Here is a 565931-nt window from a genome sequence, read left to right on the forward strand (position 1 = left end):
CTCAGAATGTTTTGCTGAGTCACATTTCAGACTTTATGGGTCTCTATAAATGCAGATATGAAATGACGACGTTCCAGAGATGAAGAAATGTATAAAAGTTTAATAGCTTCCATATAACATGACATAAAAACTCTACAATAACTCACAGTTCTCTGTTAAACAACAGGAGTCGACTCATGGCAGCTGATCTTTATCTTGTGGCACGTGATGTTAGTCGAGACGTGAGCTTCTGATGTTTGATGATTATTATTAATATTATTATTTATAGTTATTATGGTGGTGATAAATAGAGGAAGTAGTTTTTGTATGACTGTCCTGTTACTGTCTCTCACTGTGTCTCCACTGGCACAGTAATACACTGCTGTGTCCTCAGTCTTCAGGCTGTTCATCTGTAGAAAGACTTTACTGCTGGAGTCGTCTCTGGAGATGGTGAATCGACCCTGGACTGACTGGGAGTAAGAGATAGGAGTACTGTCTGTGTGTATAAAAGCGATCCACTCCAGTCCTTCACCAGGTGCCTGTCTGATCCAGCTCCACACATTGCTTCCAAAATTGAATCCAGAAGTTGTGCAGGTGAGTCTGTGGGATTCTCCAGGTCTTTTCACAGCTGGTTCAGACTCGATTATTGTCTGACCTTCTGCACCAGCTAAAACAAACAGCACAACCACCAAGAGTGTCATCATTATGTTAGCCATGCTGAGAGTGTCCTAAGACTGTTTTGGAATCTGTTTTAATAAAATGCAACCTTGATCCCTGTGAGCATTTGTTTACAGCAGGCTCCTCCTACATCACTGCTTTAAAAGTCAAATTCAACTGTATGAACACTGGATTACAGGCTGAGGTAGATTGTGTTTTTCATAATATTTTATTATTACAGAATACAAATTTAGATTATAATTTAATCTTGAGAATTTAAAATTGCTGAATTAAAACATTTTTAAATAATGAATTCATTAGATTTTTATTGTAAGTTTCTGTGTATTTACTTCCTATTTGAGTTAGATATTGTAAACACATTTAAATAGGAGAATGTAAATGGTGGTTGGAGATGTTTTAATAACATAACAATAAATATTTTGTACATAATTATATATTACATATCCCCTTCACTCCCCTGCATATTAAAAGTTAAAAACAAACAAACAAAGCAAAAGCATTTGACAACACAGATCTTCAGCTACTGTTTTCTATGAGGAGCGATTTGAAAAGAAAGTTTGATGTAATAAATACAAGATGCTTATTGAGTTATATAATTTCTTTGTTCATACACTTACATTTCATTTTCTTCATGAAAAATAGTCACATTGACATATTTTTTGTACAGAGGATTTTGTACAGCTTCTCAACCAACTTCAGTCACTGTGAGTCTCGAGCACAGAAATAAACAGCAGTATCTTCAGTCTTCAGGCTGCTCATCTGCAGATACAGCTGCTGTTTGCTGTCGTCTCTGGAGGCAGTAAACCGGCCTTGGACTGACTGAGAGTAGTAGCTGCTGCCACCATTAGTATTCAGAACAATCCACTCCAGTCCTTTTCCAGGAGCCTGTCTGATCCAGTCCATCCAGTGGCTGCTGAGTGAAAATCCAGAGACTGTACAGGTCAGTCTGTGGGATTCTCCAGGGTTTTTAACCACTGGTTCAGATTCTGTCAGAGTCTGAGCATCAACACCTGTCAAGATGAACAACAAGTAAGTACTAAGATACTAACAATATATCAAATGGTTAATAACTGCAGCAGTATTAATTAAAGGTGTTTTTTCACCTACTCAGCAGAGAGTTAAAACCAGCAGTACTGTCCTGTAGTCCATCGTGTTAAACTGTTTGTCACCGTCCTTTGTCATCATCCATGCAGTCAGATAAGTAGTGGAAGACATCTTCATTTTGCATTGACTCCTCCTCACAGGAAGGAACGAGTTGGATTTGATCTTTATTTTTACTCCAGTCAAATGAATTTAATTTTCAATTATACTCTGATCTAAATTAGTGTTTTCTTATAACTTGCAATTTATTATTAGAATGCATTTTCTGTGTTACTAATAACTTTATTACATTTAAATTGACACATTTGGAAGACATGTTTATCCAAACTGAATTTTAATAGTAATGGATACAAAGACAGCAATAAGTAAATGTATCCAACAACAGGATCAATGTCTTAGCTGCAATATCAAAATTATTTACAGCAACAACAAACATGGCTGATGTTGAAGCAGAACTGAGCTTTTCTGTTATATTTTATTGAGTTAAATGTAAATGCTTGTAACCTGTCAATAAAATCCAGAAAAAGAACCATTGTTGTTTATACAATAGTCGATGTTTTATAGTTTATTAATCAGTAATTAATGGGAAATTAATTTCCATGCTTCAGTGACTCTCACCCAGAGCTCAGTGTTGTTTTTCTACAGCTTTGTCGTCTCTTGTGTCACTGTGACTCTTTTGCACAATAATAAACTGCAGAATTTCTTGTTTCAGACTTTTTGCCTGTAAATACACCACATTTGTGGAAGTGTCTTTGGTGATGGAAAACTGGCCTTGGAGACTCTGGGCAAATATAGTGCCAGTTCCATCATCAATGCGTCCGACCCATTCCAGTCCTTTCCCAGGTTTCTGACGAACCCAGTGCAGATAAGCAAGAGCAAGTCCTTCTACTTTACAGGACAGAGTGACTGATTCTCCAGGTCTGCTGACCACTGGCTCTGAGGAGGTCAGAGACTGACCCTGAGTGACTGAAAGAAACATAAAGTTTAGAAGAAGAGAAGCCAGCAGACATTCAAAACTCCTGTTATCATCTCTGCTGGATACCGACTTCACTCACCTGAAATGAAAGTCAAGAACAAGAGACTCTGTACAAGTGTCATGGTGATAATGTGGCTGAGTCTGTGACTACAAAGCCTGATATCAGTGAGATATATATGGGTGGGGATTGTACATCAGTGTGTGAATTTGCATAGTTCTTTTTCCCACCTGAGATTTAAGAAATACAGTCCAGAACTGTAACTAATTGAACAGATGAAGCTGAAGTCAGTGCATCATATCATTTTCTATCTGATGTGAATATAAATCTCTAAATGAATGCAGGGCTTGAGTTCCAGCCTGTTTACACCAGTAGGATGGACTGATATTCATTCAGGAGAGGGAAAAATTTACACTAACTGCCCTCTAGTGTTTTGAAGAGAAAATTACAACATTCAGTTTCACTCACATATTGTGACCTGTTCATTTTCATGCTAATCTCTGCTCAGACTGTTTTACTGAGTCACATTTCAGAGTGGCTCATGGCAGCTGATCTTTATCTTGTGAGAAGATAAAGAGAAGTGATGAAGCTTCTGATGTTTTTTAACTGTCAATGCTTGTCTAGAAAAGTTTTTTTCAAGTCTTTATTATTATTATTATTGTTATTATTATAAGTTGGTGTACTAGAAATAGTATGTTTGTTGTTTCTAGTGATGTATTAGAATTATTATTAGTATTATTATTTATAGTTTTCATGGTGTTGATAAATTGTTGTAAATAAAGGAAGTAGTTTTTGTATGACTCTCCTGTTACTGTCTCTCACTGTGTCTCTTCTGGCACAGTAATACACGGCTGTGTCCTCAGTCTTCAGACTGTTCATCTGTAGAAAGACTTTACTGCTGGAGTCGTCTCTGGAGATGGTGAATCGACCCTGGACTGACTGGGAGTAAAAGATAGGAGTACTGGCTGTGTGTATAAAATCGATCCACTCCAGTCCTTTACCAGGAGCCTGTCTGATCCAGCTCGACACATTGCTTCCAAAATTGAATCCAGAAGTTGTGCAGGTGAGTCTGTGGGATTCTCCAGGTCTTTTCACAGCTGGTTCAGACTCGGTTATTGTCTGACTTTCTGCACCAGCTAAAACAAACAGCACAGCCACCAAGAGTGTCATCATTATGTTAGCCATGCTGAGAGTGTCCTATGACTGTTTTGGAATCCGTTTTAATATAATGCAACCTTGATCCCCGTGAGCATTTGTTTACAGCAGGCTCCTCCTACATCACTGCTTTAAAAGTCAAATTCAACTGTATGAACACTGGATTACAGGCTGAGGTAGAAGTGTTTTTCTTAATATTTTATTATTACAGAAACACATTTACATTACATTTTAATCTTGAGATTTTAGACTTGTTGAATTAAAACAGTTTGATTGTAAGCTTCTGTGTATTTACTTCCTATTTGATTTAGAAACACCGATCTAAATAGGAGAATGTAAAAGGAATGCAAGCGATTCTTTCATACATTAACAATTTAGATTTGTGATGTGTTGATTGTTTATCCGGTGGCAGGTAAAAGTAAGTGAACTACTTGCATTTTTCTGATATTCTACAAAAAATGAGTCCCAAATATCAACAAATACATTATTCCTGAGCTGATAAAACACAGTCATGATCTATCATGACTTTCCTGAAACATACAGTGCTAGTGGAGAAAGTAACAGCCGCTGTGTTTTAATAAATGGTTGAAACACATTATGCAGCAATAAGATCAAATGTTTCCTGTAGCTCTGGATTCGACATGCACAATGCATGGGAGGAATATTGAACCATTCTTCCTCACAGAACTGCTTCAGTTCAGCCATATTCCTATGGTGTACAGTATGAACGGCTCTCTTAAGGTCTGTCTGGTCCACTCCAAAAGACAAATTTGTGTCGCTGAACCCATTCTGTGGCAGATTTATTCTGATGTTTGGACTTAGTGTTATTCTACATTACTGGACAGATCACATTTCATGAACAATTTATGCAGAAAAGCATTAAATTCCTCATTTCTCTTAATTTTTTCTTGCCACTGTTTGTATGTCACATTAATGATTCAGTAGTATAAGGTGTATTTCTACTTTTTTGTAAATGTGTAACATCAAAGTGTAAATACATATTTACTCATCAGATTGCACTTAAAAATATTAAAATCTGCTCCATTGTGTTTTTTTAAACTGTTTAAAACAGCTGAATTTTCACAATATAGTTCCGTTTGCATTTTGTATGGACTTTTACAGTATTTTGCCACACAGAGGTCACCTTCACCCCACTGATAGAAATTTCATCTGACATCTTTTTTTACAGTACAACATCTTGTTTTGTGACTGGAGTACTGCTAAATATTAATTGTTTCGATTTCAGCACTCACCGAGCTCTGTTAAGGTTATTATATGAGACTTGTTACTAATGGGTATTAAAATAATTCAATCAAGTTTGTACAGATCTCCCTCTACAGGTTTTAGAAGATATGTAGAAAGCAAAGGTACTTCAACCCCAGTAGAGTGTTGGTGTGTGTGTGTCTGTTGAGTCCTGTTATGTGGGTATTTGTGCAGCTCTGTCGGTGGTTTGTGTCACTGTGCCACCGTACACAGTAATAAACAGCTGTGTCCTCAGGCTGCAGATTCTGTCCTTTTAGAGTCACTGTTCTTGCAGAAGTGTCTCTGATGTGACTGAACTTGTTCTTCAGAGCATCATTTTGACGAAGAGTACCACTTCCATACTGGTGGGTAATCCAGTCCATTTGTTTTCTTTCACGCTGTCTGATCCAACCTGTTCCATAGCTGGTATCAGTGAGTGAATAACCAGACACCTGACAGGTGATGGTCAAAGACTGTCCAGGCTGCACAACCAGTGAGTCTGGCTGGATGAGATCAATACTGTACACACCTGTGGAAACAGAAATCAACATTATTTCCTTCATCTAATTATTCACTGTTTCTAATGTATTTGTTAGTGTGAATCCACTGAAGGTTCCTCACAGGATCCAGCTGTCAGCAGCAGTATCAGAGCTACAGAGAACATGTTGATGTTGAAGCTGAACTGATGTCTGCTCTTCTGTCCTCTCACTCACACACAGACTCACACTTTACTTTCTTATTAACAACATTTATTTGCATATTGTTGGATATTTAAATTTCTGTTCTGTCAAGAATGTGAAGTAACACTAAACTCACTGTTCTTAACTACACCCACTGAATTACACAGGTATACAATCTACGCATCAGCACATTCAGTAGTTAAATCCCTCTAAGGGAAGTGTTGATCTTCTTATTTCTGCTGATTCATACATTTGACTCTCTGATGAGAAACGTGTCCAGTCTTCAAATTGATAACCTCAGGTGAACTGGCATGGTGCTATTGTGGGATTGAGTTTTGCAGTCAACGTCTTTTTTGTTTTAATTTCTTAATTTACAATGTTGTTGCCACTGTCCTTTTTTTTCTTTTGGTTTGTTTTGTGTTGTGTTAGAGGACAAGTCACTGTCAGCAGGCAGAGACCCCTTCATCAGCCCTAAGATCAACTTTTTATTTAGGACTAACAATAATTTAACTTTGATTTTATAGTTTGCAGGGAAATTTAACCTGCATGTTTTAAGTTTTTGTTGGTTGTTGGTTGTGTTTTTATTTCTGATTTGTTATTGAATTTTGTAGATTTGACAACTTTTTATCAACAGAAATAATAAAAAAATGATTAAATATAATGTTAATTTGATTGCTCTCATGTCTCTTTATACAGCTGCAGTTTTACCTTTTTACTCTGTTGTGAACTTGTTGCCTTTAGCGTTGGTTTAGTATTAAGCAGGATGTTATTTACAGAACAATATTTACAAAAGAGTCTAATGCTTGCACAATTGAATCATATAATATTAGGCCAATAATAGGCTGTACATACTGTATAAATGTTTTTATTCAGTTTTTCAGTCACCTCAGTAAGCTCTTTGCTCTTTTCTGAGAAAATGATCATCACAATATATCTTTTTCATTACTGTATATATGTGACGTTTTGTAACCAATTTTTTTTCCTATTCACATTCTTCACTAAAGCAAATACCTTTTTAGAGATAAATCATTTCTATGCTATCACATGATGTTTGGGGCGTTAAAGAATTATTTAATTTTTCATTCATCCTGCAAGAACTGAGAGCGTACAGTATTTCATGGAAATTAATGGGACTCTGATGACGTCTGTAGGATTTTGTACAGCTGCACACACAACTTCAGTCACTGTGACTCTCGAGCACAATAATAAACAGCAGAATCTTCACTTTTCAGACTGTTCATCTGCAGATACAGCTGCTGTTTGCTGTTGTCTCTGGAGGCAGTAAACCGGCCTTGGACTGACTGAGAGTAGTAGTTGCTGCCACCATTAGTATTCAGAACAATCCACTCCAGTCCTTTTCCAGGAGCCTGTCTGACCCAGTGCATCCAGTAGCTGCTGAGTGAAAACTGTACAGGTCAGTGTGTGTGAATCTCCAGGTCTTTTAACCACTGGTTCAGATTCTGTTAGAGTCTGAGCATCAACACCTGTAAAAATAACGGAAATAATCAGTTTCTCTGAGACAGTGATGTTTTGAAGACAACTTCAACTCTGTCACAGTCTTCACCTGCCCAGCAGAGCGTAAACAGCAACAGTCCTGTCCTGTAGTCCATCATGTTAAACTGTGTGTCCACTGTTCTCTGTCATCCTCTATGCAGAAAGATATATAGAGGTGGAAGACATCTGAGTTTTGCATTGACTCCTCCTCAGAGGGAGGATGGAGTTGACTTTTGATTATTTTTGAACAGCATGCACATTTAGATAATGAGATAAGATGAAAAATAATAAAATTGTGAGTGTGTCTTCATAGGTTGAATATAATTCAATTAAATTTTGTGGATAGTGCCAAACCACAACAGAAGTCATCTTAAGGCACTTTACAGTATAAGGTTTAAGACCTCACAGAGTGTAATTATATACAGAACCCAACAATTCAATTTGAGCAGCACTAGGCAGCAGCGGAGAGGAAAAACTCCTTTTAGAGGAAGAACCTGCAGCAGAACCAGGCTCAGGGTCGGTTGTAGTTCTTTTTTTCATTCCTGCTGTTTATACTGTAACTGTTTTGTAGACAGGGTTATGGCTATTTGAATAGGTGAACTGCTACTAAATGAACAGATGAAGCTGAAGTCACTGCATCAAACCATTTTCTATCTGATGTGAATATAAATCTCTGGATCATTCCAGGGTTTGAGTGTCAGTCAGTTTGCCTTATGAGTTGAAAAGTTATTCACAGAGCAGAAACACTTCCTGTATACTAACTGGCCTCTAGTGTTTTAAAGAGAACAATGCAACACATTGTGTCATATATTCACACTTTGTGAACTGACAACTTAGCTGAGTCTGATTATGCACCTGCAGATGGATCAAGAACATTTATGTATAGTGTATTGTGCAGGTACAAGATGGAAATTTTGCATCAGTGTGTGAATTTGCATTTTGATTCATCCAAGGCTTTAGAGGTACAGCTCAGAGAAGTATAGAGACTTCAAACCTAAAGTTTAGTCTGACCAGTCTTTTGAACTGTCTTATAAACAGAGGAATATACAAAATGTTGTTCTGTCTAAGTTGTTTATGCTGATAAAGAAATAAAATAATAATAATAACAAATTGAGGGTTTTTAGATATTACATAATCTCACATTACAGTTCATCTGTGTACACGTCAGTGTTAACAGTCCAGAAAACATGATGTTTTTGAAAGTGAAAAGCAGAGCAAATGTGTTTCTTTAAGCTCAGATGTTTTGGTAACCAGTCCTATTATGCCTTTTAAGAGTTTGGTGGTGAGGAGAAGAGTGAACTCTGGTCTCATACACTTCTAATATTGATTTCAGGGTCTATCATGACAATAAAGTTGAGTGATGTAGTATTTTTGTACAGCTGCTCAGCCAGCTTCAGTCACTGTGACTCTCGAGCACAGTAATAAACAGCAGAATCTTCAGTCTTCAGACTGTTCATCTGCAGATACAGCTGCTGTTTGCTGTTGTCTCTGGAGATGGTAAAACGGCCTTGGACTGACTGAGAGTAGTACTTGCTACTACCACTGCCACTGCTGATAAATGCGATCCACTCCAGTCCTTTTCCAGGAGCCTGTCGGACCCAGCCCATCCAGTGATCACTGAATGTGAATCCAGATGTTGTACAGGTCAGTGTATGTGTATCTCCAGGTTTTTTAACTACAGGTTCAGACTGAGTGAGAATCTGACAATCAACACCTGATAAGAATACAAAGAAAAGCAAATCAATACAGTACATGCATTAAAGTAGAGACAGTGATAAATAAAATTTAATTAAATTCTTCACCTGCCCAGAAGAATAAAAGCAGCAGTGTTGGCTTAAAGTCCATCATGCTGAACTGTGTGCAGACTGATCTGTGTCGTCCTCTCTGCAGTCACATAAGTAGAAGTGAAAAGTGTGTTTTGCATTGACTCCTCCTCACAGGTAGAACAGGACTACAGCAGATTGAACTTCTCTCAGCTATTGTTTTGTTAATCTAATTATACTTTTTAACTATGTACTATTGAACTTTTTGTAACCTACCTACTGTCTTTACGAGTTAACTTCAGGTTGTTCAGGTTGAGTTGAATAGTTAATTTGTCATTATAGTAGCTCTGAAAATGTAAAACAAACTTAAGTGAACTTGAGGAAAATAAGCTGAAGCTATAACTCCTTGTCATTTCGGAGCAATTTACTTTCCTTTTACATTTGCATTTTAAATATGATATGGATTTGTTATATCTTTTCATTTCTAATATCAGGCAGCAGAAATCAGGAGGTGAAGTGAAACAGGCCATGAATCTGATTCAACATTATCCTTTACACTTACGATCTTTCTGTCACACACACACACACATGCACACCCCTACATGACTGATTACACTGATTACTGTGCATAATTATGTTTTCAGTTGTTTTGGTATTTTGCATTTATTGCAATAAATTACTCAATTTGCTTTCAGTCTGTGCCTTGTGATGGTTTTGAGCCATCCAAAAAGTTGTGACAGGCTGTTTTCCAGTAACTGGACTTAGCTAGGAGACTTCTTAAAAGATTTGGGTGATTTATCCTTTTTCTCACCCAGACATGAACTGATTTGCCACATCTCGACTAAAACTACTGTATTTGGTTTTTATAAATGATTAATATCCACTGCTGTAGGAAACTTTTAAAAATAACTTAATTGTTATTATAATCTAGATTTTTTTAACTACCTGAAAAGAGCACATCAAATATTTGAGGTACAACTATAGGTGCCTGATGACTACTGTAGGATTTTTGTACTGCTGCACAGTCAAAGTCACTCACTGTGACTCTCGCGCACAGTAATAAACAGCAGAATCTTCAGTTTTCAGATTGTTCATCTGCAGATACACCTGCTGTTTATTGTCGTCTCTGGAGACAGTAAACCGGCCTTGGACTGACTGAGGGTAGTAGTGGGTACTACCACTACCAAAAATTACAGTAGAAATCCATTCCAGTCCTTTTCCAGGAGCCTGTCTGATCCAGCTCATCCAGTAGCTGCCGAGTGAAAATCCAGAGACTGTACAGGTCAGTGTGTGTGAATCTCCAGCTCTTTTAACCACTGGTTCAGATTCTGTCAGAGTCTGAGCATCAGCACCTGTAAAAATAATAAATAATCAGTTTCTCTGAGACAGTGATGTTTTAAAGACAACTTCAAGTCTTTCACAATCTTCACCTGCCCAGCAGAGAGTAAACAGCAACAGTCCTGTCCTGTAGTCCATCATGTTAAACTGTGTGTCCACTGTTCTCTGTCGTCCTCTTTACAGTGACATTAGTAGAGGTGGAAGACTTTTGGGTTTTGCATTAACTCCTCCTCACAGAGAGGAACTACAGTAAATTGAATTTCCCTCAGGTATTGATTTGGTCATCTAATGATACTTAGATGATCAAATCAATAGTTCAAAAGTTCAAAACAATAATATTTCTTTAAATTGGCAATTTACATTTCGTGACTCACACTACAACATGTTAGCAAACACCTGTCAAGAATGAAGACAGTAGAAACATTGCTTATGTGACCCCGTCTGTAGAATAGTTTTTGTATGTATACGTGTACATACTGTATGTACTGAGGCAGTGAGGCCTTTAAAACTGTCAATATAGGTGGTCAAACAAACAAACAAAGGAAATGCATAAATGTATAATGAAAATAACCATAATAAAAAGAAACTTGTCAAGGTCACATGGAAATCTGTGGAATGGTAATGAAATGGTGATCATCAGTCAGTTTACACATACTGTAAAGGTATTTTAGTTCAAAATTAATTAGTTATTTTGTCGAGTCTAGCAAGTACAGAAAATAAAAGCAAGACAGCATGATTTCAAAAGGAGAGGAATAGTTTTTTAAGATAGTTTGATAGTTTGACTGTGGAAAGGCAGAAGGTAAATATGGAGAGAAAGCTGGTTTCACCTGATAGCTATGAAAGAATTATGGAAAAAAAAACTAAGGAAATGAATCATGTGACAAGCATGTAGGATCATGACCAGCGGGTGGATTAAGTCTTAAGACTTAAGATGATGAAGGCCTTTTGAAAAACACATTGTGTATGTGATCTTGCACAGGATACTATCTGGAAACATATTTTCATTTTCCTGAGTCTAACAAGTGAATGAAAATTTTGTTTACTTAAATCAGTGACATTTCTTAAATATTCCTCACAAACTAAACATAAATCAAACAAGTCGTCTGAAATCCTCAGTGTTCTGTCAACAGAATGTATTTATTAAGAATATTGTGTCTTGAAATGGGAGAACACCAGATCTGCACAAAACTGGTCTAAACAAACCATTTTATTGAGGATGTGATAACAATAGTTAACCACTGTTAATGTTATCTTGTATTTTTCTAATATTCCTCCTTTTTGTACTGTATTACTTCCTCTTGTGTCACTGTGTCTCTCGAGCACAGTAATAAACAGCAGAATCTTCAGTCTTCAGGCTGTTCATCTGCAGATACACCTGTTTTTTGCTGTTGTCTCTGGAGATGGTAAAACGGCCTTTGACTGACTGAGAGTAGTAGATGTAGCTACTGCCACTGCTGATGTAAGCAACCCACTCCAGTCCTTTTCCAGGGGCCTGTCTGATCCAAGCACAATGTATATCACTACTGAACCCTGAATATGTGCAGGTCAGTGTGTGGGATTCTCCAGGTGTTTTAACCACTGGTTCAGACTCAGTCAGTGTTTGACCTTCAGTACCTACAGAAAATAAAAACAGCTCATTACAATACCTGATGTAATGTGGCCAAACTTTCTTAATATGTTTGAAAGAAAAAACTATTATCCTTACCAGACAAGTTAAATAACAGGAGGAGAACAACAAAACAATCATATCTGATCATTGTGAAAGTCAACTGTCTCATCTACTGTGTGCCTTTGAGTGATTAAGCTTCTGTACTTCAATCTGTATTTAAACAGACGTAGAAGATGTCGGAGTTTTGCATTGACCCCTCCTCCTCAAAAAGAAACACACCATATTTCACAAAGATCATTGTACATTTTCAGAAATGTAGAATCCCTCCATATGTAAATAGTTTCCTCTTTTTTATTTAAACTCATTGGAGTCATTCATACATCATATTCTCTCTTTATTTTTATAAATTTTAGTACAAACTTTATGTTATCTGTTGACACAAATAATCACGTGGTTCCATTTTTGTTTCAATCAGTGTCTTCTCCTATGAAGTCATACATGTGTTTATCAGTGTGTTCCAGTTTCATTTATTTGTTTATTTAAACATGTTCAGGTGTACTATACAGTTACTCAAGGTTAATAGAATGTAGTGCTTAAATGTAATTTAGTTATGAAGTGTACATGACAGAAGTTTTTGGGGGAGATTCAATTATTTTTAGATGATGATCTTTCTGAAGCAGTTTCTCAGCTGAAGTCATTGATTTATATGTTTACATTTTTATTTAGTTTCCACTGTGTCAATGTGTACAGTACAGTACAATTGTCAGCTTCATACTATTTAATGGTACAGAAGTTGTAGCTGTTAAATTTTAAAACACTGTTGACTTCTTTTATTTTACATTTCACCTTTTATTTGATTGAAATTATCAACCATAATCTCGCAAGTCACAGACTTCTGTTAAGTGGTGAAAAACCATTTGTGGTCTGAGGGCTCCTCCTCTGGTGGATTCATGTTACAACTGTTCAGACACTGAGGGGTTTTTGTTCAGCTCTACTGATGGTTTGTGTTACTGTGGGTCTCTGGCACAGTAATACACAGCAGAGTCTTCAGGCTGCATATTCTGTCCATTTAGAGTCACTGTGTTACTGGAAGAGTCTTAATCAACACTGAACTTGTTCTTCAGTGAATCCTTGACAGTGCTGTCACTACTAATCCACTCCAGTCCTTTCCCTGCAGGTTGTCTGATCCAAGCTGTGACATAGCTGCTCACAGAATAAGAGACCTGACAGGTGATGGTCAGACTTTGACCTGGCTGCACAGTCACAGAGGCTGGCTGTGTCAGCTGTTCACACTTCACACCTGTTTAAAAACAAACATATTTATTGACAAATGAAGTTACATTTTAGTCGACTGTGATAATTTACTAGTACAGGGACTCACAGATTCCAGCAGCCAACAGCCACAGCAGAGTCACAGAGAACATGATTTATGTTGAAGCTGAAGAAAAACGAGGATCTAATCCTCTTTGTCACATGAAGTATTTATAACTGAGTCATAAGGATAACGACTGAGTTTGCATAGAGACACGTTAGCTGGAGACCACAAGGGTCCATTTGGAGCTTTATTATTGGTGCAGCAGTTCCCTTAAAAAAATAATTCTCCTGACACTGATCATGTCTTTTCCACCAATTAGTTAACAATGACATCAGTAATACAAAACATTTAGTAGTCTAATTTGATATGCATGACACCTTAGTTTCACTTTTTGGTCATGCGGTTTGATCAATGCCTGTCAGAATTTTATACATGGACTTTTATAAAACTTTACAAAATGTATTAACTCATAACTATATAACTACGGGACGGCTATATCAAGATTTCAATATTTCTGTTTTTTGTTGTAGGATGTAGTTGTTAGCAAGAGGGACCCGGGTTTGACTCCATGGGTCGGCCTATTTAGTGGAGTTTGCATGTCCACCCCATGTTTGTGTGGATTTTGTCTGGGTAGTCTGGCATCCTTCTATCTTTTTAAGAATAAGCGTGAATATTTGTCTCTGTATGTCAACCATGTGATCAGTTGGCGACCTGTCCAGATTGTACCACGCCTTTCAACCAATGACAGCTGGTATAGGCTCCATTACTCCTGAGCCTCTTAAGAGAACAGGCGCTTTGGATTATGGATGTTTTTTTTTTGTTTGTTTTATTTTTTATTTAGTTGATAATTATATATATATATATATATATATATATATATATTTCATTTTCAATAATAAACAACAATAAAAACTGCTAAATCTGCTTAATCAAAAATATGAGAGGTGCTTGTGATAAGGAATGTGCTGTAGGATTTTGTACAGCTGCTTGACCAACGTCAGTAATAAACAGCAGAATCTTCAGTCTTCAGGCTGCTTATCTGCAGATACAGCTGGTTTCTGCTGTTTGCTCTGGAGATGGTAAACCGGCCTTTAACTGACTGAGAATAGAAGATCCTATCACTGTCATACTCAATAGTTGCAACCCACTCCAGTGCTTTTCCAGGGGCCTATCTGATCCAGGCCATCCAAGAGCTACTAAAGTCAAAATCAGAGGCTGTACAGGTCAACATGTGGGATTCTCCAGACTTTTTAACCACTGGTTCAGATTCTGTCAGAGTCTGACCATCAACACCTGTTAAAACAAAACAAACAAAAATAAATATATATATATATTTTATGTTATGATCACTGACATGTAACTATTTAAATTCAAGATCAGTGAAATGCTTCACCTGCCCAGCAGATAGTTAAAAACAGCAGTCCTGTCCTACAGTCCATCATGTTAAATTGTGTGTGTCCACTGTTCTCTGTCATCCACTCTGCGGACAGATAAGTAGAGGAAGACAAGTGTGATTTGCATCATCTCCTCACTCTGAGAAGATAAGGAAATAACAGAGTGCATCAATCTTTACAATGCATGACATAATATACAGAATATGATCAAATAGATGAGGTTCATCTGGTTAAACTGGGAAAGAATGACCGTGAAGTGTTTGTCTGATATGTTTATTTGTGTAATTTGCTGTTTAAGTTTTTAAGTTTTAAAATAAGATTTATTGTCATCTCACCATATAATGCAATTAAACACTAATATTATTGAACTGTGGACAAAAATATGGTTTGGACCAGTGAACATGACATTAAAAACTCAGTAATAATGTTTCACAGTAGAAGGAATTTTTAACTTTTAACTTTTACTGAGAAATGTGAAATCGTGGCAATGAAAAAAAAAGCCTTCATGAGTTCTTTACTCATTCTTTATGAGTAATATTTATTGCATTTTGTTATGTTGTTATTGACACTTTTCATTAAGTTGTGTTCAAGTTTAATCTGTATTTGATCTAATGTCAGACTGACTTGGAAGAAATGTAGTTTGTTGTCTTGTTATTATCCACACATACATATATGACAGAAGATACCAGAAGATAAATGGTGGTTCATTATGAATCACTCTCCTAAACAGAAAACAGACATTTATGACAACTTCACAACAACATGCATTGTACTGCACTTTTAAGTTGCTTTGGATAAAAGTATCTGCCAAATCATTGAATATAAATGTAAATGTATAGAAACTTTGAGCTCCCAAAAGAAAACAGCTGCTCAGGAAATGAAACTCTTGATCATTTGTGAAACGAAATAAACAAGTTGATTTTTCTTCCTGTACTGGATGAATGTTCAGTTGTGTTTGGGTGGCAGAAAGCCTACAGCATTAAAAGCCCAACAAAAAGCAATTTTATGAAAAACTTTGATGTGAACTTTTTTAACTACTGGTTCAGATTCTGTCAGGTCTGACCATCAACACCTGTCAAGACAAACACAAAAACCTAAGAAGGCAAAAAGTTAAGATCAGTGAACTAGACTGCAAAAGAAGAATTATGGACTATGAGAAATCTAGAGAGACTTAAAGGATCCAGCTGCTAACAGCAGCAGAGTCACAGTGAACATCATGTGAGCCTCTGATTCTCTTTAGCCTCCACTGATGACTTCTGACATTTTTACAGGGGTGTTAGAAGAATGATTATAAGTTTGGGAAAGGATATGACAAATGATGATCATGTGGCTGTGGCTCAGCCTGGAGCTAAATCAAGAGATGTGGTTATTATAGTTTCTTATATTGTTTTATTTTATTTTATTGTTGTCATAAAAAGCATTTCAAAGCTTAAAGTTACTTGTTAATGAAGCCTGATAATTCACAGTCATGCAGTTAAACAAGTGTCAACTGTGTTTAAATTTAGGATCAAGCTGAAATATTATTTATTTATGTTTGTTTAGACTGCAGCTAAATAATTATGTAATTTATGAATGTCCTTAAAACCTATAGAGTTGTGAGTATTTAAACTCAAATTATGTTTAGCCTGTACAGCTACTGTTCTGCCACTTTATGTTTGTCTGCTCAAACGTTCATTTTAAACATATGTTCTGATAAATATTTGTATTGCAATATACTCTACTGTACAATTTTGTACAGCTGCTAGACAGACTTCAGTCACTGTGACTCTCGAGCACAATAATAAACAGCAGAATCTTCAGTCTTCAAACTGTTCATCTGCAGATACAGCTGCTGTTTGCTGTTGTCTCTGGAGATGGTAAAACGGCCTTGAACTGATGGAGAATAGGATTTGCTGGTGCCACTACCACGATCATGCCAGGCAACCCACTCCAGTCCTTTTCCAGGAGCTTGTCTGACCCAGTGCAGCCAGTAGCTGCTGAATGTGAATCCAGAGACTGTACAGGTCAGTGTGTGGGATTCTCCAGGGTTTTTAACCACTGGTTCAGATTCTGTCAGAGTCTGACCATCAACACCTGCCAAGACAAGAAAAGCAAAACATCACATGCAGCAAACTTACAGCAGAAGACATTATTATTATTTTTTATTATATTATCAAACTAAAGAGTCACAGGTTTCACCTATCCAGCAGATAGTGAAAAGCATCAGTCTTGTCTTAAAATCCATGATGTTAAACTGTGTGTCCACTGTTCTGTCATCCCATCTGCAGTCAGATAAATAGAGGTGGAGGGAGGTGGAAGACATTTAAAGTTTTGCATTTACTCCACCTCACAGGAAGGAAACTGCAGACATTTGAGGAAACTGCGAAATGAACGTCCATTAGTCAGTCACAGTGATTCAGCTGCTTTCACACAGTAATAAACATCTATCCATCCATTAAATTAACAGCTTTTCCTTTTAATGTTTTCAGGGAAACTGGTGGAGTCAATCCCAGCTGTTAGTGGGTGAGAGGCGGGGTACACCATGGACAGGGTGCCAGTCTACCTTGGGGCTTCACAATTTACTCTAACACTGATTGTGTCGCTCTAGAGTTGTGAATCTTTCCTTTTTGTTTCTATTTCAAGTTGAACAATTCATCACACTTGACACTAGTTGGGATCACTTTACTGGCTGAGTCTCAAATACTCACTGCTCTTGTAAACCATTTACATCCAAGCAGTAATTATTCAGTGGGAGGCTCTCACCTGTTTGCTTAGTTAAATCCAGTTGGTGACTTCTATTTTTCTTTTTTTCTTTTTTTATGGACGGGCAGTGTACATCTCAGATTAAACATTTGCATAAACGATTTGTCTGCACAATTATTTTACAATACTTTACTGACTATCTTGATTATTTCTATAATTAACCTATCAGCCACTCACATCTCTGTCCAAAACATTTTATTGCAAGTTATATTGAAATAATATTCTTCTTTGAAAATATTGTCTTGGGAAGTGGACACCTTTAAAAGCCCAACAAATACAATTTTATGAAAAACATCAACAGAACAAAGCTCTATCTCAATGACAGCTGGGATAACCTTTTAATTTATTTAAATTGTCTTGAGCTCTGAGGACATATGATAACTGTGGTCTATTATTCCAGTAAGGCTGCAATGGAGGATCTTGTACAGCTTCTCTAACAACTTCAGTCACTGTGAGTGTCGAGCACAGTAATAAACAGCAGAATCTTCAGTCTTCATACTGCTCATCTGCAGATACATCTGCTGTTTGCTGTTGTCTCTAGAGATGGTAAAACGACCTTGGACTGACTGAGAGTATCGAGTGGTAGAACCACTAGGATTACTGACAAATGCAACCCACTCCAGTCCTTTTCCAGGAGCCTGTCTGATCCAGTGCATTGCATAGTTACTGAATGTGAATCCAGAGGCTGTACAGGTCAATCTGTGGGATTCTCCAGGCTTTTTAACCACTGGTTCAGATTCTGTCAGAGTCTGAGCATCAACACCTGTTAAGACAAAGACAAAAAACTAAGAAAGGAATAGAAAACGGAAATGTGACAAATTAAGATCAGTGAAAATCATCACCTCCCCAGCAGATAGTGAAAAGCAGCAGTACTGTCCTATAATTCATCATGTTAGACTGTGTGTCCACTGGTCTTTGTCTTCATCTCAGCAAACAGATATGTAGAGGTGGGAAACGTATTTTGCATGGACTCCTCCTCACAGTAAGAATAGTGCTGGGGTGGACTTGGACTTGGACATTTGTAACCATTAATCTTGAATTGTGTAACTCTAAATTTTTAATTTAGATATTTGATATCAAATGAGGAAATTAAAATTGTGCTTTAAAATCCCCCAAAGTTAGAAACTGCAAGAATATAAAGCTCAAACAATAAATTTAAGATTTGCAACATTTTGCAGACAAATCTGTTTCAATAGATGTCAGTTTACTAAAACAAAATAGTTGTAGTAGTAGTAGTTGTTCCTGCTTCATAACTGTGTTAATCAATATTAATAATTAGTTTTGATGATAACACTAACTTAAGCTGGTCTAATGTGAGCTGCTTTATTCCAGTCCTCAGAGCGCATCTCTAAAAAAACATCAAATAAATAAAGCCAGGCCCATTTTCTCTTCTTGTCACATTGTGTGAACCTTTCAATTACAAGAACATCTTGTAAGATTTAACATAAAGTAAGATATAATTCACCAAATGTATTTTCACAAATGCTGTAACATGAAACTCACCTGAAAATTAATGTTTGAGAATTTCTTTAATTTTTTATGAACAGATGTTACCACATGAATTTGTGCTAAACTGGTTTCTCATTTGAATGTGCAGAAATGACTGTGTCACAAACCAAGAAGTAAAGAAGATGCAACATGTTTTTCTCTCTAAACATCAGTAGTGGTCTGAGGGCTCCTCCTCTGGTGGATTCATGTCAAGTGTTTAAGCACTGAGGGGTTTTTGTTCAGCTCTGCTGATGGTTATTATATTGTGTGGCTGGCTCTCTGGCACAGTAATACACAGCAGAGTCTTCAGGCTGCAGATTTTGTCCACTTAGAGTCACTGTGTTACTGGAAGAGTCTAAGTTGACGCTGAACTTGTTCTTTAGTGAGTCTTTGATGCTTGTGTCTCTACTAATCCACTCCAGTCCTTTCCCTGCAGGCTGTCTGATCCAATGTGTGAAGTCGCTGTCTACAGAATAAGAGACCTGACAGCTGATGGTCAGACGTTGACCTGGCTGCACAGTCACAGAGGCTGGCTGTGTCAGCTGTTCACACTTCACACCTGTTTAAAACATATTAAAACACATTGCGTTGCATTACAGGTCATTAAGATACACAGAATAAGGTTTAGACTGACAAATCCAAAAAGACTTACAGGATCCAGCTGCTAACAGCAGCAGCAGAGCTACAGAAAACATGGTTTATGATGCAGCTTCTGCTTCTCATTAACCTCTACTGACTTTCTCATGTGAGGTTTTTATAACTGCACCATAGAAAGCTGTGTTTGCATATATGCAGGACAGGAAATAGGAGACTGCTCAGTGTTATTTTATATTCAAAGTGAACACATGCAAGATATTTTTGTCCCTGGTCATTGTGTAAAATAACTTTTTGCTGGATTCTATATAAAAATTGATTCAGATTTTTTAGCTGTTTGAAGAAACGTAAGAGGAAATTGGATCCTCTAAATGAAAACAACTGAACCAACATGTGGGATAATATAATATATACTGTACTACATCATTTTATTTATAGAGGAACTATGATAGTAACATTGAAATACTACTTCTACTAATAATAATAAAAAGTAATAATAAATACTAAAGTCACTATTTTATTAATTACATTTCATGACAATAAAAGTCTGGGTTTAATGTGGATTGTTTGGTAATTTATGTAGCAATAAAACAAGTGTTATCAAAACTTAAATATTAAAAATAAAAGTGGGGATTTTGGCTATGCATGTTCACAGAAATCTGCTTTGCAATGAATGTAAAATCAACAAAACTGGGTATTCAGTTGTAAACAGAGGAAGTAGTTTTTGTATGACTCTCCTGTTATTGTCTCTCACTGTGTCTCTCTGGCACAGTAATACACGGCTGTGTCCTCAGTCTTCAGACTGTTCATCTGTAGGTAGACTTTACTGCTGGAGTCGTCTCTGGAGATGGTGAATCGACCCTGGACGGACTGGGAGTAATAGATAGGTGTACTTGATGTGTGCACCAAAGCGATCCACTCCAGTCCTTTACCAGGAGCCTGTCTGATCCAGTTCCACACTGAGCCCCTAAAATTGAATCCAGATGTTGTACAGGTGAGTCTGTGGGATTCTCCAGTTTTTTTACTGGCTGGTTCAGACTCTGTTATGGTCTGACCTTCAGCCCCAATTGACGCAAAGAGAACAACCACCAAGAGTGTTAGTCTGCTGTACGCCATGTTGAGAACGTGCTCAGAATGTTCTCAGATCTGTGAAGCCCTTTAAATCTGATGTGGATTTGATTAGAGTGAGCTCCTCCTACATCACATCCTGCTTTTAAAGTCAAATTCATGAGCATGAACACAGCGCAGCCTAAAGCTAAACAGCATTTCAACAATGAGACAGTCAGCTGATGGTGAGATTGATAGTTAGATAAAAATCGTCTCCAGTCCACTCCAAACCTTTCCAGTATGTTGAAGCTGGTAATTTCCAAACTATCATCTTTGACACAGTGGGAGTCTGACTTCCAAGTGATAACCAAAAAACTGACAAACTGCCATGGCACAAGACCAAATGTCTGGATCAATTGCTGTGTTTGAGTCTGACTCCTATTTTGATCTACATTCATGTAATCTGGATCATGTCACCAAATGCCATTAGAATGAAAATATGTTATATTCATATAAGTTATGCACAATATGTGTAAAGACGTTGTCTCTGTGAGCGGTAATAGCTAATTAACAAGGAAAATCCCTGAGTTTGCAAAGACTCAAATATATAAAACATCATTTTTGGTTTAACTGTTGACTGATAACATTTAATTTGTTTTGTGGAAGAAAAGGGTCAGCATGAGAATCAGGGGACTGGGATCATGAAGAATCTGTAATTCTTTTGTTACTTGCTGATTGTACAAATTTTCTTATATATTTGCAGACTTTGTTTCAGCGAACTTGTCTTTAATTCATTTATGGTCTGAGGGCTCCTCCTCTGGTGGATTCATGTTACAACTGTTCAGACACTGAGGGGTTTTTGTTCAGCTCTACTGATGGTTTGTGTTGCTGTGACTGTCTTGCACAGTAATACACAGCAGAGTCTTCAGGCTGCAGATTCTGTCCATTTAGAGTCACTGTCTTGCTGGAAGAGTCTACATCGATGCTGAACTTGTTCTTTAGTGAATCTTTGTAGTATGAAGCTGATGTATGTTTCATCCCAATCCACTCCAGTCCTTTCCCTGCAGGCTGTCTGATCCAAGCTGTGTAGTAGCCCAGAGAATAAGAGACCTGACAGGTGATGGTCAGACGTTGAACTGGCTGCACAGTCACAGAGGCTGGCTGTGTCAGCTGTTCACACTTCACATCTGTTAAAAAGAGAAAAGATTATGTGACAAATGATTAAGTTATTCTTTTAAACAGTCGCTCACTTTGACAAATCCAGAGAGACTCACAAGATCCAGCTGCCAACAGCAGCAGCAGAGCTACAGAGAACATGGTCTGAGGTGAAACTGGCATGCTGTGAACTGATGACTTTGATGTGAGGTTTTTATAGTTGACCAACAGGGAACATCACTTAGTTTGCATAGACTCAAACAAAAAGGTGGCTCTGACTCAACGACCAGATAAATTCACCCAGATCATAGAGAATCTTCACTGAGATTTAAAACATTATTGTTGGTCTATTAAAACAGAAAGGATTATGAACTTTGTGACATTTCAACTTCTTTACACACTGAAGTGTGACAATGAAAATGTGAACCACAGTACAATCTACAAACAGAGTGTTCATTCTTTAAAAGCTGTGATTCTGTATTCAGTTTCATGTGAACTGTTTTCCTGTCATTATTTTTTTAAAGTCAGCAACTCCCACATGAGATGTATAATTCATTTTTGATTGATACGTCATCATTGTTACTGTAACCTTTATTTCTTTATTGGCCTATTTACTCTACTTACTTATTTATATAGACAGTAGCCAAGATGACAATATAAAAGGATTTGCTGTAGTTTTAATGGACTGTTAATAGTTTGAGTTTGCACAAAAACATAATGCAACATTATGAGCCACATTATAAAAAACCTGCTTCTTAGGAATCAGGACATAACAACTGCAAAAATCTATTTTAAGTTTAAAAAAATCTGAAATCATGCATTTATGAGTAATGTTTAATAATGATCAACAAATTTGATCTCCAACTCTGTGTGGTTGTGTCACATATAAAGCCAGTCTTAATCAGTTAACATGTTAACTGTTATTGATAACAATATATATCAATAACAATATATATCTAGCCTTGTGTTACTCATTTTACACTTGACATCAGTGATGTATTATCTTGTAAATGGTTTTAATGAAGCTAATCTCTAGTTCTAAAATTCAAAAAAGTTTTTTTTTCAACAAGACTTTTTCATGATCTGTTTACAGATTACATGTTACAAGACAATTAACATGTGTCTGATGAGTGCTGTATGATTTTGTACAGCTGTTACACTAACTCCAGTCACTGTGACTCTCGAGCACAATAATAAACAGCAGAATCTTCAGTCTTCAAACTGTTCATCTGCAGATACAGCTGCTCCTTGCTGTTGTCTCTGGAGATGGTAAAACGGCCTTTGACTGACTGAGAGTAGTAGATCTCATTACTATCATATCTGATGCTAGCGATCCACTCCAGTCCTTTTCCAGGAGCCTGTCTGATCCAGCCCATCCAGTAGTTGCTGAATGACAATCCAGTGGTTGTACAGGTCAGTCTGTGGGATTCTCCAGGGTTTTTAACCACAGGATCAGATTCTCTCAGCGTCTGACCATTAACACCTGTTCAGACAAAAAACAAATGTAGTCATATCATTTCAAGCCATTAGATTTTTACAGACTTTAAAATAACAACAGTGAAAAGTCTTCACCTGCCCAGCAGATAGTTAGAAGCAGCACTCCTGTTCTATAATCCATCATGTTAAACCGTGTGTCTACTGTTCTGTCATTCTCTCTGTAATCAGATAAGTAGAGGTGGAAGGTGTTGGATTTTGCATTGACTCCTCCTTGAATGAATTGGACCTATAGAGGGTACTTTTGTGTTCAATGAGCAAGAATGATTGCTCTAATTTTGCAACTTTTTCAACCCGTTCTGACTCAAACTCTGCATGTTGGTTTCTTTTGATACTGTAATGCCAAGTATTCTGTTAAAGCTGCCATGTTTGTCATTTAAAAATAGTTTGAATTGGTGCAGCTGCATTTTAGAAACTTACATTTTTAGAAAAGTAAAATCATCATTTTAGACAAACCCAAACATAATATAGCTTTCTTTATCTTTAGCACCCATGATGTACAGTGGAACACATTAAATAAAATACGAGTCCATAACCATGCCACAAGTTCTTTGAACTGCACTTAGACAAACCTGTGTTTTGAGTTAAATCCTAACATTAGCATTGTAATATAATGACAGTGCCAACATGATGATGTTATGTAGACATAATCCTTATGTTTATAATCTTAAGTAGTCAAGAACGCTGTCATTTATTATTAATCATTTTACTTACAATAGTTAATACTTTGTTGTTTTGTTTTGGTAATGAACCGTATTTTTGGACAGGTTGAAATTGAGGCCTAATGGTGGCTCTACATGGACAGTTAAAGTATGTCATGTTAGTAGCATTCGTCTTCTGGGGACCATGACTGTCTGTACTGTACATAATGTGTTGTCAGTCAGCAACCTTGTAAGGTGAGTCAGGTCAGCTGCATAGCAGCTCTGCCATCGGTGTGTGAATGTGTGTGTGCTTGTGCGTGTGAATGGGTGAATGAGATGCAGTGTAAAGCGCTTTGAGTGCCTGCTAGGTAGAAAAGCGCTATATAAGTGCGGACCATTTACCATTTACCATTTGTAAGCACTGAAACATTTCACTGGATATGTAAAGACTGTGACCAGCTGCCAGTATTTGTGCAGAGCTGTTGGTAGTTTGTATCTCTGTGGGCCGACGTACACAGTAATAAACAGCTGTGTCCTCGGGCTGCAGATTTTGTCCTGTTATAGTCACTGTTCCAGCAGACATGTCTCTGGTGTAGGTAAACTTGTTCTTTAGTGCATTATTTTGATAAAGGCTGCCACTGTTTCCACCATACTGATGAAAAATCCAGTCCATTGGTTTTCCTTCACAATGTCTGATCAAACCTGTTGCATAGCTGCTATCAGTCAGAGAATAACCAGAGACCTGACAGGTGATGGTCAAAGACTGTCCAGGCTGCACAACCAGTGAGTCTGGCTGGATGAGATCAATACTGTACACACCTGTGGAAACAGAAATCAACATTATTTCATTCATCTAATTATTTACTGTTTCTAATGTATTTATCAGTATGAATCCACTGAAAGTTCCTCACAGGATCCAGCTGTCAGCAGCAGTATCAGAGCTACAGAGAACATGTTGATGTTGAAGCTGAACTGATGTCTGCTCTTCTGTCAGCTACACATGGGGAGGAGAATTTATATGGTTGATGGTTAAATTATTTAAATGAATGAAAATAAACCCACAAACTTCACAGAATGAGTCACACTGATGATGTTGATTTCTATAACATTATAATAATATCAGCAAATGTAATTGTTTATTTCACAACATTTGGAAAAAACATTTTAGCATTATTTTTAAAATTATGTTTACGTGAATATTCAATATATAATATATTAATAACATACTCGATATTCACAATCAATCATTTTCCATTTTTCAGAGCAGACTTTAGTGAATCATCTGTATTTTGTGAAAGGATAATATTGAGCTGTTCTTAGTGTCACTATGTTTAAAATTTCAGCTTTTTCCTTACATATAGTAAGTGTCTTGTGTAATTGTCTAATAACAATACATCTCTCATGCTTTTGTGCTCCAGTAACACGCGTAAGCATTGTATTCTGGTTTTAAGGTAGATGTACTGTCCTGTTGCTAACATCTCTAATATACAAGTAAAATAAATAAATAAAAACAGGGATTGTGAACTTTGAGATGCATTTTGCAAGACTTTTGTATTTTATGTGAAATATTTCAAGAAACATAAAGTTTCCTTTTTATTTTAATCAATATACAGTTATTTTCTATTTACTTTATAACAAAAAAATAATAATGTCGCAACACTATATTATTTTACAATTTTTATTTTAATGTAAAATGTTTCTTTTTATTTTCTCAGTGAACTTTAAATCATAAGTGGTCTGAGGGCTCCTCCTCTGGTGGATTCATGTTACTGTTCAGACACTGAGAGGTTTTTGTTAAGCTTTACTGATGGTTTGTGTTACTGTGAGTCTCTGGCACAGTAATACACAGCAGAGTCTTCAGGCTGCAGATTCTGTCCATTCAGAGTCACTGTGTTTCTGGAGGAGTCTACATCAATACTGAATTTGTTCTTTAGTGAATCTTTGTAGTATGAAGTACTACCAGCTTTCATCCCAATCCACTCCAGTCCTTTCCCTGCAGGCTCTCTGATCCAACCTGTGTGATAGCTGCTCACAGAATAAGAGACCTGACAGCTGATGGTCAGACGTTGACCTGGCTACACAGTCACAGAGGCTGGCTGTGTCAGCTGTTCACACTTCACACCTGTAAAAAGAGAATTGTGTCATCAAAATATCAAGTTCTACTGCATAAAAGATTGACCTGTTGACAAATTCGGTGACACTCACAGCATCCAGCTGCCAACAGCAGCAGCAGAACTACAGAAAACATGATTAATGTTAAAGCTGATGTTTTGTGAACTCCACTGACAGTTGGATGTGAGGTTTTTATAGCTGAGCCACATGGAGCATCACTAAGTTTGCATAGACTCAAAAAATGGCACAACAGAACTGTAGGCTGTTGTGGTAGTTTAATTGTATGTAAATGTGCCAGCAAGACTGAAAGAGTGGTCAATATTTAAAAATAATGCATATCTGGTTTTGCTTTATGAAACAATAAATTAGTATCCCTATTTAAACACATTGTGAAGTGTATTATTGCATAGATACTTTAACTGTAAATGCTTCTAAAGACATTTCATGTTTTCTAAAAAACACACTCATAAAATGCAAAATGTGTTTATTCTTTAAAAGCTGTGAGCTGTTTTACAGCATGAGATCCACTATGAAATGTAAACATATAAGCACATTTTTAATGTACTGTACTTATGTAATTGTTGCCAGCAGAAATACTGAGAGCAGCCAGGGTGACAGTATGAAAAGATTTTGCTGTGTCTGGTTCGCAGCTTTGCATTAAATACTCTTAATAGATTCAGCACAGAGAATGAGCCTCTAGAGAAAAACAGCTGCTCAGGAAGTGATACACAACAAAATGCAAATGTATTTCTTTATGAAACTTTAAAGTATAGTAATACATTAATTGTACTGGATTTCACATGATCTATTAGCACAGCATGGAGGAGAAAATGCGAGCAGATTGTGACAACTTTGAAAAATGTAAGACAAATAGAAATTATGTCAAGTCAAGTTAAAATCTCCACCTGCCCATCAGACAGTTAAAAGCAGCAATCCTGACCTAAAGTACATCAGAGTAAACTGTGGGCCCACTGTTCACTGTCAGAGTCTCTGCACACTGATAAGTAGTATGGACGACATCGTGTGAAGACAGAGAATGCAGGACAATACAGAGAGACAACATGGTGAGAAGATGGAGGCATTAGTGACCAAATAGTGGTTCTGACAAAGAAATGGATCATAACAGATTGTGATGATGTGACTTATACATGGAAGATATGTTTGGATAGACTATACTGAAATATATATTTTTTTACTTTCTTTAGGAAGAAAGAAGGATCGTATTTTGAATGATGACATAACCAGTTTGTTATTGTGAATCCACATCCAACTCATATGGTTGAAAAATCTTCATTTTTATACCAATAAATATAAAATACCTTTAGGGAGAACAAGAGTCCCTATTTGATTTAAAGCAAAGTCATGATGGTGCAGAATTATCAGTGTGTAGAAATTTAATTTGTTTGTTTCTCAATGTTAGACATATTTAATCTCAAAATTTAATTGCAAAAGAAATCAGTATAAAAATGTAGTTTCTACATATTTTAGGAAATACTGTAGAATAATACTGCTACAATATAATTTCCTTTGATTCTTTCTTTTTAAAGCTAAGTAGATGTTGAAATACAAACTGAGACAGTTGTCTTGTGAGGTTTTGGTGATCAGTTCAGTGTGGATAACTATTGTAGGTTTTTGTGCAGCTGCTTAACTAAATTTAGTGACTGTGAGTCTCGAGCACAATAATAAACAGCCGAATCTTCATTATTCAGACTGTTCATCTGTAGATACAGCTGTTGTTTGTTGTTGTCTCTGGAGATGGTAAACCGGCCTTGAACTGACGGAGAATAGTATTTAGTGGTGCTTCTACCACTATGATGCCAGGCAATCCACTCCAGTCCTTTTCCAGGAGCCTGTCTGATCCAGGCCATATGGTAGCCGCTGACTGTTAATCCAGAGACTGTACATGTCAGTGTGTGGGATTCTCCAGGTCTTTTAACCACTGGCTCAGACTCTGTCAGTGTCTGAGCATTAACACCTGTCAAGACAAACACAAGGTAATCACTTGACATAATCTGACAAGTCCTTCAGCACAGATTTAATTGAAGATCTTTGAATATTTTCACCTGTCCAGCAGATAGTTAACAGCAACAGTCCTGTCCTGTAGTCCATGATGTTGAACTGTCAGTCCACTGTTCTCTGTCATTGTCTCTACAGTCAGATAAATAGAGATGGACGACATTTGAGTTTTGCCTTAACTCCTCCTCATCGGAAGTAGAGAGAGAATAAGAAGGAGACGGGCATGTTAGTTGAACTAACACATTTGTAATGTACAGTGAGAGAATGGTCAGGAGTTGAAGTTTTACTGGTGACAAATCTACAAACAAAAGTACATCACAGGACTAGAAACCTCTTAACTTAAGGAGTTTCCCATTGATTAGACTTAAAGCTTACAAACAACCAAATGTAAGCTGATTAGGAGACACGATGTCTTCATTTTTCGTCTGAATTATCATGGGTATTTAAATCTTCTATCAGTGGTTTGCATCAATTCATTCTTTTGAGTTACATGTATCAGCATGGTTGTTATATTGTTTTGGACTTTAAATAGATGCAGACATCAGTGTGATGGGGAGTGTGGAAAAGAGGTGAAGAGGTGAATGCAGGAGGGTTGGAGCGGGTGGAGGAAAGTGTCAGGAGTGTTGTGTGACAGAAGAGTGTCAGCAAGACTCAAAGGAAAGGTCTACAAGACAGTGGTGAGACCAGCTCTGCTCTATGGGTTAGAGACGGTAGCAGTGAGAAAGAGACAAGAGGCTGAGATGGAGGTAGCAGAGATGAAGATGTTGAGGTTCTCCTTAGGAGTGACCGGGTTAGACAGAATAAGGAACGAGTACATCAGAGGGACGGCTCACGTTGCCTGTGTTAGCGACAAAGTCAGAGAGGCCAGACTGAGGTGGTTTGGACATGTGCAGAGGAGGGATAGTGAGTATATTGGTAGAAGGATGTTGGAGATGGAGCTGCCAGGCAGAAAGGCAAGAGGACAACCAAAGAGGAGATATATGGATGTCTTAACAGAGGACATAAGGTTGGCTGGTGTGAGGGTAGAAGATGCCCACGATAGAGTGAGATGGAAAAGGATGATTCGCTGTGGCGACCCCTGATGGGAAAAGCCGAAAGAGAAGAAGAAATAGATGCAGACATTAATCAGTTATAACAGTAAGTATTGGTTTGTGAACTTTAAGTAATACACTGCTGTGTCCTCAGTCTTCAGACTGTTCATCTGTAGATAGACTTTACTGCTGGAGTCGTCTCTGGAGATGGTGAATCGACCCTTGACGGACTGGGAGTAATAGATAGGTGTACTGTCTGTGTGCACCAAAGTGATCCACTCCAGTCCTTTACCAGGAGCCTGTCTGATCCAGTTCCACACTGAGCCCCTAAAATTGAATTCAAATGTTGTGCAGGTGAGTATGCCGGATTCTCCTTTTTTATTAATTGCTGGTTCAGACTCTGTTATAGTCTGACCTTCAGCACCAATTGACGCAAAGAGAACAACCACCAAGAGTGTTAGTCTGCTGTACGCCATGTTGAGAATGTGCTCAGAACGTTCTCAGATCTGTGAAGCCCTTTAAATCTGATGTGGATTTGATTAGAGTGAGCTCCTCCTACATCACATCCTGCTTTTAAAGTCAAATTCACAAGAATGGACACAGCGCAACCTAAAGCAAAACAGTATTTCAACAATAAGGCAACTGGCTGATGGTGAATTAGATAAAAATCTTCTCCAGTCCACTCCAAACCTTTTCAGTGTAATGTAGCTGTTAATTTCCAAACCAAACAGCCAAATGTCTGGATCAATTGCTTTGTTTGAGTCTGACTCCTATTTTGATCTACATTCATGTAATCTGGATCATGTCACCAATAGCCATTAGAATAAAAATATGTTGTATTAATGTAAGTTATGCATAATATGTGTCAAGACGTTGTCTCTGTGAGCGGTTATAGCTAATTAACAAGGAAAAGAGTTTGCAAAGATTCAAACATATATAATATCAATACTGGTTTAACTGTTGACTGATAACATTTAATTTGTATTGTGGTAGAAAAAGATCAGCATGAGAATCAGGGGACGGGGATCATGAAGAATCTGTAATTCTTTTGTTACTTGATGACAAAAATATATAAATATAAAAATATATGATATAAAATTCCACTGCTTCTGCATGAAATATGTTTGCAGACTTTGTTTCAGTGAACTTGTCTTTAATTCATTCAATTCACACTGAGGGGTTTTTGTTCAGCTCGACTGATGGTTTGTGTTACTGTGTGTGGCTCTTTTGCACAGTAATACACAGCAGAGTCTTCAGGCTGCAGATTTTGCCCTGTTATAGTTACTGTTCTTGCAGACATGTCTCTGGTGTAGGTAAACTTGTTCTTCAGTGCGTTATTTTGATAAAGGCCGCCACCGTTTCCACCATACTGACGAGAAATCCAGTCCATTGCTTTTCCTTCACGCTGTCTGATCCAACCTGTTGCATAGTTGCCATCAGTCAGAGAATAACCAGAGACCTGACAGGTGATGGTCAAAGACTGTCCAGGCTGCACAACCAGTGAGTCGGGCTGGATGAGATCAATATTGTACACACCTGTGGAAACAGAAATCAACATTATTTCATTCAACTAATTATTCACTGTTTCTCATGTATCAGAGCTACAGAGAACATGTTGATGTTGAAGCTGAAATGATTGCTCTTCTGTCAGCAACACAGAGGGAGGAGAATATATATGGTTCATGGTTAAACTATTTAAATAAATGAAAATAAACAAGCAATAAAAAAGTGAAGTAAAATAAATAAATAAAAACAGGGATTGCGAACTTTGAGATGCATTTTTTTAACTAAGAGTTTTGTATTTTATTAATGTATTTAGACATTATATTATTTTACGATTTTCATTTCAATGTAAAATATTTCTTTTTTTATTCTCTTTAAATCATTCGTGGTCTGAGGGCTCCTCCTCTGGTGGATTCATGTTACAACTGTTCAGACACTGAGGGGTTTTTGTTCAGCTCTACTGATGGTTTGTGTTACTGTGACTCTCTTGCACAGTAATACACAGCAGAGTCTTCAGGCTGCAGATTCTGTCCATTTAGAGTCACTGTGTTGCTGGAAGAGTCTACACCAATACTGAATTTGCTCTTCAGTGAATCTTTGAAGTGAGTGCCTCCTGTATATTTCATCCCAATCCACTCCAGTCCTTTCCCTGCAGGCTGTCTGATCCAAGCTGTGTAGTAGCTGCCCACAGAATAAGAGACCTGACAGGTGATGGTCAGACGTTGACCTGGCTGAACAGTCACAGAGGCTGGCTGTGTCAGCTGTTCACACTTCACACCTGTAAAAAGACAATTGTGTTCTGTATAAAAATATCAAGTTCTACTGCATAAAAGATTGACCTGTTGACAAATCCAGTGACACTCACAGCATCCAGCTGCTAACAGCAGCAGCAGAGCTACAGAAAACATTGTTAACGTTGAAGCTGATGTGCTGTGAACTTCACTGACAGTTTGATGTGAGGTTTTTATAGCTGAGCCACATGGAGCATCATCGTTTGCATAGACTCAAAAAATGGCACAACAGAACTGTAGGCTGTTGTGGTAGTTTAATTGTATCCGAGTGTTACACACAGGGTAACATTTTGAAAATGTGGCAGCATGACGTACTAAAACAATGATCAATATTTAAAAAAAATGCATCTCTGGTTTTGCTTTATGAAACAATAATTTGGTAGCTCTATTTAAACAAATTGTGAAGTGTAATATTGCGTAGATACTTCAACTGTAACGGCTTCTAAAGACATTTCATGTTTTCTTCACAACATCAAGCTAAGCACTAACTAACTACCTAAATGAGCAACTAACAAGTGTTTATTCTTTAAAAGCTGTGAGCTGTTTTACTGTCAACACCACCTCCTTGAAATTCACTATGAAATTTAAACATATCAGCACATTTTGTACTGTACTTGTAGCCAACAGAAGTAATGAGAGCATCCAGGGTGACAGTATGAAACGATTTTGCTGTGCCTGGTACACAGCTTTGCATTTAATACTTGTAATAGATTCAGCATAGAGAATGAGCCTCTACATAAAAAACAGCTGCTCAGGAAGTGACAAATGACAAAATGCAAATGCAATTATTTATGAAACTTTAAAGTATAGCGATACATCAATTGTACTGAATTTTACATGATCTATTAGCACAACATGGAGGAGAAAAGAAAAAAAACAGTATAAATTATTGTTCACTAATTTTTAAAGAATTTACATAAATATATTAAGACAATTATTGTTTTAAATAAAAAACAAAAGACGATTTTGTACATGTCAACTAAAATTCTAAAGCACAATAATACACAGCACAATCCTAACAAACAACCCTCCAGCCCTCAGGCCTTTGACTGGCTGAGGTTTGTAGATCAGAGCAGATTTATAAAGAAAAAAAGGAAATTTTATTGTAGCTTTATTCTTCTACAGTATTTCTGAAAATATCTAAAAATGTATGCACTACTAATTTATATGGCAATTAAATTTTGATGAAAAATAATTTGTGGAGATTGAGAAACAAACAAACTAAATTTTTAAACCGCCTGTTCTCCTCAGGAACAAGACAGATGGATCAGAAATTGGTTGAATTTGCTAAGAAATATATATTTTTTCACGTTCTGTAGGAAGAAAGAAGGATCATATTTCAAATGATGACATAACCTGTTTGTTATTGTGAAAGCACATCCACACTGTATGGTTGAAAAAGTTTTATTTCTATACCAATAAAAAGCAATACCACACCAAGAGTCCCTGTTTGGTTTAAAGAATGATCAACGTTTAGAAATTTAATTTGTTTGTGTCCCAGTGGGAGACGTATTTGATCAGGCATCTCCACAAAATAATTTTCATCAAAATTGAATTGCAAAAGAAATCAGCAGTGCATAAATGTAATTTCTAGATATTTTAAGGAATACTGTAGAATAATAATGCTACAATATAATTTCCTTATTTTCTTTCTTTTTACAAGTTTTGCAAGATTTTGGTGATCAGTTAAGTGTGGAAAATTATTGTAGGTTTTTGTGCAGCTGCTTAACCAAATTTAGTGACTGTGAGTCTCGAGCACAGTAATAAACAGCAGAATCTTCATTATTCAGACTGTTCATCTGCAGATACAGCTGTTGTTTGTTGTTGTCTCTGGAGATGGTAAACCGGCCTTGAACTGACTGAGAATAGAATAATAGTATTTAGTGGTGCTTCCACGAGCACTATGATGCCAGGCGATCCACTCCAGTCCTTTTCCAGGAGCCTGTCTGATCCAGCTCATATGGTAGCTGCTGAATGTGAACCCAGAGGCTGTACAGGTCAGTGTGTGGGATTCTCCAGGTCTTTTAACCACTGGTTCAGACTCTGTCAGTGTCTGAGCATCAACACCTGTCAAGACAAACACAAAGGTAATCACTTGGCATAATCTGGCAAGTCCCTCAGCACAGATTTAACTAAACTATTTTCACCTGTCCAGCAGATAGTTAACAGCAACAGTCCTGTCCTGTAGTCCATCATGTTAAACTGTGTGTCCACTATTCTCTGTCATTGTCTCTACAGTCAGATAAATAGAGGTGGATGACATTTTAGTTTTGCCTTAACTCCTCCTTCTAGGAAGTAGAGAGAGAATAAGAAGGAGACGGGCATGTTTGTTGAACTAACACATTTGTGATGTACAGTGAGAGAATGGTCAGGAGTTGAAGTTTTACTGGTGACAAATCTACAAACAAAAGTACATCACAGGACTAGAAACCTCTTAACTTACTGTATTAGTAAATTTCCCATTGATTAGACTTAAAGCTTACATACAACCAAATGTAAGCTGATTAGGAGACATGATGTCTTGATTTTTCATCTGAATTATCATGGGTATTTAAATCTGTGCATTAATTCATTCTTTTGAGTTACATGCATTAACATGTTTGTTGTATTGTTTTGGACTTTAAATAGATGCAGACATTAATCAATACTAACAGTAAGTATTGGTTTGTCAAATACAATTGTAAATTGTAAAATTCTATTGAATTTTAATTATGACCTTTAAATCACTTTATATGTGGACCCTGTGATAGACTGGTCCTGTTGTATCTGTCCAGGTTGTACTCTGCCTCTCACCCAATGACAGCTGGGATTGGCTCCAGTACTCCATTGACCCTTAAGAGGAAACGTGGTCAGGTTTATGGATGGATTGAATGTTGTTTTACTTTCTTTTTACCGTCATTGTGTATTGAGGTTGGTTTAAGCTGTCACTAAATTAAATATTTAGTCAAATGAACTAATACAATCATATTATTATTATAATAATAAAAAGGTATGTCACACCTACAGTAAGAATATTCATGAAGCAAACATTTTACACTATGAATGTTACAAGAAGGGTATGATGGATGTTTCCAGTGGAGATGATTAATTGAGGAAGTGGTTTTTGAATGTCTCTTCTGTTACTGTCTCTCACTGTGTCTCTCTGGCACAGTAATACACTGCTGTGTCCTCAGTCTTCAGACTGTTCATCTGTAGATAGACTTTACTGCTGGAGTCGTCTCTGGAGATGGTGAATCGACCCTTGACAGACTGAGAATAGGAGGTAGCAGCACTGCCTGTGTGCACAAAAGCAATCCACTCCAGTCCTTTACCAGGAGCCTGTCTGACCCAGTCCATATGGTAGCTGCTGAATGTGAATCCAGAGCCAGTACAGGTCAGTGTGTGGGATTCTCCAGGTCTTTTAACCACTGGTTCAGATTCTGTCAGGGTCTGAGCATCAACACCTGTCAAGAAAAAGCAACAAAACATTCATTTCAGAAAAACAAATGTACAATTAAAATCTGTAAGTATTTTCTCACCTGCCCAGCAGATCGTTAAAAGCAGCAGGATTGTTCTACAGGCCATTGTTTGTCCACCGTGCTTTGTCATCTACCTTACACACAGATAAATAGATCTGAAAAGCATCTGAGTTTTGCATTTACTCCTCCTCCTCAGGGGGACACAGGCGGATGGGATCTTTTACCGTATTTTTACAATGTGTCAGAAAATCGAACATCTTCTTAATACATATATATATATTTATAATGGTCTGTATGATAATGAATTTGACTTTTACAACAGTACAGTCATACTATTATATTGTACCACTGTAGTACAGTTGTACTATTGCAACAGCAAACTGGTCTTTAAATCATTTGTGGTCTGAGGGCTCCTCCTCTGGTGGATTCATGTTACAAATGTTCAGACACTGAGGGGTTTTTGTTAGATGGTTTGTGTTATTGTGGGTCTCTGGGACAGTAAAACACAGCAGTGTCTTCAGGCTGCAGATTCTGTCAATTTAGAGTTATCCTGTTTTGTCCGTTTTAAGCTGTATAATAGATGTGCACAGCATAAAACAGTTGATGGTCAGACATTGCAGGCACACCCACAGAGGCTGTCTGTGTCAGCTGTTACATCTGTTTTGTGACAAATGTTTTGTGAAACATTTTCAGGTAATGACTGCAAAATGTTAACCGTTGACTAATTCAGAGAGACTCATGGGATCCAGCTGCCAACAGCAGAAGCAATTCAATTTTTTTCTCTGCAGCCTGCTGACTTCTTTTTTCTGAGGTAACAACATAATCTAAGAAACACAGAGGTTTATATTTGTTTGACCACAGCTAGTGTCTACTGCATTAATTGCATGTTGTTGCCTGGCATAAAAGAGACTTTACTTTATATATTATAATACTTCAATATTCCTCTGGCTATTAGTAATAGTGAATACTGTAACCAATCTTATAATGTTAGTACAAGAAGCATGTATTCATTGATGATTTAGTTGTTGTAATGAGTGTCTATATGTCACATGAGTCTTTGTGTCATGTTTTGGGTTTTTGTGCAGATCTACCAGTGGTTTGTATCACTGTGGTTAACGTGCACAGTAATAAACAGCTGTGTCCTCAGGCTGCAGATTCTGTCCTGTTAGAGTCACTGTTCCAGCAGAAGTGTCTCTGCTGTAAGTGAACTTGTTCTTCAAATCATTATTGAGAGTTAAGCTTCCTCCACCCCACATATGGGAGTTAATCCAGTCCATTGGTTTTCCTTCACGCTGTCTGTTCCAACCTGTTGCATAGTTGTCATCAGTCATAGAATAACCAGAGACCTGACAGGTGATGGTCAAAGACTGTCCAGGCTGCACAACCAGTGATTCTGGCTGGATGAGATCAATACTGTACACACCTGTAGACACAAAACAAGAAATCACCGTTAACTATACAGTAGAATGACTCAATCTTCTGAATATTCAGAATTTCTAAACTGTGTATATTAGTGTGAATTCACTGAAAGTTCCTCACAGGATCCAGCTGTCAGCAGCAGTATCAGAGCTACAGAGAACATGTTGACGTTGTTGAAGCTGAACTGATGTCTGCTCTTCTGTCCTCACACTGACTCATAAGTGCAAACTTCACTTCCTTATAGTAACACTGATTTGCATATTGTTACATTTTTAATGAAAGAACTTTTCATTAAGTTAAATTAAGTTTAAATAGAACATATAGACATTTAGGATAAATAACAAACAAAACAAAACATCCTGTACTTCCTGAAAGTAATTTATGGGTTAAAAACGTTTAGATGCCTGTCTGCTGCCTTCACTAATCATTTAAACCGTTTTCACACTTAATTGCTTAAGCAGTCGAGAATCAAGAGAAACATATTCTCTCTCCACAGCCCCTGCTATACTTTGTGTAGTTCTGATTTCACCATATAAATTCCTACAGACTAAAAAGCAGTCAGACAATCTGACTGTAGGCGAATAAATGTCAGATTAAACATTTAATAAACATAATACAGAAACTATTTGTCTGCACAATTATTATACAATACTTTAGTAACTATCTGATTATTCCTAAGATTTCCTAAGTATTATCATTCAGTAGCAATAATATTCTTCTTTGGAAGTATTGTCTTGGGAAGTGAACACTTTCAAAAGCCCAACAAATGCAATATTTTGAAAAACATCAACGTAATAGGCACCAGTACTCCCATAACCCTCAAGAGGAAAAGTGATTAGAATAATGGATGAATGGACATCACAGTGATAAGTTTTTAATTAATTTACATTTTCTTGAACTCTAAGGACGTTAATTATGTAACTGTGGTCAATCAATCTAGCTAGGCTCCAGGGATCTTGTACAGCTTCCCTAAAAACTTCAGTCACTGTGGATGTCGAGCACAATAATAAACAGCAGAGTCTTCAGTCTTCAGACTGCTCATCTGCAGATACACCTGTTGTTTGCTGTTGTCTCTGGAGATGGTAAAACGGCCTTGGACTGACTGAGAGTAGTAAGTGATAGAACCAGTAGGTTTACTGACTAATGCAACCCACTCCAGTCCTTTTCTGGGAGCCTGTCGGATCCAGTGCATTTCATAGTTACTGAATGTGAATCCAGAGGCTGTACAGGTCAATGTGTGTGAATCTCCAGGCTCTTTAACCACTGGTTCAGATTCTGTCAGAGTCTGAGCATCAACACCTGTCTAGACAAAGACAAAATCCTAAAATGAGAATGGAAATCGGAAATGTGACAAAATAAGATCAGTGAAAATCATCACCTGCCCAGCAGATAGTGAAAAGCAGCAGTACTGTCCTATAACTCATCATGTTAGACTGTGTGTCCACTGGTCTTTGTCACTATCTCAGCAGACAGATATTTAGAGGTGGAAGACGTATTTTGCATGGACTCCTCCTCACAGTGAGAATAGTGCTGGGGTGGACTTGGACTATTGGCCATGTTGAGCTTGAATTGAGTTGCTTAAAGTTTTTCAATTAGATATCTGATATCAATTGTGCTTTCATTCAACATTCAATTAAAGATTTGCAACATTTGCATTTTTGCAGCTAAATATGATTCAATAGCTGTTGGTTTTCCAAAACAAAGTAGTAGTTTCTGCTTCACAAGTCTTTTATAAATAATGCTTCTCATCAGATTTAGCTAAATATTAAATTCTAGTTGGAAATGAATTTTACACTGTACACTTAGAGTTTATTTTCAGAGCTATCTCTAAAAATAAACAGATAAATAAAGCCAGTGCATTTTTCTTGTCTAACAAGATTTAAGATGACACCATACACTTGTGTAGAGAGATTTGTAGAGAGTTTTTATTAATTAGTTTTGGTTCTTGATTTGTTTTTTTATTAATATGTCACCACATACATTATTGGTTTTTCATTTGAACATGCAGAAATAACTCTGTCATGAACTAAGAAGAAAAGAAGATGCAACGTGTTTTTCTCTCTAAACATCATTCGTGGTCTGAGGGCTCCTCCTCTGGCAGGTTCATGTCAAGCGTTTAAGCACTGAGGGGTTTTTGTTCAGCTCTACTGATGGTTTGTGTCACTGTGACTCTCTGGCACAGTAATACACAGCAGAGTCTTCAGGCTGCAGATTCTGTCCATTCAGAGTCACTGTGTTGCTGGAAGAGTCTAAGTTGACACTGAACTTGTTCTTCAGTGAGTCTTTGATGCTTGTGTCTCTACTTATCCACTCCAGTCCTTTCCCTGCAGGCTGTCTGATCCAAGCTGTGTAGTGGCTGCTCACAGAATAAGAGACCTGACAGCTGATGGTCAGACTTTGACCTGGCTGCACAGTCACAGAGGCTGGCTGTGTCAGCTGTTCACACTTCACACCTGTTTAAAACATATTAAAACACATTGCGTTGCATTACAGGTCACTGAGATACACAGAATAAGGTTTAGACTGACAAATCCAAAAAGACTTACAGGATCCAGCTGCTAACAGCAGCAGTAGAACAACAGGAAACATGGTTTATGATACAGCTTCTGTTTCTCATTAACCTCTACTGACTTTCTCATGTGAGGTTTTTATAACTGCCCCACAGAAAGCTGTGTTTGCATAGATGCAGGACAGGAACTAGAAGACTGCTCAGTGTTATTTCAAAGTTAGAGTGAACACATCCTACATTTTTGAAAATGATTTCCCGTAATGGAAAAATAAAAGTAATAATGTAACTGTAGAAATACAAAGCTTTAAAGACATTGTTCAAATACAAATTATTGTGTTAATGAACTAAAAGCTACCCCAGAAATCACATATTTTTCAATTCCATTAGCCCACTTAAGTTTCCGAATAGAATTTATTGACTGTCAAAACCTCCTACATGTGGTTCAAGATTTATTTCAAATGTATCAGCAGAACGTTTTTCAGCTTTAATTCATTTGCTGCATTTATTTATTTTATCAATTGTAATATAATAAATATTAACATGTTTGTTGCAAAAACCGGAACTGGTAAATAACATAAAAATCATTTGCTGAATTTCATAAAAGACTCTTAATGGTTTCACTTATTGTAGCTGTTTGAAGAAACATATGAGGAAATTGGAGCCTCTAAATGAAAACAACTGAACCAACATGTGGGGTAATATAATATATACTGTACTAAACTACATCATTGTATTTATAGAGTAACTATAGTAGTTAAAGCATTTGCAAGTTACTTTTTGCAACAATAAACTACCACTAAGAAAAAATAATACCCAAATTAAATTATTTTAGTAATCACAGTTCATCACCTAATTGAGGCATTAAAAACACATATGTTGTCTGGTAAGGGTTTTAATTATAACAAAATGAACATTTTGAGCATAATGTGGATTGTTTTGTAATTTATGTAGCAATAACACAACAGCAAGTGTTAATCAAGAACCTTTTATGAGGGTCATCAAAACTTGTATAATTAAATATAAAAGTGGGGATTTTAGTTAAACATGTCCACAGAAATGTAAAATTAAAAAACAAAAAGAGCATTCAGTTGTATACAGAGGAAGTCATTTTTTGACTTTCTCTTCTATTACTGTCTCTCACTGTGTAATGTCGGACACAGTAATACACTGCTGTGTCCTCAGTCTTCAGACTGTTCATCTGTAGATAGACTTTACTGCTGGAGTCGTCCCTGGAGATGGTGAATCGACCCTGGACTGACTGGGAGTAATAGATAGGTGAACTTGATGTGTGCACCAAAGCGATCCACTCCAGTCCTTTTCCAGGAGCCTGTCTGATCCAGTTCCACACTTGGGTCCTAAAATTTAATCCAGATGTTGTGCAGATGAGTCTGTGGGATTCTCCAGGTTTTTTAAATGCTGGTTCGGACTCCATTATGGTCTGACCTTCAGCGCCACAGAGAGAACAACCACCAAAATGTTCTCAGATCTGTGAAGCCCTTTAAATATGACGTGGATTTGTTTAGAGGGAGCTTCAAATTCTGCTTTAAAAGTCAAATTTACAAGAATGGACGCAGCACAGCGTAAAGCAAATCAGCATTTCAACAACAAGACAGCTAGGTAATAGTAACTTAAGACACTTGTTTCACATACTAGAAAAAAAAACTGCTGTGACTGTTATTCATGTTTTAATTTCATTGTCTTAATAACAGCAACATATAAAACTTAAGTGAACAGATTTTATATGCAATCAAAAACCAACAAAGTGCGTCCAAAGTTCAAAGCTAATGTAGCTTTGACACAGTGGGAGCCTGACTTCCAATTGATTACCACACATTTCTCACTATGCATATAACTGTTTCAGTAAACTTTATTTAAAATTTGATAATAATAATTCCTACTAAAAAGTTCTACTAAGGAGGTAATACCTAATACCATTAGCTTAAAATTTATTTAAATTCTATGTACAACATGTGTAAAGATGTCTCAGTGAGCTTTTATAGCTAATTAACAAGGAACGACCCTGAGTTGTCATAGACTCAAACATTTAAAACATCAATGCTGGTCTAATTGTTGACTGTCCGGCACAGTAATACACAGCACACAAAATATTAAGTTATACTGCATAGATGTTGACAAATCCAGAGAGACTTACAGGTTCCAGCTGCCAACAGCAGCAGATATACAGGAATGTCAGGAGGTTTATGAACCTGCATTTCCAGCCAGTTAATTAGAACTGATGAAGCTTTCTGCATGGAAGGTGAAACATCTTCAAGAACTTAAAGCTTAAAACTTAAAGACCATAGTCAATTCTGGAGGGGATAAGACTTAATTAAACTGGACATGACTAATATAATCTCATTTTTTTTTCACAAGTTAAAAATGAGTTAAATCACATTAGGGCGATTTTGATTTCATACACCAGTGTTCTTATTAAAATGTATTACGACTGAGTGTCATGGTTCACTGGTTTTTGTACAGGTCTGTCAGTGGTTTGTATCACTGTGGCTCCACCACTGACGTATTACTTACTAATACAGATATGACTAACTTAATAAATGTGTCTTTATAATGCTGATACTGATTCATTTCTTCTTAGATAATGTATTTTGCCAGTAATTACTGGAAAAATGTGATATTGACTAATTTATTTTAGTCTAATCATTACAGTTAAGGATAACTAATGTAAGTTTTTGTGCAGCTACTTGGATTACCTCAGTCACTGTGACCCTCAAACACAATAATAAACAGCAGAATCCTCAGATATTAGAACAAGTTAATTGGCTGTTACACAACTCAAACATGTTAATTTGTTGGTATGAGTCAAAGAATAACCAACCTATGTTCTAATGTTAGAAAGAGAATATAGATGATATCTGTATCATCTATATTCTCATTTGAAATATTAACTTCCCTCTATCTTCTTCCGCTTATCCTGGGCCAGGTCATGGGGGCAGCAGTCTAAGCAGGAATAACCAGACTTCCCACTCACCAGACACCTACTCCCGCTCTTCCAGGGGAACCACGAGGGGTTCTTATGTGATAAAAACACTGGTTATTAACAGTCAACAGTTGAAAGTCAATGGTATTGGGTGAACATATGAATGTGAAAGAATATCTCCTCATCACTCCCAAAAGATTTCAAACTCATTCAATTAATAACTGTTTAACTCATTCATTGATACTCTTGTTTTCTTAAAAGCCTTTATCACCCTGACAAAAACATAGCAACAACAAGAACAACACACAGATGTGAGGATGTGGTGGTGTTGTTGTCTCTGGAGATGGTAAAATGGTCATGGACTGACTGGTTATACTGGGAAAAAATGAGTGTAAAGTGTTGTGTGTCTGATATGTTTTATTTGTGTAATTTGCTAACAGTTTTAAAATATAATTTATTGTCATCTCAATGTGCAATTCAATGCAAATATTCTTGTGTAGTCTTGTGTATTCTCAGTTTTAACCTCAGCCATCTTCTTGAACACGATCCGATCTTAAGATCGTTAGTGTTACAATTAGTGTGGGGTTGTAATAAATTTAATATTTACAAGTTGTTAGACTAAACACAATCCTGGAGGGGATAAAATCATGGAGGATGTTGTCCTAGGCAACAACCAATAGAAACAATCAGATCTTATAGGAAAAAGGATTTAAATCACATTAGGGCAATTTTGATTTCACACGCCAGTGTTCCTATTAAAATGCATTAAGATTAAGTGTCATGGTTCACTGGTTTTTGTACGGGTCTGTCAGTGGTTTGTATCACTGTGGATCACGAGCACAGTAGTAAACAGCTGTATCCTCCGGCTGCAGATTCTGTCCTGTTAATTTCACAGAACTTGTGGCAGCGTATGTGTTGTAAAGGAACTTGTTCTTCAGAGCATTATTTTGGTATAAGCCGCCTCCACCCCGTCGACTCAAAATCCACTCCATTGCTTTTCCTTCACGCTGTCTGATCCAACCTGTTGCATAGCTGCTATCACTCAGAGAATAACCAGAGACCTGACAGGTGATGGCTAAAGACTGTCCAGGCTGCACAACCAGTGAGTCTGGCTGGATGAGATCAATACTGTACACACCTGTGGAAACAGAAATCAACATTATTTCATTCATAGTATTCTGTGTTTCTAATGTATAAATTAGTGTGAATCCACTAAAGTTCCTCACAGGATCCAGCTGTCAGCAGCAGTATCAGAGCTACAGAGAACATGACTGAGGCTAAAACTGATGTGAGCTCCTCTGTCCTCACTCTGACACAGACACTTCACTTCATTATGAGGCAACGCACGATGAAGGTCATTTGCATAATGCCAGTAAAACAGCTCAGTTTTATTTGAATAATTTAAATCATATATGACAGAAAGAATATGTGGAATCTGAATCTGATCTGTGATGAAAGCAGAGTTCACAATTTGATTAATTAACATGAGTTGAAAGAGGAAATTAAGAAGCTCCTGTAGAACGATCATTCGCTCATTGAATCATTCATGGTCTGAGGGCTCCTCCTCTGGTGGATTCATGTTACAACTGTTCAGACACTGAGGGGTTTTTGTTCAGCTCTACTGATGGTTTGTGTTACTGTGGGTCTCTTGCACAGTAATACACAGCAGAGTCTTCAGGCTGCAGATTCTGTCCATTCAGAGTCACTGTGTTGCTGGAAGAATCTAAGTTGACACTGAACTTGTTCTTCAGTGAATCTTTGTAGTATGTGCTATATCCACCACCATCTCTCCTAATCCACTCCAGTCCTTTCCCTGCAGGCTGTCTGATCCAAGCTGTTGCATAGTCACTCACAGAATAAGAGACCTGACAGGTGATGGTCAGACGTTGACCTGGCTGCACAGTCACAGAGGCTGGCTGTGTCAGCTGTTCACACTTCACATCTGTTAAGAGAATAAAATGTTTTGTGATAAATTGTCAATTTATACAGCAGAAGAACAACTGCTACTTATGACAAATCCAGAGAGACTCACAGGATCCAGCTGCCAACAGCAGCAGCAGAGCTACAGAAAACATGGTTTATGGTCAAACTGTCCTCTGGCTGCAGATTCTGTCCTGTTAATTTCACAGAACTAGTTGCAGCGTATGTGTTGTAAAGGAACTTGTTCTTCAGAGCATCATTTTGGTATAAACTTCCTCCACCCAATCGACTCAAAATCCACTCCAGTGCTTTTCCTTCACGCTGTCTGATCCAACCTGTTGCATAATTGTCATCAGTCAGAGAATAACCAGAGACCTGACAGGTGATGGTCAAAGACTGTCCAGACTGCACAACCAGTGAGTCTGGCTGGATGAAATCAATACTGTACACACCTGTGAAAACAGAAATTAACATTAATTCAATCACAGTATTCTGTGTTTCTAATGTATTTATTAGTGTAATTTCACTGAAAGTTCCTCACAGGATCCAGCTGTCAGCAGCAGTATCAGAGCTACAGAGAACATGTTGATGTTGAAGCTGAACTGATGTCTGCTCTTCTGTCCTCTCACTCACAGAGTGGCACCTCTAATCTTTATGAACGAACTTACAGGGAAAGCAATTTACATATTCATAGTAAATAAGCTAATTTCTTTTCAAATAAATAAAAATCTGAATAAAAAGTCAAGATTGAATTTCTGACAAGAACTCTTCAGACTTTCACTGTACTTTGAACAATAATGTCAAATCTCAAATCTCTTATCTACAAACTACTCATTCACTTATTAATACAGATATGATTACCTTAATAAATGTGCGTTCATAACGCTGATGCTGATTGTTTTTTTAATTTTGATCAATGTATCTTAGTTTAATTCTATCATCATGGTTAACATAAATGATTCTAATTTCAGAATCTTTATTGTGGTCTTCACCTAATTTAAGACCTAATTTTTACATCTTTTATTTCATCATTCAGACTTTTTAATCTCATAAGTTAGAATTTTCATCTTTACATCAGAATCCTTGTTTAGTTCCAGTATTGTATGAGTCTACACGTTTCCTAAGGGCAATTTGTTCCTAAATAAGTACATACTGAAATATCTTTCTCAACTCAAAATAGAGACAGAAGTTCTGAGCAGGAGTGGTGGTCTATCAGTACAGTAATGATGAATATTGTAGGTTTTTGTGCAGCTACTTAGGTTACCTCAGTCACTGTGACCCTCGAGCTCAATAATAAACAGCAGAGTCTTCAATCCTCAGATTATTCATCTGTAGATACAAAAGGTTTCTGCTGTTGTCTCTGGAGATCAATGCAATAGTGAGTAAGTCTTTAAATAATTCATGCAAAAAGCTGTGGGATGGACTTTTTAATTATATAACTTATTTTAAAAAACACACATTTAGTTTGGGACCAACATAATATATCACATCGATATATCTTTGATGGGTGATACGGGTGAAAAAAACACAGCAACAACAAGACCAACAAACACTCTGTCTCCCCCTCTCAAGATACAGTATACACACATGCTGCTACAGCAGAACTGGACTTCCATTTTTTATGGTGGCTTGTGGTGCCAATGTATGATTTCTCTGCATTAACAATTTGATTCATTAACATGAGTTGAGAGTGGAAAAACTTTCACTCATTGAATCATGCATGGTCTGAGGGCTCCTCTGGTGGATTCATGTTACTGTTTAGACTCTGAGGGGTTTTTGTTCAGCTCTACTGATGGTTTGTGTCACTGTGGGTGTCTTGCACAGTAATACACAGCAGAGTCTTCAGGCTGCATATTCTGTCCATTTAGAGTCATTATGTTACTGGGAGAGTCTAAATTGACGCTGAACTTGTTCTTTAGTGAATCTTTGTAGTATGTGTCATATCCAACACGTGCGGATATAATGAACTCCAGTCCTTTCCCTGCAGGCTGTCTGATCCAAGCTGTGTGGTGGCTACCAACAGAATAAGAGACCTGACAGGTGATGGTCAGACGTTGACCTGGCTGCACAGTCACAGAGGCTGGCTGTGTCGGCTGTTCACACTTCACACCTTGTAAAAGAAAGAAATGTTTTGAAACATATAGTCAAAAAGAATAAGCGACTTAGACACATGCAGAGAGACTCACGTGATCCAGCTGCCAACAGCAGCAGAAGAGTCACTGCCAACATGTTTTTTTGCTTCTTTGAAACAGACGTGCTGTAAACTCCAGTGACAGACTCATGTCAAGTATTTATAGTCCAGTAGCAAAGAACGTCACTGGTTTTGCCTGGAGTAAAATGTGTGGGGCATCAATATTTGTTTAAGTCCGTTAATTAATCTTCTGACTTCACTGACATAAAAATCTCCTCTGATCTCCTCTGCTTTATATTATTTTAATTTTAATTAATTTTAATTTTCTTTAACGTATTTTTGTAGAATTCACCACATCTTGTTATTATTATGAGGTTATTTAATTGAGTCAAGCGTGAAATCTTCTGCATCTCAATAATTAAATAAAAATCTGATCAAAAAAGTAATTTTCAATTAATTTATTAGTTATCCTATTAACATGTGATTTTCGTGATTGACTGGATTGCCATCAGTCAGAGAATAACCATTCAACTAATTATTTTGTGTTTATTTATTAGTGTGAATACCTCACATCTTAGTGAGGGGACATATAACAACAATTTACATATTCAATAGTCAGTAAAGTAGCTAATTTATATTTAAATACATGGAAATGCAAAAGAGGAGTATGGAACTTCACTCCATGAAGAGAACTCTTCAGACTTTTACTGTATTTTAAATAAATAACTACATTTGGTTACAAACTACTCATTCACTTACTAACACATGATTAACTTAATAAATGAGTGTTTGTAATGTTGATGTAAATCAATTCCATCATAGTTGATTTGTTTTCTCAGTTATATGCATTTAGTAAAATTTTATTGTTTATTAATTAGCTTAATTGTATATTTATTCTATTTTATTGCTAATTGTTTTTGTTTTAATGACTTTAATGTCAGACTATTTTTAGTGATGTATACCTTAATGACCTAATTTTGTCTTTATTTTTTATATTTCTTTATTTATTTTTATACTTTTTTATATTTGTTCATGTATACATCAGGATCCTTGTTTTAGTTTCTTTATTGTATTTTGGAGACTCTACACCTTTAAGACATGCAGTTTGTTTCTAAATAAGTGCATACTAAATTTAAAGATATTGTAGATTTTTGTGCAGCTAAATAACCAACTTCAGTCACTGTGACCCTCGAGTACAATAATAAACAGCAGAATCTTCAGTCTTCAACCTGTTCATCTGTAGATACAGCCGCTGTTTGCTGTTGTCTCTGGAGATGGTAAAACGGCCTTGGACTGACTGAGAGTAGTATTTGCTACTACTGCTACTACCACTATCGTGCCAAGCAATCCACTCCAGTCCTTTTCCAGGAGCCTGTCGGATCCAGTTCATATAGTAGTCAGAGATTGTGAAGCCAGAGACTGTACAGGTCAGTGTGTGGGATTCTCCAGGTCTTTTAACAACAGTTTCAGATTGTGTCAGAGTCTGAGCATCAACACCTGTCAATGTAAAGAAAAGAGTTATCACTTGGTGCTAACAGGCAAATTATTGAATACAGATTGAATTAAAGATAATTTTCACCTGCCCAGCAGATAGTTAACAGCAGCAGTCCTGTCCTATAGTCCATCATGTTACACTGTGTGACCACTATTCTCCGTCATTGTCTCTGCAGACAGATAAGTAGAGGTGGAAGACTGAGTTTTGCATGAACCCCTCCTCACAGGAGGAGTGAAACTGTGTAATTAACTTTTCATCATAGAGCTTATTTTAATAAACACACTGACTGATCCAACCTGTTCCATAGGTGCCATCTGTCAGAGAATAACCAGAGACCTGACAGGGGATGGTCAAAGACTGTCCAGGCTGCACAACCAGTGAGTCTGGCTGGATGAGGTCAATACTGTAGAAACAGAAACTGTATCTGTGGAAACAGAAGTGAAGATTCTTTTATAATTGGCTATTCAGTGTTTCTAATGTATTTGCAACATTAATTTGCTGAAAGCTTTCTCTCCGGGTGCTCTGGCTTCCTCCCGCCTCTAAACTCATACATGTTAGGGTTAAATGGTGACTCTAAATTGCCTCTAGGCATGAGTCTGAGTGTGAATGTTCTGACTCTTTATGTCTGCCCTTGTTTTCTGTGGTTTGAATGACTTTGAATTTGGTTAAAAGCTATAGATGAATGAATGTTTAGCAACACTGCACACGTCTTGAAATCATTAGTGGTCTGAGGGCTCCTCCTCTGGTGGCTTTATGCTACTGTTCAGGTACTGAGGGATTTCTGATCAGGTCTGCTGATGATTTGTGTTACTATGGCTCTCTCTCACAGTAATCAGACTGCATATACGTTCAGAGTCACTGTGTATTATTATTATTATTATTATTATTATTATTTTAACAGCTGTGTCCTCCAGCTGCAGATTCTGTCCTGTTAATTTCACAGACCTTGTGGCAGTGTTTGTGTTGTAAATGAACTTTCTTCAGAGCATTATTTTGGTCTTCAGAGCATTATTTTGGTCTTAGTCTCCATTTCCCCTCGAAGCAAAATCCACTCCATTTGTTTTCCTTCACAGTGTCTGATCCAACCTGTTGCATAGCTGTCGTCAGTCAGAGAATAACCAGAACTTCTCATCTTCTTCATTTAACTTTTCATGGAGGTTTGGGAGGTGATTGACTTTAAATACATGTGAAAATTTAAAACATAATTTGAAAACAATAATTCAAAAAGTTGGTGTTTGTTGTCTCACACAGCAGCTAAATGTGAAGCCAGTTTACCTTCAGGACAGACCAAGAGTTTCCTCATGTCTCCAAGTCTGTACTGGCTTCATGTTACAACTGTTCAAACACTGAGGGGTTTTTGTTCAGCTCTACTGATGGTTTGTGTTACTGTGTGACTCTCTGGCACAGTAATACACAGCAGAGTCTTCAGGCTGCAGATTCTGTCCATTTAGAGTCACTGTGTTGCTGGAAGAGTCTACATCAATACTGAACTTGTTCTTTAGTGAATCTTTGTAGAATGAATCTCCCGTATATTTGATCCCAATCCACTCCAGTCCTTTCCCTGCAGGCTGTCTGATCCAACCTGTCCAGTAGCTGCCCACAGAATAAGAGACCTGACAGCTGATGGTCAGACGTTGACCTGGCTGCACAGTCACAGAGGCTGGCTGTGTCAGCTGTTCACACTTCACACCTGTAGAACAAAACCTGGATCAGTGTAATAACAGTAAACAGTCAGTGTACTGTGATCATACTGTCAGTGTCTCTGTCTCAGTGACACTCACAGGATCCGGCAGCCAGCAGCAGCAGCAGAGCTACAGAGAACATGGTTGGTATTGAAGGTGATCTGATGGGAGCTTCTCTTCTTCTGCTCTAACTAACATCACATCAAGTCTTTATAGCAGACTGGGAGGAAGTTCACTTTGCATACAGAAGAACACCAATGGTTATAAGACAAAGATTAACTGATGTGTTGTAGTCATCGCTTGAAATTGTGTCATGAGCATTTATTTTAATAAATGAAAAGAAATTTCATTTTAAAACAAAATTTGATGAAGTTGAAGTTTTGGTTTTCATTTATTAAAAACAAAGTAGATGAAAGTATTGACAATTCAATCATGTAATTATAAATTATCTAAATAAATAAATGTCAACTATGTAAATATTTATTACAATTATTTATTTTTTAGTTTCTAAATTAGATGACTGCAGGTCTGCACAAAGCCTGTCGGAAAAACAAATTAATTTGCTCAATTTCATCATGTGCAGAGACATAAAGACTAAATTATTTTATTTTAACTTTTTTATGCTTTATGCTATTTATGTCTTTACTCAATCCTGCTTTTAAGATCAAATTTGTTTTTCTTAAGAATGGTTTAATAGAAAAACATCTAAATCCTATTTACCTAAACCTAAAATTTAGCAGTTTGTTACAAATGTAGGAGCTTTTGTGAAAATTATTAATTACTTCAGATGCATGTTACAAACTTTGTTCAACTGAGATCAGAAAAGACAATGTTTTTTAAAAGAATCCCAGTAATTATTGTTGTGAATGATATGGGTCAAGTTTTATGAATACAATTAATGCACAAAACTGTTTATGTTCATGTTATGTAACTAATTACCTAGCAAAAAAAGATATAATCAGCTTACTAAGCATGGTAACCATAGGATTTTGTACAGCTGCTCAACCAACTTCAGTCACTGTGAGTCTCGAGCACAGTAATAAACAGCAGAATCTTCAGTCTTCAGGCTGCTCATCTGCAGATACACCTGTTGTTTGCTGTTGTCTCTGGAGATGGTAAAACGGCCTTGGACTGACTGAGCGTAGTAGATGTAGCTACTGTAAATATAGGCAACCCACTCCAGTCCTTTCCCAGGAGCCTGTCTGACCCAGTGCATGCCATAGTCACTGAATGTGAACCCAGAGGCTGTGCAGGTCAACATGTGTGAATCTCCAGGTCTTTTAACCACTGGTTCAGATTCTGTCAGAGTCTGAGCATCAACACCTGTAAAGATAAAAACAACAGCAGTCACATACAGTCAGTTGGGAACTGTAAAAAAAAAAAAGGAAGTCAGATGAAGAGGAGTGAAATCTTCACCTGCCCAGCACATAGTTAGAAGCAGCAGTCCTGTCCTATAGTCCATCATGTTAAACTGTGTGTCCACTGTTCTCTATCATCCTCTGTGCAGACAGATAAGTAGAGGCATTTGCTTTGCATTAACTCCACCTCTTCCGGCAGCAGTTCAAGATTGACACTAGGAGATGGAGATGCAGTACCAGCTAGTATTTTTCAGACATTATGCTTATACTTATGGTTTCTTTATTCCTTTTCACCAAGTGTAACTGATATTGGTGACTGAATGCACCAAGCAGGGAAAGTATGTATGTATATAAGCTATGGTATGTTCATGCAGTACATTGGATACCCAAAATTATATATCAAAGTTACCAAAGCCTTTGCAGCTTATTTCTCTTTTCTCAAGAGTAGAGGCTCTTTCGTACAAAAAATATAGACAAACTAATACACACACACACACACACACACACACACACACACACACACTCACACACACAAAACAAAATCGTCTTGACCAAACTTTAGGTGCTGGTCATGGCAACAGACCAAAAAGTCATTAATATTAATAAATTATGGAATCTGAGTTCATTCACATTTTCTTTCAAAGGTCTTGTTATACTTATAACAACTTATTTTATATTATAAGTTGTGAGTCCCTATGATCACTGCACAGACCTTTCATCTTTGAGGGTTTTTGCACAGCTGCTCCACTGTCTTTAGTCACTGTGTCTTCGAGCACAGAAGTAAACAGCAGAATCTTCAGTTGTCAAACTCCTGATCTCCAGGTACTGAGTGCTGCTGGGAACATCTTGAGAAAAACTGAAACGACTTTGAAAGGAACTGGCATAGATTGGAGTGACAGTATCTGTGTATAGCAAGCCTATCCACTCCAGAGCTTTCCCTGGCTTCTGTCTTATCCAGTTCATAGGATAGTCAGTCATGGTATAACCAGACGTGACACATGAAATCCTCACTGTCTCTCCAGGTCTTTTCACCTCCGAGGGAGACTGGTCCAGTTTGACTCCACCCCAAACCCCTGTAATAAAATAAATTGTGGTCATTCTTCATTGAACTTGGATATATTTGACTTTGTAACTGGAAGAGAGATTTTCTTACCATGAACAGTAAGTAGAAGTAAACTCCAGGTGAACATATTTTCTAAAGATTACAGTTGTGACTGTGATTTTGGTTTTAAGTCTCTCTAATATTTATAAAGCTGTCAGTTGTTCTGACCAAAACGTTCTGACACTTTCTCTTGCTAGATATTATATAGAAGGGAACATTTGCATAGACCTGCCTTTACATGAGCTGTTGCTTGTGTGAACATTTTAATGCCAGATAAAATGGTGCAATCTCTGAAAGCAGATACTGTATTATTGTAAACAGACTTCCAAAATGCAAAAAATGCTAAAGAAAAAAAAAACATTACAGGTGGATATTTGCATCCAATTTACATGAAACTGAAAACAGCTGCAGATGTTTTTCGACACCGACTTCAACATTAGCTTTACTACCCTCTGAAGGCTTTTTACTCATCACTACCACAGTTTTTATACATTTTAAACCATAGTTTTTCAAATAAAAACAGTAACTACAGTACATGTGGACATAATTTTAATTCTTTCTGGTATCTTTTGATTTTATTATTTCAGATAAACTGTGTGTGCCACCTAAAGACAATAGTTGCTCAAATTTAACATTAAGACACTTTAATAGAATGGAAGAAAAAACAATAAAGTAGAAATAAAAGTAAAGAGAAAATAAAAAAAAAACATAAGAGAAAAGGAGTTAAAAAGAGTCATATTTGTTCTGTCCTTTAGTTCTACTTACTGGTAGTAATAAGTAAGTAAGATTAAGAGACTTTATTAGAATGGAAAAAAACAATCCGGTAGAAATAAAAGTAAAGATAAACAAAGATAAAAAATAATTTAAAAAAGATTAAAGAAAAGGAGTTAAAAAGAGTCATATTTGTTCTGTCCCTGAGTTCTGTTTACTAAGTATTGACTCATTCAAGTTTATGTTTGTTGGACTTGACAAAAGTAAAAAGTTACAGTAATTCACAGAAGCAGTTTAGCTGATCTGAAATATTTAGTTGTGCATACATGCCTATATATGTTGTGTCATATAAAGTATTTTAATACTTAAAGGGACATTTTTATTCAGTTTTGACATCATTGCAATCATCTATTGAACTAATCCATGTGAAATGGGACACACAAGATTAGATTATGCAAAATAGTAAATTAATAACCTAATAATGTTGAGCATCTGATCCTCACAGGAGCTGTGTCAGAGCTACAGAGAACATGATGAAGCTGAAATAATGTGAATTTTTCTCACAGTGAGGTTAATTTAATAAAATATTAGTATATGACTTCATACTTTTAATTATTAAATACTTCCAGAAACTCCCTCTCCCTTTGAGTTTGGGCTCCTCCTCTGGTGGAGTCATGTTACAACTGTTCAGACACTGAGGGGTTTTTGTTCAGCTCTACTGATGGTTTGTGTTACTGTGTGTGACTCTTTTGCACAGTAATACACAGCAGAGTCTTCAGGCTGCATATTCTGTCCATTTAGAGTCACTGTTTTGCTGGAAGAGTCTAAATTGATAGTGATCTTGTTCTTCAGTGAATCTTTGTAGTATATTCCATGTCCAACATGTGCACTACCAATCCACTCCAGTCCTTTTCCTGCAGGCTGTCTCGTCCAATGTGTACGAGAGCTGCTCACAGCATAGGAGACCTGACAGCTGATGGTCAGACGTTGACCTGGCTGCACAGTCTCAGAGGCTGGCTGTGTCAGCTGTTCACACTTCACACCTGTAGAACAAAACATGGATCAGTGTAATAACAGTGAACAGTCAGTGTCCTGTGATCATACTGTCAGTGTCTCTGTCTCAGTGACACTCACAGGATCCAGCAGCCAGCAGCAGCAGCAGAGCTACAGAGAACATGGTTGGTATTGAAGGTGATCTGATGGGAGCTTCTCTTCTTCTGCTCTAACCAACATCACATCAAGTCTTTATAGCAGATTGGGAGGAAGTCACTTTGCATAAAAGGAATTGTTTTTAATGAATTATAAATATTATTATATATTAATATATATTATATTTATATTAAATAATCTAGCCACAGGGGTTGCAAGCCAGTGACTTCTGTGCCGGTCCCAAGCCCGGATAAATAGAGAGGGTTGCGTCAGGAAGGGCATTCAGCGTAAAAATTGCCTAAATAACCATGCAAATCATTCACAAGACTTTCATACCGGATTGGTCGAGGCCCGGGTTAACAACGACCGCCGCCGATGCTGTTAACCTACAGGGTGCCGGTGGAAATTTGACTACTGTTGGTCGAAGAAAGAGGGGAGGCAGAAGGGTTCGTGGTCAGAGAGAGAAGGGAAAAGGCAGGAGCATAGGTTTGAGAATAGGGACTCTTAACGTTGGTACGATGACAGGGAAAGGCAGAGAGCTGGCAGACATGATGGAGAGAAGAAAGGTAGATGTACTGTGTGTGCAGGAGACAAGGTGGAAGGGCAGCAAGGCACGTAGTATTGGAGGAGGATACAAACTGTTCTACCATGGTGTTGATAGGAAGAGAAACGGGGTAGGAGTGATCCTGAAGGGGGAGTTTGTGAACAATGTTCTAGAGGTGAAAAGAGTCTCAGACAGGGTGATGAGCCTAAAGCTCGAAATTGAAGGGGTGATGGTGAATGTAGTCAGTGGGTATGCGCCACAGGTTGGCTGGAAGTTAGAAGAGAAGGAGAGATTCTGGAGTGAGTTTGATGAGGTCGTAGAGAGTATCCCCAGAGGAGAGAGAGTTGTTGTTGGAGCAGACTTCAATGGGCATGTTGGTGAGGGCAACAGAGGTGATGAGGAGGTGATGGGCAGGTTTGGTGTGAAGGAAAGGAATCTGGAAGGACAGATGGTGGGGGACTTTGCTAAGAGGATGGAAATGGCTGTAGTCAACACTTACTTCTAAACGTCCTCACACTGCTGGCATAAGTGTTTCTGTCCTTTCTACTCCTTTTCCTGCAGCTTGTCTTATCCGACACATATCACAGCAGCTAAATTTAAAACCAGATCCCCTGAACAACCAGCAGAAGAGTGAGTGTGTTTATCATCCTGAGTCTGGAGATGTGACCTCTGATGCTCCACACAAAGTATAAGAACAGTCAGCAGGACAGAAATAGCTTCAGGTTATTATACATTTAAAAATAAGGTATTTAACAACAACAACAATATTTATTTTTTCTAACAGAAAAAACTAATAATTGAAATAACTTGTGGTCTTAGGGCTCCTCCTATGGTGAATTCATGTAACAACTATACAGACACTAAACTGGTGGTTTGTCTTCTGGATATCTTTTAATCAATTTAACTGCCTTTCAGTTGTTCACATTTTCACACGTTTCCTGCACATGTAAAGCTGTAATTTTCTGTTATATTGAAAAATGTCATTGTCTGGGTTTTGCATTTAAAAGTGAGCATTAGTTTTAGTATTTATTGATGTCTTCTTTTCACCTTTTCTTGGTTTCTGTTTCTGTCTGTCTTCAGTTCATAGCGTAGCTCATTAAGTTATAACCAGACGTGACACATGATATCATCACTGTCTCTCCAGTTCTTTTTACCTCAGAGGGAGGCTGGTCCAGTTTGACCTCACCCCAAAACTTGTAAGTAAAGAAATTGTGGTAGACATTTGCATTTCCTCATTTTTTGAATAAACTCTACTCCTTTAGGAAGGAGAAAACCACATTGGACTTTATAAAGCCATGCTAGAGCTGTTAAAATCAGGCATTATACTGTTTATTAATTATTTTTATTAATAAATAGTATAATAGTGTTATTAATTCAGATATGGGACACATATGTTTATTCCATATGTTCTGACTTTTTAAATGTTTAAATTTTCATTCACAAGAAAAATCCTGAAAAATAAATACATTTGTAAATTGTAAGAGAAAAAATATATTTTTGTGTCAGAGGCTAATTAATTAGCATTGGTGATGTATTGTCATTTGGTGTTATAATTTTAAATATTATTGACATGAATTATATATATATATATATATAATGTCAAAAAAAAATTCTTACGAAAACTAGCAGAGCAGTACACTAAGACATAACAGATTGTTTCCAAGAGCAGAAGTAGTTTTTGAATGACTCTCCTGTTACTGTCTCTCACTGTGTCTCTTCTGACACAGTAATACACTGCTGTGTCCTCAGTCTTCAGACTGCTCATCTGTAGATAGAGTTTACTGCTGGAGTCGTCTCTGGAGATGGTGAATCTACCCTGGACTGACTGGGAGTAACGGATAGGTGTACTTGATGTGCCAATATAAGCAATCCACTCCAGTCCTTTTCCAGGAGCCTGTCTGACCCAGACCATAGCATAGCTGCTGAATGTGAATCCAGATGTTGTACAGGTCAGTGTGTGGGATTCTCCAGATCTTTTATCCACTGGTTCAGATTCTGTCAGAGTCTGACCATAAACACCTGTGAAACCAAAAACAAATACATGTCATGCAACATGTTGGTCATGAAAATATGTCCAATTAAAATCATTGAAACTTTGTACCTGCCCAACAGAGAGTTAACAGCAGCAGTCCTGTCTTATAGTCCATCCTGTTAAACTGTGTGTTCACTGTTTTCTGTCATTGTCTCTGCAGTCGGATAAATAAAGGGTAGAAGATATGAGAGTTTTGCATTGACTCCTCCTCACAGGGTGGAACTGGCTTTTTTTGGTTTGGTGAATAGATTTTGTTAAATGTTAATTTATTTATTTTCCATTCTTTAATATTTCTATGTACTACCTCTCCCTTTAAGTAAGTATTTATCCTCTGCTTCTGCACATGCAGGTAATTTCAATATGTCACAATATGTGTCACAGCCAGCACGTGCGGCTACAGAAACTCAATTTCTTTCCTCACATGATTTATTGCTGAATAGCAAATAATGTCCTTTGATTTTCCTGGAATAAAATAAATGCTTCAATATATCTGACTTCACTGACTTGAAAGTGTTCTCTGCTTTAGACATGTTACACATTTGGAAAATATTTTTGATTTTTGATTTACAGTGAGAATATTTTTACCTTTACTGTATAATGTAAATACTGAAATGTAAAATGCTGGCATCAATTTCAATTCAAAATTGAATGGAATGAAGGTAGTTTGTAAAGAACATTATTACTATTTTACTATTTTTAATGTGAAGTAAGAGTATCACTGGGTTTGCACAGAATCACACAGTAAAGCATCAGTGTTGGTCCAACTGCAGCAAAAAGAAGAATCTTTTCAGTGTTACTACATGAACAATATGTCTGCAAACAGGGAACATAGAAAACATGTCTTTATCACACACTGAAATGAAGGTATTGAAGGTGATCTGATGGGAGCTTCTTTTCTTCTTCTCTAACTAACATGACATCAAGTCTTCATAGCAGACTGGGAGGAAGTTCACTTTGCATAGAGAAGAACATTGACATTAAAATGAGTCACAAGTTATTGTGTCAACAACTTTTATTTCTGACACACAAAAAAGAATGTTTTTGAATGAACATAATATTTTTATACAACACACCTTTAGCGGGAAAGTAAAACAAATACCAAATCATGGTAAATACATACACACGATCCAGATATATATAAAATAATTAAAATGTGGAAAGCTCTTATACATTGATGATAAACATGTAACAAAATAAAGATATGTCAAAAGATTTAATTCATTTGTCATGTCAATCATACTGTGGTTCTCATCAGACATTATCCCACATCATAGGAATATTTTACAATGTTATCTTGGTTACATGAGCACAAAAACTGTTTAATACAATTAGTATAATTGAGATTGTGTTATTGTTTTGTGAATATTAAATGCAGTGAGCTTTTTACATTGTTCAATGTGCTGAGTTTTTGTACAGCGTTACTTCCTCTTGTGTCACTGTGTCTCTGGCACAGTAATAAACAGCAGAATCTTCAGTCTTCAAACTGTTCATCTGCAGATACAGCTGGTTTCTGCTGTTGTCTCTGGAGATGGTAAAACGGCCTTTGACTGATTGAGAGTAGTAGGTGCCACCACCACCACTGCTAATGTAAGCAACCCACTCCAGTCCTTTTCCAGGAGCCTGTCTGATCCAGTTCATGCCATAGCTGCTGAATGTGAACCCAGAGGCTGTGCAGGTCAACATGTGGGATTCTCCAGCTCTTTTAACCACTGGTTCTGATTCTGTCAGAGTCTGAGCATCAACACCTGTAAAGATAAAAACAACAGCAGTCACAAGCATTCAGTTAGTAACTGTAATAAATAAAAAAAAAGAAGTCAGATGAAGACGAGTGAAATCTTCACCTGCCCAGCACATAGTTAGAAGCAGCAGTCCTGTCCTATAGTCCATCATGTTAAACTGTGTGTCCACTGTTCTCTATCATCCTCTGTGCAGACAGATAAGTAGAGGCATTTGCTTTGAATTAACTCCACCTCTTCCGGCAGCAGTTCAAGATTGACACTTGGAGATTATAAAGTTTGTCATACTGACATTTATTATTATATTTGTCTAAAATTCCTTTTGTGAAGATGCAGTACCAGCTAGTATTTTTTAGACATTATGTTTATGGTTTCTTTATTCCTTTTCACTAAGTGTAACTGATAGTGGTGACTGAATGCTCCAAGCAGAGAATCATTGTTTTATGGTTGCCAAAGCTAAAAAGTAGGTATGTATATAAGCTATGGTATGTTCATGCAGTACATTGGATACCCAAAGTTATGCATCAAAGTTACCAAAGCCTTTGCAGCTCATTTCTCTTCTCTCAAGAGGAGATGCTCTTCAGTACAAAACATAAAAACACAACACCAACAAATACACACACACAAAAAGGTCTTGACCATACTTAAGTGCTGGTCATTTACATTTACATTTTAGTCATTTAGCAGACGCTTTTATCCAAAGCGACTTACAAGTCATTACAAGGTACAAAGGTAGGCAGGGTGAGCGTGAGGAGGTCTTGCATAAGGACCCCTACTGGTGTTAGGCCACAGCTGGGATTCGAACCCCAGTCTCTCACATGGGAGGCAGTGATGTTACCACTACACTAACCAGCCGCCTTACACTAACCAGCCGTGTTTTCACGGCAACAGGCCAGAAAACACGTGACCAAAAAGTAATTAATATTAATAAATTATGGAATCTGAGTTCATTCACATTTTCTTTCAAAGGTCTGGTTATACTTATAACAACTTATTTTATATTATAAGCTGTGAGTCCCTATGATCACTGCACAGACCTTTCATCTTTGGGGGTTTTTGCACAGCTGCTCCACTGTCTTTAGTTACTGTGTAATCGAGCACAGAAGTAAACAGCAGAATCTTCAGTTGTCAAACTCCTGATCTCCAGGTACTGAGTGCTGCTGGGAACATCTTGAGAAAAACTGGCACGACTTTGAAAGGAACTGGCATAGGTTGGCGTGACAGTATCTGTGTTTAGCAACCCCATCCACTCCAGAGCTTTTCCTGACTTCTGTCTTATCCAGTTCATACTATAGTCAGTCATGGTATAACCAGACGTGACACATGAAATCCTCACTGTCTCTCCAGGTCTTTTCACCTCCGAGGGAGACTGGTCCAGTTTGATCTCACCCCAAACCCCTGTAATAAAATAAATTGTGGTCATCCTTCATTGAACTTGGATATATTTGACTTTGTAACTGGAAGAGAGATTTTCTTACCATGAACAGTAAGTAGAAGTAATGAATGTGATTTTGGGTTAAAGTCTCTCTAATATTTATAAAGCTGTCAGTTGTTCTGATTAAAAAGTTCTGACACTTTCTCTTGCTAGATATTATATAGAAGGAAACATTTGCGTAGACATGAGCTGTTGCTTGTGTGAACATTTTATTGCAAGATAAAATGGTGCAATCTCTGAAAGCAGATACTGTATTATTGTAAACATACTTTATAAAAAAACAACTAAATTACAGGTGGATATTTGCATCCAATTTACATGAAACTGAAAACAGCTGCAGATGTTTTTCGACACCGGCTTCAACTTTGGCTTTATTACCCTCTGAAGGCTTTTTCTCATCACTACAACTGTTTTTATACATTTTAAACCATAGTTTTTTAAACAAAAACAGTAACTACAGTACATGTGGACATAAAAAGAAGTTCAGTTCTTTCTGGTAGTTTTTTTTTATTTAAGATGAACTGTGTGTGTCAATGTTAATAGAATGGATAAAAAAAAAAACAATCCAGTAGAAATAAAAGTAAAGATGAGCAAAGATAAAAAATAAAAAAAAATAAAAAAATAAAAGAAAAGGATTTAAAAAGAGTCATATTTGTCCTGTTCTGTCCTGAGTTCTGTTTACTGGTAGTAATAAGTATTGACTCATTCATATTTATGTTTGTTGGACTTGACAAAAGTAAAAAGTTACAGTAATTCACAGAAGAAGTTTAACTAATATAAAATATTTAGTTGTGCCCACATGTATTTTAATACTTAAAGGGACATTTGTATTCATTATTGACATCATTACAATCATCTATTAAACTAATCCTTGTGAAATGGAACACACAAGATTAGATTATGCAAAATGCTGAAGTAAATAATAACTTTGGATGTTGAGCATCTGATCCTCACAGGAGCCGTGTCAGAGCTACACAGAACATGATGAAGCTGAAATAATGTGAGTTTTTCTCACAGTGAGGTTAATTTAATAAAATATTAGTATAAGACTTCATTATTTAATACTTCCATGGACTCCCTCTCCCTTTGCCTTTGGGCTCCTCCACTTGTGGCTTCATGTTATCGCAGTTCAGACACTGAGGGGTTTTTGTTCATCTCTACTGATGGTTTGTTTTACTGTGTGTGGCTCTTTTGCACAGTAATACACAGCAGAGTCTTCAGGCTGCATATTCTGTCCATTTAGAGTCACTGTTTTGCTGGAAGAGTCTAAATTGATAGTGATCTTGTTCTTCAGTGAATCTTTGTAGTATATTCCATGTCCAACATGTGCACTACCAATCCACTCCAGTCCTTTTCCTGCAGGCTGTCTCGTCCAATGTGTACGAGAGCTGCTCAAAGAATAAGAGACCTGACAGGTAATGGTCAGACGTTGACCTGGCTGCACAGTCACAGAGGCTGGCTGTGTCAGCTGTTCACACTTCACACCTGTAGAACAAAACATGGATCAGTGTAATAACAGTGAACAGTCAGTGTACTGTGATCATACTGTCAGTGTCTCTGTCTCAGTGACACTCACAGGATCCAGCAGCCAGCAGCAGCAGCAGAGCTACAGAGAACATGGTTGGTATTGAAGGTGATCTGATGGGAGCTTCTCTTCTTCTGCTCTAACTAACACAAGGTCAAGTCTTTATAGCAGACTGGGAGGAAGTTCACTTTGCATGGAGTATGAGGAAATGTTTTCAATGAATGATGAATTATCTCAAATAGCAAGACTTCAGAGGTCCACAATTTCTTCATGACAATCTTGATGGTGTTATAATAAGGACCACTGAACCCATATTATGCCAACAGATCCTACTCTGAATATGTGTAGGCCTGTGCTGTATGTGGGTTTCTTCAAGTCTTTTAGTCACTTGTTCGAACTCGGGTCAAATCTTTTGTCCTCGGTAGCTACAAATACCTAAATTTAAACCGCTCAAAGTTACACTTTTCACTTCCTTTGTCAGATAAAGTTTTTCCAGTTAACAAGATAAAAAAAAGGACACACAGATGCAATTAAAGAATTGGGGTCCATCCAGAGAGATCACACTGCTACTGTTTATTCACTGATTTCTAAACTTCCTCTCACACTGCTGGCACAAGTGTTACTGCTGGCATCTGAGAAGCTGCTCCTTGTCCTTTCTACTTCTTTTCCTGCAGGTTGTCTTATCCAACACATATCACAGCAGCTAAACGTAAAACCAGATCCCCTGAACAACCAGCAGAAGAGTGAGTGTGTCCATCATCCTCCATCAGTCTGGAGATGTAACTTCTGATGCTCCAGTCATTGTATAAGACCAGTCAGCAGGACAGGATTAGCCTCAGGCTATTATACATTTAAGAATAAGATATTTAACAACAACAACAATATTTATTTTTCCTAAGAGAAACAACAAAAAAGGAATCATTTATGGTCTTAGGGCTCCTCCTATGGGTAATTCATGTCACAACTATTTGGGCACTAAACTGGTGGTTTGTGTTATGGATGTATTTTAATCAATTTAACTGCCTTTCAGTTGTTCACATTTTCACACGTTTCCTGCACATGTAAAGCTGTAATCTTCTGTTATATTGAGAAATGTCATTGTCTTGGTTTTGCATGTAAAAGTGAGCATTATTTTTATTATTTATTGATGTCTTTTTTATAGCCAGACGTGACATATGATATCGTCACTGTCTCTCCAGTTCTTTTTACCTAAGAGGGAGACTGGTCCAGTTTGATCTCACCCCAAACCCTTGCAGTAAGTAAAGAAATTGTGGTAGACATTCGCATGTCCTCATCTTTCTCATCATACTGTTTATTAATAATTTTATTAATAAATAGTATAATATTTTTATTAATTAAGAGAATGGACACATATGTTCATTCCATAGATTCTTACTTTTAAATGTTCATTCAGTAAGAAGAAAGAATAAAAAGACAAACATAGAAAGATAAATATATTTGTAAATTGTAAAAGAAAAAAAAAGATTATTTTATTTAGAGGCTAATTAATTACATTTGGTAATGTATAGTCATCACAACATCTAAGTTGAATTAGATTAATTAGAACATTCTTATTAAAATAAAAAAAGTGGAGCAGCACACTAAGACATAACAGATTGTTCCCAAGAGCAGAAGTAGTTTTTGAATGTCTCTCCTGTTACTGTCTCTCACTGTGTCTCTTCTGGCACAGTAATACACTGCTGTGTCCTCAGTCTTCAGACTGCTCATCTGTAGATAGAGTTAACTGCTGGAATCGTCTCTGGAGATGGTGAATCGACCCTGGACTGACTGGGAGTAACGGATAGGTGAACTTGATGTGCCAATATAAGCAATCCACTCCAGTCCTTTTCCAGGAGCCTGTCTGACCCAGTGCATCCCGTAGCTGCTGAATGTGAATCCAGATGTTGTACAGGTCAGTGTGTGGGATTCTCCAGGTCTTTTAACCACTGGTTCAGATTCTGTCAGAGTCTGACCATAAACACCTGTGAAACCAAAAACAAATACATGTCATGATTAAGTTGGTGGCAAAAATAAAAATAAACCCAATTAAGATCAATTAAACTCTTCACCTGTCCAGCAGAGAGTTGAGAGGAGCAGTACTGTCCTACAGTCCATCATGTTAAACTGTGTGTCCACTGTTCTCTGTCATCATCTCTGCAGAAAGTTAAGTAGAGGTGTAAAACATCTGTGTTTTGCATTAACTCCTCCTCACAGCTGGATTTGACTATGATCTCATTTATGGTTTAGTAAAGGCATTATTTCATTAGCTGTGCTGCCTGACTCAGTCTTGAGTGTCAAAGTATAATTTGTGCAATATCATGACAAATCTGTTATTTAAGTTTGTTACCTTCTGTTATAGAGTCAACAGAAGGTGTTTAATTAGTTTACATCTTTCACCACAACATAAGAGGAAAGTAGGAAAAAAAGTAATAAAACAAAAGAATAAAAAATAGTAAGAAAAAAAGTTTTTTTTATTACTTTAAACTATTTATACATAAAAGCCCTTAGTGCAAGTAAAAGTCCAAATTTTTGTTATACAAATATGTTGTGCAGTATAACAGCTCTAAGATTAGATAGACCTGAAATTATCTGAGATAATTGCCACTCTGTGGGACTTGTTCTCATGTCTTCACTCTCTGGTGCTTTTACCATCACTGCCACCTGTAGGTTGTAGGTGGAAGAGGAGGTTTTTGTAAATTCTCCCAGCTTACGTTAAACACTGTGTGTCTCTGGCACAGTAATACACAGCAGAGTCCTCTGGCTTCAGGTTGGACAGTCTCAGATGAACCATGCTGTTACTGTCGTCTCTACTGATTTCTACACGTCCTCCCACACTGCTGGCATAAGTGTTTCTGCTGGCATCTGAGAAGCCGCTCCCTATTAATTCTAGACCTTTTCCTGCAGGTTGTCTTATCCAGTGCATAACACAGCAGTTAAATGTGAAACCAGATCCTCTGCAGGAGAGACTCAGAGTCTCTCCAGGCTTTTTCACCACTGAAGTAGAAGGAATGGACTCCATACTCTGACCTGTACAACCTGAGGACAAGAAATAAAAGAATGTGTTACAGTCATCTGGGAGGTTTTCAGGTCTGCTGTTATTTAATATAAGGTAAACTAATAAAAGCAGGAGAACTCACAGGGCAGAGAGAGAACAACCAGCAGAAGAGTGAGTGTGTTCATCATCCTGAGGCTGCAGATGTGACCTCTGATGCTCCACACAAAGTATAAGAACAGTCAGCAGGACAGAAGTACACTGTACAGATAAAGAATTTGCATTTGGCTGTTTTAGGGAGGGAGTGGCACTTCTCCATCAATGTCAGATATAATATCACATTTAAGAACAGATAAAGCAACAACCGTTGTTTATCTCTTTTTATATTACAACTATGAAATGAAAATAACATAACCAACACAGGCTTTCTAAGAAGAAAAAATAATAATTATGATTAACAATTTGTGGTCTTAGGGCGCCTCCTCTGGTGAATTTATGTAACAGCTGTTAATTTATCTTGTGAGTGTCTGGCACAGTAATAATAGTAGCATGAGGCTCCAGTGGCTTTGTTTCTAATCCAATGACGCCAAAAGTACTGCAGCATCTTTCAGCCCAGTTAAGATAAGAAAAGACATCAAGAAGCAAAACATTTTAATGATTCCAAGCAGAAATGTTAAGCTGTACAGTAGTTCAGTCCAGGATCTAAGTGTCAGCCTATTAAATATTTATTGCTAAGTAGTAATTCTTTTGTTTTTATCTGGGGCAAATTGATTTCTATAACAGAAAAGAAAGTATAGTCACTCAAATCACATTTATATAATCATTATGCATAACATCATATTATATATCAATCATTATATGAAATGTGTGTTTAAAACTATGATTCATGCTCTAGGTTCTTTGCATACTGATGCTGATACTGATGTTGTATTTCCTTTATTCATACACTAGTGATTGTTGTGTTTAATGAATATTGTTAAACCATTATATTTCTTTATGGAAAGGTTTTATAAATGTAAGTAACAGTGAGAGGGTGTCCATCAAAAACAGGTAAAGAAAGAAAAAAAGATATCACTTCAATCTTGGTGCCTCTCAGTTTTCTAACAATTATTGTAGGATTTTGTACAGCTGCTCGGCCTGTTTCAGTCACTGTGACTCTCTGGCACAATAATAAACAGCAGAATCTTCAGTCTTCAGACTGCTCATCTGCAGATACAGCTGCTGTTTGCTGTTGTCTCTGGAGATGGTAAAACGGCCTTTGACTGACTGAGAGTAGTGGATGCTGCTGCCATAAACATAAGCAATCCACTCCAGTCCTTTTCCAGGAGCCTGTCTGACCCAGGTCATCTCATAGCTGCTGAATGTGAATCCAGACGCTGTACAGGTCAGTGTGTGGGATTCTCCAGGTCTTTTAACCACTGGTTCAGATTGTGTCAGAGTCTGACCATCAGCACCTGTTAAAACAAAAGATCAAATCCTTGTCATGCAACATGTTGGTCATGAAAATATGTTTAATTAAAATCATTGAAACTTTGTACCAGCCCAACAGAGAGTTAAAAGCAGCAGTCCTGTCCTATAGTCCATCATGTTAAACTGCGTGTTCACTGTTTTCTGTCATTGTCTCTGCAGTCGGATAAATAGAGGTGGAAGATATATGAGTTTTGCATTGACTCCTCCTCACAGGATGGAACTGGCTTTTTTTGGTTTGGTGAATAGATTTTGTTAAATGTTAATTTATTTATTTTCCATTCTTTAATATTTCCATGTACTACCTCTCCCTTTAAGTAAGTATTTATCCTCTGCTTCTGCGCAAGCAGGTAATTTCAATATGTCACAATATATTAAAAAAATGAATGCTTCCATAGATCTGACTTCACTGACTTGAAAGTGTTCTCTGCTTTAGACATGTCACACATTTGGAAAATATTTTTGGATTTACAGTGAGAATATTTTTACCTTTATTGTATAATGTAAATACTGAAATGTAAAATGCTGGCATCAATTTCAATTCAAAATTGAATGGAATGAAGGTAGTTTGTAAAGAACATTATTACTATTTTACTATTTTTAATGTGAAGTAAGAGTGTCACTGGGTTTGCACAGAATCACACAGTAAAGCATCAGTGTTGGTCCAACTGCAGCAAAAAGAAGAATCTTTTCAGTGTTACTACATGAACAATATGTCTGCAAACAGGGAACATAGAAAACATGTCTTTATCACACACTGAAATGAAGGTATTGAAGGTGATCTGATGGGAGCTTCTTTTCTTCTTCTCTAACTAACATGACATCAAGTCTTCATAGCAGACTGGGAGGAAGTTCACTTTGCATAGAGAAGAACATTGACATTAAAATGAGTCACAAGTTATTGTGTCAACAACTTTTATTTCTGACACACAAAAAAGAATGTTTTTGAATTAACTTAATATTTTTATACAAGACACCTTTAGCGGGAAAGTAAAACAAATCCCAAATCATGGTAAATACATACACACGATCCAGATATATATATATAATAATATATAAATAATTTAAATGTGGAATGCTCTTATACATTGATGATAAACATATAACAAAATAAAGATATGTCAAAAGATTTAATTCATTTGTCATGTCAATCATACTGTCTCATCAGACATTATCCCACATCATAGGAATATTGAGCACAAAAACTGTTTATTACAATTAGTATAATTGAGATTGTGTTATTGTTTTGTGAATATTAAATGCAGTGAGCTTTTTTTTTTTACATTGTTCAATGTGCTGAGTTTTTGTACAGCGTTACTTCCTCTTGTGTCACTGTGTCTCTGGCACAGTAATAAACAGCAGAATCTTCAGTCTTCAAACTGTTCATCTGCAGATACACCTGCTGTTTGCTGTTGTCTCTGGAGATGGTAAAACGGCCTTTGACTGACTGAGAGTAGTAGATGCTGCTACTGCTGTAAATATAAGCAACCCACTCCAGTCCTTTCCCAGGAGCCTGTCTGACCCAGTTCATGCCATAGTCACTGAATGTGAACCCAGAGGCTGTGCAGGTCAACATGTGCGATTCACCAGGTCTTTTAACCACTGGTTCTGATTCTGTCAGAGTCTGACCATCAACACCTGCAAAGATGAAAACAACAGCAGTCACAAGCATTCAGTTAGTAACTGTAATAAATAAAAAAAAAGAAGTCAGATGAAGACGAGTGAAATCTTCACCTGCCCAGCACAGAGTTAGAAGCAGCAGTCCTGTCCTATAGTCCATCATGTTAAACTGTGTGTCCACTGTTGTCTATCATCCTCTGTGCAGACAAATAAGTAGAGGCATTTGCTTTGCATTTACTCCACCTCTTCCGGCAGCAGTTCAAGATTGACACTTGGAGATTATAAAGTTTGTCACACTGACATTTATTATTATATTTGTCTAAAATTCCTTTTGTGAAGATGCAGTACCAGCTAGTATTTTTCAGACCTTATGTTTATGGTTTATTTATTCCTTTCCACCAAGTGTAACTGATAGTGGTGACTGAATGCTCCAAGCAGGGAAAGTATGTATGTATATAAGCTATGGTATGTTCATGCAGTAAATTGGATACCCAAAGTTATACATCAAAGTCACCAAAGCCTTTGCAGCCCTTTTCTCTTCTCTCAAGAGGAGATGCTCTTCAGTACAAAACATAAAAACACAACACCAACAAATACACACACACACACACACACACACAAAACAAAATCGTCTTGACCAAACTTTAGGTGCTGGTCATGGCAAAAGACCAAAAAGTCATTAATATTAATAAATTATGGAATCTGAGTTCATTCACATTTTCTTTCAAAGGTCTTGTTATACTTATAACAACTTATTTTATATTATAAGTTGTGAGTCCCTATGATCACTGCACAGACCTTTCATCTTTGGGGGTTTTTGCACAGCTGCTCCACTGTCTTTAGTTACTGTGTAATCGAGCACAGAAGTAAACAGCAGAATCTTCAGTTGTCAAACTCCTGATCTCGAGGTACTGAGTGCTGCTGGGAACATCTTGAGAAAAACTGACACGACTTTGAAAGGAACTGGCATAGGTTGGAGTGACTGAAGCTGTGTTGAGATACCCCATCCACTCCAGAGCTTTCCCTGGCTTCTGTCTTATCCAGTTCATAGCATTGCTCGTCATGGTATAACCAGACGTGACACATGAAATCCTCACTGTCTCTCCAGGTCTTTTCACCTCCGAGGGAGACTGGTCCAGTTTGATCTCACCCCAAACCCCTGTAATAAAATAAATTGTGGTCAGCCTTCATTGAACTTGGATATATTTGACTTTGTATCTACAAAAGAGATTTTCTTACCATGAACAGTAAGTAGAAGTAAACTCCAGGTGAACATATTTTCTAAAGATTACAGTTGTGACTGTGATTTTGGGTTAAAGTCTCTCTAATATTTATAAAGCTGTCAGTTGTTCTGACCAAAATGTTCTGACACTTTCTCTTGCTAGATATTATATAGAAAGGAACATTTGCATAGACCTGCCTTTACATGAGCTGTTGCTTGTGTGAACATTTCAATGCCAGATAAAATGGTGCAATCTCTGAAAGCAGACTACTGTATTATTGTAAACACACTTCTAAAATGGAAAAAAAAAAAAAAAATGCTAAAGAAAAATGAATAAATTACAGGTGGATATTTGCATCCAATTTACATGAAACTGAAAACAGCTGCAGATGTTTTTCAACACCGGCTTCAACATTAGCTTTACTACCCTCTGAAGGCTTTTTCTCATCACTACAACTGTTTTTATACATTTTAAACCATAGTTTTTTATACAAAAACAGTAGCTACAGTACATGTGGTTATAAGAAGAAGTTAAATTATTTCTGGTAGATTTATTTTTATTTCAACTGTGTGTGCCACCTCCCTATAAAGACAATAGTTGCTCAAATGTAAGATTAAGAGACTTTATTAGAATGGAAAAAACAATCAGGTAGAAATAAAAGTAAAGATAAAAAATAATTAAAAAAAGATAAAAGAAAAGGAGTTAAAAAGAGTCATATTTGTTCTGTCCCTGAGTTCTGTTTACTAAGTATTGACTCATTCAAGTTTATGTTTGTTGGACTTGACAAAAGTAAAAAGTTACAGTAATTCACAGAAGAAGTTTAACTAATCTAAAATATTTAGTTGTGCATACATGCCTATATATGTTGTGTCATATAAAGTATTTTAATACTTAAGAGATATTTTTATTAATTATTGACATCTTTACAATCATCTATTAAACTAATCCATGTGAAATGGGACACACAAGATTAGATTATGCAAAATGCTAAAGTAAATAATAACTTTGGATGTTGAGCATCTCATCCTCACAGGAGCCGTGTCAGAGCTACACAGAACATGATTGAAGCTGAAATAATGTGATTTTTTCTCACAGTGAGGTTAATTTAATAAAATATTAGTATATAACTATTTGAGTATTTAATACTTCCATGGACTCCCTCTCCCTTTGACTTTGGGCTTTTACTCTTGTGGATTCATGTTATCACAGTTCAGAAACTGAGGGGTTTTTGTTCAGCTCTACTGATGGTTTATGTTACTGTGTGTAGATTTTCTACCTTACATGTGACATATGTTCTTGAACATTTCAGTATATTTTTTGTAAAATGTTAATTTATTTATTTTCCATTCTTTAATATTTCCATGTACTACTTCTCCCTTTAAGTAAGTATTTATCCTTATCTGCTTCTGCGCATGCAGGTAATTTCAATATGTCACAATATGTGTCACAGCCAGCATACGCGGCTGAAGAAACTCAATTTCTTTCCCCGCAGGCTGTCGGATCCAGTAGCCCACAGAATAAGAGACCTGACAGCTGATGGTCAGACGTTGACCTGGCTGCACAGTCACAGAGGCTGGCTGTGTCAGCTGTTCACACTTCACACCTGTAGAAGAAAACATGGATCAGTGTAATAACAGTGAACAGTCAGTGTACTGAAAGAAATGTTTTAAAATATACTGTATGGTCAGAAAGAACAACTAAAATGTAAATAAGACTCACATGATTTATTGTTGAATAGCAAATAATGTCCTTTGATTTTCCTGGAATAAAATAAATGCTTCCATAGATCTGACTTCACTGACTTGAAAATGTTCTCTGCTTTAGACAATATTTCTGGATTTACAGTGAGAATATTTTTACCTTTACTGTATAATGTAAATACTGAAATGTAAAATGCTGGCATCAATTTCAATTCAAAATTGAATGGAATGAAGGTAGTTTGTAAAGAATATTTTTACTATTTTACTATTTTTAATGTAAAGTAAGAGTGTCACTGGGTTTGCACAGAATCACACACTGAAGCATCAGTGTTGATCCAACTGCAGCAAATAGAAGAATCTTGTCAGTGTTACTACATGAACAGTACAATATGTCTGCAGACAGTATGTCTTTATTACACACTGAAATGTCACATATCTGAATTTTAGCTATGAAGCAGCTGCTGTTGTGCCCTTTCTTGTAAAATATTTGAAAGAAAAGGAGAGAACAAAAAAACGTTTTTGTAGAATTCACCACATTATGAAAACGATGATGATGATAATGATTATTATTGTTATTATTATCAGGTTATTCACTTTAGTTAAGCCTGGATGAGGATAAATTGTGGACAATCTCCTCCAGATGTTTGAATAGTGTCATTATGAATCACAAATCAGTGATCACATTACCATGTTTGTGATTCTCACTTGTACAGGTATGTTGAAGATCAGTGTCACTGGGGGCGATGTTCTCAACACAACATGTGTCCTCATGAGTGAGTCATAGGTTTTTCTGGTATTTGCACTGGCTGCTGCACGTACACAGTAATAAACAGTTGTGTCCTCCAGCTGCAGATTCTGTCCTGTTAATTTCACAGAACTTATGGCAGCGTATGTGTTGTAAATGAACTTGTTCTTCAGAGCATTATTTTGGTAAAAGTCTCCATTTCCCCTTGGAGGCAAAATCCACTCCATTGGTTTTCCTTCACAGTGTCTGATCCAACCTGTTGCTTAGCTGTCGTCAGTCAGAGAATGACCAGAACTTCTCCTCTTCTTCATTTAACTTTTCATGCAGGTTTGAGAGGTGATTGACTTTAAAAATATGCAAACATGTAAAACTGAATTTAAAAACAATAATTCATGAAGTTAGTGTATGTTGTCTCACACAGCAGCTAAATGTGAAGCCAGCTTACCTTCAGGACAGACCAAGAGTTTCCTCATGTCTCCAAGTCTGAGCTGGCTTCATGGAACAGGTGTTCAGACACTGAGAGGTTTTTGTTCAGCTCTACTGATGGTTTGTGTTACTGTGACTCTCTTGCACAGTAATACACAGCAGAGTCTTCAGGCTGCAGATTCTGTCCATTTAGAGTCACTGTGTTGGTGGAAGAGTCTAAATCAATACTGAACTTGTTCTTCAGTGAATCTTTGTAGAATGTGGTACTATGTCCAACATGTGCATCTCCAATCCACTCCAGTCCTTTCCCTGCAGGCTGTCTGATCCAAGCTGTACTAGTAGCTGCTCACAGAATAAGAGACCTGACAGCTGATGGTCAGACGTTGACCTGGCTGCACAGTCACAGAGGCTGGCTGTGTCAGCTGTTCACACTTCACACCTGGTAAAAGAAGAAAACTGTTTTATAACAAATCATCAATAAATTAATTTATATTTTAAAAGAACAACTATCAAATGCTGTATGACAAATCCAGAGAGACTCACAGCATCCAGCTGCCAACAGCAGCAGCAAAGTGATAGAAAACATGATTTATGGTCAAACTGATGTGTTGTGAACTCCACTAACAGTAAGATCTACGTTTTTTATACGTTAGTGATGAGTTACATCACCACATTTGCATAGATTTAAATGAGAAGAATGAGTCAGCCAATCAGAGTTGTTCTTACTGTTTTAGTTCAGACCCACAGACACATCACAGGTTGTCATACAGCACCTCATGAAGTTGTATCGTCTCAGTCTGTGAAATTATAATAAACTGTTTACTGGAACTTGTTATTCAGAGAAGAGATGAATGACTTTGTCCTCACTGTAGTAGATGAGGGTTAGGAGGAAGTACATGCTTGATGTTAAGTGCTGTGTTAACAGTGGAAATTAAATATGCTGAATGAGTTTGTCCACATCAACAGAGGGGAAATGACAATGAGCATGTCCACCATGATCTTGTTGATTTATCAATTAGTGAAATAATTATTATTTATCAAACATTTACTAAATTGAATTTGCTGTAACAGTGACATGGTCTAGAAATCATTCATGGTCTGAGGGCTCCTCCTCTGGTGGATTCATGTTACAACTGTTCAGACACTGAGGGGTTTTTGTTCAGCTCTACTGATGGTTTGTGTGACTGTGGGAGTCTGGCACAGTAATACACAGCAGAGTCTTCAGGCTGCAGATTCTGTCCATTTAGAGTCGCTGTGTTGCTGGAAGAGTCTAAATCAATACTGAACTTGTTCTTCAGTGAATCTTTGTAGTATGTGTCTCCTCCAACGCGCCTGCTACCAATCCACTCCAGTCCTTTCCCTGCAGGTTGTCTGATCCAGGCTGTGTGATAGCTGCCCACAGAATAAGAGACCTGACAGGTGATGGTCAGACGTTGACCTGGCTGCACAGTCACAGAAGCTGGCTGTGTCAGCTGTTCACACTTCACACCTGTAGAACAAAACATGGATCAGTGTAATAACAGTGAACACTCAGTGTACTGTGATCATACTGTCAGTGTCTCTGTCTCAGTGACACTCACAGGATCCAGCAGCCAGCAGCAGCAGCAGAGCTACAGAGAACATGGTTGGTATTGAAGGTGATCTGATGGGAGCTTCTCTTCTTCTGCTCTAACTAACATGACGTCAAGTCTTTATAGCAGACTGGGAGGTAGTTCACTTTGCATACAGAAGAACACCAATGGTTATAAGACAAAAATGAACTGATGTGTTGTAGTCATAGCTTGAAATTGTGTCATGAGCATTTATTTTAATACGTGGTACATTTTGTTTTCATTTATTAAAAACAAAGTAGATGAAAGTATTTACATTTCAATCGTGTAATTATAAATTATGTAAATAGCTGGAATACATGTAAACTATGTACATATTTACAAATAAATTAGATGACTGCAGGTCTGCACAAAGTCTGTGGTAAAAAAATATTTTGTTGTGGCTAAATTTTATCATGTGCAGAGATAGTACTGTTATTGTTATTGTTATTGTGCAATTATTTTAATTGTTATTTTGTTTTTTTACATAAATACAGGGAAACACTAAAATAACGTGGTGATTAATATGTAAATATGATAATGATTGATAATGATGCCTATCTGTCAGGTTCATACAAAACACGATGAGCGTAGGAATAAAGTAGCTATATTACCTTTTTTATGCTGTCTTTACTCAACCCTGCTTTAAATATCAAATTTGTTTTTCTTATGAATGGTTTAATAGAAAAACATATTAAACCTATTTTAAAATTTAGCAGTTTGGCACAAATGTAGGAGCTTTTGTGGAAATTATTAATTATTTCAAATGCATGTCGCGAACTTCTTTAGCTGAGATCAGAAAAGACAATGTTTTTATTTTTAAAATCCCAGCAATTATTGTTGTGAATGATATGGGTCAGGTTTTATGAATACAATGAATGCAAAAAACTGTATATGTTGATTAGAAATAAACAAACTAATTACCCAACAAAAATGACATAATTAGCTGACTAAGCATGGTAACCATAGGATTTTGTACAGCTGCTCGGCCAGTTTCAGTCACTGTGAGTGTCGAGCACAGTAATAAACAGCAGAATCTTCAGTCTTCAGGCTGCTCATCTGCAGATACACCTGTTGTTTGCTGTTGTCTCTGGAGATGGTAAAAAGGCCTTTGACTGACTGAGCGTAGTAGATGTAGCTACTGTAAATGTAAGCAACCCACTCCAGTCCTTTTCCAGGAGCCTGTCTGACCCAGTGCATGCCATAGCTGCTGAATGTGAACCCAGAGGCTGTGCAGGTCAACATGTGGGATTCTCCAGGTCTTTTAACCACTGGTTCAGATTCTGTCAGAGTCTGAGCATCAACACCTGCAAAGATAAAAACAACAGCAGTCACATACAGTCAGTTGGTAACTGTAAAAAAAAAAAAGGAAGTCAGATGAAGAGGAGTGAAATCTTCACCTGCCCAGCACAGAGTTAGAAGCAGCAGTCCTGTCCTATAGTCCATCATGTTAAACTGTGTGTCCACTGTTCTCTATCATCCTCTGTGCAGACAGATAAGTAGAGGCATTTGCTTTGCATTAACTCCACCTCTTCCGGCAGCAGTTCAAGATTGACACTAGGAGATGGAGATGCAGTACCAGCTAGTATTTTTCAGACATTATGCTTATACTTATGGTTTCTTTATTCCTTTTCACCAAGTGTAACTGATATTGGTGACTGAATGCACCAAGCAGGGAAAGTATGTATGTATATAAGCTATGGTATGTTCATGCAGTACATTGGATACCCAAAATTATATATCAAAGTTACCAAAGCCTTTGCAGCTTATTTCTCTTTTCTCAAGAGTAGAGGCTCTTTCGTACAAAAAATATAGACAAACTAATACACACACACACACACACACACACACACACACACACACACAGTCACACACACAAACAAAAAGGTCTTGACCAAACTTTAGGTGCTGGTCATGGCAACAGACCAAAAAGTCATTAATATTAATAAATTATGGAATCTGAGTTCATTCACATTTTCTTTCAAAGGTCTTGTTATACTTATAACAACTTATTTTATATTATAAGCTGTGAGTCCCTATGATCACTGCACAGACCTTTCATCTTTGAGGGTTTTTGCACAGCTGCTCCACTGTCTTTAGTCACTGTGTCTTCGAGCACAGAAGTAAACAGCAGAATCTTCAGTTGTCAAACTCCTGATCTCGAGGTACTGAGTGCTGCTGGGAACATCTTGAGAAAAACTGAAACGACTTTGAAAGGAACTGGCATAGATTGGAGTGACAGTATCTGTGTATAGCAAGCCTATCCACTCCAGAGCTTTCCCTGGCTTCTGTCTTATCCAGTTCATAGGATAGTCAGTCATGGTATAACCAGACGTGACACATGAAATCCTCACTGTCTCTCCAGGTCTTTTCACCTCCGAGGGAGACTGGTCCAGTTTGACTCCACCCCAAACCCCTGTAATAAAATAAATTGTGGTCATTCTTCATTGAACTTGGATATATTTGACTTTGTAACTGGAAGAGAGATTTTCTTACCATGAACAGTAAGTAGAAGTAAACTCCAGGTGAACATATTTTCTAAAGATTACAGTTGTGACTGTGATTTTGGTTTAAAGTCTCTCTAATATTTATAAAGCTGTCAGTTGTTCTGACCAAAACGTTCTGACACTTTCTCTTGCTAGATATTATATAGAAGGGAACATTTGCATAGACCTGCCTTTACATGAGCTGTTGCTTGTGTGAACATTTTAATGCCAGATAAAATGGTGCAATCTCTGAAAGCAGATACTGTATTATTGTAAACAGACTTCCAAAATGCAAAAAATGCTAAAGAAAAAAAAAACATTACAGGTGGATATTTGCATCCAATTTACATGAAACTGAAAACAGCTGCAGATGTTTTTCGACACCGACTTCAACATTAGCTTTACTACCCTCTGAAGGCTTTTTACTCATCACTACCACGGTTTTTATACATTTTAAAGCAGAGTTTTTCAAATAAAAACAGTAACTACAGTACATGTGGACATAATTTTAATTCTTTCTGGTATCTTTTGATTTTATTTTTTCAGATAAACTGTGTGTGCCACCTAAAGACAATAGTTGCTCAAATTTAACATTAAGACACTTTAATAGAATGGAAGAAAAAACAATAAAGTAGAAATAAAAGTAAAGAGAAAATAAAAAAAAAAAACATAAGAGAAAAGGAGTTAAAAAGAGTCATATTTGTTCTGTCCTTTAGTTCTACTTACTGGTAGTAATAAGTAAGTAAGATTAAGAGACTTTATTAGAATGGAAAAAAACAATCCGGTAGAAATAAAAGTAAAGATAAACAAAGATAAAAAATAATTTAAAAAAGATAAAAGAAAAGGAGTTAAAAAGAGTCATATTTGTTCTGTCCTTTAGTTCTACTTACTGGTAGTAATAAGTAAGTAAGATTAAGAGACTTTATTAGAATGGAAAAAAAACAATCCAGTAGAAATAAAAGTAAAGATAAACAAAGATAAAAAATAATTTAAAAAAGATTAAAGAAAAGGAGTTAAAAAGAGTCATATTTGTTCTGTCCCTGAGTTCTGTTTACTAAGTATTGACTCATTCAAGTTCATGTTTGTTGGACTTGACAAAAGTAAAAAGTTACAGTAATTCACAGAAGCAGTTTAGCTGATCTGAAATATTTAGTTGTGCATACATGCCTATATATGTTGTGTCATATAAAGTATTTTAATACTTAAAGGGACATTTTTATTCAGTTTTGACATCATTGCAATCATCTATTGAACTAATCCATGTGAAATGGGACACACAAGATTAGATTATGCAAAATAGTAAATTAATAACCTAATAATGTTGAGCATCTGATCCTCACAGGAGCTGTGTCAGAGCTACAGAGAACATGATGAAGCTGAAATACTGTGAATCTTTCCCACAGTGAGGTTAATTTAATAAAATATCAGTATATGACTTCATTATTTAATACTTCCACGGACTCTCTCTCCCTTTGCGTTTGGGCTCCTCCTCTTGTGGCTTCATGTTATCGCAGTTCAGACACTGAGGGGTTTTTGTTCATCTCTACTGATGGTTTGTTTTACTGTGTGTGGCTCTTTTGCACAGTAATACACAGCAGAGTCTTCAGGCTGCATATTCTGTCCATTTAGAGTCACTGTTTTGCTGGAAGAGTCTAAATTGATAGTGATCTTGTTCTTCAGTGAATCTTTGTAGTATGTTCCATATCCAACATGTGCACTACCAATCCACTCCAGTCCTTTCCCTGCAGGCTGTCTGATCCAACCTGTCCAGTAGCCACTCACAGAATAAGAGACCTGACAGGTGATGGTCAGACGTTGACCTGGCTGCACAGTCACAGAGGCTGGCTGTGTCAGCTGTTCACACTTCACACCTGTAGAAGAAAACATGGATCAGTGTAATAACAGTGAACACTCAGTGTACTGTGATCATACTGTCAGTGTCTCTGTCTCAGTGACACTCACAGGATCCAGCAGCCAGCAGCAGCAGCAGAGCTACAGAGAACATGGTTGGTATTGAAGGTGATCTGATGGGAGCTTCTTTTCTTCTGCTCTAACCAACATCACATCAAGTCTTTATAGCAGATTGGGAGGAAGTCACTTTGCATAAAAGGAATTGTTTTTAATGAATTATAAATATTATTATATATTAATATATATTATATTTATATTAAATAATCTAGCCACAGGGGTTGCAAGCCAGTGACTTCTGTGCCGGTCCCAAGCCCGGATAAATAGAGAGGGTTGCGTCAGGAAGGGCATTCAGCGTAAAAATTGCCTAAATAACCATGCGAATCATTCACAAGACTTTCATACCGGATTGGTCGAGGCCCGGGTTAACAACGACCGCCGCCGATGCTGTTAACCTACAGGGTGCCGGTGGAAATTTGACTACTGTTGGTCGAAGAAAGAGGGGAGGCAGAAGGGTTCGTGGTCAGAGAGAGAAGGGAAAAGGCAGGAGCATAGGTTTGAGAATAGGGACTCTTAACGTTGGCACGATGACAGGGAAAGGCAGAGAGCTGGCTGACATGATGGAGAGAAGGAAGGTAGATGTACTGTGTGTGCAGGAGACAAGGTGGAAGGGCAGCAAGGCCCGTAGTATTGGAGGAGGATACAAACTGTTCTACCATGGTGTGGATAGGAAGAGAAACAGGGTAGGAGTGATCCTGAAGGGGGAGTTTGTGAACAATGTCATAGAGGTGAAAAGAGTCTCAGAGAGGGTGATGAGCCTAAAGCTCGAAATTGAAGGGGTGATGGTGAATGTAGTCAGTGGGTATGCGCCACAGGTTGGCTGTGAGTTAGAAGAGAAGGAGAGATTCTGGAGTGAGTTTGATGAGGCCATAGAGAGTGTTTCTGTCCTTTCTACTCCTTTTCCTGCAGCTTGTCTTATCCGACACATATCACAGCAGCTAAATGTAAAACCAGATCCCCTGAACAACCAGCAGAAGAGTGAGTGTGTTTATCATCCTGAGTCTGCAGATATAACCTCTGATGCTCCAGTCATTGTATAAGACCAGTCAGCAGGACAGAAATAGCTTCAGGTTATTATACATTTAAAAATAAGGTATTTAACAACAACAACAATATTTATTTTTTCTAACAGAAAAAACAAATAATTAAAATAACTTGTGGTCTTAGGGCTCCTCCTATGGTGAATTCATGTAACAACTATACAGACACTAAACTGGTGGTTTGTCTTCTGGATATCTTTTAATCAATTTAACTGCCTTTCAGTTGTTCACATTTTCACACGTTTCCTGCACATGTAAAGCTGTCATTTTCTGTTATATTGAGAAATGTCATTGTCTGGGTTTTGCATTTAAAAGTGAGCATTAGTTTTAGTATTTATTGATGTCTTCTTTTCACCTTTTCTTGGTTTCTGTTTCTGTCTGTCTTCAGTTCATAGCGTAGCTCATTAAGTTATAACCAGACGTGACACATGATATCATCACTGTCTTGCCGGTTCTTTTCACCTCAGAGGGAGGCTGGTCCAGTTTGACCTCACCCCAAAACTTGTAAGTAAAGAAATTGTGGTAGACATTTGCATTTCCTCATTTTTTGAATAAACTCTACTCCTTTAGGAAGGAGAAAACCACATTGGACTTTATAAAGCCATGATAGAGCTGTTAAAATCAGGCATAATAATGATTATTAATTATTTTATTAATAAATAGTATAATAGTGTTATTAATTCAGATATGGGACACATATGTTTATTCCATATGTTCTGACTTTTTAAATGTTTAAATGTTCATTCACAAGAAAAATCCTGAAAAATAAATACATTTGTAAAAAAAAATTTAATTAAATTTAAAATTTAAATATTATTGACATGAATTATATATATATAATGTCAAAAAAAATTCTTACGAAAACTAGCAGAGCAGCACACTAAGACATAACAGATTGTTCCCAAGAGCAGAAGTAGTTTTTGAATGTCTCTCCTGTTACTGTCTCTCATTGTGTCTCTTCTGGCACAGTAATACACTGCTGTGTCCTCAGTCTTCAGACTGCTCATCTGTAGATAGAGTTAACTGCTGGAATCGTCTCTGGAGATGGTGAATCGACCCTGGACTGACTGGGAGTAACGGATAGGTGAACTTGATGTGCCAATATAAGCAATCCACTCCAGTCCTTTTCCAGGAGCCTGTCTGACCCAGGCCATAGCATAGCTGCTGAATGTGAATCCAGATGTTGTACAGGTCAGTGTGTGGGATTCTCCAGGTCTTTTATCCACTGGTTCAGATTCTGTCAGAGTCTGACCATAAACACCTGTGAAACCAAAAAACAAATACATGTCATGATTAAGTTGGTGGCAAAAATAAAAATAAACCCAATTAAGATCAATTAAACTCTTCACCTGTCCAGCAGAGAGTTGAGAGGAGCAGTACTGTCCTACAGTCCATCATGTTAAACTGTGTGTCCACTGTTCTCTGTCGTCATCTCTGCAGAAAGTTAAGTAGAGGTGTACAACATCTGAGTTTTGCATTAACTCCTCCTCACAGCTGGATTTGACTATGATCTCATGTATGGTTTAGTAAAGGCATTATTTCATTAGCTGTGCTGCCTGACCCAGTCTTGAGTGTCAAAGTATAATTTGTGCAATATGATGACAAATCTGTTATTTAAGTTTGTTACCTTCTGTTATAAAGACAATAGTTTACATTTTAATATAGCAGAAAGCAATTTTTGAATTAACAATATTTTAAGACACAAAAAAACAACATGTTTAATTAGTTTACATCATTCAACACAACAAAAGACGAAAGTAATAATAAAAGTAATAAAACACAAGAACAAGAAATTGTAAGAAAAAACGTTTTTTTTTATTGCTTTAAACTATTTATACATAAAAGCCCTTAGTGCAAGTAAAAGTCCACATTTTTACAAATATATTGTGCAGTATAAAAGCTCTAAGATTAGATAGACCTGAAATTATCTGAGATAATTGTCACTCTGTGGGACTTGTTCTCATGTCTTCACCCTCTGGTGCTTTTACCATCACTGCCACCTGTAGGTTGTAGGTGGAAGAGAAGGTTTTTGTAAAGCCTCTCTGTGCACTTTAACCATTGTGGTCCTCTGCTATCCTTGCACAGTAATACACAGCAGAGTCCTCTGGCTTCAGGTTGGACAGTCTCAGATGAACCATACTGTTACTGTCGTCTCTACTGATTTCTACACGTCCTCCCACACTGCTGGCATAAGTGTTTCTGCTGGCATCTGAGAAGCCGCTCCCTATCCATTCTACTCCTTTTCCTGCAGGTTGTCTTATCCAAGACATAATACAGCAGTTAAATGTGAATCCAGATCCCCTGCAGGAGAGACTCAGAGTCTCTCCAGGCTTTTTCACCACTGAAGTAGAAGGAATGGACTCCATACTCTGACCTGTACAACCTGATGACAAGAAATAAAAGAATGTGTTACAGTCATCTAGGAGGTCTTCAGGTCTGCTGTTATTTAATATAAGGTAAACTAATAAAAGCAGGAGAACTCACAGGGCAGAGAGAGAACAACCAGCAGAAGAATGAGTGTGTTCATCATTCTGAGGCTGCAGATGTGACCTCTGATGCTCCACACAAAGTATAAGAACAGTCAGCAGGACAGAAGTACACAGTGAACAGATAAAAAATTTGCATTTCGCTATTATAGGGAGGGAGTGGCACTTCTCCATCAATTTCAGATATAAAATCACATTTATGAACAGATATAGCAACAACCATGTTTTATCTCTTTTAACATTTTAACCATGAAATTAAAATAACATAACCAACACAGGCTTTCTAAGAAGAAAAAATAATAATTATGATTAACAATTTGTGGTCTTAGGGCGCCTCCTCTGGTGAATTTATGTAACAGCTGTTCATGCCGGTTTATCTTGTGGGTGTCTGGCACAGTAATAATAGTAGCATGAGGCTCCAGTGGATTTGTTTCTAATCCAACGACGCCAAAAGTACTGCAGCATCTTTCAGCCCAGTTAAGATAAGAAAAGACATCAAGAAGCAAAACGTTTTAATGATTCCAAGCAGAAATGTTAAACTGTACAGTAGTTCAGTCCAGGATCTAAGTGTCAGCCTATTAAATATTTTATTAAATATTTATTGCTAAGTAGTAATTCTTTTTTTTTTATCTGGGGCAAATTGATTTCCATAACAGGAAAGAAAGTATAGTCACTCAAATCACATTTATATAATCATTATGCATATCATCATATTATATATCTATCATTATATGAAATGTGTGATTAAAACTATGGTTCATGCTTTGGGTTGTTTGCATACTGATGCTGTTACTGATGTTGTATTTCCTTTATTCATACACTAGTGATTGTTGTGTTTAATGAATACTGTTAAATAATTATATTTCTTTATGGAAAGGTTTTTATAAATGTACATAAGAGTAAGACGATGTCCATGAAAAACAGGTACAGAAATAAAACAATATATCACTTCAATCTTGGTGCCTCTCAGTCTACTAAGAACTACTGTAGGATTTTGTACAGCTGCTCGGCCGGTTTTAGTCACTGTGACTCTTAAGCACAGTAATAAACAGCAGAATCTTCAGTCTTCAAACTGTTGATCTGCAGATACAGCTGGTTTCTGCTGTTGTCTCTGGAGATGGTAAAACGGCCTTTGACTGAAGGAGAGTAGTAGGTGCCACCACTTCTGTAGATGTTAGCAACCCACTCCAGTCCTTTTCCAGGAGCCTGTCTGATCCAAGCAAAATCAATACCACCACCAAACCCTGAATATGTGCAGGTCAGTGTGTGGGATTCTCCAGGTCTTTTAACCACTGGTTCAGATTCTGTCAGAGTCTGAGCATCAACACCTGTTAAAGCAAAAAGACAAATGCTTGTCATGCAACATGTTGGTAATGAAAATATGTCCAGTTAAGCTCAGTAAAACTTTGTACCTGCCCAACAAAGAGTTAACAGCATCAGTCCTGTCCTATAGTCCATCATGTTAAACTGTGTGTTCACTGTTCTCTGTCATTGTCTCTGCAGTCAGATAAATAGAGGTAGAAGATATGAGTTTTGCATTGACTCCTCCTCACAGGATAGAACTGGCTTTGAATTTGATGTCATTTAAAGTTTGGTGAATAGATTTTCTACCTTACATGTGACATATGTTCTTGAACATTTTAGTATATTTTTTGTAACATGTTAATTTAATATTTTCCATTCTTTAATATTTCTATGTACTACCTCTCCCTTTAAGTAAGTATTTATCCTCTGCTTCTGCACATGCAGGTAATTTCAATATGTCACAATATGTGTCACAGCCAGCACGTGCGGCTACAGAAACTCCATTTCTTTCCCTGCAGGCTGTCGGATCCAGTAGCCCACAAAAGAAGAGACCTGACAGCTGATGGTCAGACGTTGACCTGGCTGCACAGTCCCAGAGGCTGGCTGTGTCAGCTGTTAAAAACCTTTTTTTTAATGATTAATATGATTTCGGTGAAACTGAATGTTTGTGACAGTCTGATGTGAAACATTTGCTGAAAAACTGGCAACAATTTTATTTCAAAATGTAATAAAATTAAGGTAGTTTAAAGAATATTGTTACTAATTTACTGTTTTGATTTGAAATTTACATGATTCATTAATAATGGAATTCATATATATTAAAATCAATCAATCATTGTCTATATTACACTCTGAAATGTAACATGTCTGAATTGTATCTATCTGTTGTGTAGTTTATAACTCCTTATTATAAATACAGTGGTAAATCAATTTTAATGTAACTATTAGATGTAATATTTATAATGCAATTAATTTCTTCTTATTGCAGCTCTGAAATAAAAATTTGACAGAAAAAAAAAACAATATTATCAGTTGACAACTCAACTGTTTTTTGATAAAACAAATGTATCGCAGGTGCTTTAAGGGGTTTCCTCTCTCATTGTTCCCAGGGGGTTGGATTGTTCACAGTGGTGCTTTCACCATCATATTTTAGATCTCTTACTGCCACCTGCAGGTTGTAGGTGTAAAATGAGGTTTTTGTAAATCTTTCCAGCTTACATTAAACACTGTGTGTGTTTAGCACAGTAATACACAGCAGAGTCCTCTGGCTTCAGGTTGGACAGTCTCAGATGAACCATGCTGCTACTGTCATCTCTACTGATTTCTACACGTCCTCCCACACTGCTGGCATAAGTGTTTCTGCTGGCATCTGAGAAGCCGCTCCCTATCCATTCTACTCTTTTTCCTGCAGGTTGTCTTATCCAAGACATAACACAGCAGCTAAATGTGAAACCAGATCCTCTGCAGGAGAGACTCAGAGTCTCTCCAGGCTTTTTCACCACTGAAGTGGAAGGAATGGACTCCATACTCTGACCTGTACAACCTGACGACGAGAAAGAAGAGGAATAATAAAAGAATGTGTTAGAGTCATCTGGGAGGTTTTTCAGGTCACTGACTGCTGTTATTTAATATAAGGTGAACTAATAAAAGCCGGAGAACTCACAGGGCAGAGAGAGAACAACCAGCAGAAGAGTGAGTGTGTTCATCATCCTGAGGCTGCAGAATCTTTCAGCCCAGTTAGGATAAGAAAACGAATCAAAAAGCAGGACATTTTAATGATTCCAAGCAGAAATGTTAAACTGTACAGTAGATTAGTCCAGGATCTAAGTGTCAGGTATCTATTCAATATTTTATTAAATATTTATTTTTTTTAATCTGGGGCAGATCAATTTCTGTAATGCAGAAGAAAGTATAGTGTGTCACTCGAGTCACTCCACACACCTTTCTTTGGAGGCTACTATTTATATTATGTATATCATCATATTATATATCTATCATTATATATAATGTGTGATTAGAACTATGGTTCATGCTCTGGGTTGTTTGCATACTGAGGATGTTGTATTTCCTTTATTTATACCCTAGTGATGTTGTGTTTAATGAATATTGTTAAATAATCACATTTCTTCATGGAAAGGTTTTATAAATGTACGTATCAGTGAGAGGGTGTCCATCAAAAACAGGTACAGAAATAAAACAATATATCACTTCAATCTTGGTGCCTCTCAGTCTACTAAGAACTACTGTAGGATTTTGTACAGCTGCTCAGCCGGTTTTAATCACTGTGACTCTCGAGCACAGTAATAAACTGCAGAATCTTCAGTTTTCAAACTGTTCATCTGCAGATACAGCTGGTTTCTGCTGTTGTCTCTGGAGATGGTAAAACGGCCTTTGACTGACTGAGAGTAGTAGGTGCTGCCACCACCACTGCTAATGTATGCAACCCACTCCAGTCCTTTTCCAGGAGCCTGTCTGACCCAGTTCATCTCATAGCTGCTGAATGTGAATCCAGACGCTGTACAGGTCAATCTGTGGGATTCTCCAGGTCTTTTTACCACTGGTTCAGATTCTGTCAGAATCTGAGCATCAACACCTGTTAAAACAAAAAGACAAATTCATGTCATGCAACATGTTGGTCATGAAAATATGTCCAATTAAGATCAGTGAAACTTTGTACCTGCCCAACAAAGAGTTAACAGCAGCAGTCCTGTACTATAGTCCATCATGTTAAACTGTGTGTTCACTGTTCTCTGTCATTGTCTCTGCAGTCAGATAAATAGAGGTGGAAGATGTGAGAGTTTTGCATTGACTCCTCCTCACAGGATGACTCCTCCTCTCTCATTGTTCCCAGGGGATTGGATTGTTCACAGTGGTGCTTTTATCATCATATTTTAGATCTCCTACTGCCACCTGCAGGTTGTAGGTGGAAAAAGAGGTTTTTGTAAAGCCTCCCAGCTTACATTAAACACTGTGTGTGTTTAGCACAGTAATACACAGCAGAGTCCTCTGGCTTCAGGTTGGACAGTCTCAGGTGAACCATGCTGTTGCTGTCATCTCTACTGATTTCTATACGTCCTCTCACACTGCTGGCATAAGTGTTACTGCTGGCGTCTGAGAAGCCTCTCCCTATCCATAACAGTGCTTTTCCTGCAGGTTGTCTTATCCAGCTCATTCCACAGCAGTTAAATGGGAATCCAGATCCCCTGCAGGAGAGACTCAGAGTCTCTCCAGGCTTTTTCACCACTGAAGTAGAAGGAATGGACTCCATACTCTGACCTGTACAACCTGATGACAAGAAATAAAAGAATGTGTTACAGTCATCTGGGAAGTTTTCAGCCATCACTGAATGACCATCAGTTGATGTTATCTGATGTAAGGTAAACTAAAAAAAGCCGGAGAACTCACAGGGCAGAGAGAAAACAACCAGCAGAAGAGTGAGTGTGTTCATCATTCTGAGGCTGCAGATGTGACCTCTGATGCGCCACACAAAGTATAAGAACAGTCAGCAGGACAGAAGTACAGTGAACAGATAAAGAATTTGCATTTGGCTATTATGGGGAGGGAGTGGTCAGATGTAATATTATTTTTAAAAATAGATATAATAAAAATCATATGTTGTCTTTTTTTAAGTATGTTAAGCACAAAATGAAAATGACACAACCCACACAGGCTTTCTAAAAAAAATTAAAGGAAGAAAGAAAAGAAACAAACAAATGGTTTACCTTGAGGGTGTCTGTCACAGTAGTAGCATGAGGCTACAAACAGACCTGGCTCACGATGGTTAGTTGTCAACCTGCCTTCACAAATAAAATGTTATTTTCACACGTTTCATGAGAGATTTTCAAATTTTTTTCCAGAACATGAAAGCTATATTTTCCTGATTCTCATATAGATAATATAGATATGTCAATATCGTAGTATTGCTTTTAAAAGTTTGTTGTTATCATTTTATTTATTGATGTTTTCTTTTATAAATGATTTAAACAAAATTACCAATTGTAAATTTCATATTTACCATATTTTCCGCACTATAAGGCGCACCGCATTATTACGTTTGTGCCTTGGAAAGCATTTGTCTTTGTAAGTATTAACATGTTTATTGTCATTAGAAGTATGTTAGTTGTTACCTGTTACGTGTGATAAATTACTTGTGCGTGTTATTGTAATTAGCTTCATTCAAGTCAAGCTAGCATGTGCAAGTGTAACTTACCAAATGTGTAACAATGTGTATTATTTGTTAATTTAGTTTCTTTCTGTTTCTTTCGGTTACATAAAGAAAATTCTCTGGCTGCTGGTGTATTCCCGTGTTCTACTGCGTGACTGACTCAATATTGATCCATATATAAGGCGCACCGGATTATAAGGCGCACTGTCGGCTTTTGAGAAAATTGAAACCTTTAGGTGCGCCTTATAGTGAGGAAAATACGGTAACTATTTGTTGAATATTTCAGTAGTAATTTATTTATTTATATATTGGTGCTGAGTACATATTGAGAAAAAGAGATAAAGTTTTTAAAAGAGCTAGCAGAGCAGTGTTTTCTGTGTTTATCCACCACATCCATTCCAGAGCTTTTCTTCTCTGTTTCCTTAACTCATTCATAATTTTGTTGTCAAAGACAAGCACGTTTTACAATGACTCAACCTCAGACAGATAAAATTGTGTTTGTCAGAGTTAACAGAAATAGATCACAGAAGCTATTTACCTAATCCAAAATATTCACTGTTTGTATATTTACAAAAAGTGACATTAAATGTTGTGATTAGATATCTGTTACGAACGGACTAACGGGACGAACGAGTAAGAACAAAAAGATACATTTATTAACAAAAGAAGGGCAGGGGACACAGGAAACTACACAAACCAACAAAGTATCAAATTAAAGAGACCCAAAAACGCTGTAACAACATACAAACAAAACCATAACCCAACATACAAAGTAACAACTGAAACTACACACTAATGTGGACCAAACTAACGGACAAAGCAGATGTACAAAGTAACAAACTAAAATCACTGCAGGAGGCAGGATGGACGGAAACAAACGTACAAAACTAACAGGACAAAGTAACAACAAAAAATACACTGCAAAAGGCAGGCCAAACAATTCAAACTAACAAACAAAAAACAGACAGGTGCCTTACGGACAAACGAACAAACAAACAGACCGACCAGAGATGTGGAGGAGTAGTGTGCAGCATGAATGAATAAGCAGAAGTGAAGGCAATGTGTGAGTGGAAGTGACAAACCAGCCCCGAACTGAGGACTGAGGGGTGCTTTTAAAATGGAGGGAGTAACAGGTGCATCGAATGAGTCAATTAGTCCAGCAGTGAGTGGAGGGCGGAAAGTGGAGGAAGTCCATATATGGTGTGGCAGGAGGGTGAGACACAGAACCAAACATAACAGACAGGGGCAGAGGGAGGAATCGTAACAGAACCCCCCCGGCAAGGGGCGGATCCCAGACAGCCCCAAACAAACTAGGACGGGCGGGGGGAGGGAGGCCCGGAGGAGGGCCCGAAACACCAGACCGGGCGGGCGGAGGGAGGCCCGGAGGAGGGACCGGGCGCAGCAGACCAGGAGTGCCTCCGGCGGACGGCCAGGAGGCGGCAGACGGACCAGGAGTGCCTCCGGCGGACGGCCAGGAGGCGGCAGACGGACCAGGAGTGCCTCCGGCGGACGGCCAGGAGGCGGCAGACGGACCAGGAGTGCCTCCGGCGGACGGCCAGGAGGCGGCAGACGGACCAGGAGTGCCTCCGGCGGACGGCCAGGAGGCGGCAGACGGACCAGGAGTGCCTCCGGCGGACGGCCAGGAGGCGGCAGACGGACCAGGAGTGCCTCCGGCGGACGGCCAGGAGGCGGCAGACGGACCAGGAGTGCCTCCGGCGGACGGCCAGGAGGCGGCAAACGGACCAGGAGTGCCTCCGGCGGACGGCCAGGAGGCGGCAAACGGACCAGGAGTGCCTCCGGCGGACGGCCAGGAGGCGGCGAACAGGACTGAAGAGACGACGAACCAGAAAGCCGGGCCTCGGGCGGACGGCCGGGAGGCGGCGAACAGGACTGGAGAGGCGACGAACCAGAAGGCAGAGGCGACGAACCAGAAGACAGAGCCTCGGGCGGACGGCCGGGAGGCGACGAACCAGAAGGCAGAGACGACAAACCAGAAGATAGAGCCTCGGGCGGACGGCCGGGAGGCGACGAACCAGAAGACAGAGCCTCGGGCGGACGGCCGGGAGGCGACGAACCAGAAGACAGAGCCTCGGGCGGACGGCCGGGAGGCGGCGAACCAGAAGACAGAGCCCGAGACCCTTGAGCCGGCTGGAGAACCGGGGACCGGAAAGCCAGCCGGAAAGCAGGCCGAGGACCCCCAGGCCGGGGGCCAGCACACGACCCACGAGGCAGGAGACCCCTAGGCGGACTGCCGGATGGCGAGCAGAGAGCCGGGGAGCAGCAAGACGGCTGAGGACTCCCAGGCGGACTGCCCGGCGGCGACGAACAAGGCTGGGGAGCCCCGGGCGGACTGCCCGGCGGCGACAAACTTTGAGCCAGCTGGAGCTGAGGGGCCAGGACAGGAGCACAGTTCTCAGGGGCCCCCCAAGGAGACAGGAGCAGGGTGGTGGTGTCCTCATTGTCATCCCACCACATCTCCTGGGGTGACAAACAAAGTTCAAAGTTAAGGGACGGCGGCGACGGCCTCTGCGTCGACCCGTCCGAAGACTGAAGAGACGGCGACGACGGCGACCTCTGCGTCGACCCGTCCGGAGACTGAAGAGACGGCGACGACGACCTGTGCGTCGACCCGCCTGGGAACCCGGCGGCTGCAGGGACCGGAGCAGCAGCTGACACCAGAGCAGCGGTGACTGCAGCAATAAAGGTGGCTGCAACTGCGGCGACAGCTGAAGGCCCAGGAACAGAAGCCAGATCCGTGACAGGAACAGGAGCCGGATCCGTGACAGGAACAGGAGCCGGATCCGTGACAGGAACAGGAGCCGGATCCGTGACAGGAACAGGAGCCGGATCCGTGACAGGAACAGGAGCCGAGACCAAAGCAGCCTGGGCTGCAGGACCAACAAAAGCAGCGGGAGCTGCGGGACTAACAAAAGCGGCATCGGCTGCTGGACTAACAAAAACGGCATCGGCTGCTGGACTAACAAAAACGGCATCGGCTGCTGGACTAACAAAAACGGCATCGGCTGCTGGACTAACAAAAACGGCATCGGCTGCTGGACTAACAAGAGCAGCGGGAGCTGCGGGACTAAGAGCAGCAGTAGCTGCAGAACCAACTAAAGCAGCATCGGGGGCTGCGGGACCAACAAGAGCAGCAGTAGCTGCAGAACCAACTAAAGCAGCAGGGGCTGCGGGACTAACAAAAGCAGCAGGGGCTGCGGGACTAACAAAAGCAGCAGGGGCTGCGGGACTAACAAAAGCAGCAGGGGCTGCGGGACTAACAAAAGCAGCAGGGGCTGCGGGACTAACAAAAGCAGCAGGGGCTGCGGGACTAACAAGAACAGCTTCGGCTGCACGACTAACTAAAGCAGCATTAGCTGCAGAACCAACTAAAGCAGCATCAGCTGCAGAACCAACAAAAGCAGCATGGGTAGCTGCAGGACCAACAAAAGCAGCATGGGTAGCTGCAGGACCAACAAAAGCAGCATGGGTAGCTGCAGGACCAACAAAAGCAGCATGGGTAGCTGCAGGACCAACAAAAGCAGCATTAGCTGCAAGACCAACAGAAGCAGCATTAGCTGCAGGTGACCCTGGAACCCGGGGAGCCTTCCGCCTCCGACGTGGACGTCGGCGCTTGCTGTGGAACCCCGTCCACACAGCCAAGCGGGTTCCCTCGTATAGCGAATACTGGGTGTCGCTAATTACAGGAGGCTGGCTGAACGAACAACTGCGGCGGAGATCCAACGCCGGGGCTGACTGGGCCTTAAGCTCCTCATATATGGAGCGAGCCTCCTCTGGGCTCAAAGCAACGGGGGTCAGAGGGTCAGGTGAGGTGAGAGCAGTACCGTAACAGTCCAGGTAATCCTCATCCGAACTATCACTACCACAAACAAAATGGGAGCAGGGAAGAAAAATGGAGCGACCAGTGGTGGAACGAGGTAGTTCCATGGTCGCAAACTGGCTGGTTTGTTCTGTTACGAACGGACTAACGGGACGAACGAGTAAGAACAAAAAGATACATTTATTAACAAAAGAAGGGCAGGGGACACAGGAAACTACACAAACCAACAAAGTATCAAATTAAAGAGACCCAAAAACGCTTTAACAACATACAAACAAAACCATAACCCAACATGCAAAGTAACAACTGAAACTACACACTAATGTGGACCAAACTAACGGACAAAGCAGATGAACAAAGTAACAAACTAAAATCACTGCAGGAGGCAGGATGGACGGAAACAAACGTACAAAACTAACAGGACAAAGTAACAACAAAAAATACACTGCAAAAGGCAGGCCAAACAATTCAAACTAACAAACAAAAAACAGACAGGTGCCTTACGGACAAACGAACAAACAAACAGACCGACCAGAGATGTGGAGGAGTAGTGTGCAGCATGAATGAATAAGCAGAAGTGAAGGCAATGTGTGAGTGGAAGTGACAAACCAGCCCCGAACTGAGGACTGAGGGGTGCTTTTAAAATGGAGGGAGTAACAGGTGCATCGAATGAGTCAATTAGTCCAGCAGTGAGTGGAGGGCGGAAAGTGGAGGAAGTCCATATATGGTGTGGCAGGAGGGTGAGACACAGAACCAAACATAACAGACAGGGGCAGAGGGAGGAATCGTAACAGATATCTTGCTCTTCTACACAGCAATTAAAAAAAACATACATGTAATTAATGTAATTTACAGGCAATACAATATTAAATTGTATGTGAATAGGTCAAAGTGAAAATAGACTTACTGTTTATGTATCAATGCTTTGATTTCTTTTTTGAAAGAAGGACACAGAATATCAAATGTTCCCACAAATTAGTCTAAACATTAGCAGTGAGAAAAAAACATTCTCAGGAAGATGCCTTTATTGCATTATTGAATGTTAGTATAATTATTCCACACAATGACAGTTCCATACATATGACTTTTTCATTGCTTGATATTTACACAACTGCCTGTCTGTCTTTAATTCATTCATGGTCTGAGGGCTCCTCCTCTGGTGGATTCATGTTACAACTGTTCAGACACTGAGGGGTTTTTGTTCAGCTTCACTGATGGTTTGATTTGTTGTGGTTTTGTCTTGCACAGTAATACACAGCAGAGTCTTCAGGCTGCAGATTCTGTCCATTTAGAGTCACTGTGTTGCGTGAAGAGTCTAAATCAATACTGAACATGTTCTTTAATGAATCTTTGATGTATATGGATGAATCTCCAGTATATTTTCCACAAGTCCACTCAAGTCCTTTCCCTGCAGGCTGTCTGATCCAGTGTGTGCGATAGCTGCTCACAGAATAAGAGACCTGACAGGTGATGGTCAGACTTTGACCTGGCTGCACAGTCACAGAGGCTGGCTGTGTCAGCTGTTCACACTTCACACCTGTAAAAGAAGAAAACAATTTCAGTCAACAAATTAAGTTTCTCTGCATACAATGAACAGCAGACAAATCCAGAGAGACTCACAGGATCCAGCTGCCAACAGCAGCAGCAAAGTTACAGAGAACATGGTTTATGGTCAAACTGATGTGTTGTGAACTCCACTGACAGTCGGATGTGGAGCTTTTATAACTGACTAACAAAGTAGATTAGTGATTTTGCATTTGTTCAAAGCATAAAGTGGAGTCACTAGAAAAGCCTGCTCAGTTTTATAATATCTGCAAATAAAAACAGGCCTGGAAATACCCTCTGATTTAGCCATGTTTTAGTTTACGCTTACAGAATTAAAACAACTACTTATATCTTTACAATTAACAATCACTTAAGGTATAAATCCACAACCCTATGTACTAAAAATATGTTCCTATACAACTAAACACAACTAATGTAATCATATTAAGATTGAGTTGTGATGTAATATACATGCTTTGAAATGAGGCGGTTGGGGTGCATAGAGGATGTAAATTTTGCAGAACTGACAAACTGCAAGTTCAACTTCAGAGTCCCGAGTCAGACTGAGATTAGGCTCTAAAGGTATGAGTTGTATCCAGTAGCTGCTTACAAGAATAGAACACTATAATGTTAATGAAAAGAGTTTTGAAAAGAGCTAGCAGACCTTAAAGTTTTTTCTTTGTTTATCCACTCCAGAGCTTTTCTTCTCTAGTTACCATAACTTGTCATGATGTAACCACACGTGACACATGATATTCTTGCTGTCTCTATATGTCTAGTTACTTCTTTTGAGACTTTTGTGAGACGTGTATTTGCAGAAAGAAGGTCGCTAATAAACCCAAAATCTGTGTCCATATATAAAACATTTTATTTCTATTGACATCACATATATCAATCATTATCTTTTGTTATATTATATATCATTATGTGTCATGTCTGATTAAAACTATGGTTCATGCTCTGGGTTGTTTGCATACTGAAGATGGCGTTTTCCTAATAGTGATTATTGTTACTGATCATAATGGAAATATTTTATAAATTACATAAGAGTGAGAGGGTGTCCGTCAAAAACAGGTAAAGAGAGACAACAAACAATCACTTCAGTCTTGGTGCCTCTCAGTCTGCTAAGATTTACTGTAGGATTTTGTACAGTTGCTCGGTCAGTTTCACTCACTGTGAGTCTCGGGCACAATAATAAACAGCAGAATCTTCAGTCTTCAAACTGCTCATCTGCAGATACACCTGGTTTCTGTTGTTGTCTCTGGAGATGGTAAAACGGCCTTTGACTGACTGAGAGTAGTAAATGTTAGCACTATCATGTCTGATATAAGCGACCCACTCCAGTCCTTTTCCAGGAGCCTGTCTGACCCAGTGCATGCTGTAGCCACCAAAGTTGAATCCAGACGCTGTACAGGTCAGTCTGTGGGATTCTCCAGGATTTTTAACGGCCGGTTCAGATTGTGTCAGAGTCTGACCATCAGCTCCTGTGAAGATGAAAACAAAACAGTCAAATTAATTCAGAAGCACAATTTAAATTTGTGACACAACAAGATCAACATAATCTCCACCTGCCCAGCAGATAGTTAACAGCAGCAGTCCTGTCCTGCAGTCCATCGTACTAAACTGTGTGTCCACTGTTCTCTATCATCCTCTTGTAGACACATAAGTAGAGGTGAACAACATCTACATTTTGCATTGTCTCCTCCTCTCAGGAAGCAGATTGGATTTTACATTCAGTTGGTAAGGCTTGTGCGACATGTTTTAATTGCAGTCCCTAATTCCTTGCTTTAAGATCCCAGCCATGTATCTTTCAGTAAACACAGCATTGGGCTTCTCATGTATGCTAGGCACGTTTTGTGTGCTGGAAGAATCTAAGTCAATGCTGAACTTGTTCTTTAGTGGATAATTGTTGTATGAAACTCAAAATGAATGTCTGAGCCAAGTTGTGTAGTAGCTGCTAACCCTAACCCTGGCAGGCAGTCATTGTCCTGGTTTGGTTAACCCAGCTGTGCAGTTAGAGTCTGCTTCTGTCAGGTGTTCACATGTTACACATCACATTAGCAAATTATTCTAGTATGTGCAAAGCCATAGTTACCTTTTCTTTATATGTAGATACTATACAATGTATTTCAAGTGTATTTTAATTCCATCATTGATCAGCCATCTATCTAAAAGATTGATGTAAATAGGGAACATCTTATATAACAGATACTCTGTCAACTTAAAATTGGGCAATTTCGAATTGTTTGAGAACCATTTTTAAAAATAATTTTGACAAATTTAAAACATTTTCTTTATTTTTTTACATACTTGGCAAGTGATACTGGCACAGCTGATTGTTCCCAAATGGTGGTAAATACAGGAAGTATTTTTTGTATGACTCTCCTGTTATTGTCTCTCACTGTGTCTCTCTGGCACAGTAATACACTGCTGTGTCCTCAGTCTTCAGACTGTTCATCTGTAGGTAGAGTTTACTGCTGGAGTCGTCTCTGGAGATGGTGAATCTACCCTGGACTGACTGGGAGTAATGGATAGGTGTACTGGCTGTGCTAATAAAAGCGATCCACTCCAGTCCTTTTCCAGGTGCCTGTCTGACCCAGACCATCTCATAGCTGATGAATGTGAATCCAGATGTTGTACAGGTCAGTGTGTGGGATTCTCCAGGTCTTTTAACCACTGGTTCAGATTCTGTCAGAGTCTGAGCATCAGCACCTGTTAAAGTAAAAAACAAATGCTTGTCATGCAACATGTTGGTAATGAAAATATGTCCAGTTAAGATCAGTGAAACTTTGTACCTGCCCAACAGCGAGTTAACAGCAGCAGCAACAGTCCTGTCCTACAGTCCATCATGTTAAACTGTGTGTCCACTGTTCTCTATCATCCTCTGTGCAGATAAGTAGAGGTGGAAGATGTCTGAGTTTTGCATTGACTCCTCCTCACAATATAGGAAATTTAAAAAGAGACTTAATTTGGATCTCAGTTATAGTTTGGTGTTACGTTTTGTCCATGTGTCCTTCATCAGTATTTAGGAAGTAATATTTGTTCAGTATAAACTTGGGATTAATGTTACTTTCATTGTCTCTCTTTAGATAAATTTGTCCCAATCTATAAGAGAAATTGTGGCACAAACCTCAAACCATCACATCCATGTCACAAAATATTTAACATCAACAACAAATCCTGCTCTTAATAACCCATGTTTCCTTAACTCATTCACAATTTTGTTGTCAACACAAAAGTCAAAGACAAACATGTTTTATACGGACTCCACCTCGTACAGATAAAATTTGTTTGTAGTGTTTGTAGAGTTAACAGAAATAGATCACAGGAGCTATTTACCTAATCCAATATATTCACTTCTATGTTTTCCAATACAAAAGTGGCATTAAATGTTGTCATCTTAATAATAATTTACAGGCAATAAGAATATAGAATTGTACTTGAATAGGTCCAAATGAGATTAGATGAGAGATCATTGCTTACATTTCTTCTTTGAAAAGGACACAGAATATCAAATGTTCCTATGAATTAGTGTAAACACTAACAGTGATTAAAAAAAAACATTCTTGGGAAGATGCCTTTATTGCATTATTAAATGTTAGTATGATTATTCTGTTCATTACATATGACTTTTTCATTACTCGATATTTATAGCACTGTCTGAAATCATTCGTGGTCTGAGGGCTCCTCCTCTGGTGGATTCATGTTACAACTGTTCAGACACTCAGGGGTTTTTGTTCAGCTCTACTGATGGTTTGTGTTACTGTGACTCTCTTGCACAGTAATACACAGCAGAGTCTTCAGGCTGCATATTCTGTCCATTTAGAGTCACTGTGTTTCTGGAAGAGTCTAAGTTGACACTGAACTTGTTCTTTAGTGAATCTTTGATGCTTGTGCCTCTACTTATCCACTCAAGTCCTTTTCCTGCAGGGTGTCTGATCCAATCTGTTGGAAAGCTGCTAAGAGAATAAGAGACCTGACAGCTGATGGTCAGACGTTGACCTGGCTGCACAGTCACAGAGGCTGGCTGTGTCAGCTGTTCACACTTCACACCTGTGAAGAGAATAAAATGTTTTGTGATAAATTTGTCAAGTTATACAGCCGAAGAACAACTGCTACTTATGACAAATCCAGAGAGACTCACAGGATCCAGCTGCCAACAGCAGCAGCAGAGCTACAGAGAACATGGTTTATGGTCAAACTGTTGCTGTCAACTGACAGAACAATCTGAGGTTTTTATAGCTGAACAACAGGGAAATTTGTTGAATTTGCATAGACTCAAACAGATGATAGATGGATGATAACATAACTGAAGCCAATAGATATGTTGTTGAACATTATTTATAAAATATTTTAACAACAACAGCAACAATAAGAATTTTTAAATATTGTGTGTACATGTATTAATCCCCCTCCAAACTTGATGTCACCTGTTTTACATTTGAATATATACTGTATAGTATGTTGTTAGTTCTGGTTGATTGAGAGTCAAATCATACATCAAACTGATCAGCACACATTTTTGTAACTGCAGCCATCATTTTTATCTATTAGCTTTTATTGAATATTAATCTAACAAGCTTGAAACAGATGTTTTCTGGTGCTGTTTCTGGAAATGGTTAAACGGCCTTGAACTGAAGCCAGAGACTATACAGGTCAATGTTTGGCATTCTCCAGGCCTTTCAACGGCTAATTCAGATTGTGTCAGAGTCGGACATTAACACCTGTCAAAGCAAACACAAAAGTAATCTGTAAACTGCTTCTTGATCTTCTTGAACACAATCCAATCTTAATTAGTGTGGGGTTGTAATAAACCGTATATTTCCAAGTTCTTAGACCATAGTCAATCCTGGAGGGGATAAAATCGTGGAGGATGTTGTCCTAGGCAACGACCAATAGAAACAATCAGATCTTATAGGAGTAAAAATGATTTAAATCACATTAGGGCGATTTTTATTTCACATACAAGTGTTCCTTATAAAATGTGTTGATATTAAGTGTCATGGTTCACTGGTTTTTGTACGGGTCTGTCAGTGGTTTGTATCACTGTGGCTCCACCACTGACGTACACAGTAATAAACAGCTGTGTCCTCCGGCTGCAGATTCTGTCCTGTTAATTTCACAGAACTTGTGGCAGCGTATGTGTTGTAAAGGAACTTGTTCTTCAGAGCATTATTTTGGTATAACTCTCCATTTCCCCATCGACTCAAAATCCACTCCATTGCTTTTCCTTCACGCTGTCTGATCCAACCTGTTGCATAGCTGCTATCACTCAGAGAATAACCAGAGACCTGACAGGTGATGGCTAAAGACTGTCCAGGCTGCACAACCAGTGAGTCTGGCTGGATGAGATCAATACTGTACACACCTGTGGAAACAGAAATCAACGTTATTTCAATCATAGTATTCTGTGTTTCTAATGTATTTATTAGTGTGAATCCACTGAAAGTTCCTCAAAGGATCCAGTTGCCAGCAGCAGTATCAGAGCTACAGAGAACATGACTGAGACTAAAACTGATGTGAGCTCCTCTGTCCTCACTCTGACACAGACACTTCACTTCATTATGAGGCAACGTACGATGGAAGTTATTTGCATAATGGTAGTAAAACAGCTCAGTGAGTTAATCAAAGAAAACAAAAAGCACCTTTAAAACAATCAGTCAATCATTAAATCATTCATGGTCTGAGGGCTCCTCCTCAGGTGGATTCATGTTACAACTGTGCAGACACTGAGCGGTTTTTGTTCAGCTCTACTGATGGTTTGTGCGACTGTGTTGGTCTCTTGCAAAGTAGTACACAGCAGAGTCTTCAGGCTGCAGATTCCGTTCATTTAGAGTCGCTATATTGCTTAATTAAACTTGTCTACTTAATTAAACTAGTCATCACTGATATAATCTTGAGGATATAGTATCAATTAATACCACACAAGCTAAAGAATAGTTAAATCACATTAAAATGTGTCAATGTGGGCGATGTACTCAGCACAACATGTGTCCTCATGAGTGAGTCGTAGGTTTATCTGTTTTTTGCACTGGCTACTGCACGTACACAGTAAAAAACAGCTGTGTCCTCTGGCTGCATATTCAGTCCTGTTAATTTCACAGAATTAGTGGCAGAATATGTGTTGTAAAGTAACTTCTTTCTTCAGAGCATCATTTTGGTGTAAGTCTCCATTTACCCGTCGAAGCAAAATCCACTCCAGTGCTTTTCCTTCACGCTGTCTGATCCAACCTGTTGCATAGCTGCTATCAGTCAGAGAATAACCAGAGACCTGACAGGTGATGGTCAAAGACTGTCCAGGCTGCACAACCAGTGAGTCTGGCTGGATGAGATCAATACTGTACACACCTGTGGAAACAGAAATCAACATTATTTCATTCATCTGACTTTTTACTGTTTCTAATATATTTATTATTGTAATTTCACTGAAAGTTCCTCACAGGATCCAGCTGTCAGCAGCAGTATCAGAGCTACAGAGAACATGTTGATGTTGAAGCTGAACTGATGTCTGCTCTTCTGTCCTCTCACTCACACAGCGGCACCTCTAATCTTTATGAACGAACTTACAGGGAAAATAGTTTACATATTCATAGTAAATAAGCTAATTTCTTTTCAAATAAATGAAAATCCGAATAAAAAGTCGAGATTGAATTTCTGACAAGAACTCTTCAGACTTTCAATTCAATTCAATTCAGTTTTATTTGTATAGCGCCAATTTACAACAGAAGTTATCTCAAGGCACTTTACAGTGTAAGGTTTAAGACCTTACAGAAAATATTTATACAAAAAATTATAGAGAAAACCCAACAATCCCAGGTACTTTGAACAATAATCTCAAATCTCTTATCTACAAACTACTCATTCACTCATTAATACAGATATGATTACCTTAATAAATGTGTTTTCATAACGCTGATGCTGATTGTTTTTTTAATTTTGATTAATGTATCTTAGTTTAATTCTATCATCATGGTTTACATCAATTATTCTAATTTCAGAATCTTTATTGTGGTTTAAACCTAATTTAAGACCTAATTTTGACATATTTTATTTTATCATTCAGACTTTTTCATCTCATAAGTTTGAATTTTCATCTTTACATCAGAATCCATGTTTAGTTCCAGTATTGTATCAGTCTACACGTTAAGTGCAATTTGTTTCTAAATGAGTACATACTGAAATATCCTTGAACTCAAAATAGAGACAGAAGTTCTGAGCAGTAATGGTGGTCTATCAGTACAGTAATGATGAATATTGTAGGTTTTTGTGCAGCTACTTAGGTTACCTCAGTCACTGTGACCCTCATGCTCAATAATAAACAGCAGAGTCTTCAATCTTCAGATTATTTATCTGTAGATACAACAGGTTTCTGCTGTTGTCTCTGGAGATCAATGCAATAGTGATTAAGTCTTTAAATAATTCATGCAAAAAGCTGTGGGATGGACTTTTTAATCATATAACTTATTTTAGAAAACACACATATAGTTTTATATCACTAAACATAATATACATAATATATTATGTTTACATAATGTATATATAATATATCGCATCAACATAATATATCACATCAAAATATCTTTGATGGGTGATACGGGTGAAATAACACAGCAACAACAAGACCAACAAACTCTGTGTCTCCCCCTCAAGATACAGAAAACACACATGCTGCTACAGCAGAACTGGGCTTTCTTGCATTGTTGTGGCTTGTGGTGCCAATGTTTGATTTCTCTGCATTAACAGTTTGATTAATTAACATGAGTTGAAAGTGGAAAAACAGTCACTCATTGAATCATTCATGGTCTGAGAGCTCCTCCTCTGGTGAATTCATGTTACAACTGTCCAGACACTGAGGGGTTTTTGTTCAGCTCTATTGATGGTTTGTGTCACTGTGGGTGTCTTGCACAGTAATACACAGCAGAGTCTTCAGGCTGCAGATTCTGTCCATTTAGAGTCACTGTGTTGCTGGAAGAGTCTAAATCAATACTGAACTTGTTCTTCAGTGAATCTTTGTAGTATGTGTCATATCCAACACGTGCGGATATAATGAACTCCAGTCCTTTCCCTGCAGGTTGTCTGATCCAAGCTGTGTGGTGGCTACCAACAGAATAAGAGACCTGACAGCTGATGGTCAGACGTTGACCTGGCTGCACAGTCACAGAGGCTGGCTGTGTCAGCCGTTGACACCTCACACCTGTTAAAAGAGAAATGGAAAAGAAATGTTTTGAAACATATAATCAAAAAGAATAAGCGACTTAGACACATGCAGAGAGACTCACGTGATCCAGCTGCCAACAGCAGCAGAAGAGTCACTGACAACATGTTTTTTTGTTTCTTTGAAACAGACGTGCTGTAAACTTCAGTGACAGACTCATGTCAAGTATTTATAGTCCAGTAGCAAAGAACGTCACTGGTTTTGCCTTGAGTAAAATGTGTGGGGCATCAATATTTGTTTAAGTCCATTAATTAATCTTCTGACTTCACTGACATAAAAATCTCGTCTGATCTCCTCTGCTTTATGTTATTTTTATTTTTACACTCAACTTCACTCAACTCAATCAAATTTATAGTGAGGTTTTATTTGTAAACTATTTAAAACTCTACAGAAAAAAAAATTTTTTTTTTTTTTGTAGAATTCACCACATCTTGTAATTATTATGAGGTTATTTAATCGAGTCAAGTGTCAAATCTTCTGCAGCTCAATAATTAAATAAAAAATCTGATCAAAAAAGTAATTTTCAATTCATTTATCAATTATCCTATTAATGTGTGATTTTTGTGGTTGACTGGTTTTTGTACTGGTCTGGTGGTGTTATAAGTGATGTACAGAGTGATAAACCCCTGTGTTCTAGAACTAATATATAAAGCTAATATCAGAATGATGTATGCGAATTAACTTGTTCTTCACAACATTATTTTATTAAAAGTTTCCCAAAATCAGCTCCAGTGCTTTTCATTCGCTCAGTCTGCTCTAACCTGTTTCATAGCTGCCATCAGTGAAAGAATAACCATTCAACTAATTATTTTGTGTTTCTAATGTATTTATCAGCATGAATCCGCTGAAAGTTCCTCACAGGATCCAGCTGTCAGCAGCAGTATCAGAGCTACAGAGAACATGTTGATGTTGAAGCTGAACTGATGTTTGCTCTTCTGTCCTCTCACTTACACACTGACACCTCACATCTTAATGAGGGGACATACAACAACAATTTACATATTCAGTAGTCAGTAAAGTAGCTAATTTATATTTAAATAAATGAAAATGCAAAAGAGGCGTATGGAAATTCAGTCCATGACAAGAACTCTTTAGACTTTAACTGTACTTTGAATAAATAACTAAATTTAATTACAAGCTACTCATTCACTTACTAACACATGATTACATTAATAAATGAGTGTTTGTAATGTTGATGTAAATCAATTACATCTTAGTTGATTTGTTTTCTCAGTTATATGAGTTTAATTGTATTTTTTTATTCTATTTTAATTGTTAATTGTTTTTGTTTCAATGACTCTAATGTTCAGACTATGTGTAGTGGTGTATACCTTGATGACCTAATTTTGTCTAAAATGATCATGTATACATCAGGATCCTTGTTTTAGTTTCTTTATTGTATTTTGGAGACTCTACACCCTTAATACATGCAGTTTGTTTCTAAATAAGTGCATACTAAATTTAAAGATGATTATTGTAGATTTTTGTGCAGCTAAATAACCAACTTCAGTCACTGTGACCCTCGAGCACAATAATAAACAGCAGAATCTTCAGTCTTCAGACTGTTCATCTGCAGATTTGCTGTTGTCTCTGGAGATGGTAAAACGGCCTTGGACTGACTGAGAGTAGGATTTGCTAGTACTGCTACTACCACTATCGTGCCAAGCAATCCACTCCAGTCCTTTTCCAGGAGCCTGTCGGATCCAGTTCATATAGTAGCTATAGATTTTGAAGCCAGAGACTGTACAGGTCAGTGTGTGGGATTCTCCAGGTCTTTTAACCACTGTTTCAGATTGTGTCAGAGTCTGAGCATCAACACCTGTCAATATAAAGAAAATAGTTATCACTTGGTGCTAACAGGCAAATCCTTGAATACAGATTGAATTAAAGATCATTTTCACCTGCCCAGCAGAGAGTTAACAGCAGAAGTCCTGTCCTGTAGTCCATCATGTTAAACTGTGTGACCACTGTTCTCCGTCATTGTCTCTGGAGACAGATAAGTAGAGGTGGAAGGCAACTGAGTTTTGCATGAGCCCCTCCTCACAGGAGGAGTGAAACTGTATGCTGAACTTTTTTATCTTGTTTAATAAACACACTGACTGATCCAACCTGTTCCATAGGTGCCATCAGTCAGAGAATAACCAGAGACCTGACAGGTGATGGTCAAAGACTGTCCAGGCTGCACAACCAGTGAGTCTGGCTGGATGAGATCAATACTGTAGAAACAGAAACTGTATCTGTGGAAACAGAAGTGAGAATTATTTTATAATTGACTGTATCTATTTGCAACATTAATTTGCTGAAAGCTTTCTCTCCGTGAGTCTGGGTGTGAATGTTCTGTCTCTGTATGTCTGCCCTTGTTTTCTGTGGTTTGAATGACTTTGAATTTGGTTAAAAGCTACTGATGAATGAATGTTTAGCAACACTGCACACGTCTTGAAATCATTCATGGTCTGAGGGCTCCTCCTGTGGTGGCTTTATGCTACTGTTCAGGTACTGATGATTTGTGTTACTATGGCTCTCTCTCTCACAGTAATCAGGTATATACGTTCAGAGTCACTGTGTATTATTATTAGTATTATTATTTTGCACAGGCTACTGTGCGTACACAGTAATAAACAGCTGTGTCCTCCAGCTGCAGATTCTGTCCTGTTAATTTCACAGAACTTGTGGCAGTGTATGTGTTGTAATTGAACTTTCTTCAGAGCGTCATTTTGGTATAAGTCTCCATTTCCCCATCGAAGCAAAATCCAGTCCATTGGTTTTCCTTCACAGTGTCTGATCCAACCTGTTGTATAGCTGTCGTCAGTCAGAGAAAACCAGAACTTCTCCTCTTCTTCCTTTAACTTTTCATGAAAGGTTTGGGAGGTGATTGACTTTAAATACATGTGAAAATTTAAAACATAATTTGAAAACAATAATTCAAAAAGTTGGTGTTTGTTGTCTCACACAGCAGATGTGAAGCCAGTTTACCTTCAGTACAGACCAAGAGTTTCCTCATGTCTCCAAGTCTGTACTGGCTTCATGGAACAGATGTTCAGACACTGAGAGGTTTTTGTTCAGCTCTACTGATGGTTTGTGTAACTGTGTGACTCTCTGGCACAGTAATACACAGCAGAGTCTTCAGGCTGCAGAATCTGTCCATTTAGAGTCACTGTGTTGCTGGAAGAGTCTACATCAATACTGAACTTGTTCTTTAGTGAACCTTTGTAGCTGCCAGCTGACAACTAGCTGTAGTTGTCAGCTGTTCACACTTCACACCTGTAGAAGAAAACATGGATCAGTGTAATAACAGTGAACAGTCAGTGTACTGTGATCATACTGTCAGTGTCTCTGTCTCAGTGACACTCACAGGATCCAGCAGCCAGCAGCAGCAGCAGAGCTACAGGGAACATGGTTGGTATTGAAGGTGATCTGATGGGAACTTCTCTTCTTCTGCTCTAACTAACATGACGTCAAGTCTTTATAGCAGACTGGGAGGAAGTTCACTTTGCATACAGAAGAACACCAATGGTTATAAGACAAAAATGAACTGATGTGTTGTAGTCATCGCTTAAAATTGTGTCATGAGCATTTATTTTAATAAATGAAAAGAATTTTCATTTTACAGACAAAATTTGATGAAGTTGAAGTTTTTGTTTTCAATTATTAAAAACAAAGTAGATGAAAGTATTCACATTTCAGTCATGTCATTTTATGACATGATAAATTATATAAATTATGTAAATAAATAAATGTCTACTCTATAAATATTTAACTTTGATAGTTTCTAAATTAGATGACTACAGGTCTGCACAAAAATCAGTCATTTGCTCAATTTCATCATGTGCAGAGACTGTACTAAATTTATTTTATTATTATGTAATCAATTAAAATTTTATTTTATTTTTTTTCCATAAATGCAGAGAAACACTAAAATAATGTAATGATTAATATGTAAATATGTTAATGATTGATGATGATGCCTGTCTGTCAGGTTCATACAAAAGATGATGAGCGTAGGAATAAAGTAGCTATATTAACTTTTTTTTTTATGCTATCTTTACTCAACCCTGCTTTTAAGATCAAATTTCTTTTCCTTATAAATGGTTTAATAGAAAAACATATTAAACCTATTTTAAAATTTAGCAGTTGGTTACAAATGAAGGAGCTTTTGTAAAAATTATTAATCACTTCAGATGCATGTTACAAACTTTGTTCAGCTGAGATCAGAAAAGACTTTTTTTTTTTTTTTGAATCCCAGTAATTATTGTTGTGAATGATATGGGTCAGGTTTTATGAATACAATTAATGCACAAAACTGTTTATGTTCATTAGAAATAAACAAACTAATTACCTAGCAAAAAGGACATAATCAGTTGACTAAGCATGGTAACCACAGGATTTTGTACAGCTGCTCAACCAACTTCAGTCACTGTGAGTCTCTGGCACAGTAATAAACAGCAGAATCTTCAGTTGTCAGACTGCTCATCTGCAGATACACCTGCTTTCTGCTGTTGTCTCTGGAGATGGTAAAACGGCCTTTGACTGACTGAGCGTAGTAGATGTAGCTACTGTCATAAATATAAGCAACCCACTCCAGTCCTTTCCCAGGAGCCTGTCTGACCCAGTGCATGCCATAGCTGCTGAATGTGAACCCAGAGGCTGTGCAGGTCAACATGTGGGATTCTCCAGGTCTTTTAACCACAGGTTCAGATTCTGTCAGAGTCTGAGCATCAACACCTGTAAAGATAAAAACAACAGCAGTCACATACAGTCAGTTGGGAACTGTAAAAAAAAAAAAGGAAGTCAGATGAAGAGGAGTGAAATCTTCACCTGCCCAGCACATAGTTAGAAGCAGCAGTCCTGTCCTATAGTCCATCATGTTAAACTGTGTGTCCACTGTTCTCTATCATCCTCTGTGCAGACAAATAAGTAGAGGCATTTGCTTTGCATTTACTCCACCTCTTCCGGCAGCAGTTCAAGATTGACACTTGGAGATTATAAAGTTTGTCACACTGACATTTATTATTATATTTGTCTAAAATTCCTTTTGTGAAGATGCAGTACCAGCTAGTATTTTTCAGACATTATGTTTATGGTTTATTTATTCCTTTCCACCAAGTGTAACTGATAGTGGTGACTGAATGCTCCAAGCAGAGAATCGTTGTTTTATGGTTGCCAAAGCTAAAAAGTATGTATGTATATAAGCTATGGTATGTTCATGCAGTACATTGGATACCCAAAGTTATACATCAAAGTCACCAAAGCTTTTGCAGCTCATTTCTCTTCTCTCAAGAGGAGATGCTCTTCAGTACAAAACATAAAAACACAACACCAACAAATACACATACACATATACACACACACACACACACACACACACACACAAACACACACACACACACACACACACACACACACAAAACAAAAAGGTCTTGACCAAACTTTAGGTGCTGGTCATGGCAACAGGCCAGAAAAAAGAAAACACGTGACCAAAAAGTAATTAATATTAATAAATTATGGAATCTGAGTTCATTCACATTTTCTTTCAAAGGTCTGGTTATACTTATAACAACTTATTTTATATTATAAGATGTGAGTCCCTATGATCACTGCACAGACCTTTCATCTTTGAGGGTTTTTGCACAGCTGCTCCACTGTCTTTAGTTACTGTGTAATCGAGCACAGAAGTAAACAGCAGAATCTTCAGTTGTCAAACTCCTGATCTCGAGGTACTGAGTGCTGCTGGGAACATCTTGAGAAAAACTGGCACGACTTTGAAAGGAACTGGCATAGGTTGGAGTGACAGTATTTGTGTTTAACCACCCAATCCACTCCAGAGCTTTCCCTGGCTTCTGTCTTATCCAGTTCATAGCATTGCTCATGGTCATGGTATAACCAGACGTGACACATGAAATCCTCACTGTCTCTCCAGGTCTTTTCACCTCCGAGGGAGACTGGTCCAGTTTGATCTCACCCCAAACCCCTGAAATAAAAAAAAATTGTGGTCAGTCTTCATTGAACTTGGATATATTTGACTTTGCATCTACAAGAGAGATTTTCTTACCATGAACAGTAAGTAGAAGTAAACTCCAGGTGAACATATTTTCTAAAGATAACAATTGTGACAGTGATTTTGGGTTAAAGTCTCTCTAATATTTAGAAAGCTGTCAGTTGTTCTGACCAAAATGTTCTGACACTTTCTCTTGCTAGATATTATATAGAAGGGAACATTTGCATAGACCTGCCTTTACATGAGCTGTTGCTCATGTGAATATTTTAATGCCAGATAAAATGGTGCAATCTCTGGAAGCAGATACTGTATTATTGTAAACATACTTCTAAAAAGCCCCCAAAAAAATTGCAGGTGGATATTTGCATCTAATTTACATGAAACTGAAAACAGCTGCAGATGTTTTTCAACACAGGTTTCAACATTAGCTTTACTACCCTCTGAAGGCTTTTTCTCATGACTACAACAGTTTTTATACATTTTAAACCATAGTTTTTCAAAAAAAAACAGTAGCTACAGTACATGTGGACATTAAAAGTTAAATTCTTTCTGGTAGATTTTTTTTTATTTCAACTGTGTGTGCCACCTCCCTATAAAGACAATAGTTGCTCAAATGTAAGATTAAGACACTTTATTAGAATGGAAAAAAAACATTCTGGTAGAAATAAAAGTAAAGATAAACAAAGATAAAAAATAATTAAAAAAAGATAAAAGAAAAGGAGTTAAAAAGAGTCATATTTGTTGTGTCCCTGAGTTCTGTTTACTAAGTATTGACTCATTCAAGTTTATGTTTGTTGGACTTGACAAAAGTAAAAAGTTACAGTAATTCACAGAAGAAGTTTAACTAATCTAAAATATTTTTTAGATTAGTATTTTAATACGTGAAGGGACATTTTTATTCATTATTGACATCTTTACAATCATCTATTAAACTAATCCATGTGAAATGGAACACACAAGATTAGATCATGCAAAATGCTGAAGTAAATAATAACTTTGAATGTTGAGCATCTGATCCTCACAGGAGCCGTGTCAGAGCTACAGAGAACATGATGAAGCTGAAATACTGTGAATTTTTCTCAGAGTGAGGTTAATTTAATAAAATATATATAACTATTTGAGTATTTAATACTTCCATGGACTCCCTCTGCCTTTGACTTTGGGCTTTTACTCTTGTGGATTCATGTTATCACAGTTCAGACACTGAGGGGTTTTTGTTCAGCTCTACTGATGGTTTGTGTTACTGTGGGTGTCTGGCACAGTAATACACAGCAGAGTCTTCAGGCTGCAGATTCTGTCCATTTAGAGTCGCTGTGTTACTGGAAGAGTCTAAATCAATACTGAATTTATTCTTCAGTGAATCTTGGTAGTATGAAGTACTACCAGCTTTCATCCCAATCCACTCCAGTCCTTTCCCTGCAGGCTGTCTGATCCAGGCTGTGTGATAGCTGCCCACAGAATAAGAGACCTGACAGGTGATGGTCAGACGTTGACCTGGCTGCACAGTCACAGAGGCTGGCTGTGTCAGCTGTTCACACTTCACACCTGTAGAACAAAACATGGATCAGTGTAATAACAGTGAACACTCAGTGTACTGTGATCATACTGTCAGTGTCTCTGTCTCAGTGACACTCACAGGATCCAGCAGCCAGCAGCAGCAGCAGAGCTACAGAGAACATGGTTGGTATTGAAGGTGATCTGATGGGAGCTTCTCTTCTTCTGCTCTAACTAACATGAGGTCAAGTCTTTATAGCAGACTGGGAGGAAGTTCACTTTGCATAAAAGGAATTGTTTTTAATCAATGGAACCAGTCAGCAGGACAGAAATAGCTTCAGGCTATTATACATTTAAAAATAAGGTAACAACAACAATATTTATTTTTTCTAACAGAAAAAAATAATAATTTATAGTCGTAGGGCTCCTCCTATGGTGAATTCATGTCACAAGTATTTGGGCACTAAACTGGTGGTTTGTGTTATGGATATAATTTAATCAATTTAACTGCCTTTCAGCTGTTCGCACACATGTTTCCTGCACATGTAAAACTGTAATTTTCTGTTATATTGAGAAATGTCTTTGTCTTGGTTTTGCATCTAAAAGTGAGCATTATTTTTATGATTTATTGATGTATTTTTTATACATATTTTTATACATATACGTGACACATGATATCATCACTGTCTCTCCAGTTCTTTTTACCTCAGAGGGAGACTGGTTCAGTTTGACAACACCCAAAACTTGTAGGTAAAGAAATTGTGGTAGACATTTGCATTTCCTCATTTTTTGAATAAACTCTACCCCTTTAGGAAGGAGAAAACCACATTGGACTTTATAAAGCCAAAATAGAGCTGTTAAAATCAGGCATTATACTGTTTATTAATTATTTTATAAATAAATAGTATAGTAGTGTTATTAATTAAGATAATGGACACATATGTTTATTCCATATGTTCTGACTTTTTAAATGTTTAAATGTTCACTCACAAGAAAAATCCTGAAAAATAAATACATTTGTAAATTGTAAGAGAAAAAAATATTATTTTAGTGTCAGAGGTTAAATAATTATGATCTATTGTCATTTGGTGTTTTAAACATCTAAGCTGAATGTTGACATGAATTATGATTTAAATAAAACATTCTTACTAAAAGTAGCAGAGCAGTACACTAAGACATAACAGATTGTTCCCAAGAGCAGAAGTAGTTTTTGTGTGACTGTCTCTCACTGTGTATCTCTGACACAGAAATATACTGCTGTGTCCTCAGTCTTCAGACTGTAAGATAGACTTTACTTCTGGAATCGTCTCTGGAGATGGTGAATCGACGCTGGACGGACTGGGAGTAACGGATAGGCAAACTTGATGTGCCAATATAAGCAATCCACTCCAGTCCTTTTCCAGGAGCCTGTCTGACCCAAGCCATAGCGTAGCTTTTGAATGTGAATCCAGATGTTGTACAGGTCAGTGTGTGGGATTCTCCAGGTCTTTTATCCACTGGTTCAGATTCTGTCAGAGTCTGACCACAAACACCTGTGAAACCAAAAACAAATACATGTCATGATTAAGTTGGTGGCAAAAATGAAAATAAACCCAATTAAGATCAATTAAACTCTTCACCAGTCCAGCAGAGAGTTGAAAGGAGCAGTACTGTCCTACAGTCCATCATGTTAAACTGTGTGTCCACTGTTCTCTGTCGTCATCTCTGCAGAAAGTTAAGTAGAGGTGTAAAACATCTGTGTTTTGCATTAACTCCTCCTCACAGCTGGATTTGACTTTGATCTCATGTATGGTTTAGTGAAGGCATTATTTCATTAGCAGTGCTGCCTGACTCAGTCTTGAGTGTCAAAATATAATTTGTGCAATGTGATGACAAATCTGTTATTTAAGTTTGTTACCTTCTTTTATAAAGACAATAGTTTACATTTTAAAATTGCAGAAAGCAGTTTTTGAATTAACAATATTTTAACACACAAAAAAACAAAATTAATTTTTTTTAATTAGTTTACATCATTCACCACAACAAAAGACGAAAGTAATAATAAAAGTAATAAAACACAAGAATAAGAAATTGTAAGAAAATAGGTTAGATTTTTTTATAATTACTTTTATATAACTATTTATCCATAAAAGTTTTACAAATATATTGTGCATTATAACAGCTCTTAGATTAGATGTTAGACAATATCAGCCTTTTTGTTTTATTAATAGACCTGAAATTATCTGAGATAATTGCCAATCAGTGGGACTTGTTCTCATGTCTTCACCCTCTGGTGCTTTTACCATCACTGCCACCTGTAGGTTGTAGGTGGAAGAGGAGGTTTTTGTAAAGCCTCCCAGCTTACGTTAAACACTGTGACTCTCTGGCACAGTAATACACAGCAGAGTCCTCTGGCTTCAGGTTGGACAGTCTCAGATGAACCATGCTGTTACTGTCATCTCTACTGATTTCTAAACGTCCTCCCACACTGCTGGCATAAGTGTTTCTGCTGGCATCTGAGTAGCCTTTTCCCTATCCATTCTACTCCTTTTCTTTCAGATTGTCCTCTGGTGAATTTATGTAACAGCTGTATGTAACATGCCAGTTTATCTTGTGGGTGTCTGGCACAGTAATAATAGTAGCATGAGGCTCCAGTGGATTTGTTTTCGTGTAAGGTATCTATTCAATATTTTATTCAATATTACATTTTTTTAATCTGGGGCAGATCAATTTCTGTAACGCAGCAGAAAGTACAGTGTGTCACTCGAATCACACACTTTTCTGTGGAGGCTACTATTTAGATAATCATTATGTATATCATTATATCACATATCACTATATTATATATCTATCATTATATGAAATGTGTGATTAAAACTATGATTCATGCTCTGGGTTGTTTGCATACTGATGCTGATGTTGTATTTCCTTTATTTGTACACTAGCAATTGTTGTGTTTAATGAATATTGTTAAATAATCATACTTCTTTATGGAAATGTTTTATAAATGTACGTAAGAGTGAGACGCTGTCCATGAAAAACAGGTATGGAGAGAAAATAATATATCACTTCAATCTTGGTGCCTCTCAGTCTGCTAACAATTACTGTAGGATTTTGTACAGCTGCTCGGCCAGTTTTAGTCACTGTGACTCTCTGGAACAATAATAAACAGCAGAATCTTCAGTGTTCAGACTGTTCATCTGCAGATACACCTGGTTTCTGTTGTTGTCTCTGGAGATGGTAAAACGGCCTTTGACTGACTGAGAGTAGGAGGTGCTGCCACCACCACTGCTAATGTAAGCAATCCACTCCAGTCCTTTTCCAGGAGCCTGTCTGACCCAGTTCATGTTATGGCTGCTGAATGTGAATCCAGACGCTGTACAGGTCAGTGTGTGGGATTCTCCAGGTCTTTTAACCACTGGTTCAGACTCTGTCAGAGTCTGAGCATCAATACCTGTTAAAACAAAAAGACAAATCCTTGTCATGCAACATGTTGGTCATGAAAATATGTCCAATTAAAATCAGTGAAACTTTGTACCTGCCCAACAGAGAGTTAACAGCAGCAGTCCTGTCTTATAGTTCATCATGTTAAACTGTGTGTCCACTATTCTCTGTCATTGTCTCTGCAGTCAGATAAATAGAGGTGGAAGATGTGAGAGTTTTGCATTGACTCCTCCTCACAGGATGGAACTGTCTTTGAATTTGATGTCATTTAAAGTTTGGTGAATAGATTTTCTACCTTACATATGACATATGATTTATCCTCTGCTTCTGCGCATGCAAGTAATTTCAGGATAATATGTGTCACAATGCCACTATGCGCGGATACCATCCACTCCACTTCTTTCCCTGCAGGCTGTGGGATCCAGCTGCTCACAAAATAAGAGACCTGACAGCTGATGGTCAGACGTTGACCTGGCTGCACAGTCACAGAGGCTGGCTGTGTCAGCTGTTCACACTTCACACCTGTTAAAACCTTTTTTTTAATGATTAATACGATTTCTGTGAAACTGAATGTTTGTGACAGTCTGATGTGAAACATTTGCTGAATACTGACAACAATTTTATTTCAAAATGTAATAGAATCGGGGTAGTTTAAAGAAGATTGTTACTAATTTACTGTTTCAATATAAATTTTAGATTATTCAATAATAAATGAATTCATATTAATTAAAATCAATGATGGCAAATCAATGTGAAGTAAGAGTGTCACTAGGTTTGCACAGAATCACACAGTGAAGCTTCAGTGTTGGTCCAACTGAAGCAAAAAGAAGAATCTTGTCAGTGTTACTTCATGTACAGTACAATATGTCTGCAGACAGTATGTCTTTATTACGCAATATAATGTAACGTGTCTGAATTGTATCTATCTGTTGTGTAGTTTATAACTCATTATTATAAATACAGTGTTTAAACAATTTTAATGTAACTATTAGGTGTAACATTTATAATGCAATTAATTTCTTCTTATTGCAGCTCCGGAATAAGAATTTGACAGAAAAAAAACTATATTATCAGTTGACAACTCAACTGTTTTTTGATAAAACAAATGTAACTGAGATCACAGGTGCTTTAAGGGGTTTCCTCTCTCATTGTTCCCAGGGGGTTGGATTGTTCACAGTGGTGCTTTCACCATCATATTTTAGATCTCTTACTGCCACTTGCAGGTTGTAGGTGGAAAAAGAGGTTTTTGTAAAGCCTCCAAGCTTACATTAAACACTGTGTGTGTTTAGCACAGTAATACACAGCAGAGTCCTCTGGCTTCAGGTTGGACAGTCTCAGATGAACCATGCTGTTACTGTCATCTCTACTGATTTCTAAACGTCCTCTCACACTGCTGGCATAAGTGTTTTTGCTGGCATCTGACCAGCCAACCCCCATCCATTCCAGTGCTTTTCCTGCAGGTTGTCTTATCCAGTGCATAGTACAACAGGTGAATGTGAATCCAGATCCTCTGCAGGAGAGACTCAGAGTCTCTCCAGGCTTTTTCACCACTGAAGTGGAAGGAATGGACTCCATACTCTGACCTGTACAACCTGATAACGAGAAAGAAGAGGAATCATAGAAGAATGTGTTACAGTCATCTGGGAGGTTTTCAGCCATCACTGAATAACCATCAGTTGATGTTATCTGATGTAAGGTAAACTGATAAAAGCCTGGGAACTCACAGGGCAGACAGAAAACAACCAGCAGAAGAGTGAGTGTGTTCATCATCCTGAGGCTGCAGATGTGACCTCTGATGCTCCACACAAAGTATAAGAACAGTCAGCAGGACAGAAGTACAGTGAACAGATAAAGAATTTGCATTTGGTTATTATTGGGAGGGAGTGGTCAGATGTAATATTATATTTGAAAATAGATATAATAAAAATCATATTTTTACTTTTTCTTTTTCTATTTTAAGCATAAAATGAACATAACACAAGGCTTTCTAAAAAAATTTAAGGAAAAAAGAAAGAAGAGAAACAAACAAGTATAAAATACAATTAGTGGTCTTAGGGCGCCTCATGTAACAACTGTTCAGGATATGGGGTGATAGTTTACCTTTTGGGTGTCTGTCGCAATAATAATGGTAGCACGAGGCTGCTAACAGACCTGGCAAATGATGGTCAGCCTTCAACCTGCCTTCACAAATAAAATGGTTTTTCACACGTTTTCAAGTTTTATTCCAGAACATGTAATGCTGTAATTTCCAGTTACTCATATATAGATATGTCATTGTCCTAATATTGCTTCTAAAAGTTTTTTGTTATCATTTTTATTATTGATGTTTTCTTTTGTAAATGATTTAAACAAAATTACCAATTGTATATTTCATATTTAACTATTTGTCAAAGATTTCAGTAGTAATTTTCTTATTGGTGCTGAGTCCATATTGAGAAAAAGAGATATAGTTTTGAAAAGAGCTAGCAGACCTTTAAGTGTTTTCTGTGTTTATCCATCCCATCCACTCCAGAGCTTTTCTTCTCTGGTTACCACAACTTGTCATGGTGTAACCACACGTAACACATGATATCTTTACTGTCTCTGCTGACTCTTACTTACTCTTACTGTCTTTACTTTTGTCAGACGTGTATTTGCAGAAAGAAGGTCACTAATAAACCAAAAATGTGTGTCCATGTATAAAACATTTCTATTGACATCATATATACCAATCATTATCTTATGTTGTGTTATATATCATTATGTGATGTTTGATTAAAACTATGGTTCATGCACTGGGTTTGCATACTGAAGGTGGCGTTTTCCTGTATTTATTCATTAGTGATTATCATTATTGTTCATAATGAAAGCGTTTTATAAATGTACATAAGACTGAGAGGGTGTCCATTAAAAACAGATAAAGAGAGACAACAAGCATTCACGTCAATCTTGCTGCCTCTCAGTCTGCTAACAATTACTGTAGGATTTTGTACAGCTGCTCGGCCAGTTTTAGTCACTGTGAGTCTCTGGCACAATAATAAACAGCACAATCTTCAGTCTTCAAACTGTTCATCTGCAGATACAGCTGGTTTCTGCTGTTGTCTCTGGAGATGGTAAAACGGCCTTTGACCGACTGAGAGTAGTAGATGTAGCTACTGGCACTGCTAATGTAAGCAACCCACTCCAGTCCTTTTCCAGGAGCCTGTCTGACCCAGTGCATGCTGTAGCCACCAAAGTTGAATCCAGACGCTGTACAGGTCAGTCTGTGGGATTCTCCAGGATTTTTAACGGCCGGTTCAGATTCTGTCAGAGTCTGACTATCACCACCTGTCAAAATGACAACATCAATTCAACTGTTAAGTGAATAATGAGTCATAGTAAGATCAACAAAACTGTTGGTGACAGAAAATGTAAAATTCTGATCTGTGAATATTTTCACCTGCCCAGCAGAGAGTTACCAGCAGCAGTCCTGTCCTATAGTCCATCATGTTAAACTGTGTGTCCACTGTTCTCTGCCACTGCCCCTGCAGTTAGTTAAATAAAGGCTAGAAGATATGAGAGTTTGCATTGACTCCTCCTCACAGTATGGAACTGGCTCATTTGCTTTTTCGGGTATGGAATTTTTTACTTTACATATGACATATGTTCAAAACTCTGTCTTGAACATTTCAGTATATTTTCTGAAACAGGTTGAGAAATATTTTAGGTCTCTTGTTCCTCAATAACTTATCAATTTTAATATATGCTTTAAGTGAGATGCATCAAGGGCAAGAGAGTTGAGCCAGAATCTATCAAGTAAAACAAACGCAAAAAAATAAAGAAAGTCCTATTTTATTATCAAAGTAAAAAAGATGGACAATAAGTATATATGTTGTAAGGATACTATTATGTGTGTTTGACTTCACAAAAGTAGTTTATAAAAGTGATCTAGCTTAATTTAAATGTTTGGCTTGTGTCTTTTTTTAATTGTTTCCCCCTGACACACAGTCAGTCAAAGCACAGTGAGACTCATTTGATAAAATCATGACACATGACTTAATATTTTCCATTCCTATGTTACTGGAAGAATCTGAGGTGATACTGAACCTATTCTTTAGTGAATCTTTGTAGTATGTTGCATATCCAATACGTCTTCTTCCAAAAGAAAACATGGTTAATGTCGAGTCTGATGTGTTGTGAACTCCACTATGTTTAATGTGAATATGACCATGAATCCTGGACAATGGTATCAAGTTAAAATCATTAACCACAACAAAGTGCAGCCATGGAAATAAAAGCAGCAGCACAGTCAGCAATGTTAATATTCTATGAATTATGTTTGAAGTGTGTATTGTACTGTAAGTTTTAAAAACCTAATAAAACATCAAGGTTGTTGAAATTGCATGAGAAAATAAAAACTAATTTTACAGTTTCAAAATCATATGTTAAGAATGAAGTTTTACTTTACAAAACAATAAAGAACATAAAGCTATATTTCACTCGATGATTTTGAGGTCAGTTCTGAATATTGTTTACATTCATTTTTTCCTCTGGCACTGGTTTTATGAATGTATGTGACACAGGGGCAAGTGTCCATTAAAACAAACAACAATAAACAAAATATGCAATTCATTAATAATGTCTACTCTAAGATTTTTTACAGCTTCTTAACCAACTTCAGTCACTGTGGGTGTCGAGCACAATAATAAACAGCAGAATCTTCCGTCTTCAAACTGTTCATCTGAAGATACAGCTGGTTTCTGTTGTTGTCTGTGGAGATGGTAAAACGGCCTTTGACTGACTGAGAGTAGTAGATGTAGCCACTATCATATCTGATATAAGCAATCCACTCCAGTCCTTTTCCAGGACCCTGTCTGACCCAGTGCATACTGTAGCCACCAAAGTTGAATCCAGACGCTGTACAGGTTAGTCTGTGGGATTCTCCAGGCTTTTTAACAGCCGGTTCAGATTCTGTCAGAGTCTGACTATCACAACCTGTCAAAATGACAACATCAATTCAACTGTTAAGTGAATAATGAGTCATAGTAAGATCAACAAAATTGTTGGTGACAGAAAATGCAGAATTCTGATCTGTGAATATTTTCACCTGCCCAGCAGAGAGTTACCAGCAGCAGTCCTGTCCTATAGTCCATCATGTTAAACTGTGTGTCCACTGTTCTCTGCCATTGCCTCTGCAGTTAGTTAAATAAAGGCTAGAAGATATGAGAGTTTGCATTGACTCCTCCTCACAGTATGGAACTGGCACCTTTGCTTTTTAGTGTATAGATTTTTTTACTTTACATGTGACATATGTTCAAAACTCTTTCTTGAACATTTCAAAATATTTTCTGCAACAGGATGAGAAATATTTTAAGTCTCTTGTTCCTCAATAACTTATCAATTTTAATATATGCTTGAAGTGAGATGCATGAAAGGCAAGAGAGTTGAGCAGGAATCTATCCAGTAAAACAAGAGCAAAAAAATAAAGAAAGTCCTATTTTATTATTAAAGTCAAAAAGATGGACAATAAGTATATATGTTGTAAGGATACTATTATGTTTGTTTGACTTCACAAAAGTAGTTTATAAAAGTGATCTAGCTTAATTTAAATGTTTGGCTTGTGTCTTTTTTGAATTGTTTCCCCCTGACACACAGTCAGTCAGTTTTATGAATGTATGTGACACAGGGGCAAGTGTCCATTAAAACAAACAACAACAAACGATAAACAAAATATGCAATTCATTAATAATGACTACTGTAAGATTTTGCACAGCTTCTTAACCAATTTCAGACACTGTGGGTGTCGAGCACAATAATAAACAGCAGAGTCTTCCATCTTCAGACTGTTCATCTGCAGATACACCTGCTGTTTGCTGTTGTCTCTGGAGATGGTAAAACGACCTTTGACTGACTGAGAGTAGTAGATGTTAGCACTATCATATCTGATATAAGCAACCCACTCCAGTCCTTTTCCAGGACCCTGTCTGACCCAGTGCATGCTGCGGTCACTAAAGGTATACCCAGATCCAGTACAGGTCAGTCTGTGGGATTCTCCAGGTCTTTTAACCACTGGTTCAGATTGTGTCAGAGTCTGAGAATCAGCTCCTGTCAAGATGAAAACAAAACAGTCAAATAAATTCAGCAGCACAAATTAAATCTGTGACAGAACAAGATCAACATAATCTCCACCTGCGCAGCAGATTGTTAACAGCAGAAGTCCTGTCCTGTAGTCCATCATGCTAAACTCTGTGTCAACTGTTCTCTATCATCATCTTGTAGACACATAAGTAGAGATGAACAACATCTACATTTTGCATTGTCTCCTCCTCTTAGGACGCAGTTTGGATTTTAATTTCAGTTTTGACTGCTTGTGCAATGTTTTAATGGCAGGCATTTAAACTTTTATTGATTTAAATAGGGTATGTTCTGTACATGTACATACCATTAAAATACGTTTACTCTAATCTACTGAACTTTATATTGGACAATTTCAAAATGTTGTCACTGTTGAAAACCATTTCAATGGAGCTATAAAGTGTAAATTTCATATGTAGCTTTTCATAATGATTTTGACAAATGTAACACGTTTTCTTCATTTTCTTTGAAGGTTTATTATTTTATAGCATACAGTTTGTTTTGCCCTGTGTTGATTTCCACACCACTTTTCCTTCTGGCTTTAAATTCTTCTTCAACATCAGCTGAATAAACTTCACTACCGCTACAACTCATTTGCTCAATCAAACAATTTGTTTCCCAAGTTTAATAGTAAAAATATAAAATAATACATGTTTATTAGCTGTGTATGAGACAACAAAACTTATACAAGCATAAATGGGGAAAATCTCTTTGTTTTAACAAACTACAGATGAGGTTTCTTCCTCTAAAGGGATTTTTTTTTGTCGCCTAGTGCTGATCAAGTGGGGTTGTTGGGTTTTCTACATAATGTTACTTTCATTGTCTCTCTTTAGAGAAAATTGTTCCAATCTATAAGAGAAATTGTGGCACAAACCTCAAACCATCACATCCATGTCACAAAATATTTAACAAAAACAACAACAACAACAACAAATCCTGCTTATAATAACCTATGTTTCATTAACTCATTCATAATTCAACACAAAAGTCAAAGACAAACATGTTTTACACCAGCCGCTCCCTATCCATTCCAGTGCTTTTCCTGCAGGTTGTCTTATCCAGAGCATAACACAACAGCTAAATGTGAAACCAGATCCCCTGCAGGAGAGACTCAGAGTCTCTCCAGGCCTTTTCGACACTGAAGTGGAGGAAATGGACTCCATACTCTGACCTGTACAACCTGATGACAAGAAAGAAAATAATGTGTTACAGTCATCTGGGAGGTCTTCAGGTCACTGACTGCTGTTATTTGATATAAGGTAAACTAATAAAAGCAGGAGAACTCACAGGGCGGAGAGAAAACAACCAACAGAAGAGTGAGTATGTTTATCATCTTGAGGCTGCAGATGAGACCTCTGATGATCCACATAAAGTATAAGAACAGTCAGCAGGACAGAAGTACACAGTGAACAGATAAAAAATTTGCATTTGGCTGTTATAGGGAGGGAGTGGCACTTCTCCATCAATGTCAGATGTAATATTACATCAAGAATAGACATAATAAAAATTATATGTTATATTTTTAAGTGTTAAGTATTTTAAGCATAAAACACAACCCACACAGGCTTTCTAAAAAAATGTAAGGAAGAAAGAAAAGAAACAAACAAGTACAAAATACCATTAGTAGTCTTAGAGTGCCTCCTCTGGTGAATTTATGCAAGAACTTTTTAGGCTATGGGGTGATAGTTTACCTAAATTTCATATTTAGCTATTTGTTGAAGATTTCAGTAGTAATTTATTTATTTATTGGTGCTGAATCCATATTGATAGAAAGAGATATAGTTTTGAAAAGAGCTAGCAGAGCTTAAAGTGTTTTCTGTGTTTATCCACAACATTCATTCCAGAGTTTTTCTTCTCTGGTTACCACAACTTGTCATGGTGAAACCAGACGTGACACATGATACCCTTACTGTCTCTCCTGTCTCTTACTGTCTAGTTACTTTTGTGAGATGTGTATTTGCAGAAAGAAGGTCACTAATGAACCCAAATTGTGTGTCCATATATAAAACATTTATTTCTACTAATATCATTATCTTTTGTTATATTATATATCATTATGTGTGATGTCTGATTAAAACTATGGTTCATGCACTGGGTTGTTTGCATACTGAAGATGGCGTTTTCCTGAATTTATACAATAGTGATTATCGTTATTGTTTCATGAATGTACATAAGAGTGAGAGGGTGTCCATCAAAAACAGGTAAAGAAAGAAAACAAGCATTCACGTCAATCTTGCTGCCTCTCAGTCTACTAAGAACTACTGTAGGATTTTTGTACAGCTGCTCGGCCAGTTTCAGTCACTGTGAGTGTCGAGCACAGTAATAAACAGCAGAGTCTTCAGTTTTCAAACTGTTCATCTGCAGATACAGCTGGTTTCTGCTGTTGTCTCTGGAGATGGTAAAACGGCCTTGGACCGACTGAGAGTAGTAGATGTAGCTACTGGCACTGCTAATGTAAGCAACCCACTCCGGTCCTTTTCCAGGAGCCTGTCTGACCCAGTGCATGCTGTAGCCACCAAAGTTGAATCCAGACGCTGTACAGGTCAGTCTGTGGGATTCTCCAGGATTTTTAACGGCCGGTTCAGATTCTGTCAGAGTCTGACTATCACCACCTGTCAAAATGACAACATCAATTCAACTGTTAACTGAAAAATTAGTTATAGTAAGCTCAGCAAAACTGTTGGTGACAGAAAATGTAAAATTCTGATCTGTGAATATTTTCACCTGCCCAGCAGAGAGTTACCAGCAGCAGTCCTGTCCTATAGTCCATCATGTTAAACTGTGTGTCCACTGTTCTCTGCCATTGTCTCTGCAGTCAGATAAATAAAGGGTAGAAGATATGAGAGTTTTGCATTGACTCCTCCTCACAGTATGGAACTGGCTCATTTGCTGTTGGTGAATAGATTTATTACCTTACATGTGACATACAGTATGTTCAAAACTCTTTCTTGAACTTTCCGTATATTTTCTGCAACAGGATAATAAATATTTTAAGTCTCCTGTTCCTCAATAACTTAATTAAATTAATTTTAATATATGCTTTAGGTGAGAACATAGGATTATTTTGCAATAAGCAACAGAAACAGGAAATGTTATTTATACACTTTTTTTATTGGATCATACAATGTTCATGCATCAAAGGCAAGAGAGTCCAGCAGGAATCTCTAAATATATAAATATAAATAAATAGATAGATAGATAGATAGATAGATAGATAGATAGATAGATAGATAGATAGATAGATAGATAGATAGATAGATAGATAGATAGATAGATAGATAATCTTGGCAAGTGATACAGTTACAGCTGATTGTTCCCAAATGGTGGTAAAGAGCAGAAGTAGTTTTTGTATGATGTGGAAGACGTCTGAGTTTTGCATTGACTCCTCCTCACAATATAGGAAATTTAAAAAGAGATTTAACTTGGATCTCAGTTATAGTTTGGTGTTACGTTTTGTCCAGGTGTCCTTCATCAGAATTTAGCAAGTAATATTTGTTCAGTATAAACTCAGAGTTAATGTTACTTTCATTGTCTCTCTTTAGAGACAATTGTCCCAATCTAAAAGGGAAATTTTGGCACAAACCTCAAACCATCACATCCATGTCACAACATATTTAACATCAACAAGAAATCCTGCTCTTATTAACCCATGTTTCCTTAACTCATTCATAATTTTGTTGTCAAAGACTAGCATGTTTTACACTGACTCCACCTCAGACAGATAAAATTGTGTTTGTCAGAGTTAACAGAAATAGATCACAGAAGCTATTTACCTAATCCAATATATTCACTTCTATGTTTTCCAATACACAAAGTGGCATTAAATGTTGTGATTAGATATCTTATCATCTTAATAATAATTTACAGGCAATACAATATAGAATTGTACTTGAATAGGTCCAAATGAGATTAGATTTACTTTTTATGTATCAATGCTTACATTTCTTTTTTGAAAGAAGGACACAGAATAACAAATGCTTCTATGAATTAGTGTAAACATTAGCAGTAAGAAAAACACATTCTTGGAAAGATGCCTTTATTGCATTATTGAATGTTAGCATGATTATTCTGTACAATGACAGATCATTACATATTACTTTTTCATTGCTTGATATTTATAGCACTGTCTGAAATCATTCATGGTCTGAGGGCTCCTCCTCTGGTGGATTCATGTTACAACTGTTCAGACACTGAGGGGTTTTTGTTCAGCTCTACTGATGGTTTGTGTTACGGTGCGGGTCTCTGGCACAGTAATACACAGCAGAGTCATCAGGCTGCAGATTCTGTCCATTTAGAGTCACTGTTTTGCTGGAAGAGTCTAAATCTATACTGAATTTGCTCTTTAGTGATTCCTTGATGTATATGGATGAATCTCCAGTATATTTGCCACAAGTCCACTCCAGTCCTTTCCCTGCAGGCTGTCTGATAAAATGTGTGCGATAGCTGCCCAAAGAATAAGAGACCTGGCAGGTGATGGTCAGACTCTGACCTGGCTGCACAGTCACAGAGGCTGGCTGTGTCAGCTGTTCACACTTCACACCTGGTAAAAGTAGAAAAGATTTTCAGTCAAAACATCAAGTTTCTCTGCATACAATGAACAGCAGACAAATCCAGAGAGACTCACAGGATCCAGCTGCCAACAGCAGCAGCAGAGCTACACAAAACATGGTTTATGGTCAAACTGATGTGCTGTGAACTCCACTGACAGTCGGATGTGGAACTTTTATAGCTCACTAACAAAGCAGATTACTGAGTTTGCATACGATCAAAGCATAAAGTGGAGTCACTATAAAAACCCCTTACAGTTTTTATTACAACTGCAGATAAAAACAGGCCTGAAAATACCCTCTGACTTATCTATTTTTTAATTTTCATTTACAGAAGTGAAACAACTACTAATAGTACTACAAATAATATTACAAATTTTTTTGGCAGGCAGAGTCAGAAAAATCCAAAATAAGTCAGTCCAAGAGAAACGATGGATAGGGTCCGGGAGTTGAGAACAGATTATCTGGCAGGGAAGAAAGGTGAGCAGGCCTGTATATGTAGTGTGGGGGAAACCAGGTGAAACCAGATCAATTAGGTGAGTGAAGGAAAGGAGGGACTGAAGTAGGGAGGAGGAAACAGGAAGTTGTCAAAATAAGGGCACTGGGGAAATACAGGAAGCACCGAGGCTCGAATCATGACAGATATGATATGATATGATATGATATGATATGATATGATATGATATGATATGATATGATATGATATGATATGATATGATATGATATTTATTACATTTTATTATATGTTGACTTTGGTCAATGCACTGGGTTGTTTGCATACTGAAGATAACACATTTTCTTTAATCATACACCAGTGTGTTTTTCCCCTATTTTATACAGTAGTTATTGTTGTGTTTAATGTTTATTGTTAAATAATCATATTTCTTTATGGAAAGGTTTTATGAATTTGTGTAATTGAGTGTCTGCTAACAGTCCTCAGTCTGCTAAGAATTACAGTAGGATTTTGTACAGTTGCTTGGTCAGTTTCAGTCACTGTGACTCTCGAGCACAGTAATAAACTGCAGAATCTTCAGTTTTCAAACTGTTCATCTGCAGATACACCTGATCTCTGCTGTTGTCTCTGGAGATGGTAAAACGGCCTTGGACTGACTGAGAGTAGTAGATGTTAGCACTATCATGTCTGATATAAGCGACCCACTCCAGTCCTTTTCCAGGAGCCTGTCTGACCCAGTGCATGCTGTAGCCAACAAAGTTTAATCCAGACGCTGTACAGGTCAGTCTCTGGGATTCCCCAGGCTTTTTAACGGCCGGTTCAGATTCTGTCAGTGTCTGACCATCAACACCTGTCATAAATGACAACATCAATTCAACTGTAAACTGAAAAATGAGTCTCAGTGAGATCAGCAAAAATGTAAATGTAAAAAAATGTAAAATTCTAATCTGTAAATATATTTTCACATGCCCCAGCAGATAGTTAACAGCAGAAGTCCTGTCCTGTAGTCCATCGTGCTAAACTGTGTGTCCACTGTTCTCCATTATCATCTTGTAGACACATAAGTAGAGATGAACAACATCTACATTTTGCATTGTCTCCTCCTCTCAGGACGCAGATTGGATTTTTCATTCAGTTTTTAATGCTTTCGCAATCTTTCAATGGCAGCCATTTAAACTTTTATTGATCTAAGTAGGGTATGTTTTGTACATGTACATACCATTAACATACATTTACTCTAGTCTACTGTACTTTATATTGGACAATTTCAAAATGTTGTCACTGTTGAAAACCATTTAAATTGAACTATAAAGTGTAAATTTCATATGTAGCTTTTCCTAATGATTTTGACAAATTTAACAAGTTTTCTTCATTTTCTTTGAAGGTTTATTATTTTATAGCATACATATTGTATTGCCCTGTGTTGATTTCCACACCACTTTTCCTTCTGGCTTTAAATTCTTCTTCAACATCAGCTGAATAAACTTCACTACCGCCACAACTCATTTGCTCAATCAAACAATTTGTTTCCCAAGTTTAATAATAAAAATAGAAAATAATACATGTTTATAAGCTTTTTATGAGACAATTAAACCTATAAAAACATAAATGGGGAAAGTCTCTTTGTTTTAACAAACTACAGATGAGGTTTCTTCCTCTAAAGGGAGTTTATTGTCGCCTAGTGCTGATCAATTGGGGTTGTTGGGTTTTCTACATAGTTGTATATACAGTAATATTTGTAAGTTCCTAAAACCTAAACACTGTAAAGTGCCTTGAGATGACTTTTTGTTGTGATTGAGTGCAATATAAATAGATAAATGGAAAGATGGATAGATAGCTAGATAGATCATCTGTAGATGAATAGTTTGAGTTTACTGCTGGAGTTGTCTCTAGAGATGGTGAATCTACCCTGGACTGACTGGGAGTAAGAGATTGGAGAACTATCTGTGTCTATAAAAGCAATCTACTGCATGACATGGTCTGAGGGCTCCTCCTCTGGTGGATTCATGTTACAACTGTTCAGAGACTGAGGGGTTTTTGTTCAGCTCTACTGATGGTTGGTGTTACTGTGACTCTCTGGCACAGTAATACACAGCAGAGTCTTCAGGCTGCAGATTCTGTCCATTTAGAGTCACTGTTTTGCTGGAAGAGTCTAAATCTATACTGAATTTGTTCTTTAGTGATTCTTTGATGAATGTGGATGAATCTCCAGTATATTTTCCACAGGTCCACTCCAGTCCTTTCCCTGCAGGCTGTCTGATAAAATGTGTTCGATAAGTGCTCAAAGAATAAGAGACCTGACAGGTGATGGTCAGACGTTGACCTGGCTGCACAGTCACAGAGGCTGGTTGTGTCAGCTGTTCACACTTCACACCTGTTTAAAAAGTAGAAAAGATTTTCAGTCAACAAATGAAGTTTCTCTGCATACAATGAACAGCAGACAAATCCAGAGAGACTCACAGGATCCAGCTGCCAACAGCAGCAGCAGAGCTACAGAGAACATGGTTTATGGTCAAACTGATGTGCTGTGAACTCCACTGACAGTCGGATGTGGAGCTTTTATAGCTGACTAACAAAGCAGATTGCTGAGTTTGCATATGTGCAAAGGAAAATGTCTAGTCACTAGAAAAGTCTGTTCAGTTTTATTATATCTGCAAATAAGAACAGGCCTGGAAATACCTTCTGACTTAGTCATGTTTTAATTTACACTTACAGAAGTGAAACAACTACTAATATTACTACTAATATAAAAGTTAATTATTCAAATTTACTTTTACTAAATTTATTACCTACATTCTATTTGCAACACTATCTCCAAAAAATTATGTCCTGGTACAACTAGACACAGCAAATGTAGTCATATTAGAATTATGTTGTCATTCAATAGATATATAAAGTCTGTGCACAGAAGTAAACAGAAGAATGTTTTGGTGTCAAGTCTGTTTATTTGTTCATAATTATTTTTTATCTAGGACTGGTTTTATGAATGTATGTGACACATTTGATTTCATTAATAATGTCTACTGTAGGATTTTGTACAGCATCTTAACCAACTTCAGTCACTGTGGGTGTCGAGCACAATAATAAACAGCAGAATCTTCCGTCTTCAAACTGTTCATCTGCAGATACAGCTGGTTTCTGCTGTTGTCTCTGGAGATGGTAAAACGACCTTGGACTGACTGAGAGTAGTACGTATCACTACTATCATATCTGATAAAAGCAACCCACTCCAGTCCTTTTCCAGGAGCCTGTCTGACCCAGTGCATGCTGTGGTCACTAAAGGTATACCCAGATCCAGTACAGGTCAGTGTGTGGGATTCTCCAGGTCTTTTAATCACTGGTTCAGATTGTGTCAGAGTCTGAGAATCAGCTCCTGTCAAGATGAAAACAAAACACTCAAATCAATTCAGAAGCACAAGTCAAATCTGTGACAGAACAAGATAAACATAATCTCCACCTGCCCAGCAGATAGTTAACAGCAGAAGTCCTGTCTTGCAGTACATCATGCTAAACTTTATGTTCACTGTTTTCTATCATCATCTTGTAGACACATAAGTAGAGGTGAACAACATCTTCATTTTGCATTTACTCCTCCTCTCAGGAAGCAGATTGGATTTTACATTCAGTTGGTAAGGCTTGTGCGACATGTTTTATTGCAGTCATCAAAATTCCTTGCTTTAAGATACCACTTATACTTATCATCTTATCATCTACACAGCAATTTAAAAACATTCTTGTAATGAATGTAATTTATAGGCAATACAATATTAAATTGTATGTGAATAGGTCAAAGGGAAAATAGATTTACTATTAATGTATTGATGCTTACATTTCTTATTTGAAAGAAGGACACAGAATATTAAATGTTCCCATTAATTAGTGTAAACATTGACGGTGAGAAAAAAACATTATTGGGAAGATGCCTTTATTGCATTATTGAATGTTAGTATGATTATTCTGTATAATTACAGTTCATTACATATGACTTTTTCATTGCTATTGATATTTACACAACTGCCTGTTTGTCTGAAATCATTCATGGTCTGAGGGCTCCTCCTCTGGTGGATTCATGTTACAACTGTTCACACACTGAGGGGTTTTTGTTCAGTTCTACTGATGGTTTATGTTACTGTGGCTCTCTGGCACAGTAATACACAGCAGAGTCTTCAGGCTGCAGATTCTGTCCATTTAGTGTCAATGTGTTGCGGGAAGAGTCCAAATCAATACTGAATTTGTTCTTTAGTGAGTCTTTGTAGGATGTGCTCCATCCAGCATGTGCACTTCCAATCCACTCCAGTCCTTTCCCTGCAGGCTGTCTGATCCAGTGTGTTCGATAGGTGCTCACAGAATAAGAGACCTGACAGGTGATGGTCAGACGTTGACCTGGCTGCACAGTCACAGAGGCTGGCTGTGTCAGCTGTTCACAATTCACACCTGTTAAAAAGTAGAAAAGATTTTCAGTCAACAAATTAAGTTTCTCTGCATACAATGAACAGCAGACAAATCCAGAGAGACTCACAGGATCCAGCTGCCAACAGCAGCAGCAGAGCTACAGAGAACATGGTTTATGGTCAAACTGATGTGTTGTGAACTCCACTGACAGTCGGATGTGGAGCTTTTATAGCTGACTAACAAATCAGATTAGTGAGTTTGCATATGTGCAAAGCAAAATGTTGAGTCACTAGAAAAGCCTGTTCAGTTTTATTATATCTGCAAATAAGAACAGGACTGAAAATACTCCCTGATTAGGCCATGTTTTAATTTGTACTTACAGAACTGAAACAACTACTTATATCTTTACAATTAACAATCACTCAAGGTATAAATCCACAACCCTATGTCCTAAAAATATGTTCCTAAACAACTAAACACAACTAATGTAATTATATTAAGATTAAGTTGTGATGTAATATACATGCTTTACAATAAGGCGATTGGGGTGCATAGAGGATGTAAATTGTGCAGGACTGACAAACTGTGAGATGGAAGTTCAACTCCAGAGTCCCGAGTCAGACTGAGATTTGGCTACAAAGGTATAAGAGTTATCTAGTTGCTGCTTACAAGATTAGCACACTATAATGTTATTGAAAAGAGTTTTGAAAAGCAGACCTTAAAGTGTTTTCTGTGTTTATTCACCACATCCATTCTAGAGCTTTTCTTTTCTGGTTACCGCAACTTGTCATGGTGTAATCACATGTGACACATGATATCCTTACAGTCTCCCCTTTCTCTTACTGTCTAGTTACTTTTGTGAGACATGTACTTGCAGAAAGAATATCGTTAATAAACCCAAGAATTTGTGTCCATATATAAAACATTTTATTTTTATTGACATCATATATATCAATCATTATCTCATGTTATATTAAATATGATTATGTTTGATTAAAACTATGGTTCATGCTCTGGGTTGTTTGCAGATGGCGTTTTCCTAATAGTGATTATTGTTACTGTTCATAATGGAAAGGTTTTATAAATGTACATAAGAGTGAGAGGGCGTCCATCAAAAACAGGTAAAGAAAGAAAACAAGCAATCACTTCAATCTGGGTGCCTCTCAGTCTGCTAACAATTACTGTAGGATTTTGTACAGCTGCTCGGCCAGTTTTAGTCACTGTGACTCTCTGGCACAATAATAAACAGCAGAATCTTCAGTCTTCAAACTGCTCATCTGCAGATACAGCTGGTTTCTGCTGTTGTCTCTGGAGATGGTAAAACGACCTTGGACTGACTGAGAGTAGTAGATGTAGCCACCACCACCACTGCTAATGTAAGCGACCCACTCCAGTCCTTTTCCAGGAGCCTGTCTGACCCAGTGCATCTCAAAGCTGCTGAATGTGAATCCAGACGCTGTACAGGTCAGTCTGTGGGATTCTCCAGGTCTTTTAACCACTGGTTCAGATTCTGTCAGAGTCTGAGCATCAGCACCTGTTAAAGTAAAAAGACAAATGCTTGTCATGCAACATGTTGATCATGAAAATATGTCCAATTAAACTCAGTGAAAGTTAGTACCTGACCAACAGCGAGTTAAGAGCATCAGCAACAGTCCTGTCCTACAGTCCATCATGTTAAACTCTGTGTTCACTGTTCTCTGTCATCCTCTGTGAGATAAGTAGAGGTGGAAGATGTCTGAGTTTTGCATTGACTCCTCCTCACGATATAGAAGATTTTGAAAGAAATTTAACTTGGACTTGAAGAAATCCTGGTTATAATAACCTATGTTTCCTTAACTCATTCATAATTTTGTTGGCAACGCAAAAGTGAAAGACAATCATGTTTTCCACTGACTCCACCTCAGATAGTTAGAACTGTGTTTGTCAGAGTTAACAGAAATAGATCACAGAAGCTATTTACCTAATCCAAAATATTTACTTGTATGTTTTACATTACAAAAAGTGACATTAAATGTTGTGATTAGATATCTAATCATCTTAATAATAATTTACAGGCAATACAATATAGAATTATATTTGAATAAGTCCAAATGAAAATAGATTTACTGTTTAAGTATCAATACTTAGATGTCTTTTTTGAAAAGGACACAGAATATCTAATGTTTCTATGAATTAGTGTAAACACTGACAGTGTTAAAAAAAATATTGGGAAGATGCCTTTATTGCATTATTGAATGTTAGTATGATTATTCTGTACAATGACAGATCATTACATATGACTTTTTCTTGCTTGGTATTCATAGCACTGTCTGTCTGAAATCATTCATGGTCTGAGGGCTCCTCCTCTGGTGGATTCATGTTACAACTGTTCAGACACTGAGGGGTTTTTGTTCAGCTCTACTGATTGTTTGTGTTGCTGTGACTGTCTTGCACAGTAATACACAGCAGAGTCATCAGGCTGCAGATTCTGTCCATTTAGAGTCACTGTTTTGCTGAAAGAGTCTATATTTATACTGAATTTGTTCTTTAGTGAGTCTTTGTAATATGTAGCATATCCAGCATGTACACCTCCAATCCACTCCAGTCCTTTCCCTGCAGGCTGTCTGATCCACAGTCACAGAGGCTGGCTGTGTCAGCTGTTCACACTTCACACCTGGTAAAAGTAGAAAAGATTTTAAGTCTAAATATCAAGTTTCTCTGCATACAATGAACAGCAGACAAACTCAGAGATTACTCAGATTACTGAATTTGCATACGATCAAAGCATAAAGTGGAGTCACTAGAAAAGTCTGTTCAGTTTCATTGTATCTGCAAATAAGAACAGGCCTGGAAATACCCTCTGATTTAGCCATGTTTTAATTTACACTTACTGAAGTGACAACTACTTATATCCTCATAATTAACAATCACTAAATGTATGGCATACATTCTTGAAAATGTGCAACCTTATGTCCTAAAAATATGTTCCTATACAACTAAACACAACTAATGTAATCATATTAACATTAAGTTGCGATGTAATATACATCCAATGCAATGAGGCGGTCCGGGTGCATGGAGGGTGTAAATTGTGCAGGACTGACAAACTATGAGATGGAAGTTCAAGTCCAGAGTCCCGAGTCAGACTGAAATTAGACTACAAAGGTCCTATCCTGCCTATAAGAATAGAACGCATTAATGTTAATGCTCAAACAATGGGAGTTCTTCGATCTCCCCTACACACACAGTGTGTGAAACTTCATGTATATTACGATAAAATGGTAATTACATTTTATTTAAATAGATCAAACAGAAAGTTCTATATGTTTTTATCATTTAGGCTTCAATGTAGTGAGTCTTTTGTCTGTGAAATGATGTTGTCAGAGTGTCACAGAAAATATTAACACTGAGAGTCAGACAGAAAAGTGCACTGTGGTAAATGCCTCTAATAATATGTTTGATATTTATGTACTAAAATCAATGATTAAGCTGTTTTATGTTCTCTTTAAGAGTATTGTTGAAACAACAATGTTGAAATCATTCATTGTCTGAGGGCTCCTCCTCTGGTGGATTTATGTTACAACTCTTCAGACACTGAGGAGTTTTTGTTCAGCTCTACTGATGGTTTGAGTTATTGTGGTCTTGTCTGGCACAGTAATACACAGCCGAGTCTTCAGGCTGCAGATTCTGTCCATTTAGAGTCACTGTGTTGCGAGAAGAGTCTAAATCTATACTAAACTTGTTTTTTAGTGATTCTTTGATGTGTATGGATGAATCTCCAGTATATTTGCCACAAGTCCACTCCAGTCCTTTCCCTGCAGGCTGTCTGATAAAATGTGTGCGATAGCTGCCCAAAGAATAAGAGACCTGGCAGGTGATGGTCAGACTCTGACCTGGCTGCAGAGTCACAGAGGCTGGCTGTGTCAGCTGTTCACACTTCACACCTGTAAAAAAAAAGAAAAGATTTTCAAGTCAAAATACCAAGTTACTCTGCATACAATGAACAGCAGACAAATCCAGAGAGACTCACAGGATCCAGCTCCCAACAGCAGCAGCAGAGCTACACAAAACATGGTTTATGGTCAAACTGATGTGCTGTGAACTCCACTGACAGTCGGATGTGGAGCTTTTATAGCTCACTAACAAAGCAGATTACTGAGTTTGCATACGATCAAAGCAAAAAGTGGAGTCACTATAAAACCCCCTTACAGTTTTTATTACAACTGCAGATAAAAACAGGCCTGAAAATACCCTCTGACTTATCTATGTTTTAATTTACATTTACAGAAGTGAAACAACTACTAATATTAGTACAAATAACGATTACTAAATTTTTTGCCTTCGTTCTATTTGCAGCCCTATCTCCAAATAATTATGTCCTAATATTACTAGACACAGCAAATGTAGTCATATTAGAATTATGTTGTCATTCAATAGACACAAGTTGCAATGAGGTGACTGGCGGGGAATGGAGGCTTTATACTGTGCAGGACGTACAAACTGCAGACTCAAGTTCAAGTCCAGAGTTTGGTTAGAGCTAGATAAACTCTGTGTCATGGATTGCATTTTATTTAAGATGTTTTGTGAAGTGAGGTGTTTTGTGTCTGAACCAACAATTAAAAACTTTAGTAACACTGCAGTCACAAAACTGAATCTTGCAATGCAACAGCAGGTATGTAGACAGAAAAGAAAAATATGTATATGTATACGTTTTATACACACTTGCCATTTATATTCATCACACTTTAATGTTATGTTGACAGTGCAATCAGGTTGCAATTGTGTTTCCCATAAAAACATGTTTGTGTTTGCAGTGTAGTTGTATCACATTGTATGTTTTAGGTACAGGGTTGAAATGTAACACTTGACATGAAGTAAATGATCTCTCAACACTTTCTATGATAGTCACTGTTCCAGTGTTTGTGTTTGCAATGTTGCAGTGTTTGTTCAGCAGTGAATGTTTTTGTCCTTCTTAGGTGTAAACATAGTGTAACTAGTATGATACTGAAGAAAACCATCTATCAGCGTAATCACTCCATAGACTTGTTATCTTGGAGGTTTTTGCACAGCTGCTCCACTGTCTTCAGTCACTGTGTCTCGAGCACAGAAGTAAACAGCAGAATCTTCTGTGGTCAGAGTCCTGATCTCGAGGTACTGAGTGCTGCTGGACACATCTTGAGTAAAACTGAAACGACTTTGAAAGGAGCTGGCATAGCTCGGAGAGCCAGTATATGTGTTTATCCACCCCATACACTCCAGAGCTTTCCCCGGCTTCTGTCTTACCCAAGCTATAGAATAGTCAGTCATGGTATAACCAGACGTGACACATGATATCTTCACTGTCTCTCCAGGTCTTTTCACCTCAGAGGAAGACTGGTCCAGCTTGATCTCACTCCGAACCCCTGTAAGTAAAGAAATCGTGCTCATCATCCATCAAACTTTAAAATATAAAACATTTCTCAATAACAACAATAATAATATATTTTCCTACCATGAATAGTTACTAGAAATAATAAACTCCAGACAATCATATTTTCTCTTCTAGTAAATCCTGCCTTCACTATGAGTAGCCTTTCTAAATCTGCTGTATCAAGCTGTCGGCTCTTTGACACGTTCTGTTGTTGCAGTTAAATATGTTGTAGACGGCAGAGTTTGCATAGGCCTCCCCCCACACTTTTAAAGGGGACCACTGAATATGAATGTGTCCTGTTTTAGCTGTTGCTTCAGTTGTGAATATGTTAAAGCATGTTATCATTTGTCATCAGAAAAGTAATGTGGTGGCTCTATCACGCATAAATATTAAATATAATGTTAACACTTGCTATTCTAAATGATAATTGAATTTTGTTATCAAAAAAGTATAATAAATGTGACCAATCTAAAAAGGAACCCAGAAACCAGCTGTTTCTCTCAGTGTACACAGATGTGTTAAAAACATGTTTGTGCTCTTCTCAGTGTAACTTCATATTTTCTACTGCCACCTGCAGTTCTGTGGGAAAACAAATGGGGTTTTTGTAAAGCCTCTCAGCTCACTTTAACCAGTGTGTTTGGCACAGTAATACACAGCAGAGTCCTCTGGCTTTAAGTTGGACAGTTTCAGATATGCCATGTTGTTGCTGTTTTCTCTGGTGACTTCAATTCGTCCTTGCACACTGCTGGAATAATCTGTTCTACTTGCATCGCTGTAAACACGTCCCATCCATTCCAGTGCTTTTCCTGCAGGTTGTCTTACCCAGTGCATACTGCAGCAGCTAAACGTGAAACCAGATCCTCTGCAGGAGAGACTGAGGGTCTCCCCAGGCTTTTTCACTACTGAACTGGAAGGAATGGACTCCATACTCTGACCTGTACAACCTGATGACATGAAGGGAGAGAAACCACAGAAGATCATTTTCAGTCTGATTAAAAATAAAAAAGCAACATGCAGGAGAAACTCACAGGGCAGAGTGAGAGCAACCAGCAGAAGAGTGAGTATGTTCATCATCCTGAGGCTGGAGATGTGACCTCTGATAGAAGGTTTTATAGAAAAAGCCATCTGCAGGACAGACATACTCTAAACAGACTGAAGATTTGCATCAGGATACGATGGGGAGGGACTGTCTCCTCATGTACCGAGAACCTGTTTTACTTTAACTTTATTGAACTACTTAATATTTGTTACAGGTGCTTTTTCTGTGATAAACATCACACCCAGACAGGATTGACAATAATTTATTTATACTTTTCATGTAAGATCTAAGGTGGAATCAAATTGTTTGGTGGTAGTGCTGAATATTATTGCAGGTCTGTTCATTTATTTTTTATTATTACTGCAGGGATTATGTACAGTAATACACAAACTGTGTCTTCATTACACAGGATCTGCTTGTGTTCATGTCACAGTTTAAGTAGAGCTATTTATTTACTTTACTTACTTTCTGGATTTATTGTATGGTGCATGATTTCTGGACCCAGAAAGGACGAGAAGAGTCTCTGTTTAAATATCCCAATTCAACCAATTAATTGTGTTTGATATCAATTTAACTCAGAAACTGTTTCTGTTGTTTATGTTTAATTTGCTATACATGTAAAAAAAAAAAGAAATGTAAAAAACATGTAAAATCTTCAAAATTGATTTGATTGAGTTTTTGTTTTGTTTATCTTTAATATACAGTACATCTAATCACAACAAGGATTATAAAAACTGTACTTGAAGAAACTCATGATAGCTGTGGTGGTATAGAAAACAGGGGAAGCAATTTTTGTATGACCCTCCTATTACTGTCTCTCACTGTGTGTCCCTGGCACAGTAATACACTGCTGTGTCCTCAGTCTTCAGACTGTTCATCTGTAGATATACTTTACTGCTGGAGTCGTCTCTGGAGATGGTGAATCGGCCCTGGACTGACTGGGAGTAATAGATATGAGAACTGCCTGTGTGTATAAAAGCGATCCACTCCAGTCCTTTTCCAGGAGCCTGTCTGACCCAGTTCATAGGATAGCTGCTGAATGTGAATCCAGAGCCAGTACAAGTCAGTGTGTGGGATTCTCCAGGTCTTTTAACAACAGGTTCAGATTCTGTCAGAGTCTGAGCATCAACACCTGTCAGAAAAATAACACACAAACAATCACAAACATCAGGCTGGTGGCACAAAAACTGTAAAATTCAGATCAGTGAATATTTTCACCTGTCCAGAAGATGGTTAACAGCAGCAGTCCTGTTCTATAGTCCATCATGTTAAACTGTGTGTCCACTGTTCTGTTGTCTGTTCTCTCTGCAGTCAGATAAGTACAGGTGTAAAACAGTTCAGTTTTGCATTGACTCCTCCTCAGAGATAGAAAGAGTGAATCAGATTTGAGTTGCCCTCCATGCACGTTGTTGATATCAGACTATTAAAATATCGACATTTGTGAATATTTATTAGTTAATTATTAAATAATTTGACCTGATGAAAACATTATTGTGGATGGTCTATCTGTGCTACATTTCGACAAATATACTGTGGCATATCATCACTCGTTTATTTTACATGATATCAATTCAATTGCTTTAGTTTTTTTTAGTTTTTTTACCACGTCGCTGTTTTAAAATATCACATTAGATCAGATAGACTGGCCACTACAATTTTGGAAGAGGGACTGTAATTTTCCAACCTGTTTGGGATTCTGAACTCATTCAAATGTGTTAAGAAAAATGAAATCTTCTTTTGGAACAGTGATTTCGTATGCTTGTTATTGTGAACAACACCCACTCTACATAGTAACTAAGTGATCTCTTTGACTTTTATTTTTCTTTTATTTAAAATTGATACAATGCTGAATGGTCAGACATCCTGGTTGCTGAGCTGTGGCTTCATTACCAAATTTAATGTAATCATAGTATGTCTTAATTGGAGGGTATTTTTTGTTTTCTAAATTACATCAGGCTTATTTCTTCTTCCTCTTCTCTCTAGTTGGGAACAAACAAACTTCAGTTACAGTCGCTCTTGGACACAATAGTAAACAGACAAATCTTCAGTTTTCAGACTGTTCATCTGCAGATACAGCAGCTGAATATAGAGAAATATAGAAATACATATATAGATGTAGCGATGATCAATGGCAACATCAGGAAGATAAGTAGAAGATGTCAATACAACAAATTACAATAACATTTTACTTAACAATCATCACATGTAAACTGTGATAAATATGAGTACAGGATTTTGTACAGCTGCCTAAATAACTTCAGTCACTGTGTCTCTGGCACAATAATAAACAGCAGAATCTTCAGTCTTCAAACTGTTCATCTGCAGATACAGCTGCTGTTTGCTGTTGTCTCTGGAGATGGTAAAACGGCCTTGAACTGACTGAGAATAGTATTTGCTGCTACCACTACCGCTATCGAGAGTGGCAACCCAGTCAAGCCCTTTTCCTGGTGCCTGTCTGATCCAGGCCATCCAATAGCCCGCAAAGTTAAAGCCAGAAGCTGTACAGGTCAATGTGTGGGATTCTCCAGGGTTCTTTACCACTGGTCCAGATTCTGTGAGAGTCTGACCATTAACACCTGTTAAGACACAATCACAAAACATCACAAAAGAGTCACGTCCTGTAAACTGGAAACAGATCCAACTCAAAATCTTTGAATATTTTCACCTGCTAAGCAGATAGTTAAAAACAGCAGTCCTGTCCTGTAGTCCATCATGTTAAACTGTGTGTCCACTGTTCTTTGTCATCTTCTCTGCAGTCAGATAAATAGAGGTAGAAAACATGAGATCTTTGCATTGACTCCTCCTCACAGAGAGATGAAAGCTGGATTCGATTTGATCATCACATTACTTGTTTGAACTGAACTGTGACTGACTCAAAAAAATGTCATTACTCCAATGTGAATTTAAAATCTTTCCTAAAGTTAAAGACATCAATTTTTTGTCAAATACTTGAACAAGCAGTAATAGTTAGATTTGTTTTGTTTTTTTCTTTGAAAGTATAATTTTATTGTATCAGTATTATGAACTGGTATCTGTTTTTTTTTTGTTTTTGTTTGTTTTTTTGTAAAAGGTGGTTTTCAGATTTTGGTATCTGTGGGGAAAATTTCATTTTATTAAATTTTAATAGACATTCAAATCTGTATTCAACTGTTGAATGACTTTCTTTCTCACTTAACTCATTTATATTCAAACATTGTCAACAAAATGTGAAATGACAATTGTTTCATTGAACATTACAAAGCAAAATTATATAGGTTTTGTGCAGTCCTGTGACTGTAGTCAAAAAACATTTGAAAGATAACTATTCTTTTAAAATATTTGTGTATCTTCTCACAAGAATGTACTATTGCATGTTCCAAGAAAAAATGATTAATTTATGAAGGAATTTCTTTATTATTTTCAGGTGATCAACTGTCGACTGATGACTTTAGGATTTTGTACAGCTGCTCAACCAACTTCGGTCACTGTGACTCTCGAGCACAGTAATAAACAGCAGAATCTTCGGTTTTCAGGCTGCTCATCTGCAGATACAGCTGGTTTTTGCTGTTGTCCCTGGAGATGGTAAACCGGCCTTGGACTGACTGAGAGTAGTAGGTGCTGCTACCACTACTCATGGTAGTGACCCACTCCAGTCCTTTCCCTGGGGCCTGTCTGATCCAGGCCATGTAGTTGCTACTTACTGACAAACCAGTTGTTGTACAGGTCAATTTGTGGGATTCTCCAGGACTTTTAACTGCTGGTGCAGATTCTGTCAGAGTCTGACCATCAACACCTGTTAAATTAAGAAAATCATGAGTTGATGTTAACAACTGTTTTACAGACGACTTAATTATAACATCAGCAAAAACTCTTCACCTGTCCAGCAGATAGTTAAAAGCAACAGTCCTGTTCTATAGCCCATCATGTCAAACTATGTGTGCACTGTTCTCTGTTGTCCTCTCTGCCGACAGATAAGTAGAAAACATCTGAGTTTTGCATTGACTCCTCCTCAAAGGGCGGATACAGCTGCATTGTACATGAATCTCACTACATGTTTTATGAAACTGAAATTTAAATTGTCAGAAAAGTTGACATATAAAGATTAACAGGAGGAACAACTTAACTTGGACCGAAAGGGGGTGTTAATGGTAGTGTTTGACTTCCCCCTAGAGTTTTAAAACAGGAATGACATTTACTTTTCATGTTCAAGAAGAAGAATTTACAAACTTGTGACACCAAGTTGAATAGATATTACTTTATTTATTTGAATAAAAAAAGAAAACAGACATTGCTTTATGTCACTCCACTTCATGTCAACACAGTCAATCAGTCTGACCGGCTCCTGACTGATTTTTACACTGGGAAATGATTAGAATACACAATCTCATTATGATCAGTCTGTGAAGGTTTTTGTACAATAATAATTTGTAGAGGTGCTTACTATATTCATGTGTCTTCGAGCACAGAAGTAAACAGCAGAATCCTCTCTTGTCAGGCTCCTGATCTCTGGACACTCTTTTATAAATTTCTGTCAGTCGTTCTGCCTAAAATGTTTTGAAAGCTTATGTTGATGCGTGTATATATACAGTAACGGAGTGTTTGCACAGACCTCCCTCTAAAGGTTTAAGTAAGGGGATACAAAAGATACCGGATTACTTTACATCTGGAAATCTGCATTTTCGTTAATTGAAACATGAGTGAGGGTGTGGCCTTCTTTTTTGGACATGTAAAGTGATTTTAATCTTCCTGGATAAAAGGACAGCACGAAAGGAGGAGATAGAATATGAATAGAAACCTCTACTATTTCCCACTAAAACACACAGTAGAATGATTCTTTCTATTTACTAAAACAGGGTATTAACTCTGAAAAAGAAGCTCAAAACAGTAAAGAAATGATTATATTTACTTTATTTACCAAGGGAAAAGAATCAACAAGGGAATCCTGAAAATACTGAATGGTCCCAGTCATGGTGGTAAATACAGGAAGTAGTTTTTGTATGACTCTCCTATTACTGTCTCTCATAGTGTCACACCGGGCACAGTAATACACTGCTGTGTCCTCAGTCTTCAGACTGCTCATCTGTAGATAGACTTTACTGCTGGAGTCGTCTCTGGAGATGGTGAATTGACCCTGGGCTGACTGGGAGTAATAGATAGGAGTACTAGCTGTGCTTATGTAAGCAATCCACTCCAGATTTTTACCAGGAGCCTGTCTGACCCAGACCATCCTGTAGCTACTAAATGTGAATCCAGATGTTGTACAGGTCAGTCTGTGGGATTCTCCGGGTCTTTTAACAACAGGTTCAGATTCTGTCAGAGTCTGAGCATCAACAGCTGTCATGATAAAACAAGAAATGCATAAGTTTCACATAGGTAACACAAATGTAAATGTATCAGGTAAAGAGAGGTTTAAATCTTCACCTGCCCAGCAGAGAGTTAAGAGCAGCAGTGCTGTTCTACTGTCCATCGTGGTAAACTGTGTCTCCACTGTTCTCTCTCTTGCTTCCTTCATTTAAGTAAACGTAAAAGGCATCTGAGTTTTGCATTAACTCCTCCTCACTTAATGTATTTTACCTACACTATTTTGCCTCTTTTCGATAATATTTAAGTCATGCTTTTATTAAACACAGAAAATAACTGGAAAGATTTTAAATAGCAAATATATTAAATTATTATAATTTTTTTCCGAACTCATTGCAGACCAAAAAGCTCACATCACTATTTTACAGTAAGAGTAGAATTACACCTTTCTCTGAATCAACTAAAATGTTTTTCAACTTGTTTAACTTAATCCAAACTATTTATTTTTTCTTGCCCAGCAGCATTTGTCCACACATACTGTAATATACAATATCATACACAAATTGTCAACAAAGAACATTTTCATGTATTCACACCTTACACGCTATAAAAACATTTTAATGGGAAAATTTGGCGTATAAGTTAATGATGATTCTAGGTGATGATCTTCTCAAGTCACTTCTATTTTCCTGTGTCACTGTGTAGATACTGTATCAACCACATGAATGAACCATAGAGACACAGATACAGATGCTTTCTTTTCTTTATGATATAAATTCTAGACATATTTTAATACATTTTTCAAATGTATTTATTAGAAAGTTACAAACATCATAAATGGAATAAATGTTATTACTGCTGTAAAGAAAAGCACTGTCTTAAGAAATCACAAACCATTATGTCACAGTGTAAACTTTTACAATCATGTTATTGCTTTTAATAGATGATGATAAATGATGTCAAATCATATGTTATACTGCCACCTGTTGGGTTTAAGTAAAACCTTTTGTGGAGTTTTTGTAAAGGCTTTTTGCTTTCTTGAACCACTGTGTGTATTTGGCACAGTAATACACAGCAGAGTCCTCTGGCTTTAGGTTGGACAATCTCAGATCCACCATGCTGTTGCTATTATCTCTGGTGATTTCTATTCGTCCTTGCACACTGCTGGAATAAATGGTTTTACTTGCATCGTTCCAAATAAGCCCCATCCACTCCAGTGGTTTTCCTGCAGGTTGTCTGATCCAGTTCATACTACAGCAGCTAAATGTGAATCCAGATCCTCTGCAGGAGAGACTCAGAGTCTCTCCAGGCTTTTTCACCACTGAAGTGGAAGGAATGGACTCCATACTCTGACCTGTACAACCTGGCAGGATTATGAAGACAGAAATCACAGAAGAAGGTGAGAGGTTTTCGGTATCACTAATTGATCGTCAGTTGATGCTGACTCATAAAATATAAAATGAACTCACAGGGCAGAGTCAGAGCCACCAGCAGAAGAGTGATTGTATTCATCATCCTGAGTCTGGAGATGTGACCTCTGATGCTCCACACAAAGTAGAAGACCAGTCAGGAGGACAGAAGTACAGTGAACAGACTGAAGATTTGCATCTGGATGTGATGGGAGTGGCTAACAGTATGTTCTAGTTTGATAAAACCTGAGTGATCAATGTAGCTTGCTAATATATAATTTTAGACAGTTTGAATTTAGCTGAACTATGGTCTGTATGTAGGCTGCTGGATTTCTTTGCATTTTTGGGGGTATGCACCTGTTCATGGCCACATACACAATAACAAATTTGTTTCAGTAGCTTTATGAAAAAAGGACCTCTAATTTATGAACAACACTGCAATTGTTAATATTGTTAAAGTGTAAATTATTGCAAATTTTGGCTAATCCACCCATTATGACCGGCCCCAGTATCTGAGATGATAGAGCAGTCCTCTGTGAACCCCAGGGGGAGTGGTTCAATTCCCACTTCGTCCTGGCTACTTGCTGAGGTATCCTTGGACAATACACCGAAACCCTGTAAAGTAGCGCCAACATGTACTGTCTGGTAGCTGTCCAACCACAGTTTCCCCAAGGGCATCAATAAAGTATTCATTATTATTTGATTAAAGTTTTTTAGTTACAAATGACTCTAAAATATCAATAATTATAATGTACATTTTGTAAATATACATTTGTAAATGTAAATTTACATTTAATGATATAATGACTTTTTGTCATTTTGACAACGATATTATTGATATTATTGAAATCTACTTTATATTAAAAGTCAGAATGAAGTCAGAATCTATGAAGTTAGTTGTATAAAGTTTCAGATCTCACAAAAGCTTCCCTTTCTTAAAAGGCAACACACAGTTGGCTATTAAGGCTGATTTGTTTTTTTCTGAATAACCAAAGACTGTATTTCAATAGATCAAGTTGAACAACAAAAAAATAATGAAACTGCATAACACGTTGGTATCAACTCTCTGGTCTCTTTAGACTGGACTTCTGATGCATGTGTACAGACAGGCCTCTTAAAAAAATAATTATTCTTTCAAAATTTATAAATTGTAAAAGTGTGAAATATACATTTTAGAAAAAGTATCTATTAATGTAATGTGTGGTTAGTGTATATTTGTGTAGGAAACCATTAAAGATGAGGACTATAGGATTTTGTACAGCTTCTTAACCAACGTCAGTCACTGTGAGTGCCGAGCACAATAATAAACAGCAGAATCTTCAGTCTTCAAGCTGCTCATCTGCAGATACACCTGTTTTTTGCTGTTGTCTCTGGAGATGGTAAAACGGCCTTTGACTGACTGAGAGTAGTCGATGTCTCTACTGTCACCACTGGTAGCAGCAACCCATTCCAGTCCTTTTCCAGCAGCCTGTCTGTTCCAAACGTACCAGTCATGGTCACTGAACCCTAAATATGTGCAGGTCAGTCTGTGGGATTCTCCAGGTCTTTTAACCACTGGTTCAGACTGAGTCAGTGTTTGACCTTCAGTACCTACAGAAATTTAAACAGCTCATTATCTACTATGTCTCATAATATCATGATGATGAAGAAAAAAAAGAACTGTTCTTACCATCCCAGGTAATTGACATGATCAGAAAAACAGCTAAATAATCTGGTCTGATCATTATGAGGCAACTTGTCACTTCTCAGTCTACAGTGTATCTGTCAGTGGTGTTTCTCTGTCCTTCACTTTACAACACATATGTAGAGATGGAGGAACTCAGAGTTTTGCATTGAATCCTCCCCCTCAACATTCAGTCTCCACTAGTAAATAATAACTTCAGGTAATTCTGCTGAATATTTATTTATATTCAAATTTGATATATACATTTATCCCTGTCTGCAGCATTTGATAGGGTATACGTGTACATATACTGGACATTTACTGGATGTGATCTTTTCTAACTATCATTTACTTTGTACTCATGTTGATGTGGCAAATTGTCTCTAATTTCACACTGAAAAAACAGGAAATGTTTTTTTTTTATTTATAAATGAACTCTCTGCTAATGAAATGTTCCATCGAAACAAATGAGACATCCTATTCCTCCGAAGAAATACTGTGCTGTTGTGATACGAAGTTGATTCAGATAATTACTTTTTAGAGGGACATTGTGCAAAATTTTAAACAACTAGAAGAGAAGAAATGTTCTAAGCTTCATTTATATTATTTACTGAGCTATGTAAATCAATTATCAATCAAAACAGTAGTTAAATTGAAAGTAAATCAACTCTTTGAAGTGTTTTGTTAAATAAAAAATAAATAAAAGGACTTTTTTCACTTCAGTACAAAAGAACAAGAAAAACACAACATGTACCATTGCGTTCTAATGTAAGTACATGTTTAGACTACAAATTACATTTCATTAAAGATGCTCAGAGCAGAAAGAAAGTTCAAAATTTGGCAATAATCATAAATTATTATTCATCTTTCATCAATGCTTTAATTATAATTATTACATTTGTATATAAACTATTTCTGTCAGTGTGATTGGTTTTAAGATCATTTGTGGTCTTAGAGCTCCCTCTCTGGTGACTCTGTACAAGACTGATGGCTTTGTTCAGCTCTACTGATGATTACTGTGACTCACTCTGTTCAACTAATACTGAACTTGTTCTTATGTGTGCAGGATTGATATTTATTCATCACAACCCATTTAACAGAGTTCACTAATTGATTATAAAATGTTATTTTAATGTTGTTTAAGGTATTTTTCTTCAAACATTTGCCTTCAAAATATAATGTCATAGTTTAGGTTTGAGAAATCAATGACATGAAAAAATGGGGATATGGATGGAAGAAGATTTTGTACAGCTGCATAACCAGCTTCAGACACTGTGAGTCTCGAGCACAATAATAAACAGCAGAATCTTCAGTCTTCAGACTGTTCATCTGCAGATACAGCTGCTCTTTGCTGTTGTCTCTAGAGATAGTAAATCTGCCTTGGACTGACTGAGAGTAGTATCTGCTGCTACTGTCTTGACTGATATCAGCAACCCATTCTAGGCCTTTCCCAGGAGCCTGTCTGATCCAGGCCATCCAGTAGCCACTAAACGACAATCCAGAGGTTGTACAGGTCAACATGTGGGATTCTCCAGGTCTTTTAACCGCTGGTTCAGATTCTATCAGTGTCTGACCATCAACACCTGTAAAAAATGTTAAACAAGAAATCTGATTAATGGCTTAAAGTTTTAAAGTAACTTCAGTTTAATTTCAGTAAAACATCTTCACCTGCCCAGCAGAGAGTTAACAGCAGCAGTCCTGTCCTGTAGTCCATCATGTTAAACTGTGGGTCCACTGTTCTCTGTCGTCCTCTCTGCAGACATACACAGTAAATACAACATCTGAATTTTGCATTGACTCCACCTCACAGGAAACATATAACTTGATTGGATTCTAAACTCTCTACTTATTTGATAAAACTAAAATGAAAATGAACTGACCGGGAAGCATTGAAACAATATTCTTAGAAGTGTAAACTGGATTTTTTGGGTGTCGACACAAAGTAAGAGTTAAAACCACCAAGACATGCAGATAATAGTTTGTTGCTGTGCAGAAACACAAATGATATCAGACACTCCCACTTAAACTTAAAAATAAAATATCTGAATTTAATAACTTAGTTTTGATTTGTAAAGTCAGATTGAATGGTGTTAGGTGGTGCAGTGGTTAGTGCTGTCAGCTCACAGCAAGGCTTCAACATGCCACCAACACGCAGCACGTGAAAAGGTTGCTGGAGTTTTGTGCAGGTATTGTGTGGTGTGGATTTTTTTCTGGCCGCTGTGGCAACACATTATCTTCTCTTCTGTGCTTCTCTGATTGGTTTGGTGTCTTTTCCTGTCTCTTTCAGGTAGTAGCATCAGTCATCAGTGAGAGGAGCTTCACATGGGCTATTTAACATTTAAAAGATGGCCTGCTTAGTTCATCTCTTTCATTCTCTTCTTCTGCATGATTGCTATTGTTAGAAATAACTCTACAGAAAATGTATTAATGTAGAAGACGCATTAACTGAAGAGTGGAAACTCTCTAAAGTTATTAATACTGCAACTTACGGTACAATCAAAAAAAACAATCCTTGTATTTTATTTATTTAACATGATTTGTCATTTTATTTTGCTTTATTACAGATCAATCAAGTCAATTAATAAAATATATTTTACTAACTAGACATATGTTTGGACATGAGCTGTTTAGTTGCTGAGTTTTTGTACAGCATTACTGTGACTTTTGGGCAAATTCATAAACAGCAAAAAAGTTGTCAGACTGCTCAACAAGTCTGTCTGATCCAAGAAATTCAGCAAGTACTAATGAACCACGAATGTGTACAGATCAGTCTGTGGGATTCTCTAGGTCTTTAAGTTTTTTTATATGTAAATAATTGCTTTAAGTTTTGTGTGTCTTTCCTTCCTTCCTTCTAAGACATGTTACAAAATGTTTGTTTGTTTTTTTATGTTTGTTTGTTAGTTTTCTGTGAATGTGACATGCAGAAAGTAAATTACTCTTTTTCAGTGTGCTGAGTTTTTGTACAGTGTTGCTTCCTCCTGTGTCACTGTGTCTCTGGCACAATAATAAACAGCAGAATCTTCAGTCTTCAGGCTGCTCATCTGCAGATACACCTGGTTTCTGCTGTTGTCTCTGGAGATGGTAAAACGGCCTTTGACTGACTGAGAGTAGTAGATGCTGCTACTGTCACCACTGATAGTAGCGACCCATTCCAGTGGTTTTCCAGCAGCCTGTCTGATCCAAGCGAACCAGGAAGTGCCACCAAACCCTGAATGTGAACAGGTCAGTGTGTGGGATTCTCCATGTCTTTTAACTGCTGATTCAGATTCAGTCAGTGTTTGACCTTCAGTACCTACAGAAATCAAAAGAACTAGTCAGCTATTAAAATACAGCAATATACCGTTATGTAGTCCCATTCTCTAGCTCAACAACTCATATGTACAGATGGAAGATGGAAGAGTTTTGAATAAACTCCTCCCTCTCAAAGATATTAGATATTAATATTACTAAACATTGATTTGTTTAAACAATGACGAAAGTTTTTTCATGTTTTTTTGCTTTTCAATTTAAATATTCAGGAAATCTATTTAACATTAACCATTTTTTTTAGCACACTGGAGACAAGCACAGAAGATTTGTAATGAAAGCTGAAATTTCTGTACTTTGAATAATTAACACAAATATGAACTACAGATCTGTCATGTGATTCATGAGTTCTCAGCCGTATATGTTTATTAACTGAAACTGTTCAGTTTTTAATACTGTAGTGACTCTGGGTGAGTGATTGTGTTTTTAAAAATATATACAATGTGTTATTTGATATTTAGAAAAGCATTGAAACAATTACTGAATAAATTATGAATCCTTGTTTTAATTTAAAAAACTATTTTCATCTTTACTGTTACTGTAAACTTTAATTCATTCGTGGTCTGAGGGCTCCTCCTCTGGTGGATTCATGTTACTGTTCAGACACTGAGGGGTTTTTGTTCAGCTCTACTGATGGTTTGTGTTACTGTGGGTGTCTTGCACAGTAATACACAGCAGAGTCTTCAGGCTGCATATTCTGTCCATTTAGAGTCGCTGTGTTGCTGGAAGAATCTAGGTTGACGCTGAACTTGTTCTTCAGTGAATCTTTGTACAATGTGCTCCATCCAACACGTGCAGATATAATGAACTCCAGTCCTTTCTCTGCAGGCTGTCTGATCCAAGCTGTGTGGTGGCTACCAACAGAATAAGAGACCTGACAGCTGATGGTCAGACGTTGACCTGGCTGCACAGTCACAGAGGCTGGCTGTGTCAGCTGTTCACACTTCACAACTGTTAAAAGAAGAAAATGTTTTGTGAGAAATTATTAAGTTATACATAGAAAAAACTGTTGACTTTGACAGAGAGACTCACAGGATCCAGCTGCCAAAAGCAGCAGCAGAGCTACACAAAACATGGTTTATGGTCAAACTGATGTGCTGTCAACTCCACTGACAGTCATGTTTTTATAGCTGAGTAACAAGGCACGTCATTGGGTTTGCATAGAATCAAATGTATGAAGCATCAAATTGTTTGTCAGTAAAACTCTGCTGCAATGTTGTTTTATATGGAGAGTAAACATATTAAGTTATTTGAATTTCATTACGTCGTCAACAACATTTTTAAAAGGTCCATGATTTGCAGTAATGCAAATCAGTAATGTGTATTCTTGAATGATGTATAAGTGAAAAATCAGGGATTGTTTTTAAGGTACATTTTAACATGAAAATTGATTAATAAGTGGATGTCCACACAATAACATTAACAACATGAAACCATTGATCCAAGGAACATGTATGTTGAAAATATATATGTTCTGTACACCATGCTCATTACATGTATGTTTTCAGTTTAACGACACCTCTTAAATCTGAATTGTTTCTTGACAGAATGTATTCAATGGTTTAAGATGAACTTTGTACAACAATAAAGACATTTTACTTTCAAACTTTTTTAAAATATTTTTTTACAGTAGTATTCATAGTAAGTTCATAATGTCTATAATGTAGGCTTATCAAAGCTGGTAAGAGAAAATTAGTTAAGCTAATTTCAAACTCAGTACATAGAGATCTTTGCTTAATATCAGTCAATGATTAGAAAACTCCGGAGTGATTATAATCACTCCACTGATAGATCTACAGTAAAACATGCTAAACATGCCCTTATATATATAGTTATATTAAGGAGGTGCGAATTTGATCATATCCTGTGAAGATTTACTGTTTGTCTAGTCTCAATAAGTTTTACTGTGCTCACTGACTGCTCTCAGTGGTTGTGGTAGATAGAGGAATTAGTTTTTGTATGACTCTCCTGTTACTGTCTCTCAAGGTGTCTCTTCTGGCACAGTAATACACTGCTGTGTCCTCAGTCTTCAGACTGTTCATCTGTAGGTAGACTTTACTGCTGGAGTCGTCTCTGGAGATGGTGACTCGACCCTGGGCTGACTGGGAGTAAGAGATTGGGGAACTAGCTGTGCCAATATAGGCAATCCACTCCAGTCCTTTCCCAGGAGTCTGTCTTATCCAGACCATCCTGTAGTCTTAAATATCAATAATTATAATCTACACTTTGTAAATATACATTTGTAAATGAAAATGACTTTTTTCATTTTGACAACGGTCACTAATATTATTAAAATCTAGTTTTATTATGGTTTATAGCAAACCAAAAATCAAAAAGACATGTTGTCTTTCACCCTTTTATAAAAAAGTTGTTTGTATTGTGTGTTTTCACATGTAAATTGCAATTGGTTTTGTAACTGTTAGCAACAGTGCTAACCACTACACCACTGTGCCACCCAATTTCATACAGTATATGCAATTTATTATATGATTATAATTATGCTTTGAGTCTATAAGTTTGAATATTAAGAAGAGAACTTCAGGATTTTGATCCAGGCCATCCAAGAGCTAAGAGATCAGCCACATAATGACAGAAGCCATACTACTTAATGTGAGGGATTCTCCAGAAGATAATGAGAAGGAACAGTCCTGTACTATCCAGTCCAGTATTTCAATAGATGAAGTTCAACAACAAAGAAATAAAGAAACTGCATAATATGCTGGTATCAACTCTCTGGTCTATTTGAAAACAATGATCTGACCCTTTCATCGCTATTGTTTGTCCTAAACAGTTATTTAAAGGATTTTATGTCTGGACTTCAGATGCATGTCTGGTAACAGGTCTCTTTCAAAAATTATTATTCTTTTTTCAAAATATACAAATTGTAAAAATGTAAAATATACATTTTAGAAAAAGTATCTATTAATGTAATTTTAGGGGTTAGTGTATATTTGTGTAGAAAATCATTAAAGATGAGGACTATAGGATTTTGTACAGCTGCTCAGCCAACTTCAGTCACTGTGAGTGTCGAGCACAGTAATAAACAGCAGAATCTTCAGTCTTCAAGCTGTTCATCTGCAGATACACCTGTTTTTTGCTGTTGTCTCTGGAGATGGTAAAACGGCCTTTGACTGACTGAGAGTAGTAGATGCTGCTACTGCCATCACTGATAGTAGCGATCCATTCCAGTCCTTTTCCAGCAGCCTGTCTGATCCAAGCGTTCCACCAATCGCTACTGAACCCTGAATATGTGCAGGTCAGTCTGTGGGACTCTCCAGGTCTTTTAACTGCTGATTCAGACTCAGTCAGAGTTTGACCTTCAGTACCTACACATCAAAGTAATTAAAAGCTAGAAAGCAACTGCCACATTGAAATATGAGGTCTGTTGTTATTTCTCTTACCTGACCAGTTAATCATCAAGATGAAGAAAATACTGAAATAATAAGATGTGATCATAGTGAAAGTCTTTTATCTTTTACAGTTTACTCTGTGTCTGTCGATGGTTTGGTCCTATTTCTTCAGTTCCACAACACATAAGTAGTAATGAAAGAGATCAGAGTTTTGCATTAACTCCTCCCTCTCAAAGAGAAACACAACACATGTCACGATATTTGATAATGAATAATAAATATCACCATGTTACTTAACTTTAGATTTGTTTATATATACTAATTATTTTTAACATTAACATTATATATATATATATATATATAGATCAGAGTTTTGCTTTAACTCCTCCCTCTCAAGGAGAAATGTGAGATAATAGATAGATAGATAGATAGATAGATAGATAGATAGATAGATAGATAGATAGATAGATAGATAGATAGATAGATAGATAGATAGATAGATAGATAGATAGATAGATAGATAGATAGATACTTTATTGATCCCCAAGGGGAAATTTTGGTGTTGCAGCAGCCATTACACACAAAAACATTTGAACATTGAGTAACATGACCTACACAACAATACACGAGACACAGTACAAGAATAACACAGAGAATAGACAGTAATAACAACTAAACATACAGTAGGACTTGAATGTAAAGTGACTTAGTTACACATTGTTAAACCATTAGCGTGGTTAAACCACCTGCTCTAAAGGTTCCAGAGGAGCCCCCAGCACAGAGCCAGCTTTCCTGATCAGCTTATTCAGTTTCTTAGTGTCGCTGGCTCTGATGCTGCTGCCCCAGCAGACGACAGCAAAGAATATCGCACTGGCTACAACAGACTGGTAGAAGATCTGCAGCATCTTGTTGCACACATTAAAGGACCTGAGCTTCCTCAGAAAGTAGAGTCTACTCTGTCCCTTCCTGTATACAGCCTCTGTGTTGAACTTCCAGTCCAGTCTGTTGTCCAGGTGAACTCCCAGGTATTTGTACCTGTCCACCACCTCCACCTTCTCACCCAGAATGGACAAAGTGCCAAAGCCAGTTTTCTTCCTCCTGAAGTCCACAACCATCTCCTTGGTCTTGCTTACATTCAAGGTGAGATGGTTGTTCCCACACCACTTCACAAAGCTGTCCACCAGACCTCTGTACTCGGTCTCCTCCCCAAGGCTGATACACAATGAGCATCTCATGAGTACTGTCAGATTTTGTACAGCTGCTTAACCAACTTATGTCACTGGATTGTTGTGCACAATAATAAACAGCAGAATCTTCAAGTTGGGTTTTGTTAAGGTCTCTGTTAACCCCTCCTTACAGAAATGTCTCCATAACCATTTTACAAAAAGAGCATGTTTTAAAATAGAACGTTCAGCTTGTTCTAACTAAAGTATAGCATATTCAAACTCGGTGATAATGTAAATTTGTAGATATAGAGTATTAATATCAGGACTGTAGCAAACTCCAAAAGTTTACTTAGTAAGTTAATTTAGTAATTTGCTTGTACTAATAGGTTAGAACAGAACAATGAGCTGATGTGTTTAATGTCATCCTAACTTTGAATTGTGTCATGAACATTTATTTTGACACAAATGTTTAATTTAAAACTAATTATTAAACGTTTAGGATTTAATTCCTCACAAAGCATGTAAAGCTCAGACAACTCAGATACAAAAATATTATTATATTTATAATAATAAAAAATATATATGGTGTGCAGTTTAGATGATGTTGTGGAGAAAATCTACATAGATGTAGGGCTGTATGTCTGATTAAAGGTGTTTCTCTGTGAACTAGTGAATTTCTATGAGAACAAACTGCACTAAGCTACGAGTTTTTGTACAGCGTTGCTTCCTCCTGTGTCACTGTGGCTCTCTGGCACAGTAATAAACAGCAGAATCTTCAGTCTTCAGGCTGTTCATCTGCAGATACACCTGGTTTCTGCTGTTGTCTCTGGTGATGGTAAAACGGCCTTTGACTGACTCAGAGTAGTAAGTGCCACTGCTGTCACCAGTGATAGCAGCAACCCATTCCAGTCCTTTTCCAGCAGCCTGTCTGCTCCAATCGTACCAGTTATGGCCACTGAACCCTGAATATGTGCAGGTCAGTGTGTGGGATTCTCCAGGTGTTTTAACCACTGGTTCAGACTGAGTCAGTGTTTGACCTTCAGTACCTACAGAAATTTAAACAGCTCATAATCTGCTGTTATTTACTTTATCATAATATCATGATGATGAAGAAATAAAACAATTGTTCTTACCAGCCCAGGTAATTGACATGATCAGAAAAACAACTAAATAATCTGGTCTGATCATTATGAGGCACTTCTCAGTCTACAGTGTATCTGTCAGTGGTGTTTCTCTGTCCTTCACTTTACAACACATATGTAGAGACGGAGGAACTCAGAGTTTTGCATTGAATCCTCCCCCTCAACATTCAACTTCCACTAGTAAATAATAACTTCATGTAAATCAATCATAAATCAAGACAGTAATTAAATTAATGGAAAGTAAATCAACTCTTTGAAATGTTTTGTTAAATAAATGTAAATAAACATATAATTAAATTAAATTAAATTAAATTTTATTAGATGCTCAGACAGAAAGAAAGTAAAAAAATTGGCAACAATCATAAGTCATTCATCATTTATTAATGCTTTAATTACAGTTATTACATTTTCAATGCTGGCGTGAATATGTATAAACTATTTCTGTCAGTGTGCCTGTTTTTAAGATCATTTGTGGTCTTAGAGCTCCCTCTCTGGTGACTCTGTACTAGACTGAGGGCTTTTTGTTCAGCTCTGCTGATGATTACTGTGACTCTCTTGCACAGTAAAACACAGCAGTGTCTTCAGGCTGCATATTCTGTGCATTAAGAGTCGCTCTGTTGCTTGAAGAACTAATACTGAACTTGTTCTTCTTTGTGCAGGATTGATATTTATCAAAACCATTTAACAAAGAAGTTCACTGATTGATTATAAAATGTTATTTTAATGTTGTTTAAAGTATTCTTCTCCAAATATTTGCCTTCAAAATGTTATGTAATAGTTTAGGTTTGAGAAATCAATGACATGAAGAAATGGGGACATGGATGGAAGAAGATTTTGTACAGCTGCATAACCAGCTTCAGTCACTGTGAGTCTCGAGCACAATAATAAACAGCAGAATCTTCAGTCTTCAGACTGTTCATCTGCAGATACAGCTGCTCTTTGCTGTTGTCTCTAGAGATAGTAAATCTGCCTTGGACTGACTGGGAGTAGTATCTTCTGCTACTGCCTTGATTGATATCAGCAACCCCTTCTAGGCCTTTCCCAGGAGCCTGTCTGATCCAGGCCATCCAGTGGCTACTGAACGACAATCCAGAGGTTGTACAGGTCAACATGTGGGATTCTCCAGGTCTTTTAACCACTGGTTCAGATTCTGTCAGTGTCTGACCATCAACACCTGTAAAAAACATTAAACAAGAAATCTGAATAAATGCTTAAAGTTGTTAAAGTTTTAAAGTAACTTCACTTTAATTTCAGTAAAACATCTTCACCTGCCCAGCAGAGAATAAACAGCAGCAGTCCTGTCCTGTAGTCCATCATGTTAAACTGTGTGTCCACTGTTCTCTGTCGTCCTCTCTGCAGACACACAAAGTAAATACAACATCTGAATTTTGCATTGACTCCACCTCATAGGGAACATATAACTTGATTGGATCTTAAGCTCTCTACTTATTAAATGAACCTAGAATGAAAATTAACTCACCGGGAAGCATTGAAACAATATTCTTAGAATTGTAAACTGGATTTTTTTGGGTGTCAACACAAAGTAAGAATTAAAGCCACCAAGACATGCAGGTATTAGATTGTTGCTGTGCAGAAACACAAATGATATCAGACACTCCCACTTAAACTTAAAAATAAAATATCTGAATTTAATAACTTAGTGTTGATTGTAAAGTCCGTTTGAATGGTGTTAGGTGGTGCAGTGGTTAGTGCTGTCAGCTCACAGCAAGGCTTCAACATGCCACCAACACGCAGCACGTGAAAAGGTTGCTGGAGTTTTTTGCAGGTATTTTGTGGTGTGGATTTATGTCTGGCCGCTGTGGCAACACATCATTTTCTCTTCTGTGCTTCTCTGATTGGTTTGGTGTGTTATCCCGTCTCTTTCAGGTAGTAGCATCAGTCATCAGTGAGAGGAGCTTCACCTGGGCTATTTAACATTTAAAATGGCCTGCTTAGTTAATCTTTCTCATTCTCTTCTTCTGCATAATTGCTATTGTTAGAAATAACTCTACAGAAAAGGTATTAATGTAGAAGACGCATTAACTGAAGAGTGGAAACTCTTTAATAACCTTAAAGTTATTAATACTGCAACTTACAGTACAATCAAAAAAAAACAACACAATATGAGTCTTTATCACCAATCCACTGTTATTTAACATGATTTGTAGTCATTTTATTTTGCTTTATATCAGATCAATCAAGTCAATTAATAAAATATATTTTACTAACTAGACATGTTTGGACATGAGCTGTATAGTTTAGTGTGCTGAGTTTTTATACAGTGTTGCTGCAACTTTTGGGCAAATTCATAAACAGCAGAATATTCAGTTGTCAGACTGCTCAACAAGTAGATGTAACTGATGCTAACGAGCCGCTCCTGTTCTTTTATCTTGCAACCTGTCTGATCCAAGCGATTCAGTAAGTACTACTGAACCACGAATGTGTACAGATCAGTCTGTGGGATTCTCTAGGTCTTTAAGTTTTTTTATATGTAAATAATTGCTTTAAGTTTTGTGTGTCTTTCCTTCCTTCTAAGACATGTTACAAAATGTTTTTTTTTTTTGTTTGTTTGTTTGTTTGTTTGTTTCTGTGAATGTGACATGCAGGAAGTAAGTTACTCTTGGTTCAGTGTGCTGAGTTTTTGTACAGCGTTACTTCCTCTTGTGTTACTGTGTCTCTGGCACAGTAATAAACAGCAGAATCTTCAGTCTTCAGGCTGCTCATCTGCAGATACACCTGGTTTCTGCTGTTGTCTCTGGAGATGGTAAAACGGCCTTTAACTGACTGAGAGTAGTAGGTGCCACTGCTGTCACCAGTGATAGCAGCGAGCCACTCCGGTCCTTTTCCAGCAGGCTGTCTGATCCAAGCGAACCAGGTAGTGCTACTGAACCCTGAATGTGAACAGGTCAGTCTGTGGGATTCTCCAGGTCTTTTAACTGCTGATTCAGACTCAGTCAGTGTTTGACCTTCAATACCTACAGAAATCAAAATAGCTAGTCAGCTATTATAATACAGCAATACTGTCTTCATATTAGGAGGTTTATCAAATAAGTAGTTGCTGTTCTTACCTGAGCAGTTAATCAACAAGAGGAGAAAAACAACTAAATAATGAGAACTGATCATTGTTAAAGTTTGTTTCTTTTGTCCAGTCTACGTGTCTGTCAGTCATGTAGTCCCATTCTCTAGCTCAACAACTCATATGTACAGATGGAAGACGGGAAAGTTTTGCATCAACTCCTCCCTCTCAAAGATATTAAATATTAACATTACTAAACACTTCTCACAGAAGATTTGTAGTGAAAGCAGAAATTTCTGAACTTTAAATAATTAACACAAATATAAACTACAGATCTGTCATGTGATCAATGATTACATTAAATGAAGCTGAGTTCTCAGCCGTATATGTTTATTAATTGAAACTGTTCAGTTTTTAGCACTGTAGTGACTCTGGATGAGTGATTGTGTTTTTAGAAAGATATACAATGTGTTGATATTTAGAAGAGCATCGAAACAATTACTGAATAAATTATAAATCATTGTTTTAATTTAAAAAACTATTTTCATCTTTACTGTTACTGTAAACTTTAATTCATTCATGGTCTGAGGGCTCCTCCTCTGGTGGATTCATGTTACAACTGTTCACACACTGAGGGGTTTTTGTTCAGCTCTACTGATGGTTTGTGTTACTGTGGGTGTCTTGCACAGTAATACACAGCAGAGTCTTCAGGCTGCAGATTCTGTCCATTTAGAGTCACTGTGTTGCTGGAAGAGTCTAAATCAATACTGAACATGTTCTTTAGTTAATCTTTGATATCTGTGGTAGATCCATCTTGTGCATCTCCAATCCACTCCAGTCCTTTCCCTGCAGGCTGTCTGATCCAAGCTGTCCAGTAGTCACTCACAGAATAAGAGACCTGACAGGTGATGGTCAGACGTTGACCTGGCTGCACAGTCACAGAGGCTGGCTGTGTCAGCTGTTGACACCTCACACCTGTTAAAAAAAGAAAAGGTTTTGTGAGAAATTATTAAGTTATACATGGAAAAATCTGTTGACTTTGACAAATCCAGAGAGACTCACAGGATCCAGCTGCCAACAGCAGCAGCAGAGCTACACAAAACATGGTTTATGGTCAAACTGATGTGAACTCCACTGACATGTCATGTTTTTATAGCTGAGTAACAAGGCACGTCATTGAGTTTGCATAGAATCAAATGTACGAAGCATCAAATTGTCAGAAAAAATCTGCTCAATGTTGTTTTATATGGAGAGTAAACATATTACAAGTTATTTGAATTTCATTACGTTGTCAGAACAACATTTTTAACAGGTCCATGATTTGCAGGTACATTTTAACATGAAAATGAATTAATAAGTTGATGTCCATATCACAATAACATTAACAACATGAAACTATGGATCCAAGGAACATGTATGTTGAAAATATATATGTTCTGTACACCATGCTCATTACATGTATGTTTTCAGTTTAACGACACCTCTTAAATTTGAGTTGTTTCTTGACAAGAAATACATTCTTGAATGTATTCATTGGTTTAAGATGAACTTTGTACAACAATAAAGACATTTTACTTTCAAACTTTTTTTTTTTTTTTTTTTTTACAGTAGTAGTCATAGTAAGTTCATAATGTCTAAAATGTAGGCTTATCAAAGCTGGTAAGAGCAAGTTAGGTAAGCTAATTTCAAACTCAGTACTGCTGGACAACAGAATATTTTGTTGTTTATCTATTTATGAATCTTGGTTTCTATCAGAGTGAGCAGCAACCAGCAGAAGAATCAGTGTATTCATCGTCTTGAGGCTGGAGATGTGACCACTGATGGTTCACACAAAGACCAGTCAGGAAAAAAGAAGTACACTGAACAAACTGAAGATTTGAATCAGGATATGATGGGAGTGGTATGTCCTAGTTTAACAAACCTTAGTGGTTAATTTAACTTGTTAACATATAATTTTAACAATTTTCTGAAAGTAAAAATTAGTTGTAAAATTTGTCATGCTTATTTATTTTATGAAGAAATACAGTCTGTATATAGGCTATTGGATTACATTTGTACACTAATATATCAAATCCATTAGTTTCATTAGCTCTGTAATAAAGAATTGCCTCAGAATCACGAGGAACACTACATTTGTTAATACTATTAAATTGTAAATAATTGCTATTTTTTTACAAATCCAATCATCGTTTGATTAAAGTGTTTTATATCTCACCAAATTCCAAATTATTCTGAAATCTCATTAATATTGCATTTTGTAGATATACATTCACCTATATAATGATGTTTAGATAAACTATTTTGTTTCTCAGTGAACTCAGTTTAAAGATAATTTTGTGAGTGAGGTTTATTATGGAACCATGTGAATCGTTGCAGACTTCTACTTTCATGACACATACATTTACATGTATTGTATTAGTTGAAATTCAGAAACCAAAAAGTCATGCCGTCTTATATATAAGGGATTTCCAGTTATTCAGTAGAAGCATGTTTGTAAGTCTTTAGGAGACTCTCATTATTTATATTATTTAACATTTCCAGTATTTCATGTGCCTCAGATAATGAGCACCAGATTTTGTACATCTGCTTAACCAGCTTCCTTCACTGTGACTCTCGAGCACAGTAATAAACAGCAGAATCTTCAGTCTTCAGGCTGCTCATCTGCAGATACAGCTGCTCTTTGCTGTTGTCTCTGGAGATGGTAAAACGGCCTTGAACTGATTGAGAGTAGTATTTGCTACTACCACCACTATCAGTTGCAACCCATTCCAGTCCTTTTCCAGGAGCCTGTCTGATCCAGGCCATCCAGTAGCTACTGAATGACACTCCAGATGTTGTACAGGTCAATCTGTGGGATTCTCCAGGCCTTTTAACTGCTGGTTCAGATTCTGTCAGAGTCTGAGCATCAACACCTGTTATAAACAAGGAAACAATTACTTTCCTACTTACTTCAATTGTTAACATAAGATCACTTAACTGCATGTCATGAGTTACACAGTTGGAAATCTTCACCTGCCCAGTAGAGAGTAAACAGCAGCAGTCCTGTCCTGTAGTCCATCATGTTAAACTGTGGGTCCACTGTTCTCTGTCGTCCTCTCTGCAGAAAAATAAATGGAAAACAACTGGGTTTTGCATTGACTCCTCCTCACAGGGTGTTTACAACTACACTGGACTTGTATTTAGGTGGAACTACAATGAACATTAACTCACCAGAAAGCACCAGTCTAACAATACATTTAGTGATTCACTATTTAGTTGGGTTATGACAGTTCTTGATTCAGTACCACCAGAAAAAATGAAGTAATGTGGCAAATTGTGTTACAACAACAATAAGCATCAATTAGTAAAACTGTGAAAGAAAGTGAGTAAAAGTTTATCATTCATAGGGAAACTTCAACAATTGTGGCACTGAACTGATGTCTTTCTCACCATTGCTGTTCAGACATTACCAGTTAAGTGTGAAGGCCAGTCTTTGTCTGCCCTCTGGAGTTCTAAAACAGCAGTGCTGGCTATTTTGTCATTGAAGAAAATTAAACACATGTGACACCAGGATGTAAAGATACTAGTTTATTGTTCCAGGGAGGAGACACTGAAGATTTCTCTTCCTCAGTACAGTAGAAACTAACAGGATCTTGTTGATTGTTCTAATATGATTATGATCACTCCACTGTCAATGGATCTACAGTAAAACATGCTAAACATGCCCTTATTTATTTAGTTATTTTAAGGAGGTGAAGATTTACGTCTAGGCTCAATAAATTTTAATGTGCTCACTGACTGCTCTCAGTGGTTGTGGTAAATAGAGGAAGTAGTTTTTGAATGACTCTCCTGTTACTGTCTCTCAAAGTGTCTCTTCTGGCACAGTAATACACTGCTGTGTCCTCAGTCTTCAGACTGTTCATCTGTAGATAGACTTTACTGCTGGAGTCGTCTCTGGAGATAGGTGAATCGACCCTTGACTGACTGGGAGTAAGAGATAGGAGTACTGGCTGTGCTAATATAGGCAATCCACTCCAGTCCTTTCCCAAGAGCCTGTCTGACCCAGACCATCCTGTAGTCACTGAATGTGAATCCAGATGTTGTACAGGTCAGTGTGTGTGAATCTCCAGGTCTTTTAACCACTGGTTCAGATTCTGTCAGAGTCTGAGCATCAACACCTGTCAACATAAAACAAGAAATTATTGTGCGGTTGACAATGGTAGCACAGATTAAATCCAGATCAAGAGCAGTGAAAATCTTCACCTGCCCAGCAGATTAAAAGCAACAGTCCTGTCCTGTAGTCCATCATGTTGAACTCTGTGTCCACTGTTCTCTGTCATCCTCTCTGCCATTAGCTAAATAGAGATGGAAGGCATCTGAGATTTGCATTGACTCCTCCTCACAGTATAGAACTGGATTTGTCCATTAATTAATATTTATGTTGCACAAGTCACTTCTCTTTCCCTTTCATTATTAAACTCCAGTTTGTTTCCTTAACAGGCAACACAGAGTAAGGCTAATATGGTTGTTATAATTAAATATTGATTGTATTTGAATAGATCACACAGAACAAAAGAAAAAACTGCATAATGCATTGTTAGAAACTTTCTGGTCTCTTTAGAAGAATGATCTGAGTCTTTGTTAATCTAATGTTTTCCACTCTAAATCTAATGTTTGTGTGTTTTTTCATTCTTCATTTTGAAAAAAAAAAAAAAATAAAAAAAGTAAAAAAAGACTTAATTTTGGGAAACAGATTTTTTTTTTTTTTTTTTATCCTCAATATGGAGTCACTGTAGTGTGTCCTGATCCAGAGAGATTTTTGTTTGGAGAGAAGAAACAGGTCTTTTAAAAATAAGTATTACTATTATCTTAAAATATATAAAATTTTATATTGTAAAATGTAAATGTTAAAGCATCTATTAATGTCATTCCATGGTTTTGTGTATTTGTGTTATGTAGAAAACATTAAAGACAAGGACTATAGGATTTTGTACAGCTGCTCAGCCGACTTCAGTCACTGTGACTCTCGAGCACAGTAATAAACAGCAGAATCTTCAGTCTTCAGGCTGCTCATCTGCAGATACACCTGTTTTTTGCTGTTGTCTCTGGAGATGGTAAAACGGCCTTTGACTGACTGAGAGTAGTAGATGTAGCTACTGCTATCACTGATAGTAGCGATCCACTCCAGTCCTTTTCCAGCAGCCTGTCTGATCCAAGCGTTCCAGTAATCGCTACCGAACCCTGAATATGTGCAGGTCAGTCTGTGGGACTCTCCAGGTCTTTTAACTGCTGATTCAGACTCAGTCAGTGTTTGACCTTCAGTACCTACACAATGAAACAATTAGAAACTAGAACGCAACTGCCACATTGGAACTGCATTTTGAGGTTTGTTGTTATTTCTCTTACCTGACCAGTTAATCAACAAGATGAAGAAAACACGGAAATAATAAAATGTGATCATAGTGAAAGTCTTTTATCTTTGTACAGTTTACTCTGTGCCTGTCGATGGTTTGGTCCCATTCCTTGAATTCCACAACACATAAGTAGTAATGAAAGAGATGAGAGTTTTGCATTAACTCCTCCCTCTGAAAGAGAAACACAAAACATGTCATGATATTTGATAAATAATAATATATATCACCATGTTACTTAACTTTAGATTTGTTTATATATACCAATTATTTTTAACATTAACATTAACTCACTATATTATTTCATACCTGCCTTTATTAACTATTAATATGTACAAAGATATTTTAAGTCTCAAATTTTCTACTTTAACTAGACTGTATTTGAGATGGTGATACATAAAGAGTCACCTGACTGACAGAATAAAGCAGAGGTATCAGAGCTAGAGAGAAAGTGGTCGATGTTTAACATGAACTGATGTGAGTTCTTCTGTCCTCTCATCGAGCATCTAGTTCTTTCTACTAAACACAGTCATCACAACCAAAAGACTAAACTTCACTTATGGGGCAGCAAACATGAGGACTGTTTACACACTGTAGATTTATTAATAGGTTTTCTGAGAGTACAGATAAAGATGAACTCAAAGTGATTCTTGTAATTGAATGATCATATGCAGATACAGACATGACTCTGTTCTTTATATACTGTCTAGAGAAATCTGTGTACTTATGATTTCTTACCTGCTGTACAACATTGACTATTGAAAACATTGTTAGCTATTCTATTATTGTAAAGAAAAACACATCCATGTAAAACAGGAAATTACAAACCACAACTGCAGCTGCTGCTTTCACAGTGTGTATTTCTGAGCGAATTTTTAACACTGATGTTCTTTCAGTTCTCAAATAATGATGCTCTACTGCCACCTGTTGAGCTAATACAGAAATTCACAGCAGAGTCCTCTGGCTTTAAGTGGGTCAGTAATGTCATCCCAACTTTGAATTGTGTCATGAACATTTATTTTGACACAAATCTTTTATTTAAAACAATCATTAAAATTTTAGGATTTAACTCCTCACAAAGGATGTAAAACTCAGACAACTCTGATACAAAAATACTATTTATATGAATAAAGAATATATGGTGTGCAGTTTATATAATGTTGTGGAGAAAACCTACATAGTGTTGTTAGTCTGAATAAAGGGGTTTCTGTGTAAAACTAGTGAATTTCTGTGATAGTGAACTGAACAAAGCTATAATTTAGCTCGATTTGATGAGTTGAGTTTTTGTACAGCGTTACTTCCTCTTGTGTCACTGTGTCTCTGGTACAATAATAAACTGCAGAATCTTCAGTCTTCAGACTGCTCATCTGCAGATACACCTGGCTTCTGCTGTTGTCTCTGGAGATGGTAAAACGGCCTTTAACTGACTGAGAGTAGTAGATTTGACTACTGTCACCACTGATAGTAGCGATCCATTCCAGTGGTTTTCCAGCAGCCTGTCTGATCCAATCAAACCAGGCAGTGCTATCGAACCCTGAATGTGAACAGGTCAGTCTGTGGGATTCTCCAGGTCTTTTAACTGCTGATTCAGACTCAGTCAGTGTTTGACCTTCAGTACCTACAGAAATCAAAACAACTAGTCAGCTATTATAATACAGCAATTTTGTCTTTATTTTAGGAGGTTTATCAAAAAAGAAGTTGCTGTTCTTACCTGAGCAGTTAATCAACAAGACAAGAAGAACAACTAAATAATGAGAACTGATCATTGTTAAAGCCTGTTTCATTTGTCCAGTATACGTGTCTGTCAGTCATGTAGTCCCATTCTCTAGTTCAACAACTCATATGTACAGATGGAAGACGGGAGAGTTTTGCATCAACTCCTCCCTCTCAACAAGATGCACACCACATCTCATAGAAACATTTAATAATTACCATTAATAAACATAGTTTTTTTTTTCTCCCTCCTCTCTAAAGAGGAGGGAAGCTGGCAATTTATGTCTTATAATTGCTGTCATTCTTCCCTAGATTATAATTATTGACCCATTGTCATTCATCTCCCATATTCTGTACATATATTGAGTTTTCTGTATTGATGTTATTGTGTATTTATGTTGGTGTCGATCTTTCCTGGTTGTGGTTCCCTTATTTCTGTCTGTGTTGAAAACAACTTGTAATAAGGCAAAACTATGTCCCTCCGGGATTAATAAAGTTTTTTGAATTTTGAATCTTGTTTAAACAATGACATTTTTTTTTCACATTTTTTGCTTTTCAGCTGAAATATTGATAAAATCTATTTAACATTAACACTTAGTCCACACATTTTTCACACAGTTCATTTGCAATGAAAGCAGAATAATTTCTGTACTTTGAATAATTAACACAAATACAAACTACAGATCTGTCATGTGATCAAATGATTACATTAAATGAAGCTGAGTTCTCAGCTGTATATGTTTATTAACTGAAACTGTTCATCTTTTAGTACTGTACTGACTCTGGGTGTGTGATTGTGTTTTTAGAAAGATATAATACACAATACTTTATAATAATAATTGCTTTAAGTTTAGTATATCTTTCCTTCCTCCACCAATCTGAATAATCAAAATAAAAATGTGCACTTGTATCAGTAAAATAGTGTTGAACTAGAAAATGTATGCAAATATGGATTATAGAAAGCAACCCTGTAGCCCACAGTATGTGTGTGTTAAACTGAAGTTTGTTTGTTTGTTTGTTTGTTTTCTGTGAATGTGACATGCAGAAGGTCATTTACTCTTGGTTCACTGTGCTGAGTTTTTGTACAGCGTTACTTCCTCTTGTGTCACTGTGCCAAGCACAATAATAAACAGCAGAATCTTCAGTCTTCAGGCTGCTCATCTGCAGATACAGCTGGTTTCTGCTGTTGTCTCTGGAGATGGTAAAACGGCCTTTAACTGACTGAGAGTAGTAGATGCTGCTACTGTCACCACTGATAGCAGCGATCCATTCCACTCCTTTTCCAGCAGCCTGTCTGATCAAAGCAAACCAGGCAGCGCTGGTGAACCCTGAATGTGAACAGGTCAGTCTGTGGGATTCTCCAGGTCTTTTAACTGCTGATTCAGACTGAGTCATTGTTTGACCCTCAGTACCTACAGAAATCAAAACAACTAGTCAGCTATTGAAATAGAGCAATACTGTCTTCATATAGGACGTTTATCAAAAATGTAGTTGCTGTTCTTACCTGAGCAGTTAATCAACAAGAGGAGAAAAACAACTAAATAATGAGAATTGATCATTGTTAAAGTTTGTTTCATTTGTCCAGTCTACGTGTCTGTCAGTCATGTAGTCCCATTCTCTAGCTCAACAACTCATATGTACAGATGGAAGACGGTAGAGTTTTGCATCAACTCCTCCCTCTCAAAGATATTAGATATTAGCATTACTAAACATTGATTTGTTTAAATAATGACAAAAGTTTTTGCTTTCAATTGAAATATTCCTAAAATCTATTTAACATTAACACTTCGACACATTTTTTCAGCATTTTTCAAAATTATGCTGACAAAAGATTATTGACTTGTCAGCCATACATTTTAATTTAGGAACATTATCTTACACTTGTATTTTATAACCCATTAACCATTAGTTGTCAGACATTGCATTTTTGTAAACAACTTTTATTTATCATTGTGATTCATTGTTTGATTCAACGTGTACAGCATCATAATTTACAATCTCTTACTGCCCCCTGTGGGCTCATATATAGATTAGTCAAGGTTTTTGTACAGCCTCTGTGATTACTTGAACCACTGTGTGTGTTTAGCACAGTAATACACAGCAGAGTCCTCTGGCTTCAGGTTGGACAGTCTCAGATGAACCATGCTGTTACTGTTGTCTTTAGTGATTTCTATACGTCCTCTCACACTGCTGGCATAAACATTTCTACTGACATCTGTATAGCCCTCCCCCATCCATTCCAGTGGTTTTCCTGCAGGTTGTCTTATCCAGTGCATAGTACAGCAGCTAAATGTGAAGCCAGATCCTCTGCAGGAGAGACTCAGAGTCTCTCCAGGCTTTTTCACTACTGAGGTGGAAGGAATGGACTCCATACTCTGACCTGTACAACCTGATGACAGAAAGTGCAGAACAAAGAATAACAATTATCTTGGAACTTTTCTGACAATCCCTGAATGGTCATCAGATGATTTTGTGCGATGAAATATCAAATGGCAAGAAACAGGAGAACTCACAGGGCAGAGAGAGAAAAGCCAGCAAAAGAGTGAGTGTGTTCATCATCTTGAGTCTGGAGATGTGACCTCTGATGCTCCTCGCAGAGTTTGAGACCAGTCAGCAGGACAGACATACACTAAACAGACTGAAGATTTGCATCAGGTTGATAATAGAGAGGGAGGGACTTGTGTAATAACAGATGGTTATGGAGTAATTTATTAATCTTCAGCATTATTTAGCATTTCTTTATTTTTTATTAAAAAAAAGTGTTTTCAAGTAGTGTGTAGATCAACGTCACAGTTAATAAGTTAAGAGGTACTTTTCTTACTACATTATAAGACCAGATTAAAGACAGAAGCTTTGATTTGTACAAATATACCATCAGTAGTCATGTTAATATTAGACATTTGCCACTAAACCCAAAATATATATGCAGATCACTGTGTGGGACTCTAGACCTTTTATCCATTGGCTCTGAGCTACTATTCATTAGCTATGGATATGCAGATGTATTCATTTAATAATTATTGCATGAGGTTTATAAAGTCATGTAAAATAAATAGAATTTTTTGTAACCAGTTACAGTAATTCTGTGAGCCAATAAGCTCGACCGTGCAGAAAAACTTGACAGGCTTTTATTGGTTAAAACAAGTTTATTTTAAGAAGTTCAGGTGATATGAGCGGGAGAGTGGGCAGGGTGAGGCTGAACATTAAACCAGAGTCATTGTTATCTCATGCTATTCTCATGAGATGAGAGACAGAGAGAAAAATAAGACTGAATAGTAAGTGGGAAGTGAACTGGAAGTAAGAGTTTGCAATAAATGCTGGGCTGTGGAGGAGAAGAGTGGCGAGTAGAGGGTTCTGGGCCGAGCTTCATAGAATGGTGAGTAAGGGGCCTTGGTACAGGGCTGGTAGATAGTTGCCAGGATCCGGAGGAGGCGAGTGTAATCAAAGAGCATGGTTCATAGAGAAGAATGCTTTTCAGAAGTAATTTGGGTGGCAGGGTCTGGGGAGAGGGACTGGAGATATCCAAAAAGCAGGTCAGAAGTACACAATGACAAAGGTCACATCAGACTCAGTCCAGAATCCTTATAGCGAGGCAAACAGGTGAGAACACAAGATCAGAAACTGACTTACAGGTCCTAATAAATAGCATTTAAGTGAAGGATTTGTTGATTTGAATGCAATTTAGTGCAAAAAGATAAAATGTGACTTTTATTGACTCGATCATGCCTCAGACTTTTCATCAGACAAAAAAACAATCAGTATCATAAAAAGTGATACTGAAATAAATGAACGTAACTCGTAGTGGTGACAAAATGAGGAAGTAGTTTTTGAATGACTTTCCTGTTACTGTCTCTCACTGTGTGTCTCTCTGGCACAATAATACACTGCTGTGTCCTCAGTCTTCAGATTGTTCATCTGTAGGTAGATTTTATTGTTGGAGTCGTCTCTGGAGATGGTGAATTGACCCTGGACTGACTGGGAATAGTAGATAGCAGCACTGCCTGTGTGCACAAAAGCAATCCACTCCAGTCCTTTACCAGGAGCTTGTCTGACCCAGTTCATATGATAGCTGCTGAATGTGAATCCAGAGCCAGTACAGGTCAGTCTGTGGGATTCTCCAGGTCTTTTAACAACAGGTTCAGATTCTGTCAGAGTCTGAGCATCAACACCTGCTAAGACAGTGAAAGAATAATCAGGTGAAACATGCTGGTGACAAAATAAAAACTATGTAGTAATCACAGCTGTGAATATCTTCACCTGCCCAGCAGAGAGTAATAAGCAGCAGTCCTGTCCTGTAGTCCATCATGTTGAAGTGTGTGTCCACCGATCTCTGTCGTCCGCTCTGTACACAGATAAGTGGAGGTGGAAGACGTCTGAGTTTTGCATTAACTCCTCCTCACACAGAGAACAATACTAAGTTGGACTTGACCATTATATAAACTGCGTGTTAAACTAAAATCATTCTGTATTACAATGAGAGAAGTTGTTCAAGTCTGATTCAAATTTGATTCATGGGATTTAAAAATGTTGAAAAAAATTGAGTTTGTGCTGCGAAACCATGATGTTTAGAACTCAGTGTATGTATGTTTGTGACATTTATTAACATAAAGTCATGATCCCAACCTGGCCTTGCCCCTGTTGGTGCATTTTTTTTTTCCTGTCCCTGCTCTCTTAGTCTGTTTCTCCCTCAATCATTTACTGGTTTCACCACTACCTCTTCGATCCTTTTTTCAATAAACAACCTTTACTTAACTTGTATCTGGCATTATAATTGAGTTATTTAAAGCCAAAACCCTTACACGTCAAAAATCTGACAGACTCCAACCCCCAAACAAAATAGTGTATGCACTTACTACCATCATAAAACACTTCATTAGCTATTTCATTAGGAAATATGATCAATATGACCACTCCATGCATGGTTTGTTTATATATCCACACACACACACACACACACACACACAGTAATGAACCAAAATAAAACAATTTCCTAAAGTCATTAGAAAGGTTTCCTTGGTTTGAAATATAAAATGTCATATTCACTTCAGCTACTGCAGTAACACAAATATAAAATGTTTTATTCACACTGAAAACTACTTTGTTTTACTTCCACAATTTCATTGACATGTACTGTATTGTATGTAAATACTGAGTGAGAGGATTTTAAAATCATTCATGGTCTGAGGGCTCCTCCTCTGGTGGATTCATGTTACAACTATTCAGACACTGAGGGGTTTTTGTTCAGCTCTACTGATGGTTTGTGTTACTGTGACTCCCTGGCACAGTAATACACAGCAGAGTCTTCAGGCTGCAGATTCTGTCCATTTAGAGTCGCTGTGTTGCTGGAAGAGTCTAAATCAATACTGAACTTGTTCTTTAGTGAATCTTTGAAGTATGAAGTACTACCAACTTTCATCCCAATCCACTCCAGTCCTTTCCCTGCAGGCTGTCTGATCCAACCTGTCCAGTGGCTGCTCACAGAATAAGAGACCTGACAGGTGATGGTCAGACGTTGACCTGGCTGCACAGTCACAGAGGCTGGCTGTGTCAGCTGTTCACACTTCACACCTGTAGAAGAAAACATGGATCAGTGTAATAACAGTGAACAGTCAGTGTACTGTGATCATACTGTCAGTGTCTCTGTCTCAGTGACACTCACAGGATCCAGCAGCCAGCAGCAGCAGCAGGACTACAGAGAACATGGTTGGTATTGAAGGTGATCTGATGGGAGCTTCTCTTCTTCTGCTCTAACTAACATCACGCTAAGTCTTTATAGCAGACTGGGAGGAAGTTCACTTTGCATGGAGATGGAAACTGATTGGCTATAAAAGGTTCAAGGTCAGATGAATAAAAAGTAGTGAACTTGACACATGATGTCTATTGTTTTAAACAATGTTAGAAAGTTCAACATTATTTCAGCATTGTTATTTTTCTTGAATGGTAAATTAATGATTGTCACAATTTAATATTACAGAAGTGTATATTTTTAACATAATGTATGATTATGATAAAAACCGTGGACAGGTTGCAACTCTATCACAGAGCTGACATAAAGAGACAGAAAACTATCACACCTATGGGTAATTTAGAGTCATTTAATTTAACCTACTGTAACTGCATGTCTTAGGACAGTTGGAGGAAGTTGGAGAACCTGGAGAAAACCAACATAGACACAGGAAGAACATGCAAACACCCTTTAAGATGTCTGTCCCATCACCAGTCGATGACTTTATTGTTTGTCTCAATGTGTAAAGCATGATTGTTTTATCTCATACTGCCCCCTGTGGGCTGCTGACCATAAATTATTTAGGGTTTTTGTTAAACCCCTCAGTTTACATTAACCACTGTGTATCTTTCGCACAGTAATACACAGCAGAATCCTCTGGCTGTAAGTTGGACAGTTTCAGATATGCCATGCTGTTTCTGTTATCTCTGGTAATTTCGATTCTTCCTCTTACACTGTTGGCATAATCTTTTCCACTTGCATCTCCGTAAATCCGTCCCATCCATTCCAGTCCTTTTCCTGCAGGTTGTCTTATCCAGTGCATCTCAAAGCTGCTAAATGTGAAACCAGATCCTCTGCAGGAAAGACTGAGCATCTCTCCAGGTTTCTTCACCACTGAACTGGAAGGAATAGACTCCATACTCTGAGCTGTACAACCTGATCACATGAAAAGAGAGAAACCACAGGATTCAATGATTCATGTAAGATGTTTTCTGATATCACTGACTTATCATCAAACAAATTTCATTAGTCAAACATTGTTTGTAACAACTAAAACAGCATTAGGTGGAAGAACTCACAGCGCACAGAGAGAGCAACCAGAAGAAGAGTGAGTGTGCTCATCATTCTGAATGTGGAGATGTGACCTATGCACCTAAACACAAGTCTAAGAGCAGTCAGCAGGACAGAAGTACACTGTACAGACTGAAGATTTGCATGTGGGTGACGATAGGGAAGGAGTGTCTCCTGTAGTAACACTATTACAGTATAGTTTAATTAAATTACATTCATTACCATTTGTTCAGGCTCGTTCAGGATCCAGAGTAAACTACTTCCAAATAAATAAATGTAGAGAAATACAGTAAGAGTCATTAAAAGCTAACAGATATTTTAAGATGTCCAGAAACTCCATCTCACACTCTCTGTTACTGTATGTGTCTTGTGATAGTTTTCAGTTTTGTACATTAAAACATAAAGCTATATATTTGTTTCTATGTGACTGTGTAGAAGTCCCTGTTATAAATTAAGCAATGAACTGAATCTAATAATGATTTCCCTCCTCACTGTAACAGTAAAGACCTGATTTGTTATAAAGGACAGATTGACTGTTGTGGCAAAACAAGTATATCTCATTGAACAGTATACTCACCTACAGTTGTTCTCTACTGGATAAGACCTAATATTGTATAATATATTTTATAATCAGTTATAAAAATAATTTCTGGCTAATACATACGTTTTAATTAATTATGTCTTACTTTAAATTTAACAACATACTGGAACTGGAACATTATGAAAATTCTCCTGCAGTCGCCACCACAAATAGTGCAAACAAACATGTATTTTAATGATGAAACAATAAGTTTAACTCACACTGTAAACTGTAAATTCATACATTTTTGTATGACCATCTGTTTATTATTATAATTTAAGAATTTCTTTCTATAAAATGTTTGTGTTTTGAACTATTTGATATATACATATATTTACATGAACAGTAATACACAGCAGAGTCCTCTGGCTTTAGGTTGGACAGTTTCATATACACCATGCTGTTACTGTCATCTCTATAGATTTCTATACATCCTCTCACACTGCTAGCATAAGTGTTGCTACTGGCGTCGGGCCTGTCATGTCGGACACAGTAATACACTGCTGTGTCCTCAGTCTTCAGATTGTTCATCTGTAAGTAGATTTTATTGTTGGAGTCGTTTCTGGAGATGGTGAATCGACCCTTGACTGACTGGGAGTAAAAGGTAGATGTACTGTATGTGTGTATAAAAGCGATCCACTCCAGTCCTTCACCAGGAGCCTGTCTGATCCAGTCCATAGGATAGCTGCTCAGTGTGAATCCAGAAGTTGTACAAGTCAATCTGTGGGATTCTCCAGGTCTTTTAACAACAGGTTCAGACTCTGTCAAAGTCTGACAGTTAACTCCTGTTAAAACAATAAGAAAACATAATAAAGTGCATCAGGCTGGTTACAAAATCAAAACAATGTCAAATTCAGCTCTGTGAATATTTTCACCTGCCAAGCAGAGAGTTAAAAGCAGCAGTCCTGTCCTGTACTCCATCATATTACACTGTGTGTCCACTGTTCTCTGTCGTCCTCTCTGCAGACAGATAAGTAGAAGCTGGAGACATCTGGGTTTTGCATTGACTCCTCCTCACAGGATACAGAGGAAGAGAAACTGGATCTGTTATGTTAAAAATCCAGTTTATTAGATGCAATATGTTGATAAATGCTCCAATCAAATAAAGACTTATTATAAATGTCAATCAGTGGTTTACTTCATTAAACATGGGAGAAATATGGTGAAAAAAAGGATGACAACAAATTATGGTGCAAACTAATGTTCTTATAGAGCACAAACTTTATTACAGTATATGATCTGTACAAATCAGTTAGTCATTCTGCTAATTATATGCATTTTATTTTTGAAAACCTGATCTTTAGTTTAATGATATGAATCAATCCAACAAGTAAATTAATATATTGGCCGTGGGATACACGTTTTGTGCTATGTTCACACACACATTAATACACATGTAGATCTAAATGAAAACTTTTTTCTCCAAGAGAAAATAATTCTCAACTCCACTGAAACTATACAGATACTTTCAGTTGTTACAGAAACTAATGTGTGGACATAACAGCACATTTTGGGAATGTTTTAAAAACGTTTATTCAATTTACAAATAAAATAAATCTAAGAAACTATTTGATTAAATTTGTGTTGAAGTTTGACATTTTTACATAACTTTATTTCCATTTGTTTAATGTGTGGCCATTTTATTTTGGTTAAAAGTAAAGTAAATAGGTAAGTAATGAAATACAACCTACATTTACGTGACAATTTTCACATTACTTTTACATATTCAGCGCTACAGTTTATGTTTACCTGTTTATGTAACCACTGATGTTCTCAGTGGTTTGACGATGAACTGTTTAGTGGTCTGAGGGCTCCTCCTCTGGTGGATTCATGTTACAACTGTTCAGACACTGAGGGGTTTTTGTTCAGCTCTACTGATAGTTTGTGTTACTGTGGGTCTCTGGCACAGTAATACACAGCAGAGTCTTCAGGCTGCAGATTCTGTCCATTTAGAGTCGCTGTGTTGCTGGAAGAGTCTAAATCTATACTGAACTTGTTCTTCAGTGAATCTTTGTAGTATGAAGTACTACCAGCTTTCATCCCAATCCACTCCAGTCCTTTCCCTGCAGGCTGTCTGATCCAAGCTGTGTAGTAGCCACTCACAGAATAAGAGACCTGACAGGTGATGGTCAGACGTTGACCTGGCTGCACAGTCACAGACGCTGGCTGTGTCAGCTGTTCACACTTCACACCTGTGGATGATAGATGGTAAATACAGTAAAACAGTCACAATGTCTTCAGAGGTTTGTCCAAAAAAAGACAATAATTTTCTCACCTGCCCAGTTTATAGACAAGATGGAAAGAACAACCAAACAATCAAGCCTCATCATTGTTAGTCTGTTGTCTTTGTCTGGTGTCCAGTGCGTATGTCTGTGATTTCAATCAACACATTTGTAGAAAATAATCTCAGATTTGCATCGACTCCTCCTTGAAGTGAAACACACACCTCACACGTTGCCGGAAAAAATCTGTATCACCATTTAATCATAAGAGTGTAGTTTACATACATTAAGAATAAAGATCACTTCCAAGTTATTATACACAATTTAATTTGTGTCATTCATAAATTATGCTCAAGAACATTTGGTGGAGTTAGTATAATGTATACACTGTATAATGCTACACTGTCCATGTGAGAGATCTGTAGTCAGTCTTGAACCAAGAATATTACAGGATCCATGTCACATTTTACATTCTGATGTAAAAGTCACTTTTACTGCTAAAGGCTCAGGTGAAATATTATCTGACTGCCAGTTACAGTGATGGGATATTTACCTTACTCATACATTTAACCATGGGAACAATAAAGTAAGACTAAACAAAAATGAAGATATTCACAAAATAATATTTTAGTATTGTTTCCTTCATTAAAAGTTTAGATTCAGTGGAATGATTCAATTAGTAGTTGCATCAATTTTAAACCTTTCTGTGCTCATCATTTGTAGATCGTACATACAAAAAGCTTTAATTACATCAAAGCTCTATAAAAGTGGCAACAAATGCAAAGTGAGGATTTATTGGGGGATTATGTTTTTGTGTTAAACTGTAATGGGTTAATGTTGATACAGCTACAGAGCTTAAAGAAGGTGACTTTACATAGAAAACAACACTGGAAAGTTGTAAAAGAAAGAGGGGCTGATGTGTTAAATGTCACCAATGGTTTGAACTGTGTCACTAAAACATTTAAAATCAGCAGTCTGAACAGGAGATCACTTACAAAAGGATTTCTGGATGAAGCAGTTTTAGTTTGACACTATGGTTTTGATGCTGTTGAACTAGTTAGTTTCTGCAAATGTGAACAGCAGAAAACTGTTTTTACTTGATTAACTCTGCTGGGTTTTTGTACAGCGTTACTTCCTCTTGTGTCACTGTGACTCTGACACAATAATAAACAGCAGAATCTTCAGTCTTCAGGCTGTTCATGTGCAGATACGCCTGATCTCTGTTGTTGTCTCTGGAGATGGTAAAACGTCTTTTTCCAGCAGCCTGTCTGATCCAAGCACCATAAATATCACTACTGAACCCTGAATATGTGCAGGTCAGTCTGTGGGATTCTCCAGGTCTTTTAACCACTGGTTCAGACTCAGTCAGTGTTTGACCTTCAGTACCTACAGAAATTCAAACAACTCATTATCTACTGTGATGCAACAATTTTGTCTTTATAACAAAATGTTTGTAAAAAACCCAACAAAAGACTGAATTGTTCTTACCAGGTAACTGACATAATCAGAAGAACAACTAAATATTCTGGTCTAGCCATTATGAAAGCTACTTATCAGCCTACAGTCAGTCAGTGTTGTTTCTCTGTCTTTCACTTTACAACACATATATATAGATGGAGGAACTCAGAGTTTTGCATTGAATCCTCCTCCTTGAAAACGTTTCCGAATTTTCATTTATAACCAAATTAGATGTATTAATTCATTTTGCTCACCAGCTTTTGACAAGTCATGCATATATGGCACTTACAATGGATGTGTCCTCTAATGCTCCACGCAAAGTGCAAGACCAGTCAATGAGACAGTGGGAAGTCCACTTTATCGTCTCATCTTTAGGATTAGTGTGAAGTGTTGACTTCTTTGAAGAAATTAAAAACCCTGATAAATATCTTTTTGAGAGGTATGATCCAAATAATATTATAATTATATAAAAATCTTTTGAGACAGTAGGGGGTAAATAAATATACTTAATGAGTTTGTTCACATCAACAAAAGGGAAATGATGATAAAACATTTATCACTTAAGTGGAATAATGATCATTTTGTTTAGTTTGTATAATTAACATTATGATAAAGTTAGTGTAAGGGGTACAGATTGTATTACCCTGTAAGATGACAATTATTGTAGGCTGTTTTCATTATGTTTTACTAATGTCAACTCTAAAAGTGATGTTCAGTTATTGCTCTCAGAATACATACAGGAAAGTTTCAGCAGTTTGATGAGCTGTGATGTAAGACTGTTAAAAATATGGAAACTGTAAAATACAATTAACAAACATTTACTGAAATTAAATTGAATTTGCTGTAACAGTCACTTGCTCTAAAAATCATTCATGGTCTGAGGGCTCCTCCTCTGGTGGATTCATGTTACTGTTCAGACACTGAGGGGTTTTTGTTCAGCTCTACTGATGGTTTGTGTTACTGTGGGTGTCTGGCACAGTAATACACAGCAGAGTCTTCAGTCTTCAGGTTGTTCATCTGCAGATACACCTGCTGTTTGTTGTTGTCTCTTGAGATGGTAAAACGACCTTGGACTGACTGAGAGTAGTATTTGCTAGTAACATCGATAGTGGAAACCCACTCCAGTCCTTTTCCAGGAGCCTGTCTGATCCAAGCCATCAAGTAGCTGCTGAATGTGAATCCAGAGCCAGTACAGGTCAGTGTGTGGGATTCTCCAGGTCTTTTACCAACAGGTTCTGATTCTGTCAAAGTCTGACCATCAACACCTGTCAAGACACAAGTGAACAGTCACTTCTTATATTTTAACAACTACTTAAAGATAGATATGCCTCAGTTTGCAAGTATTTTCTCACCTGCCCAGCAGATAGTTAACAGCAGCAGTCCTGCCCTATAGTCCATCATGTTAAACTGTGTGTCCACTGTTCTCTGTCATCATCTCTTCACTCAGATAAGTGGAGGCTGAATACATCTGAGTTTTGCATAAAGTCCTCCTCACAGGAAGCAAACCAAATTGGTCCAAACTACTATAGATGTTGTCAAACAAACAAACAAAACAATCAAAATGTAGAGTGAGATTTCAAAAGTGGAATTTTGTTTTCTTTTAATTTAGGAGGTTTCAGTTTTATTCACTAAATGAAAACTTCAAATATAATCACATCGTGAAAAATTTATCAAATGTCAGAGTTCTGTTGGTAACAATAATATATTCTTTATTCCAGGAAAAGAATCCCAGTTTTGACATATAATCTTTATATTAAGACCATACTTTAATGTAGGAATTGTGATTGTGATTATGATAAACATTAGTCCTATTCAATTATTTATAAGTTAGAAAGTAATAACAACCTTTAACAAGTAAAAGTCACAGCAAGGGACACAAAATAGCTTAAAATATGTTAATTAGCGCCTATTTTATATTAAGAATCAAGACATCACAGATTAAAAAAGTGTCCAAATCTTTGAGAGAACATTTGATTTGAACTGCATATTTACTGTTTAAAACACAGTTTTTTTACCCACTTGTCTCAGCTGATACAGATTTTTCGTCAATTGAATATTTAAACACTTCATTTAGGTTCATATTTGTGTTTGTATGAGTATGGCCTGTAGAATGTAAGAGAATCCTGTGAAATCAGTTTTTTATATTTCACATGCATTAAACTATGCAAGTGCTGCATACATCACCTTTTATTTTCTGAAAATCAATTACAGTGTCAGAAAGAGTCAAACAAAACCATTTTGTAAATGACTGAAGATGAAATGGTCTTGGCATTTCTTTGTGCCCTTATCTTCAAAATATCTGTCTATTTATTAATGTTGTTGTGTTGTTTGTTTGATTCGTTTAATAATTGAGACATAAGGGACAATCACATTATTATGACTCATACACATACACTGCTCATGTACTGTTCTTTGGTTGTGTAAAGCTGCTTTGTGACAATGTCAATTGTAAAAAGCGCTCTACAAATAAAATTGAATTGAATTGAATTGAACATAAGAGAAAATCAGTCACAATGTTTTAAAAACATGTGGGATTTTATTTTATTATATTTTACTGGTGGAAACACATGTTGGTAACACCTAAAAATAAAGGAAGTCACAAACCACAACCTCAACTGGTAGTTTCATGTGTGTTTTTCTCACTTGGTGCTCAGTATGGAACTAAACTTTATATTTGAAGATCTCCTGCTGCCCTCTGGTGCTGATATATTCTTTTAATGATAAAATCATAATATTAATACATTTATTTATAGAGCACTTTTCTAAACGTGTTAAAACATGTTTCTTAATATCAATTTTTTTTAGGCCAACATATCAGTCAAACATTTTCATTGTGGACTCCTTTATTATTGTGTAACAGAAGTATTTGCTGTAAATAAATCTTGTGTCTCATCAGCTATAATGTAATTGCTCCTTAATTCATTCATGGTCTGAGGGCTCCTCCTCTGGTGGATTCATGTTACAACTGTTCAGACACTGAGGGGTTTTTGTTCAGCTCTACTGGTGGTTTGTGTTACTGTGCTGGTCTCTTGCACAGTAATACACAGCAGAGTCTTCAGGCTGCAGATTCTGTCCATTTAGAGTCACTGTGTTGCTGGAAGAGTCTAAATCAATACTGAACTTGTTCTTCAGTGAATCTTGGTAGTATGAAGCTCCAGTATATTTGCTCCCAATCCACTCCAGTCCTTTCCCTGCAGACTGTCTGATCCAACCTGTGTAGTAGCTGCTCATAGAATAAGAGACCTGACAGGTGATGGTCAGAGGTTGACCTGGCTGCACAGTCACAGAGGCTGGCTGTGTCAGCTGTTCACACTTCACACCTGTTAACAGAACAAAACATGGATCAGTGTAATAACAGTGAACACTCAGTGTACTGTGATCATACTGTCAGTGTCTCTGTCGCAGTGACACTCACAGGATCCAGCAGCCAGCAGCAGCAGCAGAGCTACAGAGAACATGGTTGGTATTGAAGGTGATCTGATGGGAGCTTCTCTTCTTCTGCTCTAACTAACATCACATCAAGTCTTTATAGCAGACTGGGAGGAAGTTCACTTTGCATGGAGGAGAATATTGACATGAAAATAAGTTACAAGTTATTGTGTCAACAACTTTTATTTCTTCCAAAAAAAGACAATGTGTTTGAATGAACATAATAAACGTCTCATACACTTAAACATTACCTATTTACATAGATCCTTAAGACATCTGTAGAAAGTTAAATAAATCCCAAAGCATATGCAGATATAGAAAAACGTTTTAAACATACAATGATGTCATACATTGATTTTAGGTATTTACCAAAAAATTGATATGTCACATAAATTATATGTAGAACAAATCTAATCTAATTCATCTGTCATGTTGATCATACTGTGCTTCCCATCAGACATTTACATAGTTTTCTGTATACTCTTCAGAAAAAGGAACTTTAACATTACACATGTTAAAGAATCATCACAAGAATATTTTACAATGTTACATGGAAGAACATAATGTGCACAGAAAACTGTTTAATACAGTTTGTTTTATTGAGGTTATGTTATTGTTTTGTAAATATTAAATGCAGAGAGCTTTCTCTTTTTTATTTTGTATAATGTGCTGAGTTTTTGTACAGTGTTACTTCCTCTTGTGTCACTGTGACTCTCGAGCACAGTAATAAACAGCAGAATCTTCAGTCTTCAGGCTGCTCATCTGCAGATTCACCTGATCTCTGCTGTTGTCTCTGGTGATGGTAAAACGGTCTTTGACTGACTGAGAGTAGTAGGTGCTGCCACCACTACCACTAATGTAAGCAACCCACTCCGGTCCTTTTGCAGGAGCCTGTCTGACCCAGTGCATGCTGTAGTCACCAAAGTTGAATCCAGACGCTGTACAGGTCAGTCTGTGGGATTCTCCAGATCTTTTAACAACTGATTCAGACTCAGTCAGTGTTTGACCTTCAGTACCTACAGAAATTCAAACAGCTCATTATCTACTGTGATGCATGCATTTTGTCTTTATATCAAATTGTTTGCAAAAAAAAAAAAAACAAAAGATTGAATTGTTCTTACCAGCTAAGGTAACTGACATAATCAAAAAAACAACTAAATATTCTGATCTGGCCATTATGAAAGCTACTTGTCACTTGTCAGCCTACAGTCAGTCAGTGGTGTTTCTCTGTCCTTCACTTTACAACACATATGTAGAGATGGAGGAACTCAGAGTTTTGCATTAAATCCTCCTCCTTGAAAACATTCAACCTATAATAATAAGTTTGAATGTTGTATTGATTCATTTTCCTCACCATCATTTGACAAGTCATGAATATATTGCTTTTACAATGGATGTGTCCTCTAACGCTGCACTCAAAGTACAAGACCAGTTAATGGGACAGTGGGAAGTTCACTTTAGCATGTCATCTTTAGTGACCTGGTGGTGGTGGTGATGTAACTTGATAAAATAGAAATCTACATCAGAGCTTGAGGTAATTTAATATTCTGGAACAATAAAGTTTGGTACTGTTTGCTTTGTACATTTGTGCAAGTACATAAATCAAAGTTATAGTTGAAAAGATTCATTAGAGACAACAATCATAGAATCATCGACTTGAATCATAAATTTGTAATTAAGGTAATTAAGTAAGTTAGTTAACAATTTTACAACAAATTAAAGAAAATCTGTATGCTTATGTTTTTGCAAATACATGTCAAACAATAGTAAAATATGGAAATGAATATAAAAATGTAGATGTCATTAAACCTCAGCCTTATATTTTCAGTGTTGTAAACAAAATATAAAATCTTTTTTTTTTTTCTCAGTAATTTTTTCACAATGCCCTGATGCCTCTGATGCTCCACACAAAGTTAAAGACCAGTCAGTGGCACAGAGTTCCACTGTTGGTAAATACACACATTTTTTCTATATTATATGAAGAGGTGTGGTTCATATTTTATGCTGTATTAAATTTGGGCATTGAACAAAATGAATCTTCATTAAACTCACTGGGAAATACAGTTAACCTGGTCTGAATCATAAATACAACAATAATAATAAAATAACAGTAAGGTTTATAGATAATTTATTTTACAGACATCCTGCTTCTTTCTAAAAATGTTTGCATGCTGAGCTCTTAAAAGTCAAGACTGTAACGCCCTCTGGTGGTTTCATTTAAGTGTTTAGACACTGAGGGGTTTTTGTTCAGCTCTACTGATGGTTTGTGTTACTGTGTTGGTCTCTGGCACAGTAATACACAGCAGAGTCTTCAGGCTGCAGATTCTGTCCATTTAGAGTCGCTGTGTTGCTGGAAGAGTCTAAATCAATACTGAACTTGTTCTTCAGTGAATCTTTGTAGAATGAAGCTCCAGTAAATTTCATCCCAATCCACTCCAGTCCTTTCCCTGCAGGCTGTCTGATCCAAGCTGTGTAGGAGTCACTCATAGAATAAGAGACCTGACAGCTGATGGTCAGACGTTGACCTGGCTGCACAGTCACAGAGGCTGGCTGTGTCAGCTGTTCACACTTCACACCTGTAGAAGAAAACATGGATCAGTGTAATAACAGTGAACAGTCAGTGTACTGTGACCATACTGTCAGTGTCTCTGTCTCAGTGACACTCACAGGATCCAGCAGCCAGCAGCAGCAGCAGAGCTACAGAGAACATGGTTTATGGTGAAACTGATGTGCTGTGAACTCCACTGACAGTCTGAGGTGACATTTTTATAGCTGAGGAACCAGACACGTCATTGAGATTGCATAGAATCAGACACATGAATACTCATATGGAGTTTCGTATGCAGAGTGAGCATATACATAATATTTAAATTCATTACATAGTCAGCTGCAGTTAGAACATTGTATGTGAAAAACTGTAACTTTCAACAACTGTACTTATAATCTATCTGTGTTTATCCATATTGTACATGCAGACATTTCAAATCATTATTAATTTTTGAAATTATTTTCCACATGAGCATTAATTAATCATTAAAATACACTCAACTTTACACAGAATGTATTTAGTCATTTAAAGAAAGTTTAATATGTTCATTCATTCATTATTTTTATTATTATTTGCTTCAAAAAGATGTAGAACATGATGCACTAACTAACATGAAAACTTTTTTTTCTCTGGTTGTTTTTCAGATTTGCACAAAAGACTTTCAATTGTCTCATTTGTAGCTGTAGCTGGAGAGAAACCATGTAAACCAACCATTAACCAACATAACATCAACTCCAGTCTGTAGGTTGTTAAAAACTTTGGTAGTTGGAGCATTTACAATTTACTTTTATTAGTGTTGACATAACAAGTCTTAACATATGTCATGATGATTTATGTTACAGTATATTCTTCATATTTTATTTACATTTAGTCATTTGGCAGTTGCTCTTATCCAAAGCGACTTACAAGTGAGATACAAAGTGCAAGGCAAAGGAAAAATAAGCATAAGGAGGTGATGTTACCACTACACTGTCCAGCCTCATTTCCATATTCATTCCATTGTTTATAATTCATTTTTGCATTTCTTAAAAAACGTGAGAAATGAAATGGATCAAGGTCGTGAAAGGTGAAACAACCTCTATATTCCTTCATGTTAAACTGTTTGTCCACTGTAGTCAGTCATCCTCTCTGCAGACAGGTCAAAGATAACGTTTTGCATTGACACCTCTTCACGGTGAGGATAGAAATAGAGTGGGTTTGGATTATAAATTAATGTCACCAGTAGTTTTTTGTAAATAGAGGAAGTAGTTTTTGTATGACCCTCCTGTTACTGTCTCTCACTGTGTCATGTCGGACACAGTAATACACTGCTGTGTCCTCAGTCTTCAGATTGTTCATCTGTAGATAGATTTTATTGTTGGAGTCGTCTCTGGAGATGGTGAATCGACCCTTGACTGACTGGGAGTAATAGATAGGAGTACTGCCTGTGTGTATAAAAGCGATCCACTCCAGTCCTTTACCAGGAGCCTGTCTGACCCAGTCCATAGGATAGCTGCTCAGTGTGAATCCAGAAGTTGTACAAGTCAGTCTGTGGGTTTCTTCAGGTCTTTTAACAACAGGTTCAGATTTTGTCAAAGTTTGACAGTTAACTCCTGTTAAAACAATAAGAAAACATAATAAAGTGCATCAGGCTGGTTACAAAATCAAAACAATGTCAAATTCAGCTCTGTGAATATTTTCACCTGCCCAGCAGAGAGCTAAAAGCAGCAGTCCTGTCCTGTACTCCATCATATTACACTGTGTGTCCACTGTTCTCTGTCGTCCTCTCTGCAGACAGATAAGTAGAAGCTGGAGACATCTGGGTTTTGCATTGACTCCTCCTCACAGGATACAGAGGAAGAGAACCTGGATCTGTTATGTTAAAAATCCTGTTTATTAACTGTAATATGTTGATAAATGCTACAATCAAATAAAGACTTGTGATACATGTGAATCAATGGTTTACTTCATTAAACGTGGTAGAAATGTGGAGAAAAATAGGATGACAAGCAATTATGGGTCAAATTAAACAAATTACATTAATACACATGTAGATCTACAGTAAATGAAAACTTTTTTCTCCAAGTGAAAATAATCTTAATAACTTCACTGAAACTATACAGATACTGATGTGTGGACATAACAATTTTGGGAATGTTTTAAAAACATTTATTCAATTTACAAATAAAATAAATCCAAGAAACTATTTGGTTGAATTTGTGTTGACATTTGACATTTTTGCATAACTTTGTTTCCATTTGTTTAATATGTGGCCATTTTATTTTGCCTAAAAGTAAAGTAAATAGGTAAGTAACGAAACAAAACCTATATTTTTTTGTAACAATTTTCACATTACTTTTACATATTCAGAGCCACAGTTTATGTAAAAATGTTCTCAGTGGTTTGATGATGAACTGTTTAGTGGTCTGAGGGCTCCTCCTCTGGTGGATTCATGTTACAACTGTTCAGACACTGAGGGGTTTTTGTTCAGCTCTACTGATGGTTTGTGTTACTGTGACTCTCTGGCACAGTAATACACAGCAGAGTCTTCAGGCTGCAGATTCTGTCCATTTAGAGTCACTGTGTTGCTGGAAGAGTCGAAGGCAATACTGAACTTGTTCTTCAGTGAATCTTTGTAGTATGCGGTGGATCCAGCAAGTGCATATCCAATCCACTCCAGTCCTTTCCCTGCAGGCTGTCTGATCCAACCTGTCCAGTGGCTGCTCACAGAATAAGAGACCTGACAGGTGATGGTCAGACGTTGACCTGGCTGCACAGTCACAGAGGCTGGCTGTGTCAGCTGTTCACACTTCACACCTGTAGAACAAACATGGATCAGTGTAATAACAGTGAACAGTCAGTGTACTGTGATCATACTGTCAGTGTCTCTGTCTCAGTGACACTCACAGGATCCAGCAGCCAGCAGCAGCAGCAGAGCTACAGAGAACATGGTTGGTATTGAAGGTGATCTGATGGGAGCTTCTCTTCTTCTGCTCTAACTAACATCACATCAAGTCTTTATAGCAGACTGGGAGGAAGTTCACTTTGCATGGAGAAGAACATTGACATGAAAATGAGTCACAAGTTATTGTGTCAACAATAATTTTTCTTTCAAAAAAAGACCATCTATTTGAATGAACATAATGAACGTCTTATACACCTAAGGATGAACTATTTACATTGATCCTTAAGATAGAAAGTTAAATAAAGCATATGCAAAAAAATATTATAAACACACAATGTCACACATTGATGTTAAATATATAACAAAATATGGATATGTCAAAAAGATTATATGTAAAACAAATCTAATTCAATTCATCTGTCATGTTAATCATACTGTGGTTCTCATCCATAATTTATATAGTTTTCTGTTTACTCTTCAGATAAAAGGAACTTTAACGTTATCCAACATCTCAACAATATTTTAAAAAATTACATGGAAGAACACTATGTGGACAGAAAACGATTTATTACAATTAGTTTTAATTAGGTTTTGTTACTGTTTTGTGAATATTAAATGCAGTAAGCTTTTTCTTTTTACTTGGTTCAATGTGCTGAGTTTTTGTACAGTGTTACTTCCTCTTGTGTCACTGTGACTCTCGAGCACAGTAATAAACAGCAGAATCTTCAGTCTTCAGGCTGCTCATCTGCAGATACACCTGATCTCTGCTGTTGTCTCTGGTGATGGTAAAACGGCCTTTGACTGACTGAGAGTAGTAGATGTTGCCACCACCACTGTTAATGTAAGCAACCCACTCCAGTCCTTTTCCAGGAGCCTGTCTGATCCAAGCACCATAAATATCAAAACTCTGTATTGTCCTTACCAGTGAATTTAATATACAGCAAAAGAAAAACAACTAAATAATCTGTTCTGATCATTGTAATAGTCGTTTTTCTCTGTCCAGTCTACAGAAAGTCTGTCAGTGATTTGGACTCTGTCCTGTCTCTATAACACATATGAAGACATAGAAAAGAGGAGAGATTTGCATCGACTCCTCCTCTACAAAGAGTGAAAAATAACATACCTCAAATATTAGTGGAAATATACTTGATTATAATTATATTTCAATTTCAAATGAAAACATATTTATGGTCTTAATTTGTAGTACTTCAGTTTTGGTTCATAGATTTATTCTGTGTTATTAAGTATATTTATGTTGAGAAGTAGCTCTTGCAGCAATAAATGTTTATTAATGCTTCACTTCTGTTCATTAAGTTACCTTTTTTATTACTATTTATTATTATCAATTTATTAAATATTATTATCAACCACTACATCTGTGTACTTTAATGTTTTCTTCTAAAGTCTTTGTGAAATCTGTTGTCATAAGTTGCTACATCAGTTGGTTATTGCATTGTTTGCTTCAATGTATTTATCATCATTTCACATCTCCTACTGCCCCCTGTAAGCTCTTGTAAAAACTGTTTATTTAAAGTTTTTGTTTTTGTATTTTAATTTTACTTTACTATAATTTTTACCAGTGTGTGTGTTTGAGACAGTAATACACAGCAGAGTCCTCTGGCTTTAGGTTGGACAGTCTCAGATACACCATGGTGTTGCTATTATCTCTGGTGATTTCTATTAGTCCTTCAACACTGCTGGATAAAGCTGTTCCACTTGCATCATTATAAACAAGTCCATCTGTTCCAGTTATTTTCCTTCAAATTGTCTTACATATTGCAACAGATCAATATGAAATCCACATATTAGCTTCTGATTTTGCTAATACCTGTGCTAATGTCTGTACAGGTCAATATCTGATGAGCTGAGTTTTTGTGCAGTGTCGTTTCCTCATGTGTCACTGTGGGTATCGTGTACAATAATAAACAGCAGAATCTTCAGTTGTCACACTGCTCATCTGCAGATACACCTGCTTTCTGCTGTTGTCTCTAGAGATGGTAAAACAGCCTTTGACTGGCTAAGAGTAGGAGATGCTGCTACTACTAGCAGAGATAGTAGCGACCCACTCCAGTCTTTTTCCAGCAGCATGTCTGATCCAATGGTTAGTATAATCACCATCAAACCCTGAATATGTACAGGTCAGTCTGTGGGATTCTCCAGGTCTTTTAACAACAGGTTCAGATTCTGTCAGAGTCTGACCATCAACATCTGTCAAGACAATAAAAGAATAATCAGGTGAAACATGCTGGTGATAAAATAAAAACTATGTAAAAATCACATCTGTGAACATCTTCACCTGCCCAGCAGAGAGTAATAAGCAGCAGTCCTGTCCTGTAGTCCATCATGTTGAAGTGTGTGTCCACTGATCTCTGTCGTCCACTCTGTACACAGATAAGTGGAGGTGGAAGACATCAGAGTTTTGCATTAACTCCTCCTCACACAGAGAACAAAACTAAGTTGGACTTGACCATTTTATAAACTGTGTGTTAAACTAAAATCATTCTGTATTACAATGAGAGAAGTTGTTCAAGTCTGATTCAAATTTAATTCAAAAATTGTTGAAAAAATTTAGTTTGTGCTGTGAAACCATGATGTTTAAAACTAGTGTAAGTATGTTTTTGAAATGTATTAATATAAAGTCATGATCCCAGCTTGTGTCTGACATTACAATTGGGTCTTTTAAAACCAAAACCCTTACATGTAAAACATCTGACAGACTCCAACCCCCAAACAAAATGGTGTATGCACTTACTACCATCATTAAACACTTCATTAGCTATTACATTAGGAAATATTATCAATATGTCCACTACATGCACTTGTTGTGGTTTGTGTACATATCCACACACACACACACAGTAATGAACCAAAATAAAACCATTTTCTAAAGTCATTGGTTTAAAATATAAAATGTCATATTCACTTCAGCTACTGCAGTAACACAAATATAAAATGTTTTATTCCCATTGGAACCCACTTTGTTTTATTTCCACAATTTCATTGACATGTACAGTATGTAAATACTCAGTGAGAGGATCTTAAAATCATTTATGGTCTGAGGGCTCCTCCTCTGGTGGATTCATGTTACAACTGTTCAGACACTGAGGGGTTTTTGTTCAGCTCTACTGATGGTTTGTGTTACTGTGGGTCTTTGGCGCAGTAATACACAGCAGAGTCTTCAGGCTGCAGATTCTGTCCATTTAGAGTCACTGTGTTGCTGGAAGAGTCTAAATCAATACTGAACTTGTTCTTCAGTGAATCTTTGTAGTATGTTGTAGATCCAGCAGCTGCCATCCCAATCCACTCCAGTCCTTTCCGTGCAGGCTGTCTGATCCAATCTGTGTAGTAGCTGCTCACTGAATAAGAGACCTGACAGCTGATGGTCAGACGTTGACCTGGCTGCACAGTCCCAGAGGCTGGCTGTGTCAGCTGTTCACACTTCACACCTGTAGAATAAAACATGGATCAGTGTAATAACAGTGAACAGTCAGTGTACTGTGATCATACTGTCAGTGTCTCTGTCTCAGTGACACTCACAGGATCCAGCAGCCAGCAGCAGCAGCAGAGCTACAGAGAACATGGTTGGTATTGAAGGTGATCTGATGGGAGCTTCTCTTCTTCTGCTCTAACTAACATCACATCAAGTCTTTATAGCAGACTGGGAGGAAGTTCACTTTGCATAGAGATGGACACTGACATTAAAATGAGTCACAAGTTATTGTGTCAACAATTTTTTTTTACGAACATAATATTTTTATACAAGACACCTTTAAAGGCCAGGGAAAGTAAAACTAATCCCAAAGCATGGTAAATACATACACACCATACACCTCCAAATGTAAAAATAATAATTTAAATATCCAACGCTCTTATACATTGATGGTAAACATAAAACAAAATATATATTTGTCTTATATGTTTACATTTACAGTTACATTTAGTCATTTAGCAGACACTTTAATCCAAAGCAACTCACAAGTGAGGAACAAGGAAAGAAACAAAATCTAAGTCAAAAAGAAAAAAATGTCAAAGCAAAGTGCTATCAAAAGTGTTTCTGTTTCAAGAGATGTGATATATGATATGTAAAACAACTCTAATCTAAATCCTGTGTCATGTCAGTCATACTGTGGTTCTCATCAGACATTTATATAGTTTTCTATTTAGAGAGCAGGAATTTTAACATTATCCTAAATCACAAGAATATTTTACAATGTTATCTTGATTACATGAGCACAAAAACTGTTGAATACAGTTTGTTTTATTGAGGTTGTGCTTTTTTTTTAATTGGTTCAAGGTGCTGAGTTTTGGTACGGCACTGGCCATTATCTAGGCTGTGGACTGCTTGAGCAGTAACATCACAGCAATAGACAAGAACAAATAGGACAAACTGATAAGAAAGGCCAGCTCCGTCCTGGAGTGTTCTCTGGATTCAGAGGAATATGTTGACCATCATGGACACTTTTGATTTATTATGTTCAATGAGTAATAAATTCTTCAAAATATTTTACGTTTGTCTCTGATAAGATTTATTTCCACTATCTGCTCATGAGACAGAACATCTGTCAACTCAATATAATTTACCAGCGGTATTTGTCCATACATTCAAATTATTCTGGAGCCATTTACCAACATTTATTAACCATGTGACACATAGTAGAAAGAAAAACATCAGCCACAGACCATGTTAAGTCTACCTTCATATTTGTCTCAGTGACTGTAGAATCATATTTCTGGTGCTTTACTGCCCCTAAAGGTCTTGTTGAAAACACATTCTGGATGTTTTTGTACAGCCTCTGTGTTTACTTTAACCACTGTGTGTGTTTAGCACAGTAATACACAGCAGAGTCCTCTGGCTTCAGGTTGGACAGTCTCAGATGAACCATGTTGTTACTGTCATCTCTACTGATTTATATACGTCCTCTCACACTGCTGGCATAAGCGTTGCTACTGGCAGGAATATGACCAACCCCTATCCATTCCAGTGCTTTTCCTGCAGGTTGTCTTATCCAGCTCATTCCACAGCAGGTAAATGTGAATCCAGATCCTCTGCAGGAGAGACTCAGAGTCTCCCCAGGATTTTTCACTACTGAAGTAGAAGGAATGGACTCCATACTCTGACCTGTACAACCTGAGGACATGAAAAAGGACATAATGAGGAGACCATCTGAGACGTTTTTGACATGACTGCTCTATCAGTTGTTTTCTGTTTGAATATAAACTAGCAACAAAGAACATACATGTCAAACAGAGAGAAACCAACAACAGAGTGAGTGTGTTCATCATCTTGAGTCTGGAGATGTGACCTTTGATGCTCCCCACAGAGTCTAAGACCAGTCAGGAGGAAAGAAGTACAGTCAACAGAGTGAAGATTTGCATCAGGACACCATGGGGAGGAAGTGTCTCATGTCAGCAGTTTGATTTGCATCTTTTTATTTCAGGCAAACTGCAGTGGGCCTAAAGATGTTTCCACCTGAGTCTTCAAATTGTTCAGTATCATCCTCTCCAGAACTTTCATGTTGTGTGAAGTGAGAGCGACTTGTCTGTAATTATTTACAGCAGCTGGAGATGAGCTATTTAACAGTGGCACAAGACATGATGTTAATTAACATTATGATATGTATTATCCAGTAAGAACTGTAGACTGTTTTCATCATGTCTTACTAATGTAGACTCTAAGAGTGATGTTCAGTTACTGCTCTCAGAAAACATACAGTAAAGTTTCAGCAGGGTGATGAGCTGTGATGCAAAACTGTAAAAATATAGAAACTGTAGAATATAATTAACAAACATTTACAAAATGGAATTTGCTGTAACAGTGAGTTGCTCTAGAAACATTCATGGTCTGAGGGCTCCTCCTCTGGTGGATTCATGTTACAACTGTTCAGACACTGAGGGGTTTTTGTTCAGCTCTACTGATGGTTTGTGTTACTGTGGGAGTCTTGCACAGTAATACACAGCAGAGTCTTCAAGCTGCAGATTCTGTCCATTTAGAGTCACTGTGTTGCTGGAAGAGTCTAAATCTGTACTGAGCTTGTTCTTCAGTGAATCTTTGATATCTGCGGTGGATTCATCTTGTGCATCTCCAATCCACTCCAGTTCTTTTCCTGCAGGCTGTCTGATCCAAGCTGTGTAGTAGCTGTTCACAGAATAAGAGACTTGACAGGTGATGGTCAGACGTTGACCTGGCTGCACAGTCACAGAGGCTGGCTGTGTCAGCTGTTCACACTTCACACCTGTAGAAGAAAACATGGATCAGTGTAATAACAGTGAACAGTCAGTGTACTGTGATCATACTGTCAGTGTCTCTGTCTCAGTGACACTCACAGGATCCAGCAGCCAGCAGCAGCAGCAGAGCTACAGAGAACATGGTTGGTATTGAAGGTGATCTGATGGGAACTTCTCTTCTTCTGCTCTAACTAACATCACATCAAGTCTTTATAGCAGACTGGGAGGAAGTTCACTTTGCATAGAGATGGACAATGATGAACTTCAGAATTACATTTAATTCTATTACTAAATCACACTTGTGTCAACTGAATGAGAAGTTTCCTGGATCTTGCTACACACTTTATATAGGTTTAATATGTCTGACTGATGATTAAGGTTATAATAGAAATGTGTAAAACTAACATTATAATAAACATCACCACTTTTCTTTTGTATGTAAATGTAATATTTATTTTTTGTTTGTTTTGTCACATGAAGTGATTAAAACAACATTTACACAATCTTATCTATTGCTTTAATCAGATTTTGACCGAACTGGTTTGCTGGACATCCCCACACTAATGCAGGTTTATCATTGCGGCTTGCTGGTTGTTGTTGGTAGGATGTTTAAGAACTGTGTAATAAGTCTGTTGTGAATTTTTTTTTTTATTTTACATGCAGATGTACATAGTCCACTGTAATCTTAAAATGTTCTCACACTGATGTTTGAAACAATCAAACACAATCATTTTCATTTAGATGATAAAAAAAAAAATTGGAGACGGTCTGTGTACTTCTTTATGCCCTTATTTTGAAAATGATTTTACTAATTGACAGACTCAAGATCAAATCAATCCAGTGTCTTAGTTTAATATATTTAAAATGTGTTATTTCCATCATCCTATGACTGAAGATGTGAACTCAGTTGGTTCATATGAAAAAAGAACACAGTCAGTGGGAGGACAAACATATATATCTTAAGAGTCTGGATTTGCATTGTGGTTTTACAGGGAGGGGCAAACAGTTTACTCTCATATATCGTTCAGTTTGACCATGTTAGATTCTTCCTGTCACACTTTATGCTTTTGATTCATAACTGCTAAAATCAGTTTAACTGCAAGAAAATGTATCATGTTAGTGGTTGAACTTGTGTCTGTATGTTGTGTATGTGAGAAAGGTTGATGTTGTTATGTAAATGGATAAAAAATCTGTTATCTGACATTAAGAGCAGGCTGTCATTTAATACAAATAAAAAACTGTCAAATTATAACTATTATTTTGCAGTAGAATGTAAAATCTATTTCAGATTTCTTTGAGACACATCAACCTCTTTTCTAATATCATATTATATTTAAAGATATTTTTTTCAATGATAAAATAATGATAAAACATATATTTATAGAGCACTTTTATAAACATGTTAAAACATGTTTCTTAATATGAATTTCATTTAGGCCAACATGTCAGTCAAACATTTTCATTGTGGACTTCATCTTTATTAATGTGTAGAGGATGTATTTGCTGTAAATAAATCCAGTGTTTCATCAACTATAATGTAATTGTCTTTAATTCATTTATGGTCTGAGGGCTCCTCCTCTGGTGGATTCATGTTACAACTGTGGGGTTTTTGTTCAGCTCTACTGATGGTTTGTGTTACTGTGGGTATCTTGCACAGTAATAAACAGCAGAATCTTCAGTCTTCAGGCTGTTCATCTGCAGATACACCTGATCTCTGCTGTTGTCTCTGGAGATGGTAAAACGGCCTTTGACTGACTGAGAGTAGTAAATTTCGCTACTGCCACTGCTGATGAAAGAAACCCACTCCAGTCCTTTTCCAGGAGCCTGTCTGATCCAAGAACTATGAATGTCATCACCAAACCCTGAATATGTGCAGGTCAGTCTGTGGGATTCTCCAGGTCTTTTAACCACTGGTTCAGATTCAGTCAGTGTTTGACCTTCAGTACCTACAGAAAAGAAAACATTATCTTTTTTCATTCCCATATGTTCTTGTCATATAATTAAAACACTCTGTATTGTTCTTACCAGTAAAGTGAACAGACACCATGAGAGAAACAACTAAATAACCTGCTCTCATCATTGTAATAGACATTTGTCTGTGTCCAGTCTACAGTATATCTGTCAGTGATTTAGCCTCCATCCTTCACTCTGCTACAGATATGTAGATATGGAAGAGATAAGAGATTTGCATCAACTCCTCCTCAAACAGGACACACCTCACACATCTCTGGAAATAATTTGTTTAATATTACATTCATTGTGTCTCGTCAGTTTACTTTAACCAGTTTTTTTTTTTTAATAAAAAGACTATACATTATAATCTTAATGGATAAATTCTGATTATGATAAATATTAGTTCTGTTCAATTATTTCTGGATGTCGATCAGACTTGTTTTACATTAAGAATTAACACATCACACTAAGACAAGAAGGCGCTGAAAACATAGCCTACTGTTTTCTGAAGATTTTATCACAATTATGATGCCAAAAACAATCAAACCAAAAGCAATTTAGAAATGATCAAAGATAAAATGATCAAGACATTTTTTTATGTCCTTATCTTCAATATATTTATCCATATCATATGTCTTAGTTTAATATGTATTTTTGTGCTGTGTCAGTGTTTTCTTTCCTTATTATATATTTGAGAAAAATATTCAAAGTGTTTCAAAAACATGTGGGAATATTATTTCAAAATATTTTACTGGTGAAAACATATGTTGATAATACCCCAAAATAAAGGAAGTCTCAAACCACAACCTCAACTGCTGTTTTCATGTGTGTTTTTCTCACTTGGTGCTCAGTATGGAACCAAACTCAATATTTGAAGATCTCCTGCTGCCCTCTGGTGGTGACTGTTAAAATAGATAGTTTCAGGTTTTTATGAAGCCTCCACACTTGATTAGATGAGTGTGTGTCTGGCACAGAGTCCTCTGGCTTTAGGTTGGACAGTTTCAGATACACCATGCTGTTGCTATTTTCTCTGGTGATTTCTATACGTCCTTGAACACTGCTGGAATAAAACGTTTTACTTGCATCATAGTAAATAAGCCCCAACCACTCCAGTGCTTTTCCTGCAGGTTGTCTTATCCAGTGCATCCCATAGCTACTGAAACTAAATCCAGATCCTCTGCAGGAAAGACTGAGGGTTTCCTGAGTTTGTTTCAACACTGAAGTGGACGGAATGGACTCCAGAGCCTGGCCATTCAAACCTGACAAAGAACCAGAAAAAGAGGTGAGTTAGAACATGAGAGATATGTAAACAGTACTGTCTCTGTTTTTAATAAGTACTGCAGCATGAAGCAACTTACAGGGCAGACAGAGCACTGTCAGCAGAACAGACAGTTTGTCCATCATCCTGTGACTGTAGATGTGAACTCAGTTGGTTCATATGAAACAAGAACACAGTCAGTCAGTGGGAGGACAAATATTTATATTTTAAGAATTTAAATTTGCATTGTGGTTTTACAGGGAGGAGCAAACAATTTTCTCTCATATATCGTTCAATTTGACCATGTTAGATTCTTCCTGTCACACTTTATGCTTTTGATTCATAACTGCTAAAATCAGTTTGACTGCAAGAAAATGTATCATGTTAGTGGTTGAACTTGTGTCTGTATGTTGTGTATGTGAGAAAGGTTGTTGTTATGTAAATTATCTGTTTTCTGACATTAGGAGCAGGCTGTCATTTAATGCAAATACATAAACATGTTGCAAGATTAAAGGATCATCAACAACTGTCAAATTATAACTATTATTTTGCAGTTTTTTTCTGCTCAATGATAAAATAATAATAATAGATATATTTATAGAGCACTTTTATGAACATGTTAAAACATGTTTCTTAACATGAATTTAATTTAGGCCAACATGTCAGTAAAACATTTTCATTGTGGACTTAATCTTTATTAATGTGTAAAAAATGTATTTACTGTAAATAAATCCAGTGTTTCATCAACTATAATGTAATTGTCTTTAATTCATTCATGGTCTGAGGGCTCCTCCTCTGGTGGATTAATGTTACAACTGTTCAGACACTGAGGGGTTTTTGTTCAGCTCTACTGATGGTTTGTGTTATTGTGGGTATCTGGCACAGTAATACACAGTGTGGTTTTACAGGGAGGAGCAAACAGTTTTTGCCAGTTTGACCATGTTGCATACTTCCTGTCACACTTTGTGCTTTTCATTCATAACTGCTTAAGTTGTTCGACTGTGTGAGGCTGAGTTGGGTCGTCAGTGAAATTCACTTCACCTGATCTGGCTGCAGTATGAAAACTGGTGGCAGTCATTCAGTTTCTCTGTCTTCTGGGCTTTTATTTTGGTTTTGTTGTTTGGTTTGTGTTTGTGTCAGTTTATCTATTTAGTTATGTAAAAGAAACCCACTTTTTAGTTGTTACTCATGTGTAGTCTCCCCTCCTTTGTCCAGCTTTGAGCCAGGTTCTGACAATTGTCAAATCAGTTCTGAACTTCCTGATCCTGAATGTTGGGTGGATCAGAGGCACCTTATGATCAGGGTGTCATTTAACACAAATATATGAACATGTTACATGGTTACAGAATAATTAAGATCTGTCAAATCATAACATGCAGTAAAATGTTCATTCATGGTCTGAGGGCTCCTCCTCTGGTGGATTCATGTTACAACTGTTCAGACACTGAGGGGTTTTTGTTCAGCTCAACTGATGGTTTGTGTTACTGTGTGGGTCTCTGGCACAGTAATACACAGCAGAGTCTTCAGTCTTCAGACTGCTCATCTGCAGATACACCTGATCTCTGCTGTTGTCTCTGGTGATGGTAAAATGGCCCTGGACTGACTGAGAGTAGTACATGTTGCCACCACCACCACTAATGTGAGCGACCCACTCCAGTCCTTTTCCAGGAGCCTGTCTGATCCAAGCGTTATTGTAATCACCACCAAACCCTGAATATGTGCAGGTCAGTCTGTGGGATTCTCCAGGTCTTTTAACCACTGGTTCAGACTCAGTCAGTGTTTGACCTTCAGTACCTACAGAAAATAAAAAGAAAAATGTGTTAGCCGCATTTTCTTAATTTGTTTGTAAGAAAAACTCTGTATTGTAACTGTATTGTCCTTACCAGTGAATTTTAAATACACCAAAAGAAAAACAACTAAATAATGTGTTCTGATCATTGTAAAAGTCGTTTTTCTCTGTCCAGTCTACAGAAAGTCTGTCAGTGATTTGGACTCTGTCCTGTCTTAATAACACACATGAAGACATGGAAAAGAGGAGAGATTTGCATTGACTCCTCCTCCTCATCGTCCTAAAAATGAAAAAAACAAAAAGAAAAAACACTTTTGAGTCTCTGGAAAAAAAAATATTATATTTTAATCTTTATGATGATGTTGTACAGTTCAATGATTAAGAAACTCTTCTAAATATTTTGTGTGTATATTCTGTGTCCCTGATGAGATTATTTTCCACTATCTGCTCATAATCTGTGAAATTAATGTAATTCACTGTTGGTACTTGTCCACACATTAAAATTGTTCTGGAGCTGTTTACCCATCATTATTAACCTGTGTCACAAGTAGTAATAGAAAAAGTACATTTCAGTTAAACCCTGACGTTGTCATCAGCCACAGACCATGTTAAGCCTTCCATTTTGTTTGTGTCAGTGATTTTAGAATCATGTTTTTGTCACTATTGTTTTTGCTCTGTACTCTGACCTGTACAACCTGATGAAATCAATAAGGAGATTGTGAGACGATCACCTGGGAAGTTTTCTCATATCACTGACCCTATCATCAGGTGTTTCTTGATCAAATATAAACCTGAATATCTGACACAGTAATACACAGCAGTGTTTTCTGGCTGCATATTCTTTCCATTTAGGGTTTGTTAAATGAATCAATTCTTTGTGTCTTATCTCTCTTTTAGTTGTGTTTCCTCCTCTCTGTCTCCCTCTCTCTGTACTTTTCTGCAGGTATCCTCGGCCTGGAGCTGTACATCTCCAGAATCCAGTTCATCTGCCCAATGTTCTTGCTGTTTGTTGTTGTCTTTATTGCCTGTTGTTCTTTTCTCTCTTCTCTTTTCACTCACCTCAACCGGTCGAGGCAGATGGCCGCCCACTATGAGCCTGGTTCTGCTGGAGGTTTCTTCCTCTAAAGGGAGTTTTTCCTCTCCACTGTCACCTAGTGCTGCTCAAATGGGATTGTTGGGTTTTCTCTATAATTGTTTGTATGAATATTTTCTGTAAGGTCTTAAACCTTACACTGTAAAGTGCCTTGAGATAAATTCTGTTGTAAATTGGCGAATTGAATTGAATTGAATTGAATTGAATTGAATTGAATTGAATTGAATTGAATTGAATTGAATTGAATTGAATTGAAATTGAAAATTACCTCCACCTTTTTATTTTAGTTTCTGAATTGAGTTTTAATTTTTGTGTTTTATTATTTTTTCTATTTATTCACATTTATAGGAATCCACATTTTCAAAATTAGGACATGGACAGTCAAAGTATCATTAACATTAATCCAGTAAGATATTTAAGATGTATGGCTTAAAATTTTGTACAGCTGTTTAACACACTTCAGTCACTGTGGCTGTCGAGCACAATAATAAACAGCAGAATCTTCAGTCTTCAGGCTGTTCATCTGCAGATACACTTGATCTCTGCTGTTGTCTCTGGAGATGGTAAAACGGCCTTGAACTGACTGAGAGTAGTAGATGCTGCCACTGCTGTCACTGATACGAGCGAATCAGTGAATGTTTGTAGTATGAAGCTCCAGTAAATTTGCTACCAATCCACTCCAGTCCTTTCCCTGCAGGCTGTCTGATCCAAGCTGTGTAGTAGCTGCTCAAAGAATAAGAGACCTGACAGCTGAAGCTCAGACGTTGACCTGGCTGCACAGTCACAGAGGCTGGCTGTGTCAGCTGTTCACACTTCACACCTGTAGAACAAAACATGGATCAGTGTAATAACAGTGAACAGTCAGTGTACTGTGATCATACTGTCAGTGTCTCTGTCTCAGTGACACTCACAGGATCCAGCAGCCAGCAGCAGCAGCAGAGCTACAGAGAACATGGTTGGTATTGAAGGGATTTGTTTTTTAGAGTCTTCGCTTATAAGAAGCAATGTCATCTTAAACTGATGTATAAGTCTAATCTATCAGTAAATTATCTTTAGGGAGAATTTTATCATCATAAGAACTAATTGTCTCTTTATGCACCCTTTTGATCTGATGGGAGCTTCTCTTCTTCTGCTCTATCTAACATCACATCAAGTCTTTATAGCAGACTGGGAGGAAGTTCACTTTGCATAAAGAAATATACTGGATGGTGGAATTGTCTTAGAACTATTTTTTTATTTATAGTGTATAGTTTCAGTGTTTGAAAATGTTTTATTATTTCCAACATTAACTTATATATTTTAATTGTTCAGAAATTCAAGAGATTCACTCTTATTTTTTTACTCAGATTCTACTGATTATATAATTTTTAAAGTCTTTCACAATTTCATCTAGGAGAAGCTGCATAAATCTTTGAATGAAGAAAGCTGTTATTTAGACATTTCTCTGAGTCTGTTGCTGATGTAAAAAATATTTATTTGTGAATGTGAAATGAAAACAGCCAGTTTGTCTGCTGTTGTTCAATGTGCTGAGTTTTTGTACAGCATTACATCCTCTTGTGTGACTGTGTCTCTGGCACAGTAATAAACAGAAGAATCTTCAGTCTTCATGCTGCTCATCTGCAGATACACCTGATCTCTGCTGTTGTCTCCGGTGATGGTAAAATGGCTTTTGACTGACTGAGAGTAGTAGATGTTGCCACTGCTGCTGCTGATGTAAGCAACCCACTCCAGTCCTTTTCCAGGAGTCTGTCTGATCCAAGCACAATGAATATCACTACTGAACCCTGAATATGTGCAGGTCAGTGTGTGGGATTCTCCAGGTCTTTTAACCACTGGTTCAGACTCAGTCAGTGTTTGACCTTCAGCACCTACAGAAAAAACACCAATTAGATTTTGTTGTGTTTCTATATTTTCTTGACATATAAATAAAACACTCTGTATTGTTCTTACCAGTAAAGTGAACAGACAAGATGAGAAAAACAACTAAATAACCTGCTCTGATCATTGTAATAGACATTTGTCTGTGTCCAGTCTACAGTATGTCTGTCAGTGATTTAGGCTCCATCCTTCACTTTGCTACAGATATGTAGATATGGAAGAGATGAGAGGTTTGCATCAACTCCTCCTCAAACAGGACACACCTCACACCTCTCTGGAAATAATTTGTTTAATATTACATTTATTGTTTCTCTTATTGTCAGCTTACTTTAACCAGTTTTTTTTCTCTGTCACAGAAATCAACAGCAGAGTCCTCTGACTTTAAATTAAACACTGTTAAATACACCATGTCGTAGCTGTTATCTCTGGTCATTTAGATTCAGTTTCTCACACAGTTGCATCATGTGTTCCACTTGCAGGATACTGTCAGGGTGACTGTCCACAAGCTGCAGTTCAAATGAAGAACGATGATTCACAGTGACAATGACCCTAAATATTAATAGAAATACACTTCAGAATTCTTTTGAAAATACAACATCCTTATTTTGGACTGGCCCAGTAAAAACACAGACCTCAGCCTTATATTGTTAGTTGATATTTGTAATTTTGATTTGGATCAAATCACATTTTGTGACTAATTTATGCAAAATCTATTTTTGTGCAACTGTATCTCAGCTAAATAGTTATTTGAACAGGAGCTGATCGCTAAATTGATAGTTTGGAATAAAACTCCAAAATTATATGACAGTTTTGAGCAATAAACTCAGAAAAATACATACATGCTGTTTATATACTGTTTAAGTGACTGTTAATAAGCCATGGTTATCATTTTCTAGTTATTTTTATATTCCCTATATTCTTTTGAGGCCAAGGTAAGGGATTTGTTTTTCAGAGTCTTCACTTATAAGAAGCAATGTCATCTTAAACTGATGTATAAGTCTAATCTATCAGTAAATTATCTTTAGGGAGAATTTTATCATCATAAGAACTAATTGTCTCTTTATCCACCCTTTTTGCTGCATTAACAATCAGCTTGTTTCCCATCACTATAAACACATGTACAGTAAAAAGTGATTTCATGTGATCTGTTATCGTGAGCAAACTGTCAGACTTTTACTGAATATTTAGTTTTTTGTGATCAGATTAGTTCATGTTCTTTAAATCTTTTCTGATCTACACATTCAACAAACATGAAGACTGTACAAAGATTTAAGAATATCTTTCTAAGTTGCACGAAACCTTTAATGTTGCCAAAGTGCATTATGTAGTATAGTTACATAATAAGCTCACTGAGTACTTATAGAAAAACTCTGTGAACTATTGAGTAAAAATGAAATTTTGCATGTGTCAAGTTGCAATAAAATGTTGAAAAATGTGGAACATAATTTTGATCTATTTCAAGTAATTCTCCATCTATTTCAATGTCACATTTTATTTATAGACAATGTTTTGAATGACAATGTCTTTAATTCATTCATGGTCTGAGGGCTCCTCCTCTGGTGGATTCATGTTACTGTTCAGACACTGAGGGGTTTTTGTTCAGCTCTACTGATGGTTTGTGTTACTGTGGGTGTCTTGCACAGTAATACACAGCAGAGTCTTCAGGCTGCAGATTCTGTCCATTTAGAGTCACTGTGTTGCTGGAAGAGTCTAAATCAATACTGAACTTATTCTTTAGTGAATCTTTGATCGATGTGGTGTATCCAACACGTGCAGTTGCGATCCACTCCATTACTTTCCCTGCAGGCTGTCTGATCCAATCTGTTGAATAGACACTCACAGAATAAGAGACCTGACAGCTGATGGTCAGACGTTGACCTGGCTGCACAGTCACAGAGGCTGGCTGTGTCAGCTGTTCACACTTCACACCTGGTAAAAGAAGAAATTGTTTTGTGACAAATTATCAAGTTTTACAGTACATCAACAGAACTGTGGACTTTGACAAATCGAGAGAGACTCACAAGATCCAGCTGCCAAAAGCAGCAGTAGAGCTACAGAAAACATGGTTAATGGTCAAACTGATGTGTTGTGAACTCCACTGACAGTCTGAGGTGACGTTTTTATAGCTGAGGCACCAGACACGTCATTGAGTTTGCATAGAATCAGACACATGAATACTCATATGCAGTTTCGTATGCAGAGTGAGCACATACATAATATTTAAATTCATTACATAGTCAGCTGCAGTTTGAACATTGTATGTGAAAAACTGTAACTTTCAACAACTGTAATTGTAATCTATCAGTGTCAGTTTATATTGTACATGCAGACATTAAAAATAATTATTAATTTTTGAGGTTATTTTCAACATGAGCATGAATTAATCATTAAAATCCACTCAACTTTACACAGAATTTATTTAGTCATTTAAAAAAAGTTTAATATGTTCATTCATTTATTATTATTATTATTATTATTTATATATCCAAAAAGATGTAGAACAGGATGCACTAAATAACATGAAAACTTTTTTTTTCTCTGGTTGTTTTTTAGGTTTGCACAAAAGACTTTCAATTGTCTCATTTATAGCTGTAGCTGGAGAGAGACCATGTAAACCAACAACAAACCAACATAAAACCAACTACAGTCTATAGGTTGTAAATAGTGGAAGTTGGAGCATTTACAATTTACTTTTATCTGTAGTGACATAACAAGTCTTAACATATGTCATGATGATTTATGTTACAGTATATTCTTCATTTATTATTTACATTTAGTCATTTGGCAGTTGCTCTTATACAAAGTGACATACAAATGAGATACAAGGTACAAGGTAAATTCATTCTGACTGTAGTGAGAGTTAAAAGAATCCTCTCCTCCAACCCGTCTCCTCAATTATAACAAAAATTCACTGCAATCAATTTTTAAATATTGATTTAATCGCTATTTTTAATAATCTGCACTGAATTTGAAGTGAAGGACCTGTATGAGCTTAAAGTTTGTGTTCAGTGTTCCAGTTTTAAAGAATAGTTAAGACAAAGAGCTGCAGCCTCGTGAGCAAATTCAAAAAGTGTCTGGTTTTGATCTTCAGAAATGAATTTAAGTGTGTCTGCAAAATACATGTAGTAGGACTGAATTTATTAGAGATAGAGAGCAGAGAAAAAAAATGTTTATTGTTCATTTAACCTATTTGTTCTTTTTAGTAGGACCAGTGTTTTAATGAAGTCATGGTTTCATGATCAGAATCGGCACCTTGATCTTCTGAATGCCTAAGCAGGGATAGACAGTAATTTCCTTAAACCCAAGCAATAATTATTTCGAGGCTGTTTTGGTCCCTGAGTCCAGTACGAATGATCACTATTAGTTTTTGTACAGCTGCTAAACAGACTTAAGTCACTGTGAGTCTCGAGCACAATAATAAACAGCAGAATCTTCAGTTTTCAGACTGTTCATCTGCAGATTCAGCAGCTGTCTGCTGTCGTCTCTAGAGATGGTGAATCGGTCTTGAACTGACTGAGAGTAGAATCTTCTGCTACCACTGCCGCTATCATGCCAGGCAATCCACTCCAGTGCTTTTCCAGGAGCCTGTCTGATCCAGGCCATATAGTTGTCTCTTATTGTGAGTCCAGTGGCTGAACAGGTCAGTGTGTGGGATTCTCCAGGCCTTTTAACAACTGGTTCAGATTCTGTCAGAGTCTGAGCATCAACACCTGTTTAGACAAACAAGAAAACTTGTCACTTGTAATTTGACAGCTACTTAAAGATAGATTCAAATGGACATGCAGATGTTTCCTCACCTGCACAGAAAATAATTAAAATCAGCAGCCCTGTGCAGTAGTCCATCATGTTAAACTGTGTGTCCACTGATCTCTGTCATCATCTCTGCAGGTAGATAAATAGAGGTAGAAGACAACTGAGTTTTGCATTAACTCCTCCCCAGGGGGAAAAGAAAACCAGGTTGTACTTGAGCATCATCGTCTCTGTTTGTTAGACTAAGACAATTTGACTTCACAGTAAGTTTGATTAATTTATGCATTTTAAACCTGATATTTAGTTTAATGATATGAATCAATCCAACAAGTAAATGACCCTTAAAACTAAATGTTGGATGCTTATAATGCCGTCATATATTTAGGAAAACACTTAGTATTTGGTCAATATATTAACCAAGGGATACAAGTTTTGTGCTGTTCACACACATGTCAATACAAATGTAGATATAAATGAAAACCCTTTTCTCCAAGAGAAAATAATTCTCAACTCGACTGAAACTATACAGATACTTTTAGTTGTTACAGAAAATAATGTGTGGACATAAAAGCACATTTTGGGAATGTTTTTTATGTTATTCAATTTACAAATGAAATAAATCTAATAAACTATTTGGTTGAATTTGTGTTGACGTTTGACATTTTCTCATAACTTTGTTTCCATTTGTTTAATATGTGGCCATTTTATTTTGCTTAAAAGTGAAGTAAATAGGTAAATAATGAAACACAATTTAAGTTTTTGTAACAATTTTCACATTACGTTTACATATTCAGTGCCACAGTTTATGTGAAGATGTTCTTAGTGGTTTTGATGACAACTGTTTAGTGGTCTGAGGGCTCCTCCTCTGGTGGATTCACGTTACAACTGTTCAGACACTGAGGGGTTTTTGTTCAGCTCTACTGATGGTTTGTGTCACTGTGGCTGTCTGGCACAGTAATACACAGCAGAGTCTTCAGGCTGCAGATTCTGTCCATTTAGAGTCAATGTCTTGCTGGAAGAGTCTAAATCAATACTGAACTTGTTCTTCAGTGAATCTTTGTATCTAGTGTCTCCAGTATATTTCATCCCAATCCACTCCATTTCTTTCCCTGCAGGCTGTCTGATCCAAGCTGTCCAGTAGCCACTCACAGAATAAGAGACCTGACAGCTGATGGTCAGACGTTGACCTGGCTGCACAGTCTCAGAGGCTGGCTGTGTCAGCTGTTCACACTTCACACCTGTAGAACAAAACATGGATCAGTGTAATAACAGTGAACACTCAGTGTACTGTGATCATACTGTCAGTGTCTCTGTCTCAGTGACACTCACAGGATCCAGCAGCCAGCAGCAGCAGCAGAGCTACAGAGAACATGGTTGGTATTGAAGGTGATCTGATGGGAGCTTCTCTTCTTCTGCTCTAACTAACATCACATCAAGTCTTTATAGCAGACTGGGAGGAAGTTCACTTTGCATGAACATTGACATTAAAATGAGTCACAAGTTATTGTGTCAACAACTTTTATTTCTGACACACAAAAAAGAATGTTTTTGAATGAACATAATATTTTTGTACAAGACACCTTTAGAGGCCAGGGAAAGAAAAACAAATCCAAAGCATGGTAAATACATACACACAATCCAGTTATATATTAAATAATTTAAATATGGAATGCTCTTGGATGATAAAAATATAACAAAGTAAAGATATGTCAAAAGATTTATATGTAAAACTAATCTCATCTAATTCATGTGTCATGTCAATCATACTGCGGTTCTCATCAGACATTATCCCACATCATAGGAATATTTCACAATGTTATCTCAGTTACATGACGGAACACGTGCAAAATAATTGTTCAATACATTTAGTTTTATTGAGGTTGTGTCATTGTTTTGTAAATATTAAATGCAGAGAGCAAATTTTACTTTGTTCAATGTGCTGAGTTTTTGTACTGCATTTCTTCCTCTTGTGTCACTGTGACTATCGAACAGAGTAATAAACAGCAGAATCTTCATTCCTCAGGCTGCTCATCTGCAGATATACATGATCTCCGCTGTTGTCTCTGAAGATGGTAAACCGGCCTTGGACAGACTGATTATACCTAATAACAGATTGATAATTAAGAGCAGTAACTCCAGTCCTTTTCCAGGAGCCTGTCTGATCCAGTCCATACAGTAGCTGCTGAATGTGAAACCAGAGGCTGTACAGGCTCTGTCAGAATATGACCATCAACACCTGTCAAAACGAACAGGAAATTAGTAACTTACTTTTGGGAAGTGTAAGTATTTATAGCACACTGTGAGGAAGTCTACTTTGCATAGAAGAAGAACATTGACAAGACACAGACTAAAGACAAAAGTTAGACTGATGAGTGATGATACATTATACATTTGAACTGTGTCCTGAACATTTATTCTGACACAATAATGAAAGTATATTGTTTTAAAAGAATGATGTTGTAATGTATGTTGCCAATATTTCGACACACACACATATGTCATCCTATTTAGGGGCTAAACATTCTCAGAGATTTCAAATTTGAACAAAATGAAATTCTGGTTCCTGTTTAGTGTGCTTTTCTGAATCAAGCATTATCATATTCACCCACAGCCCAGAATATCTGCAAGTCTGAGGTATTTCCAAAACCTTTTAACCACTGTTTTATTGTCCTAAAAGACAGGAGGAGAAATTCCAGTCTGATTACTGTACTTGTCTACAGCATGTCTGTTTTTAACCTCCGTCCTTCACTCTGTTGTACAGATGTAAAAATAAAAAAGATGAGAGTTGCATCAAAATGAGTAAATAAAATGAGTAAAAACATCCTCAAGCCATGTCTGCAAATAGATTTGCTGATGATTATTATGTGTGAATATTACATTATTTGTTATCAACATCATTTGTAATAATATAAAATTGACATTTTTTGTTTTATTAACACATTATCTTCACAGAAATTGGGAAATCAGACATTACATATATCATCAGTATGTGATGTATGAGTATGTATGGAAAATTCATGAAGAAACCTCTGAATGACTTCATTGTTTGATTTTATGTGTTCAGTGTAATTTGTAGTTTCCTACTGCCCCCTGTAGACTCCTGTGAAAATATATTATGTAAGGTTTTTGTTTAACGTCTCAGCTGACTTTAACCACTGTGACTCTCTGGCACAGTAATACACAGCAGAGTCCTCAGGCTGTAGGTTGGACAGTCTCAGATGAACCATGCTGTTACTGTCATCTCTACTGATTTCTATACGTCCTCTCACACTGCTGGCATAAATGTTATTTGCATTAGATGCACCTCTGCCCATCCATTCCAGTCCTTTTCCTGCAGGTTGTCTTATCCAGTGCATATAACAGCAGCTGAATGTGAAGTCAGATCCTCTGCAGGAGAGACTCAGAGTCTCTCCAGGCTTTTTTACCACTAAACTAGAAGGAATGGACTCCATACTCTGACCTGTACAACCTGATGACGTTAAAAAGACAGAAAGAGAAACAACAGCAATATGTTAGATGGTCATATAGAGAGTCTGTTATCACTGCTCGGCCATCATTGTTGTTGTCTGATAAAATATCAAACAGCATAAAGCAGGAGAACTCACAGGTTAGAGTGAAAGCAAACAGCAGAAGTATGAGTGTGTTCATCATCCTGAGACTGCAGATGTGACCTCTGATGCTCCACGCAAGTATAAGAACAGTCAAGAGGACAGAAGTACACTGAACAGACTGAAGATTTGCATCAGAATATGATGGAGGAGGGAGTGGCTCCAACACAAACCGTCTATTATAGTTTAATTTATTGCTATCTGTTTAAAAGTATTTTTTACATATGTATAGGTTGCTTGATCATTCCTACAATTTTTCTTACAATGGCGATGATTTGACATAAGAAATACATAAAACTATTTCTTCAACCAAATGAAAATAACACAACTTTTTGGACAAACTATATTTGCCGCGTTGGGTTTTGTTTTCATACAGTTTTGCGGAAATAAAATAAAAAAGCTGCATGCTTGATGAACATTTGGCTGATGTGTAATGGATGAAATGAATAAGGAAACTGTCTGATCCAAACCACACAGAATTAATTAAATTCAAGCACAAAGTACTGTAAGTAAATCCTCATCTCACCAAAATAAACAGTGGAAGTTGAATCAATTACACAAACTATTCTAATGTAGTTTGAATGATTAACATCGTCATCATGTTGTAACTAACTGAACCTGCTAATAATGTTTTAAATATCTATTTCAACATTAACAGTGGGAGAACATACTCAAAAGATTCTGTCTAGATATAATAAGCATTCATGTTGATGTTGGCTGTCTGCTGGTGAATTAGGTACATTGTATAAAATCTTAAATTGGTTTCTTTTACAGTTACAGTGAAGTGGTGTGAAATCATTCATGGTCTGAGGGCTCCTCCTCTGGTGGATTCATGTTACAACTGTTCAGACACTGAGGGGTTTTTGTTCAGCTCGACTGATGGTTTGTGTTACTGTGGCCGTCTTGCACAGTAATACACAGCAGAGTCTTCAGGCTGCATATTCTGTCCATTTAGAGTCACTGTGTTGCTGGAAGAGTCGAAGGCAATACTGAACTTGTTCTTTAATGAATCTTTGATATCTGCGTTGCATCCATCACATGAATATCCAATCCACTCCAGTTCTTTCCCTGCAGGCTGTCTGATCCAAGCTGTGTAGTAGCCACTCACAGAAAAAGAGACCTGACAGGTGATGGTCAGACGTTGACCTGGCTGCACAGTCTCAGAGGCTGGCTGTGTCAGCTGTTCACACTTCACACCTGTAGAAGAAAACATGGATCAGTGTAATAACAGTGAACAGTCAGTGTACTGTGATCATACTGTCAGTGTCTCTGTCTCAGTGACACTCACAGGATCCAGCAGCCAGCAGCAGCAGCAGAGCTACAGAGAACATGGTTGGTATTGAAGGTTATCTGATGGGAACTTCTCTTCTTCTGCTCTAACTAACATCACGTTAAGTCTTTATAGCAGACTGGGAGGAAGTTCACTTTGCATAGAGATGGACAATGATGAAGTTCAGAATTACATTTAATTCTATTACTAAATTACACTTGTGTCACATGAATGAGAAGTTTTCCTGGATCTTGCTACACACTTGATTTAGGTTTAATATGTCTGACTGATGATTAAGGTTATAATAGAAATATGTAAAACTAAGATTATAATAAAAATCACTACTTTTCTTTTGTATGTAAATGTAATATTAATTTTTTGTTTGTTGTGTCACATGAAGTGGTCAAAGCAGATTTTGACCGAACTGGTTTGCTGGACATCGTCACACTAATTCAGGTGTGTCTTTACAGCTTGCTGGGATTGATGTTGGGTAGGATCTTTAAGGACTGTGTAATAAACATGTTGTGAATTTTCTTTTTTTATTTCATATGGAGATGTACCTAGTCCACTGTATTCTGAAAATGTTCTCACACCTCACCTTTATCTTTAAAATTATTTTCTTCATTGACGGAATCAACATAAAATCACTCCAATTTCCTAGTTTAATGTGTCTTTTTCCTTTATTTAAAAACTAATTCATGACAGAAGATTCTTCATGTTTCAAAAACATGTGGGAATATCATTATTATTATACTTTACTGGTGAAAACATATGTTATTAATACCTAACAATAAAGGAAGTCTCAAACCACAACCTCAACTGGTGTTTTCATGTGTGTTTTTCTCACTTGGTGCTCAGTATGGAACCAAACTTAATATTTGAAGATCTCCTGCTGTCCTCTGGTGGTGATTGTTAAAATAGATTGTTTCAGGTTTTTGCCAAGCCTCCACACTTCATTAGATGAGTGTGTGTCTGGCACAGTAATACACAGCAGAGTCCTCTGGCTTTAGGTTGGACAGTTTCAGATACACCATGCTGTTGCTGTTATCTCTGGTGATGTCTATACGTCCTTGAACACTGCCGGCATAAAAAGTTTTACTTGAATCATAGTAAATAAGCCCCAACCACTCCAGTGCTTTTCCTGCAGGTTGTCTGATCCAGTGCATCCCAAAGCTACTGAAAGTAAATCCAGATCCTCTGCAGGAAAGACTGAGGGTTTCCTCAGTTTGTTTTAACACTGAAGTGGACGGAATGGACTCCAGAGCCTGGCCATTCAAACCTGACAAAGAACCAGAAAAAAAGAGGTGAGTTAGAACATAAGTGATATATAAACAGTACTGTCTCTGTTTTTAATAAGTACTGCAGCATGAAGCAACTTACAGGGCAGACAGAGCACTGTCAGCAGAACAGACAGTTTGTCCATCATCCTGTGACTGAACACAGTCTGTGGCAGGACAAACATATAAATCTTAAGAGTCTGGATTTGCATTGTGGTTTTACAGGGAGGGGCAAACAGTTTTTAACATTTTGACCATGTTACATACTTCCTGTTACACATGCTTTTCATTCATAACTGCTAAAATAGTTAAACTGTGTGAGGCCGAGTTGGGTCGTCAGTGAAATTCACTTCACCTGTTCTGGCTTCAGTATGAAAACTGGTGGCAGTCAGTCAGTCTCTCTCTCCTCTGTGCTTCCACCAACTGGTTCAGCAAAGAATAATGTAAAATGTTCTTCTTTTTTCATATTAAATGTCTGGTAAAACTGTTCACTGTTCATGTACTGTTCTTTGGTTGTGTAAAAGCTGCTTTGTGACAATGTCAATTGTAAAAAGCGCTCTTCAGATAAAATTGAATTGAATTGAATTGAATTGGTAAAAGCATTTTTGAGGGCTTTGGTCCAATTACAAATTGAGAGTGATAATCAAGTTTTGTGATTGCAGCATTGTATAAGATTGTCCATTTTAATAAATGATAGAAAAATCTATCCCATGCTCGTGGTGATGTATATCTTCAATGAAACATTAATGTGAACTTCATCTTCAAAGTTTCTTAATATTAATTTTATTTAGGCCAACATGTCAGTCAAACATTTTCATTGTGGACTTAATCTTTATTAATGTGTAACAGAAATATTTGCTGTAAATAAATTCAGTGTTTCATCAACTATAATGTAATTGTCTTTAATTCATTCATGGTCTGAGGGCTCCTCCTCTGGTGGATTCATGTTACTGTTCAGACACTGAGGGGTTTTTGTTCAGCTCTACTGATGGTTTGTGTTACCGTGACTCTCTGGCACAGTAATACACAGCAGAGTCTTCAAGCTGCAGATTCTGTCCATTTAGAGTCACTGTGTTACTGGAAGAATCTAAATCAATACTGAACTTGTTCTTCAGTGAATCTTTGTAGCTAGTATCTCCAGTATATTTGCTCCCAATCCACTCCAGTCCTTTCCCTGCAGGCTGTCTGATCCAAGCTGTGTAGTAGCTGCTCACAGAATAAGAGACCTGACAGCTGATGGTCAGACGTTGACCTGGCTGCACAGTCACAGAGGCTGGCTGTGTCAGCTGTTCACACTTCACACCTGTAGAACAAAACATGGATCAGTGTAATAACAGTGAACAGTCAGTGTACTGTGATCATACTGTCAGTGTCTCTGTCTCAGTGACACTCACAGGATCCAGCAGCCAGCAGCAGCAGAGCTACAGAGAACATGGTTGGTATTGAAGGTGATCTGATGGGAGCTTCTCTTCTTCTGCTCTAACTAACATCACATCAAGTCTTTATAGCAGACTGGGAGGAAGTTCACTTTGCATGGAGATGGAAACTGATTGGCTATAAAAGGTTCAAGGTCAGACTAATAAAAAGTAGTGAACCTGACACATGATGTCTATTGTTTTAAACAATGTTAGAAAGTTCAACATTATTTCAGTATTGTTATTTTTCTTGAATGGTAAATGAATGATTGTCACAATTTAATATTACAGAAGTGTATATCTTTAACATCTTGTATGATTATGATAAAAACCGTGGACAGGTTGCAACTCTATCACAGAGCTGACATAAAGAGACAGAAAACTATCACACCTATGGGTAATTTAGAGTCAATGAATTTAATCTACTGTAACTGCATGTCTTAGGACAGTTGGAGGAAGCTGGAGAACCCAGAGAAAACCAACATAGACACAGGAAGAACATGCAAACACTTTAAGATGTCTGCCCCATCACCTGCCGATGACTTTGTTGTTTCTCTCAATGTGTAACGCATATTTTTTTTATCTCATACTGCCCCCTGTGGGCTGCTGACCATAAATTATTTAGGGTTTTTGTTAAACCCCTCAGTTTACATTAACCACTGTGTATCTTTCGCACAGTAATACACAGCAGAATCCTCTGGCTGTAAGTTGGACAGTTTCAGATATGCCATGCTGTTTCTGTTATCTCTGGTAATTTCAATTCTTCCTTGTACACTGTTGGCATAATCTTTTCCACTTGCATCTCCGTAAATCCGTCCCATCCATTCCAGTCCTTTTCCTGCAGGTTGTCTTATCCAGTGCATCTCAAAGCTGCTAAATGTGAAACCAGATCCTCTGCAGGAAAGACTGAGCATCTCTCCAGGTTTCTTCACCACTGAACTGGAAGGAATAGACTCCATACTCTGACCTGTACAACCTGATCACATGAAAAGAGAGAAACCACAGGATTCAATGATTCATGTAAGATGTTTTCTGATATCACTGACTTATCAAACAAACTTCATCAGTCAAACCTTGTTTGTAACAACTAAAACAGCATTAGGTGGAAGAACTCACAGTTCACAGAGAGAGCAACCAGAAGAAGAGTGAGTGTGTTCATCATTCTGAATGTGGAGATGTGACCTATGCACCTAAACACAAGTCTAAGAGCAGTCAGCAGGACAGAAGTACACTGTACAGACTGAAGATTTGCATGTGGGTGACGACAGGGAAGGAGTGTTTACTGTAGTAACACTCTATTACAGTATAGTTTAATTAAATTACATTCATTACCATTTGTTCAGACTCGTTCAGGATCCAGAGTAAACTACGTCCAAATAAAATAATGTATAGAAATACAGTACGATTCATTAAAAGCTAACAGATATTTTAAGATGTCCAGAAACTCCATCTCACACTCTATGTTACTGTATGTGTCTTGTGACAGTTTTCAGTTTTGTACATTAATACATAAAGCTATATATTTGTTTCTATGTGACTGTGTAGAAGTTCCTGTTATAAATTAAGCAGTGAACTGAATCTAATAATGATTTCCATCATACATACATTTTTGTAAAACCATCTGTTCATTATTATAATTTAACTTAGCTTATTAGGCTTTGCAATAATGATCATGAGCAGTAATTGAACCAAGAATTTCTTTCTATAAAATGTTTGTGTTTGGATAGTCTCAAATGAACCATGCTGTTACCATCATCTCTACAGATTTCTATACATCCTCTCATACTGCTGGCATAAATATTGTTACTGGCATATGGCCTGACAAACCCTCTATTATCCCCAGATTACCCCCAGGTTAACTTACCTAGTGCATAAAAAGCAGGTTAATGTGAAGCCATATGGCCTGCAGGAGAGACTCTGATCAGCTTTTTCACCACTGGACAGGAAGGAATAGACTCCTGTTTGCCTTTTGATTTTATCAGGGGCGTCAGTGAAATTCACTTCACCTGGTCTGGCTGCTGTAAGAAAACTGTTGGCAGTCAGTCAGTCTCTCACTCCTCTGTGCTTCCACTTTGTTTTTGTTGTTTGGTTTGTTTTTGTATAATTGTGTCTATTTAGTTATGTAAAAGAAACAAAACACGTAATGCCAAGAAACGATGTTATTTTACAAGGTGAACTTATGTCTGTATGAGGTGTTCTTGAGCAAGATTATTGTTGTTATATAAACACATATGCAAAGTGATTTAAAGGCATCTTTTAACTGACATTATGATCAGGGGGTCATTTAATACAAATATATGAACATGTTGCAAGATTAAAGGATTATGAACAACTGTCAAATTATAACTATTATTTTACAGTACGATGTTGAATCTATTTCAGATTTCTTTGAGACACATAAACCTATTTTCCAACATCACATTCTATTTAGAGAAAATGTACTCAATGAACTTGTCTTAAAATCATTCATGGTCTGAGGGCTCCTTCTCTGGTGGATTCATGTTACAACTGTTCAGACACTGAGGGGTTTTTGTTCAGCTCTACTGATGGTTTGTGTTACTGTGGGTGTCTCGCACAGTAATACACAGCAGAGTCTTCAGGCTGCATATTCTGTCCATTTAGAGTCGCTGTGTTGCTGGAAGAGTCTAAATCAATACTGAACATATTCTTTAGTGAATCTTTGATAGCTGTGGTATATCCAACACGTGCACCTACAATCCACTCCAGTCCTTTTCCTGCAGGCTGTCTGATCCAGTCTGTTCCATGGCTGCTCACAGAATAAGAGACCTGACAGCTGATGGTCAGACGTTGACCTGGCTGCACAGTCACAGAGGCTGGCTGTGTCAGCTGTTCACACTTCACACCTGGTAAAAGAAGAAATTGTTTTGTGACAAATTATCAAGTTTTACAGTACATCAACAGAACTGTGGACTTTGACAAATCCAGAGAGACTCACAGGATCCAGCTGCCAACAGCAGCAGCAGAGTTACACAAAACATGGTTTATGGTCAAACTGATGTGCTGTGAACTCCACTGACAGTCTGAGGTGACGTTTTTATAGCTGAGGAACCAGGCACGTCATTGAGTTTGCATAGAATCAGATACATGAATACTTATATGCAGTTTCGTATGCAGAGTGAGCACATACATAGTATTTTAATTTCATTACATAGTCAGCTGCAGTTAGAACATTGTATGTGAAAAACTGTAACTTTCAACAACTGTACTTATAATCTATCGATGTTAATCCATATTGTACATGCAGACATTTCAAATCATTATTAATTTTTGAGATTATTTTCAACATGAGCATGAATTAATCATTAAAAATCCACTCAACTTTACACAGAATTTATTTAGTCATTTAAAGAAAGTTTAATATGTTCATTCATTCATTTTTGTTATTATAATTTGCTCCAAAAAGATGTAGAACTTGATGCATTAAATAACATGAAAACTTGTTTTTCTCTGGTTGTTTTATAGGTTTGCACAAAAGACTTTCAATGGTCTCATTTATAGCTGTAGCTGGAGAGAGAGACCATGTAAACCAACCATAGCCTACATATTGTCAACTGCAGTCTATAGGTTGTAGAAAAACTCTGGTAGTTGGAGCATTTCCAATTTACTTATATTTTACATGTCTTAACATATGTCATGATGATTTGATGAAGTTATAGTATATTCTTTATTTTTTATTTACATTTAGTCATTTGGCAGTTGCTCTTATCCAAAGCGACTTACAAGTGAGATACAAAGTACAAGGCAAACGCAGAATAAGCATAAGGAGGTGATGTTACCACTACATTCTCCAGCCTCATTTCCATATTCATTACATTTCTTATAAATCATATTTGTATTTTTCTTATGAAACGTGAAATGAAATGGATCAAGGTCAGTGAAACAACCTCTATATTCATTCATGTTAAACTGTTTGTCCACTGTGGTCAGTCATCCTCTCTGCAGACAGGTCAAAGATAAAGTTTTGCATTGACACCTCTTCACAGTGAGGATAGAAATAGAGTGGGTTTGGATAATAAATTAATGTCACCAGTAGTTTTTTGTAAATAGAGGAAGTAGTTTTTGTATGACCCTCCTGTTACTGTCTCTCACTGTGTCATGTCGGACACAGTAATACACTGCTGTGTCCTCAGTCTTCAGATTGTTCATCTGTAGATAGATTTTATTGTTGGAGTCGTCTCTGGAGATGGTGAATCGACCCTTGACTGACTGGGAGTAATAGATATGAGAACTGCCTGTGTGTATAAAAGCGATCCACTCCAGTCCTTTACCAGGAGCCTGTCTGACCCAGTTCATATGGTAGCTGCTCAGTGTGAATCCAGAAGTTGTACAAGTCAGTCTGTGGGATTCTCCAGGTCTTTTAACAACAGGTTCAGATTCTGTCAGAGTCTGACAGTTAACTCCTGTTAAAACAATAAGAAAACATAATAAAGTGCATCAGGCTGGTTACAAAATCAAAACAATGTCAAATTCAGCTCTGTGAATATTTTCACCTGCCCAGCAGAGAGCTAAAAGCAGCAGTCCTGTCCTGTACTCCATCATATTACACTGTGTGTCCACTGTTCTCTGTCGTCCTCTCTGCAGACAGATAAGTAGAAGCTGGAGACATCTGGGTTTTGCATTGACTCCTCCTCACAGGATACAGAGGAAGAGGAACTGGATCTGTTGGGTTAAAACTCCTGTTTATTAGCTGTAAAATGTTGATAAATGCTCCAATCAAATAAAGAGACACTTGTGATAAATGTCAATCAATGGTTTACTTCATTAAATGTGTTAGAAATATGGTGAAAAATAGGATGACAAGAAACTATGGGTGAAACTAATGTTCTTATAGTTCACAAGCTTTATTATATGATCTGTACAAATCAGTTAGTCATTCCGCTAATTATATGCTTTTTATTTTTGAAAACCTGATCTTTAGTTTAATGATATTAATCAATCTAGCAAGTAAATGACTCTTCAAACTAAATGTTGGATGATTATAATGCCATCAATACTTTTGGGAAAACACAGTATTTGGTCAGTATATCGTCCATAGGATACAAGGTTTTTCTGCTGAACACATTCACACACACAGTAATACACATGTAGATCTGAATGAAAACTTTTTTCTCCAAGTGAAAATAATCTTAATAACTTCACTGAAACTATACAGATATTGATGTGTGGACATTACAATTTTGGGAATGTTTTAAAAACATTTTTTCAATTTACAAATAAAATAAATCTAAGAAACTATTTGGTTGAATTTGTGTTGACCCATTTTTGCATAGCTTTGTTTCCATTTGTTTAATATGTGGCCATATTTTGCCTAAAAGTAAAGTAAATAGTTAAGTAATGAAACATAACCTACATTTACGTGATCATTTTCACATTACTTTTACATATTCAGAGCCACAGTTTATTTAAAAATGTTCTTAGTGGTTTGATGATGAAATCATGCATGGTCTGAGGGCTCCTCCTCTGGTGGATTCATGTTACAACTGTTCAGACACTGAGGGGTTTTTGTTCAGCTCTACTGATGGTTTGTGTTACTGTGGGTGTCTTGCACAGTAATACACAGCAGAGTCTTCAGGCTGCAGATTCTGTCCATTTAGAGTCACTGTGTTGCTGGAAGAGTCTACATCAATACTGAACTTGTTCTTCAGTGAATCTTTGTAGTATGCGGTGGATCCAGCAAGTGCATATCCAATCCACTCCAGTGCTTTTCCTGCAGGCTGTCTGATCCAACCTGTCCAGTAGCTGCTCATAGAATAAGAGACCTGACAGCTGATGGTCAGACGTTGACCTGGCTGCACAGTCACAGAGGCTGGCTGTGTCAGCTGTTCACACTTCACACCTGTAGAAGAAAACATGGATCAGTGTAATAACAGTGAACAGTCAGTGTACTGTGATCATACTGTCAGTGTCTCTGTCTCAGTGACACTCACAGGATCCAGCAGCCAGCAGCAGCAGCAGAGCTACAGAGAACATGGTTGGTATTGAAGGTGATCTGATGGGAGCTTCTCTTCTTCTGCTCTATCTAACATCACATCAAGTCTTTATAGCAGACTGGGAGGAAGTTCACTTTGCATGGAGAAAAACATTGACATTAAAATGAGTCACAACTTATTGTGTGAACAACTTTTATTTCTGACACACAAAAAAGGATGTTTTTGAAAGAACATAATATTTTTATACAAGACACCTTTAGAGGCCAGGGAAAGTAAATGTAGTATGTCAAAAGATCAGAAAAGATTCACTTTGTCTTTACTGCAGGAGACTGAGGTAATAAAAAAAATGATGTTAAGTTCTGTGTATTCTATGTTATATTGGCCAATAGATGAATTAATCACAGATAAAATCAGGATCCTGACCATGGAAATCTTTAAACACTAGGAAAGAAACTTACATTATAAATATGTCAGACACCAACTGGTTCAGCAAAGAATAGTGTGAAATGTTTTTCTTTTTCTATATTAAATGTTTAGTAAACGCATTTTTGAGGTTCGGTCCAATTACAAACTGAAAGTGATAATTTAAGTTTTGTGTGGATTGCAGCACTGTATAAGATTGTCCATTTTAAAAATGTATAACTTTAAAACGTCCTCTACAAAGTTTCTTCATATTCATTTCATTTAGGCCAACATGTCAGTCAAACATTTTCACTGTGGATTTAATCTTTATTAATGTGTAACAGAAATATTTGCTGTAAATGAATGATGGAAACTGATTGGCTATAAAAGGTTCAAGGTCAGATGAATAAAAAGTAGTGAACCTGACACATGATGTCTATTGTTTTAAACAATGTTAGAAAGTTCAACATTATTTCAGCATTGTTATTTTTCTTGAATGGTAAATGAATGATTGTCACAATTTAATATTACAGAAGTGTATATCTTTAACATCTTGTATGATTATGATAAAAACCGTGGACAGGTTGCAACTCTATCACAGAGCTGACATAAAGAGACAGAAAACTATCACACCTATGGGTAATTTAGAGTCAATTAATTTAATCTACTGTAACTGCATGTCTTAGGACAGTTGGAGGAAGCTGGAGAACCCAGAGAAAACCAACATAGACACAGGAAGAACATGCAAACACCCTTTAAGATGTCTGTCCCATCACCTGCCGATGACTTTGTTGTTTCTCTCAATGTGTAATGCATATTTTTTTTATCTCATACTGCCCCCTGTGTGCTGCTGACCATAAATTATTTAGGGTTTTTGTTAAACCCCTCAGTTTACATTAACCACTGTGTATCTTTCGCACAGTAATACACAGCAGAATCCTCTGGCTGTAAGTTGGACAGTTTCAGATATGCCATGCTGTTTCTGTTATCTCTGGTAATTTCGATTCTTCCTCTTACACTGTTGGCATAATCTTTTCCACTTGCATCTCCGTAAATCCGTCCCATCCATTCCAGTCCTTTTCCTGCAGGTTGTCTTATCCAGTGCATCTCAAAGCTGCTAAATGTGAAACCAGATCCTCTGCAGGAAAGACTGAGCATCTCTCCAGGTTTCTTCACCACTGAACTGGAAGGAATAGACTCCATACTCTGACCTGTACAACCTGATCACATGAAACCACAGGATTCAATGAGTCATGTAAGATGTTTTCTGATATCACTGAATTATCATCAAACAAATTTCATTTGTCAAACATTGTTTGTAACAACTAAAACAGCATTAGGTGGAAGAACTCACAGCGCACAGAGAGAGCAACCAGAAGAAGAGTGAGTGTGTTCATCATCCTGAATGTGGAGATGTGACCTATGCACCTAAACACAAAGTCTAAGAGCAGTCAGCAGGACACAAGTACACTGTACAGACTGAAGATTTGCATGTGGGTGACGACAGGGAAGAAGAGTCTCCTGTAGTAACACTCTTTTACAGTATAGTTTAATTAAATTACATTCATTACCATTTGTTCAGACTCGTTTAGGATCCAGATTAAACATTACTTGCTATGTGTTGTTTCACATCACGATCAATCAGCTAAAAAATAACTTATAATACATGTAGATTGTTTTTGTACATTAATGGCTTATGACTTTGGAACTGGGGCTTGATTTATTGAAACATATGACTCGTGAAATTTTTTATAAGTGTTATACCCAAGAAAAAAAAGCATATCCCAAAAAAAGTATAACCAAATCGCAATAGAAGTCATCTCAAGGCACTTTACAGAGTAAGGTTTAAGACCTACATGAATACATAAAGCTCCATTTTTGTTTCTATGTGACTGTGTAAGAGTGTTTGAACTGACAAAAGCAGTTCCTGTTAATAATTAAATAATTAACGGTATCTTATAATGAATTCCCTCTTTACTGTTACAGTAGTCTGTTATAAAGGACTCAGATGAACCATGTTGTTCCCTCTCCAAGTCTCTCCAGGCTTTTCAATGCTGAACTGGAAGGAATGGATTCTATACTCTGACCTGTACAACATGATGATAGAAGACCAAAAAACACAGGACAAAGTGACACAGTCACAGGGAGGATTCCTGATATCATTGTCTGACCATCAGAAAATTATAACATAAAAAAATGAAACAACATAAAGAAGCAGGAGAATCCACATGTCAGAGAGAGCAACCAGCAGAAAAGTGAGTGTGTTCATCATCCTGACGCTGGTACTGTGACCTCCACACCAAGTCTAAGACCAGTGAGCAGGACAGAAGTACACTGTATAGGTTTTTTTATTTAAACCAAGCCTACATGGGTGAAATATCTATACTACCTACTCTGATTATATATTATAGTAATAAAGAAAATGACTAGATAAAGACTATACATTATAATCTTAATGGATAAATTCTGATTATGATAAATATTAGTTCTGTTCAATTATTTCTAAGTTCAAATGTACAAGTAAAGGTTTTCACAGCAAAGAAGGCAAAATAGCTCAAAGGATGTCGATCAGACTTGTTTTACATTAAGAATTAACACATCACACTAAGACAAGAAGGCGCTGTAAACATAGCCTACTGTTTTCTGAAGATTTTATCACAATTATGATGCCAAAAACAATCAAACCAAAAGCAATTTAGAAATGATCAAAGATAAAATGATCAAGACATTTTTTTATGTCCTTATCTTCAATATATTTAACCATATCATATGTCTTAGTTTAATATGTATTTTTGTGCTGTGTCAGTGTTTTCTTTCCTTATTATATATTTGAGAAAAATATTCAAAGTGTTTCAAAAACATGTGGGAATATTATTTCAAAATATTTTACTGGTGAAAACATATGTTGATAATACCCCAAAATAAAGGAAGTCACAAACCACAACCTCAACTGCTGTTTTCGTGTGTGTTTTTCTCACTTGGTGCTCAGTATGGAACCAAACTCAATATTTGAAGATCTCCTGCTGCCCTCTGGTGGTGACTGTTAAAATAGATAGTTTCAGGTTTTTATGAAGCCTCCACACTTGATTAGATGAGTGTGTGTCTGGCACAGTAATACACAGCAGAGTCCTCTGGCTTTAGGTTGGACAGTTTCAGATACACCATGCTGTTGCTGTTATCTCTGGTGATGTCTATACGTTCTTGAACACTGCTGGAATAAAAAGTTTTACTTGCATCATAGTAAATAAGCCCCAACCACTCCAGTGCTTTTCCTGCAGGTTGTCTTATCCAGTTCATCCCATAGCTACTGAAACTAAATCCAGATCCTCTGCAGGAAAGACTGAGGGTTTCCTCAGTTTGTTTCAACACTAAAGTGGACGGAATGGACTCCAGAGCCTGGCCATTCAAACCTGACAAAGAACCAGAAAAAGAGGTGAGTTAGAACATGAGAGATATATAAACCAGTACTATCTCTGTTTTTAATAAGTACTGCAGCATGAAGCAACTTACAGGGCAGACAGAGCACTGTCAGCAGAACAGACAGTTTGTCCATCATCCTGTGACTGTAGATGTGAACTCAGTTGGTTCATATGAAACAAGAACACAGTCAGTCAGTGGGAGAACAAACATATATATTTTAAGAATCTAAATTTGCATTGTGGTTTTACAGGGAGGAGCAAACAATTTTCTCTCATATATCGTTCAATTTGACCATGTTAGATTCTTCCTGTCACACTTTATGCTTTTGATTCATAACTGCTAAAATCAGTTTGACTGCAAGAAAATGTATCATGTTAGTGGTTGAACTTGTGTCTGTATGTTGTGTATGTGAGAAAGGTTGTTGTTATGTAAATTATCTGTTTTCTGACATTAGGAGCAGGCTGTCATTTAATGCAAATACATAAACATGTTGCAAGATTAAAGGATCATCAACAACTGTCAAATTATAACTATTATTTTGCAGTTTTTTCTGCTCAATGATAAAATAATAATAATACATATATTTATAGAGCACTTTTATGAACATGTTAAAACATGTTTCTTAACATGAATTTAATTTAGGCCAACATGTCAGTAAAACATTTTCATTGTGGACTTAATCTTTATTAATGTGTAAAAAATGTATTTACTGTAAATAAATCCAGTGTTTCATCAACTATAATGTAATTGTCTTTAATTCATTCGTGGTCTGAGGGCTCCTCCTCTGGTGGATTCATGTTACAACTGTTCAGACACTGAGGGGTTTTTGTTCAGCTCTACTGATGTTTTGTGTTACTGTGGGTATCTGGCACAGTAATACACAGCAGAGTCTTCATTCTTCAGACTGCTCATCTGCAGATACACCTGATCTCTGCTGTTGTCTCTGGAGATGGTAAAACGGCCTTTGACTGACTGAGAGTAGGAGATGTAGCTACCACCACTGTTGATGTAAGAAACCCACTCCAATCCTTTTCCAGGAGCCTGTCTGATCCAAGAACTATGAATATCACCACCAAACCCTGAATATGTGCAGGTCAGTCTGTGGGATTCTCCAGGTCTTTTAACCACTGGTTCAGATTCAGTCAGTGTTTGACCTTCAGTACCTACAGAAAAAAAAACATTAGCTTTTGTCATTGCCATATGTTCTTGTCATATAAATAAAACACTCTGTATTGTCCTTACCAGTAAAGTGAAGAGACAAGATGAGAAAAATAACTAAATAACCTGCTGTGATCATTGTAATAGACATTTGTCTGTGTCCAGTCTACAGTATGTCTGTCAGTGATTTAGGCTCCATCCTTCACTCTGCTACAGATATGTAGATATGGAAGAGATGAGAGATTTGCATCAACTCCTCCTCCTCAAACAGGACACACCTCACACCTCTCTGGAAATAATTTGTTTTATATTACATTCATTGTCTCTCTTATCGTCAGTTTACTTTAACCAGTTTTTTCCTTTGTCACAGAAATCAACAGCAGAGTCCTCTGACTTTAAATTGAACAGTGTCAGATACACGATGTTGTAGCTGTTATCTCTGGATTTAGATTCAGTTTATCACACGATTTCATGATGTGTTCCACTTGCAGGATAACGTCGGAGTGACTGTCCACAAGCTGAAGTTCAGATGATTCACAGTGACAATGACCCTAAATATTAATAGAAATACACTTCAGAAATCCTTTGGAGATACAACATCCATATTTTTGAGTGACCCAGTGAAGACCCAGACCTCAGCTTTATATTGTTAGTTGATATTTGTACTTTTGATTTGGATCAAATCACATTTTGTGACTAATTTATCCAAATTGTATTTTTGTGCAACTGTATCTCAAATAAATAGTTACTTGAACAGGAGCTGATCGCTGAATTGATAGTTTGGAATAAATAGATAGCCTTTATTCTTATCAGGCCAAAGTAAGGGATTTGTTAAGTCTTTGCTTATAAGAAGCAATGTCATCTAAAATACATGTATGAATCTGATCTATCAGTAAATTATCTTTAGGGAGAATTGTATCATCATAAAAACTAATTGTCTCTTTATTCACCTTTTTCGCTGCATTAACAATCACCTTGTTTGCCATCACTGTAAACAGATACACAGTAAAAAGTGATTTTATGTGATCTGATATCATGAGCAAAGTGTCTGACTATTACTGAATATTTTATTTTTTGTGATCAGATTAGTTCATGTTCTTTAAATCAGTTCTGATCTACACATTCAACAAATATGAAGACTGTACAAAGATTTAAGAATATCTTTCTAAGTTGCACAAAACCTTTAATGTTGCCAAAGTGCATTATGTATATAGTTACATAATGAGCTCACTGAGTACTTATAGAAAAACTCTGTGAACTATTGAGTAAAAATGTAATTTTGCATCGGTCAGTTGCAATAAAATATTGAAAAATGTGGAACATAATTTTGATCTATGTCAAGTAATTCTCCATCTATTTCAATGTCACATTCTATTTGTAGACAATGTTTTGATTGAAAATGTCTTTAATTCATTCATGGTCTGAGGGCTCCTCCTCTGGTGGATTCATGTCACAAGTGTTCAGACACTGAGGGGTTTTTGTTCAGCTCTACTGATGGTTTGTGTTACTGTGACTCTCTTGCACAGTAATACACAGCAGAGTCTTCAGGCTGCAGATTCTGTCCATTTAGAGTCACTGTGTTGCTGGAAGAGTCCAAATCAATACTGAATTTGTTCTTTAGTGAGTCTTTGTAGAATGTGCTCCATCCAGCATGTGCACTTCCAATCCACTCCAGTCCTTTCCCTGCAGGCTGTCTGATCCAAGCTGTCCAGTAGCCACTCACAGAATAAGAGACCTGACAGCTGATGGTCAGACGTTGACCTGGCTGCACAGTCACAGAGGTTGGCTGTGTCAGCTGTTCACACTTCACACCTGTAGAAGAAAACATGGATCAGTGTAATAACAGTGAACAGTCAGTGTACTGTGATCATACTGTCAGTGTCTCTGTCTCAGTGACACTCACAGGATCCAGCAGCCAGCAGCAGCAGCAGAGCTACAGAGAACATGTCAAGTCTTTATAGCAGACTGGGAGGAAGTTCACTTTGCATAATAAAATATGCTGGAAGGTGGAATTGTCTTAGAACCTTTTTTTATTCACAGTGTTTGAAAATGTTTTTTTATTTCCAACATTAACTTATATATTTTAATTGTTCAGAAATTCAAGAGATTCACTCTTATTTTTTTACTTAGATTCTACTGAGTATATCATTTTTAAAGTCTGTCGCAATGTCATCTGGGAGAAGCTGCATTAATCTTTGGATGAAAAAAGCTGTTTTACAACATTTCTCTCAGTCTGTTGATGGTGTAAAAAATATTAATTTGTGAATGTGACATGCAAACAGCCAGTTTGTGTCTTTTTTTACTGTTCTGAGTTTTTGTACAGCGTTACTTCCTCTTGTGTCACTGTGAGTCTCGAGCACAGTAATAAACAGCAGAATCTTCAGTCTTCAGGCTGTTCATCTGCAGATACACCTGATCTCTGCTGTTGTCTCTGGAGATGGTAAAATGGCCTTTGACTGACTGAGAGTAGGAGATGTAGCTACCACCACTGTTGATGTAAGTAACCCACTCCAGTCCTTTTCCAGGAGTCTGTCTTATCCAAGCAATATCAATATCACCACCAAACCCTGAATATGTGCAGGTCAGTCTGTGGGATTCTCCAGGTCTTTTAACCACTGGTTCAGACTCAGTCAGTGTTTGACCTTCAGTACCTGCAGAAAATACAAAGAAAATTTGATAGGTTTTGTAAAGTAGCCACATTTTCTTTATTAGTTTGTAAGAAAAAACTCTGTATTGTCCTTACCAGCGAATTTAATATACAGCAAAAGAAAAACAACTAAATAATGTGTTCTGATCATTGTAATAGTCGTTTGTCTCTGTCCAGTCTACAGAAAGTCTGTCAGTGATTTGGACTCTGTCCTGTCTCTACAACACATATGAAGACATGGGAAAAAGGAGAGATTTGCATTAACTCCTCCTCTACAAAGAGTGAAAAATAACATACCTCAAATATTAGTGGAAATACATTTGATTATGATTATATGATGATGATAAATTGACATCACATTAATACATTAATATGGTTTTAATTAGTAGTACTTAATAAAATCAACATGTATTGTCTCTCTGTTATTTTAGTTTTTGGTTCATACATACTCTTTATTTTCAGGCTGTTTCACCACTGAACTGGAGGAATGGACTTCATACTTTCACCTGTACAACCTGATCACATAACAATATAGAGTAACAACAGGACAAAGTCAGATCGATTCTGATGTGTATGATGTTAATCACCGTGTTTTCACTTTGTTTCTATTTAGTTAAAGTTGTTTTGTGTCGTGATGTTCAGTGTTTGGTTTTAACATTTACACCATCATCTGAATTCCAGTCCAGATGTGACCAAACACGTCACATGTATTCTTTCTTCTCATTTAGTGCACACGATTATTGTTTAATAATTATTTAAGATATGATTAGAATGAGCATAAACTCAGTCAGTAACATGACAAACATGACATTATTGTTGTGTTCAATGACAGTTGGTGGTTTCCACATTTGACCATTTTATTTCACAGATTAAAAAATCTATCAGTTCACTGATCTAAATCTACATCTATAAAATGAAAAAAACACACAAGTGCAGCCACTTTACAATGTTGTTATTTACGTTTGATAAAATGTGTTATTAAGTGCTGTGTGTTCTGTTTTGTTGGTCCAGGAGAGATATTGGAAGTCTTTAAACACAAAGATGAGAAATATTATGTTGTATAAAGTGGTGTTAAGCAAGGATTAGTGTGAAATGTTGACTTCTTTTAGAATATTAAAAACCCTGATCAATGTGTTTTTGAAGGGATATGATCCACATTAATATTATAATTATTTAAAAATCTGTTCAGACAATACAGGGGAATTGAATATACTAAATAAGTTTGTCCACATTAACAAAAGGAAAATGATGATAGAACATGTCCACCATGATCTTGGTGATTTATCAATTAGTAAAATAATTATCATTTAGTTTAGTTTGTTTAATCAACATTATGATAAGGTTAGTGTAAGGGGTCCAGATTGTATTACTCAGTAAGATAAAATTAAGACAATAACTGTAGACAGTTTTTGTTAGGTTTTACTGATGTAGGCTCTAAGGGTGATCTTCAGTTATTGCTCTCAGAATACAAACAGTAAAGTTTCAGGAGTGTGATGAGCTGTGATGTAAGACAGTTAAAAATTAAAAAAAAAAGTGTAATACAATTAACTAACCTTTACTAAATTGAATTTTCTGTAACAGAGAGTTGCGCTAGAAATCATTAGTGGTCTGAGGGCTCCTCCTCTGGTGGATTCATGTTACAACTGTTCAGACACTGAGGGGTTTTTGTTCGGCTCTACTGATGGTTTGTGTTACTGTGGCCGTCTTGCACAGTAATACACAGCAGAGTCTTCAGGCTGCAGATTCTGTCCATTTAGAGTCACTGTGTTGCTGGAAGAATCTAGGTTGACACTGAATCTGTTCTTCAGTGAATCTTTGTAGTATGTGCTATATCCAACACGTGCATCTCCAATCCACTCCAGTCCTTTCCCTGCAGGCTGTCTGATCCAAGCTGTTGCATAGCTATTAACAGAATAAGAGACCTGACAGGTGATGGTCAGACGTTGACCTGGCTGCACAGTCACAGAGGCTGGCTGTGTCAGCTGTTCACACTTCACATCTGGTAAAAGAAGAAATTGTTTTGTGACAAATTATTAAGTTTTACAGTACATCAACAGAACTGTAGACTTTGACAAATCCAGAGAGACTCACAGGATCCAGCTGCCAACAGCAGCAGCAGAGTTACACAAAACATGGTTTATGGTCAAACTGATGTGCTGTGAACTCCACTGACAGTCTGAGCTGACGTTTTTATAGCTGAGGAACCAGACACGTCATGGAGTTTGCATAGAAACAGACACATGAATACTCATATGCAGTTTCGTATGCGGAGTGAGCACATACATAATATTTAAATTTCATAATATAGTAATCTGTAGTTTGAACATTGTATGTGAAAAACTGTAACTTTCAACAACTGTACTTGTAATCTATCTGTGTCAGTTTATATTGTACATGCAGACATTTCAAATCATTATTAATTTTTGAGATTATTTTCAACATGAGCATGAATTAATTATTAAAATCCACTCAAATTTACACAGAATTAATTTAGTCATTTAAAGTTAGATTAGATAAGTTAAGTTTTATTATATTCATTCATTTATTATTATTATTATTATTATTTTTGCTCCAAAAAGATGTAGAAATAACATTAAAACTTTTTTTTTCTCTGGTTGTTTTATAGGTTTGCACAAAATACTTTCAATGGTCTCATTTACAGCTGTAGCTGGAGAGAGACCATGTAAACCAACCATAAACTAACATGAAACCAACTGTAGTCTATAGGTTGTAGAAAAACTCTAGTAGTTGGTGCATTTACAATTTAATTTAATCTATGGTGACGTAACAAGTCTTAACACATGTCATGATCATTTATGTTATAGTATATTCTTCATTTTTTATTTACATTTAGTCATTTAGCAGTTGCTCTTATCCAAACTGACTTGAGATACAAGGTACAAGGTAAATTCATTCTGACTGTAGTGAGAGTTAAAAGAATCCTCTCCTCCAACCCGTGTCCTCAATGATAACAAAAATTCACTGCAATCACTTTTTAAATAATGATTTAATTGCTATTTTTAATAATCTGCACTGAATTTGAAGTCTGAACCAGTCTGACCATCAACACCTGTCAAGACAAACAAGAAAACTGTCACTTGTCGTAATTTGACAGCTACTTAAAGATGGACTCAACTGGACATGCAGATGTTTCCTCACCTGCACAGAAAATAATTAAAATCAGCAGCCCTGTGCAGTAGTCCATCATGTTAAACTGTGTGTCCACTGTTCTCTATCATCATCTTTGCAGGTAGATAAATAGAGGTAGAAGACAACTGAGTTTTGCATTAACTCCTCCCCAGGGGGAAAAGAAAACCAGGTTGTACTGACCGTTATCGTCTTTCTTTGTTGGACAACGACAATTTGACTTCACAGTAAGTTTGAATGATTTATGGATTTTAAACCTGATATTTAGTTTAATGATATGAATCAATACAACAAATAAATGACCCTTAAAACTAAATGTTGGATGCTTATAATGCTGTCATATTTTTGGGAAAACACTTAGTATTTGGTCAATATATTAACCAAGGGATACAGGTTTTGTGCTGTTCACACACATATGAATACAAATGTAGATATAAATGAAAACTTTTTTCTCCAAGAGAAAATAATTCTCCACTCCACTGAATCTATACAGATTCTTTCAGTTGTTACAGAAACTGATGTGTGGCCATAACAGCACATTTTGGGAATGTTTTTAATTTTATTCAATTTACAAATAAAATAAATCTAGGAAACTATTTGGTTGAATTTGTGTTGACATTTGATATTTTTGCATAACTTTGTTTCCATTTGTTTAATATGTGGCGATTTTACTTTGCTTAAAAGTGAAGTAAATAGGTAAGTAATGAAACACAACCTACATTTTTGTAACAATTTTCACATTACGTTTACATATTCGGTGTCACAGTTTATGTAAAGATGTTTAGGTGGTTTGATGATGAACTGTTTAGTGGTCTGAGGGCTCCTCCTCTGGTGGATTCATGTTACAACTGTTCAGACACTGAGGGGTTTTTGTTCAGCTCTACTGATGGTTTGTGTTACTGTGACTCTCTGGCACAGTAATACACAGCAGAGTCTTCAGGCTGCAGATTCTGTCCATTTAGAGTCGCTGTGTTGCTGGAAGAGTCTAAATCAATACTGAGCTTATTTTTCAGTGAATCTTTGTAGTATTGGGTATACCCAACACGTGCATATCCAATCCACTCCAGTCCTTTCCCTGCAGGCTGTCTGATCCAACCTGTCCAGTAGCTGCTCACAGAATAAGAGACCTGACAGCTGATGGTCAGACGTTGACCTGGCTGCACAGTCACAGAGGCTGGCTGTGTCAGCTGTTCACACTTCACACCTGTAGAACAAAACATGGATCAGTGTAATAACAGTGAACAGTCAGTGTACTGTGATCATACTGTCAGTGTCTCTGTCTCAGTGACACTCACAGGATCCAGCAGCCAGCAGCAGCAGCAGAGCTACAGAGAACATGGTTGGTATTGAAGGTGATCTGATGGGAGCTTCTCTTCTTCTGCTTTAACTAACATCACATCAAGTCTTTATAGCAGATTGGGAGGAAGTTCACTTTGCATGGAGAAAAACATTGACATGATAATGAGTTAATGTGTCAAAAGCATTTATTTCTGACACACAAAACATAATGTATTTGAAAAAAAACAATGGACGTCTCATACACCTAAACATGAACTATTTACATAAACACATAAGACAGAAAGCTAAAGAAATCCCAAAGCATATGGAGATATACAAAAAGAATATTACAAACATACATGCTGTCATACATGATAGTAAGCAAATAATAAAATATAGATATGCCAAACAGAAACTGTTACTGTTAATACAATTAGTTAGTTTTATTGAGGTTGTGTTATTGTTTTGTGAATATTAAATGCAGAGAACTTTCCTTTTTTAAATTTTATTCTATGTGCTGAGTTTTTGTACAACGTTACTTCCTCTTGTGTCACTGTGGCTGTCGAGCACAATAATAAACAGCAGACTCTTCAGTCTTCAGGCTGCTCATCTGCAGATACACTTGATCTCTGCTGTTGTCTCTGGAGATGGTAAAACGGCCTTTGACTGATTGAGAGTAGTAGATGTTAGCACTATCATGTCTGATATAAGCGACCCACTCCAGTCCTTTTCCAGGAGTCTGTCTGATCCAAGCACAACTGATATCACCACCAAACCCTGAATATGTGCAGGTCAGTGTGTGGGATTCTCCAGGTCTTTTAACCACTGGTTCAGACTCAGTCAGTGTTTGACCTTCAGTACCTACAGAAAATGAAAAGAAAAGATTGTTAGGTTTTGTAAAGTAGGCGCATTTTCTTAATTAGTTTGTAAGAATAACTCTGAATTGTCCTTACCAGTGAATTTAATATACAGCAAAAGAAAAACAACTAAATAATGTGTTCTGATCATTGTAAAAGTCATTTTTCTCTGTCCAGTCTACAGAAAGTCTGTCAGTGATTTGGACTCTGTCCTGTCTATATACAAAGAGATTTGCATTGACTCCTCCTCTACAAAAAGTGAAAAATAACATAACTCAAATATTAGTGGAAATACAATGAAAACGTATTTATGGTCTTAATTTGTAGTACTTCAGTTTTGGTTCATACATTTATTTTGTATTATTAGGTACATTTATGTTAAGAAGTAGGTCTTGCAGCAATAAATGTTTATTCATGCTTCACTTCTGGTTATTAAGTTACCTTTTAATTATTACTATTTATTTATTTATCAAATTATTAAATGTTATTATCAACCACTTCATCTGTGTACTTTAATGTCCTTCTGAAATCTGTTGTCATAAGTTGTTACATCAGCTGGTTATTGCATTGTGTGTTTTAATGTATTTATCATCATTTCACGTCTCCTACTGCCCCCTGTAAGCTCTTGTAAAAATTGATTATTTAAAGTTTTTGTTTATTTTACTTTTACTTTACTATCATTTTTCATCAGTGTGTGTGTTTGAGACAGTAATACACAGCAGAGTCCTCTGGCCTTAGGTTGGACAGTCTCAGATACACCATGCTGTAGTTATTATCTCTGGTGATTTCTATTTGTCCTTGCACACTGCTGGAATAAGCTGTTCCACTTGCATCACTATAAACAAGTCCATCCATTCCAGTTATTTTCCTTCAAGTTGTCTTACATATTGCAACAGATCAATATGAAATCCACATATTAGCTTCTGAATTTGCTAATACCTGTGCCAATGTCTGTACAGGTCAATATCTGATGAGCTGAGTTTTTGTGCAGTGTCGTTTCCTCATGTGTCACTGTGGGTATCGTGTACAATAATAAACAGCAGAATCTTCAGTTGTCAGACTGCTCATCTGCAGATACACCTGCTTTCTGCTGTTGTCTCTGGAGATGGTAAAACGGCCCTGGACTGACTGAGAGTAGTGGATGCTGTCACTACTAGCAGAGACAGTAGCGACCCATTCCAGAGCTTTTCCAGCAGCCTGTCTGATCCAAGCATTAGTATAATCACCATCAAACCCTGAATATGTGCAGGTCAGTCTGTGGGATTCTCCAGGTCTTTTAACCACTGGTTCAGACTCAGTCAGTGTTTGACCTTCAGTACCTAAAGAAATAGAGAAAAAGCTCACAGCTCAGCTACTGCACAGAGACATTATCTAGAGATTAGTCACAAACACCATTAATGATCTTACCTGACCAGGTAATAGACAGGACTAGAGAAACAATAAGACATTTCAGTCTAAACATTGTAATCAACAGCTTTTACTGCCCACTCTGAACTGAGTATCTACCAGTAGTGGTTTAGTCTTCATCTTAAACAGATATGTATAGATGGAAGAGATGAGTCATTTGAATTGACTCCTCCTCCTCATCCTCCTAAAAATGACAAAAACAAAAACAAAAAGAAAAAACACTGTTGAGTCTCTGGAATAAAAAATAATTCTATTTTAATCTTTATGATGATGTTGTACAGTTCAATGATTAAGAAACTCTTCTAAATATTTTGTGTGTATATTCTGTGTCCCTGATGAGATTATTTTCCACTTTCTGCTCATAATCTGTAAAATTTATGTAATTCACTCTTGATACTTGTCCACACATTCAAATTGTTCTGGAGCTGTTTACTCATCATTATAAATCTGTGTCACATGTAGTAGAAAAAAAAACATATGTTAGTTAAACCCTGACGTTGTCATCAGCCACAGACCATGTTAAGCCTTCCATTTTGTTTGTTTCAGTAATTTTAGAATCATATTTTTGTTACTATTGCTTTTGCTCTGTACTGTATTGTTGTTTTTACCTGATGAAATCAACGAAGAGATTGTGAGACAATCATCTTGGAAGTTTTCTGATATCACTGACCCCATCATCAGTTGTTTTCTGATTAAATAGAAACCACAATATCTGACACAGTAATACACAGCAGTGTGTTCAGACTGCATATTCTTTCCATTTAGGGTTTGCTAAATGAATCAATTAAACAAAATTACCTCCGCCTTTTCATTTTAGTTTATGAATCGTGTTTTAATGTTTGTGTTTTATTATGGACAAACTTTATTTTTTCTATTTCTTCTTAATTATATGAATCCACATTTTCTAAATTGGAACATGAACAGTCAAAGTATCATTAACGTTAATCCAGTGAGATAGTTAAGATGTATTCATTGAGATTTTGTACAGCTGTTTAACACATTTCAGTCAGTGTGACTCTCGAGCACAGTAGGAAACAGCAGAATCTTCAGTTTTCAAACTGTTCATCTGCAGATAAAGACTGACTGAGAGTAGTATTTGATAGTAATATCGATAGTGGAAACCCACTCCAGTCCTTTTCCAGGAGCCTGTCTGATCCAACCCATCTTGTAGCTGCTGAATGTGAATCCAGATGCTGTACAGGTCAGTGTGTGGGATTCTCCAGGTCTTTTAACAACAGGTTCAGATTCTGTCAGAGTCTGACCATCAACACCTGTCAAGACAATAAAAGAATAATCAGGTGAAACATGCTGGTGACAAATTAAAAACTGTGTAAAAATCACATCTGTGAATATCTTCACCTGCCCAGCAGAGAGTAATAAGCAGCAGTCCTGTCCTGTAGTCCATCATGTTGAAGTGTGTGTCCACTGATCTCTGTCGTCCGCGCTGTACACAGATAAGTGGAGGTGGAAGACGTCTGAGTTTTGCATTAACTCCTCCTCACACAGAGAACAAAACTAATTTGGACTTGATGTTATATAAACTGTGTGTTAAACTAAAATCATTCTGTATTACAATGAGAGAAGTTCTTCAAGTCTGATTCAAATTTGATTCAAAAATTGTTGAAAAAATGTAGTTTGTGCTGTGAAACCACGATGTTTAGAACTAGTGTAAGTATGTTTCTGACAGACTCCAACTCCCAAACAAAATGGTGTATCCACTTACTACCATCATAAAACACTTCATTAGCTATTACATTAGAAAATATGATCAATATGTCCACTACATGCACGTATTTTGGTTTGTGAACATATCAAAACACACAGTAATGAACAAAAAAGAAAACAATTTCCTAAAGTCATTGGTTTGAAATATAAAATGTCATATTCAATTCAGCTACTGCAGTAAAACAAATATAACAGTTTTTATTCCCATTTGAACTTACTTTGTTTTACTTCCACATTTCATTGACATGTACAGTATGTAAATACTTTTATGTCAGTGACAGGATTTTAAAATAATTCGTGGTCTGAGGGCTCCTCCTCTGGTGGATTCATGTTACAACTGTTCAGACACTGAGGGGTTTTTGTTCAGCTCTACTGATGGTTTGTGTTACTGTGGCCGTCTTGCACAGTAATACACAGCAGAGTCTTCAGGCTGCAGATTCTGTCCATTTAGAGTCGCTGTGTTGCTGGAAGAGTCTAAATCAATACGTGAATCTTTGTAGAATGTGGTATATCCAACATGTGCATCTCCAATCCACTCCAGTGCTTTTCCTGCAGGCTGTCTGATCCAAGCTGTACGGTAGCTGCTCATAGAATACGAGACCTGACAGCTGATGGTCAGACGTTGACCTGGCTGCACAGTCACAGAGGCTGGCTGTGTCAGCTGTTCACACTTCACATCTGTTAACAGAAGAAAACTGTTTTGTAACAAATCATCATTAAATTACTCTATATTTAAAAAAAAACAACTATCAAATGTTGTATGAAAAATCCAGAGAGACTCACAGCATCCAGCTGCCAACAGCAGCAGCAAAGTGAAAGAAAACATGATTTATGGTCAAACTGATGTGCTGTGAACTCCACTGACAGTAAGATCTACGTTTTTTATACATTACTGATGGGTTACATCACCACATTTCCATAGATTTAAATGAGAAGAATGAGTCAGCCAATCAGAGTTGTTCTTACTGTTTCAGTTCAGACTCACAGACACATCACAGGTTGTTATACAGCACCTCATGAAGTTGTATCGTCTCAATCTGTGAAATTATAATAAACTGTTTACTGGAACTTGTTATTCAGAGGAGACATGAATGACTTTGTCCTCACTGTAGTAGATGAGGGTTAGGAGGAAGTACATGCTTGATGTTAAGTGCTGTGTACTCTGTTCTGTTGGCCCAGGAGAGATATTTTAATCACAGATAAAATCAAGATCCTGACCATGGAAGTCTTTAAACATAAGGTTGAGAAATATTATGTTATATTCTAAAAATTAATACGACACCAAGAGATGTTCAGCAAGGATTAGTGTGGAATTAAAAACCCAGATAAATGTGTTTTTGAGAGTTAGGATCCAAATTATTATAATTATATAAAGATCTGTTCAAAAAATACCGGGGAATTGAATATACTGAACCAGTGTGTCCACATCAACAGAAAGGAAATGATGATAAAACATGTCCACCATGATCTTGATGATTCATCAATTAGTAAAATAATGATCATTTAGGTTAGTTTGATTAATCAACATTATGATTAGATTAGTGAAGGGGTATGGATTTTATTACTCAGTAGGATATAATTATGACAATAACTGTAGACTGTTTTAATTTTGTTTTACTAATGTAGGCTCTAAAAGTGATGTTCAGTTATTGCTCTCAGAATACATACAGGAAAGTTTCAGCAGTGTGATGATTGTGTTGTAAGACTGTAAAAAAAAAAGAAACTGTAAAATACAATTAACAAACATATAATAAATTTAATTTGCTGTAACAGTGACTTTGTCTAGAAATCATTCATGGTCTGAGGGCTCCTCCTCTGGTGGATTCATGTTACAACTGTTCAGACACTGAGGGGTTTTTGTTCAGCTCTACTGATGGTTTGTGTTACTGTGGGTCTCTTGCACAGTAATACACAGCAGAGTCTACAGGCTGCAGATTCTGTCCATTTAGAGTCGCTGTGTTGCTGGAAGAGTCTAAATCAATACTGAACTTGTTCTTCAGTGAATCCTTGTAGCTAGTTTCTCCAGTATATATGCTACCAATCCACTCCAGTCCTTTCCCTGCAGGCTGTCTGATCCAGTGTGTCCAGTAGCTACTCATAGAATAAGAGACCTGACAGGTGATGGTCAGACGTTGACCTGGCTGCACAGTCACAGAGGCTGGCTGTGTCAGCTGTTCACACTTCACACCTGTAGAACAAAACATGGATCAGTGTAATAACAGTGAACAGTCAGTGTACTGTGATCATACTGTCAGTGTCTCTGTCTCAGTGACACTCACAGGATCCAGCAGCCAGCAGCAGCAGCAGAGCTACAGAGAACATGGTTGGTATTGAAGGTGATCTGATGGGAGCTTCTCTTCTTCTGCTCTAACTAACATGACGTCAAGTCTTTATAGCAGACTGGGAGGAAGTTCACTTTGCATGGAGAAAAACATTGACATGAAAATGAGTCACAAGTTATTGTGTCAACAGCTTTTATTTTTTATACAAAAAAAGACAATGTATTTGAATGAACATAATGAACGTCTCATACACCTAAGGATGAACTATTTACATAGGCCCTTAAGACAGAAAGTTAAATAAATCCCAAAGCATATGCAGATATAAAAGAAACATATTTAAAACATACAATGCTGTCATACATTGATGGTAAGCATATAAAATAATATAGTTATGCCAAAAGATTTATATTTAAAACAAATCTAATGTGATTCATCTGTCATGTTAGTCATACTGTGGTTCTGATCAGACATTTATATAGTTTTCTGTTGATTCTTTAAATGAAAGGAACTTGAACATTATCCCACATAACAAGAATATTTTTACAGTATTATATGTAAAAACACAATGTGCACAGAAACCTCATAATAACTTTAATACAGGTAGTTTTACTGAGGTTGTGTTATTGTTTTTTGAATATTACATGGAAAGAGCTTTTTTTTTACTTGGTTCAATGTGCTGAGTTTTTGTACAGCGTTACTTCCTCTTGTGTCACTGTGACTCTCGAGCACAGTAATAAACAGCAGAGTCTTCAGTCTTCAGGCTGCTCATCTGCAGATACACCTGATTTCTGCTGTTGTCTCTGCTGATGGTAAAACGGCCTTTGACTGACTGAGAGTAGTAGATGCTGCTACTGCTGTCACTGATGTAAGTAACCCACTCCAGTCCTTTTCCAGGAGTCTGTCTGATCCAAGCACAACTGATATCACCGCCAAACCCTGAATATGTGCAGGTCAGTCTGTGGGATTCTCCAGGTCTTTTAACCACTGGTTCAGACTCAGTCAGTGTTTGACCTTCAGTACCTACAGAAAAAAAAAAGAAAAATTTGTTAGCTGCATTTTCTTAATTAGTTTGTAAGAATAACTCTGAATTGTCCTTACCAGTGAATTTAATATACAGCAAAAGAAAAACAACTAAATAATGTGTTCTGATCATTGTAATAGTTGTTTGTCTCTGTCCAGTCTACAGAAAGTCTGTCAGTGATTTGGACTCTGTCCTGTCTCTATAACACATATGAAGACATGGAAAAGAGGAGAGATTTGCATTGACTCCTCCTCTACAAAGAGTGAAAAATAACATACCTCAAATATTAGTGGAAATACATTTGATTATGATTATATGATGATGATTTATGGACATCACATTAAAACATCAATATGGTTTTAATTAGTTGTACTTAAAAAGTCAATATGTAATCAACATATTTCAGTTTTTGGTTCATACATTATTTTTATTTTCAGACTGTTTCACCACTGAACTGGAGGAATGGACTTTATAGTCTGACCTGTACAACCTGATCACAAACTGCTGCTGGCTGAGGGGAGCTTAAGACGAGAAGACTGGTCCCCAGGTGAAAATGATCTGGATGACTAATGTTAGTGACCAGAGGGAGACAACAGGTGGAGCTGATAATGGTGATTAGGAGAGGGACAGAAAAACAAACTAACAGGGGTAAAATGAGGAGTAAAATAATCACCTTTACATAGATTTAAAAGAGAAGAATGTATCAGCCAATCAGTGTTGTTCTTACCTGGCCTCTGTACTCTACCTCCTCGCCACCACTGATGCACCCCACGACTGCAGAGTCATCTGAGAACTTCTGCAGATGACAGGACTCAGTGTTGTACTGAAAGACAGATGTGTACAGGGTGAAGAGGAAAGGTAAGAGGACAGAAGCATGTGGTGCTCCTGGGCTGCTGATCACCTGCTCATATTCACAACCTTGCAGCTGTACAAACTGTGAAGGGGTCAACCTGCATCTTCAGGAGCTTCTTTCTCACGAGGACAGGTTGGAGCACTGGAGAAGAAAAAATAACCATGATCCTCACAGTCCTGCCTGCTCTGTCCAGGTGAAAGAGAGTTGAGTACCAGCCTCTCCAGAACTTTCATGACATGTGAGGTGAGAGCGACTGGTCTGTAATTATTTAGAGCAGCTGGAGATGAGCATTTTAACAGTGGCACAAGACATGATGTTAATTAGGATTATGATAAGGTTAGTGGAGGAGTACAGATTGTATAATTAAGACAATAACTGTATACTGTTTTCATTATGTTTTACTAATGACGGCTCTAAGAGTGATGTTCAGTTATTGCTCTCAGAATACATACAGTAAAGTTTCAGCAGTGTGATGAGCTGTGATGTAAAACTATATGTAAAAATATGGAAACTGTAAAATACAATTAACAAATATTTACTAAATGGAATTTGCTGTAACAGTGAGTTGCTCTAGAAATCATTCATGGTCTGAGGGCTCCTCCTCTGGTGGATTCATGTTACAACTGTTCAGACACTGAGGGGTTTTTGTTCAGCTCTACTGATGGTTTGTGTTACTGTGGCCGTCTTGCACAGTAATACACAGCAGAGTCTTCAGGCTGCAGATTCTGTCCATTTAGAGTCACTGTGTTGCTGGAAGAGTCTAAATCAATACTGAACTTGTTCTTCAGTGAATCTTTGTAGCTTGTGCCTCCAGTATATTTGCTACCAATCCACTCCAGTCCTTTCCCTGCAGGCTGTCTGATCCAATCTGTTGAATAGACACTCACAGAATAAGAGACCTGACAGCTGATGGTCAGACGTTGACCTGGCTGCACAGTCACAGAGGCTGGCTGTGTCAGCTGTTCACACTTCACACCTGTAGAAGAAGAAATTGTTTTGTGACAAATTTTACAGTACATCAACAGAACTGTAGACTTTCACAAATCCAGAGAGACTCACAGGATCCAGCTGCCAACAGCAGCAGCAGAGTTACACAAAACATGGTTTATGGTCAAACTGATGTGCTGTGAACTCCACTGACAGTCTGAGGTGAAGTTTTTTATAGCTGAGTAACCAGGCACGTCATTGAGTTTGCATAGAATCAGACATATGAATACTTATATGCAGTTTCGTATGCGGAGTGAGCACATACACAATATTTTAATTTCATTACATAGTCAGCTGCAGTTTCAACATTGTATGTGGAAAACTGTAATTTTCTACAACTGTACTTGTAATCTATCAGTGTCATTTTATATTGTACATGCAGACATTTCAAATCATTATTAATTTTTGAGATTATTTTCAACATGAGCATGAATTAATCATTAAAATCCACTCAACTTTACACAGAATTTATTTAGTCATTTAAAGACTCATTTAATATGTTCATTCATTCATTCATTACTTTTATTATTATTTGTTCCAAAAAAGATGTAGAACATGATGCACTAAATAACATGAAAACTTTTTGTCCCTGGTTGTTTTATAGGTTTGCACAAAAGACTTTTAATGGTCTCATTTATAGCTGTAGCTGGAGAGAGACCATGTAAACCAACCATAAACCAACATAAAACCAACTGCAGTCTATAGTTATAGTAGAAAAACTCTGTTAGTTGAAGCATTTATAATTTACTTTTATTTGTGGTGACATAACAAGTCTTAACATATGTCATGATGATTTATGTTACAGTATATTCTTTATTTTTTATTTACATTTAGTCATTTGGCAGTTGCTCTTATCCAAAGTGACTTAGAAGAGGCACTATCCAGCCGCATTTCCATATTCATTACATTTTTTATAATTCATATTTGTATTTTTCCACGAAACGTGAAATGAAATGGATCAAGGTCAGTGAAACAACCTCTATATTCCTTCATGTTAAACTGTTTGTCCACTGTAGTCAGTCATCCTCTCTGCAGACGGGTCATAGATTTTGCATTGAAACCTCTGCACAGTGAGGATAGAAATAGAGTGGGTTTGGATAATAAATTAATGTCACCAGTAGTTTTTGGTAAATGGAGGAAGTTATTAATTTTAAATGGTTAGAAAAGCCTTAGTTACTACAACTATTCCAAAGCATTTAGAAAGGAGTTTCCTGCTTATATTTAGTCTAGAGGCAACATATTTGATGGCAAATAACCTTTTGTTTATAAACATTGCTTGTACACCACACTACTAAAAGCTGTAATTATCATCTATCTATCTATCTATCTATGTCATATCATCATAGCTCTATAAAAGTGGCAACAAATGCAAAGTGAGGATTTATTGGGGGATTATGTTATTGTGTTAAACTGTAATGGGTTAATGTTGATACAGCTACAAAGCTTAATGAAGGTGACTTTACATAGAAAACAACAGTGGTAAGTTGTAAAAGAAAGAGGGGCTGATGTGTTAAATGTCACCAATGGTTTGAACTGTGTCACTAAACATTTAAAATTTGCTGTCTGAACAGGAGATCATTTACAAAAGGATTTCTGGATGAAGCAGTTTTAATTTGGCACTATGGTATTGATGCTGTTGAACTTGTTAGTTTCTGCAAACGTGAACAGCGGAAAACTGTTTTTACTTGATTAACTCTGCTGGGTTTTTGTACAGCGTTACTTCCTCTTGTGTCACTGTGACTCTGGCACAATAATAAACAGCAGAATCTTCAGTCTTCAGGCTGCTCATCTGCAGATACACCTGGTTTCTGCTGTTGTCTCTGGTGATTGTAAAACGGCCTTGAACTGACTGAGAGTAGTAGATGTTGCCACTGCTGTCACTGATCTGGGCGAGCCACTCCAGTCCTTTTCCAGCAGCCTGTCTGATCCAAGCGATCCAGGGAGTGCTGCTGAACCCTGAATATGTGCAGGTCAGTGTGTGGGATTCTCCAGGTCTTTTAACCACTGGTTCAGACTCAGTCAGTGTTTGACCCTCAGTACCTACAGAAATTCAAACAGCTCATTATCTACTGTGAAACAACAATTTTGTCTTTATATCAAAATGTTTGTAAAAAACCCAACAAAAGACTGAATTATTCTTACCAGCAACCAACATAATCAGAAGAACAGCTAAATATTCTGGTCTAGCCATTATGAAAGCTACTTATCAGCCTACAGTCAGTCAGCTGTGTTTCTCTGTCCTTCACTTTACAACACATATGTAGAGATGGAGGAACTCAGAGTTTTGCATGAAATCCTCCTCCTCGAAAAAGTTCAACCTATAATAATAGGTTCAGATCATTAAGCCGAATTTTCATTTATAACCAAATTAGATGTAATAATTAATTTTGCTCAGCATCATTTGACAGGTCATGCGTATATGGCACTTACAATGGATGTGTCCTCTAATGCTCCACGCAAAATGCAAGACCAGTCAATGAGACAGTGGGAAGTCCACTTTATCATCTCATCTTTAGGATTAGTGTGAAATGTTGACTTCTTTGAAGAAATCAAAACCCTTGATGAATATCTTTTTGAGGGGTATGATCCAAATTAATATTATAATTATATTAAAATCTTTTCAGACAGTAGGGGGTAAATAAATATACATATGTATATATATGAGTTTGTCCACATCAACAAAAGGGAAATGATGATGAAACATGTACACTGTGATCTTGGTGATTTATCACTTAAGTGGAATAATGATCATTTAGTTTAGTTTGTATAATTAACATTATAATAAGGTTAGTGTAAGGGGTATAGATTGTATTACCCTGTAAGATGAAAATAATTGTTGACTGTTTTAATTTTGTTTTACTAATGTCAACTCTAAGAGTGATGTTCAGTTACTGCTCTCAGAATACATACAGTAAATTTTCAGCAGTGTGATGAGCTGTGATGTAAAACTGTAAAAATATAGAAACTGTAGAATACAATTAACAAACCTTTACTAAATTGAATTTGCTGTAACAGTGACTTGCTCTAGAAATCATTTGTGGTCTGAGGGCTCCTCCTCTGGTGGATTCATGTTACAACTGTTCAGACTCTGAGGGGTTTTTGTTCAGCTCTACTGATGGTTTGTGTTACTGTGGGTCTCTGGCACAGTAATACACAGCAGAGTCTTCAGGCTGCAGATTCTGTCCGTTTAGAGTCACTGTTTTGCTGGAAGAATCTAGGTTGACACTAAACCTGTTCTTTAGTGAATCTTTGACAGTTGTCTGTGTACTAATCCACTCCATTACTTTCCCTGCAGGCTGTCTGATCCAAGCTGTTGAATAGCTACTAACAGAGTAGGAGACCTGACAGCTGATGGTTAGACGTTGACCTGGCTGCACAGTCACAGAGGCTGGCTGTGTCAGCTGTTCACACTTCACACCTGGTAAAAGAAGAAATTGTTTTGTGACAAATTATCAAGTTTTACAGTACATCAACAGAACTGTGGACTTTGACAAATCCAGAGAGACTCACAGGATCCAGCTGCCAACAGCAGCAGCAGAGTTACACAAAACATGGTTTAAGGTCAAACTGATGTGCTGTGAACTCCACTGACAGTCTGAGGTGACGTTTTTATAGCTGAGGAACCAGACACGTCATTGAGTTTGCATAGAATCAGACACATGAATCCTCATAAGCAGTTTCGTATGCGGAGTGAGCACATACATAATATTTTAAATTCATTGCATAGTCAGCTGCAGTTTGAACATTGTATGTGAAAAACTGTAAGTTTCAACAACTGTACTTGTAATCTATCAGTGTCAGTTTATATTGTACATGAAGACATTTCAAATCATTATTAATTTTTGAAATTATTTTTAACATGAGCATGAATTAATCATTAAAATCCACTCAATTTTACACAGAATTTATTTAGTCATTTAAAGTTAGATTAGATAAGGTAGAAAGTTAAATTATGTATATTAATTACATTTTTTTTTTTTTTTTTGTTCCAAAAAGATGTAGAACATGCACTAAATAACATGAAAACTTTTTTTCTCTGGTTGTTTTTTAGATTTGCACAAAAGACTTTCAATTGTCTCATTTATAGCTGTAGCTGGAGAGAGACCATGTAAACCAACCATAAACCAACATAACATCAGCTGCAGTCTATAGTTATAGTAGAAGACTCTGGTAGTTGGAGCATTTATAATTTACTTTTATCTGACATAACAAGTCTTAACAAATGTCATGATGATTTATGTTACAGTATATTCTTCATTTTTATTTACATTTAGTCATTTGGCAGTTGCTCTTATCCAAAGCGACTTACAAGTGAGATACAAAGTACAAGGCAAACTAAAAATAAGCATGAAGAGGTGTTGTTACCACTACACTGTCCAGCCGCATTTCCATATTCATAAAATTTGTATAATTCATATTTGCATTTCTGTTAAAGATATATGAAAACTGTAAAATAGTAACAAACATTTACTAAATTGAATTTGATGTAACAGTGACTTGCTCTAGAAATCATTCATGGTCTGAGGGCTCCTCCTCTGGTGGATTCATGTTACAACTGTTCAGACACTGAGGGGTTTTTGTTCAGCTCTACTGATGGTTTGTGTTACTGTGGGAGTCTTGCACAGTAATACACAGCAGAGTTTTCAGGCTGCAGATTCTGTCCATTTAAAGTTGCTGTTTTGCTGGAAGAGACGAAGGCAATACTGAACTTGTTCTTCAGTGAATCTTTGTAGTATGCGGTGCATCCAATACATGAATATCCAATCCACTCCAGTCCTTTCCCTGCAGGCTGTCTGATCCAACCTGTCCCGTAGCTGCTAAGTGAATAAGAGACCTGACAGCTGATGGTCAGACGTTGACCTGGCTGCACAGTCACAGAGGCTGGCTGTGTCAGCTGTTCACACTTCAGACCTGTGGAGGATAGATGATGAATAGAGTAAAGCAGTCAAAATGTCTTCAGAGGTTTGTCCAAAAAAACATAATAATTTTCTCACCTGCCCAGTTAATAGACAAGATGGAAAGAACAACCAAACAATCAAGCCTCATCATTGTTAAAGGATGTTGTCTTTGTCTGGTGTCCAGTGCGTATGTCTGTGATTTCAATCAACACATATGTAGAAAATAATCTCAGATTTGCTTTGACTCCTCCTTGAAGTGAAACACACACCTCACACATTGCCGGAAAACATCTGTTTCACCATTTTATCATAAGAGTGTAGTTTACATACATTACGAATAAAGATCACTTCCAAGTTATTATACACAATTTAATTTGTGTCATTTATTATTTATGCTCAAGACCATTTAGCAGACTTAGTATAATGTATACACTGTATAATCCCACACTGTCCATGTAAGAGATCTGTAGTTAGTCTTGAACCAAGAATATTACAGGATCCATGTCACATTTTACATTCTCATGTAAAAAGCACTTTTGCTGCTAAAGGCTCAGGTGAAATATTATCTGACTACCAGTTACATTGATGGGGTATTTACCTTATTCATACATTTAACCATGGGAACAATAAAGTAAGACTAAACTAAAATTAATATTTTAGTATTGTTTCCTTCATTAAAAGTTTAGATTCAGTGGAATGATTCAATTAGTCGTTGCATCAATTTATAAACCGTCAATACTTTTGGGAAAACACTTTGGTCAGTATATCGTCCATAGGATACAAGGTTTTTCTGCTGAACACATTCACACACACATTAATACACATGTAGATCTAAATGAAAACTTTTTTCTCCAAGTGAAAATAATCTTAATAACTTCACTGAAACTGTACAGATAATGATGTATGGACATGTCAATTTTGGGAATGTTTTAAAAACATTTTTTAAATTTACAAATAAAATAAATCTAAGAAACTATTTGGTTGAATTTGTGTTGACCAACTTTTGCATAACTTTCTTTCCATTTGTTTAATATGTGGCAATTTTATTTTGCCTAGAAGTAAAGTAAATAGTTAAGTAATGAAACATAACCTACATTTACGTGACAATTTTCACATTACTTTTACATATTCAGAGCCACAGTTTATTTAAATTGTTCTTAGTGGTTTGATGATGAAATTATTAGTGGTCTGAGGGCTCCTCCTCTGGTGGATTCATGTTACTGTTCAGACACTGAGGGGTTTTTGTTCAGCTCTACTGATGGTTTTTGTTACTGTGGGTCTCTGGCACAGTAATACACAGCAGAGTCTTCAGGCTGCAGATTCTGTCCATTTAGAGTCGCTGTGTTGCTGGAAGAGTCTACATCAATACTGAACTTATTCTTCACTCCAGTCCTTTTCCTGCAGGCTGTCTGATCCAAGCTGTGTAGTAGCTGCTCACAGAATAAGAGACCTGACAGGTGATGGTCAGACGTTGACCTGGCTGCACAGTCACAGAGGCTGGCTGTGTCAGCTGTTCACACTTCACACCTGTAGAACAAAACATGGATCAGTGTAATAACAGTGAACAGTCAGTGTACTGTGATCATACTGTCAGTGTCTCTGTCTCAGTGACACTCACAGGATCCAGCAGCCAGCAGCAGCAGCAGAGCTACAGAGAACATGGTTGGTATTGAAGGTGATCTGATGGGAGCTTCTCTTCTTCTGCTCTAACTAACATCACATCAAGTCTTTATAGCAGACTGGGAGGAAGTTCACTTTGCATGGAGAAGAACATTGACATGAAAATGAGTCACAAGTTATTGTGTCAACAATAATTTTTCTTTCAAAAAAAGACCATCTATTTGAATGAACATAATGAACGTCTTATACACCTAAGGATGAACTATTTACATTGCTCCTTAAGACAGAAAGTTAAATAAAGCATATGCAAAAAAATATTATAAACACACAATGTCACACATTGATGTTAAGTATATAACAAAATATGGATATGTCAAAAAGATTATATGTAAAACAAATCTAATTCAATTCATCTGTCATGTTAATCATACTGTGGTTCTCATCAATAATTTATATAGTTTTCTGTTTAATCTTTAGATAAAAGGAACTTTAATGTTATCCAACATCTCAACAATATTTTAAAAAATTACATGGAAGAACACTATGTGGACAGAAAACGATTTATTACAATTAGTTTTAATTAGGTTTTGTTACTGTTTTGTGAATATTAAATGCAGTAAGCTTTTTCTTTTTACTTGGTTCAATGTGCTGAGTTTTTGTACAGCGTTACTTCCTTTTGTGTCACTGTGACTCTCGAGCACAGTAATAAACAGCAGAGTCTTCAGTCTTCAGGCTGCTCATCTGCAGATACACCTGATCTCTGCTGTTGTCTCTGGAGATGGTAAAACGACCTTTGACTGACTGAGAGTAGTAGATGCTGCCACCACCTCTGTAGATGTAAGCAATTTTCTTAATTTGTTTGTAAGAATAACTCTGAATTGTCCTTACCACTTAATTTAATGTACAGCAAAAGAAAAACAACTAAATAATGTGTTCTGATCATTGTAAAAGTCGTTTTTCTCTGTCCAGTCTACAGAAAGTCTGTCAGTGATTTGGACTCTGTCCTGTCTCTATAACACATATGAAGACATGGAAAAGAGGAGAGATTTGCATCGACTCCTCCTCTACAAAGAGTGAAAAATAACATACCTCAAATATTAGTGGAAATAAAATAGATTATAATTATATTTTAATTTCAAATTAAAACATATTTATGGTCTTAATTTGTAGTACTTCAGTTTTGGTTCATAGATTTATTCTGTGTTATTAAGTATATTTATGTTGAGAAGTAGCTCTTGCAGCAATAAATGTTTATTCATGCTTCACTTCTGTTCATTAAGTTACCTTTTGTATTACTATTTATTATTATCAATTTATTAAATATTATTATCAACCACTACATCTGTGTACTTTAATGTTTTCTTCTAAAGTCTTTGTGAAATCTGTTGTCATAAGTTGCTTCTTCAGTTGGTTATTGCATAGTTTGTTTTAATGTATTTATCATCATTTCACGTCTCCTACTGCCCCCTGTAGGCTCTTGTAAAAACTGTTTATTTAAAGTTTTTGTTTTTGTATTTTAATTTTACTTTACTATAATTTTTACCAGTGTGTGTGTTTGAGACAGTAATACACAGAGTCCTCTGGCTTTAGGTTGGACAGTCTCAGATACACCATGGTGTTGCTATTATCTCTGGTGATTTCTATTAGTCCTTCAACACTGCTGGATAAAGCTGTTCCACTTGCATCACTATAAAAGAGTCCATCTATTGCAGTTATTTTTCTTCAAATTGTCTTACATATTGCAACAGATCAATATGAAATCCACATATTAGCTTCTGATTTTGCTAATACCTGTGCTAATGTCTGTACAGGTCAATATCTGATGAGCTGAGTTTTTGTGCAGTGTCGTTTCCTCATGTGTCACTGTGGGTATCGTGTACAATAATAAACAGCAGAATCTTCAGTTGTCAGACTGCTCATCTGCAGATACACCTGCTTTCTGCTGTTGTCTCTGGAGATGGTAAACCGACCTTTGACTGGCTAAGAGTAGTGGATGCTGCTACTACTAGCAGAGATAGTAGCGACCCACTCCAGTCTTTTTCCAGCAGCATGTCTGATCCAATGGTTAGTATAATCCCCATCAAACCCTGAATATGTGCAGGTCAGTCTGTGGGATTCTCCAGGTCTTTTAACAACAGGTTCAGATTCTGTCAGAGTCTGACCATCAACACCTGCTATGACAATAAAAGAATAATCAGGTGAAACATGCTGGTGACAAAATAAAGACTATGTAAAAATCACATCTGTGAATATCTTCACCTGCCCAGCAGAGAGTAATAAGCAGCAGTCCTGTCCTGTAGTCCATCATGTTGAAGTGTGTGTCCACCGATCTCTGTCGTCCGCTCTGTACACAGATAAGTGGAGGTGGAAGACATCAGAGTTTTGCATTAACTCCTCCTCACACAGAGAACAATACTAAGTTGGACTTGACCGTTATATAAACTGTGTGTTAAACTAAAATCATTCTGTATTACAATGATAGACGTTGTTCAAGTCTGATTCAAATTTGATTCATGGGATTTTTTAATTGAGTTTGTGCTGTGAAACCATGATGTTTCGAACTAAGTGTAAGTATGTTTTTGAAATGTATTAACATAAAGTCATGACACCAGTCTCCAACCCCCAAACAAAATGGTGTATGCACTTACTACCATCAAAAAACACTTTATTAGCTATTACATTAGGAAATATGATCAATATGACCACTACATGCATGGTTTATGTACATATCCCCATACAAAGCAATGAACCAAAGTAAAACCATTTCCTAAAGTCATTAGAAAGGTTTTATTGGTTTGAAATATAAAATGTCATATTCACTTCAGCTAGTGCAGTAACACAAATATAAAATGTTTTATTCCCATTGGAACCTACTTTGTTTTACTTCCACATTTCATTGACATGTACAGTATGTAAATACTCAGTGAGAGGATGTTAAAATCATTCATGGTCTGAGGGCTCCTCCTCTGGTGGTTTCATTTAAGTGTTCAGACACTGAGGGGTTTTTGTTCAGCTCTACTGATGGTTTGTGTTACTGTGGGTATCTGGCACAGTAATACACAGCAGAGTCTTCAGGCTGCATATTCTGACCATTTAGAGTCACTGTGTTGCTGGAAGAGTCAAAGGCAATACTGAACATGTTCTTCAGTGAATTTTTGTATTGTGCGGTGCATCCAGCACATGAATTTCCAATCCACTCCATTTCTTTCCCTGCAGGCTGTCTGATCCAAGCTGTCCAGTAGCCACTCACAGAATAAGAGACCTGACAGGTGATGGTCAGACGTTGACCTGGCTGCACAGTCACAGAGGCTGGCTGTGTCAGCTGTTCACACTTCACACCTGTAGAAGAAAACATGGATCAGTGTAATAACAGTGAACAGTCAGTGTACTGTGATCATACTGTCAGTGTCTCTGTCTCAGTGACACTCACAGGATCCAGCAGCCAGCAGCAGCAGCAGAGCTACAGAGAACATGGTTGGTATTGAAGGTGATCTGATGGGAGCTTCTCTTCTTCTGCTCTAACTAACATCACATCAAGTCTTTATAGCAGACTGGGAGGAAGTTCACTTTGCATATTGCATATTTTTAGTGTTCCACCATAAATTATATATTTTAAAAAGCAATATTATCTAAAATACATATATTTTCTGATCTATCAATAAACTATTATCAGGCAGAATTGTATCATCATAATCTATAACACAAGACGGGATTGAAAAGTAATTGTCTCTTTATCCACCTTTTTTGCTGCATTAACTCTGACCATCGACTTGTTTGCCATCACTGTAAACAGATCACAAAAAGTGGTTTCATGGCATCTGTCAGACATTTACTGCATATTTTGTTTTTTTGTGATCGGATTTTGTGACAAAGATTTAAGAATATCTTCCTATGTTGCACAAAACCTGTATATAGCCAAAGCGCATTATGTAGTATAGTTACATAATGAGCTCACTGAGTACTTATAGAACAACTCTGTGAACTGTTAAGTTAAAATTCAATTTTGCATCTGTCCAGTTGCAATATAATTTTGATCTATGTCAATGTCACATTCTATTCATAGACAATGTTTTGAATGAACTTGTCTTTAAATAATTTATGGTCTGAGTGCTCCTCCTCTGGTGGATTCATGTTATAACTGTTCAGACACTGAGGGGTTTTTGTTCAGCTCTACTGATGGTTTGTGTTACTGTGGGTATCCGGCGCAGTAATACACAGCAGAGTCCTCTGGCTTTAGGTTGGACAGTTTCAGATACACCATGCTGTTGCTATTTTCTCTGGTGATTTCTATACGTCCTTGCACACTGCTGGAATAAACGGTTTTACTTGCATCATAGTAAATAAGCCCCATCCACTCCAGTGCTTTTCCTGCAGGTTGTCTGATCCAGTGCATCCCATAGCTACTGAAAGTAAATCCAGATCCTCTACAGGAAAGACTGAGGGTTTCCTCAGTTTGTTTCAACACTGAAGTGGACGGAATGGACTCCAGAGCCTGGCCATTCAAACCTGACAAAGAACCAGAAAAAGAGGTGAGTTAGAACATAAGTGATATATAAACAGTACTGTCTCTGTTTTTAATAAGTACTGTAGCATGAAGCAACTTACAGGGCAGACAGAGCACTGTCAGCAGAACAGACAGTTTGTCCATCATCTTGTGACTGAACACAGTCAGTGTGAGGATAAACATATAAATCTCAAGAGTCTGAATTTGCATTGTGGTTTTACAGGGAGGAGCAAACTGTTTTTTGCGAGTTTGACCATGTTGCACACTTCCTGTCACACTTTATGCTTTTCATTCATAACTGCTAAAATAGTTAAACTGTGTAAGGCCGAGTTGGGTCGTCAGTGAAATTCACTTCACCTGGTCTGGCTGCACTATGAAAACTGGTGGCAGTCAGTCAGTCTCTCTCTCTCTCTCTCTCTCTCTCTCCTCTGGGCTTCCACTTTGGTTTTGTTGTTTGGTTTGTGTTTGTGTAATTGTGTCTATTTAGTTATGTAAAAGAAACACAACACTTAATGGCAAGAAACTATGTTATTTTACAAGGTGAACTTGTGTCTGTATGATGTGTGCTTGAGCAAGATTACTGTTGTTATATAAACACATATGCAAAGTGATTTCATGGCATCTGTAATCTGACATCATGAGCAGGGTGTCATTTAATATAAATATATGAACATGATGCAAAAAGGATCAACAACATCTCTCAAATTACAACTATTCTGTTGCAGTAGAATGTTGAATCTATTTTAGATCTATTTCAGACAGATCACTGTCTTTTTCGAATGTCATATTCTATTAAGAGGAGATTTACTCAATGAACTTGAATCATAACTCAAATCATTCATGGTCTGAGGGCTCCTCCTCTGGTGGATTCATGTTACAACTATTCAGACACTGAGGAGTTTTTGTTCAGCTCTACTGATGGTTTGTGTTACTGTGTTGGTCTCTGGCACAGTAATACACAGCAGAGTCTTCATTCTTCAGGCTGCTCATCTGCAGATACACCTGATCTCTGCTGTTGTCTCTGGAGATGGTAAAACGACCTTTGACTGACTGAGAGTAGTAAATTTCACTACTGTCACTGCTGATGAAAGAAACCCACTCCAGTCCTTTTCCAGGAGCCTGTCTAATCCAAGAACTATGAATATCTCCACCAAACCCTGAATATGTGCAGGTCAGTCTGTGGGATTCTCCAGGTCTTTTAACCACTGGTTCAGACTCAGTCAGTGTTTGACCGTCAGTACCTACAGAAAAAACACCAATTAGATTTTGTTGTGTTTCTATATTTTCTTGTCATATAAATAAAACACTCTGTATTGTCCTTACCAGTAAAGTGAACAGACAAGATGAGAAAAACAACTAAATAACCTGCTCTGATCATTGTAATAGACATTTGTCTGTGTCCAGTCTACAGTATGTCTGTCAGTGATTTAGTCTCCATCCTTCACTCTGCTAAAGATATGTAGATATGGAAGAGATGAGAGATTTGCATCAACTCCTCCTCCTCAAACAGGACACACCTCACACATCTCTGGAAATAATTTGTTTAATATTACATTCATTGTCTCTCTTATCGTCAGTTTACTTTAACCAGTTTTTTTCTCTGTCACAGAAATCAACAGCAGAGTCCTCTGACTTTAAATTGAACAGTGTCAGATACACGATGTTGTAGCTGTTATCTCTGGTCATTTAGATTCAGTTTATCACACAATTTCATGATGTGTTCCACTTGCAGGATAATGTCGGAGTGACTGTCCACAAGCTGAAATTCAGATGATTCACAGTGACAATGACCCTAAATATTAATAGAAATACACTTCAGAACATCCATATTTTTGAGTGACCCAGTGAAGACCCAGACCACAGCCTTATACTGTCTGTTGATATTTTTTGATTTGGATCAAATCACATTTTGTGACTAATTTATCCAAATTGTATTTTTGTGCAACTGTATCTCAGATAAAAAGTCACTTGAACAGTAGCTGATCGCGGAATTGATAGTTTGGAATAAATAGATAGCCTTTATTCTTATCAGGCCAAAGTAAGGGATTTGTTAAGTCTTCACTTATAAGAAGCAATGTCATCTAAAATACATGTATGAATCTGATCTATCAGTAAATTATCTTTAGGGAGAATTGTATCATCATAAAAACTAATTGTCTCTTTATTCACCTTTTTCGTTGCATTAACAATCACCTTGTTTGCCATCACTGTAAACAGATACACAGTAAAAAGTGATTTTATGTGATCTGATATCATGAGCAAAGTGTCTGACTATTACTGAATATTTTATTTTTTGTGATCAGATTAGTTCATGTTCTTTAAATCAGTTCTGATCTACACATTCAACAAATATGAAGACTGTACAAAGATTTAAGAATATCTTTCTAAGTTGCACAAAACCTTTAATGTTGCCAAAGTGCATTATGTATATAGTTACATAATGAGCTCACTGAGTACTTGTTGAACAACTCTGTGAACTATTGAGTAAAAATTTAATTTTGCATCCGTCCAGTTGCAATAAAATATTGAAAAATGTGGAACATAATTTTGATCTATGTCAAGTAATTCTACAACTATTTCAATGTCACATTCTATTTGTAGACAATGTTTTGAATGAAAATGTCTTTAAATCATTAGTGGTCTGAGGGCTCCTCCTCTGGTGGATTCATGTTACTGTTCAGACACTGAGGGGTTTTTGTTCAGCTCTACTGATGTTTTGTGTTACTGTGACTCTCTGGCACAGTAATACACTGCTGTGTCCTCAGTCTTCAGACTGTTCATCTGTAGATAGACTTTACTGCTGGAGTCGTCCTTGGAGATGGTGAATCGACCTTTGACGGACTGAGAATAGGAGGTAGCAGCACTGCTTGTGTGCAGATATGCAATCCACTCCAGTCCTTTACCAGGAGCCTGTCTGACCCAGTCCATATGATAGCTGCTGAATGTGAATCCAGAGCCAGTACAGGTCAGTTTGTGGGATTCTCCAGGTTTTTTAACAACAGGTCCAGATTCTGTGAGAGTCTGACCATAAACACCTGCTAAGACAATGGAAGAATAATCAGGTGAAACATGCTGGTGACAAAATAAAGACTATGTAAAATCACATCTGTGAATATCTTCACCTGCCCAGCAGAGAGTAATAAGCAGCAGTCCTGTCCTGTAGTCCATCATGTTGAAGTGTGTGTCCACCGATCTCTGTCGTCCGCTCTGTACACAGATAAGTGGAGGTGGAAGACGTCTGAGTTTTGCATTTACTCCTCCTCACACAGAGAACAAAACTAAGTTGGACTTGACCATTATGTAAACTGTGTGTTATACTAAAATCATTCTGTATTACAATGAGAGAAGTTGTTCAAGTCTGATTCAAATATGATTCAAAAATTATTGAGAAATTTAAGTTTGTGCTGTGAAACCATGATGTTTAGAACTAAGTGTAAGTATGTTTTTGAAATTTATTAACATAAAGTCACGATCCCAGCTTGTGTCTGACATTATAATTCCTAAATGAAAGGTCCTTTAAAATCATAAAACACTTCATGATTTTAATTTAATTGTTGTGTAAGTTAAAGATGTTCTTCTGTTCTTCTATTCTTCTATACTGTTGTCCTATTTAATGTGACCTTGCTGCTGTAGACTAAAGAATTTCCCCATTGTGGCATAAATAAAGACTTATCTCTCTATCACTCACTCTTTCATTAGCTATTACATTAGGAAATATGATCAATATGACCACTACATGCATGATTTGCATAGATATCCCCATACAAAGTGATGAACCAAATTAAAACCATTTTCTGAAATCATTGGAAAGGTTTTCTTGGTTTGAAATATAAAATGTCATATTCAGCTATTGCAGTAACACAAATAAAATGTTTTGTTCCCATTGGAACCTACTTTGTTTTACTTCCACAAATTCATTGACATGTACAGTATGTAAATACTTTTATGTCAGTGACAGGATTTTAAAATAATTCGTGGTCTGAGGGCTCCTCCTCTGGTGGATTCATGTTACAACTGTTCAGACACTGAGGGGTTTTTGTTCAGCTCTACTGATGGTTTGTGTTACTGTGTTTGTCTCTTGCACAGTAATACACAGCAGAGTCTTCAGGCTGCAGATTCTGTCCATTTAGAGTCGCTGTGTTGCTGGAAGAGTCTAAATCAATACTGAACTTGTTCTTCAGTGAATCTTTGTAGTATGTGCTCCCTCCAACACGCCTGCTAACAATCCACTCCAGTCCTTTCCCTGCAGGCTGTCTGATCCAACCTGTGTAGTCACTGTCCACAGAATAAGAGACCTGGCAGCTGATGGTCAGACGTTGACCTGGCTGCACAGTCACAGACGCTGGCTGTGTCAGCTGTTCACACTTCACACCTGTGAAGGATAGATGGTAAATACAGTAAAAACATAATGTCTTCAGAGGTTTGTCCCAAAAAAGATAATAATTTTCTCACCTGCCCAGTTAATAGACAAGATGGAAAGAACAACCAAACAATCAAGCCTCATCATTGTTAAAGGATGTTGTCTTTGTCTGGTGTCCAGTGCGTATGTCTGTGATTTCAATCAACACATATGTAGAAAATAATCTCAGATTTGCATCGACTCCTCCTTGAAGTGAAACACACACCTCACACATTGACAAGAAAAAAATCCATATCACCATTTCATCATAAGAGTGTAGATCACTTCCATGTTATTCTACACAATTTAATTTGTGTCATTTATTATTTATGCTCAAGACCATTTAGCAGATTTAGTATAATGTATACACTGTATAATCCCACACTGTCCATGTGAAAGATCTGTAGTCAGTCTTGAACCAAGAATATTACAGGATCCATGTCACATTTTACATTCTCATGTAAAAGTCACTTTTGCTGCTGAAGGCTCAGGTGTAATATTATCTGACTGCCAGTTACAGTGATGGGGTATTTACCTTACTCATACATTAAACCATGGGAACAATAAAGTAAGACTAAACTAAAATGAAAATAAATAAATAAAATAATATTTTAGTATTGTTTTCTTCATTAAAAGTTTTGATTCAGTGGGATGATTCAATTAGTCTATGCACCAATTTTTAATCCTTTCTGTGCTCATCATTTGTAGATCATACATACAAAAAGCTTCAATTATCATCTATCTATCTATATCAGATCATCATAGCTCTATAAAAGTGGCAAATGCAAAGTGAGGATTTATTGGGGGTCAATGTTTTTGTGTTAACTGTAATGGGTTAATTAACTGACTGAGAGTAGTGGATGTAGCTACTGCTGCCACTCCAGTCTTTTTCCAGCAGCTTGTCTGATCCAAGCACAATAAATATCACTACTGAACCCTGAATATGTGCAGGTCAGTCTGTGGGATTCTTCAGGTCTTTTAACCACTGGTTCAGACACAGAAATTCAAACAACTCATTTTCTATTGTGATGCAACCATTTTGTCTTTATATAAAAATATTTGGAAACAAAAACCCAACAAAAGACTGAATTGTTCTTGCCAGCCAAGGTAACTGACATAATCAGAAGAACAGCTAAATATTCTGGTCTGGCCATTATGAAAGCTACTTGTCGCGTCTCAGCCTACAGTCAGTCAGTTGTGTTTCTCTGTCCTTCACTTTACAACACATATGTAGAGATGGAGGAACTCAGAGTTTTGCATTGAATCCTCCTCTTTGAAAACATTCAACCTATAACAATAGGTTTGAATGTTCATTTATAACCACATTAGATGTGGATGGATTTGTCCTCTAGTGCTCCACACAAATTACAAGACCAGTCAGTGGGACAGATAAGGTCCACTTTGTCAATTTACTCAATTGCTATTTTAAAACTAATTTAAATACTCCACCTCACATATACAGTACTGTGGTGATAAAACTTGATAAAATATTGTTGTTGGAAATACAACGTCAGAGACTGAGGTAATTTATTATTCTGGAACAATAAAGTTTGGTACTGTTTCCTTTGTACATTTGTGCAAGTGAAGAAATCAAAATTATAGTTTAGAGATTCATTGGAGACAACAATCATAGAATCATCGACTTGAATCATAAATTGGTAATTAAGTTAATTAATTAGGTTATTTAACAATTTTACAACAAAGAAAATCTTTCAGCTTATGTTTTTGCATCACATCAAGTCTTTATAGCAGACTGGGAGGAAGTTCACTTTGCATAAAGAAATATACTGGAAGGTGGAATTCTTTTATAACCTTTTTTTAAGCCTTTTTAACCTTTTAACCTTTTCATCTAAAATATATATATTTTCTGATCTATCGATAAATTATGTTTAGGCAGAATTTTATCATCATAATCTATAACACAAGAGGGGATTGAAAAGTAATTGTCTCTTTATCCACCTTTTTTGCTGCATTAACAATAGACAATAGACTTCTGGTGGATTTATGTTACAACTGTTCAGACACTGAGGAGTTTTTTTTTTTTCAGCTCTACTGATGGTTTGTGTTACTGTGGGTATCTGGCACAGTAATACACAGCAGAGTCCTCTGACTTTAGGTTGGACAGTTTCAGATACACCATGCTGTTGCTATTATCTCTGGTGATTTCTATATGTCCTTGAACACTGCTGGCATAAAAAGTTTCACTTGCATCAGAGTAAATAACCCCGATCCACTCCAGTGCTTTTCCTGCAGGTTGTCTGATCCAGTGCATCCCATAGCTACTGAAAGTAAATCCAGATCCTCTGCAGGAAAGACTGAGGGTTTCCTCAGTTTGTTTCAACACTGAAGTGGACGGAATGGACTCCAGAGCCTGGCCATTCAAACCTGACAAAGAACCAGAAAGAGGTGAGTTAGAACATGAGAGATATATAAACAGTCTGTCTCTGTTTTTAATAAGTACTGCAGCTTGAAGCAACTTACAGGGCAGACAGAGCACTGTCAGCAGACATGATATGACTGTAGATGTGATCTCAGTTGGTTCATATGAAACAAGAACACAGTCAGTCAGTGGGAGAACAAACATATATATCTTAAGAGCCTGGATTTACATTGTGGTTTTACAGGAGAGGAGCAAATAATTTTTTCCCAGTTTGACCATGTTACATATTTCCTGTCACACTTTGTGCTTTTCATTCATAACTTCTAAAGTAGTTAAACTGCTTTGGTTTTGTTGTTTGGTTTGTGTTTGTGTAATTGTGTCTATTTAGTTGTGCAACAGAAACAGGTTGTATCTTACAAAACATTTGGTTTAATCCCAAGAAACTATGTTATTTTAAAGGTGAACTTATGTCTGTATGATGTGTCCTTTAGCAAGATTAATGTTGTTATATAAACACATATGCAAAGTGATTTCATGGCAGATGTTATCTGACATTATGATCAGGGTGTCATTTAATACAAATATATGAACATAATGCAAGATTAAAAGATCATTAACATCTCTCAAATTACAACTATTCTTTATTAGAATGTTTAATCTATTTTAGATCTATTCGAGCCATCAAGTAGCTGCTGAATGTGAATCCAGAGACTGTACAGGTCAGTCTGTGGGATTCTCCAGGTCTTTTAACCACAGGTTCAGATTCTGTCAGAGTCTGACCATCAACACCTGTCAAGATAAACAAGTGAACAGTTACTTCTTATATTTTAACAACTACTTAAAGATAGAAATGCCTCAGTTTGCAAGTATTTTCTCACCTGCCCAGCAGATAGTTAACAGCAGCAGTCCTGTCCTATAGTCCATCATGTTAAACTGTGTGTCCACTGTTCTCTGTCATCATCTCTGCACTCAGATATGTGGAGGCTGAATACATCTGAGTTTTGCATAAAGTCCTCCTCACAGGAAGTAAACCAAATTGGTCCAAACCACTATAGATGTTGTCAAACAAACAAACAAAACAATCAAAATGTAGAGTGAGATTTCAAAAGTGGAATTTTGTTTTCTTTTAATTTAGGAGGTTTCAGTTTTACTCACTAAATGAAAACTTCAAATATAAACACATTGTTAAAAATGTATTAAATGTCAGAGTTCTGTTGGTAACAATAATATATTCTTTATTCTAGGAAAATAATCCCAGTTTTGACATATAATCTTTATATTAAGACCATACTTTAATGTAGGAATTATGATTGTGATTATGATAAACATTAGTCCTATTCAATTATTTATGAGTTAGAAATTAATAACAACCTTTAACAAGTAAAAGTCACAGCAAGGGAGACAAAAAAGCTTAAAAGATGTCAATTAGCGCCTGTTTTATATTAAGAATCAAGACATCACAGATTAAAAAAGTGTCCAAATCTTTGTGAGAACATTTGATTTGAACTGGATATTTACTGTTTAAAACACAGTTTTTTACACACTTGTCTCAGCTGATACAGATTTTATTTGTTAAAATACAAATATAACTTTCTTTCTAATCTTTGTGCTCTTATCTTCAAAATGTCTGTCTGTTTATTAATGTTGTTGTGTTGTTTGTTTCCTTCATTTAATAATTGAGTCACAATGTTTCAAAAACATGTGGGAATACACCTAACAATAAAGGAAGTCACAAACCACAACCTCAACTGGTGTTTTCATGTGTGTTTTTCTCACTTGGTGCTCAGTATGGAACCAAACTTTTTATTTGAATATCTCCTGCTGCCCTCTGGTGGTGATTGTTAAAAATGGAAAGGTTAATGTTGTTGTGAATGGATAAAAAATCTCTCATTTGACATTATGAGCAGGATGACATTTTATACAAATACAGAAACATGTTGCAAGATTAAAGGATTATCAACAACTGTCAAATTATAATTATTATTTTGCAGTAGAATGTAAAATATATTTCAGATTTCTTTGAGACACATCAACCTCTTTTCTAATATGATATTATATTTAAAGATATTTTTTCCACTGATAAAATAATAATACATTTATTTATAGAGCACTTTTTTAAACGTGTTAAACCATGTTTCTTAATATCAATTTTATTTAAGCCGACATGTCAGTGAAACATTTTTATTGTGGATTTAATCTTTATTAATGTGTAACAGAAGTATTTGCTGTAAATAAATCCAGTGTTTCATCAACTATAATGTAATTCATTCATGGTCTGAGGGCTCCTCCTCTGGTGGATTCATGTTACAACTGTTCAGACACTGAGGGGTTTTTGTTCAGCTCTACTGATGGTTTGTGTTACTGTGGGTATCTGGCACAGTAATACACAGCAGAGTCTTCAGGCTGCAGATTCTGTCCATTTAGAGTCGCTGTGTTGCTGGAAGAGTCTAAATCAATACTGAACTTGTTCTTCAGTGAATCTTTGTAGTATGAAGTACTACCAGCTTTCATCCCAATCCACTCCAGTCCTTTCCCTGCAGGCTGTCTGATCCAAGCTGTGTAGTAGCTGCTCACAGAATAAGAGACCTGACAGCTGATGGTCAGACGTTGACCTGGCTGCACAGTCACAGAGGCTGGCTGTGTCAGCTGTTCACACTTCACACCTGTGGATGATAGATGGTAAATACAGTAAAAACATAATGTCTTCAGAGGTTTGTCCAAAAAAGATAATAATTTTCTCACCTGCCCAGTTTATGGACAAGATGGAAAGAACAATCAAACAATCAAGCCTCATCATTGTTAAAGTCTGTTGTCTTTGCCTGGTATCCAATGCGTATGTCTGTGACTTCAATCAACACATATGTAGAAAATAATCTCAGGTTTGCATTGACTCCTCCTCGAAGTCAAACACACACCTCACACAATGAGGTGTTTGTAAAAGTCACTTTTGCTGCTGAAGGCTCAGGTGAAATATTATCTGACTGCCAGTTACATTGATGGGGTATTTACCTTACTCATACATTTAACCATGTGAACAATAAAGTAAGACTAAACTAAAATGAAAATATTCATAAAATAATATTTTAGTATTGTTTCCTTCATTAAAGGTTTTGATTCAGTGGGATGATTCAATTAGTCTATGCACCAATTTTTAAACCTTTCTGTCCTCATGATTTGTAGATCATACATACTAAAAATTAATTTAATTAATTACATCAAAGCTCTATAAAAGTGGCAACAAATGCAAAGTGAGGATTTATTGGGGGACTATGTTTTTGGGTTAAACTGTAATGGGTTAATGTTTATACAGCTACAGAGCTTAAAGAAGGTGACTTTACATAGAAAACAAGACTGGTTAGTTGTAAAAGAAAGAGGGGCTGATGTGTTAAATGTCACCAATGGTTTGAACTGTGTCACTAAACATTTAAAATCAGGAGATCACTTACAAAAGGATTTCTGGATGAAGCAGTTTTAATTTGACACTATGATGTTGATGCTGTTGAGTTAGTTTCTGCAAATGTGAACAGCAAAAAACTGTTTTTTTACTTGATTAACTCTGCTGAGTTTTTGTACAGCGTTACTTCCTCTTGTGTCACTGTGACTCTGACACAATAATAAACAGCAGAATCTTCAGTCTTCAGGCTGCTCATCTGCAGATACAGGTGGTTTCTGCTATTGTCTCTGGTGATTGTAAAACGGCCTTGGAGTGACTGAGAGTAGTAGATGGTGTTACTGTCACCAGTGAGAGCAGCAACCCACTCCAGTCTTTTTTCAGCAGCCTGTCTGATCCAAGCACCATAAATATCACTACTGAACCCTGAATATGTGCAGGTCAGTGTGTGGGATTCTCCAGGTCTTTTAACTGCTGGTTCAGACTCAGTCAGTGTTTGACCTTCAGTACCTAAAGAAATAGAGAAAAAGCTCACAGCTCAGCTACTGCACAGAGACATTATCTAGAGATTAGTCACAAACACCATTAATGATCTTACCTGACCAGGTAATAGACAGGACTAGAGAAACAATAAGACATTTCAGTCTAAACATTGTAAACAACAGTTTTTACTGCCCAGTCTGAACTGAGTATCTAACAGTAGTGGTTTAGTCTTCATCTTAAACAGATATGTATAGATGGAAGAGATGAGTTATTTGTATTGACTCCTCCTCCTCATCCTCCTAAAAATGACAAAAACAAAAAAGAAAAACACTTTTGAGTATCTGGAAAAAAAATATTATTTTATAATCTTTATGATGATGTTGCACAGTTCAATGATTAAGAAACTCTTCTAAATATTTTGTGTGTATATTCTGTGTCCCTGATGAGATTATTTTCTACTTTCTGCTCATAATCTGTAAAATGTATGTAATTCACTCTTGATACTTGTCCACACATTCAAATTGTTCTGGAGCTGTTTACTCATCATTATAAATCAAGTCAAGTCAAGTCAATTCAAGAAGCTTTATTGTCATTCCAACCACATATAGCTGAAGCAGTACATAGTGAAATGAGACAACGTTTCTCCAGAACCATGGTGCTACATAAAACGGCAACAAGACAAACATGGGGCTGAGGACTGCTAAGTTGTCCTAGCAAAACACATAAAGTGCATCCTGTGCAACCTAGTGCAAACAGTGCAAGAACACAAAGAAAAAGTGCAGACAGACGTCGGAAGACAGTGCAAAAACAGAACACAAAACACAAAACAGCAGCGACCAGTAGCGGAAATGAATACAATTTACAACTGAAAGATGGAAACATGTCAAATCTAGCGAGTGTGTGTGCTCAGTTCAGTTTGTTGTGAGTGTGTTGAGGAGCCTGATGGCTTGGGGGAAGAAACTGTTCAAAAGTCTGGTTGTGAGGCCCGAATGCTCCGGAACCTCTTCCCTGATGGCAGAAGTGTGAAGATTGGGTGTGAGGGGTGGGTGGGGTCGTCCACAATGCAGGTAGCCTTGCGGATGCAGCGTGTGGTGTAAATGTCCGTGATGGAGGGGAGAGAGACTCCAATGATCTTTTCAGCTGTCCTCACTATCCGTTGTAGGGCCTTGCGATCCGAAACGGTGCAGTTCCCAAACCAGGCAGTGATGCAGCCGCTCAGGATGCTCTCAATGGTTCCCCTGTAAAATGTAGTCAAAATGGGGGGCGGCAGATGGGCTTTCCTCAGCTTCCTCAGGAAGTAGAGACGCTGCTGGGCCTTTTTGCTGATGGAGCGGGTGTTGAGTGACCAGGTGAGGTTCTCCTCCAGATGGACACCAAGAAATTTGGTGCTCTTGACGATCTCCACTGACGCTCCATCGATGTTCAGTGGAGAGTGGTCACTCTTTGCTCTTCTAAAGTCAACAACCATCTCTTTAGTTTTCCCAACGTTCAGAGACAGGTTGTTGGCCTTGCACCAGGCTGAGAGCTGATGTACCTCCTCTCTGTATGCTGACTCGTCGTTCTGTGCCACATGTAGTAGAAGAAAAGTACATTCCAGTTAAACCCTGACGTTGTCATCAGCCACAGACCATGTTAAGCCTTCCATTTTGTTTGTTTCAGTAATTTTAGAATCATATTTTTGTTACTATTGTTTTTGCTCTGTACTGTATTGTTGTTTTTACCTGATGAAATCAACGAGGAGATTGTGAGACAATCATCTTGGAAGTTTTCTGATATCACTGACCCCATCATCAGTTGTTTTCTGATAATAGAAACCTGAATATCTGACACAGTAATACACAGCAGTGTGTTCAGGCTGCATATTCTTTCCATTAAGGGTTTGTTAAATGAATCAATTGAACAAAATTACCTCCACCTTTTTATTTTAGTTTTAATTTTTGAGTTTTATAATGGACAAACTTTATTTTTTCTATTTATGTATAATTATACGAATCCACATTTTCTAAATTAGAACATGGACAGTCAAAGTTGCATAAACATTAATCCAGTTTGATTTAAACATTGCTGAATAAGTTTAGTTTGTGCTGTGAAACCATCATGTTTAGAACTAGTGTAAGTATGTTTTTTAAATGTATTAACTTAAAGTCATGATCCCAGCCTGTGTCTTATATTATAATTGGATCCTTTAAAACCAAAACCTTTACACGTAAAAAATCTGACAGTCTCCAACCCCCAAACTAAATGCTGTATGCACTTACTACCATCATAAAACACTTCATTAGCTATTACATTAGGAAATATGATCAATAAGATCACTCTATGCATGATTTGTGTATATATCCCCATACACAGTAATGAACCAAAATAAAACCATTTTCTAAAGTCATTGGAGAGGTTTTCTTGGTTTGAAATATAAAATGTCATATTCACTTCAGCTACTGCAGTAACACAAATACAAAATGTTTTATTCCCATTGGAACCCACTTTGTTTTATTTCCACAATTTCATTGACATGTACAGTATGTAAATATGTAATGGTGAGAGGATGTTAAAATCATTCATGGTCTGAGGGCTCCTCCTCTGGTGGATTCATGTTACAACTGTTCAGACACTGAGGGGTTTTTGTTCAGCTCTACTGATGGTTGGTGTTACTGTGACTCTCTGGCACAGTAATACACAGCAGAGTCTTCAGGCTGCATATTCTGTCCATTTAGAGTCACTGTGTTGCTGGAAGAATCTAAATCAATACTGAACTTGTTCTTCAGTGAATCTTTGTAGTACGAAGCTCCAGTATATTTCATCCCAATCCACTCCAGTCCTTTCCCTGCAGGCTGTCTGATCCAGGCTGTGTAGTAGCCCACAGAATAAGAGACTTGACAGCTGATGGTCAGACGTTGACCTGGCTGCACAGTCACAGAGGCTGGCTGTGTCAGCTGTTCACACTTCACACCTGGTAAAAGAAGAAATTGTTTTGTGACAAATTATCAAGTTTTACAGTACATCAACAGAACTGTAGACTTTCACAAATCCAGAGAGACTCACAAGATCCAGCTGCCAAAAGCAGCAGTAGAGCTACAGAAAACATGGTTTATGGTCAAACTGATGTGCTGTGAACTCCACTGACAGTCTGAGGTGACATTTTTATAGCTAAGGAACCAGGCACGTGATTGAGTTTGCATAGAATCAGATACATGAATACTCATATGTAGTTTAGTATGCAGAGTGAGCACATACATAATATTTACATTTTGTTACATAGTCAGTTTCACTTTGAGCATTGTATGTGAAAAACTAACTTTCAACAACTATAGTTGTAATCTATCAGTGTCAGTTTATGTTGTACATGCAGACATCTAAAATCATTAATATCCACGCAGCTCTATCAATGTGAAACAATGGATCCAAGGAGACAGAACCAACCTCACAAACTGAGACACTTAACAAAATCTGTAAAACCAGGTCATAGTGTATTTAACAAATTCTCAATTCCATGACCCTCTTTAAATATGTGGTGTTTCTTGATAGTATTAATTTAGTCATTTCAAGTCAAGTTAAAGTAGAAATATTTTCATTAATATATTTTCTTCTTTATTAACTATTGTTTTATATTTAATAAAACATAACAAAGTCCATCAGGCTGGTAACAAAATCAAAACAATATAAATTTCAGCTCTGTGAATATTTTCACCTGCCCAGCAGAGAGCTAAAAGCAGCAGTCCTGTCCTGTACTCCATCATATTACACTGTGTGTCCACTGTTCTGTGTTGTTCTCTCTGCAGACAGATAAGTAGAAGCTGGAGACATCTGAGTTTTGCATTGACTCCTCCTCACAGGATACAGAGGAAGAGAACCTGGATCTGTTATGTTAAAAATCGTGTTTATTAACTGTAATATGTTGTGAAATGTTCCAATCAAATAAAGACTTGTGATACATCATACATTGTGATACAAAATAGGATGACAAGCAATTATGGGTCAAATTAAACAAATTACATTAATACACATGTAGATCTGAATGAAAACTTTTTTCTCCAAGTGAAAATAATCTTAATAACTTCACTGAAACTATACAGATACTGATGTGTGGACATGTTTTAAAAACATTTATTTAATTTACAAATAAAATAAATCTAAGAAACTATTTGGTTGAACTTATGTTGACCTTGAAATGAAACTTTGTTTCCATTTGTTTAATATGTGGCTATTTTATTTTGCCTAAAAGTAAAGTAAATAGTTAAGTAATGAAATACAACCTACATTTACGTGACACTTTTGAGAATTACTTTTACATATTCAGAGCCACTGTTTATGTGAAGATGTTCTTAGTGGTTTGATGATGAACTGTTTAGTGGTCTGAGGGCTCCTCCTCTGGTGGATTCATGTTACAACTGTTCAGACACTGAGGGGTTTTTGTTCAGCTCTACTGATAGTTTGTGTTACTGTGGGTCTCTGGCACAGTAATACACAGCAGAGTCTTCAGGCTGCAGATTCTGTCCATTTAGAGTCACTGTGTTGCTGGAAGAGTCGAAGGCAATACTGAACTTGTTCTTCAGTGAATCTTTGTAGTATGCGTTGGATCCTGCACTTGAATATCCAATCCACTCCAGTCCTTTCCCTGCAGACTGTCTGGTCCAACCTGTCCAGTAGCTGCCCACAGAATAAGAGACCTGGCAGGTGATGGTCAGACGTTGACCTGGCTGCACAGTCACAGAGGCTGGCTGTGTCAGCTGTTCACACTTCACACCTGTAGAACAAAACATGGATCAGTGTAATAACAGTGAACAGTCAGTGTACTGTGATCATACTCTCAGTGTCTCTGTCTCAGTGACACTCACAGGATCCAGCAGCCAGCAGCAGCAGCAGCAGAGCTACAGAGAACATGGTTGGTATTGAAGGTGATCTGATGGGAGCTTCTCTTCTTCTGCTCTAACTAACATCACGTTAAGTCTTTATAGCAGACTGGGAGGAAGTTCACTTTGCATAGAGATGGACAATGATGAAGTTCAGAATTACATTTAATTCTATTACTAAATTACACTTGTGTCACCTGAATGAGAAGTTTTCCTGGATCTTGCTACACACTTGATTTAGGTTTAATATGTCTGACTGATGATTAAGGTCATAATAGAAATATGTAAAACTAAGATTATAAAGAATATCACTACTTTTCTTTTGTATGTAAATGTGATATTTATTTTTTGTTTGTTTTGTCACATGAAGTGATCATTTCCACAATTTCATCTACTGCTTTAATCAGATTTTGACCGAACTTGTTTTATGGACATTGCCACACTAATTCAGGCTTATCTTTACAGCTTGCTGGGGTTGTTGTTGGTAGGATCTTTAAGAACTGTGTAATAAGTCTTTTGTGAATTTTTATTTTTTATTTCACATGCAGATGTACATAGTCCACTGTAATCTTAAAATGTTCTCACACTGATGTTTGAAACAATCAAACAACATCATTTTCCTTTAGATGATAAAAAAAAAATTGGAGACGGTCTGTGTACTTCTTTATGCCCTTATTTTCAAATTGATTTTACTAATTGACAGACTCAAGATCAAATCAATCCAGTGTCTTAGTTTAATATATTTAAAACTTGTTGTTTCAGTATGTTTCTTTCCTTTGTTTAACAACTAATTTATAACAGAAGAATCTTCATGTTTCAAAAGCATGTGGGAATATTATTATTATATTTTACTGGTGAAAACACATGTTGGTAATACCAAAAAAAGGAAATCTCAAACCACAACCTCAACTGGTGTTTTCGTGTGTGTTTTTCTCGCTTGGTGCTCAGTATGGAACCAAACTTAATATTTGAAGATCTCCTGCTGCCCTCTGGTGGTGATTGTTAAAATAGATTGTTTCAGGTTTTTATGAAGCCTCCACACTTGATTAGATGAGTGTGTGTCTCTGGCACAGTAATACACAGCAGAGTCCTCTGGCTTTAGGTTGGACAGTTTCAGATACACCATGCTGTTGCTGTTATCTCTGGTGATGTCTATACGTCCTTGAACACTGCTGGAATAAAACGTTTTACTTGAATCATAGTAAATAACTCAGATCCACTCCAGTGCTTTTCCTGCAGGTTGTCTGATCCAGTGCATCCCATAGCTACTGAAAGTAAATCCAGATCCTCTGCAGGAAAGACTGAGGGTTTCCTCAGTTTGTTTCAACACTGAAGTGGACGGAATGGACTCCAGAGCCTGGCCATTCAAACCTGACAAAGAACCAGAAAAAGAGATGAGTTAGAGCATAAGAGATATATAAACCATACTATCTCTGTTTTTAATAAGTACTGCAGCATGAAGCAACTTACAGGGCAGACAGAGCACTGTCAGCAGAACAGACAGTTTGTCCATCATCTTGTGACTGAACACAGTCAGTGGGAGGACAAACATATATATCTTAAGAGTCTGAATTTGCATTGTGGTTTTACAAGGAGGGGCAAATAGTTTTTAACATTTTGACCATGTTACATACTTCCTGTTACACATGCTTTTCATTCACAACTGCTAAAATGGTTAAACTGTTAAATCAGTTCTTCAAATTCTTGAAAATGGCTGAATTATTCCAACAACACCAATTTTATCACACTACATTACTGTTATATTCAAACACTATACCCCAGTTAAAATATAATATTTATAATACAAACAAACTCATTTGCTGCTGGAACTCTAAAAATCTCCTTGTTTAGTACAATCATGCTGCTATATGATGTGTGAAATAATCCCTCCAAATGGCCTCTGTTATAAACAGTGTTTAACAAAACTGGTCTTAGGTTAATTTATCCACCTATTATCTGTTTAACTTATCTCTTAAGACTAGTATGAAGTTGACAGGATGACAAGTCCGTGTCAGGGTTAACTGGTGAGAAAATTTGGTATTTTATTTGGTCAACTTTGACATATCTGATATCAGAGCAGGAGCAAAATTGAACACATAAACAAAGACCAGACAGACCCAGTTCTTTCTATTTCATAATTCTTTTGATCAAATTAGTCACAGTTCATTTCTTTCATTCATCTGTCTTCTTGTTCAACAAACTAGTACAGTGACAGAAGATTAGAGAATAAATTCTCCTCCTCTGGTGGATTCATGTTACAACTGTTCAGACACTGAGGGGTTTTTGTTCAGCTCTACTGATGGTTTGTGTTACTGTGTGACTCTCTGGCACAGTAATACACAGCAGAGTCTTCAGGCTGCAGATTCTGTCCATTTAGAGTCGCTGTTTTGCTGGAAGAGTCTAAATCAATACTGAATTTGTTATTCAGTGAATCTTTGTAGAATGAAGCCCCAGTAAATTTCATCCCAATCCACTCCATTTCTTTCCCTGCAGGCTGTCTGATCCAACCTGTCCAGTAGTCACTCACAGAATAAGAGACCTGACAGCTGATGGTCAGACGTTGACCTGGCTGCACAGTCTCAGAGGCTGGCTGTGTCAGCTGTTCACACTTCACACCTGTAGAACAAAACATGGATCAGTGTAATAACAGTGAACAGTCAGTGTACTGTGATCATACTGTCAGTGTCTCTGTCTCAGTGACACTCACAGGATCCAGCAGCCAGCAGCAGCAGCAGAGCTACAGAGAACATGGTTGGTATTGAAGGTGATCTGATGGGAGCTTCTCTTCTTCTGCTCTAACTAACATCACATCAAGTCTTTATAGCAGACTGGGAGGAAGTTCACTTTGCTTTTTTTTTTTTTTTTTTTTTCCGTGAAGGGAAGAAACTCTAAAGTCTGGCCATTCAAAGCTGCAAAATAACCAGAAATAATTCATTAATTAATGTGGATATCGTTTGGATATTATTCAGCTGTGTCCGCATTTCATTGACAAACATTGATATCTGCTGCAACACCTGATTCAAAGGCAAAAATTATATTAGTAAAATTACAAAACAAACCTTTACCCACAAGGAAAATGTTGCTGCTAAAATTTTGCTCCTCTCCCGCTCTGAGACAAATGTGAGATTCCTACTTCAGTCTCACTTTGTCCTATGTTTATATTAGTATTTTTTGTATTTATATTGTATGTTGTAGACAGAACGCAGGAGTCAAACTGCAGTTCAAGGCAGATCTTTGTGGACCCAGTGCTCAGTTATCATCAAAAGTAAGAGAAATGTGGTTTGATTTCACGCAGTGAACTGTCTGTATGTTGTGTATATGCTGTGTATTAATGCTGTTACATAAAAAGATATGAAAGTGATTTCATGGCATCTGTTATCTGACATCATGAACAGAATGTCAGATTATAACGAAAATGTTTACATACAGCCGGGAACAGACAGACCAAACTCACTTTATGTGACAGCAGCTTTTACTATGGTATGATCAAATTAGTCATATCCACATTTGTTTATTTAATTCATGCACTCAGCCTCTTGTTACATAACAAGCTCATTACATATGATATCATTCAAAAATCATAAATTAAGCATTTTAAGAGCTGCGGTCATGATAGCTAAGAAAAAGTGTAGATAAGTTGCAGGTTGCTAGCTGAGATTGACCAGTCAGACAGAGCCGTCTATTTAGATTATTCCATTTATGATCAAAACCTATAGCTGTAAAACAATGTGTTTCAAAGCTGATGCCACATGCTACGCACTGGCAAGTGATTCACAGTCCCTCTAACACTGGAGTTTGTATCTCTCCACTTCCATCTGTTGTTTTCCCTTTTGTCATAAAGCTTTATCCAGCCGGTCATTTACTCACCAGCATCATGTGAAAGGATGGAAGCTGCTAAAAAAAACTGGACAGATATGTATTTAATATGTTTTGTTTTGTTTTTTTGAACAAATCCACATGTTCATATTCATCACATCTGCTTCTTTTTAAGGATAAAATGTCAAATTAAAAAAATAAAAATTATAATATTGTGAGATTAACATGGAAAGTTCACATACAGTACAGGTTTCACTTGATTCATCCATAACTGAGCCAATCACTTACAGGTCACATATACTTTACTAATGAACAATACAATATAATACTACAATAGAAAGTAAGGCTGCAGTTTTTATCATTACTAACAGAGTCAAATTGTCTCTATTTATTTTTGTACAGCAGTGTTTGAGCTTTAAGCCTGTCTTTCTTTTCTAGACCAAAGCTGCGGAGATAATCCATAAGAGACCTCGTCCCTCCTCTCTGGCATACGCAGATGACAGCTGATCACACATATGATCGTACATACATATGCTCACACTGAAAAAGAAACAAACCGATACAGGTTCATATAACACAGTGGATTTTAAACAAAGAAATTTTAAAATAAGAGCAACTGAGAGCGTTCCAGCATGAGTCTAAAGCAACCCTGCATCTTTCTTCGAGGAGGAACAAAGAGAGAAGTAAGTGGGGATGGTTGTGTGGTGTTACAGTACAGTTTGTGGCGTATTGTTTGCTTGTTTGTTGATTTACCACTTGTATTTTAGCATATTTTAAGTAAATGTTTTTCGTCTTTCGTCATCTGTTGATCACTTATGAACAAATACTATTTTGTCATTATGGTCATTCATGTATATCACTATTTCAGGCGAATGGGAAAAGACATTTAAAGGACTAGTCCCGTGTTATAGCGATGGGAGAGCAAACTTTTTAGTAAGACGCATTGTGCTTTATATGTTTTAAAGACTATTAAAAAAAACAATTTACTTTTGCTGCATGCTTCATTCATCAATTCTATAGATATCTTCAACAGTAATTGAAATTTATCAGAAATCTGCCCTAATGATTTAATTTTAAAATGAATATTCTGTATGTATGACATGATATCACCCACATAACTTAGAGTATGGTTTAAAGAAATGTTTAATCAAGGATTTAGCACTGAGTTAGCCTGATCCTCATGTCAAAACATATTTACAGATGTTAGAAGTGAACAGAAGTGTGTTCGGAGATTATCACAAATCCATATTCCCAGAATGTGCAGAAATACATTGTACGCTAATAGGGGTTAATCTGAAAGTGCAGGCTCATTAATCCTTTATTCTATATGACAGAGAAGCTGAAAGCACATGCAAAAGATATTATACTCTTTCATTAGATAAAAAAAAATTGTGTATTTCAAATAAGTTTAAGTTTCAGATGGTTCCACTCATAAGACACTAACAAGAGTCTAGAATCAGATTTTTTTTTACAGATTTTCTTATTTTTCTATCTGTACTACAGTATTTACAGAGCAATTATGAGGTTTAAACGATGTCACCGCTTTCCAGAAAGATGGACTTAAATAACTGTGGACATGGCAATGGTAGTATCTACTACATATGAATCATACTAACATTGTTTGACCTTTATACTGTTGTTTTGCAGGGAAGACGTCTTACAAATGATGAGATAGACGGTAATTCTTTCATGTTTTCTGATGAACACTACAGTATAGGAGCAATTTGCCTTTTAAATATTACGCCACATGCCGTTCTCAATTTCTCTGTCTGTGTGATGTGCAGAGTTACGTGAAGCTTTTGTTGAGTTTGACAAAGACAAGGATGGCTTCATAACCTGTAAAGACTTGGGGAACCTGATGAGGACCATGGGTTACATGCCAACTGAAATGGAGCTGATACAACTGAGCCAGAACATCAACATGAATTGTGAGTAGGGACTTTTAATTGAAGTGTTTCTTCTTTTTTTTTCATTAAGAGTTACAGTATATCTGGTGTCTTCTCTGAATTTAAAATAACATTTTTTGATGCATTTATGCAGGTTAAAATTGAGAAATGCTATTAATTAGCTCCGCTTGTGCCAAAAAAACTCCCACATGTAAAGAACCTACCTTGTATATTATCTCATGCATATTCAGTTGCCAGAAAACATTTGTGAACATTTTGAAATTTTATGATTTTCTGCATTAATGACTATTAACAAATATATTGTGCCTAAAATAATAACACAAAAAATTCTGATCTTTAATGTCTTTATAGAAGAAACCATAAAAACTTTATAGTGAAAACCCACTTCTTGATCTAGTAGTGACAGTCCCAAAGTGTCTCCATTTGTAGATTGTTTGCCTAACTGTAGACTGGTGAATTTCTAAAGTCCTTTCCAGTTTTATGTAAATCAGCTATTCTTGATTGTAGATCCTCTGATAGCTTCTTTTAGCGAGGTATGGCTCACTCATACGTGTATTCTTCTTGTATTCCAGCTCCCTAAAAAGTTAAAGTTTCGAAGTCGCTCTAGTCCAAACCTCCAAACACATTTTCTTAACACCTGAGCTCAGCTTTTGTGAGCACTGTGAGGTTTTATGTTTGTTCTTAATAAAGACATAAAAGATCTGTTTTTTACATTACATTCTATTTGTTAATACTCTTGACTTAGATCAAGGTCAGATCACATTTTATCACAAATTAATGCAGAAAATCATGACATTACAAAGGTTCACACACTTTTTCTTGCCACTTGTGGATAATTTTACTTGTCAGAGTGTGGCATCTAAATGCATTGCACAGCTGTTTTGCTGTTGCTACTTCACAGGTCAGCAAGGTGCTCAGCTGGTAAAAATCCACAAATCAAAAGAACTTAGCAACACTTCATTGTATATTACAATGGAAATAACAACTGAAGTAAAATTTGAATGCTGCATAAAGTTCAAAGACCTTTTGCAGCATTTGTTCTTCTGAAAGTTTCAGGAGATGAGTGTTTTGCATGCTCTGTGTCTCCTGAGCCCTTTATTTGCATATTTTGAAGGTTACAGAGTGTAGGAACAAGGAGGTAGAAACATAACAACATAAATAAACTGTATGATCTGAACAAAAAATAACAGGGGCACTTTTGGCGTCCCTCACAACCACTGGTCCTCTTGCAATTTATTACATATAGGCTAACACAGTAAAGGATACACTAGTCAGTGAACTTGACTTCTGCAGGGAGACTGTATGGTTGGCTGGGTGTTGTTTGTCTGACATGTACTGAGATACTCACAGATGTTAAATGTGACTGGTTCACATTCATGAAATCTGACAAAACACTAATGTTAGGTGGTAACACTATGAATAAACCTGTGTCTTAACTCTTCTGTATTTCACTTCATTTACATTTTGTCAGAAGTCAAAAATCGAGAAAAAGAAAGAGTTGTGTTTTCTGTATTAGTTTTGACATTTGTCTCATTACAGTAGGGGGACGGGTGGACTTTGAGGATTTTGTGGACCTAATGACCCCCAAACTTCTGGCTGAAACTGCAGGGATGATTGGATTGAAGGAACTTAAAGATGCTTTCAAAGAAGTGAGCTCTCTCTTTTTGATCTTTAGCACCCCATGGTGGGCATTAAATGAACATCGTGTAACAGCTGTAACCTAGAATTAAGAAAAAACATGATGTTGTGATTGTAGTCCAGTTTAATTATCCAAAATGCACTAAAGTTTGTATTGCTATATTTAAATTAATGCAGTTTACTTCCTCCCGATTCTCACAGTTTGATATAGACGGTGATGGTGCGATCACTTCAGATGAGCTGAGACATGCCATGGTCAAGTTATTGGGAGAACACACCAGCAAACATGAAATTGAAGCAGTGGTCAGAGAAGCTGATAATAACGGAGATGGAACAGTTGACTTTGAGGGTGAGTACACAAACACACACTGACACATAGCACAGAAAAAATAAATGATGTTCACCTTTAGTGAGTATCAACTGTTTTAAAAAAATACTTATTAAAAATCTGAAGGAATTATTATCAATTTATTATTCAAATTGAGACAAGATAGAATTATTTAACATATAAATAAATTGAAAATAATAACTAATAATTAATGTTATTCTCATCTGTGCCTTTGCTGTTATGTTATTCCACAAAAATGTAATATTTCTGTAATTTTCATGTTCTTTACATTTAATGAAACATGGTCTATATTTGTATTTAGTCTATATTTGTATTTAATACTTAAAAAGTGGTCACATTTAGGATCTGAAAACTGTTCACATTTTGCTTCGAATTTACAAAAACTTATCAGCTGATCAGTATTGTGTCCATTCTCTTTGCAGAATTTGTGAAAATGATGTCACAGAAATAAGGACAACAAAACAAATGGAGTGCTGTTAAAGGAAATTATGCATTTTTATGCTGACAGTATTTTTTTTCTTATGGATAGTTGTTCATATTATATTTGAGGCATCACTTTTGCACATAATAGATGTGTGTTTATTAATTTTACATGAACAAAAAATTAGCTAATAAATATAACAACTTTCTTATTGATGGTAATTCTAGACAGTCACAACGTTAATGATATTTTCACCATTATGGTTGTGCATGCATCAACTCTGAGCTCTGTGTGTACCTCAGTGATGCACTGAGGGGAGTTCAGATTTATTGAACTTTGACCCACACTGCACTGCCCCTTGGAGGGTCCCATTAATAAGTGCTGTTGAACAAATGGAAAATTAGTTAGCTTGGTTATATCTCTGAATTTCCCTCATATTGAGATCAGCCAGTCAGTTAAATCAGCAATGCATTAGAAATGCTCATACATCTGTCCAGATTGTATAAAACACTGTTTGGGTCTCTGACATGTAGCGATCTGCTGCTAGTGACATTAGCATTTTAGTTAAGGTGGTGCTCCTGGGAATTTTGGAGGGTAAATAATGCAGCGCTGTGCCAAACCCTCATTTTTCCATAATAATGTACACACACCTTAACATTTTGTATATTTACAGCACTGCAGCTTTGAGAAACAGTAGTTTACCCTTAATGTCACAGACCTATTTCACATAGCAGCGAGAATACATATCATTGTCTGCTGTGCAAAAAGAATCACAACACTGTTTTGTCTTGGTGGAGCTTGAATAACTACAGTTGTTAACTGGATTACTACAGTATAACCCTCTCCAAAACAACAACCTATCTGAAAACTGAAAGTTGTCCCTGGGGTGCTGGAATAAGGGAAGTAGAATAACTGTGATGTAAAATTGTATTAATATTAATAGTGATTATTGATATTGAACAGCATAAATCATAATCAGCATTTATCAGCAGACTATTTTGAGTATTCAATTTGAGACATGTAGTCAGTGGGTGTATCTTTACAACAGAAACATTTAGCCTCTGAATTAACATAATGTCACTGATGTCACGAGGCAGGAAATCCAGGCATTTTGATATACAGTGGAGAGTCAGCTATAAATCCAGATGTTTGCTCCAGAAAGGACAGCTGTTAAAATGTCCTCACATTGAATCAGTTTGTTAAATTACATCACAAGTGTCCATGTAAACCCTGTCCTGACCTCCCTGATAGAAAAGATTCACACTGACATCGTACCTTGGTGTAGGCTTAAGAATGTGCTAAATGCTCATATTAATAACATCTATTATTTTATAGAAGACATGAAAGAATCTGTGAAGTAGAAACATCAAATGCACATCTAATTGTTGCGAACAATAACATTAGAACAGAGGACCATGTTAGGCTCAATGAAAGAGATGGGAAATGCTCATGTTTACCTCCTGCAAGTGTAAAACTTCATATTATGTTATGATATTACTACAATCGTTTTAGAGTTTAAGAGACCAACAGTGGATTGGTTGGTCCCTGCTCAGGTCTTCACTGGTGATCTTCAGCGTCTGCTACTTTATAGTGTATCAATGCAGAGAACAGTTATCAATCAGCTGAAAATGCTCAGCACCGACTCGGGAGCTTCAGTCAAGGCTGCAGTTACATTATTTTGATGTGACTGCAGCCTTGACCCTGGCATTAAAGCCATCTGTCCCACCACTGACACCTGGAGAACATGAGCTCAATACGGCCACATGTCCTCTACTGTCAGATCTTCACCTCCCTCTCTCTCAGCGGGGTGCAAAGGCTGCTGGCCATCTGTTTCAAGTTTCTTTATCAATTGTATTCAAGAGTGTGTTTTCTCTAAGTTTGCCTTGTTAATACTCATAGCGTACTTCATCCAATTTTAGAAAATAAAAGTATTTCTCAGTAATTTGTCCTGTTTTTTCTGTGCAAGTGTTCTATACCTTCACTTGTTGCAGGAGGAGCAACACAGAAGTCTGACAAGTAATTGTTCCATCCGATCATGTAGAGTGAGAGGTAACATAGTCAGTAAGGGGTTTATTTTTTATTGCGCTACATATGAAAATATTAATTATGTTGTGAAAATATTATATACTGTAAATACCAAGAAAAATAAAAAGTATAATAATATTTCTTGAATACAATGTTGTAATTTTAAACTTACAAACTAACAATAAAAAAACAGACTCGTTTTCCAACTTCTTTGTTAATTTTTGTTTTCATTTTTTGAAATAATCTCTCTGGGGTTGCTTAAGCTGTTGCATAACAAAAGAGTACCATGAAAAGTGTTGGAAGTGCTAATAGCTATATTTGTCTTTCGAGTGAATATGCTGCAGATGCCATCACTTGTTTCAAACATCACTGTGACACTGCAAGGTGCATAACCTTGACTTGTGATGACAAGGTGGACAGCTGAGCAAATTTGGGATTAGAGCTTTATTTGCAGACTGGCATCACTTAATGCTGACCTATGACAGAAACACTTCTGAGTTATTCCATTAGTTGCTTAAATCTCACGCGGGTCATAGAGTAAATGTCCATTATTGGATAAATCATACGTCATAAATAAACATACATAAAACTATATTTAAACAATCTCGGGAATAATCTGTCTCTCTGGGGGGATTAGTTCAGCTTCTGTAATCCTCATCATGGGACCCTCAGATGAACAGATGGCAGATAAGACTAAATCACTGCACTAATTCTCATCTACTGACAAAAAAGTAACAAAAAAAACTATATATATTTTGGAGCTTAATGAACAACAGTGTATTGTCAAGATGATGCTTTAAACAAAAAAAAGAACTCTAGTGCGTCTGATAAACCTGAATTAGAAATATATGTTATAAAATCCTTACCTGCTGTATTGTACCAAACAGTAACATTAGGCATTTTGAATCCCTACAGGAATAAATGTATTTGCATTTTATTTAACCTTCATTCAACAAGCCAAGGCAATCACCAGGCTATTTTAGTGTAATGAACATAATATGCTTAGACACCACTGGTTGCATTGAGATACATTTGTTCATCATGTACTGTATAACGTGAGCTCTGCTCCATGAATAATATACCAACACGTGTATTCTGTGACTTTATTAATGCAAACACACAGTCAGTATTGATTTATTGGTTTTTACTTTACTTTTACTGACAAAAACCCTGATGTACTGTATATGCATGTCATACAATATGTAAACCACTACGAACCACTAACTATAATAATCAAGAAAATATTTAATTTATACATAGAAACATACGAGCATATATAGAGGGCTGCACTAAGAGAAATAAAAACCACAGTATGTAAACGTTTATATATGTGACATTTGTATGATTTTTATGTTTTCACAGTTTTTTGGTTTAATCGTAGAAAATCTCTACATATTTCCAAATAAAGAATCCCAGACTGTCTCTAATAATCTTTCCATCCCAAAGGAATATTAGCACAAGCATCAGCTGCTGAAAACAAAGTTCAATAATCATGACAGATACACACATGCAAATAGCATTCATCATTTTAGATTTACAATAGTTTACACCACATCTATGTCCCTTTGTGCTGTCAGTTCACAGTTTGCAGCCAAATTGTCTAGCACATAATATTATCTAACACCATCCTTCATGATGCATTCAAGGGGCACTTCCTGATAATAAATAACTCATCGCTTGAAAGCATGGCTAATGGCTTGTGTAATTCTTAGGGCAGATTCACACAGTGATTCATCAACTGGAATGAGAAGCATGACCCACAACATGCAGGGTTAAGGTAAGGCATCCCTGTATGTTGTATACTGGTTGTGCATGAGCACATTTAGAGGTCAGGGCTGAACATGAAGTCCAGTGCTTGTCTCTCTGCTGCAGCCACATTTGGATGCCAGAGGTCCACACTCAGAATGACTCGAGGTCCAGCATCTGGAGGACCTTTAAAAGTCAATATTACAATTATAACATATACAATAATATAGCATGCAAATAATGTTCTAATCATATTTTGAGATGATCTAATTAATTTCATTTTTAAAATGAAATGTAGAAATATGAGCCATTTATTTTCTACATTTCTACATACAACATTTTCTAACTTGCTTCTGATCAACTGACCCTTGTGGGAGATGGTGTGAAGGAACGAGTCATCAACCAGGAGGCAGTGTCCCTCTGACCAGCACTGAGGCTCCCCTCCCACCACCAGCTCACACATGGATGGAGTCTGCAGACCTACAGAAGTGACGTCTTTTTTTTTTAAACTTCAGTTACAAAATGTTACGCTTTCCCTCGACTAAGAAGGCCGTGCACTCTGTCCGATGTTTAAAACAGAGAGGATTAAAGCCAGACGGATCATAGTACAAAATGGGCTAAAGGGAAATGAACCTCTACCCTGACCCACAAAGTACATCGTTATGCAATGGTTTTGTATTTTGTCTGCTTTTTTTTTTTTTTTTTGCGTAACAATCATATTACGTCTTGTTGTATTCTGCATCATACAATATGTCAGTATCCTCTCACTCAACTTGATACACTTACACGCTAGATTGCCTTTATGCATCATTCCTAATACATTATATACTGTATATCTTTGTACTGAATAGGGGTTTATGGGTGTTGTGCCTTGATTTGTCTGAATCCACTTTTTACAGTGCATTGCAATAAATTCCAACGATTTGAGTCAAATGTACATGACAGCAGATAAATAATTGTTTTACTCACCAAGATGACAACGGAGGCGTGTATTGGTGGGTCCGTACGAACTCCCCAGTGTAGCTCCAGGTCCCAACAGCCAAAATCCTGCAGATCCCAGTGAGTTGCTGTTGATAAATGTACGTAGAGAGAGAAGTGTCCGGTAGGTGCAGGGACACGAGCGACAGTTTCCTGCTACACAGACACCTGCATTGTACAAGGGAAACACTGCCTGGCCCTGAAAGAGATAATGACCTGCAATAAATATGACAAGTAGATGATGGAACAAGACTGAAACAACTGTTAAGATGTTTTTTTTATTTCTTTCAGTAAAACACTACTGTATGTTTGGCTTCTCTTAATGTGCCAGTTTCTTTCCAACAGACTTTGCATAAGCATTTTTTTCCAGGTTTCTCTGGAGCTACCTGCTTCTAATGGACATCCTGTATACACTGTATACCTTTGGTCCCAGACAGGTCCATCCTTGTTTTGAATCAATGCCCCGCTGGTAAACTGCCTTGAATTCCTCTAATATTACACGATAATTGGCTTCTAAGACCTCAATATCATGTCGATGAGCATCACGTGGGAAGAAAGGAACACTTGGGACATCAGGCAGGAAGAAGAGATGAGGCTTCTGTATAGCAGAGTGATCATTGAGTTTGACCTAATGTGAGAACAATGAGAAATCAACAATTACTTCTTAACTATGTTTTTGCTTTCTGTTCTTTTTTTATCAAATTTCATGTAATATAGTATCGATCAACTCATACATAGAATAAATACCTGCTCTCGGAGGCCCTTATGAATGCGGCCCATGCCCACCCAACTGTAGCGTTTGGCATATTCTTGCAGTGCTGCGTACAGTTTCTTGGCTTCTGCAGATGCCTGGGCTGGGAACAAGGCATGACTCAGCACAGGGGTGAGGTAGCCCTGTCCCTGCTCCTCATCCTCCTCTGTTTCCATGGAAATAAAGGGAGTAATTTGATCACTCCGTGACAACTTGGACCGTGCACTACACTTTGTTCCAGCACAGATGCCGCCACGGGACATCATGGACCGCCTTGAACCCGACTTGAGTTTTCCAGCATGTGTGTGGCCGGGAATCGGAAGGTCGGAGCCTATTCGGTAACAGTGCCACAGGAACAGGAGCAGGAGAGTCCACAGAAGGCCACTCAGTGAATGGACACCCAGCTCAACATATGGAGGCAAGGGCAGTGTGTTCATTGACCAGTGCATCCTTTAAATAGTGAGACAGTGAAGTGCTGCAATAGAAACAGATCAAGAGTGTATGGTAATTTTATATATGTGTGGCAAACTACTAAGTATTTTCCCTGAATTATGTAACAAAAACAACAGTAATACGTGTTATATTCCACAACCCAAAGACATTTCTGGCTTGTCAAAGTCTTTCACATCATAATAAGGAGAAGTGGGGACTCTGTTGGTCAACATGTTTGGCCTAAATGGGAATAATTGACTGTCCTGGTTTCAAACCGTCTACTTATTTTAACTTTAATCCTCCTCAGCGTCACAGAGGAGCTGAAACCTCTCCCACCATGCATCAACTGCAAATTAGTGAGACATTCAGGGCAGGTTGCTGGTCCTTCACACAGCCACTGACCCTTTGTTTTAGTTGGCTCAGTGACTGGCTTTATTGTGTTATATAAAGACACTAAAGACTTCACAGCAATGATGTGAAGTCAAGGTTCAACTTCGGCTGCTAATGCTGCTTTTCTGTTTTTAATTTCAAAAATGTGTTGTGTTTTCCTTGACTACACAGAGATGAACATAGAAAAGTTAGAGTTAGGCAGTGGGTTTGTTGCATACTACTTGTATCGAGTACCAAACTTTCTTGTTATTGTATTGTTTTTTCTTGTCACCTCCAACTTTTGTCTAATTGAGGAAGACCTTGTGCTCTCTTTCCTGTTGAATAATGTGTCTCTGTTCATGCACAGAGCTTTGAGAGATTTGATGTAATTTGAGGAGACAGTTTTAAAATCATAATAAACTAAATCTGTGTGTGCATGCATGTTATATGTTGCATGTTACTTTAGTTTCAACTTTACGAGGCAGGTTACTGGATGCATAAAGTCCAGACTTATAGTTTTCATTATTGTTACCTGCAGGCACTACACATGTGTGTATGTGTGTGTGTGTGTGTGTGTGTGTGTGTGTGTGTTCACGTCCGTGTGGATGTGCTTTAGGTGGGAGGGCTCTTTTCTAATAGGCTCATTTCAGCGAATTCGTTTCGTAGTTGCATTAATTGCATGCCCACAAGAAACATCTACAGGGTATCGCATGGCTTGGCATCATGAAGGTGCGATGGCGTTTCATAAATGATGGACTTCACCATTCATTTTGTTTTAATTCTGCACCACAGCTAAGCTGGGCCATGTTTAATACCCGCATTCCATGTTAGCGCAAAAAACAAAAAAAAAAATCACTAACAGAAAACCACCGCACAACATGTTCGCCATGCAGACCGTGTGGCACATGCAGGCCTGTAGCTGAGGAATCATTCCCTATTTACCCACCGCCTGCCGCATCGTGCATCTGTCTGATTACCTTGCTGAGCGGTGCGGCGCTGTGTCGGACACACTTCAGCACCGTGCTGCTGGACAGCTCCTCCCGCGCCCACAGACAAAATGTGGCTCTCTGCTGCGCGCTGCTGCCGTTACCGCATGCGGCCGCTAGAGCGCGCACGAAGCTCCAACACAAATGCCCTCACATCATTGCCGAATGCGTCAACCACACGGTGACCAGCCAGGGGCATCTCACCAGCACAAACCCCGCCGTGTTCTCGGGGCCTGAAGCAACAGGACACAGTCCAACATAAAGACCACAGGACGCAGCCTGGCAGACAAAGGTAAGCGCCCGGCTCCTCTGCGTGTGGCTCGGCTGGTTGTCGGTCTCCCTGTAATGATGACTGATACCAAAAATCGTCCTCCGCACAAAAAGGGCCGGGGCAGGTGCGAGGGATGCTGCCTCGAATAGCCCCATCATTTTGTGAGCCACCAGGCTGCTGTTTCCACCGAGGAAACGCCTTGAAAAACAGCGGAGCTGCCGTGTGACACTTCTCCATTAACAGGTTGACAACATAATCGGGTTTCCAGTCCACCTGCGGTGAGGGCAGGGTCCTTTGCTCATTTTTGGAATAGCGCATTTTCGGGCATGTTGTTGCAGATTTTGGGGGAGAACATGAGGAGGGAAGGCTTCAGTATTTCACCTTAGATCGTGCGCGTCTGTTTGTTTCTGTGCAGATGATGGTAAATTGTTATTTACGCGGCTGTGTTGGATCAACTGAACGGATATTTTGTCTGCTGCTGGAGCTGAGCTTTTACAGTATCACATCCCAACGAGCCTCTAATCCGAGTCATCGTGGCCTGTGTGATGTAAACATATGCTCAGCACCTGAATTGCGAGAGAATTAGTAATGATGTGACTAATCATTTGCAATTCATTACCACTCCAGTTAGCACGGGTTATTTCTGTGGCTACCGCCGTAATTATAAACTACTAATTTAAGCATCCACGGTGAAGCATAAGATGCAATTTTCCCTTTACATTTCTGCATCGTGGTTTGCTGATCAGTGTGTTCACTTTAACCTTCTCAGGTCATTCAGTTTCATCCAAAGCTATGGGGTTCACACGCCTTGCTGTGTTGCTGTCTGTCACCATGATCCACCTAGTTTCAGGTAACTGTGTGTGTGTGTGTGTGTGTGTGTGTGTGTGTGTGTGTGTGTGTGTGTGTGTGTGTGTGTGTGTGTTTACGTTCTCTAATGGCACCACAGTCGTGGACTAATGGAAACTTTGCTAATATCAAACCTGTTTAATAACTCCTTATTCTTAAGTATCCATCCAACATGTCCTCCTGATGATTGTTTATTTGTTTATTTGTAAATAACAAAGTCTGACTATTTCAGGTATGAGCTTTATGAATCCTGAGCCTGATACGCCACCAACATCCAGCCCAGACTCTTACCCTCTGGGTGACCTGATCCATGCAGCCCTGCAGAGTAAGGAGTACTTAGGACAGGCTTCTGCAGGCACAGGTACAGTAAAGCAGATTAACCACCATAAATAAGTGGGTGATTGCTCACTGGAAATCACCTACACTGAATTAAACCTTTGGACTCTGCAGGTACTACCACCAACCCAACACAGGCTGTGCCTGGACATGGACAGACTGAGTCAACAGCAACAGCCATATCGCCAGGGCTGCTCACCACAGCGTTTAGCTCCTCCTCAGCAGCCAGCAGGATTGGGCCTAGGAATACCATGTCCTCACTTCCCATGGAGGAGGAGACAACCACCACTCTCATCACCACCACCACCATAACGACCATGCACATGCCAGGTACTTGCATGCCAGTAATCTGCTTCCCTTGCGTCTTAACTGGTCTTGAATAGTTTTTAAAAGCAGTGTAAGAATTATTCTCTGACTAATAATTAAGATAAAGGTAATAAATAACAAAACATGGTGCTGCACCATGTTATAGAGCATCTGTAAAGAAACAGATGCTGTATATTTTATATTTTTCAGAACACTGTTATATAACCAGTTAATGTTTGCACTTCTGCATTCCAGGACTAAAATGTAGGCAAATCAATGCATACACAGACTAGCAATGAAGATTGTGAAGTGCACGACTGCCTTTTTCTCTGATTCTGTGAGATGTGTCAATACTACACATGCTTTTTAGCTCCATGTCTTTTCAGTGTGGGATTGCTCACACAGACTTGACTAAAAATAGATACACTTACACTGTACCCAGAAAATACACCGACTGGTTAAGTTGTCTGGATAATTTGCCTCTTCCTCTTATCCTATTGAATCATAAACACATTACATGCACTTGGTGCAGCATTGACTCTAAAATCTCTGCAGAAGAATCTGGACAATCAAATCTTAATATGTGTTTGTCTTTTACTTGTTATACTAATAGCAAACAAATAAAAACAGCCACTGAACATGAAAACAGCATACTGACAGAACCAAGTGATCCCATAAATTTCAATACAAGCACTGTTATTGTCTTAATAGCCTCAGAACAGGAGTATTAATTTGATAAATTAGAATGAGTCAGTCAGCGATGCCATCATGACCAGAATATTAATAGAGGTTTGTGAGGAGCACAGTAGAATCCCATGTGAGTGACTGTCAGAAATGTACTTAAGTGAGACGAAACCACAGCATTTTCCTGTGGCTCAGATGCCTGCGCTCACACTGACGTTGAGAGCTACTCATTCTGAGCCACAAATGAAAATTAATAAAATGGGATTTTGCACGAGGGAGGTCAGCTGATGTACACTAGAGGCAAAAATAGAAATGTCACTCGAGATGAATAATCAGTGAGATCTCATGTCTATACAGACAGAAAGCTAACAAACTGCTGGTTAGCTTAGCTTAGCATAAACACAGGAAACATGAGGTAATAACCAGCTTGTCTGTGTTTAAATGTTACATAATCCACCCACGAGTCCGTGGTGCAAAAACATCTAATTGTGTTTTAAGAGGCTTTTGTCTCACACTAAGCTAAACAAATGCTAACACCTGTTGTTTCCAGCCACATATGAAAGGTGCTGGGCGTCTTTCCTCGTATTGGAGAACATGGTTTCTGGTTATTGTTTTACAAACTGACTCGAAAACCATCTTTTTAATCAGGATCAGATGCTCTTTGTATTACAAGACGTGATTCTATCGAAGCATAGCAGCAGCTTCGGTTATACGTGGGGTCAGTTTATGTGGCACAAATACACATGCTGTGTATGTGGATGTTTGGGAAAAGAAGACATCATCCATTCATCATCTTTTTTTGGTTGTTTGTTTGTTCAGATTACCTCCACAAACCTAAAAGTGTTGGTCTCGAGTTTCTTACTTTCATTTCGAAGACGATTCTCATGCCACTGTTTAAATCCAGCACTAGTTTGTATTTTTTTTACAGATACCGTCTCTTCTGTGTGAGAGGCACTCTCAGTTCACACAGTTCAATTTAATATCTTAAGATACTGTAATTTCTCTCTCCACCATGCTGGAAGTTTTCAGCTGCACCTGATCCCACCAATCCTCGTCCAAAAAAACCTTTGATTCATAAAAATCCTTTGACTGGGGAAAATATGAGTTGGGAAAAAAGCTATAAATGATCTCTCATCACTGTGAAACTGCAAGAAGCCCTTGAGCAAAGTACTTAAACTACATTAATGTGAGTCATGCTGTTGCTATAAAAAACCTACAGGGTCTGTATGTTTGCTAAAGCCTCCCAGTATGAAGTGAATTTAAGAAGCGTTAGATGTATTTCTCAGCAGTTTATCTTTGTCTTCTCCTGCCTTTCCCCCCTCTTCACAGTACAATGCAACGCAACGTTGTCAGCGATGGAGGATGTTGTCGAGTCACCAGATCCTGCATCGTCATCATCATCTTTTGCCCCTCTAGAGTGCACTTACAGCATTACTGTGTATGCCGGCTACGGAGTTGAAATTCAGGTGATTATGAGTTAATAAACATTATTGTTTTCAAATTAAGCTTTTTAAAATAAATCCTTTTGCACTTTAACACATTTAAATTGTCAAAACAGAGGCAAATGTTCAGTTTAAGACATAACCTCTCTTCTTTCTCCAGGTGAGGAAGGTCAATCTGTCTAAGGAAGAGTCTCTGACTATTATGGGCTATGGAGGCACTGGACCAGAGCTGTTAGCAAATGAGACCCTGATGAGACAGGGTCAGGTGATTCGCAGTACAACCAATCAGGTGTACATTCACTATCGCAGCCTCCGACAGACCAACCACGGCATGTTCAGCCTCCACTATCAAGGTAACTTAACACTTCAAATTGACATGTTATGGTTTTATAAACAGGGAACAAACAGGCGAATGGGTGTCTGTGATGACCATCACTGATTTCTTACTTTTATTTATCTATTTATGTGTTAAATAGCAGATTTGGCTGATCTGTGTCTCCATGATTCTAGTGTTAACCAGAGAAAGTAGTGATAAAAAGCTTTTACACCAGTGTGACAGAGGTCAGTATGAGGACTCTCTAAATCTAGCCATGTTGCATATGGGTCTAAGTAGCTGCAGACCCATTTTAAAGTTGTGTATGATCAGTGTATCAGGAACAAAGACCTGGAAGTTCTGTTTATGATGAAGTATCAACAACAGTGTTTGGTTTATAAAGAGGTGAAAGGTGAAATGGTGGCCCATACAAATTATGAATAAAATAACTTCTTTCGTTTAAAAAACATTTCTGTCTCATGAAACCACAGCCTTTCTGCTGTCCTGCCCATTCCCTCTGTCTCCTGAGGGCGGTGGCGTGACAGTGACGGACATCCATCCCGGAGGTCAGGCACACTTCCACTGTGACCCAGGTTTCCAGGTTCGTGGCCACGAGGTGGCTACGTGTGTCAACACAACACAGCCACACTGGAGCACCCCTGAGCCTCGATGTGTCGGTCAGTATAGATTTGATATAATCCAAACGTTATACTAAACACCCTCTAGTAGGTGGTGAATTTTGAAACATAATATGTGAGTTGTCATTTTTCTTTAGCTGTGTCTTGTGGAGGGTGGATTCGTAATGCAACAGTAGGTCGGATACTGTCCCCTCCTCCTCCATCTGTCAGCAACCACAGTAATGGAAATAACCTGAGCTGCCACTGGCTAATAGAAGCCAAAGAGGGACACAGACTCCACCTACACTTTGAGAGGATCGCACTGGATGAAGATGATGATAAGTACGTTTCCATTTCCACTTCTTTTGAATAAAAAAGAAAACTTGAAAACCAGAATGAACAGTGTCTGTGTGGTTGTGACACATTAAACTCTCTATTTTATGTTGAGGACTCTTTCCACAAACTGATGTTGGCTAATAGATTTAACGCTGATTTGGGAAAATCAGCAGTAGAAAGAGTGATACCATCTTTTTTATTCTGTATGTAGTTCTTTTTCTTAGGGCCCTGTTATTACACTACCTATAATCCACCACAACCCTCTCCAAGGCTCAGTTAGTCACTCAGTAATAATGTAATGCTTGGAACACATTATAAGGCTCAGTAATTACTATAATTGTAAAAAGAGAAAAGTGTTAAAAAGTTAAAATTAATAACTAACTTAAAGATTTTCACTTAAATATTACAAATGAAAATTTGTTCCGTTCAGTTTAATTCAGTCTCTGTGTACATTCACACGTTTCCCTCTTCAGATGCTGATTATCTTCCACTTTTCTCATGGTTACCTTCGGGTGTCTTTGTGGTTTGTTCCTTTTAGGTTAATTGTGCGCAGTGGAAACAGTTCCCTGTCTCCACCGCTCTTTGACTCAGACATGGATGACGTCCCAGAACGTGGGTTGCTTAGTGAGAGCTCCACACTGTACCTGGAGCTCACAGCGGATTCCTCCTCCATCCCTCTGCTTCTGGCGCTGCGATACGAGGGTGAGCACAGAGACTTTAGATACTCAGCCTGCATCCTTTTCCTTTTTCAGCACAGTAAAAAAAGCAGTATCAGACATCTTTCTGACCTCGTTGTTGTACAATGTTCAATGCCTGGGTCAGCGTTTGCTGAAAACAAGTTGAATGTGATTTATTATGGCAGAACCCACCAATTATCTGAATTCAAAAGCCTCAGAGGTGATGGGTCATTTGCTACAAGTTATTTTAATCTCAATGAAGCTTTTTTGAGGTTGACCTTAATCTTGCTAAGTCAAACATCATAGTTAGATAAGATAGGATAATTGATATATGTTAGACCTTTATTGGGAGTGAAGTCTAACAGGCTGCAGCTCTCTTGAAAATCAAAGCTTTCTTTTTATTAGTTTGTTGTTGGGTTTAAGAGCACCATAATTAGCCACATAAGTGCTCACAGTCTGCCCACGCTTCAGTGGGGTTTATTTTAGGCTTTGAAGGTTCTCACTGTTTAAGCTTTTAGCACCTGACACCTAGAGGTTTCTTTTTTGTGCCAAGGGGGGCTTTGAGATTCTGTGTCATTCCAAGTGAAAAGTTAGCACAGCTCCATCTTCAATTAAATGGGAATGGTAGCTTAATTTTGTCAAGCAAAAAAATCTAAGGAAATAGTAAAATACTGTTCTGATTGCTTTATTTCTCTTTCTTTCTTTCTTTCTTTCTTTTTAAAGCTTTCGATGACGAACACTGCTGGGAGCCCTACATGGCCCATGGAAATTTCAGCAGCAGTGACATCACATATCAGCTGGGTACCACTGTGTCCTTCACCTGCTCTCCAGGCTTTGTTATGGAACAGGGCTCGGGGACAATTGAGTGCGTCGATCCCAGCAATCCCCACTGGAACGACAGCGAACCTGTGTGCAAAGGTACGTTCCAGGACTGTGTTTGGCTTCATTTAAATCTGGCAATAAGAGAGATTTTAATTTAAACAATTATTCAACCATATTGCCTTGAGATGGGTGCCTGAGGCATCAAGATGTTGTAGTAAGAAGACTAGAGCCACACTGACTGTGTCATCTGCTGATCTGCTGGCACGCTGTGAAAGCTGAGAGCAGCACAAACACTGTGATGGTTAAAAAACTGGCAGAGACTTTGCACCGGGTCATGGAACAGATGAAAATACAGGTGCTATCATTTCAGCCAAGCGTTAAAGTGACAAAAGGAAATTCTGAAAGCCATATGCTGTGTGAGATTCGTGCTCGCAGAAAAGCACAAGTGGCTCATGCACAGTGGAGTGTTGGGTGGTGGATGTCAGTAAGTTAAGTGCTCTGCCTGAACAAGAAGTCAGAGGTTTAATGGTCATCATGAAGGTCTAGAGAATCCACATTTGGAGGAGGGGCTGTCTCTCTCACAGTGCAAACTGTTTAACTGCTGGCAAAATGTGGGATCAAGAGCTTGTATTGATAATATTTTATAGTTCTCACGGCTTCCCAGTGGAGAGTCCAGGTATTTTTATTCTCCTCACATGATCACGTTTCTTTTAACAGCCCTGGATTCACTCCAGGAGCGAGGTTAGCTATGTGTCTGTGTGACTTCACAGTTTCATGCCTCGGTTTAAATAGGAACCAAGTACCCAGTCCTGGCATCGTGTGTACCGTCAGGCATATCCTCCAAACATAATCAAATTAAATGTGTTCTCGCAGGCAAAATTGTGGGTTTGCTTTTAAATAGAAGCTACGGATTTGGCTGCCACCGCAACAGTTTGCAGCCAGAGTTGTCGTCACCCTACTGACACACTTTACAGGTTGTTTGCATTTACAGATCTGTGAGGGCCACAAGTTGACATTTGTTTTCCAATAACAATATGAAAATGACCATTCTTCATATTCATTCATTTGTCTACAGACAAGTTCTTGTAGCATGGATGCATACATAGTTCCAGTTTCAATCAAACCATTGTTTATGATACTCATGATAATATAGATCCCATTTTGGACATCTCCCTACTTTGAGTGCTCTCTGCAATCGCTATCACATCTCCTGGACCATTCTCCTTTATTATACTGTCTTTATTTGTTTTCTCTCACCGATTAATAATGTATTGCTTCTCCAGTTGCTTATCATTTTCCAGCTTCTATTGTTATTTCATCACCACTTTCATCGTTTAGTCTGTCTCCCAGCGCACATCCTCACCTCGGCTTCTCTCTTCTTTCTTCTGCTCTGTAAGCTTTGTGTGGAGGAGAGTTGACCGATCCCTCAGGGACCATCCTGTCTCCTGATTGGCCCCAGAGCTACTCCAAGGGGCAAGACTGTGTATGGCAGATCCATGGAAATGAGGAGAAACGCATTGAACTGGATGTCCAAATGTGAGTGTGGCAACAAACTAAGTAATTTCATATTATTTCACTTTTGTAACAGGAAATTAGCAAACAGTTGACCAGTATCACAGATTTTCCTTTGAATTTTCTGATATTTTAGCTCAAATCTCACTGAGCCAAAGAGGAACTGCCCCTGTAGGAGGATTGGTTGTAATGACCTAGATATCAACTAAGCTAGCGATTCACCTTTGCATACTGCATACAGAAAAGTTACATCTACAGTGTGATAATGTAGCTCGTGAATTCGAAGTAACATATAATTTGACTGAGGAAGAGCTATATAATGTTCCAGTTTTATATAATCATCTGTTTCTCCTGCCTTTCCTCTCTCTGTTCACTGTACTGACGAATAGAAAGCGTCATGTGGGTGGACTGCCCGTCTTTAAAACACACAACCCCTCTGATATGCAATCCCATTTCTGTTTTTTTTATTATCTTTCCTTCTTATAGCTTAAATATCCGCCACACTGATGTGCTGACCATTTATGATGGACGTGATCTCACGTCTCACGTGATCGGACAATACCTGGGGTCCAGAGAGCGTTTCCAGGTTTTGTCAGGGGGGTCAGAGGTCACCATTCAGTTTCAGAGTGAGGCAGATGATTCCAGTTTCATCCTAAGTCAGGGTTTCCTCATTCATTATCGTGGTAAGTATCCTATTTAACTGATTGTGTGCACACGCAGTCTCATTAACAACCGTTCTCCTTCACTGAATGTCTTTCTTTCTCCGTCATGCAGAGGTCGAACCAAATGACACCTGTCCTACCCTCCCTCAAATTGAGTTTGGCTGGATCAGCTCATCCCACTCCTCCCCTGTGAGAGGCAGTGTGCTGACCTATCAGTGCCAACCAGGATATGACATCAGTGGCTCTGACATCATCACCTGCCAGTGGGACCTGTCCTGGAGCAGCAGTCCACCAACTTGTGTTAAAGGTAACACAAAGGGGGAAACAGCTAGACTTCCAGCACCTCTCTGAAATCAACTCTCATCCACAAATATTAAATAATTAAATTATTAATGCAGTTAAACACTGTTATACTTGTCCCACCTTGTCCAACGCCATAGTCCAACAGTGTCCAGATCCAGGAGAGGTGGTAAACGGCGCGCGCTCAGTGCGTCCTGAAGCGGGTTTTGCAGTTGGAACAGTCGTCCGTTTCTCCTGTAATCAGGGTTACCAACTGGAAGGTCCCAGCCAAATCTCCTGCCATGGACGAGACACCGGCACCCCCAAATGGAGCGACCGCAGCCCAAAGTGTGTCTGTAAGTCTCTTCCATGTGTCCTGTTGGAATGATGCTTACTGCTGCACACATCAAAATTAACTGAAAATACATGACTGTCTCTGTGTTTTTGTGTGTTCTGAACAGTAAAATATGACCCGTGTCCAAACCCTGGCGTCCCCGACAATGGTTATCAAACCTTGTACAAGCACAGCTACCAAGCTGGAGAAACTTTGCGTTTTTTCTGTTATGAGGGCTACGAACTTATTGGTGAGGTCATTATCAGCTGTGTTCCTGGTCACCCCTCTCAGTGGAACAGCCCACCGCCCTTCTGCAAGGGTAAAGGTTTAATTTAATATAACACCGGGGAGTTTCATTGATTTGGAAAATGGCGTTCAACAAAATTTTCATTATTGTTTGTTGTCTTTATTTCACACAGTGGCATATGAGGAGCTTTTGGATGATCACAAATTAGAAGGTGATTAATTTTCTCCTCTCTTATTTATCATATAAGTATAAAGATTCTTTAGACAAAACATTAAAAACTACATGTGAAATGTTAAATCTTTACTTTGGTGCCATCTAGTGGTGGTATCAAGTAAACAATACCTTGTTTAAAACAGAGAAATACAAAGAAATATATATTAGGTTGTGTAGATAATGTTAATAGTTAATTGAAATGTAGGAAATCTTTCCAGATTTAGCAGACTTGTTGTTGTCTTTGTGACAGAAATAACAACCACATTTTTGATAACTGTTTGACTGTTTTTACAGTGTCCCAGTCATTCGAGCCATCCCATCAGATCCTGAGTGAGAACATTGCCTTGGCAATAATTCTGCCAATCATCCTGGTCATCCTTCTGATTGGAGGAATTTACATGTACTATACAAAGTAAGTACGCAAACTGACATTTGACCTTGATGGAGTTACACAAATGTTCACATCCCCCCATCGCTGTGGTGTGGTGTTTGCAACACAGCTTTTTGTTATGTTCACCTCAGTCCACAATACTGACTGTACTGCACTGTATTTCACCTACAGCATATGCAGACTAGAATGGAAGCCGCTCTTCTGGAAGTCACTTTCTCACACGCACTCTTACAGTCCCATCACAGTTGAGTCCGACTTCAACAACCCTCTTTATGAGGCAGGGGTAAGCACGGACATTTATCTCATCTGTTTAAATATATTATATGTAATTATTATATATTAATATGTGTATATTTCCTCCTTCCTGATTTTTCACTAATTGATTTCTTACTTTGACCACAGGATACGCGGGAATATGAAGTGTCCATCTAAAGGAGAAAAGGTCTTGGTGAGAAGTAAAAACACAGATTAAATTCTATTGGAAGACAAATTTGTTAGAATTTTAAGGCCTCATTGTCCCTTTATTGTTAATTTTTGATTATCACTCCATTTTACCATCAGTGTATCTCTGGTTTATCTTATTTTGCAAGTGCTTTAATTTGATTTGTTGCCCTGGTGCTGGTCTGCCAAACGTGGGTCCTACTTCACGGTCCAGCTTTCTGTATAGTTAGGACTGGTGCCTTATGAAGGGTAAGAAACTGTCAACAAAGAAAAAAATAACAGCATAACAATGTGGGAGGAATAAGAACAGGTCAGGGGGGAAAGGGGCAAAAGGGAATTTATTTATTTACAAGGCCACTATTGGCAATATTCAATTTGTAACAATCAAAAGTTGCAGTCACGAGCATCTAATACATCCTGAATGTTTTACTTTTAAAGTAGATTATGTTATATTTTACAAAGTTCTTAGGGTAAAGGGGATAAATACTTCAATTTCTATCACGAGAAGAAGTTTGAGATTAACAGTCGTTTTCTCTTCCTCACTTTGTCTCTGTGTAACACACACACACACACACACACAAATTGAATGTAAATATCTGACTGAATATTGATTGAGGTTGATATATATGCTTAATTATATATAAGCCTCATATATACACTTATACATGGTGGTGGGAGGTTATATATTTTCATTATATATCGATATATAATGAAAATTCAGTGCCAAAATATAATGTTGAATAATTTATTGTCCCTAAGTGTTTCATCTGTTGTTGCGGTAGTATTTACAAAGGCAGTGTTTATTTTATTCTTTGCTATTTCTGGAGTGCATCGCCACCCAGTGTCACATGACATAGAGGAGAAGGTGAGGACATGAATGTCATTATGCTTAGAGCATGCATTGATTGTAAATTATATTGCTCCTGCTCAATCTTGCCATTATCATTATAGTTATTGACAGTTATCATTGTTATACGATTTGATGTTGTATGCACTATGTTGATGAAAAATTACAAACTTGGCTGCTTGCTGTGATGCATTATGTATTTATTTACCAATGATTGAACGGTGAATGTAGTCTCGTTCACTGTGCCAAATGAAGGATCTTGGAGACTGTTGCTTTGTAGACTTAATTCTCTTCTTATCATCAGTAGCATTCCTTTGCTTCATATCTAAATACACTCTTTTGAAGGCAGTAAATTATTTGCTGAAATGGAAATAAAGTCTCTGTTGAATGGTGTCAAACTTGTAGAATTGAGCTCAATTTTTTTTCTTCATAGATGAATACAATACTGCATCTACTCGTACCAGTTATGTTCTTGTAAATTTTAAAAAGAACTGATTGTTGTTTAATAGCTATAGACTCCTAACCGTTCTTCTTATTGTTCACCCACATTGTTCAGGTTTAGTGGAACAACTGGTCTGATAACAGTTTTCTTTTTAAGGATATAACGGCTCATTAGGTTTTTTTGCTGATTGAGTATGTAACCTATACATTAGAAAGCTCTTAATATAATACATTGTTCCAGAATTTATGACTGTTTCAAGAAAAGGTGTCGTCCCACTATAGAAAAACAGGTATCACAAAGAATAGGAAATGAGAATTGAGTAAAATGTACAAAATGTTAAAGAAGGAAGGTGCAGTAAGGATAATAACAGAATTACTAAGACGGACATTCTGCATGTTTAAAATAATGAATGCAAAACTATGGCGTGATGTAGAAGTTGTAATTTAAGCAGCATTTTATTTATAAATCCTGCACACTGTAGTCGTGGGGTCGCGAATGAGAAATAAGTGACATACGTTTTCGTTCCGACAGGTGGCAGCAATACACGTCCCAGGCTGCTGTTTAACATCATGTTGATAGTAGAAGAAGAACGCAGCGGAAGCAGATGCTCTAGTTTCATTTCCTTTTGACCTATTTAGCTTCTCATCAGTTTATAATCTTTATGACCAACAATGGAACTGTCTGTTCGTTATTTAGCTGTTTGTACTTTTTGAAGGCCAGCTTCTTGATTTTTGTTTTACTCAAAAAAAATCAAGAAACGCAAAACAAATTAACATTTTTAGCTGAACAAAATTGATTGTTTTGATTTAGCGTTGGTGTTAGCGTTAGCTAGGCTGACTGCGTGTAAAATGAGTTGTCAGATGTTCGCTGCGTTGTAAATTTGTGTGGGTCGGGTTGCTCGTATTCGTTAGCTGGTTAGCCGATTATCGATTACTTCTTCTTTTACACGTTTGGCTATCTTAAGGAGGTTCGCCCGTACAGCTCCTTTGGATGTTCAGTGTGGTAAGTACAGTTTAAAATACGCTAACTTAATATGTTAGGATTGTGTTAGCATGATAAGTTAGCATCTGTCATCTCAGTAGCTAGTTAATAAACGTTACAGCTCAGTCAGTGATGTCATTGTGAGCTAACGTTAGCCGCATCTTAGGTTGTGCCCAGTTAACAATATAGCATAAATACTTATTTTACTTCGTGTACCTTCTACGTGTAGTCTTGCTGCTGTGGAACAACAGAAGACTAAGTTAGTCCACAGGACTTTGTTAATGGAAAGACTACACTAATCTATTAAATTAAGGAATAAGGGATGTTCTGAAATGCTATCCAACACGGATCACCTGTGGAAATAGCTTTAAATTAAACGTTTACTCTTTGCATATAGAGAATAAAGTTTATTATCTACGTGGTTGATTAGATTTGTTAGGATGTGGAAATAAATTAGGATCTAAATATGCTCAGATTATGTGAAGTGGAAAGCTGGAAAATGGGTGCTCTTTGTTTTTATTCCCCCTTCTTCCCCTGGCATTGTTATTTACATAGTTGTGGTTTTGGTTTAATTACAACAGCTGTTTCAGGTTTATGTGCCCTTCATGGAAGCTGCAATTGCGGATGCTGATTGTTGTTGATGTTGACATACTGAATAACTTCCCACATTTCAAGTGTATCTCCCTTTAGTTTCTAGCAATTTAAATAGTTCATGCTGGATGTTGTACCATTTGTATTATATGCAGTATAAATAGTTATAACAATTACCTGTATTTGCACTGATCTGTTTAACAACACGAAAGTACATACGAATACAACAAAGCCTGCTTTTGTCGCAAAGGTTTTAAACATGATTTACCCACAAAGCTGACAATTAAGAAACAACAGAGATAGATATACCTAAAGAACTATTCCTCAATCTTGTTCTATAAACAAGCCACAATGTTCTTCTGCATTACAGTCCAGAGGTGACTCGACAGCCCCATGTCTGCTGAGGCTTCAGTTGGCAGTCATGCTGCCAACTCTGCCCAGTGTGCGGTTTCCCAGCCTCCCTGCCACAACAATGATGAGCACAGAAATCAGGGTCTGCTGGGGAGCAAATACATCAAGTTAAACGTGGGGGGTTCACTGCATTATACAACTGTCCAGACATTAAGCAAAGAAGACAGTCTGCTGCGAAGCATATGCAATGGAGGAACTGAAGTTACCATAGACTCAGAAGGTTAGTGGATGTATCTGTCTAATTACCACCATCTTTTCCCACCCTGGGTCCACATTGTTATTTTTTATGTTAATTTCACGGCTATGTCAATGATACCCGAAAGTTTTACATGTCACTTTGACTGTGGACTGAGAGTTCTTATGTAGCCTTAATCACATATTTTGACATATGTACGTAATATACTCATATGGTCTATATGGACTACGAACATTAAGATTTGCATTAATGTACAACATATTAATGTATTCTAAGTAAAAGTAACTAATCTTAGTATCATGGTCCCTCTTAGCTTTGCTCTTTAATCATGCATTATATTTAATTCAGTGTATAAGTATTTTTACACTGAAGGATGATTCTATGAACTTTTTGTGAACTTAGAGAGCAACTCACACTTTCTGTTTTCATCCAGTTTCATACTGTAAGAGATTAAGATTGTTAACCCTCAGACACTATAGGCTTGACTGTTTTGGCTGTGTGGTTAAAGCATTGGAGCACTAAATCTATCATTGTGTATCCTCAGCAGTAGATGGTGAACAGAAAACTAGTATCCAAGATCATTCACATCAATAGCACACACAAAAATAAATGAATAATGTTTCCTGCTGTGCCAGGGTGGGTCGTTTTGGATCGGTCTGGCCGACATTTTGGGCTGGTTTTGAACTTCCTGCGAGATGGTTCAGTACCACTTCCTGAGGATCACAGAGAACTGGATGAAGTTCTGAAGGAGGCCCAGTACTATCGGGTCCAGGGACTTATCCAGCATTGCCTCAGTGCTATGCAGGTAAATGGCATGCCATGCAGGTGTTCTTTGTGTGAATAATCACCTTTAAAACTCATATATAATGTAATGCAGAAAAGTTGAAGGACGTTATTTGTCAATTAAAAGTTGTCCTAGTCATGTATTAAATATTACATTTACTAACTATACCTTTATAAATACAAAGTGCTTTGCTTTTCTCCATTTGATGTTATAATAAATATTTCTATTGGTCAGACCAAATAAACTCAGTCATCTCACTTTGAATGCAGATGTTAACATTAGATACACAAAATGATGCATTAACTAAAAAAAAATATGTTGTTTGCATTTGTATGTTTTCCCTTTGTTTAACTTCAGAAACAAAAAGATGTCTTTGAGAGTGTGTGCCACATCCCCATGATCACCTCAGCCAAAGAGGAACAGAAGATGATTTCTACTTGTAGGAAGGTAAATTATCTGTATCTGTGTCAAACAGACCACTGACAAGACTTTTAGGTTAGCAGCTGTCAATCCCTCATAAGGGATTAATTGTTTGGTTGTTATGTTAAGAGCTGTAAAAATCATAATGAGCCATAAAAATAGTAGTCTACTTGTTTTGTTTATAAGGAAATGTATAGTTTTAAACTGGCAACTGTTTCATTTACTTTTTAGTAATAATAACATTTTATTCTTTTTGTATGTGAACACAATTTGTAAAGGTAATTTTTCACTCATTTACAATAGAACTTAGATTTATACTTGTGTCTTGTTTCTATAGCCTGTAGTAAAATTGCAGAACAACAGAGGAAACAACAAATACTCCTACACCAGGTAAAAATGAGAGTCAACGCCTAATCTGTCCTAAATATAAAAAAAAACAATAATAAGCATTTTGAGTGCAAAGTGCTTATAAACAATCCCACTTGTTTATGACTGACTCTGTGTCTCTCCCTGTAACCAGCAACTCTGATGACAATCTGCTGAAGAACATTGAACTGTTCGACAAGCTTGTGCTGCGATTTAATGGCAGAGTCCTGTTTGTCAAAGATGTGCTTGGAGATGAGATCTGTTGTTGGTCTTTCTATGGTGAAGGTCGCAAGATTGCTGAAGTATGCTGCACCTCCATCGTGTATGCGACAGAGAAGAAACAGACCAAAGTAAGCATCACATTATGTCTATACTAAGCTCAGTTTGGCACAAAGATTAGAAACACAGGGAAGTACCTGACGTTGCTCTAATCAAAGAAATTCAGCTATTAACACATATAATGTTTCAGTCAGAATTTTACCTAATATAGTATAAAGGTGAGCAGCAAAATAATTTTAATATTAACTTCAGAAACAAAAAGATTTCACAATCACACAATAGTCAATAATTCAGACTATAAACTGAGAACGTTTAATTTACTGTAGCTACACTTCTGTGCCTCTAATGTTATGAGGCAATGTAACAAGTTGTTTCCTCACAACAGAGCAGAGCTCGTTATATTGAAATCTTTCATGAAGGTTTAGCCACACTTCGGGTATCCCCTGTTATTCTTCCTGTGCTTGTCCTGCTGCTGTGTGCTCAAGCTATGAAGCAAATGCTACTGAACTGAACTTAACACTTAACAATTTGATAGTCAGCTCATTTTTGGAAATGGAGAAAGTGAATTAATTATGTGCTTGTGCTCTTAAGACTGGAGTTCCTGCTTTGCCAAGACAGATGTATTGTTCATTGAAAATTAATAGTGAGTTCATCTTGACCAAGCTTGACCATTGTGTTGTTTTAGGTTGAGTTCCCGGAGGCTCGGATCTTTGAAGAAACCCTCAACATCCTAATTTATGAGAATAGCAGAGGATCTGGTCCAGGAGGGTTACACCTTCTAGATTCAAGAGGCACAGGTTCTTCGCTGGGAGCTGGCCAGTCAGAGGAAGAGGGAGCTGTGGGAGGGGACAGACGAGTAAGACGGATCCATGTCAGGAGACATATAATGCATGACGAAAGAGGGCACGGTCAGCAAACTGTGTATAAGGACTAATAATGTGAAAACATAAGGCATGGAAGAGTGACTTGATGTATGTACATTTTTTTGTGTTGAATGCTTGCAGAATGAAAGAGATGTTCTGAATCAACGCAATAGCTTGGTAGTTAGTTATTCCATGAAATGTTTTTAGATGTCACTGCAGAAATACAGGGTTCGATGACTGATTTGTATCTGAAGTAAGAGCTGTTTGAAATGAAAAGTGCTTCTGTTTACAAAAAATGTGTACATTAGTTAAATAGGAAATGTGTAAAATGACCTGGGACATGAAACTGGTGTAAATTACATTTTGTTTGTAAATGTTAAGGAAACTGCTGCATGTTACTGAACGCGCCTTGAAACGGCACCAACCCCGCAGTAGATTTTAGTCCTACAGGTGTTGATGATATGCACTGGCAGCCTCTTTTGTGCTTGACCTGTAGGAAACACTGTGTCAGTCAGTTTCCTGAGGTTGTGAAACACCTGTTGCCTTTTCTTAAGTTTGACTGAGATGCTGCCTGACTGTGATGAAAAGAGGATGGTGGAGTTTAGCTTTGATGTTATTAACACTGGAAGAAAGAGTAGACATTTTAATGAGGTTGTCTATGAACGATGTTGTTAAGCAGCTCCATTTTCTTTATTTAAATTATTTCTGCTGTTGCTTCAAGATGTTTTTTATTAATTAATTTATGAACCTAATTTATTGTTTGGTATTTAATTTTTGTATAGGATGCAATCTTTGTGTTAACTAGTGCTCAAGTGAGGTTCAAATTCCAGGAATGATACAATGCACTATACAGCACACAGTTTTTTGAACGTACTCCTGTAAATGACTAGACTGTGGACTTACATTTCAGTTTTATGTTTAAGGACAACCGTGACCATTTCTTTGATATTGAATTTATCTCTGAGCCATGGTTTTTCACTTATGCTTTATGTCTTATACCAAACCACTGAAATTAGCTTAGCGTAATATCATAAAGTGATGATAATGGCAATTAATACTGGGTTGTATTTTTAGTTCCCTCAGGGAGAGAATAAGTATTTCTAATATTCACCCATTTGTTGAGTAAACCTAATACTGGGGAACATTTTAAACCAGAGCAATATGTATCTCAGACCCTTTTTAAAGTCACCTTGGAATACTTAAAAATATGCACTAATATAATTTCCGTCCCAGTGGTCATGGGAATGTTCTAAATAAATTACTTGAGAAAGCCAACCTATACTTCTTGGTCTTTTTTTTTTTTTTTACTTATTTCATAAAGTTTAAAACATGTTACAGAAAACAAATGGAAGAAGATTGATTACTGTCCGTACACATTGTCATATTCATTCAACAGCTGATTTTTAGAATGTAATTAAACAGATGTGCAACTATTTACCTCTGCACTATGCTATTAAAAAGTATATAGTCTAATGTAAAAATGAGTAGGCAGATTAAATTATTTTCCATGTCTACTATTCGGAATATAATGTATGAAATTATGAAGGTAAATGATTTAGAAAAATAATAATTTCCCAATAAAAACATTAGATTTTATAATAAAGCCTTAGCACTTAAAAATATTAACTTTTTAGCATTAAAAATGTTTTTACACTGTTAGAAATTACAACTACGATATGGCCAAAATTTGGCAGCAAAATAATAAAAATGTAAAAGATAATTGAGAAATTCCTCTATTTATTTATTTTTTTTTAAGAATACATAGCACAACAGGCACCATCACGCAAAAATGGCAGTTCAATAGATTTTGTTGATATCTGTAATATTAAAAAAATAATAATAAAATAAAAACATAAATGTTGGACATATTATGGCGGGGGCGTGGCTCTGCTCTGGCGTCACTTCCTGTTCCGTCTGGGGTCCCGCCGCCGCCAAAAAGAAACCACCACAGTCCGGCGTGATGGTGTCCGAGGAGGAGACGACGAGCATCCGCAGGTTTGTGTGCGGTCAGCTTCGTGATGCGCCGGATCTCAGGTACAGTTAAAGTGTCTAAAACAAGAGCTGATTTCACGTTTTATAAGTTACGTGCAGGTTTATAAAGTGAAGACCTCAAGTCGAGTTTATTCAGCACATTCACTTATTTAACAGCTCAAACCAGCTGAAAGTCAACACGGACATTATTATAATAATGTTCTGTTTACAACTGTCTTTCTAATAATTAGTTTAACACCAGTGCCATGATTCAGGACGCTCATGACAACTTATTGGTCCAAAGAAGTTTAGTTAAATCAGTCAGATTTATTAGTTTTTTGTTTTTTTCTTTTGTTTGGAAGTTCAATGTTAGCCAACATTAGTTTATTTAACAATGTGCAGCTTGTCCTTCAGTTGCATTAGTCTATTTTTTACTATCATTTCATTTTTTTACTATCATTTCATTTTCGTCTCAGTTCATGAATTAAAATGCACAAAATAATCCCATCTGCATATTTCTATATTTAATGGTGCTTTAAACCTATTAGAAGTGAAACTTTAATTTTATTTGTGTCCACAAAGTTTCAAGCTACTAGTTTGTTGTACAAAATACCGTGCATCCAGAAGGTATTCACAGCGCTTAACTTCCACATTTTGTTATTTTACAGAATTAAATGAATTATTTTTGTCTGAATTTTACAAAAATTCACACACCTTGATGTAATATTTAATATTTCGTTTATATATAATTTCAGCACACTGACCTTGGGAATTTTAAAAAAGCGATATTTGGCACATGTGGAACGTGAATCATTAAGTTCAGAGGCCAGAAATTACATGAAAGAGGTGGTCAAAGAGGAGCTACTGAAAATGCAGGTATTTGAATTCCTCCCATAAAGCCTATATAATACAAGTATTTCAAATTTTACGGGGATTGTTTTTAATGCTGAAGGTTTTAATGTCATCGTCATTGTTTTTTACTTTGTTTGATATTTTCATTTCTACCAGGACAGTGACAAAAGTGAAAGTGACCTGGAGACCAGGAAATCACGAAACAAACGCAAGAGAGAAAAGGAAAATGAGGAGATGATAAATGGAAGCAAAGATAAAGATGAATCCAGGTCAAAGAAATCCCGTCGTCAGTACAGCTCATCATCAGGTAAGTTATTTATTTAGTTCTAATGCTTTATTGATCCTGTAGGGAGATCGGTAAAGCAGAATTTATTGTATAATTTAAGTAGTGTTTGAAAGTGTTTTATATGGTTAATTTTAACATACACTGATATAATGTATGTGACTTAGTTTCCAAAATACAGTACTAGTAGATACAGTTCAAGCAGGTGAGCTACTGCATTTTCAATCAGATTTAATTTATTCCCATAGAGCGGTTGTAATTTCACACAATCTTACTTGCTAGCGCATTTTCATTACCTTGTTTGCATTATCTTGTGCCAGGTTTGTTCATTTAGTCAGTAAGGAGTGTTGCTCCTTTAAAACAATTAAACATTTTGTTGTGTGTTTAACAACAGACTCGGATGATAAAGAGGACAGCAAAACAGGAAGTGATGAGAGCGAAGAGGAAGATCAAATAAATTCTGGATGTGAGGATACAGAGCAAGAGGTGAAAAAACCAAAGCCAAAGACAAATGGAAACCGTAAACAGCAGGTAACCAGTGATGACTCTTCAGACGAGGAAACAAGTGAGTCCAAAAAAAAGAGGAATGAGAGTGGTGACAGTCAGGTGGAAAAGATGAAGAAGACGACAAGTTCTGCAGAGAATGGAGAAAAAAAACCCAGCAGCACAAGTGAAGAGAAGAAAACACCACAGAATGATGAAGAAAATGAAACTGACACAGACAGCAAGTCAAAAACAAGTGACAAAATCAAGGATAATGACTCATCAGATGAGAGTGAAAAACGTGACTATGCAAAATTTTATTTTAATTTAAAAATGATCTCCTGTCTCATTTGTAAATGATTATTCATTCATATGACTTTGAATACCTTTCTCTCGTGTTATGTCAAAGAAAATCCGTCAACAGAGAAGAAAAATGATGAACCAGACTCAGATTCATCGTCACTCCCCTCACTGGAGGATGAACAAAATAGTGTGGCAGAAAATAAACAAGATAACAAAAAGAAGAAAACTGTGAAAAAGGATGAGGGTGCCAAAGACCAAAAGGTGAGGCCATAAAGTGATGTCATAAATCTGATTCTCTCAGTCAGGAAGTATTCAATTCAGTATCTTTATATTTTTTTATTACAAATTACAAAGGGTTTGCTTATGCATGTTGTCATTAAGTGTCAAATGCATGTACCCTGACAGTGCAAATTGAGTAGAGGTCCATCTAAATTTTTGTGATCGCCCTCAGTACTTCAAGTGAACATGAGATATAGAGTACAGTTGAGTCGCATCTTCACATTCTAAAGGTCCTTTGATTCATCTCACAGGATGATAACAAGGCCATTGTAAGGCTCAAGCGCTACATTGCTCTATGTGGTGTGAGGCGGAATTACAAGAAGCTCTTCAGTGACTGTCGATCTATTCGCGCCAAGGTGGCTGTGCTGAAGAAGGAGCTTGAAGATCTTGGCGTCGATGGTCAGTGGGAATACATTCATTTTTTACAGAACACATATTCTGACAATACATGGACATTTTCCATTAGGTTCATTAGTATTTTTTTATGTTTTTGCTTTACAAAAAAGCGAGAACATAATTTCTGTTATTTGTAAGATGTTAAAGCGTCAACTGTATTTGATGTCCGTTGGCCTGATTTGTGGTGTCATCTGTAGGCCAAATTTACACACATCATACACAAGAGTCAAATTTTAATGGCCAGGCTGCCATTAAAATTACCAGGCAAATGTAGATAAAAAGGTTTAAAGCAAGAACATTTTAACCAGAAGTTAAAAACCCCGGTCTTATACCCTACTTGTAAGTCGCTTTGGATAAAAGCATCTGCTAAATGTAAATGCAGGAATGTAGGAAATGTAGGAAACTTGAAATACAATGCAGAGAGGTTTTCAAATGTTGTGCAAGGTAAAGGACCAATGGGAAAGACACACAAAAACCTTAATCAGATTATTTTAAGTTTGTAAAACTGCTCTGTGTACAAAGTAAAGTCTTTCAAATGTGTTCACAATTGACTGCTTGTGTTAAAGTCACAACATGTAAATTTGTTCTTGTACAGGTAAGCCAACTATTGAGAAATGCAAAAAAGTCCGAATGAAGAGAGATGAGGCTCAGGAACTGGCTGATCTTGACGTCAGCAACATTATTGCAACAAAAGGTATGGATTTGTCTTATTTGTTTATTGTTAGCATGTCATTCTGTGTGCTTTTACACAATGGAGGGAAGCAATTATTAAATAGCAAAGGAGGTTTCCTACAATAATTCACTGACCAATGAAAGAAAAAAGAAGAACAAACAACTTTACTTCATTTGTTTAGGCTCCTACAATTTCTCATTGCAACACTTATTGCAATACAGTGCTGTGACTGAAATCCAAATGATTGAAAAACAAGGAAGCTACACAAAATACTAGTGGATCCAAATGAACTTGTTCTGCTAAAGTGTCACGATGTAAACCTGAATTTGTAAAAAGGTTTATTCCCCTGTTTATTGTTTGTCCACTGTGAAACTTGCATTTATTCTGGTACCTGGTTGGATGAAGAAGTTATAGTAATGTTACTAATCAACAACGTCTAATTTATTCTGAGTTATTTGTATTTATCATTTCATTGCAGATGCAAAAATATAAAATCACTTAAATGAGACCCACTAATGTGGCTACTCCTTTTAGGTCGTCCTAAGCGCAGAGGCGCCTCTGCATGGCAGGAACAACACGACCCTCCAACTTCTACATACCAGCGCACTCTGGACTCTGGCTCTGATGAGGAAAACGATACACAGAGAGGGCGCAGACGAGCAACAGATTGGGACAACCTGCAGGGGATCATCAGTGATGATGCAGACAGTGACTGACAGATATACTACAAGTCTTCAAAGGACACTCTGATATGGACATTAATATTTCTTTGTACAAACTTTGTTTTCATCTTTATAAATGATTTTGATACCAAGGATGCTGATATTTATTTAAAAATTACCTGAAATATAAGTCACTGATAATGTTTGAATTAAAGACTGTTGCAAAAAAAAGAATTTGAACAGTGATAAATGTGTTTTCATGTGTATCTATGTTAACGATCAAATAAAAGTGTTGACTTCATAGAGAACAATCTATTTTAAACAGCCGAAAAAAATCATGAAAAGTGCTGATCCACTCGTGTTTATTTGGTCTGAATTGAATATAGGAAAATAAGATGCAAAGTACAGGAAATAAGTTACAGCGACCAGACAGTATAGTAATAAACTAGTGCCTATAAAAGTGATTTCATGTAAACGCCTTGCAGCAGTGACGTTGGCGGAACATAAAGTAAGTAACCCATGGGGTGTACGGAATATTTGACAGACGGATCAGTCCGACGCGGTAATGTGTCCGGCCGCACATCATCAGGTCATGAAGAGCTTTATTGTTAATAATTTTATACAAGTACAGTTGTTTGTGATAGCATTATGTTAGATCAGAAACGGTTTTTAAAACAATTTAGTTATTTAAAAATTATATACTCTCGTTCAGACAACGTAACTCGTTAGAAAATTAGAAATGCATGTATGTGACCCTCAAACTAGCTACTGCACACAACCCGTGTGTCAACGAAATATTTCAATAATACATTATACTTAATGAAGAAAAAAGTTTACAACAACCAAAGAGCTGATTTGATATTCTTAACTTAACGTGAGATAAACTATAATATTTACTTAAAGATCTGCTATTGCTACTACTGCTACAATTAAAAATAAATAAACAATTGTTATTGTTATTGCTGGTTGACAATATAACAGTTATATTTCTCAAAAAATAATGTTGCATTTTCCTACACCATATACATGTCATGCAGGCATGGATGATGACACACCAGATGAGGTCTTTGCTGAACTCAAGACAACGAATCTCGGCATCTGGGGTGTTGCTCAAATAGCTGCTGGCACTGGCCTTGCTGTATATGCTATGTGGGCAGGGATCCTCCAGCCAGGTTTCCGAAAAGTACCTTTGAAGCTACAGGTATGGTCTCCATCTTCATAATATTTAAAATAGCTATTGATGTGTGTCATGTAATTCTATAAGAAACTGAATTTCTTTATCAGACACTCTTTAAAATTTCTTGCAGGTCCCTTACATTCCTGCCAGCAAAGCCCAAGTACAAAATGTCATGACATTGTTGAGAGGTCGAAAAGGAGGCCTTGTGGATTTGGGATCTGGTGATGGTCGTATTGTAAGTCATAACTCAGATGTTTGGTTTCTTTTGTATTGCTTGGTGAACAATGAGTTTTGACTGTGATGACTTTTAACCCCTAAGGTCTTGGAAGCCAGGCGGCAGGGTTTTGCGCCTGCTGTCGGTTATGAGCTCAACCCATGGCTTGTTCGCCTGGCCTATTTTCGTGCATGGAGAGCAGGCCTTCATGGAAAGGTTTTGTACCGGCGTGAAGATCTCTGGAAGGTATGACAGTTGTCAGTTACACCACCAGTTACAGCATTTTACAGCAAAATAAATAATATATATATGTTATAGTTTCAGACATAATAAGACTTGAGTGAAAATGTCCCAAACTGCAGATGTTTCTTTTACGAAAGACTGCCCTGAATTGACAAAGGTTTTTACTTTACTTTTGATATTCTACAATGTTTAGAAGATTTTCTTGGTTTACTTTATTCTCATGGTGTGTCCACAGTCAGCATTCCTAAAGATAACACAGCTTATTTGGATTCTGGAGTCTCTGTTACTTTTACGATGGTCGTGATAAATAGTTAAATAAACATAAACGTCATAACAGCTAGTGTTTAGGGAACACTAAAACATTCTAAATGCTGTTATTGCATTTTTGTTCTTTAGTGCTACATTATTATAATGAATAATATTTGATATATTAAAATCCTTGCAGGTTGACTTGACAGAATGCAAGAACATAACAGTGTTTTTGGCTCCTAGCGTGGTGAGTGACACAATGAACTGATATCTATAAAATATGAAATACCATGTCAGTGTTTATTAAAAGCAACCTGAATACAAATGCATTTTTTTAGATTCTAGACACGAGCTCAAAATCTTTTGAAGAACCTGTCAGCACATGGTTGAGGTGCAGACACAGTTTCAGCACATTTGTTGCAGTAATTGTTATTGTGCTCTTGTGTTTCCAGCTTTCATTGTTGCAGGAAAAGTTGCAGACTGAACTTCCCGATGATGCCTTAGTTGTAGCTGGACGTTTTCCCTTTCCTGATTGGAAACCCTGCAGGATTGAGGGCCATGGTGTGGACAGAGCCTGGGCATATAATATGCAAGCACAAAGAAAGGACACACTCAAGAAAAATGGCAATCTCATAGTCACAAATGGTGACCTTGACAATGAACTACCGAAGCAGAAAGAATCAACATGAATCCTTGTCTTTCTCCCACCCAGAAAGGTACCATGGAAAACCATGTCATTAATTGGAGAGATACTGCAGTCACCTCATGTGAAGTTAAACTCTCAAAACAGCCTGGCTGCAATGCAGAGATATTCACTTTTTGAGCGTGACTTGCCCTTCTGACCAGTCAGAGGATTTCATCTATTTTTGCTTGATTGGGAGGTTTTACAACGTTTATTGTAATGTGATAGGTATTAATACCTGAAAGGTTTTACAGATCATGGCTGCGTATAGTAGGTAAAAGAGCACAGCAGAGCAAACAGAGGGAGAGCTGAGCGGTGCAAAGTGGATTGATTTGGAGTTTCTTGCTACTTGTAGCTTTAAATGTGTGAAATAATTAATAACTTATTACTTTTTGATTACATCCACAATTATGTATTTTCAACAAACTGTATAGAGGTAACTATGATTGTTATTTTTCATTACATTGTGGCACTAAAATCAGTGATCAACAAACCAAAATTTCATGCACAATCCACTCTTCTACAGTTCTGATGGAAGAATTATTTCATTTGTAAGCAGTGCAAGCAATGTGTGCATCACTTTTGAACCAGAAATTCCTGAGGGCTTCTGTTGGCATTTAAGGAAAACCACACCTTTGCCTCTAAAGCCAAGAAGATATTTGGGAATTGCCTGCCTGAGGGCAAGCAACTTTTGAATGTTTTATCTGCAGTTGTATCTGCAGGATTAGACATTTGGCACAGTATAACTAGTATTTCTTAAACAGGTCTGCATACAATTACAAACCTTTTGGGATTTTTTTCTGATGGTCATTGGTCGTTGGGAAATATCCTTGTCACAGCAAGTATGGAATGCAGCTCTTCAAGCTCTGAACAGCAAAAGTGTGGTGTGTTGGTTTGACCCCCCGATCTCACAAACGGACTGTAACACTTAAACCAAAAGAGGTTTGTAGTGTATAAAACTGTATCCTTGTAGAGCCTTGGATGGTATGACATAGTTACTGCTGTAAACATATACACATTTGTCTTTCCTGTGTTGTAAATTATCAGAAAATAATAAAAAAAATATATTTTTGCCTCTATCATTTTCTCTTGATTTGGTTCAGGTAATGTGTGTGTGTAGTGGATGAAAGTCAGGAGCAAAGGGGAATAATGGTGTCTTAAATGAAACGACCAGTAATACTTTCAGACTTATTTGCAACCACTGATCATTTTCATAAGAAATAATTCACACACTTCATGTTCCCAGAAATTAATTTATCAAGGTGGGATGTCTGCATATGCTTGCACTATTTTAATATATGAATAGCTTTTGAGTTGAAATATGTCACCGGAGACGGAGCTTTTACTGTTGTGGCTGACTTGACACGAGCTGATTGGGTTGGTTGACTTCTGCAGCAAAAGAGGAAGTTGAGAAGGAAACCTGTACCCAGCAAAGCTAGCTGTGTAGCCTGAGCCGCCCTAAGCATTGAAAAGGGGAATAAGAGAAACAAGCGCGCATAGTATTTTATATTTAGTGTTATTACAGATTTGTCAGACACATAATACAGGTGTGCATATTCGACCGCTTAGAATTATAAAACGGTAGCGCTAAATGTTAGTTGTCGAGACAAACAGCTCTATTAGAAGCATGTGTATGTTTGACAGCAAGCTAACGAACTAGCGCTATAGCTGCATCCTTCTAGAAAAGCTAACGAGTTAGCCATCCGCTGCAACGCTAGCAGCTGGGTAACTAGCTGCGAAAGGCTTGACACAGGGAGCTAATTAACGTTGCATACTTCTCAGACATAGGAGCCAGTGTTAGATGTTCCTCAAAAACAGAATTGCTATATTTAATTTATGTGTAAATGTTGGCTAATTATCCGACAATGCAGCTAAGCTACAACTTCGAGGTAACTGATTCAGTGCTAAGCTTGTGTACTCGGTAAGCTAAAACGCGTTTTATTCTGACACGGTTAGATTAACTCCGTGTTTAACGTTGTTGTTCGAAGTAAAGTGAACGACGCTAACCTTTGCTAGCTGGATTTTTATGGGGCATCGACCTAAGTAGGCGAGCAGACCCATGATGAACCCCCTCTGCGGTTACGTTAGCCAGCAACACCTCAGCTAACGTTGGCTACAGAATTGGCTAGCTAGGTAGCTAATGTTGGGTTCTTACTCTAATTAATCCGAGACTAAGTTAAACGAAGAAAGCATCTGAACCAGCTAAACATGGTAAGTGTACTTGAATGTGTGTTATTTGCATAGATATGCATGTTGTCTTCCTGCCTCATCTGCTTGAAGCTAATGTGGTACACAAGCTTCAGATTCGTATCTTAGAAGAGGAACATCTAGATTGAAGTTGAGTATTAACACATAGGTTAGCTAATTATATGGGTGTGTGTGTGCACTATGGTATTATTTACATTACTGGGCCATATAACGGTTTTGTACGAGGCCAGGTATTTCACTGGATGTGACAACTCGTTAAGCCATTTCACGGAACAAGACGCCCATCTTGCAAAACCAAGTATTTGCTTTGAGAAGTGTTAAGCCTCGGCAAGTTGTGGCTTATTTGAGGAATTCAGGCCCGCCTGCCACAGGAACTGCTCTTTAAAATCTCAATTTGCTATCTCATTTTTGTCATGTAGGGCCCAACTTCCCTCACCTGTCAACGCTTGGTACAGCAACTGATATAACACAATGGATTTTAATAATAGCTTGACTTTATTTACACCTTTTATTTGTTCTGTTAAAGACTCAAATGCAGTCCAAATGAATGACACTATAACAAGTGTACATATTAATGATGCATGTGCAATGACCAAGCCTGTTTGCATGTATGCACATTTGAAAATGAGCGTATGCAAGCACCAACATACAAAATCTATTCCCTTTTAAATTATATTATGGTTTGGATTGTGCATATTGTCAAGTAGATCATCTAGACGTGCATTTGTGCTTAACTTTACCTTTTATTATCCGTTAGGCTTCAGAGGAGGCATCGCTGCGTGCACTTGAGAGCCTGATGACTGAGTTTTTCCACAGTTGCACGACCAATGAGCGAAAGAGGGAAATAGGTAAGTTTTATCCTTCTAAACTTGTTTATACATCCTTTATCCCCCAGGCTGAGTTTAATATTAGATAGAAGATAACACATGAGGTGTTTTAGCTTTTAATAAAAATAATTCAAATCATAATGGGTTTACCCTGTTCGCTACTGTCTTAAAGCTGAAAGTTACCTTCCCTGGCAAATCTCCAAATAAAACGTACTGTTTTTGGTAATATGAAGTACTTTCGTGTAGGTGTTGTTGCTGATATTGTCTAGTTTTTTGGTAAAAGTATTTTTTGTATTACTTTGTTGTTCACTTCCTGTGTTGTGACGCATTACTTTCTGTCTGACTCTGAGTGAAGTGCTATATTGTCGAGTACCTCTGTCAGTGATCATGCCTACTTCCTTTTTTCTGCAGAAGAGCTGCTGAATAACTTTGCACAGCAGACTGGAGCTTGGCGGCACTGCTTGTTCTTCCTTTCAAATACTCGAAATGAGTATGTTATGATGTACAGCCTCACTGTATTTGAAGTAAGTTCTTGAGGCAGGAAATACAGATTTGTAGTACTGTCTGGAGCCTTCTTCACCTTTTGTATACTTTGAGAATAAGCACAAAGAAAGTTATTTAATTTTGGCTCATTGTTTATTTTATTAAATTCTGCAAAACAAGTTGGTTAAATGTGTTGCATGAAAAATCACTGAACATCCTGTGACTCTTTCTTTTGTTTTGTTTGTTTTTGCATTTCTAAGAAAAGTATGATTAAATCTAGGTTAAATTGTCAGCGTTTTGTTTGTAACAGAAGGTGTGTTACTGCTAATGTGCAGTTAGCACTACATTAAGATATTATATGAAAAACAATGCAAGGACTACACAAATAATAGAGAGGTTTGACTGTAGCTCTTTTACTTTTTAGAACCTGGTGAATAAGATGTGGATCGGTGTTGCTTCACAAGACAAGATGGAGATTCGCAGCTGTTTGCCCAAACTCTTACTTGCTCAGCACAAATCGGTGCCCTATTTCATCCGTAACAAACTCTGTAAAGTCATTGTGGACATTGGTCGCCAGGATTGGCCAATGTTCTACCATGATTTCTTTACAAACACCCTTCAGGTAAGCCCTGTTGATGTCATTTCAGCAATGAAAATGTTTAGTGTAAATGTTAATCATAAGTAACTGGGTGCTGGTTATTCTTTAATACAACTAAACCTGACTGACACACAGAGGTTACATAAAAACAAGATTACATAACCTGAATAAAAATGTGTTTTGAGAGCTCAGAGCTCCTTAGTTTTGTTGTATTTGACTGAACAGTGTGAAAAACTGTAAAAAAAAAAAATACAACAGCATGTGTAACTGCTTCACAAAAGCACAAGACTGTAGAAATGAACATTAGATACCTTTGATGTGGGAAACAAGTGACTGGTTTACATCCGTGTCACATCTGCAGTTGGTGGACTAGTACTGCGGACAGTCCCTGCTGACACAAATTTTCAGATGTATGCTCACATCTTTTGCTGTGATGAAACTACCTGCATGTACACTGTCATACTAATGTGAAAAGTTTGAGTCAGTCTTTTTAATTTAACTCTTTATATTTGGAACATATGTTGGTTAGTATAGCATCAGAATATGATAAGGTATTACATGAATTGCATTTCCCACAGGAAATTGTTCAGCCATGGTGGTACACCACAATAGTAGATGCTGAAACATCTTGTCTCATTATCAATGCAGTTGATTTAGCCAACCCCTCCACCTGTCCCCCTCGCTCCCTCTCCGTCTGTATATATATGTGTATGTATGTGCATAGTATATGTATATGTGCAAATGCTACACAGATATACACACACACTATATGGATATATTAGTGTGTGTGTATCTGTGTGGCATTTGCAGTGTGAAAATTCTGTTTTTGTTTTTTCATGCGTGTGTGTAGAAATTGTTTTAGAGCTAGCAGAAGTGGTATTTCGTTATTGTTTTAGAGAACAGCAGAGTTGACATCAAAGAAACCATGAACTGTCTACCAAAACCTCATAACAGTCTATGCTACAGACACAGGCCGTATAAGTAGCAACATTCTGTAAAAGTGTTTAGAAACCATTTTAAAAGTAACTGTAACTTAAAATCAAAAGATCATCTGTCTTTTTTGATAAAGCTGTGTCTTTCAATTTGTTGTGAACTGCAGTTGATCCAGTCCCCAGCTTTAGCTCAGTTGGGATTGGTGATGTTGAAAACCACGTCAGAGGAGCTTGCATGTCCTCGAGAAGACCTGAGTGTCGCTAGGAAAGACGAGCTGCGTAAACTGCTGCTGGAGCAGGTTCCAACAGTACTTGGACTTCTAACAGGTGAGAACACTATTTAGGACTTTATGGAACATTTTCCATTATAAACACATTGTGGCTGCTGGTATGGTGACTGTAGTGCTTTTTAACACAGGAATAAAATGTCAGATTGCAGGATGCAGAAAATAAAATTATTATTTTGGAACCATAGCCCTGTCTGGTTATTGTGTAGAGCTTGCAACACAAACATGGGGATGTAACACTGTGGCAGTGTTAAAATGTCAACTATGTTCTCTTTGTGGTATAAATAAAATTAAACATTCAGTTTCCGTGTGGTTTGTTTCCTGGGTTTTTTTTTTTTTTTAAACAAACAAAAATCATTAGATAGAGTCCGCCGCAAATTAAAATAAGGCTGCTAGGCAGAACAATAGTTTTGGTGGAAACCCTTCAATTTATGTGTCGCTATTTGTTTTGTAGGTATCCTGGAGACCTACTGGGACAAGCACAGTGTCATAGCTTCCACCCCACCACCCTCACCGACTTCGGGAGAAAGTGGTAAGTGAATTGGCCTGCAGTTAGTCAATTTACATGACACTTTTCATATACAATGGCAAATCAAAGTGTTTCACGTCCACAGTTAAAGCTGCAAAGGTTTGGTTGTAATGTAGTTACATTTAATAATACAAGTGTTGCTTATGTGTATTATTAACCTATAAAGTGTCTTGTTGTGTTTCAACCAAACTACTTTCTGTCTCTTCAATCTATCAGTGGAATTGCTGGGGAGTTTGTTTCAGGGCAGCCAATACTCGAAGCTGCTTTGCCAGCCCATGGCAGCATTAGACAGTGAGAGTCAGCAGCTCTGTTGCCTTGTTTTGGAGTGTTTGGCTCACCTGTTCAGCTGGATCCCTCTGTCTACAAGCATCACACCCACACTGCTGGCGTCCATTTTTCATTTTGCACGTTTTGGTTGTGATCTTCGGACAAAGCACAAGACAGGACCCTTTATTTCCTCCAACTCCTCCTCTTCTAATGGGCATCTTGATCCTGGAACAGTGCCACCTGCATCCAATGGAGGGGGGAGAAATGGACAACAGAGTGAGGGCAGTAAGGAGGACCGAGCCCGACTTGGTGTACTCGCCATGACTTGTGTCAATGAACTGGTGTCAAAGAACTGTGTGCCAATGGACTTTGAAGAGTACTTGCTGCGCATGTTCCAGCAGACGTTCTTTCTTCTGCAGAGGCTGACACGAGAGAATAACGCACATACAATCAAGAGCCGCCTACAGGAACTTGATGAGAGGTATAGCTCTGTTCATTAGTCAGCTCAGGTATTTGTGCATGAGCATTCAGAGTGTATTTTAACGTAACAGTTTCACCATTTACTTCTGTTCATTTAAGTCTGATTTGCATTCTGCACTTTCATTTCTTAGCAGTCCATCCCACAAAACAATCTTTGTTTCGTCACTGCTACTCTCTACACTGGTTCCACACAGCCATGAAATGCAGCTCTGTCACATGTCTCATTTTTGGCCTAGTCTTTCTGCCAGTACACTGTTGTGATCTGTTTTCCTTTGTCTCAACAGTGGATCTTAGTAAACAACAATTTATTGCGTCTCAAGCCCCATTAGTTCTTTTATATATAGATATACTCAGCTAAAGCTAATGTAGTTTAGTACAGCAGTTCTGCATTATACAAAAAGGTGTTTGTCTCGTTAAGTAAGCCAAGATGGTTATTTGCACACACAATTGATTTTCATTTAATTACAACACACCATCACGTCGTCAGTTACAGTCATACCTGATATTTTCACAAGTGATTTTCATTTTCTGTTGTGAAAATGTAAATAGCGTTTGATATTAACGAGCACAAACTTTATTAAGTAACTACTGATTGCACAATGTTTAAGGGGACTTTGCAATGTATTGTAATATTTCTCTGTCTTCTTGCAGTTACTTGGAGAAGTTCACAGATTTTCTGCGCCTATTTGTCAGTGTTCATTTGAGGCGGATTGAGTCCAGTCCTCAGTTTCCAATTGTAGATTTTCTTGCGCTGCTTTTCAAGTACACTTTCAACCAGGTGAGGATTTTTTTCAGTACATTTTTTATGCAGTACATCAGTGTGTTCATTTCTACAAGCTTCATGCTAATCTGCTTCTCATTGATTTTTCAGCCTACACATGAAGGCTACTTTGCTTGTTTGGATATTTGGACTGTATTTTTGGACTTTCTAACAACCAAAATTAAAAGCAGATTAGCAGACAGAGAAAGTGTCCTAGACAGGTAAGTCACTCAGAAAACTAATTTATCCTTTTTGTTTTCTGAAAACAGAATCTGAACCATGTAATATAGACAGTCTAGTGGTACAGCATCTTTCATGTGTTCATCATGTGTTATTTAATGTATGTTGCATTTATTTGTTCTTGCTGTTCTTTAAATATTTTCTTGTATGCTTGGACAGGTACAAAGATGCCTTAGTCCTTCTGTTAAGTGAAGTTCTAAATCGCATACAGTTCAGATACAATCAGGCCCAGTTAGAAGAGCTGGATGATGAAACTCTGGATGATGATGTGAGAACATTTTACATGTTATATATTTCACAGTCTGTCATGTCTACTTTATGCTTTGTGGTTGTCTGTTCTCTTGTAGCTATATATGACTCTATTTAAGACATGCACATATTACAAAGCCATGTATATCTTTAATATCAAATATGAATATTTTCTATTTGGTAACTATAGCAACAGACCGAATGGCAAAGGTACCTGCGTCAAAGTCTGGAGGTGGTTGCCAAGGTGATGGAGCTGCTCCCATCCCATGCATTCTCTACTTTGGTAAGGGATCATTGTTGCTGTGACCTTCATATGTAAGATTTTGGGCCATCTTGAAGTCAACTTCCCGTGATGACATAGATGATCTGTTTTGTGCACACTGAAACTTTTCAAAACCATAAAGAAGTAATATCGTCTCGTGAATAATTTTGTTCACTGCTTGGCCTAGATTGATAATGCAGAGTTCTATTTCTCTTTTTTTTTTGTTTATCGTTTCACTTCTGTATTATGCAGATTATACATTATTATGTTGAAGTAACAAGTAATAAAATTAAAGTCTGTTGTAAATTGAATTGAATTATTTTCGCGCTTCTTAATAATAATAGAAATACATGGTGCTCTAACCCAGAAGCCTTCTTCTTATCTCTCTCTTTTTTCTTCTCAAGTTTCCAGTGCTTCAAGAAAATCTTGACGTATACCTGGGTTTGCAGCAGTTTATTGCTACTACTGGCACAAGTACGTACCCCTTACCTGTTAAAATGAAAATCTGCTTCACCATCTTTTGTCACATTGAATGATGGCACTGCTATAGACTAAAATAGCCTGTCATCTCTCAGGTCGGAGGCTCAATATTACTGCAGAGAATGATTGCAGACGACTTCACTGCTCTCTCAGGGATCTCAGCTCCCTGCTTCAAGCTGTCGGACGCTTGGCTGAACATTTCATCGGTGAAGTCTTTGCTGCACGTTTCAGTGATGCACTGGCAGTGGTGGAGAGGTCAGTGCTACTCATCTGAAGCATGAAAGGGGATTGTCTACCAAAAACATGAGCTTATATCTATGTTTTAGAATGTTTTAATAAAATTGGTATTTTTTGATTGGATGCTGTTTAAATGTTAGAATGTTTTCATTGTTCTTTTTCATACTGAACAGCATGGTGTGGTTTACTCAAATCAATTGAACACTGTGTTTTTCAAGGTTGGTTGATGTGACTTGCTACGGCTCTCAAACCAGCCTTTATGACCTGGAGACAGCTGTGCCTTCTGTGCTCAAGCCAGACCTTATTGATGTGTGAGTATGACACGTTCAAATGAAATTGTAACCCTAACCCTGCATATGCGAACCATTGGTCACAAGACTATACTGCTTTGTTGTCAAACACGGTGCAATCAACAACAGAATAAGGGAACCAAGTGTGTTAACAGTTGCACTGTTGGTATGAGTTTTGTCACTTATTTCACAGCATGAATACAGTTCATGAAAACACCCTGGCTGTTTATAGCTTTAGTGAAGTTCCCTCGCTTTCATTTTGTTTAAGGACACAATCATCGTGATTAATTTATTTCTGTGACTACACTTGAAAAAATCCTTCATAAAAAAGAAAATATGTTTTACTTATTTAACTGCGTGTAATGTGGATGTTTCATTACAGACATGCACAGGCCCTCGCTGCTCTGCAAGCCTACTCTCATTGGCTTGCACAGTTCTACAGTGAAGTGCACAGTCAAAACCAGAGCCAGTTCCTCAACCTCATCACATCTGCAATAGATGCCAGTAGCCCACTCATCACAGCTAAGGTAGCTTGTCTCATACTTTATTTAAAAAGGACTTTATTAAATTATTCATGTACCATCTTTTAGTTGGTTATATTTAGACATTTAGATTTAGAGTAATCGTGGGTGAGATGGTTCACTGTGGTTCAGGGGCATGTGACAAACATGGTATTGGTTTAATGTTGCAGCAGTAGGTTATTTGGGAGGAAGTATGATATAGAAAATATTAACCAATGCTGAAGTCATGGTCATGCAGCTGGTATTCACAGAAGTGTATTCTTGTCTTTATTTTCTAGTTTATGTATCTGTTCTCTTTTGGGTCCCTCATTTGTATGTACTGTTATGTTGGTAGAATGGTGTTTGGATTTGCATAATACAGTATATCCTGTCTGTACATGAGATGTTACCAAATAGCATTTTCTTTTAAAACTAACTTCTCTCTTTATCTCTAGGTACCTGAAAAGTTGCTGCTCTCATCATGCCATCTGATAGTTTCTATCACGTCTACAGTGCGGCCTGTGTTCTTGGTAACTTTGCCTGCTGTCCTGAACATCTTCAACCTCATTACTACAGAGAATCAAACCCACAGGCTTCCACAAGAAGTAAATGCTTGTTTCATTTTTCCTATGTCTGATTATTCAGTCTTTCAATAAATTATATTTAAATAATAATTTATGGATTTGTGCAGTTTTCAGAAGTAGCATAGTTTAAAAGTTCATTTTAAATAAAACATTAACTGAGCAACTTCAAACATTAAATGGGTTTTTGAATTTCTTTTTTTTTAAATGTCCTCAAACCTCAAATATTTTCCATCTTTGTGTACAACAGGCTCACTTGTTGGTGTGTAGGGCTTTATCCAACATGCTGCTGCTCCCGTGGCCAAATTTGCCAGAGAATGAGCAGGAGTGGCAAACGCGCTCCAGTAACCATGCCAGCCTTCTCACAGCCCTCACTCGAGAATATCGTATTTTAAGAGGGACGGTGAACATTACGCCGCGGCAACCCGCTCTGGATAACAGTCAGTATTTCTTTCTTTCTTTGAAGTTACCTCTGGTCATTTTCCTTTTTCACACCACAAAATTCTTTGTCCTCTTCTAATTATATTTGCTGACTCTGTTTTGTTCCAGTGAAAGCAGTGATACAGCAGACTCTACCTGTGCTCAGAGACATAGTGGACAGCATTTCTGGGGAATCAACAAAATCACGTCAGATCTGTTACCAGAGTCTTCAGGAGTCTGTCCAAGTGTCCCTTAGCCTTTTTCCAGTGTTTATTCAGCATCCAGGTCAGTGTCTCATCTGCTTATACTACTATCTTGAGTTTTCATTTATTCATTTATTGGCATTCCTGGATCTCTGATGTCTGTCCCAGTGCACACTTTTCATCTCAACATGTTTTTTGAGATGTCTCGTTCTCGTTTTATGTGTAATGATAATGGTGCATGTACAGACTGAATGGACATCAATATACACACTAAACATTTTACCTCGGTTTAGATGCATAATCTCTATGGGCACCTAGCATTCATAGATGGTGCGAATGTCTGTGAAATAGCAGAGTAAAATACAAACGGTTACAAAGTTTAGGAACCTGCTTGTGAAGAAACGGTAATATAATTAATTTAATTAACTTCTCTTACTGTTAATCTCAAAACTGGATTTTCACCAGTACAGCAAGACGTCTACACATTTGTCACAGAGAAGATAATATTGACAAATAGAAGAAGAAAATTGGAGGCTACTGCCTGACAAGCTTTGTTAATTGTCGCCCCTCTTTCCCAGATGTGACGGATGAGATGTTGGCCTTCTTCTTGACGCTGTTTCAGGCGTTACGAGTACAGATGGGTGTTGCCTTCACTGGACAGATAATCCAAACTTTCCTCAACATGTTCACCAGGTAAAAAAAGGTTTTACAAATCCGATTATAAAGCATTCGTTCCAGTTATAATAATAATACATTTTGCTTTGATTGATGAGCTTTTAAATGACGTGGTGCAAACACTGAAAATGCTGCTTTGCACTAATTAACGCTTAGCCCCAATTAATGTAATGTCACCAATACCACTCTAGGGAGCAGCTGGCAGCCAGTATTTTGCAAGAGGGCAGTGCAGGGTGTAGAGTGGTGCAGAAGTTCCTGAAAATTCTGCAGGTGGTGGTGCAAGAGCCTGGTCAAGCTTTCAAACCCTTCCTGCCCAGCATCCTCTCTCTGTGCATGGAGCAGGTTTACCCAGTGGTGGCAGAGGTCAGTTGGTGCTCTCCTTTGTAAAGTCAGCTCTTCATCCTGGAGTTTGATTGTATTTATGTTCAGATTGATTAGCCTGCTGATACCTAATATTAGCATGTGGCGTATCTTAAACTGTTGGAGATTATTCAACTTAAATTTAAATTACACTTAAATGACACAGATCTGCCAGTGTTTATTTTTTCTTTGCATTAAGATAACACATTTAATCTCTTTGATAGCGATCTTCACCTGACGTCAAGACAGAGATGTTTGAGTTGCTATACCAAATACTTCACCAAAACTGGAGATATTTCTTTAAAACTTCAGTATTAACAAGTGTCCAAAGAGGAGCCGGGGAAGAGACCATGGAAAACGAGGCCCAGTTCATTGCTGCCATGCAGGTGTGTGAATGTTTGTCATCTTTACTTTCTGGATAAAACAAGACAATTATTTTACTTTCTAAGTTGCTCACATCAAATAATAAAATTGCCTTACCTGACCTTTTATTAAACTGTCCTCACCAGGCTTTTGGACAGTCTTTCCTGCAGCCTGACATCCACATCTTCAAGCAGAATCTCTCCTATTTGGAGTCACTCAACAGTAAACACAAGCTGTATCACAGAGTAAGTTGAGCTTTTAAGTGAGTTTCTGTTTCTTTAGATGTATAACACATCATAACACAGCAGTAAATCAAAACCAGCTACAGGCAAAAGAAACTAAAAGGTTCACCATTGAGAAAGACTACAGTGGATCCTTACAACTTACCTTTCAGACTCCATTCTCATTCAATCTTTTTTCTTGTGTTTCAGAAGTTGTTTCGGACCTCGATGCTCTTCCACTTCATCAACGTGCTGCTGCAGGTCCTTCTCCACAAAAGCCACGACCTCCTTCAGGAGGAAATCACCCTTGCTATTTACAACATGGCGTCTGTGGACTTTGATGCCTTTTACTCTGCCTTCATGCCAGAGTTCCTCAATGGCTGCCAGGGTGTGGACACCAGCCAACGAGCTGTTCTCGCACGCAACTTTAAGCTGGAACGGGTAAAAATAAAGTTTTGTGCGATATTTTCTACCTAATCAGTAATCATGACGGCAGATTTTGGCACAGAGATTGAATTAGACACAGAATCAACCAATTGTTACAGATATGATTTACAAGACAGCTTTGAAAAAGTGCATGCACAATTAATGGTTTTGCCAAGTAGTAATACTCAGAAGTGTTTTAAGTTGCTAATTTTGTTCATTCTTCTTTCTTAAGGACCTGCCTTCGTTCACTCAAAGCATGCAGCGGTTGGTGAATGATCTTCGCTACTACAGACTGTGTAATAGTAGCCTGCCCACTGGCACCATCAAGCTATAGCACAATGACTGCTTGAACCACTCCACACGTCAAGTATGATCTTCAAGGACAGCCCGTGCTGACCACTTTGCCCTACACTCCTCCAGTTCAGCTTCGCTCCACCTATTCAGAGGAATAGGAAGGAACCACACATTGTATGGTTGAGTCATTGGAGGTTGATGATGCTGCTGTTGTTTTCTTTGATTTTTTACTGTAAAAGGTTGGCACATTTTTTTTTTTTTTTTTTTAAAGCAGTGCCCTCCTTGTGTATTGCCAGTGACAGTTTGGCAAGAAACTTAAACCTGGTCTGCAGTTGGCTTTTGCCCAGACCTTGAGCAGTCTGAGCCAGGCCTTCTTTCCCACGCCTCTGCAACAAAGCTGGGCTGGGACTGAGCACTTTCAACTCATTTCGAGTTTTTAAAATGTCTGCTTTTATTCATTTTGCCTTCAGATTTTTTCATCTCCAAAGGAGACAGACTCTCAACTTAAGATCTTTCATATCATTCCATTATAAAAAAACAAAAACAAAAACCCTGCTTGATTAAATAAAGTGCTTTTTTTTTAGTAAAACTCAGGTATTGGTTAATTCCTGATGTTATACTCTTCTTCTGTTGTGCTCTTTTGCACATTTAGAGCTCTGTGGAAGAGATTTGAGATTCTGTATGTTTACACCAGTTTGCTTTATACTTGTCAAGGAATTCTTTTTAAATTTGCTTTAAACTTAAATTCTTACATTTCACAGGTCTGTATAGAGCCAGTAGTTTAATGTGAGAATAGCTGAAGTGTTTGACAGATACAAAGCATTAACAGACAGGGGTCTTGATGCTTGGCGTGTGACACATCACATGCAACAAATGTGTGAGGACACAGGAACGTGTGGGGGAGACAGGAAGTATCAGCACAGAATGAATAATGGAAAGAAAAAGCCAAATGTTTAAATGCAGAACACAAATGCTTCTCTGTTACTGTTTTACTACTGACAGCTTTGATAGCCGGATATTAAAGGGCTGCATGTCCGTGTGACTCGGCACAGCCTACATCACTACAAGAACACCAATGCAAATGATTGAACTGTCATTGAACATTTATGCAGTTTTCCACCAGTCTTCCACCTCAGGATCACCTCATTGGTGTGTTCCTCTTCATTTAGAAACAGATGTATAGTGTAGTTTAAGAACAAGGTATGTGGAACTTGAATCATGTCTGCACTTGGCACTAAGTGTTTACAACTTCTTGTAAGGCACTTTTTGCAGGAACACCACTTATGTTATGTTCATGGTCAATCTGAAGTGGTTCACATTTAGAACATAAGTTTGGATATGCTGTAAAACTTAAACATTGTTATTAAAGCACTAGTTTCAGCAGCTGATTTGCAGAATCAGCGTTTTTAAACGTCACCAGCATTTCTGCTCCATAAAGGGACAATTACCCCGGTGAGCAGAGAAGTCACCAGAGAGGTGGGACTGGTGGGATGACTCGTGAGTTGGGATTGAGAAGGTTTGACTTCTCTCTCCAAAGGGCAGACAGACAACAGACCTTCAGACACAGGCCATGTTGCAGCGGCGCATTTTTGGGAGATTTCTCCGACAGTTTTATTCGGTGAGACCAGAAACCAGCAAAAGTCTGGTTTCTGGTTTTCCCACTGCGCTGCTGGATGGACACAGAGCTGTTGGACAGAGGGGCAAATCAAGTAGGTGACTGAATTTCTATCATCTGGTCATTGAATTTGGTTTTGTGCATGTGTTCTAGTCTTCATACGAGTTTTTCTTCCAATAAATGAACCGATTTTAAGATTTCTTTAAATTCAAGTTGTACAATACTGTTGAACCTTAATGAGATCGGTTAACTCTGGTGTACAAAGCTTATTTATGATCCAAACTAAACGGGGACATTTGCGAAAACAGTAGTTTCCAAACTCTTGGGGTCATGAACTGAAACTAGGTTAGAGAGGGAGAAAACGCGGGGAACGGCGACGCGTAATCTCCAAACCCTGTGCGTAATGGTCACGTTTCGTCTTCTAGTAACCATCTCGTTTTCCCTAAGAAAGAAACAAACATCCAAGCTATTTAGGAATCCCTCTACTGTACTGATGCTCATAGTTTTAAAGTTAAATGCCAGTAAACTGAGTTTCTCTCGTGGCCTCGTGTGTGTTTAATTGATCGCATGCAGTCATTTATTTGCTCGTGCGTGGAGTTCCAGCTGTAGCAACATCAAAATACACACAGTGTGTGGTGTGTCTGCGCACAGAGGGTAGGTGGTGTTTGTGTGGGTACTGAAGTCTGAGTCCCGGCGATGATGTGTCGCCAAGTGAGTCAATATTTGTCGCTGTTTGTGTTTAGTTTATCGATGTTTTCTGTACCTGGGGGGGATCAGCTGCTGTTCTGTCTGATCCATCAGGTCTCCCACACGCGAGGGAGCGAACTCTTATAGCTGTGAAGCCCGATGGAGTCCAACGTCGTCTCATAGGACAAATAATTCAGCGCTTTGAGCAGCGGGGCTTCAAGCTGGTCGGCATGAAGATGCTGCAGGTATCAGTGTCTGAAATGAACGCGTTCACCATGTCGGTGTGTAATTCATCTGTAACTGTGGACGTGTCTGTCGTGAAGGTGTCTGAGGATCTCCTGTCTCAGCACTACAGTGAACTGAGGGCAAAACCCTTCTACCCCAGCCTGCTGTATTACATGACCTCAGGACCTGTGGTTGTCATGGTGAGGCCTCCTCTTTCTGTCTCCTGGTGGGATGCTCCTGTGACATCATTGCTTCATTTTGTGCTTATTTTAGCATTAGGTTGAATAAGTATGTTGTGAAAAACGCATGCATGTGTGTATGGCGTTGTGTAGGTGTGGGAAGGGCACAATGTAGTCCAGACCTCCCGTACAATGGTGGGCACTACAAACCCAACTGAGGCCCAGCCAGGCACAGTCAGAGGGGACTTCAGCACTCACGTCAGCAGGTGAACGCATCTCACTGTCTCAAAATTAAACAATAACTTTATGAGACTGCAACTTTTAAAGCTATTGCTTGTGTTTTTGTCATTTAAAGGAACGTGGTCCACGCCAGTGATTCGCTGGAGGGAGCTAAGAGGGAGATCCAGTTGTGGTTTCAAGGACAGGAGCTCCTGAACTGGGACTGCTGTGACCAGAAAAGCATTAGTGAGGTGTGAAGATGCTGAGAGCTGAATGCAGTGAGAACCTATATTACTACCTCTTCTCCTGCTGCTCCAGGACTATCATCTCTCATACTGTGAAGACAATGAGTGGAAAAAGATGAGCCGTACAGAGTATTCCTAAGAAATAATTTACCTCAGGAAGTGCACTTAGAATTACACAGAATTATCTGCACATTCATGTTACATTAGAAACTAAACAGATTCAGAGCAGTTACGTCATTCATTGGTGTGAATACAATATACAGCCTTATTAAGAGAAGTTTGCATTCGGTCTCGGATGATGATGAAATGTGTGCAGTAATCATTTGTCAGTCTGACTCTTGCAACAGAGATGTTTCAGTATGTGTGAAGCATACTGAGCTGCATAGTGGATTCAAGGAATTGCACATTAACGATGACTGCAGAACATGTTAGTGGATCAGTTGTAGATTTTCAGTTGACGCATTTTAATTGCATGTAGCTTTAAGCAGGTACAACATCAGACTTAATTGCTTACTTGAACTATGTTCTCAAATACTTTGTGTAATCATTCTGCTTGACTGAGATTTTGAGAGGCACATTTGCATGAGTGAAATAACTAAGTGATCCTTCTACCTCTGTTTAAACCTCCTAAAGAGGAGTGTGATGAGTTTGAAGGAAAGTGAAACTTTGTCTGAGGATTGTCTGAGATGTGAAGAATAATTTGTAGCTGAGTCAAATAGTCTGCATGGTGACGATTAAACACCGGATTGATTCAGATTATATTCACACAGTCTCACTTGCTTTATTAATTCTTAAGTCTTCATTTTGCACTCAAAATAAATAGCATATTTCTAATGTAGAATTAGTTTAATTGTATTTTTTAATGAAATAATTTGTCTGTGCTTTAAAAATACACACATGAACATTTACCCGGTCAGTACACTGAGAGCAATGTGTACATTACGTCAAGAGCCGCTCCAAAGATAAAATCACAAAGAAGAAGAATCTGAAAACATTTTAATCTCATTCAAGGAGTCTTGATCATACATAGATTGTATATTAACAAAATCAGGTTAATGTATATATGCAACTGTTTGTAATGTAGAGTTCATGGTTTAAAACAGCTTCAGTCCTTTGTCAGAGTTCTCGTCTTACAAGACCTCATACTGATCATGGTCTGATTCAGTTCATCATACTGCATTCTTTTTATAACCATGTTTTAAATGTTGAAAGATAAAAGGTTATAGAAATAATTAAATTGTAAAACAAAATAAATGTAAAAAAAATATATATATATGTTTGGATATTGTGTGATTTGGTCAATCAGGCGATCTGCATTTCAAGCTCATAGCATGTCAAAGTCAATCAGTATTAATGTGAGAGTTTGCATTTCCCGATGGATCAATAGCACAAAACTGAAACAACAGGTTTGATTCAATATTAAAATCCATCTGCAACATCTCGCCGCTCACCCAGCTGTAAGCAATATTACATTTATGTCCAATGATCTTTGCCACATCTGTAATAATGACTGTGGAAAGCTCCATTACAATATTTGACTCTGTGGTTTCTGGTCAATCTTCAGCTTTTGTTTCTGCATCACAGCCTCTAGTTCTGTGGCTTTACGTACATCCTGAGGAGAACACACGACACAAAGCGATTTAACAGAGAAATACCAGGAAACTTTGCTTTTGGCAGATTATAATAGATGATGACATATGTACTTGAATTTTCTTATGCAATAGTTTCACCAATCTCTGTGCAGCGAATACCAGAATCTCGTGTTATGTGCTTATATTGTTCTGCATAAACCAAGACTGAGCAAACAACTGTCCCAGGACACATGGACCTAAGAAGAACCTCACACAGAACATCCATAATAGCACTGGACATACCTCGAGAAGCGACTTCTGCACCATTATCTGGCTGTAAACTCTTGGACCCTCCTCTGGTAACACTGTGCGGAGCTCCTCTTTATTCAGGGAAAACAGCTGCGCTCCAGTTAAAATGCCCAGATTCTGAATTGTCCTGAAAGAGAAGAAAAATTAAATCCAAAATAAATGTATAAAATAAATTTAATTCCTCTCTTAAAATCCCAAATTCCCTCTCCGAGCTCACTGTTTTTATTCAGCTCAGCTCAGCTCAGCTCATAAACATTAGCTGGGAGACAGTTTGAACATGTGAGGGTGCTATTGTCCACATTAGCAGTATGAACTGTGGTCATAGTTATTCTGTAGTCCAGAATAACTCACTGCAGCCACAGTAGTTCTCCTCCAGTGGACCAATAAAAATCAAATTCTTAATTTAAACATGAATTTAAACTAAGGACCATCTTATTTAATAAACCGCACATTTAGATATATCTTATTCATTTTAATAGTTACACTCACTGCTGGCTGAAGCCCTTGGCGGTGAGCCAGGCCTCGACCTCAGCAGGTGGCGATTGGTAGTTCAGAGGAACGTTGGTCTCCGCCGCTCGTGGGATCACCAGTGCACGACCCGAGCCTCTTTTCCCAGCTAGCCGCTGAAGTAGCTCATCATTCATTATCAGGACTGCACAAACACACAAAACTTAATTGGTACATGTGTGTAGTCTAAGTCAGAGTCATTAGCAATCACTCATCACTTTTCTTTATTTCAGGTTAAATGCTCAAACTCCCTACTTGTTTTATCTTTTTACATGTGATATACATGTAATTTGCATATTTATCAAGACAAATCACAGAGTCAGGGGTCAGATCTCTGCTCCTACAACGACTGACATGTTCGACCATCTGCCCACCATTAACACAGATGCTTTGATCTTTGTTTCTACAAATGCTACATCCTTGATATTTTAATTATCGTAATTAGAAATTATGAATTCCTCCGTGATGATCTGTGCTCTATCCTGCAAAAAAGGTTCTTTAAAAACTAGACAGCAACATCTTGGTTTTTTGGCACCACATTTTAACAACGTATAAAACACACACTAGTGTATGAAGCTGTTGTTTCTGCAACTTTAACTGCTGAAGCTTCATTTATGTTTGCTCCTTATTTCACTCAACCTGTTTTAATTTGCTTTGTTTTTGTTGAGCTTAGATTCCAAGAAGTCATGGATGAAAGGTTGTTGGAATCCAATACATTTGTGAACTCACTACACTAACCAGACTTTATTTAACATGTATGGGTATTTACCTCTGTCATCATCTTCTTGCATTGTTGTAGATGGTAAAACCATGCTCTGAGGCCGCCCCAGTGGCCTTTTAGCTGTAGGACTGCTTCCAACTGGGCTCGATGGAGCATTAGAATAGTACTTTGTCGGATGGACATTAGGTGTCCTCTGTTTTGGAAAAGAAAGTATGGTATGAAGCAAAAAGGGATATTGACACAACAACAAAACTATGTGTACGTGTGTGTATTTATACCTTTGACTCCCTGTGTACCACTGGGTCGTCTCCTCTACCGCTGTTCACGGCAGACAGAGGCTCCAGGATGTTAAAGGGAACAAATCCTATCTCGTCGTAGCGGTTACGGCACTTCCACCATCGTTTTGATGACTCAAGTACCTAAAGAAAGATGAATCACAGTCTCAGTCGAGTTGTTTGTGGTTTTCCAAAAGTACTTGAACTTTAAAAGGTGGATCGCCACTTAAAATTTTAATTATGGGCGTCTACCTCGAGTGTTTCTCCTTGTAGCACAGAGAGTTCACTGCTGTTTCTGGCCACAAAGTCATAACTGCAGCAGTACAGTAGCTCGCTATTTGGTGGGTAACCGTTTCCATCTCTGAAACATAAATGTAATTTAATATATCTTAGAAATAGAGAAAATTACGGTTGTCGGTGGTGGTTAAGATTAAAAAATCTGTAATGTAATGTCTGACTTACACTACAGCATTGTGTTCTCCCTGCTGGGCTTGGTCCTGTTGACTTTGTGCCTCCCTACTTTTCTCTAAAGCATCTTCTTTGTGCTGCGACTCAATGGGATCCTCCAAAGACTGGCCCGATGAGTCAAACATCCGAGGCTGCCACCCATCCAGGAAGAGAGGTATGTATGGAGGAACGGACACACTGAGGTTCGAACTGTTAAAAGAGGGAAAGACGATCTTGCTAGATCAACACGAGTCGCTCTAAAATCACAATATACACACACACACATAGCTAAACACACAGACCGGGATGAAGTCCAGTTGGGTCCCAGTGAAGTCCAGAGTTCCTTCTCCTGCTCAGTCAGATGTTCCTGTAGAAGTGAAAGAGCTCCACTGGTCATAGCAGGACTAACCACTGAGGCACCCAACGCCGGCCCTCCAGTGGTTTTCACCATCTGTTATAGAAAGGATGGCTGCGGTCAGTTCAGCATCACAGAGACAGAGAAACTAGTGAATTAAACATGAGGAGGACTCACGAGTTTTAGAGGCACAAAGATGTGATGCAGCAGTTCTGGTGCGTCGGGCTGTGAGATGAACGGCTTGAGGCGGTGCTGAATAAAGCAGTAAACAGAATGATTGACATTCTCGTAAGCAGTTGTTTTATAAGAAATATTCTCATACATCTCCAGAGTTGTTTTCATTTTAAGTGATTATGATGAAGTGTATTCTCACCAGTAAACTGAGGGAGTATTTGATTTTCTGAAAGATGTCCACAAATTCTGCCTCTGATGGAGGCAAAGCTTTCACTGTCAATAAATCATCTGCACACAAGAATACAAGTAAGTACACAGGTACAGTACAATCAAAACAACCTAACCTACAACATGAGATGAAATGGGACCTTTTATTTGATGATATTTACACCTAGATACAGTATATTAAACAATATACTGTAACAGGTCACCCAAATTATAAGTGAGCCACTGTTTTAGAACATGTGGCTGACACCTGTTTTACCTGTGACACATCAACATGAAAAACAGAGAGCTATCAATGGGACAATCTGAGTAAAAAAAAAAATAGGAAAAACAATCCCAGGCACTGCACAAACACTGGACACAGCCAAAACAACTGTCTGGAATGTCCTGAAAAAGAAACAAACCACTGGTGTACTGGGCGACATGCCCAGAAAGGGTTAGCCAAGAAAAATAACAGCTGGTGACAGAAGCATTGTGAGCGCTGTGTAGAAAAAACGCATGACAACAGTCAGTGACATCACTGATGACATCCATAGTGCAGGTGAAGGTGTCACAAACCACTGTTCAAAGACTTCGACAGCAGAAATACAGAGAATCTGTTCCAATACTTAGCTTGAAGCTGTGGGTGACTCCATGTGATTTAATGTATCTTCATTCATCAAAGAAATCTCTAGAACTGCCTTTTTTCACCTAAGAAACATTGCTAAAATTAGGAGCATCCTGTCCCAAAGTGATGCTGAAAAACTAGTCCATGCATTTGTTACTTCCAGACTGGACTATTGTAATTCATTATTAATAGGATGTCCCAATAACTCATTAAAGAGCCTCCAGTTAATCCAAAATGCTGCAGCCAGAGTTCTGACTGGAATTAGCAAGAGAGATCAAATTTCTCCAACGTTAGCTTCTCTCCATTGACTCCCTGTTAAATCCAGAATTGAATTTAAAATTCTTCTCCTCACTTATAAATCCCTTAATAATCAGGCTCCATCTTATCCTAAAGACCTCATAGTTCCTTATATTCCAAGCAGAACTCTCCGTTCTCAGACTGCAGGTTTACTTGTGGTTCCTAGAGTTTCCAAATGTAGAATGGGAGGCAGAGCCTTTAGCTACTAAGCCCCTCTCCTGTGGAACCAGCTCCCAGTTCAGGTTCGGGAGGCAGACACCGTCTCTACATTTAAGACTAGACTTAAAACTTTCCTTTTTTATAAAGCTTATAGTTAGAGATGGATCAGGTGACTCTGAACCATCTCTTAGTTATGCTGATATAGGTTTGTCTGCTAGGGGAACTATATTGATAAACTGAGCTCCTCTCCTTTCTCCTGTATCAATGCAAATGCCACCATTTCATGTCATTAACTTTGTGTCTTCTCTCTCCTGTAGTTGTTTCCTCCTCTCTGTCTCCCTCTCTATGTACTTTTCTGCAGTTATCCTCGGCCTGGAGCTGTACATCTCCAGAATCCAGTTCATCTGCCCAATGTTCTTGCTGCTTGTTGTTGTTTTTGTTGCCTGCTGTTCTTTTCTCTCTTCTCTTTCCACTCACCCCAACCGGTCGAGGCAGATGGCCGCCCACTATGAGCCTGGTTCTGCTGGAGGTTCTTCCTCTAAAGGGAGTTTTTCCTCTCCACTGTTGCCTAAAGCTTGCTCAAATGGGATTGTTGGGTTTTCTCTATAATTTGTTGTATAAATATTTTCTGTAAGGTCTTAAACCTTACACTGTAAAGTGCCTTGAGATAACTTCTGTTGTAAATTGGCGCTATACAAATAAAATAAATAAAAAATTGAATCTAGGTGTAAATACCACCATATAAAAGATGACATTTGTCTCCTATTCATATTTTCATCTTAAACCTAAAGGTCTTCAGGGCTGCATTGCATATAAAGCATATAGACACATTATCAGCATTTCTTTCCTGTTATGTGTTCGGTTACCACAGTAAAATCAATTCTACCACAGATAATATTAGCTAACTAAAGGTGTGGTGTGCTTGTTTCAGCTTGCTCCAGTAGGCAGTCTCCTACAAGACAAAGCCAGTGGTAATGACTAACAACCTCATGTTCTATTTCATTATTACTACGTTCGTACATTCGTCGCATTTAGTTTTATCCAGGGTCACGCCTATGTCAGCACACACTAAACCGGGGCAACACCCAGGTCATGTTGGCAGGCCAAAACAGAGCAAACACAGATACTGTAGACACAAGCAATCAAATTACCATTTCTTTTAATTGTCAGTGTCCAGTGATGACGAGGAAACACTGTCAACCCGCCGGTGAAAGCTACTGAGTTAAGAATGTTTGAATTAGTTTCTGAAATAGTGCATTGTGCTCTAAATCTTCACGACTTAGCCTCAGCATCAGGCGCTTCTTTGTCATGTTTCTCGGCCACGCTTACTTACGACGAGATTTTTCAGAATTACCTGAAGGGTTTTTTGGCATCCTGCCTGTTGACATACTTCCAGCATGTCAAATGGTGTGCCAAAATTTTTTGTCTCTCTACAGTTCTCTGCAGCTACCCTTCTCCTGCAGCCTACATGGAGGCAACTTTTAGTAACATCCTGCAAACGGCCATTTGCATTACTCAAGAACCTCCAACGTTTTGGTTTCTTCTGCTACAGTTCCACAAACTTTCAAACACCTGTAACATTTTTAGCTTTCAAGCAATTATTTTTTTGATCTTTTTCTGAAGGCTTCATGAAGTTTAACTTCAGTTTTGCTCATTACAGATTACTGTAGGAGGATTGTTTTTTTGTCTTGACTATTTGTCATCGTAGTCTGTAGGATGGAAGAACGATTCTGACCTTCTTGGTTCTCCTTCTTCTTGCTCTTCTTGCTGCTTCTCTTCTTCCTCCTTTGGTTGAGAACACTCTGAGCCTCAGCTGTCTGCTGCAAGCGGGACATGAATCGCTCCACGTCATCAAAACAGTGGTTGAGAATCTCCTGATGAAGACACATATTGTACAGTTAACAGTTTTTTAACAATTTGTCTCGGTGACTTAAAGTAGCTGTTTAAATAATCTAGTTATTTGTAAGAATGATACTTTAATTAAGATATTAGTTAGTTAATCAACATCTAACGACTTGACACTAACATGTACTGTAATCACTCTGGTAAAGTCTTCTTCCCAGAAATTGCAGTTTTCTTTGACTTCGAGGTTAATCCCACTGTCCTTATACAAAACAAGAGTACTATATATATATTCATTTATGCTTGTACGTACCACTTCTCTCTCTGCATTCATTAGAGATGTGTGATTTGACCTGTTGGCACCATTCACTGAGCAGACAAGTAGCAAAGCAATTAAAGCAAACTTAGACATGTATACAAAACACCAAACCTGTTGTGTTAGGTTTGTTGTAAACCGCAACAAAGTCCACGTTAGATAAAAATATACAGACAACAATCATACACGTAAACCAGATGAGTATACCTTTGGTGGAATTTGTGTAGACAGAGCGGCCACCAGGAGGCTGCTCTCCTGGAGCTATCATGACCCTGACCCCTGATGGTTTTGTGGGACTCGCGGACTGACGTGGTGCAGACATCTGTTGTGTGTGGATGCAGACAGTGGAATCAAGCACATACTAACACAACACAGTGTTGATGAAAATATTTGCCTTCAAGTCACCTAACTTCTTCTTCATTGGGAATTACTGCCTTAGTCTCCTGAATGTATTAATACATGGGATTATCATGGAATATCTACATACTGATCTGCGTAATGTGAAAGATTTGGTTACACAAAACTTGGCTTATGAGAACATGCTCATCTCAACTTCATCTGTACTTGGTATAAAATGATGAATCACAGATTGATAATCCACTGGTAAGAATGTTGAGCATTTTTGTGTGCACCTGGGCATGTTTCCGTGCATGTGAGTGACACTTGACAGGAAAAACCACTGCCACTAGATGCATGGTATGCAGGTAAAACAGCTACCAAAACTTACAGAGAAACTGTCCAAGTTAAACATATGAGTTATAAGTTTTTCTCATCCTGCTGCTTTTCATATTTCTGTTATTTCCTTTCTTCCAACGTGTTCACGAAACAACACAAACAGCACATAAAACTTCTTTAAACATCAAAACGTTGCTAATAAAATGCACAGTCAAAACTCTGGGTGGAACTACATATTAGTAAGCCTTTTCAAAAAGTCACCACATAATGAAACAAAGCAGACATCCTTCATAGGACAGGTGTACCGTACCTGTCTCTCTCTCTATCTCTCTCCCTCCCTCAAAGGATCCTTCGGTCACTCGCAGTTTACACAACGTTAACACCTCAAATCTCAATGCATCACTCTACCTTTTAGTGCAGTGAAAGTGTTTAAATCCTGAGCACAGAAACCAATCCTCATGCTGAGTTGTATCCACGCTGAGTTTAGCTGTTTACACGAGTACGTCCCACCTTCCTCAGATATGCAGAAACGAGAAAAACAAGTCTGGCTTTTTCTGTGTTGCGTCCTCTCTCTCCTCTGAAGCTCTGATTCATGCGGGCCAGCTCTCTCCCTCCTGTTCTTTTCTCTGCATCTTTGTGAGCCTCTTCCTTCTTATGACAGGTATTTCTTTCAGCAGCTGCCTGTGGCTTGTGCCAAGGGCTTAATGTGATCTGCTGCACATGACATTCCAGAAATGTAATGCAGTCTTCCTCCAACTCTCCACCTTTACAAATTCAATGACATCAAGTTTCGTTCGAGACTATAACAGAGCTGATGCCAAGAAACGGCCCAGAGGTAAAAAAAAAAAAAAAAAGTCAAAAAACAAAATTACAGATCTAAATTCAAATGTTTGACTGAGGAGAAATTGTGGCCATACAGCCATCATATGTCTAATTGACTCATTTAATTATTTAATAAGAATCAAAGTGTTGTTAGTAAAAGAGATTCATTCAAAATTAGGAAACAGATGCTTTTAAAACAGAGAACAGTCTGTAAGTAAGCAACAACAATCAGGAAGACAGGTGATGTATAGGAAGAGTGGAAAAAGATGTGGGCGAAACATTTTTGTTTGCTTCAAAAATGTAGTTTGACACATGGATAGTGAATTCATTCAAACCATGTTGGTTCCACCTGCCAGTGACCTTTACAGAAGACGACAAACTGAAAGCTGTCAGTCCACTAAGTCAGAATGCTGATTATCATTTTCATTTTAAACACCTGCAGCCTGAAATTGTTGAACACTAAGAACCACTGAGAATTCAAAGCAGCCATTTGGGAAACTGAGCTGTTAGTGAACAGTGACACCAGCTGGTCTCCACAGGTCTGTCTCTGTAGCTCGCTGTGTTTGGACTGTGGGAAAATAGTGGTCAGGTGTTCACACTGAAAATAAAATGAATGATGGTATACAGTAGGTGACTGGAACAGCTACACCACAGGACTTTTCCTCATAAAGGTGGACGACACAGTGAATTAATTACTAACAGCAGCCTGTTTTTTATGGCGGTGTAATACATACAGGATTCCTTTATGCACAACTATTGTTTTATTGTGATGGTTTTAAGCAACTGACAACATTACACAACCTCCAGCAACAAGTGAAATGGGAAGTTCTGCAACTCTTACACAAAGTTCTGCAGTGTGCATCATTTCTGGTATTACATTTAGATTTTTTTATATATATTATGTGTGTGTGTTGTGTGCTGTCTTGATACAATGAGCATCGATGACAGAACCCGCTCAAGCTCTGAATGCATGTTCACTTCCTCCAGAACAGTTGTTAATGGATGAGAAATGGAGAGATACAGTGTGGACCACAAGTATTTGTATTGTATTTCTTCAGCCTCTGCAGCACATTCAATCAACTAAAACAGTGAATGCTGGATTAAAATGCCAAATATCAGCCAGTTTTAGCTTTGCGCCGACTTTAATACATATGTACCAAAGTGTAGGGGTTCAAAAGTAGTTTTTAAAGGTTTTGAGGAGGAAACATGGTGGAGAGTGGTGTTGAATTGATGTTTGATAGATGTTTGTGTGCCCCTGAATTTCTTTTTATTGCTTTAAGAATGGTTCATTTCAGCAAAGCAAGTACCTTTAATATCTTTCTATCAGATGTTTTCTTCTCTACTCACACTGCCAGTCAGCTGATGGATGTCAACACTGAGCCATGTGTGAGTACTGTACTGCATGAACTAAAGCTGAAGGACACTCAACTGCCTGAGGAACATTTAGTACTGAACTATTTGTCCTATTACATTTGCAATTTTTGTTACACTGTGTGGGAACAGGTCATTTCACACACAGTTCTTATAATATTGACGTGAACAGGTTTTGACTGTAGACTATAACGAGCTGTGGGGAGTTGAATGGGCCCTAATTTAGGCGCAGACAGTTTTCTTACTATTAGTGTAGTCTGGCCCCTTTTTCCCTGGACTGGGTGTAAAACAGGGCCTCCAGTCGGGCCTCTGCTGCAAACCACCGTGTGCCTCAATGCAGTTGGGAGCAGTAAGTGTGCGCGCAGCGTGGCACCATCTCTCTGCCCTGTTTTTAAATATCCAGTGGCTGCGCACACACTGCACCGTGTCTTCTCGTGTTGTCCAGCCCCCTGGCTTCTCGGCCACGGGTAGTTCAGCCCCTTCGGTCTTCCCACTGGCCCACTGCCGCAACTTCGGCTTCATTTTTTTTATTTTTTTTTTATTTTTTTCGCGTATTGGCGACAGAGTTTGATCCAAAGAGCCGAGAAACGCGGCCGCAAGTTGTGAGAAGTGACCGGTGGAAACTTTTACCCCTCAGTAAATGATCGATCTGCTGGTTGTAGTATTATCAAAAGCAAAAAGGAAAGTCGGAAAGAGGCAGAGTGAAAGAAGCCAACAGCAGGACTGGTGGAAACCCTACTCCTCTCCTGGACCGTGCTGTCAGCATGGTACGTCCACAACACATCGTTCTTCCTATTTAACACTTTATTATTAGGGAGCGACGCTGTTTTAACGTCATCTGCACTTAATAGTTGACTTGTCGTGTTTGCTGTTGCTTTCCTCTGATTCCTCTGATTAACTTGGACTTATTGGTTGCAGAAAGTACCGATAACATGCTTTGTCAGTTACTTAACCAGTCATGAATAGACTTAAGGCTGTGGGCTGCTTCACTTTGGATAATCTCCAGTGTGCAGCTGATTTTCTTGCAGGCTGCTCAATATGTTCAGTGACAGATAGATGTGAAGCCACACGCAGCTGACGCCCCTGAAGGAGAGAGAATAATAACTTTATAATACATTTGTCATGTAAAACATTCACTGTAGCATCCCCCAGCTTCAGATCTGTGTCATCACCATCAGTCTGGTGACATATGTCCTGTGTTTTAAGACTTTATGAACACTAGTGAGGAGCAGCATCATTTCATGTGGTGGCACATCAAAGTCTAAAAGTAGAAAAATAAACTTTTCTTCTGTTGAAGTCGTGTACATGAGCTGTCTTTGATGGTGCCCTTGTTGGTTGTTGATATTAGATTTGCCAGATAAAAATGCAAATTATGCACTGGATTTTTTTAGTTCAGGCTGTTTATTTGTTGTCTGAAAGTAAAAAGGCAACAAACAAACACTACTGTAAAACTGAACACATAAGGAACAGTATGTACAAAACTAATCCCTTCAGTTATTTTAAGTAAAATAAAGTTGAAAATAGTCCATAAATGTATCTTAGCTTGATATTATTTGTTGACAGTTTGCATTGCAGTATTTTGGCCACCCTATTTAAAATAAATGAGGCAACCAAAACATTATAACCACCTCTAAATATAATGCATCCCACCACCCACCATGACCTTCAATAATAAACATATAGTATATTTAAACCTTGTAAATGTAGAATTCATGTCAACTATGGATCATTTGGTAGAGTAGATGCTTACTGTCTGGCTCACACGTCAGTGGTTTGACTCCCAGTTCCTCCAGGCCACATCTTTCAATAAGATGCTGAAACCCTGTAGTAATGCCATCATCAATGTGCAGCTGCCCAATAACAACAGCTGTCCCCAATAATTGATTATTAAACGTTGTTGTTGTTCTTAGCTGGTGCATCGGATTGCATGAGATTGTACTGGTGTTCGTAATAATGTGGTCAGTGGGCGTACACATATACATTGCTGTGTCTTCAGGTACTGTGAGGTGTTTTTGACAGCTCTACAAAAGAAACAGCAGCAGGTTAATAATGTTACAGTGTTAACCCCCAGTAGAAAGTCAGCTAAATTAATTTCCTATATGATGGCTGCACTAAATGGCAGATTGTGCCTTGAGTCTGTGAATATTTTTCCTATATGATAATTTATCTGCTCAAAACAACATGTCTCCTGCTTCACCGTGACGCCTCTTCCCGGTGTATCTGTGCTGAAAGTTATAAACATGCATATCGTGCTTCTTTAACCTGCTCGTCAGACTGGGTTTGCTTCCAGAATATCTGAGATGCGGCAAATCATGCTCATACATGCATGTCTTAACAAGAGCTCAGAGAAACTTCCCCGTAGTGTCAAACTGTGCACATACTTCATTCTAACCAGAAACCAGAAGGCAACACAGTGAAATAAAGTACTGTGAGTAGAGATGATTTCCATGGTATATCATAGAGAACACGCTGCACTGAAGGTGGGAAAATGTGTGAATATGATTGACAGCACCTCAGGTTATGCATTATGTGTTTTGTCAGAGTATCATATGTGTATACCTGTGCAGGGTGTGTGGCCTTTTTCCTTTGTTATATGTTTGCTGAGATAGATTCCAGCCCTGAAAACATGGTAAGACATGTAGAAAAAGAAAAAAAACTATTTGATTGATGTCTGATTATATGCTACAGCTCCATTTCTGCATCTTCTTAGTGAAACTGCGCCACAGGTGACATATTTTATAAAAGAAGGCTTTAGTGTGCTGCTTCTTTGTTATCAGGTTGGATAGTGTAGTAGTAACATCGCCCCCCTCCATGCAGGAGATTGGGGCTCAAATCCTGGTTTTGGGAGGTCCTTACGCCTTACGCCTGCCTTTGCCTTGTATCTCACTTTAGATAAAAGTGTTTACTAAATGTTATCCACGTATTTTGTATTATTCTGTGGTGGCACTCGTGTTGATACATGAGGTGGCGACATGAGCACAAGACTGACAAGTGCTGAGTCAATATAACAAAAGGTTAACGTGACATTATAGTTTTGTAGATTTTAGAGAAGTTTGATAATGAATTATTCACAGTTGAAGTTACCAACATGGCATTTTATGATTAGGTCTGTTCTCTAAAGGCGTTTTGAAGGGCAGTTTCTTTTTGTGTGGCACCAAGGTCAGATCTGATTGCCCAATTTTATCACAATATACTAAATCTAGTTCAGGTATCCTGGTGAATCAGTACTAGATGGTGCTACTAGAACTTATTGATGATGATTTTAGTGATATAAAAGTAGTGATATAAAGCAGCAGCAAAACTGAGAAGCTTGGACAGTGATTTGTTTGCTTAAGGTTGTTGATTTGTTTGTATTTAGAGTCAAAATGTGGAAAGAAAACCTATTAGATTTTCTTTTTTTAACAACTATGTCCTATAAATGGTCTGACCATGTACCTCAGAGCCACCCACAGTGAGAACCAATGCAAGCTTAACACCTCCCAGTGGGTTCTCCCTCCCATTCCCACCCTCCTGTCACTGAAAACTGTCACTCCTTCACCCTGAGAGCTCCTAGTGGCCACTGCACTTCCCACTCCCCTTCCTTTCTATTTGTGTGTTCATGCGTATGTTTGTTTCTCTGTTTTACTCCTTTGTGCATGTCTGTACATTACTGAAATCACCTGCTCTATCTGGCCCTGTGTCTTGACCAACCACAAGCTCTTGTGGGTCACACACCTCTTGTACTTTTCCATTCTCACCAGCTGATACCAGCGCATAAAATTTATCTGGCAGGATTATGTCATGCTATGTTCTAAAGCCAGTTTGGCTCATGTGAAGGCATTTGGGATCTGGACCACTCATCTGAGTGAAGTTAGCTGGTGAGAGGATGACACATGTATTCTGATGATCTAATGTTATTTTGCAAATGTCCTTCCCAAAAAAGTCTAAGGTGACATTAGCATCTAATGTTTGAGTTTGATTAATTGGATCAAAAAATAGTGCCTGATTTGGTGTCATCCATGGTTGTTGGTGATATCATCAGTCTTGAAAATGTATATTTGCAGGTACATTTTTGATGAACAACTATGGTCGGTTGTTATGGTTAACCTCTGTGAGAAATATGCCAGTTGAATGGGTTTTATGGGAGGTAGCAGCAGTAAGAAAGGTTGGGTTTGCACGAGCTGCAACATAATACGGCCCTGATTTAGCTGTGAGAGAGTGAACAGTGAAGCTAAAAATAAAACAGAAACTGTTGGGTTACATTAAACTAAACAACGTGAAATTTACCAGAATCTCACTTTTTTTTCTCACTTTTTTCTTTCATGGAGCACATTTTCCCTGTTTGTTTATAAAGTTGGGAAGCAGCATGAGTTACAGCTTATACTAGTGATGGGTTAAAGACCCGCACAACACTATAACCACAAAACACAAGATTTACAGCAAGACATGAATTTTTGTTTTGTCAGTGTGTGAAGGGAAAAATGTCATTCTTCTTCTTCTGTGTTTATGTCAAGACGGAGAAGCGTTCGTTTGACAGCAGCATGGACAGAGCCTGGCTTGGCGAGGGCCAGTCTGAAACTCAGCTTACTCCAGATGCAGCTGAGACTGAAAATGGAGACCGGCCGGCATGGGACTCTAAGATCCAGTATGTGTTGGCCCAGGTGGGGTTCAGCGTGGGGTTAGGTAACGTCTGGAGGTTCCCGTACCTGTGCCACCAAAATGGAGGAGGTGAGTGTCTGCAAAGAAAGCACCGTGAAGTCCAACTCAAGTGGTTTAGTTTTCATGACACCAGTAACATTTGTACCTTTTCCTTCCCTCTCTTCAGGGGCCTTCATGCTGCTGTATGTTTTTCTTTTACTGACTGTGGGAGTTCCACTGTTTTTTATGGAGTTGGCAGCTGGTCAGAGCATTCGACAGGGCAGCATTGGTGTATGGAAGCACATCTCCCCAAAGCTGGCAGGGATCGGCTACTCCAGCTGCATTGTGAGGACTTGAGTGTTTCGTGCATGTATCTGTGTTGTATAATGTTAGATTATATGAGTGGGTAAGAGAGGGAAGCAATATGCTCTATTGTCCATGTGATTCACAGGAAACATTTGCTTTATTCTAATCACTTGGTGTGTAGACTTAAGAAAGGACGAAGACACCCTGTCTTACTCCAACATGAGAGGGAACGTGGAGCGTGGGGTGGTGCTAGCAGTTCGTTATGTAACAGTTTTCTCTACAGACGCGACAAAGCAAACATAGAGTAGACAAGGACCTTCTGTGCACATATAGCACGCAGATATATACTCGTACACTTAAGACACTCGTGCTTCTATAAAAAAAAAAACCTTGTTTGTTTTATGAAGTGTCACTTTAAAAACAACAGCATAAATATCTGCTGAATCATATCCATCTTACCATAAACAACGTTAAGTTGAGAATAACTTAAAGTCATGAAATCATTCATGAACCTTTTCTTCTCCTCTAGGTCTGTTTTTTTGTGGCTCTTTACTACAACGTTATCATTGCATGGAGCCTGTTCTACATGGGTAATTCTTTTCAGTATCCTCTGCCGTGGGAGCACTGTCCAATTGATGTAATCACCAACAGCACAGGTACAACACAGCTGATTTAGCTAAATGAGATGTTTCATACTGTAGCGACACTCTAAGTTTTCTTGTCTTGTCTATCTTGTCTTGTCTGTCCTCAATCAACAGTGAAAGAATGTGCAAGTAGCTCATCAACTTCATATTTCTGGTTTCGGAAAGCCCTCAACATCACGAATTCCATAGATGAATCTGGAGAGTTTAACTCCATCATGACGGGCTGCTTGTTAGCTGCTTGGACTATTGTCTCACTGGCTATGATTAAAGGCATCAAGTCTTCTGCGAAGGTAAAACTGCTTCACTTCATCACCCCACGGAGCACTACGCCTAGTTATTGTTATTCCAAATCTTTTCCAACAGAAATCATCCTGTACTTCTTTTTCCAAATCTTAGGTGATGTACTTCTCCTCAGTCTTTCCCTACGTGGTGCTTTTTATTTTCCTCGTCAGAGGCCTGATGTTGGATGGTGCGATGGAAGGAATCACCTATATGTTTTATCCGAAAGTACGTACAGGTTTCACACAGTGTGTTTGATCATGTTCATGTTTTATTTTCTTATTTCTTATGTCATAGATACTAAATGTAAAGTGTTAAGAGAGTGTTAAAAGGTTTTATTTTTGTGGTATTTTGTTTTTAGCTTGAAATCTGGGGTAACATACAGGTGTGGCGACAGGCTGCCACGCAGGTGTTCTTTGCCCTCGGACTGGGCTACGGCTCTGTTATCGCATATTCCTCCTACAATCCAGTCCACAACAATTGCCACAGGGACGCCCTGATGGTCTCCTGCATCAACTTCATGACGTCTGTGCTGGCCTCACTGGTGGTTTTCGTTGTGCTGGGCTTCCGTGCCAAGAACATCGCACTACGCTGCGTGGCTGAGTACGGATGTGTACGGATTCACAGTCAACAATAATGTTGGAGAAAATTGCATTTTGCAGCAGATGTTTCCTTACTTACTTTTTTTTTTTTTATTTCAATATTTTATCCTTCCAGAAATCTTGGCCTACTAAACATCTTGTCACCTCATGGATCCAGCCAGCACTGGTGGCCTTTGTTTAATGTGACAGATCCAAGCTCTGTGTCTTTATCTGAATACAGAGAGTGGTACAGTCACTACAGCACCATGGTGGCTCCTAACATCACTGACTGCAGTTTGGAGGAGGAGATGAATAAGGTAATCTTGACATTTAACAGATTTTGATTGGACGATTGTTGAAATAATTGGTTGCACTAAATCAGTAGAGGGAGTCATAAAGTATCATGTAGGGGGACAAAAACATTGGACAAAAAATTAACCCTAACCCTTTGCTGCAGGAAGACATCACTTAAATAGTGTATCATTGGTCATTGCTATCAAATCAGGCCTGTCATGAAACACTTTTATTTAGGTAGATATAGCTTTAACCTGTTGTGAGAGAGAGAGCTGCAGGTTCATGAGCTGAATATTTCAGTAAGACCAGTAAGTATGTGAGGTGCTGAGGTTCCCAGGACCTCTGAGGAATCTGGGAGCTAATGTTAAATATCCAGCAGGTGTGAGGGTAAAAAAAACATATGGAACATTGTGTGAAGTACACGTGCGTCCACGTGAAGAAAGTTGAAAATAAGCTTTGATATAGGAGTGAAAGGGGGAAACTAAATAAATAAAGGACGAGGGACTAAAAGTCATGTTATCTCACAGTGTGTATTTTATTAAAATGCCATATTAGAGGCAGTAGGGGTCCAAAGTGGATTGAGCTATGTGCTTTCATAGAATACTACTGGTTGAGCCTTTAATAACTTGCTTGTTGCAATCTGCAGTCAACATTTACATACTTTTTAGTCAGAGGTATTCTTGTTTTCTGTCTTTCTTTTGTGTGACTTCAGGGTGTGGAAGGGACAGGCCTGGCATTTATAGCGTTCACTGAGGTGATGGCCCTCTTCCCTGCCAGCCCCTTCTGGTCCACACTGTTCTTCCTGATGCTGCTCAACCTGGGCCTCAGCACCATGTTTGGGACCATGCAGGGAATCCTTACGCCTCTCATGGACAATTTTAGCTTCTTCGAGCGCCACCGGACTTTACTCACTGGTAATGCACACAAGGCTGCACAAATTCAATCTTGTGTTTCCGATTTCATATCAGTGTTAATTTTCTTTATTGTTTCTAGTGTCCAGTTGTGCCTTGGGTTTCTTGATAGGACTGTTGTTCACACAGCGCTCAGGCAACTATTTTGTGACTATGTTCGATGACTACTCTGCAACACTGCCATTAATCATCGTAGTCATTTTTGAAACAGTCAGTGTGGCGTGGGTTTACGGAACTGATCGGTAAGAACGATACGTTGTCATTATCAAATTATTGTTGTGTTCGCAATTTGGCACAATGCCTTTAATATTTTCCATCACTGCAGCTTCCTGGATGATATTGAAGTCATGCTCAAATGGCGCCCTCCAGTGGTTTACAAATATCTCTGGAAATATGTTTGTTTGTTGGCAATGGGTGGTCTACTGGCTGCCAGTTTACTGCGCATGGTCTTCAAAGGCCCCACGTACACCGCCTGGAACCAAAGCACAGTAAGACACTGCCTCACTTTACCATTGTTTAAACCTTCATTTCAGATTTTTGTTCATGCTGCTATAGCTGCTTTCAATATCAGAAATAAATCATTCATGTAAAAGTGTCTCTCTGTCTTTCAAGGCTTCTGAGATGACTCTCGAGTACCCTGCTTGGGCCCTGGCTATGATTGTCATGCTTATAGTCTTTGCCAGCTTGCCTGTTCCTATTGGCTACGTCCATTCTATGCTGAAAAACCGCAGCGACCGTAACACTCACTCAGAGGAGAGAGGCGGCCAGGAGATGCACCGAGAGTTGTACACTAAATGCAGCACCACCGAGCAGCTGGATTCCAGCTCCCAATACCGAGCCCCCTCTGAGGAAGACGAGGCTCGCCCCAGGACTGCCTTCTTGCCCATTGGCAGCGAACAATATCAACTCTTGTCCCAGCAGGAGGAGGAAGATGAGGAACAGGATACACGGGTCTGAGCATGGCTGTGGAAGAACAGTTCATTACTAATGGACAAAATGATGAACCATGCAGAGTGTACAAGAAGGAGAGAGGGAGATGGCAACATGGAAGGAGGACGGCCATGAGAAGAATTATTATTCAGAAGATGAGTCTTTGGCTTGTATCATGTCATCATATTCAGCCAACCCCTCCTTGTTGACAGTCTGAAATTATTTTAACTATTTATATTATTGAAGGACATTACCAATCAAAACTCGTACATTTACAGATTTTGTAGTTGTGACACTATAACTCCTCCTTACACATCCCTCCATACATTTTAAGAAAATAAAAACAGGTGGAAGAGGGTGCTATGTTCAGTGACACAAAGAATTTATATAAGGTTTTAGATTAGGGAATGTAACCAGCCACCAGGCTTGTCTGCTTGTTGTTACAGAGCCTGATTTCATGTGGTGGTTAAAACAGCAGAGTGAAAAGTCGGGTAAGTAGCACGAGGGGCTGGTAAATTTAGAAATAAAGAAACAAATATACTATAATGAGTATTTGTACTTAAATGACACGTATGGATTTGCATGAAAACATTCTACTTTAAGAAACTGTGATATTTCATGACTGTGTGTGTGTATGTGTGTGTGTGTGTGTGTGTTTCAGTTTGAATGTGAACTGAGTGATGTTAGTGTGTCTGTAAAATACATTTATTTTACATGATATTTTTATCATTTTACCTCAAACATCAACATAACGTTTGTACCTATTCTAAAGTGTTAAATGTAGCAGTATTGTACTGTAAAAATAGGAGTGAAATAAACCTCTAGATGGCAGCAGCCTGGTTCATTGTGTCTTACAGTGGTTTACACAGCTGCACTCAAATATGAAGCTGTCTGCGATTCAAAGACACCATTAATTTGGTCAGTGGGTGAATAACAGTTCAGCAGTTTGTTTAATCATGACAGTATAAGCTCAAGCTAATAGTTAGACTTCACCTATAAGATTGAAGTAGATGATTACATAAAAAGCAGGTTGTATGTTTAAAGAGCGTTACTGCAATGTTTGGCGTTAGCTTTTCAGTCAAGCTGGAAATTTGCCTCTGTATCTGTAATAATGACTTGACTTTAAAGGGAGGATCCAACATAAACCCAGTTTTCCAATATGTTTCAATTCAGTTTCACTGGCACTTTTGTGCAGCATTGATCAAATTCACTTAGATTTACACAGGTGCTCTTCACAGTTTGAAGCTTTGGTTACGTGGCCTATCATAAATTAATGCATTTCTGCTGCCAGTACCTGCTCAGTCTGAGTAAGTTCTCTTGAAGTTTTGTGCAGCAGGACACATTTTCATATTACTGCTACTCAAGCATCCTTTTAGGAAGGTTTTGGTTTTGGTTGGAAACTCCTTAATTATTGGTATGGCAGTTTTTAATAACTTATAAAGTCACTGAGAGTTACAAAAAAAAGTAAGTCCAATTACAGAAGATTGTAATTGGACCATAAAGGTCACAACACTGGTGTCAGTAAGCTTGTCCATTTCCAACTTTCTATGGATGACAGAAACATTTTTGGAGCGTGGTAACTAATGATGGGTTTACACATGGAGTCATCAATAATCTATTCAAATCAATGTAGTCTAAATATCAATCAGTGTCATCTTTATCAGCTGAGACCAAATACTGCATTAGTTTTTTTTTTTTTTTTTTTTTGTAGTGAACCTGAAACCTTTCTGTGGCCTGGGAGTAAAGTGTTAGGGAGGGATGAGAGAGAGAGAGAGAGAGAGAGAGACAGCAATGAGAGAGAGGGAGGGAGAGAGATCTGTGCGCGCTCAGGCAGGACAGGAGGGTGCGCGGGACATCAGCACACCGGCCGGGTCAAGGAGCTGCAAGGATGGAGATCCGACCAGACAGGTTTAAGGCGGTCGCGGGCAAAACTCTGGGAAAAATTCACAGGTACACATCTATTTAAAAACCATCCTGACTCTACTTCTGACTTTTCCCAGTTTTCATGCGTTTTGGGGCACAGTTCAGTTCTGCTCTACATGACACTGCGATTCGTAGTGTTCGTGTTTCCTTTCTCTCTCCTCCAACTACCAACTCTCTAGTGAAGCAAAAGTTAGTTTATTATTGAATTTGACACAGAACAAGAGAGAAGATGGGCTCAAGCCACAGTTACAGCTTAGGGTGTCGGCTACGTCCGAGTTTACGCAGCCTGCAGCGCAGTGACTGGAGTGACAGAAGTGGGTGGAAATGCCGCTAGTGATGGGCACAACATCTGCCTCTCGTTTCACGGATAGCTTGTTTGTATTTATACAGGACACAAATAAATTATGGAAGAAACTATCAGCAAAAACAGAAATCCGTTATGGGGATGCTTCGGGAAAGGAAGTGTCCAAACTCACTACAATGAGTTTTCTCGTGATGCTGCTGTTTGAAACTAGTTTTTTCCTGCTTGTTTGTCAGATTTGGCCCAGCTGGACGTAGATTAAGTATATTGGTGTTTTCAGACAAGAAGAAACTGCGGTTACATAATATTTCCGTGCGCTATTGGCACAACCTGGCTGAACGAGAGCGCATTATGTTTTCCACCCAGTTCCTTAACTTCAAGTTACGTTACTTCTTTGTAATAATCAATTATTTTGAATGATAACCAGTTTTAATTTATTCACTACTTGTCAGTGATACAATGTGGTAAGGAGAAGTAGGATTTCACGTGGCTTAAAATATCTGTGATGATTTTTAATTATTGGATTCATTCAAATATAATTTGTGCATTTTTCAGATTATTTCTATAATAATTTTACAACATTTCATCTGTCAGTTTCTGATGATAATCCTTAAGATCTAAAAATGACATTACTGGCAGTAATTTTATATAATAAAGATAATTCTGGTGCCAGTTGTTTAAAAAATAAAATGTAAAGATTTTTGTTATATGATTCTTATGGCAATGCAGTGAAGCTATTACTCTATTCATCTATTAGTTGTTGAATAATTGGCGGAAACCTGAAACAAATCCATTTATCAATAAATCAACATGTGCCTACAGCTGCATCTAAATGTCTTAAAGTGACAGATATATGTAAATATATTTATTTACAGAACAAACTGTGCACACAGATTGATGAGCAGACATTCTGTCAGTAAAAAATAGATCTAAGACACATCGATACACCATCCTGCAATAACTTTTGCTTTAAGCTCTCCCTCTCAGGATTTGAGGTAGCAACCAAATGTATAAATCCCGTCCTGAAATAGCCTGTTTTTCAGTCCAGCTGTCGAGCCATGCAAATCCCTGAACTCTCTCCTCCCACTCACTCCATCCCAGCCCATGCCACTTCCTCTATCCGCTCCCTCTCCTCCAGCCTCCATCCATCCATCCATCCATTGAGACACCAGCACAGACAACTTTCAGCCTATCAGGGTCTTCCAGATTAACAGACATGCAAATCTCAGGCTTTTTTTTTCTCTTTTCCTTGCTATGAGCCATGCATGTGCACAGCCACAGCTGATGCTGTGAGAGATGTGATGTATGGGATTGGATTCAAATTGGTTTTAGTGGGTGTTTCCCCGGATTAGCAAGTGAACTGCGGTTTTATGTGGCCGCGGGGATTGGTGCAAGTGATGGTTTCAAGAGAAAAAGAGACTGTTTTGAACGTGTGACAGATGTATGTTTTGAGGTGTGAGCAAGTTTGTGTGTGTGCATGTGTGAAAATGTTGCATCTTGTGCAGATTAGTGTGTCTGTGCAATCTCACCACCTCACAAACTGTGATCCTTGCTGATGAAACCAGCCAGGGGTTCATCTATTATTTAAACATTTTCTCCATCAGAATGCATCTCCTGTTTCTATATTAAACTCCACTAGGTAAGCATAAACTTTAGCACTGTAAGGTCAGGTGCATTCTACATCTCTCTGCTGGCTGTTTGTACTTTTTGCATTTGTAAATAAATGCCCACATATTCATCTGTACACCTTCTTACACTTTATGAAGTATAATCAGACTAATGCTAAAGCTTTAGCAAACTCATGCTAAAGCTATCTCTTCATGGAATCTGTGCAAAATGAACTAGTAGTTCTCGTGGCATCCCCTGGACATTTTGCATTTCATGAAAATGACACATATTGGTTTATTAAAATACCTAGTAGACGTGCAGGACGTCCAGGGCTACACGAGGAGAGCTTATGTTTCCCTGAATGAAAGGCAGCACAGAATATAACAGGTATACCATCCCTTTTTAATCATTTTTACTTGCGGTTAAGTGCTACATGTTACACAGTGACCTGAAAAGTTGTTTTGATGAAATAATCAAATAACAATGAACCTTTGCCATTTGTTTTGTAATGTATTGCATAGTACAGACTGTTTGGTATGATTTAAACAGAGCATCATATATCAATTTAAGAATTTCTGCCATCAGATTAATTAATTGCACACACAAGTCCACTCCTGTGCTAAACATGATGGAATCACTGATGAATGACTTTTTTTTTTTTATTATCTGGGGGGCTCTGTGTACTCTAGTATGTGGAAAGGCCGCACACATGATGAGCTGAGCAGTTTGGAAAGTCAGCTGCACCCGCCCAGCATGCCTGGTAACTGGCAGCAATGCTTTTTAAATCCATGATGTCAGGTGTGTCCCTGTGTGGTGAAAACATGTCGCCTTGAACAGCACTGAGAAGCAAACTAACGGCATGAAAAGAAGCATTTTAATATATCTTAAAATATATTGTGCTGATCGTATTGTGGCCCCGTTCGGTTCACTGTTGGGTGTAATATGTGAGTGCATTGGTGGTGAGCGCTCACACAGTGATTGAGTTGTAGTATGTGAATATTGAGATAATAAGTCTATGAAGGTCACACGTGTGAACATGGTGTGTGTGTGTCCACAGGAGATGGAGAGAAAAAAAGCAGTGTGACAGGATGGGGAGGAGGGTGTCTCCCTGGGTGACACAGTCCCACCGAGACCCAATCTGTTCACTTCAGGGAGAGTGAAAAGCTCATGGAGGAAAGGGGGAGACACCACTATCACAATGAGTTAGTTACAAACACTTGACAGAATGAATGAGGGGGAAATCATGACACGAAGAGAAAAAAATCACGGGGGGCCACTTTATTAGGTACAGCAGATAAATGAGGAGTCCAAAATGGATTATATTAGATTGTAAAGGTGTACGATATAAAATGGAAAGTGAGTGAACAGTAGAACGAAGGACGTGGACAAATAATGACCAGGGCGCCTGGTGTTATATAAGAATTTACGGTCAAACTCGTTCTCTCTCTCTCTCTGTCTGTCTCTATCATCCTCTTATGAGAGGATTATGCAGAACACTCTGTGAATTGGTGAATTTAATGTACAGGGTAACAAAAATTCCAGGTCACCAACCAGCACGTGAGACTGACTTATTTGTTAGGGCAATGCTATAAATTAAATTATAAATATTGTCTCTGATAATGTAAGGTAAGTACAGTTGGTGGAGCGTGGAATTCAGCACGAGCCACATGAATATGTTATTTAATAATCATGTGATTTAATCATGTGTTTGATTGCACATGACTTTTATGTTTGATATTTGAAGGCTTGATGGTGTAGTTGTAGTGAGATTCTGGGTTTAAACCTGTTGGCCATGGTGTCTCTTCATGTCTCTGTGGAGTTCTTCCAGGTATACTGATTTCCTGCTGCAGCCCAAAAACAAGCAGGTTAGACTGATTGGCAACTCTGTATTGCATGTAGGTGTAAATGATTGTCTGTCTCAATATGTCAGCTTCACAAATCCCACTTCTTGCCCCCTGTGACCAACTAATAGCTGGATGATTGTTTTAGGGAGATCTACTGAAGACATCTAAACTATATCTACTAAATCAAAGCATTTAACTCTGGCATCTAAAGGAATTTGTGTCTTTTTTTAATCACTGAAACTATGAGCTTGAACTCTCAACTGAGCTTGTTACTATTGTAATTATGATATTTCAAAGAGCCTGGGGTCACGGGACTTCTGCCTGCTCATGTTCTCTCGCTCATTAATTGTTGCCAGCTGAGACCAATCAGGTCCTTGCTATGCCTACGAGTGAAGCTGCATCAGCTGACTGGAAGTTCACAGCGTTGTGAGCTTCACGTGGAGGCAAATGTCCAGGGACGTCTCTCCTTTTATCTATGTGTGCATCATACCGAGGCTGGTTCAGGAACAAGCACAGTCATTAAATAAGTTTTGTGCAAACCTCTTCAATACCATCTTAAAAGATTACATCACAGGAGGGCGACCCTCACCCAATCAGCTGTTTTTGGATACTTACACACACACACTTGGGAAAAATTGTCTTTTGGTGAGAAGCATCTGTAATTAACAGACATTTTTGCTGTGGGCTAGTCTCGTTAGATGGTAGCATATGTGAAGGTGTCAGGCTGCAATCTGTCTTGAGGTTTAATGAGGATCCACTTGCAACCGAACTGTGAAGTGGGATACTGTGCTCCACTCCATGAGCTGAGTCAGCACATTTATTTGGTACAGAGAGGAGAGCTGTATGAGCACAGACAAAAAAAATAAAAAAATAAATAAGAAAAACACCTTTGTTTGTGTCACATCAGCTTTTTAATCAAATGACTGCTTGGTAACAATGTAAAGTATTTTTGTTTACTGCACTATGGTGCACATATTAGGTCTGTACACCTTCTATCAATACACAGTGTGTCTGCAACCATCAATGAAACAAAGGCTTATAATAGTCACACAAATAAATCAATCAAACCTCAATATAATCTGTAGCAGATGAGGGAAAAACTGACATTTTATAAATTGATAAATGTTCAGTATTTAAGTGAAAGAAATCTGTTTTATAGAATCATTGAAAACCTGAATCAAAGCAACTGTGCATCATGACAGAGGCAGACTCATGCCCAGTGCTAGTCTGTCCTTCCATATTCATTTCCGGAAGTGAATCATTTTTGCAATCCTAATCTGAATGTTGTGACAGATTAAAAGAGAGAGAGAGAGAAAGAGAGAGAGAGGATATAGCCTCTGTAATCTCTTATAAATTCCAAAACATTGCTTTTCAAAGTATTACTTTTTTGTTGCCCATTGTTCTACTTAAAAGCTAGAATTTGAATTGAATTTGTAAAACGTTCTACTAGCATAAATTTTCATTTTTATCTTGTTTGACTGCATGAATACATAAAGAGATTTTGCAGAATCTGCTCTATTGGAAATAGGGGAAGGAGAAAAATCCACATGCATAACGAAGAAACACAACAACTGCACGGATGAGGCTGTGTATATGCAAAGAAGCAGATCTACAGATAGATAGATAGTGACAGATTATGGTGTAAAAGCTAGAGTGAATTATTTATCTCACTCAAAAACACATCAATAATTAAAGAATGTCAGAGTCTGACTTGTCTTGTGTTGGCGTGTGTGAATAAGTTATCCTGGAGAGTCTGAGAGAGATGAATTGTTGGCATCCAATGCAGTAACTACCTGCTTTGGGAGAGAATTGAAGCTCAATACTTGAAATCCATTTTTAAAAATGCAACCATCCTTGTGGTGTCTGTTTCTGTGCATATTTCTCCAGCTCACTGGATTCAACACGATGGAAAGTGTACAGACGGCACACTGCAAAATATACACGGAAAGCTGAATATGTGAGAGATCTGCTATTAGTATGTACCTAAGTCTGCTGTATACATGCGGCTGTGTGTTTATTAGTAGGGGGTGATGTTGAGAATATGGAGGTTGTAGTACACAGATGGTCGCTCCCCTGACTCCTCTGTTTGACTCCTCTGGAAAAAAGTGGCTCTAACCACTTGACAAAAATGGTCTTGCACGAATTCAGTCACAGCCTAAAATAACAACTACTCTTGGTGTCCTCTGAGTAAAAGAAAGACTCGTTTGTACTATATTAAGATCCTGGGCCGACACAAAGATATTTTAGATAAAGAATTCTAAGATTGGAAACATTTAACATCTCGACTACACCCTCTTGATCTAATTTGACGTTATAATCAATTGTAAACTGTCAAATTCATCTAGATTTCTACACTGTAAAACAATTGTGCTCTCACAGACAAGCCTCATGATATAAACCTCACGGTACAAACACACAGCTCTGTCCAGTCAGTGGTAATATGAATAGGGTTAGTCTGTCTCCAGTGAGCTGGTCTTTGTGTCTGAGCCCAGTACGGTGGCAGGTCCCAGGCGACCTGAAGGAGCGAACACTTGGGGAATGTGCTGTCGTAGCTAACTCTGTCCCTTAGCAAGTGACAGCTGCTTTCCCACACTGGGACATGCTGAGTCAGACACGACTCCAACATGGTGCTTGTTGTCTGTGTGAAACTGTGCAAGAGAGAGAGAGAGAGAGAGAGAGAGAGAATATTGAAGGTGAACATAAAAAGACTAATTCTCTGCAGTGAGAAACATGGACAGAGAAATGATAAATACTCTTTGTTTGATCCTCAGAATAACACAGTACCTCCACAATCCCTCCATCCATGTGAAAATACTTTCAATTTCTTAATTGGAAATGCAGAAAGCCATGTTTTGTTGGCAAGATATGCATGAAAAGGAAGAGAAGATGCAAAGAAAGTCAGGGAAAAGGAACCATCTTTAACCTGGCCACATGTGGAAATGAATCTTCCCCACTTACTCCCAGGAAATTCCCCTTACAGTTGCTGTTTTCATGCTACGCAACAAAACAAACTGCTCTGTTTTTATGGCAACAAATTAGAAATATAATGGAATCATGCTGTGTATTATTGCATCTTTGGAAACTTTTGGGTTCACATTATTTCCTAAAGTGCAGACAAAGACTCATAGTTGACCTTTCTGAATGCCGTCTCTGTCTCTGTGTCTCCAATCAGGCTGATTGAGAAGCGGCAGCCCAATGGAGAAACCATTGAGTTATCAGCAGAGGGACGTCCTGAACTGGTGGAGGAGAAGGAGCTGCCGGTGGTGGACTGTACCTGCTTTGGTTTGCCCAGGCGGTACATCATCGCCATCCTGTCGGGCCTGGGATTCTGCATCTCTTTTGGCATAAGGTGTAATCTGGGTGTAGCCATTGTGAGCATGGTCAATGACCACACGGTGTACAAGGGCAACAAGGAAGTACTTGTGGTAAGTGTCAGAAATAAAAGCTACAGTAGGTGAAGGTAGGCACTTAACCGCACTTTTGTGTGGTAGTAAAATTTAGCTAAAATGAAATTATATCGTGTAATTTTGTATGCATTTGCAAAAATACTTTTAGGTTAAAATAGGTAAGAGATTTTTTTAAAATGCAGTTCTGATGACTCTGATTTGAACTCGTTTGTCCAGGCTGCACAGTTCACCTGGGACCCTGAGACAGTGGGGATGATCCACGGCTCCTTCTTCTGGGGCTACATAGTCACACAGATTCCAGGTGGCTTTATATGTCAAAAATTTGCAGCCAACAGGTGAATATCCTCACATTAACAGCATTATCTCCAAAAAACATTATATTTCATCATAGTTTTCACACAGTACTGAATATATAATCTGAGGCAGTTTGTTTTGTATGTGTGTGTGTGCTTGTGTGTGTGTGTGTGTGTGTGTGTGTGTGTGTGTGTGTGTGTGTGTGTGTGTGTGTGTGTGTGTGTGTGTGTGTGTGTGTGTGTGTGTGTGTGTTCAAGAGTGTTTGGCTTTGCCATAGTGGCCACCTCCACCCTCAACATGCTGATTCCATCTGCCGCTCGCTGCCATTACAGCTGCGTCATACTGGTCAGGATATGCCAGGGCCTTGTTGAGGTACAGCATGTTTCTTTGTGCACACTTTACATGCTGGACGCTGTGTGAGATTGATGTACATGCATACATGTTTTTCTTGTCCTTCAGGGAGTATCCTACCCAGCCTGCCACGGTATCTGGGCCAAGTGGGCGCCTCCTCTGGAGAGAAGTCGATTAGCCACAACAGCCTTTTGTGGTAAAGTTTCAAAAGCTTTTCCTTATATCTGTTGTATCTCAACTAGAGGTACATTCTTGAACGTAAGAGCTTTCTGTAAATTTAAGACATTACAGGACGTGGATATTTTGTAACTGTAAGCATCTAATTAAAAGAAAAGAACATTATAAGAAACATAAAATTTAAATATGACTGAAAAATACAAATAAAATATTTGTTTTTAATTTTCTTGACACCTTCTTAGGGTCCTATGCTGGGGCTGTGGTGGCCATGCCCTTAGCTGGAATACTGGTACAATACACCGGGTGGCCTTCAGTATTCTATGTCTATGGTTAGTATCCTCACTCTGAGATGCGTACTGGCTCACTGCAGTACTTTGATTTGTGGACTGTTGTCTTCCTCTCTCAGGCAGCTTCGGAATATTCTGGTACTTGTTCTGGATTCTGGTGTCGTATGAAAGTCCTGCAGCGCATCCCACCATCTCACCGGAGGAGAGGAAGTACATCGAAGATGCAATCGGAGAGTCGTCATCATTTCTCAATCCTCTCCAGGCATGGCACCATGATGATTATGTGTAGCATATGAATCCACACACAAACACACACTGTAGTGTGGTTGTACTGTACACATCTTTAAATACACACACACACACACACACACACACACACATCCAGCCAAATGTAACCCTGTTTCTTTTGTTGGCAGAAATTTAAAACCCCGTGGAGACACTTCTTCACCTCCATGCCAGTCTACGCCATCATTGTGGCCAACTTCTGCAGGAGCTGGACTTTCTACCTGCTGCTCATCAGCCAGCCAGCCTACTTTGAAGAAGTCTTTGGCTTTGAGATCAGCAAGGTGAGATCATATCATCTCAATAAAATCACGTTTAAAAATGTTTTTACAGAACAAAGTATGAAAGCATTAACTGAAAAAATACTTGAAGTACCATTTGCAGCTATATATAATTAGTAAATATATTTAGTTTTAATATCTAATTAAGTAATAGTGTGATATTTGCTTCTGAAATGTAATGAAGTTTAAGTAGCAGATGATGAAAAGTGTCCAAGGTCACTTCAGCTGGAGTTAATGAACATTTAGACTTCCAGGGCAACCTTCAGTTTTTAACATGAAATATGTTTCTGATAAGAAAACACTATTGATGGATCTACTTCTGTTTGTCTCACACACACACACAAACACACACATTTGCGCCCTGTCCCCTGTCCTCTTTCAGGTGGGCATGGTGTCAGCTTTGCCCCATCTGGTGATGACAATCATTGTGCCTTTTGGAGGCCAGTTGGCAGACTATCTGAGAAGCCACAACCTGATGACCACCACTAACGTCAGGAAGCTCATGAACTGTGGAGGTAAGAGTAAAAAAGGAGGTCATGGTTGGAGGACAGGGTGGAGAAATGAATTCAACGGGGAAGAAAAAAGAAACTGAATCAAGTTTCCCATCATGACACAGTTACTGTAGTTTAAATGGTTGCAATAAGTAACATTCTCTTTATCAAGTAAAACCTAAAACGGCATTTCACCTTTGCTATAAGGAAGCAGCATCAAGAATGATGAATGAGACAGAACCATTGATTGATATGGCGTTATAGGATTTTGTCTGTATGTGTGTGTGTTACAGGTTTTGGAATGGAGGCCACCCTCCTGCTGGTGGTGGGATACTCTCACACCAAAGGTGTTGCCATTTCCTTCCTGGTCCTCGCAGTGGGTTTCAGTGGATTTGCCATCTCAGGTATGGGTTGTTACAACGACTGGGTAGCTTTGCTCAGCTGATCGGCCCTGAAGCTTAAAACCAGTCAATTCCGATCTCCGGCTGATCAATCTGTGCACCTCAAGCTAGCGTGCTTCTGTTTTTTCTTAGGATTTAACGTCAATCACTTGGATATCGCCCCTCGATATGCCAGCATACTGATGGGCATCTCAAATGGGGTGGGAACATTATCTGGAATGGTGTGTCCTCTTATAGTCGGAGCCATGACCAAACATAAGGTAAATCTATTTATTTGTATCAGCGTTATGTGCCAAGTGTAAATGCAGTGAAAACAGGTAAACTCATACTGTAACACCTTTGTACCATTTCAGACACGTGAGGAGTGGCAGTACGTCTTCCTTATAGCTTCTCTTGTTCATTACGGAGGAGTGATTTTTTATGGTATGACTCTGAACACAGTGTTTTATGAACAGTTACAGAAAACTTTCGTCTATACACTGACAATATTTCTTTTAACAGGACTCTTTGCATCAGGAGAAAAGCAGCCCTGGGCAGACATCGAGAACACAAGTGAAGAAAAGTGTGGTATCATTGATGAGGATGAACTGGCCAATGAGACTGAGGAGATCTACCGTGGAGGTGGGCAGTACGGGGCCATCAGCCAACCAGTCGTTGGTTCCAATGGAGGAGGAGGGGGAGCCGGGTCTGGATGGGTGACAGACTGGGACAAATCTGAGGAGTATGTCCAACCGCCTGGATACAACTCTTACATGTATGGAGGAGAAGCAGAGAAGGAGCTGACATAAAAAAAAATCACATGATACATTTAAAAAATATTTAATATGATAAAGAAAAGATTGTGTTTTTGGAAAGAGACTGTGAGAGAGAGAGTTACTGCAATACTGAATGGACCTGCTGTGTGCTTTTGTACTATACTTACATCTGCACATATCAAAAGTATACATCTGATTCATTCCACTGTCAGTGTGTGTGTGTTAGTTCATGCGTAAGCATGTGTATGAAGGTATTAGAGTGACCAGTGTACATAAACTCATACAGTATTCAGTTATCGCCCAGACTTCCTTCCTGCTCCTGAGCTTGTTGTGATTGGTCAGGAGTCTTGTTTCCAACACATCACTAACACGATTCTGTGCGTCTGTGCATGTGTGTGTGTGTGTGTGTGTGTGTGTGTGTGTGTGTGTGTGTGCTTTTGCTTATACAGCAACACTCAAGCCATTGGCGTTGTGTTTTATTTTGCTGGGAAAGCACATTTGAAGCAACACTTTGAGTTTACAGTGTCAATTTCTCCAGATATACTAGAAATATAATAACTTATAATGATCATAGGAAAAAAAGATGCACAAATTGAAAGCTAATGTGTTTCTTTGTGGCCCTGTGAACAATCCTGTCCAGATGCATCAAGTTAAAGTTGCTCAACCACAGCAACATTAGGTTTCTAAGAAATGCTTGCATATGATAATTAACTCGTGTTGAGAATCAGTGAGGTTTTAAACCCCTACGCATTCAAATGTTTCGGAGAGTGAAGAGGTGCTTAAGTGTTGTGTGTTTTAAAGCTGTGAAGCTTTTATTGTAGCAGGCTGCCCTTAATGTGTGCGTGCATCTGTGTGTGTGTGTGTGTGTGTGTGTGTGTGTGTGTGTGTGTGCAAAAGGCATGTGCTTGAATTTGTGCATAAAGCTGCATGTGGTGTCTAGCTTAATCTCACCTGGGTCTGACCTAACTAGGTCATGTTCAGCCAGGCTTATAGGTCAAAAAGCCCATATCATGAGTAATCATCTAACACTTGTGATTTTCCATTTGGTGTGTATACAACCACTGGTGAAGTGGCCCACAGTGACAAGTTGAGTGTGGTAGTTGCTTAACTGTTCCCCTGATTAACCAGCGCAGCACAGAAAACCCAGACATCATCTCATGTGCTGCCTGTTGGGTGTCTCTGGCAGACTCTCCCTCTGTTTTTTCTGTGTGTTTAACAGGATGTTTCATGACCTTTTTGTCTTTATGATCTGTTGGTGCTGTTTCCTCATCTTTAATGTCAGTCATGTTTGAGTTGGTGGGTCAGAGCAACTGTGTGTATGTGTGTGTGTATGTGGTAGTGAGTGTGTTGCTGTGCTGGATGCAGGTGCTGAAACACTGTGCGGTGAGCATGTTTTAATGAGCGTTGCAGCGCAGTAGCCCGTCAGTCCTCCTCCTTTCACACACAAACACACACAGGATGCTAATCACAGCACAGTCAAGTGCACCATGCACAGAGTGCAGAGGGAGTGGTGGCACAATATTTGATATTTGTGCGCCTGTTGGAGTAAAGCACACCCGTGGCGTGCACTGACTTAGGGTGGCATTAAGTATTTATCACTTCATTATCAGAGGGTGTGTTAAAGTGTGCTAACAACCATGACCAATCACATCAGCTCCTCTCACGCCCTTTAAAATCAGCACTCTCATCATCTTCACACCAGCTAGGTAAGAGTGAGGGGAAGAGTCTCACACAGGAGGGGAATTGCATACAGTATTGCATATTGTGCAAGCTGCGCAGTACGACGTTTTGCACTCGGACGTACAGTATAGTAGGCAGAGTCAACTAGACACAACACACACAAACACACACGTTCTGCATTCAGCTTGTACTCATGCTAACACTCGAGCTCTTTTGCAGATAGAGAATCTATTTCTGCCTCTCAAATAGAAGGTTTGTGATTTGAATGTGAAAAGGGGTTTATTTCAATCTGATGAAGGTTTATTGGTAAAATGTGTTGGTATATGTTGGTAAATTATTTTAAAAAGTGACGAAGGCAAATTTCTATTTTGTTTGGAGGGAAATGTCTAAAAGACATGAATGATTATTAATGTGATCAATTTAATTTTTTAAGTGTTGTAATGGTGTATTTTTAATCAAGTTTCTTCTTTGTCTCAGTTCAAGACTGTTCCAACGTTGTTCTCCTTCTTGATGAAATGTGTGGTTAACTGATGGGAGTAAGTGTAAAAATAAAAAAAAAGGATTTGATAATATTGTGGAAAATATTATGTGTATAAAAGATGTATATGTGAGATATCCTTGTGTATAATAAAATTTAAATAATTTAACAAGATGTCACTATTTCAGCAGAATCATGTTATCACCAAACAGCGTGATGACGCATTAAATAAGAGTTGAACTTTTTTTTTTTTAACATCATCGGAGCAATGTCACTTCTATCTCTGTTTCTCTTTTTCTCTCCCGGGACAGATGGATGCAGGATTATCTCTGTGATTTTAGGCAAAGATTAGATGGGAGAACAGATGCACTCAGTGGGAGAGTGAGGGAGAAACGTGGACGTCACAGACAAGGGAAGTGAGGATGATGGACCGGAGGGTGGGGCACGATGCCTGCTCTGAGTGTGCGTGATTGTGTGTGACCAGTGTGGTGCAGATAAACCTTTAAGAAGCACTTGAAATTGATAGACAGTTTGTTTAAACATAATTTGTGAGCCGCTTTGAATCATCAGTTTAATTTCCGCACGATTAAACAACATTTTGTTGCAATTTCAGATCTTCCAACACATCTTTGATGATGGATGATTTGATCACACAATCATGATGTACAATGTGCTTAAGCTTCCACAACTCGGGTAACATCTCCTGGAAGGCAAACACCTACTATTAAACCTGGAATTATAGACATCAGCAAGCCCTTTAGATTTTTCTTTTAAAAAAAATACTAATTTTACTTGTTAAATGTATTATTTGTGTTACACTACTAATGGGTTTTCTGCACTGCTATAAAACCAAATGATTAATGATTCAAATAAATGATTATTGCTCGCATTACACGAGTTTTAATGGAGGGTTGCAGTTTCTAAACGTGACCACTAAGTGGCAGTGAACACAAAAAATGCCCTAAATGACACTTCCGGTGAGAACTTTCAAAATAAAACAGTTAGAAGAAGGTGGTGTTACTTATGTTGGGTCCACAGTCCAGTGTAAATGTGATTCCCAATGGATATAAAAAGTGTGAATACGCATTGCAGGCTTATTTGTTGAAATGTATTTTATGAGACAGGGGGTAAAACGTTCTTTAATGTAGACTAAACTCGTATTAACATACATGTAAATACCCGAACAGACTTTAAGGTGTGGAGCGGAGAGAAACCATCTGTGGGCGAAGGAGGGTTCCCTTAGGCCACGCCCAATATACTTCTCTTTATGATTGGACAGATTGACCAACAGAAGGCGGAGTTTCAAAGTAGACCCCAGCTATGATTGGTCCTTTCGGGTGTCTGTCTGCCTGCCGTCGTCTCATTGGCTACTTGATGAGGGGATTAACGCGTAAACTCACTGCTGACAAGGAATCACAATGGAGACTGACTAGCTGCTCGCACGGATTCAGGCTTTTAGTTTATTTATTACACGAAATTAGATTTATATTAGTGATTTCGCACAGCTCTAGTTCCGATTTTTGTGAGAAATACAAGTTTGGGTCATATTCCGAAGGCTTTCTGCGAGTGTTTTCAACAAGGAAATCGTCCCAGGCTAACGTTATGTAGCAAGCTAATCTCACTTATCCTTTGGTAAACTCAGCTAGCTAACATTTCACCGACTGTAATAAAGCACACAGAAAGGTAAGTACGATTAAACTGTTCTGACTTTTAACACTAGCACTCATTCATATTGTTTCAGTAACTAAAACGAAGAGTTAGCTCGAAGACAATTGATAGAAATCTAAAATCTGGGTCAATCTCTTCGTCTTGTCGGTGTGAGGAAGAAGCAACTGGTTGGATTTGTCCATGTTCATCGTGGACATGTTAACTCATGCTAATCGATTCAAACTGAAATCACTGCTTTTGATAAACGTCTGCTGCCTCTGTCTCACAGGCATGACTGAATATAAACTCGTGGTAGTCGGGGCAGGAGGTGTGGGGAAGAGCGCTCTCACCATCCAGCTCATCCAGAACCACTTTGTTGATGAATATGATCCAACAATAGAGGTAAGAGGTGTTAAAGGTGTGTAAAGTGTAATTAGCCTAAAAGATAACAATAATAATCTGCAAAGTGCATAATTGCGATTTGCATGTAATGCAAAGGACGTTGTGGGAGAGACGAACACACCTCAAATATATTTAGAACTGCAAATAAATTTTAGGTTTGTTTTAAAATTCGCCATTGAAAAAGGCAATCACTTCTCTAAATAACTTCATGTCTTTAATGCTTTGTCTAGAGCTCACGTTGCATAAATCCATTTTGTCCTGTATTGTTAAATGTTAAAATATCAATTAAAAAAAAGGCAGTCAGGTCATTATATTGTATATTGCACATGAGGATTAAAATTCATAATGCATGGAGGTTTATTTTAGCGTTATAAATGGTTGAATTGAAGCTGTTTGACTGCTTCGTATACTTCTGTGCAGTTTAGTCTGTGACGATGGTTATACAAACAAATCATTACTAGTTTTTGAAGTTTTAAAGTCTAAGAAGCAAATTGTAACTAGAGCTCTGAAATAAATGCAGTGGAGCAACACATGGCAAGTCACAAACTGTACAGTCACAAATCTGTAGGACCCTCAAAACCTGCTAAAATGGGTTAGACTGTTTTTAAAAAATGGATCACAAATTAGTATACCTGGTAAAACATGAAGCTGTTGCTCTAAGAACACTGAACTAGCTCAAATAAGTGACACAGATGGCACTCAGTTTAACTTTTTAACTTATTTCTTTCTGCTCAATGGTCAAACATCGGTTTCATCAGTATTAAATAGATCAAGCTCTCTCTCAACAAGGTCTGATAACAAGCCATTGTCCAACTGAGCTCCACCTTTGCTGTGTTGCAGGACTCGTACAGAAAACAGGTGGTGATCGATGGAGAGACTTGTCTGTTGGACATCCTGGACACTGCAGGTCAGGAGGAGTACAGTGCCATGAGGGACCAGTACATGAGAACGGGAGAGGGTTTCCTCTGTGTGTTTGCCATCAACAACATCAAGTCATTTGAGGATGTTCACTTGTACAGGTAAAGGCTACTTACTGGGTTTTACACACAGAGTGCTGTGCTAGTAACTTCCGGTCTGTCAAAGTAGGACTAATTGTCTTTAAACAGTGGCTGCGTGTATCACGCCACTTCCTCAGCAGCAGGAACCGCTCAAATTATCTGTAACTCATATCTGTCGACACTCTGAAAGTGTTTACAAGTTCTCTGGGTTGCATGTGCCCCCCTAGAGAGCAGATCAACAGGGTGAAGGACAGCGACAGTGTTCCCATGGTGCTGGTCGGGAATAAGAGCGACCTGAGTACCCGTACAGTTGAGACACGACAGGCGCAGGAGCTTGCACGAAGCTATGGAGTGCCATTTGTTGAGACGTCTGCTAAAACCAGACAGGTGCGTAGAAAAGGCCTCGATTTTGTTTGCACTGAGGCCTGCAGGGGCATTGTTAAAGAAAATAGGTATCAATATATAAAACGTGATATATAATACTATATGAAACTTTTCTATTTCTGTCCTGCAGGGTGTAGAGGAAGCTTTCTATTCACTTGTAAGGGAGATTAGAAGATATAAGGAGACCAACCGCAGCAACAAGAAGAGCAAGAAAAACACTCAGAGACGTTGCATAATACTATAGCAAACCACACACACCCTTACAGCACTTGTTTTATGCTCCTCCTCACACACTGCCCCTCTTAGCTCACTTTGGAGACATTCAGAACACCTCAGACAGGGACGCAGGTGTGGCAGAATCCATCATTACTGCTGTTACAGTTTCCATGTAGAGTACATAACCACAAGATTTGCAGCTTATTCAACTTACAGTATGCGCAGTAACACTGTGAATTCATTTCAACCAAATAACTAGAAACTGCAGTTTTTACTTGTTTTTTCTTTAAGGTCAGCATTCGTGAAAACGCCATCGAGGTCTGTGGCGAAGAACCTGTCACAATGATCTTTTGCAAACGGTCTGGCCAGTGTTTTTTCAGCTCCTCTTCACTTGGTTTTCACAGTGGTACTTTAGGGTGAAGTGTCATACACTTGTTTTGCTTTCTGACAAATGATTGGTCAAACCTTCTAGAAATGTATTTTAAAAAACTCTTGGTTTTTCGGTGTGTCCTCAGAAGCTAAATACACAGCAGCAATAGGGCCCCATACCCCCCCCCCCCTTTTTTTTTTTTTTTTTAACTAACAAGAACCACATCAAATGCTGTAGTAGGACAGGATCACCACAGTAACAAAAGCCTCAACATTGTGTTCTAGACTCCTAGGTGCACTTTATTCAGTTCCTGTTGTTTATTGTAGCATTTAGCATTACTTGGTGCCATTTTAAAAGTTTACTCAGGAATATGGTGTGTTATCGGGAACTGGGGGATGACAGAGCTGTGTCAGGTGATTTGGTGGCTCTTTGTCATGAACCTGTTAGGTGTCAATCCTTCTATTTGTTCCACACAGCCACACTTTATTCTAAAGTCCACTTTTAATGCAATTTTTTGTTAGTCCCAGTGTTTTTGGTGGATGCAGTTTTGTGTCACTGCGTACATCACATTCTACCACAACTTGCAGTATGTACAAATACTCTTGTGGTACTAAATTTAAACCACACTGATGCTGCAGGAAATCTCACAGACAGTCATGTTACCTGATCATACTTGATACTAAATAGGGCAATTTTTTTTTTTTTTTTTTAAATACCATTGTTTGTCTTTGATAATTACAGTCACCCTAAATGTAATGGACTGTGGTTTAATGAATTTCTATTTTTGTAGCATCACAAACAGCTTTACCCATTAAAAAAACGGCATTAAACTGTTCACACAGTTACTGAAATTATATCAACATTGACTGAATCAACTTCAGCTAAGTTAACATGTAACAGAGGTGAGTCCACCCATGAAGAAATCACACTTGGCTACTAATGTCTCACTATCTGGACTTAAATTACATATTTAATAACTCTGAATATGTAAAATAAGACTTGGACTGAACAAATCTCTCACTGACAGCGATGTAAAACTCTGTTATGCACTCTGCTGTAACGAACAAGTAAATGTCTTTAGCTTTTACACCTTGTCTGTTTTATTTCTCCAAGGGAAGGTATTTACTGGTAAGGGTTTTTCAAGACTAGACGTATTCTTATATATAAACACAAACCATATAGAGACTCTGATCAGGAAAAAAAAAAGGCTATCTTTATACATCTACTTTCCTTCCATTGTATTGTGCACTCAAAACTGAAAGATGCCTCATGAATACTACTGTCCCGTTACCAAATCAATGCAGAGGAAGAGTTGTGGTTTATGAGGTTGAACTGAGACATCAACGCTGAAGAGACAGGTAATGAAACTTTTCATTTCTGTAAACCTACACTACGTGTGGCTGAACAGAGGTTCTCACGCACACCTACTTTCTACTGTAAACCTCTTCACACACAGCACACGTCACATGTACGTTTAATAATAATGATAATGATATATTTCGTTAACGGTCAAGTGTGTATGAAGGTGGTGTACTTTGCAAATGCAGTCACTTCAAATTTGACTTCAAATAATTAAATAAGTAATGACCAAAACGGGTTGCTTTTTGATTTATTTTACAAAAGAATACTACCTAATGTCATTAGAAAATATAGAAATAGTTTGATATACATACAATGTACAAACAACAAAAGACAAAAAAAAATGCAGTGAGACAAAAAGAGTCCAAAGTTGAGTGACGGGTGGCTCGAGGAATACGAGTGTGCATCTGTGCCCTCTTTCTCACCATCCAAAACGAGACACCAGCTTACTCTGGTCATCCAAATCTTTCTGCACCTTCTTCCTCATGTAGAAGATAGGACAGTCCCGGCTGCAGAGGGAAGAGAAGGGACCAGTGTTACCATAATGATGCAGTACACGTCCTGGTTGTCTAGATAAATACATGCTTGTGTACTGTGTGCGTACCTAGTGCAGAGCACATCTTCGTGAAGGGAACCTTGACAACGCTGACACTGAGTCCATAAACGAGAGAAACGCTCCTCCAGGGTGTTCAGGTGAAAGATCTGTAATTAACAACTCATTAGACGTGACACAAACGTTTTCAGACGATACTCTGAAGTCTTCTATTAACAAATATTTTGTTTTTTATTGGAGCAGATGTAAAGTTAAGATTCAAAATAAAACCAGGACTGTAGCAACCAAACAGCAGGTAGTAAAGAAAATATTTTGCACACCACAAAGTAAAGAACACCACTAAGTATTAAGCAATGTGGCATCTTTCCTTACCTCCTTTTGGTACAATTCAGACTCCTTCTTCTTACAGAAATCACACACAGCAGCTGCAATGACACGTTAGATGTTACATGTTAAAAAAACAGCACAAACATGTCTGAACAAAAATACATTTTGACAAAAGAAAGAGTTTAAAAGTAAACAGAACTCTCAAAGTGTATATCGAGGTAGAAACACACACACACACACACCATCTGTCTTCAGCACAGCTTTGCAGCCAATACAGGTGCTTCTCCTCTGAGCAAACGCCATGAGGCCACCGACCTTCGATGTCAACACCGTCTTACAGCGAGTGTGGTCGCCCTCTGAAAGATACCAGAAAATCTTACAATCTAAAACGCCTAAGAAGATTACATGTACATTGTTAAAAAGTGTCTTTTATTTAACTATCACATTAAAAAAATATCTTCTGGTGGCACAATAAGCTCTGACATATGTTTGGTTCGTAGCTACAGCTATTAGCTATGAATGTAGGTGTTACATACCCAAGCATATGATACATAGGTAAGTGTGAGGCTGAAGATCAAATTAATACCAAATCTAAAGATTACTCGATAAACAATGACAAATTTCTATAGTGAATTATTTGAAGTGGCTTCCAGTCTTACTGAGCAGGACGTTCTCTGCATTGCTTTCTCCGAGGATGGGCTCAAATATTCTCAGCAGGGGTTTGGACAGCTGCTGTTCCAGGTAGTATTGTGTGTCAATGGGAATGTTGTTCTCCAGCACATAGATCGGGTCCTGAAGCAACATGTGGAAGAGTCGGGATTAAAAAGTGTTATAAGGAAATCAGGATGGACAAAGGATAAAGAGTAACTGCAGACCTCTGACTTCATGTATGCTGCAGCTCCCTTTGCAGCCTTGATGATGACGTATGGAACTCTGTCTCCCAGGTTGGGGGCGCTACCTGCATCTCTCTTTCTCATCCTTAAAAAAAATCCACATTAAAGTGTAAATTCACTCTTATGACACAAATATTGTTTCTTTGATTTCCAATGTGTGGGATCACTAATCAAACCTCTCTGCCAGTTCCACGTGTGCCTGTTTGCCAGCGTACTCCTGGGCAGTACGTGTCAGCTCCTTGGTGATGACCAGCTGACTGATGTCGATACGGTTGCACAGCAGGTCTGAGATCACCTCTTTAGCGTGATTCACAGCACCCTTGGGATCCCTACAGACACAACACATCCGCTGCCATTAGCATTACAACTGTAAACAACTCTTTAATAAGAAGTAAAGTAGGGTTATGAGTCTAGCTAGCTAGTCTTGGCATTATATCTATGTTCGCATGGATGCTGAGTGTGCTTTTAGTACTATACTGTATGCGCGCACCTGTCTATGAGGATCCTCTGCAGACAGGTGTTGATAAGGTTGGCCACTAGAGGGCAGTTGTCTCTGCGGACAGTCTCTATGCCTTTGCAGTCCATTTTGTCATGTGTGTCTGCACTGGAGGAGAAATACAAGCCTGCGTAGCGTTTCTTGTTGATCAGCAAGTAAGGATAATAAACCTGTGGAAGTGACCAAAATAATTATTAGTTGACAGAACACTCCAAATTTATATATTCAAATATCCTGCTTTCAGTTCAAAACCCAAATAAAATAAATTTAATATTGAGCAAGATTTAGGAAATATGAAACTAACTACCAAAGGGAAAAGTATGTTGATCAATGTGTTGGACTGAAATTTTACCTTCTCAAACTCCAGTTTGATGGGTGGTGTGAAGTGGGATGACACCCACTCTGCTGCTTCCTTTCCAATTTCCATGGCTTCACTTACTGTTGCAACTCCGAGCTTAACCATGACGGAGTCTGTGTCCCCATAAATTACCTTCACAGATTTAAAAAAATAATAATAATAATTAACAAACACACACAAAGTCAGAGTTTAAATTAAAGATGTACACATTAGATACGTAAATTAATATTTGACATAAGAATGTTGAGACAAAAGCAAGATTTTGGTTCACCACACCACGTCTTCCTCACCTTAGCATCAGCTTGGTAGCCACCAGAAATAGTGTATCTGGACTCCACCAGCTGTTTAGTTTGTTCAATCATTTGTCTTCCAAATCCAGTGACACTCTGAAACATTAGAAAATATATATATAAGTTTAACTTGAAATAACTGATTGTTTTCAATGGCAATTAAGCTGCACTCCAGGTCAATGAAGAACCTGTTAAAGGGGTCTCAACTCTCTGTGAAGGTGTTGTGCAACTAAATCAGCCAACGTTCCACAAAACAGCAAGAAACGCAGCCTATTGTGCTTCATGTTTTACATTTACAGTATGTCTTTGTGTTTCACTGTTTACACTCCTTACTCCACCTGCTCTGTGGTTTCTTTTTCAACACTAATCTTTGCTCTATATCTCTGTTGTTTACCGTTCGTGCTCCAGTGGCACATCTGTGCAGAACAGTGGGAAGAGCGACATCCAGTTAAATGGGGACAACTTCATTTAAGATGAATGAAGAACTGTGGTGTAAAATTCAGTACATTAAGAGAGATTTTTAGAAATTTTTAGATCCTAATGTTCTGGCTGCATTTGAATGTAGTGTGTAAACATGTAAGGAGCTCGTGTTCTCTAGCAGGTCTGAACAAGGTAATTATTTCACAGTTCCCAGAATAAAGAGCTCACCTGTGAGATCTCTAGGCAGGGCAACTTGCCAACTTGGGCCCCTGTGAAGCCGTAGACAGAGTTTGCACTGATTTTGAGAGCCAGCTGACGACCGTCCAACACTTGCTTCTTGAAAGGGTCTGTTTCTTTCTTCAGCTCTGTCTTGGCCCTGTGGAGAAGCGTAGCACATCCACATTTCATTTTCAATCTTTCATTACTTATGAAACAGAGAACCAAAAAGTAAATAGGCTTTGGCAGCAATCTCAAACTTTAAGGAACCACGATGCTGAAGCTGTGCACTCAACTGTTAACTGCCCCGTTCAGGTTGCTTTGTTGTTATCATTTATTTGGACCAACCTCTTTCTGGCAGACAGCAGGTTCTCCAGGATCTCAGGTAGAAGCCCCTTCCTAACTGTGCTCTTCACAAACAGATCACCTGTCGGAGTCTTGATGAAGTCCTCTGGCGACAGGCTGAAGACAAACAACAAGTCTATTAGTTTACCATGTTAATACTACTAGACATTAACTCATTGTTTTTATTGTGCACTGATTTATTGAATTTTAGACCTATGAAGAATCATTTAATGAAATCTTAAAAGTCACACAAATTATCCTCAAACACAATTATTAAAAAGACATGCCCACCCTAGTTTCTCCACAGAGCCCTTCTGCAGCAGGGTGGTGTAACACAGATTGTGAGCCATCATGATGGATGGGTACAAGGAGGAGAAATCCAGGGTGGCAATAGGAACGCTGTAATACCTGTAAAGAGAAGAATAGTGGTGATGGAAGCATAAATACAAATCCATAAAGAACAGAGCTGATAGGACAAACAGCAGACATACATACCCTTTCTCTGGCTCAATGACAGTCGCTCCTGTGTAGTCTTCTCCCCCTTCTGTCTTTACAACAGGCATGACCAGGTCCTGTTTCATGGCCTAAACATGTACAGACAAAAAGAGTCTGAGTTTCCATTTTTCAATCTACAGACATGTAGCAAGTGTCCCATGCGTTTGTTACCTGTCGCAGCAGCTGAGAGACAACTTTGATCTGCTGTCCTCTTGAGAGCAGGTATGTGAGAGGCACACCTGTCACTCTGGCCATCTCCATGTAGTTAATGACACACATCAGTTTCTGTAGCAGTCGCAGTGGGAGATAGGCGTCTTTCAGACAGTAGACTGCCAAACGACGACGTGTCTGTTCATTGCCGTTCTGAGATGGATGAATAGAGGAGAGACACAGACAAGAGACAACAGCAATACATTAACATGTTTGTTTTTTTTCAATAAGCTTGAATCATTTTGACTAACCCAGTATATAAAATATATATTGTATATTGTAATAAATATTGCTTAATACGGCCAGTCGACCTGCAGACCTGATATAGAAAACCAGCCCTGTTCTACATCCAACAAGTTTACCTGCAGGTCAGTGATGATGGAGTGCTGCACATCCTCCTTTTGTTCTTGCAGGAAATGGAAACTAACAGCATTTAGTGTGTATGAGCGCAGTTTATAGTCCCGGAGGAGCACCTGAAAATACAGACACACCTGTCAGATTATTCTAGAGATATAAGCAATGTGTTACTGTTTAGCACTTTTTCTTTAATGTTAAATGGTAGTTTGTGTAAGTGCTGACCTGCAGTAGATCAAACTGAACCCGACCCTCCATGTTAATGGTTTTGTTCTCTCGACGTCCCATCTGCTTGCTCTGGAAGTTTAGATCTTTCAAGACTGACTTGATGCCTCGTACTCGACCCAAATAGGGAAACAGATTCACCTACCATCAAGAGAGCACATCCAATTTAATACGGGGAGGGGCAAGAACACCTTAGTTAAACATCCAAGAGAGACCTGAAGTATTTCTATGAATACATATTAAGTTGTGATGCTAAATTGGTTGAAGACATTTTAGGCCTTTGCAGCGGATGGAAATATTAAATGAACCAACTAACCTTTAAAGCAGCTGCTCTGTTGAGCAAGTAGGGGAAGTCAAAGTTTTGAATGTTGTATCCAGTGATGATGTCTGGGTCTACTGTCCTCAAAAATTCTGCCCAGCTCTGCTCAAACAGACACAAATGAAAAATGAAACATAAGAAAAGGGAATTAAATGGTTTTATGTTGTTCTGTGCTTGTGTAAAATCAGTGACTTATACCTGCAGCAGTTGTCTCTCCTGTGTGAAGCATAATATCTGAGAGCCTACTATGCTGGCACAGGACTGAAGGGTGAACACTGTGCGAATGAATGGCTCTGTCTCACCCTGACGCTGCACCATAGATGCAATCTGGATCACAGGATCTTTATCTGGTTCTGGGAAGATTCCTGGAAAGAAGAGTGTTAACACCAGGATCAAACTCAGCATCTGTTTCTCGTTACATCAAAAAAGATGTATGATTACTTTATGTGGTTTAATAATCTGTTGGTAGTTTGGTTGGAGTATAGCAAGAGTGCAGGACATGAACAAAATAGATCAACCTTTTCTTCCTGCACACTCAATGTCAAAGCTGAGGACCCTGAGTGGTGCAATCCTCTGCCAGTCTCCCTCTGCTGGATGACTTATCAAATCTGTCCATCCCACGTCCACTTCATACTGACACAAAGACACCTGAAGGGCAAAGATCGTGAACACCGTTAGTGAAAACTTGAATAGGAAAAATTGTATGAAGTCGTACAAGTGAATCACTGACCCATTTAGGGTTTTAATCTATGGACAGGCCAGATTGTGTCATGCAATTAGCAAGATGTGATCTAGACCTACCTTGCCTGGTTCCTGAGAATCTGTCTCCCCCATGCTCTTCTCCTCACGCACTCTGTACTTGCCTTTGGGAAGTTCAATCCAGCAGCATCCCACCACGTCACTGTCCACCATAAACCTGACAACATAGAGATGTGATGTTCACTAAGCTACAAAACACTTAGCTAGTGTCCCTGTACTACACTAACGTTTAAATGAGCATTAAAAACTTGACAAACACAGCAGCACATACCTGATTTCAAAGTCTATGTTGGCCTCATAAGATGGGTAACTCTGAAGCGGGAAAGGTCCAAACTTTAATCCCTGCTCCAACAGCCTCTTTGCAGGGGCAATAAGACGAGGCATCGCCATGGTAATCCGCAAGAAATCCAGAATGCGTTTCCCATGGTAACCATACATGCCTGAAAAAAAAAAGATCCAATCAGTACTGATAATATCAAGTTATGATCATGTGTCTTTTTACAACCCTGTCAACCAAAGACTACGTTTCCACTTGAAAACAAATTCAAAGCACTTGTACATTTGTTTTTTTACTCACTCTCTTTGCGGGTGATGTCTACAGCCAACACTGTAATAGAGATGTTGTCCTTATTGGAACGCATGTCCTTCAGGACAGCAGAGTTCAATTCTTTTTGAAACTCGCTGAGGTAATCAGCCTTGAAGCCTTTTAAAATAAAAAAACAGAACAAGGGGCAAATGGTGGGATTAGTAAAAAGAAATGTGTTCTGCTGAGCGGGTAAGTAGCAACTGACTAAATGAGACGTACTCACCACTCGGTGCAGGAACAAAGAAGTAAGGTGCAAAACCATGGACGTGACAACAAACGCTGTTGCCGCTGTCCGTCACACCAAACATCCGAATGATGGGGACTTTTCCCTGTAACTGGCCAGGCATGCCAGCAACCGCTGATCCTGTTTAACGCAAAAGTGGAAACCAGCACTGATACCATCTCTTCTCATTCACAGTAACGTTATTTTAGCAGTTGAATATGATGACTTGTTATGTTTGTTCTGGTTATAACAAAAGTTATCTTTAATAATTACCTAAATAATAGTCTAGATCAATCTGCTGAAACACCAATTTATCAGATGAAGGGTCCAGTGTGGGAGCGTTAGGCCGCCGCCAGCGTGGGTTAAGATCTGCTGAGAAGAGGTCACCTGACAGAAACAAGGCACTGAAGTCAGACGCTGGATAAACACAGTTGAGAGTACTTTTCTGGAATGATTATTTACTAGCTCCACGAATGACATGAATTAAAAACATAGTTACATTAATGAAATGCAAAAATAAGCATGCTTCATTTAAGGTCAACTGGATAAGCGCTTTAGACATCCACAGGTATTGTAATTCTATAGACAGATTCTCGACAATTCGTAGTGTGTAGTTGTAGGCATAAAGTATTTAAAATACAGACAAAAACCTGCCTAGTACACCATTATCTCCAAACAAATTTAGGCAAGGCAAGGCAGCTTTATTTACATACGTTCAACACAGAGGTAATTCAAATAGCTTTACATAGGAAAAGAGGAGCATGAGAACAAATCTGAATTTATTTTGACAAAGTATTGTTTCGATCACGCAAACTTCTTCCACAACTTAAAAACATTACACACTGTGTTTAATGTATTTTGCTGGGATCTTATGGTGTGGCATGAAGATCTTTTGTCTGTTTTTTGGCTTTACTTAGTTTTGTGAATGTGCATGCCTTGTGTTCTGTTTCTCCAAACATTATACAACAAAAAACTTTTTGTTGTATAATGTTTTTTGAAACAGGGGAAACAGCCTCTTCTTACATCAGGAAGCCCCTTTTACCCAAGGACTTTGTGGTCCTGCAACACTTACCCACAGGGATGACATCATGTCCTGCCTGCCCCTCCATCTCCTCTGCTTCCATCTCAGCTTCATCAAACATGGACAACTCCTCTTCAAACTGCGAAGGACTGTCCTCCCATTCACCACCTGTTTTACCCCGTTTGGCCTGGGATGCGCCACCCATAAAAGGGCCCCCATTGCGCTTTTTATAATCCATACCTGCAAGATACATTTGAGGTAAAAGGGATATTATTAAATAAGTGGAGATAAAACTGCAAAAAACAACTTAATACAAGAAATCACAGATATATTCAGAATGATGCAGAACATTTTAATAGATAACCAGATGTTGCTATACATGTGACAGGTTAGTTAGGTTTGACAAGGCATGTTAAGGTCACAGCTGTCTGTAATAACTCTGCACGTTACACATGATACTATAACAACATATGTTGGGAAAAGTAGCATGGACACATGTTAAAAGGAAGAATAACTGCGACCCACTGGTAATAAGACTTAATACAGCTGAGATATTAAACCGTGCTTATTGGTGGGTGTCGTGCGGTTGATAATAAGCCCCTCACTCTTCCATACTGCACATAATGTGCCTCATTAGCAGCGTACTATGACTCAAACTCCACATTTCCACACTAGAAACGATATAATTTAACGTCGGTAGTGCTGTAGCATGCTAACTTTATATCGAGGTCTTTTGTACCGAGCTAAAGCAGCAAGCTAGCTAGCGCGACTGTAAACACACAACAGAGTCGCGCCAAGGCCGATCTTCTGTAACTGTCGGGCCGATCTGTCCGTGCTATCTGCCAGGACAACTATCGATAGCCGATGCGTTCCTGCTGGATGAACTAATAGTCTGATGGATGAACTAATAGTCTGATGGATGAACTAATAGTCTGCTGGATGAACTAATAGTCTGATGGATGAACTAATACCTATCAAAGTTGCGTCTGGACAGCAGCCCCCAGTTGACAACAGCTCCCGCCACTCTTCTTTGAGTTGTGAACTTTCACCGACGAAGGCGCGGAAACTTTCCGTTTTGTTTCTAGGCCAAAGAGTAAAGGATCGGACAATGACGACACGGACAGGGTGGAGACGGCACTGCAGTAACAAGGAAGTTGAACGCGGGTTGGCGTCACCTTGTAAATAGTATAAACCGTGTGTTCCCGGCAAAATGACGTCAGAAACTACGCAGCAGCAAGGGAGGGAAAATGACTCTAAGGCCGAGATTATTATTATTATTATTATTATTATTATTATTATTATTATTGTTGTTGTTGTTGTTGTTGTTGTTGTTGTTGTTGTTGTTGTATTTTTAAAATTGCTACGTTGTCTATTTTTTTATTTTCTTTAATCATCAGTGATCAGTATTTATTTATTGTGCTTTATTTAAATTATTATTAATCAGCCAGCCTTTTCCATGTTATATTTTATCTGACACAATTATGACCGGATATCAGGTTATAATAAAGCTTATAATAATATGGGGAAGACAAATGTTTCATGTTGCACAGATCTTTGCTTATTTGAGGTAATGATGAACTGAAGACTGAGACTGAAGGTAGAGATGGTAAAGACTGAGACGTGTGATTAAATAACACATTTAATGTGTTACTGATGTCCATTCCATATGTTTATTGTGTGACAATTGTAACCTATTTTCCTTAGCTTTCAAGATATTAAATTACATTTTATTGGAGTTTTATCCAATAAAACAAATTTGATGATACCAAATTTCTTTTTTTTTTCCCTGAAGCTGGCAGGAGCCTAAGATCCTCACACTGTGACCAGAGGGTCACTTATTTGCACTTATTGTTTACCAATATTAACCATGACCATTTGGCTTATGGGCTCAGATAGATAGGGAAAAAATATACAAGGTCACTATATGATAAGTGACAGAGATACTGTATGTGGAGGGGTTGGGTGTTTTAATGTGACTGGTCACGTTCTATCCCCCAAATCATGCCCTCCACGATCCTAAAAAGTCATTATAAATAACCGTGGTCCAGTTGCATGTGACTCTTTTGTAGGGATGAGATGCTTCTCTAACCACTGTGACTCCCTGAAACCTCCCATCAGCCAATCGCGTCTCTCCGCTGTAGTAAACTCCCAGTTTCCGTCACTCCGTGCGCGCAGGCGGAGACAGAGAAGAGGCTGAGGCCAATAAGCGCTCAGCTTATGAATAATAAATGCAGGAAACCTTCCATTCACCAACCCGACCGTCCTTCCTGCATCGCAGGCCAAGGGCATCCTGTCCCTCAACATGACAGCGAGCGCACCAGGCCAATGTGAGTCGCTGGCATTTAACTAAGGCCGCCGCCCCCTTTCTCTCGCTCTCCGCTATTTTGCTTTTTTTTTTTTGACTGACTGCGACAGCTGCCAATGTGTAGTTCACCTTCGTGAAGTTGGGAGAAAACCGAAGGGTGAGTAGAAGTGATTGATTTTGCACAGTATTAATATTTAGATAGTTCCTCAGCGGGAGCGGCGCGCGTCAAGACGCCGCGTCGCTGTGCATTTCCGCAGCTGAGCTGCAGTAGGTGCCTGGTGTCACGTTCGCTCCCCAGCTCATGAGAAAGCAGACGACAGAGACAACAGAAAGCATATTTAGCCGGGATGACTGCTGCTGCCTTTAAGGCACTGTTATCCCCTGACTTCGGAGGAGCAGTCGCCACCAGGAGTAGACTTGGAGTGCGTCCTCACTAGTCCCACAGACCGTCGGGAGGTACTTGTCATCCTGTGGACATGTAGGCCTTCTGCAGTACAAAGAAATATATGGAAGTGGGCAAAGGCATAACGGTGATTATTGTGTTTGCAAGCCCATGTCAGCATCTGTAGAACATTATAAAGTGTCAGTAAAGTGGTGTCCTAAGTGGAGTTGGTGAGGTTTTCCAGAGAGAGGCCATTTCTTCAAAGTGGTCCTTGAATCAACTTCTGCACTGTGGTCTCCAGGCCAGTAATGGTGCTGGCTGGTTCATGTGTTTCCATGTCCTCCATAAGACATGTCTCATGAGACAATTTAAAAAAATCCTATTCAACCAAAATGAGTTGTGTTTATTTTTTCTTCAGCTGAGCTTCACAGTGGGGAGCGGTGTTGAAGCCTCGCATGTTTGAGCAAGGTTCTGGATCCAGTTGTGGTCCAGTGTGCAGCTCAAACTAGTGTGATGTGGGAACATGAAACCTCTGGAATAATATTTGCACTTTCATAGCCTTTATATTATTTCAGTGAGGTTGAAGTTGTAATTTCAAGTGTTTCAACAATGTTCTTTAATTTAATTTGTGGAAAAACAGTGCTACATGTGAACAGAGCAGGGTTTACGTGAAAAAACGTGACTTTTATCAGGTGCATATCGACAAGTTTAGACCTGATTTGTACCCACGTTGTCATCGTGCATCACACTGCTCACTCATTTGAGGTTGCACCATTTCTACAAGCAGGAACTGAACACAGTTTTTACTCTTACACTCAGTCTGCAGGAATGCACTTTCCCTCTCTCTCTCTCTCTCTTAATGATGGTGTTTAAATGACTCCACTACTAATGAAAAGATATAAGATAGGATAACAGAGGTGTTCAAGTTTACAGTGCCCACTAGGTGTAAGACCAAAAAAAGAAAGGCTCCTTTAGAACATGTGATATGTGTGACTGTACATTTGTGTATGTAGCTACATGGGAAAGTATCCAAAAATATTAATAATTGCACAGAGTGAGCACCTTCATCTCCTTATTTTCATCATATGTCGGCAAGATAAATTGCAAAAAAAAGTGTTGAAATAGGATGTGTCATTGGTGACACACCAGTGTCATACTGGTGTGTGTGAAGAAATGTCGTGTCCAAATACTAAATGTAACGAATACTTCTTCATCCATTTCACGTGACTTTATGAATGATTGAACCGCACACTGTAAATGTGTATGATAATTGAAAATGGAAAAAGCCATCGAGCAGTTCGAGATCGTGTACTTGGCTGAAATGCACGGCTGTAAGGTGATCCTGTCTCAGCTGGGTGTGTTCTGTGTTTACCCAGCATGCCGCTGGCTCGCAGCCTGTCCGTCACATCCCTCTCAGGACTGGAGGAGTGGGATGAGGAGTTTGATTTGGAGGATGCTGTTCTTTTTGAAATCGCATGGGAGGTCGCTAACAAAGGTGCTCAACTAATTTACATGGATTATTTGTATCTCATTATAATATACGACTCATATCAGAAGGAATCACATTATATTGTTGTCTTGCCTTTGTGTGCATATGAAGTTGGAGGCATCTACACTGTCATCCAGACCAAAGCCCGTCTGACCGCAGAGGAATGGGGGGAGAACTATTTCCTGGTGGGACCCTACGTGGAGAGCAACGTGCGCACTCAGGTGGAGCTGATCGAGCCTACTGACCCAGTGCTGAAAAGAACCATTGACAAGATGAACTCCAGCGGTTGTAAGGTAATACCACACCACCAAACACACACACACACACACACACACATCTCTGATGAATTCATGTTCGGTACGTTCCACTTAAGCACAAGTCATGTTGTGAAATGTGCGGTACATTTAAAACCCAGTTGGAGATCGTATTTACTCCCTCTGTCATATCTGACCTGCTATTTGCTCAGCCTTCTCTCCCTGACCTCTAAACACTGTGACATTTCCTTGCAAAGGTTAGAGGTTGTATCAGTGTCTCTCTGTCTCTCACTCTTTCACATAGACGCCCTCCAGAAATAGACGCCTTCCAGTACGCGCGCGTGTCTTGTGTGACACTTTTAACACTCTGTGCTGTGTCACTGTGGGATTTCTGTGGAATTATGGGTCAAGGCTAGGAGTGGTGGTCATGTTGCTACTCTGAAGGGATAGTGGGGCCCTTTAAAAAAAAAAAATAACTCTGTGGCTTACCTAGAATTGCATTTATTTTTGTTCTGCTATTTATATCCTATATTGGTACATTAAATTAGGAAACTTGAGCCAGCTGCATAGTTCGATTGCAGTTCTGTGTTGAAAAGACAAACTCTTAAAGTTAATTAAGCAACTAAAGTACAGTACTCGGTACTGCAGTACTCCTTAGATTAAAGACAGACCTCAAGTATGTACTTTAAAACAGGGTAAAAGTAAATGACTGATTAATGTATAAACAAAAACAGGAGTTGATGTCTCAACCTGTTGCTCCTTTTAATAAAATGAATATATTTCCTAAACTTTGAGTGGTTTATACTATTTTCGTTCGAAATAGTTTCGTCGATAATTCAGCTTATTATTAACCACTGTTTCCTGCTAAACAAAAACAAAAGGAATTCCCTCTGACCATTTTTCTGTTTTCTCCACAGGTCTACTTTGGGCGCTGGCTTATTGAGGGCAGTCCCTACGTTATTCTGATTGATGTTGCGTTCACTGCCTGGTCTCTGGACCGCTGGAAGAGTGAGCTATGGGAGCTCTGTGACATTGGAGTGCCTTGGTTTGACCGTGAAGCCAATGATGCAGTGCTGTTTGGTTTTCTGACAGCTTGGCTTCTTGGAGAGGTCAGAAATGACAGTATATACTGGTTTGTTATGTAGCTGAATGTGTAAAAATAAGAGTTGAAATACTTTGCATGCACAGGAAGAAGGTGGATTATCTGTGTTGAATTATGAAAAACCCTGAAAGACGCAGACTGCCTCCAGTGTCTGTTTGCTATATATGGTCTGCTGAAGTTCACACTGATCCTGTGTTTTCACATGTCACAGTATGCAGCCCAGAGCGAGGAGCCTCCACACATTGTGGCTCAGTTCCATGAGTGGTTAGCCGGCCTAGGCCTGGTGTTGTGTAGACATAGACAGCTGCCAGTGGCGACCATCTTCACCACTCATGCTACACTGCTGGGACGGTACCTGTGTGCTGGAAATGTGGACTTCTATAACAACCTTGCACAAGTACGTTCATCCATGTGCCACCATAATTGCATAATTAGACTCATTATTACAAATGCAGTGACTGACATATTCAACAAGCAGCCAGCTTCTTATACTCTGTGTTGTCTTTCTGACTCTTTTAGTTCAACGTGGACAAGGAAGCAGGCGATAGACAGATCTATCATCGCTACTGTTTGGAGCGAGCGGCTGCTCATTGTGCTCATGTCTTCACCACTGTGTCACAAATTACAGCCATTGAGGCAGAGTTCCTGCTCAAAAGGAAACCAGGTGCGTGGAGGTGAATTGATGGCATTCGGAAATATCTTCTGTATCTATCTGTATTTTCACTGAAAGTCTCAATATGTCATAGTTTTATAAAGCTAATTAGAAACTTTACTAAAATGTAGATTGTGTTATGTATGACGTTTAATGCCCTTTAACATAACTCAACCCAATCTGCACAGACATCGTGACTCCCAACGGGCTAAACGTGAAAAAGTTCTCAGCCATGCACGAGTTTCAAAATCTTCACGCTCAGAGCAAGAATCGGATTCAGGAGTTCATCAGGGGACACTTCTATGGGTCAGAGATAATATTTAACAGTCCATATATTTAGTAGCGTATTGAGGTAGAGTACATGTATCTGCTTTTTTATCACAATGGTTTAGTTGCATTTAAATGAGAAACACTTGAAATGACTGAATGTGTTTATTCGTGGAGATCTTATGTCAGATTCTGGTTTGTCTCGATCATCAGGCACCTTGACTTCAATCTGGACAAGTGTTTGTTCCTCTTCATAGCCGGAAGGTATGAGTTCTCCAACAAAGGAGCGGACATCTTTTTGGAGGCTTTAGCCAGACTCAACTATCTACTGAGAGTAAGTTTGTGTGTTAGTGTGTCATCAGATGTTGAGGGAGCACTTATGTTCTGTGTGTGTGTGGGGTTAGTGGGCTGGATGAAGAGGAAGGTGAACTAAAGGTGTTTCACTCCTAATTCTTTCCGGTTTGTCTGTCGCAGGTCAACCAAAGTGACGTGACTGTCATTGCGTTCTTCATCATGCCAGCTCGGACTAACAACTTCAATGTGGAGACCTTAAAGGGCCAGGCAGTCAGAAAACAGCTCTGGTGAGGTTTCTGCTTATGTTCAACAAACTACCTTCAATTACCTTAACGTCAACTTGATTGTAGTTGTCAAATTACAATTCTCTTTATCTTGACAGGGATACTGCTCAGACTGTGAAGGAACGTTTCGGGAAGAAACTTTATGAGTCACTTCTAGTGTGAGTTGGACAAATTCTACTTTTATCTACTTCATGAAACCTGAAAAATGTGGAATTACTTTTTTTGTTTTTTAATAAATGTAGATGTTTCCCATTCAGACCTCTTATACAGAACAAAGAGTGTAGCATTACCATTTTCAAAGTCATAATTCTTCTCTCTACTTTTCTCTGTAGTGGGCAGCTGCCAGATGTGTCAAAGATGCTGGACAAAGAGGACTTCACCATAATGAAGCGTGCCATCTTTGCGACTCAGAGGCAGTGCCAGCCGCCTGTCTGCACCCATAACATGCTAGAGGACAGCAGCGACCCTATCCTTAACTGCGTCCGCCGTATTGGCCTTTTTAACAGCTCTGCTGACCGTGTCAAGGTATGTCACTTTAAAAAATAGTAGTCGTAGCAACACTCTAAAGATTTCTTTAAATTTGAGTGTTGTGGTCCAGTTAATAATTCTTAGTAAGTAGTGTTTGCTCTTCTTGGTAAATAGCATCAAGCTCTGATAATGACTTTTTTTTGCTTGTTAGATTATCTTCCACCCAGAATTCCTTTCGTCCACTTCTCCTCTTCTTCCTATGGACTATGAGGAGTTTGTAAGGGGCTGCCACCTTGGCGTCTTCCCTTCTTACTATGAGCCGTGGGGGTACACACCAGGTATGACCTTCACGTGCACACAGTATGTTTATATTGTATTAAAATGCTAATCAGCCGTCTACCTCTGTCATCATCAGCTGAGTGCACGGTCATGGGAATTCCATCAATCTCAACTAACCTGTCAGGTTTTGGCTGTTTCATGGAGGAACACATAGCAGATCCATCAGCTTATGGTGCGTTTCTTTAGAGGGGATCTTTAAAATTCTCTGTGATTCTCAAAAACTATACTTTTTTTAAAGACAAACAAAAATGATCTATTATTTATTCCCATTATGCTGTTTTCCTTTGCAGGTATTTACATCCTGGATCGACGGTTTCGGGGAGTTGATGAGTCATGTAACCAGCTCACTTCCTTCCTGTTTCAATTTTGCAAGCAGAGCCGGCGCCAGCGGATCATCCAGAGGAACCGCACTGAGCGCCTGAGTGATCTGCTGGACTGGAGATACCTCGGCAGGGTGAGGCTACGAATCCCTGGACTAATTCTTCCAACATGATAAATTAAAAATGAATTAATGGTGTTTCTCTTTTTTCTTTTTTAGTATTATATATCTGCCCGTCATATGGCCCTGGCTAAAGCCTTCCCTGACACCTACGTATATGTGCCTCATGAGCCCAATTCAGTAAGTTAACTTTTAGCCCTTTAAATAGGAGATGACCTTTTAATGGTTGATTTATTCATTTAATTCTTGGAAGTTAAATCATCCAACTCCATCCTCTAATAAAAATGCTATTGCTTTTGTTCTCATCCTCAGACCTCGGGCTTCCGCTACCCTCGACCTGCCTCTGTGCCGCCTTCCCCAGCCTTGTCCCGCCACTCCTCCCCACACCACAGCGAGGCTGAGGACAACGATGAAGACGAGCGCTACGACGAGGATCTGGAGGCAGAGAAGGACCGGGTGAACATACGCCAGCCTTACACCACACCATTCAAAAACAAGTCTTCTGCTGTCCTTGGGGCCAACGGGAACAGCGATAGTGTCACCAGTGAGAAAAACTGAGGCACAGATGCACACATACAGTATATAATAACGGTACATGCTAAACCTCACTAGTGAAACTGTATCTGTAGAAATCGTGGCAAACTTTGTAAATGAGTGCAGTTGTGTGAATGCGTGTGATAAATTTAATATCAGCTTGTGGTGAAAACTGCATCACTGTCAGTGTCTTCCCAACCTTTGCATACCTCAGAATTTGAAAAGAATATGTCAGTGGGATATGTTTTGGTGTTTTTTCAGTTACACCAGCAGTACAACTGCTTTGTGGAGTAAAGTCAGCAGCTAAAGGGGGCTAAACAACAGCTCAACATGGAAAAAAAAATCCAGATTGCTGTTTTTTTTTGTACTGTGCACGAACACTGGATAACATAGGTCTAGCACTGAAAAATTAATAGAGAATTATCATGAATATCTGGAGTTTTTTTATACTTATTTCTAAGGTGGGTTAGAGCAGGGAAAACATCATAACCCTCCGTTTTACCAGCTTGTCATCTGTACACATTCAAAGCAGAAACTGCTATTCTCCAGCCAAAAATCGGTCCATTTAAAGACAGTGTTAGTTGCTGTAAGTAGCCACAAAGAGCACCTGTTCTTTGCCTCTGTTTTGCTTAAAAGCGCAGATGCGGTGCTGCAGAGTCAGCTGTTCGTGTTATTGTAGCATTTCTTTCTTTCAAATGCCTTGTTTACTACAAAACCTTTCAATACGAAAATGGGAAAACGCACACATGTACACAGCAACACGTAGCGTGAATAGTGTCGGGTGTGTGTTTTCATTTTGTTCCCGCGCCTTATTGTATCGCAGCCTTCCTGTGACGATCAACAACCTCACACTCTCGTTTGTTTTTGTATGTGTGTCTGTGTGTGTTTGCCTGTATGTAGAAAGTTATTCCAAGGCCTGTTGCCAGTTTTGGAAAGTATTTATTTGTGAAAGAAAGAGAAATTAGATGAGAAATGAGAGGGGGCGTGGACAGAGATGGCATCCATGTTTTCAGATGTAATGCATAAAAGAAAAGGAACTAGAGTACGTCTTGTCTATTTGTTATAGAAGAAGGAAAACGGTTTTATCAGATATATGCTCGCACTCCCTAAAAGTTTTATTGTTGGTTACAATCTTGCACCAGATGAACTTATAATAAAGTAAAGTTATAATAAAGTTTAAATATATATACCTACCTACTAGTGTCTCAGAAGTAATGCTTTACTCTTCTTTCTTTGTGTGCATGCTTTTTATTTGAACACTGCTATACAATAGTCTGTGGGTTTTCAAATTCTGTGTAACATACCCATCCAGTGATCCACCTTACAGACTGCTTATCCACCATAAATCATGCAATTTATCTGGAATTTTGCGGCAGATCTTCATCCTGTGTTGTAGGAAATCCTCCAGAGTCTTCACTTGCTTCAGCACAAGAGAACTCGGCCCCCGTGACCTTTGCATACTGAGAAGAACAAGAACTTAAAGGTTAAAATCCAACTCTTATAACACGTGTACACACCAACACTCACACAATAAGTGATCTGTTTATTTTGTGACCAATTTATTAAGTATTTGTTTCCTGCACAAATAAGCGCAAAGTACAGTTTTAAGGTATTTGCACTTCACTACAGTGATTTTGTCTATTCTCCAGTACTTTATACTATTACTATACTATATGTTTATGTAAAAGGTGCTTTTTAAAAACATTTGTTAATTTTACAGCACTATTAGCTCCATCTCAACCAGCTACATCAGTCAAATACCGCTAATGAATTGATGAACCATCATCCATCTATCAGTCACTGCATTATACACATCAAAACTGACATTTACTGCTGAGATAAAATACAGTGTGTACCTCCATTTTGTGCACAGGCTCGAAAATAATGCACTCAAAATTATATATATACTTTTTTATCATATAAAAGGGAATATACTGTAAAACCTGTAGTATTAACTACTGAATGAGAAACACTGTGTGTGGACTGTGTGCTACAATGCTAGAAAATGAAAAACAGCTGCTGCAGCAACAGAGGAACCATAAAATGTCTTTAATGGCTAAAAGCACGAGACTTAGAGCTTTCAAATGCTGTATAAGGTTGTGTTTAGAAGCGCTATCAGATAGCTCTGTCACTGATCCATTCATGCCTTGTCTATCCTAGTTCATAAAATGTGGCTGGTTTGCCAGAGAAACTATTACCATGAAGTCATAAAGAGGCGCTTCATGGGGCTTTATTTAGAGAAAGTGCAGGACTCACTGAGTAAACTATTCCAGAAGGAGTTGTATGTTGCACTGCCAGTTACAGCTCCAAGCTTGGCTGGGTTTCTTCTCACTGTGTGCACCGAGAAGCCATCAGGCCCGGTCACTTCCACCTCCACCACGTGATAGTCACTTAATCTGAGAGAATAAAGAGGCATGAAGTTGGATGATGCAAGCAGACATGAAAGGCTGCACTGGCTCATTCAGATTTTAAGGTGGACTCACGCTGTGTCGGACACAATCTCTCCCTGAACACCAGTAAAGCCAAGTGTTCCAGCGGCCACCGCTGCTGCTGCCATGGTGTTAACGTTGTTTGGAGCAAGTGGACACAGCTCTGCCACTGAGCCTTTGTATAAAACACGCCTGCCCTCTCCCTCTGTCCAATCAGAGAGGATGTCTCCTGTCAGCCGGAAGCAGGATGGATGCTTGGACATTCTTATAAACAAAGCCTGAAATAAGTCAATGAATCAGTGCATGATAACGGACCCAAACCCAAACAAGGTCACTGTACGCCTTCCTCTCCGTTACAGAACTACTCCGGTATTACCCTCAAGGCTCCACTATCGTTCAGCCTCTGAATGTCCTGGCCGCCCCACAATGCACCACTGGGGACGTATAGAGTCTTATTATAGTGGTGAGCAGCCTGACGCAGCCTCTGGTTCAGATCAGGGTCAGAGAGAGCAGAAGGAGAACCAACCTGAGGAAATAAAAGATACAAAACAGGATGCCATCATTCTGTGGTTAACAATGGCAACGAAACAAGCTTTGTATCAGCTTGGATGTCTCCGTTTTCTTTAATGTTACACACATCACCTGTTTTATATCATAGAAACATATCAGGGGTTGTTGTGGTGTAAGTACAACCATAAGCTGTTTTTTGAGAGGGACTGTAGACCTGGATTAGGGGTCCTCCAGTATAAAGGTTTTGTTAACGACTGTAGGTGAGAGTCAGAGCTTTGAAACTGTTGAACTCACTCTCCAGATGACAACATCTCTGAAGCAACTGGATAAAAGCAGTGTCAGTAAAACACTCTGATACAAACAGAAGAAGATCTCACCATGAAATGAGCCTGAGAGAGGAAGAGGAGCCCAAATTCCTTCACTATGTGAGGATGGCAGACCTCTACAATCACATCACATTGCCTGAAACCAAAACAATGAATCATTAGTTTAAAAATGATGTTATGCAACCTAGAAATCAAATTCACACGGTTTACTGAATCTGTGGGTTTGCACCTTTCTGCAAAGGATGATAGATCACCAAGTATCAGTTCGTCTGGAACTGAACCCTTGAGCTTGTCAGAATTTCTGTTCCAAACAAAGACCAGAGTCAAACCGAGAGTGGCTCCATCTCTGAGGATCCTCTCCACCAGATACTGCCCTGCAGCACACAGAAAGTACAGTAAGTCAGGGTTGGATGGTCAAACCTTTGTGACATTTGACACTTTCAAGTCTGATATTAGATAATTAGACGTGGATATGGATTCATAAGTGTGTGAGGGGGTTTGGGAGGTGAACGTCAGACCTAGATGTCCATATCCCACAACTCCAATCCTTACTCTAGAAGAGCTGGCTGCCATGTCCTGTGCACAGAAAGCAAACATACTAATAACATGCCACTTGCAACTTGACAACACACACATGCTCTGCATGTCTGCTTTTCACTCTGCTTCATCTGCTCTCCCTCAATCGCTTCTTGTAATGTATTTATTGCTCTACTCACCAGATATTCCTACACCTTTCCAGTCCGGCGTGTGTCCCTGCTCAGTGCATAACCTTCAGTCCAGAACACCAGGAATTGTGGGCAAGCACGGTACAAAGTTTGACTCGGAAAGACTGTGGTTAATTATTCTCAGTTCTTCTTTCTGTGGGATTGTCACTTGTTGGGTTCTTCCTCCACCCAAATTTCCTTTGAGATGCATTAACAAACTGCTCTTATGTGCAACAAAGCTAAAGACATTTTTGCACGATAAAATGTGATCAGATTCTTATCTCAGCATTTCATGTAATATTTTTTAATGCAATACATCTTCAGCCGAATGCTGTTTTTTCTGGTACAGTTTCACCCAGTGAGGCTCTTACCTTTTTTAGAAACTTTGAAGCAGTGTGGCCATCTAGTGATCATAAGCAGTGCAATGTGAAATAGTTTTTCTTTATTCAGGTCAGCCATTAATCACAGTCTGTCACTTTATCTATTTCCTCTTGTATGCAACAGTGGTTGCTAATAGAAATATTGCATACTGTAAGTTTGAGACTTTTCATTTGTCAAAAAGTCATAACAAGTTAAAAAGAAATAAAGGCATAAATAATGTTTAAATCATATATGAAAGTTGACAAACCTCAACTTTGCCCTTCAAGTGTTTATGTCATCACAGCATTTCTGTCAAAGGTCACTTGTTAGTCCATGAGAACATTGATTATCAGGGAATAATCAGACAGCAAGGATCAGTCCAAAGTTTACTGCTGTGAAACATCCACAGACTGAGAGACGCAGCAGAGATTTGAGACGAGGGGAGCAGCAGAACAAGAGCATCTGAGTATTATATGTGGTGGTAACTGAGAACAAGAAAGTTGAAGGTGTATAAGAAGACAAGCTCATCAATCTGGACATCTGTGGGACCCCACGTCAACAGTCACTCTGAGAAGATGGACATCCTGGAAACAGATGCTTATGACAAGAGGCAGAGGAGAAATCTGGTAGCTGATGACCATTTGGTCTCATTTACATTCATTGGTCAATAGTTTCATATTATTTACTATTTCCTGTCTGAAATCCTCTTAAAAGTCCTACTTTAATTTATGATGCCACATGTTTCCCTGTGTCTTTCTGTTTCTCCCTCTCCGTCAGTCCTGTGCTCTGTTTCTGTCTCTCTTGCCTTTCTTTTTGTCCGCAGCTCTGTACTTCTACCTGTGGACTCCTGACTCTCCCGCGTCCATCATGTCAGCAGTTGTCAAATCAGCTCCAATCCTCCTATTGGCAGCAGTAGTGCTGAGCTGGAATGGAGGTCAGAGTGTCCTGGGAGTGGTGGGAGGACTGCTGTTCTCTGCTGTTGGTGACTGTTGCCTGATATGGCCTGAGCATTTTCTGCATGGTAAGAGAATTGTTTGTACCTGAGTGTAGTGGAATTTGGACCATTTTACCAAACGTTATATTAAATTTAAGTGAGTTCATTAAGTATGTTCTCAACATCTCTTCCAGGAATGGGTGCCTTTGCTGTGGCTCATGTTCTGTACACATTCACCTTCCTCTCCAGTCGTTATGCAACATTTTCCTCTTCGTCCTGGTTGCGTTTGCTGTATCTGATCTTGTTCTTGTGTGGAGGAGGTTTCTACATCTACCTCTATCCATTCCTGCAGAAGGCGCCAGACTCAGATGTAATAATTCCAGCTGTGGGGGTCTATGTTTTCTTAATTATTCTGATGGGGATATTAGCTGTTAGAACCCGCAACACAGCAACAGTGTTGGGAGGTTTGTCCTTCATTGTGTCTGACATATCACTGTCTCTGCAACTTTTCAAAGTGATAGCACCAATGAAGCATGGTAACGCTCTTGTCATGGTGACATATTATTTGGCACAGCTACTTATTGCTGTGGGTGATGTAAAAGCAGTGGAGAACAAGGATGGCTTTTCAAAATGGAAGAGGTCCTAAACAGTATCTCTGTTCCAGCTGTAAGGTCTTTGTATCTTCTTCTATTTACTTATTTTATAAAATCCCAGTACTGTCTTTGACTATTTGTTCTGCAGATATTTTAAAATAACCCATGAAATAAAGGAAAAGATGACAATTAACAAAACAAACAAACCTTGTATTTCATATTTCCATTATCATAGTCATTCTAAAATATAACAAATGTCTGTAAACAAGACTGTAAAAAAACCCAGTCAGTGCCAGTTTAAGATAACATCTTTCTTCTTTGTGACAAAATATTTTAATCGGTGATTTTGTGCAGCATCCATGTTTGAGTGTTTGTGGTGGCAACCTTCTTTCACTTGTGAGCTGTTCATTATATGTATATAAATACTCCTGTTTGTTTTGTTAATAATAAATAGATATGATGTATTAATAACGTATTTCTGAGTCATATTTTAAGAGACGACTTGACTGAGATGAAAGGAAATTAATAATTAGTTAGGATGTGAATATTAACAGCACAACATGAAATAGTAGACATGCTACCCGTGATGATGATGCTAATTAGTAGATTTACGGCAAGATATAATTGATTAAAACAGTGGAGTGAAATAACAGCTGACTGAAAAAAGTATTTTATACATTACAATTATTTACAGTAAAATCCAGTTCCTGGATTACATGCAAAATATGTCACAACTGTCGTAACAGACAACAACATTGCTAAACATCCGTGATCATCATCATGAATGTTATATTCATTATATGTTTGCACACAGAAAAACAGCTGAGGCGAGGGAACAGGAGCTCAGCGATCCATCCCATTGTCATCAGACTGCTGCCCATGGAAACACAAAACCCTCAGTCGCTCACAGAAATCCAGTTCTTCCTGTGACAAAGAAATAATAAGTATAAGTATAACTAGCCCTAAAATATGGATGTGAACAATTGCCCTATTGAAAATTTATATACAAAACAATTAACATACATATTGTGTTTTATTAATTTGGTTTCCATTGCACTTGTTTTCATCTGTTTTACTTGTTAATAGCTAAAGTTTAAACTATGGTCAAAATATTTAGTTTGACTGTGTATTTTGTTAAAGGCCCTGTATAAGTTACCTGACTTTCTTCCTTCCCTTGGAGCTCTGTGCCACGCTGTTTGAGCAACTCCTCCAGGCCCAGAGCAGGATTCCTGCAGTCTTTGAGCCCCTGTGGACAATCTTCCACCAGACTAGACAGACACAGAAACAAGGATCGCCATAGATACTAAAGTTAATCATGAATTTATATAAACTTAACAGGTCTAAAGACAGAGATGCAGAAATTGTTTCTTACCAGCAAAGGGCACCAAGCACATGCTCATGGAAAGGTGAGTGAGGTGCACGGAGAACAGATACAAGCTGTTGAACCATACCCATGGAAACAACCGTACCTGCAGGCATGGAAAACAGGAAGAAATTAAAGTCAGAACAAAAAAGTCTTCATCAATGTTTCTAATCTTTGGAAGGAACTTATCAACTTACAAAAATCTGATAACAGAGAAATGTATTTATAAAAAACATGTAAACAATGTCTACCAGCACTGTTTTGTTTAAATGACTGATGTTTAAATGTCATTTGTACCTTTCTGTTCAGGATGTGCTGTCAGCAGGTTGAGCAGAAGGAAAGCAGACTTAGTCCTGAGTTTCTCATTCTCCGACTGCATACCTCGCATGAGCACTGAGAAACCATCGTTGGACAGGAACGCCTGGAGTCCAGCCTCCTGCTCTCGGACTAGACCTAAAATCCCAACAGGGTAAAGTTTTATTTGGAGGTGTAGGGTATAGGGAACATGTTAAGCAGAGTTTTGAGTTTCTGTTTCTGCCAGAACTGATTGGTACTCACACGACATGGCGTAAAGGGCTTTTACTCTGACGGTGGAGTTGGGGTCTGAGTCTATCAGCTGCAGTAGCTTTGGCAGCACACCGATGCTAAGCAAGTGGATCTGCACCTGTGGCATGTTCTGAGCACATGAAGCAATTAGCTGGGCAGCACGCCACCTTAGTCCACTTTGGGAATGACACAGATACTGTGAGATGCACAAATCAAGGCCACCCAGAATCATCAGATCTATAAAGAAGACAATGAGAGGACACAGTTAGGACAGGAAAAAACTATATTTATCCTAACAACCCCTAAAATCTATAAACTACACTACACTGCTATACTAATACCATTTATTACCAACCTCTAGCATTGTCAAGGTTCTCACACAATTCTGACAGCATCTCAAAGGCTGATTCCCGCTCATCCTCTTCATCTTCTTCATCATCCCTCTCCCTTTCACTTGCTTCCTCTCTGTGTAGGATGGCCAGGCACTGCTTCATCTGCTCCACCTCATCCATCTGCCCTTTGCAGATATCTGCAAGAGCTTCTCTCAACCACGTTTTCCTCTGGAACAGTGAAAGAACACAAGGATGTTTGTCATATTCAATAAAAATACATGCAATGCAAAGATGCAAAAAATCAGATGTGAATCAAACTCCTTCAATTCAGAAATATTTTGTTTGCCAGTGGCTCTTTTCTGGTCTAAGTAGCTCTATTAGGCATTTTAAGACACACACCTGCTTAACACGTATAACACTGAGCTGTCACACTGCACTTTTCTCTTTTTATCGACAAATGCAACTTTATTTTCACTTGAATTATTGGCCGACAAAATGATTGCTGTTTTCAAGTTGCTTGTTTTGTTGAATCATCAATTTAAAGATAATATATAAAGAAATAAAAACACGATATTCACACTGGAAAAGCTGAAACCAGTAACATTTGGACTGGTTGTTTAAACATGAATCACCAATCACTAATCTAAATAGCAGATGACTCATTTTCTGTAAGTTGACTAACTGTGTTTAAATAAATACCTTCAGCTTTATTCCTGTCCAAACTATTTGCAGTACCACAGTACAGTGCTATAAAAACATACTACAAGTATAACACTGTAATAAAATATTCAGTTACACGTCTTGTTATTAGATTGTTCTGAAAGGTCTGAACTCCCTAATTAACAGACACTCACCTCCTCTGACATTGGTTCAACAGGGGCAGGACCCTCTGCAGCTGATCCAGCTTCTACTGCCAGCTGCAGGACCCCCTGAAGATTTTGGGGGTACCTCCTGTTCTGTCTGTTTTCTGCCATGACGACGAAAACTGAAGGGAAAATACAAAATCCGGCTCAACAACTGGATTTCAGAAACACAACACATTTACCCGACTTTTCTCTAAATTAGTTTACATCCTCAGAATCATAATAAAACCAATACTCACATTACACAAACCTGAGGAAGCTAGCTAAATGGCTAACATTAGAGATGCTCATTTAGCCACGAACATTATTGAATGTCGTTGGCAAAATTAGATTACTTCCCTCTTACCTTTTAAGAGTCCAATAAAACCGTGTTGCTGATAATAAAGAGTTTTCTTCTGACCTCCCAACAAGTCTGCTCCCTCTTTTAAAACAGAAACATGAATGCGCTAGAACATTCTAGCTAGCTGATCCCACAGGTGGCCAGGAGGCTGCCATGCTTTACCGTAAACCCTGACATAAGTGACCAATGTTAATAATAAGGCGCAGTCTTACGGTCGTCAACGTGAAGCATATTAGCGTAATTAAGGTAAATCTGTGACGTTTGAGTGCGACGTGCAGAGCGTGTTAGTAGAAGTGAGAGCACAATCCCCCCAAACTGTCTCGATACGTACTATAGTATATACAATATTTAGATCTATTTCGATGTAAAACATCCAATAATACATGACAGTATTACAAGTAAGGAAATAAAGCTGTGCGTTTTTGTTCCAATAGAGCAACAAAGCGAGTTGGACAACGTAATGATAAACCAATCAAACACTTGTGATTGGTGTTGTCACTTTATGTATTTAATTATTTTTTTGTATATGCCTAAGGGGATTCATAAAGTATTTCATTATTATTATATTATTACTACTTAGTACTAGTAGCAGTGGTAGACGTAAACTATTTACAGCGCAAGTCATCAGCGTGGACGGGACCTGTGAAGCTGGCAGGGTATGCTCTTGATTTTTGATGCTCTTCGGGCTTTCTATTCATCCAAGATGGCGGCGCTCGTGGGGCTGCGTGCTTGTTTCTCCGGTAAAAATGTTTTATTATCGGACAGCATTTCACTCTACATTCATTTCTGACCGTGTGTCAGTTCATAGCATCACGATCTTGTATTTGCGCTGTATAATTGTTGTTTGCGCTTGTAGAAATATAAGAAAGTGGGAAAAACAATGATGCTGTCTCTTCTAATAGCAAAGCAAGGTCACGTTACCATCGCTAGCGAACGACCCCGCTAGGAGAGCCCGAAAACTAACTGATGAATGAATGTTATAACTAGGAAATATTATCTAACTATCGAAACCAACTTACAACGTAACTAACAGCAGCATGTTGAATTAATGAAGCCGTATAGTCTTGTGTTCTGATTCAAAGGGATTGCTAGCTAGCTTAATGGCAGTTCCTGCAGAACAGCGTTAGCTACTTAATGCTACCTGTGTTACTCCTTCAATGTCTCAGGTTATGCAATACAACTTTTCTCACACACTACTTGTTAATTTATTTATATATATTACTTAACATACGTACATACATATACAGGCAATGGCAAAATGTTTTGACACTAATAACCTGCTGTCCAAGTCGAACAGGTGTAGGGCATTCATATATTTTGCAGTGAGTCTGAGAAAGGGGAAAAAATTCATGCACCATAAATGCCTTCACCAAATGTTCAGTACTTGAACTATGCCAAATGTTTTTGCTGGAACACATGCTAGTAGGAATAGGATCAACTGCACTAAATTACCTTGTTGAATAACTATGTATTTTCTCAGCTTTCCAGCTTTCGTCTCCAAGCCTCCTGCACAGCTCATTCAAATTGGTGAGTATGCAAACAAACTGCATTCTACACACTGCATAAAATGGATTTCTTAAATAATAATTCCTGTGCTTGTCTTTGTCGTGTAGTGTTCTGTGCCTCTGAGTCGGAGGACCTTTGCTGCAGAGGCTAAGAAGACATACAGTAGAGAGAAGCCTCACGTGAATATTGGAACAATTGGTCATGTTGATCACGGCAAGACCACCTTGACAGCAGCCATCACAAAAGGTAGATTTACTGGTTCTCGACCCATCTTTTACTCCTGCACAAATTAATGTAAATCCAACACACTTAATTAAGTAGTGAATGTGTTTTACTGATTTACAAGGAAAAGCTCATTAGATTTGTTAATGTTTGTGCTGAGTCATTTGAGTGATGTGACTTTCCCTCTTTAGTGCTTGCTGACTCTGGTGGTGCTCGCTACAAAAAATATGAGGACATTGACAATGCCCCTGAGGAGAAGGCCAGAGGAATCACCATCAATGCCTCTCATGTAGAATACACCACAGCCAACAGGCATTATGCCCACACAGACTGCCCAGGACATGCTGACTATGTCAAGGTAATCTGCATTTGCGTCTTTGATCTAAAAACCTCTTGCTAGCAACTTGATGAAGATAATGGTGAATGCAATTTATGACGATGCTTTCTTTTTGCAGAACATGATCACAGGCACAGCTCAGATGGACGGCTGCATCCTGGTGGTGGCAGCCACTGACGGTCAGATGCCTCAGACACGTGAGCACCTCCTGTTGTCAAGGCAGATCGGTGTCGAGCATATAGTGGTTTTCATCAACAAGGCTGACGCCGTGGAGGACAAAGAGATGCTGGAACTGGTTGAGATCGAGATCCGTGAGCTTCTCACAGAGTTCGGCTATGATGGCGAGAACACACCTGTTGTAATAGGCTCTGCTCTCTGCGCCTTGGAGGTAAGGGGAACACTAGCAGTAAATCATGGTACAAATTTGATAACACTGTGCTAATTAAGTTTGATTATCTGAATCGTCGCATGGACAAAAAACCTGCACGCACCTGTGCCCAGCAACCCAGATGTGATGACTAATTGTTTTTGTTTATCTCAGAACAAGCAACCTGAGCTGGGTCTGAATGCAGTGATGAAGCTGTTGGAGATTGTGGATTCTTACATTCCTTTGCCCAAAAGAGAGCTGGAGAAACCTTTCCTTCTACCCATTGAAGGGGTTTATTCTATTCCAGGTAGGAAACGAAAACAGAAGAAATGCAACATGACATAAAAATAAACATGGACTGCATTTATACACTTCATTGTCATTTCTGTTTATTACAGTGTTAGTAGTTTTGTGAACATATTAAATACAACATGTTGATATTTGACTCAAAGTTGTAATTAAATGAAATACACGATGACCACATCTTTCAGGCAGAGGTACAGTAGTGACTGGCACTATGGAGAGAGGTATCATCAAGAAAGGAGACGACTGTGAGTTTGTGGGCCACAATCGCAACTTCAAGTCTGTGGTCACAGGTGAGTTGAGTAACAAGCAACAGAAACTCAGAGTTGGAGGTCACTTGTTGTTTACTTAGGAGAACATGGCAAATAATAGATGGGTGATGTATTAAATGGGAAACTGCTATAAATAAGCAGAAAAATATAATATGAGATTCACTTAATAGTTTAAAGAGCAAGAAAATGATTTGAATCACATACTACTGTGATGCTACTTGGTTTACTAGTGCCAAGTCAGGGTGTGTGTGAGCACGGTCTCTCTCTCACACACACACACACACACACTAACCTTTGTGTCCTATTGGGACTCAGGTGTTGAGATGTTCCACAAATCTCTGGATCAGGCAGAGGCAGGAGATAACCTGGGTGCTCTGGTCAGAGGCCTGAAAAGGGAGGATGTGAGGAGAGGGATGGTGATGTGCAAGCCGGGATCCATCATGCCTCACCAGAAAGTCAAAGCCCAGGTTTGAACACACGAGCTAGAGTTATGAGTGTTTATCTACTGAATAAACATGGGACATTTTAATATATGAGGATATACAGTATGCTAAAGCAGAATATACTCATACAGTTATTATTTTCTTTCTCTCATAATTAAATTCATATTTCACTGTCAGTAGTAATTGTAAAACTGCCGTGTGTGTGTTTACCTGTTTGCCCTTCCTGTATTACAGGTATATGTTCTGAGTAAGGAAGAGGGAGGCAGACACAAACCATTTGTCAACCACTTCATGCCTGTTATGTTCTCTCTAACCTGGGACATGGCCTGTAGTATCACTCTGCCCAGTGACAAGGTGTGTTTCTGTCAGTCGGGAAAGTAAATGGATATCTGTCAAGTTTCCATCTTTTCCACAACAGGCGACAGTTGATGTATTGAACATTTCCTACTTGAGGAAGATGTTGGTTTATGTAAGATTTTTCAGATCATATCTGTAGAACTGTGCAAGTAGTATGTATTTATTGACATGGAAATTTAAATAATACTTTTACTGTAGGATGGTGTAGTATATTTGGGACGTTAAAGTATGTGAAAGCATCAAAGATAATTGCTTAAGCACTGTATTTCACTACATGTTACAGTGGTGTATTCAGTAAAGGTCTGTTCCACTGATTATATATTTTGGACGTACACACATTTAGAAAAGTATACATTTTTAAGTATCCCACATTTGTGAATAGTGTAGTATAACAATACGATTTCGAATGATGGTAACTGCTTTTTTCTCTGCTTGTGATGTTCTAGGAAATGGTGATGCCCGGGGAGGACACTTCCTTGTTCCTGACGCTCCGGCAGCCGATGGTTCTGGAAAAAGGACAGAGGTTCACTCTGAGAGATGGAAACAAAACCATCGGCACCGGCCTGGTGACAGATATCATGACCCTGACAGATGAAGACCAGTGCAACTGGGGCTAATGGGAAACTCTGCAGGCAGTAGGGTGGAGTGTAGGGGATGGGCTTAGGGAGGGAGGGAGGATGGGTGTCTGTCTGGTCAGATCAGTTTAAAACAGAAATGTACAAATAAATAAACTCATGCCCAAGAAGAGAAGACGTTGTTGTGCAGTTCCACCCACCCAAAATACATGTAAAGTTCAGCACTGTCTTTATGCTAAAAGATCAGACTGTCAAAAGTATGTCATTTATGTAATAAAATGTATTTAATAACAGTGACTTTCGTATTTTGTGTGTGTAACTAGGGAGATAATTTTCCAAAAAAGACAAAAATACAAAAACTATACTGTCACCTTCATACAAGATGCTTTTGTACGGGGCTGAGAGCAGTAAAATGAAAACTCCATGCTAGAATCAGTGTATAACACATGAGGGCAGCAAAGAGTTTTCCTGCCTCTGTACATGTAACAGTAGCACAGTTTGTGACTGGTCTATTGCTGATTTTTAGATCCATTCATTTTTAGATGGTGAAACGTGATGAAATAACCCATGTTAATCTTTTTCAACACGACCCACCATCCTGATAGGTGATAGATTTAAAGTAGACATGTTAATGCTATGATTCAAAACTGTGTTCTGCGTTCTGCACAAAACTGATGGTGTATTCACTTAAAATATGAAGTTACGTGGGTATGGATCAGCTGATTATTGTTTTCTTATACTAATCACAAGGGTCACTTCTTTATAGGTTTATTTACAGCAGTCATGTTTGTATTTTGAATCATAATCGACTCAGATATGCTCATATTCAGGTTTTTCCTTTTGTAGTTTCTCTTCAGTTGTGTTTGTCAACAGACTGTCCTGTGCATTTTGTAGAGTGGATTAGTTGAAGTTTAAAATTAGATATGGCAATATTCAGTTAAAGCAACATAACCGACAACACTGAACATAGTATGAGACTAAACAAGATATTTCTGTTGACAGAGACAAACGGCATCAGCCTGAGAGACGAATAATCCAGTGGACAGGTGAATAGACGACACTGCAGATTGAGAACGAGATATCACTGAAGGTCTTTTGACTTAATACGTTTTGATTGTGCCCTCATGTGTGTTGAGCCAGTCCGACCTGAGTGGTTGAAGTCCTCTCTGGTCGTTCATTCCCAGCAGGAAGTTCTCCAGTTGCTCTGTGTTTGCTGTAGGTATTTGAGTCAGTGACTCCTGTAATGCAATCAGCCTGTTGCTGTAATCAAATACTGTGTGTCTGCAGGAGTCCAGGCAGGAGCAGTTAGTAGTGCTGAGTGATGTGCTCAGCTGGAGGATGAATGTCCGAGAAAAACAACTCAAACACATGATCACACAGCAAACGCTGGTGTGCAGGTGACCAGTGACTTTCCTTTACACTCTCACTGAGCCATTACATGATTCAAGCCAGCATCCTTGTGGGTGATGTTTGCTGAATCATGTCAAGACAGTTTTTTTGGCAGTCGGGGGACATTTTTTTACCTTTTTCTTAAACCGGTCCATTCGCATGTTCATTTTGTCAATGTCCTCATAGTTTACAGATCAGAAATAATGTTTATGACATTAATGTATTCCAACCACCATGTACCACTAGTATAAGCAGCATGTAAAACATGGGATCCAAGCAAATGCTGACTAATCTAAGAAAAAACATGAAGGACTGAGATGCACTCTTTCATTTTAGCAATGTGTTTTCTTTCATAAGTCTATATTAATGTGAATTATTTTTAGATTTATTAATACTTAATACTCTCCATGACAATTCAGAATCTGAGAAGAACATCTACTGTTTCAAAAATCGATAAAGAACCTTCATTTGTTTTTAAAGCATTTACAAACTTTTATTTTTCTTGATTCAACGTAATGAAAAGTTCACACAGTCTCATTTGCTCAGCTTTACTTGGGGCAGTCAGACAGTAGTTTTGATTACAGTCTAACCCATCCTGATTTCTAAAACCAGTTTCCTTTCTCAGGTTTTCCCAGTCAGGGCGTATTTCTTCCAGCCAACAATCTTCCATTTACAAGTTCATTTCTCTAACCTTTAAGCTGTCCGCACCCCTCGAAAAAATAGCACGAGACTGCCTTAGCTATCTGATTTTGTTGTGAATGGAAAGAGAAACTGCAATATAATATTATGAAGATGCTATGATTGGTTTCCTTGACCTGTTCTGTCCTGATTAGATGTCGTGCTGCACGTCCAAGGACAACAAGATTTACAGCTCATCTCCAGCAGTTTTCAACATGTACGCTCATTTCCCAACACTTGATTGATTTGGGCTCTTTCATCAGAGTCCTACCTAAATGACTAGTTACATAATGTAAGAAGCCTTTTAGCTTATCATGGCAATAATTAACCACGGCAGAGCATCATGACTGTATTAAGCAATAGTCAAGATGTATTAAAACTACTCCATAAATACATAGTTTTGGCTTTAAGAGCTTTTTAGTGATAGGTTTGCCCAAACAAATGTTCTAAAAGTTTTTTATCTTCACTTATCAACAACAGAAAGTAGCTCTAAAGTGAAAAGCCTGGCATATTTGACTTATTAGAGTACGATCTAAAATGTCTGGAGTTATCGCTTAAGGAAAGGAAGTGCAGCTGTTGCATCATGTTACTTTTTTTTCCACCCTCCACCTCCTTCTGGCAGCTGAGGGAAACCAGCGAAGAATAGAACTGCTGCAATTAAGGCTGCATTTGCCTTTCAACAACCCACTCTGCATGTTGGAAGACTGACCCTCCGCAGCTCTTCATCCTCCAACACTGCAGAGTGGGTGGAAAGCATCCCAGTTTATTCTCGCTGCTCCTTCAAACGCATAGCCCATCTCTGAGGGTGCAGCGCTCTTAATGTAAGAAATTATACATTCAATTGGCGCTAGGATGACTTCCTGAAAGTTAAATGCATAAAAGGGGAGAGCAGTTTTTCTTTTAAATGTCACTGTGACTGATTTGCTGCTGCCAGTTTAATATCTCACTCACCCACTCGCTTAGGTCATATTAAATGGTAATTGAATTAAAGTAGATTATGCTAGGGGCAGACATACACATAATAACACTTACATTTATGATACAGTAGTATTTTAAGCAGTTCTCATCAATAGGAACTGTAATTGTTTATTTGAAAGGCAGAAGAAAGTGTGAAAACAATATTTTTCACTAGTTCTAATATTACAGTAAGAAGCCTGGTCACTTATTTCAGTTATCAGAACATCTATAACTGTCTGTGTTTTTAAATTTACACAAGTTGTCAACTAATATAGATTAAATTTAGCACCATGGTGCAGAAGCAGATTGCTCACATAGATTTTTGGAAATATTTAACAAAGCTATTATAAGTACAGAGTTAAGTTTCTGTGGTTGTGTCTACAGTATGCGTGTGTGCTCGTGTGCATGTCATCTCTTTCCAGTGTTCAAGGTTACAGGGCAGTGAAATCAAGCAGAACTGCCAAGTCTCGTCTGTGCATATGCAAAGACGTGCCTGATTGGTTGCATAAGAGTGAAAGAAAACACCTCTGACCCCAACCAGACACCATCCCACCAAATCACAGGCATAAATCACAGTTCATTCCTCTCCATTTATTAAACAGCTTGCTCCCACTTTCCTTCCCTGTTACTACACTACAATAAATGCATTCAGCAGATGCTTACTGTAAAATTATCCCTACGCTTAGTGTCTGACCACGAAGGCAAAAGAGTACTGGTGGCTTTGTAACATGTCTTTTATTGTGGTAATTGACAAGAGATATTTTTTTAAATGTGTCTGTCATTCCAACAAACTAAACCCTGCAAGGAGAAACTCAGAGTCAAGATTGCTTCAAATGTGTTTAGTGGAAGACAGCAAGTCAAAGTCAAAGTCATTCAATTTTGTATCCAAGTCCAAACAAACAGATGATTTCCATTTCTATCTGTGCTCCGGGAACTTATGATGATATTAAAAATGATAGTCACATAAATTTAAATTGTGTATTTAGTGTCTACTCAGCCAGAAAGGTCAAAACCTCAATGAGAAAAGCAACAATTTATTTACAATATTGGCTAGACAGATGTACAAATCCTTTTTTTACTGTACATGCAGAAAGTCAGTGGTCCTGCTCTCAGTGCAAATGGGAGTGGAACCAACATTTGTTTTCTGGAGCAAGCCTATGCTGATATTTCCAGGACAAGTCAGCGAGATATAAATACAAATGTGTTGAAATTTGCTGAAATGGCAGTCCGGTGGTCAGAAAATGAATTCAGCTCACCTGGGATATGTCTGACCTGTTATCTTTAATACTTACACTATTAATAAAGAAAGAAAGACAGAAAGAAAGAAAGGCAATAACATGAACAACACAAACTCTCATACATGACATCAATAATTAAAATTAGTACGTACTGTAAAGTGCGTCTACCCAAGGTTTCTCTGAGGTCACAAATTTTACCAAACAGCTAATTTATTTGCTATTTGTAGCTGTGTGTGAAATGAAATGCACATGTTAACACTATATGAGGTTTTAGTTGCTGTAACCCTTCCTCCTGGACACACGTAGAGGCCACTTCCTCAAGCCCTTACAATGAAAGCGATGCATTTAAATGTGTACAGTGTCTAAAGCTAAAATGAGGCTTAAGCAGTGGGGGTTTATTATAGTCAGTGGACGTCTTCCAAAGGATCAAATTCCCTGATTGTGTTTCCATCAACAGTGTTTCCCTGTTGACTTCACTAGAAGGAATCTTGTATTAAAAAACTTCAGAAGAAATCCACTTATTAAGGACATTTTGGAAGATTTAAACTTTAAATTGTCTATAGATAAACTTTGTAATATGTTTTGCACAGAATATTTACAGACTGTAAATATTCAAATGAATGGGGGAATGGTTACAGCAATTAAAACCTGTTTTAAGACAAACTTGAAAAAATGTGACACCCGCCCTTTAATGCACTTTAATTATGCTTTCTCAGTTTATGTTAACTGATTTCCATAAAGACTTTATTTTTTTGATACAATCTTTCAATTCCATTCATATTTTCATCATATGTTGCATGTGTTAATTTTTAAACCATTAGATCAAATGCATTATTTGATAAAATGTGAAATGTTAACACTTCCTGATCTTAACATCACAACAATATGTGTTTTGCACAAGTGAAGTATCGATGTCCCATGAACATCTAAAATATTCAAGACTCATCAATACTATACAGCGATGTTGGTTTTGGAACTCCTTTGAAGCTCTTGTAGTTAATCCTAAATCATATGGTGTTATGTTGGGGGTTCCCATTGGTCAATATACATGAAATGAAATGAAAATCAGTATTTCCTTACCAGTGTGTGAGAGTTACAATAAGACTGGGGTTTCTTTCTGTGATTAATGTCCTGAGGTTAAAGTCTCTACTTTGAGGTGTGTTATGTGTCTTTGGTCATTTGTAAGCATGTATTGTTTTTTGACATTACACGACAGAAAAATGTTAGCTCACAGCTGTCACACGTTAATGTCACTCGAGCATTTGTTAATTCTCACACCAGACCAACAATTAACTGCAGTCAAAGTGGCAAACATAGTAAGAACAGTAGTAAGAAGAGTAGGCGCAGCTTTGGATTTCTCTGAAGGTTGCTCTGTGGAGGACTGTGTCTTTTCCCAACTTCTCCCAAACCAAAAAGAACGAGTGCGTGAGGAATGGATTAACCAAGTGTGTTTGCTTAAACATTAGCATTTCAGACTTTGCACGCTTTGCAGCAGTAACCTACTGCAAACTACATTAAAAGCCCAATTTGTGACCAGCACATCCATTCAGTGGTATTTCCTCACTGTGTGCAGGTGCCATCATCTGAATATTAGTGACTCTGTCTTTCCATTTAATGGATGACTTCTATGTTGTGATGTTGTGACGGATTTCTTGTCTGGGACCTGCTAGCTTTCTTGAGCTTCAGTGGTCGTGGACTTAAAATGATAAATGCCTGTCATATGTACACAACTATATCTTGTCTGAACTGAAGGATCTATTAGAAATTACTAAGAATATGAAGCAGTAAATTTGCCTTTTATTGTCACAATTAACTGTGTTATGTGCTATGAAACAAAGGGAAGCAGGAGAACAGTCAAGTTTTTAAAAGAAAATAAAAACTCTGCATATGCTCGGGTATTTCCCAGATGTGTTTTTCCATTTTTTGATGGATATTTAACTCATGTCCATGTCACGTGTCTCCCACAGTTACATGCAGTTCATTCTATATCAGTATGTATCTGGTACATCAGTTGTATGTATGCCAACTATCCCATCCACTGAACTTGTATAATGTAGAATATTTAGTATCTTATTGTACATAAGTTACATCAAAAAGATGAAAATCCACTGTTAATCTCTTTTTTTACCAGACGAGTTTGAGAAATCTCATCTGCAAAAAGTTAGCTACTCCTTACACTCAGCTTGAAATTGTATGTTTGGGGACTGTGAACAGCACCTACACACAATCCAATCAATATGATCAAACATGTTTTGAAATATTCATACAAAACTATACTATTGTCATGCACTTTATTACTAGGATCTGCAAATTGAAACATGACAGTTTTTCTTTTTGATTTGATAAAGCTCAATAACCATCTCAGGAAAGCAGAAATGTTATAGGATGGAGATCATTACTGTTAGTCCTCCACCTGCAGCAGAAATGTCTTCAGTGGTGTCCTCGTGTCAGCAGAATGACAGTCACAGGGCTCCTCACATGACGCTTGCATTGCTCTGCATCCAAAAAACAAACAAAACAAGCAACAGCCAATGGTTAAATCTCAGATTCTCTACTGGTAGAGGATTGATCATGTCCAAGAGTGGTCAGCTCATTCACCAGATCTGATGAACGCTTCCTGTCTTCCTTATTGTCTGCATCTCCGTCCTCTTCCTCGTCCCTGCTGATGAAGGCCAGCTCATTCTCATAGCAGAAGGAGTTGGCACCAGATGTTGGGAATTTTCTCTCCTCCATATCCTTGGCGCTGCATCTTGGAGTGGATGGTACTTCGAATGTTTTGTGAAAGTAGGCGTAATCTATCCTGTACTGGTTCTTCTCCTCGAAGATGACGGGCTCAAAGCGGTGACCCCACAAGATCTCAGAGGCCAGGTATGAGCTGCGTGCCTGTGTAGTCATAGCTGTAGCCTCCACCAGCCCTTCAAGTATAATTACTATCTCAAAGTCAGATGTTTCTAGATCTTGCTTACTGATGCCAAACAGTGGGCTTTCTTCATCGATCTCATGAATGACAGTGAGGGGAGCAACCAGGAAAAGGCGGTCTGTGCCTTTGTCATAACCTACGTTCATGTCAATCTGATCAAGGGGGATATACTCGCCTTCCTCTGTGTAACGGGGCTTGACAAGCTGGGCTCGCACATGAGCTTCCACAATGTGGCTCTTCCTTAGATTAGCAACCCTAAACATGAGGCATAGCTTCCCATCACGCATAGCGATGACTGCGTTGTGGCTGAACAGTAGAGTCTCTGCACGCTTTTTGGGTCTTGCCATCTTGGCCATGATAGCACCAATCATGAAGGCATCGATGATACAGCCTATGATGGACTGGAAGACCACCATGAAGACAGCAGCTGGACATTCCTCTGTCACACAACGAGCACCGTACCCAATGGTTGTCTGGGTCTCAATAGAAAAGAGGAAAGCAGCCACAAAGGTGTTTACCTTAATGACACAAGGTATAAAACTTTCATCCTCTGCAGGATGGTCCATGTCACCGTGTAGGAGGCCAATAACCCAGAATGCCAAGCCAAATGTCAGCCAGGACACCACAAACACCAGGCTGAACAGCAGGAACATATATCGCCAGCGGATATCCACACAAGTTGTGAAAATGTCAGAAATGTACCTCTGTGACTTCTCATCCATATTTGAGAAATGGATGTTGCATTGGCCAGACTTGCTAACAAACCGGCTGTGGTATTTGCGTCTTGTGTGAATTTTGCCATTGCCGAAGCTGCCCACAGCAGGCATGGTACTTAGTCTCAGGCCTTCTTCTTCACAGGACACAAAGCTGCGGTGGTGGGCGCTTCCCACACTCATGCCTCAGGGGGCACAGCCACAGGGCTTCACGCTATCAGCCCGGCTCATACAAAACTGACCAGGCTCACAGGAAGTACAGCACTCTGTCCAGCACAGACTCAGTGTTAACTCAAATTGACATGAAGCACAGCTGTAATTTCCTGTAATGGAAGAACAGTTTAAATGTTAATACTGAACATGATGTGTTTATTACTTATTATTTATTATTATATATGATAAATATTTAATATAATCATATACAATACATATGTATTCATGTATACATTTATTTACACATTCATTTTTGAAAAGTGCATGAACATTAAAGGTAAAGTAGTTAAATGTATTTAGATTTGATTCAGAAGAAACTTAATCAATCAGCAATATGCATAATGTTCCCTAAACAAAGGCAATGAATATGATAAAAATCTCCACATGGATTTCCTCCTTAGTACGTACAGTATGTGCAGCATGTGCAACACAGTATTAATTCATTGTTTCTCTATTTTCTTTACACTGCGCTCTCATTCATTAAAGACAGCTTTCTCATATTCATGATGTGCTTCAAATATCCAGACTCCTCTTAGTCACACAAGTCTAATGGATTTAATATCATATTTCAAAGCTCTCTCAACCAAAACATGTATGTATGATTTTCTGTCTTACCTCTCTTTCTTCCCTGCTCTATTGGAAATAGCCTGGTCCTGTATATACAATACATGTTTCTCTGATCAACAAGGTACAGAAATAGCCAGCTAATCCAATGTCCTGCCATTTTATGTGACGTATCTTCTGTTTCCTCCAGCTGGCACAACTATTAGAGTCACTGGAGTACTGTGATGATGGTGTGTGAATCCCCTGTGAGACTGAATTGGAAAATAATATGGGCTGAAAAAGACGGGGCAGAAAACTGGGTATCATGGAAGAGGCAGACTCAGATATAAATGGTTTGAGGTTGAAATCAATGGGATCGCCTCTTTTTTTTCCATTACTGAGCCATTGATTGAAAATATTTTTAAAATGGAGGGAACTTTATCCTGATGTGTCCCAAACACAGCCTTCAGCAACACCCAGCATAGGCAGTGTTTAAGTTACTAATAAAAGTTGTTGCACAGTGTCTTCAGTATGAGCTAATTATAATTCTTATGTTATCTCTATTAAATTTATAATTCTTATGTCATAAGAAAGGGGTGCATTGTGTATCACACATTTACATAGGAATACTACATCCTACCCTCATCTGAAGTTTTTTTTTTTTGTCAGGTTTATAGGCCTACTAGTAGAGTATTTTGGCATCAGAATATATTTTAATGTCATTCAACATATTCTGTAGGATTTAACCTCTAAGGATCGTGAATGTCAGTGCAATTTCAGGGTAATCTATTTTGTAGTTATTGAGATATTTGAGTCTGGACCAAAGGGCTGGACTGACAGACTGGCATGCCAACGATACCATCCCTTGAGCAACGTCACTAACATTGCTAAAAATAACATTTCATAAACTCAAAAGTTGCTGCAGAAAATTATGTTGCTGTGCATCTTTACACCAGGCGTCTGTGGATCTGGATTTTGTGTTGTAAGACATGTTCAACTGATCTGAACTGTTCTTTATTTAAATTGTCACTAGTTTCATTTACTTGCTGGAACTTCACTCATCTCAAGTCATTAAAATAAGATACTGCCGCACCATAACAGTGCAGACTGGAGGGAACCACTTCAACAACAGGTCAGCACAAGGTGACATGTTGGCCAGCAACTGACTAAACATAAAGTGGAAGAGACATGTTTATTGTTACAGGATTGATTTGGATTTTATTGTTAGTCTATCCATATGATATTTATTTTGGGCGTAGAGATAATAAATGGCAAATTTCTCAACACTTCCAGTGTTGTACAGGTGGGATTGCATCTTTAACATGCTCCCAAATGGATTCAGAAAGGCTGCTGTGCTGGTGTCCCCACCATGGATACTCTATATCATGAATAACCCTGAATGATGATGCCTTTAATATACACTTTCTGTGCATGTCCAAGCTCATGTCAGATACAGGTAGAGTTTTTTTTTAATTATCAGTCTGACTTGTAAGAGTTTAGAGTAGAGTAAAAGAAGATGTGTGTGTTTTTTTCTGGTTGTGTATAGGCATGTGTGATTTACGCTGGAGTTGCTGTTTCGCAATGCTCTAGTTGCTAGGAAGCAAGATGTTGTGTGTCCAAGGGATATTATTATCTAATATTCTGCGTGGCTGCTCCTCGGCTCTCTCCGGAGCCACACTCTGCCTGCTGGGCTGTGATCTTAATTCGGGAGCAGAGATGAGTCTGTTTCTCTGCTAATGTTCATCACTGTTCTCTTTGGTAATAGATATGAATTGAACAATTAGAGACAGTCCACCAGTCAGTGTATCTCTGGTAGTAGCTACATCTCTACTCTCTAATATGACAAACAGCTTACCTTTCCAAGTCAATAAATGCTGATTGAACTTTTCTTTTTCCTCAGGTCTTCCTGTCTTCTAGCCAAACTGCTGCATGGTTCTCCTCAGGCTTCCTTCAGCTCGGCTTCTTTGTTAAGGGTAGAACCACTCCATCCTCCTAAGGCAGAAAACTAAATGGCCAGACAGTACCTTCATGTCTATACCTCCTAGTTGTAACGCATCTGTTTCTCCCTCCAAAGTGACAGCTCGATTGATGTCCAGTTGCGCAGAAACAGACCAGATGTTGGAAAAAGACTTTAGTGAAGTACCAAAGTAAAAATTTTGACCTTCAAAACAGCACAAAGACTTCACACATTGAATGTATCCCCAAATTAAATGTATATAGGGCTCACATGGCCTGTAGGGTCCAATTAAAAAAAAATATATAAAAAAACTATTCCTCACAGCTTATTTAGAGTCACGGGCAGTCGTCTCTCTTCTTCCATGTGTCTCACACTTTCTTGGTATATCTGCTATGTGATCTTGTTCTGCTGCAGATCCCACTCTGTATCCCACATCTAGTGAACTATTGCTCACTGCTCGGCTCTCGTCCTCCCCCTCCCTTTCACGGTGTCACTGTAGATACTTGGCATTTGGAGACTATGTGCTCTTCCCCTACCAAGTGCTGTACCAGCACTGGTCAGCAGTGAGTCGGAAGAACCAACTGGAGTGATGTGTACTAGAGAGACGAGAAATCAGATCAGACCACAATGAAAAAACACATCTGTTCAATTAGGCTATGCAGTATTATTTTAAAGGATGGACAGCACTACTACAGGATGTTCATTAAAGCTACAACAAAAAACACACTGCTGCTGCATCCCACTTCTAATTTACTCTAATCTGTAATGTTGTCTTTATTTTAAACCAAAACCAAACAGATGACCCAGTGGGTGGTACCGGTGGTACGGTCTCCATTTTGACTCATTCAAAAAGCAGTGTAGCTCCTGCTTTGTGGGCAAATTCATGCTGAATATCACTTGTTTGTCTATTGTGTGTATCTGTAAATTATTTATATATATTGCACTTATCCCCTATGAAACCGTAACAGCTGTTTCTAGAGCACTTTACTTTAACGTTTTTCTCCTTGGCTTAGATATTTGCATGCTTTGGATAGAGCATCTGCCAAATAACTTAAAGTAAATGTAACTGTGCATACCTGGATGAAGGAGGAAAGCTTTTTGACAATATGTGACACTCTGATGCACGAGAATGCAGAAGTAACAAAGATGAAAGTGATTTTTAAAAGGTGGGTGTTGACATCTGTTTGAAAGTGATAAGTGTGAGAAGGGCCCCGATGTCCAGGGGAGGAGGGCACCCAAGGCTCTGTCACACCAGGTTCAGTGCTTGGTCATGGCCAGCGTCAGGAGGTTTAAGTTGGCAGGTCAGTGCGGTCAGTGATGTGGAGGTTGTGGAGGGTTTTGAAGTGTATTTGCTGAGGTGGGGCAGAGTCAATGCAGTTCTTGAAGAATGGGGGTGATAAAGGAGTTTTGCAGGTATATCTTAGAGTCTGGAAGTGACATTGAGCACAGTGTCAGCAGCAGAGAATGGAAGGCATGAGTGGATTCAAGTGTTTTTGAGGCAAAAAAGTTGATTTAGTGCAGCATCTGGAAACCAATATCACAAATACTGTGACAATTCATCTAGTAGATGTTGAGATATTTCAAAAGTATAATCACACAAATCTTCGCAGGATGTGCTGTATGTGAGCAACAACACACCTCCATCTGATTTCTGCCCAGTAGTTTGAAATTCTTTCCCGAGTTCCACATAACAGAAACAGGATCGGTAGTTCCAATACTGTCCTGACCCAGATTCACCGGAGGCCATCACAGAATAGAGATCTGGGTGGAAGGTGCGCGTGACACTGCAATATGATGGCCCCCAAGGAAGTCATGGTAGCCTCGGAGTATCAGTTTTCTCACGATAACACAAAATACTTTTTGACCTTTGTGAATGTTAGTGCTTTAAAAGCTGCATTCACTAAAACAGTGCGACTACTGTAGCTGCTTCTCTTTTCAAATTACAAATTTTCTTAGCAAGATTTTATAGTTTTTTATAGCAGTAAAGTGTGACTGTGTGTGAAGAGACATCACACTACAGACATTTCACACTCTACTCGATAGTAACAGTTTTTAACAGTCTAGGCAACAAACCAGACGTACACTGAATAAAATCTATAGCTGGTAATATATACAGTGCTACTATGATGTCTGCAAATGGGTCATGGGTTCAGTAAGGAGATGCCAGACCAGATGGGGATGTGACGTGTGTTATCGGGACAGAGAGAGCCCAGAGTCCAGCCGATACCTCGTACTCGGCGAGTTATTTAAAGGCCGCCTCACTGCGGCAGGACAAAGTGGGGCAGGCTCGACCACACTAAGGACCCGAGCTGCAGCGTTTGATCATCTTTCAGCTAATCAGCACACACTCTTCTGATTCATGTCAAGTGTTATGTCATGTGGACGACCCTGTGTTGCACAGAAGACACCGGCCAGAGCACAGGATGTTTACTCAAAGCTCAGTCAGACACGAGCTTCTGGTGTCCTGTGGTTCTGGCAGGACACTTAGGATCAGGAACATCGCAGGTACACTTTCTGAGTGTTTCAGAAATGATCTCAAAATAATCTCAAACTCTGTCTACACAGCACAGTTCGTCTGGCCTCTTCTTCCTGCATAACTCTTGTGGTGTTGGTTTAACCTGGTAGTGTGCTTGTGCTTGTAACTAATTTGTCCCTTTCGGTTGGAGAAAATATAGTTTATTACAGCTGGAAAATATTCCAAACCCCTTGCAATGAGGTCAGCTGGGTGAGACATGGATGGATCATGAGAAAATGGACAGACTCCCTGAACCCTCCATCAGCAAATTAAGTCAACAAAGTTATTATTTAGTAGATATTTTGTGTGTTTATGTGTCTATTTGTTAATTATTATGTCTTTTTGGTTATTTTACAGACACATGTCATCCCTCAAATGCATTTAACCTAAACACAAAGAATGTGACATAACAAAATCATTTCACTCTGCTGAAGCTGATTAAATCCATTGCTATTTTAAAATTTAGATACCTAAATTGAGAGACGATAAGCCACTAATTTGTTAGTATGTTACTGCTAGTTTTATATTTCCAAAATATTTCCATGTCATGTTATTACTTTATTACCCTGTTGTCCCTAGGATATTACCCCTTTATTATCGTGTTATATTGAGCAGAGACATCAGTGTTAGGATACAATGGTCCATGACTCCAGGAATAAATGTTTGTTTAAAAAAGCAGCAGAAAAAATATTCCATTTTAGGACTAAAGCTAAGTTTGCTGCAAAAAACAAAAATGTTGTACAAAACAGAGAACAAACACAATGGCCAGATATACTTTAGACAGTGTATCTGTTGGCAGCCAACACCGACAGAAACAACCTGTGAGTGGGGAGGAGAGGCGTTGTGCACCCACCCGGCAAAAAGAAAAGCTGCACATACAAAAGACACATGACTTTTTTTTAGGGAGCTGTTCACCAACCTCCCTGCTCCAGTTAGGGAATGTGCTCCAGAGCAACCTCCTCAACATCGTGCCTCATAATAATAAAGCGCTCTCACCTTGTGAAATAGCACGCAGAGACCATATGAGCGCCACACAAATGGGACTGGAGGTTGAATTCAGGTCTCTCTTGCTGTGAGGCGACACCTGTACTCAATCAAAAACACAAATTCATCTTTATTAGTTATTCTACTTCATATAACTGGATAGTAAAGTGTATTACTCTTTACATACCACAATTTAGCAAGTAAAAGAGTGTATGGACAATTATTTAATAACCATTATAATCGAGATGAGGTTGAACATTATTGATGTTTAAGCTGTGTACTGCAAAAATCCTCAGTGTTATTTACCATGTAAGGTGCATCCCCAGTTTGTTATTAATCTTATTAATTGATTTATATCAGACAATATAAAAACAAGCATTCCTTGTTTGTGACACATTTTACTGAAAGCTGAGCTGACTGCATTATAGAGCTTATATGGTATGGTTTGGTATTATTAATGTGCTTCCCCACATACCAATCAGCCTCATCGTCCCCCATGCCGAGGGTGGTGGTGCCAAATTTATATTTGTCTCAGGTGAACAACATAGGATTCATCCATTGTCATGGTAACACTGACAAGTTTGAGTTTGAGCAAACAAGTTGCATGTAGGTCACACGCCTCTGGACCTGATTCTGTAACACTGTTATCCAAATTAGACTGACACAAAAGTCTGTGCGGTTCACGCTAATGTGAAGAAACCAACGCAGAGTTGAGTGATGTGTGAGAGGATGAATAATCTGTTTTTATTGTGTCAGCCCGTAGTGTAAACACAGTTGAGGTGTACCACTGGGGAAGCAGCCTGTGCTCGCGGATCCGAGCAGCTCCAGCACTGGTTGAAGTAATTGATCTTTGCATGACTAAATGGGCCACTTATTTTTACAGGCTGAGCAGGTGCACCTGTGGACTGGTGTTTCTACATCAGTTGCTGATCAGTCATGAGGACTGGGAGTGTTTGTAGGCCACTGACTCACAACAAACCCTGCAGGTGTGCACATACTGTATAGTACATTATACCAAACACAAAGGAATGCAGAAACCAACTGAGATAGCTCCTATTTTTCCTATTTCTCCCTATTTCACTTGTTGTAATCAGATTCAATTACAGATAATTATTACTTCAAACAAATGAACTAACTAATTAATAACTAACTACCTGAATTAAGACAATATAAAAATGTTAAGCTGAAACATCACATGTACTAAAAAAAAAAAGACTTTTTAAGTTGAAATAACCTAAAATTGACAAAATCTCTATGAGTTTTAATGAGGTGCAATGTTCCTCTTTAAGAACATGACTCCCAGGAACAGTGCAACAGCAAGATTAGGTCCAATGCAAGGACATTAGGAAATATGAGTTAGATGATAATTTACACAGAAGTCGGCGTCTGGTCATGTGGAGAGTTCGTGGAATGGATGGTGAAAGGAAATATTAGAATAAAGTAAGACAACATCTGCTTGTAACATTCTTGATTATTTTAGGTTTACACATACTGAGCTTTAAGGTATAACTGTGGCTGTGAATGCCTGTAATAAAGTGACCCATGTTGTTCAGATGTCAACATTAAAATTATTGGTAGTTAATAAGGGTCATTCAAAAGTGAATGTTAAATGATTGGGATCTTTGGAACCACAGACCTCTCCCAAGGACGACTCTTCTCTGACAGGTGGTAAGATGTTGAGGAACCTGCTGGAGTGTGTTATCATGCAGACTCTGTGCAGGCTTGATGCTCCCCAAAGGAAGACTAGTATGTGTGTCCCATGTGCGAGAAGACGTCAGTGTTTTCATGCACCAGCCTCATAATTTGATGCTTGGATCATGCCTGTGTCACACACTGTCATTGCACATCGACTAAAGCTATGTGCTGAGATTCAGTTTGTTTTTAACACAGTATATGAAAAAACAGTTTCCTCTTTCAACTTTCCAGCTGCTATTTTTGTAGCTAATAGTAACAATAAAATAAGTTTATTTACACAGTAATTTATTAGCATAAGGGGTGTATAGTGGAGGTAGAAATAGCTGGTGATGGCAGTGACTGCTACTGTGCTAAATTTTACTGTTTTTATTTTCCATGACTGCATTCAGTCATTTCATTGCATTAGAATAAATATATTTATATGGACAAATAACTTCCAACAAATCCAAATTTGTTCTGCTGTTTTATGTATTTTTTAAATTATAAATAGCATTATGTCTGCTTGTGCTTGTAGCCAAAGGAGAACAGATGCGGTTAGAAAACAGGTGTAGACTCACCAACATCACCTCTATTTTAACAGTTGGTTCTCAGTTATATCTGCTGCGAGAGTAAAGGTTGTATCGTGCTACATCTAGTGGTGCAATGTATGACCAACAGTTTTTATACAAGATCACGCAACAATCTTTTAATGAGAGCACAGGCAGCTTGTCTGTAAGTTACACTGTGTAATGTACTGAGCTGGACACCAACATAAATATCACAGATTATTCTGTGTCTGTACTTCTTCACAGTACACCTTGACAAGTGTTAATCTAGAAAAGCCACAGTTTATTGCTCCCTCTAGTGGTATTCACTATCCATCTCAAATACACACTTTAATCTTCACTCTTCACCTGACTGCTCTTTTCCAAAGCACCCGACAACAAACTAGAAACCAACTTTTCACACAGTACAAAATGTTACATATAGTATAACACAGAGAGTGTAAAACAGAAGTTAAAATACAGAACACACAGAAATATGTGCTGTGTCTTCATACGCTGATTCCACTATCATCTTCTGTGGATCAGCATGACTCAAACAACTTCATTCTTTCTTGGATAGAAAGGCCCTCTTTTAAACTCTGCAAAGCAAACACACAGAAAAAGAAACATAAGCGATAAAGCTAGAAAGGGTTAAAAAGTAATTGAATAATATTTGAAATGGTTTACAAAGACACTATTATGTCCATAAGTCCATAAACTTCAGTACAACAAGCTCTGAAAATCTCAACGTGAAGATAAGACAGTTGTCTCTACTGTTTCTGGGTTACATGGGTGCTTGTATACTGTACATTAGCCTGCAGTAAATGCTTTTTGACCACATCTATGTACTTAACAACTAATAATTTCTCCAAAAACACATTTTTACCTTTGATCTCACTCCTCTGATCTTACACATGAGGGATGATTTTTCTTTTTTCTTTGGAAAAGCTCCATTACCTGTGTTTGTCGCCGTATCCTCTGAAAAAACAAACAAACAAACAAACAAACAAAAAAAAAACTTGAAAATTGAAGGTATAGCTTGACATTGCAGATAAAGTTTCCCTAACGAGACATTCTGTTACTACATGTGGATTCTGTACTTTTAAAAGTACATTAGAGTATAGTTTTTTAGACTTGCACTTGAGTACTGTGTACTTCTGTCACCTCTACACTAATCAACTAAAGAAATGTTAAACACTTGTGAATGAGAGGTGATTTAAGGTTTCATAACGTATTGTAAACACTGTCTCACTGAGGCGCTGTCCTGAAGCATCTCTGCTCGGAGACCAAGTGGCGAACTTGAGATCGTCACTGGGTTTGTTGACATCATGATCAGATTCCACCTGGCTGTTCTTATAGAGAGCCTTCAGCTTGTTCTGGGCATATATTTTATCCTTTTGCACACACAGAGACACAGCAGTGGAAAATATTACACTGTATTATACTGTTTTGATATATTATGTGACAGGGGAAAGAAATGCAATGGATGGATTTGTAATATTAGTTTAAAGAGTGTTCAGTACCATCCGAGCAATCTTCAACTCTTCCCTGAGAGAACGAGCTTCCTGTCTCAGAAACTGCATTTCTGCCTCCCTCGCCCGCAGAATCACCTGTAACATAACAAAACAGATCACTGCGACATGATAAAGTACAGATGAGGGTTCTGTAGTAAAAGGTAAAGGCTCATGACCTCAAACTTCAACTGGATTGATAAGAGATAAACAATGGGAATATCCTACACATCTTATTAAAAGCATCATGTTAGCAATTAAATAAGCACAGACATTATCATAACAATACAGACTTTCAGGATGTGGGACAAAGAAGAAGTTTTCCAGGTATTTACCTCCATCTCATAGAAGTCATTTAGTTGTGGGGCCATTTGCGACTCCTCTCCATTTATTGAGCCATGAAGATGAGACATTTCATCTGTCTCACTCTTAAAACATCACAGGACGCACAGGGAGAAGACATTATAGCAAGCGCATACTGTTTATGCTACTGAGGCGTGGATATGTTAAATGAATTTAAACATTCAGCTAAACGGTAAAAAGAAAATGTCTATACCTGCTTTTGTTTGAGCTCCTGGTTTTCTTGTTGGTACTGCATCAATAATTTTCTCTCACCCTGCAGCTCTTGGCTCAGCTGAGTGTTTTCCAGACATTTCTGAGTGTGCTGAACCGACAACGACTCAAGCTCCTTGTGCAATAACTGGATCTCCTTTCTGCAATAGCAAAACAATAGCATAGATGATTTACAATGAAGTGAGGTGACTGTCAGGACAAACTATGAAGGAGGAAATGAAAAATATATGGCAAATATATTACTATTAATTCCTATTTAGTTTGGTCTTCTCAAGAATAAAACTGGAGACATTTAGACTACTGGTACTCAATGTTCCTGTATATAAATAGAAAGCTGTGGATGTCAGCATGATGGACCACAGCTTGCAATGACATATCTGCAACTAAAACATTATCTTTAGCCTGAAACAATATGTATGTGGGAACATGTAGTGTACTCCATTAATGTACTGCAACACCTGCAGCATTTCTGTATTTCTCATCACCCCTAAACTCAGCTTTGTGTCAATAGCTCGAGTGAAAGCGAAGAATTATAATGAAGAACCCACAGGTACTCACTCATATTCAGTGTGCAGCTGTGTGATGTCAGCACTCTCCATGATGTGCTGAGTCTGTCTGTATTTCTCCAGCTCCTGTTTATGGGCTCTCCTCATTGCCACAATGGCTGTAAAAAGACATGACAACTTATAAATGGCATGATAAGTTTTATTATCACTATTTTTAGCTGTTTCCACAGGGTAGCTAATTTCTAATTTTCAATTTATTTATCTTTTTGTTGTTGATGATTTTAAAATGGGAGATGTGTGCCTCCTGTGCCCTGCACTCATTTAAAATAATATGAAAAAATGTGCTTTTATTGACTTAATTAACTTTAAAAGATTTACCTTTTCTGTGGTTGATTGCTGTAAAATCTTACCTGCCATCGTGGCAGCTGTCTCTTCCTGCAGCAGCTGGTCCTTCTCCTTCAGAAGTGCTGCCACCTCAGTCTGATGCTGCTGCTGCAGATCATCTATCAGCTTCCTGTGCATTTCCTCCATAGCAGTGAAATTGTGATCGCAGGAAGCCTTTATCAAATTCAGAAAAAGCTCTTTATCAAATATGTATGTGTATGTAAAGTGCTGTATCAGACTCACTCTAAATGTAAAATATACTACTACTGTCTGTACTGTCTATACAAACAAAGCTATGAAATGTTACATATACAAGATTTTAAAATGTACATGTTGAAAAGTTCAAACTTTTACCTGAAGATCTTTTTGGTAGGCCTTTCTCACTGCCGCTGCATCACCTTCCACCATTCGATTTCCAAGCTCCTCTTCTGTTGTTCTCTCCATCACAGTCTCCTCTGGTGTACAGATACTACCTTCAGTGAAAGAAGGACCCTCTACGCAGGATTTCACCTGTTTCTCTTTGGAAACGCACGACTTGGTGTAGTAACCATGCAAGTGTGTCATCTCATCTTCATGGATAAGCTGCAGTTTCTTTATCTTCTCCTGAAATTCTGTTTCCAGCTTCTGCATCTGCTCCCCATGACAAAACTCAATTTTCTCTATGTCTTTTATGAGTCTCTGGTTGCCGGACTCTATTGATAATATCTTCTCTTCAGCACGCTCTAGTTCCTCTCTCAGCATGCTATTGTCCTCCTGAAGCTGACATAATGTGCGATTAAAAACCTCCTGCTCATCTATTAATGTGATATCCTGCTCCTTCTCCAAATCTTGCGGTTTGTTTTGCAACAACTCAATTTGCTGCAACTCCTGCTCTAAATCCACGCACAGCCTCTCTGACAAATAAACCAACCTTGCATGCTCCTCCATCCAATTCAAGTCTGCTGCAGAAACATGTTCCCCCTCGTGCACTGGTCTGTTATGATCAGAGGTTTCCAGGCAGAATTGTTGTAAGAATTTAGCTCTTCTTTGCAGACGGGATATAAGTCTCTGTAACCACTGTGGTGCTCTCTCTGCCTCCACTTTTTTATCATCAGATTGGTTATTTGCAGCTGGTTTAGCAGCTTCTTCTAAACCTCTGCCCTCTTCCTGCACTTGTTCCTCATAAGGTGCTAACTCTGGAGGGCTGATATCAGCCAGACTCTTCCTCTGATCCTCCAGTTCTTGATTATTTAATTGAGTCACATTGTCATATTTCTGCAGAAACTTTATGGAAACATAAATGAGCTCGGCTTCAGCACAGACTCGAACAATAGCACTTTCTAAAGTTTCTTCGCCGTGACATGCAGCTCTTCCAGGCTGAGTCCTTCTTTCTTTCTTTAAGCCTATTCTTTTGGAGATAATGCTTTTGTACCTGTGTGCCACATCCCCCTCATCCTCTCCTGGCACTGAGGCTAGCTGTCTAATTCCATCTTCGCCCTGAAGGACAGACACCATTTTCTCTACAACAAATAGTTCATTCTTCAAACACTTCCCAAGACTTTCCCCTGATGATGTGTCAGAGCTAGTGTTGCTCACAGCTCCAGTTAATGTTTTATCATTGAGGATTCTGTTTTCTCCTCTGCTGGCGTTGTAGGATTCTTGCTGTAGAGTCTCAGCATCTTTCCTTCCTTGTTGAAGGCAGGCAGCAATAGACGCTAGTTGCTTCTCAAAGTCTGAAGTAGTAATCTCGGTGCCCTGAAGCCTCTCTCTGCAGGCTTGTATGACGTTCAGAGCAATGTGAAACCTGCCAACCAATATTCTGCAGTGGTTCTCTGTCTCCAGAGCAAAGCGCTGGCTCTGCTTAGCCTGACTGTGAAGCAGCAGACTGAGGTGTTGGGCCGTGGCTCGGCTTTGAGTGAGCTGGGAGCAAAGATGGGGGTCTTGGCAGCTGATGTGACTCTGGTGGTCTTCCAGTCTTTGTGTGATGTCCCTTAGTTTCTCTTCTGTCACATAAAGTTTGGTTTCAAGTAACTGGATCACAGACACAAACCTCGCTGGGTCATCTCCTGCAGTGACAATGAACTGGTATGACGGATCAATTGAACGAGACCTGGTTCTTACATGTTCATGGCTGCCATTTATCTGAACAACATCTGTTGCGTTTGAACTGTGAGACATTTGATCACTGTCTGTCGTCACTGGCCTGCTGTCATTTACACTAGGAGACTCAGTTGTTTGCTCCAAAGACTCATCTTTCAGCTGAGAGGAGGCACATGTGCAAACCTTCAGCACTTCATTCAGCTTCACTTCTGTCTCCTCCAGACTGTTACCCAACACTTCCATCTTCAACAAAACTTCACTCAGCTCTTGCTCCTTCCTGTCGAGGAGTTTCTCATAGCCTTCTCGTATATCCTGTGTTTCGGACTCCCTTTGCTGCACCTTCCCTAAGGCCAGCTGCAGTTCCTCACACACTCTCTCATATGAGTGCTCCAGATTGTAGTAATGTGTCTCTTCTGTTTTCAGGCGGCTCTGCAGTCTGCCCATCTCAGCATCTGTCTCAGATAACTGGTTCTGCAGCTCTTGGCAGCGACAGTCAAGCTTGTCTCTTTCCTCTTGAAGTCTCTGTACAGCAGATACCGTACGTGTTAGCTCCTCTTGAAGCTGCTGTTGAACCTCCTCAATTTCTCGAGTCAAGCTCTGAGTTTTATTAAGGGTCTCCACCTGCTCCTCAGCTCTGTCCAGTCTCTCCTGAAGGTCTTGTGAATATTGCTCAGCCTGAGCCAGGCTGGCAGCCAAGCTCCTCCGTTCTCTGTCCTGACTTGCTTGAAGGAGCATGAGGTGTTTCTGCAGGCGAGTCTCTTTTTGAGCCTGTGCTTCTTCATTGGAACGAAGTTCAGCTGTCACCTCCTGAAGATGTTTCTGCAAGCGTTCAGCCTCCTGCTGGAGACTGTTGTAGCCCTGCAATTCCTGCTGCAGCTGAGTCAAACGCGACTCAGCTTCTCTTCTATGCTCTTCACTACTGCTCAGCTGGGCCTTCAGGGAGGCCACACAACGCTCCCAGTCCAATTGTTGTTCGTGAAACCAGCGACGGTCCTGCTCTAAATGAGCTTGCGCAAGTGCTGTGGCATCACCAGTGACGAGTAACTGTGCTTGTTGAGCTAAGAGATCAACTCTTCTGCGTAGTTCAGCTTCTCGGGCCTCCTCCTGACTCTTCTTCTGTGCCTCCAGCTCAAGGCGTAGGTCACGGTTTATCTTCTGCAGTTGCTGTACAGTCAAAACCTGCTCTGATGATGAGCTGGAGTTTAAGAGAAGATCATTCTGCAGGAAAACAATGAAAACCTTTACTTTGCTGACAGGAAAATGTACAATTTTACAAAATGGTAGGGACATGAGCACATCACTTTTAAACTTAATAGAACTACTAATAATATTATCTAGAGTTCAGTGTCACATGTAGACAAACCCTTTCTTTTGAGTGAATCTCTCTCTCTTGTCGTAGTTCATCCTGCAGATTTCTGTTTAACTGCTGGAGTCGAGACAATTCCTTCTGTGTTTGTTCCAGCTGTGGAGAAATGTCAACAAACATCTATATGTGTTTTTACTGTACTTGAAGTTTTTTTATTGACCTGTCTTTATAGTAAAATTGCACATACACAAACAAACGTAACCTCACCTCTCTGACTAGTTGCCCAGCTTGCAGCTCACATGGCAGGGTTGCCTTGTCTTTGGTGAGCTCATAGCTGCTGTTTATTGATACTTGTTGCTCCTCACTTTGTGGTGTGGTTGTATGTTGCACCCGTGCGGAGGCACAGTTGTCACTTCCAGTTCCTTCAACACGTGATAATGCATCTGGAGCACAGGAGTTCAAACATAGAAACAAATGTATTGCAATGTGATATGTAATGAAGCAGTCAGTTGACATCTCTCTTCCTTTGTCTGTGAATTAAGGTCAACAGCTTTTGGCTTGTCCCTTTAATTTTAAAAGAAATTAATAAAAACTATTTTTTCTTATCTGTGTCAGTTTGTTCAGTGACTCACCTGTTTGTGTAGTTGCAACAAGAAGTGGACAATGATGACAGGAAGCACATTCACCCTCCTCCACCTGCTGCGGAGGATTGATGGGAGACATGGCAGAGGAGGCGGACGGCGAATCAGGGGGGAGAGAGGATGCAGAGCTTCCATCAGCAAAGCTCTGCTCTCTTTCCAGGTGCAGTTTTCTTTCCTGTCCTTCCTCTTGCTGATGTGAATCTTCTGCCCACTCACTGGTTTTGTGCTCTTGCAAAGAGCTGCTTGGGTTTTCAGCTTTCCACTCAACCTCCACCGACTCTGTATGTTGGTGCTGGGATATCTCTTGGGGCTTCTCCTCTGAAAGGGAGCTTTACAATAGACAAAAGAAAGTTCTTTACACAGTCCATGATTTCATAACGTCTCTGTGTTAAATCCATTAATAGTGATAAGTGGGATTGTAAAGATTTACAGTAAAATACTTCTACTACAATTCCAAAAACTCCGAAAGGCAGATCCATGAGATTTAGACAATGGAATACATTGCTGTACAAATGTGACACCTAATAACAATTAAAAAAAAAACTGTTTACCTGGTGAGTTCAGGTGTAAGACTAGGCCTCACATTCTTTAACACAGCTTGGACCCAGTTACGTCTCATGCCTGAGGTCATTGCACAAAGTGTGTACACACCATCTCTGGTCTGTGGAAACAGAAATAGTTTCCATTATCACACTTGTATATGATGTCACCAACATACACTGGCCCAAACAAAAGTTCTTCGACAGCCTTTTACTTCGATTACAGCATGCACACATTGGCATTATTTCAATAAGCTTATGCAATGTCACCACATTTATTTCTGTCCAGAGTTGCATTCATTCATCACATAGATATTGTATTGATGATGGGATTGGTGATTATTGTTGTTTTTCTACCAGTTGACATCCAAAACCGAAGCAGATATGGGTTCATCAGTCAGACACAAGTCCCCCAAAAAAAGAGTGCACAAAAACACAACATGATTCCAGAGAGGCTAGAGCACGTCATTCAATTTAATCAATTACTCAGAGACTCTTTAATTTGGACAGATATTCAAGAGTGAATATAAAGATCTGAGTAACACCAGTTCAAATCAACCTTGTCCTGTTACAGCCTCAATGCAGAGACACAGAGTGCAACACAAAGTCGATTCCTATTACCAGAGGAGCCCTTAATGTAAACACAGAATAAGAAATCTGTGCTGGAAGACCCAAAATGAGCACACTAATAAACTTGTTTTCCAGCAACATTCAGCAGCTTCAACCACAAATTATGCTTAAACATACTTAAGTGCAACTGAATAAGTTTATTTTGTTGCATTATATATTCATTTGCAATCACTGAGTGAGAGAAAAATAATTTTAATTTTAAAAATTACAGCAGTGCTCAGTAGACTTTTGTTCCTAATCTCCATTCATGTCTTGCCACACTTAAAGAGCACATGTGATATACACTCACTGAAATATATGCACTGTTCATGTGCCATTTAACTTTATGTTTGAGCAACTCACAGTACATAGTAGTGTATGTAATTTAATGTACAAGCAATGTTGATGAACAAAACCTTAATTAACATCAAATATCTTGCATCTGGAAATAAGAAGGAAACACCTTTTGTAACTGCTTTGGGAGGTTTCCACCAACTAAAGCCATTTAAACACAGTATTATGGCATGAATCGCCTTTTCTCAGCGAGATAAGTTCAAAACCATAGTAGTGTATGGTTTTGACGGACAGTAGTTAGGAGATTGTCCACTAAAGCGTTTGTCCAGATGACAGAGGCTAAAATCAACTCATTAGACTTTTTCAAGTAAATAAACATTTCTTACTCAGTAGTGTTGTGGGATGTCAGAGGGAAAAAAGCATCTGAACTAAGTGAAAGTGTTCAAAGCCATCTCTGTAGTGATCAGACAGACCCAACCATCAGAAGATCAATATAAAAATAGGCACATCATCAATCCCTTTCCCTTGGGGGAAATTCTTGTGGACAGGCATTTAAAATGTGAAGGATTCAGGGTTCAGTTCAAATACTTCCTTACACATTTACTTCCTCTTATCGAGACAGCACCAGAGTACATTAAAGAAATGGAACACAAAATACCTGGTTCTTTGCTTGTTTGCAGTCATGGTGATTTGCACTGGTGGAAACCAAAGAAGAGGACTCAGAGGGGCTTCTTGTTTTAATTTTCTTAGCATTGTCACCATGACACTGGTCTTGGTTGTTCCTTAATGATAAGATGAAGCAGAAAAAACAGTTCTTACTGACTGCTACCACTTGTCATTCATTTGAAATACAGCACAACAACAGCATTTTACAGAGCAGCCAAAGAAAGAAAGATGTAGAGGAAAGTTCACTTAAAACAGCAACAAACCTCATTTGGTGTTGTCCAGAATCCAGCACTTTCTTTTCTGTGGTTTGTCCTTTTCTTACTTGTGAGCTTGCACGTTCTGCTTTAGAGACATAACGTTGAAGAACAACAGGTTTAAAATAATTTAATGCATTTTTAGTGACATTTATTATTATTATACTCATAATATTCAACAGTTTTGAAAAGTTAATACCAGTATAATGAAAACTGGCCAACATGTTTAGATTTAAAAACATGGGATGGATAATGTCACTTAATTTAAAACTATAAATATATATAAATATAATTACCGTCCCCAGTGGATCTATGGTCGAGTCTGTTGAGAGACCGGCTGCTCCTCATGAAAGGAACAGCAGCTAGAGTGGAAGTGTGGAGGGATGAGAAGCTCCGGCTGCTGCAGAGGCGGAGAGCTGGTCTGGCTGGGCGAGATGCTGGTCTGGTAGGCTGGCTGAGGATGCCTCTTTGCAAACTGCCACCAACTTTAGTGCCACCAGAAATCAAATCTCCACTTCTGCTATTGAGGCTGTTGCTCCGTCCACAAATAATAGTAGGTTTCACTGTGCTGCTGCTGCCGGCCTGTTTGCTTCCACTAGACACAGGCACCGTTAAAGCTGCTAGGTCCTTCAGGAGAGAGAGAAAGACAGAGACAGTTTCTGTAAGAAAATATGTCACATAAAGACGGTAGAAAGCTTAGAGTCTGATTTTCATTTTCGATGATGACAAGATATCAAACATCACACCTCCTGCTCACCCCCATCCCAGCCTAAAGTCTTTCAGACATACAATCCAATCCCGGCTGGAGAGCACCTTTTAATCCTCACAAGAGCTCTTAATTTGCTTAAGTACCATCTGACCAACACTGTAATACACAAACACACACATTAAACTTAATCACACTTGAGGACTGAGGAGCCGTAGGCAGTCTATTCTCAGTAGATGCAACCTCACTAACTGCAGAGACAATCAATCTGGGGCTGGACCTCAGGACAGAGAAATCAATTAGAAGAGGTTTGAAGAGTCCTGACGTTGCAACTTGTGCAGGTTTTCACTGCACTGACTTGATCTCCAGCCATTAATGACTACATAAATCAAACCAAATGCATGAATGCCCTGCAAACACAATGCATCCGCTTTGGGGAGATTGTGTCCAACATAGAACATTTTTAACGTAGTCCAATAAGGAATAAGGAATAAAGTGAAAACATAAATATTTTCATATACATTTTGATGTTAACTAGGCTGCTGAAAGAAGGGTGTGCTGAAAACAAAATAATAATAATAATCATCATCATAATAATCATCATAATAATCATCATCATCATAATAGTAATAATAATAATAATAATAATAATAATACTAGGTAAGACATTTGACAAATCACTTTAAAACTAATGAAAAATATAACTTATCAGAAAAACTAGATTCCCATTTGCTGGATTCCCTATGATGCAATAATTAATTATAGGTCAGTGTTATAACATAAAAGTAAAATGTTTATTAAATCCATAAACTTTGAATAAAATGTGGTCTGTGTTGTCCCTTTTTAAAGGTTTATTTTTCAAAATGTATAAAGCAATTGTAGTGGCAGGTCGTACCAACCACCAGGCATTTAAATGTTTATTATATGTGTTGTTTATTATGATAAAACATCTCCAATTTGAGAAGATCTCACTAAATTACCTGACTAGTATTTGTGAATTTAAAAATGAGTTTGGTGCTTACCTTCCCCCCTTTCTTCTGTGAGGGTGTGCTTGTCTTACTGTTTACCAGGGTCTCAGGCCATCTGCTACAGAAAAGATTAAGGCAGTTCAGTGTTAATTATCCTGGCTTCCTGCACTTTCACAAAATTCAACTACATTATGTTTACTTGTTCGGCAGCTCCTGAACAGCTAGTGGAAACATTAACTTGTTTTAAACATATTAATTCTATTACAGGTATATTAGTAATTAATTACAGTAAGCGATGCTGGCTTATACGAAAAACAAGATATTCAGCCTAATTTAGACAAAATGCTAAACTTTATAATGTAAGAATGTATGCTCCTGATTCCACCTTATCATCAGTCCTTTTATAAATGAGCAAAAATGCAATCCAAAATGTGTAACAAACTGTCTTTTAATGTTATATAGTTTATTATGGGGCTGGTAAACACATAGAGAAGTAGTATGTTCAACATTGACACAATGTGGGTTAAATCTAATGGCTAAGAGAGTCTAGAAAACTTAGAAGTTTATAAAATAATACTGCATCAATCTTATGCCTGCCACAAATCCCTGTGTAAAAGTCACAGGGATTTGTTTTACAGTTTAAGTTTTCATTTTAGCTGATCAGTCTCAGCTAAAATGGCCTAGCAGCAAAAACACCATGCTATACATATATATATATTTGTCTGTACAAGTAAAATAGCCTAACTCTTTACACTAGACTAGTAAATAGTTTGATAACAGATGACTTACTTTTGTTTTTTAGACATCGTTCCCAGCGAGGTAATTAAAATCCACTGAAAGAGACTTCTAACAACTTGTGATTGATAATATTATTGATCCATCTGTGATAACAGGCACGGCGACTGGCAAAAACCAGAAGGCAAATGACCTACAGGTCTACAGAACAGTGGCTCAGGGAAGAACCGATGCACATAATCCCATACAGAGTTGACAAACTCCATTAGAGTTCTGTAGGATTAGGTCAACAGCTTAACAGGATTACAACACAGTACTTTAAGTGAACTTGACGTACCTGTCTAATGTCTAGAAGTACTATCAATGTCTATCAGATTTATGTGAAATAATGTATTTTATGTCAGATCAATCCACAGCTGTAACAGTAAACACATGAACTCACTCTGTATTGTCTGAGAAACCTTTGGCTGCTGATTGTGCAGCTCCTCTGCTGAAACCACACAGCGACACAGCTGCCACCACAGATCTGTAAGCTCTAGTCTGACGTGACCTATCAAAACAAGATGCTGTACATCACTCTTCTGACATTTTTGCTCAACAAGAAAAACAATAATGTTATTTCAAGCTAGAACAACATATATTGTGCAATGGGAGCTAAAGAACCAAAACTATAGTTAGTTATTTTTGTAGTCAGGACAAAGTGTGTCAAACTGTGAGAGGAAAAGAACAGCTGAGTTAGCTGCTATGTTAGAACAGTTTTCAGGTACATGCACTTGAACATTACATTAGTATATAAGATATTTTTAGTGGTTCTACTTAATTACATTTCAAAGTGAAATGTACCACTTTATAGTACTCTACTAGTATAAACTACTTTAGTTTAATTATAACATCAAAATAAAAATATGCAGTACTTAAAGATAATTATACGTACGAGTAAATAATACTAGGTGGTGGAATTATTAGTCAATAAATAATAAATTGTAAATTAAAATAATTACATGCTGCAGCTTTAATGCTTGTGAAAACACAGCTTCACTGTTTCCCTGACGCTGATTGGCTGGACGTCACCTGACGTCACCTCACAGCTGATTCCTTTTGCTTTGACCGTTCATCATCTTCATGGGGCCATTACTGAGTTAGCAAGGCTGTCAAGTAGCATAGCACAACAATCCTCGTCCACCTCAGCAAGCCACTATGGCACAGGCAGCACAGGCGAATGCCTTCGACGCAAGCAACTCTCAGATTCAAGTGGAGCACGATAGAAAGCGTCGGCAGTTTGTTATAAGGCTAAATGGTAAGCTCAGAATGTAAACATTAGCATGCTAGCTAGCTGGCTAATGTTAGCCCAGAGGTCGGTGAGGCTCTCTTTGCTGCCAGCATCGTCGTCGTACCCTTATTGATAACTCCAGCTGCCATTTCAGACACACAGGCGCTATTTGTTTCACCTAGTCGGAATGTCACGTCTTTATTCTGATTATATATCAGCCTCGGGGAGTCAGAGGATGGTGCTTGGTCAAACAGACAATGCAGATTTCATTGACTTGTAACTTCCAACAGTTTGTTTTGTTTGCACGGCGAAAACTTTTTCTTCACTCCTTTCCTGGAAGCAAATAAGCCACTTTCACTATCATCCAGCTGCAGAAGACACTTTAACTCACATTTCTCTGCACCGGTTATCTATTCTAATGAATCTCCAGCATTCAGATAGAAGATTTTTATCAGCCTCTTATTTCTCTCCACTCAGCCACATTCTCCCCTTTCCACAAGCACTTATCTATACCTGGTTAGGCCATGTTATTTTGTTACCCTGGCATGCAGCCATATTATCTCACACTGATGATTGAATGCTCACTGACTTGAATTACTTGTTATTTGTCTTATTGAGAAACCCCATTGTAGTATTGCATGTAAACTGCTTGATCAGTAACTTAGCTAGCATAAGATTGTGTAGCATGCAAGACAGTACAAGATTTGGTATGTTGTTGTACTTGTTTTTTTTTTTTTTTTTCTGTATTGACCTGCCATGCCATGCTATGCTTTGCCTTTTAACATGGGCTTTTGCATATTTAAGTGGTTTAATTTCAGCATCTCCAAGCAAGGAGGGGGTTGTATGAAATTGGGTGGGGTAGAGATAAATTCAGAGCTGTGACCTTTGTCTTCCCTCAGGATCTCATGATCGTGCAGTTCTTCTGTATGAATATGTTGGGAAGAAGACAGTAGACTTGCAACACACTGAAGTTCCAGATGCATATAGAGGGAGAGGAATTGCCAAGCACCTTGCTAAGGTAAAACACTTTTTTTGTTTATCATTTAGTGTTTTAAGAGAAGGCCTAATTTTAATTGTTAAATATATATATCAGTGACCAAAATCTCTATACAAAATTTCAGACTTATTTAAATGTATTTTTTTGCTTGTGTGATGACAGGCTGCCATGGATTTTGTGGTAGAAGAGGACCTGAAAGCCCACTTAACCTGCTGGTACATTCAGAAATATGTTAAAGAGAATCCTCAGCCTCAGTACTTTGAGCATATTTATCAATGACCCAACAGGGAGAAGAGAAGGAGAAAGAGACTCCCAGGTGATGAAAATTGTGTGGCAGCATGCTTTGGCGTTTTCAGGCTGAGATACAATTAAGGACCTTCCAGGCAGTGTTGATCATGACATTAAGTGAATCCAGAGACAACTGATCTCATGGTTAAGACATCACTGGGGTGAACATTGGGTCAGCTGGTCAGTCATGTCCATAACACGGGGATGCACTCTCACCAGAAACAGGAAGTAAATCAGCTGGTCACGACTTGTCAACAAGAGCTACTAAACCAACCAAAGCTGAAGCCTGTTACCTCAGACAGAAACCTCCAGGATGTGTACCCACCACTGACTTGAGGCAAGGGTTAAGCGTGTAATGCAAACAGATGTGAGTCAGACTTATGTTGTCTGTCTTCAGTGCTAACAAGATGAGAGACCCAGGTGTCTTTCTGTATGATGGTTTGGATGGAAGCAACATTGGCTTCAGTGTTGCTCAAATGACAACTTTTATATCTAAAACTCCTTTTGATGTTTTTTTAATAATTTTTTCGATTTTTTTGTTTTTCCCGATTCACTCATAGAAACTGTCTTACAGCGGAAATACTAGTAGTCTAGGTTGTGAATTTTTCTAAAGAATTGCAAAGAGGTGTAGACATGGATTCAGTGGGAACTGGGGATTTCTTTTGTTTAACAACCTTTATTTTGAAGACATTTATTTTCCCAAATGCATAATTTGGTTCTATATCCTTTCCTGTAACAGAAATCTACTGTCCATTATCAGAGTCCTAACTTAATAATTCAAAGGTGCAAGGATTTGTAAACCAAAACAAAAATGCCTCAAGATAAAACTCATTTATTTGTGATTGTCACCGTGTGTTACAAAACTTTATGTACTTTTTCATATATAAAAAAAAAAAAAAAAAAAAAAAACCCTGCTCAGACCAGCATTTCACAAACAGCACTGTTGTATTCAGGGAACTCACCTTTTATGGTGTCAAACCATCCTTTACTTGGTGTTTCAGGAAAATGACACTGGTTGGCTGAAGCATAGTTTTTTTTGTGTCGTTCAATCTGTTAAGGTTTATTTAGCCAGCTGTTGTCAAAATGATAATAGGTCATCACACGTTTTACTGACAAAAATGGTTTGCTGTGGTTTTGCTTTTTTGGCTCCTCGAAGAGCTTTTGCTGTCGACAATCATAAGTGTGAATAAAATGCCTTAGATTACTCAACACACACTGGCAGGACAAACACCATGTAAGTCAGACTCTCTATCTACTTTATGAGTAAAACGTTTCTGTAGGTGGCACACACTTATTGACAGGATAAGGTGTTTTTTGTTTCTTTATTTTTCTCGTCATATGTTTTCTTGATGCCTGATTTAACACTTTTGAACATGTGCCTCTAGCACATGTATGAAAATATACCAATCCATGTCATGTTATTTGTGCTTGGACTTTTTCCCCCATTCTTGTCAACAAATAAAAAAATCGTCACATATATTTATACTACCAGTTCGTGTTTTCATTTGGCTATAAGTTTCCAGAAGCTGGAAAAATCTACTTCAGAGCAAACAGATTTTTTCCCCCCTAGCTATCTGTACAAGTGTGAAGGTTTAGATATCAACAAAGGATAGTTTTGTAAGTAGCCATAGACTTAAAACTCGTCTTCTGTAAACTCAGCAAGTGATAATGAGGCGTCCGCTTTATTGTTTGATTTGTTAGTACTTATGTCCACCTTAAAACGCAGCTCCCTAATCAGGTGGATCGCAATACATATCAGTAAGATAAAATTATTATTACACATACAATAAGTACACTTAACATATGTCCTGTAGTTGAGGCATAGTAAAGAAATACATTTTAACAGCTTGCAGTGAAGGCTCACTGTGGTGCCACCTGCTGACAGCATCAAAACAATTGATTGTCAGAAATAAAAATTCAATTTACTACGCAATTAGAAAAATGAACAGTAGTTGATGTTGTTTTCTCTTTTGTTCCGTGCTTAAGTAAGGTCACGAGATCCTTCATCAGCTCAGAACAAAAGCAAGAAAAAAACATATACATACAGTCCAAACAGTAAGGAAGATTTTTGTAATTTTATAATTTTAATGGTTGAAGTATTTGCAGGATGATGATGCCAGTGAAGACTAATGCTACAGATATCCAGGACATTCCCCTTACAGAGTCTGTTAGCAGTGATTTATTGTTTGTCAGTCCTTTAATATGGTCAAGTGTCCATGGTTGTGAAGTACTAACGTTTCTTGTAGTGGTTGGTGCTCAGCCCCATAACTCTGAAGGTGCAGCTGGCAATTTTCTCATAGAGAATGAACATGAGGGCAGCGGTGAGCACCGTCTGCAGCAGTTTGGCCTCCAGGCCTTTAAACAGACCTAAGATGCCATACTTCCTGGAATAGTCAAAACAGGAAACACTATGTTAATTCGTCACATGTTGTATCAATTGTGTTTGTTTTTACCTTAAAATCTAAAGAGTTGCATGATTGTTGATTAATTAATAAAGATAGTTAAAAAGGCCATGACTGCATAACATTATCAAGTCATACTGACTAAACATGTTCTAGGTTACTGTAAATGCCATTCTAAAATATGTAAAGGATCTTTTTAAATCTCATGAGAAGCCAAATTGCTGTGAATCCTGTGAAATGAATGGTTTTATTTGTGTGTGTGTACTCACCTAACTCTGTTAACCAGTAGACACTTGATAGTCCTGAGACTGGACAGTAGTTTTGATGCATCTGTTGCATCTTTAAACTGACCAAACTGTGAGTTAAACAAGTAAAATCAAACTTAGCATTTCCTCTTTAAATTCTTATTGATATTATTTTATTGTACTTTCAAACATTTATATAATGACCGACACAAATGCAAATACACATAAAACCTACCCTAAGGATGGACTGTATAGTCTGCAGTGGGTAGGTGACAGTGGTTGCAACAGCTTTGGCCACAGCACCGATGATGAAGACCTCAAAAGATGACAGCTTAGAGGGGGGAGAAAGAAATAAACTTATTACATTCTTCGTCTGAGTCTAATCAGCTGTTGTGCAGCTCAATAAGACACTTATTCATAAATACAATTATCAAAATGCATATGGTGGGAAATAGTTGTGGTCCACATACTGAGCAAAACTGTTTAGTTAATCCCTGTCTCTGTTTAAGTCACTCAAAAAAAAAAAAAAAAAAAAAATCACATGAAGACAATCAGCAGGTCTCTGCATGACCAGTTTGTACTCATCCAGATAATAGGATAAGCACAAATAGCACTTTTTTTCACCCACATATGCGTTTTTTTAAGTTTTCAATGATTTAACTGTGAAAACAATGGATTATGTCTTAAATGTGTCAATACTATCACTTAGAAACAGTGTAAAGTGCAGTGATTTAGTAAACAAGAATAGTAAAAAAATGTGTATGAATTTGATGCTGTGACATAGTGTGAAAAAAGCATCATAGTTATCATTGCCAAAAATGGTTATGTTAAGTGTCTGTGCACATAAATGATATGATTTAGATGAGTGATGAATACTTCATGTATCCTCCTTCTCAGTATTTCTGAACCTTCTTACTCAGCATTTCTTCCTGTAACCCACTTCTCTAAGCCCACTTCCCTTTCGTTCAAATCAGTGTATCGTCATATTTGTCCCTAATCTCTCCTTCTTTCTTGCTCACCTCCCTGGGACCTCCTCTCTTCAGCTGCCTCTTCAAACCTTCATAAATCATGAACTGGATGGCAGGGTTCAGCACCAGCAGCAGGGAGGGGAAGGTCCCGTTCCACAGAGCTCCCACACTCTCATCACGGATAATCTGCAGAAAGGCATCTGCAAGAACCAAGAGGGGCACATTAGTAATTATAAAAACATAGAGAGAGAGAGGAGAACACAAACTGTTAGTGGTGAATAAATACTGCCTTGGATTATAAGAACAAAAGCATGAGAAGACAATGGCAATTTACCCAGAATGCCAGAGTAGTTGGTGGGCTGGATGTCTGCATTACGAAACTTGGAACCCTGAAGCTTCAGTCTGGTGTTGACCACCCACAAAGGAGTGGTAACCAGTACATTTACAACACCTGGAGAGATGAGGAAGCAGAAGCAAATCAAGACTGTGAGATGTGCAGAAGGTTCAACTCACAACACTCAGTCATGAGCAAAAAAAGATGTGGACAGAAACCTAACATTAAACCATCTTACCTGCAGCGATGCCTATTATTAAGTCAGTGCTTGGTACTGATTGCTTTCCCTTCAGCCAGCTTGCCTTCAGACTGTGGAAGCAGTAGAAGTACACAAAGTTGGAACAGCACAGGCTGCAGATGACTGGAAACCAACCTCTGTAAGGAGCCAGACTGTGGGGCAGGGGCAGCAAACACAGAAGCATATTTGAGAGTACGTCTCCATACTGCAATATGTTCTCTTTGCACCAATATGGTCAGGTAGACATGAATGAGCTTAAAGCCACTATGTGTAGATTTGTGTATGTAAAATCAATCTTACACATAAAGAGAAACGTTTATTAGCAACTTAACAACTACAAGTTCAAATCTGAATATTTGTCCACTTACAATCCTTCTTCTTTGACAATTTCTGCAAGAATGGCTGGAGTTGATTTGGCCTTCCTGTTTTCATCCACTGAACATAAACAAAAGACAAGTTGTTTTAGAAAATTCAGTACACTGATTACTAAAATTACTGCAAATCATAGCCCATTTCAGGTGGTCAATACCTTGAAGACGCAGTCTGGCAGTATCAAGAGGGAAGAATACTGTCATTGCAGTCACACTTCCCTAAAATAAGCCACAGTCAGTATTCTGACCCATAATGTGCACACCAGTCTGTTCTATATGGAATCAATCTTACACCAAACACCATTGTGAATTTTGATCATTTAAAGTGACACAGGTGTATAATGACCTGTTAAACAGTTGCAATTGAAGACGCTGCGTTTCATTACCTGCTATAAAATGAGCTCAATTCGGCGAGCTCGGTTAGTTGTACACAATAATAGGTAGAGCCGAATTTAAGGTTTGGTCTGTACATTTAGAGATTTACAAATCCTGGCAGCTTAATATGCTATAGGTTTATATTAAGCCCAAAACACATACATTTTGAACGGAGTTTTGCGTGAACAAAAGTACGCACAGTGGCGTTATTAACCTTTATAGCTACAGCTTCTAACATTATTCAGTCAATTAGTTAAATGAAATGAAAAGTGAGACTAACTCACCACTGCTCCCGATACAGCATGAACCAAACTCTCATACGAGAAAACCTCGGAGCTCATCTTGACCGAGTTATTTATTTCAGTTACGCGTCCAACGTATTGTTTAAGTAAAATAAACCCATCGACAAATTTTCGACACCACTCTTTAAGGTTGTTTTATTCCCTCACTGTCCTCCTGTCTGTTTTGCCTTTGGTGCCTCGCTTCCTAGTGGCTTGCTGACGCTTCCCTACTGATTACAAAGGCATGATGGGTAATGAAGTCCTCTTCCATCAATGGATTTATAGCACAGAATAAATATAGTTTGAAGGCATTAACATCACTTTTATTTCAAAAGCAATAAAGAATGAAAATGTAGACATAGACACTGAATGATAAAAAACAAAGAAACAGACAGTATGGCCAGCTTCATGCTTTTATATGGGATTTTATGTGTCAGAGCCATGCAGCACATCGCAAAAACAATTTGTGAAATGTCGACCAGCATGTTGGACTTAAAACAGATAAAATGCTGCTTTTGAGACCAGAGGTGATATCTGGACATTAGCCATTAACCTAAAATGATCTGCATGGCTTGACAACTAGACAGAACTGTGCACAGATTTGTTAACCCACATTTGAAGCTGCACTATGACCCAGTAAAGTATATAGTGGGCAGCAGTTTACATGTTTTTCTAGCAAAGTCTTAGCAGCTGATTTGTGAGGAAATTGATGTACTGGTCCACTTTCACAAGTAAACAGCTAAAATAAATAAGAAAATCAGTCCCCAGCCCATTCACTCAGCCACTCCTGACACTGCCTCCTCTGCTCCTCACTCTCCTCTTCAGTCCTCTGTTCCTTTTTGTGTTTCCTCCTCTCCTCCTCTTTTCTCACTCTCTCACGCTCCTCCTCTTTTATCCTCCTGTCGCCTTCCACCCTGCGTTCCAGCAGGGCCCCCACAGTGGTTGTCGGTGTCCGTAAAGAGCGCTGCGGGAGCCACTTGGGATCCATCGTGGGGAGAAATGGGTCTCCAGCATAGACAAGCAGGGGCTGAGGGTCCAGGGGTATGTGAAGGAGGTAGGCGTGCAGCATCATACGGTAAGGGGTGTTGTCCGTTCCTGAGCTGTAGGTGAAGTCTCCGACGATGGGGTGGCCTATTGCACTGCAGTGGACCCTTAACTGGTGGGTTCTACCTGAAAGTAGAGGTAGTGGTAATGAGCCATGACAATCATGACATCATGAATTAGAAAAATTACATATAATTCTCTCTTTCACATTCACAGTGAAATGTTTAACTCCCTTTACGTGAGTGAAAAAACACAAGTGCTCTTACCTGTGAGTGGCTGCAGTACCACTTTGGTGACAGGATCTCCGTCATACAGCCCATACTCCAAAACTGTTAGCTCAGTCTGGCAAGGTTTCGGGTTTTCACAACCTGACAAGAGAAACCGTGGAGGAAAAATCAAAAGGAAAAATTAAAACAATTTTATTTCAAGTAAATTCTAGTAATTGAAACAAACAAAAAACAAATTGGGCACATTTCCATGAGCATGTCAAGCTTAATAATATTCAACAAATCATTTCAATCACCAATAACAGAGACTATGAGTGTGTATATACAATTTATATGTTTTATATTTAACGGCATGTTTTTACTTTTTATATGCTTTGTGAACTATGTCAAAGGTTGGATTCCATTTCTTTGTAATGACAATGTATTTACGTGATTCTGATCTTAGATATCATAGAGAAACACGTAAGCTTACTGGACAAAATTTTGAGTTTCCAATTAAAACTTCAAGCATCTTAACACCCACATACACAAACAGTGAAAGCTGTGCCAGATTCATGTACCATCTGTTCCCTCAATACACATCATATGTGTTTTTCCCTCTGTGGAGTTCTTGCCGATGGAAAACTCCAGAGTTTGAGTCTCTTCTTCCACCCAGCCACGGATCTGGTAAACAAAGAATTTAAGGCTATCTTTATTATTAAACACAAGTGAGAAAAAAATATTCACTGTGCATCAATTAAGACAGATACATCTACTGGTGAGTGTGTTACTGTGTTTGTGTTTCATACTAGGGCAAGGTAGGCTTTGGTGACGGTGCGGTCCTTGAAGCAACGGTACGCCCGGCCAGCAGCAGCCTTGTTGAGGGCGACACAAAGAGCCCCACTGGTTGAGAAATCTAGCTGGTGACAGAACCTGGTAGGACAAAAACAAAGATGATGAGCATGAAACTCTCTACAAGCATAATTTATGTGACCAGATGTAGTTAGTATTGGTGCGATTCTTACCTGAAACCATAGTAAGTGCTGGGGTCTGCCAGCTGAGGGAAGTGGTGCCTAAGCTGGGCCTGCACAGTGTGTTTCTCGTACCACATCTTGCTGTCAATGCGGATGTCCCAGTGCTTGTCCACCACAATGAAGTCATCGCTCTGGTACAGCACACGTAGGGTGTCATTGTTTACAGGCTCTGTGGTCATCATGAGCAGCAGTTAAATGACACAGCACACACAGCCCTGTGAAGAAATAGTCGTTAACATTTCACTGTGTACCAAACGTAAAGTCCTAGGAAGACTGACAAGACACACAAGATTTTAATCTAAAACAAAGATTTAGACACAAATTGAGACACAATCATACATTATAATCAGGTATAGCGTGCTGTTTTTTCTATTACTTACAACTTTGAGGGACAGCTAAATGTTGTAGCTGATAAACATGAGTTTTTTTAATACTGTGTACTGATGCCTTATTCACACTGCGTCAACACATTAGGTAGGGATGTCTGCTGGTAGACTCAGCATGTCTGCCTATCACCATGTCTTATTTCCTCCAGTGCACTCATCCTCTGAAGTGACACCACCACATCTACCGCTGCTTAAAAAGTAAAGAGTGAAGAAAACACATGGGTTAAATTAGCATCATCTGCACTGGTTAGCATGTTTCAATCATTTGTTTGCTAGCTATGTTATGCTAACACTTTTAGAAAAGTAGTTATACAGTGACGATGCGTTCAATATTTGGATTACAACCACAAATAACTAGTCAAGATTAATGTGTGGTAGATTGTAGATTAAACACATAATACACAGTACTTCAACATGAAAACACCGATGTAAACAAAACCACAAGGGCTACCGTGTGCTGCGCATCCGGTTCTTCTTCTTCTTTGTTTAATATCGCGGCAGTGCTGCACAGTGAGGTTGCACAGCGCCACCTACGGCACTGGACTGTGTATGAGCGGCCTACTGTTACACCAAGGACAGTATATTATACTAGTGATCATAATAATAATTTATTTCTATTAATAACTTTGCTGAGTTTAAGCCATAGCCAGTCCATGTTTCAAATGATGCACCAAGTGATTTTCTAGCAGTGTGGAAGAGCAACTGCCATCTGTCTTGGGTTCCTACACAGCAGCTTCAGAATCAAAGCAGTTTTCAAGATATCTATAGAAATATGTAAAACAATTCATCATCAGCACTCAGCTTTTACAACATCAGATCTAAACAGACAATTGAAAAACACTAATAATTTCTCCACAATAAGTCTAAGTTAGGTGCTGTGCCAAAATACACTGTCACAATAATTCCTGGACATCAGCGAGCTTTTAATGTGTCTTCCCCTAAGCAGATTATATAATTGGCATTTCATAACCCAGCCTGCTCCACACTGTATGTGTGTGTGGCAGGTGTCAATAGAAATTGAATTTAATATGTGGCCTCGAGTCTGTGTTGATGTGTCTCTGGTTATTGTTGCATAACATTTTAGAGCAAATCACCTTAGAGGGCTGAAGAACAGATTGGAGTGTTTACCTGTACACACACACACACACACACACACACAGGTGAATGTGGTATTACACAGTTTGAGTGGAAATCACGGACATTTCAGTCAGATGACAAAGAGGACTAAGTGGAGAGAGACTGATCCTTTTCAATATCAAACTTTTTTTTGTTCTATTAACTGTAAAATATCAACTGGATGTTTTATTGAATTTAAGATGTGAAGAAGCTGGAGGAGGTGCTTTTCCAACCTACCAGGATGTTGTATTTCTCTAGATTTAACTGACTCCATGTCGTCCAGCTGACTTTTTCAGCATCTCCTTTGTGCAGTGCGCCTTTTGTCCTGCTGTGTCTTTTCTCGAACTGGTGGAGCCTAAATTCTTCATCTGGATGTGGAGGAACCCTGTCTAGTTCGGAGAAATCACCTTAATCAAAAGATTATAAAATTATATCATTACTTTCATTTGATATAGTTCAACAAAGTCCCAGCTTTTATTTTGGAAGAAGTGTTTGTGGTTAAGATTTTAAAACAAAGCCCTTCGGCCTTGCATTTCTTACATTTCTCTTGTTTCTCACCACGGTATCAGTGCTGTAAACGTTCTGTGCACCATGCCAAATAAGTCTCTTCTGCAGGCTCGCTGTGACGAGCCAATAGTGACATCCGACTGGGGCATCCCTCTGCTGCTGGCTCTGCTGATGCTGGCTCTCATCTACACCTTCCTCTACCTGCCAGCTAGAGCCCAGCGAGCAATGCTGGAGCAGGCACTCAGCAGCAACAACACCAGTATCGCAGCAACCACACTGGGCAAGGAGGACTGGGACACATAGTTGAGGTGGATTACCGTCAAGTATGTTTTTTTATTGTTTTATAGGACAACGTCCACCTGGGAAATTTTGTCTGTGTTCCCAAAACTTCATGCGCTAAAATGACTGAATGACATCAAAATGACTTCTAGGGGGTAACGATGTGTTAAAAATCTAAACTAACATGACAAGACATTGCTGTTATTTTAATATTGTACATGTGATTAAAAAAGGTTTTAACTGATGTTGACTGTAACAGATGAGGAGGGATGTAAAAAATAACTTGTTACCCTTTTATGACGTTTGCCTCATTGTGCTGTTTCAAAGATAACACTAGCAGCACCAGTGCACATCCTACAATTCAGTATTCTTTGTAAAAGATGAGACCATAAATGCCGCTCAAATGCCTACATAAATGGAAACAACTGGTCTAATAGAAAAAAACCCTACAAGCACCAGATAATATTTGCTGCTACTATTTTATTAACTCTTAGAGGTAAACAGAAATTCATCATTTATTCTTTAATTAAGCCAAATTTGTATTTGAGTGAAAACTGTGATTCATGTTTTGTCTGACAAAGTAGTTTCTTTAAGTTGTCTTAATGTATATTAAACTATTACAAGCCATGTGCAAAATTAGTAACCCATTATTCAGGTACTGCGACTGCAGTAGTGAGCAGAGAGGACCTGAATGCAAACTCACTAGAAGGGGTTAGTGGATTGACCCCCAGATCCTGCAGCCAGCATCGACGTGTTCTTGTGCAAACACTGAACCTGCAGTTGCTCCTGGTGTCTGTTCCTTGCTTGTAAGTAAGTGTCACTGAATAAAAGCATGAGCCAAATGAATAAAATTACCTATAGGTAGGTTGGTGGAGGAGGTCAGGTGACTGGAGATGAAGGGGATGTTTGAGGGCATCTGGTGGCCGGTGTGGAAATAGCACAAGAAACTAAATGGAAAAGACAGGAATCATATTAACAGAAGAACCAATTAAAAGGAGACTCTTACTTGTTGTTTGAATTGCCTTTATTAAAAGATACAGTATACTAGGTTTGACACCAGTATTTAAAGATGCAGCACTTGATGGTTACAGGCTGGAAGGACATAAGGCACAGACAAATTATTTCCACCTATCTGTGCCTTTAAAAATATCCCTGTAAATACTGTATCTGCAGTATCTGGCAACCACTGACATCTGGATATTGCATCAGCATCGATTTTTTTTAAGTCACATTAAATCTTACAATAAAATTGTAAAAAAAAGAAAGAGAGAATCTTGTTAAACCATGCAACACCCAACAAGCCAACATTTACAGTTAGTCTTAGATCACAACGATTTCAAATGGTAGTTCAGTGTTCATAATGTTCAGCAACAATGACAATATCATATCCAAAGACTTAACACAATAACCATATTTTTATTTTTTTGTTGGAATTAATTCATCCCTTGATATACTTCTCTCACTGTACTTTCGGCTCCCATCTTAAAATCGTTCATCAATGTTTAACGCAGAAATGTATACACATCTTGTGTCCCTGGTTGAGAAAGGGCTAATTTGGCTCCTTTTTACTGAGTAAATCAAATCCTAAAGGACACACATGCACCTCTTTCTACAATATACACAGTTCAATTACAGTCTCAAGAAAAATGATGCTTTTGAGAACAAACTTTTTCGAAACAAGCAAAACACAAGATCCAAGATCCAGTGCATGAAGCATGTAAATCCTCATCCCAGTACATTACGGTTTTAAAAGAGAGCGATATTATTGGAAAACATTCTTTTAACTATTGAGTCAAAACTGTAGTGGATGATGTATACAGATGTAAAAATATCTGAGTCTGGATTTGATTTGTTTAAAGGAATTAAAAAGTAGAATCACGGGATCTTAGGACAAGCAGGTATTCAAATCATGATATGAAAGTAAGACAAAACATGACTGAGCAAAACATCTTCCTTCATATAACAAAGGCGTCACTAACACATGATTTGATACTAAAGAAAATGAAACGTGATGAAAAATTTCTGTGATTATTTGCTGCAGACACTGGTGGTGATGATATTTTCAGTAGGGCCGTGTCTCGCTGAATCTAAAATTATGTGTACTATGTCTGTGAATTCAGATTTCACAGAGTTATGACTCAGAGAGACTCAGAGAATCATTTCTGATGGAAATTGCTGCAATCAAACACTGAGAGTGTTGAAGCACTTTTATTGCCTCCATGAAGTGTGTGTCACTGTGGATCAGCAGGGAACTTCTCATTGTATCTTTGCCTCATGTTTCTCCCCTTATTTCACTTTTACGGCTAAAATCTTTATTAAACGTTCTGACGTGGATCCAGAATTCCTGCTGAGCATCTCTGTGCTCTTTATTTATGTTTTTCATTACTTCTCTTTTGGAAAACCTCACATTTATTGACTGTAGATCACTGCAATATACTTTAGTAAACATAACCATCTTGCATTATATCATAGCTTTACAATATTAATACATAAATTATATATTGTACTGAAAAAGGCATCTTTAGCTCGTTAATGTTTTTCACTTTAGGTGTAAGAAGTTATTCAAAGATCTTGCCACGTTTATGTTCTATTTCTGTTTGTGCCACAAGTGTTTTTGCAGACTTTGCTGCTGCTGTGTGAAGGTACAGATAAATAAAAAAGGAAAAATGAGCATCATCATGTTGATAACTCAGGATGGGAAATTGATGTAAATATAATGCTCCTCTCTAAAAGTCCCACTTGCACAAATGGTTTCAGAATATCTGCATTGAACAGAGAAGAGAGAAAAGGTAAAAGAGGGAAAACAGAGAAAGGGCGCTTCCTGTTTGGACATTACAAGTCTGCTCTCACAGAGTAAGGTACAGTAGAAGAGGTGGAAGAGAGGAGGGGAAAAGATGGAGGTGAGGAATAGAAGAGAAAGAACTGAAAAGGGTTGGTAGCATCAATGCTCTCTCTCTCTCTCTCTCTCTCTCTCTCTCTCTCTCTCTCTCTCTATTCATGCCAGTCCTTCTTAATGTCAAGGTTCCACTCCCAGGCCAAGTAGATGTTCTTGTCGTCGTCAATGAAGCAAGACTTGATCTGATAGTGGCCACGTGACAGCACGCCTTTGGGAGCCTCATCAACCGGACTTAGAAACTCATGCTCCTCTGCCCTTGGTCCATAACTTCCCACCATGTATGACACCTTGTCCACTGGAGGAAGACAGAAGACAGAATGGACACTTGTTAACCTGGGGCCATGTTCACAATGTTTGTTAGCGTCCTCCTGAATGACAGCGAGCTGCAGGACTGAGAGGAATCCTAATATAATCAAACTCAATAGTAACTAAGGAGCACACAGCACAAATATTATATAATTAACAATGACATGTGTTAATTTGTTACGCTGAACAGATCTGATATATAAACTGAACTCACCTCTTACTCCTTTTCTGTAGGTCACATGATGGTACTTTAAGCCAGCAACAATTTCTCTGTTAACCTGCAGACACAGACAGTTTTATCAAACGTTAGCATGAATTTCGTGTCAGTTCCAACATAACTTGAATGGATTTAGTCTCTAGAGTCTGTGTTTAGCAGGTTCAGGACTGTGGAGATTGCAGAGTAATCGCACACTGACTAGAAAGAGGGGGCAAACAGTACAAAACCAGTATGAAACTTAAATATTCATATGGCTGTAGAGGACATGACACCTTCTGCTATTACGCCATTGATTAGTGAGTTATATGCTCTAGCTCCAAAAGCATAATTAAAACAGTTTAATACTTATTAAATATATATATATATACATATTGAATTACAGTTAATTATAACAGATATTTATGCTCATGCTTTGTATCTGTGATTGGTGTTGACATTACTAATAAAAAACAACATATGAAACATGAGATGAGAATCTTTATGATCATTTGTGTTACAAAATGTGCAAGCTTTGCTCTCTTCTGTTGAACAGGGGGCAGTGAGGCAGTTTGTCCAGCAGGTGTCCTCACAGTAGAGCAGAGCCAGTGACTCTGTGAGCTGTTTGGAGAGTCTGAGCACGTCTTTCCTGGTCCCCTCAGGGCCAAGTCCCTCCAGAGCTGGCTCCAGTCTCTCTCTCTCACCCTTTCTCTCACCATAGCAATACAATAAAAAAATCAATGTATCACATGTTTCCCTACATCTGTAGTTTCAAAAGCACTTTTATTCATAATCAAAACCTTTTATTTTATCACCATTCACTCAGATAATAGTGTCATCTCCAGCACAGAAACACTTCCCACTCTCTGAATCACTCTCAGACCATTAAGGGAGGTTGCAGATGATTTGAAATTCAGCTGGTCGCTGAGTACTTTTGCAGCAGCTTCACTGAATTTAAGAGAATTTGACAAATGCACAACAACATCTACAACTGTATCTAGTGTTTTTCTTTGAAAGCTCCTTAAAGTCTATAAAAACTATAACAAAACAGCCAGCTTGCTTTTCTAAGTCAGTATTGTTCTTTGTTGGTGCATGTTTCATATTTCTGTAGCAAATCGGGCAAATGTAGAAATATTTCATAGTTGTTAATATTATCGTTATTCCATAAACATCCTCCCTAGCCTTTGGGTACACTTCATTCTCCCGTGTATATCTACTCAGCATTTCCTTTCAAAAATATTCCATTGTCTTCACTCTGTGTCTCTGTATTTATTTATTATGGACATGAGGGGTGCAGCTTGGGAAAAACACGCTGCAGTGTGTTTACAGAGTGATTTATTTGTAACAGAGAAGGGAAGGAAGGGGAAAAGGACAGGGGTGTGAGAAAGTGACAAGGGCAAAGAGTGGGGAAGATAAAAACACAGAGATGGATGAGGAGGAAGATGTTGGAAAAATGGTAATTGTAGACTCCAGTGGGAGAAGTAGAAGACAGAATCCTTTATGGGTAATTAACTCATGGATCATGATTTTTGGGATTTTGACTGTGAAGGATTTGGGGCTGTTGTTATTAACAAAACAACCATGCTTAACATATATTTAATCCTCTAAAAAGATAAGTCAGTTTATTCTCTCTGGGGAACCCAGAACCACAATAACGCTCTGTCAGAAAGTTGTTGAGTCTGAACCAAAGTGGTCAACTAACAGAGCAACAACTGTCAACAATAATCTAATATAAATAACTAAATAGAAATCACTAGTATCTAAATCTAACAAACAAACACATCTAAAATATAATCACAGTTTAGACCAGAGAAACAAACTTACTGATTGCTCGTCTGGCATTAATCCTTACTGGCACCAGCTTATAAAACATCACTGAAGAGACTCATTAAATATGATAATGGTCCAGTTTTATATTGTGGTTTGATCATAGTACACAGTGGCTTACTCAGCACACTTTTGTCTCCTTATCACTTACAGTAAATACACACAGTAGTCTATCCAGGTTCTAATGCACGGTGAATCTCTCCATCCGTAACATACTGTGACTGCGTCTACCTCTTACCTGGAAGTGGATCTTCAGTCTGTATTTCACTCCTTCCTGTAAGGAGAAGCTCTTCTCCTTCAGGGCGCTCAGGTCTCCTGCAAATAAAAACAACATGAACATGACACACTTGATGGCAGCTGTTACAGTATCTCAGCAGATGTGCGCTGTAGGTGATGATAAAAACATGCTGAATGACTCAGTATATGACACACACTGCTACTGCTGGCACATTCAGGACGGAGGGACCCTGCACTTTTCCCAAGTTGATCAAAGGTGCTCCTTAAGATTAATTAATCCTCTGGGGTCTTAGCCAATTTTACTGATGCTGCAGCTGTCTTGGTATCTGGATCTCACTTCCCACAATAAATACATGTGAAAGTACTGCTCTGTACTCATTGAACAGTTTGAGACAAAATCACAGTGAGTAGCAAAAAGAAACAAAAACAAAATACACACAACATGCTCACACCTACAGCTGCATGTTTGCCTAGTTTCAAACTAAATCAGCAGCTCGTCTCACTGTGGGATAAAATCATTTGAATAAAAACTTAAACTGGTGGATTTAGAACATTTTCCTTTCAGCTAAACAGGGAGATAATGTTTTCTGCATCGATGCCCCAGTACAGCTCTGATAGTTTGGTAATTTTGTGTTAGTGTCAAATCTACAGTGTAATACAATTTGTTGTACTATAAAATAGTCTTTGCTCCACTGTGGGGTTGAATAGGTCCATATGAAAGGGGGGGAAAGCATCCTCGGCTATTGTAAAAGCACATAGCAATCTGAAATGCGTCTAGTGCCTAATCACTTTATGCTCAATTTAAACCCAACCATCAGTCCTGAGTGCTTCCTAATGGGCAAAGCGAAACAGAGGAAGGAGGAGATGAAGGAGAGATAGATAAATAAAGTGAATAGATAGGAGGAGGAAGAGAGACAGAGAGGAAGGAGAGAGACAAAAAGGCAAAGTGACTGACTGAAAAACTGAAGCTGCACACAGCACATTGTTCACTCAAAAATACTGTGGGTTAGAGGTTTAAGTTACAGCTATTTTTAAAATATATGTGTATTTGCTGCACATTATTGGTTATTTGCAAAAAGGTACCTGACAAAATTCTGGTAAATAGTTTTATGTTTTATGACATGTTATGTTTTTATTATAATTGGAATCTTCCCATTGTGGTTTGAGAGCTTTATTCCACCACTCGAACACTTAAACAACCCCATTAAATAAAATCAGAAATGTGTGTTATCAAGCCAATGAAGCTGTTTCCTCTGTAGCTGACACTGTGGAGAGTTTTCTCTGCTTTATCTCCATCTCTTCTTCTCCACTCTCATTTCTCCTCTCTCTGATTTCTCTCCTCGTCTGCTTTCACTCACAGAAACACAGAAGAGGGAGAGAGGAGAAAATAAAAAAGCTGGCCTCTCCTGGGAGTGTCTGACTGAGAAAATAGGTCAGCGTGAAGAGACGTCTTCTCCTGTTCTTCTCAGACATGCACACACACACACACACACACACACACACACACACACATGTATGTGCTCTTCCAAATATGTACATGTGCACGCAAATCCACATACAGGCTGATAGTTAGAGGTTGGGAGAGGGAACAGTGACACCCATGCACAAGAACTTGTGAGGTGTCTCAGTAGATTTCAACTAATACAATGAATAGAATAAAATAATATGTATATTAACACATGATTTATGGGTTAGGGTTACTTTTACTGGTGGATTTTGGATTAAAATAATAATGATTTAAGTTCAATAAATTAAATTTCATTAACAGCAACCACAAAATATCACTGAGGGTCTATGACCGTGCTCATTGAGGTACAGCAGTGAGCTGAATGTGTAACTGAGAAAATGTGTAGCAGCATGCATGCTCAGCAAAAAGAAAAACCCTGGGAACATGAATGTTTAACAAAAACCAGTGGTTGCATTAAGGGCACCAAAGCACTGAAAAGACACGTCAAGGATGTTGTTTTGTGTAGCGTGGTGCAGCAGCAGGTCACACAGCACACAGTACAGACTGTGACACACCATATATCATGCTCTAAAGTGTTATGTTTAACCTCACAGCATGTTTATACTGTTATAGAAACAAAATAAAGTTTAAATATTGAGGTCAATTCAAAAATGAACTAGGACGGATACAATTTAGATGTGGACATTATGATAAGAGCGGTAGAACAGCAGTCAGACTACTTGGTTTACATGCACCGACCACATCTCCTCTGTCTCAAGGGCATGCAGATTTCTTCAACATCAGAACGATCAGACCCTACTTTTCAGACTATGCAACACAACTCATTGTGCAGGCTCTGGTCATATTGTGGCTTGACTACTGCACAGTCTTACTGACGGGGTTAGCAGCATGCACCCACCGTCAAACCCCAGCAGATAATCATGCAGCTGCACGTCTTGTTTTTGATCAGCCAAAAAGGTTAAGTTACACCACTTTTGAGATCTCTGCACCGGCTTCCTGTAGCTTCTGCATCAGGTTCAAAGCCCTGACCGTTGTCTACAAGGTGGTCAACTCAACAGCACCGGTTTACCTGAACTCCTTCATCCTGGTTACTATCCTTCTCCCCCACTGTGCTCAGCAAGCCAGCAACGTCTTGTGGTCCCCTAAGCTCAGCTAAAAAGATCCCAGGCAAAACTTTTAAACGTTGTGTTTCCACAATGGTGGAACGACCTACCCAGCTCTGCACGCTCAGCTGCCTCACTCTCAGTTTTCAAAAATCTGCTGAAAACAGAACTCCTCCAAACCTTTCTTTTTTACTTAAATCGTTCTCTACACCTAAAACCTTTAAAAAAAATTAGAATAAACAATCGTGAACTGCTCTGTAACAGCTCTTTCTAGAGCACTTTACTTTAACGTTTGTCCCCTTGGCTCAGATATTTATCTAGATATATAGATATACCTCTTTGGATAAAAGCCCTGTCAAATAACTAAATGTAAATGTCTTCTACACAAGTGGCCACACAGGGCTACAAATTTCTCTCTCTCTCTCTCTGGTAGACCGGACATTGATCTAAATAGAAGCACGGCAACAACAAACAATTGGAAACAGAGAAATTCTTGTCGAGTATCAATAAAACCAAAATCTGTGGGACCACACTCTCAGTAGAGCCATCTAAAGTAAGTGATAGGTGATGAGTGCATAATGATAAAAATGTGTGAGAGACAAACTTAACAATACTGAAACCTTGATGCACTCTTAAAGACACTGTATAAATGAACTGAGCGTCATAATTTTGAAGATCTTTGCCTTAATATTCCTTCAGATCCATTTTCACCTCTCACAGTGTGTCATTTGTGATGAATCATCCTCATGCAGCGAGCATTATCTGATGCATCCGTTCCATTTATACTCCTGCTTGCATGCTGCAGGGGACAATTAATGAGTGAGTCTGTCCCCTTCCACATGACGAGCCAGTTTCTCATTAAAAGTACTTGTATGAAAGATAAATGTTGCACTAGAGGAATGGTGTCACAAGACATGCAGCACAAAAAATATATTTAACCTGCTTTAGTAGTTATGGCAAACTAATCAAACTCAGTCTATCTAAATTGTACATTTAACAAGTTGAAGTTGAACTCATGTGACGATTTCGTAGTTTGTTTATATCTCAAAATATTTGACAAAAATATGAACCCAAAATTATGCATAATATGGCCGCTGTGGGAGGAGACCCAGAAACCAGAAAAGTCTCATGGAACAGCCCGTCAAGTGTCTGGTAAGCATCTTTTTCTGTCTCAACTCTGTTGAAGAACTGTTTTCTCTGTAAACAACCTGCATCCTCATCGGCGTCTTTATTATATGACCCTTGCTCTCTTCAGACCTTGTCCCTGTTGAATTTGTGGTGGAGACATTGCACAGGAAACGGAGGGCAACATGGAAATATTAATTAATTCACCACCTTCCTCTATTATAGCCATTTTCACCTCTAGTAGTCACCTGACCTGACTGGGATCATGGGACACAGGATGCAGGACAGTAACAGACGCTCTCTGTGTATATAAAATACTTCTACAGTTGCGTCTATATAGCTTGAGTATGAAACTCCCCTTATAGCACAGTCAGCTCTACTATAGTGTAATTTATCACACCCTCTGTTTTGCCACCCATTTTTCTCTCCTGTTAATATCAACACACACACATGCAGAGCAGTATACAGCATGCTGCTGTGGTAACAACCTAAAATGAGATGTCTAATGTGTTCATCCACCGATGGAAGGTCCACTTCACATCTAGTTTGGTGCCGGCTTGGCTGTCTTACTGAAACATGACACACCAGCAGGACCGATTATTACACCGCTGCTTACTCTACAGATTTACTTCGGGAGATACTTTTCTCTCACACAGCAATCAGCACTTTCTCCTTTTCTCTTTAGTTCAACAGCACAAATGCGCAAATACAACTTTCTCTTAATTAAACCAAATGAATTCAATAATGTGAACATCTCCCAGGGAAAGAAGCTTTTCATTTCTTTAGCAAATTCAGCAATACAAATACAGTACATTAGATATGCAGGGCCAACAAATCTTTTTACAACAGCCTTCAGTGTCAGAGAGCAAACAGTGGATTGTTGGAACGCTTACAATAAAAAATATCACACATCAGTGACAATCCCACAAACTTTAATCTTCAAGATCCAATCGTTGAAGAGCCATTTCACAGAAGCAATTTACAAGCCGTGTTTAAATGTGCTGCAGGCCGGTGGCAGCGCCATGTTTCACAAATAGTCAGTGCTCATAAATTGTATATCATTGTGAGCCCACATATCTTGCAAACCTATACATGAATCCTATGTGTGGCTTTTGTTATGATAAAATATGTCAGGATGATTGCAAAAGTATAAATAAATAATATAACAGACATGCTCCATATTAACCTCTGTAGCTTTGTATAATCGCCATAAGCAATTCAAAGCATATTGAATTACATACGAATCAAGTTTAGTTAGATTTTCACTGCTCTGAATTTGAACTTGTATCACTGGTGGCGTGCCCTTTAAGTACTACACATCCCTGTTTATTGCAGTCTTTGTGTTAAAAATGTGTAGTGCCTAAGCCCAACTTGACATTACTCAAGTGATTTTCCATTCTGCCTTTCACTTACTCCATCATCGATGACCGAGATCCAATCTGGAAGCATTACATCTGTCTGGTCTGCAATGACAGTGCCCATTTCGTGCAGCAGCAGCTCGTCCATTACACACTTAAACATGCTGCGAGATACTTTACAGTTCTCTCTGTTTGAATCATAATACACAGTCAGTTCAGCCTAGAAAGCAGGTAAGCTTTATTCTTAGCCTTTGAGAGTATTTTTTATTTAAAAATGCACAGTCAGTGGTTGTCCTATTTATCAGACACACCCTGACACACACACACACATACAGGTCGATAAACTTTGTCCCCTGTAGGGAATGACATAATGCCTTTGCAGTCACCTGATTACCATGCACCACATAGACACACACAGACTTCCAGACACCTCACTGTCCTTCCCCGCCTGTCGCTTTCGCCTGCATCCAGGAGAAAATGTCAATACTGCCCACAAAGCAAACATTTAACTGTCTCTCCACTCTTCAGAACGCGCACACCCACTGCAGTCTCTGTACACAAAGATGCAGCACCGTGTGGTGGGATGCCTTGCTCCAGGGCATGTGTCAGAGATTTTAGTCACTGTATCAGAAATCAGTATAGCAGCAGCAAACACATCTAGAACTAGCCAGAGTTTAGGGAGGGTGCTGTTGGAAGGAGAACAACAAAAATAGAGATGACAGGGTGAGAAATAGGAAGTGAGCACCTGTCAGGTCCATGGTGATTGGTCCAGGAGCTTCATCGCACAGCAGGGTCAGTCTGGTCACTCGGACATTAGGCCCAGAGGGGTCTGGAGATGAAAAACAGTGTAGTTACTAGAGTATTCACAGATTTGTGTATTTCTTCACTCACATATTAGCTTGTTTCTTTGTTCATTTGTTTAAATGAACAGCTCTGAGGAAATTCAATTCACCTTCTTGTTGGATTGACGATTAAAGGTGATGAAGATGATTACCATACAGTCAAGTCACAGAGATAATTTGCCAGTGATCCATAAAAACTATTCTAAATCCTGATGGTCGGTTCTCAACAACACTCAACTAGATATTTACCGAATCTTCAAAAACTCTTTTAACTCTTCGATTTTAAAACTTGAACTTTATGAGAAACGGATTAAAAACACTGGTTATAAGCAGCAAATTCGATTATTTTTTAAATCTGGTTTTGTCTATGTGGATTTAAGAAATACTTTAAGCATTTGTGAGTGTTTAGAAAAACCTGCCGATGACCAGAAAAAGAACTTGCAGTTTTAGGCTGTATATAATAAAATAATATTATTCAAATATTTCAGTCACTCTGGATTAAGGAAAGGTAAATTCAAAACTAGTATAGAGGTCTGACATCAGCATTCATTGTTTGACAATAAAAGCTTCCCCTTTTCTGCTTTTTCCCCTGTAATCGCTCTTAGTGTTGGCTGTAGGTGAGGGGGTGTTGAGTTACAGCAGCAGAGGAGTCAGAGCTATTCTACTGATATCAGTTGTCAGGGCTCGGCTGCTGGATTAGAGATGCTGAAGCAAGCAGATTTCCCATGTATGTGTGTGTGTGTGTGTGTGTGTGTGTGTGTGTGTGTGTGTGTGTGTGTGTGTGTGTTTGATCAGTAGGGCCACAAGGAACTGTGCACCAAGTCGTCACGTTATGTTCTCCATGTTGCTGATGCACTGAGGGCAATCGCAGTGGAATAAGATGCCACAAAACCGCTAACATTAGATCAGCATCCCTCTACTCCACTGCCCCATGGCATCTCTCCAACAGGCTATTTTATTAATACTGTCAGGAAAAGCCCAATGGAAATTGACACGACATTAAAATCCTTTAGATGGGTTTATGTTGAGAGGTTTAGAGGGTCCTTGCTTTACTTCTTTGTGTATTCTATCTTGTAATTGTTTCACTCAGAATGAATTTGCAGTTAACAACTTTCTATCTGTTACAACAACTTATACTTGTAAAAACACTTCCTCAGGTAAGCAACAACCACACACACCTGCCACCACTGGTCGCGTCCCCAGCAGGGTCTGCTTGTACTTGACCAGGCTCTCGTCATCTTTGTCCAAGTCCTGAATCTCCTGCAAAGACTTCTGAGCAGGAGGATTGTAGTTGAGATTTCTCTCATCCTCTTCATCCTCAATAGGCAAATCCTTTTTGTCGGCCATGAGACCTTCCAGAAAGAAGATAGAAGAGTAGAGCAATAAATATCAACGTTCAACGTGCTGAATTGTTTGCAGAAGGTTTTAGAAACCAGTGTTTTATATTTACACTCAGTTCCTCTTCATTGTCACCCTAAACATATTCCTGAATTGATTAGAAACTTGATTAACTGTTTATTGATTTAAAGCATTGTTTCAATCTTTTATCCATATATTTACTTTTTAAACTTTGTATCTAACAACATTTCAGCCAATCAGCCAATATATTTCTGTTATATTTCAGTGACTGAAAACTCTGCCTGCACTGCGAGACTCAGTCTGGGACAAGATATAGGTTATAATTCTATGTAGGCCAGCTCCAGTCATCCGGGTTTTGATTTCATCAAGGATTTTGATTCAATATTGAATTTTACAGACATTCGATAATGTGTTCTGCAAGCTGAAATTTCATTTTAGCATCTGTCTCATCCCCATCTCCAGTGAGTGAACACTTGCCGACTAGAAGGGTCAAAATAACTGGAAGGATTTAAACTAGTAGCAAAAGTAGCAAGAAGACATCTGTTTTATAGAAAATGGTTGTCAAGACTCTATTTTCTGCAAAACTTATGGTTTGTTAACAGAAGGGTAAACTATTTGACCTTGTAGCACCGGATTTTATTACCAAGATGCACCAAAGGCAGGAATCGACAACCTTGTGTTCGCTTTTCCCAGTGTCCACGCTGAAGAGTGAGGACGTGAAAGGTGACAGAATCTTTTCATGTAGACTAAAATCCAACTTGAAAAGACTTATAACCTCATGACCACTTAAAATTACTCTAATCATGCTTCTTAGCTAAAAGCTAGTTCTTTGTACACATACATGATCATTTACTATACAAAAGTGCCATATGATCACAAACACAAATGCACAATCATGCATAACTTTAGAGGTTAATTATCTGGAGAACAGGACACACACACACACACACACACATACTGCAATCTGGACGTCTATTTACTGTGGTGTAACGAGCATGTGTAATAGCTTCTGGTTTAGTTTTTACTGTTCTTAATGAGACAGCTCAGTGTACACCAGCTCCGAGCTGTGTGTAGAGCTAATTGGAAGACATAGAAAGTACACAAGTACACACAAAGAGTGTTATAGCTTCTGTAAACATTAGTGGAAATTAAATGTGTTAAACTGTCACATAATGACCCAATTTAAGTGCCAACACGCGCACAGATGCACACACAAGTACTCATGCATTCATCTGTGCTAGTAGCAGCACCCCACCCAGTCAAGGCCAAACACGACTGTCTTTCCCCGTCACCATGGCAACCGTTTCCACTCCCCTTGCAATAACATCACCTTTGCTGTGAACATGTTATACGTCTGAATATACACAGTGGAGCATTTGATTTCCACTTGCAGCAAGAGAGATTGATGGTTTACCAGTATTAGTATTCCCTACACACATTAATACACACGATGTGGTCGGTCTTAGAGGTTAGTGTCTCTTGGTTGTAGTTTTACTTAAATCAATGTTTAGCCTTAGAGTTTTTTTTATACTTTTGCACTTTTCAGATAAGAATAGTTGTGCACCATCACTTAACATAGTGTGTGGCAAGTTATTAGCAGGTACCGCTAAAGAACACATTGATGGTGTCTGCATACCCAGCCAATACATTTCTACTTACAAGAAGCTCATGTTCTCAGTGCATTTTTACTGTTGGTAAATGTATAAATTACTTAAGGAACTTTTTATATGAACATTTAGATTAAAAAGGAGTTGGAGATGAAATACTCCTAGTGGCGCACTGATACTGCATGCATTGGTTAAGGTTAGGTTTCTGGGTTGAAGTTATTACCTCCTCACCTAAGCACACAAACATTAAATATTATATTTTAGTTATGGATGTTGCATGTGCTCATAAATGTTATACCTCACTGTATTTACATGTCACACTCTAACCCCCACACACTGTACACACACTGCAGCATAAGCTAGTGCAGTTTCTGAGCTGCTATTAAAACCAGTTTCCTCTGTGATGCCTGAGCTCTAATCTTTGATCTCCCGACTGCTGAGCTGTCAGTAACTGCATCAATTAACATTTGTTTTAAAAGGCAGGGTTTGGTCCACACAAAGATAGTATCTTGTACAACTTAGGGTTTTAATGTGGGTTTCTTTTAAAACTGTAGCAGCCAAGCAAAATGTGTTTTTACCAGCTTAACTTAATCATCAAAGTCTGTAACAAATAGTGATTCTGCTGCTTTTATGGAAGAATTTATTTAAATAACAGTTTTAAAATGAACAGCTAAAGTTTAAACCCGTCCTGTAGAGCAGAAAATATTAAAGCTTAATTAGATTTTAACTGTTATTTGTTACTATGACCAAAACATGAGGGAGCAGCTGAATTAGGGCTAAACATGCAGAGCTAAAACCCTCCATATTGTGCAAATCTGCTGTTGGAACCAAGTTAAAACTAGCAAACAGACAGCAGTGTGTGTGCAACTGTGTGGGTGTGTGTGTGTGTGTGTGTCTGTATATTTTCAAACGTGTGTGGGGTTTTTCCAACGGTCTATGATGTGATATTACCCGGTGAATTTGTTTTTTATGCCGGTAACACTGCCTCATTAACCCGGTAGCTTGTCAAAGCATCTTCTGCATCATTACACACATGTAAAATATGTGCTAGAAGTATAAATCAGCATTCTGTGTTGTTGCTAAACCTAATGGATCGTGGTGAGTTTGATATGTATATTTACTTTTTCTAGAATATTACACCAGAAAAAAACTAGAAGGTGTTTAGGGATGTCGAGGGAAACAAAAACATAGAGAGCTAGACTCTAGCTACGAGAGTCATGGTTGTTTTTTAATAGTCTTTTAGAAAATTGGTGATTATTTTGTGGTCATTCTCTTTTTGCTCATTCGGCATCTCTGCACTCTGCATTTGACATCATTTTGCATTAAATGTTGGCAGTCACTGCAAACACAGGGATCTGCTGACCCCTCTGGAAGCTGGGCCAATGCCATTTAGTGGCAACTCAGTCACAAAACCACATTATTAAATTAAAATAATTTAGGATTACGTCTGTATAAAAATAATTTGGATTTTTGAACAGCATCAGACTCGGACCTGTCACAGTGTGTACAGTACAATACAGTACAATACAGTACAATACAGTACATAGACTCTATGTTCATGTGCTAAATCAACATGTTTAGAGAAAATCAACACAGCAATCTGGCACAGGAAAGTCTGGCTTCAGGGGAAGATACAAAGAAGACTGTTCACATGGGATCTAAATGCACACAGTGTGTTCGACGTAGACACGAGACACACACACACACACAAACGTACAAATTAAACATTAACAATGCAAGAGAGTAGTTTAGTTCCAGTGAAAACGAACTTCTGGTTGCTTTTTTTGTCTTTGCCAATAAGGAAACTGATGGATTACCTGAAACTGTTTCTTTATGAGCAAGTGCACTGTAGTTTTTATAATCTACAAAACTGAGCCTCATTAAAATACCGTGTCACCAATGGGGCATTACCTCTCAGAGTTGAAAGGGCGTGTTTCATTTTGTTGAGACTTTAAATAATCTGTTAAACGTCTCTCCTTTTGCCTTAACAGCCTTCCTTCATTTTGATAATCGTTTCCTGTTTGGCTCCTCTTTTCTTAACCCAGATAACCCTTCACTGTGTGAGGAAAACACTCCTTTCTCACTACGTGTGTGTGTGTGTGTGTGTGTGTGTGTGTGTGTGTGTACCATCAGCATTGATTTGCAGTTTTTTTATAGTCCTCTCGGCTCGCTGTCACTGTTCTGTTCTAATACTATAAGGAGACCTCTGGGACGCTGAAATGCACACACATATATAGAAAGAGGAGCACGCACGCACACAAACACACGCTCGGTGGAAGATAAAAAGAAATCTTTCAGGCCTCTGCAAAGCCTGTAACAGCTTTTACGATGAAGGAAAGGGTCGTAAAGAGGAATGATCACCATAACAGCATTACATGCGAGCAGGGTTTGCCTCCATCTCCAAGGCTGCTGTCAGCGCGTGGCCTTTTCTGCCAAAACACAACTAGAATCAATCTGTCACCTGCGTGATTTCCGTGCAGAGCTGCAGACACCCTGTTCACACTGGAGACACTTGTAACACTTCATCATGCTAACCAGCAAGTTGCTGAAATCTTATTTCCCAAGTTGTTAAGATGGCAAACAAATATCAGCGTGGTCACAACTGACACTGTTTATATTTAGCCCACTGAATTCTGCAGGCCTGACTCTATTCAATATGCTCAGGCTGTAATGTCACAGTAGTCAGTAGTGAGCAGTGTGCAACACAGCTGCTCACATTTACATATGTTTTTGCTTTGTTAAAACTGTTAATAATAATATTTAATATAAATGTGTTCTAAAACTAAAATGTAAGGACTTCAAAGTTTTGCCTTTACACTCTCTAGCAAACACAAACACACAGTTATACATTTCTGAACTAAATCAAATGGCCTCCAATCATAATGTGAGATCCATTGGGCTCCTTAGATTCCTCCAACAAAGTCATCCCGAAAATAGCAGCTTACTGCTATTAGGATACTATAAGTAAAAATGTCAGTAAGGGACCTCCGTCATAAGCAAATACAGGACCAATCAACTAGCTGACACCCAGCATGATGATAATCCAATACATGTGTGATAGTTAAACAAAATTCAAGCCCGGTGCAGCTTGATCTTAAGGCTAATTGTGATATGAATATCTAGGAACTGGACATACATTGATGAGATGGGGATGAGTCGGTTAGAAAACACGGAGAAAACAGAAATAAAACAAAGACTTCAATTAGCCTACTTTATGCAGGCTGCTCGCTGACTGCTCTGGTGTTTGCTGATTGACAGTCACATGGGCCTCACCCACTCGCTCTCTGCCACACACACACACACACACACACACACACAGTGTAAAATATCATGAACAACTCTCGTTTCCTTCCTGGTAACAGCTGCTGACAGAACATGTCAATGTCAACCGCCAACATTTCCCTTTGTTTCCTTTCTTTTGTTGAAACCCTCTCCTCCTTTCCTCCTGCCTCCTCTCTTCTTCTTCTTCCTCCACCTATTGTTTCCACTCATCTTCTCTTCATCTCACTCCTCCTCCTCCTCCTCCTCTCTTTATATCTTCCAGTTCACCTCCTCTCCTCTCACTGTCCTTCTTTTCTTGCGTTCCTCCTCAACCTCACCACCTTCTCCAAACCTCTTCACCTGTTTCCCTCAATCATTCCTCCTCGCTTTGTCATTTTGCTCGCTACTCTTGCCATTTATCTTCCACTCAGTCACCTCCCACGCTAATATCAAAATCTCCTCCTCCTCGTTTTTCAAAATTCAGTCCCAGCCAAGTGTTTTTGACAAGATTTGATGTGTCATATCCACAGAAATACTGCACAGACGCTGCAAAATGCCATTAAATGATTCTTGTGCATTTTCAACTTCACTTCACTACAAATTAAACTATGCAAAATGATAATTAAAGCGTTTTTGAACTGACAGTTGTTGTGACAACCTAATTAATATTGCATTATTAATGAAATAGCTTGAAGTGTCTAGTGTTGGTGAAATGTGTCAGACATGAATAAAACATTCAGCATGTGCACAAATTCAAGATAAGTCGAAACATTATTGTCTCTAGTTTAAGAAATAAAGAATGGGTGAAGGACTAAAATTTCAGCTACACAAGGATCCTGAGCAGAGTGATCAATTGAAAATGCTGCTTAAGATTCAAGTTAAGAGTTAATATAATCGATTATTCATGGGCTCCTTTCAACTTAAATCCCTCTTCACCGCCACTTCTAAGACCTTCACAGGAGTTTCTTCTCATTTTTTATTTTGTAATTGTCGTGTCGGTCGTTTCTTTATATAAACGACTGATCCTTTCCCTCCTTTATCTCAAAAAGCTCACACTCTTATACACACACACACCTGTGTGAGGGGAAACCCCAGGACTGTTCCACCATCTGTAGCTGTTCAGCAATACTGCAGTATAGTCAACACCACACACACACACACACACACACACAGAGAGAGAGAGAGAGAGAGAGAGATGCCTGGCTTTGCATCTTAAGTACTCTTGCAAACACAAAAGCTAAGAGCAGCGTTTAAAAAAAAAAAGCAGACATACGTGACATTGTTTAACTCGTGCATACGCTGTGTCATCACACACACACACACACACACACACCCCATTTTGAATCTGTGAATATGCGTGAGCAGAAACACAAACACACACACACACACATACAGGAGATAGTGTAGGATGTGATCAATATAGGTATTGATCTGCCACCTTTGGCTTGTCTTGGCAAGCGCTTCATGTTAGACATAAAAATGTCCACACCCTTCAGGATAGAGACATATGGCACACACACACACACACACACACACACACACACACACACACACACACATTAAAGCACATACATCATTTAAAACAGAAACATGCCCATACATTTTCATTTATTTAGTATTTTATGCATTTCAAACACAATGAAATGAGAGTTTTATGCACATTAATAACTTGGATCACTGAAGTTATACTAATTCACAGCATGCACACACACACACACACACACTCGGCCATTGCCTCACCTCTGTAGCACATAGTTAGCCACAGCAGCTCCAGCACCTGACCCCCAAACTCACACACGTCCAATCCCAGCATAGTGCCTGTGCGGGGTTACACTCTGCGACGACTGGCTAAAGAAGAACCAGAGAACCGGGAAAACCTCCACAGGTAGAAACAAACTACCAGAGCAGCGGCAGATTAAATAGAAGAGCATCCGCAAAAGTCTTGGATTGGAAATAAAGAGGAGGGTGGGGGGGGGGGGGTCAGGAGAGCATCTCCACCCCAGAGGAAATTTAAAAAAATGTAATTGGAGGGGTTGAGGGGGAAAGAGAAGCACTGGTGTGTGAGAGAGAGAGAGAAGCACAGAGGCAGGGAGGGTATCCTTGGGTGTGGGTGGGGATGCGTGTGAGCTAGAGAGAGAGGATGAGACAGGGAGGGAAGGAGCCGGCTTTCTGCATTTCTTCTTCTGCTCTTTAGTAAAGTAGAGCACAATGACGAAAAAAAAGAAGAGGAAGAAGAAGAAGAAGAAGAAGAGCTGTCAGCTGTTTTTCTGAATGCAGCGGGGATGCTGGAAACTAGCAGAGGGAAGGCAGACGCCGGGTTCAGCCAGTCGAGCTGTCTGCAGCAGCACACGCGTGTGGCACTCAGACGCTGGCTATCGATTCGCAGACGAGCTGTGGACCCCTCCCCTCCCCTCCCTCTCCCCCCCTGCATCCCTCCCTGCCTCCCCTCCTCCTCCTCCTCATGTCATCAGCCCAGAGACTGCAATGAGCTCATCCTTTACCCTCCCTCTTTCTCTCTCTCTCTCTCCCTCAGTCGCTCTCCCTCGTCTCTCCCCTCCTCTCTTTCTCCACAGCTCATTCCTTCTCACGCATCACCTCAAACTCTTTCATGCTTTTATTTCCCTCTTCATTTTTCACTTTATGAATTCTCTCGTGCTGTCTCGTCTCCCTCTCCACCTATTCATCACTGTGTCACACAGTGTAGTTATCTTATTTCCCTCCTCCCGCCCCTTTTGTCTTCATCTTCTTCTTTATCTTCCTCTGTTATTAAGTGACCACACCCTATCAGCCGAACGCTTCAATCACAACTCTTCACTTTTTTTCATCAACATTTTGTCATTTTCTATCATCTTTTCCTCCTTCTCTTCTCCTCCTTCCTCCTCTCTTCCCTTGAGCAATGACACATGCTACAGTACTGTAGAATACTAAAAGGGAGGCTTCACTTGACAGTCAGACTCACTGTCTCTCACACTTCTTAACACATACCTCATTAATCTGTCTGTCAAAAGGTTGTCCGGCTGTTGTATAACACATCATGGAAAACAATTTCAGGCTTTCTCTGTCTCTCACTCCAGCAAACCTTTGCATGACATTATTTTATGGCCATATATATTTTGATAATTACGAAATTATCACCTAATAATATATATAATAATAATATATATAATAATTTAATTAAAATCAGGAATCATTGTCATTTCTTTCAAGTCAATGAATGAACAAAAGCACAAAATACGCCACATGTCCAAATAAAAGTCACACGCAAACATTTCGTTTGACCTCTTTTAGCTTTGATTACAGCACACATTCACCGTGGCATCATTTCAATAAGCTTCTGCAATGTCTTAACATTTATTCTCGTCCAGAGTGGCATACATTTTTCACCAAGATTTTGTATTGATGATAGGAGAGTCGGACGCTGCGCAAAGTCTTCTCCAGCATATGCCAAAGATTCTTAATGTGGTTAAGATCTGGACTCTGTGGTGGCCAATCGATGTGTGAAAATGATGTGTCATGCACCGTGAACCACTCTTTCACATCTGAGCCAGATGAATCCTGTCATTGTCATTTTGGAACATGCTGGTGACATCAGTGAAGAACAAATCCAATGATGTAATAACCTGGTCATTCAGTATATTCAGTTAGTCTACTGACCTCATAAGATTGCTGAACCTAGACCTGACCAACTGCAGCATCCCCAGATCATAGCACTGCCCCCACAAGCTTGTACAGTAGGCACTAGACATGATGGGTGCATCACTTCACCACCTCTTTTCTTACCCTGATGCTCCATCACTCTGGATCGGGGTAATTCTGGACAATCAGACCACATGACCTTCTTCTATAGGACAGTTCTTAACCCAGTTTTAGTAGTTTCATTAGTCTCCTCAGATGTTTTCTTTGCCTGATTCATGTCAATAATTTCTTCTGAAACAGATTATCATCTTTTCCACGACCACAGCATGAGTCTTCAGACATAGTTGTTTAAGAAATGAGAAGCTACTCACTGCATCACTTAGGGTTAAATAACTTGTTGCCAGCTGAAAAATGATCATCTATGCAATTAATCCAGTGGGAGTTCTTACTTGTTTGCTTAGTTAAATCAAGGTGTTGAGTGGTGACTCTTTTTTTGAAGGGCAGTTTATTAGCTTGGCTCCAAAAATATTGACTTAGTTTTGTCTTTCAGTCTTTTCATTTCTTGAAATAAACTGTATCATTCATGACATTTTGGCTTCATGTCAAGTATCCACTGGGTGTATTCCACATAATGATATGTAAATACACAATTTAAGATGGATAATTTGTGCACTTCCGTTATGGGAACTTCAAGAACTAACATCCTATTTCATTTTGCACAAAGGGACTTTCCAAGCTGCCTACAACAATATTCTTGGTTTATTTTGTCAAAATTTACACTACAGACAGTCTAAAGCCCAAAGTTTCAATGTAGAGCTCAAGCGAATGTCTAAAATATAAATCATTCAGTTTTTGCCGTACCACACAAGTGTTTCTAACAATATCCAGGACACAACAACAAGAAGGACTAGCTTCTCTCAGGTGTAATTCACAGTATTTTATGCATCAACATTGCAAGTAACTTGGTGCTTAATAAGATCCTATGATGCAAAGTTGGTTCCAGCAAAACAAAACATCTTTGTCCCACTGTATAAATCCAGCATTTTAAAATGGACAAAGAGAGTAAAATCCAATTGAATACAATGTGCTTACTCCAATCATTACTGTCAGTATCAGTGGTGGGTCTTTCTCCTGTCTGTCTTTAAGCAAGCAGTGCTATAATCCCATTACCGTATATTCATATTGCTTTATGGAAATATAAATCAGCCACAGTAGTGGTTCCCAGTGGGGTGAGTATCATCTATAAAATGTGTGCTTGAACAAGGCAGCCACGGATGGTGTCATAAAGAGCATTTAACCATGCATAGCCGGGTTTTTTTCCTCAAACAGGAAAAACCTGATTAAATACTCAGCAGGGACAGACCTGGGTATTATCTTCATAACATGATGACAATGGTTCGCCTTTAGCTGAACCCATCTAAGACCATCTGTTTAGGTAGATAACACCTACTAACATGACTGTATATCTATACAGTCACAACAATGACTGTGCATTTAACAAACCTACATATAGGCCACTGTATGCAAACATTCAGAATGAACTGCCGTCTTGCTAAGAGGTAAAAAGTTGATAGTGAGCTGGTTAGCTTAGCTTAAAGACCAGAAATATGTGTGAGTAGCACTTTTTTTGTCAAAATGTTCACTATTTGTTGGAATTTGGAAGCAAGAGAGAGGAAGTAAGATGAATAAGTGAAAACAGCATTACTGTACCTAGTGAGAGGTAAACTACATGTCACCTGGTTAATTAAAGTCTTGCACAGTTTTTAAACAGTAATTACTTATACCGTTTATAAAATAACAGTCCAACGTTGTTAAAAGAAAAGCTCTATCACCTCAGTACAGCGCACTGCTGACGACAGGAAAAAAAATAATTACCATACACTACCACACCTCAAATGAAATTCATGGACTGATATCACATGGATTTGCATGTGTAATCTGCTTTGATTCAGCAAGTTATTCCATTAAGCTGTGGGTACATGAGCTGTGGTAATTGCTTTCTGTCACCCACACACAGAGCCTGTAAGCTGTACACATGGGGAGCGTGTATAAGTAGCATCGAAACGCTTTTCTGGCCATTATTGGATGGGGAGCATTTATCTCGGTGTAGTGTGGGAAGAATGAGCCCAACTCATTTGGTGCCCATTCATCCATAACCGCCTGATTTAGCAAGAATGAGAGTGACTGAATAACCCAGATGCTAATTCTTTGAGGGAACGATAATAATTTGATGCAGGAAAGGTAGTCGCTGTGCAACGATGGATCAATAAACACAAGCAATTGTGTTTGTCAAGCAAATGACTGTATACTTAACGGGTATTAAGTATAAAGGTAATCAGTAATCAAGTTCGTTGAGTGATTAATAACTAAGAAGCTTCTTACGTTGAGGTCTTCTATTTGCTGTCCACAACTCAAAATAAATGAAAGAAAGCGCAAACTATCTTGTCAGTTACCAAAACTGGTGAGGTGCTTTTCCGTCAGTAAGTAGAATCAACTCATACAGATACTATAAGATGTAGATACAGAGTGGGAAACAAAGGATGGAAAGGATTAAACACGATAAACAATAACAGCCAATACTAGAGAGGAAATACAAGACTGACAATGAAGAGCTGACATGAAAACACAAAACATAATAAATGAATACTCACAAAGTTATTTTAAAAGTCTTCAAGTTTTATAAAACTAAAGCAGTAATTATTCTAACTGATCACTGTCTGTCCTATTAGTTCTTTGGTTTTATAACTTTTAAATCTTCAGATTTACTTGTATTCATGTTTAAAGTTATTTTACCTTTTTCAGCTGAGGGTGAGAAACTCTTCACAGACGCTGAGAGCTGGCAGCAGCGTTCTTGTCTCCTCCACTAACAGAGACACTTTCATCCCCTCAGAGTGGACAACAGGCCCTCCCCTGGCCTCAGACCAGACCTGCAGAAAAACAAGGGAACTATTCTCTGTTTGTGTCAATTTCTTCATTCGGCTCCATCAGTTTACAGGATAAACTGAGCTGAGTGGACACAATTACAGTGTAACAGCCTCATACAGTCTAGAAATGACTGCAATCACATAAAGTACTGCATCAAATGGATTGACTCTTATAAAGAGAGGTTGTTAAGGAGAGGAAGAATGTAAGGGGCCTGTAGATATGTGTGCATAAATGTTTCCTTAGTTGTAATGTGCATCAAGAACCATAAGAACTTACACAAGGAATAAGAAGGATCTTCAATTATAAAACCAACTGATTACTGGTTGCAGTCACCTTTGGATGTTCACACATTGTGAAAGACTAAATTCATCTGGTGATGTCCAAAAGCACAGGTGAACTAATATTAGTCTGTTTGGTTCAGGTTCAGCGTCCAGATGTCAATCACACTGGTTCACTATTAGGTCAGGATACAACAGAACCATTGTCAACAACAGCGTTCCTCTTTAGCGGAACTGGAACCTTATAAAGAAGCTGTGCGTCAGGGTGTCAGGTGCTCTGCCTGTTGTTCCTGCTGTTTTCAAGTGATTGACTTCAGTTTGCCTGGAGGGTCACTTCTCTGTTGTCTAGTATAGATTCTCTACTTTCAGTGTCTTCAGACTGTTTTATAACAAAACCTATGAGAACTGGTCTTTAAACACAAAAGACTCATTCACTCATTCTTGTATTATCTTCAAAGAAGAATGGAAGGCATGTAGTTTAGTGTTAGCTGGGTGAAGAGTGCAGGTGTGCTGGCATGTTCAGAATGTAAATACGCAGCTGGAGAACTGCTCAGGGTCGTTTCTGTACATTTCAGCACCTTAGACCACACTTTCACTAGTGAGCCATGAGTCCTCGCTTGTCAGCAGCAGGATTTATTATCTACTTCAACTCCAGTATGAGACTGGGAACCATGAATGTCTAAAATTCATGATAGCCCTAATGGCTAAAAATGATAATGATCTAAGTCTGTATAATGAGAGGTTGTTGTTATCTAGTGCAGGCATTGCTGACATGGAGACTTACACCTGGTAATCATCTGAACAAAACTGTAACTGATAAGCACATGCTGTAGATGGAATCTGACTTTAGTGGCAGGAACTACAGCACCTGAAGCTACAAATCAACCAGTGACTTTGGTGCATTTAACACAATAATAATAACAATGATGACAATAACAATAATGATAATGCATGTAAAATGTTAGACGTCAGCAGTGATCATTCGAATTTCAAGTGATTGTATTTAGCCTTTCTCTGACATCTAGTGGAAACTAAGGGAATGGGTTCAGACAATAGTACGAGTGGGAAAGGACTGTACTGACTGATTCTTTTCTACTATATGTGATTCTGGATCCATACATCACTCATGTGACTCATGGCTCTAAGCATGTGCAATGCTAAGTAACTGCTAAGTTTTGATTTTGCTAAGAAAGCAAAGACAATAAACACTTACCAAAGTTCACTTTCAACGATGATGACAGGCAATTTTTCTTTATTCAATCACAAAAGGTTTATCAAGTAGTTATAAAATAGAGCATAGTTGATAGCTGAACATCTGGAACTGTACAACAAAACAACGATCACAAACGGTAAACACAAGGTGCACAAAAAGGAAAATTAACACTATAACTGAAGAAATGTTAGATTTACAAAGTAACATAATAAAATAATGATAAATCTGAATATTTGCGTTGTGTGTGGTACTGACTGACGAACACAAGCATAAACTGAGGATATGTGGTTAACAAAGGTCTACATTCATATAGCGCTTCCTGCGGAGACACGTTTCAGTAGTAAGTAAAAGTGCAAACAGCAAGTGGTAATAAAAACATGTTAATACCTATGAGTACCAATACGTTTTACTGACAGTAGTACAAATGCACGTATGTATTAATGCTCAGAAAAGCTGAGGATAAGACAAGACGTGAAAAGACCTTCAATTATGGGATGCCAGTCCAATCTGTACACTTTAAATTAAAACTTCGTTTCAATATCAAGAATAAATATCATTCTTTCAGTGCAAAATAATCACACAAAAATTGATAATATGACATTTACTAACCTGAAGTGGTTAGCGAATATGCTGATACTACAGACTGAGAAAATCAGGTTTTAAAAGCAAGTCAGTTTGAATGTCAAGACATAAAAAAAACAATCATCTGGACTGTTTAAAATGTAATTCATCAATATTGTGACTTAATAATGTATCACTACATTATCACAGCAAGTCTTCATAATGGATCTGACATTGAACTGTTCCTGCGATGTTGAGGAGGAAAAGTATCAGGTTGTCCACGTTGTATGGATCAAACTGATTCTTCTCCTCTGGCCTTCTTCTCTTCAAACTTGCAGAAGTGGCTGTAAAAGTTTATGTAAACAGGAAGAAACTGCACACAGCCAAAGGAAAAACAAAACAGTGGCATTTGATTCTTCACCAGAAAAACACAGCGATTGCAATAACGACAAAATTAGAAAGCCCCAGTTTTATGAAAATAAATCCGTTAACACATATTTAATGGTGCAAATCCGTGTGTTTATCTTTGACTTGTTACAAGAGTAATTACCACTTTGAAATTTGACTTGCTGTTAATAACCCAGGCCTGTAGATGGGGTCACTTTGTGACTTTTATGGCATCAAAGAATAAAAGTCAACTCTTGCTCTTTGATCGTGTCCTTGTGGGCTGCATAGCAAGTAAAGCGCAACAGCTTTACGAGGCATCAGGTGGTCATAGTTCATGGGTTTGTGTGTGTGTGTGTGTGTGTACACTATGTCTGTGCCAGCTGAAGTTCCTCCAGCCCATGTTTGCCCATGTGATATCTGGCTAAGTCTTTCCTGGTCACCAGTCCAACCACCTGCAGACAGTCGCAAACCAAAAAAGGTGACGTCATATAATCTACCATCATCACAGCATTCAGCAACCTGAATACTATCATTAAATACAAAGGCGTAGAAAGGATGGAAACCCAAACATAAACACATGCTCATCACTCACCTTGTTCTCATCATTCACCACCACTACGTGCCTGAGTCCCAGAGCTCTGAACAACTTAAACACACGCGGCAGAGATGTTTCCTGCAATCAAACAGCCAGTTTAAGTTCATTCATTTATACCAAACTTCTGAAAAGGTGAAAAAACAGACAAAGACCAACAACATGTAGAAAGTATAATCCATAAGCACAATCAGTGTGCAATTTATCAGCATCTATCTGTGTTTTACCTGTGGCACTGTGTAAGGCGTTGGGTTCATGAACTCTGTCAGATCCATCATACACTCCCTCTCATCCTGGGAGACATGAATGCTCTGGATTGGGGGAAAGCGGGGGTAGGCGTCCCTGAAATCCTTCAGTTGGAGCTTCCTCTGGGTCAGTCGGGATCGAGCCAACTCCACGAATACCTGCCAGCACAGAACAGGAACAAACAATGACTGATACTGTTCAAAATATAATGATTTACACTATTGACGCTGGAAGATCACTTCTTACTTTGTGCTTGAGAAGAACAATGAGCTGTGAGCGAAGGATGAGGCCACAGAGCTTCGCTGGCTGAATGAGAGAACAGAGACAATGAGATTAATTTTATTTGCACTTAAGCTTAACTTAACTAGTGCTTCAAGAGAAATGGTGGTCTGATACTGATCCCAAGGACCAATACCAGATTGATCAAGGCATTTTTAAAGGATCAGTACTGGCTAAAATAAAGCCGATCTGAATAATCCTTTCCTCACTGAACTCATGTGTTCACTCAACCTGCTAGCAGGATCTACAGTGCAGCTTTCAGAGCGGAGCAGAGTGAAACCTGAATGTGAAAATGAATTGATATGTATTGATTTTGAAGTTACATTATTTTGCCCATCATTACCAAATGTCAGTAAAAATAACTTTTATTTACAGTGGGTTTCCACCCATGGACTCAAATTATTGTTCTATCCAATAAACATAAATGTAAGAAATTTAAAAACAGAATCATACTGTACCTCATCACTATCAGTAACCTGCACAACGACGGGAAAGCCATTGTGACTGGTGGATGTGTTGCTAAGGATGTCGACGATGGTTCCCACCTTCTCTATCCGGTTCAAACAGGTGACCGGAGAACTCATCACCTCTCTGAATGAAAGAACGTTTGGAGGCGGTGATGGTGGGAAACAGTCATTCAAAGACAGTGAGAGATAAACTTGCAGGTTTAGATGTTTTGAATGTGGTTCATAAGAGTCATCAAATCGAGATGTCATGTCATGAGATCAGACAGGACCTTACCTGGCAGTCAGCCAGTGTGAGGTGGCAGGAGCCTCCCAATGCAGGAAGGGAACACTCTGTAGTTTGATGTGGATGTCATAAAGGCCCTATAACGGGAAACAGTAAACAGGATTCAGACACTGCCTTAGCCCCAATTTAGAATACATTCTAACTGTAACGAGAATGCTCCACACATCTATCGATAGCAGCGCTGCAACTAATAATTATTGTAATTATTAAATAATCTGATTAATTTTTGAATTAATTGCTTTATCTGCTACAATTCAGAAAGAAATGTTGTACTTTTACAAGACTAAATGTATTGTTCAGACTTAGGTACTACTTATTTTTGCAGACAACAATTCTTATAAACAAGTAAAATCAACAAATAACTGGTGCATTGTCAGGGATTAACTACCTGGCAGTGGGCAAACTGGTTAAGATGTGCTCCACCTTCTCCAACTGTGCCGTTTCTGTTCTACACCAAGTCACTCGGCAACTTTAGTCTTTATTTTTAACTCATTACTAGTTTGGTTTGACATAATTTTCACCTCCACGTTTCCACTGTGTCCCTTCAGCAGTAAAGCAAATGTGTCCGCACGACAGACTATAAAACTTTTGAAGAGTTTGGTGGTCCCTTTCTAGTTCTATGAACATGGTTTTACCAGCAAATGGGACACGGAGGGGGGTGGGAACAGAACGTGTCTCAGCCTTTTCACTCACCTCAACAAAGTAGTCCCCGACTATCTTTGCAGTCATGAGGACGAGCATGATGGGAAAGCCGTATGTGACATTTCCCGTAGCTTCCATCATGATGACGGTCAAACTGAGAGTCATTCGCACAATCCCACCTGCGTACAGCACAACATTACTACAGTTGTATATTAACTGTATAACTAAAACCACTTTTACCTTCCTGCTCAGCTTTAAAACAGAACACTTACCTAACTGAGCAGCAGCTCCAATTAAGGCATATTTACCAGGGTCAGCCCAGATCTAATAAAATACAGAGAAGTCAGCAGCAGGTCAGGGTATCTCGAATATTTAGTCACTCACCTTAATGTTTTTATAACCAACCAAATAAAACTCATCTCTTCTCATATCTCAAATATTTCACGTTCAAGATGAGTCAGTAGACATAATGAAAAATTCCAGCATTTCGTTTTAGGATATTAAACAAACAATGTTTTCTTTTGGCACTAAAATACAATTATATAACATTACTATAAATCTTCATATTTTATTTTCTAATTCCATTTCTATGCTCTAAAGCAGACTTAACTGCACGAACCAAAAGCATACACTAAGCTTTTTGTGGTGAGACTGGGTTTGTTTCAAGCAGCAGGATGTGGTTAAATTTTTACCACTGTTTGAATACTTCCACATTTTGCTGCATGTATTATTCTTATACTGACCCTCATTCTGAAAAACCTGCATAACTATGGAGTATGCTGCTATAAGAATTATTTTCTATTCTGTAAACCAACCCTTTTATTTGCAACTAAGGGGTTAGACAATGTACCAAGGGAGTTTTTGATTTTTGATGCATGTAGTTTATAGGAAATAATAGGAATAGTATAGGAAACAATGTTGATATGAAACAGAAACTACAAACCAATCTGATGATTGTACTGGAAATAAAATCAATATGACGTGTTTTCAGTATGGGAAAGTGAAGAGGTTAGGGTTAGGGATTCTACATAGTCAACATGAACAGACACGCTAACCTTGCCGGTGGAAGACAATTGGCCCAGTAGTATTCCACACAGTCTGCCCCAGGCTGCTCCTATTAGCAGAGATGGGATGAAGACTCCAGCAGACACAGCCAGGCCATAGGTCCAACACGCCAGGAAGAAATAGGTGAGAGTGAACAAGCCAAGTGTCTGAGGATTGTAGGTTCCTGTAAAAGTCAAAATAATGTTTGACTTTTATCATTACAATCACCCCTCCCCCCACGTCAACATATTTACACAATGAATGAAGAAAACAGCTTCAGTGAGCTTCTGCTATTTTAACACAGGCTTACCCGGCTGGTTGTGGAAGAGACTGCGGACACTTCTTTCAGGAGTGTTAAAGAAAGCTGTTGCCATCGAGTTATATTGCCCATCTGCACAGAACAACTAAAAGAACAAAAATGTAAAACACAGGTTAGTGTAGAACAACTGGAGAATGAAGAGGGTTCACAAACAGCAAATCTCTAACCTCGGTGAAGCTTTACAGTACATGTCATTTTTCTGGTAATGCACAATTCTAAAACACACAGTATTAGGACAGATGGGGTTTAGTGCAGGTCAGAAGCCAACTAGCTTTATAAACAATGCACAGCGAGCCTGACCGGAATAGTGTTTTGCATCAACAAAAGCATTGGAGAGTTCATATTTTAACTTCTAACCATCCTCAGAAGAAATAAGACTCTCAGTAAACACGGCACATCTTATCTGAAACTGTCGCTAAAGGTTATTAGGATTACTATTTGCAAAGTGGTGACACAAGTGAAACATGTGAGAAGAGTGTGTGTGTGTGTGTGTGTGTGTGTGTGTGTGTGTGCGCGTGTGTGTGTACCTGTAGTGGGTACTCTTCTGTGTGGTCTTTGTCCAGAGGCTGACAGTCATTGCAGAAGTAGATCATGGTGAATGAAACTGTTGCTGTCACTGCTGCAACCAACATGGCCTCCATCACTTGCAAACAAGGGCGATGAACGTATCTAACGCACACACACACACACACACCAGATAACATTAATTCTTACACTAATCTTACACATAATAGCTTTTCTCAACAACAAACTTTGGACTTTCCCGGATGATGAGGCCACTCTGTGAATGCCATGAAACCAGTTTAGTGGAAAACTAAGTTTCTCTGCACAATCTGCCTTCTGGCTGTGTGGCTATAAATGTCAATTACTGTTAGGAAATGTTACAACAATAGACATGACAGATGAGTTTGTTTTTTTACCGCCAGACAGGTTGTACACATACAGTAATCCACTGAAGAAATGCATGACAGAGACTGCAAACTTGGTATTTATCACAAGTTTAACCAAAGCTACACAAACTGTCTCTGAATGTTAGTGTTGGTTTAACTGTTTATTAAAAATGCAGAAGAACCTCAACTCCTTTAAAGAGGTCTCAAAGATCAGTCCAAACACTGACTGCACCAGTTCTTAGAGTCTGTGACTATTTTTAAACTCATCAATCACAAGATGTTTGAAGCTTCTTCCTTATCCTAAACCCCGCCCTGTCTTTGATAGGAAACAACAAATCCTTCGTGCTAACATGTATTGTTTTTATTGGCATGTGTCACATACAAGGCAGATGTTCAAGTATCACCTGATGTCAAGTAAATTCAAGTTTTATTTTCTAATCCCAATATCACAACTTTGCCTGATGGGGCTTTACAATCAAAAAAAACAAAAAAAGACTGAGAAGGGATCCATCTCCCAGTATATATAGAGTTTATTATATATATATATATATATATATTTATTAAGCTTTCTATCTTACCTAATCCTGAACATAGTCAGGCAGTTGTTAAGAAAGTTGAACAGCGCTCCCAGCAATCCTCCTGCACAGGAAGGAGTTCATATTCATAAAAACAGTATTAGGTTAAAACATGGCGTGTATGCAAACACACTATCACACACACACACACACACACACACACACACGCAAACCGCTATCATGGACAGACATGTTACTTTATTTTCCTACAGTTAATGGACCCTTCAAGCTCTTAATGTTAGCCACTGTAGTCACAGGATTATCAAACTGTACTGTGTGAAAATGGTCTTATAGCCTTTAACTCTAACCATTCCTGGTAATGCACTTCTCCTTTATATTCTTAGTCAACTCTCTTATCTCTCCTCTCTGGTGTACTGTTCTACATTTATAAAGTCAAATGAGTTGTTGTAAGATTGAGGACATTTAAGATAGTAAAAACACAAAGGTGCTGTTGTTCAGTGCCACCTTTGAGAAAGTCATGACCTGGATGACAGCCAAAGATAATTAATCAGCTTCAAATATCTATACAATCCACTTCTGTATATCTAGATCTTCAAGCAGGCATTTTAAAATAATATTTGTGGAAAAAGCGAGAATTCTGGTTTAACACAACATCTTTGTTTTGTTCTACAGGAAACTAAAGGCCTGCAAATACACTTTTCAGGATGAATATTAAGCATAGTTTCTGTGAAGTGTGACAGGTACCAGCACTTTTCGTCACATCTGTATATCCAAAAAGAGAAATCTTTACCTATAGCTCCCATAGCGATGAACAACGGCACTTCATAGAGGTTATAAGCCATAGTCTAAAAAAGGACAATACACGCATCATCATTTACATTCACTAACATTATATAAATTATAAAGCTGGAGATACACGTGCAATGTAAGCTTCTCACCTCACTGTCAAAGGTTCCAAAGTTGATGAGACCCGGGTTGGAAAGTTCTCCGGTCTTTTTATGATGGATACTGAGGAAGAAGTTCAGGGTGAAGGTGGAAATCATGGAGGCAAAGAACTGCAGGTAACAAACAAAAAGGGTGTAAGAGAGTAAATATACAGAAAAACTACAAAAGGACGTGGAGATAAATGCAAAAAACATGCATATAATAACAAACCTCTTTATTTAATTCACTTGATAACATGATCATTAATCACATTATCTATTAATTTCAATGAGGTTACACATAGCACTGCATCACTTACTATCCTCCATGTCAACATCTGGTTCCAGAAAGAAGCTCCCTCCTCTAGAGAGAACAGAACACCACCTGTGTTCCAAACAGATAAAATTATAGTCAACATTCAAGACAGAATTTACATCATTTGATCTACGTTGCGTTAACATAACCTTTTACACAAAGGTAACATAAAGTATAACAGAGTGAGACACAGTTTGTGAATTTGATGGTAATATCTGCAGGAAAATAGCATCCAAATGTACAATGCAGCTGTTTCCTCACAAGTCAGGTGGAGAAATGTCTCTAATAGCATGTAGAAAACAATTTAAAACAAATTGAAATCATATTGTCCAAAGCATCATATAAGGTTTTTTCATCACTTCCAAGCAGTCATTTCTATTAATGAATATATGTCACCTGACAGGCAGCATAAAACGATAAAATGCTTAAGTGATGATGAGTTTTTGCTGAAAATTGTATTATCACGAGTTTCTTGGCTACTAAAGTAAAAAACAACTTTGCACTTGTCTTTGGTTCTTAAGGTGTTTTTTATTATTATTATTATTATTTATGTATTATTGTTTGTCTGTATCTGGTTAGCTAAGCATGTTAAGTTTTCTTAATTGTTAGCTTTGAATCTTCTCACAGTCCTAACAAGTTACTGTCGGTGTCATCAATCATCAAGGCTTGTACTTGTTCACATACCCTTTTTTCCAGTTCCTCTGGCAACAATCAAGTTCTAGAGTTTCCACACAGGTTTCTTTTTCTCTAATTTGGGCCTGCAGCCAAACTTTTGTACTTTATTTACTGCTAAGCTAGATTACCCACATAACTAAGAGAGACAATTTCTGTTTTGCTAGAGTTGTGTTTTTACCAACTGGTGCTCCAAAAGCAGCTGAAACTCCAGCAGCAGCTCCAGCGGAAACAAAGTCCCTCTTTTCTGTATCTCTCCGGAAGTATTCAAAGATCTACAAACACACAACAATAATTTTAGTAGCAGTATAAGTAGTACATGCTTGAAAAAGATTTATACTTACTTCTTACTTTCCCACACTAACCACGATATTTTTAAAGCATGACATGTGATTGGGATGTAACATCTCTCCAAACCAATGGTTAAATTCCTTGGGGTTTGTTTTGTTTATAAATCACCAATTATTTGAAACACTAGTAGAGAGCCAGTAAAGAACTGTGGATGTTTGTGTGACAGTTTGAGATCATTGCATCCCTAGTGCACAACCATACCAATCAGCACGAATATTTAAACACGTTTAATTCAGTACACATTTACCTTAAAGTCTCTCTTTAAAGAAGTACTCCTGCCCTGGGAGACTCCTGCAGCTACAACAGCCCCAGAGTGAATCATAGGCCCTTCCTGAGGAATTATGAGTAAAAAAAGAGTAGACGTGAGAAAGGCAAATTACTTGACCTTTAAGCTGAACAATAAAAAGTTATAGGTGATATTTTCACAGATAAAAGTTTTTAGAGTTAAATATTTGAACCTTTCCAACAGCGAGACCACCAGCCACCGAACAGATAACACCGAACACTTTAATCACCAGTGTCTGTGGAGGACAAGCACAAAACGTCAGGATACGGAGCGTCCTTCTGTTCAAGTGAGTCCATTAGTATGTGTGTTGTGCGTACCTTGAGGCGTACCACCCTGGGAATCTTGATTCCATTCAGGAAACATTTTATCTGTGGAATACCACTTCCTGCTGCTACGGGCTGGAAGCGACAGAAGTGGAGTTAGAATTAATAGAAGGTGAAACACGAGAAAAAAGACGAAAGGCGGGAAACAGGACGACATGCATTATTTCTAACTGCTGAAGTATTATCTAAAGCCTTGACTATGATCAGAAAACAGTGGCTGTGTTGATATAATCATCGTGAAAGTGGAACAATCTGTCAATGGTTATCACATGGGATCACATTGAACGCTGACACTGCAAACTTATGTGAACAGAAATCTGAAATACACCACTTCTTTTTGCAGGAGTATGCCATAACGTTACCTAATAAAACTTCAGCTTTCTCCAATCACGAACACATAATATGCGGTGTACCAGAATGGCAGGAATAGAGAAGCACGTCTTTACATATTTTAAGTATTACTCAATGTTGGAGGAAAAAAATTACTTAATTAGTTTTCACTTCCACATGAGTTTGAATGGTTTGTCGTCGAGAGATTTAACCGACTGAAGACTTTTTAAATGAAATACTTCTTCAAAAACTTACTCTCACCACTCCAGGAATATGGTAAGACAAACAAAACAGGAAGTGAACTGAAGGGAGGGATCTTGTTTCCAAACTAAAAATCACATTATCATTCAAATCACATTTTCCGTCCAGTCTTACCTCAAAGAATGCAACTATGATGGACCCCACCATGACATAGGCAGAGTTTAGGACAACCCAGAGAACGAGAGAGATAGACAGGCCACCTGCTTCTGTATACTTCTCTATGTCTGCGAGGGGTCAGAGGTCAAGGACAAGTCTAGGGGGGTTGAAATCGGCCTATAATAGTCCAGCTGTTTAGCAGACTATTGGAATATTTATGTAGCTATTTATCAATTATTAAAACAAGCACAGTGAAAGCACCAGTTAAATGCTAGTTGTGATCAGGATACTCTCTTTGACTGCTTCATATTTGTACCCAGCCAGTTTCTCCACCACAATATCTATACCACAGGCGATGAGGCCGGTCAGAAATCCGATCAGCCCGCAGACTATCCATCGACTGATCTCCAGACAGCGGAAACTCTAATGACACAAGAGAGGAAAGTGGAGAGATGAAAGAAAAAGCAGAGGAGAGATTAGAGTAGCTGAAATTGTGAATTTTTACAAACTAAAATATTAAAGATTCTCTCCCATGATTCATGAAGACATTTAAAACGACTCTGTTTAAATAATTAATTAGGGCTCTGGTTTTGCCTTAGGGCTCTTCCACAATATATATGAATATGTAAATATGGTTCGTTTTCAAAGTTTACCTTGTACTTTTAGTACATAGACTGAATAGCTTTCACCTAGTTTGTTCTTTCACAAATCATGATCATACTGTGCATGCATGTCTTCAAATTTTAAGGTTTCCACAAAGAGCTCAGACAAACCTTCCTGGTACTGTCCAACTCTGCACATCGTACCACTTTCACACAGGGAAGTAAAATATGAGCAAAACATATTTTTTAGGAGTTGAAAGAGTAGTTGAGGAGATAGTAAATCATATATTCAGGTGATTCTCACTTTACTCACCATGTGACTCATCCTTCTTTCCTCCTCAAGAAATAGCTGGTTCTCAATGTTATCATAATCTAGACTCTGGAATAACACACACACAGAATAAAATAAATAAATTAAAAATAATGACAAATGTAGTGGTGTTTACTCCTAAACCTCTGTGGGTAACAATGACCAATAATCCTGACAAAACTGACTGTGTGTCCATATACATTATTAGATCAATGTCAGTAATTTTGTAAGCTGATTTTCCAAATGTCACCAGTTTTCAGTAAGCTTACAAGATTGCAACCCTCATTGTTTGGGGGAATTTTTTTGTTCAATGTTACCGACTCATTTAAGTTTATTATTTCTTTTTAGCAGTAGGAAAAAGGAAAAATAGGAATGTTTTAAATCCGACACATGCTCTTTAATTAAAACCATTATTGCCAAATGAAATCAGGGGTTTCCTCAATTATCTAATAATCAGCTGCGTGCAGTTTTACCTCGTATTTAAGTGACAGCAGCTTCTCATTGTGAGGGATCTCTTTGGGCCTCCCCCTAAGAGACTCCTGCAGGGACACATACAGAAAAAATGAGTTCACCACATAAAACTCTGTGACCTCTCACAGTTTGCATCATGTGACTCATGGTAAGACCCTGAAGTCAAAGGAATCATTGTGGATACAACCAGAATGAGCACAGCAACAATTCACAAACATTTAAAACGATATGAAAAGTTTTTTACATTCAAAATAATAATGAATAATAACAAGGCAAATGGAAAATACAGTGAATGAATCAAGCCACCAGTGTTTCCTCCGAAGCATTTAGAAATAAAAATCTTGGAAACAGAACCTACGGAGAAGGCTTGTAAGCATGTTTGTTGTTTTTCTATGTAAGTGCAGTTTATTTAGTATTAAAGGAAACACTGGTGCAAGTGAGTGATACCATGCATACACACAAACATGCCGGCTACAGGCAGTAAAAAAAGACATTTCACATTTACATGCAATGTTAGGTTCACACAGTTGTGGCCCATCTACACAGACACATTCAGAAGCAACTAAAGCATCTAAATAAAAAAACTAACATGAACAGAAACGGGACACAACTTTGGAAATAAACTTTTTTTCCTAAACAAACAACAGCATCACATTTCCATCAGCTGCAACAAAGACTAAGAAACGTCTGTGATGCACCATTAAACTACCAAGTGATGTCCAAATAACCTCAATTATTGCTCATGTGTCAGTTGTCAATAACTTGTACTGGGTTGTTACTGCTGACTGAAGCCTGAGGCAAGGGCTTTCACTTCTTTTTTGTCAAACAATGCATTTTAACCACTGATTTTTACTGTTTCTTTGTGGCAGTTTCCCATTGACTGACAGAGCTTTTAAACCTGAGTAACTGGCTGTTGTGCTGTTGTGCAAGTTAATTCAACCTCTTTTAAACTTTCATATTTACTGCATATTTGTACTTTATTGTAAAAGGAAGGCTTTTGATAACACACCCTTCACTGTACATTCCATTTATTCTTTCAAGGTCAAGCATATCAAACACGCATGCATCTATTCATTATTTGCAATGTATCACAGTGGAAACCATCAGACAGTTTCCAAACATGTGCCTTTTATGCACGCTGTCTGAGTCAACTGTTGCTTTGGACTCATTGCAAGTCACTTCTGTGTGTTCTCTCCATTTTATCTCAATATTATAATAAATGCCTCATACATGTCATCTGATATGGTATGGTCAATTTTAAGGCATAAAGGATATCACTTATTGTTGATTTGCCGGGAGATAGTTGGGCTGTAGTGAATAAGGTGATCACAAAGGAATCTATCATAAGTGCTTCTACGGGTCTTCAAGGAGTGATGATCAAAAGGAGTGAAAGACAGACGGATGGAGTGTGACGACATTTCGGGTTCAGACTTTACCTCATCAGACGTTATCTCCTCTTCCAAATCCACCGTGCTGAGTCTGCCTATCTGAAATATACCATCTCCTCCAGACGGCTGGAGAAATCACAGAAAGCAACAAAAATATATGTATATATGGCTACGTGTTGCTACTCATAGATTAACATCAGACAGATGTTGGATCCCACCTAATTGTATAATTAAGTTACACCACAAGTAACATCCCTCTTCTGACTACTGAGTCCAGTTTTCTGATTCTTAAACTACACAACATGTGTATCCTGTAATGAATGTCATTTCAACTCAGGTCTATTGTAAGTACTTTAATTACAAAGCAAAAGCCTACATAAACACATTAACAAAAGAAGTTAAAATTAGTTTATTTCGACTTTAGGAAATATATGACTAGTCCTGCAATAGAGGAAAAAGGAAGTAGGATTTTCCAGTTTTATTTCTGTATTAGTTCAACAGCTGACCACATTCAGTCTAAAGACATCATGTCTCATAGTTATTGACAAAGCTTGGTATTCATTTTTAATAAGATTCTTAACGTATAATCTATCATATAATAAAAGCAACCTGTAGTGGATTAAAATATGTCCACAATAGCCAAAGATTATCTATAATGGATTTGTCCTTAATGTTACCATAGCATGCTAATGTCAAAATAACATGGTAACTAATCCCAGTAACAAGCTGGTTTCTCAGAACTTTCTGTAAAAGCCTTCTGTAAGCTATTATTGTAAATTACTAAATCTAATTCCCGGCAACATGTCAGTAATTTATTTATAGTTCATCCAGGCACATTCAGTCCCAAACACATCTTGTGTTTGCATCTATGTGCAGCTGAAAACATGCCATAACAACACATCAAACACTCCAAAATGAACATGTAAATACATTACAAGCATTCAGGGTCCATGCGGCATCTATAACCATGACTCGACATCGCTTTATAATGGTTAATAAAACATGACACAGCGTCTTGTTGTTGCTAAAAGAGAGTCAGATGATATGCTAGCAGCTAGCAGCTAGCACCGTGCTAACAGTAGTTACCTGTCTGGAGTGTCTGGGCTGCTCGGAGCCGTTGAGCAGCGGTGTCGCCTCTCCAGCTAACCCGGACTCGTCAGCTCGGCTGGACCACGACACTTTCTTCGTGATGTTGGCCATGGTGGCCGCCGACAGCTTGAGGCTCTAACAGTCACTCAATGTTTTGATTAATCGCACTTGCTGCTGAGCTAACTACTGTTATTCTTCCTCAGCTCCCATGATCATCCGCGGATCCCGTGACGTTTTTGTAAGGATCGCGTGAAGGGCCAAACGTAATCGCTTCAGCGCGTTGCATTCTGGGAGTTGTAGTTGTGCTGGAGACTGCGCTCTAAAAGGCTTCTACAGAAAATAACTGACATTTTCTCAAACGACTATTTTAATTAGCATTTCCTGTTTAAAGAGGTAAATATCATACTTTTACACCATTACATTTTTATCAAATTACTCCAAAGAGACAGAAACCAAGTAGGGAAATGCAAAACAAGTCTCATGACACATAAACGGACTACAAAGATGGGCAAAACAATCACACACATAAAAAATAAGTAATATAAAATGAGACAAAATAACTAAAACATAGTTCAAAGCTATTTATACTATGTAGGAGGAGTGGGAACTTTTCCAGGTCTGTGCCCACTGTCTGCAAATCCTTCTATGATTTTTAAAAAGGAAAATAATGGACTGAAACTAGTGGACATTAACATCACATTGACAGTTATAAGCACTATTTTATCTTGCTGATGGGTTTAGTTTAATATACTATTACTATAAGATACTAATAACGTGAACTGCAGCAATGTCCAAGTTTTAAAATAATGAAATATTGTATATTGCTGTCCTTTAGAAGCCACTTGAATTATCCCACATAATTTCATCACACACAGTGCTCTAAACATTCACACGCCACCTGCTGCACCTCTCCGTGCACCTCTTTTATATCTTCCATGTCAAGCACCACCCCTCTTGGCAGACCTCTCCCTTCAGCCACCCCTTCCACTTCAACGGGGCTCAGCACTCGGTTCCATACCCTGAATCCTGCCATCTGCCCAGAAAAACCCTCTGCAGCATCAAACCCTCCACCAACAGAGTCCTGTTCCTGTCCCAGCACCACTGATCCACCCCCAGGAATCTCCCAGCCTTTCCTGAAGTTGGAACCTGAGGAGGTGAGATGCCCGTCATGATAGTGCCAAAAACGACCCTGGATGGAGGACCAGAGGATGCAGAGGTGGTGCCATTGAGCGTCCAGGAGTGATGACGCAGGAAGACGCCGATAGACAGGGTCTCCAATGACCAAGTCCAGGGAGGGTAAGGAAGCAGGAGTGTAGGAAGATGGTGAGTACAAAGAAGAAGAAGAGGAAAGGTGGGAAGAAGAACCAGGGAAGGATGCTGAAGAAGCTGAGGAGATTTGTCCATACAGAACTAACTGGTTGTCGTTGTCATCTGTGGCATAAGAAAGCATTGTGCCAACGTGTGAGGCCTTCACACAGAGCCACAGACACACAGAAAATTCAGAAAGGTCAGGGAGAGTCAATGAGAAAGTGACGTAGTTCTCTACTGATGCAGAAGGGAAGAACAGCATGGAGTCCACATTACAGACTGCAGACAGAGGGAGAGAGCATATGCATGTTCAATGCCAGGTAAACAAACCCTATAAACAATTGTGAAAGCTGAATATCAACAAAACCACTGAAAGGACACTGTACAACCACCTCAAAAGCACAAACTAAATAGGAGTCTATTGTCAAACAGTTCCAGAACAACCTGTTCTATATGACAGCAGACATTACGAAAGCCTCTATTACATGTCAGGGACAAAAAGGTTTAAAGAGATCAATGTCTCAATATTTACTTTTACTTACTGGTTGCATCCTTTTTGGGAACTGGTTGTGCTGGGATTTTGTGCCTCACTGGAAGCTGGAGCAAATTATGGATCACTGACTCGGTCTTTGTGCTATTCTGTTCCTCCTCTTCACCTTTCCTGCTGCCCGCCATGGGGTCATACAACTGGGGTTGAGGCAGAACATCTGAAGACTGTGGCTGAGGGGCCCTTCCTTCAGTCCTGCTCTGTTTGTTATTGGTGTGTTCAAGGTGGGTTTGAGCCTTGGAGACAGGCTGAGGCTGAGAGGGGTGACTAGGGTTGTGTAACTGGGCCTGTCTCTGGGTAAGATGATATGACCCTGTTTTGTGAGAGTGGAGCTGCTCTTGCTGTGTCGGGTGAGGCCGCGTCTGGGCCTGCACCTGGATCTGGGACTGGGGTTGGTGAGGGTCCGGTTGGGGGAGGTAATCTATAAACTGGGATTTAAGAGTTGGGTACTCAGCTTCTATCTGTGGCTGAGGTCTTGGCTTCTGGACTTTTGAATGTTTAGGCCGGTTTGTTGAGTGGTAGTCATGTGGCTTGGCTTGTGAGTAGCTATCAGTCTTGTGTTGGCTGATTCCCTCTGGTTTGTGTTGGATGTGTCCAAGAATCCTTCCAGGCCTCCTCCCTCTATGGGTCTGGGTTCTCCTGCGTGGTTCATAGTGGTCTAGAGGTGTGACGGTGAAACTGAGGGACCCCTTCTCCGAACCTCTAACCGTCCCTTCTCTGTTCCACTGCAGAACCTCACCGAGCCTGCCCTCCAGTTGAGTCACACGCAGCACCTGGTTTTTCAAGGATTCCTGCAACCCTTGTAGCCCAACTAGTAGCTCGTCTCGCTGGACCTGAAGAGCAGCCAGCCTCTCCTCCTGGCTCTGGAATTCCAGGGTGAGGTTGAGGAGTTCCTGACTAGGATCAGGCTTCTGCATCTGGACATAACAGTGACTCTCCCTCAGGTTCCTCTCCATCAAAGACAGACGGCCCTCCAGTCGCTTCTTCTTCTTCTCAAGCTTCTTATTCCACTCCCTGAAACGATAAACATGAGAATATGTTTGTTTAAATTAATTTGTTGCTTGTTGTTTCAAACACATCATGTTGTGCAGTGTATGTTATGATTTTGCATCACAAAATACACAACAAAACAACAGTGACGACACATGCTAACATACTGATGTTTACCCATGGTAGGTTAGCTAGAGAAGATGATATGGGTTTACCAAAGTCAGCAAGATTCATCCTCTTGGGGGCATGAATTTAAAAGAAAATGTGGCAATTGTTGAGATATTTTAGCTAGTTTGAAAACAGGTGGTGGAACGGACAACAGACATGGCCATGCAAAGACCAATCCTGCTAAATTTCATATTGATGTAAATTTTCCAACCTATCAAGTGAGAGCAAACATTTTACAATATGTGAAAAGCATCAATGATTTTTCTTGTCCTTGGACTTCCATGAACTTTCTTGCCTCTTCAAATTGCCTTTCCCCATCTTCTCTCCATTTTCTGCTTTTTTTTATAACACCTTTAGGTGGAAAACACAAGCAGAATACACAGACTAGTCTTTTGTGTTTCAGCCCGTGCAGTGACCATTTGTGCCCCAGCTCCAACCTGAGACTCTCTATCTCCTGCGTTGTGCTCTGTCTAAGGTGTTCCAGGTCCTGCGACATGTGGTGGTAATGGTCGTTCAGGGTGTGAATATGGTTCTCCAGTTGCCATGAGGTGTTTCTGTTCTGGTTCAGGGCCAACATGTCTAACCGTGCCTGGGTCAGCGCCTGGAACTGCTGGAACTGACAAAGAAATAAGGGTATTGCAGCTGCTTTGTAAATGATTTGCAGGTCAGGAAAATACATAAAATCCCAAGAGGAAATAAAAAAAGAACATGCTTGTGAGCTTCCTCTAGTACTTTTAGCAAATGACTAACATGTCTAAGTGTAGCACAGCCTTTTGGGACAGTTATTAGTCATTGTTACACACCTACTTAAAACCAAATTCAGCTGCACTGCTCTGTTTTGTTTATAAAATAAGTTAGATTTAACTTAAATACATTTCATCACAATAAAACTGATTTGGGAAGAGCAATGCTAGGTGAGTTTGTTTTTTCATAGTACAGTAGGTATATGAAAGGTGGATGTTGGTCTTAACTCAGTTTTACCAAATCTATATTCAACGTAGCACTTGTGTTTTGACTTTGTTTACCACAGAACCATATGTTTGGCCACTGATGTAACTGCTACTCTAATAATTTGACATCAATACACTATTCCAGTTAGCATCTGTTAATGCAAACACATCCAGTCTGATTCAAACTAACCTGTTCACTGAGCCGACGTAGTTTCTGGGATGCATGATCAATTCCCTGCACCTCTACAAGCTGAACGTGCAGCAGAACCAGGACCAGGGGCCAACAGCCGGGCCTGAGGCTGCCCATGGTGCAGTGAAGCAGCGATAGATGCAGATGGGAGTTTGGGTTTCTGAGTGGAAGTGCGGAGGTGAAGGAACAAGAAGAAGAGAGAAACACATAACTGAACAGGGATGGTCTTGGTACTTACAGCATACACACTACAAATACACAGAATACACAAAAGCACACCCACAGGCTGGGATAAGAACACATTTTCCATCATCAGGGAGCTGAGAGGAAACGCAGATGGATTTAACAGGTACTTGGCTTCTCTCTGGCTTCTTTTTGTCTTCTCACTGCCTGAACAAGAAGAAAAAAAAGGTCTCAACTCAATGAATCAATCTACAAACTGATGCTAACAATTGTTAAACTGTATAAATATCAAAGTTTATTGTTCTACACACTGATTGTAGACGTAAAACATTGTGTTTATTCCTCTGCAGTGTTGAAAAGCTTTCATTATCTTCCTGTTGGACAAATATGTGTGAAGAAAAATAAACTTTAAGATATTTAAATTTATGGTTGCCGACTGTAACATATAAAAATATCTGCAAAATGCACGTCCAACTAATGCTTTGTTAGTATTTGTTACTTTTATGTAGCACTAAATCTTGTAACAGAATGTATTCACATGAAGCAGTCAAATAGAAAATCACTCAGCTACACATAAATACATGTTATTCACGGTCTAACAACTGTATCCGTTCTGTGACATACAAAATTTCCCACTACAATCTCATTATGCGTAGGCTAAGGGAGAAGCAGTCTGGTCTGTACTTTCCTCTTCCCCCTGAGTTAACTGGCAGGGGACCGGCTCTGTTCTTCTTCTGCTTTCTCTTCAAATGACCCAATCGAGGAATGATTTTGTGGATCCCTCTCTTCTGCTTTCTGCTTGTGACCAGGTTGCCACAACACTGGATGGGAGTCAGTTGTCTGTGTGAGCTGTTGCAACATGAATCTGAATGTTTGTTTGAACTAACACAATGTTTGAAGCACTTTACAGTATAAAACATTTGTATTAAACAAATGTATTTAATCCAGTAAAGCAACTAAAACTTCACACAAGTAGATTAAGCAAGACGGTTTTGATTTTCTCCCGTTTATTAAGTTTTTATAAATAAAGCGCAGCATATTGAAAATGTTCCATTCATTCACACCATGACTTCCAGTTTCTCTTGTGAAAGTCTGGTGTAAACGCAATTTCCAGTTTCATTTTCTTTATGACCACTTGTCACTTCGCTAACCTTTGTCAGTGTCGTTGAGTCAGCCCGGAAAATCCTGAACTGCCCATGTTCACAGGAAGTTTGTCACTCAAACAGGGTGATATGATGCTGCTTGCAAACTAAATCGTCATTTAATTTTAAAGGCGTGCTTTTGACAGTGATTTTTTTTTTAAATTATTATTTTTTTATTTTTTTTTGCTGGCCTGTAAGGAAGATTCTCCAGAACTGACTTCTTTTCATCTAGCAGTGGTTTTTAAAACAGCTGCTTTTTTTTGACTATCTTATACCTTTACGAGGCAGACGGACATCCTGAAACGGATTATATTACCTATTTTATCTTTAAGTCTAACAGCTTAAAGATAAAGCCTCTAGTCTTCAGGTAACTGTGCATTCTTATGCTGCTGACATGGGTGAAGAGACGCCACTGCTGAGAAGAAGATCAACAAAATCTGATTCAAAGGTTGGAAACATTTCACTTATTTAATTTGCAATGAGGAAGTATGAGTAGAGGCTGATTTCCCATAGAGGAATTAGACTGGACTTAATGTTGCTGTGAGATTAATGCATGTTATGAAAAATAAACACTGATTTAAGCCTAAAGACATGAGTTTTCAATCACGGTTGAAATAAGTAGCATCTCAAGTTGTCTCAATAATTTTAAGTTTCTGATTCTGCGATGCACAGAATTTAGAGGTTTCATGGTAAAGGGAAAGCTAAAAGTAGATGATACAAAGGTCTTTCAACTAATAAAGGGACGCCAGAATTTTAACTTAATCAGTTTCATTTCCTCAAGCCAGATTTAGATATAACAGCCTACATGTTTGATTCAAATCAGCTCAACCATGCTTTCAACAATCTTTACCAGTCTGCAAGAAAAACTCTTATTTCAAAGCAAATATTGGATTATTGACATGATTCTTAGCAATAAGCCAAAAGCACACTCAGATGGCCGGAAACACCTTTGTTTATTGGTACACTGCTGAGCTGACAGTCTCCATTGTGGCTGAAACAGAAACATTCAGTGGAAAAAAAAACTAAACAGAAGTAAAGCGAACTCCATGAAGTCAGTTCCAGTCATGCATAACTCGTCAACTTACATTCTAAAAAATCATGGGTTAAAACTGCTCCTCCAGTTTTAGCCCAGATTAGATTTTTAGAGGGTACACAGAAAATTTAAAAAACATTATGTACTAGAGGAGGTCACTGGATAACAATAATAAAAATGCAACAGTAAATGCCTATGTTTATAAACCGAAGCTTAAGGGAAGCTTTAGCATCAAATCACAAAATATTACTTAGTTAATAATCTTAATATATCTTCCAAATTCTAACTAGTGCACATTTCTTCATTCCAGATCAGTAACTTTAGACTGTTCCTGGCTGTCTTCTCCGCCGTCCTGGGGAACTTCAGCTTCGGTTACTCCCTAGTCTACCCGAGCCCTGTCCTGCCAAAGCTCAAGAGTCCTGATGCCGACCCTCGGCTTAGGATGGACACGGAGGCGGCCGCATGGTTTGGCTCAATTTACACACTGGGTGCAGCAGCTGGAGGACTTGGAGCTATGCTGCTCAATGACATGGTTGGACGGAAGATGAGCATCATGATGTCAGCAGTGCCACTGACTATTGGGTGAGTCTCACTTTTGTCTATGGTTAGATAGTCGATTTACCTAAGTACTGTACTTAAGCACAATGTTTATGGGTTACTTTAAATGTATAGATACATATTGGTAGATCTCAGCATTGCATAATTTAAATGTCCTGAATGTACAAATGCACACAAAGCAGTAACACATTACATCATTAGGTACATGCTTCTTGGAGGAGCTGTGAACTTGGCGATGCTCTACGCAGGACGTTTCCTAACTGGTGTAGCCGGGGGAATGACCGCAGCATCCATTCCTGTAAGTTACCATGCTTACAGAGGATCATAGCTCCATATTGTCTTAGCCCTATTGCCCCATAGCCCTGGCTCTATATTTCCAATGTTTGAATCTAATGTGCATATATATATGTGGGTTCTCCTTATGGCTTCCTGCCTTAATTCATGCTACATACTGTTCATGTGACTGGTTTCTTTGTGTGTGTGTGTCACAGGTTTACATCTCAGAGATCTCCCACAAAGCAGTGAGGGGAGCTCTGGGCTCCTGCCCTCAGATCACTGCTGTGTTTGGAGCCTTGGCACTCTATTCCCTGGGTAAGTGCACATCATGACCACTGCATAGTACACTTTTAGCTTCCCAGTACCTTTCTAAGACTCATGTTTAATCTTCTATTAGTTGATACAGCAACTTCTGCAGTAATAACAATATTCAACCACCCTTACAGATAAAACTACATTTACTTCTTGTTGCTCACGTTACATGTGACAGGTCTGGTGGTACCATGGCGTTGGCTGGCAATTGCAGGGGAAGTGCCAGCTGTGCTGATGGTTGTGCTGCTATTGTTCATGCCTTCCTCCCCCAGGAGGCTTCTCTCTATGGGCCAAGAGCAGAGGGCTGAGAAGGCCCTCCGCTGGCTGAGGGGAAGCCAATACGACGTCCGCAGTGAGCTCAATGCCATACAGGTAAGAGACAGAAAGCTCTTTAACGTGTTTTAACAGCTTAAAGGAGGTAGTTAAGTAAACTGTTGCGTTAGAGAGATCCACTCATATAGATAAGACTTCTACATGTACATAAGAAGACATATTTCTACTTCTCTAAATATTTATTTTCTACCAATGCAGCACAGCATCAATACACAGACTAAAGTCACACTGGCCCAGCTGGCCACACCTCTCTTCTACCGGCCAATCATCATCTCTGTAGTGATGCGTTTCCTGCAACAGATGACGGGCATCACGCCCATTCTGGTCTACCTGGAGCCCATCTTTGCCAAGAGCCAAGTCTCTCTGGCGCCCAAGTAGGAGAAATTCTTTTTATTAATATGTAACTATAATCTAAATAATTTTATTTATCACTTCAATCATGTCTATAGATTGTTTTAAAATCAGATCCATTTTTTCCATCCGTATATCTGTTTTGTCTCTGCCAGGTACGATGCTGCAATTGTGGGCTTAGTTCGCCTCTTTTCTGTTATCATAGCTGCCAGTTTGATGGATAAGGTTGGACGCAAAGCCCTGCTATACACGTCCAGCATGCTGATGTTCCTGTCCACTCTGACTCTGACTATGATTTCCCACAACACATCTTGCCCTCCAGGACCCGCTCCTCCAAATCTCACAGCTCTGGACTACCCCACCCACAGTGACATAGGAAATACCTTAGTCCACAGTCCAGCAAGCCTGCTTCCTCTAATTAGCACTGTGGTCTTTATATTTGGTGAGTCAACTTTTAGTTTGTTTTAAGTGTGGCTCAGAGATCAGTCCATCCACCACTTTTGATATGATAGATATGCTAATTAATGCTTGCAAACACATCACTTAGATGCAGGGATGCATTAGCTTGTTTAAAGGGTGGAGATTTAAAAACCTGTCAGGCATGTCTCCCTGTTCCTAATGAAAGACATGCTTCAATTTATCTGTTGTGTTGTTAAGACCTATTGTGTCCACATGTCATTATGTGTTTAGCTTTTGAAGCATTATTAACTGCCATTAACAGCCATCTCCTAATACTCCTAACGGCCTGGTTTCTATTAGTCTATTCTCACACCCTGCTTGACTTGTAAAATCTTGTGGCGTGGTGCAAAGGCAGTAATTAACTAATTTATTACGTTTACTGAAGTAACATACAAGTTCCAGTTGCTTGTACTTTACTGGTATTTTATTTTTACTTTCACTCTACAACAGTTTAGAGTGAAATGCTATTTTTACTCCCCTACATTTGACAAGTTTAGTTACTTTGCAGATGAAAATTCTCAATAGAAAATATAATCAACTGTTAAATTATGACGTGTGATTATGGATTAATCATCAATCGAGTATTTCAAATCTGCTCCACCTTTAACGGCTTAGCTGTTATTGTTCCACGCCATTTTTTTCCATCTTATTTTTTACATTTACAGCACAAATGTGAAATGAGTACCCAATATTTTAATTGCAGTAATTATAGATATTATAGATTAGAGATATATTAAATTATTGTTAACCAATTTTTCCAAATGAAGTTATTAAAAATAAGTGTTTTTCTAAAGTAAATTTTAGAGCTAGGTCAATTTCACTTCTCTGGTCGTTTCTATTCAACATAGTTATTTTAAGTCTATAAAATAAATAAATAAATAAATAAATGTACCACCATCTAATACGGCCGACATTTTTTGGTGATTGTTTGGTGTATTGTGCCATAAGACAATCTTCTTTCATACCAGCTGTTTACTTTGTCTGTCATCATATTGTCTCCTAGGATACGCCATGGGATGGGGCCCAATCACCTGGCTGCTGATGTCAGAGGTGTTGCCTCTGGTTGCCAGGGGCGTGGCTTCCGGTCTGTGCGTCACTGTCAGCTGGTTGACGGCCTTTATCCTCACACATGCCTTCACACACCTAGTGGACAGTTACGGCCTGTACGTGCCCTACCTGTGTTTCATGGTGGTGTGTGTCCTCTGCTTGCTGTTCAATGCTGTGTGCATCCCAGAGACTCGCAAACGCTCACTGGAGGAAATAGAGAACTATTTCAGGACGGGACGCACGTTCACTATCAGGCGGGCTCAATCCGTACAGTCACACTGAAGTCTTTCAAATGATAGGTCTAAAACAGGGATAGTGCAAATAGACAATCAATATACAGGTTTAAGGATAGACGGTGCTTGTTGACTGCTAACAGTCAGATCATTAGTCTTTGGCATTTAAACACACTAACTCTCATATAGTTATGTTCCACACAATGTATTATTACTATTGTAATAGACAGTACACTCCCTCTTATTGGCTGGCGCTTTGTAGACCATATCACACATGCTGAGTCAATTCAACCACTGGTGTGTGCACATGGTACAAATACGTCATTACTTTTACCAGTATGATCAGAGCATCTTGTCTGTTCTCCTATTACTACCTATTACTACATACTTTATATGAAATTGATTTAGTATCAGTTTGAAATGCACTCATTATTTGTGTTCACCTTATATTCATAGTATCAGCATTTAACAGGCTAAATTCATGTGTACACGTTAATAATCACAATCAAGTCTCTTTGCAGAGTGGTTTGTTCTGTGTTTCCAGCAGCAACAACAAGCATTACCTACTCTACATGAACTAAAGTTGACAGAATGATTTTTGAGATTTATGTAGTGGCGCTGAACATTTGCAGGCTGCAACAATATTAAAAATCAGATGTCAGATGAAAATCAGAGTCAAATGTCAGATGAAAATCAGAACCAGATGATTAACAGTGGAATGATTTCTTTCTAGTCTGCACTATATTTTACATTGGTTGATATGTGCAGCCTTAAATGTAAATATGCATACAGTATATAGTGAAAATAAACTTGTACACAGTATCCTCAAAAGTGTACTAATATGTGAAAAACAAATACAAAAAAAACAAAACAAAACAGGTCAATCATCTTCGGATGTTGCCAACACACTGTGATGGTTCAGCAGGCCAGATCACATGCCGCAGTAAAGTCTCAATGCCACAGGTTTGAGTCAGTAATTCACATGACTGTCCAGCACCAACACACAACTCATTGTTATTATTGTAATTAATTATGTACATTGAAAATGAATTGAAACACTTATCATGGTATTCAATTGCACAGAGTTTAGTTAATAGAGGTGCATAGCATGTTCTTTACAAGATCAATGTTTAAATTAGTTTGTGGAGGAAATTAATAATACAGTATGTGATCCTGTAGGTGATTGGTGGGTATTGCAGACAATAATCATGATTTATTTTATATTTAAGAGTGAATGACTCAAATTAATACTAACTAAACTAATAAAATCAAGTTGTTTTTTTCCATAATAACAGATTAAGTATAGTAAAATACAATTTTAAGAGCTGCTATGTTGTTAGCAAACATTACTTTGGAGAGTGTGAGGATAAGATGATGTATCTAGTGTAAGAATACAGCCATCATTATGTGTTAACAGTCTGCTGCAAATCACGTACAGTGTCGGACAGATATGACAAGTTTGCTAGCCACAGGTTTCAGTGTTAATGAACATACGTGTGTGTGACCTCATTCTCTTTAGACACACCCTGTTAAAGCTCTTCGCCTGCCTGGTGACATGCATGAAGCAACATTTAAATATCAGTGCAGGAATTAAAACTGTGCACCCACACAGGACATAAACTGAAATGAGACCACTGTGCAATGAGCTCAGAAAACCTCTTCCTTTTTTTTCAGATGGAAAACAATGGTTTAATAAAATGATGTGATAGTACATCTCTGAGCCCATTTGTTTTTTTCATGGTATATTTTTCTCTAACGATTATTGCTTCAGTCGTGTAGAAGTTTCACTGAGCTGCTACATAAACAGGATCAACACGCATGGAGATGATTACACTGCATGAAAGTGCTGTCAAAGCCTCATGGGAGCTACGCTAATCAATGCAGCAAGTCTCTTATTTGTAATTAAATGATCCAGTGTACATCATTGAATTGCTAACAAATAGATGCCATTTAAACAAGTGTGAGCTTTTTATAAACACCAATTAGTCTCTGTTAGACAGGATACATTCCTGGTATAATTGCTTATAATATTTTCCAAAGGTTGTAAAACACACATAAACTGCCAGAAGATATATATTGTTAAGGCAGATGTGCATCTCTCGAGGTGACTGGCATGTGTGGGATGTTTATTTATAATGGAAATGGAATTGATGCTAATTAAAGCAAAAACTATTATGAATTAGTAACACATATCTACAGCATATAATGTTTTTGTTATAATTGTTCTTGTGCACGTCATAATTTAAACAAAACACTTGCTGAGTTTTGGCTCTTTACTTGCTGAAGACATCAGTGGATGAACACAGGCAGCGTCTTCCATTCACTCCGTCTTTATATACCAGTTGAGTCAGATGCTATTTTTATATTTCCAATTATACCCACCTACTTCTCTCCCTCAGCCAGTGCCTCTCTAACATTTATTTGCTGCCGGGTGACTACATGATGACAGATAAAATTATTCTATCTTCAATTGTAGATGTTATAATAGTGTTTTCACACCATAATTTCAGACTGTAAATTAATGTAATGGTTCTTAGATTATGACTTTTATCTACTACTCTACTCTATCATTTTGTCATGGATTTTTCAATGAATGAAACAATGCCAAGATTACACAAATTATGTTTCTCTGTGGCTCAAGTAAAACTATATGACTCAACCAGAAATAATTTGAGGACATGCAATTAGGAATATTTCATTGAACCCTTCAATCCTTGCCCCGTAATTACTTAAAAATGTCCCAGTTTAATCCAAAAATCACGTCACACGCACAAGCACCTACACATCAGCCTTTTTACGGAATGTTAAAACCCCAAAAGGGATTGGTCTATACGCTGGAATGTTGTTAATCAGGCCCATCGAAACACACCGATACACACACTTAACTCCACCTCACCCAGACAACATCATGTGCAGAGGTAACACCCCACAGTGTCTCTTTCATACTTCGTTGTGGAGCCTCCAGTGTTTTGGGGAAAGAATGAAAAACAAGAATGATAAGCTACATTTTAAAAATCACATTACATTTCAAATAGCTTATTTTAAAAACATGAACACGTTCTGGCATTAAACAGTGGTATGTCATATTCACAGATGTTACACTAAAAGAGGGTCAGGAGTGCTGCAAACACATCTGTTTCTAAGACACTTTATCTTCATCATCACCTCTGTGTTGCTGTTTGAAAACATGAATCAAATGTCACTAAATGTTTTTCAGATTTATCTAAATATCCATATGTTCCATAAATATGGTTTGTATTTTATACCAGCATTTACAGTATACAGTAAAAGTATTCCAGGGTCTTTTCTAATGTGTGGTATTTATTTATTTTTATTGAAGAAAAGGAACAGTACAAACACTGTGCCACATTCAATTCTCAAATTTGTCTTGTCTAGACTCTACTGTAGGACTTGCATGTCAACAACAATTCATGTACACAGAAAAACCTGCACACAAGAGTACAGCACAAAATCAAGAAAACCTTTTCAAGATTTTCAACAGGTCAACTCAAAAAGTGTAGGAGCAGAGTTCAGCAGGGTTTGTTATCTCTAGTAAAATCAGAAAATAAGAAGAGACTTAATTCCATTTCATTTTTTTGCCTAATACTATGTAGAATCAGGTTGAAGTAGCTGTGTGTAGTATTTTGTTGTCCATGAAATGAGTGGCAGTAACAAACATTATCTTATCTTCATCTAAGTCAAAAGTTTAAATATAATGTGCCTAAAGTAAAAACACAAAAAATCTGGTCTTTCATGTTTTTGCTGAAAACGATCATAAAACCCTCACAGTGCTAGTGGGAAAAGTATTTGTCCTAAGGTATTAATAACTGTTTGACTGGTCGTTGTCCTTTTGCATCACCCAACTTCTACAGAGTTTCAGCTGATGTACAGACATTCTCACCTTATTATATTATTTTTTGATACACTAGGGAATTCATCTTCCCCTCAATCACTGCAACCTGACCAGGCCCTGATGCAGCAAAGCAGGCCCACATAATGATGTTTCCTCCACCATACTTTATGATTGGAATGGTGTTTTCATGATGATATGCTGTGACCTTTTTAAGCCAGATGTAGTGTTATGTGTTCTTTCCAAATAGTTCAATATAGTTTCACCAGTCCACAAAACATTTGGCTAATACTGCTGTGGAGTGTCAATGTGCTCTTTGGCAAACGTCAGGTGTGCAGCATTGTTCTTTTTAGTAAGCAGCAGCTTCCTTCATGGTGTCCTGTCATAGACACCCTGCTAATTCAATGTGTTCTATACTGTAGACTGGTGAACACAGATGTTATCCAGTTCCAATGATGCCTTCAAATCTTTGATTGTCTCTCAGGGTTGTTTCTTTACCTCATTAATGAGTATTTGTTGCGCTCATTTTGACTGGCCGCCCACTTCTTGGTAGAGTAGCCACAGTCCCAAAGTGTCTCCATTTGCCTCAATGTAAATTGGTGAAATCTTTGACACCACTTTTTAAACCTTTCCAGCTTTATGTAAATAATCAGTTCTCAATTGTAGATCATCTAAAGGTTATTTTGGTGAGGCATGGCTCACATAAGCATCTTCTTCTAGTGCAGAGTAAACTTAAAATGCTTGAGTGGGTTTTGTCAGTGGAAGTAGCTCTAGTCAAAACCGACAAAGAAATTTTCTTAACTTATGCTAACACCTGAATCCAGCACTGTCAGGTTTTTATGGTTGTTCTCAATAAAGACATGAAAGATCCGATTTTGTTTGTTATTATTTTAGGCACATTATATTTGTTAATACTCTTGACTTAGATGAAAATCAGATCCCATTTTATGACAAATTAATGCAGAAAACCATGAAATAACAACAATAATAACATGACACTCACCCCCAGCAGCACAAATATGTGGTTCAACTGGCCTGCCTAAGGGGAGAAAATACTCATTATCAGAAATATTATGAGGCAGCAGAGGTTAATGTTGAGATCAAATTGATGTGGAAGTGATTAAACAGACAACAAAATATGCAGATGTGGGTAGTTGCGGTGGTTTGTGGTTTTCCAGCTCAGAATCCTTGATTTTTCTGCTGACAAATAAACTCATTCAACATTGAATTCACATTTTCTAGTGTACGTTAACCTGTGCGGCTCCTGTGTGGACATTCTCCCTGCTTTAGGAACATACAGGCAGCAGGAGGGAAACAGGTTACACATACACGCACTCCCTAAATTATCTCCAATAAACAAAGGACAACCTAAAAAGAAGATCAGCATACTCTTTGGAAGTTACGCCTAAATCACTGAGTGACTCATTCCTGCTGCACATTCATGTCTTTGTCGGTGAGGGTGGTGCTGTGGGAGGGATCAGGGAGAGGCTTGTAAAGATACAGGTGAGACAGGTGAACCTGTCAGCTACAACCTATCTGGACTCTACATCTGCAACAACAGAGACGCGTATCTGCACTCTGACTGCAACACCGCGCCAAGGTAAGACTATCAGGAATAACTATGTGGAGTGTGAAAGCGGATAAATCAAAAAAGACATTAAAACTTAGACAGTGAAGGTTGTTAACTATTAGAAAGTGGAAATAAAAATGAGAAAAACACTACTGAGGTTTAATATATTTTGTTGATAAAAATCAGACAAGGGTTGGTTCTTTAATCTGCTCATGACAGACAACAGGTTTTTGTAAGAAAGGTGTCAGACAAGAAGTAAACTTCATTTCATTTCCTTCTGTTTGTTATTTTATTTGTTAAGTTATTTGCCAGTTTGATATTTGACACATGAACTGTAGCTATGGGTGAAGCCCAGCTCTTGTTCTGTGAAGGCAACTTGGGCATTTCTTCGCTTGGAGTGGACGTACCTTTCAACTGAACTGCAGGGATGTGAAAGATGTTACACATCTGTGTGTTCACAACTAGTTTGTTGTTTGTTCTTTAGGCTCATAGTTATGATTATCAGGATTAGAGTTAGTACTGCAGTACTCAGGACAGTAGTACCAGTAGTTTTGGAACAGGAGTCTGTTTAGGTTTCATTGCTCATGTACAACAGATGTTTTTTATGTAGGTTATAAAAAGGAGTGTAGATGTGTGTTAATATCTTGAACTCACAAAGGCTTAAAATGTTTAGTGAGAAATGAAATCAAATGTAAATGCTTCACCTAAGCGGTCTAAAACTGACACTTCTTTGAATAAATCACTTAGAGAAACATCATCGTCCAGAATAAAGCTGGAAACAAAACTACAAAGTCACTCTGAAATATAACTTGATTTTCACAATTCTAAATTAAAAATCAAATATATGCCATACATGTAAATGTCTATTAACACAGAACATTTATGTCTGAATTTCATTCATATGGATTTGCTTTTGTAGCATTAATTTATATAAAATAAGGATTTATACCACAGTCACAACAACAACACACATTCAAAGAAAAAAATTACCTTCAGCAAATCAGTTTAAGCTTGAATGTCAGTAGATCGATCGATAGTGATGTTAAATGATGTCTTAAATCGCAGTTACTTACTTCAGTAATTCTTTAACTAACTCAATTTCTTAGTTAGGAAATGCATGTTTGAATAATTCCTTTTCAGTTATATTCAACTAAATATGCTGTTCAATTATGTGGGATGGAATTTTATTTTGGAGGGATGCCTTCTGTGTCATTTGGATGATTTGTCTTCAGATTAAAACGAGTGAAAATTTAGAAACTGAATCAGTAAGAATGAAAAATGAACTCAGCTCACTTGTTAAATATATTCTCAGCTACGAGTTTAATTCATTGTCTTTCTCTGAGGCAGTAAGTGTATTCATTAATTCATTTGATCATCTCTACTTACTTACATCCATCGTGAAGACAGACAGTCAACCTTTATCTCTCCCTCCCCCACTCACTTTCACACAGAGAGTCAGGTTTGACCAGCACAGACGTCACATACAGTAACACCTGCATGTCCGTGAAAAAGCCCTTTTTGGCACAGATCTGTGGTGTCTCTGTGTAAACCATCTGCTGCTGTTTAACAATGGGAAATGCAAGATGAAGCATTAAACCATCATCTAAAAGTCGGATTGAAAGTGAATCAGAGGTTGAACTGGACTTTTTCTGTCTTATTTATTTATTTCAGACAGAGCAAACATTATGTAAGTGGAGGTCATGAGTTTCAGCCTACCTTTTGCACTATTGTGTTTCAAAAGTATTCCTGTAATGTGGCTGACAGACTTTTCGGAAGCCGCGCCCAGTTGCTGCTTTCATCAGCAGCCTCATGTCTTAGCTGATGGGACATCAGAGCAGCAACTTGTGGGTTGTAGAGTTGAGCATCTTTGTTGGACACTGTGATGCCCCACTGTGATTTACATATGATTAGAGATGGCATGACATTGATAAACTTGTGTTTTTACACGTTTACACATCTAAATCAGTTTTTACCAGGGATGCTGAATGCATCATGACCACTTTCAGAGCATTTTGTTTTTACAGTTACTACAAAAAAACATTTCAAACTATTTTACTCATAAATGATAAAAATAAAACAGAAACAAATGATTCAATATTTTCCTAGACTAATGTGAATGCAGCACGCCCACACTTCTAAATACTGTCACACCAGCTGTTCCTAACAAACTGGATTGGAGCCAGCAAGCTAAGGATCAACCAGTTATCCGAGATCAGTGCTCCAACACTGAACTCGGCTTTTACTGTAGCTCTTTGTCAAAACCGACACACCGGTTGTGGATCTATGAGATCCTTTCTGCAGTCAAGTCTTTTAGTCCTTTACCAGCCACCATCGAAGCTCTCAGGTCTGTGTGAGGCAGCAGTTGAGTGTGCAGTGCGCGGCTTTGCCATCAGCAGGTTTGGTTTGGCACACCCTCAGTCTGTGACACACAGAGAAGCATCCAGCTCGGTGGCATTCCTGGAGCAACATATGGGTGTATACAAGTACTCTGCGTGTTTATCTGCATGCAAGTATGTGGAACGATAACAAAGCAGTGTGTCATCTTCTGCTAATCCAAACTGCGGCGACAGGTGATGAGCTATGGTTACACCTCACAGGGCCTGTAATGAATGGTGGGAGGAAAGTAGGGTAGTGTGCATGTGTGAGGAGAAAGATGTATAAGATACTGAGATGCATACGCTGAAAGTGAGTCCCCAAAATGTACAACATTAACTTTTAAAGAAAGGTTTAAGGTTCAGCTTAGGTTAAGTAAGTAAAGAAGGAGGAAGAGTAGAGGGAGACAAATGGTCATGTGTGCATGTTTACAGCAGGGTTTCCTGTATGGGATCATTCATTTAACCGGTCACATGATTTTTATTGTTTCTCAGTGGAATTAAAAAACAGGCGAGACTGCAGCAAAGCAGCTGTTTGGTCTCATATTATTAAACCATTAAGCTAAACATGTTTTTATTTCTCTCAGTAGCTGTCGGTCTCTCCATGTTGTCTTCCTGTCGGTCGTGTGGTTCATATTACTAAAACTAGAACATAGTTAGGTTCTGTGCTAATTTAAGAGAAAAGCAACCACAGATAACAACTCTGAACTCTGACATGCAAGAATTGATATGTTGAGTAGCAGCATTATCAATGGATTCATGTCTCACTGCTTACTATTCACTCTTCTGATGCATTATCATAAATGTATTAAGTCACATCATACATGAGTGGAGGAGGTCGGGTTGTTCCTGATGCATAGTAAGTTTTTTGATCATCTATAATCAAAATACTACAGAAAAAGACACGAACCTCCCCCGTCTATGCAGCGAGCACAAGTCTTGTGAGCACTTCTTTGTGAACAAAGAACCAAATAAAAACAACCACACCTGAAAAATGCCAGCCACTGCACCACAGGCGGTCCCACCCAGGCATTTCCCCGAGGGCTACTGCCAAGAAACATCCTCACAATAGTGTCTATACCATGATAGACAACTTGGTCATTACTTTGAGCTGTGTGCCAGAAAGTCAAAGCCTGACTTTGGCTCCTCCTGTTGGCAGAAAATATCATCGTCACAGTTTTGTTGCAGTACTGTATATATCCTAAGGTATTTTGTCTTTACTGCTAATGAAGCAGCCTTTGTAAGAGTCCTTTCTGCTGCTCTCTCTCCAGCACAATGAGTGCAGATGGAAAAAAGGAGCCCCCTCCCTACGTCGTACCAGGTGAGCTCAAACACACATGCTCACAAACACACACACATCATTGTAATCCTCTTTGGCTCATTAACTGCATCTTGTTTCAGTCTATGATCGGTTTTTTCTTCTTCTTCTTCTGGTCCAGTTGAAGGTAAAGGAGATGGCGTGAAGGTTTACCACGTCCACACTCCCTTCACCCCTCACAGCTCAAATGATAACTCACAGAACACACCAGGTAAACTCACACCTGATATCAGTTACCCTTTATCAATACAGTTACATAAATACATATCAGCTAGAGTTCATTTGAGTGCATTCATTCATCTTCCCTCCTGTCCTTCTCTTCCTGTTTGTCGACGTTCTCGCTCCTTCAGTGTACACAAGCGGAGGAGGAAATCTCAATTCAGGCGTCAACACTGAAGATGGCAAAAAGAAGTATGTGAGCTATGACACAGCGCTGGGGAGCTCTCCCGGCATGACGACCTGCACCTCCTGCCAACAGCAGGTCATGACCAACATCACCTACAAAGCAGGGACGTACGCCTGGCTGATGTGCCTGCTGTTCATCTGCTGTGGGTGAGTGTGCGATGCCTAAGACAAAGGGGATCCCAAGACAAGGCCACATCACTAGCTGATGATACAGGACTTGGTGGTGCAGAATCCCTCACAGGTTTCCAATTAGGAACAAATAATTTGCTTATACAAAGTTGAGAGGTTGCTGTTTACAACGATTTCATTCTGAGATATTTTATTAGCTTTTATTACTTTGTCCTGGACACAGAGACAGTTGTGCTGAGATCACATCGCATGGTACTTAGAGGCCACTGAACTGTAATTTATCTTAAACACTCACATCATTATTGACTTGAGACCAATTTTCTCCCGTATCCGTATAACTTGAGTTCTTATCTCAGTGCAGTGAATCAATATGTGGCTGAATATTGTAGATTTTATAAAATATAAAGACAGGATTTGTGAAAACACTTTTTTTTTAATTATCTAAGGATTGAAACTGTCACACACCGTTGTTGTAAGAGTGCAACACTCTAAATGTACGTGTATCTGTAAGAATGTAATTGTAATTTAATTAAATACCTCTTATTTTTTATTGCTATTATTATTATGAATCTGAAAGAAGGATAATAAGCTACTCATGTAACATTTACATTTATTTAATTCCTTTGTGAGCAACAAATGATGAAAACTACAAATGTATAAAGGACAAAACAACCCTGACTGTGTGTGTGTGTGTGTGTGTTGTAGGTTAATCCTGTGCTGCTGCCTGATTCCGTTCTTCCTGAAAAACTTTAAGGATGTGTACCACACATGCCCCCGCTGTCACCGAATCCTGCACGTTGAGAAGAAGAAATGCTGTAAATGATGACCATGAGGGCAGAAGTGGACCCGTAGATATAAGACACAACAGCCTGTTACCTTTGCCTGTGTTTGCGTTACCTGTTAAAAAAAAACAAGCAGTCGCCCCTTTCACTAAAACTGACAGAGAAAGGTCACAGTTGATGTGCAGCTTATCTCTGTGGATGAGCCAAAGCAAAATCAAACATGAATAACTTCCACATTGCATCAAATCATTATTAGGGAATGAATTTGTAGTCAGAGCTTCAATATCATGTGGTCACTTTTAGAGCTCCAACAAGTCAAATCACGCACTTCCCAGGCACCTTTTGGAAGTTATCATATTTGTCATATTACAGCAGGAAACATTTTCGTTATTATACTACTAAGAAACCTTTGCTTGCATTATGATGTCAAAATGAAGGCTTGTACATAGACTTTTCACGGCGAGGGATTGTACATTGGAAATTGAAACAGCCCATCAGTCCATTTGAAGGGATTGTCACAACAACACCAAAGCAGATTGCACAATAGTTAGATAGATATTTGTATTGACATTGTTTTATGCCAAGTTTAGAATTAACACTCACTAGAATCAGATGAAATCAGTGTGGCTTATTTATCCTCTTTATGTTGTCACACAGAAAATTATTATTATTATTACATATGTGTTGTATGAAGGGATCAGGAAGATGTAAGAGAGCATGAAGTTCAAATAACTTTCATATGGTTTACAACAGCACCTAGCTGCAACTTCCATTTTTGTTTTGGTCATTTTGAGTCTTTACCTCCATAAAAAGATTTGTAATGTAAATATATTACAATGCAAATAATAATGCCAAATTAAAACAATACTACACTCAGATGTGGTGTGTTTTATTGTGAACATTTTCCACCGACACGTTAAATAAACGGGGTCAGTGCTTGTTGACCATCTCTGCAGTCAACTTACTGTATCCCATCCTGATTGCTTATTTGTTCCAGATTGTTAAATAAAGGAATAATATGAGAAAGAAATTATGTGGATACTGTCAAACTACTTTCTAGACACAATATCTATGCACCACTGTATTCGCTTTAGTCTTTTTTTGTTTTACCTAAAGCGGTCAAGTGTCAGGGTCAACCTGTTGACCTGCTGCATTTTAAAAGACATAGTCCTAAATTATAACTCATTACACTTTCTGTTACACAGATTCTCTTTTCATTCCTGTAGCTGTCCGTCCAAAGTTTTATAAACAGTCCTGGTAAACAGGAAACAAACAGTGGGGTTGGTAATTACAGCCAGTCTGCACATGGACTGAATGCAGAGTGGACCAAGAAGTCTGGAGTGTGACACTGTTGGCTCTGCAGCCGTGTTACCTGACCCTCTTTAAAATCCCCCAGATCTGGGAGTCGTCAGAGTACCTGGTCCGGGTTAGGCTGCTGGTAGGAGAGCTTGTTATGGGGAATTAGACTAGTATTCACACCTTTCACCACTCAGATATCTGTTGAATACACTGCAACATCAATGTAAATTAATTGGTGTTAGAGGTGCTGAAAGGTGTAAAGTCAGTTTAGCTGTTTTTGTTCTGTATGCTATGATAAGCTAAGCTAAGCTAACTATTCAGACACAAGTGGTATTTTATCTTCCACAAACTAGAGAGCAAAAAGGTGCATTTAAAAAAATGGTTGCGTTCCTTTAATAGTGTTTAGACGAGGTCCAACACCGGTACGGACAAGCAGCAAAGTACTGTTTTTGTTTTTATAGAAAATTTTATTCAACATACATTTTCCAGCAAAAAGGCAATATACAGGAATAGTTGTCGTACACTGCTGCTACACTGAGGATTTCAAACTGGAAAAGATCAAATTAAGGTGTGATTCTGCAGGTCTTCTTTGTACTGCACTTTTTCAACAAGACAAAACCAATGCAGTTAGTTTTGAAAAGAAAAAACCCAAATGTAACAGAAAAAAATCGTCAATGGTACATCAGGAACGCAAAAAAAGAAAATAAAACCTACACACAAGAAATATGAACACCTGGCTCCTTCTGTACCCGACAACAAAGGCGTGTTTCTCTTAAATTTTACACGTTCATATTTTTAAATATACAATTCTTAAAGGTTGTCTTTACAGAGCCAGCTATGCACTATTAGGGGAGCATTCCATCTGTGCTTTAAAAGCAAAAACAAAAGAAAAATAAATTCATAGGGCTTAAAGTGTTTTCTTACAATGCTGGTTTTGTCTCTACACAATCCTCAAACCTGCGGGCTCTAAGTGTCTGCAGCTCCCTACCAAGCACAGCACAGTTACTGCTCCCAACAACCTGGAGGCAACAGTTTCAACCGAGAGAGATTTGAGGGAGAAAACAAAGCTCGCGTGTGTTTGCGTTCAGAGGAGGAATGACTGAGAAAGACATGAAAACCAAAACAACAAAGAGTAAGTCAAGGGGCTAATGTCTGCGGATGTGAGAGTGTTCCTTTAAAGTCTCCGAGCAACTCAAAACAACAAAAATGTACATTTGCCAGTCCTGAGCTGAGAAACTTCTGACATAAGTGCCAACGTGCAAGATGAAATACAGACAAATTTCCTCCTTATTTTTTCCTCATTTATTTTTAAACAGATGCCGTAGGTTCTTATTTTATTATACAAGATCTGCAGAAAGAGACAAAAAAATTAATTCATTTTTCCTCCAGCCAAAGTAAGTGAAAGAATTTTATGTAAACTTGGAAATACTTGCTTTAGTTGCACTAACGGATGGGAGCAGAAAATATATATATAAAAAAAAAAACAAAAACAAAAAACCAACAGGGGCAGTAGGGCAATTACTGAGCCTCAGGATTGATGTCAGATTGCAGCTGTTATTGCAAAACAAACAAAACTCAGGAAAAAAAACTTTGGCCCTCTCTCCTCATTTTCTGTAAGTTAGTCCTCACAAACATCCTTCCATCAAACTCTCCACAAAGCAGCATGATGCATCTTCAAACAACTCTTTATTTAAAAACAACCCCAAAAAATCTGAAGAAAAAAAAAAAAAAAAAAAAAAAAAAAAAAAAAAAGCTGGTGAGTGAAGTGGGACAAGGAAAAGAAGCCAATGGAAACAAAACTAAACAATAAAATAAACTGGAGATGGTTGGTGCAGTTTATTTTGTGGTTGAAGAATAATCCATCAGCTGCAGCAAGATCCATATCGCTGAAGACATAGTGCCGGTGTAGAGCTGTAGGTGTCCAGGCAGGGTGTTAAAAGTGATGAACTCTCTCTCTCTCACACTCACACACACATGCGCACGCATACATACAAGCACGCACGCACACACACACATACATACAAGCACGCACACGAGCATGCATGCCCACGCACTCTCTTGCACACAAGGTTGGTTACAGTCTGTGGTTATGGTGTGTTAAAGTAGGTAGGGAGGAAGGCGGAGCAGGAGGAGGATGACGAGAACAAAGAGGAAGGGCGGGCTGCTTTAGTTGTGGATCTTGATTGCTTTCTCCAGGTAGGTGTAGCGACCTCTCTTTGGAGCTTTATTGAAGTGATCCAACCCTAGCCAGGGGCGCGGGTGGGACATGTTACCTGTGAGGAAGGAGATAGAGAAGAGGTCAAACAAAAACGAACACAGCTGCACAATACTGCATGATGATGATTTTGCCGATTTAAATGTCCAACAACTCTCCCTGTCAAGTATTTGCATACATTTGTTTTATTTATGGAGCATGGTAACAGCGCGTCACACTGTTACATTAGAGGAGCACAAAGAAAACAGGAGTAGTTCTTTAAGAACTACTCTTATCAGCAGAGGAAGCGGCAAATACCTGGCTGTGGTTCAAAATCCTTCAGGTTGACCTCATATTCATCTTCAGTGATGTACTGATGCCGCCCCATCATCACAATCGCAAACTTGAACTGGAAAAAAGACAAGACTACTTGACAACCTACCACTAGTCAACAACTAGAATGAATTTAAACATAGTCCTTTGTACAACACACTGAACAATTCCATTAAAACACTGCTTAGAACTGTTCATTATGTAGCCAATGTTTTAAGAACTCTCATGTGTAATATGACCTGAACTGCTGTGACTCTTGCATCATAAGTTTAAGGAGATCAAAAAATATTCTAGCACTAAATGAGGCTGTGCAGGAGATTTGTCCAAATATTTGAAGATGACATTAAAAAAGATTTCCTGGCTGTGAAAGAAAAGCACACGTACCTTCTCAAATTCTTTCTCCTGGATGTCCAGCATGGTCTGGATCCTCCTCATTACCTCTCGAAATGACTCACCCTGCAAGATGAGAAAAGGGAATCAAGTAAGGACAACCAGAGTATTAAGCTGGTTAACTGAGCAATAAAATGTTAAGTATACAGGACCTCTGTTCACACACACACCTGTCTGATTTTGAGCAAGAAGGGAATTCCAAAGGTGCCGAAGACTTCCTTGTGGAAGTGAGCAACAGGGATTAGCATTTCACTGTCCTTGTCCAAGTCCACTTGGTCCAAAGGAATCTCCTGAGAGAGGGAGGGGAAAAAGTGACAGGAGACATTTAGTCATGTCAATTTCTGAAGTACAGGCTACGAAATATGTCTGATAGTAAGAAGTGTGCAACTCAAAATCAGCCTGCTACTTTGAAGTCAGTCATCAATTAATTGTGGTTTCATGTGAAACAGACTTAAAACTTTCAGAAGTGACAATGGCAAATTATGATCAATAGATGCTTACTGTATAAACACAGTAAGGTCAGGGCAATTACACAAGAAAATGAAAAATTACTTAAAATACCCTATAAAGAGAAGGGCGATTAAAAGTAGACACACACACACACTTACCTCTATTCTGAAGGTGCGACTGGCAGCCGGAGATAAACATTCTAGCAGCTCGTCCTCCTGGTGAACCCCAATGATTTTATAGCTTACTATCTCTAACAGCCTGCGGGCAGAAAAGAGAGAGTAACAGACAGAGTGAGGGAAACATTAATGGTCTATGGTGGTTTTTCAAATACAAACTGATTTAAATTGCATAAAGTCACATTAAACAATGGAGAAGTCAACAAAGATAATCATTTGTGGAGTTATCTTACTAAAAACAGCAGGTTTATAAAATACATCTCTGTAGGCAGTGGCAGCTGCTTTAGTATTGAGTACCTCTACTATGACATGACACACACACAGACAGACACACACACAGGATACCTGAGCTTCTCAGAGCCTTTTTCAGAGAGCTCCACTGCCTTTTTACATTCTTCCAAAAGGTCCCGCACACAGCCATGCTTGTCAGGATAGAGGGTGATTTCCTACAACACACATGCACATTTCAAGTCTGAGTGAAACAAGACATTTGTAGATACATGTGTAGATACATTCCATCTTTCTAATAGGAAATGTGTTGAAAGCATGTGTGTGTGCGTGTGTGTGTGTATGTATTACCTCCTCTCTAAACTGGCTGTTGAGCCATATGGATTTAAAACTCCTCCTGTTTTCAAAGTCTGTTATCTTCATCTTTAACTGTGGAAAAGGAGAGAAAACAGTTACTATGTATATGTCATACTTCCACCTAGAATAAAGTAAAAGAGAGCTGCTGCCACTTGCATTGTGGAGGAATATATTAGCAATTAGGCTAATGCTGCTGACTCAGTACAACACACAATGCAGCAACAAGGGTTTGCAGTTGCAAGCCATTTCATTTAGAAAACAACATAGTGATGGAATATGGTCATGAACATCAACTTTAGCTGAAGGAAAAGAAAAATGATTACACATGACAAACCCAGCAGGCCCAGAGACGGCAAATGTTTCCTACCTGCTGGTAGTACAGTTTCTTCGGCTGACGAGGCTTGAAGAATTGCAGCAGGTCCCGGAGTGTTCCCTCATAGTTGTGTCTGAGAGGATTCCCTGGACCGTCCCTGTACCTAGCCACCACACCACCAGGCAGGGGGGGAGGACAACAAAGGGGAGGAAAGAAGGACACAAAGGATGCACAACAGATGGTGGGGAAAAAGTGATGGTGGAGAGGAAAACAGATAGAGGCAAGAACAGGAGGAGAAGACAAGGACATTCATGGAGGTACAGAGCAAGAATAAAGTAGAAGAGGAGAGGGGAAGATAGGAGGGAGCCAGAGTGGGAGGAGTAAGAGGAAAACAACAAAGACAGGTGGGGGGGGGACAGGTTACGCAACATTTCTACTAACAACATCAAGTACTCAACTCAAAGTCAGAAATAACAAAAGCTGTGAGAATGACATGTCATCTTTCTATCATCAAGCAGAATCACGTATTAAACCAGGAAAACATCTTCACTACAGCCAATTTTAGAGGATACTTAAGTTCAATAGAAATTAAGTATGTTAAGCAACTTAGTAAAGTTTTTTAATTTTCAGTATTTACCAGTTGTAAAAACTCTGTATGCGAGTACAACAGCTAAATATAGTAAAGTAATATCAGTATTATGTTATTAGTGTTACTACACTTTACACATTTCACACTTTTCTCAAGTCTTTGTTTTTATTTTGGAGGGTAAACTGTCAATAAACTGCTTTATTATCACAGTAGTGAATTGCCAATGTGTGCATGTGTGGGAATGAGACAAGCCTCCTACCCCTGTGACTTAAAAAACTGCAGCAGCATGGGATCTGTGTTCAACCTCTGTGCTACCGTCTTGGCCACCTGACAAACAGACAAGACAACATTATGAGTGGGGATCACAGCAGACCTGTCAGATTTCTACTAGGAAAACATAGGAAAACAAAACATTTCAAGGGAAGATTTCAAAGTCAGTTCACTTTCACATCAACTGAAACCGTCAGGAGTAGCAGCAAAAATGGGCATCCACAGCACTTTGGAAAAATATATTAAATAAAAAACAAAATTAAATAAATTCCAAAATACTAATATGTATTGTATCTATTCCTGTCACCCCAGAGAATGCAAGCAAATCACAGTTCCACCTTCCAAACCTCAGACATCCACTGTAAGCACAGGAAGGGACCATACCTGAAAATAATTCATGCGGTTGGAGAGCGTGACCACAAAGCCAGGGTCGTTGTGGATGGTCTTGTCACAGAAAATGACATCCACGCGGTGGTAGAGATCCCGGAAATAGTCCTTAGCTGTAGGCAGCTCGCTGCTGTCGTTTTCTGGGTCGTCCCTGCATGATTGGAGGAAGGTAGGGGCAAAATGTTGAGTGTTGACAGGATAAGCCAGGAAAGACAACAGAAAAGGAGTGCAGGCAAAGGCAGACAAAAGAATAGGCAGCAGAAGGGATGGAGGGGGATGACAAGGAGAATTGAAAAAGCAGAGGCGGAAGACAGTTGAGGCAGATTCAGAGAGATGGAGAAAATAAATAGTTTAAGGTTATGAAGCAACAGCAGGATAGAAAAACAGGGAAATACTGAGGTGGCATGGAGAAAGGTTCCCAAAGTTCTCTTTGTTTCGTTGAAATATTCAATGAGAGACATGCAACTCTTATGAATGTCCCCGCCGCACTTGATATTAGGGCTGAAGCTGTTATTTTAGTAATTGAGTGTTCTGTTGATTATTTCACCTATTAAATCGAGTAATTGGATAATAATACACTTGCTTCATAAAGAGTAGCAGTAAATGTACAAGAAAAATTCTACAACAGTGCCTGTTGGGTGGCAGTCAGTTAGCTCCTCTACCTATGTTTATTTTTTTTTTTGTCTATCTTCCTCCAACTCGTGTGCTTTTCTGAGGTGATGGGCAGAAGTGAACTTGCTGGGATCTTTCTGATCTTCTGCATTTGTGAGAGGACTTTTGGTGACTGTGTCATGAGGCACATATAACCATAGAAAAAGCATGTTTTTACATATGAAAACAGCAAAAAAAAGGGCCTCATTTACTATATCTCACCTGCCTAATTTTAAATCGTTATTATTACCATTTATTTATTCTGTTCACATAAATTATACTATACAATCTGTCTTACTTCTGGAAGACAATGATGTCCCCGTCCATGAGCTCATCCAGGGCCTTGTCAAGAGAGACATCATAGTCCTGTATCCGCTCTGTTAGATTGGGCTTTACTTCCTGCAACACACAAGCAAGGAAGTGGTGTCAAAGTGTATCTGTCTGTTGAAGAGTTTTGTCAAGTTAAATAAGTGAAATTACAGAGGTGTAACAAAAAGAATAGTGTGATTTAGTAAAAAGTGAAACAGAGAAAAACAGAGGCATGAGTCAAAAGATGAGAGCTACATAAATAGATCACCTCATAGAGGATAAGACTAGTTTCCTGCTGAAACCCTGCTCTCTCACACATCACTGGCAGCAGGTCTCCTGGTTACAGGGAGAAAATAGAAAAACACAGAAACATCAGTCTTTGGATTCAGAGGACCTTTGACTGCAGACAAAGAATGAATGTGGTTTATAAGCTAAAACTTCTTTATGGTTAAGCTTGAAATAGACTTGTGTGTTATTATTACTTACTTATTTTGCAGGATATAGGTGTATAGATATGTCCACAATAATTTAAGCTTCTGGTTTTGGGGTCATACATCTTCAAAAACAACATGACATCGTCTAAAAAGAAACACACAAAGCCACTAATGATATAGTAGCACTCCTGAAAAGTAATGCCCAACAATGAATATTTAGAATTACAATTTTGTCCCAACAAAGACAATCTTGGTTCAAAAATAAGTGAAATCACTTTAAGAACAACAAGTATTATAACAAGGGTTATAACTGAAACACACAAAAAGCCGCATTGCTAGTTTTTCCAGTTCCAGGGTGCTTAAGCCAAAACAAAGCCAACACAGTCAGTTTGAGACAAAAAGCCTTAAAATTTAAAGGAGGAAAGATGCGGAGGTCATGGTTGAGAGAAACATCTACATCACAGAACTCACTGCAGAAACAGACACTAAATTATTTAGATCAGGGACTTACGGTCTTTGTCAAATTTGGGTAATGTGGCCCCGCTGGCTGCCATCTCTGGATCCACCGTCTCAAGAAATATTGTCCAGGGGTTCTCATTGTCGCTTAAGTCAATCATCTGAAAATTTAAAAATCCCCAAAATATTAATTTTCACTTTGACTAGTTAATTTATGCAAGTGATAAAAAATAAAAAAATCCACTGTTTAGGGTAGGCTACATTGGACATGAGTAGGACCTATATTGCAGCCTCAGTATAAGACAGCAGACCAGAGGAATAAAAAAAAGTCACCCAAAAGCAAACCCTTACCGACTTGTTGCAGTCAGCCTCATAATCAAGCATGGCAGGTCGTTTGGTTCCATTGCTCCGGGCCTGCATGGGCCACAGCCTCATCTGATCCTGTGGAAAACCCTGAAACAAATCAATAGGTCAAGTCATGTTCAGCAGTTTTTATTCTCATATTTAATTTTCACAAAAATGACCACAGTAAAGTGTTTTTAACTGTTTATCAATGTAGGGGAAAATAATTTATGCTGACCATCTTAAATATGGAAGCATTGACTTTACATGTAGCCTATGCATAAACAAGTCTTCTGTAGTAATAGTACATGTGTGAACATCAAAAACCACTGTTTTTATTCCCTCTCAAACATATGTGTCTTACCATGGTCTGGGAGAGGTTCTGGACAAACTCTTGGAGTGTCGAGCTCTTCAGGACCTTGAAGACTGTGTATTTCACCTTTTCTTCATCATACATGTCATTGCCCTGATGACCACAAAACTGGTCCTCTGTCACCATCTGCCAAGAGGAGGAAGAAATGAAGAAAATAACCTTAAACAGTAAATCTTGACAAAACCTCAAAGTGTGGAGCCAACAAAAAGACACTGTAGTACACAAACATTTGCCCAAACTGCATTTAAAAAAGAAAAATCATGTCAATAACTTAACAGTATTGTATAAAATGGTGCATTGTGTCACACAAAATAACTGCTGAGAGCTTTTTGTCTAGAGCCGATGCCACCTGCTCATTTTTGTTAAGACAATTAGTCTACGGGATTAAAGGCAAAACAAAAGCAAATAATAATTCATCTTTCCACAGGATAACCCTTTATCTTGGAGTACTCCATTTTGTTGCTGCTTATCACCTGCTGCTCTTCTCACAATTAAAACAATTTTGACACCGCTCAGCTATAGTGTCTACATTCTTTCAGTACAATACATGTGTAATATACTGTGCATGGTAATACAAAATATAAAAGGATATATAACGGTAATGAGCAACACTTCATTCACATCACTACCAGGTCACAATCTAATTATCACTAAGCAGCTCACTCCAGCACACCTCAAGAAATACACAGCCAAGAAAGTATTTTGAGTCTGTAAAGCAACAGAGTAAGTAAAGGCAATTAAACAGTACTGGTTCCCTACCTGGACCTGCATGTAGAGGTGAGCCTCTTGGCGCTCCTTCCTCTTCTGTGCCTCCACCCTTTTCTCTTCCTGCAGGCGTTCCACCAGCTGCTGAGGGATGTCCACGTCAGTCATTGGCTGGAGCACCTCGCCTAGAACGCAAGGGCAAATCCAAGCCATAATTTTAGTAAATGTTATCCCCTGTATTTTAGGGTATAATACAGCAGTATTTGAACCCAGTCAGTCAGACAGCAAGCAAATACAACCACTGTAGATAACTTGGTCTTTAAATTACAATAATTTTAAGTCTTCTATTTGAAAATTCCTCTGGCACTAGCCTCTTAAATATTAGGCAGAAAGGCTGAAAGAATGAGCATGTTACTTACTGAGCTTGGACTCACGGATGTAGACCAACATATATGCGTTGGTGCAATGACGTACTGAGAGGTCATCATCATGTCCACCATAGTTGTGCTCTATGGCCTCCTCCTTAGTGCACCGTGATACCACATCATCATCGAACTTACACCACTGTACAGGATAAAACGAGGGGTGGGGGGGGGGGGGGTCGCAGAGCGGAGGAAGTGAAACAATGACAGAAAATTAGGAAATTAAAGCAAAGAAGAGGACAAAAAAGGTACCAGATAAGGAAATGGGAGAAAAAGAAAGAAGAATATTTAGGACATCTTAAGATACTAAATGCTAAAAACAATAATATCTGCAACGAGTAACATCACATCAAGACCACCAAACCCATACCCACAGAATTTTTGGTGAAAGGTGTATAAAGAAATTGTTCTCACTATTGGTTCCTTGACACTCACTTTGCCGTCTCCTTTAGGGTTAAGATAGACGACGTAGTGACCGCCATGGTTGTCCCCACTGTGCACCAGCACTGCATGGAGAATGTAGTTGGCTGGGTCCTTGGAGTCTGGCTTCTGAAGAAACTCATCCAGAGGCAACTGATCTGGAAACTCAAATCTATTGACAAGAGAGGGAAAGCAGATAAATATAGAATTTGCACAGGAGTGTTTGAGAGGATATTTATTTACATAAAAAAAAAAAAAAAAAAAAGTCAGACATTTTTACACACATATGCAGGAGAAGGATGAGTGAGGGCCGATGCTAGTTAATCGGCCACACCATATATTTTAACAGTGAGAGACAGAAAAATATCCAGAAAAACATATTTCAAAAAAGTAAAAAGTTGAGTTGCATTTCAATGAGTGAAATAGGTATTTGACCCTTTAGCAAAACATGACTTAGTACTTGGTGGCAAACACTTGTTGGCAATCAGAGGTCAGATATTTCTTGCAGTGCAGTTTTCCTGTCCCCTTAGCAGAAAAACACTTCCAAAGCATAATGTTTCCACCTCCATGTTTGACGGTGGGGATGATGTTTCTCATAGGCAGGCATTCCTCTTCTCTGAAACATTCAGATGTTCTTTGGCAAACTTCAGACTGGCATATACATGTGCTTTCTTGAGCAGGGGAACCTTGAGGGTGCTGCAGGATTTCAGTCCTTTATGGCGTAGTGCGTTACCAATTGTTTTCTTGGTGACTGTGGTCCCAGCTGCATTGAGATTATTGACAAGATGCTGATTCCTCAACATTCTCATGATTATTGAAACATCACAAGGCAAGATCTTACATAGAGCAGTAGAACGATCTTACATTGATAGTTCTATTGTGTTTCTTCCATTTGCAAATAATCGCACCAACTGTTGTCACCTTCTCACCAAGCTGCTCGGCAATGGTCTTCTAGCCCATTCCAGCCTTGGATAGCTCTTTGGTCTTGGTCATGTTGAAGAGTTTGGAATCTGATTGACTGCCTCTGTAGACAGGCTGGTAACGAGCTTAAATTAGGAGCACTCTCTTAAAGGGAGTGCTTCTGCTCTCAGCACGTTCACTGTATAAACACCTGGGAGCCAGACATTTTGCTGATTTATAGGGGATCAAATGCTTATTTCACTCATTCAAAAGAAAATCAATTTTAAAAAAAGTTATGTGTTTTTCCTGGATATTTTTGTTGTTATTCTGTCTCACTGATAAAATAAACCTACCATTAAAATTATAAACTCAATCTTTTTTTGTCAGTGGGAAAATGTACACCATCATCAGGGGATCAAATACATTTTCTCCTCACTATAGTGTTGCAGCCTGCAGAAAATGCACCGACTAATTTTCTCACATTTCTGTGCAGATAGGTCACAGCATGCTATTCAGTGTGTCTAGGCCGAAGTGCCATTTCTGGAAATAGACTGCTCCTTTTAACTATGTTACTATAAACCCTACCTTCTCTATAATGATGCCTGAGCATTAGTGTGATGGGAATGATCTACTTAAAGCAGGCTGTGTGTACTCAATTAAGCAGATTTACAAAAAAAAAGAAAAGAAAAAAAGACAGCTCCAGTGTTTGTTCTACCTGTCATTAATCTTGATGTTTTGGTCAGTCTGTGGGTCATACATAAACCTCATCAGCTGCAGATGAAGGATTGGGGGGAAGGTAAGGAACTTCACTCCCTTTTCTGCTTCCTGCAATACAAACATAACATGTCAGATATCTTCAGGACATCTTTCCAAAAGACAACACAAATAGCTTAGATCAAGTCAGTATGAAGCCTCACCTGCAGGCCATGCTCTCCGGCATCATATTTATTGTCTCCATCTAACTGCTCGGTTGCAACATAATCTTTGAAAGACTCAAAAACTGGAAAGATACACAGAGCATGGATGAGCTAAAGGAAACCACAGTAATGAAGCAGTGTTTCTCTATTTCAGTAAAGCTGTGACAGTGTTGCTACTTACTGTTTTTCTTTCCTTTTATGCTAAGCTGAATGTCATAGTAGTCCTCTATCCGCTCTGATCGGTAGTCCACATGCTTACATTGGATATATGACTGCAGAGTGAGAACACATAAGGATCAGGGTACAATTCAACTGGTAAGTCACAAATATATATTTTTTAAGTGTCACTTTTTGATTTAATCCCTTTCTATTAATAAACTGTGTTGAGTTAGATAACTGATTTGAAGGCCCTTTCTTCAAAAATAAATCTTTTCAAGCTAAACTTAAGCTTGCAGCTGAACACACAGAAAAAGAAAAAGTCTTTGGAAGGAAAGTTTATGGTCAGATCAGACAGAGAGAGTTATCTGGTCATAAAGACCAGAGGTACTGTAATTGGCAAGTTATTTTAAGGGAGAATTACACAGTTTATTTGTCCAATATAAAAGTTTCAAGGCTTTCATTTTGCACAATAATGTCAGTGTATGTACAGTAAAGTCAGACATTTACAAAGACTCATCATGGACATGTCTTGTTAATGCTGGACTGTCAATTGATTCTTTGAAGAGTGCTTTTTCCAGGACAGAATTATCCTTAACATCTTTAATAGAACCCACATGAATTTGGTGCAATTCATTCATTTAGGAACACGGTTAAAAATGATACAAAAACATTTTTCGTACAGCTGGTTATTAGGCATTCAACCCAAAGAACATCTTTACTCATCCAAACACACAGTATGCATCGTATAGCAAATTAACTGTAATAGTAACCAGGAAGAAGTATTAAAGAGAAAGAAAACATACCACCATCTTTCCTCTAAAGAGCTTGGGGATTGTTCCCTCAACACAAGTGCCTTTCATTTTATTCTCCACATTGTCCAGTAGCTGGAACACACACACACAGAGTTTGTCAACTGCTTAGCATGTATACAGAAATATTTTTCAAGAAATTATAAGAAGACTCACCACTCTGCACAGCTCCTGTACATCATGCTGCATGAAGCTATCTAGTGTTTCCCACCTTCATATTAGAACAAAAGAAAGCAAAATGATAAATCTAAAAAACTATTGGAAATTAAATTAATGAAATTATTTAACACTTAAAGTCTTTGCTCTGCAAAAATGACAATTTTGCACCAGCAAGAGCAGCAATTAAACCATCAGTTCACCACTGTTCTAATTTTTATTCCAACTACAGAAAACAAAGTAGTCTGTGAAACAGTCACATAAAAGAACATTTTTCAACTTTGGCTGAAGTTGCTAAAAGTTTGCCAGAAGATGTTGCAGTATCAAATCAAGCTGTGTGTGAAGGTCTTCTTGAGGCTATTCATACTGAGCAGGTCATTTTCTAACCACGTTAAATATTTTCAGCATTTAAATAACAACCAAAATATATAGAAAAAGCACAGTTAGTCATGTGAGCCATCAATAAAAAAAGTCTATCCTACCCAAAGGACTTTGTGAGTTTCTTGGTGCCGACAGGTTTGTCGCTGTGTTGCAGCTCGTAGAAAACCCTCTGCAGTGCAAGAGGAACGCTCTTGGACGAGTCGTCTCCCTCTGTGGGCATCATGTACACTGCCTGTGAAGAGCAGAAAAGAAGGGAGCCTTCACACCAGGATTTGACTGATAGCAGTTTCAGAAAGCTCCTGTTGGCAGAATCTAATAAACAACATGGCACCCCGGACCCCATTATGTCATGTATAGATTGGCCACTGAGCCCTGAGCTCTTTTGCAGGAACTACACCTAGTCAGTACTTTCAGTACAACTATTTGACCTCAAAGTAGCATTAAGAGTGTAGTAAATTAAAGGGCCTCAGTGAAGCTAGATGTTAGTGGCAGTGTTGCTACAAGAATATTAACTTAGTTGTTATATTTACATGCAACATGCAGAGTAGATATAGACACTATGGATATTTCAATATACATATTCATATTTTGCCTGAATTCCATTCACAGACATTCATGCAAACACAGACAACATCTTCAGATTAGCTTAAGCCATTGCTTTGAGCAAATACAGAAATCAACACACTCATACAATGCACATCATACAAACAAAATTTCAAACAAAAAATAAAACCATACCCGTCTTAGCTGATTGGTGAAGAAGAGCGTCTGTAGCAGACTATTCATATAGCAGGTCGCTCCCTGGTTCTTTAGTCCAACGTAGCCTGTGTGTTTCTTAGAGTCCCAGCTATTTACAGAGATAAAGATGATGTTAGGGTTATAATTCACAAAATCTGAACAGAGAAATTGCAACCTGCAACCACTGTAGAAAACTCAGGAGAGAGACAGAAAACTACAGGGAAAATTAAAAGTTACATACGCTACTCCATGTGGAGCATCTGCCTGGACAAAGACCTCAAAGGTGACCTTGTCATCATCAATGAAACCCCTCTCTGGGTCAGTCACATCCTGAAACCCATAGCCACAAAAATAGTTAATATTGAAGGACTACAAGCAAAGCAATATGCACAATCCAAACAACAATATATTTGGTGTTTTTTCATCCTTTCTGTAAAACTATAAATATTAATTTGACATCATTTCCAGTGTGTTACTTACACTCCAGGACATGAAGTTTGAGAAGCCCCAGTCATTCTCTTTGTGAAAGAACAGGTGACTGATCCTACGGCTAAAGGATTTCTCATCGTCTTTGTAGTTGATGATCTTCAACATGGCCTGTGCGTGGCAGGACCATGACCTGAAATAACAAAATGCAGAAATTTGTTAACACAGTGAGGGTTTGAATATTTCTATTTTAACCATTTAATTTTTTCCCCTGTAGAACATTTGCTTTTCTTATTGTCTTTGTGCATCTTGGTTGTGACTGTTGTTATTGTATATAAAAAGAATTTTATTACATGATGAAACCAATCAGCACCATCAGCAACTAAACTATTGTTATACCTAAGACTGAAATGTATCAATACACCCATATCTCTAAATTGTTATAAACTAATAATATATATTAATATATCAAACACATAACAACTGATGCACTTGTGCTTCAGGTCACTGTCGTGTTGACAACTGAACTGCCAATTCTGAGGTGTCTCTCAGTCCCTGCTGGTGAGAAGCACGCTCACAGCATGATGCTTCTGCCCCCAAGATTCACCATAGGGAAGGTATTTCCAGGCTATCTTTGTCTCATAAGACCAGAGAATATACTTCCATATACTATAAGAGTCTATTACTTGCCATTTGGCGGGGGGGGGTGTGGCTTCCGCCTTGCCACTCTTCCATAAAGGTCTAATTAAAAGTGTGTTACTGACACATTTTTACTTCCAGCAGATTCTCAAATCTCTTAAGTGACCGCTGAGTTTTTTCTCACCTCTCTGTCTAGATCCTGTTTGTCTGTTAACTCAATTTGTCTGGGCAGCCACCTGTTGTGTTAGTTTCGGCCTTGCACAATTTCCCAATTATTGAGGGCACCAGGTACGCATAAGTCTTTAAAACCTTGCCCTGATCTGTGTCTTGACACACTTACATTGCTGAAGCCTACAGCAAGTTACTTGGACTTCATGACTTATTTTATCCTGACATGTAGTGTAAACTGTGTGATCGTCATGATGACCAAATTAAAATTCTGGGATCAATCTTGATTATTTCCTCTGAGCTTAATGTTATATGAATGTAGTTGCTATTTGTTCTTAATGTTTCAGTTAGGTTTAGTAGTTTCAAGGTGTGTATAGTTTGTGGAAATTGAGTTATTACAATGTGCAAAAAAATGAATGAATCATTACAGGCTATGCAAATCCATTGGAGTTTTTGGGACTCTTGTAACTGATTTAATTATTGTGCACATGAGGGAAGGATTCAAGAAAGGACTCTTCACACTGATGTAAAGAACTCATCACACTTATGTAAGTTCTATGTTTGCAGAAGAGATGTTATTGCTGTCTACGAGATGTGAAGCCATGGAAGTTGTGTTAATGTGTAGATTCTATTCTATCTTTATTATTATAGCCCAACTGGCCTGACCATGCTATTAGACGTTGCTGCTCACTTGTCAATAGAAAAAAAACAAAAATAAATTCAAGATTCTGAGGAGAACATTATGCAGTACTGGTATATTTCTGATTAAATGATGGTGTGTGTCTAAACTCTATATAATGCCCCTTAAATCCCCCACCCCTCCAAGACACTTACGTGGAGTCTGACTCTGCATTACACTGCAGGAAGAAGCCCACGCTCTTCTGGTGTGGCCGGTCAGGATAGAAGCGTGGCATCACCATAATCTTCCATGGAAGGTTACGGACAAAGCAGGACGGGCTTAGCACTGACTCACTGAGGCGGCTGAAGCGCTCTACCACATACCGGAAGGTCGCCTCTGACCGCCAACTGGTGTCTGTGGATAGATGGTGAAAGGTGAAAAAGGAAGCAGAACAATATTAAAAAGTTGATAGGTAATTATAAAACATTAACTAGAATCCGTGCTCACAAATGTCGTCAAGGACAATGATGTCCAGTGTCTTATCTGGTAGCTCAATTGTAAAGGTTTTAGTGCTTCAAGTTCAAGAATTTGAGAAGTGTTTCATTAAAAGTTAGAAACATGATACCATCTGTGTAAGTATCTGTAGTTTAAACTGATTGTTAGATTATATTAAGGGGTCCTACAGGGGCCTTAGCCAAGACTTCTGTATGTTTACTCTGCATATAACAGATAGCATTATATATAACATCATGTTTTAGGATAACTATTAAGCTGTTAAACCCCCTGCCAGTTCCAGTATGCAATACACTGTTTACTTACATATAAAATAGGTAAGGTAAACTTAAAATGTACAAGATAAAATCTGATCATTGCACAGGGAAGTTATCTTCCTGAAACTAGTTTCTAGACATGCAAAAATGTCTATAATTGGTTTGTTTGTGGAAATCCTTCTCACCATCCTCCATGTCCTCCTCTGTGTTGTTGTGTCCATCTGCCATGGCCACGTTACCATTGATCACTGGGTTGGCCGGGATTCTTGGAGGGTCATCTGTGTCCCCAGCTTTAGAGAGGGAGAAACACTGTGGTAAGACTAAATGAACAGCAGTGATTTAGCATAAAAAGCAGACTAAAGCTAGAGAAGAAAACTGGCTGAGAACTCTGGCAGGCTGACCTTCTACATTGTAATGTGCCATGATATGACTTTGGTTGTCAGTTGTCGCTATATAAACTCAACTGAACTGAAAATTGTTGTACAAAAAAAAAAAATTCAATAAAACGTGGTATCATGCACTAACAAATGTCCAACGTCCTATAACCCCATAACCTATAATGTTAATATACAAAGTAAAACAATGCAATGATTTAAAAAAAAAAAAAAAAAAAAAATACAGAGTCATCCTTTGGTTGTAGGATGATATATTTTCACCATGTCCTGCCCTCGATCTAAATTTAGATTGAGGGCAGGACAGGGTGAAAATATAATCATTTAAGGCATACAACATCAAATAAGACTAGACCTGCTTTTTTAAAGCAACCCCACAACTAGTATCCATCTTTATCTTGCGCATTTCCACATAGCGATTCCTCCCTTCTCCTTTCATAAACTGGGAATACCCTGCTGACACAGCATGACAAGTCTTCTTTGCCAGTCTGTGTGTCAGAGTGAGGGAAACAGAAAGTGTGTGCTTAACAAAGACCATGCAACAGTACAGTAGGCTGGATAATTATGGACACAATGCAGGATTAAGCAGCAAGTCATTGCCCAGACAAAAACACACGCGCACAGAGGACAACAATTATCCCAGATGAATAATGAGACAGCTTAGAGCACATTCTCTTCTGTCAAAACAAATTGATGACAGAATCAGAGGAGCTTTGCATAGGCTTCAATGATTGAGTGAAAACTGATTAAATGCTACAGAAGTCAGACAGCACTGATATGAGCAGGGATATGCCTCCAAATGTGTTGCTGTGTCAGCCTGTCTCACTGTGTTGCTCGTCTTCATTCAAGCTTACAGATGCAGTGGTATCAGTCGTGTGAGTCTCACAGTAACATTACCGGCCAAGTCTTTCAGGAGACTGACCTTGTTTTGCCAAGTGGATTACACCCCGCTAATGGAGTCTGTCAGTCAACTTCACGACAACTTCTTGTCCCACCCACTTTCAGTCTATCTTGAAAACTGCGAGAAGGGGCTGCACTACATCCCAAAGCTTGGGATATTTTCAAGAATACTAAAATTGAAACCTAAACTTCCCCAGACATGTTTTTAATATTTAACATTACCCCAACCACTACCTTCATCCAAACTTTGGGAACTAATGTTTACCCTCTGACGAGTACATACATATAATGTATTAGTTATATGTTATATTTGTTATACTTGTTATACATTTTATATTTGACAAACAAAATACTAAGGCTTTATGTGAAACTTATGGCCACTTAAAGTGCCAGGAAAAAATACATAATATTTATAAACTTGTTATCAAGAAGCATCACGGTAATCGATCTGAAAACCTGTTATGGTTCCACTACAACAGTAACTGTTAAAAAGGACAACGTATCTTTCCATTCAAGTGAGAAGTGTTCTAATCTACCCTAATCTTATAATCTTTCAAGTTCACAGCAGAAACAGAAAATGGCACATAGTCATCATGAAACATTCTCTCCTATAAGATGTTATGTTGATCAGAGAGAAACAACTCCAGATGTGTGTTTAACCTGCAGCAACAAGATTAAACAGCACAGCTAATCCTGTTACTATTACTTGGCACTAAGAGGTTGAAATGTTGTCTGATGCATCAGACCACTCCAAGATGTTTCCCTTGTTTTCTGAATGTTGATGGAAGCCGTGAAGGTACCAAGCTTCCATAAAAGGTATCATTAAATCCAATAATATTACAAAATGAAAAACTGATCTGAATAATTTCACGTACGAGCATGTTACTCATATTCTTTGATCTTGTCCTGTTAGAGATGATTAATTTTATAACAATGACATTTCAGGTAAATAGTTTTCTATATTTTTGAAGGCTGTGGCAGACATTGACTGCATAGCAGCAACAGCTTTCATCCCACTTACACTGCTGTCTAATATTATAGACAAATGGAAGAAATGAGGTACATGCTGCTTTTAGAGGTCACAAATCTAAGTGAGTTTATTGTGGTAACTTGTTTTCATAGTCCTTGTAAGGCTGCAGCGCACTGGGAGATAACCCAAGAAGGGCGAACCAGCAATTGTGATGGTGAGGAAGTCTGAAGAGTGAACCTGCTACATGTACAATTTATTAAAATCAGTGGCTAATAAATGGAAATGTCACCTAGAGTGGTTTTCACCTGCTTATATGAATAACTCAATCGTGCTTTTATATCAATAAAACCATGAAATAGACTAAATTTCCAACAACAAACAATGATGTGTGTTTACACAACATAAAATCACTAAAGCTAAATGACGCAGTGATGCTGAGGATTCCCACAAGCCTTTAGTATGAGTGAGTGCAAAACTGACATAAGTAAACAGAAAAAAAAAAAACAGAAAACAAAACAAAAAAACAACAACAAAAGACACTAGGAGAGCGAGTGTTCAGTGTGTAAACCGCTAACATTGTTGGCCCTGATTTCACACCGGACTAACAAAAACACAGATCATTAAAAATGGCGAGCTCCATGCCGTTTGGTCTTCAATACAATGAAGCAGCAAATCCCCGCGCTGCCCCTGTGCGGGCCTGGCTTACCGCAGCGGCGACTACCGTTACTTGCCAGCACTGCCACACGTTTCACATAAAACACTGTCAAACGCCAACATATACACTGATCAGCAACTAAGACAAAGGGCAATTTATATCCAGTGCATTATCTTCACGTCTACTTGAATAGCTAGCTAAACTTGTTGTAGCCACCTTGGTCAATTTTGCAAATCAGGACTGACGCATCTGCGTTAGCTTTCTAGCTAACGAGCAAACACTAGCCGTAGATGCATCTACAGGCCGCTAACATTAGCTGGAATCACTAGTACCAGCTAACAAGCTAGTATTAATGCTCGAGAAAAAAAAGACATCCAGACTGTGTAAATTATACCGCAGGGTAGCAAAGACAGAAATGCGAAAATATCGTTTTTACGTGAGGAAAACATTCAAGGCCTAACATTCGAGACAAGCCATATCGGACATTGCAAAATACAAGCCACCATTTTGGAACGCCACACACCCCCTCCGTGAGCATTAGCTCGTCTGCTAACTAGCATGCTAGCCAGCGAATGAATGTAACCAAGTGGGTATAGTAGCTAATCGACTAGCTTACAATAAGCTGCCCCACTAGCTATGTTCGCGTCTTACCAGCTTATGAACGTAAAGTAATAAAACAGATAAAGTTACCCGGTACTGTACCAACTAAACGTACTGACAACAAAAGTTACCACGTTGAAGGTGCTGTCTTCACCACGTAGGGCCAAACGTGATTATACCCTTCAGTTAACCGATATCGGTACACTACAGGCCCACATTTGATGTACAAGCCATTAGACACGATGCTAACACAGTTTTACAGAGGCGTAACGGCACTAGCTCTTATATCCAACGGTTATTAGCTGGCTATATTTTCACGTTACCAGTATGCGCAGCAACCCAACTGTTAGTTTATCCACGAAATAAGGCTTTGGTGAGGAGCGCCGGTGATGATGATAGCTGTCAAACCACCCGAAAGCTCACAGTGGAGTCACAGTAGCAATATTAATTTACCTAGCGAGGGATCCGTCCTAATTACAAGACTTGCAACCATACTGTTTACAAACATTTATGCTAGGTTTTCTGAAGTCATCGGACCTGGAATTCGGGGACTACATACGGATTCTAAACGGCGACGATTTGTCAAACTGGCTCTCACGACTTGTACGTTGACAGTTTATTCAAAATTAGCGTTACTGTGACCGATCAGAATGAATGATTAGTGTGGCTAACAATCGCTTACTGTCCATAAACATCTGTTTTTGTTTTATCTGCAAGCCACGGTGTATTACGAGCATACGTAGAAAAACACAAGCTCCATTCGATTATAACGCAAAATGAGGTCAGCTCCACACAAGTATGCTGCAACGGACGCACAATCAGCAAAAATGCAGCCGGCTACCTAGCTAGCTTCAGGCCTTCGTGTTTACTGTAAAGTTGAGCTCAGCTTGTACGAATAAAACTTCATGCATTTCTGGTGCAGCTCCTAAATTATTACAAAACATGTTGTTAAATGTGTGTTTCCCCTTCGTGGCACCGCTTCTTACCTTCCATCTCCATGTCCTCTGGTTCGCTGAGCTGCTGCTCGCCGGCTTTCTGTTGCTGCTGCTGAGTGTGGTGATGGTTCATGCTGGCAGCTGTTGTTGTTGTGGTTATGATGCGGTGCTCCCTGCTATCTTTGGTAACCTCGACCTTGTCCAGGGCCGGCTCGGGGGCGAACCGGGTTCTGGACTGCTGGTGAGGTGTGGTAGGATGTGGAGGTGGGGTGGACAGGTCGAGCCTTGGCGGCCGGGCCTGCTCTGTCGCGACCTCGGCCTTGTCCGCTGTCAGCGCCGGGGAGTGAGGAGGGGAGGTCGGCGGGGGAGCGGGTAGAGAAACGCGGACGTATTTACTCGCTATTCGCCCAATCTCGGCGCCTTGGGTGGGTGCGAGTCGCTGGCTGACGGCAGGGGGTGGGATGGATGGACCGGGCTCCGAGGAGGGAGGCCCGCAGAAATTAGCTAAATCAATCCGGCTTTACCCCGGGAAATGTGGGGCAATGAGACAACTCACAGCACGACCTGCACCTTGAGGAACAATTACCCTGGTTAGAGCTAGCGGTAAGCTACCTGACACTAGGCAGCCAATTGGTGAAATTGGTACAACAGCAGTGAAAACAAAGGCTCATTTGCTATAGACACACACTCAACAACTTTGCCTGCGATATCCCCAGTCCGTGTGCTCCTCCGTCTGGGGGAGAGCGGAGGAAAGAGCTATCCATTCAAACCAGTTTCCAATCCAGAATAGCACTAACGTTATTTGGAAGTTCGCGGAGACGAGAGTTGCCACGGCCCGACATAAACCAAATCCCGCAACCGGCCTAAAACCGTAGACGACTAAACGCGGCACTTCGTTGCATTTCTCGCAAACCTCGTGTTTTTTGTTATGAGGGATGCGCCCGGTCGTACAACGTTAGCCTGAGCTGTGTGGCTCTCAACCCGCTCCTCCCGTGGTTTGTGATGTGTTGAGTCTGAGGTAAATCTCAAAATGGCGGCCGCGCTCTTCTCTGAAATGTCACATCCGCATGGAGATCCAAACACTGGCCCATCCCCGTCCAGGTTCACATCCATGTTAAATGATAGGGATCAGGCGAGTGCGTCTGATACATGGGGAATAATTAACAGTAGTTAATATTACTGCTAGTTATGGTAATGAATAACAATTATTACATAAATGAAAATGACAAACATGCTGCACTCGTGGCCCAGTAACTAATTTGCTTGACTTAAACATGAAAAATCAATTTGAATGTCTTCACAAACTCGTTACCGTACAATAGTGAATAATACTAACACTACTTCAACTAATAATAATAATAATAATAATAATAATAATACTTTTCTAGAACTGATCTGCACTTTGTGGATAGTAGCCTTGTCAAGTTCCTAAACGTGTCGCCATTATAACATATAGTATATTACAATTATAATTTTTCCAAGGGCCTAAGAAAAAGTCAGCTCTCCTAATGTCACGAATACTGGATTTAGAAAAGTCCCTTAGTTGTACGAAAACAAACGCAGTACGTTTCACTTTGTTTTTTCCACTGGAGCATTGTATCTGCTATTCATAAAATATAATAATAGGCTATAACACAAAAAAAGAAGAAAACCACAACCATGGTATAGGATCATAGATAAAAAATATTATTAAGGTAATATATAAGGTAATATTCTACAAAAAGTGAAGCCATTACTTTATCATAAAGGGAAACGTTTCATTACCATACATTATCATTACATTACATTATTGTTATTATACGACAGTGTGTATGACAACAGACGTCCAATTTATATCCACTATTCTATCTGCAGTGCTGGCTGAACACAGATTAAGACGATCTGAGGAGTAAATGGCTTCATCCAGTGGAATAAAGCAGTACTACAGTCGGAGTTGGCATCTCATGTATTTGAGTTTAGTTAGTGTTGTGGTTGTTCTCTGTTGAACATTTTTTAAATATACATTGAACAAAAGAACTAACAGAACAGGGAGCTTGAGAAGAATAATAAATGACAAGGGAAAAGCAGAAAGAACAAAGAGATCAAACTAGTAAATGTGCACCACAAGTCTATACTATGAAATTAATACTGATTTAATATATTAAGAGCTTTGGTATTTCTTAAAATAATTTAATACTCTCAAAATATCTAGTAATGCCATTTTTGAGAGTAGGATATAGTGTCACTAACTCTATATTTACGAATAAATAACTTTAAACATAAAACGTGTTATAAAATATTTATCCTCTTTCTTCTGGTCATCAGAAATGTACAATAAGATATATTTTATTTTTTATTTTATATATTCTTTTTTATGATAAAACCCTAGTACTCTCTTGCAAGCTTTAGTGTAATTTTCACTGGGGTTCTTTTGTGCCAATGCTGTGACGGACATATCGAAGAACCACTAATATTCTGAGAAAAAGCCTGAAGTCCACCCTGCAGTTCTCGTTTGACCAATGGTGTAGAGCGGTGGGCGGGATCGTACGCATAACATGATTGTGTGCGTTGTATATATATTCCGACGTCGGCAACTAGGAAAAATAGTTAGCTAAGCTCATCTTCACAGATGGTAGCAATGGGGCGCAAAGCAATATTGTAGTGCGAAGTAGTCAAAATACGTAACTCTATTCACTTATCTGCCCACATAACTATTTATATAGTGCCCGTATATTCATATTTTTGACGATTAAAAGTATATTTTCCTCAAGTTGTGGTGCATTAAATGGAGGACAAGAAAGAAGACGGAGACTCGGAGATACAGGAACACGGACCCGAACACTGGTTCTCAAAATGGGAGCGGCAGTGTTTGGCCGAAGCGGAGCAGAGGGAGCTGAGCGAGGAGGAGGCCGACAACGACCAAGATAAACTGTGGCATCTTTTCCAGAACTCCGCCACTGCCGTGGCACAGTTATACAAAGGTTCTAACTAGAGCTTTCTGTTTGGTTGTTTGTCTAACACACAACTATGTTGCCCGTGTATTCTCGGAGTTGGGCAGTGTGTTGGTTAGTTAGCGATCTGGCATTTACCGAAATTTGCTGTTAACTAGCTAACGGTATTGGTAGAATGCTAATGGCTTGCTAGCAAACTCGCTAGCCAGTACTAGGTAACGTTCACAGCTGATTTTGCAATGCTAATTATAGCTAGCATGTGCTACCCAGAAACAAAAACGAGTTATGAACTCCAGTCCGGTGTTATAGTTACAATTATTTTGATAATTAAACTACATCACGTAGACAGACTGACGTATATATAGTAGTTTAAACCAACATTAATGTCTTTGTCAGAAAGCTAGCGTGTTGACACCAAGTTGGACAGCAGCGAATAGCTAACGTTACGTTAGCCGGGCTAACTAGTTACAAAATGGCGATGGTAACGTTAACAACAATCGTACGCGACATTCCCAGATGGCAGTTTTTTTGTACACTGTCAATGTTACCAACTGTTATGACGCATCCAGTTCACTGTTTAAATCGTTTATACATTTTAAAAGCTACCAGAACAAAAGTGCCCACTTGGTTTAAAACGCTCGGATTGCTGCCCAGTGAGCAGTTTGTTTAGCAACGCTTAGCTAGCGTTACAATCACAAAATGGCGAGGATAATATTGGTCAGCATCTGTGTAAATATTTGTTCGCGAACAAGCTGCTGTGGTTCAGGTGTTTTCACATGAAACGAATGATTGTGAAACGGATGGAGTTCGCCTTAAGTCTATGCATGTTTGATGTGTATGTCTGGCACGGATTTGCAACTTTACTGCTGAGGGGACAGTTAAGTTGGTGTGTCCGTGCTCTCTTGGCCATCTAGCGCTTCCTGACAGTTATTTTTATGTCAAACTCTGTCCCTGTAATTGTAGATGCAAGACAAAATGGCGAATGAAAATGATCTTCACCCCAACCCTATAATCACTAGGCTGTTGTGCATCAGAGTTTTTGTTATCATTCCACCATGTTAATCTTTATATCCTAAGGATATTTGCTTTTAAATTATGTTTGCATATCACATGTAGAAATCAAACATTTTTCCTTGCCTTCCACAGATCGAGTATGCCATCAACAGGGCCTTTCATTGTGGGTGCCATTTCAGAATGCTGCTACAGCAGTTACTAACCTATATAAAGGTAACCCTCTTCTCTGTATGCCTGTGCATTTCTTTGCAGGATTTATTGATCTGCCAACTACAACACCTACAGTTGTTTTTGTCCTACAGTTCACCATTATTGACTGTAGCTGGTTATCATTGTACTTGTAAATGTAGGCATGTTTTTGTTGATGGTCAAACTCCCTAAGCGGGGGAAGAAAGCCTGAATACTATCACTATCAGCTCCGTATTGATCAGTCTGTCTGTTGCAGGGACTTGTAGGTTTTTGTATTAGAGTTAAATATGTGTTTATTATGAGTGAAGAAAAGTAGCCTGCATTATAAAGTTTGCATATAACAGTGTCAGGAATAGCAGGTGAGGTCTCACCCATTTCTTTCTGGTCTTGGATCAAAATCTATAAACTGATTATTTTTATGTTGTCTTCCACCATCACAGAAAGTGTAGAGGCCCATCAGAGAAGCTTTGATCGGGGCGTGCAAATAGGCCATCAACGCCGTAATAAGGTGGGTCTTGTTCCTCCATTACCAGGCTGTTTAGGATTTCGAAACATCGTTGCCAAAGAGACAAAAATAATTTCAGTGTTTGTTAAAAGATGATGAAACATCATTGCTAACTGATGGATGCATCACTCTTCTGCTGAATTGCAGGACATGTTGGCCTGGGTGAAAAAGCGTCGGAGGACCATCCGTAGAGAGGATCTTATAAGTTTTCTATGTGGCAAAGCACCTCCACACAGGAGTAGCAGGGCCAGTACACGACTGGCCATGGTAGCTCCCAGTCGGGCTAATTCTCCAGCTGAGACTGGCTCATCTGTAGAAGCAGACCTCCAGCCATTCAGGGAGGCCATAGCACTGCATGGTAAGAAGTGTTAAGAGCAAGCCTGGCTCACAGCTTACACACTAGTGGTCAGTGTAGACATTTTTAACCGCTAACTTCCCCTTTTTCTTCATGTGTGCCCAGAGTTTGTGACCTATTGATTCAATAAATTGAATACATTTAAGGTTATCGCAGTGTACTTTAGAATAGTTGTGAGATGCAGTTTTTCATTGTGAGAGACTTTCTTTTCATGAAGGAAAAGAAAAGTGGATACTTGACTGATACATGTGTTGTCACCTGAATTCGTACACAGTATCTTCTTTAAGAACTGAGCTTGTAAGTGTGCGTAAGAGAGTGCACTTGTCTTTCAGTCATCATTCACTGCATCATGTGGCACTGAGATAAGGGCATGTTGTTTACATGTGTGTATGTCCTGGCCCGTTGGAAAAGAGGGCCTCACTTTTTTGCATGTTAGTGAAGCGAGAATGTCTTTGGATGGCACCATTTCTATTTGTAATTAAGGTATGTTGCCATATGTTCTTAAATATTAGTATTTCAGATTTAAGGATTAGCTGAGGACAGACTTTACGTTAGACATTTGGTGGCTAAAGTTAAAAAACACCTGTGTCAGGATCACCCTTTCTCAGTCATCGCATACTTTTTGTATTTCACAGCTGTTGTTTGTCTGTCTGGTAGGACCAATATATGCAGTTAGATTTACATGGAACATTTTTTTTTAATTTTATTAACTGCATACTTGACTCTGTTAAACAATCATATTAACATTGTTTGTTGATGTAACACAGATTTCTAAGAACTCTGACTTGTTATATCACAGGTACTGGTAAGAAAAGAAGTCTTAGTGCAGCCATGTCTGTTTTCATTGCTGTGAAAGTAATTTTGTTCAGCCAAGGTTTTGGCATCAATGACCTGTGTCTTTTTGGCATAGCTGCTTCAAGTGTGTTTAGTGGAAAATATCTTAGCAATGCCTTTTTTAAAAGACTTGAACCACGTGACTCGGCTCTAATCTGTTATCTAAAATGGAGAGAGAATTGCATGGAAATAGCTTGAGCAAGTGACATCACAAATTATGAAGCCCTGTCAAGGAGCTGTTAATTTGCTGTGTGCTTCACACATAAAGGAGTCCACATATTTTTATAGCTCTGGTTTTAGCGATGAGAACATAAAGTGACATCTGTGATGTATAGCAGAAATTAATATGTACAAACCTCACAAAAATGTGCAGACCATCTTGAAGTGTCAGGACATGGCCAGTTGCCATTTGACATCACAAAAAGTGTTTCATTTTGTGTTGATGGATGGCCAATGTGCTGTAATTATGCTGTGGTAACTTGAAAGACCACACAGACATCCTTGCATGAAACAAGAATCGACCCTAGTAAATGCTGAATGAAATGGATCGTGGAACATGCAAAAAATAACATGATGCTGTGCTTAGTCTACCCTTTTAAAAGGTTACTGTGTGGGTTATCCCAACTTATAAAGTCAATAAATAATGGAGATACATTAAGTGACAGTAATTAAAGCCTTGATAATTTGTATACTTAATAATATTGTATACTTTGTTTATCCAGTTTCTCCATCTAATGATGGTTTTGTCTGTTGCTGTTCTCTTTCTATTCTTCCCCTTCCTCAAGGTCTGAGTGGAGCCATGGCAAGTATCAGCGTGCGTTCCGGTGCTCCAGGCTCTCCCACACATGTAAGTGGGAGCAGCAGTAATGGAGGAGGTACTGGTGGAGGTGGTTCTTCTGGCTCGGGGTCTGTGTGCCGTAGCAGGCGCAACGGGCTTCAAGACGTCGACCTGAACACTTTCATCTCAGAGGAGATGGCACTGCATCTGGACTCTACAGGGTCTGCCTCTGCTGGAGGAGGGGGGACCAGGAAACGAAACTCCACCCAGTGTAGTGATGTCATCACAGACTCCCCTACACACAAACGCAACAGGATGATCTGATCTGCTGCCTGCCTGTGTGTGTGAGGGTGTGGGGGAAGCCTTCAAAGCCAAGGCCAAGGAGAGGGGAATCAATGGGCTTATGTGGGACAGAAGTGCAGGATGGGTAGACTGATGTTTGGATGCCTAGCTGTGCAGAAAGAAACGGGCTGAAAGTGAAAACAAAGACTGAAGGCACTCGGTTCAGTCTAATATGATGTTGGACAAATCTTTTCTTCGTCATCTTTCCTGACACTATTACAACAAATCACTGACCTGCAATCAGAACACTTTGTGTGTGTGTATGTGTGAGAGATGGTGAGATCTGGACGACATCACACACTCCTCAGTCGTCGCTGCCCTGGAAAGGAGACATCGCACACTCCTCAGTCATTGCTGCCCTGAAAAGGAGACGCTGAAGGAAATCAGACTCGTTATGGGATGCAAACGGTTCTCAAAGGGGTGAAAATGCACTCTCTGCTTTACAAGTAAAAGCCACTTGATCCTTGAAGCTTTTGTGCCCTTCCCTCACTTAACCTCCCGCATCCTCACCCATCACCTTAATAAGGAAGTGAGGACAATGATCAAATCATCTCACTCTGTCAGTTGAGTTGCTCGCCAAATGTTGGATCCAGCTCTTGTCGGAGACTCGCCACTGCATCAAAACAGCCCACCTGTTTGTTTGTTTTTTTTTTTTTTTTTTGTTTTTTTAAAGTTGTTGTTACTTCATCATTGCAGCTCTCAGTTGGTGCTGCCTGTCAGTGGTGGCGCTCAGTCCCCCAGTAGTATGTCTGTGGCAACATCTTGCGTCACCTGCCGCTTGTAATCAGTTCTGGCTACTTGGCTGATGGCACATGACTACCAATAGCAGGCTATTGATGTTTGGATATTTAGACCTTACTCTCTAACTACTCTGTTTAAAAAGTGGCTTATTTAGTTCAGCCAGTTGCCCTTTTTGCTTTTAATTCTACAACCACAAGTGTTAAATTTCTAGGTTTCTTACCACTGTTTGCAGCAGTGATAGCCAAGTTAATTTTATGTTCTTCTCTACCATGTTTTTTTGTTGTTGATGTTCAGGATAATGGAAAGGAAAATATATTTTTCTTTGTGTATACAGCTTCTCAGACAGCCCATTTTCTGACTGCGATGCCCTCTCTCCCTTGATCCTAGTCTTATAACGAAAGCAGCTGCTGTTTTATGTGATCGTGTGATTATTGATGAGTTGCAATAAGGATTTTTGCACTTAGCTTTCACCTCGAATTCATGCAAACAAATCGGCACTTCCATTGTATCCCAGTTGTAGCCTTGTCCAGTCCTAAACAGGTCCACTTAAGTTCAGTCAAACATTACTTGATGGTTGGTGCTTAGATGAACACTTGACTCAAAAAAAAAAAAAAACTCTCGCACCCACGTCAGTCAACAACTCTTCAAAAGATTTGTGTGATCAACTTGTGGAGTGCTTCAGCGTGTGGGCTCTACGTGCATTCTGGGATCTGGAGTCCTTACCTGTCTGGCAAATGATTTAAATTATTGGATTAAATATAAGATAATCGGTGCTGTTAAAAACAAAGCATAAATCACAAGCGTAATTCTTACAAAGGTAATGTTTCTCTGCAGACCCACCAAACACGCCAGCAAAGGCACATTGGATTGTTGGAGTGTTGAATGGGTTATTGGGGGACGGTGCTTTTTGTATAAGGGATGAGTGCATTAATAACAAATGGATGGGTTTGATTTTTACTTGGTACAGGATGAATCAGCTGGGGTCTTGTTTCATTCATGAAATGGTCGTTGCCTTCCCTTTAATCTCCAAGGAAGCAGAGTAGGAGACAGTGATATCACAAGTCACAAATGTGGGTATATTTAGCAATTTGTAAAATAATGTGAACTGGTATTGTACTGATTTTGGCTTATTTTAGGGTATAAACGAAAGATTATTGGAGTTAAATCTAAGCCTATTTGTGGCCATAATACACTCAGTTGTTGGAATATGCTTTCATTTAGCATAGGAATTATTAATAATCTTTTCTGGCTATTAAACCAGTTATGTTTTCAGTGCAGACCTTCCATAGTAGTCATACAGTAAGTTGTATGTGAGCTGACTGGAGTGTGAAGTCAGGTTCCTGCTTGCTATAAATGACTTGAGATGTCAGTGTTTCCTTCTCTTTTTCCTTTCTTTTACTCCTTGCTCACTCCCCTTCACCTCTTCAACTTTATGACCTGGAAAATGGGTTTTCTTAAGTTGTATAAAGCATGCCAGTTTTAACTTCTGTTACAGTTTGGTCACTTTTTTGCATATAGGTTGGCTTTTATATTCATACACAATTGCTGGATGGCCAATGTAAAAGAAAAGAACCAAGTCGACATTTGATTCTGTCAGAAGAAAGACCTTTGTGTTTAGGAGTTGGTTCTTAAATACAAGTGAAACCACTGAATGAGACTGAAAATTTAAAATCATATTGGAGAAGTGACGTGATTTGTTTAGAGAAGCTCTGATAATTGTGAAGGAAGGTTAAAAAATAATCCATATTTTGGGCCCTTTGGCTCTTTTTTTTTTTTTTTTTTTTGCAAAAAATAAAACCCAACGTCTTGCAAGTTCTGTGTATAATTAAACATAGGGAGGATTCTTTTTCTAATTGAATTGGAACTTTTGCCTAAACGTCTCCTTTCGAGTCCATTGCAGTTTGAGTCTCTGTGACTCAGCCTTGCAGAATACAGTGCTGGGGGCCAACAGAGGGCATGGAATGAATCTGAATCTGACTGACCTGACGGCGCACTCTGTTAAGTCAGAGGAATGCATTTAGAATATTTGAGTTGTTTTCTTTCTGCAGACACTCCACATTAGCATTGGCAGCATTATTGACTGAAACCACATTGTGTGTTTAGCTACAAATGAGTAGTTACAACTTCCCAGAGTTTGTTGCATGACAATACGTCAGTGAAGTGTCTCCTGACAGGAAAAATTAACTAAAATTCTCAAAGGACTGTTTTCTCTAAAGGTTGAGGATTGTGCTGTCTTTAGAATTCCAGTCTCCAACCTGCAGTGTTGACCCCCACTGGTTATAAGAGAGGGGGCACTTTGTGTTTTTTTTTTTTTTTCTTGCCCTGAGCCAGTCACAGGCCTTCATCCACAGTTTCAAAAGGCTGACTCATGCCATGTGTCTCTGGAGCCAACACTATTATCAGCTGTTTCTTGATACTTATTTGTTTAAAAAGTAATAAATGGCTAATCTATATACTTAACATTTAATTGTTGGTATGATATATGTGGTTCACAATGTAAAAGAAATAAAACCATCGAGTTGCAATTGACTCAATTGTTTCTTTAAAAAAAAGAAAATGTTTTGAGTATTGTTTTATTAACCTTTTATCCATAAGGAATCTCTCCTGGCTTTTTATTATCTCGACTTTGAAGGTTTAGAGGTTGAAAATGTTTAAGTTTGAATGTTACGTTAAAGGTTTTAATATGATTTTCTGCAACTGTCTGCCTGCAGTGTTGCCCTTTTTTATGCTATACCATCACTTAGGGGTGTGTTCCAGAATAGTGTGAAATACTAAGTTATGTGTATTACACTTTCTTTATGCAAAAGCACACTGAAAATAACACTACTCGTACTCTGCAGGTTGTCTTTTTTTAAATCAGGAAAATTCCAAAGATGGAGTCCAGCTCATACCAGGCAGCTTTTCAAGCACTTATATTTATTTGTTGCACTGTTTGAGATGCTGGGTCTGGTTATTGAATGCTAACAGAAGAAAAGCACAGAAGGCTGTCCTTTAACCACAACATATTTAAATTAACACTGCAGTAAATTTGAAACATAATGGAAATGCAATTAAATAAAATTCTGGCCTGTGCAATTTAAATTAAGTCTAAATTACATAGGCTAGTAAAGGAGAATGCAAACAAGCACATTTGTCAACACAGGAAATAAAATGACAGACTAAAACAGATAATTGTCTTCAAAAGGTTACTCTTCTGTTGCCCAAATGAACTGAGGATATGAATAATGCACATGGCCTCAAACAACTACTGATGCTCTTGTTTTGGTCCATGAATGTTGGATATTATTAGCTGAGTTTCTATATTCTTTTAACACCTCCACCCTTTTAAAGTTCCTCCAGCTCTTCTACTTTTGCTGCTACTAAAGAGCAACAACTTTCCTACACGTGGGCTTCTCTCCTTCTCTGATTATCAGCAGTCAATGTTGACCAGAAAAAATATCAGAGGCGTCTCAGACTAACTGTGGTTGTTAGTACCAGCCTGGTGTGTGTGGTTTAGTAACAACTCCAGATTTTGAAGCCTCCCACTGTAATTTTGAGCTGATGATGGAGCTATGCCAGATTCCATTAAATATGCATTTTCACATACTCCACTGCGAATCATCTAAGGAATCAAAATAGGACCAATTGTATTTCTTTGGGCAGTGAAACTCAGGGCCTCTGAAAGATAAAGGATAGAAGGTGAGCTCGTTAAGTCCATTTCAGTCTGATTAGAGACCCCGACCTGCAGCTGGCTGAATATAGAGAGGATCCTGCTGAAGGTTTGGGGGCAGAACTCAGATCTGGCTGAGGGGCAGAAACTTCTGATAGTAGCTCTTGGTTACATCAATCATCAGGTCCTGAGTGCACTCTGGGAGCTCTCCTGAGAATAGACCTGAGAGAAAAGACAGACACAGGTGAAGACATGAAAGATAAACAGAAAGTGTGACAGGGCAGGGGTGTGTTTGTGCCACGTCGCTGACCTGGGCAACCGGAGAATACAGTGAAAGGCGGTACCACTGTCTCAGGAGGAAGTACAGTGTTGTCTAGGATCTTACAGCAGTCCTTCAGCACACAGCGACGACCCTGAACATCACATGTAAAACAAATTGAAAAGAAAAAAACATGTATTAACTCAAACGCTTTCACTGACTTTCACTGTCATTTCTGGAAGAGTAGTATGAGTTATCCTTATAACGGAAATGGAAGACTGGGTTCCTCTGAACATGACAACCATGTGACTGTTTAACACAGGGAAGAGACACTGCTGCTGTTCATGTCACTGGGGCAGAGCTCTGGCTAAGTTCACATTACAGAGTTTTTTCTTTTTGTGTGGATGATTCAGATTCATATTTGTACGTTGACACGTAACAGGTTCGGATGTGAGCACAGCTAAGGTCATGAACTGCCAGGCATTCGCAGATTTAACTGAGCCACATGGGCACAAATCTGATGACTAATACAGCATGTAAGATGAATGTAGCCTATGTCCCTGTTAGCATGGTTTCCTTTTCCTGCCAATCTGCTTTGTTGTGTGTGCACTTTCACTCACTATGACACAGTTTTTGCCAATGTGGACATAGGAACCGATCTGTGCTGCGTTGACCACACAGTCCTCCTCGATGAAGACATGATCTCCAATGTGCAGCGGGAAGAACGCCACGCTGGAAGGAAGGAACGGGGAGAGCAGAGAAAGTGATTAAGTTTAAGTCTTTGTTTAATGGTCGTGGGGAAACTAGACAAAAGAAAATAACACAAACAGCCCAGTGGTAAGAATATTTGTTCTGCTAAACAATGCTCTGTTGTACACAAGCCATGATAGGATGTAAAGCTGAAACAAGTGATTAAAAAAAATGTCTGCCACAAATTTGATAATTAATAGTTCTACTAATCTTTAAAGCAAATATGAAACACATTGCAAAGCCCAACTTCTCTAAAAGCAGGATTTGCTACTTACTCTTATATGATAGTAAACTGAAAATATTTTGTTTTTAAAGGGTGGTCAAAAAATATTAAATATCTAAATATGTCACATTTTGTTTTTATCACATTTTGTAGACAAAATATAATAAAGGAAACGATCAGCCCATTTATAAAAACTGAAAATACCTGTTCATTTTAGCGTTTTTTAAAACTTGTTGAACTTTGATTTAGCCTGTTTGACTGCTTTAAGTAAATACTTGCTTGTTTATTATATCCACATTGTATTCTGACCTCTCACTATATTGTGAATAACAGGTAGAAACCTTACCCTTTGCTGAACTTCTTAAAAGGTGGTCGAATGACACTCCGGCTCTTCACAACACAGTGTCGACCCACCCTGACATTAGCTAGGTCTCCCCTGATGATACAGTCATTCATCACAATAGTCTGAAGAACAGATCACACACACGCATAAGAAGGAAACAGAAACAGAACAGAAAACATTGACAAAAATAGTAGCTAGTTATTAGCTGCACCAAAAGAAAGCTGTATAATCAAATGACAACAACCAAACAGGAATGCTTTTGTGCTTACTTTGCCATTTAGGACGATATTTTGACTCCCACACAGCACCGACTGTCTGCTCACTTTGTTGCCAGAAGCCTGAAATAAAACGTTAGCGGTTGTTAAATACTAATTATGTATATTTTTTGTTAAACTGAATTTCAATCTAAACTGAGCACAAACAGAGAAAACTGTTTTCCAACGCCCAGTTAGCCAAACAGCAAGCGGCTAGCAAGCTAACAACGACTTAAAATCAAGCACCTTACCGTCTCAATATACTCAGCTTTGTTGTACAGTATTTCAGACAACTCCATGACGGATAGTTTTCTAAAACTATTACACCCAGTGATGAATATCTGCTAATGATATCTAATGATTCTCTGTTTTTGTTCTCTGCTACACTGTCAACCTCCCAGCTTCTCTTCTGCGTCTGATGAATCGATGCACAGACATTATAAAGTGAGTTCAAAATCATCGATTTCGGTAAACCAAACAAATGACACAGATCAGTGATATTTAGAATATTTTAACTGTTCGACCTTCTGAATGACTCAAGTATTATAAAGTTATTCATATGTTAAATTATTCGCCTCGTTCATGTAATTAATTATCATTAACTAATTCATCAAAATTTCTGTCATCTATTGATTTTCCCTGGAGTAAATCTGAACTCCTTAGCAAACATATTTTTTTTTGCCGTAAATCATTATAGACGATTATATTGTGACATTTTTTGATTAAGCATTTAGTCTATAACACTCTTTGTTGCGCAAATAAAATACAAAATAAAAACTTAAATCGCAGCTTATGGTTTGCGCATGCGTACAGCGGAGCCCTTGACCCCGTTTCTTCTTCGCCTTGCACGCCGGGAGTCAGCAGTAACTTCTCTCCATCATGGCGGCCCGTGTCCTGCAGCAGTGTGTCCGCTCGCTCGCCCGGCCCTCTCTGAGGCTTTGCTCCGGCAACCTGGCTGTCAGAGCCGCTGCCGCTCCGCCAGCAGCCTTTCACCGACGTCTCTCCTTCGCTGTAGACTCCCGGAGGACGCGGTGGCTCGGGCAGAGCCGGGTGAGTCTCGGGTAACATTGAACCGTCGTGGCCTAGCGTTCGTTGCTGTGACCTACTGACGCCTTTCAAAACTGCCAGGCTAACTTAGTCAGCTAATGTTAGTGATGGAGTGCAAGCAGTTTGCTTTACCACGAGTAAAATGCATTGCTGTAATATCCACCCGAAATCCACAAAGCTTCATAACGTTTCATTTTTAAACGACGTGCCTGTTTTCCTTGTGGGCTAGCTAACGTTAGCTAGTTAGCAAAGTTGCTGATTTCATTGATGCACACTTGTGTTGTTGCTCTTCTCTCACCTGCAGCTTGGTGCCATGTGGATGTCTTAACTTAATCCAAGCACCTTATAACACTGTATAGCTAATGTCAGCTAAGTTAAATGATTTTCTGACAGTTAAGCTTGGTGCTTACAATTTTAAAGAGTTGTTGCACCCCAGATATTTTAGTAAATGTGAATTCTAATACTGTCAATCAGATGGAATTAGGGTTAAATATGTTATTTCTGACTAGAAAGCATGATATTTGATGCTGATCATAGTAATTTAATGGCATGCTTCCCACAATAAGAATGTTGTCAGGTTGCAAGTGATTTTAGAAAAAGATATTATTTGTTGCTCATTTAATTATGATGGGCGAAACATCTTCAACAAAGTCAGACTGTCACCAACTAGCTGCCTATGGATAATGATGATCATGATGACTGGGAGTCTGCACAGACAACCCGCACCGCATCTTTATGCTTTAAGACCAATATTTTAATTGAGGAGGCATGGTTTATTCTAGATAAGTCAGTGTGTGCATCCTCTGAACAACTCCAGAATTGCAGTCTAACTTAATTATGTGAATGAGGGAATGCTCTACCACTCAAATCCAACCTTATTCACTGGCATGAGGGGCATCATGACAAAATTCTGTCGCCTGCATAATTTCCCAGTGATATTTTGGGTTGGCCTTGTATGGAGTGATTATAACAAGCGCCCATCTGATTTGAGCTTTCCTTTCAACGTAGACTGTTTGCATTGATCAAGAGTTCCTCCTCAATGTATCAATATCTTTCTTTAAATTTTGCTTTAAACAATAAAATGCAAAAGCCATAGCCTGAATATAAATAATAGTGGATGTCCACGTATTGCAGCATTTTGTGATATGTTGCTTGAAGTCTCTTCCAGACTTTCTTGCATGATTGCGATTTTTGTGTGCATCTTGAAGCACGACTTGTTTAGTTTGAGAAGTGAGCACAGTCGTCTTCAGGCTTATTTACGGCTGAATGTTACATGTTTTGCCTCTGCTTCTGACACTCTCTGCTTCCTCATCCTTAGATCTCCTCAGTGGGTGTCTTGTGCAGACAGTATGGAGACCTACCACCCCTCACCCTAGAGACCATCAAAGAACGCGTCATGTATGTGCTCAAGCTCTACGATAAGATCAACCCAGAGAAGGTGAGAGTCCAGATTGGCCAGGCTCTACTTCTCACTTTTATTCTGACAATGAAATTTAAATTCCCTCCTTTCATTAATTTGTACTTTGATTATTTTATTGGATTACCCGTAGGACTATATTTCTATTGCATTTTGCCATAGATCATGCTAACATGCACCCCCCACATCTTACTTTCTGCTCCACAGTTGCAGACATCTTCCCACTTCATGAAAGATCTGGGTCTGGACAGCCTGGACCAGGTGGAGATCATCATGGCTATGGAGGATGAGTTTGGTAAGTGACAGCTTTGAAACTTGATATGCAGCAACCCGATTTCAGTCTGTACAGTTTACTGCACAGACAAATACTACATTAAAAGATCAGGCATCAGGTGAGCAAAAGACTCTCACTGTTTGCTAAGTATGACTGATGGCCAAGCTGCAAAGAATTGGTGAAGCGGTACAAGGGTATTGCTTATGAATTACACTAGCAATGGACTAGTATTAAATGTATTCTGAAACAATCAAGAGCTGTAAAGACGAATGCATCAGTCAGTAACTGATAAGTGACTAAGTTTGAACCCCCAAACGTCTTATCCCTTGAGCAGTTTGCCGCTTTTCTCCGTTCTTATTCAATTCAGTTATTTCTGTAAGGGCAATTATTGGTGCATCAACAGAAACACGGACAAATAAGACACCAACCATGAAATACAAGATAAAATGTGTAAATATAAGGAAAAACATTTTATTGGAATACATTGGCTTAATTCAGACATGCTCAACTGTGTGACAGAGAGAATCATATGTGTCAAGAGATTATTTTAGATTTAGGTGACTTTATGCAAAGATAATAACATGATGGCTATTTCACATCAAGTACTTGTATTTTGCAGTTGATTTTTTTGTTCATCATCAATCAGTTAATGAGGCCTAACTAACCCTAACCTGTCTGTTAATGAGGCTACATGCAGTGGGGAAAAAATAACGGCAAAAGAAGGCAAGAAATGAAACTCTGAATACAGGAGATAAGAGCTGTCTGACAGAATGCGTCTTCAAACCATCAGCCCTTTGAGATTTTAGAAACAGCATTGTGCTGATGTATTTTTACAAAAAATAGTTAATATAACAAAGTCTCTGCACATCAGCTGCTGTTGCCTGTGGTCAGTGTGGTTTAATAGAAAATGAGAAGCAGTGTGTACAAGCTCTGTTTTCTTTGTGTTCCTGCTGCAGGCTTCGAGATCCCAGATGCAGAAGCAGAGAAGTTGATGACTCCTGAGGAGATTGTACAGTACATCGCAGACAAGAAGGACGTTTATGAATAATCTGTTTATTGCTCACTACAGAGGTAAGTCTGCTCCTTCTCAAATCACATGTGCACTCCGGTGGTGTGTGCTTCCTTTCTCATGTGTCATTTAACATTTTCCCCTTTCAGAGATGTTGACCACAGTGACTCCTCCCACCGCAATCCCAGGAAGTACTTGTGAAGCAGAGGGGCATCAAACCATTTCCCCACATCTGCACTTCTGTCCATTACAAATGATGTTGTTGGCATCAGCTGCCGTGTGTTTTGTTGACTATATTTAAATGAACATGCTGAGAGCTTGGAGTCAAAACAAAATATTAAACATTATTTCAGGTTTTTTTTTTCTGTTTCAGCTCCACCCTGTGGTTCCGATGTATAATTTCTAAAGAATAGATCAATAAAGACACAAGATGTGTAGTTCTGTGTTACAACAGTGATGTTTTGAATGTTCTTTACTGTAGCTGTTGGGTAAAATTCACTGAACAATTTTGACATGGCTGCCATAATGTTGAGCTTCACGAAATCCTTCAATTAAACTAAGGAGCCCTTCAAACTAGCCTGTACTGTTCTTTTGAAGCAGTCTGCCCCCTCAGGTGTTAAAGTTCAGAGGTTAGATATAGAAAAGATCACATCAAAGTGTAAAATTAAGGTACTTATAAAAAAAACCATTACAGTTGGTAGTCGCCTTTATCCAAAATGACTTACGAGGGTAGGCAGGGGAAGGACCCCTACTGGAGGTAGACTACAGCTGGGATTCAAACCCCAGTGTCCCACATGCAAGACAGTGATTTTACCACTACACTAACAAGCTGCTGTCATTAATACATTTCTAGATACAAAATCTAATCTACAAATAAGTGAGTTATTACATGTTTAAGGATCCTCAGTGTAATTTAGTGGATAAACTGAGACATTCTGCAAAGTGACTTTTACTTTTTGTACTGTTGGTAAACTCATAAGCCACAACATTAATACCACCTACACCTGTGTCGGGGGGGTCAGCACAAAATGTTATGCTGGGACTGAGCCACATCTGTTTGCTGGCTGATCTGAGCGCAGCACTTCTATATAAACCTTCCACCACCGAACACCAGCTGACGTTTGTTTCTTTAAAATGCCCAAATCTCAAATGCTTTTCCTTAGTGACCTAAAACATGCAAAGTGATCCTGAGCAAATTAAACAGTACAACAATAAGTATGACTTCCAATTCCTTACTCGAGTAGTAAATACAAGTAAAAATTATGGCAAACATGGTTAATCCTTAATACATCAGTGTATTTATATGTAAAAACTAACAAACTGTAAAATACAAGTAATAGTACCATAAAATAGATGTACTCAAAGTACTTACCACCTCTGGATTCCAGTTTCTCTTAAACATTTTTACAAACCGAAGAGGAGAAAAGAGACGAGGCAGCGACCACCGAGCCATTGTTAGTCTTTTATTGAGGGTTGTACCCAAGTTATACAGCTTTGTATGCTGGCTGCAGGAGCCAGGGGGTTACAAACAGTAATCAGTATACGAGTACAGCCAACAGAAGACCTACTACCTACTACTCTACACCTTAGTACAGATTCTCTTAAGAGCACTAGAATCCAGAAAAAAATGAGGAAAAAAAAATACAGAACAAACCAAGCAACAAAGGAAGGAGAATAAAAAGATTAAATGAAACCAAACAGACAGCATCAGAGGAGACATTCATTATTAGAGCACACTGGAGTTGGTTTTCTATACCTTGTAATATCAGGCGACTTCGTTTTTGTCAATTTTTATACCCATACAAATAAAGATTGTCCTTCAAAAAGTGCAGTTTCCGCCGAAGTTTAAGATAAAATCCTTTGATGACCCGAGGAAGACGTTTGAAAATAAAAAGATACTTCCTGTTTCGTTTGTAAGAGAGGAAGACGTCCTCTCGTCGATTATAGACACTGTACGCTTATATTCTCATATATATATATATTTTTATATATAGTTTCAACAGTCTCCCAAAGCAATGTGCATAATAGGTTTACAGGTGATCCAACTACACACTGTGGATTGATAGAATCTCTATAAAAAACATTGTAGTCGTGTAAAATTTGCAGTTTCACCGGCCTCACTCCCCTCGGTCTAATCGAGGAGACAAGCTGTGAAAATAAAGACATGGACTTTGCAAATCTTAACCTGTCCTCCTCTCCTGCTACAACTGGCCCGACGGTTGCTAGGTAATAAAGGTTTTTTCAGTTTTTATTATTATTATTATTTTATTATTATTAGTAGCAGTACTAGCAGTACGATTCAATGATGGCACAACATGTTTGAGGAATATTACTGGGAAACCCATTTCAACTGTGGTTTTTAAAAGTTTTTTGGGATTTTTTTTTGTCTTATTTAAAGAAAGCAAAAAAAAACCCAAGGTGGACATGGAAGCCTGGGTTCAACACTCCACTGCATAGTCTCTCTGAGCGACACCCCATCCCCACCCGACCCACCCCGCCCGCCCTCCCACCCACATCTTTGTGCTGGTTAGACTAAAGCTTTTCAGGGTTTGTTTGTGTGTATTCATACTAAATGTAAAATGACAAAAAAAAGACAGCAGATTCTCACAGTTTTTGTAACTTTTTTTTTCCTTTTGTTGTTTTTTTTTTTGTTTTTGTGGGTTTTTTTGTGTCAAAAAAATAGTCTTTGCGCTTTTTGATCGACAGTAGGAGCTGTTGGGTGTGTGTGTTATGATATAAGCATTTGCTCACAGGATAGTTAAGTCAAGAGAAAAACAAAAAGTCACATTATTTTTCTTAAATATTAAAAAGTAGTTGAGTATCACCAGCCAGCTTCCCTCTTCTCCTACTCTATTTCCTTCCTCCTTTACTTCCCCCCTTCTGGCCCTGTTGGGAAGCTGCTTGGCAGCCCTGGGGATTGTACAATGCTCATGGCGGTTTTCACTCACTGAAAAGTTTTCCTCACATCATCCTTTTGCAAATGACATTTTTTTCTTCAAGCATTTAACATTGTCCAGCTTTTTAAATACACATACACAACTGAGAAAAAAAAAATCTATCCCTTTCCTTCCCTCACACCCTCCCTCCCTATTCAATTTGGCATGATAACGTGTTCTCTCACACACACACACAGACACAGACACACACACACACACACTCTGTATGAAACAAGATTTCTAAATCTTCCCACAAAACAACAACAGCAGATTGGACAAACACTAACAGAGCGAGATTCAGCTGGGAACCAAAACAGTAACATCAAAATGAATGAGAGGCGTTTTACAGACATTGCTTGTCCCTTCTCTAACAGCACAGCGATGCTGCCTCCTCAGCTGCTGATCAGGGGCCGGTTTCGTCCCGCTAATGGTTAAAGTGAGCATGTAATGAGGAGGGGGAACCTGCTCCCAGATCAGCGTGAGGAGAGCAGCACTGCCAAAATAAGAATGAATGAAGTGTAAAGTAATTTCACCAAATGTGGAAAGGGAATATAGACTATTTAGAGTTCACTTGCCCCAGACCTCCTGTCAGTTTTGCGTTTCCTCTCCTGTAGTTCGGAGTTGGGGAGAGAGAGAGCTGATCCTGGACAAGCCAGCGAAGAGGCAAGTGCAACCCTGTGTCCCTGAAAAGCCAGGTGGAACCAGCTGATCACAAGTCACTTCCCCTTGCCTGAGTCGCCACGGGCCAACGAGAAGCTTTGCTTCATTTCAGTCAAGCTCAAGACACGAGCATCTCCATGGCAAGAGCCACAAATGTTCACCATGACAACCAGGTGTGGTCAGAACAGTAGCTGAATACTCATAAAAAATAAAAAGAAATAATAATAAAAAGCAGCTGCTTTTTTAAATTTTTTGTGCAGATGTTCAATGTTTGAGGCTGATCAGGCGCCACAGAAGGCAGATCGAGGCTCCGGCCGTCGTCGATACTTTTTGAACTGTTTTCAGCTACATTCTGGCTCAGATCAGGTAGCGTGGCGAGGTCGCCGCTCTGACTGGCCCGCCCAGTGAACAAGGAGAGGTAAACCCGGAGGGAGGGATGACAGCCCTTCCTCTCCCTTCTCTTGCTCCTTCACTGGGACCAACAAAGCACCATCTTCTCTTATTACAATACAAACACACACACACACACACACTTTCACACACACCTGACCCTGTCACAATACTCACAGATGCACCTTCTCTCTCAGACAGATCTGAAAACCCAAACTAAGCCACCGTCATCTGTCTGACCGCCCATCTTGGCTGTGCTCTCTCTAATCCACACAAGTGCAAAATCCAAGGCTCCTCAGTTCAATGCGTCAAATTAAGTTAACTCGAAAACAACTGACAAACACGGTTCAGATGTTCCATTTGATAACATTTGTTAAACAAGACAAAAACAAATACAAATAAGATAGATATAGTTTAAGCAAAGAGAGTTGGAATTAAGTAAACTAATCTTTTGTATGATTTAATTATTTGGTAGAGAGCAGTTCAATACTGGCACACACCACTGTCAAGTCTGGCTAATACTTAAGGTTCTGTCTCACTACATATGCTCTGAAGTTGTTAAACATTCACGGCTAAACTTAAAAACACAACTAAAGCCACTGTTTCTAGTACATCTGAAATAAAAACTTGTATCAGAGGGGGGAGAATACACCCTCACACAACAACAACAACAACAACAGGCTTAACACAAAATAACAATATGAAGAAAAGAAATTAAGGTCCATGGCTTTGCTAATTCTCGTTCGTCGCTCTGAAGCTTTTCTTTCCCCGACAAATTGTGCATCACGGTAACTAAACAATCACTGGTAGACAGGTAATCGATTATTCACGAGTATTTTCGTCGACAAACACCACTGGTGGATTTACATTCAGCTGTTCTCACGCACAAACCCGAACCCTCCAGCACTAGAGAACTCACGTCTGCCAAACATACACTCACACACACACACACACACACACGGTTCATCAGGTCAGGAACATCAGATGAGTACCCCCCCTTCCCTCCCCAAAGGAAAAAAAAAACAAAACAAAAAGAACAGAACAACAATACAATCATATTCTATTTGTAAACAGGTAGAAGCCACTTGACTTGTTGTTGCATCTTCGGACACAATTAGGATCAAGGCAATGAAATGTGGACGACTTTTGCACTGTTAAAATATTATCTTCAACCAAAACAAGATTTTTAAAGTTTTTCTTCTTTCCTTTTTTTTTTTTTCCAAAACACCATTTGTGGCAATGAGAGCGATTTAAAAAAAAAATGAGAGCGAGAGAGAGAAACAAGGTAATAATTCGCATTTGTTGTACTTAATGAAACATTTAAAACATTTTGTGAAACATGGGAAGAAAAAAACAAAAACAAAAACACACACCTCTCAGTAGGCCATGTGAGAGGCTACAGTATGCATAGATACAGATTTGCCTTTCTCTTGGTTTATAAGTCTGACAAGACGTCTTCACACACACTCACACACACACACACACTCACACGATAAACACTCCCTACTTTTTGATTTTTTTACATCAGTGGAGTGGAGGAGTGGAGGAAGAGAAGGAGAGAGGGAGCGTTGGGATTTCTACAGCCCATCCTCCACCCCCCCACATTAGGACCCTACCCCCCCAAAAAAAGACAGCATATTGAAAGCAGTGTGTTGAGCTTCTCCAGCTTAAAGCAGTTATTTGGCAGAGAAAAAAAGTACAGACCTATACATAGTTTTCAGTGCTAGAAGTTGGATTTTCCTTTCCTACAAGGAGTAGTAGTTTTTTTTTTTAATTCAACTACAACGGGGGAAAACTGGCTTGATTTCCTGAGAACCATTGCTGGTTATTTAGCAGACAAAGAGGAATAGTTCAAATAACCAACGCCATGGCCAAAACACTGATCCGAATTCCCAGAGTTACAAAGCATCATCTTCATCCTCAGTAAGAGTTTAATTTTTTTTTGTTTTTCCTATGAGTTTTATAATTTTTTTTAAGTAGTTTTTTTTATATTTTTTTATTTTTTTGCGTATTTTTTATTTTATTTTATTCCATCTTCTCTTTAATAAAATGAAGAATGAACACACGTTCCGCCTCCTAAGTCTTGTAAACAAGAGGTTGCAGTGTGGCACCTCCAAAACATTGAAAGCCTATTCTGAAAGTGCTGTTCCCCCCCTGCCCATTAGGGGGCTAGTGGAGGGGCTTGCTAGATAGACCCACCCCCTATATTAGGGTGTGCGGGGCTTGCTAGTCCCAGCTGCGGCTACAGTTCTTTGCACTGCAGAGCTCAACGTTCTTTAGTTTTAAAACAAAATCGGTGCAATACTTTTTAATGTCACTTTTACTATCACCAGATAATCCTCCTAAGTCAGCTTTAATTCTTCTTCAACTATCTGTTGATCTTGAACTCCACGACAACGCAGTAAGGTAGGCGTGCCAAGGCAGAGAGGAGCGCACACATACTCATTCACACTCACATCACTTCCACACACACACACGGGCATACACACATACGGTAAGGACCTCAATGAGTAAACAGCTACACTGGAAAAACTGGCTGCTCCCTCTATATTGCAGATTATATATACTGAGAAAAAAACCACATTCAGTGCAAAGTTAAAAAAGCTCATACTCCAACATTGTCAGCAAACAAATGCAAAAAAAAAAAAAAAAAAAAAAAAATTGAATAAAAAGAATTGGAATTCAAATAAACATGACGAATGAAACAAAAAAAATATATATATATATAATAATGAGCTCGATTGAAGCTTTTTTTCTGTCTGAAAGAGCACTACCTGGAAGCAAATATCCATCCGTTCACATTATAGAATTGGCCTGCATGATTCAAGTATTCCGACTGATATGTTTTTGGGCTAAAACAAAGTGGACATATGTGCAGAGAGAGAAACGTAACTTGTCTTCCACAGGGGAGACCCCGTTTTGTTGAATATCTTGTAAGTGAGAAAGAGTCCAACTAGTGCCATTGCGTTTATAACTACTTTTTTTTTTTTTCATTTTCTTTTGCTGATTATTGATAATTCTCTACTGACCCTTCCACAAGCCTGTGTGATTTGCAGGCAGTTCATATGGAGTCCCCGCCCCCTGTCAGGTGATCCACTGGGAGGAAGGAGCCGATTGGAGAAGGGCTGCTGATCCCGGCCTCGGTGCCACTGGGGCTCCCCCACAGGTTACTGGAATAGTTGGGTCTGCCCCAGAGGGAGGAGCTGTGGAGGTCGCTGCTGTTCCACTGGTTGGGTTCAGGAGCGCGGCTGGGAAAGGGGTGAGACTGATCCATTCTGCTCTGAGAGGAGCCGATGGCCTGCCAGCCAGAGGAGGGAGTGGCCAGTGACTGCCCTTGTGCAAAGAAACGGTTGATTTCCTCCTCGCTGGCAAACTCAGCCAGAATAGTAGTGTTCCCCAAAACACACCTGCAGAGACCCAACAGGGGAAAGTGTGAAGCTGGTATCTAAAATCTGTTTATATACACGTTACCAACCATACGGCTGAGAAATCAGGGGATATTCCAGAAAATGGGCTTAATGAGTTGTTTAACTCGAAGTTTAGAGGAAACATATATTCGGTTCCAGAAACTTTAACACTTGAGTCATGTAGCTTACTACACGAAACTAAGCCGCTTGTTGGCAGGTTTCCTCTGTCTCCTGCCAAGGCTGAGGGAGCTAGCTGATGTAATCTTTCATTCACATAGTTTATATCGAAGCGCAGATCAGAGCTTTTATTTTTACACAGGGAGAAGAAATAGTCCAATTGGATTGTAGCCTATTATTTTGTTGCCCAGATCCTTGAATGTTACTTTAATAATCAATCTGTCATTAATGTAAGAGCAGTGATCTCCATGCTAACATTCAAATATACTCTACATCCCCAGCTCAGAAAACCAACCATGAAACACCATGACTGTGGACATAAGAATTTTAAACAAAGACATGTTTAAAATATTGAACAAGACAATTGTGTTATTTAAGAAGGCATTTAGTGCCACCCTCTTGTCTGACCTTCACAAAACATTTCTATTCTGGTCCTATAAAGTATACAGTATGTGTGTCTGCTTGTGTACATACATGTGCAGGCTCTTCTGGGCCTTGGCGGCCTCATCCTTGGAGCTGTAGCATACAACAGCGTTGCCATGTGGCAGGTTGAGGTGGAATGTGATCAGAGGGCCGTGCTGCATGCACAGGGTCCTCAGGGTAGAGCCGTCAATCTGTGTGAAATACACAGCAAATAAAGAATTAACACAGAAACACAGAGGGAATCAACAGCTTAATTCAACAGCTGATTATTATCGAGCACAAAAATCCCACCAGATCATTTGTGATTACCTGAGGTGTGAGATTCTTCAGAACAAGCCATTGGGTTCTTCCTGAGCTGCTGCTGTCGCCCCAACTGGAACCTGCCAATACACAAAGATCACAATCAGCTAGCATAATGTGAAAGACTACCAACCTGACTAGAAACTATAAAGTAGGAACCAAATTTGACACCAACTCAGCCAGTAAAGATACAAATGTGTGCAAAGTGTTTCTAACAACATAAGTTGTTAGAATATAAAACAGCCCCCAGTTAATCTAACACACAGTAAATGGTAGTACAGGTACAAGTAGTCCTGTATCACACGTGCATCTCATTCTGCTCTCACCAGGTGTGTATCTGGACTCAGAGGAGCCCCACCCCCCCAACCTCAGGGCAGAGCCATCCCAGCCGGAAGAGGCAGGGCTGGGCTTCTGGCTGGTGAGGCCAGGTGGTGGTCTGGAGGGGGCTGCCACAGACAGTGCCTTGTTAGGCAGGGGGACCTTCCACAGCTCATGGGCTAGGGAGGAGTTGGAGACAGAACCGCCACCTGGAGACCACTTTGACTCGCTGGGTCTGGCTGCAAGGAGAGGAGAGCAAAGATGCAAATAATGTTAACGGCCATATCACTTTGAAATGTTCATGTCACACTTTTATCAGCGAAAATCCAAACATGCCATGAAAGTTAGAGAATGCAGTGTAAGCGCATTTTCAGCTGTGAGAGTTTTCAGAAGCTTGAAATCTAGACTCTAAATTGTAAGCCTGATAACACCCATCTCTTTTTCTACCTGAAATTCTTAAAAATGGTTTGGCTTCAGAGGAAAAGAGGTACAAAATAGTAATGGCTGAAATATACACAGGGTGCGTACCTGAAGTGCTTTGTGCTGTACTGGTGAGGGAACCGCTGTGGCTGGAGGCACGAATGGATGACCAGGCACTATTAGAAGGCATCGTGGTGTTCAGTGATGAGGATGGCCCTGGAAATGAGAAAGAGAACATTTAGTATAGTGTTTACACTTGACTGAAATTGTAAACAACATCATTGTACATTTTTTAGTTATTTGAGTTTTTAAAATGTTATTAAAATTAGTTTATTGCAAAATCATGTGTGCATTGTTATGCTCAGCGGTGCGTGTGCTACCTACCGTTGTTCCTGTCCCTGAGGTGATCTGTGTCACGGACGGTGTTGATGGAGAGGTTGTTGATGACACTACCGGGGGTCACGTAGGGGTCAGTCTCAGGGTCAATGTTGGGGTAACCTTTCCAAGGCTCCCCGGGCCGGAACTCTGCAGACACAGATAGGGATATTAGCTTTTATTAGCTTGAAGCAAACATTTTTTATGAATTTCTGTTTGTGAAAGGAGGTGTACCTGGGGGCCAGGTGACAGTGTTTCCATGGGTTGGGGGGGAGTTGGCACGAGGCGGCCAGCCATCACCCACAGAGCCCATTGATTGGCCGGGAGGACTCAGGGGAGATGGGCCAGGAGACAGGAAGTCATAGAAGGGAGAGTCCTCCAGACGCAGCCCAGACGGCATAGCACCTGTGGGACAAACACACACAGACATTAAGAGACGATCACAGAGACTAAACCCAATGATTTGTTTATGCTACTGAATGTGAGACTTCAGTCACTGAAGCTCACATCACCTTGCCTTCAGAATGATCCATTTCTATTTCTTAAAATACTTTTAGCAGTTTATTATATGGCGTGTATGGGTAGAAAAAGAAATCAATGTTTTTAATGGCCATAGCAGCCTACAGCAGGCTCTTAGTACCAGGTTTGCTGTTCTGCTCCAGAGGGTCAGTAGCCCAAAGTTTCTTCAGTCTGGATTGGGGCGGCTCTTTGTAGCTCACAGCTCCACCACCACCACTACTACCACCACCAACACCCATGTCCAGGGGTACATTCAGGTTAGAGTTCAAGCCTGATGAGAGGAAAGAGGGAAGACAAGAAACAAAAGGAAGAACTCCAGTTACTATTTAAATACATGACAGATTTCAATAGAATTTGAAATTTAGTGGATTATGCCGATTATATTGTTAGAAGCCAACATACTTAAAGGGAAGTTGCTGAAGGATCCAAGAGTGGCAGCATCCTTCTGCATGTCAGGGGTATTGTGGGATAAGTAGTTATCCAGGTACGGCTTGTGGGGTGGGGCCTGTTTCAGCAGGGAGGGGTCCAGGTGCCGAGGCAGCTGCATCATTGATGGAGAAGAACCAATAGGACGTGTCTACGGACATAAAGCAGAAAGTTAGAAAGGTTAAACAGGGGAGCAGCTGCATAGAAACACTACACCGTTTCATGACTCATTTTGTGACTGTAATGATTTTGTAGGCAAGAGTCACACACACACACACACACACACACACACACAGACACAGACACACAGACACACACACACCTGTTCAGTCTGTCTTCCCACAGGCATGGCTCTCTGGCTCTGAGCCTTCTGCTGTTGCTGCTGTTGCTGTTGCTGCTGCTGCTGCTGCTGGAGGAGCAGACGCTGTTGACGCACATAAAAAAAAAAAAAAGTCTAGTTCATGAAAAAAGCATTTGTCACTAAAGTGTTGGATCCTGTAAAGGTGAAGGTCCAGTCTCAAAAGCTATAAATTAAAAATCATACCACATCTTGACAGCTGAATATATATGTTTTTTCATGCTTAAGTGTAAGTGGGTGGAACGGTGTGTGCATCTATTGCTCTACCTGCAACTGGCTGATCTGGCTAAGCTGTGACAGCTGGTTGAGTTGGTTGAGCACAGCCACCTGCTGAGGGCCAAACAGGGGATTTAGACCTCCGTTACCTCCTGGGTACTTCAACAGGGATGGAGGGACCTGAACACAAACAAGATTGGTTTGTAGTGCAGGGTCAACACAAATCAAATGATAGATGACGATGGATGCAATAATATTTAGGAAATTTGTCTGATTCACATTTGGTGTACAATAGATTTTACATGTATCCAACCATTACCTAGAAATAAGGTTATATTTTAATTAAATAATAAACTTTTTTTTCTTTATAACCAATGCAGATGCTACAAAGCTACAGTCGGATCTAGAGAATGATCAACGTGCAAGTAAAATGCTGAGTCACACTAGAGACAGACCACCACAGGTTTGTCAAACAATCATGAGCAGGGAATGCAATAATAGGTAGTAAGCGGTGTGTGTTTGCATGTGTGCACTACCTGAGAGGGCAGGATAGGTGGAGGCACTTGGTTACGAAGGCTGGGTTGAGGGGGGGCCTGGGACTGGGGACCGCCTCGGCCCTGTGCTACGCTGCTGCCACCCAACATAGGGTTTACATTCTGACCAGAAAAGACAAACATTGTAATGGTCAGAAAATAAACAAAAATAAACAAAAAACTGCAATCTGCAACTGCAATCTCTCCTAAACCCTATGGCATGACTTTGTGAGGACAGGCTGTTTTTTGAGGGTAATTATAAATTCAATGTTACATTAGTTTTGATATATACTATATATTTATTTACATTATGTTTCTCTAAAGAATATTTGGCAAAACATAGGCACAGGCTCCAGTTCCGAAAGACAATGTCCTCTTCTTCCTTCCTCACTCACCTGCTGAGCAGCCCCAGGACTAAAGTGGGCAGGAGTTGGCCCAGAGTTGAGACAGGGTTTAGGCTGAGCAGTATTGGAAGAGGAAAAGCTCATGCTTTGATTGGAGGAGAGCTCCTCAGAATCTGGATTATCATAAGCAGAGGGAGAAACAGACAGCTGCAGAAGCAAGGCCAGGTGCACAGCAGATGGACGGCAAGCACAGAGGGACAGGAAGCACATCGGCAGCCAGAGAAGTGCAAAGAAGGAAGGAGAAAAGAAGGAAAATAGTTAATTTTGCAAAAGAAGTAGGGGGGAAAGAGGGAAAGAATAGCGTCAAAGGACAGAGTAAAGAATGGTTGTCAAAGATTAAAGCAAATTAGATGGGATGAGTAGGAGAGTAGTAAGCAATAGAGGAAGAGAGAAAATACAGAATAGATTGCAACAGAGGAGGAGTTGGAAAGACTGAAGCAAGCCAAACAAAGCAGCAAGGCAAACCAACACACTGCATCTTTGTGAACGACTATGAAAGTAAATAATTTCTGTATAATTACAAATCATTTGCAAAACAGCCAGTTGTTTGAGCATCTGCATACTTAATTTGCAGCTGATAAACAACACATCCCAACTAATAATTTGTAATCATGATATACAACACCAGGCAAACAGCAAGTGTCATATGAAACGTGCCTTTCAGAGAACTACACATCAAATGCAGTGTGTTTGAACAACCACTAAGGGGCACAAGAGAGCTGAGTGAGCACTACCCAGCTTGAACACGCTTCATTTCTACTTCTACTTTTAGTTACTGCCACCTATAATATACCTGGAAAGGTTATGTTTCTGCATACCTTGTCATAGTAAGGACTGCGATCCATGGCAGACTCCTTGTGGAGCTGGTGCCGAGACCCAGGGTTCTTCCCCATTACTCCACTGAAGTCTCCCATACTGCCCATATCCATACGCTTGTCCTGCACCATCCCTGATCCGGTTTTCATGGAGTCGTCAGGAGAGTCTCTCTGCAAGGAGGAATACAAAAAAATATATAAACAGCAAAGCATTAATATTGCACTCATTTACATTGGCAGAGTTAGACTATTGAAAAAACTGAATGGTAATAAAAACGTATGTTATAATAAAGGTGAATGTAACTTTACCATACATGAAATTGTAAAGCTAAGAGCAAGAGGAAAACAGAGAAGTAGCACTTACAGAGAAGTTCATACTGTTGAACTGGTTGATGAAAGGTTTCATCCAGGGTTCATCCTGTTTGTTGACTGGTTTGTTCATCTGAAACAGCAGATAAACCACTTACAACTGTTGCTGCTGAAACATACATTACTGTCAAAACCGCTTTACATCAGCAGTTACTTGGTGAGAGTGTTTTCATATTTAAGATGAACATCTGTGCAAAGGCAAAATAAACAAACCTTGTTTGAGCCTTTATTCTTGTAGTTCCAGGTGTTCTGGTCATGGGACCTGTTGTCTTGTTGGCTGTTACTCCACATGCCGATCTCTACTTCTTCTTCCTGGTCCCAGCTGTTGCCCATGGAGCTCTCATCAGCACACCATGTCTCCATGGACTTGGGACCTTGGCCTATCAAGGACGTAGAGAGAATATAAACTGTATAGCAATTACAGATTGGCAGAATATGCTATATATAGACAAAAACTGCCACATCGTCCCAGTCACTCAGGACTACTCCTTATTTTGACATCTACGTTTCAGGTGTAGTATTCAACTTCATGTGTGCACCTACCAGACTTGTGCTGGCCGCCCCATCCAGACCCAGAATCTCTGTTATCCCTGCTGGGTTCATCCCAGCCAGAGCTGCTGTCTATCGGCTTTCCCCAGGCAGATGTCCCATTGTCCACAGTCACAGGTGGAGCAGCAGCAGGCTCCCCCCATGATGATGACTCCTTCTGCTGTTGGTATGGCTCACCCCAACCTGGAGGAATAGAGATGGTGGTGCCCATTAGAACAAGACTACAGTAACCTTCATGTCTCATCACATTATTTGTTAAACGTCTGTATACAAAGTAAGATATTTGCCGACATCTCTCTTCCTACAGGACATGTTAAGCTGTTCAATCAAAGTTGGAAAGCATCATGTAAAGTGAAACTTCAATCTGGTTGTGCAAATATTGGATTCCAAATCACATTTACATAACAATTGTGATTCAATTCTTTGTTCCTCTTTGCAGGAATCAGAGCTTTAGTAGAAGCCCTGTTCATGTCTATGGGAAAACCTGTGTCAACTTACTTATGCAAGTGTTTATTTTAACTCTTGTGGGTGTGTAGAGGTGTGCACAGACCCCCTTTAAATGTGACACACTGAGTGCATGTATGTATGATTTCAAAAGGCTCCGGTTACAGCTGACTATCCGGACCTGCTACTTTCTCCCTCTGTGAGGCGTTCAGGGAGATGCCAGGGATACCTCCCCACAAAAATAGGACAGATCATGAGTTGGCCTCAGGCTCCAGTGTCCCTCATGTGACTGGGCATGCTCACACACAAGTACAAATAATGATGAAGAAACAAGCAGACGCACACAGCTAGAGACACACAGAAGATGACACATGGGAACATGCATGCATGCATGCTTAAAGCCAAATGAGGTTTCCTATACAGATGCAAAAATACATCTACAAAGACGAGCAAAACCACTCATATTTAATGATAGCCTGAATCTATTGCTTTGTTAAAGTCTGTGCATCAGCTGACCAAAGATTTAAAAGGAAGGTGAGAAATACAATGCATGTCTCTGTGTGCAATGAATGTGCACCTATATGCATTCCACTGCAGACTGAAAATTAAATATTAGTCTGAATCAATCATTTTAGCCCAATTTACAAGTCCTGGTTGTGTATGTGCATTTTATTTAATTTGCTCTTTCATAGCGGCATAACTATTTCATCTTTTGTATCAAACAAAATAAAACCAGAATAAAATAAAATCAATACAATAGCAGGCTATCTACTTCACCATAGCCTTCCATTTACTTGCCCTGACCTTGAGTAATACTAATGATCCTTCCTTTCTCGGTTTTCCCATCTTACACCGAAACCATTCCTATTAGTAAGTCACCAGAACTCCTCCTTTACCACTCATGGCCTTGCTCTTTCTCTCAAACTCAACAAAAGCCTGTGTTTCTACAGCAGGAATTGGAAAAAAAGAAAAGGAGCAGAGAAAAAGGCGAATGAGGTGAATGCTCTTAGCATTCCAAAGGGATGACTCAACCTGCTTTACAAAAAGCCCTCAGCATAGGCCACACTGCAGGAAGATGGGAGAGAACGACTGAGCATGTTTGTTTTCTTTCCATGCTTCTGTGCAAACTGTGTATTCCTTTGTATACATTTGTGAGTGTGTGCATCTACAGCTCTTGTGTAAATCTAAATAATTTTATATCACCTTTCTCAAAAAGGGTGCACAGGAAGCTTACAGAATGCAGGAGAAGGCTAGTAATAACATGGTCATACCATTTTAGATCCCTGGAGGCTCTAAACCACAAGATCTGTTTTAACCTGGTCTACCACATCTATGTTGGCCTCAAGTATAAAAAGATTAATTGTGATTCAGTGTTAAAATAGTGATCATCATCATCATGTTTTTTTAACATGCATGCAAACAACTTACCAGAACTGCAGCTCTTCTCCTGGGCAGAAGGCTGCATGGGTTGAGAAGGATGTTTCAAGATCTGTGCAGGGTGGGACTTGTGCTGAGGTGGTGGGCCCGTGTTCTCTTGCTCTGTTTGACCAGTCCTGTTCCACATGTTAACAGACCCACCACTGTATTTTCCTAAGAAGAATGTTAAATTAAAAGGCCATCAGCTAAAAATAACAGCACCAAGCTGAAATAGATACACTTGGACTATGTATTTACCAGGGTCTCCCCAAGCTGCAGTTCCATCATCAATTTCCATTCTCCGCCGTATGGACTCAGGAGAAGGCTCTTCCCAACCTGTCGCCACTTCCTCTTTCTGACCTACTGTGGGAATCGGGCCTCCGTGCCAACCTGGAAGAAGAATAAGCAAGTCTGAAATCACCAATTTTATGTACTCCCAGCTTACAGTAAATACTTTTAATCTTACAGTCACTGTAACACATTGGCATACCACTAATACTGATGTGCACATAAAATAAAATATTTTTCAAAACCCTGACTCAGATGAGATAATTTATCTAATAACTACCTGTGGGCTTGTTAGGGCCTTGATTGCTTCTGGACATGCTTGATTCAGGACCTTTTCCCCATTCACTGGAGGGCTTAGGATTTGGCTCACCCCAGTTCTGGGCTGCATGGTTGTTCTTTATTGGCTCACCCCAGGCAGGGGTATTAGCATTGGGTTTGTGGACCGAGTCACCCCAGTTGGAGCCTGGGTTTGGGGTGCTCTGGTCTGGAGTATTTGATCCTCCACTCCCTACCCAGGTGTTGCTGCTGCTGGTGTTGGTTCGGCTTGGCTCGCTCCAACATCCAGAGCCAGACCGGTCACTGTCGCTGTCCCAGCCCACAGAGCCTCCACCTTTTTGCGGCTCACCCCAGTGATTGTTGGCTCCTCCTCTGGATCCATCTCCATTGCTACCCCACCCTTCACTTCCATTTCCACCACTTGAACCCCAGCCCTGTTGCGGTTTGGGCACATTAGTCCAGGTATTGGACCTAAACAAAAATAATGAAGGTGATTAGTGAGACTTAAGATGAACAGCTTTGACAGCTGGGGCTAAGTACACACAACATTGTTGTTTTACCTGTCGTCTTTGTTAATGTTGTTGCTCCAGGTGTTACTGCTGGTGTTGCTTCCCTTGTAGCTGGATCCATCATCCCAGCCACTTTGCCTACCACCACTTGCAGGGACTTTGCTGTCCCATCCAGACGTTGCTCTCTGCTCCCCCCAGCCCGAACTTCCATTATCTGGGCCTGAGCTGCCCGGCCCACCTCCCCAACCTACAAAAACATGAAAGGATTTTATTGATACTTTTCCATATGAAGTAAGCAAATGTAACGGTATGAAAATATGAATATTTCTTGATACCTTTACTACCTCCAGAGGTTTGGGAGGGAGCTGCCGGTGCTGCTGTGCCCCAGCCAGAGGTTCTACTAACGTGCTTTCTTTCGTCTTCTCTGGTACCCTGGTGTTGATTGTTAGCAGGAGAATTGACATCCCATGCGGTATTCTGCCGAATGGGTGTCTGTCCCCATCCAGTGTTGGACAGAACTCTTGGGTCCACATCAGACCTGGCCAAAGGTGATAATACTGGTGCAGAATGAGTGACTTTTCTTCGGCTTCCCCCCTTTGACTGGCCACTGTCTCTGTCTGAGCTGGATCGGCCTCCTGAGCTTTCTCCACTTCCCTCACTTCCTCCTGAGCGGCCCCAGCCACCAGTGACGCCTCCCAAGACATGGCTTCCACCTCCCCCAGCTCCCATGCCAATGGCGTCATCCTCCAGGCTCTTCCAGCCATTGTTGGATGAACTTCCTTTCTGAATTCCAGCATCTGAATGGTTGTTACCAGGAGCTGCTGATCCCCATTCTCCATTTGACATCTTGTTGTTCGTTGTGGAAGAGGATGATGAGGACGATGAGGAAGATGATGCGCTGCTGCCCCAGGGGTGGGGTACCCCTGCTGGAGGGCCCATTGTAGTTTGGTTCCCAGTTCCTGGTGTTTGGCCTGCAGAGCCTGGGATTTGATTGGAGCCAACACCCCAGGACAAGTTGCTCTGAGGTTGGTTTGGATTACTGGGAGGCCCCTGGTCCCAGCGCGGGGCCCCGCTGTTACTGTGGTTATTATTACTTATGTAAGCAGCAGTAGAGGAGATTTGGGGATTCCCAGCCTGCATAAAGGTAGGGTTTTGGGGGTTCACAGTGTCTGCATTTGGGGGGCCCTTGTCTCCAGGGTAGGTAGTTGCGCCCCAAGGCGTACCGAAGGCCCCAGAACTCCCCAAGTCTCCTTGGGGGTGTTGGGGGGCTGATGAGGGGTTTCCATTGGCCAGCGAACCCCCATTTCCTGCTCCAATGGAGCCCCAGGAACAATCCCCGCTGACCTGGGGTGAGGCGGTAGAGTTTGGTGGACTAGAGGTCATTGTGGCATTAGTAGTAGTAGTAGTAGTAGTAGTAATCATCATAGTGTTATTTGGTCCATTAGATTCAGTGTTAAGGTTGGTAGATTGCAGGCCACCATTTCCACTGTTGCTGCTTCCTAACACCTTACTGCTTGCTGTACCATTATTCACCTCAGTGTCTTCCATCATACTGCTGTTGTCTGGAGCTGCCATTCCACCCCAGCCCAACAAGGGGCCCTGTTGGGGAGCTATACCAAGTTTGGAACTCATCCCCTGAGCCTGTGGAGGCCGTTGGCCCTGGGACAATGGGCTGGGGGCTGGATTCTGTGGCCAGGCACCATGGTTTGATCCTCCATTGATGCAAGGGGTGCTTCCACCCGTGGTGATCATGTTGTTGCCTGATTGGGTGCTCCATACACCACTGTTATTGACAAGCTTGTTGTTGTGGTTACCCATGTTATTGCTGCCAATACTGCTGGATCCAGCCACAGAGTAATGGGAGGACCCGGTGATGTTATTATTTCCATTATTTCCACCGGTGATGGTTCCCATTCCTCCACCAATAACCTGACGACTGTTGCCGTTACTGTCCCCATTCACAGAAATGCCGACCATCATGGCAGAAGTGGGGGAAGAAGCTGTAGAAGACACAGAGGAAGAAGAATTTGCTGACATCATCATCACTGTTGTCGCAGCAACAGCGGCTAGGTTTTTCTCTGAGCCGATGGAGGAGCTAGAGTCTGCGTCCATGCATTCTGATGCTAGCTCAGGGTCTGATCCTGACCCACAGCCAGAAGAGGAAGAAGATGATGAGCAAGAGAATGAAGACGAAGAGGGAGGCCAGACAGAAGAGTTGGTTGAAGAAGGGTTATTGGGTTTGTCAGTGCTTCCGTCCACTAGGACTTTGCCCCAGTTGCTGTTGCTGTCACTGCTGCAGGGAGAGCCAGAGGACCAGGGGGAAGACTCATACTGTGAGTCCAAGCCAGGATGCTCCAGACCTGGAGAGAGAAAAGATGGACACAGCAGAGGATAGTGTTAAGATTTAAAATTTAAAAATGTCACTTGAAAAACACAAACAGCACATTTAATCAACCATTTAGGAAAATTGCTAATTTATCTTTAGTGTTCTATATTAAATACAATTATATGGTTGTAATTCTCTCATTCCCAGTCACTGACATTTTTTTCTATTCCCTCCAACCTTTTAGCTGCCAAACGGTTTTGGATGTGATACATGCCAGGCCTGAGCTTGGACACAGTTGCCACCATTTTGTCACCACAGCCAAAAGCATGCCAAAGCTATAAACTACGCTTCAGGGAGGCAGAGGATGGCCATCAGCAGGAAAGGAGTAATGCAGGGGCATTAGGTAAACAAGAGAGATGAGTGTGAAAGAGGTATGGAGGATGGAGGACAGTGGAGAAAGTGTCAAGCAAGGGAATACGGTAGAGATGTAAAGTATATAAACCCATATATTTCAAGTACAATAAAATAGTTTAAGACAATCTGTATTTAGATCTGGCATGTCTCCAAAATCGGAACATTTCTGGTTTGGTATTGATTTCAGTCAGTGTGAACACAGACGACCACAGCAAGTGACTGAATTGTCAATATTACAACACATACATTATACGACTCAAGTCTCTGGTGTCTTGATATGAAGCAGAGTAGCAGTCAAAAAAATAATAACTGAAGATTAAGTGAAAGGATTTTAGTTAAATATTTGTCAGAAAAATTATAATTGACACATTTCAAAGAGAAAAAGTAAAACAATCATCAAATATATCAAAACATCCATTTTCCCATACTGATGTAGTTTTCCAAGGAGAGTATGGTACCCACAGAATCCCTAAATGGACAAGCTTATGTCAGCTTGGCACTGTTTTATTTGAATACCACTTTTTTTTTTTTTAATGCTTTGTCTCTTGTCCAATTTGTTGCCCATCTCTGTGTCTTTCTCACTCCTAAATGTGTCTCACTTTCAAAACCTTCCACTTAAAATGGCTGCCAGCTCCCTGTACCGCTTATTGAGTTTGTTTGCCAAGTCTTCTCTTGCATCCTTTCAAACCCACTTATTCATCTCTGTCTCACTGATATGCAATGTATAAAATCCATTACAAGTCACGGTCAGGTCAGATCAGACGGTGTCTTCCTAGTCTAACAGTCGCAAAGCAGAGGGCCAAAGTAAAACAATGACAGGAAGAACGAAACACAGAAGAATGGGGAAGAAAGGAGGTCATGTGTAGTCACCTGTTTGATTAGGGGAGTGGCTGACGGAATCCCGAATGGGAGCCATGCCTGGAAACAGAGAGGAAACAAACAGACATGGGAGGAGTTAGAGATAGATACAGAAAACAAACAGTGAAAAGATGTTAGAAATAGCTGGGATAGATAAATCTTTCAATCAGAATCAAGCAAACAGAAAAAGTCAGATCGGTTCAAAGTGAGAGGAGGCATAAAAGTAGAAGATTATTAGTAGACAGTGCTTGTTTCTGAACCTTAAATTAGCTGTTACAGATGGATGTTCGAATTATAAAATTCAGGAATTTGTGTGCTATCAAAATGTTATCAACTTAGGGTCTGAAATGAACCACCACCACTAATCTGACAGTATTTTGCAAATTAGAAATTGTTCATGTTTCCTGAGTAATGAGCTGCTTTGTTCCCACTATTCAGGACAGAACTCACCCACATTTTAACATTTATTGACATTTAAATATAATTGTGTTGTTTCTTGGTTTATCTGTGATAAGTGTGATCATTGGCAGAGAGTAGGTTTGGGGCTTTGTGCAACTGAAGACAGACATATCTAACTTAATGTTATCTGCTGCCATCTACTTCTGTTCCCCCAATGTTTACCTGTGAGTGCGGTGTGTGGCTGAAGCTCCTGGCTGGCTAGGAGGGCGTCCTGCAGTTTAGTGGAGAACAAGTGACCTCTGGTTCCCAGGTTGACAAAGGGGAGGTCTAAGATCAAAAATCAGAGAGCACAGCCTCAAGGGCCTGAGGTGAAGAGGCAGGGCTTATCAGAGCAGGCAGCAGGCTGATCAGGCCCCCTTGGCATCGCTGAGGACTGTATGTGTATGTGGGGCGGTGTTGGTGTTTGTGTAGGGAGGGGGAGGGGGGACGCAGTTTAGCTTTAGGACTCTGCTTTGACTTGGTATTCTCTGGCACTGCAGTGTGAAAGAGACAGAAAAAGAGAGACATAAAGTCGGTTAGTTCAACATACTGCATGCTCATTATCAACTTCAGGCAATTAACAGTATGTAAATCTCTAAATAAAAAAACGCCAATGAACACCCCCAATGATTTTTGAAGGTCGAAGTCTACAGGGTTTTAGACATCTGTCATTCTCACAGCAGCTTTTCTCTGGCTTACTTGATGTCTCCCCTGTCAACAATCTCTACGAGCATGAGAATACACAAACAGTGTGAATCACTATTATAGTCTCCACATGGCAACACCGCAGCCATCAGCACTGATGCAAAATTATATTTTAGTGCTGCAGATCAGTTCTGCTGGTGCCTACGTCATACAACGCGTATGGAGGAAACATGTATGCTCGGCAGGCAAAAATCTACTTTTCTCCTGAAACGTTTTCAGGAGCTTACTTTTTTTTTTTTTTTTTTTATTTAGTGCCACTGACTTCCAAACATTCTGTGACCTCATTATGTCCTATTGTTTAAATTTCTCCTGCTGAAGAAGACTAATTATTTACATCTGTAAGTATGGGTGCCAGCTAGTCAGAAAAGTATATATATATATATATGTATATATACATATATAAAAAGCCACCCCAACCATCTTCTATTCTTGAAGGAGGGGTGAATGTGTATGGGTTAGACTAGATTATGGTTACACAACAGGCTTAAAGCTGGAAACACTGCTCTAGGAAGCTATCCCAAGTGAAACCTTTTACCCTAGCAGAGGAAAAACTCAAGTAGAAAGAGGAAAAGACGATCAAAAGAGAAAGTTGACACAGACACTAATCAACACGGGACAGGGACACAGACGTCCTTCAGTGAAAGTGGACCAGTGTATTTGACAGCAAGTAGACAGCAAAGAGTGTGCGCATGTTTCTCCTGACCTTTTCCCAGTGCATATTAACAAGTGTGTTAGCTCGCTCTGCTTGCTGTAGCAGTACATATGTCTATTTATAAATCTTCAGTTCAAATAGCAACCACTCTGTTCACCAGCCAACATGATAAGAGAACAAACAAACCCATGTGTGGATGATGAGCAAGTGCACAGATACAAACATGCATGTTTCTGGTTCAGAGCATATTACAAATGCTACTGATTATGATATTCACTGCCAAATTATAAATAAAGCTTACTGCAGTGAGCTTACTGCAATTTGTATCATGCAGACACACAAAATAGATAACAATGTTAGAAAAGCCTACATACTGACCAGACAGACAACTGCACCTCTGTTAACTTGCAGCTCACTAACTAAACCAGGGCACATAGCCAGCATCTGAATGCAAAGTCTGCCAGAAGCTGCTTAACTGCTCCTCTGGATCTAATCAAACACAGGACAGGACAATGATATCATCATTACTAAAAACTCCCCAGAAAGTGGATCTAAGGTGTTCTCAAGAGGCAATATTATCCAAAAAGACAGAATGCAATAAATGCAGAAGCGTTAACAGAGGGACTGACCTGCTCCATCCAATAGCAACAGCACTAAAAGGGCAAACCCCTTCCAGCGAACCAAGTTGTTTACTTCCCTAAAATGTTGACTCAACCTTCCTACATGGAAAGACCTTTGTCAACCCAAAAGCATCTGATTCAAATGCGCTATAGAAGGAAAATCATTTCTCCTTACGAGTGTAAATCAAACAATACAGAGAGCAAATAATGAATACTTACAACAGTGTCTGTGTCTATATTAATATTTGCAAAATAATTGCAATGATTACAACACATCACTGTTTTTTCATTAAATATAACATCAAAATGGTAAAGTTGTTCACCCCTAGTGTGTATAAGCATGTTCACTGCTGCTTCTCTGTGCATACAGAACAGTTTGTTCTTATTTCCCCTGCTTGCATCTGAGAATCGCTTTCATGTGGGCCCCTGGAGTTGGCAGCAGCTCGACTGCCACTATCATCTTACAGACAGAGAGGCTGAGCAGGGAAGAGGGAATGTAGGGACACAGAGAGACAGAAAGAATAAAAGTGAGTAAAACAATCGGGGGGCAAGAAACAGAGGACAAAAATAAGGGAAGACTGTAGTGGAATGTGAAAATGGAGGAACGAAGAAGCAGAAGCAAAAGAGCCTGTCATTGAGGCTGATGTGAGAGGAATGCGGCTGCAGCTTCTAACATGTATCAGAAGCAAAAAAGGTCAACTCCCTGAAGTCAGCAGCACATGAACCCAGCAAAATCTGCACTCCCTTTAAGAAATATATCAAGAAGAGTTTAAATAGCAGTAAAGGATAAAATAGAATTAACCGATAAACAGTTTTCTACCTTAGTGCTTACATAAACTACCTGGGGAGTAGGAGTAGAACAGAGGTGGTTCTAAAACAAAAATAAATCTGAAATAGGCTGATTTTAGCATGTTTGTTACACAAAGAAAAACATATTGTAAATACAGGTAGATCTGATTTATAAGGGCACTGGAGGCTATTCAAGTCTTGAGTGCCTTATGGGTTTTTATAAATAGCAGATGTGTTGGTATAAATTCAAAAGGCAATAAACATAATCTAAGTGTTAAGGGCTGAGGACATCACCTTTTAGGGCCGCTCCCAAGAGTGTTCTTTTTTTTAATCCTCATAATCTCTGGTGCTTTATTTTAAATATACTTTGAACTACGCATGATATTAAACATTTGCCCTATGTTTATACTATAAAAGGTTAGAAAAAAAAAAACACATTATACAAGCTTTTCACTATTTGACTCAACTGTCTGGAAAAATCTGTATGAAGTGAACTGTCAAGAGCTAAAGGCACTTTTCATGTGTCCCTACTGTTGCTATGCAACTGCAAAATTTATTTGGAACATGGAGCTTTGTTTCTAAAAGCCGACATATTTTTAAAAAAATAATTTGCATGACATTAAATACATCAAGCCCTCAGCAGCAAGCCTTGATGCTGGAATGAACAAAAATTGCTTGCACTTAGGGTGGGCGGTATAACAGATATAAAAGCACCTGGATACAGATACACACGTTATAGATTTGGTTATACAGTTAGTTTTGACGTGCAATGATTTCACCTGCCGTATCAATTCAAGTACACGCAGGCATCAGTGCACCTACTTTGTTAAACTTTCCTCTTAGGCTAAAATAAACACAGACTTGCCAGGTAGGAGAAGGTGGCTGAAGAAATACAGACAAACACATCTCGAACAAAGGTTATGTTGGAGCCAACATTCATACATGGACATGTTTCCTCATCTACTGATCCTACGTCTGCAGCACTGTGTTTGCAAACCTGTTCCAGATTTAACACAAGCACATTGTCAAACATCCGACAGGTTACAGTTTGGGTGCTTGCACTGCTGCCTCACTTGATACTTTAAAACACAATATTACAGATTTAACAATGATATTCATTATGTTTAAACTCAATTCAATTAAAAGTTTCAAACACTTTTAAATCTATTACCTGGAGCTGAAGGAACCAACAAGCCATGTTGTTATGACAGCATTCCTAAACAATTCCTTTGGGCTTGTCTGAGCATGGTGACATCAGTGCAAGAAGCACATGCCAGTGTTTCTCAAACAGGCACAACCACTCTCAGTATTAAACAGAAAAAGTGAGGGGATCCCTGGCAGTCAAGGTAGACAGGCAGACTCCATCCGTCTAGTTTTCAAGCCAGCTCAACATAAAGGATTGAATATACACCTTAAGGAAAGGTGCATTTAACAGGACTGACTGCCTCGCACTCCAAAAACAGGCCTATGCATTACGTGCGACTGTATGTGCACTAAGAGTGTGTGCGAGCAGATAAGTGCACTTGCTGTCACTTCAACTTTGGGAGGGACTTGATGGGGTACTCACTCACCCAAACAAAGTGTAATGGTGGAAAAGCACAAGCCTCAGGTTTTTACTTCTGACTCATTAGCTGATTTGTCTATTATTCAGCCCACCCACGCTCCAGAAGATATTAGTTGCAACCAGTTCACTACCATGTATCTACTATACAAATAGTTTAAAATTAGTCAGTAGCAGTGTTTGCCCCCACCCCTCTCACCCCACCCATTCAAGTTGCCATTTTAAGCACAGGAGTAAGCAGACATTAATTCTAGCAGTACCTAGGTATGTTCTGCCATTTTAAACTGCTCCAATTTGCAACATGCAATACCAGACTCATTTCTCTCCAATACACTGCAGCAAAGAGGCAAGAAAAACTATTTTAAGATTACAGGACTTCTATCTACTAGACCAGCCGCAGGGCAGATAACATGTTTATCTGTTGCTTTCTATTAGCCTAAAATTACCTAATGTCTGAGGATTCTATCAGACATGTTTAAAGCTGATGACACGAATATATGTATATTATATTATTATATAGAAACTGCTATAGCATATGCTGAATTAACTATTTTTATTTTAATTAATCTGCTGTTTTTGGTTTACATGTTAATAGTTTTGCATATACAGTGTCAAAATAGTGAAAACTACCCAAGGTGACACTAAATGCTAGTGTTATCTGAAGAGCCTGGTCATACAAGACAGAAAGAAATATATATATATATATATATATATATGAGGAAATTGCTCATATTTCTGTTAAGTATAGATAGTAAACCTTTCAGCATGATTACACCTCTGTGGCAAGAATTCCCAAGACAATAAGTGGCTGTGCAGGTTCACAGTCTGGTTCCACAGAGAAAATAATTGTCTGTCAGTACAGAGAGACACCGCCAAATATAATAATATAATAAAATAGAGAGGTGAGGAGGAGGAGAAACAAAAGCGAGAGATGGCTACCACAGTTGAAACTTAATGTACACTCAAGGTCGGAGATAGACACCATTAGACTTCCTCCCTTGATTAGGAGCGACAGTAGTTTCATCTGTAACAGTAGTAGGCTCGTACACACAGGACTCAATGGAAACTGTAACGGCAATTCAAACAGTACACCAGCGCTGTCATTGGAGCAAAGCACACAGCACTACTGGGACAGGACCCAGACTAGTAACAGAGGAATATATTGGAAAGGGGAAAAATAAAATGCCCATGTTTTAAAACTCTTGAAGGTTTCATAGCTGAAATAAATAAACAGTCCAAAAATAGTGAAGAGCCGCGTTGATTTTTTTGATGTTTTGAGCCAAGTTGTTTGTGGATTTCTTCAGACTTCTGGGAGTCAAACATGCCCTGCTATTTTATACCGAGCCAGTTCCTATCATGTAGAGCCAGATTCATGTCTCTACACTAAACTGCAACACGGAGGGTTGTGAAACTATTTAAAGCTTGTAAAGATGCATTTTTACTATGTCAAGTATAATTTTTGACCTATTGACTCCTGTTATGTAAACTGTAAAGACATTTAGTTTTGTACCAGGACACTATAACTGCACAACAATCCCCCAGCTCCTGACAGAAGTCCTGACCTCCTCTCTCACCTTTTGTCCAGTCCTGTATCTTCTTATCCTCCTTCCTCTTCACACTCTCCGTCTCTCTCTCTCTTCCATCCACTGTTCTTCCCTCTATGGGTGTGTTCCCTGTGGAGAAGAGGAAGGGAAGGCATTACTGGAACTGTATTTGTTATTTTATATTTAACTTTGCATGACAATAGTGAGTAGTAATATTTATTAGAATTAGAATTAAGTGTGTAAATCAGATAATTTTACAACTAATATGATTAGTTAACCTCTAAAACCAAGCCAGAACTAAAAGTTCAATCTGGAAGAACTGAGATGGGAGAGCAAGTCAGTATTTAAACAAAAAATAATTTAAACAGAAGAACTGTCATGACAGATGGAGCGCTCCAACAATATACAGCAACAAGCCCATAAATCCACACAGCCACCACAAATTACACAACTTAATATACACTTGTGTATACTTGTGTACACAAAGCACATAATAGCATAATAAAACATAGCTGTTATTCCCACAAGAACAAAACAAGTAAATAATTGAAATCCATTATTACTACTAATCTACTAATCATTTAAGTGATTTATTAAGACAAAATTCCCTGATAAGACTATGCTAATTTCCACAATATATTTGTATATTATTGGGATTTGGACTGTTTGTTAAAATATTTTCCACTTCTCTTGGCAGATTAGATTCTTAATCTTTCTGGCTCCTAAAAAATAAGGCCTTCTAATTAGTGCTTTATTAGTTTGTAATCGGACTGCTGCTTCTCCATGAGCAAGCGTTAAGTTTAGCTGCACTGGTCCCAGTGGGCGTGCCGTTTAACCTGCAAGAGAAAGCTGCGGGCTACAGACTAATCCAGTAATGGGATTACAGCACAACACTTACCTTGGCTATAAACACAGAGGCACACAGAAATGCTCAAACAACTTACATAGTCACCACAGTTGCAGCGTTAAATGTAAAAAAATCTGAATTGTTTTAATTTGATTTTTATTTTTATCAACAAACAATTTGCCAAATGCAAGAGCCTGATATACAATAATGTATAACTGTTGTTATAAAACAAGCAGTGATGTTAACTTAATGAAAGACAAGGATGTCAGGTACCTACGCTGACATTTCCACCTATGGATTTCCACATATCAAATTAGACAATTCCTGGCATCTTACATTTATTTAAAGAAAAAGAACCTAAATATACAGAATTAAAATCTGAATAGCTATTCAATGAATATCTGAATGTTTGGGCCCAGCCCTAACACAATTAGATCCTTTTCCTGCAAACACCTACAGATACTACCCTCCTCCCATAGTTCCCACACTTCCCATCACTCTCCTTCCTCTACTCCATCCCAACCATCAAGTGCTTCAGCAGATGGCTCTTGGTTCAACAACAGAGCATGGTGGGGGCCCTCCTGCAGTGCGCGCGCGCGCACGCACACGCACACGCACACACACACACACACACACACCACGGACAGCATCTGTTTATGAATGGACCCACGATTGTTCATCCCCCGACAGCTACAGCTGACAGAGAGAGGGGGGCAATGAGAGTCACTAAAAGCAAGAGAAGGGGTAAAGACGACCAAGGCAGCACAAACAGGGGGAGGGCAAGACTAGGAGAACAGGACAGCAACGCTGCAACTGCAAATATGTTTTATGGTTTGTTTTATTCTAGTCGGAGGCCAGATGGTATCGGTAAAAAGACCTAAGACTACACCCTGCTTTATGTATATCAGCTATAAAATGCAGAGATGTGTGGCTTTATAAAAACTACTTTACTACTACTTATAATTTACTTCTTTTAAGCCCTTTCCCAAACTGTCTGAAAGCAGAGTGAATAAAATAACTTTTTACAATGATGCATTTTCTAATTGAGGTAAGGAAATTATCTGATCGATTAATCCAACACTGCAGTTGCACATATTGTATCAACACATCCCTAGTGATAAATCTTAACTATCACTGCCGTATGTGTCTGTGTGCGTCGGCAGAAGAAGTCAAAAGACTGGACTCTCACAAAATTACAATTCATAAGTGTGCGGTTCCTTGCCAGAAAGGGGAAGCTAAAGCAATTATGTACTACAGTCCAACAAAAATCTGTCCAACAATTTTAATTTCAATGTCTGAGAAACATTTTTAAAACGTTAAAAGCTTGGTATATTTCTGTTTTTATATATGTTACATGGTAAACCTAATTATTTGGTTGGAGTACTTCTACCTTAGTCTGTAAGGTGGCGAGCACAGGCAGATAGCTGATATGTTAATTTACCACAACCATTATAAAAATGTAAACATAACTGTTCATCCATCCATATTTTCTTAAAAAAAAAAAAGTCACCTTTTTCCCCCAAAAAATTATGTATAAACATACATAAACAGCTGAAGATGGATCACTTTCCAATTTTATATTAACGCTAAAGATGGTCACATCATTTTTGACTTTCTGTACCGAGACTGACAAGTGTGGGAGGAAGTAAAAGGGGAGCAGACAGATGAAAAAGGAGGAAAATAGTTTTAAAAGGTCACTAGTGATATCATGTAAGACTGCAAAAACAATCAGTAAGAGTCCAAAAAGTGCAGTGGACACAAATTTTATTAAGTTAAATGGAAATGTCCAAGACACGTTTGAGTCCTTATAAACAAAGTGAACTTGGGATTACCATATGTGCAAGAGCTCACATGCCAACACCATTTCTTTATTCATTATTTCTCCCCGAACTTGCCACGTTAGTTGAAGTATCAGTGGATTTTTGCCGTTTCCCCACTTGCCTTTTTTGAGCCCTTTCTTTCCTGCTGTCAAAAAATATAAAGCAAAATAATCAGCCTATATTTGGGTTTCCAAGGAGGTAGAGATCAGAGATCACGCTTTAAAATATTACATTCTAAGACCCTGTAGGAGTGTTTTTCCACTAGCAGTGAGTCATGCTGTGAAGCCTGTGAGGATTGTTAAATTTATAGAAGACAGAATATTGATTGCTTTTGCAGCCTGGTGTAAGTAGCTGTTTTCACACAAATACCAGACATACACCCAAACATTAAACAAGCATCCACAAACACACCCTCACATGGGTTTGTCTGTCGCTGGAAGAACAAAAGCCAGAGGGTAGTCGCGTGGCTAATTTGCATGTACAACACCACATCATTTGCATCAATTTGAATTAGCATGTTCTCACAGAGGCTAAATACTGGAGGCTCCATTCAGGAGAACCATCACTCAATTAACAAATGACAACAAGTATCTCCTCGTCACAAACAGCCCGACAGTGAAGGCTTTGCACGGCTGACGTTGCAAGTTGTGACATTTCCAGCCTAGCTGCATTAAATCTGCCATTCCAACTGTGCAGTAGAAATCAGATCAGTTCATTTCAGGTCGTGGTAACTTGAGAATAGCAATTTGATATTTCTGGCTGCAAAAAGCAATTAAATTTCACCACCGGCTGGAGGGTGGGGCAACTTGTGCATCAAAGCATTTCCAACAGCAAAGCTTTTTGCAGGTTCCACAAATGCAGATTTAAGTTTCTTTTTTATTTTACAAAACCGATTTCAAGAATACAAGGCGGCAAAATGCATGCAAATCCAGTTCACCTCAAACGGTATACAGTTATCTAAAATATTTAAGCCCCAGTAGGTTGTTTACAGTGCAGCAAATCGAGGCATTAACCATTTTAAATTGTTAATCTAAACTGTGTTCAGTAAGATGGAAACTGATTTTTTATATTGGATATATGGCATCAAAGCAGACTGTGAAAAAACATAATATTAAAAATCTGTCTCCTCCTGACGACCACTACCTTACACGCTTAAACTGCCTAGAATTAATGCTTATTAGTTAGAGTTGATATGTGCTGCTGATATTTGTCATTTTGTCTAGTAAATGCAACATGTCAGTCAGTGTTGACTAAAAATGGGAATAGCTGCATGTTCTGAACGCTGCCAATGATAAACAGCACCAGAGTTTACCGCAAGAACTTGCGTGCGCCAATTATTTTTTCCCACATTATCACATTCTTTTATCGGCCTTAATTTATCTAATAGGAATCCATTACAAATTGCCTCAGGATTGGGAGAGCTCTAACAATAATAACAGACGTATGTCTGTACAAGTCATCAAATGTTCTGTTTCTGCTCCTTTCTCGTTCTAGTGTCGTGACCATCTTCAGGTGTGGCTTTACAGCCCACAGAGGCAATGGTTAACTATCTGGCCCCCAACCAATGTTGCAACACCTTAGGACACCTCAGTTTACCGTGCTTTGCCTTTAACACTTGATAACACCCTTGTCAAAACTCTTGACATTCTCAGACACGAAGGCCATGTAACCATGAACAGTAATTTGGGGAATGGAACCAGACAACCAAAAGTGAAAGTGAAGCAAGGGGCTCGACTGTTCTGAAATGTCTAAGGGAATATCACTAGCTATGAATAATTACATTGTTTTATCATTGTGTTATGATTATGAATATAACTGACTCAATAGCTGAGAGCATCAGTGAACAAGTTCAATGCAGCGTCTGTGTTTAGAAACTGAGTCACATTTAAAAAGAAAAAAGAAAAAAGTAAAAAACACTTTCCAAACCTAAAACAACCTCAGGCAACACTTACATTGCTGGCAGTGTGTTATTTATGGAACAAAAAAAAAAGAGATTTCCATCTAACTGAAGTATGACAAACACACATCCCATAATCATGCTAAACTAACTAGAATTGTATGTGTAGATGTTTTAGATAAAACAGGATCCCCATTAAGCACATTATTTAAACGTTAAGTCTGGGGCACCCAGAACAAACTGCAAATGCGATATAATACATGAAAAATAATTTATGTTCATTTAAGTGTATTAATATAGCTTCCAATTCACTGAATTCAGCAGCAGTCACATACTCCCACATACACACAACTGGAAAATATGCTCCAGCAGTAGGAAAATGTGAAACATCCTCTGTCTTTAGCAACGAACTCCAAACAAACCAGCATAATAGAAAGGCTTACAAGTCATTAGCCAAAATATAATACAATCCATGAAATGACAATTTTAGTCTAATATGACTTGGATTCACAAAGAATTAAAGAAAGCTGATGGGTTTTACATATGCTTGTACAGCATCCGCAAAAACTGACAAAAACAGACACTTATTGAGATTAGATGTGTCAAAGACGTATGTTGATGGACCGGTTCTACATATTCACAGCAGAATCATAACACCACACAAAAACAATTCAAGACATGTACAGATTTAGGATCTAAAAACAGAAAACAGATTAAACGCTGCCCCAGGAACGGGGTGATGTACTAGTTGTGGTCCGTGGCTCTATTGTTTGTATGCGTGCAGACCAACTGTATAGACACAATGCGCTGCACAAACACCTCTCCGCACACAAAACATCAGGACTCTGGCTTCTCATTTAGCGATTTTAACACAGCAAAGCTTACTCAGCACAATGCGGCCTAGACTAACCGAGACCCTCCAATTCAATTCAAACGGAACTGCATGTGCTTGCATAAGCAGCAGCAGCTGCCCATCCTGTGTCTCCCTGACCCACACAGCCCCCTTTAGTAGCCCACCCCACACAGACACAGGTCCTGCTACCATCTAAATAGAAGTAGCCAGAAAGGTGAAATTTGGCTCATGTGCTCTTTAATAGTGCTCACGCATGTGTGTTTATGTTCGCACACTCACCTGTTAAGATGCTTCAGTTTCTTTGGTGGCAACAGCTTCCAATTCCGAATCTCTGAAAAAACAAAACCGAACCTCAGTCTATCACATTAAAAAAAAAAAAAAACACAGATGTGAAGCCAACACACACAGGTAGTACAATAAATAGTAAACTTAAGTTCTAAATTAAAATGTGGCAAACCAATTGAAGATGCTGCACAAGCTAATAGACGTGCACCTCACCCACATAATCAACACAGGCACAATCTTAGGCAAACAGTGGGACTCAGCAATGGCTCCACGAAAAGTATTTCGACTAGCTGATGTGGAAATGCAGGTTGAACTGCATAACACGGCAATGCACGATCAAATCGATGCATGACTAGAGCCCACATAAGCTTAAGCTATAAATTGTTTAATAAGAATGACAGATCAAGACACACAGTATGTGTGTGTAGGTCAGAGTTGCAGCTCGGGTCCTGATCGGCCATTATCTCAGCTGTTGCCTGACTTACAGCTTAACCAACATGGCTTCTCTGGAGTCTGGTATTTTTCCAGCGCAGCCAAGACTAACAGAGGCCTTCAGAGGGCATCTAATTACAACCGCTGCAGTGGCAATATTGTGAGGCTTAACCGTGTTTGCAGCATCGTCGGGTGTGTGTTAAAAGTTGGATGAATACGACTACAAAACCAACGTCGCGGAGGTCATCAAGCAACCAGCTGCTCCGTCCTTCTGCCGACAGAGGGCGTTAGACCTCATCTAAATACAACTCTGTGGGTTAATTATTTCACAAACAATTTTATATAGATGTTACACTTAGCCAAGAAATCATGTGTCTTTTTACGGCCGTGTGAATAAGTGAGAACCCATGTGCAAGACTCCAAAAAAAGTCGAGCAATCAGCCGGAGTCACAGCCGAGAAACTGCGTCGTCAAATTAGCATGGCTGCTAATGCTAGCTGAAAGCTAACACTACGAGATGGCGAGTTAACCCGGTGTAGCATCGAGCACAGACTGTGGTATTCAACTAAATTTAAAGTACATGGAATATATAAGCAAGAATGGTTTGTGATAAACGAATACTTGGAAATAATAGAAGAGAATAGTGGTTCCAAAGAAATGTACGCACAGCTGGAGAGGTCAGGTTAACACTGTTCGTACAAGTTGGCGTTAGCAACCAGCAAGGTTAAGCTGTCCACAAATACAAAATGTTTCCCTGTCAAACACACAAACACAAGTATCCAGAAAATCTGCAATACAGTAAAAAAAACACCGGTTTGTCAGTCGATGCGTTTGCTATTTACAAACTGCATTGCAACCGAGCCACCTTGCCAAGTGCTAGCTGAACAGGCTAGCTAGCTAGCATTGCCCAGTTAAAGCTAACTAAACAACAGCGGCTGCTCAACTTAACTACCCCGGTGTCTAGTCTCACAGACCCGGTCTCTTGTGTACGTTAGCCCGACAAAAAAACGAACCAGCCCCATTGTGATAAAACACCACAAAACATCCTCACCTCATTGAAGTATAAAGTGCAACAGAGTGGAAAGGAGAGCCGGCTGTAAGGCTAAAATTATTTCAACGCGTTTGCAGCATCTACGAGGGGAGGCATTCGTTCTGCATGATCGCCATTTTCTTCACTCGCTGCTCGCTAACCTTCCTTCGCTTGAGCTCTGCTTTCCCCTCCTCTCTCTCCGCATTCACTTCAGCTCTGGTTGTGCGTGCGTGTGCGTGTCCGTGCGTGTGTCTGTGTGCGTTTCTGCAGGAGGCGGAGGAGGAGGAGGGGGGACAGAGCAGGAAACACGTTCACCACTTCCTCTGAGAAAACCAAACACAACAAAGGGTAAATAACGAGATGGTGCAAAGATAGATGACGAGTAAAAACATGTTAACTCTGTTCAAGTGAATCTACCTTCAAATTAGGAGAAGTGACAAACATCGGGGTTAGAAAACAAGTGGAAATGTGTTTTTATTTTAAAATAAAGACCGATTTAAAATGCATCACCTGTAATAACCTAAAACATATCACAAAAACATCTACAACAACAATAATAAATTGTGTTTTCAAATCACAAGGAAGAATTCTAATTTATTATTTAGTATTTAATCATAATGAGTATAAACAATGGAATCAGGTCATGAAATTCCCACTATACAGGGAGGTTTCACCCCGGTGTAGTAAACAGTGAACGCATTAATGTAAATAGTCAAACTGTAATTTTGAGCTGTATTAGATAAGAATCTGGCACAAATGTGTCAGAGGAACTTCATTATAATATCATATGGGCAACAAAATGAGTGCATTTGACAATTTTAAAAATGCACAACACTGCACGTCTTGTATCTTTTCGTAATTGCACTTACAATAAAAGGCATAAAGGTCAGAAGTGTGTTGTTTCCACTGATGTTTCTACTGATTAATGACGCTGAGCAGTAGCATTAATTATTTATTCCCTGTGAGTAGGGGAGACAGGCCTTCAGCTAGAGGATCCAGCCAGTCAAACCCCCACATCCACATGATGTTTCTCCACTTGCTGAAGTGAATCGCTGAATGTGTGTTTCCTTTCTGTATGTATGTAAGAGGAAATGCTCTGCTGTAATGTCGAGTGTCCTTGAGAACGTGCAGCACATAGAAAGGAAAGTGAAAATATCAATTACACAGACAAAGAATGTGGAGACTTTCAGCTTCTCTGCACTGTTTCATCAACGCATTGTTTTGGTTGTTACATACAAAAAAGCAACAATGAAGAGACAGTAAACAGAGAGCAGAGATGCCTGAACCACAGGGTGAAATCTGCCAATATTTCACTAGTGAGACAAAAACTGTTGCTGCCTACAGGAGAGACATGGCAAGATGTGCGTGCAAAGCAATGACCATTGACCCAGCACAAAAACAACTCCCAACCTTGTGCACAAATTACCTCTTATCTGTGTGTATTTGACTGTGAGGTAGAGAGAGACATGGAGAGGGAGAGTTCACCTATTGCCAAGTAATGATTTTATTTGACCAGGTATCAAAGACAGCAAGATTAGATTATACAGTGCATAAACAAGTGGGTAAGCTATCAGCCCTCGGGGACTGTTGCCAAATACTACCCAAAGCTTGGTTTCCCAATAGAGTCCTACTTCTGATGGTGTGTTCATGACAACTAGGAATTCAGAAATAATTGGTCTCCAAATGGGAAAGTATCCAGCTGATTGTCTCTCCAATTGTCTCCCTGCTTTCATGCATTTGTTTGAAGTTCCTACTTCACAGCCGTTAAGTCATAATTACAAAGTGAGACACAGTGAGGATGTCAGGTGGACACAGATGTTGTTGTTAGAAGCATTATTATTTTTTTGCAACAAAACAAGCATACAGGAAAGATATGTGACGAGTAATGCCTGAGAATAGGACCATTGTTGACTAGAAAAACTTTGGATTACAAACATCTGACTTGGAGTCATACATCATAAAATGTCACGCTGCTTTCTATTGTATGTAAGTAGCTCACAGGGGGTCTACTTGCATGAGATAAATTTCCAGCTGCACATGTAACTAGTTACTTGAAAATATTCCATGCATCTCCTGTTGTGCCAGAGTCCTTTTAGTTTGGTTATGTTTTAAGTAAGGTCAGCTGCAATATAAGATATGCATCAGAATTCCCATTTTCAGTTACCAACAGTAATAAAAAACTATATTTTAATCTTCTAACTTTTATTTCTAAATGACCTAGAAACCAACATCCAAGAGTAACTGGTGTGTCTGCTTAAAAAGGCAGAAAAAACTGTTGATAAATCTACAATTTCGAAACGCAGCATGCCAGTGAAGTCTTTGGTTTGCTACTAGTATCTGACAAGGCAGTCACCTTGTCAGGCAGAGCAGTGTATACAGAACAGTTTAATCATTCACACGCAACTGCAGAGTTCAATGCAGGAAACAGACCATGGTTACCTGGGCAAACAAATGCATACAGGTACACATACGCAAGTTTCCATATTTACTGACAGAGCGTTGGTGGTGATAAAGTTACGCAATTGCATGTAAACATACACCCACAACTTCCAGAAAACCTAGCATGTGCATCCATGAACCTCATTTCATTGACTTTCTTCATGCTGTTTTATTTTAAGTCATGCAACATATGTGCATCATTTTTCTCGTTTATCTTATATAATCTGTATCTGTGATATGCAAATTATGCAGATTTTACGTATACCTGATTTCTTACTTTACTGTGAGCACATGCTACCTTCGTGATTTTCTGTCATCACCTTATCATATCTGTTTGTAATTTTTCCAATCCCAACGTCCTGCTGCCTTTTTACACGTTTGTTTACTCTTTGCCATACTTTCTTCTTATTATTATTTTATAATTGAATAGCAAACACCAAAACACACTCTTAGTATGCTTGCACCCTTAGCTAATAAAACACATTCTTGTTTTGATTCTGCTTTCATACATGCACGCACCCACAGGGGTAAGACTGATCAGTTGCAGCTGCAGGAGTTAGAAAGCATGTAAAAAATGGGGAAGACCATTGTACTGGAGAGAGAGAAAGGGGCATAGAGAATTGGACTGAAATGCGAAGAGGAAAAAGGGAACGTGAACTGCCACGCAGAAGCAGGGAACAGTAGAGGGGAGAGTGATAAAGAGTGGGAAAGAGAGCGCGACAGACTGACAGACAGAAGAAGGTCAGAAAAGAGATTTGCATGTCAAGTAGTAATAGGCTTGTCCTGAGTACAGACACGCACACCACTCAGCTGCAGTGTTCATAGTGCTGCTGCCGCTGTGTGTGTGTATTTCTCCTGTGGGCTGCCAGTCTAAACTAGCTCTCTACACCTATCACAATTACATTTCTGCCACTGTTTCTAGTCTAAGTGTTTCAAAGCCTGTGAAACAACATATATTCAAATCCAGCATTGTGTTTGTGTGTCAGTGCCTCCGATGCTGCTCAGCCGCTTTCTTCAGTTTCGTTGAGTCTGATCCAAATCATTCATCACTTGTTCAGACCGCCTCCCCCATCCCGTCCACATTTATCACCACAACCCCTCCATTTTTCACGTTCTCCCTCTCCAACCACATTATCTTCTCCTTGCCTCCACCCTCCTCTCTCACTTTCTATCAGCAACACACATCCATATACACAACAGCCAGCATGCACAAACACAAACAGGCTTGTGGTATCTTACTGTTTATTTCAGGTTCTCTCTTTATTTCTCTCTGTGTTCATTTTCATCAAGTCCAGTTAACTTGACAACAACAAATAAATATGCAACTATTTTGATAAGTGAAAATAGTAATTTTAAGCAAAACACAGCCTATTAAATGTGAGAATTTATGCTTTTTGTCATATGTGATAATAAATAAGTATAATAATGCATTCTCAGACTGTTTGCTGACTCTGGAGACCTCACTTTTGGGAGGCAGGACATTTTACAGTACATTTTCACTGTGTTCTAACATTTCAAAGACAAAATGACTCATAATCGGTGGAATGCAATGCTACAGCTCTAATCAAATGTGTTTCCTTTAAGCACTCAAGTGTAACTTGTCCATTCATTTGAATCTTTGAATGCTGCAAAACATGATGGTTTAGAGTGCAAGCGACACAATCTTGCCAGCTTATAACTGTGACTCATTAGCTAAACATTGGTAGAAAACTTTGAAGAGTCAGATTGGGTTGGTTTGTTAATGTTAGGTATGTTTTATGACGTGTGAAAAAAACATTTTACTACCACTCTATCTGAAACTACAGAAAGTACCATTTTCATGTGCAGACAACCTTCGCATTTCAGATATATAGGTTGACAGAATTTGTTTAATATACTCTGTCTGAAGTCAGACAATACAATATAACTTTTTAAACTTTTCTTCCTAGAGCACTTTAACGTTTTTTTCCTTGGCTTCGACATTTTGCCAAATTTCTAAATGTAAATGTGCTTTTATCAAAATGTGCTTTTCATTCAAAGGTTTTACAGCATTGATGAACCAGTGTCACTGGTTTGAGTTGGTCTGGGGATCATTGCTGCATGTTATTGCCCAGCTCCATGCCCACTGAATTTCTAACATTACTCGGAGGTCAACTCTATAATAAGGCATTAAAAACGACACACACAAGCAGTATTGCAATATTACTTTGATGATTATGTACCAAATTTGGATTTGAGCTCATTCTTTGTACTCCATCTCTCTGTTTCTGTCTGACAGGCTACCAGCTTTGAAATGGATTTGTTGTGGCTAAAATTATACAGGTAATTGGTCTTCAAGCAATTATCTGAACATTCACTCCCCTTCAGCTTTTGGGGCACTGACACACAGACATGCACAACACGCTGAATACCACCTTAATCCATCAGCTGTTTTGCTTGTAATTTGTTTCAAACATAGATGACTTTCATTTACCCTTGCTGCCTTTCTGTGCATGCATATACAAAACAATACAGGTTATCCTCCAATATATAGAAATAGGTACTATTATGTTATTTCCAGGAGATGTTTCTGCCACCACAATCCATCACCAGTCCTTGAATATGCAGATAGTCTTGATAAGTGTGCTGGGTGACCACATAACATATTCAAATGTAACCCTTTATTTAAATTCACTCTCATTTATATTCACGTCACTGAGCCAGTGGTGGCCTTGCTCCTCTATTACTGCAGGAACTCATGCAGATCAGTGGTCACAGGGTACAGTGATTGGCTGGCCTTATTGTCATTCATCTCTGGTCTACATGCTTTACTGTGCACAGGAAGGTGATGCCAGGCTAAGGAGAAGAGAAGAGAGAGAGACTAAATCATACACATCCTGTCACGTGTTGAAGCTGCACATCACAGTGTCCTAACATCAGAGTTAGTGGTTGTTTCATGCTCAAAATAATACTAATCTATCCAGCTTCTGTCATTAGCTTCATTTTTAACATATGTATACACAAGGGGCATCAATCTACGCATCTGACTCTTAGCAAGAAAGCAAAAATAAGTATTTGCTAATGCTAGTGCACAGCTTTGCAATGTGTCTTATTCAGTGAATGCAGCCCACTGCTCCCTCTGTTGATCAGCCCCACCTAAAGTCCTCAGCACATGGCACAGGTGTCTGACTTTCCTAACATGAGTGGAATCACTCAAAACCACAAAATGATAACTCGAAACTGGAGAGGGGACGTCATCAACCAGGTTTTGATGAAACCACAGAAAGCAGCTGTGGCCATAACCATAAGCATTCATTCATTTCTTTTCCTGGTGTTCCCTGTCAGCATCTAAAGATTGTATCAGACAAATCAGAAGCACCAAAACTTTATTGTTCACTTTTGAAAACATTTGCAGTCTGTAAAGCTTTGATAGAGCTGCTTGCCTTCTGCTATACTGAGAATATATCTTCTTTCCAGATATGAGTTGGCTGCTTTCACTGATTACAGTCATTGCTGTAAAAATGTTAATGCCATATCTTTTCTTGGAAAACAAAAATGTCAAACACCAATCTGCCAAATGTATCTCAGAAAAGAGAACCAAGCTTAAATTGTGCTATTGCAAACAGAATCATTCAGAAAGATAAAAAGAAACTCACACATTGCAAAGGAATCTGGTACAGAGGAAGCACAGAGGAAAAAGGGTTTAGATAAAGTAAGTTGTGTTTTACCTCATTTTAAGTCACACCAACAGTTACTTCTATAAGATGTTACCAAGTTAGTGTTCCTTTATATACTTGTTTAGAGATTTTTAATAAGTAATAAAGATTTTGTGCCAGCACAATTGAATAATAATAACTAAGTATAATTTGAGTTAAATCGGCAAATCAGGTTTAATCTTCGGTTTATCAGTCAACAAAAGACCAGGTCATCAAAATAAAAAAATACTGAATCATTTTACCTTCTATTCCTTCAGTGATTTTGAAAATGGAACAACTTAGGTTTCTACAGAAGAATCATATATGTTTTTATATTAAGTAGATAGAGGCAGAGTGCCTGCCAGTAAATATCATGTTTAGTGTTTGTAATGTAAAGCAATGTAAAGCACAGTTATTTTCTCTGCTGACCTGTGATGAAATGTGGGGCTGACCTGAGAGCCATTGTCATGGACAGAGCCAGTGACGACCTTTTGTTAATACTGGACAGGCCGGCGGACCCCTTGTTGAGCGAGATCGTGTGTAACTGCAGTTCAAAGTGTGAATAACAAAGAGAGGAATGGCATGAAGTTAAGGCAAAAAGTGGCAGCCACAGGAGATGAGAGGGGGAAACAGAGGCAGAGAGAAGCTCACAGAAAGGTCTGAGGGTTCACATGTAGCCATTGTAGAAGTTTAACCAGCCTCTGACTATCCTGTTATCTATTTCTGTTAAAAAGAGGTCAATTAAGTTTAATTACAATTAAGCTTAATTACAATTAAGTGAAGAGGCTAATACAGAGAAGATGGAATTCTAGTTTTCCTTTTTCTCCTTTTTCATTCAAGGGAATTTAACTTATTCCCTCTTGTCCTTCTCTCTACCTTCCTCCAACACACACACACACTCTGCCCCAACCCCCATGCCAGTCTGAGCAGTCCGAAATGAAACGCGTGTTTGAATGTGTGTGCTCAGACTCTTCCAGTCCACAGAGGGGGAAGGGGTGTGTGTCGATTGTCCTGGCATGCTGCCAGTCTCTCGGTCTTTCATTACCACTGTGTGTGCGTGCGTGTGTGTGCGCGAGTGCGCAACGGGGGCCTGCCAGCGTGACGGGCGTAACCATAGCAACGCCGGAGCAGGTTCCAGATGCAATGCATCATGTTTCTACAGGATGGCGCACAAGCATATGCACGCATGCAGGCACACTCACAAATTAAATTGGCAGTAGACCTTTGGTTGGCCATGGAGATTAGTTTTATCGTGATGGAGCAACTCTCATTTAAATATTCATTCTCCCTTTTATTCGCCTTCGTTCAGAGATGGCTGCCTG

At 38.6% G+C, this 565931-nt stretch overlaps 34 protein-coding genes, 6 pseudogenes and 66 gene segments (V, D, J or C); 18 read left to right on the plus strand and 88 right to left on the minus strand.

Annotated features, from left to right (window-relative positions):
• The window catches only part of LOC113149229, a 251219-nt gene extending 229309 nt beyond the window's left edge, over positions 1-21910 (minus strand). Inside the window, exons 1-2 of the mRNA XM_026341229.1 lie at positions 21868-21910; positions 21489-21780 (exon numbers count right to left, since the gene is read on the minus strand). Of these exons, the coding sequence (XP_026197014.1) occupies positions 21489-21780; positions 21868-21910 (335 nt within the window). The remainder of the gene's footprint in view (positions 1-21488; positions 21781-21867) is intronic.
• Positions 13021-13457, minus strand: LOC113151960 (annotated as a pseudogene).
• Positions 21911-22917: 1007 nt separating the features above from the next.
• LOC113157500 lies at positions 22918-23382 on the minus strand. The segment is given in 2 exon segments: positions 22918-23231; positions 23321-23382. Coding segments are annotated over 2 exon segments (363 nt in total).
• A 2318-nt stretch (positions 23383-25700) lies between these two features.
• On the minus strand, positions 25701-26131 carry LOC113151911 (annotated as a pseudogene).
• Positions 26132-27963: 1832 nt separating this feature from the next.
• On the minus strand, positions 27964-29518 carry LOC113157509. The segment is given in 2 exon segments: positions 27964-27970; positions 29181-29518. Coding segments are annotated over 2 exon segments (345 nt in total).
• Positions 29519-31018: 1500 nt separating this feature from the next.
• On the minus strand, positions 31019-31474 carry LOC113151772. The segment is given in 2 exon segments: positions 31019-31323; positions 31411-31474. Coding segments are annotated over 2 exon segments (348 nt in total).
• A 1562-nt stretch (positions 31475-33036) lies between these two features.
• LOC113157516 lies at positions 33037-33544 on the minus strand (annotated as a pseudogene).
• Positions 33545-34465: 921 nt separating this feature from the next.
• On the minus strand, positions 34466-34903 carry LOC113157524. The segment is given in 2 exon segments: positions 34466-34779; positions 34855-34903. Coding segments are annotated over 2 exon segments (360 nt in total).
• Positions 34904-35906: 1003 nt separating this feature from the next.
• LOC113150268 lies at positions 35907-36386 on the minus strand. The segment is given in 2 exon segments: positions 35907-36217; positions 36334-36386. Coding segments are annotated over 2 exon segments (354 nt in total).
• Positions 36387-38385: 1999 nt separating this feature from the next.
• LOC113157532 lies at positions 38386-38828 on the minus strand (the record flags this gene model as incomplete). The annotated part of the segment is given in 2 exon segments: positions 38386-38666; positions 38760-38828. Coding segments are annotated over 2 exon segments (324 nt in total), but the record flags the coding sequence as incomplete, so codon positions are not given.
• Positions 38829-43294: 4466 nt separating this feature from the next.
• On the minus strand, positions 43295-43746 carry LOC117152893. The segment is given in 2 exon segments: positions 43295-43602; positions 43693-43746. Coding segments are annotated over 2 exon segments (351 nt in total).
• A 1636-nt stretch (positions 43747-45382) lies between these two features.
• LOC117152895 lies at positions 45383-45809 on the minus strand. The segment is given in 2 exon segments: positions 45383-45690; positions 45767-45809. Coding segments are annotated over 2 exon segments (351 nt in total).
• Positions 45810-48603: 2794 nt separating this feature from the next.
• Positions 48604-53271, minus strand: LOC117152897 (the record flags this gene model as incomplete). The annotated part of the segment is given in 3 exon segments: positions 48604-48819; positions 53026-53102; positions 53194-53271. Coding segments are annotated over 3 exon segments (336 nt in total), but the record flags the coding sequence as incomplete, so codon positions are not given.
• Positions 53272-55002: 1731 nt separating this feature from the next.
• On the minus strand, positions 55003-55907 carry LOC113157540. The segment is given in 3 exon segments: positions 55003-55008; positions 55461-55771; positions 55854-55907. Coding segments are annotated over 3 exon segments (363 nt in total).
• A 1269-nt stretch (positions 55908-57176) lies between these two features.
• Positions 57177-66727, minus strand: LOC113157548. The segment is given in 2 exon segments: positions 57177-57529; positions 66674-66727. Coding segments are annotated over 2 exon segments (402 nt in total).
• LOC113151978 lies at positions 62171-62609 on the minus strand. The segment is given in 2 exon segments: positions 62171-62462; positions 62550-62609. Coding segments are annotated over 2 exon segments (291 nt in total).
• A 5110-nt stretch (positions 66728-71837) lies between the features above and the next one.
• Positions 71838-72311, minus strand: LOC113151589 (the record flags this gene model as incomplete). The annotated part of the segment is given in 2 exon segments: positions 71838-72142; positions 72234-72311. Coding segments are annotated over 2 exon segments (348 nt in total), but the record flags the coding sequence as incomplete, so codon positions are not given.
• An 896-nt stretch (positions 72312-73207) lies between these two features.
• On the minus strand, positions 73208-73696 carry LOC113150195. The segment is given in 2 exon segments: positions 73208-73549; positions 73643-73696. Coding segments are annotated over 2 exon segments (357 nt in total).
• Positions 73697-76064: 2368 nt separating this feature from the next.
• On the minus strand, positions 76065-76761 carry LOC113157609. The segment is given in 3 exon segments: positions 76065-76084; positions 76303-76599; positions 76691-76761. Coding segments are annotated over 3 exon segments (360 nt in total).
• Positions 76762-78705: 1944 nt separating this feature from the next.
• LOC117152899 lies at positions 78706-79145 on the minus strand. The segment is given in 2 exon segments: positions 78706-78997; positions 79086-79145. Coding segments are annotated over 2 exon segments (291 nt in total).
• Positions 79146-79787: 642 nt separating this feature from the next.
• On the minus strand, positions 79788-80266 carry LOC117152888. The segment is given in 2 exon segments: positions 79788-80119; positions 80221-80266. Coding segments are annotated over 2 exon segments (378 nt in total).
• Positions 80267-81254: 988 nt separating this feature from the next.
• On the minus strand, positions 81255-81688 carry LOC117152896. The segment is given in 2 exon segments: positions 81255-81550; positions 81635-81688. Coding segments are annotated over 2 exon segments (345 nt in total).
• Positions 81689-83806: 2118 nt separating this feature from the next.
• Positions 83807-84271, minus strand: LOC117152889. The segment is given in 2 exon segments: positions 83807-84120; positions 84205-84271. Coding segments are annotated over 2 exon segments (363 nt in total).
• A 212-nt stretch (positions 84272-84483) lies between these two features.
• Positions 84484-84997, minus strand: LOC117152890. The segment is given in 2 exon segments: positions 84484-84812; positions 84933-84997. Coding segments are annotated over 2 exon segments (375 nt in total).
• Positions 84998-98976: 13979 nt separating this feature from the next.
• Positions 98977-99397, minus strand: LOC117152898 (the record flags this gene model as incomplete). The annotated part of the segment is given in 2 exon segments: positions 98977-99269; positions 99355-99397. Coding segments are annotated over 2 exon segments (336 nt in total), but the record flags the coding sequence as incomplete, so codon positions are not given.
• A 4304-nt stretch (positions 99398-103701) lies between these two features.
• Positions 103702-104161, minus strand: LOC113149935. The segment is given in 2 exon segments: positions 103702-104012; positions 104106-104161. Coding segments are annotated over 2 exon segments (360 nt in total).
• Positions 104162-106525: 2364 nt separating this feature from the next.
• On the minus strand, positions 106526-106999 carry LOC113151387. The segment is given in 2 exon segments: positions 106526-106830; positions 106922-106999. Coding segments are annotated over 2 exon segments (348 nt in total).
• A 4466-nt stretch (positions 107000-111465) lies between these two features.
• Positions 111466-111993, minus strand: LOC113157615. The segment is given in 2 exon segments: positions 111466-111794; positions 111927-111993. Coding segments are annotated over 2 exon segments (375 nt in total).
• A 1201-nt stretch (positions 111994-113194) lies between these two features.
• Positions 113195-113680, minus strand: LOC113157621. The segment is given in 2 exon segments: positions 113195-113508; positions 113621-113680. Coding segments are annotated over 2 exon segments (363 nt in total).
• Positions 113681-115912: 2232 nt separating this feature from the next.
• Positions 115913-116405, minus strand: LOC113157629. The segment is given in 2 exon segments: positions 115913-116265; positions 116350-116405. Coding segments are annotated over 2 exon segments (402 nt in total).
• A 2188-nt stretch (positions 116406-118593) lies between these two features.
• LOC113157638 lies at positions 118594-119079 on the minus strand. The segment is given in 2 exon segments: positions 118594-118907; positions 119020-119079. Coding segments are annotated over 2 exon segments (363 nt in total).
• A 1427-nt stretch (positions 119080-120506) lies between these two features.
• On the minus strand, positions 120507-123824 carry LOC113157647. The segment is given in 2 exon segments: positions 120507-120835; positions 123757-123824. Coding segments are annotated over 2 exon segments (372 nt in total).
• A 1598-nt stretch (positions 123825-125422) lies between these two features.
• LOC113151307 lies at positions 125423-125877 on the minus strand. The segment is given in 2 exon segments: positions 125423-125730; positions 125816-125877. Coding segments are annotated over 2 exon segments (351 nt in total).
• Positions 125878-126905: 1028 nt separating this feature from the next.
• LOC113157656 lies at positions 126906-127368 on the minus strand. The segment is given in 2 exon segments: positions 126906-127222; positions 127307-127368. Coding segments are annotated over 2 exon segments (372 nt in total).
• A 1914-nt stretch (positions 127369-129282) lies between these two features.
• Positions 129283-129740, minus strand: LOC113157662. The segment is given in 2 exon segments: positions 129283-129611; positions 129698-129740. Coding segments are annotated over 2 exon segments (372 nt in total).
• Positions 129741-132934: 3194 nt separating this feature from the next.
• On the minus strand, positions 132935-133394 carry LOC113149837. The segment is given in 2 exon segments: positions 132935-133248; positions 133335-133394. Coding segments are annotated over 2 exon segments (363 nt in total).
• Positions 133395-134363: 969 nt separating this feature from the next.
• LOC113157690 lies at positions 134364-134867 on the minus strand. The segment is given in 2 exon segments: positions 134364-134692; positions 134782-134867. Coding segments are annotated over 2 exon segments (378 nt in total).
• A 710-nt stretch (positions 134868-135577) lies between these two features.
• On the minus strand, positions 135578-136025 carry LOC113157699. The segment is given in 2 exon segments: positions 135578-135888; positions 135972-136025. Coding segments are annotated over 2 exon segments (360 nt in total).
• Positions 136026-136752: 727 nt separating this feature from the next.
• LOC113157707 lies at positions 136753-137576 on the minus strand. The segment is given in 3 exon segments: positions 136753-136841; positions 137109-137429; positions 137517-137576. Coding segments are annotated over 3 exon segments (456 nt in total).
• A 6841-nt stretch (positions 137577-144417) lies between these two features.
• LOC113150666 lies at positions 144418-144864 on the minus strand. The segment is given in 2 exon segments: positions 144418-144725; positions 144807-144864. Coding segments are annotated over 2 exon segments (351 nt in total).
• A 5428-nt stretch (positions 144865-150292) lies between these two features.
• LOC113157715 lies at positions 150293-150754 on the minus strand. The segment is given in 2 exon segments: positions 150293-150606; positions 150701-150754. Coding segments are annotated over 2 exon segments (363 nt in total).
• Positions 150755-153128: 2374 nt separating this feature from the next.
• Positions 153129-153566, minus strand: LOC113151987. The segment is given in 2 exon segments: positions 153129-153423; positions 153511-153566. Coding segments are annotated over 2 exon segments (234 nt in total).
• Positions 153567-155048: 1482 nt separating this feature from the next.
• On the minus strand, positions 155049-155515 carry LOC113150021. The segment is given in 2 exon segments: positions 155049-155360; positions 155461-155515. Coding segments are annotated over 2 exon segments (360 nt in total).
• A 703-nt stretch (positions 155516-156218) lies between these two features.
• Positions 156219-156741, minus strand: LOC113157718 (annotated as a pseudogene).
• Positions 156742-157214: 473 nt separating this feature from the next.
• On the minus strand, positions 157215-157925 carry LOC113157724. The segment is given in 3 exon segments: positions 157215-157229; positions 157460-157752; positions 157834-157925. Coding segments are annotated over 3 exon segments (363 nt in total).
• A 5469-nt stretch (positions 157926-163394) lies between these two features.
• LOC113157731 lies at positions 163395-163914 on the minus strand. The segment is given in 2 exon segments: positions 163395-163720; positions 163809-163914. Coding segments are annotated over 2 exon segments (375 nt in total).
• Positions 163915-164814: 900 nt separating this feature from the next.
• Positions 164815-165279, minus strand: LOC113151890. The segment is given in 2 exon segments: positions 164815-165119; positions 165211-165279. Coding segments are annotated over 2 exon segments (348 nt in total).
• Positions 165280-165674: 395 nt separating this feature from the next.
• Positions 165675-169272, minus strand: LOC113157740. The segment is given in 3 exon segments: positions 165675-165702; positions 168828-169119; positions 169203-169272. Coding segments are annotated over 3 exon segments (375 nt in total).
• Positions 169273-171579: 2307 nt separating this feature from the next.
• On the minus strand, positions 171580-172165 carry LOC113151930 (the record flags this gene model as incomplete). The annotated part of the segment is given in 2 exon segments: positions 171580-171872; positions 171960-172165. Coding segments are annotated over 2 exon segments (342 nt in total), but the record flags the coding sequence as incomplete, so codon positions are not given.
• A 1439-nt stretch (positions 172166-173604) lies between these two features.
• LOC113157750 lies at positions 173605-174100 on the minus strand. The segment is given in 2 exon segments: positions 173605-173927; positions 174023-174100. Coding segments are annotated over 2 exon segments (366 nt in total).
• A 4972-nt stretch (positions 174101-179072) lies between these two features.
• LOC113150987 lies at positions 179073-179548 on the minus strand. The segment is given in 2 exon segments: positions 179073-179380; positions 179471-179548. Coding segments are annotated over 2 exon segments (351 nt in total).
• A 3058-nt stretch (positions 179549-182606) lies between these two features.
• LOC113151149 lies at positions 182607-183083 on the minus strand. The segment is given in 2 exon segments: positions 182607-182914; positions 183006-183083. Coding segments are annotated over 2 exon segments (351 nt in total).
• Positions 183084-185408: 2325 nt separating this feature from the next.
• Positions 185409-185859, minus strand: LOC113151949 (the record flags this gene model as incomplete). The annotated part of the segment is given in 2 exon segments: positions 185409-185701; positions 185793-185859. Coding segments are annotated over 2 exon segments (336 nt in total), but the record flags the coding sequence as incomplete, so codon positions are not given.
• Positions 185860-198347: 12488 nt separating this feature from the next.
• On the minus strand, positions 198348-198853 carry LOC113151505. The segment is given in 2 exon segments: positions 198348-198652; positions 198744-198853. Coding segments are annotated over 2 exon segments (348 nt in total).
• A 3058-nt stretch (positions 198854-201911) lies between these two features.
• On the minus strand, positions 201912-202381 carry LOC117152894. The segment is given in 2 exon segments: positions 201912-202219; positions 202311-202381. Coding segments are annotated over 2 exon segments (351 nt in total).
• An 867-nt stretch (positions 202382-203248) lies between these two features.
• On the minus strand, positions 203249-203718 carry LOC113157761. The segment is given in 2 exon segments: positions 203249-203571; positions 203673-203718. Coding segments are annotated over 2 exon segments (369 nt in total).
• Positions 203719-204567: 849 nt separating this feature from the next.
• Positions 204568-205030, minus strand: LOC113157772. The segment is given in 2 exon segments: positions 204568-204872; positions 204964-205030. Coding segments are annotated over 2 exon segments (345 nt in total).
• Positions 205031-205631: 601 nt separating this feature from the next.
• Positions 205632-209550, minus strand: LOC113157783. The segment is given in 3 exon segments: positions 205632-205960; positions 209085-209405; positions 209496-209550. Coding segments are annotated over 3 exon segments (699 nt in total).
• Positions 209551-210533: 983 nt separating this feature from the next.
• LOC113150590 lies at positions 210534-211010 on the minus strand. The segment is given in 2 exon segments: positions 210534-210841; positions 210933-211010. Coding segments are annotated over 2 exon segments (351 nt in total).
• Positions 211011-214424: 3414 nt separating this feature from the next.
• Positions 214425-214928, minus strand: LOC113157793. The segment is given in 2 exon segments: positions 214425-214747; positions 214848-214928. Coding segments are annotated over 2 exon segments (369 nt in total).
• A 7677-nt stretch (positions 214929-222605) lies between these two features.
• On the minus strand, positions 222606-223082 carry LOC113150497. The segment is given in 2 exon segments: positions 222606-222913; positions 223005-223082. Coding segments are annotated over 2 exon segments (351 nt in total).
• Positions 223083-228871: 5789 nt separating this feature from the next.
• On the minus strand, positions 228872-229333 carry LOC113151953 (the record flags this gene model as incomplete). The annotated part of the segment is given in 2 exon segments: positions 228872-229164; positions 229256-229333. Coding segments are annotated over 2 exon segments (336 nt in total), but the record flags the coding sequence as incomplete, so codon positions are not given.
• A 4467-nt stretch (positions 229334-233800) lies between these two features.
• On the minus strand, positions 233801-234336 carry LOC113157803. The segment is given in 2 exon segments: positions 233801-234159; positions 234262-234336. Coding segments are annotated over 2 exon segments (408 nt in total).
• A 3949-nt stretch (positions 234337-238285) lies between these two features.
• Positions 238286-238713, minus strand: LOC113157813 (annotated as a pseudogene).
• A 2955-nt stretch (positions 238714-241668) lies between these two features.
• On the minus strand, positions 241669-242145 carry LOC113151065. The segment is given in 2 exon segments: positions 241669-241976; positions 242068-242145. Coding segments are annotated over 2 exon segments (351 nt in total).
• Positions 242146-242823: 678 nt separating this feature from the next.
• LOC113149775 lies at positions 242824-243288 on the minus strand. The segment is given in 2 exon segments: positions 242824-243143; positions 243243-243288. Coding segments are annotated over 2 exon segments (366 nt in total).
• A 2589-nt stretch (positions 243289-245877) lies between these two features.
• LOC113151903 lies at positions 245878-246360 on the minus strand (the record flags this gene model as incomplete). The annotated part of the segment is given in 2 exon segments: positions 245878-246176; positions 246264-246360. Coding segments are annotated over 2 exon segments (348 nt in total), but the record flags the coding sequence as incomplete, so codon positions are not given.
• An 866-nt stretch (positions 246361-247226) lies between these two features.
• Positions 247227-247674, minus strand: LOC113151939 (the record flags this gene model as incomplete). The annotated part of the segment is given in 2 exon segments: positions 247227-247513; positions 247594-247674. Coding segments are annotated over 2 exon segments (342 nt in total), but the record flags the coding sequence as incomplete, so codon positions are not given.
• A 1931-nt stretch (positions 247675-249605) lies between these two features.
• Positions 249606-250124, minus strand: LOC113157821. The segment is given in 2 exon segments: positions 249606-249925; positions 250022-250124. Coding segments are annotated over 2 exon segments (423 nt in total).
• Positions 250125-252293: 2169 nt separating this feature from the next.
• LOC113151970 lies at positions 252294-261421 on the minus strand (the record flags this gene model as incomplete). The annotated part of the segment is given in 2 exon segments: positions 252294-252583; positions 261352-261421. Coding segments are annotated over 2 exon segments (333 nt in total), but the record flags the coding sequence as incomplete, so codon positions are not given.
• LOC113151919 lies at positions 256443-256904 on the minus strand. The segment is given in 2 exon segments: positions 256443-256744; positions 256837-256904. Coding segments are annotated over 2 exon segments (345 nt in total).
• Positions 258231-258702, minus strand: LOC113150416. The segment is given in 2 exon segments: positions 258231-258538; positions 258630-258702. Coding segments are annotated over 2 exon segments (354 nt in total).
• LOC113149694 lies at positions 259548-260163 on the minus strand (annotated as a pseudogene).
• Positions 261422-263092: 1671 nt separating the features above from the next.
• Positions 263093-266805, plus strand: cabp5b (calcium binding protein 5b). The gene is made up of 6 exons (XM_026358180.1): positions 263093-263143; positions 264108-264138; positions 264245-264388; positions 265907-266016; positions 266207-266354; positions 266777-266805. The coding sequence occupies exons 1-6, from the start codon at positions 263093-263095 to the stop codon at positions 266803-266805; spliced, it is 513 nt and encodes a 170-aa protein (XP_026213965.1).
• A 3172-nt stretch (positions 266806-269977) lies between these two features.
• On the minus strand, positions 269978-274146 carry asphd1 (aspartate beta-hydroxylase domain containing 1). Its single transcript, XM_026359123.1, has 6 exons — positions 274054-274146; positions 272272-272750; positions 271946-272152; positions 271516-271723; positions 270913-271026; positions 269978-270732 (listed from the first exon to the last, which is right to left on the minus strand). The coding sequence occupies exons 2-6, from the start codon at positions 272722-272724 to the stop codon at positions 270623-270625; spliced, it is 1092 nt and encodes a 363-aa protein (XP_026214908.1). The 5' UTR covers positions 272725-272750; positions 274054-274146; the 3' UTR covers positions 269978-270622.
• A 73-nt stretch (positions 274147-274219) lies between these two features.
• On the plus strand, positions 274220-284797 carry sez6l2 (seizure related 6 homolog (mouse)-like 2). Of its 2 annotated transcripts, none has more exons than XM_026356253.1 (19): positions 274220-274354; positions 275103-275183; positions 275412-275540; positions 275630-275845; positions 277835-277971; positions 278108-278300; positions 278752-278937; positions 279036-279219; positions 279752-279915; positions 280614-280808; positions 282110-282248; positions 282711-282907; positions 282999-283193; positions 283327-283521; positions 283627-283818; positions 283919-283957; positions 284254-284371; positions 284522-284633; positions 284753-284797. In XM_026356253.1, the coding sequence occupies exons 2-19, from the start codon at positions 275126-275128 to the stop codon at positions 284780-284782; spliced, it is 2679 nt and encodes an 892-aa protein (XP_026212038.1). In that variant the 5' UTR covers positions 274220-274354; positions 275103-275125; the 3' UTR covers positions 284783-284797. The 2 variants fall into 2 exon arrangements, with proteins under 2 accessions (XP_026212038.1, XP_026212047.1); XM_026356262.1 differs by lacking the exon at positions 274220-274354 and adding an exon at positions 274566-274611.
• A 1897-nt stretch (positions 284798-286694) lies between these two features.
• On the plus strand, positions 286695-292246 carry kctd13 (potassium channel tetramerization domain containing 13). The gene is made up of 7 exons (XM_026360809.1): positions 286695-287082; positions 288023-288283; positions 288895-289064; positions 289401-289490; positions 289801-289853; positions 289984-290179; positions 290794-292246. Exons 2-7 carry the CDS (start codon positions 288046-288048, stop codon positions 291040-291042), a joined length of 996 nt encoding a protein of 331 aa, XP_026216594.1. The 5' UTR covers positions 286695-287082; positions 288023-288045; the 3' UTR covers positions 291043-292246.
• A 655-nt stretch (positions 292247-292901) lies between these two features.
• hirip3 (HIRA interacting protein 3) lies at positions 292902-297017 on the plus strand. The gene is made up of 8 exons (XM_026377763.1): positions 292902-293005; positions 293698-293818; positions 293951-294101; positions 294472-294861; positions 294970-295124; positions 295394-295541; positions 296134-296232; positions 296746-297017. Exons 1-8 carry the CDS (start codon positions 292932-292934, stop codon positions 296925-296927), a joined length of 1320 nt encoding a protein of 439 aa, XP_026233548.1. The 5' UTR covers positions 292902-292931; the 3' UTR covers positions 296928-297017.
• Positions 297018-297424: 407 nt separating this feature from the next.
• On the plus strand, positions 297425-300605 carry antkmt (adenine nucleotide translocase lysine methyltransferase). 2 transcript variants are annotated; one of them, XM_026350662.1, is made up of 6 exons: positions 297425-297462; positions 297911-298074; positions 298181-298285; positions 298370-298510; positions 298953-299003; positions 299209-300604. In XM_026350662.1, exons 2-6 carry the CDS (start codon positions 297913-297915, stop codon positions 299443-299445), a joined length of 696 nt encoding a protein of 231 aa, XP_026206447.1. In that variant the 5' UTR covers positions 297425-297462; positions 297911-297912; the 3' UTR covers positions 299446-300604. The 2 variants fall into 2 exon arrangements, with proteins under 2 accessions (XP_026206447.1, XP_026206439.1); XM_026350654.1 differs by lacking the exon at positions 297425-297462 and having other exon boundaries at positions 297477-298074; positions 299209-300605.
• Positions 300606-300836: 231 nt separating this feature from the next.
• Positions 300837-313995, plus strand: xpo6 (exportin 6). The gene is made up of 24 exons (XM_026350596.1): positions 300837-301649; positions 302404-302494; positions 302885-302997; positions 303381-303578; positions 304654-304813; positions 305228-305305; positions 305519-306050; positions 306701-306827; positions 306921-307030; positions 307209-307317; positions 307489-307581; positions 307965-308034; positions 308136-308295; positions 308496-308588; positions 308950-309094; positions 309523-309672; positions 309899-310088; positions 310198-310353; positions 310850-310964; positions 311138-311309; positions 311531-311692; positions 311816-311914; positions 312101-312331; positions 312549-313995. The coding sequence occupies exons 1-24, from the start codon at positions 301647-301649 to the stop codon at positions 312648-312650; spliced, it is 3459 nt and encodes a 1152-aa protein (XP_026206381.1). The 5' UTR covers positions 300837-301646; the 3' UTR covers positions 312651-313995.
• Positions 313996-314073: 78 nt separating this feature from the next.
• Positions 314074-315879, plus strand: nme4 (NME/NM23 nucleoside diphosphate kinase 4). 2 transcript variants are annotated; one of them, XM_026350673.1, is made up of 5 exons: positions 314074-314319; positions 315003-315157; positions 315236-315337; positions 315470-315582; positions 315672-315879. In XM_026350673.1, the coding sequence occupies exons 1-5, from the start codon at positions 314181-314183 to the stop codon at positions 315790-315792; spliced, it is 630 nt and encodes a 209-aa protein (XP_026206458.1). In that variant the 5' UTR covers positions 314074-314180; the 3' UTR covers positions 315793-315879. The 2 variants fall into 2 exon arrangements, with proteins under 2 accessions (XP_026206458.1, XP_026206461.1); XM_026350676.1 differs by having other exon boundaries at positions 315027-315157.
• Positions 315880-316757: 878 nt separating this feature from the next.
• eps8l1a (eps8 like 1a) lies at positions 316758-324868 on the minus strand. Of its 2 annotated transcripts, none has more exons than XM_026350641.1 (14): positions 324669-324868; positions 323793-323907; positions 323583-323638; positions 323163-323301; positions 320339-320427; positions 320143-320217; positions 319913-320061; positions 319626-319820; positions 319416-319524; positions 319167-319307; positions 318937-319081; positions 318150-318312; positions 317655-317787; positions 316758-317392 (listed from the first exon to the last, which is right to left on the minus strand). In XM_026350641.1, exons 2-14 carry the CDS (start codon positions 323905-323907, stop codon positions 317306-317308), a joined length of 1596 nt encoding a protein of 531 aa, XP_026206426.1. In that variant the 5' UTR covers positions 324669-324868; the 3' UTR covers positions 316758-317305. The 2 variants fall into 2 exon arrangements, with proteins under 2 accessions (XP_026206426.1, XP_026206417.1); XM_026350632.1 differs by having other exon boundaries at positions 324571-324867.
• A 1895-nt stretch (positions 324869-326763) lies between these two features.
• Positions 326764-335839, plus strand: slc6a16a (solute carrier family 6 member 16a). Its single transcript, XM_026350606.1, has 12 exons — positions 326764-327220; positions 330947-331160; positions 331258-331415; positions 331906-332032; positions 332135-332310; positions 332417-332527; positions 332661-332902; positions 333017-333197; positions 333887-334088; positions 334168-334327; positions 334411-334573; positions 334698-335839. Exons 1-12 carry the CDS (start codon positions 327218-327220, stop codon positions 335040-335042), a joined length of 2082 nt encoding a protein of 693 aa, XP_026206391.1. The 5' UTR covers positions 326764-327217; the 3' UTR covers positions 335043-335839.
• Positions 335840-336903: 1064 nt separating this feature from the next.
• On the plus strand, positions 336904-349736 carry slc17a7a (solute carrier family 17 member 7a). Its single transcript, XM_026350619.1, has 13 exons — positions 336904-336965; positions 343864-344116; positions 344315-344433; positions 344650-344764; positions 344852-344939; positions 345163-345249; positions 345327-345469; positions 345624-345773; positions 346153-346285; positions 346555-346665; positions 346795-346922; positions 347016-347085; positions 347164-349736. The coding sequence occupies exons 1-13, from the start codon at positions 336904-336906 to the stop codon at positions 347448-347450; spliced, it is 1746 nt and encodes a 581-aa protein (XP_026206404.1). The 3' UTR covers positions 347451-349736.
• A 1247-nt stretch (positions 349737-350983) lies between these two features.
• Positions 350984-354679, plus strand: zgc:55558 (Ras family GTPase). The gene is made up of 5 exons (XM_026350689.1): positions 350984-351258; positions 351512-351624; positions 352465-352643; positions 352850-353009; positions 353137-354679. Exons 2-5 carry the CDS (start codon positions 351514-351516, stop codon positions 353248-353250), a joined length of 564 nt encoding a protein of 187 aa, XP_026206474.1. The 5' UTR covers positions 350984-351258; positions 351512-351513; the 3' UTR covers positions 353251-354679.
• A 512-nt stretch (positions 354680-355191) lies between these two features.
• On the minus strand, positions 355192-364095 carry pold1 (polymerase (DNA directed), delta 1, catalytic subunit). Of its 2 annotated transcripts, XM_026362086.1 has the most exons (27): positions 364013-364095; positions 363093-363281; positions 362294-362407; positions 362021-362161; positions 361789-361914; positions 361483-361651; positions 361254-361368; positions 360971-361100; positions 360651-360817; positions 360450-360554; positions 360134-360274; positions 359917-360027; positions 359516-359707; positions 359345-359433; positions 359141-359257; positions 358853-358966; positions 358517-358664; positions 357869-357964; positions 357573-357710; positions 357215-357390; positions 356901-357053; positions 356707-356809; positions 356491-356623; positions 356074-356187; positions 355877-355929; positions 355556-355653; positions 355192-355460 (listed from the first exon to the last, which is right to left on the minus strand). In XM_026362086.1, exons 2-27 carry the CDS (start codon positions 363277-363279, stop codon positions 355373-355375), a joined length of 3318 nt encoding a protein of 1105 aa, XP_026217871.1. In that variant the 5' UTR covers positions 363280-363281; positions 364013-364095; the 3' UTR covers positions 355192-355372. The 2 variants fall into 2 exon arrangements, with proteins under 2 accessions (XP_026217871.1, XP_026217861.1); XM_026362076.1 differs by having other exon boundaries at positions 359141-359433.
• A 1224-nt stretch (positions 364096-365319) lies between these two features.
• Positions 365320-373047, plus strand: gys1 (glycogen synthase 1 (muscle)). 2 transcript variants are annotated; one of them, XM_026357193.1, is made up of 16 exons: positions 365320-365503; positions 367105-367223; positions 367329-367510; positions 368389-368580; positions 368785-368970; positions 369093-369237; positions 369414-369531; positions 369706-369826; positions 369967-370073; positions 370169-370228; positions 370403-370595; positions 370750-370876; positions 370954-371049; positions 371168-371331; positions 371416-371496; positions 371629-373047. In XM_026357193.1, exons 2-16 carry the CDS (start codon positions 367106-367108, stop codon positions 371872-371874), a joined length of 2136 nt encoding a protein of 711 aa, XP_026212978.1. In that variant the 5' UTR covers positions 365320-365503; position 367105; the 3' UTR covers positions 371875-373047. The 2 variants fall into 2 exon arrangements, with proteins under 2 accessions (XP_026212978.1, XP_026212986.1); XM_026357201.1 differs by lacking the exon at positions 365320-365503 and adding an exon at positions 365608-365802.
• A 19-nt stretch (positions 373048-373066) lies between these two features.
• aspdh (aspartate dehydrogenase domain containing) lies at positions 373067-375935 on the minus strand. Its single transcript, XM_026357213.1, has 8 exons — positions 375832-375935; positions 375634-375691; positions 375345-375489; positions 375167-375251; positions 374656-374805; positions 374334-374557; positions 374107-374246; positions 373067-373310 (listed from the first exon to the last, which is right to left on the minus strand). Exons 2-8 carry the CDS (start codon positions 375686-375688, stop codon positions 373273-373275), a joined length of 837 nt encoding a protein of 278 aa, XP_026212998.1. The 5' UTR covers positions 375689-375691; positions 375832-375935; the 3' UTR covers positions 373067-373272.
• A 641-nt stretch (positions 375936-376576) lies between these two features.
• Positions 376577-378230, plus strand: tmem86b (transmembrane protein 86B). The gene is made up of 3 exons (XM_026361747.1): positions 376577-376805; positions 376957-377200; positions 377308-378230. Exons 1-3 carry the CDS (start codon positions 376755-376757, stop codon positions 377757-377759), a joined length of 747 nt encoding a protein of 248 aa, XP_026217532.1. The 5' UTR covers positions 376577-376754; the 3' UTR covers positions 377760-378230.
• A 130-nt stretch (positions 378231-378360) lies between these two features.
• Positions 378361-381307, minus strand: hspbp1 (HSPA (heat shock 70kDa) binding protein, cytoplasmic cochaperone 1). 2 transcript variants are annotated; one of them, XM_026361616.1, is made up of 8 exons: positions 381211-381307; positions 380802-380932; positions 379971-380175; positions 379628-379852; positions 379367-379522; positions 379079-379175; positions 378863-378974; positions 378361-378630 (listed from the first exon to the last, which is right to left on the minus strand). In XM_026361616.1, the coding sequence occupies exons 2-8, from the start codon at positions 380919-380921 to the stop codon at positions 378550-378552; spliced, it is 996 nt and encodes a 331-aa protein (XP_026217401.1). In that variant the 5' UTR covers positions 380922-380932; positions 381211-381307; the 3' UTR covers positions 378361-378549. The 2 variants fall into 2 exon arrangements, with proteins under 2 accessions (XP_026217401.1, XP_026217316.1); XM_026361531.1 differs by having other exon boundaries at positions 381157-381307.
• Positions 381308-381785: 478 nt separating this feature from the next.
• Positions 381786-385829, plus strand: tufm (Tu translation elongation factor, mitochondrial). The gene is made up of 10 exons (XM_026362299.1): positions 381786-381890; positions 382631-382677; positions 382764-382902; positions 383070-383236; positions 383334-383603; positions 383757-383889; positions 384074-384178; positions 384473-384624; positions 384835-384954; positions 385404-385829. The coding sequence occupies exons 1-10, from the start codon at positions 381809-381811 to the stop codon at positions 385572-385574; spliced, it is 1386 nt and encodes a 461-aa protein (XP_026218084.1). The 5' UTR covers positions 381786-381808; the 3' UTR covers positions 385575-385829.
• A 3451-nt stretch (positions 385830-389280) lies between these two features.
• Positions 389281-396594, minus strand: kcnj12b (potassium inwardly rectifying channel subfamily J member 12b). 2 transcript variants are annotated; one of them, XM_026355816.1, is made up of 3 exons: positions 396039-396593; positions 392393-393750; positions 389281-392289 (listed from the first exon to the last, which is right to left on the minus strand). In XM_026355816.1, the coding sequence occupies exons 2-3, from the start codon at positions 393608-393610 to the stop codon at positions 392269-392271; spliced, it is 1239 nt and encodes a 412-aa protein (XP_026211601.1). In that variant the 5' UTR covers positions 393611-393750; positions 396039-396593; the 3' UTR covers positions 389281-392268. The 2 variants fall into 2 exon arrangements, with proteins under 2 accessions (XP_026211601.1, XP_026211513.1); XM_026355728.1 differs by having other exon boundaries at positions 389281-393750; positions 396039-396594.
• Positions 396595-401892: 5298 nt separating this feature from the next.
• On the minus strand, positions 401893-413759 carry LOC113152056 (golgin subfamily A member 4-like). Its single transcript, XM_026344990.1, has 18 exons — positions 413684-413759; positions 412949-413012; positions 411517-411847; positions 411230-411305; positions 410959-411082; positions 409410-409519; positions 408850-409187; positions 408485-408660; positions 408275-408373; positions 405187-408129; positions 404859-405006; positions 404501-404606; positions 403926-404082; positions 403705-403797; positions 403382-403468; positions 403111-403252; positions 402745-402836; positions 401893-402457 (listed from the first exon to the last, which is right to left on the minus strand). Exons 1-18 carry the CDS (start codon positions 413698-413700, stop codon positions 402401-402403), a joined length of 5160 nt encoding a protein of 1719 aa, XP_026200775.1. The 5' UTR covers positions 413701-413759; the 3' UTR covers positions 401893-402400.
• A 984-nt stretch (positions 413760-414743) lies between these two features.
• Positions 414744-417672, plus strand: natd1. Its single transcript, XM_026359791.1, has 3 exons — positions 414744-414926; positions 415799-415917; positions 416059-417672. The coding sequence occupies exons 1-3, from the start codon at positions 414827-414829 to the stop codon at positions 416173-416175; spliced, it is 336 nt and encodes a 111-aa protein (XP_026215576.1). The 5' UTR covers positions 414744-414826; the 3' UTR covers positions 416176-417672.
• A 175-nt stretch (positions 417673-417847) lies between these two features.
• Positions 417848-421613, minus strand: slc25a17 (solute carrier family 25 member 17). Its single transcript, XM_026359777.1, has 9 exons — positions 421402-421613; positions 420901-420961; positions 420740-420806; positions 420372-420523; positions 420134-420250; positions 419851-419999; positions 419067-419162; positions 418856-418941; positions 417848-418568 (listed from the first exon to the last, which is right to left on the minus strand). Exons 1-9 carry the CDS (start codon positions 421456-421458, stop codon positions 418415-418417), a joined length of 939 nt encoding a protein of 312 aa, XP_026215562.1. The 5' UTR covers positions 421459-421613; the 3' UTR covers positions 417848-418414.
• Positions 421614-422079: 466 nt separating this feature from the next.
• On the minus strand, positions 422080-424540 carry rpusd1 (RNA pseudouridine synthase domain containing 1). Of its 6 annotated transcripts, none has more exons than XM_026359478.1 (7): positions 424520-424540; positions 424063-424255; positions 423674-423897; positions 423458-423581; positions 423230-423332; positions 422709-422810; positions 422080-422568 (listed from the first exon to the last, which is right to left on the minus strand). In XM_026359478.1, exons 3-7 carry the CDS (start codon positions 423862-423864, stop codon positions 422156-422158), a joined length of 933 nt encoding a protein of 310 aa, XP_026215263.1. In that variant the 5' UTR covers positions 423865-423897; positions 424063-424255; positions 424520-424540; the 3' UTR covers positions 422080-422155. The 6 variants fall into 6 exon arrangements, with proteins under 6 accessions (XP_026215263.1, XP_026215400.1, XP_026215332.1 ...); XM_026359615.1 differs by having other exon boundaries at positions 424063-424258; positions 424520-424536; XM_026359547.1 differs by having other exon boundaries at positions 424477-424528.
• Positions 424541-426987: 2447 nt separating this feature from the next.
• Positions 426988-450069, minus strand: arhgdig (Rho GDP dissociation inhibitor (GDI) gamma). 2 transcript variants are annotated; one of them, XM_026356677.1, is made up of 6 exons: positions 449982-450069; positions 438504-438677; positions 437229-437312; positions 431431-431507; positions 429387-429450; positions 426988-429161 (listed from the first exon to the last, which is right to left on the minus strand). In XM_026356677.1, exons 2-6 carry the CDS (start codon positions 438670-438672, stop codon positions 428962-428964), a joined length of 594 nt encoding a protein of 197 aa, XP_026212462.1. In that variant the 5' UTR covers positions 438673-438677; positions 449982-450069; the 3' UTR covers positions 426988-428961. The 2 variants fall into 2 exon arrangements, with proteins under 2 accessions (XP_026212462.1, XP_026212378.1); XM_026356593.1 differs by lacking the exon at positions 449982-450069 and adding an exon at positions 445293-445480.
• Positions 450070-451609: 1540 nt separating this feature from the next.
• Positions 451610-465490, minus strand: clcn7 (chloride channel 7). Of its 2 annotated transcripts, XM_026352601.1 has the most exons (25): positions 465266-465490; positions 464228-464305; positions 462794-462859; positions 462324-462389; positions 461699-461831; positions 461427-461536; positions 460716-460796; positions 460571-460633; positions 460360-460443; positions 459943-460036; positions 459094-459158; positions 458789-458905; positions 458641-458695; positions 457893-457953; positions 456952-457093; positions 456416-456509; positions 456117-456289; positions 455334-455385; positions 455113-455240; positions 454411-454496; positions 454128-454260; positions 453637-453696; positions 453372-453548; positions 453145-453225; positions 451610-453004 (listed from the first exon to the last, which is right to left on the minus strand). In XM_026352601.1, the coding sequence occupies exons 1-25, from the start codon at positions 465377-465379 to the stop codon at positions 452918-452920; spliced, it is 2400 nt and encodes a 799-aa protein (XP_026208386.1). In that variant the 5' UTR covers positions 465380-465490; the 3' UTR covers positions 451610-452917. The 2 variants fall into 2 exon arrangements, with proteins under 2 accessions (XP_026208386.1, XP_026208394.1); XM_026352609.1 differs by lacking the exon at positions 464228-464305.
• Positions 465491-465897: 407 nt separating this feature from the next.
• LOC113160825 (pentraxin-4) lies at positions 465898-469802 on the minus strand. The gene is made up of 5 exons (XM_026358276.1): positions 469705-469802; positions 469422-469581; positions 468719-468897; positions 467119-468137; positions 465898-466855 (listed from the first exon to the last, which is right to left on the minus strand). The coding sequence occupies exons 1-5, from the start codon at positions 469722-469724 to the stop codon at positions 466134-466136; spliced, it is 2100 nt and encodes a 699-aa protein (XP_026214061.1). The 5' UTR covers positions 469725-469802; the 3' UTR covers positions 465898-466133.
• A 960-nt stretch (positions 469803-470762) lies between these two features.
• On the plus strand, positions 470763-477061 carry slc2a6 (solute carrier family 2 member 6). Its single transcript, XM_026362148.1, has 8 exons — positions 470763-471194; positions 472090-472361; positions 472539-472635; positions 472829-472928; positions 473104-473297; positions 473457-473632; positions 473765-474051; positions 475072-477061. The coding sequence occupies exons 1-8, from the start codon at positions 471141-471143 to the stop codon at positions 475395-475397; spliced, it is 1506 nt and encodes a 501-aa protein (XP_026217933.1). The 5' UTR covers positions 470763-471140; the 3' UTR covers positions 475398-477061.
• Positions 477062-480693: 3632 nt separating this feature from the next.
• On the plus strand, positions 480694-486652 carry si:ch211-157c3.4 (LITAF-like zinc ribbon domain-containing protein). Its single transcript, XM_026361045.1, has 5 exons — positions 480694-480798; positions 484412-484461; positions 484580-484669; positions 484809-485010; positions 485698-486652. Exons 2-5 carry the CDS (start codon positions 484416-484418, stop codon positions 485813-485815), a joined length of 456 nt encoding a protein of 151 aa, XP_026216830.1. The 5' UTR covers positions 480694-480798; positions 484412-484415; the 3' UTR covers positions 485816-486652.
• Positions 486653-488549: 1897 nt separating this feature from the next.
• usp7 (ubiquitin specific peptidase 7 (herpes virus-associated)) lies at positions 488550-508284 on the minus strand. 4 transcript variants are annotated; one of them, XM_026349892.1, is made up of 31 exons: positions 508058-508284; positions 503740-503844; positions 503000-503198; positions 501413-501551; positions 501174-501262; positions 500933-501041; positions 500296-500426; positions 499814-499868; positions 499652-499732; positions 498871-498961; positions 498690-498772; positions 498488-498597; positions 496867-497044; positions 496450-496594; positions 496085-496215; positions 495317-495451; positions 494962-495063; positions 494666-494771; positions 494207-494299; positions 493989-494056; positions 493710-493810; positions 492758-492911; positions 492363-492430; positions 491569-491677; positions 491196-491273; positions 490962-491062; positions 490599-490698; positions 490161-490280; positions 489985-490056; positions 489586-489676; positions 488550-489346 (listed from the first exon to the last, which is right to left on the minus strand). In XM_026349892.1, the coding sequence occupies exons 1-31, from the start codon at positions 508137-508139 to the stop codon at positions 489240-489242; spliced, it is 3333 nt and encodes a 1110-aa protein (XP_026205677.1). In that variant the 5' UTR covers positions 508140-508284; the 3' UTR covers positions 488550-489239. The 4 variants fall into 4 exon arrangements, with proteins under 4 accessions (XP_026205677.1, XP_026205684.1, XP_026205680.1 ...); XM_026349899.1 differs by having other exon boundaries at positions 489208-489346; positions 496888-497044; XM_026349895.1 differs by having other exon boundaries at positions 489208-489346; positions 491569-491671.
• Positions 508285-510577: 2293 nt separating this feature from the next.
• On the plus strand, positions 510578-516309 carry c8h16orf72 (chromosome 8 C16orf72 homolog). Its single transcript, XM_026351182.1, has 5 exons — positions 510578-510966; positions 512083-512163; positions 512580-512647; positions 512792-513002; positions 514619-516309. Exons 1-5 carry the CDS (start codon positions 510771-510773, stop codon positions 514933-514935), a joined length of 873 nt encoding a protein of 290 aa, XP_026206967.1. The 5' UTR covers positions 510578-510770; the 3' UTR covers positions 514936-516309.
• Positions 516310-517458: 1149 nt separating this feature from the next.
• Positions 517459-521586, minus strand: dctn5 (dynactin 5). The gene is made up of 6 exons (XM_026351196.1): positions 521424-521586; positions 521188-521256; positions 520922-521040; positions 520223-520334; positions 519654-519756; positions 517459-519565 (listed from the first exon to the last, which is right to left on the minus strand). The coding sequence occupies exons 1-6, from the start codon at positions 521469-521471 to the stop codon at positions 519468-519470; spliced, it is 549 nt and encodes a 182-aa protein (XP_026206981.1). The 5' UTR covers positions 521472-521586; the 3' UTR covers positions 517459-519467.
• A 424-nt stretch (positions 521587-522010) lies between these two features.
• Positions 522011-525492, plus strand: ndufab1b (NADH:ubiquinone oxidoreductase subunit AB1b). The gene is made up of 5 exons (XM_026355935.1): positions 522011-522222; positions 523538-523657; positions 523844-523931; positions 524867-524981; positions 525069-525492. Exons 1-4 carry the CDS (start codon positions 522052-522054, stop codon positions 524956-524958), a joined length of 471 nt encoding a protein of 156 aa, XP_026211720.1. The 5' UTR covers positions 522011-522051; the 3' UTR covers positions 524959-524981; positions 525069-525492.
• A 2073-nt stretch (positions 525493-527565) lies between these two features.
• Positions 527566-558754, minus strand: LOC113167793 (trinucleotide repeat containing adaptor 6A). 3 transcript variants are annotated; one of them, XM_026368697.1, is made up of 26 exons: positions 558539-558754; positions 557051-557102; positions 551385-551483; positions 545667-545977; positions 545058-545105; positions 541783-543807; positions 541499-541694; positions 540943-541409; positions 540633-540764; positions 540387-540548; positions 538509-538697; positions 538179-538345; positions 537961-538038; positions 537600-537767; positions 536381-536500; positions 535896-536024; positions 535593-535694; positions 535247-535421; positions 534966-535115; positions 534560-534730; positions 534335-534475; positions 534059-534166; positions 533539-533769; positions 533222-533292; positions 532964-533103; positions 527566-532312 (listed from the first exon to the last, which is right to left on the minus strand). In XM_026368697.1, exons 5-26 carry the CDS (start codon positions 545101-545103, stop codon positions 531967-531969), a joined length of 5514 nt encoding a protein of 1837 aa, XP_026224482.1. In that variant the 5' UTR covers positions 545104-545105; positions 545667-545977; positions 551385-551483; positions 557051-557102; positions 558539-558754; the 3' UTR covers positions 527566-531966. The 3 variants fall into 3 exon arrangements, with proteins under 3 accessions (XP_026224482.1, XP_026224649.1, XP_026224563.1); XM_026368864.1 differs by lacking the exons at positions 545058-545105; positions 545667-545977; positions 557051-557102; positions 558539-558754 and having other exon boundaries at positions 551385-551481; XM_026368778.1 differs by lacking the exons at positions 545058-545105; positions 551385-551483; positions 557051-557102; positions 558539-558754 and having other exon boundaries at positions 545667-545779.
• Between the last annotated feature and the right edge of the window lie 7177 nt (positions 558755-565931).

Source organism: Anabas testudineus, chromosome 8 (assembly GCF_900324465.2).
Source record: "Anabas testudineus chromosome 8, fAnaTes1.2, whole genome shotgun sequence".
In the NCBI taxonomy this organism is placed as follows: domain Eukaryota; kingdom Metazoa; phylum Chordata; class Actinopteri; order Anabantiformes; family Anabantidae; genus Anabas; species Anabas testudineus.

What these genes read in the sequence shown, in the direction of transcription:
- slc6a16a (XM_026350606.1), top strand. An exon ending in TCGGCTACTCCAGCTGCATT is followed by an intron (nt 331,416 to 331,905) that starts GTGAGGACTTGA and finishes CTTCTCCTCTAG; the next exon opens with GTCTGTTTTTTTGTGGCTCT. An exon ending in GCACTACGCTGCGTGGCTGA is followed by an intron (nt 332,903 to 333,016) that starts GTACGGATGTGT and finishes TTATCCTTCCAG; the next exon opens with AAATCTTGGCCTACTAAACA.
- tufm (XM_026362299.1), top strand. Translation starts at nt 381,809, where the DNA reads ATGCTCTTGATTTTTGATGCTCTTCGGGCTTTCTATTCATCCAAGATG. An exon ending in TGCACAGCTCATTCAAATTG is followed by an intron (nt 382,678 to 382,763) that starts GTGAGTATGCAA and finishes TTTGTCGTGTAG; the next exon opens with TGTTCTGTGCCTCTGAGTCG. An exon ending in TCACTCTGCCCAGTGACAAG is followed by an intron (nt 384,955 to 385,403) that starts GTGTGTTTCTGT and finishes GTGATGTTCTAG; the next exon opens with GAAATGGTGATGCCCGGGGA.
- pold1 (XM_026362076.1), bottom strand. Translation starts at nt 363,279, where the DNA reads ATGGATTATAAAAAGCGCAATGGGGGCCCTTTTATGGGTGGCGCATCC. An exon ending in ACAGAGCAGCTGCTTTAAAG is followed by an intron (nt 360,275 to 360,449) that starts GTTAGTTGGTTC and finishes TCTTGATGGTAG; the next exon opens with GTGAATCTGTTTCCCTATTT. An exon ending in AGCTGTGCTGAAGACAGATG is followed by an intron (nt 355,930 to 356,073) that starts GTGTGTGTGTGT and finishes GTGTCATTGCAG; the next exon opens with CTGCTGTGTGTGATTTCTGT.
- LOC113167793 (XM_026368697.1), bottom strand. Translation starts at nt 545,103, where the DNA reads ATGGCTCCCATTCGGGATTCCGTCAGCCACTCCCCTAATCAAACAG. An exon ending in AACCTCTGGAGGTAGTAAAG is followed by an intron (nt 541,695 to 541,782) that starts GTATCAAGAAAT and finishes ATGTTTTTGTAG; the next exon opens with GTTGGGGAGGTGGGCCGGGC. An exon ending in GCAGTCCTTACTATGACAAG is followed by an intron (nt 536,501 to 537,599) that starts GTATGCAGAAAC and finishes TTTTCTGGTCAG; the next exon opens with AATGTAAACCCTATGTTGGG.
- hspbp1 (XM_026361616.1), bottom strand. Translation starts at nt 380,921, where the DNA reads ATGGCAGAAAACAGACAGAACAGGAGGTACCCCCAAAATCTTCAGGGG. An exon ending in GTGCTTGGTGCCCTTTGCTG is followed by an intron (nt 378,975 to 379,078) that starts GTAAGAAACAAT and finishes GTGTCTGTCTAG; the next exon opens with TCTGGTGGAAGATTGTCCAC. An exon ending in AAGGGAAGGAAGAAAGTCAG is followed by an intron (nt 378,631 to 378,862) that starts GTAACTTATACA and finishes TCTTTGTCACAG; the next exon opens with GAAGAACTGGATTTCTGTGA.
- ndufab1b (XM_026355935.1), top strand. Translation starts at nt 522,052, where the DNA reads ATGGCGGCCCGTGTCCTGCAGCAGTGTGTCCGCTCGCTCGCCCGGCCC. An exon ending in GGTGGCTCGGGCAGAGCCGG is followed by an intron (nt 522,223 to 523,537) that starts GTGAGTCTCGGG and finishes CCTCATCCTTAG; the next exon opens with ATCTCCTCAGTGGGTGTCTT. An exon ending in ATAAGATCAACCCAGAGAAG is followed by an intron (nt 523,658 to 523,843) that starts GTGAGAGTCCAG and finishes TCTGCTCCACAG; the next exon opens with TTGCAGACATCTTCCCACTT.
- cabp5b (XM_026358180.1), top strand. Translation starts at nt 263,093, where the DNA reads ATGAGTCTAAAGCAACCCTGCATCTTTCTTCGAGGAGGAACAAAGAGA. An exon ending in TTAAAGATGCTTTCAAAGAA is followed by an intron (nt 266,017 to 266,206) that starts GTGAGCTCTCTC and finishes CGATTCTCACAG; the next exon opens with TTTGATATAGACGGTGATGG. An exon ending in TGGAACAGTTGACTTTGAGG is followed by an intron (nt 266,355 to 266,776) that starts GTGAGTACACAA and finishes TTCTCTTTGCAG; the next exon opens with AATTTGTGAAAATGATGTCA.
- si:ch211-157c3.4 (XM_026361045.1), top strand. Translation starts at nt 484,416, where the DNA reads ATGAGTGCAGATGGAAAAAAGGAGCCCCCTCCCTACGTCGTACCAG. An exon ending in TAACTCACAGAACACACCAG is followed by an intron (nt 484,670 to 484,808) that starts GTAAACTCACAC and finishes TCGCTCCTTCAG; the next exon opens with TGTACACAAGCGGAGGAGGA. An exon ending in CTGCTGTTCATCTGCTGTGG is followed by an intron (nt 485,011 to 485,697) that starts GTGAGTGTGCGA and finishes TGTGTGTTGTAG; the next exon opens with GTTAATCCTGTGCTGCTGCC.
- arhgdig (XM_026356593.1), bottom strand. Translation starts at nt 445,365, where the DNA reads ATGCTGGGATTGGACGTGTGTGAGTTTGGGGGTCAGGTGCTGGAGCTG. An exon ending in GACGCGACCAGTGGTGGCAG is followed by an intron (nt 437,313 to 438,503) that starts GTGTGTGTGGTT and finishes TTTCATCTCCAG; the next exon opens with ACCCCTCTGGGCCTAATGTC. An exon ending in CTACAGAAAAGGAGTAAGAG is followed by an intron (nt 429,162 to 429,386) that starts GTGAGTTCAGTT and finishes GTCTTCCTCCAG; the next exon opens with TGGACAAGGTGTCATACATG.
- natd1 (XM_026359791.1), top strand. Translation starts at nt 414,827, where the DNA reads ATGGCACAGGCAGCACAGGCGAATGCCTTCGACGCAAGCAACTCTCAG. An exon ending in GTTTGTTATAAGGCTAAATG is followed by an intron (nt 414,927 to 415,798) that starts GTAAGCTCAGAA and finishes GTCTTCCCTCAG; the next exon opens with GATCTCATGATCGTGCAGTT. An exon ending in TTGCCAAGCACCTTGCTAAG is followed by an intron (nt 415,918 to 416,058) that starts GTAAAACACTTT and finishes GTGTGATGACAG; the next exon opens with GCTGCCATGGATTTTGTGGT.
- slc25a17 (XM_026359777.1), bottom strand. Translation starts at nt 421,458, where the DNA reads ATGAGCTCCGAGGTTTTCTCGTATGAGAGTTTGGTTCATGCTGTATCG. An exon ending in ATGCTGTATCGGGAGCAGTG is followed by an intron (nt 420,962 to 421,401) that starts GTGAGTTAGTCT and finishes GGCTTATTTTAG; the next exon opens with GGAAGTGTGACTGCAATGAC. An exon ending in CTATACAGTCCATCCTTAGG is followed by an intron (nt 418,942 to 419,066) that starts GTAGGTTTTATG and finishes TTTAACTCACAG; the next exon opens with TTTGGTCAGTTTAAAGATGC.
- hirip3 (XM_026377763.1), top strand. Translation starts at nt 292,932, where the DNA reads ATGGTGTCCGAGGAGGAGACGACGAGCATCCGCAGGTTTGTGTGCGGT. An exon ending in CGTGATGCGCCGGATCTCAG is followed by an intron (nt 293,006 to 293,697) that starts GTACAGTTAAAG and finishes ATATAATTTCAG; the next exon opens with CACACTGACCTTGGGAATTT. An exon ending in AGGAGCTACTGAAAATGCAG is followed by an intron (nt 293,819 to 293,950) that starts GTATTTGAATTC and finishes CATTTCTACCAG; the next exon opens with GACAGTGACAAAAGTGAAAG.
- asphd1 (XM_026359123.1), bottom strand. Translation starts at nt 272,724, where the DNA reads ATGCACTGGTCAATGAACACACTGCCCTTGCCTCCATATGTTGAGCTG. An exon ending in ATAAGGGCCTCCGAGAGCAG is followed by an intron (nt 272,153 to 272,271) that starts GTATTTATTCTA and finishes TTCTCACATTAG; the next exon opens with GTCAAACTCAATGATCACTC. An exon ending in GGACCTGTCTGGGACCAAAG is followed by an intron (nt 271,724 to 271,945) that starts GTATACAGTGTA and finishes TATCTCTTTCAG; the next exon opens with GGCCAGGCAGTGTTTCCCTT.
- eps8l1a (XM_026350641.1), bottom strand. Translation starts at nt 323,907, where the DNA reads ATGTCTGCACCACGTCAGTCCGCGAGTCCCACAAAACCATCAGGGGTC. An exon ending in GAAGAAGGAGAACCAAGAAG is followed by an intron (nt 320,428 to 323,162) that starts GTCAGAATCGTT and finishes TCTTGTGTGCAG; the next exon opens with ATGATTTATTGACAGTGAAA. An exon ending in TACAAGGAGAAACACTCGAG is followed by an intron (nt 319,308 to 319,415) that starts GTAGACGCCCAT and finishes ATCTTTCTTTAG; the next exon opens with GTACTTGAGTCATCAAAACG.
- LOC113152056 (XM_026344990.1), bottom strand. An exon ending in CTTACACCTGAACTCACCAG is followed by an intron (nt 409,188 to 409,409) that starts GTAAACAGTTTT and finishes TCTATTGTAAAG; the next exon opens with CTCCCTTTCAGAGGAGAAGC. An exon ending in TGTTGCAACTACACAAACAG is followed by an intron (nt 408,661 to 408,849) that starts GTGAGTCACTGA and finishes CCTGTGCTCCAG; the next exon opens with ATGCATTATCACGTGTTGAA.
- LOC113160825 (XM_026358276.1), bottom strand. Translation starts at nt 469,724, where the DNA reads ATGTGTTCTTATCCCAGCCT. An exon ending in ATGTGTTCTTATCCCAGCCT is followed by an intron (nt 469,582 to 469,704) that starts GTGGGTGTGCTT and finishes ACTTCCACTCAG; the next exon opens with AAACCCAAACTCCCATCTGC. An exon ending in TCCCAAAAAGGATGCAACCA is followed by an intron (nt 466,856 to 467,118) that starts GTAAGTAAAAGT and finishes CTCTGTCTGCAG; the next exon opens with TCTGTAATGTGGACTCCATG.
- clcn7 (XM_026352601.1), bottom strand. Translation starts at nt 465,379, where the DNA reads ATGGCCAACATCACGAAGAAAGTGTCGTGGTCCAGCCGAGCTGACGAG. An exon ending in AGGAGATAACGTCTGATGAG is followed by an intron (nt 462,860 to 464,227) that starts GTAAAGTCTGAA and finishes GTGTCCCTGCAG; the next exon opens with GAGTCTCTTAGGGGGAGGCC. An exon ending in TCTCTTCCACAACCAGCCGG is followed by an intron (nt 456,290 to 456,415) that starts GTAAGCCTGTGT and finishes TGACTTTTACAG; the next exon opens with GAACCTACAATCCTCAGACA.
- nme4 (XM_026350673.1), top strand. Translation starts at nt 314,181, where the DNA reads ATGTTGCAGCGGCGCATTTTTGGGAGATTTCTCCGACAGTTTTATTCG. An exon ending in CAGGACCTGTGGTTGTCATG is followed by an intron (nt 315,338 to 315,469) that starts GTGAGGCCTCCT and finishes GGCGTTGTGTAG; the next exon opens with GTGTGGGAAGGGCACAATGT. An exon ending in TTCAGCACTCACGTCAGCAG is followed by an intron (nt 315,583 to 315,671) that starts GTGAACGCATCT and finishes TGTCATTTAAAG; the next exon opens with GAACGTGGTCCACGCCAGTG.
- dctn5 (XM_026351196.1), bottom strand. Translation starts at nt 521,471, where the DNA reads ATGGAGTTGTCTGAAATACTGTACAACAAAGCTGAGTATATTGAGACG. An exon ending in TTTAAGAAGTTCAGCAAAGG is followed by an intron (nt 520,335 to 520,921) that starts GTAAGGTTTCTA and finishes CCTTCCTTCCAG; the next exon opens with CGTGGCGTTCTTCCCGCTGC. An exon ending in TTGGCAAAAACTGTGTCATA is followed by an intron (nt 519,757 to 520,222) that starts GTGAGTGAAAGT and finishes TGTGATGTTCAG; the next exon opens with GGTCGTCGCTGTGTGCTGAA.
- tmem86b (XM_026361747.1), top strand. Translation starts at nt 376,755, where the DNA reads ATGGACATCCTGGAAACAGATGCTTATGACAAGAGGCAGAGGAGAAAT. An exon ending in AGAGGCAGAGGAGAAATCTG is followed by an intron (nt 376,806 to 376,956) that starts GTAGCTGATGAC and finishes CCTCTCCGTCAG; the next exon opens with TCCTGTGCTCTGTTTCTGTC. An exon ending in GCCTGAGCATTTTCTGCATG is followed by an intron (nt 377,201 to 377,307) that starts GTAAGAGAATTG and finishes CATCTCTTCCAG; the next exon opens with GAATGGGTGCCTTTGCTGTG.
- gys1 (XM_026357193.1), top strand. Translation starts at nt 367,106, where the DNA reads ATGCCGCTGGCTCGCAGCCTGTCCGTCACATCCCTCTCAGGACTGGAG. An exon ending in CCTGCTCAAAAGGAAACCAG is followed by an intron (nt 369,238 to 369,413) that starts GTGCGTGGAGGT and finishes CAATCTGCACAG; the next exon opens with ACATCGTGACTCCCAACGGG. An exon ending in GCTCTGCTGACCGTGTCAAG is followed by an intron (nt 370,596 to 370,749) that starts GTATGTCACTTT and finishes TTTGCTTGTTAG; the next exon opens with ATTATCTTCCACCCAGAATT.
- rpusd1 (XM_026359478.1), bottom strand. Translation starts at nt 423,864, where the DNA reads ATGATGACCACAGAGCCTGTAAACAATGACACCCTACGTGTGCTGTAC. An exon ending in CCAAAGCCTACCTTGCCCTA is followed by an intron (nt 423,333 to 423,457) that starts GTATGAAACACA and finishes TTTGTTTACCAG; the next exon opens with ATCCGTGGCTGGGTGGAAGA. An exon ending in GTGTATTGAGGGAACAGATG is followed by an intron (nt 422,811 to 423,229) that starts GTACATGAATCT and finishes TTCTCTTGTCAG; the next exon opens with GTTGTGAAAACCCGAAACCT.
- slc17a7a (XM_026350619.1), top strand. Translation starts at nt 336,904, where the DNA reads ATGGAGATCCGACCAGACAGGTTTAAGGCGGTCGCGGGCAAAACTCTG. An exon ending in TTCAGTATTCTATGTCTATG is followed by an intron (nt 345,250 to 345,326) that starts GTTAGTATCCTC and finishes TTCCTCTCTCAG; the next exon opens with GCAGCTTCGGAATATTCTGG. An exon ending in CAGTGGATTTGCCATCTCAG is followed by an intron (nt 346,666 to 346,794) that starts GTATGGGTTGTT and finishes GTTTTTTCTTAG; the next exon opens with GATTTAACGTCAATCACTTG.
- xpo6 (XM_026350596.1), top strand. An exon ending in TTCCTCAACATGTTCACCAG is followed by an intron (nt 310,965 to 311,137) that starts GTAAAAAAAGGT and finishes ATACCACTCTAG; the next exon opens with GGAGCAGCTGGCAGCCAGTA. An exon ending in GCAACTTTAAGCTGGAACGG is followed by an intron (nt 312,332 to 312,548) that starts GTAAAAATAAAG and finishes TTCTTTCTTAAG; the next exon opens with GACCTGCCTTCGTTCACTCA.
- antkmt (XM_026350654.1), top strand. Translation starts at nt 297,874, where the DNA reads ATGTTGCATTTTCCTACACCATATACATGTCATGCAGGCATGGATGAT. An exon ending in AAGTACCTTTGAAGCTACAG is followed by an intron (nt 298,075 to 298,180) that starts GTATGGTCTCCA and finishes AATTTCTTGCAG; the next exon opens with GTCCCTTACATTCCTGCCAG. An exon ending in TGTTTTTGGCTCCTAGCGTG is followed by an intron (nt 299,004 to 299,208) that starts GTGAGTGACACA and finishes TTGTGTTTCCAG; the next exon opens with CTTTCATTGTTGCAGGAAAA.
- sez6l2 (XM_026356253.1), top strand. Translation starts at nt 275,126, where the DNA reads ATGGGGTTCACACGCCTTGCTGTGTTGCTGTCTGTCACCATGATCCAC. An exon ending in CATGATCCACCTAGTTTCAG is followed by an intron (nt 275,184 to 275,411) that starts GTAACTGTGTGT and finishes TGACTATTTCAG; the next exon opens with GTATGAGCTTTATGAATCCT. An exon ending in ACCCTCTTTATGAGGCAGGG is followed by an intron (nt 284,634 to 284,752) that starts GTAAGCACGGAC and finishes CTTTGACCACAG; the next exon opens with GATACGCGGGAATATGAAGT.
- c8h16orf72 (XM_026351182.1), top strand. Translation starts at nt 510,771, where the DNA reads ATGGAGGACAAGAAAGAAGACGGAGACTCGGAGATACAGGAACACGGA. An exon ending in CGTGGCACAGTTATACAAAG is followed by an intron (nt 510,967 to 512,082) that starts GTTCTAACTAGA and finishes TGCCTTCCACAG; the next exon opens with ATCGAGTATGCCATCAACAG. An exon ending in GCCATCAACGCCGTAATAAG is followed by an intron (nt 512,648 to 512,791) that starts GTGGGTCTTGTT and finishes GCTGAATTGCAG; the next exon opens with GACATGTTGGCCTGGGTGAA.
- slc2a6 (XM_026362148.1), top strand. Translation starts at nt 471,141, where the DNA reads ATGGGTGAAGAGACGCCACTGCTGAGAAGAAGATCAACAAAATCTGAT. An exon ending in GTGAGCTCAATGCCATACAG is followed by an intron (nt 473,298 to 473,456) that starts GTAAGAGACAGA and finishes CTACCAATGCAG; the next exon opens with CACAGCATCAATACACAGAC. An exon ending in CAAGTCTCTCTGGCGCCCAA is followed by an intron (nt 473,633 to 473,764) that starts GTAGGAGAAATT and finishes TGTCTCTGCCAG; the next exon opens with GTACGATGCTGCAATTGTGG.
- zgc:55558 (XM_026350689.1), top strand. Translation starts at nt 351,514, where the DNA reads ATGACTGAATATAAACTCGTGGTAGTCGGGGCAGGAGGTGTGGGGAAG. An exon ending in AATATGATCCAACAATAGAG is followed by an intron (nt 351,625 to 352,464) that starts GTAAGAGGTGTT and finishes GCTGTGTTGCAG; the next exon opens with GACTCGTACAGAAAACAGGT. An exon ending in GAGGATGTTCACTTGTACAG is followed by an intron (nt 352,644 to 352,849) that starts GTAAAGGCTACT and finishes GTGCCCCCCTAG; the next exon opens with AGAGCAGATCAACAGGGTGA.
- aspdh (XM_026357213.1), bottom strand. Translation starts at nt 375,688, where the DNA reads ATGGCAGCCAGCTCTTCTAGAGTAAGGATTGGAGTTGTGGGATATGGA. An exon ending in TCTCTCAGGCTCATTTCATG is followed by an intron (nt 374,806 to 375,166) that starts GTGAGATCTTCT and finishes TTATTTCCTCAG; the next exon opens with GTTGGTTCTCCTTCTGCTCT. An exon ending in CTTCTGGAATAGTTTACTCA is followed by an intron (nt 373,311 to 374,106) that starts GTGAGTCCTGCA and finishes TGTTCTTCTCAG; the next exon opens with TATGCAAAGGTCACGGGGGC.
- usp7 (XM_026349892.1), bottom strand. Translation starts at nt 508,139, where the DNA reads ATGAACCATCACCACACTCAGCAGCAGCAACAGAAAGCCGGCGAGCAG. An exon ending in CATAAAAGGAAAGAAAAACA is followed by an intron (nt 498,773 to 498,870) that starts GTAAGTAGCAAC and finishes GTATCTTTCCAG; the next exon opens with TTTTTGAGTCTTTCAAAGAT. An exon ending in AGGAGAAAGAATTTGAGAAG is followed by an intron (nt 489,677 to 489,984) that starts GTACGTGTGCTT and finishes TCTTTTTTCCAG; the next exon opens with TTCAAGTTTGCGATTGTGAT.
- kcnj12b (XM_026355728.1), bottom strand. Translation starts at nt 393,610, where the DNA reads ATGAGTGTGGGAAGCGCCCACCACCGCAGCTTTGTGTCCTGTGAAGAA.
- kctd13 (XM_026360809.1), top strand. Translation starts at nt 288,046, where the DNA reads ATGTCTGCTGAGGCTTCAGTTGGCAGTCATGCTGCCAACTCTGCCCAG. An exon ending in AGTTACCATAGACTCAGAAG is followed by an intron (nt 288,284 to 288,894) that starts GTTAGTGGATGT and finishes CTGCTGTGCCAG; the next exon opens with GGTGGGTCGTTTTGGATCGG. An exon ending in ATTGCCTCAGTGCTATGCAG is followed by an intron (nt 289,065 to 289,400) that starts GTAAATGGCATG and finishes GTTTAACTTCAG; the next exon opens with AAACAAAAAGATGTCTTTGA.